Source organism: Geotrypetes seraphini, chromosome 12, assembly GCF_902459505.1.
Source record: "Geotrypetes seraphini chromosome 12, aGeoSer1.1, whole genome shotgun sequence".
NCBI lineage: Eukaryota > Metazoa > Chordata > Amphibia > Gymnophiona > Dermophiidae > Geotrypetes > Geotrypetes seraphini.
Genome location: NC_047095.1, coordinates 30,855,265 through 31,378,943, shown reverse-complemented (window position 1 = coordinate 31,378,943; position 523,679 = coordinate 30,855,265). Strand labels below are relative to the sequence as shown.

Genomic DNA, 523,679 nt, shown 5'->3' with positions numbered 1-523,679 from the left:
CGAGTGTCCCCCTAGTCTTTGTAATTTTTGACAGAGTGAAAAATCGATCCACAGGATTTTGTAGACTTCAGTCATGTCTCCCTTCAGTTGTCTCTTTTCCAAGCGGAAGAGCCCTAACCTTTTTAGTCTTTCCTCATACGAGAGGAGTTGCATCCCCTTTATCATCTGGGACGCTCTTCTTTGAACTTTTTCTAGTGCCGCTATATCTTTCTTGAGATAAGGAGGCCAGAAATGAACACAATACTCTAGGTGAGGTTGCACCATGGGGGCGATAGAGAGGCATTATAACATTCTTAGGCCCTCTTTTACTAAAGTGCGCTAACCGATTAAGGCACCTTAGTAAAAGAGGGGGTTAGTCTTGTTAACCATCCCTTTTTTAATAATTCCTAGCATCTTGTTTGCTTTTCTGTTTGCCGCCACCGCAACACATTGGGTGGAAGGTTTCATTGTATTGTCTACTATGATACCCATATCCTTTTCTTGGGCCCTAACCCCCAAGGTGGACCCTAGCATCTGGTAACTGTGATTTGGGTTATTCTTCCCAATATTTGCTATGCACATTTCCCTGTTAATAATTGAAAATAAAACATCTTTTTTTTACCTGAGCATTTTATTTTTCCATCATGTTAAGCCTAGTTTCTCTTTTCTGCTTTCCTGTCTTCTGCTAATTCTTTTTTTGTAGTTTTACAACCACACTCAAAGCAATTTTACATGCAAGTACTTCAAGCATTTTCCCTATCTGTCCCGGTGGGCTCAAAATCTATCTAATGACCACAGTTCTTGAGGGCCACAATCCAGTTGGTTTTTCAAGATTTCCACGTTGAATCCTTGAGATCCATCTGCACACAATGGAAGCAGTACATGCAAATCGACATCATGCTTATTCATTGTGGAAATCTTGAAAACTCAGCTGGGTTATGGCCCTCAAGGACTGTGATGACTCATTCATGGTCCTGCTCCCAGGCTTTCCCAGCACCTCAGCTCCTACTGCAGGGCAGCCAACAGCCCTGAGAGCCACAGTGTGAGATATTAGAGGCACAGAGGTGAAGGGAAGAATGCATGAAAAGACTTGGAAGAATGAATGGGAGCAGAGGAAGGGGCACAGGGTAAATTTTAGCCCCTGATGTGACCTGGGGGAAAAGGCTACTGCAAAATAAAGAGCCCAGATAGGCGGGGAGAGAATGGGCCAATTCCCATGCCCCCTCACCAATGGCACATAGAAAGGTTCAGTGCGCTGTCTGCCTAGCAGGGAGGGTGTAATGGTGGTTGTTACTAGTCATTACCTGCACCAGCTCATACCATGCACTGTTCCTGCCCTCTGCCTGAAATGCTCTTATACTTCACCAGAGCTTGCCAACAGCTACTGTTTAAAGCTCCTAACAGTGCCTTAAAACAATTTTGTCTGCCAACAACCCAAGCCTTTAATGGTGATGGAGGAGGAAAGGAACAGGCCAGGGTAGACCTGTTCGAGTGGGAATATGGATAGAGGCTGTGGTTGTAGAACAGTTGCTCTTCCACCTTCTGAGTAACCCCACTCCCTCAGCCAAACAATCCCATAAAGGAGACAGAGAGGGAGCGTTTGTGCACAAAAAATGGATGTGGCCTAAGGTTGGTCTAGCCAAATTTCTAGTTAGGTATTCTATCATGCTCAATTTCTTCTCAGCTATTCATCAGCTCTTTCCTTTTTGAAAGCCAGTTTTCTATTTGAAAGTAATGGAACTATGCCAGCAAAGATGTGGCTCTGCCAAAAGGAGCAAAGTTGCATCCTGCAGTTGTTTATTGTTGAAAATCTGTGCAGAAAAACAAGGATGCCATCAGGCAGCCTTGTAGACGACTTATACAAGAAGTAATATACCTTTTTGTAGATTTTGTGTGTGTGTTAAGGAAAGATTTGCTTTTTATATTGTATATTATGATTTGGTTTTGTGTGTTTTTGCTTTTTGTACATTGCACGTCACCTGGAGTTTATACTGAATGAGGTGGTAAACTGTAAATAAACTCTTTCATTCAACATTCTGTCAAAACTGAGAGTGATGAAAGCTGTTATTTATCTGTTTTAGCTATAATTTTTAAGATACAAATATTTCATTCTGTTTTGTAGATCATTATGAAAAAGTTTCTGTTTTCAGAAAAATTAATTGTTCTTGTTTTTCAAATGTGGACTGAAAAGAACTAGGTGAATATGTGCACGTTCAGTAGCTAAGGTAAGGTTTCAGCTGTAGCAGTTCAGATTAAAATGAACTGTGTTGGAACCAGTCTGATGGCTTGATTCCTGGGTCAGGTCTTCTCCTTCCTTGGTTGATGCAGGCTGAGGATGCTGCAGGGACAACATTCAGAGTCTGTAGAGCAGTGTATCTCAAACTGTGTGCCTCCTGAGATTCTAAGTGTGCCGCGAGGAGGAAGAGAGGTGCCTGCCAGCTGACTTCCTTATGCTGTACGGCGCCAGTGCTGCCTGATTCACCGAAGGCCTGCATGTTTTCCCCTTCTCTCTAGCGTCCTCCGGTTTCCCCCCTGGCCTCTCGATCTCACATTTAAAGCTAATTACAGCAGCCTGTAGAGGATCGCCAGGAAGTTCAATATAGTGATTGAAATGTGTCAGTTTTGAGAATTTATATCTGCTGTGTGTATGAAAAATGAATTGAAAACATTGCATTACAATTAGTAAAGGGGATGGGATCTGGGGCAGAGCTTGGGTGGGCCTAGGGAGGTCTGTGGTTGGGGTACTCAGTTGATATTTGTTAGACTTAGGGGATACTTAGCTTGAAGTAGTTGAGAAACAATGCTGTAGGCAATCAGCTGGCGCCAGTGTCTCTCCTTCTCTCCAGCCCTCTTCCCTGCTGGCACCCCTTACTGGCATCTCAGGGCCCATCTGCATGGCCTCTGCACATGCGTGGACCTCGATGCGATGATGCGTAATGTCATGACGCTGACATCCGCGCACTTCCGGGTGCCTCAAACCGTGGCCACTACCTTTAGTGTGCCCCGGCTCGAGAAAGTTTGAGAGATACTGTGTAGAGGTAGCAAATCATGGTCATTACTCAGAAATGACAACTATGGCCAGATTTAGGGCCATTATTACAAGGTTCCAGAAGGGCAGTCACTGAGTTGAGGTGATATAAAATCAGAGAATTTCCCAGGACAACTTGTAACCTGTTCTGAGCTCGTTGAGGAGAATGGGATAGAAAATGAATTAAATAAATAAAATAATTGGAAGTAAAAGATCATTGGGTTTCCTAGCTTTGATTTTCCAATTGAGCTGAATGAAACTACTTACCCCCAAGATCATGCCCCCCCTTATAGTTTCCATAAAGATGTGCTTAAGTGTAATTGTCCAAGTACCTTCTACTATCTGAGAAGAGTGCATATCCCATCACAGCACAATTATAATGGTTTCTTAAGAAGCAAAAGGAGGCCTTGTTGAGTTTCAAGTTTGAAGTTTATTAAAAGATTTTTTATTCCGCTTATTCAGGTTTCTAGGCGGTGTACAACAATAATAAAAGATATCTTTAAAAGAGACAAAGCAAATTAAGGTTAAAATATTATACAAGACAATGTTAGGTTAATCTATATTAACAAAAGACACATGTACAGACTGGAAACCATTGGGAAAGAAGGGCTGAACTACAATTTATAGATAAAGCACACTTAGGGGTAGAACAATAGGTAGGGGGAGGGACTTTAGTTAATTTAGTCCTAGGAAGGACAGTTTTATCCAAAAGCATCCTCAAATAAAAATGTTTTGAGTTTTGTTTTGAATTGCTTTGTCGAAGATTCTGCTCGCAAGTGATTGGGCAAAGAATTCCATAGGGACGGTGCAATGACGGCAAAGTTGTTCGATCTCAATGTATTAATTAATTTTAAAGATGGTACAACTAGGAGGTTTTGTGATATAGAGCGAAGAGATTTAGTGGGATAATAAGGAGTAAGAAGTCTGTCAGGTTGACTGTATGAACGAGTAGTGAAGGTTAATAGTAAAATTTTTTAACTGATTCTATGTTCGATAGGCAGCCAATGAGCGTCGATTAAAAATGAAGAGAACTCGAATCTAACCCTTATTAAAGATAACCATACAGTATTGTCTTGATGCACATTTACTGGTCACATTGAAATGTTATCACAAATTTCTTTTGGATAAACTACCTGAGATACAATGGGAGAACCATGTGACCAAATGGAATAGAGATTCAGCATGTCATTTGAGTGTAGTTCAATTTAAAGCTTGTCTGGGCTCTACCAGAGTAAAATTTATGAATGCTTCTTTCTATGAACAACATTACAAATTTCTGTTTCGTATGTACAGTGTATCTCTCCACGTAGGGCTTTTCTGGCTACCTTTGGCGAATCTGATATTTGTCCTAAATGTACACAAGCTGCTGCTTCCCTTGGACATATGTTTTGGACTTGCCCACAGATACATTTTTTTTGGCAAATCATTATCTTCTCGGTGTCACGCCATTGGCATCGTACCTGGCGCTCTTCGCCCCTGTTACTCTTTGGCTGTTATAATATACTACCTCCCCAACCCGGGGGTTTGCAAGGTTTTCTTCATTGTGTGTCTGTCTTGGGTAAGAGATGTATCCTGCAATGTTGGATTTCAGCTTCGACACCAACCTTGGCTCAGTGGCGTTCCCTGATAACGCAGGCGTCTATAGAAAGGAGATTTATAAAAGATATTGACTCCCCCTGTGGTTGACGATTTACTACAATCTGGGAACCCTTTTGGACCACCTTATCACCTGTGGTATGCGGTCGCCTGTTGAATCTGTGATGGTGACTGTAGGTTATTGATCGCTTGCTTTCATGGACATTTTTGTGTTTTGTGCTCCCCTGGCATGGGAGGGGGATTAGAAGGGACGGGGAGGGTAGGCAGGAGGAAGGGAAGAGATCAGAGGGGTGATTATTCTTTGTTCTTTATAATGTACCAGTTCCATTGCAAATGCCCAGATCTTGGCCGTGTCCTATAGGCTCTTGTAGCATTTTGGTTTTTGTTATGCTGCATTGGCCTAGCTCTGTTTGTTACTGTTATTTCTGTGGAACTGAATAAAGATGATTAAAAAAAAAAAAAAAGATAACCATACAAAATAGAACCTTTGGCACCAATCATATATGGATTCTTACCATTTTAAAATAGAAATTGCAGGAGAGTATCATCCAAACCATCTGGGAATGTCAGATTAGAGCACATAAATCCTCTATGTGTTTCTTTACCCTGAGAGCAGCCGATCCTCCTGTTATTCCAAAGTGTTCTCAGCTGTTGTTTAATTTCAGAGTTTGCCTTCTAGTAAACTCCCCCTGGGATGGCATGTGTGTAGCATACTCAATTGCAGCCTAAACCGCCTAAGAAAAGCCATGACCCCAGAGAATAGACCTCGGTAAAAGGGTGGAAATCTGTGACCTAGACTGCGGTGCAAACAAGAAAAAAACAAACTAGGATTGCGACCTTGACTGTAAGATAAGATTACTGGATGCCAAGATCAGGAAATCATTTTACTGGAGATGCTGCAAGTTGTCAAGGCCTGATTGCTGCATTTTATTCAAGTACGAAACAGCTCATCCTGCAAGCCACTTGTGACAACAATAGACCAGCTGCACAATTTCTAATAAAAAGTAAGATGCTGACAGGGTTTTCTAATATATTTTAAAAAAAAAGGATACCATAAATTCTCAAGTGTTCATTTGGTTTCTAAAAGGCACCATATCAATTATAGTGTCCGCAGCAAGAATGGCAGTAATTGTAATATGATTAGGCATTCAGGAGACCCTTGGTGTGAAGGGTGAGGTCCCACATTTGTTCTCTGCTCACATTTCACAGACAGCAAAACATTGACTTGGTCATGAGCGAAACAGCCTGGGTAAAAAAGAATGAGAGCCTACAGTTCATCTCCTAAGCATGGTTTATTTATCAGTGCTTTCTATGCCTGTTAAATAATCATTTTCCCTTATTTTCTATGAGAAACCAATTATATGAAACTTGTTTTCTATGAAATAAAATCTTACCATGTCTTTTGCACTATGAGGGTAATTTTCAATGTGTTTCCATGGGTAATGCACTGAACCTTTATAAAATTGTCCACTTAGGGCTCCTTTTACTAAGGTGCGCTAAGCGTTTAGCGTGTGTTTAACACACGCTAAATCAACGCATGCGCTAACCGCTAATGCGCCATAGGATAACATGTACGCGTTAGCACGTGTTTAGCACGCAATAATATTTATCATGTGCTAAAAAGCGTGGAGGGGCATAATGTTTCACGTTTCAAGTTTTATTTTTATTTGATTAATCGCTTAATTAAAATTATTTCTAAGCGAATTACAATGTATAAAAGTAACATATGAATAAACATAATACTAAAATAGGAAATAACATATAAGATATTATAAAACTAACAATTTATACAATAAATACAATTTTAAAAAAAACAGAAGAATTTACATAACAAATATATAATGAGCTAATAAATTTATACAATAATGCAAAGATATCAACATACGAGAAAAAAAAAAAGATTTAGGAAAAGAAGCATGGAAAAGAAGAAAAAAGAGAACGAGGGAGAGCTCAGAAGTAATTTATATGTTAAAGGCATCCATGAATAAAAAGCATTTTAAATTCTTTTTAAAATCGCTTAAGTTATTTTCATCTCTTAACTGTAATGGTAATGAGTTCCAAAGTTGCGGCGCTGATACAGAGAACATATCTTGTCGGTGGGTTCCAATAACTTTTAAGGAGGGAATCGTTAAAAGTTTATGGTTGTTTGATCGTAGAGAACGTGAGTTACTATATGGAATAAGTACTTTATTTATAAATTGGGGTTCATTAGTGTCAAGAGTTTTGAATGTTAATAATAAGATTTTATAAGTAATCCGATGATTAATGGGAAGCCAATGTGATTTAATCAGAAAGGGAGTGACATGATCATATTTTTTGCCTTTATAAATAAGCTTAACGGCAGTGTTTTGTATAATTTGTAAGCTTTTCTTTTCTTTTTGTGTAATATTTAACAGTAGAGAATTGCAATAATCAAGTTTAGAAATGATCAATGAGTGAAGTAGGATATTTAGAGATTTTGGTTCTAAATTAAAGGAGATAAGAAAATATTGAATAGTAATGGTGATAAGATGGATCCTTGTGGGATACCATAATTAAGAGTGTAAGGTTTAGAATTAGAGTTATTGAAAGTCACTGTCGAAGAACGATTAAACAAAAACGATTTAAACCAGTCAAATATTTGATCACAAATTCCAATGGCTTTCAATCTGTTGAGAAGTAATTCGTGATCAACGGTATCAAATGCGGCAGACAAATCTAATGAAAAGAGAATAATGGACTTGTGATGATCTAAATAATAATGTATATTTGTAGTTAATCCAATCAATGAATATTCTGTTGAATGATTTTTCCTAAATCCTGTTTGGTTTGGATGAAGAACATTGGTTGATTCTACAAAATCTGATAGCTGTTCAAATACTATTCGTTCCGTTAGTTTTGCAAGAAATGGTAGATTAGCTATAGGACGGTAAAAACCGTCGAAGTCCCTTTTTGGCCTAAGGCCTTAAACGTTGAAAGCAGAAGCAGGGAAAGTGTCCATAATCAAAACAAACGTCCTTGTTTTGATAATGGTCTGCCTCTACATTCAGCTGTTTAAACGCCCAGCCAACCACTACGTCTACAAGTACACCCCCCCCCCCCGACGTCTGCACTTATACTCCATAATGAACCAAAAAAAACACATAAGCCCAAAACGTCCAACACAAGGGCTTTTAGATGAAGGAGGAGCCAGTCCTTCGCCTAAAAGCTGGATTTTGTAACCGGTGTCTGTCAAAAACAACATAGGTTACAGCAGGGGTGCCCAATGCGTCGATCGCGATCGACAGGTCGTTCGCTCAGGCGACCCCAGTCGATCGCACAGCAGGTTCCCTTCTTCCCTTCTCTTTTTTTCCCCTCCTGACTGGCCCGCCTCTTAAAGAACGCTGGCCAATCAGAGTGCTGGAAGTGCGGGGTGAAGGTCGGTGGGGGACGGAGCTCAGCGCATCACAAGAAATAGAAGCGCCTGTAATGATTGAGGTAAGAGCGAGGCCTAATGCTGCCCGATATACAATTTTAAAAACCCCTAAATCGGCCTCCCAATCAGTGGCGTACCGAAGTGGGGCGGTCCGCCCCCACCCCAGGTGCACGGCTTGGAGGGATGCACAGCCGTCCGGGTCCTCCTGCCCTTCCTTTCCACCGGTCTGCGCACGGGGCTCGCACCCGCCGCCCAAATGGTGCTGTTGGTTATCGCGAGACTCGCGGGAGTTGACGGCACCATTCGAGCATCGGCGCGGGACCAGGCAGGCGCAAGCCCCGAGCGCGGACCGGGGGAAAAGAAAGGCAGGATGACCCGGACCTGGCCGGCTGTGCACCTCTCCAAGCCGTGCACCCGGGCGGATTGTCCCCCTTCTAAATCCATTGTACTTGTCTTTTATTCAGTTCCACTAATGAGCATTGTGACAGGCAGTTCTTATGGGGCAGTTCTTGGAAGTATTTCTTTGTTTTTCTGTGCCTAAGTATTCTATTAATTTAACTTCCTTATTCCTGTGGGGATCTCCAAAGGGGACGGCCGGTGGCAGGTGGTACTTTAGCAATTCTTACAGGTTGCCATAGGCCTCAGGAGCTGTCTTCCCTCTGCCGTGGTCCTGCCCCTCCGCTAAGTCAGAGACAGGCTTGGGGCAGAGGGAAGACAGCTCCTGAGGCCTATGGCAACCTGCAAGGATCGCTAAAGTACCAGCGATCCTCTCTGCAGACTGCTCCCTGCTGGAATTAGGTAAATGGATGTGGGGAGGGTAGGCCTTCGGGGGGGGGGGGGAGTGCAGTCCTTCAAGGGGTAGTGCAGGCCTTCAGGGGGGGGAGTCAACCTTTGAGGGGGAATGTGCAGACCTTCAGGGGGGGTCAGGCCTTCGGGGGAGGGGGGCTGTATAATAAAAAAATATTTGAACATAAATACAAAGTACACTCGGTGTGTGTATATATATATATATATATATATATATAAATAAATAAATATATGTTTAGCATTTTTATTGTTGGTAGATCATTTTGACTTGGTCATTTTAAAAGTAGCTCGCAAGCCCAAAAAGTGTGGGCACTCCTGGGTTACAGAATCTACCCCAAACCCCCCCCCCCCCACACACACACACACACAATATCGGGGCAGGAGGGAATCCAAGCCCCCCTGCCCTGGGCACCCGCGGCACCCCCCCCCCAACAACATCAGGGCAAGAGGGAGCCCAATCCCTCTTGCCCCAGCGATCGTTCCCCCCCCTCGCCGAGTACGATCGGGCCAGGAGGGAGCCCAAGCCCTCCTGGCCTCGGCGACCCCCCACCCCCCACTACAATACGGGTTGGAGGGATCCCAGGCCTCCTGCCTTTGACATAACCCCCCTCCCCCAATGACCGAACCCCCGATCGCCCCCCCCCACCGACCCCCCCACCCTCACCCCCCCTTCTCCATACCTTCAATGTTGGCCAGACGGACAGGTGCCAAGCCCGCCCGTCCGGCAGGCCAGCCGGCTTCAGAATGGGGCCGGATTGGCCCAGGTGTCTGAAACCCCGCCCACAGGTGGGGCCTAAGGTGCCTGTGTCGAGGGCAGGAGGGCCAACCCAAAAATTAGCTTGACCGCCGCATTTTGCACCAGTTGTAATCGCCGCATATTCTTCTGGGAAGTTGCCAAATAGGCGATATTACAGTAATCAAGTTGACTCAGTATAAGGGATTGTACCAGAATTCTAAATGATGAAACATCAAAATATGCTCAAATGGACCGAAGCTTCCAGAGAGTGAAAAAACCCTGGTCTGGTCCAATGTTACACCCAATACCTTCATAGTAGATTGAATAGGATAACTAAGTTTATTGATGCACAGTGATGTTTTAGTGTCAAGCGAGTGTGACGAAGCTACAAAAAATAAAGTGGGGCTGCACTAACGTGTTCTGTTCTGTGTTGTTCCAGTTTGGCTGCAAAGCGTGTTCTGTTCCATTGAAATGATTCTCGTGGGGCCAGTGAGTGCAGCCACCCCTCCCCCTTTCGTTTTGATCTCAAGCTTGTGCGGAGAGCAGGCGTAGCGTGGATAACATCTACAGGCAAAGAGGATGTTCTGCACATGGGTCTGGATCGCTCTGCAGCGATCTGTGGGGTCGCTAATGGGTGTGCGTCCGATCACTTCATTTGCATGAGGACGCTGTAGAACGTTGCAAGACTCGGCCACATATCGCCCAGATCGGTGAGCTTTAGTGAATCTAGACCTATAACCTTAGGGCATAGATTCTTTAATTTCTAACTCTAGGGGGTGAGGATATGAGAGGGGCATGTAACTTACAGCATTTACTCCTTTGATATGGCATAAGTGGCTGCACCTGTTAAGCATATAAAAGCACTTATACTAGTATTCTATAATGGCATTTATGTATATCAGCATTTGATATACCATCCTATCTTGGAGAAGTTCATGGTGGTACACAATTTTTTCTATCAGGTACTCTAAGTATTTTCCCTATCTATCCTGGTAGACTCATAATCCAATTGGGGTAATGGAGAGTTAAGTGACTTGCCCGGGGTCATAAGAAGCAGCGCTGGGATTGAAGCCGCGACCACTGGACACATCTCTTTTGCAACAGAAAGAAGACATTCTTTAACAAAGTCTCCCTCTACGAATGATCTGCCAGTGCGCGCTATTAGCTTGGCAACTTGAAAACTTGCTTGCAGCGATGAAATATTTAGCTGCTTCTGCTTCACAAAAGCATTTTGCTGAGTTGTCAATCCATTTTTCAGTTTTCATATTTTGTCTTTTCTCACTTGTCTGACCAAACAATAATATTTGTCTTTATGTCGAGTTTCATAGTGTCGACGCAAATTGTATTCCTTGAACACAGCCACTGAATCCTGGCATACCAGACAAACAGCTCTATCCTTGTACCACATGAAAAAGTAATCATAGGTCCACTGTTCTATGAATATCCTGCACTCGGAGTCAATTTTCTTTTCCTTGACATAATTTTTTCTTAGGGATGCATAAGGGCTATTACTTCTTTGGGATGGATGCGCGTAGCTATCATGTCTGCTGCTGGCCTATGCTTCTGGGTGGCAGGCAGTAATGAATCCACACACTTTTTGTTGGTGCTGTGGGGCTCTGGTCAGGCCCAGGGTGTGGGCAACTGACTGATTTTTGCCTGAGCTCAGGGCCCAATTGGCGGCATTGCTGGCCTACTGTTGTGTAGGCAGCTAGTAATTGAGGGAGTAGGGGGCCCTGCTCTGGGCCTGGCTACTACCTGTCTGCCTCAGTGTAGTGATGGTGGCTCGGCACGTCATCAGCCTCAGCATGTCATGTCACCGCATCCCCCAAGCCAACGCTAATAACACTGGATGCAGCGCTGCCCACGGCCACAGCGGGGGCAGGGATCAGGTAAATGACCTTGGAGAGCTGTATATGGCCTGCGGGTCATAGTTTGAAGACCTCTGCTCTAGACCTTCACAATAGGTCATAATATGCAGGTTTCTATTAGTTGGAGTACCTGTGTTAATATAATGATTGATAGCCCATCCCTTTTGGGGTGGGGAAGCACTAGAGGGAATGAACACCATGGAGAGGGAATTACTATACTCACCTAACTGCTGCCTCTGCCACACTGAACTCCTTACTCAAGGTCTCCCCACTTCCAACCCCTCCATCATTCTCCCCCCAGACTATGGCTGAGTACTTCTACAACAAGGTTTACAAATTAACCATGAGTTCTTTATAGAGCAATGGTCAGACCGCAATTGGAATACTGTGTACAACATTGGTCTCCATACCTCAAGAAAGATATAACTCTGCTGGAGAGGGTACAGAGGCGAGCCACGAAACTTGTCAAGGGATTGGAGAATTTGAGCTACAAAGAACGCCTTAGGAAATTGGGACTATTTACCCTCGAGCAGAGAAGACTGAGAGGGGATTTAATAGAGACTTTTAAAATAATAAAAGGTTTTGATAAAATAGACCAAGAAGCAGCGTTACTAACTTTTTCGGATGTGACACGGACAAGAGGTCATAGACTGAAACTGAGTGGCAGCAGGTTCAGGACGGATATCAGGAAGTACTTTTTCACACAGCGCGTGGTGGGAATTTGGAATGCTCTCCCGGAGGATGTTGTGACAGAGATTACTGTTCTGGGATTTAAGCGCAAGTTGGATGCACACCTTCTTGCAAATCATATTGAGGGCTACGGTATATCTGGGTCTCCATTCGGGAGTACCTAAAGGGGCCGCCGCATGTGCGGATCGCCGGACTGGATGGACCTCGGTCTGATCCGGCGAGGGCTTTTCTTATGTTCTTATGTTTATGTTCTTATGTTCTCAACTGAACCACCTCTCCCAGCCTACTCTATCAACCCACCTCATCCCTTGCCACCTTATCTGGCTTTCCAGAAATTACTGAGGAGGAAACTGTAAATTTTCTTTCCTCCTCTAAACTCACCACCTCCCATCCCCACCCATCTATTTACCACTATCTCTCCTATTGTCATCTCCTCTATCTGTCCTCAATCTATCACTCTCCACTGCAACTGTGCCCGATGCCTTCAAACATGCTATTGTTACACCACTCTTAAAAAAACTCTCATTGGACCCTACCTGCCCTTCCAACTATCATCCTGTCTCCCTCCTTCCCTTCTTATCCAAGCTACTTGAACATGCTGTTCACTGCCATTGTCTTGACTTGCTTTCATCTCAAGCTATCCCTCACTCACTTCAATCAGGCTTTTGCCCTCTTCATTCTACAGAAAGTGCCCTTACAAAAGTCTACAATGATCTGCTCCTGGCCAAATCCAAAGGCCTCTACTCCATCCTCATCCTTGATCTATCCACAGCTTTTGATATGGTAAATCACTACCTACTCATTAATACACTGTCCTCGCTTGGTGGATCCTTCTCCACTGACATCCCACTGTCTGTCAATATACCTCAGGGCTCTGTCCTGGGACCATTTCTTTGTTCTATCTATATTTCTTCCCTTGGTGCTTTAATCTCCTCCCATGGCTTTCAGTATCACCTGTGCTGACGACTCGCAAATCTATCTCTCTACACCTGGGTTTCCACCTGCTTTCTGACATCGCTACCTGGATGGCTTGTCGTCATCTAAAATTAAACATGGCCAAGATTGAGCTTCTTATCTTTCCACTGAAACCTGTCTCTCCTCTTCCCTCATTCTCTATTTCTGTGGACAACACCCTCATCCTCCCTGTCTTGTTGGCTGGCAACCTTGGGGTAATCTTTGACTCATCTCTGTCCTTCTCTTCACATATCCAAAACCTGTCATTTCTTTCTCTGCGATATCGCTAAAATCAGACTCTTCCTTTCTGAGTGCCCTGATAAGATCCTCATCTATACCTTCATCACCTCTCGCCTAGACTACTGCACCCTGTTTCTCACTGGTCTTCCGCTAAACCAGCTCTCTCCCCTTCAATCTGTTCAGAATCTGCTGCATGTCTCATATTCCGTCAATGTCGCTATGCCCACATTACCCCTCTCCTCAAGTCATTTCATTGGCTCCCTATCCATTTCTGCATACAGTTCAAACTCTTCTTGCTGACCTACAAGCGTATTCACTCCTCAGCTCCTCAGTATCTCTCATTTCTCCCCACACTCCCTTTCCCCCCAGGCACTCTGCTCATTGGATCTCTCTTAACGTTATCCTTCTCCTCCACAGCCAACTTCAGACTCTGTCCCTTCTACTTTGCTGCACTGTATGCCTGGAACAAATTGCTTGACTCGATAGGTCAGGCTCCACCTCTGGCAGTATTCAAATCCAGACTCAAAGCCCACTTCTACGAAATTGCTTTTAATTCCAAACTCCAACCCACCTTCTAAGCACCAATATCTATCTTGTCATTCCCTCTGTAATTCCCCCAGCTGAGCACAGTGCACTGATGCACCTTCTTGTCCAGTTTCTCTGTCTTGACTAGATTGTAAGCTCTTTTGAGCAGGATCTGTCCCTTCTGTGTTTTGATGTACAGCACTGTGTATATCTAGTAGCGCTATACAAATGATTAATAGTAGTGGAAAGGAGAGGAAGCAAAGTGCTAGTCTGCTCCCAGAAGAAATTTCTTCTACTTTGCACAGTTTTCTAGAGGGAAGGCTGCTTGTCTTTTTAGTTTTATGAAAGAATTGGCCTGTTTCCTATATTTTCTACTGTCTTGTGGGAATGAGTTTTCCCTTTTTTTTTTTTTACCACAAAGGAGATATATAGAAATAAAACATAAAGAGAGCAATTGTAATAATAAATAAAAACAAAGGAAATCATCAAAACTAATTTTCTGATCTGAAGCAAAAAAATGGTTAGCTTTAAAAGCTAATCAAAAAATGTACCGAGTTACTCAAATAAAAAAGATATTTTATTTCCATTTATGTTTTGTTTTATTTCTATATATTATCTTTAAACATCGACTAACATGACTACCACACCATTTTATTATAAGGGAGGAAAACCTAACCCTCTGCACATCATGTTGGTGACTAAGGATCTCTAATGCAGTGCCAGAAATCCACAGCTGTGATCTATATTCTATTTTTGAGCATGAAAAGCTGGTGAAGTCTCTGTGAATGCAAATTTTGGAGGGTATCTATCTTAAGACCGGAGCAGTGGTACCAATGCAGTACTTACGCAGTACAAGAGAGAACGTGTAATAATATTAGCAGAGCTTTCCTTGAAACTGGGAATGTCTTGGAGACAAAAGGAAGTCAGGACGGACACCTGGAATGTGCATAACTGCTCTATAGAATGCATTTTTATTCCTTCTCATACAGTATTGGAGATAAATTGTATATGAAGGGGTGCTGAAAAGTTCTCAGCCCAACCAACTTCCTAAATTTTGAGCATTATTTTACCACTGTAGCTGAAAGGAGCGTTATTTTATTTTGCAAAGTGCCAATTTGCAGAATCGTAATGCTATGTTTTTGACATTGTTCCAGATCATTGATTGAATCATTACAATGAAAAGTGTGAAATTTTTAAGTGTGGAACTCCGAGCTGCCATGAAGTTCCTATTTCTGCAAAAGAAAACTCCAAAGGAAATCCATGAATGTATGATGCAAACATTGAGTGACAAATGCCTATCATACTCCACCGTGAAGAAGTGGTGTGCAAACTTTCAGTATGGAGATTTCGAGACTGAAGATGCATCAAGGACTGGGAGGCCTCAAACAGCGTCAACTCCTAAAATTTTATTGGGGCAGATTGGCAAATCAGCTAAAACAATTGCTGAGACACTACATGTTAGGTGTATAATCCACAAGCAACTGGGTATGCAGAATCTGTCAGCCAAGTGGGTGCCCAAATGTTTGAATGCTATAGAGAAAAGACATTGAGTGGACACTTCCAAGTTGATTTTGCAGCATTTTCAGTAAGCTGGTGCCATCCTTTTGGAACAATTAGTTACTGTTGACACAAAAAGGTTACTCCACTATGGTCCTGAGGCAAAACATCAGTCCATGCAATGGCAACACTCAGGTTCTCCAAGGCCAAGGAACTTCAAGACCCAAAGGTCAGCAGGAAAGGTCATGGCCACAGGTCATGGTTTTGGGATCTGGAAGGTGTTGTAATAACTAACTTACAATTGTAAATTGATATTGAGAACCTGAACATGTAAGTACCAACAGATAGATCTGTATAGGTGTCATTTTGGAAAACTACATGTCTAAATGCTCCCAGTTAAATACAGAGGTTGCAATCATTTGGCACTATTAATTTGTGGAAGGGAGGGGGAGGGGGTGGAGATTAAAGAGCTGCTCTTCCTTAATCCCTCATGTAGAGCGCTGCCTATCATAAGCACTGTTACACAATATATATGTACCTGGGAGCAGCTGTAAATCCATTTATCGTCTATTAGGAATTTGCTATTCTGCCTTTTTTGAAAAGCAGTTCAAATTGCTTTGTAAATCATAAGTGAAAGAACTCCATTATTGACAAAAATGAAACACCATCATTCCAAAGACCTATAACTGAAAGAAAGCAGGAACTCACCGAGGGTTATCTGAGCTCCAGCTCAGGACCATCTGGAAAAGATATGCCTTCAAAGAGGTCCTAATGGTTTTATAAACTAATTCTGTCTGTAGATTATGTGCTAATATGCTCCACAATATTAGTCTCCAAGGCCCAGATTCTATAAAAGACACCTAAAATTAAGTGCCTAGATCAGGGCACCTAGCCAGGGCAGGATTAATTTGTCGAGGACCCCTAGGCACACAAGTACACTGGGCCCCCTGCCCCGCCCCACTCCACCATGTTCCCAGATGGAAACAGGAAGCTGCGTCAGAGGGAAGCTTTGGGCAAACAGCACCGCTTGCAAAATTACAGTTCCCGTTGCCTTTCTTACCCGCGTTGCTTGCTTGTCTTACTTTCCATCGATAGGAGGGGGGGCCGCGTTGCTGATCGGGGGGCCCGCATTGCCGATCAGGGGGGCAGTGTTGCCGATCGATGCTGGAGGGGCCCATTGCCGTTCGGAAAAAACAATGTTGATGCCCTCCTTCATCGGGCCCCCTGACCATTTCAGGCCCTAGGCACGTGCCTACTGGGCCTATTGGTTAATCCTGCCCTGCACCTAGCTAATCTGGATGCCAACCTTAATTATTTAAAAATCGGTGGGGCAAATTGAAAATTGCAATTAAACTGCAATTAATTAGATAGTAGGTTTCTACCAGAATGAAGGCATAGTTACATGGTAGATCATGGGTGTGTTTTGCATTTAGGGGGTGGATTAGGATTATGGGAATATTTTGATTTGGGTGCATTTAGACCAAGAAAACCCTGGCATAAAAAACGAGTGTACCTAAGGTTTCAATGCCGACTGGCATCTGAGGCCCCCCATTAGGCACGATTCTATAAACAGCACCTAACTTGGGGGAGAGTGTGGCTCAGTGTGGTTACAGCTACAACTTCAGCACCCCGAGGTTGTGGGTTCAAACCCCACACTGCTCCCTGTGACCCTGGGCAAGTCACTTAATCCTCCACTGCCCCAGGTACATTAGATAAGAGTGTGAGCCCACCAAGGGCAGATAGGGAAAATGTTTGAGTGCCTGAATGTAAACTAGGCTATAAACAGTATATAAATATTAAAATAAATAAAAATAATCTTATGATTGACACATGCTCGAGCCTCAGCACCTACATGTTAGTCAACATTTATAGAATCAGAGCTTAAGATCATAGATGTGTATTTTTTTTCTGAAATCAAGAATGCACATGTATTTTCAGGTTCCATTCAAGTTCTACCCAAACCTTGCCATATACATATAGTTCAGATTTACCTGTGTAAATTCTGGTTTTCTAAAGTGCTTTTCCCCTTGTTATTGGGGGGGGGGGGGATTATATATTTAAATGCTGATATTTACACACATAAATTACAAATACGGTTTAGTTATATTGTTAAAATGTGCTGATTTTTTTCTATCAAGACAGAATGTTGTGGAACAAACTGTAACAGCTGAAAGGATGTAGGCTTTTTTGTTGCAAACATGGCCGGTCTTGAAGGCTGAGATAAGACTGTGTGCAAGGAAGCAGGAAGAGTCCAGGTTCCCTCCGCTCTTTGTGTTGCCTCTGTAATGATTCTGCCTGCTGCTGCTACCCTGTGGGATTCCTCCGCTATGGAGCAGACAACAATTTTTTTTTTAAATACAGCTTCGAAATAGCATTGCAAATATGCGCAAGACTAAAATTGCAATCCTAGCTAAAAAGCAAATGAATTTATTTGCCTGGACATCCCAGGCTTTTTAGCTGGGATTGCTAATGTAGTCTTTGGGAAGGTAATTTTACATTACATTACTGATTTCTATTCCGCCTCAACCTTGCAGTTCTGAGCGGATTACAAAAGAGACATCTGGACATTTCCAGGATGATTACAAAGAGACTTCTGGACTTTTCCAGAAGAGTTACAAGAAGAAGAACATTTCCAGAGGAGTTACAAGAAGAATGGTGTAGTATAGTTTAGGGCAGGGGTGTCCAATGTCGGTCCTCGAGGGCCGCAATCCAGTCGGGTTTTCAGGATTTCCCCAATGAATATGCATGAGATCTATTAGCATACAATGAAAGCAGTGCATGCAAATAGACCTTATGTATATTCATTGGGGAAATCCTGAAAATCCGACTGGACTGCGGCCCTCGAGGATCGACATTGGACACCCCTGGTTTAGGGAATGGGATACAGCAAGGAGGATTGGGCTATTCCAGTGGATTTACAATTCGGGATGATATACAGATAGGATATAGTGCAGTTTCAGTATATATGCAGTTAGGGAAGCAGTTGACAAGCTTGGGCTTTGAGGGGAAGAGTAACTGGTGAAGAAGGGAGGATGGGGGGGGTCACACTGAGGGGAATCCAGGCTTTTCCACAAATGAAGCACTATGTTATGAACAGAAATGGCCTTTTATGAAATCGCCCACCCAGAATCATAGATGGTGCAGAATATATATATATTTTTAAATAAATAAACATACAGTATATATACAGCTGCGCATAACTTTCCTAGGCTACCTTCTATAGCCCCAAGAGAGTTTTTCAGAAAGTATCTGACTCCCACGCCCCCCCTTTTTATGAAGCCGCGTAAGCATTTTTTATCGCCGGCCACAGTGGTAAAAGCTCCGACACTCATAGGAATTCTATGAGCGTTGGAGCTTTTACTGCAGCAAAAATCCCTAATGCAGCTTCATAAAAGGAGGGGGAGGGGGTGAATTCTTAAAGCTTCCATTAGAAGCCACACCATCGCTTAACATTCTTTATGTATCACACAAAAAGAGAGGTGAGAGAGCTGAAGCTTCCAAGTGAGGGAATAATTCCAGAGTTTCCTAATAGTCTTCTCCATTGGAAGTTGTAGGAGAATGAGCCACTCTACAGTACTTGTGTCCATTGTTTTTAAAAGGGATAAAATTTTAGGGGGGAATTCATCAAGGGGTGCTAACCAATTTAGTGCATGCTAACCATGTTAGTGCATGCTAATGGGTAAAAAAAAAACTAACTCTCCTTTTTATCAAGATGCGCTAGAGATTTTTAGCATGGGCTGGTGAGGTAAGTGCTCTAACACTCATAGGCCCACGCTAAAACCTCTAGTGCAGCGTGATTAAAAGGGGGGGAGGATTAAGTTATTTGTGTGTGATATTCTGAGGGCTGTTATTGTCTGGACTAAACTATCACTGGTATTGAGCTGATGTTTGGCTTTCTGTATGCAATATGGAACCCAACACGCCTCAATAGTTGTACTTTTATTGATGTTCTTTAAATAAAAATTAGAAAAAAAAAAACCCTACACTGCAGGGGTGTCAAAGTCCCTCCTCGAGGGCCGCAATCCAGTCGGGTTTTCAGGATTTCCCCAATGAATATGCATGAGATCTATTAGCATACAATGAAAGCATATATGCAAATAGATCTCATGCATATTCATTGGGGAAATCCTGAAAACCCGACTGGATTGCGGCCCTCAAGGAGGGACTTTGACACCCCTGCCTACAGGCTTAAAATATCTGCAATGCCTTAGGCCAGGGCTGCCCAATTTCGGTCCTCAAGATCTACTGGCAGGCCAGGTTTTTAGGATATCCACAGTAAACATGCATGAGAGAGATTTGCATACCAAGAAGGCAGTGCAGGCAAATTTCTCTCATGCATGTTCATTGTGGATATCCTGAAAACCTGGCCTGCCAGTAGATCTTGAGGGCCAGAATGGGGCAGCCCTGCCTTAGGCCCTTAAAATTGAATAAAATCATTTTTCTGCTTTGAGCAGGGAGATGAGGCGGACAAAATTTAAGACTGCGTGGGCGGGTTCTTCACTGCGGGGACGGTGAGGGAATGGGGCTGAAAATGCAGGGATGATGAGGGGACAGGGATGAATCTTTGCCCCATATCACACTCTAATTTAAAAGCATTTTTGAAAATGGTTTTTAAAAGGCTGAATTTGAACAGAACCAGAGAGACAGTAACTCAGGAAGTCTGTTTCAAACGTAAAATACAAAAAAGGTGGAGTTGGCAGTTGAGGAGAAAGACATACTGTAGATAAGAGTGACTTGCTCAGCGAACTGAGTTCACAAGTAGTAGGGAGGGAAAGATAAGAAAGGGGGAATAAGAAACTGCAGACGAAGGCAACTATGTAATAGACTAAGTAAAGCTTGTACTGTATACAAAACTAAAAATGAAGCCAATATACTCATAGTTACTTGGAAAGAGGAGTTATAGGGGCACAGTAACATGGTGACAAGACCCTAAGTATATGCCCCTAAGATACATATTTAAATTTGCTTTGAAAATTACCCCAGCAAAATTACCTGAACACATTTACATCTGCTAAAACTGTGAGTAGATTTTTAAAAGTCATAGAGGGGCATTTTCAATAGGACTTCTAAGTCTGAGTTTGGTCATTTTGGGAAAGATATCCAGCATTAGTAGAGAAAATGTCCATATTTGAAATCACGAGGTCTATCTTTTTTTCTCCAAAAAATGACCTACTTAGACATTTTGGCCGAGTGTCTATCTTTTTTGGCCATTTTCAAATACAAAAATGTCCAAACAAAAAACACACACACAAACAAGCCATTGGGACCTACAAGCAGCCAGCATTCTAAGCAAACTGGCCACAGACATCTGAGCTGAGCAGAGCAGAGGGGCATTTTAAGGGATACTGCAGTGAATGCCACATTAAAAAGTGACAGGTACACTTATCACCATAATCTGCTTATATTATATAGTAAGCCTTCCAAAACCCACCCAAAACTTACTGTACCCAGTAGTGTAGTAAGGGGGCCAGGAGGCGCAGACCGCTCCAGGCACCATCTTTGCTGGGGGCACCAGCCCCTCTCATAGTAACATAGTAACATAGTAGATGACGGCAGATAAAGACCCGAATGGTCCATCCAGTCTGCCCAACCTGATTCAATTTAAATTTTTTTTTTTTTTTTTTCTTCTTAGCTATTTCTGGGCGAGAATCCAAAGCTTTACCCGGTACTGTGCTTGGGTTCCAACTGCCGAAATCTCTGTTAAGACTTACTCCAGCCCATCTACACCCTCCCAGCCATTGAAGCCCTCCCCTGCCCATCCTCCACCAAACGGCCATATACAGACACAGACCATACAAGTCTGCCCAGTAACTGGCCTAGTTCAATCTTTAATATTATTTTCTGATTCTAAATCTTCTGTGTTCATCCCACGCTTCTTTGAACTCAGTCACAGTTTTACTCTCCACCACCTCTCTCGGGAGCGCATTCCAGGCATCCACCACCCTCTCCGTAAAGTAGAATTTCCTAACATTGCCCCTGAATCTACCACCCCTCAACCTCAAATTATGTCCTCTGGTTTTACCATTTTCCTTTCTCTGGAAAAGATTTTGTTCTACGTTAATACCCTTTAAGTATTTGAACGTCTGAATCATATCTCCCCTGTCTCTCCTTTCCTCTAGGGTATACATATTCAGGGCTTCCAGTCTCTCCTCATACGTCTTCTGGTGCAAGCCTCCTATCATTTTCGTCGCCCTCCTCTCATACATGCCAGACAGATCCCTTCACTCCCAGGGTGAAATACGCCTCAAAATGCCCCCTGGCTGTGCCCTTCCACTGCAAACCGCCAAACGACATTCCTACTCCCACTTCATACCAAGCCACTGGAACCACATGCCCCCACAGACTGGATCCCTTGAAGGACTCCTCAACTTTAGGAAAGCAATAAAAGCATACGTGTTCATGATCAGCTGATCAAGGCTTCCCCTGTCAGCTCCTGCTTTGGAGCCAGCAGGGGAAACCCCGATCAGCTAATCGCAGCTCTAGAGCAGGCAGGGAAAGCTATGAATCAGCTGATTCGGCAGCCACTGTTCTCCCCTCTACCGGCTCTGGAGCCATCAGCTGGGTAAAGGGAGAGGACAGTGGCTGCAGGCAGGAAGAGGAGCTGTGTCTAGCGATTGCTCTTCTGAGCAGGCACAGTTCTTTCCCCTTTTACCAGGGATGCTCCACACAAATGGCAAATAACACTTCATAATAATGATCTGGATAGAGTGTTTCAAGTAATCCTTTTAACCTTAGGCCTCAGCCCCCCCCCCCCCACTCCATCGCTAGTAAATGTTGATAGCGTGAAGAATTATGCGGGCTATCTTCTTCAGCCATACAAAATATATTTTTCATGCTTTCATTTCTTTATGTAAATCAAAAACTATATTATGCTTTATAATTAGTCTCAGCCACTTATCTTAACAGCTGGTCTGACCCGGGAGGAATTGACCCAACATGTTTCGCACACACGTGCTTTATCAAGGGTTCCCTGCGGCCGATATTGTCATCCGACTTATAACCACTTCGCAAGATAGCACACAGATAGCATGCATAACATTTTTTTACCATGGTGTCGAAGCTTTGAGCATTGGGACCTCAGTGACTCCTTGAAGAATCTCCTACCTTCAGCAGAGGCATTCTTCGTGGTGTGGTGGTGGTGGTGGAGGGGGGGCGGGGGTGTCACACTAGTGTTCTATGAAGGAAAATAGGCACCCACTTTCTTTTATAGAATATGCAAAAAGCAGGCGCCAAGCACTGCTAAAGAATTGCCATTGTATTCCAAGTTAGCATGGATACACATTCCAAATCCCATATATGACAGTATACAGAAAATACAGTAAAACATACCAGCTGCTAATTTTCTATCCATTTTCCACCCCGTAACAGGCTATGCAGCCAGTGTGTGAATTAGTGTGTATCATCATGGCAACTAGCATGCACTAATTCATGTTCATAAAAAGTAATTCTAGAAGGGATGCCTACATGGATGTGCTAGAATAGCACCTATTGGAAGCTGACTCTATAAGAAAAATAGGGACCTACTTTTCTTTATAGGATACTAGGATAAGTGGCTGAAAAGACACCTATATTTAAGATATGGATACTTGCAGCAGCCAGAGGGCTAGTGTAAATGTGATGAGGCGGGCCTGCCGGCTGGATGGGCAAGACCCGTCTGACCAAAAGAAAAGGTTAGTTTGGTGGGGTGGAGGTTTGGGGGCTGTTAGTGCGGGGGGGGGGGGGGGAGGGGGTGCGTCTTCGGGCAGGAGGGATTGGGCACCCTCCTGCCAGCGATCGATATTGTCGGGGGGCCATCTTCTGGCAGGAGGGTTTGGGCACCCTCCTGCCAGCGATAGGTAGTGTCTGGGGGGAGGCATCTTCTGGCAGGAGGGTTTGGGCACCCTCCTGCCAGATCGGTAGTGTCGGAGTGGGAGGGAGATCGGTAGTGTCGGGGGGGGGGAGCGGTCGGTAGTGTTGGGGGGGTCGGGCGGTAGTGTCGGGGGGGAGCATCTTTCGGCATGAGGTTTTGGGCACCCTCCTGCCTGCAATCGGACAGGGGGCAGCGGCCCGCTATACTTATAGCGGCAGAGAGATCCCTTGCCACGATAAGTGTAGCGGGCCGTGTCTAATCTAACCCGATTCTCTAACCAGCGTCTGTAACATGGACGCTGGTTACAGAATCGGGGTTTAGTGTAGGCCCGATTCTGAATAGGACACCTCTTCCGGGCGTCCTATACAGAATCAGGGCCTTACTCTCCAATTGCTAAGCACACTTTAGTAAACAGGCTCCTATCTATCGATAGCTGTGGTTTATTAATAATAATAGTTTTATTTATATATATCGCCATACCACAAGCAGTTCAAAGTGGTTTACAGGGGAAGAGAATGTATACAGACAGCGACATTACAGAGAACTTTCGAAGTTACATTGGCATGTTAAGTTTGGTCAAGTTTATTTGGAAGTACCTCGTTGGAGTGGGGTCAGAGAAATTTGGCAAAGAGATAAATTTTGATTGACTTCCTAAACGTTTGGTACGAAAGTGCGTTTAAGTCGAAGTTGGTTAAACATTTGTTCCATTTGCCTGCTCGGAACGATAATGTTCTATCGAGGTTGAAGCAGAAAAACAATGGGGGCACGTGAACAGTTTATCTCGCTTTATTTTATCCCTTCTGCCAAATTTGGCACTCAATGGCTGCTGGCGCTTTGTGCATGCTCAGCTCTCACGCGTGAGCTAAGCATGCATGACAACTGAGCAGGGGGCAGGGATTCAGCATCGGCAACTCAGGAACGCTGCTCCCACCTGCCGAGCCTGGCAGGAAGGAACTGTAGGTGCCTTGGGAGGACGTGCTCAGCTGGAGGGTTTTGAGGATCCCTGTCAGCCAACGTGAATGATCCCCTGCTCACCTAGGCCCACCTGTGACTATACCCCTGGCTTCAGCAGCAGTCTGGAAATTAATACCCAGTAACTTTAAATTCCAGGCTATCCGGAAAGGTAGGGTAAAGGGTCATGGATTTGATATACCATCTTTCTGTGGTACTCTCAAAGTGGTTTACATACGTTACATGCAACACACCGCCACTATATTACTGCTTTTATGTTATTTGACAGCTGTCTGCCATTTATAACGACTGATATAAACTCTGTCTTTTCTACAAAAGTGTATTCACGGCTAAGGAATATTTAGGGACAAGCAAACTGCAACATTATAGAGTGGGCTGGATTCAACAACAGCTGACAATGTCACAGGTCTTCTGGATCAGGATTTCTTCTTGCTTTAGGCAGTGACTATAACAAGTGCGCCCCCTAGTGAAAAACAGGTATTATACATCCTGTCAAGAGATTCACAGCATAAACCCAGCTCACTAGGGCTGATAATGGTGCAAATTATAACCCCCTAAATCTCATGTGCATCACATAGCTCAGGAAGCAATCAGCAGAGTGCATAGAACTGTTATAATGGGAAAGAGCTGCTAAATGTGGCTGCTTGCATCTCATGTGGCTCATGTCCACTTGTAGGTCTCACAACACGGAAACAACGTAGGTGTTTTACTAGAAGTACAAGAGTCCAACAATAGGACAATTCTAACCATTAACATACATCTAGCATCAGTAACTGTATATTTGAAACACTGGGGTGCCATTTGGCTGATATCATCTGTTTTCAGAGCATTCAAAATACAGTCATTAGAGCTGCTGCCTCATCACCCTGAGGTTGTGAGTTCAATCCCAGCCTGCTCTCTATTACTCTGGGCAAATCACTTAATCCTCTATTGCCCCGGGTATCACAGCCTGCTGGGACAGATAGGGAAAATACTTAAGAGTACCTGATTACTATTCAATGTATAGTACTTCCCCAATATTTGCGGGGGGTTCCGTTCCAAGTACCCCGCGAATCTTGAAAAACCGCGAATATGGTTTTTAGTGGGGGAGACAGGAGAGGGCAGCCGGAGAGCAGCCGGAGCGCCGGCGAGTGAAGGAAATCACTCGCGATATGCTCTGACCGTCTCTTCCTGCACTAAAGTTGGGCCTCACCAATCAGGAGCTGCTTTGACTTGCTTTGAATCTATCTTGGTGCAGTTTTGGACATCTCTGTTTTGTTTATACAGTAAAACCTTGGATTGCAAGTAACTTGGTTTGCAACTGTTTTGCAAGACAAGCAATACATTTTATTAAATTTTAACTTGATATACTTGTATTGTCTTGCAATACAAGTACATACAGTATACATACATCACAACATCAGAACTGAACCGATGGCTCTTCTCTCTCTGACACTGCAAGAGTGTTCTAAACAAGCAATGTCTTGCAATATGAGTACATACAGTATACACGCACCACATTATCACAACTGAGCTGATGGTTCTTCCCTCTCTGACGCTGCAGGAGTGTAGTGACTGTTCTAAATGAGCGAGGTCTTGCAATACAAGTACACACAGTATTTTGTATTAAAGTTTTTGGGTTGTGGAATGAATCGTCTGAGTTTCCATTATTTCTTATGGGGAAATTCGCTTTGATATACAAGTGCTTTGAATTACAAGCATACTTCTGGAACGAATTATGCTCACAAACCAAGGTCTTACTGTATTTGCTTCATGAACTTACAGTATTTATAATCACAAGTCCTTAGATGTAATGTTGAATGTTTTATAATTGCATGAATGCACGTGTCATAATTAAAGTACTTTTTTTTGTATATATTATAGTTGGAAAGGCCAGGGGTCCTCCCCTACTGAGGGAGACACTCCTGGGGGCAGGGCTTATGTGGGGGTGTACACTTATAGTCATATAGGGCCCATCTGAATCTCTAACTAGCCCACCGTTACCCAGCACCAAACCTGGCATAAAAATGTATAGAAAATATGTGGCTGTACAATCAGATATTTGGCCTGATATTATCCAATACTGTACACGGATAGTGATGACAATGTAAAACAGCAAGCAAAAAGGGCCACGATAATCAGATCAAATGAGGAAGAGCTGTAGCCCTATCATAATGTATCTCCCCTTCTTCCTCTCTCCTCCCTTTTATTTTTATCTCGATGAATTTACTAACTTACCTTTTACCTCCTCCCTCTTGTTGCGTGTAGGCCAGTCCGTTCAAACTCCCTTTTTTTTTTAATAATAATAATAATTTTATTTTTGTATACCACAATACCACAAACAGTTCAGAGCGGTTCACAATGCAAGAGACTGTACATATACAGCGAAGATACAGAGAATTAATTGTCAAGTATAATTGTAATCAGTTTCAATTACAGGAGAGTACCGAGAGGGGAAGGAGAAGTCGGAGGAAAGGAAGTACATTGGATTGAGGGGGGTGGAAAGGGAAAGAACGGGGGAGGAAGAGAGGTGGTTAAAGTTTGGTCCGTTTGGCCGGGAGGGAAGGGGTTAGTTACTCATATTTTATTTTATTTTACTCTAGATATGTTATATTTTTCATTTTATTTATTTTCTTTTAAATTTCATTTTATTGTAAACCATATAGATACCTATTTGATAAACGGTATATCAAAAATAAAGAAACGTGAAACTTGAACTAGCTAATTTATAAAGCAGACAGTTTCTGCTTAATGAGTGAAATCCTTAAACGACGGGAAACCCTGAAAATGTGTACATTATACTAGAGTGTCAGTAAGGCATGCTTCAACATTTATCTAGACGTGTTTTTGCTTCTTTATATAGCTTCCATGTTCTAAATGTCAACAGTTGGATTCCCTTTGGGTGCACAGAAGTCTTCTGTTAAGATTGCTACGTGCAAACTGTATTTGACTTCTTCCCATTTTACGAGCTATATTTATGATGTAGGTCTAACTATGTTTATTGTTTACAAACATAACCTTAATATATTTAAAGGATTAAATTTACCTCAGAAATAACTGGACTTATGAGTATCTCATGTGTAAGGATTTGGATAAAATACGATGACTTATTCAGCTCTTATACAGGAAATAATTCTTTGGACTTACAGCCCAAACAACCATTCTGCATCTGTTTATGAGAGTGATAAACAGCGGAGGAGAACTGTAATCACCAAAGAGCTGCCGGAAACAACTGCTGAGTTCAGGGCATCCCAAACCTGTCCTGGTGGTCCCACAGTTAAGTACATAAGTATTTAAGCATTGTTGTACTGGGACAAACTAAAGGTCCATCCAGCCCGGTATCCTGTTTCCAGTAGTAGCCAATCCATGTCACAAGTACCTGGCAGGATCTCAAAAGACTAAAATAGACTTCATGCTGCTTATCACAGGAATAAGCAGTGGATTGTCCTCAAGTTTAGCTTAATAATGGCTTATGGACTTTTCTTCCAGAAACTTGTCCAACCCTTTTTTAAACCCTGCTATGCTAATTGCTTTTATCATATTCTCTGGCAAAGAACTCCAGAGCTTAATTATACATCGAGTGAAGAAGTATTTTCTCCTATTTGTTCTAAATGCATTACTTAGTAACTTCACTGTGTGCCTCCAGTCCTTGTCCTTTTGAAAAGAGGAAACAAGTGATTCATATCTACCCATTTCATTCCACTTAATATTTTACAGACATATATATCCCCTCAGTCTTCTCTCCTCTAAATTTTCTTTAGCCTTTTCTTATAGGAAAGTTCTTTCCCCCTTATATTTTGGTTGACCTTCTCTCTTATTCCTCCCTTTTACAAAGCCACGATAGCAGCTGCCGTGCGGCAAACGCTCCCTCCAATGCTCATTAAATCCCTTTAGGTGTTGGAGCGATTAACGCAAAAGCATCCACTACTTTGGCTTTGTAAAAGGAGCCCTATCTTATCTAACTCAGTTACATATATTTTGAGATGCAGTAAGCAGAACTGCACATAATATTTGAGGTGTAATTGCACCTTGGAGTGATACAAAGATATTATAATGCTCTTTGCTTCCTAACAATTCTTAGCATTTGTTTGCTTTCTTGGCCACCACTGAACACAGAACAAAGGATTTCAACATATTGTCAATGAAGAAACCTAGATTCTTTTCCCAGATGGTGACTCTAATGTGGAACCCAGCATCGTGTAGCTATAAGTTTGGATGGCTCTTTCCTGTATGCACAAAACAAAAAAATCACCCCATTGAAGCTACACCAAAGCAGCTATGCACCAAAGCAGTCTCACATGCAAAAGAAAAAGCCTCAGATAACTGGAGAGGTGAACCCACACATCACAGGCATAAAAACCCACTTTCGCTAGTGTAAGGACAGCGAAGCGAAAAACTTGGGAAAAAATAGCCCATAATAATTGAAAACTGTGATTCTAAGTAGTGGCCAGTTGCTTTGCTTGTTTGGAGTGGTTTTTTTCTCAAACTCCTTCCTAAATGCCACCTAGAGGTGAGGGTCTCGAGCAGAAAACAATAGCTATTTATGGCTAGCTGAGATTCAGGAGCATGTATAGGGCCATATTGTCCAGGTCAAAGCAAAGAAAAAAGGTGTTTAAGAAGTTTACAGGATTTAGATCCTAAATAATGCTAGTTTTGGCATCTACATAGTACCATGCCCAGAGCATTTACAACATAACACATAATGGAAAGTATAAAGCACATAGATCAATATAATATTAAATCACAGTTTTATGCTGTGGATAAATAAGAGGAGAGTATGATGTCTGCTCTCCTGTGGCCTCTTAAATGCAGACAAAGCTCCTCCATCAGATACCGTAATAAAGTACACCAGGTTGTTTACTTCTACAGTTGCTTATCAAGATGCAAAATTTTGGAAAAATTTAGCAGACCATATGACTTCAGAGAATAACTATAAAATTTTTAAGAAGGCTTTGAAAACCTATTTGTTTAATGAACATGTGTTAAAGGAGCAGTAAATTCAATGTTGATTGTAAGGTTGTAATTCTGGACATTGTCTCCACTTCTTATTAATGTTAAATGTATAGAAATGAGAGCAAAAAGTCAGATTTCTGCGAACAACAATAAATTATTACTTATAATGACTGGTGTTGCCATTCAGCAAATTACATATAATTGGAAGAGATTAAATTATAACTTTTGGTGGAACTCTTTATGCCATATCTATAAAATGGAAAGATTTATTGCATTACAACGGGGATATTTTAAGAAATTTCAGGATGTGTGGAAACCATTATCAAAATATTGTAAGGATTAATTGAAATTGTTTCCCTTATATTTATCAGTTTAAGGGGTGGGGAGGGGGATATTTTATTATTGCATATTTTATATGATAATGGAATATATGGTTGGGAGGGATGGGAAAGGGGAAGGGATAAAAATTTATGTAATGTACCAATGATTGTTTTTAAGTGATATATTTATTGTTAATGTGTATGATTATATTTAACACTTAATGTAATTTTGAAAATGAATAAAGAATTAAAAAAAAAAAAAAATGTTAAACCCCAATGAACTTTGTTGAGGTATTTGCAGTATATAAATAGATGTTGTATTGTATTTTTCCAGCAGTTACTTGAGTTATTTTTTAAATGGAAGATAGAATTGGCCCAGTTTAGCCAGGATCCTATGAGTTTTGTGTCTCTAGAGAGGCCTGAAGGCAGTTTTCAAATCTCAGCCAAATGGCCAGCAAGGGACTGTAGCCTCATGATTCATATCTTACACTTAGGGCTCCTTTTACTAAGCTGCGAATTGCCATCCGCGCTAGACGCTAACGGCAGCATTGAGCTGGCGTTAGTTCTAGCCATGTAGCACGGGTTTAGCACGCGCTAAAATTCTGCGCGTGCTAAAAACGCTATCGCAGCTTAGTAAAAGGAACCCTTAATCTTAAGCAAAAAGGCTTAGAAGGAATGTGTAACAATGTCTTCATGGAGGCTGTTTCCAGATTGAGGCTCCCTTTTACTAAACCATGCTAGCAGTTTTTAGTGCCGGGAGCCGCGCTGAATGCAAGCAGATCTCATGCGCATTCATTATGGAAATCTTAAAACCCTAACTGAGGTGAGGCCCTTGAAGACTGCGGTTGTCCACCTCTGTCATTACTAATTACTTATTATTCAGGTTTGTATTCAAAATTGCTCATTGCAGCTTCTTCAACAATGGACACCAGCTTCTTAATAATAGCTCTCACCAGCTCTACTCACCTCAGTTAGAACATATGAACATAAGAATTGCCGCTGCTGGGTCAGACCAGTGGTCGATCGTGCCCAGCAGTCCGCTCACGCGGTGGCCCCTAGGTCAAAGACCAGTGCTCTAAATGAGCCCAGCCTCACCTTTTTGAGAGAGAAGAGGCCCAGTTTCTCTAATCTCTCGCTGTATGGCAACTCCTCTAGCCCCTTAACCATTTTAGTCACTGTTCTCTGGACCCTTTCGAGTAGTACCGTATCCTTCTTCATGTACGGCGACCAGTGCTGGACGCAGTATTCCAGGTGAGGGTGTACCATGGCCCGGTACAACGGCATGATAACCCTCTCCGATCTGTTTACGATCCCCTTCTTTATCATTCCTAGCATTCTGTTTTCCCTTTTCACCGCCGCCACACATTGCGTGGACGGCTTCATCGACTTGTCGATCAGAACTCCCAAGTCTCTTTCCTGGGAGGTCTCTCCAAGTACCATCATGACATCCTGTATTCGTGCATGAGATTTTTTGTTACCGACATGCATCACTTTACACTTATTCACGCTGAACCTCATCTGCCCTGTCGATGCCCATTCCACTGATTTTCTTTATTGCAAGACGATCTAATATAGCCATTGAAATACTTAGGGGCCAATATTCAACAAAAGCTAAGCTCTTAAATTTGAACTAAATTAACATCCTACATTTGACCTCTATTTTCAGCTGAAATTTCACCCAAATTTAAGACCATAAATGTTATACTCTTAAATGTAGGTTTAACATTCATTTGTGCAGATTTATGGGCCTAATTTACCCCCCCCCCTCCCCATTTGTCATGCTGCGCTAGAGGTTTTTAGTGTGGGCTGGCAAGGTAAGTGCTCCATGCTCATAGGAATTCTATGAGTGTCAAAGCATTTACCGCACTGGCTCGCACTAAAAAAAAACTCTAGCGCAGCTTCATAAAAGGGGCCCTTAGATATCTAGTGCTGGAAATTTGTGCTAAGCTCCCAACTTCTTTTCTCACCTTAAATCCACCCTGCAACCACTCATTTTTAGGCTCCTAAACGTAGGAGTTTAGGCCCAGATTCTATAAATGGCAACCTGAAGTTAGGCCCCTAGATTATCACGCCTAGCTGATCAAGGCTCCTAATGTAATTTTCTTAATTGGTTTGATAGGGTCCATTAATCAAAAGTGCTGTAAAAAAAATAATTTATAAAACAATTTATAATACTAAACCTAAACTCCACTCTTTATAAATGAGAGCACTATCCCCACGGAAGAAAAAGCCTCAGCCTGAGGCTTTTTCTTCCGTGGGGATAGTGCTCTCAGTTATAAAGAGTGGAGTTTAGGTTTAGTATTATTACCCACTTTCACTAAATTAAACATAAAACAATTTATAAAAAAATAATTAGCTGGTCAGTACCTAACTTGGTAGGTGCCTACCATTTTGAGGTAGGTGTCTACTCCAAGGTGCCTACCAGCAAGTAGGTATGATTAGAGGCATATTCTGGGCATGGTTTGACTTAGGTGCCAGTAGAGTCACCTAACTTAGGAACACTCGTTTAGGCTAAGAATATCCTGGCATAAATGGAAGTGCACCTAAGGTTTCGATGCCTACCAGCACTAAGACTGATTCTACAAAAGGCGCCTATGCATACAGCGCAAGAAAATGTACAATGGCCTACTTGCAACTCAGGCAGCGAAACTAGACCACCACCTCTCCAACCTACTGATCACAACACCAGACTACAAAACATTCAGAAGAGAAATAAAAACCCTTATTTCAGGAAATTGATCAAGATAAGCTAATGCCATACTGATCATTTCCATCTTCCTCAGATCCTATTACTTTTTGATTAAATATCTATCTTGTAATGCTCACTAATTTAATGTAATATAATGGAATTGCACTCATTTAATGTAATATAATGGAAGTTAGGCACTGTTTATAGAATCAGGCCTTTAGTGACATTTTGAACATCAATTAGGCACTCAGCCCTAGTAAAGTTTCAAGAACGGCAAGTTAGGAGCCTAACTTCTCAACTAAACTAAGGGGAAATTTTCAAATATATATTAAATTATGACTACAGCAAGCCAGTCTAAGCCTAATAGCAGTCCAGGAGACCTATGTTTGATTTCTGAACTCGGTTCATGTTTCTTGGGCTATAGGTCCTGAGAAGGCAACATTTACAACTTCTGGGAGGGAGGACATCCTAGCTATTGTGCAACAACGACACCTAATGGCTGACTCAAGACTATACTATGCCAGGTTAGAGAGACAACATTTGGTTCATACCTTGAAGCTGGAGGATTTTCACCGGGATAATTGAATAGGAAAAGAACTATAATGAAGGGACCCCCTCAGATTGTTTTTAAAAAAGGTTCATGGTGTTTTAGACTACTTAATTAAGATTCCCACCGAGTTGGAAGTCCAGAGGAACAGGAAGAAACTGCTGGGCCAATAATAAACTTATGATTGCAATAGGGTATGTAAAATATATACAAACTTCAAAATACCATGCATGGAAAGGCCTAGAAACATTGACTCATATGTTGAAGAGATGACCGTAAAACCAGTTAAAATGAGATTAAAGGAGAGAATCAAACAAGGAAGGAATTTAAAAACAAAATACTTGAAATGTTTGTTTTTCTTTCTTGATGCATTGATTTATTTCAGATAATTACAAGATTTATTGCTAGGAATATAATTGATGCCAGAGGTTGCTACTCCTTCTGTACTGGTATTTTTCAGTGATTAATCTGGCACCTTCATAAAATACAATCTTTTGAAATAACACGTGGTCTCTTGTTGAAACAGACACGAAAGGATTTTCACACGTGCCTCAGGTGCATCATTAGGCATGAGGTTAAAGGTTATGAGGCCTCAGTGCTTGGGGAATGCATCAAAGTCCTTTTCTACATGCCCTGGAGATGCATTATTACACGTATATAGTCTCCTGCTACCAAATCAGATTTTGCTTTAAAATTATATTTGTAGCTGCTTGTTCAATTAACTGAGCTGACCTGAAAGCCAGAGCACATTGTGATGTCACTGAGCTTTAAAAGAGTTTGATGCATATGTGATGGTGAGAGACCAAAATGTTTTATCCAACTTTGTCATAAACAAAATCTAATCTAATTTCCATCTTATATACCGGATCATTCCAGCAAGGACTCGAGTCGGTTAACAAAGTTTAAAAGAATATAATAGAAAACACTAATGAAGGTAATAGAAAAATTTTCAATAAATTAGATCAGTCCTCAGTTAAGAATCTCTGAAAGAGTTTTCAGATTTTTCCTAAAAAGTGATAGGGTAAAATGACGTTCTGATAATCGAGGGAAGATCGTTCCAAACTTTTACCAAGGAATAGGCTAAGGAATGTGAGAATTTACCTAGGGTTTTAATCCCTTTAACAGAAGGGAAGAGCAATTTAAATGTATGTGTATTCCTGGTAGTGTGAAACCGAAGAGAGTTAAATGATAAAGGTAATAAAGGCAAAAAATTCCATGTAAAATTTTAAAAATTACATTGGCACACTTAAATTGAATTCGCCAGTAAACAGGCATAAAAAATATACAATGATCATAGTCAGATAAAAATAAGTACAACAGAAACTGTAATGGCAAGGCACAGAAGGCATTTTCAAGACATGTACTGCTGTGTGAGATAAGACTATGGAATATAACATTATATACTGTAAATATTACTATGAATATCAGTTTTTTCTATCTACATAGAAGAAGCTTTGGTTTGAGTGCTAGAAATATTGAGAACTTCATTTATTATATGTACAGTTAACCAGCACCCATGGGGATTGATAGATGCCGGAAAATATAGTTTCTAGTTGCTTGAGAGTTACTATTAAAAATAGGCCTAACTAATAATATACCCCATACTATGCCATATGATAAACTCAAACTACCGGACATGTGGTAGGCAAAGCGTAAGCGTGCTCAGGTGTGGTATGCCAAGTTTACACTTAAATTTCCGCCAGAAATTTATTTTATTTTCATTTTTATTTAAAGTATTGCAGTGTTTCTTAGATTTTTTTTTTCTGGTTGCTTGAGAAATCTGGTTAGTTGAGTTCCAGTTAACAGAGAGTCTACTGTATTCACAGTATATTACAATTATATTGAGAAGATAATTGTAAATTTATCAAAATTTTTCAAAAGCTGTTTAAATGTTTAGCTTTTTATAATAGAAAACAACCAATAGCCCCTAAAATGTTTAAAATAGCAGTTTTTCTATACTATAAGCTGCCAAAGGGCCTGGCCATCTTCTTAATTATGGTTTATTAACATGGGTTTCAGCAAGTCCTCATCAGTACTAGCCTTTCTAAGGGCCTCTTTTACAAAGCTGACTACTGCGGACCTGCGCGGTACATGCGCCAAAGCCCATAGGGAATTAATGGGCTTTGGAGCATTTGCTGCACAGATTTGTAAAAGAAGCCCCAAATGAAGCTGTTTTTGCTCTTATTTCTTTGTGTGGACCAGCAGGTGGCGCAATATTCAAACATAACAAATGGAAACCTTCACACTGCAGGGTGGATGCAATGTGTTCATTGTTTTGTGCCTGGTTTATGGTTACTTGAGCAAAACACATAATATGAATTTACTTTTGGATTTTGAGTTAAAATAACTTTTGCTTCCAGTTTGATGATATTAAAATTAACAATTGCCTGTTAAATACCGATGATTTGTGTTATTGCTAAACTACAGAAGAGAAAATCTGAGATGTACAGTGGTGCCTCGCATAAAGAACGCCTCGCACAGCGAACGCTGCACACAACGAACTTCGTGTCATGATTCATACAACGAACTTCGTTTCACACAACGAAGTCGCCCGAGCTTCCACGATCGCTGCCGATGTATTGCATCCTTCCGCGCAGGCACTGCAGGCAGTCGTTAGTCACTGCGCTTAACTTAAGCACGTATCGCGGCAATCGTTCTTCGTAACGAATTAAATCACGCACGCACGCACGTATCATGGCAGTCGTCCTTTTAAGATAAACTCAATATTTTTTATAGATCATGGCTTCTAGGAAGGTGATTTCTGTTGAAATGAAACGGGAAATAATTAGAAGGAGTGAATGTGGGGTAAAACAGTGTGACCTCGTCAAAGAGTTTGGCCTCGGCAAGACCACCATTTTCACCATTTTGACAAATTTATCTTTTTTTATGTCATCTTAGCATATTTTATGCTGCAGAACGAATAATTTTTTTTAACATGTATTGTTATGGGAAAACGCGTTTCCCATAACGAACTTTTCGCATAACAAACTTGCTCCTGGAACGAATTAAGTTCGTTGTGTGAGGCACCACTGTATATGGGTTTTTTAAATTTAAATCGTTTTATTAAACAGTGACAACAGCAGGTACAACAAAAGCATAAGACAAGGTTTACAATAGCAACGAGCTATCGCGGAGGACTGGACTTTATTTTTATTTATTTATTTATTCACTTTTCTATATCGTTCTCCCAGGGAAGCTCAGAACGGTTTACATGAATTTATTCAGATACTCAAGCATTTTTCCCTGTCTGTCCCGGCAGGCTTACAATCTATCTGATGTACCTGGGGCAATGGGAGGATTAAGTGACTTACCCAGGGTCACAAGGAGCAGCATGGGTTTGAACCCATATGTCCTCCACGGTCAGGATCAACACCCTTACCCCCAGAAAGAACCCCACCCACCCCCACCAAGAGAAATACTACAGCACACAGACAGGGGAAGGGTTAGATGTCAAACAGGGATACCAGATTACAAGTGGAGTCTATTCAGGATATGGCTACGACTCGCAGGGGACAAAATGTTCAAATATGGAGTCCAAGTGTTGACAAAGTCTCTGCTTGGCGACGAGAAGAACAGGCCAAACGGGCCTCCCAGCCCCTACGCTCATGTAGTCGATTCCTCCAAAGCCAAAAGGAGGTGGGTTCAGAAGAGAGCCAACAACATAAGATACATTTCTTCCCCAAAATGAAACATTTACTAAGAAATAGTTTTTCTGAAGAAGTGTACACAGAGAGTAAGGAAAAATGAGCAAATAACATGGAAAGCACCGACACTGGCACGGGAACCTGCAAAAGGTCCTGCAAGAAGGAAGCCAGTGCCTTCCAAAAGGCCTGTATCCCCTCACAACGCCAGATGCCATGAAAATAAATGCATATGGTTTATGGTTTGTTTATTTATAATCTGCCTTTTTCAAGGCAAAGTACAACAGCACACACATAGTAGTAAGTACTTCACAGACATTTCAGGCATCTTACAAAAAAAAAAAAAAAATCATATTCAGCATAACAATACCAATCACTTTTCCTATACCAAGAATCAATCTCAAGCAACCTAATGCAACTCAGATTTTCACCAACCAACATTTCATACTGTGTATTTCATACAACAAAACTGATGTCTTTTCAACAGTTTCTTAAAGGCATCCACATTTTTTGGATGTTTAATGTAAGACGGGAGTCTATTCCACTCTTCTGGACCACAACATGAAAATGCCCCCACTCTCACAGCCCTGCAGGCTCAGCTCTTTTCTTGATGATATGAATTTTGTCCCTTGCCCAATATTACTGTAACTCCTGCTCAGTTTCTCCTTGGATGCAGGGTCACAGCTAGGACCAATGTGGACAACATGTACCACACAGAGCTCCCAGGTTCTTCTAAGAGGATGAGCGTAGGAGAAAATACTTGTATCAGGCCCTTAGGCTTCTAGACTTTCTGATACTTACAATAAAGCAAACAATATAGTCACACAGGTTCTAGTATTATTAAAAAAAAAAAAAAAAAAGTTGGCTGAGGTATTTGTGAAAATAATAATAATTTAAACATTCTCATTTGATAATATCCAAAGTAGAAACAAAAATCCAGTCATAAAAGTACAGTTTATCTGAAAAAGAAACAACAGCAGGGGTCTCTGCTGACTTCTAGATCTTATCAGGATATTCTGTACAGACATCCAGGCTATGGGCTCCATGTATTGTTATTTAAATACAACTGATGAATGGCAGTTTTTCCACACAAGAGTGTCTTAGTCTTGTGGTTTCTTCTCTGAGAATGCACGTGACAAAGAGTTAAAGAAAAATCTCTGCCACCTGGAGTATTGCGTTCAATTCTGGTCTCCTTATCTCAAGAAAGATATAGCGGCACTAGAAAAGGTTCAAAGAAGAGTGACTAAGATGATAAAGGGGATGGAACTCCTCTCGTATGAGGAAAGACAAGAAAGGTTAGGGCCCTTCAGCTTGGAAAAGAGAGCTAAGGGGAGATATGATTGAAGTCTGTAAAATCCTGAATGGTGTAGAACAGGTACAAGTGGATTGATTTTTCACTCTGTCAAAAATTACAAAGACTAGGGGACACTAGATGAAGTTACAGGGAAATACTTTTAAAACCAATAGGAGGAAATATTTTTTACTCAAAGAATAGTTAAGCTCTGGAACGCATTGCCAGAGGTTGTGGTAAGAGAGGATAGCGTAGTTGGTTTTAAGAAAGGTTTGGACAAGTTCCTGGAGGAAAAGTGCATAGTCTATTATTGCAAAACCTGGATCGGTAGCATGGAATGTTGCTACTCCTTGAGTTTTGGCCAGGTACTAGGGACCCAGATTGGCCACCGTGCGAACGGCATACTGGGCTGGATGGACCATTGGTCTGACCCAGTAAAGCTATTCTTATGTTCTTACGTGAGCTAAGTATAGGACAATTAAGCCATTGTGACATCACTGATGAGGTTGGCTCTGAGGCACTGTGGAATGAGGCATTATGTCATCACAATCTCAGCTCTGGAATGTTGCTCTGATTGGGGATCCAGAATCTCAATATTCTTTGAGATGTTGGAATGTTGCTACACTCTGGGTTTTTGCCAGGTACTAGTAACCTGGATTGGCCACCGTGAGAATGGGTTACTGGGCTTGATGGACCATTGGTCTGACACAGTAAGGCTATTCTTATTTTTCTTATGTACCTTTATCCTGGGTACAAAAACTCTTAAAATAAATAAATAAAACCCCAGGCTAGGCCCTTCTTGGAGTCTGGACTCTTCTGCAATATTCCGGCTGCCCTGAATAGATTCAGTGAACCCTACCAGTAGGACAAAGAACACGGAGAACAGCTCCTTGCACTAGGGTTCTAAACTAGTTTCCTACTCAGAGCTCCTCACACATGCCTCAGGCACTTCTCTCTCAAATGACAGGTGTGGTGAACTTGAGCCCTGGACTCTCACCATTTTCCCCCATCCCCGCAGAAACTCAATTTCACCGTCTCGTCCCCGTGAGTTTTGTTGCTGTTGCTGTTGCTGTCCCATTCCTGTAAGCTCTGCCTTAACTGAACAAACCTTGAACACTGATTTTCAAGTGTTTGAGGCTTGTGCATATGATGACAGAGCTTGCAGGAATGGGGCGGGGACAGGAAAAGAACTCATCAGGAAAAATTTGTCCCTGTGACATTCTCTAGTGAAAACCCAGTCCCAGAAGGAAAGAACAAAGGAGGTCCCAAGCTCCTGTACTAGGCTGAACCTGCTAAACTGTCGGTACCTCTCAACTGTGGAACATCAGATAAGCATTACACTGCTTTCTGCCATCAGTACTGGGTCTGTGAAGAAACATGCATCATTAGTAAGGGACACAATGATTTCTATGACCCTCTTATATTACATTTTAAAAATGCACTAGTGTTTTGCCACTTGGTGGCAAGAGGTTGATGGACATTCCAAAAGTTCATCAAGAGGACATTTGACTAGACTGTAAAATCAACAGTGACTAATAGCCTTATGCCATGTGAAATAACCTGCAGTGCCCAGTAGAAATATATGAACCAGAATAAGTAATTTATTCCACTGAACTAAGTGTGAAGGAAGACAAAGATTAGGAACATTTCTAAAAATATCCAGAAACCTATGTCATTGACATATAGAACAGCTTCACAGTATATAAATTCCTCATAGGACTAAGTCACCTCCCTTTGATAGCTGATATAAATATATAATTCCCCATATTGACCTAGAATAATAAGGGAAGGGAAAGCGAATCATATACTGCCTTTTTGTGGCTGACATGCAAAGTGGTGGGCACTGGAGGATTAAGGGCTAGATTCACTAAGCAAACTGATTGTGTACCGATCGGTTTGCGAGCCATTTGTGACCCGATTTCCCTCTGACTCGATTCACTAACCTGTGTACTGATCCGATCCCGATTCGTGCATGCAAATGAGTGGAAACGGCATACAAAACAGGAAGGACGCGATTCACAAAACCTCTTCTGGCCCACCGACTGGCTGGCTGATCAAAAAACTAACGACTGGTGAGAATCAGTCGCTTGTGCTAAAACCCTGCTCTCTGCCCCGATTCTCCTGCTTTGGCCGCCCTGCTCCCTGCTCTCTTCTCTGCCCCGATTCTCCTGTTCTGGCCGCCCTGCTCCCTGCCCCCATCCTCCTGCTTTGGCTGCCCTGCTCTCTTCTCTGCCCCGATTTTCCAGCTCTGGCCGCCCTGCTCTCTGCTCTCTTCTCTGCCCCGATTCTCCTGCTTTGGCCGCCCTGCTCCCTGCTCTCTTCTCTGCCCCGATTCTCCAGCTCTGGCCGCCCTGCTCCCTGCCCCCATCCTCCTGCTTTGGCTGCCCTGCTCTCTTCTCTGCCCTGATTTTCCAGCTCTGGCCGCCCTGCTCTCTGCTCTCTTCTCTGCCCCGATTCTCCTGCTTTGGCCGCCCTGCTCCCTGCTCTCTTCTCTGCCCCGATTCTCCAGCTCTGGCCGCCCTGCTCCCTGCCCCCATCCTCCTGCTTTGGCCATCCTGCTCTCTTCTCTGCCCCGATTCTCCAGCTCTGGCTGCCCTGCTCCCTGCCCCCATCCTCCTGCTTTGGCTGCCCTGCTCTCTTCTCTGCCCCGATTTTCCAGCTCTGGCCGCCCTGCTCCCTGCCCCCATCCTCCTGCTTTGGCCGCACTGCTCCCTGCTCTGCCCCGATTCTCCTTTTCTGGCCACCCTGCTCTCTTCTCTGCCCCGATTCTCCAGCTGTGGCCGCCCTGCTCCTTGCTCTCTGCCCCGACTCTCCTGCTCTTTCCCGCAGTGCGAGCCCATGGTTATAACCCACAGGTTTAAAACGGGTTAAAACCACGGGCTCGCAAAGTTAAAAAAAAAGTAAGCAAAAAAAGAAAAAAACATGGGCATGAAGGGCCAGCACATGCGCAGACCATCTACAGTCAAGGAAGATGGTCCACACATGCTCAAGGATCACTCTCTAGCGATCCGTAAGGTGGGTGGGGGGCATGCCAACGATCTTCCTCATTTGCATGCAGGCCTTTAGTGAATTCAGTGGCCTGCATGCAAACGGACACAGATCGGAGGTTAGTGAATCTAGCCCTAAGTGACTTGCCCAGGGTCACAAGGAGCAGTACTGGGATTTAAACTCACAACCTCTGGGTGCAGAGACAGCAACCTTGAAACAATGAGTTGCAGTAATCCAATGTGAACTAATTAGGGAATACAGCAGGAGATGAAAGGCTTTATTACTGTTCAATGAACAGGTTGCCCTTAACTGAGTGAGAGTAAAGAAAACATTTCTTTACTCTTGTCTGAAATGGAACTAGTGAAAGAAAGATTTTCAAAAAGTCACATGCTTGAATGGAACTCCTGTAGATAGACGGCAAAGTAGTCAGAGGTGGGGAATAATAACCAGAGAAAATCATATGTCTACATTTGAGAGGGTTAAGTTTTAGGTTATTATTAGCCAGTCAGTTGGTGATCCTGTTAGAAACATAGAAACATAGAAAAAGACGGCAGAAAAGGGCTATAGCCCACCAAGTCTGCCCACTCCAAATACCCGCCCTCTGATTTCACTCCCCCATGGATCCCCTGTGAATATCCCACCTTCTCTTAAAGTCCGACACACTGTTGGCCTCAATCACCTGCAGTGGGAGTTTGTTCCAATGATCCACCACTCTTTCAGTGAAGAAGTATTTTCTGGAGTCGCTATGGAACTTCCCTCCCCTGATTTTTAGCGGATGCCCCCTGGTGGTCGAGGGTCCCATGAGGTAGAAGATAACCCTAGTACAGACAGAGATAAAAGACAGAATCTACAACATGAAGTAATTGAATGTCATCTGTGAAAATAAGAAGAAAACCCAATGATTGAGGGCCAAAGCAGCTAGATAAATATTAAAAAGGATTGATACCTCACACTGTCTCCCATTAGGCCTACAGTCTGTGTTTAAAGCATGCTTTAACTACGGGCAGTGCTTTATAAAATTAACAGCACAATGCCCAGCAGCCGCAAAGAAGGCAAACAGAACGTTGGGTATTATTAAGAAGGGTATTACGACCAGAACGAGAGAAGTCATCCTGCCGTTGTATCGGGCAATGGTGCGCCCGCAGCTGGAGTACTGTGTTCAGTATTGGTCACCGTACCTTATGAAGGATATGGCAATACTTGAGAGGGTCCAGAGGAGAGCGACACGAATGATTAAGGGCATGGAAAACCTTTCATACACTGAAAGATTGGAGAGACTGGGGCTCTTCTCCCTGGAAAAGTGGAGACTCAGAGGAGACATGATAGAGACCTACAAGATCATGAAGGGCATAGAGAGAGTAGAGAGGGACAGATTCTTCAAACTTTCAAAACATAAAAGAACAAGAGGACATTCAGAAAAGTTGGAAGGAGACAGATTCAGAACGAATGCTAGGAAGTTTTTCTTTACCCAGCGTGTGGTGGACACCTGGAATGCGCTTCCAGAGGACGTAATAGGACAGAGTACAGTACTGGAGTTCAAGAAAGGATTGGACAATTTCCTGCTGGAAAAAGGGATAGAGGGGTATAGATAGAGGGCTACTGCACAGGTCCTGGGCCTGTTGGGCCGCCGCGTGAGCGGACTGCTGGGCACGATGAACCTCGGGTCTGACCCAGTGGAGGCATTGCTTATGTTCTTAACTACATAATGTCTCTTTCTTGGCTGCCTCCCACCCAGTCTTAGGCAGGTTCTCATCATGTTACTTAAGCATCTGCTCTGGAAAGAAGTTTGGCTGCTTGTGTCAGAATCAGGGGTCCAGAGACACAATTTTGTGGTTAACCAAAACATTTTCTTAATATGAATGGACATTTACTTTAGAGGATTTCTTACTTTCCAGGGATAGAAAAGCCTAGGTGATAAATTTGAGGAATAACATTTGGAGAGAAGAGAGAAAGGCATAAGACTCCCCAGAATCTACCAATCTGCTTTTTTTCTCTGGTTTCATCAATCTCTTTTCAGAATCCACTCTTTCCTTACTGCGTTATCCATAGCTGGGGCTTTCTTGATGGCTCCAAACTCTGTTCTCTGCTCACTGCTTTCTTCCCTGCACTGGGATGTGTATCAGCTTTTATTAAAAAAAAAAAACAACAACCACAAGCTGAACCTCAGAGAGTACACAGAAGTCCACATAAGCAAGGGGTGTCAAAGTCCCTCCTCGAGGGCCATAATCCAGTCGGGTTTTCAGGATTTCCCCAATGAATATGCATGAGAGCTACTAGCAAACAATTAAAGCAGTGCATGCAAACAGATCTCATGCATATTCATTGGGGAAATCCTGAAAACCTGACTGGATTGTGGCCCTTGAGGAGGGACTTTGACACCCCTGACATAAGCTGTGATATACTCTATAATATGTATATTGGGTTGTGAGCTAAAAACAGCATTATTTGTGGAAATTATTTTCAGTAGATTAAGAGCATTATCTATTGGGGAAATATAGATACAGGATGAATAATTTTATGCTATGTTATTATCTAATATTATGTGTCATTATATTTTAAGTATGTATTTTGTAACCCATTTAGGTTTTAGGCAGGATATGTCTCTTGAATAAATAAATAAATAAATACCAGTACTGTGTGCTACAGACTTTTTCATATATTGTATACATTATTTAATGCTGCTGTATATAATACAGTATGTAACATACACACTGCACAGTGTATTATCATAGACAGAAGCATGAAATAGTGCATGTATTGCGTACAATATAAGGGAAAACACTAGCACACAGTACAGGTATATATTCAGATCCTGCAATATGTTACTTAGCTCATAACTCAATATAATCATACAGTATATCGGAGCACTTATGATTTGTATATTTGAGTTGTTTGTACGTATTTTCTATAAACTATGTATGTATAAAGATATGCAATGTGCATAAAGCATTTACAGTATATGACTTATTGATGTATACTATTACTATCATTATTTCTATAGTGTTACCTGTAGTGCTGTACAATCACGGAGACAGTCCCTTTTTGAAGGAGCTTACAATCTAAATAGACAAGACAGACAAATAGGATGTCATGGATACAGTTAGGGGGAATGGTTAATCTGCTGGCTATGTGTATATGTTAATAGATTTACTGCACTGCTGTACATATGTAATGTATATGTGCTTTACTAGTGTTTCAACATGTCATAGAATGACTGCATTAATATTTGTCTTATATATGTGCTGTATCACCTCCTGTATGCTGCAGTACATGCCATGTCATTATAGAGATTCCTATGGAAAGGATGTTTGCCATGTACAACATTTGTCAGATGTTATGCCTCAGAAGTCTCTCTTGCAGCTTTTTTGAGGAGCTCTGTTGTGGTTCTCAGCCTCTAGTATCAGAAGAACCTTAGCCAGACAAGGCTGAAAAGTGATGAATGAACCTAAGGGCAGAACACGTATCTGCTACACCAGCCACCAGTTCCGTTCTGGGTTTAGACCTACCATCATCCTATACTGCTGTTTTATCTTCTCAGATCTTTTATTTCCATTAACTAAGCTCCACCTCAGCTAAAGCTTTTTGTTAGGAGTAATCTTTAAAGCAGGTCATCTTTTAAACCGCACTAATTAAAGAGAGATAAGTGCTGGACTCCGAGGTTTGAGCGTGATGTTTCTGCAATCAGGGAATAATTAGAGAGCATTATTAGGAACTTCAGAGCTCCTGGGATTTATCTACTTGTATGTATGCATTAGCTGGGCAACAGAAGATATTTCATTTCATTTACAAGATGGTTAGATAGTCAGCTTTCTGTTTTCAGATTATTTTTGAACTACTTAAGACTTCTTAAAGCAGCAGCAGCAGTATATGCCAAGAAGTGTGTCTCACTGCCCATTTTATTTGCAGTACCATAGATTCTCATTGGAAATACTTTCTAAACCAGGGGTGGGCAACTCCGGTCCTCGAGGGCCAGAATCCAGTCATGTTTTCAGGATTTCCCCAATGAATATGCATGAGATCTATTTGCATGCACTGCTTTCAATTCATATTCATTGGGGAAATCCTGAAATCCCGACTGGATTCCGGCCCTCAAGGACCACAGTTGCCCACCCCTGTTCTACACCATTTCAGCCATTTGCAGTACTATGCTTACATTTTCCTAATTATTCACTTGTCTGGGGTTTTAAAAATTTTTTTTTACTGTAACTTGTTGAACTTATATTTAGACCGGGTGCTTAGGGCTGTAAAGCAAGGTTCAAATCCTACTTTTTTTTTTTTTTAAGATGGAGTCAGGCTAGGTCGTGTGTTCTGGTGTCTCCTAGCATCCTTTTGTCATTTTTGTTTTGTTTTACTTTCTCTTGTTATTTTTACCCTACTTTTACTATATTTTTACTATTTTATGTTATTTTATTCTTCTAATTTAATCTTAATTTTCCCTCTCTAATTAAACCACTTGGACATGGCCGTTAACGGCAGAATTCTCCAATCTTACTAGCCTGTGGTGCTTTCAAGCTCTGCCTGTGCCTTTTGATTTCTGCCAGTTTTCCCCTGCTGCTGTCTTTAATCGTCTTTGTGGGATTGCGCAACTGTCTGCCGGGGCCTGGTTGATGTGCCATCGGGGGATCGCTGCTTGATCAGCGGGTCCCACCTGGATGTTGTGCGGCCGGATGCTTTTGGCTGGGTGCGCCCTTTGTCGCCTCCTTCAGCTCCCCAGCTGTTGGTGCCTGCTGGGGTGCTGCGGAGCAGTGCAGTAGGGAGCGGCCCGTGGGAGATTGCTGCTCCTTCAGACAGTTCATCTGGGCGGCAAGGGTGGCGCATCTTGGGAGGATGCTGAGCTGGGATGGACTGGAACTGCGAGTCGGCGAGATCTAGTGCTGCTCTTCTCGCCTCCCTCCTCCGCCTGCTGTGCCGTGTTTCCTGGGGACTGAGTCAACTGAAAGTGATTTGAACATCGAGATCTGTACTGCACTAAGGGGACTGGACTGATGTTATTTTTTTCTTTTTTTAAATTTATTTTGTTAGGTTAATATATTAATAAATGTTTAATATGGTGCTTTAGTTAGATTGTGAGCCTTTTTGGACAGATAGGGAAGTTTTAAGCACCTAGTGTTAGCCGCCTTGGTCTGACAATAATTGTAAAGTAAAAAGGTATATCAAATAAATTAAACATACCAGTCTTTGGACAAATACACAGAGGGTAATTTTGCAATATAAACCTAACTTGTGTGACATATACATGGATAACTTCCACCAGTTTTCTGAGGGAACATATGCACAAACCCTCGGATTCAATATATGGTGCTGAAATATCAGCACCAATATTTTGGCATTCAACTAAAGAGTTAAGTATGAATTAATGCATCTTATCCATAGTTACACTAAATTGGCACTAATTTGGATTTGCGCACACATCGGCTTGTGTGCTATTCAATAACCCCTGAGCATCTATTGTGCAACTGAAAGCAGGTGTGGGCAGGGAAGGGGCATGGGTGGGTTGGGGCTTTCCCAATATTCCCACGCAGTTTTTAAAGACTAGCACCATTGAAAATGCCATGAGTTGAGCACTAATAGTAATCACTCTGCCCACACATATAATTGTAAATCTTAAACGGACTTCAGTGGCTACCATTAGTCAGTTCTCACTATCCAAAATGAACTTCAGTATGCCTGAATCTTCATCGGTATTAGGTAAATTAACCCCTAAGCTGCAGTAGAGATTTCTACTGAGGCCCAGGGAGCTAAATGTTCTGACGCTGTTCCAATGCTCATACATTATAAACCGAAAAAACCCCCACACCAAAATGTTTTTTGTCGTATCTTCCACAGAACTCAGCCAATTCTTCTGAAGTTTAGTGTGTCATTTCCTGAATGAAGTTGATGTAAAATGTTGTACTAGAGGCAATTTCTTTGATTGGGTGACCAGAGATTTGGACAGAGGGAGTGCGCTAGATGTGATGCATTCAGATTTTAGCAAAGCCTTTGACAGTGCTTCACACAGGCATCTAATAAATAAATTAAGTACCCTCATGAGAGCCCCAAAGTGACGTATTGGGTCAGGAACTTGTTGAGAGGAAGGCAACAGAGGGTAGTGGTCAATGGAGATCTCTCTGAGGAAAGGGATGTTACCAGTGGTGTGCCTCAAGGATCTGTTCTTGGACCTGTTCTTTTGAACATTATTATAAGTGATATTGCTAAAGGGCTGTCGGGTAAGATTTGCCTCTTTGCGGATGATACCAAAATCTTCAGTAGAGTAGACACCCTTGATGATGTGAATAATATGAGGAAGGACCTAGTGAAGCTTGAAGAATGGTCTTAAATTTGGCAGCTAAGATTTAATGATAAGAAATGCAAGGTCATGTATTTGGACAGAAAAAAACTGTGGAACAGTACAGTTTAGGGAATGAAGAACTTTTGTGCATGAAAGAGGAGTGGTACTCGGATATGAAAGAATGTGATGATTGTAAGGTGGCCAAACAGGTTGAAAAGGCAACAGCAAAAGCTAGAAGCATGCTAGGGTACTTAGAGAGAAGTGTGGCCAATAGGAAAATGGAGGTGTTGATGCTCCTGTATAAGACTGGTGAAATCTCATTTAGAATATTGTGTACAATTCTGGAGACTGCATCTTCAGAAAGATATAAACAGAATGGAGTCAGTCCAGAGGAAGGCTACTACAATGATAGGTGGTCTTCGTCATAAGACATATGAGGACAGACAAAGATTTCAATATGTATATTTTGGAGGAAAGACAGAAGAGGGGAGATAAAATAGAGATGTTTAAATACCTACATGGCATGGCACAATTTTGCATGAGGCAAATCTCTTTCATTTGAAAGGAAGCTCCAGAATAAGAGGGCATGGGATGAATTTAAGAGGAGGTATTGATGACCCTGTAAAAGACTCTGGTAAGACCTTATATAAAATATTGTTCTGGAGACCGCATCTTCAAAAAGATATAAAAAGGATGGAGTAAGTCAGAGGAAGGCTACTTAAATGGTGCATGGTCTTCATCATAAGGCATATGGGGTCAGACTTAAAGATCTCAATATATAGACTTTGGAGGAAAGGGAAGATATAAGACATTTAAATACCTATATGGTATAAATGCGCATGAGCCAAGTCTCTTTCATTTGAAAGGAAGCTCTGGAATGAAAGGGCATGGGATGAAGTTAAGAGATGATAGGCTCAGGAGAAATCTAAGGAAATACTTTTATACAGAAAGGGTGGTAGATGTGTAGAATAGTCTCCTGGTATTCAAGAAAGTGTGGGATCTCTTAGGGAGAGGAGGAGAAAGTGGATGGGCAGACTGGATGGGCCATCTGCCTTCATGTTTCTATGTTTCATACTCCTTATACATTAAAAGTAAAAGATTAGTGTAAAAGCAAAAAGGGAACAAAAATCCTATACTAAAAATTGAGTGCAGCTGTTCAGCAAATTCATTGCACCAGTCTGAAAGGGCATTAAGCTGGAAAGTTAATTTAATTCCATTTTAATTCAGTGGTTGTATCCCGTGCGACTCACCCACTGGGTCCCCTACCCCACTCAGTTCACCATCCCAATGAGAGGAGATAGATAACAGGCTGAAAGCAATTTTTTTATTCCTCCATTATATGTACAGCTTGGCTGCACTACTTATGCAGGGAATTCAGATGCAAGGTGTCTAAGCCCAGGAGTCCTTCAGTCTGGGAGTTCTGGTCTCTTGCACCTCAAATTGTGAATTCCTTCTCTGGCAGCCCCAGCATAAGAATCTCAGATCTTTGGTGGTTGAATTTTTAAAATCTCCAATTCCATTTCCACAGCCTTATAGACATAAAAGATTTTACCCATTTAAGCTGATCGCCATCTTTTAGCTCAGATACTCTTCCTCCATCAAATCTGTTGTAGTCTATGTTTCTCACCTGTTTTATTAGCCTATAAACCTCAGAAGCATGTAATGTCATATGTCTGTAAAGTGCTACATACAGCAGGTGGCAGTATACAAGTGATAAAGATGTTAAATTACAAATTTAGGTACTTCCCTGCATACTGCAATTCCTAGATACAACTAAATGTCCACAGGTTCTGCGGGTTAAAAGCACATGGTGCTCCTCAGCAGTTCTGGAATGTCATTTCTATGCCTGTACACAGATCAAAGAACAGGCAGTGGAGGAATTCTAGGTAGAAACACACTTTAAAACTGAAGAGAATGTTTGTAATTTTAATTTATTATACTATTTGACATTAGTTTACACAGCACTGCACAGGTGATGAAATGCAACTCATTATTCACCCCTGCTTTTTTTTCTTAAACAAGGAGTTTGCAAGCTGGATAGAAGAGTTTATGTGCAAAAAAAAAAAAAAAGGTACCAGGACTGCTAGACCTGCTTTAGCTCTTGCAATGAAATATGGACAAAGGAGGACTGTGACTCGTGTATTCACATCCTGTCACCAACTCACCATCAGAATTCCCAAACTTTTGTCAACTCTGACATTTTACACCCTTAAAAATTCGTGTAAGCCCAGAGAACAAAATCAAATTGTTTCCCCTCCCCCTTCCAATCGACTTCCTCCTTCTCCCACTTGCTGTACTTATCCAAAGCATGAAGGCAGCCATGATGCTAACAGTAGCAGCCAGCCTGCATAGATAGAGCCCTGCGTACCATGGGACATTCGGACACCAGAACTAGTCTGTCAAGAAGCCCTCATGGAGGGGGGTGATATGGAGGGAGCAAGGTGTGTGAATGCTCACCAACTCACAGGCACCATACTAACTGCAACAATTAGGCATAGGTTGCAGTGATGGTCGGTGAGGAATAGCTAGTGTGACCATATGGCTCCAGAAAAAAGGGGACGGACTGAGACATCCGGGTTTTACTTCCAATGAAAGCAACCAAGATGTCTCAATCTGTTCTCCTTACTTCCATTGCTTTCAATGGAAGTAAAACCCAGATGTCTCAATCCGTCCCCTTTTTCCTGGTGCCATATGGTCACACTAGGAATAGCCCAATTTCTGGATCCAGTCTATTAATGAGACCTGACCCGCAGTTTGGGAACCACTGGTCGATGTAGACCTTACAAAAAAAGGATCTTCCTTTTTCAGCTAAACATGGATTATTTACTTTTAGACTCCCATTTGAAGTGCTGGATAAAATTGTGGAGCAGCAACTCAGAAGGACCCTAAAGTTATGAGTTCAATTCCCACTTCAGCTCTTTGTGACTGTGGGCAAGTCACTTAACACTTCATTGCCCCATGTAAACCGCTTTGATTGTGTCAACCAAACAAAAAAAGCTTGTTCTCGCGGAATCAGGTTCACTTGTCAGCAAGTCTCTCCTTAGGGTCAAGGGTGTCTAGTCGCAGCTCCCGTTTATAGGGGGATAGGCATGTTAGGTAACAGGCCTGGTGGTGGTTATCCCGAGCTATGGGTTGCTGGGCTCATTGGTAGATGAGCAGGGGCCGGCAGGAAGCCATGGCCGGGGGTTATGGTGATTCTGGTTAAAGGGGCATGGAGAGACAAGCCACCCCCCCCCCCCCAAGACCTTGCTGGCATGACTGGGTTGGGGGCCAAAATATTATGTTGTAGCTCGGGAAACAGTTAATGTTATTTGTGTGACTATATAACTTGTTGTTAATAAACAGAGCTGTGGTCATTTATACTAATAAGAGTGTAGGCTGGTTATTGGGTCTGGGGGATTGGAGTGAGGACAACTGGGCATGTACAGGTCCCACTGTTAATGTATCTCTGCCCTGGTTTTAAGTAGGAAAAGTTTTGAACTGCATAAATAAACCAAAGGATGGCCAATGTAATGACCAGAAAAGAGGTATTATGTGGTCATAACACTGAAGGAAGATAGCCATGCAGCTGAATTTCCAAAGACTGTACAGGGGACAGGTGGTCAGTGGAGGACATATGTGGAGTAGTGCTGTCCGAGTCAGGAAAATCTTTTTTTATTTGATTTTGCCAATTGAATCAATTTTTCAATTTGATACAATTCAATTCACTTTCTATGATATAGCTTTTTTCACGAGGAAAGGACTGAACTGATGTGAGCAAAAATTTTCCATTACATTACCCTGATGGTATTATATGCACTGTACATTACAAATCAAGAATTACACATACATGCTGGCATTGTAATCTGGAAGTAGGGACATTGGATCATTTACTTTTTTACTGTCCCTGTATTAAATTATTTTGGAATTCAATTTGGACGCAGGTTAACCGTTTACTTGAAAATCATGTTGCTTTGTCTTATGATACTATTCTGTTTGGCATGGCTATGAGGAAAAAAAGTCAAATTTAATCTTATAATAACAAACTTCTATTAATAATGACAGGGGTGGCAATTCAGCACATTACGGCTAATTGGAAAAATTATACAAATCTTAATTATTCTTTTTGGTGGAATTCACTTTGTCACATTTTTAAAATGGAAAGAGCAATTGCTGTACAGAAAGGTAATTATAACAACTTTATGAAGATCTGGGGGCCATTAGAGAATTATTGTAATGAATGAACATCGTTTTCCTTTCTGATGAATACATGTATTTTATTGGGGGAGGGGGGAAATTGGATGATTAATATTTTTATTTAATGATTGGATTTCTGTTGAAGAATTGTTGGGTGGGGGAAAGGGTTATAATTTCTACTTTAATGGATTATATGTATAAGAATGTCAAGTGCTGTATATTTTATTAGTAATGTAATGTTTTAATATTAATCACTTGTTTGTCAGTTTTAAAATGAATAAAGAATTTAAAAAAAAAAAAAAAAGAATTATACATACAAATTAAAAATGAAACAAGCTAGTTTATTGAAAGAACTTAAAACATTTTAGCTTTCAGAGGCCAACACCTCCTTCCCCAGGTCAAGACAGTAAGCAAACTCAAACTGACTGGCTACAGGACCTTCCCATACATATCTACACTACTGGCTCCGCCCCAGAAGCGACATCAGAGAGGGCGGGCAGGAGCCGCGGGTATATATGGGAAGGTCCCACAGCTCATCTGTTTCAGTTTGTTGTCACTGCTGTTGCTGCTGCTTCAAGAAAGCAGCAGAGAGTGGTGCGGGAAAGAGATGGTGCTGGTCCTGACCCAACCGGCTGTGCGGCCTGAATTGGTGAGACCATTTTTTTTTTTAAATTTTTAAATGAAGATTTGAATTGAGAATCATACAGCATTAGTGTGGAGTAGATTGCAATAGTTTAAGGACGAGATGAGATAAATAAAAGTTCTGGTGGCACATTCAAAAAGGAAAGGATTGATTTTAATAACATAACAGAGGAAGACACATGTTTCAACAGTGCATAAATGGAGTGAGGAGTTTGAGGACATCAAAATTGTGCTGCAAGACGCCGGTGAGGAGGAGAGGTGCTAGCTGACTGCTTACAGGACATGCCTCTTGCAGTGAGAGGCATGTCCTGTAGGCTGTCAGCAGGCGCCAATGACTTTCCTCCTCGCTCCTATCAGCGAATGGAAAAGTTCAGGGTCGTGGCTGGAGGGCCTCCGAGCATGCACGTTACGTCATGGCGTTGACATACGCACACTTCCGGGTGCCTTCCTGCCTTCCGGGTGCACACTTCCCGGGTGCCTTCTGGGATTAGTGTGCCCCGGTGCCGAAAAGTTTGTGGGACACTGCTGTAAACAGTGCTCAAAGTTTTGTGCCACTTATTAGAATAGCACTTGGAACCAGGAACGCACATAATTTTAGGGGCAGCCATTTATACCAACTGCAACATGGTATAAATCCTTGCATCTCAATTAGGCGTAGATCCCCCTTTATTCCAACACTATGCAAATAAATTGCAGGAATACACCTGATCCTTTGACCCTCCCATGTCCATGCCCCCTTTTTAGAACTGCATGTAAAATTTACACACGGATCCCACCTTAGATATATGTGCGTAAATCTTAATTTCAATAAGCACCAACAATTGCTTGTTAAGATCAATTATTAGCACTAATTGGCTCATTATTCAATTAAATTGCATGTGCAAAATTGAGCATGTGCCTAAATTTGTATGTACAATTTTTAGCGCCTTTTATAGAATTAGGCTGTTAGTGTGAAGATCAATTGGAACAAGATTAGAGACAAAAAAACAAGTTACTATAATAAAATACTGTATATTTCGGACCATAAGACACACTTTTTCCACTTCCAATCACTGAGCAGCACGACCTGGCAGGAAATGCAAAGGTCTCGCTCCTGCGTTGTGCGTCGCTCTTCTAAGACAAAGGCAGCCATCCAGTAGACCGCATTGGACCACCACCATTAAAAAAAGTTACCCGGGGGGGCGGGCGCGCAGTGTATTCAGTCCATAAGACACACTGGACCACCGCCACTAAGAAAGGTACTGGGGAGGGCTGCAGGCTTCCAGCACCAGACACACCTATGTGTAAAAGACGAAAAACCAAGAAGAAAAAATATTGTGAACCAAATTTGTTTTTCTTGGTTTTTCCTCCTCTACAGGTGGGTGCATCTTATGGTCCGGTCCATCTTAGGGCCTGAAAAATACAGTAAGTTAAAAATAAGAGAGTGTCGTGGACAGACCCTCAACTGTTAGTGGGATGGAGAAGGATTCACTAGAGAAACAAATAATAGTATAATAGGAATTGTTAAGAGTAGAACAGAGTCCTGAAATCCAAATAAGACCAATGAGTAGAATGATCAGCTGTATCAAGGAGGATGAGGACTGCACTAAAGCCCCTCTCAACTTTGGTAATGACAGTCTCTGTAAATGTAGAAGGCAAAAGCCAACCTGCAATAGACCCAGAATGACTCGATATACAGGGCAGCAGAGTGAATGCCATATTCATATTCGTTCCTCAGATCAGCTGTTCTTAGCTGTACCCTTCTCTTCCACCGCCAATTCCAGACTTCGTTCCTTTCATCTAGCTGCCCCCTTGCCTGAAATAAGTTACGCAAATTTGCCCTTCGAGCCCCTTCCCTTGTTTAACAGCAGATTGAAAACCCACCATTTTTGATAACCTTACCCCCCACTGTCCTCCAACCCAGCCAGCAGATTAACCATTCCCCTTAACTGTATCCATGACATCCTGTTTGTCTGTCTTGGCTGTTTAAATTGTAAGCTCTATTTATTTATTTTTCTATACCATTCTCCCAAGGGAGCCCAGAATGGTTTACATGAATTTATTCAGGTACTCAAGCATTTTTCTCTGTCTGTCCCGGCGGGCTCACAATCTATCTAATGTACCTGGGGCAATGGGGGGATTAAGTGACTTGCCTAGGGTCACAAGGAGCATCATGGGTTTGAACCCATAACCCCAGGATGCTGAGGCTGTAGCTTTAACCACTGCACCACACACTGTCTTCTTTGTGACTCTGTACAGCGCTGCATACATCTGGTAGCGCTATAGAAATAATTATTAGTAGTAGATGCATAAGGTAGATTGACTAAAGTACAGTAGATATGGTCCAAGAAGAGTTGAAAAATGATATGATCATAGCATGTCCGAAGGCAGCAGGAAGAGTTGCAATGGAAACAACCCAAAGAGCAGCCTTTCTGAAGGATAGGAAAGGACATAAACACTGCTCTGCCCCTTACTATGCCACTATAATACGCTGGGAAGGAGAAGACAGCCTGGGTCTCAACATCCTTTCACAACAGTCAGTGCCTGGCTGACGACCCTTCTGTGTCTGCTTTGCATTTGGTAACCTTCAAAATACTTGTAACAACTTTTGGTCTATTTTAACATACATTTCAACATTTTGTGTTTTACACAGAACACAAACATCTTCATTAGCTTATACGCAAATGCATACTTAGTGCAAGAGTTGATTTAAAATGAGATTGTTGTACATCACACTACTTCTATGGAGTTATAGAGTGCATTTCACGCTATCACAAACCAACACACTTTACCATTTAATACTTTTATAACATGCATGCAGCCAATCCCAGGGGGAAAGGACCAATAGTTCATTTCTGGTGCCACGTCTACAAGTAAGCTTTCAAAATGGAGTAGGTGCTTTGCCATGTAATCACCAAATGGGAAGCTAGAGTGTATCATCAAAATCCTACTCACTGGGCATCAGCAGGATTTGAACTTGAATAAAATTGTGTTTCACTTCTATATATTCAAGGCAGACATCTAATGCACCTGTGGCATAGCTGGGGAGGTTGATGCCCAGCATTGTCGCTTCATGCGCCCCCCTGCTCTTCCCCGCCAAATGAGTGCCCCACCCCCTAATATTCACTGGCGCAAGCAACATCTCCCATCTACTGCTCGTGCCAGCCTCGGTTCCCTTCTGACATCATCGTATCCCGGTCCTGCAACTAAGAAGTGATGTCATAAGGGAACCGAGGCTGGCACTGGTGATTTTCTTCCTCTGTCAAATGTCCATCGAACCTTCCATGTTTCACTATGAAAGGTATTCTACGTCTATTAAAATTCTCGGTGTAATTTGAGACAATTCTTTATCATTTCATTCTCATATTTCTAGACTTGTTTCTTCTTCATTTGATTTTATCTAAACTTGATTTTTGTAACTCTCTTTTAATTGGTCTCCCTCAATATCAACTTAGTCATCTTCAGCTTGCACAAAATACTGCACTTCGCTTGCTTCACTTTCGGTCTAAATATGATCATAATACCCCTTTATTAATGTCTGAACATAGACTTCCAATCACTTATAGAATTTCTTTCAAGTACAATGTACACTTTTCAGAGTCAGCCTTCCTTCTTTCTTGGCTGGTCATTTGGTTCCTTATTTACCTCAAAGGAATCTTTGCTCTTCCCACCCAAAATTTGTTGACTGTTCCCTCCATTAGGCAGATGTTTTGGGATGTTAATAGGGACTATAGCTTTTCAGCAATGGCCCCTACTTTGTGGAATTCTCTTCCATTATATTTAAAGGCTGAAAAATCATTTAAAAACTTTTTAAATCACAACTAAAGGCTATAGCCTCTGCACCCAGAGGTTGTAAGATCAAATCCTAGTGCTGCTCCTTATGACTCTGGTTAAGTCACTTAATAATCCTCCAGTGCCCACCGCTTTGAATGTCAACTTTGAAATGCCAATGTGACAAAAAGGTGGTATACAAGTCCCCATTCCCTTTAATTCTATTTTATCTTGGTTAATGAGGTTTTTATTTTTCCCTTCACCTTGGATGTTTTCCTTCCCTTTTTACCTAAAATACATTGTAAATTTTCCCTTTCCCCTTTTTTCTAATTAGTATTTGTCTGGTTTTACCTCGTTTGTGTTTATTGATTTTTGAATTGTTACCCTTGCTTTTATCATCATAAAGAGCGTTAATTTTTTGTGTTAAAAATTACGGTATATTAAATAAACTAAGGGCTCCTTTTATCAAGCCACGCTAGCGGGGTTAACACATGCGACGTTTCATCATGCGATAACCCCCGCGCTGGCCAAAAACTACCGCCTGCTCAAGAGGAGGTGGTAGCGGCTAGCAGTTTAACACACGCTATTACGCACTTTAAACCACTAGCGTGGCTTGATAAAAGGAGCCCTAACTGAACATTTACCCCCCACCCCCCACCCCTTTTACAAAACCATGGTGTGGTTTTTAGCACCGGCCATGGCTGTAACAACTCCAATGCTCAAAGAATTCCTATGAGCGTCGGAGCTGTTACCACCGCAGCTGACACTAAAAACCGCAGTGCACTTTTGTAAAAGGTGGGGTTAACGAGATATGCGGGGAGAGGAGGAGAGACATCGGTGCCAGCACGAAGACGGCACCTGAGGTGATCGGCCATTATAATGCACTATTTTTCAAATAAATTGCTGCCATCTTATGCATAGTATGAATTGTTGTATGGGGTGGTTATCTTCATCCTATTGCCTGGAGACTGCTGTCTAGTCTACTTTCCAGGAAATGCAGAATTAAAAAAATTCTATACATGGCACTAAAAAAAAAATTAGTACTAAGTGCTATTCCAGAAATGACCTTCTGAGTTGGGTGCCATTTATAGAATAGCACCTACTATAGGGATCTGAAACCTGGTGTAAACCCCCATACCTAAATTAGGCACGGATTAGGAATGTTCTATAACTATGTGCAAACTTTTGGAATGCCCATGACCCTCCCATGGCCACACTCACTTCAAATTTGTGCACTAGAATTTACATGCATTTCTTTATAAAATACACCAAGCAAGATACACATGTAAATTCTAATTGTTGCCAATTAGCACCAATTGGTTTGTTATTCGAGGAAATTGAGCGTGCAAATGCACAATTTTGAGAGCCATAGGGGAATATGTATATTATATTTGCACTCACTGCCTCCAAAGTATGCTAATCTGTTATAGTGTACATATTCACTGTGGATTTTCTTAAAACCCAATTGGTCAGGCTGGCTCAGATGAATGGATTAAGAATGACCAGTATAGAAGATCCTAGATACAATGGAAGATTAAATATTGGCTTCCATACCCTGGGCCAGAATGCTAAAAGATTTTTTTTTTCTCGTGGGCACAAAATAGGACAAAATTTCCAAGCAAATCTCGTCTCTCTATTTCAGAGATCAGGCACAATGCAACACGTGAAAACCTTTACAACACAGCAGTTCATCTTTCAACAGGGCAGTTAATGGGTGGCTTGTAAAAATGTGTATGCACTGAACTTTTGATAGTCACCAGACATTTGTGAACTGAACACACACAATTTGATGGTCATCATGAAGACTTTACATAGCAAGTATCATCCAATATTTTATCCTTGGAGCAAATGATGGTGGAGTGAAGACGGGTTACTGGGCTAATTGGGCCATTGGTCTGACCCAATAAGGCTATTCTTATGTTCTTAGTAACATTAAAAGAGTACCACAGGCATGACTATATGGAGCTCTGCCTTCAGTTACATGTCCTTTTCTATGTCCTGCTTAAAATTTGCAAACTGTATATCTAAAAAATATAAAATAAGCATTCAATGTTTCTTGTTCCGCAAGTCTTGCTACATCAAAATAATCACTGTCGAATTTATTAAGCTTTTATCCAGCAACTGATTGGCCACGTTATGGGAAGGGGTGTGCAGTGCTGGACAAAATGAGCCACTCTGACAGGCCATGCTTACTATTATTATTATTTTGGTAGGTAAAAGGTCACGTCCAAGACTGATGGATTAAAAGCTATTAATCAAGTTAACTGCATGCAAGCAGCACACCTGGGACAGTTTAAGATGCGTAAGAGACGCAAGCTTATGAGATCTGACCAGCAAACCATTCTGATTTTTGTTGTCAACACAAACATTAAATACACAAATATTTTCTGCATACAGAAACCTATAAATGCATAACTTCAGTGCAAATGTAAAGTTTGTAGCAGTCCATTGTTCCATAAAATCGGTAGCAGTCAATTGTTTAAGAATGCTCCATTATATCAATGTCATTTGTTCTAGGAATGTTCCTTGTTAAAAATTTTCCATCTTATTACAATATTTTTTGAAGAATTCAGTTGCTCTGAAGATGAAAAGATGCTCTTCACATAGGCTGTTTACAAACGCCAATCTACTATGAACTGTCTTGCAGCCGAATTGAAAAAAAGGCATGCCTTCACAATTCAGAACTTTCCTTTTTCACTTAAAGTCCCATGGTTAATGCTGTCATCCATGTACTGGCTTGTGGTATCATTACTTCTGGTGCTCATTACTGCTGAATGAATCCTTGAAGGCCGTCGCTCATTAGTGTCATAGAAGAAACAGCAGATCATTCTTCTCAAGGTCCTCCACATCTCATCATCCTTGTAGGAGTATATGATTGGATTCATGACGGAGTTTAGCAAAGCCAACAAAAGGAACCACCTTTTCACATGCTGAACCCTGCATTGGGTGCAGTTCAGACCATCGAGTAGCAAGACTACCATTCCAGGGGTCCAGCATACAACAAATGCCCCTAGAGGGGGGAAAAAAAAAAGAATTTTCAAGTTTAGGGTTTCCTGCACATAAATGACAAGTTTGTGAAGCAAATTTGTTAGGCAGACCTGAACAAAATTGTGGCAAAACAGAAAATAAAGTAGCTTTCACAAGAGGTAGAGAAATGTTGAGACGTTCTACTCTGGGTGGGAGGAGGGAGGGATTGTAAAACACCTGCTGTGGGGTGGCAGGGAGGGATTCAGAGAGGCTACTGCTTAGGGGAGCAGGAAGGTAAAACCAAGGCTGCTGCTGGGGTGCTTGGGTAGGTGATGGAAAGAATTTAGGGCTGCAGCTGTTGGGCTGAGCAATGGGGAGGGTTAAAACCTGCAGCTGTTGGGACAGGTGGGCAATAGAGAGAGAGAGAATGAGGTTTCTGGGGAATATGGGTGGTCATGCCAATGGCCCACTTCTAGCAGCTACAGCTTTAGCTCCCATTGTCTCAGCAACTGCAGCTTAAAACCTCTCTCCTTTGTCAGATACACAGCAGGTGAAAGGGTGATGAGGAGAGCAGTAGCCTCTTAGGTATTCCTTTCTTAGGTCAGAGGTTGTAAATTTAAGATTCATCACCAACATCTTCTTGCACATCAAGCAGCATTAAGGGGTAAAGACCTTGAACAATTGCTTATGCCCACTACCTATGGGGAATTCAGGAAACGCCTAAAAACACATCTGTTCCTGAAATACTTAGGAAACCAACCTATACAATCTCAGTCCTCAACAAATGATCGTTAGAACTATCAATAACTAAGTCTGTACTTTGTTTTATTCCATTTAATCTGTAACATTCCTAATCATTGTAAACTGCATAGAACTTTACGGTCCTGCGTTATATAAACTGTTATTATTATTATTTCTTGCTACTGTAATAAATATATAGCTTGCTATACATCATATCAAGCACATTATGAATAATGCAATTTATAAATGTGTATAAATTAATTCTAGTCATTCCAAATTTGGATCCTAGATCCTAAGAAAATCTGTTGAGGCCTGGGTGAGGGCTCTTCAGCTTGCAGAAGACACAGCTGAGGAGAGATATGAAAGGGGTCAATAAAATATTTAATGCAATAGAACCAGTAGATTGTTTACTCCTTTCAAAAGGTACAAAGACTAGGGGGCACCCCATGAAGCTGAACAGGAGCACATTTACAAAATAAGAGAAAATCATTTTTTACTCAATATATAGTTAAGCTCTGGAGCTCATTGCTAGAGCAAGTGGTAAAAGCAGTTAAAGTTTGGATAAGTTCCTAAAGGAAAGGCTATGCAATGTTATATGTTTAGAGAGCCGGATGTAAATGTTGGGTGTAGAGAGATTTTTAGTGGAATTTATTCTATTGAATTATGAATGTAATTGACAGAATTGATGTCATGTATGTCTGATAAAATAATGTGAATGTTTTTTTATGGAAACCGCTTTTGGTTTAGGCAGCGGTTTCCATAAAAAAACATTCACAATATTTCATCAGACATACATGACATCAATTCTATCAATTACATTCAGAATTCAATATAGATAGATAGATAAGATAGATAGATAGATAGAAAGTAGACCTTGAGAAAGCCAATGCTTATCCCTGGGGTTGGTGCATGGGATCTCGCTACTTTTTGGGACTGCCAAGTACTTGTGACCTGGATTGGCTACTGTTGGAAAGAGGATAGTGGGCTAGATGGACCCTTTGTCTGACCTAGTTGGGAAACTCATGGCATAAAAGCATGAGTACGAGGTATGGGTTGTTTCATTTCTGAAAGATATAACCTTTACAGTTTGGACAGAAAAAAGGAAATCCCAGATGTTAGACTCGATTGAATACCTCAAGGGTCTCCCCTTTTACCAGTACTAGTTATATATACAGCTTCTGGCACAAGTAGGTAATTTGGATACTACTTATTTCTAGATCCTGATGATGTTCATTTTATGCCCTTTTCTAATGAAAAGAAAGAAAAAAATTAAAGAATTTAATGAGAATTGTTGACTCATGGATGACATAACTCCTTAAAACTAAATATTGCAAAAAACTGAAATTTTAAGGGTGAGCTTGTCTATGACGCCGAAGAAGTGAGCATAAGTAATTTGTCTATATCATGACATTTTGGTGAAACTGGAGGTGAAAACCATAGAAGTATTTCTCCCATCTTCACTCCCATTAGACACTCAAGTCGAACAAGTAAATTGAAAGGCCTGGATAAAATTAAAGGTAGTCCTACAACTGAGAACCAACCTTTGACCTTAAGATTTCCATCTGGTAATCCAGGCAATTGTATGAAAACACCTTGATTATTGTAAGACTGTATACCTAGCCCCCTCTTCTACTAAGCCGCGCTAGTGGTTTTAGCGTGGGGAGTCGCACTGAATGGCCCACACTGCTCCCGACGCTCAGAGAGTTCTTAGTGCGGTTTAGTAGAAGAGGCCCTAAGTGTCCCAAAAGGTGTTGTGAAAAAATTTTAAGAATTCAAAACATTGCTTCACCATATGATAACTTACACAAAATTGTGAAATGGCACACAAAACCATAGACCTTTACTTTATGCATTACAGTGGAGGCTAGATCTTATTTAAGATTTTGTGTGTAGTATACAAAGTTATTCAAGGAATAGACCCAGCCTATTTAGGGAGTCATTTAAAAATTTACATTGCAAAGGGTATTTTGTTCTAATGATGTACCAAGTTTAAGGAATTTAGGATAGTAAGAATGATTGCACAATGCTTTTCGGGAGTAGTTCCTGGGTTTTGGAATAAGCTTCCTGTTAAACATGAAGAATTTACAATAGTTAAGAGAATTATTGAAAGCAGTTGAAAACTTGGATTTTTAAAAGATATTATGGTACTCAATTTTAAGGCCTGTAAAAACTGTTTTAAATGTGATAAGTTGTTAAGACAACCAAGAACTGTAACTTACTCTATTTAGCATTTTAACTGAAAGTGACGGGTCTTGGGCTATAAGACTGTGTATTAAATATAATTTTATAAAAAGTTCAAAATTTCAATGAACAAAAATCAGTGCAACCTTGGTTTCAAAGGAATTTACATTTTTAAAAAATCACTGATCAAGTCCATTACAGAACTAGCAGCACATAGTCAAATGAACCAACAGCTGAGAATAATACACTAGCCATCCTTGAAGTTTTAGAAGAGTTCTGACTCAGCAAGCAAAAAGCTGATTTGCAAAATTTTTCCACTAGTCATGTTAAAGATTCATATCAAATGCCACTGCAGTCAGCTTCAGCTTTAAAGAAAATCAGATTCTGTCACCTGAATGCAGTGCAGTGTGTAATGCTCTGTAACACTTCGGATCAGCTAGACCAGTGTCTCTCAAACTGTATGCGACAACACAGTGGTGTGCCCTGAAGAGATTCTGGAATTTTACTTTATTTTTAAAAATTCCCTTCATAAGTATACACTAGAATAGATGACATGGACATTACGTATGCAAGAGTCTGTCAATTTTATGAGGGTCTGTGTACGTAAAGATACAACTGCCCAGACATCAATCTTTGATGCGATTGGTCCTTGAAAATCAATGGCAAGTAATTTTATTATTTTTTTTTTTTAATGCGGTAGTTACCCTAACTTGAGCAACAAAGCAATCAAGGCTTTGTTACCGTTCGGATCTTCTTACCTTTCCAAACTTGAATTTTCAGCTCTGACAGAAATTAAATAAATAAAACCCAGAATGACTGCAGATGGTAGATGATGAAATGTGTGTTTGCTTGTCAACTATCGAGCCACATTTTAAGTTAATTTGCACTCAAAAACAAGCACATCCATTGCATTGATTAGTAATTCTATTTTATCTATTTTAGTTTCACCATTGTTACAGTTACCCATACATAGCTTACAGAACTTTAAATAACTCTCAAGTTTAATTTTTTGTTGATTTTGCAATTTTATAATTTCAATTATAATGTGCTGCAAAAAAACATTTGCTCCATTTCGTGTGCCGGAGCAGAAAAAGTTTGACAGACACTGAGTAGAAAATGAGACTGGGACAAATTTTTCCCCGTCCCCACGGGAACTCATTTTCCCATCCCTGTGAGTTCTTTTCCTGTTCCTGCCCCATTCCTGCAAGCTCCGTCCTCATCTGCACAAGCCTCAAACACTTTAAAATCATAAGTGTTCAAGGCTTGTGCGGTTAAGGCAGAGCTTATAGGAATGGGGGCAAGGACAGCGACAAAACTCATAGGGTGCGGGATGGAAAATTGAGTTCCTGTGGGGACGGGGACAAATTTGTCCTTGTGTCATTCTCTAACACTGAGCTAGACCATCATTATACCATGAAGCAGCTAGCCATGCTGCAAAATCCTTCAGACAGGAAAAGGGGTTTCTACATGCTGCAGGTACAAAGTGACCTCACTGTCCTAGTTTGTCATTCTTAGCTTAAAAGCCCAACAAAAAAGCAGCAGTGTAAACTATAATACTTAGTTACAAAGCCATAATTGCTGCCTCTCCTCACAGAAAGGGGAAGATTGCCACTGTACATAGAATTATGTTGTAGACTGCTTGTTATTTCCATTCTATTGCAGGATTTTTTTCCCTTCTGTTTTTGTCTTCAAAATCAGTATTAAAAATAACAATTGGCATTTAAGCAGCTGTCCAGTTTAAAAATATTATGCTGGAGGATGTTATTGCAAGTTACCCTTGACATTCCAATGTAAGTTTAGACCTCTCTCAAAATTTAAAATTATGCACCGTCTCTCTGCATCCAAAATACTATGAAGTAGAACATATCAATTCAGAACTCTGCTTATATAATTAAGGTTTGGAGAAAGCCTTATATATCCCAACATGTATAGCACATTTGGCTAACAGTCTTGAATTCTTCTTTGCTATGAATATTTTTTGCAACAAGAAGGTAAAATTAATCCACCAGCTCTGCATAACATCTTAAGTATTATCTTAGAAAAAGAGACTACAGTTCTTGACGGCTATGATTCTCCAGAAGTCGTGGCGGGACCAAGCGTAGCTGCTTAACCCCCCTCCTTTTACTAAGCCACAGTCGAGGTTTCTCCCAAAGCCCGGAACTCTAAATGCTCCAATGTTGCTCTGACACTTGTAGGATTCCTATGAGTGTCAGAGCATTTAGTGCCCCGGGCTGTGGTAGAAACTAGAGAATGACAGCACGGGGAAAAATTTTTCCCCGTCCCCACAGGAACTCAGTTTCCCCGTCCCCATGAGTTTTGTCGCTGTCCTTGTCCCTGCCCCATTCCTGTAAGCTCTGCCTTAACCGCACAGGTCTTGACCACTTATGAATTTAAAGTGTTTGAGGCTTGTGCAGATGAGGATGGAGCTTGCAGGAAATGGGGCAGGTGATAGGAAAATAACTTGCTGGGATGGAAAAATGAGTTCCCGAGGGGATGGGGAAAAATATGTCCCCGTGTCATTCTCTAGTAGAAACCTCTACCACGGCTTAGTAAAAGAGGGCCTATGTTTGCATTCATATTACTAATAAAGTACCGAGGTCATGGTTATTTATTGGGCTCATGGGCCGAATAAGCTGGGCCATATGGCCATGATCTGACCAACTAAGTTATACCCCAACACAGCATCAGCAAACAGGTGGGGAAGCGAAATGTGGGCTGGGGTGCAGCAGGGGTAGTTGGTTGAAAAAAATAAAATGAAGTGGTCTATTGCTTCAAACACCTTCATTTTACTACTTGATTCCTCCTATGATATTTATCCCCCCTCCTTTTTACAAACCGTAGCACAGTTTTTAGCGCTGGCTACGGCAGTAACAGCTCCAACGCTCATATCAATTCTATGAGCTCAGAGCTGTTACTGCCGCGGCCGGTGACTGCTCTGTGATATGATAGCTTAGCAGATCTCTAAGCTATCATATCACAGGGTAGTCGGAAACACCTCCCTGGAAGCTGTTATAGCTCAATAAGTAAAAGCTCTGTGCTTCTCTTCCAGAGGTCATAAGTTCAAATCCCAACCAGCTAGCCCAGCGCATATTTTAATTGTGGCATTCTACCTTGCAGGTGCAACTTGATGATCTCACAATGAGGTTACCATTGTGCAGCTGCAAACCTCCATTTGCAATGAAGTAGAAGCCATGCTAAGTTCTGTATCTGGTTTTTTCTGATTTTAAGAACATAAGCAATGCCTCTGCTGTGTCAGATCTGAGGTCCATCGTGCCCAGCAGTCCGCTCACGTGGCGGCCCAACAGTTATGTATGCAATCTATATATTTTAGTCATGTGCTTTATTTGCTGAATCCACCTGTTTTAAGAATGACCTCATTGGAGCAATCTTTAGTGAGAAAAAAAGGGTAGCTTTTTAGCAAGAAACAAAACTGTTTTTTTCATGTGCTGTGCTTCAATTAATGGATCTTTCCCCCCTAATTAGCAAATAGCATTGCTGTTTGCTCAGACAAATAGAAGGTTTTGCATGCAATATCTTTGTATTGATGTGCCCTGTTTATGAGGTGGCTTATTAAATGTATTCTGAGCTTAATAAAGCAAAAATAAAAACCCAAAGCGCTATTTAGCAGATCGTATTAAGGACATCCAAACTGTGCCTAAGTTCCGTCCATAGAACTCGGGTCTATCTGAAGTCTAAACCATGCTCAAAAGTAGACTTCCTTACCATGCCTATAAGATCCAGTTTTACAATTGCTATGCAGCTTGCTAGCTCATTCTGTAGAACACTGGTTAAACCTATACCCTTCTATCCTAATGTTGCTGGTTTGAATCCCAGTCACTGTGTCTGATGGAAGAAAAATAAATAATCCAACTACTAGTATTACAATTATAATGAAAAGCAGCATAAAATCACCATTCTAATAACATAATAATAACATAACATAACATTAAGGACACTGTTTGGACGTCTAAACCTCACCTAAAACCTGATTCTCTAAAGGACGCCTAAAAAGTTAGACGCCTAAACAGTGCTGAATTCCGCTGAGCGCAATTCTACAAAGGACGCCTAACTTAGACACCTAACTTTAGACGCATTTTGCAGAATCAGGGCCTTAATGCTTCCTAATATCTGTTAATGTGCATTAAGCGTTAGTTAAAGGCCCCCTCTATTATGTATCCATTTCGACAATATCTGCTAACCAAACATAAGGATTACAAACATCTTAATTTATCCAAACATTTCAAATCTTCATACACCAAATATAAGGAAATAAGCAAGATAGCTGTTATTTTCTCCGGTTATGAACGGTTTTCAAGGTTTCTGTGTAAAAAAAAAAAAATTGTATAAACTGAGTAGTTTCTTGGGGGGGGGGGGGTTGTTTTGTTTTTTTAAGAGATGCTTTCTTTTCTTCTGCTAGGTCCTTTTCGATTTTTTTCAACTTGAGGATTGAAATATTCTTGTTTATTGAAGAAAACGTTGCACACCAGCATCGGAGCCAAAAGTGCTCTCCTGGCTGCCACTCAGAAACAATAACTTTTGCTAAGCATGAACTAAGGGTCATGATGTGAAATTTCAAGGGGGTAGATTTGGGAACGAAGACAAAGGTTTTTGTGTTTTTTTTACAGAAATAGTGGCAGATACCTGGGATGACTTCCCAGAATGGTCAGTGAAGGTTAAAATGGTAAGAAATAAAAAAAAAAAAAAAGAGAGAGACATGAGAAATAGAGTATCCTAACTTTCAAGAAGCAAAAGAATGATATAAAGGGGTACACAGGCCAAACAAAATCCATTTTGTTTAGTTTATGATGCCATTTACAAGATTTTTCATTTCAGGGGGTGCTGTTGTCAATAGTGCACACTGCCATGCAATTAGTGCACCCTATTGCTTTTGTACCCCTGCTTTAATTGTGTCTATAGACAAATAAATCATCCTATCAACAACAAAATTTAAGAGAGTTATTTGCACTGTCTTTTCCGTTTCAGGTTAAAATCATATATAATGACATGGAAAACGTCACTGATATTCCCCATGTTGTTTCAAATGAATGGACAACATTTGAGAGAAGCTTGAACTAGTGGCACCAGAGGCCTCGAAAGATGGGCAATAGAGGTAAACCTGCACAAAATGCTGGTTTTGGCTTTAACATTATGGCAAGGCTACATATGGCTTTCAAGAATAAATCAAAGTTGGAACCACTGTTCCATGCAGATTACCTCACCAGCAGCGGTACGACTACATCAGGCTTCCAAAAAGGACAGAGAAACCTTGAAATAATAATGGGAGGGGGGGGGAGGGGAATATAAAGGTTTTTAATGAACATTTTTACTGATGGTATTGAAAGGAAGGGTGGTATTTATGAGATTTAATAAATAATTCTGAATATTTATAAATGTGTAATTTAAGATTAAAACATATATTTATAAAACTATGAATACAATTTTTTTTAGATACTTTAATGGTACTGATTAGGTAGGGTGGGGAAGGGTATTGAACTGTTTGAATCTTGTAAAATTATAACTGATGTCTAAAGTGTAAAATATTTATTTATTCTGTTTTCACTTATTGAAAGTGTTAAAAATGAATAAAAATTATAAAAAAAAGAAAGAAATAATAATGTTATATAAGCAGAATCGGCTATATATTTTTTTGCTAAATTAAGCATAGACACACAGTCCAGCTCATATCTGAACATAGTAACATAGTAGATGACGGCAGATAAAGACCCGAATGGTCCATCCAGTCTGCCCAACCTGATTCAATTTAAATTTTTTTTATTTTTTCTTCTTAGCTATTTCTGGGCAAGAATCCAAAGCTTTACCCGGTACTGTGCTTGGGTTCCAACTGCCGAAATCTCCGTTAAAACCTACTCTAGCCCATCTACATCCTCCCAGCCACTGAAGCCCTCCCCAGCCCATCCCCCACCAAAGGGCCATACACAGACACAGACCTTGCAAGTCTGCCCAGTACTGGCCTTAGTTCAATTTTTAATATTATTTTCTGATTCTAGATCCTCTGTGTTCATCCCACGCTTCTTTGAACTCAGTCAAGAGGAGTGCATTCCAGGCATCCACTACCCTCTCCGTAAAGTAGAACTTCCTAACATTGCCTCTTAATCTACCACCCCTCAGCCTCAAATTATGTCCTCTGGTTTTATCATTTTCCTTTCTCTGGAAAAGATTTTGTTCTAAGTTAATATCCTTCAAGTATTTGAATGTCTGAATCATATCTTCCCTGTCTCTCCTTTCCTCTAGGGTAAACATATTCAGGGCTTCCAGTCTCTCCTCATACGTCTTCTGGCGCAAGCCTCCTATCATTTTCGTCACCCTCCTCTGGACCGCCTCAAGTCTTCTTACGTCCTTCGCCAGATACGGCCTCCAAAACTGAACACAATACTCCAAGTGGGGCCTTACCAATGACCTATACAGGGGCATCAACACCTTCCTTCTACTGGCTACGCCTCTCTTTATACAGCCCAGCATCCTTCTGGCAGTAGCCACTGCTTTGTCACACAGTTTTTTCGCCTTTAGATCTTCGTACACTATCACCCCAAGGTCCCTCTCCCCGTCCGTGCATATCAGCTTCTCTCCTCCCAATATATACGGTTCCTTCCGATTATTAATCCCCAAATGCATTACTCTGCATTTCTTTGCATTGAATTTTAGTTGCCAGGCATTAGACCATTCCTCTAACTTTTGCAGATTTTTTCATATTTTCCACTCCCTCTTCGGTGTCTACTCTGTTACAAATCTTGATATCATCTGCAAAAAGGCACATTTTTCCTTCTAACCCTTCAGCAATGTCACTCACAAACATATTGAACAGGATTGGCCCCAGCACTGAATCTTGAGGGACTCCACTACTCACCTTTCCTTCCTCGGAGCGACTTCCATTAACCACCACCATCTGGCGTCTGTCCGACAGCCAGTTTCTAACCCAGTTCACCATTTTGGGTCCTAACTTCAGCCCTTCAAGTTTGTTCAACAGCCTCCTATGAGGAACTGTATCAAAGGCTTTGCTGAAATCTAAGTAAATTACATCTAGCATATGTCCTCGATCCAGCTCTCTGGTCACCCAATCAAAAAATTCAATCAGGTTCGTTTGGCACGATTTACCTTTTGTAAAGCCATGTTGCCTCGGATCCTGTAACCCATTAGATTCAAGGAAGTACACTATCCTTTCTTTCATCAACACTTCCATTATTTTTCCAACAACTGAAGTGAGGCTCACCCTCCTGTAGTTTCCTGCTTCATCCCTGTGACCACATTTTTGAATAGGGACCACATCCGCTCTCCTCCAATCCCCAGGGATCACTCCCGTCTCCAGAGATTTGTTGAACAAGTCTTTAATAGGACTTGCCAGAACCTCTCTGAGCTCCCTTAGTATCCTGGGATGGATCCCGTCTGGTCCCATCGCTTTGTCCACCTTCAGTTTTTCAAGTTGCTCATAAATACTCTCCTCTGTGAACGGCGCAGAATCTACTCCATTTTCTCATGTAACTTTGCCAGACAATCTTGGTCCTTCTCCAGGATTTTCTTCTGTGAACACAGAACAGTGAAGGTATCCCTCAGTCTCCTGTTCAAGCGTTTATATCCAACGAATCATAACACTGGATGCAAAATGCAAACCCGAAAGTCCAGATTCTATAAATGGTGCCTACATCAACCGGCGGCTACAAAAACAGTGCTGTCAGCGTGTCACTCACACATAGGTGCTTTTAACAGAATTGCGGCTACAGAAAAACTTAGGTGCTGGCAACGTAGGCCAGGATTTTAAAGCCTACATTACCAGCACCTAGATTTGACTGAGAATCATGGCTAATGGAGCCTAAGGTCATCTCGGCCCCTAATCATGCCTACTTTAACCTTAAGCATCATTAGGTGCCACTGTTCCTTGAGACCCTGGACAAGTCACTTAATCCCCCATTGCCCCAGGTACATTAGATAGAGTGTGAGCCTGAATGTAAACCACTTAGACCAGTGATTCCTAACCCTGTCCTGGAGGACCCCCAGGCCAGTTGGGTTTTCAGGATTGACCTAATGAATATGCACGGAGCAGATTTGCATGCCTAGCACCTCCATTATATGCTGATCTCTCTCATGTATATTCATTAGGGCTATCCTGAAAGCCCGACTGGCCTGGGGATCTTCCAGGACAGGGTTGGGAACCACTGACTTAGACCAAGGGTGTCATTTATATACCACTTATTTATATACCACCAAGCATTTATATACCACTTATAGTCTAAGTCAGGGGTGTCAAAGTCCCTCCTCGAGGGCCGCAATCCAGTCAGGTTTTCAGGATTTCCCCAATGAATATGCATGAGATCTATTTGCATGCACTGCTTTCATTGTATATTAATAGATCTCATGCATATTCATTGGGGAAATCCTGAAAACCCGACTGGATTGTGGCCCTCGAGGAGGGACTTTGACACCCCTGACTTAGACTATAAGTAGTATATAAATGCTTAAATAAATAAATAGATGCTACTCTGGTGCTGCCTCTTTTTTTTAACAAACTTTTAATTGGTTTTTTTTTAACAGCATGGACAATTACCATGCCAATTAAAACCAATTAAAGCAATTAAGTTAGGCTGCGGTTGGGCACCTCCGCTGCCTAACCTACAGTGCCATTTGTAAAATCCAGTCCTAACTCACTAACTCCCCCTTTTACAAGACCGTAGTGTGATTTTTAGCGCCGGCCATGGCTGTAACAGCTCTGACGCTCATAGGAATTCTATGAGCGTCTGAACTGTCACTGCCGCGGCTGGTGCTAAAAACTGTACTATGGTTTTGTAAAAAGGGGGTGGAAATAAATCTGAAGATTACTCTGTTAGTGCTAATTTAGTCTTTGCCTGAAACTAGATTTGTTTGAATTGTTAAGGGAATAATGTTGAGACATACATACCTGTTCTGTCATAACCATCCTATGCAAGACATCCTTGAAGACAAACTTAACACCGCAAGACTAATCCCTAATCCCAATTCTCTGTAGCAATTCACTCTACTATTCAATTCCTCTGGAAATGGCCAGATAACTTTTGTAATCCGCCTTGAACTGCAAGGTATTGGCGGAATAGAAATCACTAATGTAATGTAAACACATGGTTGAAAAGCAAGTAGCGAGAAAAAAACCAAACAAACTGTGGACTATTGGCACACATTTTATTTTATCATGCAATAATATCTAGCCATGGACAGCTAGGATCACCAACAAGGATGTTCTTGATCATATAAACCCAGAATTGTCCCTGGAAGGCAAGATTACCAGACGGAAACTGACCTATTTTGGACATGTGATGAGGGCGATTTCACTAGAAAAGGAGGTGTTACTCAGAATGTTCAGTGGCAGAAGGAAGCAGGGGGAACCAAAGACCTGTTGGCTGGATACCATCAAGAATGGCATGGGAGTGATCATCAAGCAATTGAAAGAAGCCATGAAAACCAGGGACGCATGGCGAGGACTGGCCTACAGAGTATCCAAGGGTCGGACATGACTGAATGGACAGTAGTAGTAATAATATCTAGCCAAGAGTAATATGTGGCAGAAACTTCCTAAAATAGACTTGAGCAGTGCTTCCTAAACTTTTGTCCAATAGAACACAATTTTAACACTATAAAAATCACTTGGACCCAGATGATAAAATAGCAGGGCTGCGGTTCCCTGGTACAGGGGCGGATTGGGTTTATTGAACCTTCGCTACTTGACTGTCGGTTGTGGCATGCGCCACATTAATGATCTTTTTAGGGGTACTTCGGTGTTCACTAACACTTCTTTAGAACTATCTTGTTTTCGCTCTACTCACTTTAGTGCCTATTTTCATTCTCTTCCTTCTCTTGTGCCGGAATCTTTTTCTGCGAAAGTGCTTCACCGTCCCTTGAGGAAGATTTAGCGCTGGGTCTGTAAATTCCATGCTCTTTCAGCTTCTGTATCTCCCTTCCTGCCTATCCGCTTTAATGGCTCCTTCCTTCCTGGGATCGATGGGCCGAGTTTTGCTCGGTGGGAAACGAGGGGAATTCACTATATATTTCATTTGGTTGATGATGATGGCACAATTAAGTCTTTTATGCAATTGCAGGAGGAGTTTGGTCTCCCTCCCACTGATTATTTTGCCTATATGCAAATTCATCATTATATTTCTTCTTTATCCTCTGGCTGTTTGACTGCCTCTTGTCAAGAGCTGTTATGTACGGCCTTCACTTTAGGCTCCCAGCTTCTAGTCCCCCTCAAATTCCATCATCACCATTTGAAAGATGAGTCCCCCTTGTTTGATTTTTCATCATTACGGGATGCTTGGGCATGCGACCTGGCAGTGGATTTGCCGGATGATGTGCTTCTGCATGCTATCCATAGATTGCCTGCCTTTAGGAAGTATACCACCTTCTGGGAACAACATTATAAGTTGGTTTTCCGTATGTATATCTCCCCCAAGAGGGCTTATTTATCCCACCTGCAGGAATCTGCTGCCTGTCTTCGTTGTCAGGCTCCCGAGGCGGGCTTGGGACATATGTTTTGGACTTGCCCTAATGTTCAGGATTTTTGGACTGCTGTTTTTGTCTTTGTGGAGCAAATTTGGAACGTCACCATCCGCCGCTCCCCTTTGTTATTGTTTGGCACTGATCCTCATTATTTTCCTCGTGTGAGGGGGGCTGCCACCTTCCTCAAATGGACTGTTCTAGTGGCCCTGAAGTGCCTTTTACTTACCTGGCTTGAAGCTGCGGCTCCAGATTACTCACTTTGGAGATGCCGGATGATTTCCCTCCTGATGTGGGAGCGCCGAGATGTGATCGACCTTTCTTCTCCTACAGGCCGTACTTTTCAGCGTATCTGGGAGCTGTTCTGGACAACTATGACCCCGCTGGCTCGTAGCTGCTTGTTGAATTGTTGATTTTTTGCATTCTGGTTCCCTAAGTTCCTTTAGTTAAACCTGACGATGTTTGATTTTCTGAATGTGTATTGTTTGAACGGAGGACCCTGGGGAGGGGGGGAGTTATTTATTTTAGGGAGGGTTGTGTTGGGATGGGGGCATTATTTAGGGAGGTTAAGTTCTATGGTGTTGGGAACTGTTATTTAAACTGCTGAGCTTGCTTGTCTTTGGTTTATTTCCTGTTTGTTGATTTGTTGAGCTCAATAAAATACATTTGAACACAAATACAGTCATTTTTTAGGCTGCTCTTAATCCCTTCCCTAATGTTCTTCCCCATTTATGTGCTTTTCCAAGAAAATTGTAGTTCTTCGTTTTACTCTACCCAACAAGTTTTGATATGTGTACTGTCTGTCGTTTATATGTTTTAAGATGCCTATTTTTACATTGTAAATCACTTAGAAATTTCTTACAAGCATTTTAATCAAATTTCAATTAAACTTGAAACTTACCCACCTTCCATTGCAACCCCTCTATTCTCAGAGCTTCTCAATCCTTCCATTTTTCCCCATGTCATTCCTATTACCATCCACCATCTCATTCTGTGCTCAGAGCTGCAGATTTAAAATAAGCCAGACCCTAAACAATATAGAAGCAAGATGAGGGGAGCTAGTGACCACTTCCTCTCTGCCGTCAACGTCCTGCTTGAATGGATACAGACAGCACCAGCTTGAAGATGTAGTCAAACCTTGGATAGCAAGTAACGTGATTTGCGAGTGTTTTGCAAGACGAGCAAAACATTATTAAATTTTAACTCAATAAACGAGCGTTGTCTTGCAGTACGAGCACGTATACGCGCGTCACATCAACTACGCACAATATACGGGCATCGCTGATCGCATGACTGAACGTAATACAAGCACCTGCAGTTCAAGTGCGCACAACATATGCACATCTCACGCTGAGCGTGGCTGAGGGCAATTTACCCGCGGTGTAGTGACTATTCAAAACGAGCGAGGTCTTGCAATACAAGTGCATACAGTACTGTATTTTGTCTTAAAGTTTTTGGGTTGTGGAACGAATCGTCTGAGTTTCCATTATTTCCTATGGGGAAATCTGCTTTGATATACGAGTGCTTTGGATTACAAGCACGCTTCCAGAATGAATTATGCTCGCAAACCAAGGTTTTACTGTATAGGATTTGAAAGTTCTCCAGGTACTGTCTTTTCTTTTCTCTTACTCACAAGGCTCTGCACTCGGGCATCCCTTCTTACCTTGCCTAGTTATCCAATATGCCCCACCGTGACTTATGGTCATTGATTGAAGTCTGCAAATAATAGGATAACATACTGAACCTATCCTGCACTGCTAATAGTCCCAACACCCGTGTTAATTCACTAGTAATTGTTAAAACTGCTAACTCTTAACTATGCATGTAAACTGCTACCTCTTATTAAGTATGCAAACTTGTAAGACATTGCCAATTTACTCCCTCCTTTACAAAGCCAAGCCAGCTCAGACACTCATAGAATTCCTATGAGCATCTGTTACCGCCTAAAAACGCTAGGAGGGGGTTAGGAAGAAGTAGCCAAATCTATCCTGCTCTATATGTATGTAAACTGCTACCTTTTATTAAGTATGTAAATTTGTAAGAAATTGCTAATTTAGAGAGAAGTTGCTGGACCTATCCTGATCTGTTAACACCCATGTTAGCTCAGTAATAATTGTTAAACTGCGAACTTTTACTCTATATGCAAACTGCTAACTCTAATAATTTGTATGTTAACCTGTAACCCATTCTGGACTCTTCTAGGAGAATGGGCTATAAAAACGAAATAAATAAATAAATAAATAGCTAATGTTAAAGAGACATATTTTTAAAGCATGGCCTAGCAGTCCAAACAGGAAAGCTTATAAGAATAATGTGTACTAGGTATGTGCCTTTCAGTGAACAGATACTCACGGGGGACATGAACTCGGTTTACTTTAAGGAAGTGGTTCTCAACCATTGTATCACAAAGATCTGTAAGATGTGTCATTAAAAATTTTAAGTGGAAACAGCCGAATAGCAAAAAAAACAAAAAATAATTTCACAAGTGAAAATGCACTGTTAGTAAGTATAGGGGGGAACTACAATCATTTAGACGTGACTTCCAACACTGAAATCATAAATACATAAACAGTGGAGAAAAACAGACCTCAATACAGTGACTGCCAGGCCGCAAGGTCCCCAAAACACTGGTACTCCTGTTTCACAGCTTGAAGGCGCTACCCATCACATTTTCATGCACCAAAAAAGAAAACTGTGGCTCTGTAAAAGGAGCCAATTCGAGCCACAGTTTTCTTTTTTGGTGCGTGTGAATTTTATTTTTCCAATTTCCCCTGATGTAGAGCCTTTGAGCTGCGAAACAGGAGTACCCTCTGTCGGGATTTGCTTATATTGACAACATAAGGACTGTTTTCCCGAGGCTGCTATGGACATGCACGATAAGTGAAAGTTTATTTTCACGCCAGTTTTCCTTGTTTCTGGACTTGATTATGATAACTTACCCAGTTGTAGCCACCTTTATTTAAGTTTGTTGGTGTGGAGCCAGAGAATTCATCAACCATATTGATTAAAAATTAGAAGTATAAATTTATTTAAAGGATTATCAGAATGCATAATTAACTATTTTCATGTGTGGTGTTTTTTCACAGACCAGTGATGATACAGACTGTTTTGGGGACCTTGCGGCTTGGCAGTCACTCTATTGAGGTCTGTTTTTCTCCACTGTTTATGTATTTATGATTTCAGTGTTGGAAGTCACGTCTGAATGATTGTGATTGCCCCCAATACTTACTAACAGTGCATTTTCACTTGTGAAATTATTTTTTGGTTTTCATTAAAAATTTGACATATAGCACCCTTGTGTTACGATGTATTTGGTGGATCAGAAAGAGTTGAGAACCAGAAGTCAAAATATTTAATCTCTCCTGACAAGTTAAAAGCATGTGGGACAACCGCACGCCAAAAAAAAAAAACTGCTCGGACAAATGCACGCACAACGTCAGCGCACCGGATTAAAAGTTAAATTTAAAGCACTCCGATGGGGGGGGGGAACCCCCCCCACACACTTTACTTAGAAGTGTTCCCGATGCCGAGGGGTGGGTGGAACCCCCCACTTAGAGGAAAGTGTAATTTTTCCTTAAAAAGAGAGGGAAAAATTACACTTTCCTCTGTAATGGGGGAACAACACCCCCCCAACGGCAGCGGTAACATTTCTAAGTAAAGTGAGGGGTTCCCCCCAAACCCCCCTTGGAGCGCTTTAAACTTAACTTTTAATCCGGTGCACTGACGTCCTGCGTGCATTTGTCCGAGTGGCTTTGTTGGCGTGCTGTTGTACCGCACACTTTAGTCTATGTACCCTACTCCCGTCATCAACCCCAACTGAAAATGTTGCAGGTCTATGGGCACACCCCAGAAGTCACCAATATCGCATTTGTATATCTCTTGCATCATATTCAGAAACAGTGATATGACAAACAGTATTTTTTTCCTTTGTTCAGGTTGTACTGCTCAAGTGTCATGCATATGAACATTCTCTGTTAGGTGTGTCACAACAGAAGACAGGCTGAAAACCACTGCTTTAAGAAATCTATGGGGTAAGGGAAGACAGGACATTTATAACAAATACTCATTAATTTTTTTTTTTTAACATTGCAACAAACGGGAATTTTCTGTCAAGAACTCCCAGTAAATATAAATGAACAGAGCATAAGCAGCACTGAAGCCTGGGCAGCCAAAGGCTACAGTTGCCCCAGACCAATGGATGGATCCTGTGGTTTCTGAGCCATAGCATGATGATGCTGTATGGATGGTAATGCTTATTTGTATATACATTGATTTTAATAGAATGGAAATTGTTCTATGTGGAAAATAAAAGCACAGTTATCTAGCTATAATAGGTATCCGATATCCGATAGGCATCCGATAGGTATCCGATAGGCAGGCAGATATTCTCACAAGTGGGTATCATAATCTACAGAGTCTGACAAACACAACAACATGGATTGGAGAGCCAGTTGAGGCGTGGGAGCGCATGAAAATTGTATGAATAGAGGAGTGTAGCTACTACCACCAAGCACTTCATGAAACCTCGAGTGCCGATACCAGACTAAATGGAAGAACCTTGTACTGAAACTGGCATAGTCCCACTTGGAAGCAGAGGCATATTCACACTTGGAAGCAAGAGGTATTTCCTGTAAGCAGGTAGGATGGAAATACGAGTGCATGCCTCTGAGATCTAGAGAGCAGAGCCAATCGTTCTTCTCTAATTGTGGTAACAAGGTTCCCAGTGAGACCATGTGTAACTTCTCTTTCACCAAGTTTTTGCTGAGAGCTTGGAGGTCCAGAATTGGATGGAGACCTTTGGTCTTTTTTGGTATGAGGAAATATTTTGTAAATGAAGGGCATAGCCCTGATTGATCACTCAAAGAACCCAATGATCTAGTATTATTAAGAACCAGCATTGAAGGTAATGTATAAGCTGACCTCCTATGGGTAGAGTCTGGGGTAAGGTTGAGAAATGCTGACCATACACTCTAGAAATTACATCAGAAAGAACTACTGTTGCTTGGATTAAGGTGCTGCAGAGGTTTTCTGCTGCCTCTGTTGTAAATTTAAAAGACATCATCAACATCATTTCTCACATCAGGCAGCATTATGGGATAAAGATCTGGAACAATTGCTTATGCTTGCTAATACTTATGGGGAATTTAGGAGACACCTAAAAACATATCTGTTCCTGAAATACTTAGGTAGCCGATTTGTACAATCTTTCCCACAATAACTGATCTCTAAAGCTTTTAGTCACTAATTTTTAACTTTGTTAGTTTTACTCAATTTGTAGCATTTTAATCATTGTAAATCGCATAGAACTTCACGGTCCTGCGGTATATAAACTATTATTATTATTATCATCATTTGTTGCCTAGGGCGCCTTTGAATCATTGACCAAGTAAGTGCAGAAGGCTGGTGATATCTTTGCCTTGGATAATAAGTAGATCTCCTAGAGGTGTTGGAATATCTCCATGGTTGCTGAGATTGGTGAAATTTTGAGGAAGGCAAGGGAGTCATGCAGTCAGTATGCCTCTTGATTTTCTGTATGGCCTCCTCTATACGGTCTCCAAATATATCATCCCCTATACAGGGTAAGTTGGAAAGACGGTCTTGAACGTTAGGTGTTGAGATCTGAGATTCTTAGATTTGTCTTCACAAGGCTATGGAGACCGCAGAAATGTGAGAAGTAATAACAAAAGTATCAAATGTAGATTGTACCATGTATTTCCTAGTTCACCAGGAGATCATGCATGAGGTTGAAAAGAAGAGAGATGCTCTAATGGAATATACTGGTCATAAATAGACATTTTTTTATATGAGAGACTTTAGATAGAATGTCATAAAAAAATTATAGCTCAGGATTCTGTTTGCTAACATACAGCCCTGAAACTTATCCAGAGTTTGGCCTTCTCTTCCAAGAGGAGTGCTGGCATAAGTTCTGAAACTATAAGCCTTTTTCAAGGTGGACTCCAAAACCAGAGACTGGTATTTAACTGTTGTCTGTCAAAGCCAGAACAAGACTGAATCCGGTAAAGAGTGTCCAGAGTGAAAAGGTTTGATACTCCCAGACTGAAGATAACACTGAAGAGAGCTCAGAGGCCCAAAACAAGAGACGGTGAAAAATGAAAATTCTTTAAACCGAATTTTTTAAAAAACATAAGGGAAGGCACAAAAAAAATGCACACAAAAGTTATGCACAAAACAGACACAAAAAAGATGCTCGCACAAGCTTGATGCACTGAGAGAAATTTGAAGGAATGTCTCTCCCAGCTCCGCAGAAAACGGAGGACTGATGATCCCATGAGCCGGCTTCGGGCAGGAAGGCACACGGTGTGGGCAGTCTTCAAGTTTTATAAAGTGAGACAGTGCACTTGTTGATTGTCTGTATTGGGGCTCCATGGATGATGTCACCCACCACATGTGAGAATATAATGCCTGCTTGTCCTCAGATAATACGGTAAGAAGTAAAGCTGACAAGGCAGAGCCTCACATAACACCAGTTGGCAATGTAAACCATCCAGAAACACTGTTCCCTGATTGAACTTGCTGACTCCTATTAGCTAAAGATTGAAACCAGTCCAGCACTCTTCAAAAGATCCCTAATTCAGATAAACACTGAATCATTATATTATGTTTAATGGTGTCAAATGCTGCTGAGATGTCAAGAAGTATAAGAACATAAAATCTTCCTAATTTGAACACTTGCCTATCTAATAGCAAGGTTTCTGTGCCGTAATAGGAATGAAATCCAAGTTGCAAGTAATCCAGCACGATTATGGAAATCAACAAAGTCCTGAAGCGCTTTAAAACCATTCTTTCTCTTCCTGCTAAGATCACTGAAAATGACAAAATGGGATAATGGTTCTTGAGGTCACTGTGATCATGGTTAGAGTGGGTTTTGTTTTTTAAATGATGTCCAGATACTAGCTTTCTGTAAACGATATGTTAATATTCCTTTAGCCAAAAGACCAAAATTTGAGTCACCGATTCAATAATCTCAGTGGACAATATGGATAAAGATCTTATGGATGGTAGCATAAAGGAAAGAATCAACTGTTGCACTTATCAGTAGAGACTTCAACAAATGTGTCCAATATCTTCTCTGCATGCCTGAGAAGTGGCAAAACCTCCTTAACAGGAAAGAAGTGTTAATGCAGTCAGTGTTAATAACAAGTGCATCTGCAAAACATCATAGGTCAATGGATACTGATGAGGAACTTGTCCCGTTTGTCTGCTTGGTTAGATTGTAAGCTCTACTGAGCAGGGACTGCCTCTTGAATGTTTAATGTACAGCACTGCATACATCTAGAAATAAGTAGTGGTAGAGGAACAAAACCCTGGAATTCAAAACTACAAAATAACTACAAATAGCTGTTTAGGAATGTTAAAGGAAAGATTATCACAAAAACAAATTTCTCCAAAAATTGAATAGCGTCTGGCGGCAGCAATGATAAAGAACCCCCCCTAAAAAAAACCCAAAATTAACCCCCCCCCAAAGAATTATACATTTTTTTAATAGCGGGTGGACCCTCAGTTCACACAACTTCACAACAGGGGAACAACGACCCCATAAAAGAAAGTTGTCACAAAGTAAAACCCAATAGGGTAACCTGTGCTACATCCCCGGGTCCTCCCCACCAAATAAGTGCACAAAAGTGCTAAATAATATGTGCCAAAATGTAGTGCTCAAGTGAAGGAGTTCATAAATCATTGCTGTCGCTAGACTCAAACAGCGACTAACTCAAGTCACTGCAAAAGCAGAGTACTGACCCCAAAGCAGGGAAAGTCAATCAAGACCAAAAATGGTACTTATCTTCGGGTGACTGGAGAAGAATATCACAGCCCCCAGGAATGCTCAGCTTCACAGTTCAAAATTCTGCTAAAAGGAAAAAGATTATAGCATCCAATTATATAAAAACAAAAAAAAATCAAAAATAATCTTTTTCACTAGTTACTAGAACATCAGAATTGACACAGTCTCTAAAGAAGAAAGTAATATACAGTAATTCTAGTTATAGTCCATAAGTTCTTGCCTTCCCATAGCTCTCAAGAGCAGCTACAGGGGAAGGCAGGACCTCCTGTGATGCTGGTGTCAACGCTGGATGGTCCAACAAGCCATACTACAAATTTAAAAAGGATCCGAGAAGCATTAGGGCATCAACTGTTAACTACTCTACTGACATATCACTTTCCAAGATATGGTAAGGCACTACCACTGAAGGAGCAGCAGAAATCTCCCATAAGATCTCAAATGTTTATTCTATTTTTGGTCCAGTTATTCCACCTTTCTCCTTTTTCTTTCAGCTCAATTGGAACCAGTGCTAGGATTCTGGTGCTAATAAACTTCTTTCCACGATCACCCATGGATTTTCCCCTCTTTTTTTTTTTTTTTTAAGTCCCTATCCCCTCCAACAATTTCTACCTTAGTCATAACAGAAATGGTCTTGAGGTTGGGGGCCATTCAGGTGTCATGATACTCGTTTTCTTCCTCATCAAAAGGTTGCAAACTCTGCTTTCCACAACAGATCCAGGGACTGAACCGGGGATCTTCAGCATAATATTGCATATCATTTGTCCAAAATTGTGAAACAGGCCAGCTTACTGGCAAGTAAGGGTTGTGCATCTGTTCCACCAGGATGCAAAATTCAGCCAAAGTTCTCTCAATTTACACCAGATCAGAAGACATGAGCCTCAGTGATAGAATTGTTAACCAAAATTATCCTTTGGACCCGATATAGACAATTCTTCAGCAGAATACATCTGCTTTGCCCTTCCTCTCATGTTCTTCTTCTTTATGACTCTGTATAGTGCTGCGTACATCTGGTAGCGCTATAGAAATAATTAATAGTAGTATATTATAGTTTAGGAAAGGTATACGAAAATATTCTAATGAGAACACAAGCATAGCGTGCCTATATAGCCATCTACAATAACTTCTCTTCTATACTTAATACAAATCTTTGAATAGACTTGAAAAAATAAAAAAAAAAGTCCTACAGTGTGACAGCGTCTGTCTTCTATCCACTACCATTCAGCAGGCAGAAGCGGATCCAAGACAGAAGACCGTAAAAATGGAAATCACAGCCATGGAGGTAAGATATACTGCACAAGAAAATTTCACAGCTGCATGGTCCTTAACCAGCCTTCTGGTGTACAGCAAGACTGAGCATGAGGGACTACTTAGATGGTGAGGAGGAGTGGGATTAAGACAAGGTTTACTGGGTTTCACAGTGCTTTTGGCTGCAACCACAAGGGTCATACAGCCAACCCAGAACAAGGTGAAATGTTCCATCTATAGCAAAATGGAATAATTATCCACACACCACAAATAAACTCAAAATATGAAAATTGATGGCTTGGAAGGAACTTGAGCTCCAAAGTTATATATTCAGTACAGTCAGAGCTGTAACATTTAAGAGGCCCCCCTCAATTAAGTAGGAACTGAATTTTAAGTTCAATAGTTTTCCATGCTAGTGAAGCGTGAGGACTCTTGTAATGTGAGTCTCTAAGCTGTACCTTGTCTAGCTTATGCGTAAATCTGGCCCTGCATACAGTGTGACTCAGAGCATATAGAGGAGCAGGAAAACATCCAACTGGAAAATCTTGTCCTTTTGCAGTAGAGACAAGCTGAGGCAATACAACCCGGCCTACTGCTCAGCAGGTTCTGACTTGAACACACAATTTTCTTTCGTGCTTGGATGCTCAACGGGACATTTCACTTTTTTAACCCAAGTATTAGAGGAGTCAGCCAGTCAAATAAAAAATAAATAAATAAATGCAGCATTCACAGAAATGACTGGAGCTAGCTTATTGGAACATTTTTTTAAGCAAACCAAATGAACAACCTATTGTTAATGCAATGCAGTGAATGAAGAACCTCTCTCTAATCTGCATGGGTTTGTGCATCAATACACATTAAGTCGTTACAAACACGTATCAGTATGACTCCTGTGTGAACGATCAAAAGCTAATTATTTCCCTACAGTTTCCCCCTCAATACAGACCATTTTGGTCTGAACCTATGCATGGCAGATTCCTGGGATTTATGCTATATATATTTGGCTATAATTTTTATGACATTATGATTATTGACAATTCAGATTGCTACCACACAGCAGAGCTTGCCATATGGCTCACTTTCCTTATGCATGTTGTTGAAAATTCTATAGATGGTACTCAGAAGTGGGTGCTGGAAAAAATTAGCGCTAAGAGGTATTTTGAAAAGGGCATGAACCCTTTATAAGATAGTGCTTTTGAACCGATTTCTATGGCTAACTTTAGGCACTAGACTTGCATCTGCTGAAACCTGATATAAATGCTGGTGCTCAAGTTAGGCCCACTGAGGCAGCATTCTACAACTATGCACATTTTGCCCAAGAAAAACTTCATTCTTTCTGAGACATCCCTCCCAGAACACAGTTGTTTCTGTTATATCGAAGGACTAGAAATTCCTTGCTAAAGCATGTCATGTGAAGTAGCTAGGTGAGCAGAAGACAAATAGCACAAACAGGGAAAACACAAACTTTGAAAAAGAAGGCTTTAGCTTATTTCTAACCAGGCCATACTTCTTAACCCTATTTTATTAAGTTCATAAGTTTTCTGCTTGATCTACTGCTTAAAAACTTATAACAAACTTTAAGGGTTTAGGACAAGTCCTGGACTAGATAGTGAGTTTGTGGCAGTGGAAGAAAGTGACACAGTGAATGGTACCCGGGGCCAACAACCGCCCAGCTCAGCTGGTCCTGTCCCATTGGGAGGTATTCCCAATCAGGACAGTGTTGTCTCTGCTGGAGCAAGGGCAAAGTCATAGGTAGACCTGGAAAGGTAAAGGCCCATCTACTTTTGGCTCAGGCTCCTCCAATCCTGGGCAATCCATTGGTGGCAGGCCTGAGGGGAACTGCAGTAGCAAAAGACACAGTGGTGCATGGAAAACCCGGCAACAGGCGCAACAGCAGTGCAAAGCCCTGGGATGTTTATTTATTCATTGGGATTTATTGACCACCCTCATGAAGAGATTCACCTAAAATGGTGTACCAGTATAAACTGATATTTTTAAAAAATTAATTTTGTCAACAGCGTAACAATAGTGAAATGATCAAACCTAAGCATAAATTCAAATCAAGGAGGTAAATTTGAAGATGGTAAACTGAATCCTATAAACAGGAGTAACATGATACGCTATTAGACAAATACACAATAAGCAGCACAGTATAATAGTGATATAATAAAAATATGATAAATAGCAGCAGAGTACAAATGATATCAAAGCAGACAGAATGGAAGAGTTATGATAGAATTTGGGTGGACAATACGAGGTGCTAGGTTAGTATACAATAGGACAGGGGTTCTGAATTAGAAGACATTTTAAGTGAACTGACAGAAATGCTCCAGACATCACTTTAAGTAAATAAAAGTCATGTGCCAGGAGGAGGTACACAATGAGCTGCACTTTGCATATCCATGTACTGGCCCTGAACAACAGATGCTTAAACAGCGATAAAGGTCAGACCACTCTTACCTCTCCAAGGCATGGACCAATCAAAGTGCCAGCACGGCAGTACTTTTACCTGTCTTCAGCCAATGACAGGCAACAACATTTATGTTTATGTAAAAAGCGCGATATACCCGCTTTCCTTATCCAGACCTGTGGTTCACAATTCAGATTTATGTAAAAATTAAAAAAAGGAACTCCCATTTGCATGACAGGAAAGATCTAGTCAATAACTCTCAGTCATTTTTTGATCTTCCTGTAAGGAGGACACGAACTTTACATAATAAGGGATTTCCTGGACACCAGCCAACTCCAACAGAGAAACCAGAGGAATGAGCTGTAGAGGGAAAGACCCCAGCCAAGAGGAGGGGTAGAGAAGATCTTTTTGCTCTGGGCCATAGGATAGGCTTCCATTCAGAGACAGACATAAGTAGAGGATTGCCATAGTCTTTTTTTTTTTTCCCCCCCCACCTATAAATGTGTTTTCATTTGTATTGCACAGACATTGTCAATATCTATTATTATTTATTTATTCAATCTTAATTGAACATATAGCACATACCATGCATTAGGAAATGGAAATCATACAGCAATATCAGTATTTTCACAAAAAAATGCTGTTTAAATAAACTAAAAAGCAATTAATTCCCTATAAGTCCACAATTTAGGGGAGGAGAGACATTAGGAAAAGAGGCTCTCTTATGGAAAAAAAAAAATCAAAACAATATAAAAAAGGCATTTAGTCAGCATATCTTCTCACTTCTAATTGGCAAAAACTAGTTTCCATTATTTTCCCTCGTATCCATACTCGGGACTTCTATTCGTCGCTTATTTTCAAGAAATGCCTTCAGTTGTTTTGAGTCATAGAAAAGATATAAATAATAATAATTATTTTATTCTTATATACCCCCATACAGAGAGGTTCTAGGCGGTTCACAGCAATAGGACTAATACATATAATACAGATAAAATACATCAGAAAGTAAAAGAAAACCAGTTAAAAGTTAGAAACAGGATGCATTAGGATACCAGCCTATCAAAAAGTTGTGTCTAACAGTTTTCTAAAATCAGAATAAGAAGGAACCTCTAACATGAGAATAAGACTCAAAGAGATTAAGGGAAATGCAAAATGAAATGAGCACCCAAGGATAACACCTGAGGGCGTAAAAGTAAAAGCTTTCCTCTTTTCCTGAATATCAACACGGACATCAGGAAAAACCCATACTTTTCCACCCCAAAACAACGTATCACTGTTATGAAACTACAGCCTATCACCCTGTCTTTATCAGACTCAAATACAAATGTCACCAAAAGTGTAGTTCTTAAACACTCTTCTTCTAAAGATGTTTCTAAAAGTTGGGTGACATTTAAGCTCTCCATAGACAGTTCTTCCTGACCCAGATTCTGTCATTTTTTTTTTCCCCTGGCAAAAACTATGTACAGGAGAAAGGAGGCACAGCTTCTGTAGGGACCCCAAGTATCTCAATCAGATATTTCCTAAACATTTCAAAGCGGGCTATATTCTTTGACTGGGGAAAGTTGATAAAATGTAGATTCAACCTCCGGGTATAATTCTCAATTTTCTCCACTTTGTTCCTCAATCCCATTAGTCCTTGTCCATATGCCAAGGTAATAGCTTTAACCTCTCTCAGATCTTATTGTGCTTCCTCCATTTTTTTCTCCAGTTCAAAAATTTTTGCTTCTTGGGTGATTATGCATGTTTTACAATCTTACAAGGAACTATCCACCAAAGTATTATTCCCCAGAAACCTTTTTCCAAGCGAGCCATAGCGTCCCAGAAAGAATCTAGTGTGACATGGGTAGGTTTAATCAAAGGAGTTAGAGAGGGCTCACCACCATTCTGCTGCTGACCAGGTCTCTTAGTCATGGACTCTCTGGGTGCTGTCTCTGCTAACCTCCCACTGCACCATCAAGGTCCAAGAAGAGTTCAGTATCTGCTCTCATGGCAGCTTTTGGCCCTCCAGCGGCTCCCTCCAAACTCCGGTCACTCATCTCTATCATTGTTGCAACAGCCGCTAAGCTTTATGCTTCCCGCAGCTCCATCGATGGCTCCGGGTGCTTCCCCATGCCTGAGTCAGAAGGTGGAAGTCTCTCCTCCGGGCTTAGCATCACATTCAGCTCGGGTAAGGCTGCCTCTTCACCAGCACCTGTTCCGGAGGGTCAAACTACATGGACGCTGAATCTCTCAATGGAGGAGAGGGGACGAGGAGAGGACTCAGAAGGGTAAGTCCTAATCTTCCTCTTACCCATCTTTAGAGAAGATGGGTAATTTTGCAGCAAATTTTGCAGCAAATTTTTAAATAGGAAAAGTTCAACTTCGGAGCCCGTTTCAGCGTGGATCCAATCAGAACACCATCTTGAATCTCCTGACACTGCCCATATCATCCACATGCCATACGAATGTTCTTCCATGCTGCTTATTATGGTATCATAATTTGTATCCTGCTGACATTTATCATATTTTGGTTACATGATTGTTTTGCAATGCTGTATCATGTTAGTCATATTACTAATCCATTTGCCCAGCGGCGTAGTAAAGGGGTGGGGAGGAAGACAGACCACCCTGGACTCCATCTTCATGGAGCGGCGCTAGAGCCTCTCCTCTGCTCTGCCCCCTGTGTACCTCCTTAATCATTTGCTGGTGCGAGCAGCATCTTCCACTTGCTGCTTGCACTAGTGAACATTTCAATAGGTGCATGGTGGCAGGGAGTGCTCAAGTGACAGGAAGAGCATGGGGGTGCATGGCATGGTGATGCAGGGTGCCACCGCCCCGGGCGCTAATCTCCCTCACTAAGCCACTGCATTTGCTATCTCCAAATTTAGGTGACAGCAAAATGACCACACAAAAGCACATATACAATTTTTATGTTGAAGTTTAATGTCAAGCTGTCCCTGCTTTACACCATCTTGGGTAAATCTCTTCATAAAAGTGGTTTGATAAAATCCCAATAATTATCGTGGTTCAGATTTGTATGCTTAATACCCCCTCCCCCTATCACTAGGTTAACCTTGGACATTTCTTAAAATAAAATCAATCAATCAGCTCTGGCTAAGCAACTACAAAAGTACATGCCCAAGGTTTCCCCACTGAAAATTCACATCCAGTCAGGGATCAAGACAAAAGTTCCAAGAGAAAAAAATAAACAAAAAACCCAGGACTGTTAAGGAGTTGGAAGAAACTATAGGCTTACTAGAGTCAGAAAAAAATGCTCCAACTCTGACTAAATGTAAATGATAATGCATTAATAATTCCAATTTCACAGATACCCAGGTCAATTAACCTATTTTTTTAATTTTCAGGACAATTTAATTTACATTGCTTTAATAGCAAAAAGGAAGGGTTATATACCTAATTGAGTTTATTTATTTTACAATGGACATCTTTTTACCTTCCTGTAAGAATTCTCAGCCTTATTTAAAATTTTGTACATTCTGTCTTATGTTTAATCATGTTTTTAACTTCTTTAATAAGTATTATAAAAAAGCCACAATGGCATAGCTATAGCCTTTAAACCCAAATTCCCCCCCCCCCCCCCCCCACCTTTTTAGAAAACCACAACAGCACCCACCGGCTGGTGCACTGAATGCTCTGCGCTGCTCCTGACACTCGTAGGAACTCTAAGAGCATCGGGAGCAGCAGAGAGCATTTAACGTGCCAGCCGGTGCTAAAAAAAAAAAAAACCACTAGTGTGGTTTTGTAAAAAAAAAAAAAAAAAAAAGGGGGGGGGCGGGTGTTTAACGGGATAGGGTGCTACAAAGTAACCTAATGATTCACATTGGCAAAGATGAAATGCCTCGCATGTGATGTGCTTTCAATCAGTATAGGAAATATCTAATTAATAATTGTATATAGAGGAGCGAGTCAGAATCAGAGGGACCATAAATTAAAGGAGACAGAGTGGAAGGTTTTATGTACTGACTCCACAGCCCTGAAAAAACCCCCAAAAAAACCACACACACACACACACACAAGAGCTTTTGATAATACATAAGAATGTGCCCTACTGGTGACCATTACATGTGCTGTAAAGGACTTACATATAGTCACAAAATAGTAACACACATCATCATCTAAGTAGTAGTTCTTATCCGGGCTCAATAAATGGCGTTGCAGCCTAAAGCTTGGGAAATTTAAAAAGGTAACATTTTAAAACATAGGCAGGGAATGCATGCACTGTAACAATCGTGCAAGCTAAAAATTTTCTAAACCCTACACTAAGCCATTCTTCTTACCAGGGGCGTAGCATAATTCATTTTGGGGGGGGGAGGATGCCCAGGGGTAGATGAGGGGGGGTGGGGATTTCCAATCTCTGCCACCTGAGATCCACTGCCTGGAATTGCTGAAGTGCTCTCTCAGCAGTAAAGAAAATTGGCGACCTCCTTTCCAGCCAGCCATCGACACCGACATTCTTTGTGCATGCTCAGGACTGGTGCTGGCAGCTGGTAAAGAGGGCACCGATTTTCTATACTGCCGAGGCAGCAATGCTGCCGTTCTGGGAACAGGTCTCATCACCTGGTAGGGATTGGGCACCCCAGCCACCCAGGTACTTTGGGTTATGGAAGGGGCCTGAGCCCAAACTGCTGGGCACCATCTCCTTTCCCTCGCCCCGTCCATTCTTACACTAAAACACTCTCATGACTGTTTTCTGTGCTAAACATGGAGGCAACCTTTATATGAATATTCAAAAATTAATTGCACATGGAATCCAGTTAAAAACAAGGGGGTCCTTAGTAAAAGAGGGGGAAGGTTTCTTTGTTGCCTTAATTTGGTTTTCATGGGTCAAAAAATTTTAAAATACCTCAGCATTAAGTTAAGTATGCAATCGCTAACAGTACGGCAAGGAAGTAATTATTCAGATTCCGATTAGGTGACAATCTGGTTTTGTTACACACCTTATTGACATCATTTGCCCTCTCTTGCCGAAGAATGGTAAACATATATAGACCTTCAAAACCATATTTCTCTTTTCCGACTTCTAGGCTACAGCAGTAAACTGGCAGCTGTGCAAAAGAGAACATGACAGAACATGGTAGAACAGCAACCCACTCCCCAGCCAGAAAGCAGATTCAGATCAGTACTAGCTGTAAAATAAATACAAATTTTGCAAAAAAAAAAAAAAAAAAAGAGTTCAGAGGCAAATTCAGAATAAAGTCTTATAGTTGAAAATATAAAAAAGAACTATGGTCATGTTTTCAGGAACCAGCCCTCATGGAACCAGAAGACCTGAAAATACAGTACCAGAGTTGTTTACTCAAAATAAACTGGTCTTCAAAAAGTAGAAATAAGGGTCAAACAAGCTATAATCAATACCTTTTGACAGGACTACCTCAACATTACATGCAGGAATTTTAGAGCATTTTTTTAAAAGCTGAACTGTGTATCTATTTCTTTTTAAAGGCAACATAGATGCCTAAAATAGTAAATTTTTTTATTTTTATTTTTTTAGGATTTATTTACCGGCTTTTTGAAGGAAGTCACTTAAGGCAGTGTAAAGCAAGAATAAGTCAAACATAAGAAATAGACAATTACAGCAGTAAAAATATTCAAATTACAATACAAAGTATGGCATAGCATGCTACATTACAATGTCAACACAATAAGTGACAAAAACATTTTAATAGACAGCATAGGGTGTAAGCAAAGAGGGAACATATCCTATATATACTTGAATATAAACTGAGATTTTGGGCCACAAAAATGGCCCAGAAATGGGGGGTCTCAGTTTATATTTGAGTACCCCCAATGACTGGAATGTTGCTGTCCCCTCTCTTCTGTGGATCGGTGTGCTGCTGCTCCCCACCCCACGCAAATGGCATCGCATTTATCCGTATGCTGCCGTTGCTTCTTCCACAACTCCTCTTCCAAGATTACGGTAAATGAAACCCAAAAGGGAAAATTCCATCACAAAGCACAATGTTGTATACAGCCAGGAGACTTCTTCTATTTTCTATTTAAATTGTTTATTAATTTTATAAAAACCGGGTCCTGAAGAACATTCAGAAGGTGTCACCCAATATTACTCACTGGGAAATGCAATTGAAAATTGTTCTTAGACTTTACATTCCACCGGAACGTGCAGCCCGGATGGGGATTACTGCGTCGCATTCTTGCCCGAAATGCAATCAGGCTCACGCATCTTTGAGTCACATGTTTTGGGCCTGCCCCGCAATCCAACAGTTTTGGAGACATCTTGGCCTATATACCTCATCGCTTTGGGGAAGGCGATGGCTTCCGCAACTGAGGGCGTTATTTGGATTTTATAATATAGCCTCACCCAAACCCAGGGGAATGTCAGCATTTATCTCCAGAGCCCTTTTGATGGGAAAAAAAGCCATCCTCACCAACTGGCTCTCCCGTGATCCCCCGTCATATGCACAATGGAGATCCCTAATGATAGTGCACGCAACACCGGAGAGACGGATGGTGGGAGACTTGACTCTTGGCCCGGGTCGCAAATTTTGTCAGGTGTGGGAGCACTTCTGGCAGGACCTCACACCGCATGCTCGCAGTAGACTTTTGAATCTTTAAGATTTTATTCCCACTCTCAGCTGTTGGACTGGCCATGGATTCTTGGGGAGGGGAGGGGAACTGATTATATTGTTGAAAATGTTATTTCCTGAATGGTACTCCTGTTTGTATTTGCTTCTTACTGCTGGAATAATAAAAATCATTTAAACATAATTTTATAAAAACACATTTTTACAGTAAGTGTAACAGATTATTCATCAATAACATTCTTGAAAAAAACATTTATGTACTATACATGAATACAAAATAAACAATCCCCTCCCCCCTCTCTGGATTTGTATGTAGAATATGAAATATTTTAATATGGTAGGTACAGAGTATTATTAAAGTTGTTTAACATAAGAATCTAATGGATCCCAGATTCCTATAAATCTTTGTATTCATTTATTTTTTTTGCAAGCATTTTCTCATATCGGTAATATAGACATAGGGTAATACAGACATAGGGTCTCCCACCCAAACGGCATATTCAACTTATCCTATTGTTTCCAGTTCCAAGTAATCATTTGCAAAGCCACACCTGTCATGATGAGAAGAAGTTTATCTTTGGAACTATTTAGCGGGATATTTTTCATAACTGAGGTACCAAACATTATAATTCCATATGATAATGTAAATGGGACTTCAAGAATCGAAATTATTTTATTCCATATGGACCTCCAGAATCCGAATATTAAAGGACTGTGAAATACAAGATGATCTAACGTTCCAATTCCTAACTGGCAATGCCAGCATCTATTACAATGTGCAGATTCTGTTTTTTTGTAATCTCACTGGAATCCAAAATACTCTATACATTACATCTCACTCTATGATTACAAAGCCTAGGCCAGGGGTGCCCACACTTTTTTGGCTTGTGAGCTACTTTTAAAATGACCGGGCCAAAATGATCTGCCAACAATAAAATTTAAAAAAACACAAAGCACCCTGTACGCAGAGAAAATGTTAATTATCATTTATTTTCAGGTTGTTGTTTTTTTCAAAGATGTAAAGGCAGATGAATTTAAAATATGCAGGGAGAGAGAAAGAAAAAAACTATATAAAATATACAAATATACCCCCTCCCCTTTTACTAAACCACGATAGTGGTTTTTAGCACAGGGAGTTGCGCCCGATGCTCATAGGCTCTCTGCACTAAAAAAATGCTATCGCGGTTTAGTAACCAGCAGGCAGATTCTGAGTCATATTAGAATAAGGGTACTGTATTACCTAACAAAGGGAGGAACCTGCTGGCAAAGGCTAGTCACAAACCTATTAAGTTGGCCCAATGTCACCTACATGAGACTGGGATACATGAAAGCCTCTCAGGACCCACTGCCTTAAAATGTCACGCTTAGGTAAGGTACTCTTTTCATGTATCCAGAGAAAGGGATATATACTTTTCAAGGAAGTAGTTCAGGCGGAAAGGAAACTCAGGAGCCAACTTTTCTAACTTATGTGAGGTGCTAAACCCAATGTAAATGGCTTGTCATGGAACATAATCAAGGAATTGGTTCAATTTTGGCTCCTCTGAATGTAAATGACCTCGACTTCTGCTAGGGCAGGAGAAAAAGGGTGGCGATGCAGCGTCATGGAATTGAGGCCAGGGTGGGATTTGAACCTGAACTGCAGCCACTCACCAGGCATCCGGGTGAACAAGTTCTTGGGGTTCCTCTCCTTCCCTGGGCACCACCAGCCGCTTCAGCCTCTCGATCCTGGCGGGGTCCGTGAGCAGTGGGTCTCGCTGCTTGCGTGGGACCGGAGCTCCTCGCGCAGCATGAAGCACTCATATTCGGGGGGGTGGGGATAAAGAGCCAAAGGGGGGAGTTGAAGAGCTCCGAGCTGACGTCCAGGCACTCGTCAACGAGCGCAGGCCGGGTCAATCCTCCGCTGTAGGCGGCCGCTGCCTTTCCTCCTCCTCTTCCATGTTTGAAAGACTCCCAGCTCAGGGCCAATGGGAAGGGGGGGGGGAAGGCTTGTGGGCCTGGCGCGATCTACTGGTAGATCGCAATTGACATTTTGGGCACCTCTGGCCTAGGCCATTGAATTTCTGAAATATTAATTTGTAACTCTAAAATCCAAAGGCCTGTTTTGGACTTTTTAGGTTCATATTACCTTATTACTTTGTACCATGTGGAAGCCTGATGTCCAAGAAATTCTGCTTGAAAACATAAAAACAACAAGTTCTGCTGTTCATCTAAAGAATGCCATTCAGGAATTCCTTTTTGGATAGCTTGTTTTAATTGTATCCATTTAACGTTTTGCTTCCCTGATAAACCGAATGTCTGTTGTAACTGGAAGAAGGATGCAAATTTATTACTGGGACATACATCTTCTAATGTTCTAATTCCAGCTTTTAACCAATCCTTCCAGGAGACTTCTTAATGCCAACAGAGAACATTAAAAGCTGTATTAGATTCTAAATGTGACAGTTCTGAATTCCATAAAATCCAAATGGCTCTGTGCCATGAACAGGATTACATTTAACACATGCATTAGATAACAAATGCACTAATGTTAACATACTGAATACCTAAGTGGAATCGATGCACATGATGCAAAATCTCTCTCATTTGAAAGTAAGCTCCAGAATGAGAGGGCATAAGATGGTGATAGGTTCAGGAGTAATCTAAAGAAAGGGTGGTAGATTCCTGTCATGGTCTCTTGGTAGAGGTGGTAGAGACAAAGACTGCATCTGAGTTCAAGAAAGCGTGGGACAGACACGCAAGATCTCTTAAGGAGAGGAAGAGAAAGTGGTTGCTGTGGATGGGACATTTGGCCTTTATTTGCCTTCAAGTTTCTGTTTTCTATGAATGTGACCACGTGCAAAATGGCACAATCATATGTACTTTTAATGTGGCATTCCATTTAAATGTACTAATGCTATGGCCTCGAGATCATTATCATGATATTTGTAATGACTACATTTACTGGCTACCCTGCCAAGATAAATTTTTACAGCATCAGAGCAAATAATCTGATGTGAACAACTGTTTATTAGACAATGATTCAAAAATAGATGTGGCCACATTTTACCTCAATCAGTCTTAACAGTGGTTGCGATTTCTCCTATAACCTAGTTACTATTTGGACACCCTGTTGGTATTCTAACTTATTTCCTCACTTGAAGTTGTAGTTTTTAAATATTGATACCCTATTTAGGACTCCTTTTACAAAGCTGTGGTAGAGGTTTCTACCGTGGGCCAGCCAGGTAAATGCTCTGAAGCTCATAGGAATTCTAAGAGCGTCGGAGCATTTCTAGATAAATTGATTATTCCTCATGAACCATCTAAGACACTTAGATCCTCAAATCAACATCATATTTTCGTACCCTCGTTAAAAATAATCAGCACTCGCCGTATAATAATATTTTCTGTAACAGCCCCCACAATCTGGAATTCTCTACTTTTACACATTAGATCTGAAACTAACTTAGAGAAATTCAAAGGCGCCTTAAAATGCTTTTTATTCAAAGATGTCTTTGAACTCTAGATACTCTTTCCACTTAAAGATATCTATTGACGCCAAGTACCCTTTACATATCTCCTACTTGCCTTATCCTGTTTCTTTTCTTTCTTTTAACAGAATCTTAGCAGCACAAAATGTGTCTTCCCCTCCCTTTTTGTTTGTTCCTTATATATTTCTTTTCTTAACTTTACTGTAGCTCCTTCCTCCTTTCCATGTATAATCTGTATGGTCTGTCTTTAGTTAGAAGATATTTGTGTTTTAAACTATTGTACCCCTATTTTTATCAATATTGTACTTTTGCCTAGAATTTTGATAGGCGTATAATCAAATTTTAAATAAACTATGAAATTATGATTTACCTCGTCAACCTGAAGTAGAAACGTCTACCGTGGCTTTGTAAAAGCCAGCGTTAGTGTATACCCATGATGCATTCTGATTAAGCTCACATCAGGTTATTTGTTGTAGTGCTGTTCTATGTAGACCTGCTCTATAGCACCAGCCTCTTGGTTTTGCATAAAATAAATGTTAACTACAGCTCCAGGGGGGATATGATAGAGGTCTATAAAATAAGGAGTGGAGTGGAAAGGGTAGATTTGAATCACTTGTTCACATTTTCTAAAAATACTAGGACTAGAGAGCATGTGAAGAAGCTACTAAGTAGTAGATTTAACGCAACCAAGAGAAAACATTTCTTCACACAGCGTGTAATTAAGCTCTGGACTTCATTGCTGGAAAAGGTGGTGAAATCAGTTAGCTTAGCAAGGTTTTAAAAAGGTCTGGATAATTTCCTAAAAGAGAAGTCCATAGGCCATTATTGAGATGGATTGGGGAAATATAAGAACATAAGAATTGCCTCTGCTGGGTCAGACCAGGGGTCCATCGTGCCCAGCAGTCCACTCCCACAGCGGCCCCCCAGGTCCATCCTTTACCTAAATCTTTTATTCCCTAATCATTTAATATCCTGCATAGTAACCCTCTATCTATACTCTTCAATCCCCTTCTCCTTCAGGAAATCATCCAATTCCTTTTTGAAACCCAATATCGTACTCTGTCCTATCACCTCTTCTGGAAGCGCATTCCAGGTGTCTACCACCCTCTGAGTGAAGAAGAACTTCCTAGCATTTGTTCTGAATCTGTCTCCTTTCAATTTTTCTGAATGCCCTCTTGTTTTTGTTGTCCCCGCTAGTCTGAAGAATCTGTCCCTCTCCACCTTCTCTATACCTTTCATGATCTTATAAGTCTCTATCATGTCCCCTCTAATCTCCACTTTTCCAGGGAAAAGAGCCCCAGCTTCTCTAGCCTTTCAGCATATGAAAGGTTTTCCACTGCTTATTCTTGGATAAGCAGCATAAAATCTGTTTTACTAGTTGGGATCTAGTTAGGTACTTGGGACCTGGTTTGGCCACTGTTGGAAACAGGACACTGGGCTTGATGGACCTTTGGTCTGTCCCAGTACGGCAATTCTTATGTTCTCCAAGACGGTTAATTGAACTGGTATTTGTCTATGGGGGGGGGGGGGGAGAGAGAAGGAAGAAGGAAATAGTGTTCTCTACATCGATTCACCTAGCAGAGACTCCTGTCTCTCCCCCACAAGTTCCTGCTTCCTATCATGCTGCCAGTTCACTTCCACTTGGTGGTCTTGCCACTTTGCGTTTCTTTGATCTTCACATTGTGTACAAAGGTTGTGCTGACAAAGTGCGGGGAACATAAGAACATAAGAACATAAGCAGTGCCTCTGCCGGGTCAGACCAGAGGTCCATCCCGCCCAGCAGTCTGCCCCCGCGGCGGCCCAACAGGTCATGACCTGCCTTAATCACCAGAAGGGGCCCCCTTACCCCCTAGGTTTCTCATCGAAGTCCTATCTTCCCATCAATGTCCTAACCCTCCGGCCTTGCACCTGCATGACCTGGTGAGCTGTCTATACTTATGCAACACCCCAGCACCTCCCTCAGTACCCCACGATCCCCTTTTCCCTCAGGAATCTGTCCAATCCCTGTTTGAATCCCTGTACTGTACTCTGCCGGATCACTTCCTCCGGGAGCGCATTCCATTTGTCCACGACCCTTTGGGTGAAGAAAAACTTCCTTGCATTTGATTTGAACCTATCTCCCTTCAGTTTCTCTGAGTGCCCCCTCGTACCTGTCGTCCCTTTTAGTCTGAAGAACCTGTCCCTGTCCACCCTCTCTATGCCCCTAAGTATTTTGAAGGTCTCTATCATATCCCCCCTGAGCCTCCTCTTTTCCAGAGAGAAGAGCCCCAGTTTATCCAGCCTCTCAGCATATGGGCAGTTTTCCAGCCCTCTTACCAGTTTCGTTGCCCTCCTTTGGACTCTCTCAAGAACTGCCATGTCCTTCTTGAGGTGCGGCGACCAATATTGAACGCAGTATTCCAGATGTGGGCGCACCATCGCTCGATACAGCGGCATGATGACTTCCCGCGTCCTGGTTGATATGCCCCTCTTGATGATGCCCAGCATCCTGTTGGCTTTCTTCGAGGCTGCTGCACACTGTGCGGATGGTTTCATGGATGGATCCACTAGCACACCCAAGTCTCTCTCAAGTCCGGTGTCTTCCAGCAATCTCCCCCCCATTTTATACTCGAACGGGTTCTTTTTCCCTATGTGCATGACCTTGCATTTATCTACGTTAAAGCGCATTTGCCATTTGTTTGCCCAGTCCTCCAGCTTATCGAGGTCCCTTTGCAGTTCCTCACACTCCTCCCTGGTCCTAACTCTGGCGCAGAACTTGGTATCATCTGCAAATTTTATAACCTCACACTTTGCCTCCGTTTCCAGGTCATTGATAAATATGGAAACGGAGGCAAAGTGTGAGGTTATAAAATTTGCAGATGATACCAAGCTCTGCGCCAGAAGGGAATTGTAATTGCACCAACCCTTCTTTTAACTCTCCAATAGTGTAAGGAGACAGCACCTGCTAATACAAAGGATATTGCCACTGCAACATGAGCATAACCAACATAAATGTGGATGATTTTTAAGAGGTCTGATAAACTGCATGCCAGACAATTTACTGCCCATTAGTACAGGACATAGACACCCCCCCCCCCCTTAGGTTTGTTGTGGCGATATTTCATAGCCAGTTAAAAATCAATGGTTTGTCCTGCCCTACAAATTACATTACGTTAGAGATTTCTATTCCACCATTACCTTGCGGTTCAAGGCGGATTACAAAAGAGTTAAAAATGGTGGTTACAATGGAAGATCGTTTGTCATTTCTAGAGAGGTAAAGAGTAGGTCATGTAGTTTCTGTGTGGCGGGCAAAGGGAGGGAGGAAGGACGGTAAGTCTGATGTCTATGTATGGCCGTTTGGTGGGGGATGGGCTGGGGAGGGCTTCAGTGGCTGGGAGGGAGTAGATGGGCTGGAGTAGGTTTTAACGGAGATTTCGGCAGTTGGAACCCAAGCACAGTACCGGGTAGAGCTTTGGATTCTTTCCCAGAAATAGCTAAGAAAAAAAAATTAAAAAATATAAATTGAATCAGGTTGGGCAGACTGGATGGACCATTCGGGTCTTTATCTGCTGTCATCTACTATGATGTTAGGAATGTTTCAGGAATTTCATGGAGTATAGTTTTTATTTCTTTTCTTAACATCTTGTAGTCTGGGGTCGTTATCAGTAGATTGGAGATTTGGTTAACTAGTTTAGTTTAGATTATGAAATATTACCAGAAACGCTGGTGCTTAGCCACATATAAGGACATGACTCACAAGTAGATGGTAGAGATATTTTTTTCCAAGGGAGATGAAACAATGTTCACTGGTGGAGGAGTAGCTTAATGGTTAATGCAGTGGCCTGAGAATCTGGGGAACTGAGTTTCATTTCCACCGTAGCTCCTTGAGACTCTGAAGAAGTCACTTAATTCACAGACAGTTGGATCGCAGACAGAGTGCTGAATACCTTCTTTAATGTTTCTAGCTCTGAGCTTGGGCCACATCGCTTCAGCCTTGCAAACAAAACGGATACGATTTGCTATTATTCAGTCTGGACAGGTTGGAGGGAGGGAATATGAAGAGAAAACTTCAGTTAGGCAAGGATGGTAAAATTTCAGAGGAGACAAGGGAAGGTTTTTTATTTTTTTACATTAATGAATCAGAGGGGATGGGCACCATTGACTCACTTCATCTCACTGTGCCTTGGTTTGCTAATATGTAATTGGGAAATAAAAACAAGAATACGTCCTCTCCTCTGTGGGAACTTCCACGCAGCCAGACATGTACAGCCAAGCCACCCATCCATTTGAGGCGCTACATTTGCTAGGTTTGTAAGTATCTAGTTTGATTGAAGACATAATATAAATCCCAGATCAAACTATATAATTAATAGCATTATTCACATTTTGTACCTTGTCCATTAAAAATAAATGGAACAGAGAGGTATAAGTAACAAAAAAATGTCCCGCCTACCGTCAGATATTAGAAACAGATGAGAATGGTTGGGAAGTGGGGGGGGATAACAACATAAATTCCATTTGCATACCGCAAAACCTTACAGTTCTATGTGGTTTATCAAATAAAGAGAACCGAACAGTTAAGCTGAAGTACAAAATTCAATCTTCCAGAAATCTAAGAAAACAAATAAGCTTTCAGTAATTTCCTGAAATGAAAATAGGAAGTAGAGCCAGCCAATAATCGATGAAATTCAGTATCCCAGCTAGCTGCTTAAAATGATAGCGATCGTTGAAAATATATTTTATATACACAACCCCTTACAGTTGGGAAAAGCGAACAAAGTAGGCATGCGCAACAGACATCTAGGACTGGCGAATATGAAATGATCCACTAGAAACGTGGAGCAAGACCATGTGAAACATTATAACACATATATCCAAATGTAAAAAAAAAAAAAATACTCTAGCCGCCACAGGAAGCCTATGCAACTAAGGTATACTAAGGTGTCACAAAATCTACTTTCTTCAAATTAAAGATTAAATGAACAGCGGTGTTTTGTATTATCTATCTTTTTTGAATCATAACCAAGATTTATATTTTTCACTTCCTTGAAATGAATGACAAGTTCCCTCTATAAGCACAGTATTAATTTCTCAAGTTTATTTAAAGGTAGTAACCTCCCCCCCTCCACCACATAGAAAAAAAACCAATCTAAGCTGATGTAGGACTATATATACCACAGGGAAGCAGTGGAAAACATCCTAAATTAAGGGCTCCTTTTACTAAGCTGTGTTAGGGCATTAACACGCGGAAGAGCCGTGCGCGCTAGACCAGTGTTCTTCAACCACCGGTCCATGAACCAGTGCCGGTCCACAGGGCCAGCACGTGCATCAGGCCCAAAACAGGGTTCTTCAACCGGCCCACGGTGCGATCGATGCGGCGCTATCTTCGAGCCAGCTCCCTCTTCCTAACTGATTCAGTGCACAAAGCCACGGGCAGTGGCTCCTACGGCCATCCTGCGCCTGAACCGGAAGCCTTCTCTCTGATATTGCAACGTCAGAGGGAAAGCTTCCAGATGAGGCACGGGACATGCAAGGTGCAATTAGTACTATTAGGGGGGGCGGGGTCTGGGGTGGAGATGGGCGGGTTCTGGCCCACAACTTAGCCCAATGTTCTTCAACCACTGGTCCACGGACCGATGCCGGTCCACAGAATAATTCTTTTATTTCTGCTGGTCCATAGGTGTAAAAAGGTTGAAAAATACTGCGCTAGACCTTAATACCAGCATTGAGCTGGCGTTAGTTCTAGCCACGTAGTGCACGGCAATATCCTACGTGCGCTACAAATGCTAGCGCACCTTAGTAAAAGGATCCCTAAATTGTAGTTCCACCCCCCCCCTACCCTTCTGTATTAGTTGGTGTGTATTTCGATTTGTTACCCTATTTTATATTTGGTTCTTAAATTGTAATAGTATGTAGGGTTTTTTTTTTTTCTTTTTTGTATGTGTTTTAATGACTTTTTATTGCATTTCACTTAGGGCTCCTTTTATCAAGCCGCACTAACGGAGTTAACGCGCATGATGTTTCATCACGTGCTAATCCCCGCCCTGGCCAAAAACTACCGCCTGCTCAAGAGGAGGCGGTAGTGGCTAGCGCAGCCGGCGGGTTTAACGCGCACTATTACACACGCTAAACTGCTAGCGCGGCTTGATAAAAGGAGCCCTTAGTAAAACAAAATAAGCGATTATATCAAATTTTAATAAAAACTTGAAAATTAAAAAACAGTGCCTCTTATCCTTAAATCATGCGCTCTATGATTAATATATGATCTATCTCCATCAACAAAGTATGTGATAAGGAATGAAGATCTGTGGCATCCTCAAATAATAAAATTCAGATCTGCAAATCTCAAATATGCTGCTGAAATAAGATTGCTCGTGCAAATGGAAAGGATATGGAGGACCTCCAGCTACTTCATACCTCCAGTCAACTCTGTCCTGTATACAAACATTTTGAACGTACAGTCTTAATTGCTGTCATAGTTTTTCCCCATATGAATGGGACGTTTTTCTGGTTCGAGCTCTTTTGTATTACAAACTCAGGTGAAATAGTGAAGATCAGCAAAAGCGCTGCCAACATGTTACAACACGAGGGGAATTAAAGGAGCAGGAAATGCTGAAGTGAACACCCACACTTTGAAACAATGTTCTTTCAGCAAATGTGTATAAGAAAAAAGGAAAAAAAAAAAAAATCACAGCAAATAAAACATTTGTCAGAGGTCTGTTTTAGTTCTTCCTGTCTTCTGGTAAAGGAGATTTTATGCTGTCACGGCTTGTGTTTGTATATCTAATATTATGCTCATGTAAGCTTTACTGCTTATAGTAGCTTCCTGCAAGTCATGTACTCTTTATTCTTATATGTTTAATGCTATTATGTGACCTATTCCTTTCAAGTCTCATTGAAAATCTCCTTTTTCTACATTCTATCTCAAGATTAAACTGTGACCCTATTGGCTAGCTCTAGAGACTGCTACCATGTTTCCCTGAAAATAAGACAGTGTCTTATATTAATTTTGGGTCCAAAAAACGTACTAGGGCTTATTTTGGGGGATGTCTTATTTTTTTTCATGTACAACACTCATCTCTCCCTTCTTCCCCTCCCTCAATAGATGTTACATGTGAAATTATTTTATAATCAATGGACATGCTTGTGAACTTTGCCCCAACTGTTACCCTACTATGCCTATGGGCAAAGTACATACCTTCATCACAAGGCAAGTACATCTAAGCTAGAGGAATAGCAACAGAAATTCAAGACTTCAGAGATTTGCATTTCCAAAGGTTGACATTACAAATTCAGAATAAAATACTTTTCTACCTTTGTTGTCTGATCATTTTATTTTTCCAATTGCTTTGGTACTAGTTTCTCTATTCAATTTTTCTCAGTTTTTTCCTGTCTTTGCAGGGTCTCCTGTCCATGTGACATGTTTTCTTTCTTAATGTCCACCATCCATCTTCCCTCTGTGTATCGAACTGTCCTGTCCTGCATCTCCTTGTCCCTTTCATCCCCACATATTCAGCATCTGCCCTCTGTACCCCTGCTCCTTTCCCTGTCATTGGTATTGCCCCTCTGTGTCCCTGCCCCTATGCTCCATCCATTCCCAGCATCTCTTCTCTGTGCCCCTTTCCCTCTACATTTTCTCTTCTGCTCATACTCTCACCCTTGTGCTCATTTCTCTTTTTTCCTTGCTTATCCTGCAGTTCAGTGTCTCTCCTCCTCTTCCTCTGATCCATTTTCTCATTCTTTCTCTTTGTCCCCCTCTTCACTGCCTCTCCCCGAGTCCAGAAGTACCTCTCCCACCCTGCCCCCAGTTCAACAGTACACTGTTCATTTAACCTGAAAGCCAGTGAAAGTTAAACAAAGTTTAGGCCCCCTTTTATGAAGCTGCATTAGGTTTTTAAAAATTTTTTTTAAATCACTGGCTGTAGTGGTATTAGCTCCGGTGCTTATAGGAATTCTCTGAGCATCGGAACTTTTACTGCTGTGGCTGGCGATAAAAAAAGTCTAACACAGCTTCATAAAAGGGGGAGGGGATTAATTTGTTTAAGATTGTTCCATAGCTGTTTTATTTGGCTCCACTTAGATAATAACTAAACCAGGCCCCACCTTCAGGAGAATCAGCGAGGATTCAACAGATTTTCAGGGGAGGGGGGTTTCCTTGTTTTTTATACTTTACTTACATTCACAGTGGAAGTCCTAGTTAAAGTTAAAACCTTTTAAACACTAGTATAGCTTCAAGAATGAGATCAGGCTACGTATAACTACATGAAACTGGCTACGTATAACTTCTTTAAATCAGAAACTCATCAGGCCTCTAAAAACCTGAGGGTGCACATACTAAGGGGGTCTTTTACTAAGGCTCGCTAGCCAATTTAGAATGCATTAAATCAGCTAGCGAGCCTTAGTAAAAGACCCCCTAAATTAGCATAGCACCATTTGTGATTTATTCTACTTCTACCAGGGCAGGAACAGGAAAGCAGAAGCTATACCATGATCTCTAAATAAAATCAGTAACAAAGTGATATCTGCTTCTCCTTTCTCACACTTTCTTGCAATAAAAACATAGAACACTTTGTTCGATAGGCTTGCACTACAATTAACAATTTTTACAAAGCAGAACAAAATGCAAGTTGGACAAACCACAGCATCCTCTTTCAAAAAGGTATGACAAGTGAGTAATAAGACATGACATCAAATAAGAAAAAGATTGTCTACTGAGCTGCAAAAGTACCTGGTTCTAGAAGGGAGATTTTGAGGGCCATTTTCGATATGTCGTCCAAATCCGATTTTAGATGTTTTGCAGACGACGCACAAAAATCCAGTACAAAAAATGCCCATTTCAAAACTGCAAAAAGTTTATCCTGGTTTTTTTTTCCAAAAATGGCCATTTTTCAAATGTGCCTCTATCTTTTTGAACCATTTTTTAAAAAACAAACAAACAAACAACGCCCCCACCACCACCACCACCACATCCAAAAGAAAAATGCACAAAACAAGCCATTGGGATGTAGGAGGGGCCAGCATTTTTAGTAGACTCAAGAATGACATGGAGATACCATTTGTCCCCGTCCTCATGGAAAACGGCGAGAAACCATCTCATGTTATTCTTTAGTGTCTATCTCAACCTCAGTCCTTCCACATCAGCATTCTTCAATGCAAGGTTTGAGGGTCAGTGGCTGCGCCCATTCATACTCTGATTCTTCCCTCTCTCCTTAAAGAATGACAACGCTTAGAATTTGTGACAGGCATTTTATCAAAATTTTTAATAAACTTGGAACCTGGATGGTTTCCCGTGGTTAACTGCAGGGACGGGGACAAATTCTGTCTCCCATGTCATTCTCTACAGTGGCCACGTAGACATCCCAACAGAGCAGTGGTGTACCTCAGGGGGCACTGCAGTGAGCTTCACATAAAAGGTCCCAGGTACACACCTCACCATAACCCCCTTATATCGTGGTCAGTTCTCCAAAACCCACTGTACACCACATCAATGACCCTTATGCTTGCAGGTGTCACCTATATGATGGTACAGTAGGTTTTTGGTGGGTTCACACTTTCCACCACAAGTGTAGTAGTTAGAGAGGGATATGGGCCTGGGTCCCCTTCTCTGCAGTCCACTCCAGACATCTGCTTGCTGCTCTACTAGGAATGAGCATAACATCTGCAGCTGTCATACAGGCAGGTATGTAATGTTTCATTTATATCTTTTTTTTTTTTTTTTTTGGGGGGGGGGGGTAAGTGACCACTGAGGGAGTGTGGGGGTGTCATGCCTATATTCCTCCAGGGTCATCTAATTAATTTGGGCACTTTTTGGTCTCTTATTCATTGTTAAAGCAGGTCTAGACCCAAACATCCAAATTGTGCCCTGGACGTATTCTTAACTGTTTGATTATGGCCAAAAAAAAAAATAAATGTCCCAAGTTGTAAGCTTACCCTAGTCTTGCCCACACCACGCCTCTACCACACCCCCTTGAGATTTAGACGAACAGCATAGATATCCGTCTAGAAAACAGGTTTTGAAAATAGAATTGGAAGGACTTGGGCAAGAAAAACATCTATCTGCCCCTTTATGCCACTTTTTGGACATCTTTCTTTTTTGAAAAAGAACCCCTTTATGTGGCATTTACTTTTCCTGATTCTATCCATCAAAAACCAGCACTGCGGAGCCCCAGAATGCATGATAGGATTGTCAGAACTTCAGGACTGGCATAATAGATCATTAAGATCAAAAACAGCAATGGGATTGTTGGTAGATTCAGTACATTATGTGTCAACAAGCCCAGCTGCATTCTCAGTGGGAGGCTTAAGACTGTGGAACTCATTGCCGGGTAGATTGTGACTACGTAAAAATACTGAGCAATTCAGGTAATTGCTTAAAACACATCTGTTTGTGCATGAGTTCTATTGTTGTGTTATTGATAAAGAGAGAGAGAGAGAGAGAGGATGTGCGATACTGTTTTTGTGTTTCTCCATTGATGAATTATGTTTGTTCAGCTGTAACCCACTTAGGTATTAGATGGGAAATAAAATATTTTTTTTTTTAAATTTATTTATTTATTTATTTAGATTTATATCCCATTCTCCCAGTAGCTCAGAACGGTCTACAAGTAAACATACACAGTAGAAGTAATTAGGCAAATAAGATGTACAATAGGTTTAGATGCTTGGACATACAAGATTGTGCAGTATTTATCAGGGTACAAACAATTTTTCAGAGTACAGACAATTTATCAGAGTACAGACTAAGAGAGGACTATACTGAAATTTAGGAGAAGTTAAATAGGGGAGAGAAGAGAGAGGTGGGGTTTAAGGGGGGGTGTAGACTGAGGGAGACCTTTAGTTGAAGAGGAGGGTCTTTACCATTTTACGGTATAATAATATACATCTCCCTCCTGAAATTGGATAACTTGAAACTCTAAACAGTCTGCCCTCTATCAAAATCTGCTTTGCCCTCTCAGGGTTTCCACAGCTGGCATTGTGCTTGTTACAGGTTTCCGAGTCTCGCTGCATCTTGTCAGCTAGAAACCGATGTTTCAGCCATCACACTGTGGCTTTCTTCAGGCTGCAAGGTCTGCTGTTCATTTTTGTAAACAGTGGGTCCCACTCACCTGATTGTTACATGTCCTCTTTGGTCCTCTACCACTTTGCCCTACACTCTACCAAGAGACATCCCAGATTTTACAACTCATCCCTATGGTATGAACAATATGAAGTAAAGCAAAGAAGCCACTGCTGCCTTACAGGCTAACAGTCTAAACAGAAAAGTACAGCCCAACCATAATGGGAGCCTATCAACTTAATAAATGGTGTTCTCAAGGGAAAATTACCAAAACAAACTGCTCTTGTGTAGTTGTTAACCTGCCAGAAGATGCATGGGAATGAGCAAATGCAATTTCTTTAACAAATAAGTGCTCGCTAGTTATAAAGTTTTATAAGCTGCAATCAGCAGTGGAAAAAAATTGTTAGAAAATTTGGGCACCAGCTAAGACTTTCAGGAGCCAAGGAAATGTTTTCTTTTTAGTTGGGGGGGGGGGGGAGGTTCTCTATAATTTTCTCTATTGTTTTAAGCCTTTAAGCTTGTTCCTACTTTTCTTTTATATTTCTTTACTCTCCCCCTTCTAAATAGCTTCTTTTCCTCTTCTCCCACATCTACCTTTAAGCCTCTTACAGAGATATTTGCTTCCATCCACCCCCACCATTCCTTTTTTTTTTTTTTTTGTTCAAGTGGCCAAATGGTACACAGCTGCTCCCCGATAGGAAGTCAGAGACTCAGCTGTTTGGGAGGCTAAAGTGGACGAGGCTAGGTGGGGTTATAAGCAGAGGCAGGATAGGGTATGGGACTAAATGGAATGGAACAAATTAATTTTCGGAGTGTAAGGCAACGCCTAAGTCAGCAGTAAAAAAGACAAGACGGGCACTTTTGAATATTGCAAAGAATGAGTCCTTTACTTGTGACTGGTGCAGTTTTATCAATTGTTACCCCAGTTCCACCTTAATTGAAGGTTACGTGCATACTGAATATACTCAAGGAATTACATGCCCAAAAAAGGTCAAAATAATGAACCACATAAATATAACATATTAATCAGAATATTTGCAGCATTCTGGAAATATATGCAAGTACAGACAGACCTGTTTCCCTAGAGCCCGGCATCTTCCTATAAGGCCATGAGAACAAAAATGTTCAGCAACACTGTTACAGAAATCTTGTGGTCAATAGCAACCATAAAATGATTTGCCCATCAGTTTTTTTTTTGGATAGGTTGCCAAATGGCCACCAGGTTTCAGATCTGCTGGCCTTTGGTTTATTGCTAAGTTACAAGACATGTTTGGAATGCGTTACCTGTATGAGCTATAGCTAATGCTTAAAGCAGCAGTCTAAGAACCAGAGAAGTCAGGGTTCATATCCTACTACCACTCCTTGAAATCTTAAGACAAGTCACTTAACCTTCCGTGGCCTCAGATCCGAACAGATTGCAAGTCCTCAAGAGACAGGAAAATATCTACTGTTCCTGAATAATTTACATTGAGCTACAACTGAAATAGGCATGAGCTAAATCCAAATTCCAGGATCAGGCATACTGTGAAGTAATACAAAAGCACTATAATATCTATAAAGTAATTTTACCCATACCGTATCAGTACTAACTTTCAGGGAATCACACCAAAAAGGGAAAGGGAGCACCATAAACACTGAAGTGGCCAGTAGATCAACAATACAACTATTGTAAAACCAAACAAGCTGGATTAGTACAGCTCAATCCTACACAGACATTGAATGCTAAGCTTTTTTCATATAGAAACAGAGGCAGACCCTCAAGTACAGAATAAGTAACCATAAACTAAAAATATAAATATGTAGACATAAACTAAACTGAACCTTCAAGAAGCCAGACTCTGCATACAGGGCAACATCAGAAAAATAGAAAAGCGACACATGTCCCATATGTATTATGCAAACAAGAACAAATGTAAATTTCAACTTCCTGTTCTGGGGAAGGAGAACAGCAGAGCTGACAGTTACAGGCCTGCAGACTGTGGCTCCACAATGCTCGATGCACCCTTGTACTTCCTGCACCTAGAGGGACTGCACCCACTGCCCTGCCCATCAGTATGCCACTGCTCCCAGGGACCTCCCACAGCTGCTTCTGTGTGAAGTCTTAGCAACTATTTGCAGTGACACCAGGCAGGAAATGAGTGGGCATCATACCAGCCTCTGAAAAGGCCATTACGCCAACAGGGCTTTTTGAGGTAGGCCTGAGGAAGGTGAAGAGATTCAGGCTCAGCCAAAAATGCCCAGATTTCAGGCCGGTTTTAGTGCTGAATCCAAAAGTGAAATTCATTCGGGCTCTAATTCTAATTGCTACATTATATATTAACAAATAAAGGACCTTTTTATCAAGCTGTATTAGGGTTGTTTTTTAAAAAAAAATCTCAGGTCACTGCAGTAATAGCTCCGAGGCTCATAGGAATTCTATGAGCATTGGAACTTTTACTTCAGTGACCAGTGATAAAAAAACCCTAGCGCAGTTTGATATAAGGGGCCAAAAATGAAAATGGAAAATTAAGGCGATACCTTTTTTTGGACTAACTTATTACATTAGTTCTTAGAGGTCAAAACATTCTTCAGTCAGAACAAGCATACTATAAACAGCAGTATACTGTCCAGACCTGAAGATGGTGGTTTTAGCCAAAGAAAACTAGTCAAAAAATGTATTTGGTCGAATACAGAGGCGTTATTTTAGTTTCCATTTTTTCTTTTCTTTATAATTTATCAACTTTTAAAATGGACTAGCACAGTTACCACATTACTTCATTATAAATTTAAAATAAAAAAAGTTTTTCTACCTTCGCTGCCTGGCAATTTAATTTTCTATGTTGACTCCAGTCTCTAGTTACTGCTTTCCTGTCTTCTATTAACTCTTTACCCAAGGATCTTCTGTCCATTTGTCATTTTTTCTCTCATTCTGTCTTCTTCACTTCCACCACTGATCTGCTCCTTGTAACATTTTTTCTCTTTTTTTTGTTGCCAGAGTTCATTCATATTATCCACTCTTCAATCTCCCTCTTTTTACTGTGTCTACATTCAGCTTTTCATTTCTTTTCCGCACACTTGCCCTCCCATTTTTCTTCCTCTTATCTCGTCTTTCACCAACTCTTTCTTCTCTCTCTTGTCTTCCAGCATCCCGTCTCTCTTCCAGCTACACCATCAAGTATCTCCTCTTTTTCTCTCTCCTCTGCCCCAACATCCAGCATTGCTCCTATCTCTCTCTGCACCTGCTATGCAGCATTACCCCTGTCTCTTTCCTCCCCTTCCCCTACACCAGGGATGCCCACACTTTTTTGGGCTTGTGAGCTACTTTAAAAATGACCAAGTCAAAATGATCTACCAACAATAAAATTAAAAAAAAAACACAAAGCACACTGTACGCAGAGAAAATGTTAATTATCATTTATATTCGGGGTTTTTTTTTCAGAGGTCAAGGCAGATGACTTTAAAATATGCAATTTCACCTCAGTAACAACTATACAAAAATAGACAAATATACCCCCTCCCTTTTTACTAAACCGCGATAGCAGTTTTTAGTTCAGGGAACTGTGTTGAATGCCCCACACTGCTCTCAATGCTCATAGACTCCTTGCGCTAAAATCCGCTACTGTGGTTTAATAAAAGGGGCCATAGTGCAAAATATAGACAGCAGATATAAATTCTCAAAATGGACATATTTTGATCAAAAATAAAATCATTTTTCCTACCTTTGTTGTCTGGTAATTTCATGAGTCTCTGGTTGCACTTTCTTCTTCTGACTGTGCATGCATTATTTCTTCCCTTCTTTCTGCCTCCTGCATGCTTCGTCTCCTCCAGACCTCATTCCATTCCCCAACCAACATCTCTGTTCTTCCACAAGTCCAACTTTTTCTTCCTCTCTCCCCTTTCTTTCTTTCTGTGTCCCTGTCCCTTTCTTACTTTCTTTCTCTCTGCCTCCCTGCCTATCTTTCTGTCTCCCTGTTCTGCCTCCCTGTCTTTTCTGTCTCCCCTTTCTTTCTCCCCAAGCCACTGGGCTGTTGTCTGGGAACAGGCCTCCAAGCCACCGCCGAATTCTGGGCCCCCAAGCCGCCACAGACGCCGTCGTTGCTGAGCTCTTCGTTTTCCAATGCTGCAACAGGCCAGCAGCCTTCTCCCTAACGTCAATTCTAACTTCGGAGAGGAAGTTCCAGGCCAGCCAGGCAGCGATTAGCTGGCCCGGAACTTCCTCTCCGATGTCAGAATTGATGTCAGGGAGAATGCTTCTGCAAAGAGCGCTTGGGGTGGTGGTGGGGGACGTCGGAGAGAAGATGGCTGATCGACCCAGTAGATCGTGAAGGCAACGTGAGTATATCAGAGGAGGTAGAACTGGCACAGGACGCTATAGCAGAACAGAGAACCATAGTCCCATACATCTTCATTGGTTATTTATTAGTGCGGGCCCAGCAGAACTACAACAGGAAGGAGAGAGAAAAATTGTGCTGCATGGCAGCAGTGGATGGGAGGGGAGTGGGGAGGTTGCAGTTGGGCCTTGGGAGGCTTAGCCTCCCCAAGCCTCTTATATGGGACCCTATGCAGCTCCCTACTATAGTTATCTCCACTGCAGCTCAGTTTCTACTAGAGTTGCGCGGGGACAGAAATTCCACCCATCCCCACCAGTAGCCCGTCCGTCCCCACCCATCCCTGTGAGGAATTCCCTCCATCCCCACCCATCCCCACGAAGAATCCCCTCTGTCCCCACCCGACCCAGCGAGGCATCTCCTCTGTCCCTGCCCAACCCCCCTAAAAGTTACCTGTCCCCATAAAAAGCAGCAATTACTTCTGACAGTTTTGATATTTTTTAAAGTCTTAGTTTATTTAAACCAACAATAATATACAATATACAGGTAAACAAGTAACAGTGAACAGAAATAAGAGATGCATACATCACTGGAAAGAATAAGAATAGACATTAGGTCATGTAACTATAGGTTCAACCATTTCTTATTAAAAGAGTTGAATTTTTTTGGCAATATAAAGCAAATCTGGTTCCACCATCTGGCATAAGTAACTTGTGAGAGGTCCTTCCAAGATCCACAAATGATTTTTAATGCAGCAATGAGTAAAGAATCAAACAACACAGCATCAAAATCATTTCAAGCAGAATTGAGAAGAGACACTTTTCAGGACAATGGTTGCATAAGAAAAATGTGCCAAAACTGAACTGGAAATCCCAAATCAAACTCAGCAAATGGCATAACCATGAGAGGGGGCTGGGCCTCCCACTTTGAGCTTAGCCCCCCTCAAAATGAACATCTTCCTTGCTGTAGCTGGTGGGACATTTTGTTTTTCCATCATCTTGGTCCCAGTTTCTGCTTTTATCCATTTTCTACTAATTCTCTTTCCAGGCCTCGGGAATCCCGGTTCCATCCCCATGGGGACTCCGGTGAGCCTGAGGGGTAGCCCCACGGGAGTCCCGTAGATCTGGGGGGTTCCCCGCGGGAGTCCCGCAATCCCCGTTCCCATGCAGACCTCTAGTTTCTACCACCAATAGAGGTAAAAGAGGTGGCTTCCTCCGTCACCTCCTTGATCATTGTGCCACACATTCAGGTCGTTAGGTGGTACAGAAACCTAGCAGACAAGAGAATGATGTTCATTCAATGGACATGTGCCAGACGCCAAACTATGTAAACACTGTCCTTGCACAGAGTGCAAGAATGATAGCTGTATTCATTGCATAAACTTCTTGCGCATGCCTCCTCCATAGTACTGCTATCTCAGAACTACGAAGAAGTAAAAACTGTCTGTTCCTTTTCTTTCAGTAGCTGCTACAAGGTGAAATGCTCAGCCTGCAAATATGTGCACAGTATAACAATGAAAGAGAACCATTTGTTATTAAAGTAATAAGCCATATTTAAACTAGCAATTACATGCTTACAGTATAAATGAGCTGAAACACTTGTTAGCACTTTAAAATATACAAATCTTAAACTACTGATAAAATTATAAACTTTTGAATTCATTATACCTTAATAATAGCAGAAAGAGTAATTTAACAATTCAGAGTTTTGTTCTTATGAGCAACTTTTCATTTATGTTCCTGAATATCACATTTTTCAAAGATTAAGTATTTTGCCCCCAGATTCTATATATGGTACTCAAAATTGTGCGCGGAAATTTGATTGTGTGTCGAAACTTCACGTGCAATTAAACTGAATAACAAACCAATTAATGCCAATAATTGCATGCTTATAATCATCAGTGCTAATTAGCAACAATTAAAATTTATACACGTATCTTACGTGTTCTATAAAGAAGCGCGTGTAAATTCTAACATGCATGGTCTTCGTGATAAGGCGTATGGGACAGACTTAAAGATCTCAATCTGTATACTCTGGAGGAAAGGCGGGAGAGGGGAGATATGATAGACAAGTTTAAATACCTACACAATATAAATGTGCATGAGTCGAGTCTCTTTCATTTGAAAGGAAACTCTGCAATGAGAGGGCATAGGATGAAGTTAAGAGGTGATAGGCTTCGAAGTAATCTGAGGAAATGCTTTTTTACAGAAAGGTGGGAGATACATGGAACAATCTCCCGGAAGAGGTGGTGGAAACAGAGACTGTGTCTGAATTCAAGGGAACCTGGGATAGGCACGTTGGATCTCTGAGAGAAAAAGAGATAATGGTTACTGTGGAAGGGCAGACTAGATGGGCCATTTGACCTTTATCTGCCGTCATGTTTCTATCCACTCAGTTGAGGCATAGGGATTTATACCATGGGTCAGCTAATGTAAATCCTCTTGCTTAAAAGTTAGGGATGGATCCCAGCATTATTCTATAAATGATGCCCAACTCAGAACACCATTTATAGACTAGTGCTTAGTACTAATTTTTTTGGTAACAATTTGTCAGCTTCATTTGTAGACGTTTAAAGTTCTTATCATATGTATATAAGAATTCAAGTGAATTTTCACAGATTACTTGATATCTAAAAAAATCAATGATGAAAAATGTCCTCATTTTAGTGCATAGTACAAACTCATCTACACGTCTAATTATAAGGTATGACAATTTTTATGCGAACACACATCAATAGACATTGATCATAGATCCTTAGAAACAATTAGTAATGAAGTAGAAAAAATGCATAGGCAAAATACATTCTCAAAAGGGGGGAAGAGCTTCAGACCCTTGCCCCCACCCTACATAGACTGGGTAGTAGGACATAACCCCGCCCCCCTTTGAGGAGGGGGGTTATGCCAATGAGGTATCTTACCCTTTATGTGCTGCCACCGGATCTCTGTAGGGTAGGGGTGGGTTTCTGAGGCTTTTTCCCACTCTTGAGAATGCATCTTTACCACTTCATTACTAACCCCCTCTTCTACAAAGCCGCAGTAACCTTTAAATCTCTATGGGTTTCGGGACTATTACCGTGCGGCTTTGTAGAAGAGGTGGTAAGTGTTTCTAAGGATCTATGATAGTCAGTGTCTATCAACATAAGGATAAATATATATATAAATAAAATTGGATGAGTATATTAGACTATTGAGAGCAATATTTTTTTTGTCTGCATTTTCCGATGTGCAGAGTACTCTCATCTAAGTGCATAACATTTTTGATAACTTTGAAAATTAACATTTCTATAAGAGTTATTATAAGCCTTTCATGTAGGGTCTGTATTTTATGGGTATATATACAGTTTGGCCAATTTTCAGGTGGTGATGAAAGTCAAATAATTCTGTAGGGTCCCTCCCCTTCCAAACTGCTTCACTATATGACCTCCATAACAATCAAAAGTTTAAAAGCACAGGAGCCAGGAATCATTAAATCAAATGTGTATACTGAGCACACATTTAGGTGCATAATATGTTTGTGCAAATATTCAAAGGCCCAAACCATGTACAGAGTGAAAGACTAAACAAAATAATCTGAAAAGTATCACTGTGTTTATTGGAGCCGGTGAGTTCACTGAAGTCATTGTTTTATGCCTTCATCTGCTGATTGAGGAGCCCAGCCTACTTGTCTGGACTGATCTAGCAGGGTAAGGAAACATTCATTTAGGGGGGGGGGGGATTCTGTTTTCACAGATTCCTTTATGTTTAAGAATGTAAGGCATGAAGAAGAGAACGAGTCAAATCACTCAGTAAGACTTTATTTTTGTTCAACCAAAGCCTGCTTGGACATTGGATTTGAGCAGGTACTATGAGAAACAACCAAGATAGAACAACTCCCCCCCCTCTCCTACCACTCCCATTCCTTGAGATAAAAAGAGCAGGAGCTCTATACCCACACTGTACTCTGGATCCTGCATAAGATACTCAGGTGTCACCTCAACAACCATCCATTTCTTTCTTTTTTTTAAATTTAAGCATTTTCAACATTGTTACATCACAAGGTTCATAAAAGAAATAAAATCATATCTACATCACAAGGTTTAAGATATGGAAAATAAAAGAAATATAAGTTATATCTATTTGCTTTTCTCAATTAGGAAATTCCATCAAGCCCACCTTAAAGAAAATTTGAAAGGAAAACTAGGACTATAAACCTAAAATCTCAAGCACTAAATCCAAAATATATATCCCCTAATCCAAAGTCAGAATATACAGATCAAATCTTATTTCTCATTAACCTGAAGAAATGATTAATAATCATCCATTTCAATGTTATGCTTTCATAACACTCGAGTTTCTACATGTTTTGACTTATATTATATTCAACTAGCTGATTACCCGGCGTTGCCCGGATATTTATATATCCGAAAATGTCCAACCCCCTACATGTCCCACCCCACTATGTCCAACATGTCTCACCCCCCACATGTCCCATATGCCCCACCCCCATGTCCCAACCCCCTACCCTCCACATGTCCCAAAGGAATGTCCCTCTCTATGGGGCTGAACTTAGACTTAAACGGCATCGGGAATGTCGGTATTCATGTCTGCGAGCCCGAAAACTATGGGTTGGACATTAATATCTGTCGCTTTTGATAATTTTAACATATCACCCCCTTCCCACCCTCACAGTATTTTACCCTGTCCCACCTGCACAATATTTTTCCCCAGATAGTAAGTCATATGTGTACCAAGTTTGGTTGAAATCTCTCCATGCGTTTCAGAGTTATGCTGAGTATTCATCTGTGAGCCCAAAAACACTATGGGGTAGATACTAAAATCTGTCATTTTCAATCATTTTTACATATCCCCCCTTCCCACCCCCACAGTGTTTGTCCTCAGATAGTAAGTAATGTGTATGTCAAGTTTGGTTGAAATCTGTCCATGCATTGAAGAGTTATGCTGGAACATACATACATACACACACATATATTCAAATTATAATGTGAAATATTTGACAAAATGAATACAATACAACTAACGCAAAACTTGATTATAAACAACATTTTTAGTTTCACCTCCAGGAGCAATAACATATAAATTCTTGGGTGAACCCACCCTTGAGCAAGCAACATAGAGTTGTGGGCCGCGAGACCCCCAGAACATATCACCCCAGGTAGTGAGAGATCTGCATACCAAGTTTCGTTCAAATCGGTTAAGCCATTTTTGAATTACTGTGAGAATGGCAGCTTTTTACATTTTTTCCATTGACATGAATGGGTGAAATCTGATTTTCTGTTTGTAGCTCCGCCCACGTGTGCAGGTGGGCCGCGAGACCCCCAGAACATATCACCCCAGGTAGTGAGGGATCTGCATACCAAGTTTTGTTCAAATCGGTCAAGCCGTTTTTGCGTGATCACGGCACATACACACATACATACCTCTGATTTTATATATATATAGATGACTAATACATTGATTTCTTCTCTTTGATTAGACCACTGTCTCTCAAACTTTTTTTTTTTTTTTTTTAGCTCTGGCACACTAAACTGAGCAAATGTTTTTGATAGCACATTATAATTGAGATTATAAAATTGCAAAACCAACAAAAAATTAAATTTGAGAGTTATTTAAAGTTTTTTAAGTTATGTATGGGTAATTGTAATAATGGAGAAACTAAAGTAGATAGAATAAAATTGCTAATCAATGCGAAGGATGAGAATGTTTTTGAGTGCAAATTAACTGAAAACGTGGCTCAATTGTTCAGAAGCAAACATGCATCTGCAGATGTTCTCTTTTTCTTTCGATTTAATTTCTGTCAGAGCTGAAAAATCCAAGTTCGCAAAGATAAGATGATCCAAATGCTAACAAATACAGTATAAAAAAAGGGATCCAAATACACCAGTCAGTAATACCCACAAAGAAGCGTACACACCAACAAACTGGGACAATTAATTCTTCATTGGAAAAAGACCCGACACTACCAGTGTTTTGGCTCTTGGCCTGCCTTAGGGGTATTCTCTTTAGTTGCCAGTCAAATTATTTGTTATTTAAAGATGATGATTGTCCCAATATATCAAACCGTCTCACACAAACCATGTTCAAAGGAAACTGTAATCTGACTGACCCCTGAGGCAGGCCAAGAGCCGAAACACTGGCAGTGTCGGGTCTTTTCCAATAAAGAATTATTTGTCCCAGTTCTGTTGGCATGTACACTTCCAAATGGCAACAAAGCCTTAATCGTTTTGTTGCTCAAGTTAGGATAACTATTGCATAAAAACTAAAACTAAAATTACTTGCCATTAGTTTTCAAGGACCAATCACATTACAGAATGATGCTTGTCTGGTCGGTTGTATCCTTTCACATGCAGACACTCATAACAATGAGACTCTTACGTTCGCGATATACATGTCATCTAGTGTATACTTATGAAGTAAATTTTTAAAAATAAAGTAACATTCTGGAATCTCTCATGGCACACCCGGAATCTCTTTGGGGCACACAGTTTGAGACACACAAGATTAGACCTTCAGACTCAACTGTTCTATTAAGTCTATCTTTTATTGGAGCTTAACGGCTTTACCATTTTCAGAAATACCATTAATGGAAAAGAGAGAGGCTCAGGGTCACAAAGGTAGCAAAGATCAGCTTTCTAGAAAATAATTTAAATAAGTATTGTGACTATTCAGTAAAATGAATGTCCTGCATCCTCACATTGCTGAGACTAGGAGTCCTATAGGTGGCATTCTCCTGTCCTGGCAAATGTGTGTAGTTCTACTTCATATTGGTAGGATATGCATATGTGAGTACTCTCAGAGAAGCAGATATTGAATCTACAATATAGTCTTTACTGCTAGCTTGGTCTCTAAAAAGCAAACAGTATAAGAATAGTTGCCACAATATGGCAGAATTGTGTCCCATGAGTCAAATCAAAGGACTGAGGAGAGGATTCTCTAACACTCACGCTCAAATCCGACGGGCCGCTGTCACGGCCATAAATGTAATGATTTGAAAGACAAGTCATTCTCCAAAAAAAAAAAGCACATGCAAATGAGATTTGTGGAGAGTCACTAAATTTACTTGGGAAAAGTCGCTTATGATAGTGAATGGCACATGTGCAGAATACACCCACAAAAGAGACCCCAAATCGAAGATCAGCAAGAGAACTACCCACACCCTCCCCCACCACCGGGGTCCCCATCTCCCTGACAACCCCGATACCCCCAGAAGGAGAGATGCCCACTCCCTCCTTCTGCCGGTGATTCCCATCCCCAACATCCACCTGACAAACACCCCCCCCCCCCTCCCCTGAGCAGGAGGGATGTCCACTATGGGAGGGCCTTAGGTGTCTGGGCCAATCAAAGCCTTAGGCCCCATCACTGGCGCTTCTCAGGATGCACCAGGAAGGGGAAGGCCCACCATTTTGAAAAGGCAAGCCTGCCGGCTTGAGGAAGTAGGCATCCTTCTGGCTGGCCGGTGACTGAAAGGTATGGGGTGTCAGGGGGGCGTGGGGGGTGGGCTTCACCAGCAGCAGTAGGAGTGGGTATCCCTCTTGTGGGGGGAGACAGTTGTCAGGGAGTGGGAATCATAAACAGCACCCCTCATGCCGGGGGGTTTGCCAGCGTGGGTGGGAATCATCATCAGCAGGAGAAATCCTGCCATCCTTCAGAAGAAGATTCTTAAAACTAATTCAGGGGTCTTTTTTAAATTTGCAGGTGAGGGGGGATTTGAGCTGTCAAACCTTACTTTCCTGTCAATGCCTGAGCCAAATCAGTGCTCAGGCACTGACCGGAAAGTAAGGCTACAACAGCTCAGACCCTGCCATAAAATTTTGCCCATAAATGTAGGACAACGAGGTTAGGGAATCACCCTACAATGATAGAGAATCGCCCAGAGGACTCATTTAAATATTAATGACCTCATTGTAATATATTTGCATGGCAGAGTCAGAGTCTGCCATGAAGCTCAGAAAAGATCCCGATGAGCCTTTTTAATAATAGGCCAGTAGAATACTTTCATGCTACACTGGCTGGAACTGGTTTAGTGACCACTGTTAAAGGCATGGTAGGTTCTGAGAATCTTTCCCCGAGTAGATTATATTGTGAGGAAATCTTATGTGTGAGAATGTAATAGCAATATCAATGCAGAAAAGCTTGCAAATTGAATCTGACTACAGGGAAAAGCTGGTATTAATGCACCAAACCTTGTTGTATAAGAACAGTAGATTAGTAAAGGAGCTTAGAAAAAAGTACAAGTAAGCCACAAAAAAATAAATATTGAAATGAAATAATCACTGTGTATACAATTGTATTAACATGGATTTGCATTATATGAACAATGACATTTGCAGACTCTCCAAAGGGTGGTTGTGTATCATGAGTGAAGTGCTCTTTTGGCAATTATTCACAGACAGCAATTAGACAGTTTACTTAAAGATGAAGTTGTATATGCTTGACAGCAGTAGCAGTGGTAAAAAAAATATTTAGGCACTAGCCCATATTTTGAAATGATTTTACTCTTCGTTATTTCTTTTACTCTAATTTCTGAATCTCTCTTTTGTTTTATTTTGTTTTTTTGCTCATTATCTTAGAAACAAGGGAGGGAAAGTGTTTGCTTTTTTTTTTTTCTATTCTCTCTCTTTTCATCCTCCCCCCTCACTAAGGTTACTATATTTGTGAAGGGAAAAAAAGAAGGCATATGACCCTGCCCACAATCCATCCACACCATACTCTGCCAAATGCCCTCCACCTTTCAACCATTTGCTTTGTCCCCCTTCCCATCCTCTGTACCCTTTCAGTGCTTCTCTCTCTCTTCCCTCCCTCCAACCCTCCTCCCCAAAGAAGCTTCTCTCTCTCTCCTTCCAACCCCTCTCTCCTATGGGTGCTTCTTTCATTCTCTCTCTCTACTTCCAACCCCCTCCCCTTCTCTGTGGGTGTCCCCCCTCTCTTCTTCCATTCTCCTGTCTTGCTGTTTCTGTCTCTCCCCTCCCATCCAGCACTACCCTACTCCATGTTCTTTTCTTCAGCACTCTCTTCCTTCCATAATGCTTCTCCAGCCCCCTCCTCCCTTCTTTCTTGATGTTGATTCTTGAGCTCTCCCCTCCTCCAACGCTAACTTTCCCTCAAGATCTCTCTCTCCAGCTCGCGACTTCCCCACTTACCTCCTCTCCAGCTGTTGTAATTCAATCTTCGGACAGCCAGTAGCAACAATGAGATGAGCCTGCTGCCGACAGCTTGACCGGAAGACACCTCTCTGCAGCGACGCTTCTGGGGCAGGCCAGCAGCAGCCGGCTCGCCTCATTGTCACTGCTAGCTGCCCAAAGACTGAATTACAGCAGCTGGGGATGAGGTAGGTGGGGGAGTCAGGAGAGCTGTCTAAACCTGGTCAGACACCCCCATTTAAGAAAAAGCATCCTGACACCCAGACAGTCCTCTAGAAAGAGGACATGTCTGGGTTTTCAAGGATGTATGGTAACCCTACCCCCTCACTTCCCTCCTTTCACTTCCTCTATCCTCCTTGCACCCTCCCCCCAATTTCTCTCCTAGTGTAATCATATCCCACAACTGCCATAAATGCATCAATGATCACTAGAGCTAAAGATGTGCCAATAAGTGGGGGGAGTCAAGAGCTGGAGACAGAGGTCGTGAGGGGAAGTCAGCACTGGAAGTCAGAGGAGGGGAGAGCTCAAAAATCAACATCAGGAGAAAAGGGAGGAGGGGGCTGAAGAAGCATTATGGAAGGAAGAGAGTACTGGAAAAAAAAGAGCATGGAGTAGGGTAGTGTTGGCAGTGGTAAGGCCATTCCAGTATCTGTATTAATTAGCTGTAACACTGATATTGCTTCTTTTGCAAAGTGGGGTGATCAGGCCACCAGGGTTAGACATCACCTCATCCCCAAAAAAACTTAAGGCTGCATATCTTCTTCAGTTCGGCCAAACTGCAGGGGACTGTATTGGGCAGATGTCAGTATTGAAATTTTAGTCACTTGGGAGTATTCCCAAAATATGGTAACAGAATAAAAACCTACCCTAAAATAAGCCCCTCCCCCAAGAAAATATTTCAGGGAATAACAATCATATCTTTAAGAAATTTCTTTAATATACATTATCCTAAAGGCTGATGTTTATCTTTATCCATTTTCTCTTATATTTGGTTATTTCCCAAGTGACCCAATGAGTACTAGAAAACTGACCAACCACTTTCCTTCTCATCCTTCCCTTCCTCTGCACAGGAAATAAGCAAATGAGCTCATTGTATAGATCAGTTTTAACCACAGAGCCCTTCTAAGCTGTATAAAAACACAAGAGAATAGTTTTACAAACACAACGAATGCCTTAATGTTAGCTAAATTGACTGTCCAGAGTTCATAGATAGATGTAGATAGACCCTTATTAATGTTAGCATCAGCTGAGTTTTGTAGGAAGATTTTGATTATATTTTATACATAAAATGGATGGAAGCAAGGGTATGAGCTCAATAATTAATAAATAGCACTTTCCCTTGTGATCAGGAGCAGGGAAGAAAATTGTTTAGTTACCACACATCTCAATATAATTTAAGGTTAACTTCCTTTTCTTACCTAAAACAGTCATGACTGTTTTCATCAGTTTCATAGGCGTCCTCCTACGGCTGATTGATCCACTTGTGTGCGGAGACAAGACAGTAGTTTTCTTCTTGACATACATGTAGATTCTCAAGTACACCACCACCATGATGAAGAACACAACAAGGTTTAAAACTGTCCAGAAGGTTAGGTAGCTTCTGCTGTATATGGGGGCCAGAGATGAGCAGGTTGTGATGTTGCAAATGCAGTTCCAACCTAAAGTAGGTACAGCACCCATAAAAATGGCAATTGCCCAAATAAGTAAAATTAGGCATGTCACTCTTCTTTTTGTAAGATTGCTGTGAATTCTCATCCGGACAACTGACATGTGCCGCTCAACGGCGATGACAAGCAAGTTGGCCAAAGAGGCAGACATGCTTGTGTCCAGAAGCCCTTGGCGCAAGAACCATCTGTGAACAGTTAGTGTCTTTGACACAGGACCAGTATGGAACATCAGAAAGACATAGGCAATGCCAGCAAAAAAGTCGGCAGCAGCTAGGTTGGCCAATAAGTAGTAGAAGGGAAAATGAAAACGCTTGTTTCTGACCACAGCTGTTATAACCAGTGCATTGGAGATAAAAATGAACAGACAGAAAAAAGTTCCGAAACAAAGGACGATGATGAGTTTTGCTCCTGTCCAGTCATCTTCAGTTTGGGTATTGCTCTGATTATAGAAGAAGTCCATGCGTTTATCATAGTGGCACACGTTCATAGTGACGCACATTCATGGATCAGGGCCCGACATCCTGGGAAATGAAAGAAAGGCATAAAAAGATGGGGTAAGAGTCACAAATAATTGGTGGAATCCCTTCTTAAATTCTACATCAAACAATAATATGAAATCAGGGTAATTTAAAACCAAAAGGCATAAAACACACACAGATTTATGATGATATACAGGTAAAATAAAATTTCAAAAAAAAAAAAGAACACAGATCATCAAATACCTTCTTTTTTTTAGTTCAATCATCTTTATTGGAGTTTTACAATATGCATACAATCAATGACATGAACGTCGGTATCCTTAACATTGATAACGTATTGTATATATGTTAACATCCATGTCTAGTATATAATTACTCAAACACCTTCTGAGATTTAATGCATATTAAATTGTAAACATTGTCAAAATGTTAGCTTTGGCTGTAATGTAACTACATACCACATACAGCTCGATTGACTAAGCTCTTTGCCCAAAGACACAAAATAGGGGGAGAAAAAATGATCCTGAATGAAAAGCCTGCCATTTAAAGCAGCACTCCATGACACACAACAAAACAAGGTTTTGTTTGCCCAGGAACCATTTTCTTATTGCTTCCCAGTTATCACACAGTTCATTTAAAATAGCCTTTAAGCCCCTCTCCTCCTCCCTTTGTTGCTCCATGTAGCTCAGTATTCCATAATGTAGGAGGACACGCTAATTGCACTGGTAGTCATATTTAATATGGATTCTGAAATTATTAGTACATTTCTACAAATTATGAGACTGCAGCGGGAACTCACGGCAGCCATTTTGATGATGGCTTTGCACAAGGCAGGAGCATAGGAATATTTCTCCTGCCCCGCATCACCGCTAGACTACTAGGTAAGGTCAGAGATGCAGGAGGGAGGCAGGGGTGGGTCAGAGCCGGCCCAAAAAATTATTCGTGATTTTATTTTTTCCTATTCACAGGCCGGCTCCGCACCTAACCCCCGCGAATACGGAGGGAGAAGTGTAGTTCACTATTTCCGTGCATAATGTCTTTGATTTTTCAGTGATAAAAATTGTGTTAGCAAGCCAATAATGCATGTTAATGCCACTTAGTAAAAAGAATCTCTCATTAACTACAATTGTTTGTAAAAAAGATAATGAAACTCAAATCATGTGCGTTTCAAAATGTTTGGTATGCTGCATTTATAAGAAATTAACATTTTTCTGAAGAAGCTAAGGGCCTCTTCTATTAAACTATGCTAGCAGTTTCTAGGTGGGGAGTGTCGGTGACAGCGCGGTTCTCTGCGCTAAAAACTGCTAGCGCAGTTTAATAGAAGAGGGAGCAAGTGACAGAACTCAAAAAAACTTTTCTATTCAATTAGCTATAGAAATGATGAATAAAGTAGTAATAGTAGTTAAGAGGATTCCTTCTAAGATTCTATGCAAGAAGATTTTTTCTCACTTAACCATATAGGGCACATATTAACCCCCTCCTCTACAAAGCCGCACTAGTGTTTTTAGCGCCGGCCACCACGGTAACAGCTCCAATGCTCATAGAATTCCTATGACATCCGAGCTGTTACTGCCGCGGCCGGTGATAGAAAGGCTAGCACGGCTTTGTAAAGGAGGGGGTAAATTAAAAAAAAACAACCAAAAACATGGAATGCCTCTCTGACTTGGTAGCACAAAGATACTACTGAGCATCTTAAATGTTAGTTTTTGGAAAATTAGGGATGGGTCACTGCATTATAAGGGAAAACAGGCAGGGCAGAGTCTCTTTGTCAAGTTTCTATATTTTTATGAATTTGCATTGAGAGTGCATGACAGTAAGCATTCTGGCATGTAGAATGATATTTTTATTTACTAGTCAGAACAAAAATTGCCAGCTTCCCGATTAAAGGCCATGTACATAATTAGTAGCAGCAAAGCTGTGTTCTTTTTTTAAAGTGACCATCTTTGGTTTCTGTTCTTTTTTTATGCATCACTTCCAGTTGCTTTATTTTCACCTGATTGCTAGAAGCACAAATGGATTTCCTGAATGATCCACGTCACTAAAGAAAAGTCTGCAGCCTTAGCAGGAAGTTGAACTGCAGAAGCTTAGCGGCTGCCACAGCGATAAGTTTCAGACTTTGGTAATTTTAGGACACATAAAATGATGGTTTAGGACGGAACTCTATATATGATGTCCAAAATAAGAGCCTTATAACAAAAGCTTCAATTTAGAGTCTCACTAAGTGTGGTTATCATAGAAGATAAATGGTTAGTTGGCTACAATCAGATACGAGGAAACCTATTTATACACTTTCATACAGGCATGCCTTAACATTGTCCTGTCCTTTTGCTTACACAACGGATGATGTGGGTATACTTGATCCCGATTTCCTTACAAAAAAACTGAACGATCTAGATCCCTCCTTACCAGCTAATTTCCGTCCTATCACTAACCTCCCTCTAATATCAAAACTGACCGAGAAAATTATTCACAACCAACTTGCAGAATTCATCGACAACACTCATGCCCTCCATCCACATCAAACCGGTTTCCGCTCTTCCTATTCTACTGAATTATCATTGTTAGGTCTTATTTCAACCATTTACTATTTTCTTGACCATCAGAAATTTGTCCTTCTTATTTCCCTTGATCTGTCTGCAGCATTCGATACCATTGACCACTCTCTTCTCATTACTCGACTCAAAGATTGCGGCCTCACAGGCTCGGTTCTCTTATGGTTCACCTCCTACTTTACCAAACGCAGTTTTAAAGTTCATTCAAAGGAAGAAACTTCTTCACCTATAACCCAAACTTATGGGGTTCCCCAGGGCTCTATTCTATCGCCTTTACTCTTCAATATCTTTATGTCACCTCTCCTCACTCTAGCCCAATCTATTGGATTCACTATCTTTGCCTACGCGGATGACATTCAACTACTACACCCCGTCAATAGCTCTAATATTACAGAAATACAAGAAATTAACAATAAACTAGATAAAATAAGCAACTGGCTTCATACAAATAAACTCTCTCTTAACATTGATAAATCATGCTGTCTCCTATTCCCAACAAAAAAATAATGAATCTTTATGGGGGAAGATTTTTATAAAATCCTCCTCAATAAAAATGGAAAAAAAAATAAAATTACTGGGAGTAATCATCGACAAAGATCTTATTTTCCATGATCATATTAGCTCAGTGGTTAAAATCTGTTTTTATAAGCTTCGCCTCATTCGTTCTCTTACCTCTATTCTAGACACGGATGCAATTACAACTCTGGTTCATTCCTTAGTCATCTCACATCTCGACTGCTGTAACTCCCTATATAACAGAATTCCTCAAAAATAAATTTGACGTCTACAGTTAATCCAAAACACAGCTATTAAACTCATCTTTAAATTAGGGAAATATGACCACGTTACCCCCCTCCTGAAAGAAGCCCATTGGCTTCCCATCTCTCACCATGTTACTTATAAAACAATCATGCTGACCTTTAAAATTCTACTCTCCCAACAACCCTCCTACCTCGATAGGCTTCTCATTCCACAACACCCTACAAGATTGCTTAGATCCGCAGAACAGAACCTCCTTTCCATTCCCTCCTGAAAGGATTTCTTCTACACTAGGAAATCCAACTTTTCAGTAGTTGCCCCTACCTTATGGAATGCTTTACCACAGTGGTCTCAAGCTCAAACCCTTTGCAGGGCCACATTTTGGATTTGTAGGTACTTGGAGGGCTGCAGAAAAAATAGTTAATGTCTTATTAAAGAAATGACAATTTTGTATGAGGTAAAACTCTTTATAGTTCATAAATCTTTCCTTTTGGCCAAGTCTTAATAAATAATATTGTCATTTATAGCTAAAGAGACATATGATGAAGATACTGTTTTATTTTAGTTTTGTGATTATGATAAACATACCTAAGGCCTCAAAATAGTACCCGGCGGGCCGCTTCTGGCCCCCGGGCCGCATGTTTGAGACCACTGCTGCTTTACCATCTCATCTCCGTCAAGAAAAACAGCTTGATAGATTTAAGATAAGCTTGAAGACTTTCTTATTTCAAGATGCTTTCAACTGCTCTTGAATTATTTCACTCTCATTCAACCAACCGCTTCTATGAAGTGATCCCATTCCTAATGTTTTATCCTCTCCCCCCATTTTCATTCAATTTTTTTTTTTTTCTCTCTCCCCTCTCTTTTTTCTTACCTATTATGTAACTTTACCCCTCCCCTTCTCTTTTATCCTCACTCTCAAGTATGTCCTGTTTATGTTATTAATTGTACACCTCTATTACTTCTCTTTATAAGTGCTACAATCCTTTATTCCTATTTTTAATATTTTATTGTAAACCGGCTAGATACTAGTTAATGGTCGGTATATTAAAAACTAATAAACTTGAAACTGAGGGACCAAAGTTCAAATCATAACTCAAAGCCTTCTGCTCCCCAGCTCATATAGAGTTGTTGATGTTGTATAGATAGCATTCACAGCCCCTGGAGCAGGAAGAGTCCTACTGGTCATGCAATAGTGACACTTATATTCAGATTTAGTGGTTATGCTTGCAAGGTACCATAAGCAGCCCCAAGGCAAGACCTCCGACTAGAGAATGACACAGGGACAAATTTTTCCCATCCCCGCGGGAACTCATTTTCACGTCCTGTTCCCGCCCCACTCCTGCAAGCTCTGTCCTCATCTGCAAAATCTTCAAATACTTTAAAATCATAAGTGTTTGAGGCTTGTGTGGTTAAGGCAGATCTTACAGGAATGGGACAGGGACAAAACTAATGGGGACGGGGAAATTGAGTTCCTGTGGGGATGGGGACAAATTTGTCCCTGTGTTATTCTCTACCTCTGACCAAGGATTGTCAATGCAGTTAGCTGGGAGATATGCAAAATAGGGAACAATTCTCAAGTAGCTGCAAATAAAGGCCCAGTAGCAGCAAGTACCAGATCTGGAACAGAAGGAAACTGCTGAGACAAATTAAAAAGCTTTGAAATTCTCATAAAAAGGAAATCATTTCATGGTCTACTGAAGTGTAAAAATTTACTTTAGCATAACTAATTCTGTTTCAAACTCATTGCTGCACTATTTTAAAGCAATGCTTATTCCAGAAAATAAAACAACATGCTGGGGGGGGGAGCAATAGTTATGCACATATGTATCTTGAAAAATATTTAGAAAAAGAAAAATGATTTTCGCTAGGCCAAATCTGTTAAATAATGGCTGAATCACAAAAAAAGAATATCAGCACTCTATGTGCATCCAGAATGAAAACAGAGTTTTTGATAGTCTATCCTCATTGTTTGCTGAACTGTACTTTCTTTGGGTTCTTTCTACTAAAATGCACCAACAGTGCACATTAAATGTTAAGGAACCCATAGGTTAGTAATAGGGACCTTAGACAGCAGAATGTGGAAACATGTTTATCTTTAAATTTATTGAAAGCTTCTATACCGCCACTGATGACTGGGGAGACAATTCAAAGTGGTTTACATGGTGTAATGGTGTTACAATACATGAGCTTCTGTAAAGGTGTTACAATACAGAGTTAGTGGGGGGGGGTTTAGATGGTTTTCAACACAGACACATTTATACCATAATCAATCATCCTACGTATACAGTTGACACCACCTAAGTGCACACTTCGGTCATCCGCACCCTACCACCATGGTCCCGTTTTTATTTTGTTTTTTACATTAAAGTCAATGGACGTAAACTCCAGATATTTGCAATTCGGATAAGCATTCAATCCGCTTATGTGCGCTGATGTCATAGGTCCCACCTCTATTCTTTCACGTTACCTTCACTCCGGTTAAATGCAATCACGCTCTGACAGGGAGGAAAGCCAGTTGGCAGAACAGATTGGCCACAATGGCTAGGCTTCACACAGCGCTGGGACAGCTGGGAAAGTGAGTGCTCCACTTCCACTCAAGCTTCAGGAGATAGCTTTCCTGTACTTTAGGCTCCAGCAGCCCACGCGCCATATTTAGAAACATAGAAACATAGAAGATGAAGGCAGATAAGGGCCATAGCCCATCAGGTCTGCCCACTCTACTGACCCACCCCCAAGTCTACTATCCTAGGGATCCCACTCCTGGTGATTGGTTCCCTTAGCTTAACCCTCTAAGGGATCCCACATTTGCTCTTAAATTCTTGCTGTTTGCCTCGATCACCTGCACCGGGAGCTCGTTCCAAGGATCAACCACTCTCTCGGTGAAGAAATATTTCCTGGTGTCGCCATGAAATTTCCCGCCCCTGAGTTTGAGCGGATGCCCTCTTGTGGCTGAGGGTCCTTTGAGAAAGCACAGTTACTTACCATAACAGGTGTTATCCAGGGACAGCAGGCAGATATTCTTAACACATGGGTGATGTCACCGACGGAGCCCTCGGTACGGACCTTTTTAACTAGAAGTTTCTAGTTGGCCGCACCGCGCGTGCGCGAGTGCCCTCCCGCCCGACGGAGGAGTGCGTGGTCCCCAGTTAGGATAAGCCAGCTAAGAAGCCAACCCGGGGAGGTGGGTGGGACGTAAGAATATCTGCCTGCTGTCCCTGGATAACACCTGTTACGGTAAGTAACTGTGCTTTATCCCAGGACAAGCAGGCAGCATATTCTTAACACATGGGTGACCTCCAAGCTAACAAAGAGGGAGGTGGGATGGTTGGCCATTAGGAAAATAAATTTTGTAACACAGATTGGCCGAAGTGTCCATCCCGTCTGGAGAACGCATCCAGACAGTAGTGAGTAGTGAACGTGTGAACTGAGGACCAAGTGGCCGCCTTGCAGATTTCCTCGATGGGCGTGGAGCGGAGGAAAGCTACAGAAGCAGCCATAGCTCGGACTCTGTGGGCCGTGACAGTTCCTTCCAGTGAGAGACCGGCCCGAGCGTAGCAGAAAGCAATACAGGCAGCAAGCCAATTGGAAAGTGTCCGTTTGGAGACAGGATGGCCCAAACGGTTGGGGTCGAAAGACAAAAAGAGCTGAGGGGATGTTCGGTGAGCTCTGGTACGATCAAGATAGTAAGCAAGGGCACGCTTACAATCCAGCGTGTGCAACGCCTGTTCCCCAGGATGCGAGTGAGGCTTAGGGAAGAAGACGGGTAGCACAATGGACTGGTTGAGGTGAAAAGCTGAGACCACCTTGGGAAGGAATTTAGGGTGGGTACGCAGAACAACCTTGTCATGGTGGAAAACAGTGAAAGGTGGGTCGGCAACCAGTGCATGCAGTTCGCTAACCCTCCTGGCAGAGGTGATGGCAATTAGGAAAAGCACCTTCCAGGTAAGAAGCCTGAGTGAAGTTGTGGCAAGAGGCTCAAACGGAGGTTTCATGAGAGCTGAGAGAACCACATTCAGGTCCCAGACGACAGGAGGAGGCTTGAGAGGCGGTTTGATGTTGAAGAGCCCTCTCATAAATCTGGAAACCAGAGGATGAGCCGTGAGGGGTTTTCCGAGAATAGGCTCGTGAAACGCAGTGATGGCACTGAGGTGGACTCTGATGGAGGTGGTTTTGAGGCCAGCGTTGGACAGCGAGAGCAAATATTCCAAGACAGGTTCCACCGCCAAAGAGGTGGGTTCTTGATGATGCCGGAGACACCACGAGGAGAATCTGGTCCACTTCTGATGGTAACATTGGAGAGTGGCCGGTTTCCTGGAGGCGTCCAAAATGAGGCGGACCGGTTGAGATAGATTCTCCGGAGAGGTCAGCCCGAGAGAAACCAAGCTGTCAGGTGGAGGGAAGACAGATTGGGATGCAGTAGAGACTGATGCTGCTGTGTAAGCAGAGTAGGAAACACAGGAAGAGGAATGGGCTCCCTGGAGCTGAGTTGAAGCAGGAGGGAGAACCAGTGTTGACGAGGCCACCGAGGGGCGATGAGAATCATGGTGGCGTTGTCCTTGCGGAGTTTGGACAAGGTCCGCAACATCAGAGGAAGTGGAGGGAAGGCATAGAGGAACCGATCCCTCCAGTCGAGCAGGAATGCATCCGGAGCCAGACGGTGAGGAGAGAAGAGTCTGGAACAGAATTGGGGCAGCTGATGGTTGTGAGGTGCTGCAAAGAGGTCCACCTGCGGAGTGCCCCATCGAGCAAAGATGGAGAGCAGAGTCGGAGGGTCCAACGTCCACTCGTGAGGTTGAAGGATGCGGCTGAGATTGTCGGCCAGAGAGTTCTGTTCGCCCTGGATATAGACCGCCCTGAGAAAGAGATTGCGGTCCGTGGCCCAGGTCCAGATGCGCAGAGCCTCCAAACAAAGGGGGCGAGATCCGGTGCCGCCCTGCTTGTTTATGTAGTACATGGCGACTTGATTGTCTGTGCACAGGAGGAGGACTTGAGGGCAGAGAAGATGTTGGAAAGCCTTGAGGGCGTAGAACATGGCTCTGAGTTCCAGGAAATTTATGTGATGACGACGCTCCTGTGGGGTCCAAAGTCCCTGGGTGCGTAGGTCGCCTAGGTGAGCTCCCCATGCGTAGGGGGACGCATCGGTGGTGATGATCATAGAGTGAGGGGGCAGATGAAAGAGTAGACCCCTGGAAAGATTTGAGGAGTTCAACCACCATTGGAGAGATTGCTGAAGAGATGATGTCACAGAGATGGGATGAGAAAGAAGATCTGTAGTCTGTGACCATTGGTTGGCGAGAGTCCATTGAGGTGTCCTGAGGTGGAGTCGCGCCAGAGGAAGGACATGCACTGTCGAGGCCATGTGACCCAGAAGGACCATCATCTGTCGGGCAGGAATGGAGGGATGCATGAGTACCTGACGGCAGAGATGGAGCAGGGTCTGCTTGCGATCTGAGGGGAGAAAGGCCCTCATCAGCGTGGTGTCCAGGACTGCTCCGATGAATTGAAGTCGCTGGGTGGGAAGCAGATGCGACTTGGGGTAGTTGATCTCGAACCCCAGGAGGTGGAGGAGAGAGATGGTGTGATGAGTAGCTTGTAGCACGAGTTGAGATGAAGGTGCTTTCACCAACCAATCGTCCAAGTAGGGGAACACCTGGAGGTTGTGAGACCTGAGGAAGGCCGCCACCACTATCAGGCATTTGGTGAAGACTCTGGGGGAGGAAGCGAGGCCAAATGGTAGTACTTTGTACTGGTAGTGGTGGTGTAGTACCTGGAACCGCAGGTAGCGGCGAGAGTTCTGATGGATGGAGATGTGAGTGTAGGCCTCTTTGAGGTCCAGGGAACATAGCCAGTCGTGTTGAGAAAGAAGAGGGTAAAGTGTGGCAAGGGAGAGCATCCTGAACTTTTCCTTGACTAGACACTTGTTGAGGTCCCTGAGATCGAGAATGGGACGGAGGTCTCCCGTTTTTTTGGGTACAAGGAAGTAGCGGGAGTAGAATCCCTGACCCCTTTGATCTGGAGGTACTTCTTCGATGGCATTGAGAAGGAGGAGGGATTGAACCTCCCTCAGGAGGAGGGGGGTTTGAGAGGAGTGAGAAGCAGACTCTACGGGAAGGTTGTCCGGTGGAAGAGTCTGGAAGTTGAGAGAGTAGCCGTGGCGGATGATGTTGAGGACCCACTGGTCTGACGTGATGACTTCCCAACGGCTTGAGAAAATGGTGAGACGACCCCCTATAGGCTGTGGAAGAGGCAGCGAGGGTGGATGACTGGCTATGCCCTGGAGAGAAGAGTCAAAAGGGCTGAGATTGTTTAGCAGGCTGAGAAGGCTTAGAGGGTTGAGTGGCCTGAGATCGAGCCTGGGCATGGTGCTGCTGTTGGCAGGGTCGCCGAGATTGTTGAGGAGGCGGATTGAGTGGCCTGGCTGAGAACCTCCGCTGGTAAGATGATTGAGGCCGATAGGGTCGAGCAGGCGGAGCCTTCTTTTTCGGCTTGATTAGGGTGTCCCACCTGGTCTCATGGGCCGAGAGTTTCTGGGTGGTGGAATCCAGTGACTCTCCAAAGAGTTCATCCCCGAGACAGGGGGCGTTGGCCAAACGATCCTGGTGGTTGATGTCCAGGTCGGAGACTCTGAGCCAGGCTAATCGACGCATGGCTACGGCCATGGCAGAGGCCCGAGAGGTGAGCTCGAAGGAGTCGTAGATTGAGCGGACCATATACTTTCGCATCTGGAGAAGACCAGAGATGTGTTGTTGGAATAACGGGACCTTGCGCTCAGGAAGGTACTTCTGGAGGGCAGATAGTTGTTGGACCAAATGTTTCAGATAGAAAGAAAAATGGAAGGAATAGTTGTTTGCCCTGTTGGCAAGCATGGCATTCTGGTAAAGCCTCTTGCCAAACTTGTCCATGGTCTTACCTTCTCTGCCAGGAGGGGTAGAGGCATAGACACTGGAGCCCTGAGTCTTTTTTAAGGTAGATTCCACCAGAAGGGACTCATGGGGCAATTGAGATTTGTCGAATCCAGGAATAGGAATGACACGGTAAAGGTTGTCCAGTTTACGGGGGGCTCCCGGTACCGTGAGGGGATTTTCCAAGTTTTTATAGAACGTTTCCCGTAGGATGTCATGCACGGGAAGCTTGAGGAACTCCTTAGGAGGTTGTTCAAAGTCTAAGGCCTCTAGAAAGGCTTGAGACTTTTTTGAGTCAGATTCTAGAGGAAGTGACAGGGCAGCAGACATTTCTCTCAGAAATTTAGAAAAAGAGGACTGCTCTGGTTTGGAGGTGGCATCGGGTGCCGATGGTTCCTCATCAGATGAGGAGGGATCCTCCTCGGTACCGAGAGGAGTGTCCTCCCATAAGTCAGGGTCCCTGACCTCTGGTGCATGTCGAGACACCGGGGTGGAGGGCGCGGTATGGCGAGTCTTGGACAAAGACTTTCCAGAGCGCACCGAAACGGTACCAGGGGAGGAAGACCGGCGTCTATCTCGGTCCCGAGAAGAGTGCCGTACCGCCTGGTGCCGAGGAGGATCCAATGTGGCCTGAGAATGAACCACTGGATCGCTATGAAGTTGTTGGGCCGAGAGGATCGGCATGGAGGTGTTCACCGGTACCGAAGGGGTGGACACCGGGGGCTCGGTACGGGGCTCGGGCCGGTCTGGTACCGGAAGGAGCGGTGCCAGGATAGTGGGCAACAGTTGTTCAAGTTGTTTCTTCAACTGCTCCTGGAGTTGAGCCTTTAAGATGGCCGAGATACGGTCATCGAGGGGTGGCATCGGAACCGCTTTCTTTTTCTTCGGTTCCTTAGATGCCGCTCCACGCCCCGGCGATGAGGAGGCCGATGACGAGGCACTCACCGAGATCGGGGCGGAGCGTTTGCGGGACCGGTGCGATGCCGGTAAGGACGGTGTCGCCACCGTAGCTGGAGGGCGCTCGAGGGAAGAGGAAGGCTTCTTAGCCGGCTTACCTGGCGCCAGCGGCGCCGATGCGGGGTCGGTCGGTGTCGAGGTCGACGGTGCCGATTTTTGAGGTACCGCCGTTGAAGGTGAGGAGTCCATCGCCGACTCGGTACCGAAGAGAAGAGTTTGTTGGATTCTTCGGTTTTTGAGAGTTCTCTTTTTAAGAGTGGCACAGCGGGTGCAGGAATCCGCCCGATGCTCCGGACCCAGACACTGCAAACACCAATTGTGTGGGTCAGTTAAGGAGATCGGGCGTGCACACCGCTGGCACTTCTTAAAACCGACCTGCGGGGGCATGAAGGGGAAGATAGCCTCCGCAAAATCGAAGCCCGAGGCCTGTATACTGGCAACAGGCCCCGCCGGGGCAAAACGAAAGAAAAAGGGAAAAAGCAAAGTTTTTTTTTTTTTTTTTTTTTTTGCAAATCAAAGAAAAAATAAACCCGAAGGTAAAGAAAGAAAAAATAAGGAAAAAAGCGCGAGCGGGAAGGCAAAAAAGTGGTTTCAACGGCCGTTGAAAAAACACACGCGTCTTCTTCGCTCCGCGGAAACGAAGAAACTGGGGACCACGCACTCCTCCGTCGGGCGGGAGGGCACTCGCGCACGCGCGGTGCGGCCAACTATAAACTTCTAGTTAAAAAGGTCCGTACCGAGGGCTCCGTCGGTGACGTCACCCATGTGTTAAGAATATGCTGCCTGCTTGTCCTGGGATAAAGAGAATCTCTTCTTTCATCTCGATACGGCCGGTAATATACTTAAATGTCTCGATCATGTCTCCTCTCTCCCTACGTTCCTCGAGTGAGTACAGCCGCAAATTTTTCAGCCTTTCCTCGTACGATAGATCCTTGAGCCCCGAGACCATCCTGGTGGCCATCCGTTGCACCGACTCTACTCTCAGCACATCTTTTCGGTAGTGTGGCCTCCAGAATTGCACACAGTATTCCAAATGAGATCTCACCATGGTTCTGTATAATGGCATTATGACTTCAGGCTTCCGGCTGACGTCATAATGCCATTATACAGAACCATGGTGAGACCTCATTTGGAATACTGTGTGCAATTCTGGAGGCTTAACTACAGCCTACCCCTCCCCCCACTCATATTAAGTGCGCACACACACACACGCATGTATACCATAGTCAATCAACCTACTTATATACAAATATAATACTAATATCATGTACTACGTTTATACTAAATCCTACTTATTTGCACACATAATACCTGTATCGTGTTCTACGTTGTGTTCCTAATGGGGACTAGCTAGCTATCTCCTCTGTTGCTTTATTTGTTAAAGGAGTCTGTACAAAGCTCTGAAGATTTTTGCAAAGCACTGTGGGCCCAATTCTATATACTGTATGTTGCCTAAAAAAAATAGGTGCCAACTAGTGTGGCGCCAAGCATGATTCTATTAAAAAAAAAAAAAAAAAAAAAGTTAGGCACTCATTACAGAATCGTGCTTAGGCAGCACCAAGCGTTCTAACATTTAGGCGCACCCTAATTATGCCAGGGTTTTATGGGTCAAAACGCCCACACCTAAGTTAGGCCCCCCCAAAAGCTCCTAATTCAAAAACACGACTATGATCCATCCCCCTAACCACACCTACTTTTAATTAAGCGCTTAACCTTCAATTAACTCCACTCAGTGCCAATTAAGAGGTGTCAAGTGACAACTATTAGTGCCGATTTAGCCCATCAGTTAAGTTGGGGGCATACTGTATATTGGCTAGGCGCACCAATGTAGGCACCTAACTTTAGGCACACTTTTTAGAATTTGGGGGCGTCTACCTAATTCTATAAAGTTGGTTACCTAATTTTATGTTTACCATGCAAAGTTTCCTGTGCAATTTACAGACTAAGGTCAGTTGGGCATGCAACGTAATGCCAATAAACAGCTATAGGTACCAATTAGCAGCTAGACATGCAACTGCCCTTACTCACTATTGTATAAATTGTGCTCCCCAATTTGTGAGCATGCAACTTCAAGGGGTCATGAACCTGGGAGGGGCATGGGCATGTCGGTGGCACATCAGGCAGTTAGATGCATCCATGAAAGGATTCTATAACCTGTGTGCCCACCTACCCACCGTTAGGTGTGACCACTTAAACTAAGTCTTTGAGCTGGCATTAGAGCTCATGCCTAATGTTAGGTGCCTAGATATGAACCTACACTAATATCCTATAACAACAATTATGCATAGAACAGTCATTACAGAATTCACGCTTGGTGCGTTAATCACTCCAGTGCCTAAAATTTGGAACCATTTTTGTGAATTTACCCCTGCATGTATATGTATAAACCATTCCTCTAGTGAAAAACATATCAAAATGGTGTTCACATTGCCAAAATGAGAACATAAGCAGAAGAGAAAGTCAGAAGAGAGGGAGTTTTAGAAAAGCACAAAGAATTTTAAATTTAACTCATAAATAAAAGGCCAACATTAAAAGTTATAGATGATAGATTTGTCTAAGACCAATAATGCATTTCATACAGGATTAACTTAACTGGTTTTTCATTTCTCTTTAAGTATTTCAATGAGAAAAAACCAGAAGTATATTTTTTTGAGACAGTGCCATGAAAAGAAGTAGGAGAGAGGAAGACCAGTGAGGAGGAGGAGGATGGTGTAATCCAAGCAAATAATAAGGGCATGATGATGGTTTTACCACACAGGATGAAAGGGAAGGGCCTGAGGTATGCAATACTGTGGAGGTAAAATATACCAAAACAGCAGACTAAAGCAGAAATCTAATGCAGAAGAAGAAACGCTGACAATGGTTCTGAGAGAGGGGGCTTGAAGGAGATATGGTTTCCACAAGCGCAAATGAATAGTTAAAATTGACATTGGAGGAACAATAAGCTTAGTGTTGAATGTATTGAATCCAGGTAATCTTAAGACCTTCAAGAGAAGGTGGCAGAAAGCATCCAATGACCAGGATTTAAAGAGCGACAGGAAGTCAGCAGATTGGCAAATCAAGTTTAAGTTTCAAGTTTACTAAAAATTTATTCTACCACCTAATCAGGCTTTGAGGCGGTTTACATAGATTTAAAAAAAAAAAAAAAAAAGGAAAACATAAAAGTATACATAAAAACTGAAACTATCATTCCCCTCTACAAAAGGTATATCCCGCGTAGGAAAACTAGGAACATCCCTCCCTTTTAGAACCACAAAACTCTGGAATAACCTCACATTCCCGCTCAGAGTTTCAAGTTCTCTCCAATCCTTCCGCAAACACCTGAGAACTTGGCTCTTTTCAAAAATCTAACACTTCCCGCTTTTTGGTTCCTTGTCCCTCTTTATCTTCCTAGCTCCTTTCCTATAACCCTTCATTGTAGCTCCTTTTCAACCTAACCCTCTACGCTTGTGGAGATGGCGCGGTATACAAACCTAAGGTTTAGTTTAGTTTAGGACACATATAGTAAAGGAACACAATAAACCACAGACAGGATTGAGACAATAAGGATAATGGTGAAGAACTACATTATTTAAAGAAGTAGGGAAGAACAAGGGGGAGGGAAAACATAACAACCAGCAGTAATTCAGGTCCAAAATGCATGTAAAACATCCTTAAAAGGACGATCATAGTCCAAAGGCATCTTTGAACAGGAATGTTTTTAAGTTGGTCTTGAAGATGTTTAGGGACGTATCCCTCTCTTAGGTGATTAGGAGCCGAGTTCCAGAGCATAGGGGCAGTTCCAGAGAAGATATTAGTTCGCATGGTGTTGATATGTTTTAACGATGCTAGGTAGAATGGAGTTAGAGTTTAAAGTTCAAGCAGAAGAGTACACAGGCAAGATTTCCTCAATAAGGATGTGCAAAGATAAAATGAAAAGACCAGGATGCAGCCTCAGGGTAAAGATGAGAAAAATCAGCAAAAGACACACTGAAAGGAGCAGCCAGAGAAGAATGATTCACCAATGAGGAAATGGTAGGATGTCAAAGTCCCGAATTTGTTGGGAATGTCTAGATTCATATGAATCAAGAACAATCTCTTAATTTTCCTTATACTTTGTTAGTTTGTAAGTAGCATTGCTCCCCATTGTTGTGGACTTGAAAAGGATTTTTTGTGTTTGTATATTACTTTTAATTTGTTGTTAAAAAACTTTTTTTCCTTGGTATCATTTGATATTGTTAACTATTAAAATTGATAAATAATTAAAAAAAAAAAGAAAGAAAGAGGAAAACAAGAATAAGAACAGCAGAGTTTAGAATGTAAAGAGATTACGGAATAGACACACCCGATCAATAATTTCAAAGGCTTCAAAACCTAAAACCATCCCTAGCCTAAAACCATCACTGCAAAATCTAGGCTAGGGAAGTTTACAAAGGTAGGGGAAAAAGACTATGGGGTATAGTAGCTGCAAATGAGTCTCATAGCAGAGATCGGAACAGTAAGCAAACTAATGTGTCATAATTGAAATAATGGGTACGTTTAATGCCATTTGACATAATGCATTTCTGCGATTTAACCAATCTCCCATGTGTAAATCCTGTCCTGACCAATAATGGCAGCTCCTTACCTTTCCTACCTGGAAATTAAGTACACTTCTCCCTCCCTATTCGCTGTGATAGGGGATTAACAGAACCGCAAATACAGAAAAAAAAAAAAAAAAAAAACCCACAAATAACCTTTTCATATGTTATTCGCTGTTTTCTATTAAAAACCATCGTGAATATGATGAAACCACAAATAATATGGTGGGAGACCTGGCCTGTTCCTGAAGGAGAGGCAAAGCACGGTGAAGAAAAGTGCTGGGAATCAGCGATTTCTCTATGCAAGCTGATGTAGTTTTGGGGAGGGAGGAGCCAGCAAGCTAAAAACCGTGAATAATCGAAACCACGATTGCTGAAACCGCGAACACGGAGGGAGAAGTGTGCACCACTTATGTGATATACCCAAAGGAATACCGTATTTTCACGCATATAACGCGCGCGTTATACGCGTTTTTACCTACCGCGCATACCCCTCGCGCGTTATATGCGTGAGCGCGGTATACAAAAGTTTTAAAACATAGTTCCCACCCCGCCCGACGCCCGATTCACCCTCCCAGCAGGACCACTCGCACCCCCACCCCGAACGACCACTCACACGCGCTCCCACCCGCATCCACGATCGGAGCAAGAGGGAGCCCAAGCCCTCTTGCCCGGCCGACTCCCCGACGTCCGATACATCCCCCCCCCCCCCGGCAGGACCACTCGCACCCCCACCCCGAAGGACCGCCGACTTCCCGACAATATCGGGCCAGAAGGGAGCCCAAACCCTCCTGGCCACGGCGACCCCCTAACCCCACCCCGCACTACATTACGGGCAGGAGGGATCCCAGGCCCTCCTGCCCTCGACGCAAACCCCCCTCCCCCCCAACGACCGTCCCCCCCCAAGAACCTCCGACCGCCCCCCAGCCGACCCGCGATCCCCCTGGCGACCCCCACGACCCCCCCACCCCCCTTCCCCGTACCTTTGGTAGTTGGCCGGACAGACGGGAGCCAAACCCGCCTGTCCGGCAGGCAGCCAACGAAGGAATGAGGCCGGATTGGCCCATCCATCCTAAAGCTCCGCCTACTGGTGGGGCCTAAGGCGCGTGGGCCAATCAGAATAGGCCCTGGAGCCTTAGGTCCCACCTGGGGGCGCGGCCTGAGGCACATGGGCCCAACCCGACCATGTGCCTCAGGCCGCGCCCCCAGGTGGGACCTAAGGCTCCAGGGCCTATTCTGATTGGCCCACGCGCCTTAGGCCCCACCAGTAGGCGGAGCTTTAGGATGGATGGGCCAATCCGGCCTCATTCCTTCGTTGGCTGCCTGCCGGACAGGCGGGTTTGGCTCCCGTCTGTCCGGCCAACTACCAAAGGTACGGGGAAGGGGGGTGGGGGGGTCGTGGGGGTCGCCAGGGGGGTCGCGGGTCGGCTGGGGGGGCGGTCGGAGGTTCTTGGGGGGGGGCGGTCGTTGGGGGGGAGGGGGGTTTGCGTCGAGGGCAGGAGGGCCTGGGATCCCTCCTGCCCGTAATGTAGTGCGGGGTGGGGTTAGGGGGTCGCCGTGGCCAGGAGGGTTTGGGCTCCCTTCTGGCCCAACTACCAAAGGTACGGGGAAGGGGGGTGGGGGGGTCGTGGGGGTCGCCAGGGTGGTCGCGGGTCGGCTGGGGGGGCGGTCATTGGGGGGAGGGGGGTTTGCGTCGAGGGCAGGAGGGCCTGGGATCCCTCCTGCCCGTAATGTAGTGCGGGGTGGGGTTAGGGGGTCGCCGTGGCCAGGAGGATTTGGGCTCCCTCCTGGCCCGATATTGTTGGGGAATCGGCGGTCCTTCGGGGGGAGGGATGTATCGGACGTCGGGGGGGGGCATCAGGCTTTCAGGATGGGGACAGACCTTCAAGGGGGGACAGTGCACGGAAGTCAGGGGGGGTGAACGGAGAGTCGGGACAGCGCACGGAAAGTCAGGGCAGTGCACGGAAGTCAGGGGGGGGTGAACGGAGAGTCGGGACAGCGCACGGAAAGTCGGGGCAGTGCACGGAAGTCAGGGGGGGGTGAACGGAGAGTCGGGACAGCGCACGGAGAGGCGGGGCAGTGCACGGAAGTCAGGGGGGTGAACGGAGAGTCGGGCAGCATGCGCGGTATAATCGTGAGCGCGTTATACCAAAGTTTTTGTGCTTATCATCGTGATTTCTGCGCGCTATACACGTGTGCGCGTTTTATACGGGTGCGTGTTATTTGCGTGAAAATACGGTACATTTTTAATAGTTAACCCCTTCCCCCCTCCCTTTTACCAAACCGTAGCGCAGTTTATAGCGCCGGCCACAACGGTAACAGCTCCAGCGCTCATAGAATTCCTACCGCTGTGGCAGACGTTAAAAAAATGTGCTACAATTTATAAAAAGGAGGGGTAAATGAAAAGTACACTGTGTATACAGTACACTGTAGTTGGCAATGTAAAGAGCTAGATTTAAGATTCATTCCCTGACCCCCTTTTTGTGTTATTAATATGCAAATGTCTAGCGATATGATCCCTTGTCAGGGTGTCTATGATAAGAGAAGCTACTTTTATCCCACAAGAAAATATTAAGATTTAGTCATAGATGATGAACTGATCTATGATCCAAACCAGTGTTCTTCAACCACCAGTCCATGGACCAGTGCCGGTCCACAGAAATTTCCTGCCGGTCCACAGGGCCAGCACGTGCATCAGGCCTAAAACAGTGTTCTTCAACCGCCAGTCCACGGTGCGATCGATGCGGGGTTATCTTCGAGCCACCTCCCTCTTCCTAACTGATTCAGTGCACAAAGCCACGGGCAGTGGCTCCTACGGGCATCCTGCGCCTGAACCGGAAGCCTTCTCTCTGACGTTGCAACGTCAGAGGGAAGGCTTCCAGATGAGGCACGGGACGTGCAAGGTGCAATTAGTACTATTATGGGGGAGGGGTCTGGGATGGACATTGGGTAGAAATGGGCGGGGTCTGGCCCACGACTTAGCCCAGTGTTCTTCAACCTCCGGTCCACGGACCGATGCCAGTCCACAGAATAATTCTTTTATTTCTGCCGGTCCATAGTTATAAAAAGGTTGAAAAACACTGATCTAAACACAGCGGGACCGCTGTCTGCATGTTAAGTTTTTAATAGCATATTCTGCTCTTTCACATCATCATCTGTTCTTCAAAAATATTTGTTATTGCCCCATCGTCCACCTCCTTTTGTCTCAAGTCTATCTAGACCCACATTCTTGCAAGTTAAACTCTCTTTTGTCAAAGTCTCCAAGGATTTCCCTTTGGCTAAATGTCATGGTCACTTCCTTGGACTCAAATATGATTCGATTCTCTAAAGGAACAGCATAAGGCTCATAACAGATGTTACACATCCTGCTACATTTTGGTAACATCATATCTATTACATGTTCCCAATAGGCAGGCTTTGCAAAGACAAATGTGACGGGGCAGCTCAGAGCTCTCTGTTCAATGCAATATCATAGCCCTGTACAGTTTAAAAGTGTAATTATCACAAATCGCCGACACTGAAGAGGTGGGATACTGTGTTTTGATTTTTAATCAGATTAAGCACTTCTAAGAGAGGATGGGTAGCCTAATGGTTCATGCGTAGTCTGATAACCAGGAAAGACCGGGTGGAAATCCTTCTTTTCCTGCCGTTACCCCTTATAATCTTGGGCAAGTAATTTAACTCTCCGTTGCCCGAGGCACAGTATGATGGCGAGCCCTCTCAGGGTCACAGAACTACCAGCTGTGCATGAATATGTAACCTTTCTTAAGTTTAGATTTGGAAAAGATAAGTACGGTAATTAATTCAAATTCAAACTGGCACAGATCTAAGCGATGACTCTTGTAGTATCTCTGAACGGCCAAATGTTAAATGAACTGTCCTCCTAGAGACACTTTGCATACAATACATCCTATCTTTGGATGTCACATGACACCGCTATCACCGTCTCATCTCCCAACTAAATACAATTCAGAATTGTTCTAAACACTGACCCAGGTACTCAAAACCTAACACAGGAACTAGCAGTAATTAGTGCTGGAATTGTTTGCATGTCAATATACATAGCATGCACAAAAGCCTCCACTACACATGCTAATCTGTGCACTGAAGATTAGCGCAAATTGCATTTAAATGCACTGAAATGGATTCAAATCCGGGTAATTATATATTCACTCCAATACTCAGAAGACAGTGCAGAAACTAATGCTAGTCTTAATACTGAAAATGCACCACCAGGTCAGGGTTGGTGTTTGGGTTTTGAGGGGAAGATTTCTTCTGCATTTTCACATTAAATTGCTGGTCTTGGCTTCTTTTGAGGGGGAGAAAGAAGCCTATGCAGCCTGTAGTGCCTATAGTGAGGGAGTAAAACCCCCCCAACATGTCAGCGGGTCTGAGCAAAGCCAGGGCTGAGGATGGGCATTGATGCTCGTTTTCCTGCACTGTGTTGCGAGCTTCTTAGGGGATTTAAACTGCAAGAATTGGGGAGAGCTTATATCTCATGGTGCAGGGGGAAGGTGTCAATGTGCCTTGTACTTCCTGTTTTGCCTGGTGCATGTACATAGAAGTTTCTACATATACAAAATATTTTCTCCCTTTGTATCATTTATAAAGTTTAACAAACCATTACAATTCTCCCTCTGTATTCGCTGTGATAGGGGATTAATAGAACTGCAAATACAGAAAAACTGCAAATAACTTTTTCATATGTTATTCACTGTTTTCTATTAAAAACCATCGTGTATATGGTGAAACCGCGAATAATATGGTGGGAGATCTGGCCTGTTCCTGAAGGAGAGGCAAAGCACGGTGAAGAAAGTGCTGGGAATCAGCTATTTTCTCTGTAAACGCTTGGAATCAGCTATTTTTCTATGCAAGCTGATGTAATTTGGGGGGGAAGGAGCCAGCAAGCTAAAAATCATGAATAATCGCAACCATGAATGCTGAAACCACGAATACGGAGGGAGAAGTGTACAATCATTTATATTTTTTCTTTGCCACTTTTTAGTAACTACCCAAAAAAGCCTTAGACAGAGGGATTTTTATGTAAAAATGACTTCCAACAGTCAGCTTTAACTTTTAATAAATGTGCATTTAAGCAAATCTCAAATGGACAGGGCACGTAATAACATCTCGTTTGTCACTGAACAGTTAGGGCCCCTTTTACAAAGCCATGGTAAATGCATTGAAGCCCACAGGAATTATATGGGCTTTGGTGCATTTACTGCAGCAGCATCGCTACTGCAGCTTTGTAAAAGGGGCTCTTAATATTTAAGGATTATTTTTAAAACCAATTGTGGGTATTTTTCATTCTTAAAAAAGAAAATGGACATTTCTAAGCAACTAAAATGCCCTATATCAGGCTCCTACCATCAAAAGGTTATGATTTTAAACAAAAGGATGCAAAATACCCTTTAAGTTCCATTTATTATCTGATATACTGCAAATAAAAACAAAAATGTCTATATGGTTTACAAAATCATTAGCTTACCTTAGTTAAAGGGCTTAGCACATGCTAAATGTCATGTAGCTCATTGTATACCAGCGGTCTGAAACTTGCGGCCCGCCAGGTCCTATTTTGAGGCCCTCGGTATGTTTATCATAATCACAAAAGCAAAATAAAACAATTTCTTGATCATGTGTCTCTTTAGCTGTAAATTACAATACATTACATTAGAGATTTCTATTCCGCCATTGCCTTGCAGTTCAAGGCGGCTATTATTATTAAGACTTAGCCATGAGGAAAGATTCATAAACTATAAAGAGTTTTATCTCATGCAAAATCGTCATTTCTTTAATAAGACATTAACTATTTTTTTCTGAGGCCCACCAAGTACTTACAAATCCAAAATGTGGCCCTGCAAAGGGTTTGAGTTTGAGACCATTGTTGTATACCTATGGGCTGCATGACACTTAACACACATTAATTCATTAGGCACTAGACCCATTAACGCACCTTTGTAAAAGGACTCCTAAAAAATTACTTGAGGAAGTGGAGAAGACAAAGACATTTTCTGGACAAACAGAAAAAGGCACCTTATAGAGAGATATACGATGGCAACATATAAAATAGGAAAAATATGATTATTTTAAAACATTTCACTCTAGCTATACTCTGGAGCTATACTCTCTCGAGGAACGCAGAGAGAGGGGTGACATGATAGAGACATTCAAATACGTTACTGGCCCCCAATAACGTGACTGACTTTAAGAACAAATGGGATCAACATGTGGGTTCACTTCAAAGAAGAACTTAGAGGGGAGGGTTATCTTGAATGGGCAGACTTGTTGAGCCAAAGGCCCTTTTTCTGCCGTCATATTCTATGTTTCTCCATTTTTTTAATTTTTTTTTACCTTTGCAGTGAGCTGTTACATGAATTATATGCACTTTAAACAAATATAAGTACAGTACTATATCTACCTATCTACACATATACCTACCTACCAACCAGTTATTTCATTTTCCTGAAAATCATTAAACCAAGTATTTACTTCTGTACTGGCAAGCTATATCATAATGTTAATTACAACAAAATCCATTTGCTAATCTTCCCAGATCCGCACCCCTGAACGTCGGCAGATAAGCAATTACAGTTGAAAATTTGCACAGTGTACTGCGAGTCTATATGAAGCAGAGCGCCGGGCTTCAATCGTGCCATCGGTCTTTGGAAGAGCCAACTTTAAAAAAAAAAAAAATGATTGGAGGTGGCGCTAAACAATACACGCGAATGTTCCCTGATCACGGCAAAGAAGTTTGCTCAATATTAGGAGCTGTATGCAAAAAAGTCACTGCATGAGAAATGTTCATAAATACTATTTTTCAAAAATGATTCCACAAGTGTCAATTCTTAACTAATAGAACTCTGCTCAGAGACATGAAGGCAATATGTTCCGCCTCACCAACCAATCATTGCAGTGTTCATTTTTTCTGGCACGTCGGTTAAGGGTTACTTAGCGCCGGTTTATCCACGGTTTTGCGCATTAAAAAAACTTTGCCCAGTCACATTGTGCTCCGGCTCGGATTTCTTTCCGCTGGAACAAGTTAGAGGAGTAGGAAACGAGCAATGCAGGCAGATATGGGAAGTGCAAAGCCCCCAGAGAAAGAAGCACGAGACAATCAAATACTACGTTACACGAATGCAGATTGCAAGATCAATTTAAAACTACGGTCATTTGAACAGCTGGAACCTGTTTGGGAGGGAGGGGAAAAAAAAAAAAAAAAAAAAGCCTGGCAGCTGAGATAACTAGAGAGGAAGAAGGCTCCGGGACAGCACCAGGCGGTGCTCCCTCAACTCACCGCTCGCCTCTTTCATTCAGCGGAGGGGGGGTCCGGGAGCTCCGCAGCCCGTCACCGTTCTCTGCTCCCCGGTGGACTTCCGCATCCTTGTGGCCGCGCGGCACAGTCCCCCCCGGCAGGAGGCAGGAGAGCCCGCGCGGAACCCGGCACGAGACGCGCCCGCGCTCACACTGTGAGAACGGGACAGCAGGGAGCGCGTGACGTCAGGCGAGGGGGGCGAGGCTCGTTCGGCTGAGTGGCCCGGTGGTGCCCTGCGCCGTGATCTGCTCGCGTGCGCTGCTGCGTTTTAGAGCGTCTCTGTCGTGGGCGAGACTAGATCACGCATTCCTGAGGGGGAAGGATGAAAAGTTTTACCACACGCGATCTGTTCTGGCGCTTTTTTCTTTTTTGCCAAGCATAAAATGGTCATGAACTGTTTTAGAATAATACGATATAAAACAGAGAAGAGAGAGAAAAAAAAAATACGAGATGAGAGAGTCGTAAAGACAAAAGTAGGTACCATTATTTCGAGGGGCTTTGCAGTCCCTTAGATGCACACTGCAAGAGTGGTAGGTGTTGCCACATTCATTCAAGAACATTCATTGAGACTAGTACAATAATAATGACAATAGGGTATCAAAGCAAGTAGGGCTGTGGTTACACAAACAGGTTAGAACACGGGAATGAAATGCTTGTAAAAGGTCTAATTACATACCAGTGTTCAGTAGAGCTAGTGACTCAGTAAATACAGTATTAGAAATATATATAGTTATATACACTGTATTGGAAACACGAGGCACTGAATAGTTGTGTCTCTGGGGGGTGTTTGTGAATAAAGAGCAAAGGGCTAAATGCATTTGTGATTAAAGGATGGCTTGCCAGAGATAATGCAACTGGAAGGAGGCAAGAAGGCATGAAGCATTACGCCGAGTCAGGAAACCTCCGGGGATAGTCAGATTATCCACCTTCATTGTGATCTTGGATCAGTCATTTTATTTGCCTTGTGCCTCTAGAATCCCACTTAGATAAGTGGTGTTTGACTTAATCTGAATTTCCTGGGCAGCCAGTTAAGGCAGGGCCGGTTCAAGGGACACTGTTGCCTTGAGCCAACTTGCTTTGGTATCGCCCCCCCCCCCCCCAAATCCCCACTCCATAGCATCATCTCTTGTGCCCCTTCCCCCCCCCCCCCCCATGGGCTTCAGCATCTCTCTCATGACATGCTGCTTCTCCTACCAGTGACCAATGTAAATTTTACAAGATGGCAGGGGAGTGAGAGACATGAAGGAACAGTGCCAGACCAGCAGGTAGAGGCTGGACTGAGGGGGGGGGGGGGGGGGGGAGAGAAAAGGTTTAATCTGTAGACCAGGTGACATCAGAGGCTGGGTATTTTAGTGTCCTTAGTCACCAATGCCCTGGACCAGAGCCTCACCTGGTCCAATGGTTAAGCCAACTCCGAGTTACTGTGTACAGGATTATGCCAGGGTATTGAGAGAACTGATGGTGTATGTTTTACAGATGACCAACAGATAGGAAGCTTCAAAATGCTGTCCCGAATGGATACTGATGCTCTTTCAGGCTGCTAGCACTGAGTCATCCCTACTAATTTACGGATTCTAAAATACATTTTAATGAGGAGGAGCCTAAACTGTATCAGTCTGTCAATCCCCTAGAACCAATAAGGCAGTTCCATAGGTGCTGTGGCGGCCATGGCATGGGCATCAGTAGTGAGTCCCTTCCGATGTAGTCAGTCCTGAGCAGCTGGAGTACAGTCAGCAGCCTCGATATTCTTGTGCCAGGTCTAGTGGTTGCTTGAATTTTGGGTTCAGTTTTGGCACGGAAACCTTGTTTCAGTTTCAGACAAAAATGCTGATGCATTTGCAGCTGAAACCAAAACTATTGCTTCTGTGCTGTGGAATCCTAATTATATATTCCATACATTAAATGTATCACATAAATTTCTGCCTTTGCTGGCTTTGAGTCTGCTCCCCAGTTTCTACCCTAGAATTTGGCAGCTAAGATATAATGTTTAAAAATGCAGCCAGACTGCAAAAACTCAAGGGAGTGGTACAGTATAGGCAGTGAAGTGCAAGTCTTTGCAAAAAAAAGAGACCACACTTTCAAAGGGTATAAAAAAGGATGGAATTGCTCCAGAGGGTGCATACTAAAATGGGTGGTAGCCTTCATCATAAAGCATATGGGGACATCACTTAAAGTTCTCAATATATATATATACTTCAGAAGAAAAACGGCAGAGAGGAGGTATGATAGAAACATTTAAAATATCTCCAGAGCTATTGTTAGTAATTTGTAATTTTTCTTTTAAAAACCTGCATAGTTCCAGAAGACTGGAGGGTGGCCAATGTGATTTTTAAAAAGAGTTCCAGAGGTGATCCAGGAAATTATAGATCGATGAGTCTGACGTTGCCAGGCAAAATGGTAGAGACTATTATAAAGAACAAAATGACAGAACATATACAGTACGTAAGCATGAGTTAATGGGAGAAAGCCAACATGGTTTTAGTCAAAGAAAATCTTGCCTCACTAATCTACTGCATTTCTTTGAATAGGTGAGTGAACATGTGGATAAAGGTGAACTGGTTAATATTGTGTATTTAGATTTTCAGAAGGCATGTGACAAAGTACCTCATGAAAGACTTGAGGAAATTAGAAAGTCATGGGATAGGAGACAATGTCCTTTTATGAACTGAGAATTGGATGAAATACAGAAAACAGAGAGTGGGTTTAAATGGTCAATATTCATAAATGGAGAAGGGTAAAGAGTGGGGTTCTCCAAGGGTCTCTGCTGGAATTGCTGCTTTTTAACATATTTATCAATGATCTGCAGATGGGAATAACTAGTGAGATAATATGCTGATAAGCCAAAGTTGTTAAATCACAAGAGGATTGTGAAAAATTACAAGTGGACCTTGTGAGACTGGAAGACTGTTCCAGGATGGCAATTCTTAGGTTCTTAAATCTCTTTCAACTGAAAGGAAGCTCTGGAATAAGTGGGGGGAAGGGAGGCATATAATGAATGTGAAATGGGATAGACTGGGAAGTAATCTAAGGAAATTCTTCTTCATGGAAAGGGTGGTGGATGTGTAGAACAGTCTCCCAGTGGAAGTGGTGGAGACTTTGACCATAGGATCTCTAAGAGAGAGGAAGGGACAGTAGATGACATGCACAAGTAGAATGGATAGGTCCTATGGTCATTATCTACCATCATTTTGTATGTTTCTGTAGAGCAGAGAAGGAGCCCCTCAGGGGGATCAGTTCTGGAGCAGTATAAATCAGCAGACATCTGGAGATACTGTCCTTTGATACTTTTTTTCCCCCCCCTTCTACTGCCAAAAACTCAGCTTGATATGAAATCAAACATTACACACTACAGATACACACACCCAGCACACATTCCAATACAGACGCCTAGGCACAGTTGTACTATGTAAAATACAATTATGTTTACTTGTATAAATGTTAAGTAATTTGTGCTTTTGAAGAGATGAGGAGTGGGGCACTGGGGGAGATACTAGGTTAGGTCAAGGTCAAGGTCAGGGGAAACCCTTTCCTGATATCTCCAAAGAGATGGAATGGCCTACATCTTTCCTCTTAGGGTGAGGGAGATGTACTGGTACTGGACAAAAGAAAAAAAAAAAAAATTCTCCAATTAATTGTCATCATTATCATCATCATTTTTATTTGATTAAAAAATTATATCTAAGCAGTTTAGAAAGGAGAGCCCGAGAGCCCTCGTCTCAATGGGTGGCTGTAATGTGGGGATGGAGGGCCCGGGTTGCCTCCCATCGAGACGAGCGCGCTGCACGAGTGGGCGGTTGTAGGAGGGACAGGAGGCAGCATAGCGGTGGGAAAGTTTTTCCCGCTGCGGGGCGGTCTCCTGATAGGTGAGGCGCTGGGCAATGGTCAGGCAGAGCTTATAAAGCCGGGACCTTGGAGAACCAGGCATCTTCCTGGGTCCTCCGAGGCAGCTTTTCCTGCCCACCCTCCCATCCCTTTTTTATGGTTCGGTAGGTTGCTGAGTTTGGGTTTGCGGTTATCCCGAGCTACTGTATGATGGGGCTCATCAGGAGATGAGTGGGAGGGCCGGCAGGGAGCCGTGCCCGGGTTCTGGTGTCTCTGGTTAAAGGGGCATGTTGGGACATGCCACCCCCCCCAGACTCTTGCTGGCATGGCAGGGTCAGGGGCCAAATATTATTGGTAGCTCAGGAAACTGTTTTGTTACGCGAGTGTGTTAAATTAATTGTTTGTTAATAAACAGAGCTGCGGCTATTTATCCACAAGCAGAGTGTGGTTTGGTTATTGGTGAGGGGGTGGGGGAGACAGAAGATAAGCTGTTATAGATTCAAAAGAATGAAAGGTAATCATAATGACAGACTAAAGATTTATTCATTCATTTTCCCTGTGGATAGAACAATATGTTAAAGAAAAGGGAATGGAAGCATCAGGAGGGGGTATGAAACATAAGACACTTTATGGGATCTTTCTGAGACTTGCCTAACTGCCCTGGATTTTATGTAAACACCTTTTATATTGACACTGCTAACCTACAGAAACTGAGGGTCCCATGTATAAAAGTGTGCTAGACTTTGTGCTGGAGAATGACATGGTGACAAAATTAATTACCGTTCCCGTCCCCGCGGATAACCGTGGGAAATAATCCCATGTCATTTTCTAGTGTCTATTTCAACCTCGGTCCTTCTACACCAGCATTCTTCAAAGCAAAGCTTGTGGGTCAGTGGTTGAGGCCATTCATACTCTGATTCTTATGGGAGCCAAGGATAATGAAGCCATTGTGATATCACTGATGTGATTGGCTCTTAGGCACTGGTGGAATGAAGCATTATGACATCACAATATCTGCTCTGGATACCAGAGACTGTCATTCTGTAGTGTCTGTTTCAACCTCAGTCCTTCTACACCAGCATTCTTCAAAGCAAAGCTTGTGGGTCAGTGGTTGTGGCCATTCATACTCTGATTCTTCCCTCTCTCCTTAAAGAATGACATGAAGATGGTTTCCCGCAGTTATCCGCGGGGACGGGAACGGTGATGAATTTTGTCACCGTGTCATTCTCTACTTTGTGTAGCAGTTAGCACGGTTTTAGCACACAGTTTTGTGGGGTGCCCTGTGCAAACACAGGTTTTTGCAGACAAAACAACTGTGTACAAAACCTACCCCCTTCTTTACAAAGCCACGCTAGTCTTTTTAGCGCCGGCTGCTGTGGTAACAGCTCGGATGCTCATAGGAATTCTATGAGTGTCGGAGCGGTGACCCGTCAAATACGTGCACGACAATTGCGCCCCGACAATTGTACGCACGTTAAATGCATGCACGACCATTGCGCCCCTACCAATGCGCTCCACACAAAAGAGTCATGCAGTTATGTGGATACTATTTTGTCTTTTTGAGGGTTACAAAGTAACCCTCTCTTTTCCCCCCCACTACACCTAAAAGATTCACTTGGTATCCAATGTTAGGGTAAGGTTTAGATGTCGATTATGGAAACCCTTTACATAAGTGGATATCTGGAAGGCCCTGATTTGCTCAGACTCCTCAGGCCTCGTCCCTTGGGAGGGGCTTGAGGCACCTGAGCCAATCAGGGCCTTCCAGATATCCACTTACCATAATCCATATCTAAACCTTATCCTAACACTAGTGCAATTGACGGGGCACAATTGTTGTGCGTGCATTTCTCGGAGCTGTTACTTCAGTGGTCGGCGCTAAAAATGCTATGCGGCTTTGTAAAGGAGCTAGTGCAAACAACCAAAAGGCAGTGTATTTAAAACCACCGCAATGAAACTTTGGTTATTCAACAAAGATGCAGAGGACTGAGCAACAGACTAAAAGGCTTATTTAAAGAGGGGGCACAGAAATGGAATGGTCATGGGCAGACCAGGGCATTCTTTGCATTCGCGCTGGTGCTGTAACACCAGGTCTGATGCGACGTGATAGGTTAGCTTAGAACTTCTGTGTCAGTTACTGAGAATTCCATGCCTGTTTCTTCCCGTTAGTGTGAGCGTAATGATCTGCAAAATTTTTTAGAGCCATGTGGTGGTATAAAATGCATAAGTGCCAGAGATCATCATTCAGAAAATGGAAAAAGGACCAAACAGAGGAAAACCGGAAGGAACACAAAAAACACCAGAAAGAGTGCCACCGAGTGGTTAGAGAAGCAAAAAGAGAATACGAAGAGAAGCTGGCTGGGGAGGCGAGAAACTTCAAACCGTTCTTTAGGTACGTGAAGGGGAGGCAACCGGCAAGGGAGGAAGTGGGACCATTGGATGATGGAACCAGAAAGGGAGTGGTAAGAGAGGAAAAAGAGGTAGCAGACAGGTTAAACAAGTTTTTCTCGTCGGTCTTCACGAGCGAGGACACATCCAATGTACCAGAACCTGAGGAGATTATAAATGGGGATCTAGATGAAAAGCTGGAGCAAATAGAAGTAAGCCATGAGGACGTCCTACGACAGATAGATAGATTAAAAAGCGACAAATCACCGGGCCCGGATGGAATCCACCCAAGGGTACTAAAAGAACTGAGAAAGGAAATAGCGGAAACACTCCAGCAAATATGTAATCTATCATTGAAAACTGGGGAGATCCCGGAGGACTGGAAAATAGCAAATGTCACGCCTATCTTTAAGAAAGGATCAAGAGGAGACCCGGGAAACTACAGGCCGGTGAGCTTGACTTCGGTTCCGGGTAAGATGATGGAAGCACTTATTAAGGACAGCATCTGCGAGCACATGGAAAAAAATGGGCAGCTGAGGGAGAGCCAACATGGCTTCTGCAAGGGAAGGTCTTGCCTCACAAACTTACTACATTTCTTTGAGGGAATAAACAGCCAGATAGACAAAGGGGAACCCATAGACATAATTTACCTCGACTTCCAAAAAGCTTTCGACAAGGTACCCCACGAACGACTGCTTAGGAAGCTGTGGAACCACGGAGTGGAGGGGGATGTATACCGATGGATTAAACACTGGTTGGCGGGCAGAAAACAGAGGGTTGGAGTGAAGGGCCAATACTCAGACTGGCAACGGGTCACGAGCGGAGTTCCGCAGGGGTCGGTGTTGGGACCGCTCCTGTTCAATATATTTATAGACGATCTGGAGACAGGGACGAAATGTGAGGTTATCAAATTTGCAGATGACACCAAACTCTGCAGCAGGGTTAGAACCACGGAAGACTGTGAAAACCTGCAAAGGGACCTAACGAAGCTGGAAGAGTGGGCCAAAAAGTGGCAGATGCGTTTTAATATAGAGAAATGCAAGGTCATGCATGTTGGGAAAAAGAACCCGATGTTCAGCTATACAATGGGGGGAACATTGCTAGATGTGAGTACCCTTGAAAGAGACCTGGGTGTGCTGGTGGATACAACAATGAAAGCATCAGCACAATGCGCGACAGCCTCAAAGAAAGCAAACAGAATGCTGGGTATCATCAAGAAGGGTATCACGACCAGGACAAAGGAAGTCATCATGCCACTGTACCGTGCAATGGTGCGCCCGCATTTGGAGTACTGTGTCCAGTATTGGTCGCCGTACCTCAAGAAGGACATGGCATTGCTTGAGGGGGTCCAGAGAAGAGCGACGAAAATGGTAAGAGGTATGGAAAACCTTTCATATGCCGACAGGCTAGAACAGCTGGGGCTGTTCTCCCTGGAAAAGAGGAGACTTAGAGGAGACATGATACAAACTTTCAAGATCCTGAAAGGCATAGATAAGGTAGACAGGGACAGATTCTTCAGACTGTGGGGAACAACAAGTACAAGGGGGCACTCGGAGAAACTGAAAGGGGATAGGTTTAGAACCAATGCCAGGAAGTTCTTCTTCACCCAGAGAGTGGTGGACACATGGAACGCACTCCCGGAGGTAGTGGTGGGGCAGAAGACACTACAGGGATTCAAAGAAGGTTTGGATAAATTCTTGAAGGAAAAGGGGATTGAGGGATACAGATAGAAGTAAGGATAGGTTTTTTATAGGGCAGGGAACACTTGACAGGTCATGGACCTGATGGGCCGCCGCGGGTGCGGACCGCTGGGTGCGATGGACCTCTGGTCTGATCCCGGTGGAGGCAACTTCTTATGTTCTTATGTTCTTATATGAGCTTCTACAAAAGTGTTACAGTAATGAGCAATTTTTTGTGATAATTAGTTTTAATTAAAAGTTATGGGGTTCATAATAATAAAAAAAAATGTCTAAAAAGTGTCCTAAATGGCTACTTGGATGATCAAAAAACCTGATCATCCAAGTACCCATAACCAAAGCTGGTTTTTAGACGTATCTAAAACCAGCTTAGGCCTTTCCCCTGCCTCTAAACGCACAGAGAGAAAAGAGGCGTGTTTAGAGGAGGGGAAAGGGCGGGCGGTGGGCGGGAGGTGGGCCGACCTACACCCAGGCGTGCAGCAGGTATAACCAAAACCGTAGGCAGGTTGCCTAGTCGGCATTTATACCTTTTTGACTTAGACGAAGTCAAACCAGGTCTAAGTGCCGAAAAAAGGGCCGCTGAGCTGATGGCCGCTTGCGCGATCAGTTCAGCGGCCCAGCAACCTACCCACCCACCCACCGCAACCATCGCGGCAGGAGAGATGCCTCATCTCCCCTACCGTGATCCCATCACTCCTCTACACGAACTGGTAGAGGAGTGATGGCATCACGGTAGGGGAGATGAGGCATCTCTCCTGCCGCAATACATCAACCCCCCCCACACACACACACAACATCGGGGCAAGAGGGAGCCCAAGCCCTGTTGCCCTGGCGATCGTGCCCCCCCCCCCCCGCCGAGTATGATCGGGCCAGGAGGGAGCCCAAACCCTTCTGGCCCCGGCGACCCCCCCCCCAAGTACGATCGGGCCAGGAGGGAGCCCAAACCCTCCTGGCCCCGGCGACCCCCCCCCCCGACTGGATCTGGCCAGGAGGGAGGCCAAGCCCTCCTGGCCACGGCGACCCCCCCAACTGGATCTGGCCAGGAGGGAGCCCATACCCTCCTGGCCCCGGCAACCCCCCTCGCCCCACTATAATACAGGCAGGAGGGATCCCAGGCCCTCCTGCCCTCAACACATCCACCCTCCTCCCAATGACCATCTCCCCGATCGGCCCCCCCGGCTGACCCCACGACCTCCTCACCCCCACCCCCCCATTCCCCGTACCTTTCAATGTTGGCCAGATGGACGGGTGCCAAGCCCACCCGTCCGGCAGGCCAGCCGGCTCCAGAATGGGGCCGGATTGGCCCAGGCGGCTGAAATCCCGCCCACAGGTGGGGCCTGAGGCGCCTGGGCCAATCAGAATAGGCCCAGGAGCCTTAGGCTCCTCCTGTAGGCGGGGCCTTAAGCACATGGGCTCCCTCCTGGCTAGATCCAGTCGGGGGGGGGTCATCGGGGACAGAAGGGCTTGGTCTCCCTCCTGGCCCGATCGTACTCAGCGGGGGGGGGGGGGGGGCACGATTGCCAGGGCAAGAGGTCTTGGGCTCCCTCTTGCCCCGATATCATTGGGGGTGCTGCGGCTGCCGCAGGGCAAGGGGCTTGGGCTCCCTCTTGCCCCAATGTCGGGGGGTGCCGCGGGTGCCCGGGGCAGAGGGGCTTGGGTTCCCTCCTGCCCCGATGTGTGTGGGGGGGGGGGGGAGATTGGGGGGCATTCTATAACCGGTGTTGTTTTTGACAGACACTGGTTACAGAATCCAGCTTTTAGGCGAAGGACTGGCTCCTCCTTCGCATAAAAGCCCTTGTGTTGGACATTTTGGGCTTATGCGTTTTTTTGGTTCATTATGGGGTATAAGTGTAGATGTTGTGGGGGTGTACTTGTAGATGTAATGGTTGGCTGGGCGTTTAAACAGCTGAAGGTAGAGGCAGGCCATAAGCAAAACAAGGATGTTTGTTTTGGTTATGGACACTTTCCCTGCTTCTCCTTTCAATGTTTAAGGCCTTAGGCCAAAAAGGGACTTAGACGATTTTTTTGATTATGCCCCTCTATATGTGTAAAATTTAAGCATGGGATCTGTGCCAAAATTTTACATGCAAGTCAAAAAAACAGGGCACAGAAAGGAATGGTCATGGGCAGATCGGGGCATTCTTTGGATTTACACACATAGGGCTCCTTTTACTAAGCTGCGCTAGCGGTTTTAGCTTCAGTGGCACAGCCTCTCTCTCTCTCTCTTTCTAGTCCCCCACCTCAGAGTCAGGTATGGCTCTCCCCTGTCCCCAATCTACTTCCTCTACACTGTTATAATTAGGCCACCAGCAGTGTCAGTGAGGAGCCTGCTGCTTTCAGCCTGCCCCGGAAGCCTTCTCTCTGCAGTGTTCCACCTACACGGGAACAGGAAGTTACAACAGAGAGAAGTCTTCCAGGACAGGCTGAAGGCAGCAGGTTCACCTTGTTGATGCTGCTGGCGGCCCAAAGATTGCAACATGGAGGAGGTAGGTGGTGGGGAGGTAGGGGAGAGCCTTACCTGACTATGGGGTGGGGGCTGGAGAGAGAGAGACCAAAACACGAACAACTTCCCCAGTTCAGGAAACCGTCTGGCCACCTGGAAAGTTCTGTAAAAAGAGGATATGTTTGGGTAAATCTGGATGTATGGTATTCCTATCCCATGGCCATGATGTTAAGAAATCCCTACCTGAGGAGATCAACGTGTAAAACTTGCCCTAAGGAGAAAATGAATGGTTTTGTTCCTGGAGTGGGCACAAGCTCCCTGATTCTTAACACAGAGGGGAAGCCCCAAGCTAACCATGCTAGTGATGGTAATAATAGTATTAAGCAGGATATAGGGGTGCCATACCCCAATATTTGTGAGACACCCTTTGCCTGGTATACCTGAAGGAAGTCATCAATATATATAAATAAAAGATGAAGCTGAATGACATAGAAATGCTTTAGAGTTACAGTAAAAATAGTATTGCTTAGTTAGCATTACTGGCAAGCTGTTACTTAAAGTTTTTAAATAGATGTTTTGTCCCAGCTGGTACTTCCTGTAAGATTGGGTATTAGATTGGTCCTAGAACAGGGAAGAGGTGCCCTAAGATATTGTTACAAGATGTCCAATGCATTGAAATAAATAATGACCTCAGCTAAATGTAAATGCTGACAGGAGCAAAACCAATAGTGTGTGATTTATATGTCATTATAGAGTTGCTAATGTTAGGGAATATTACTAATGACAAGAAATCACATGATCAATGAACCAAATATGGACCTAGTGGCAAAATGCAGTCATATGCAATTTATCATTAGATCTTAATGAAGTAATCGGAAGAACTACTAACTTACATATGAATAATAATAAATGAAATTATGTCATAAAGCTAATAAAATAGGCTGTTACCCACGGTTCAGGGAGATTCTTGGTTGGAACTCTTCCAGTTAGCAGATCACCAAGCTTTCCCAAGACCTTGATGTTTTTTAAACTGCCATTTGTGTCTGGTTGTTATTCCTTTTCTTCCCCCATAGATGGAAGTAAGGGCTGGGGAGGGGGAATAGGAAGTTTGTCCATGTAGTTTTCAGAGGAAACACTAGCTTCTTTGGGGAGTGTGTAGCAATGCTTGTAGGGGGGAGGACATTGTTTGAAAAGAGAGTCTGAAGTTAAAACAGCTAAGCTGGGCTTTGGACAGAGTTTTGTGTTTTTCTTTTTGGCGGCAGCAGTAAGGACAACTGGATGCTCGTGGTAAACTGTGTTTGTTTTTAAGCAGGCAGGAGTTGGGCCTGCAGAGTTTTGTGTTTGTTTTTTTTTTATTTCTTTATTCATTTTAAAACTTTCAACAAGTAATTCAATATACAATCATATACACTATAATAATACTTATTAATCATACATTCACTAAAATCAAACTATAACTTCGCCCTCCCATCCTTCTTCCAATATAATCATATAATTTTATACATATAAAATCCTTCCCCTCCCCCTTATACTTCAATAATCAAAAGGAGAGAAATAAATTATTAATTACTCAATTATAATTAATCCTTACAATAATTTGTTAATGGCTCCCAGACCTCCATAAACTTTTTATAACGTCCTCGTTGGACAGCTATTATTTTCTCCATTTTAAAAATATGGTACAATGAATTCCACCAAAAACTATAACTTAATCTATTTTAAATTCCTCATAATTTGCTGAATAGCAACTCCTGTCATTATGAGTAAAAACTTACTGTTTTTATTAGATATTTGACTTTTTTTTCTCATTGAAGTTCCAAATAATATCGTATCATATGAAAGTGCCACCGGATTTTCAAGTAAATTATTAATTTGACTCCAAATAGATTTCCAAAAATTATATATTAAAGGGCAAAAAAACAATAAATGATCCAATGTTCCAGCTTCAAGATGACAGTGCCAATATCTATTAGACTTAGAGCTATCTAATTTTTGCAAACGCACCGGGGTCCAGAATGCTCTATGTAATAGAAAAAAACAAGTCTGTCTCATAGATGCAGACACTGTACACTTCATCCTCCAAGACCAAATTTGTGACCATTGAGACGCAATAATTTGATGCTTGATCTCAATGCTCCAAATGTCCCGAGACCATTTTTTGGTATTTTATTTATAAATCCAGATATTAATTTATACCACTGAGCAGCCTGGTGCCCCAGGAAGTTCACCTGAAAACACAAGAAAGGCAAACTGTACTTATTATTGAGATTTTTCCATTCAGGGAACCCTGCCTGAATGGCTTGCTTCAATTGCAACCATTTATAATTTTGTAATTTATTAAGATCATATTTGTGTTGCAATTGTGAAAAATCAAGCAACTTTCCATTCGAAATAACATCATCTAGAGTACGTATGCCTGCCTTCATCCAATATTTCCAGATGATCTTATATCCGCCAATTTTAATCTTGGAGTTCAGCCATATGGTCTGATATGTTGATTTGAGGATTGAAATAGGTGTTAAATTATCAACATATCTTAATGTTTTCCAAGTATCAACTAATATTCTGTGATCTTTATATAATTTAGGCATTTTGATACTAAGGACATGACTTAATCTCAAAGGAAACATGAGTTGCCATTCCAAAGTCAACCAATCTGGAAATTCTTTCATGAGTTCAGGGAGGATCTAATACATACCTTGACGCATAATATAAGCTTGATGGTACCTATAAAAATTGGGAAAATTTACCCCACCCTCTGCAATTGGGTTTTGCAAAGATACCATAGCAATTCTTGCAGATTTTCCAAGCCAAATAAATTTTGTTAGAATACTATTTAATTTCTTATAAAAGGACCCCTGAAAATAAATTGGTAACATACTCATTTGATAGCAAACTACAGGCAAAATCATCATTTTAACAGTCTGAACTCTCCCCCACCATGAAGTGCAAAGGGTTCCATTGTTCACACATCTCTGTAACCTTTTTCAGCAGAGTTTTTGATATTGCTGCCTGGAGGTCATAGGGAGGATCCCGAAGTAAAGGATTGGGTAGAGACCGCAATTCTCCTGTCCCAAATATTTTTGCCTCAAAGGGACAAGAGGTTTATAATTTTGGAGCTGTTGTTATCAAGAGGATCAATTAAATGTCTCTGGTATGAAGTTCTGAGTGTCAACAAGAAATGAGGAAAAAGAACCAAGAGTAAAACAGAGTGACTGTCAAAGGCTGGGCCAGAGTGACTGAAAGTGAACGTTTGTTTAAATTTAAGTATGGGATCAGCCCTTGAGGACAAGGGTGCTGTAAAGCTTTCCATCTGAGATTTTGGACTTTATCAGAGTTACTGGGGACAGATCTGACAGGGGTTCGGTGGAAGTAAAGCAAGCCCCAGTATAAGTCCAAGCCAACTGGGGATTCAGAAAACATGGCTTACAGTGTAAAGATTCAAAAACCTAAGTGAAGGCCAACAGTAGAAAGAAAGGAACAGCTTGCTCACTCTCAGAGACGAAGACTATTTATCTCAAGTGCCCAGAGTTTACAACCAGAGCATATCGTAGTTGTTTAACTTATATCTGAGCTATCATTGATATTTGTCTTATTTTCTCTGTGAGCTGTGATATAAATTATCTATCTTGCTTAACTGTGAACTATCATTAAAAATATATATAACTCAATCACACAATGATGTTGCTACTGTTTGCTGAATGTTACTTATGACGCTCAATGTAATCTTTCTACTGTTGGCCTTCACTTAGGTTTTTGAGTATTTATACTATTTATTGAATTGGACTGTGAATTACAGTGTAAAGATTACATTGAGCATTTTTGTGGTTATAATGTTTGACTGCAATTAAATGCAGTGACCCCTGGGAGAGTGTGTGGGGGCCATATTTTCATCTCTCCAATAGTCATCTGATATGTTTGGGTACGTTTTTGGCCCTTATTCCTTTTAAAAGCAGGTCTAGCCCAAAACATCCAAATTGTGCCCTGGATGTTTTGTAAAATGTTTGATTATCACTGTAAAATGTCCAAGTGCTAAGCCTGCCCTAATCCCACCCAAAACACGCCCCTTTAAGATTAAGATGCACTGGAAATAAAATGACCACAAAGACATCTAAAAAGTAAGTTAAGAAAATGCCCACTTGGACGTTTTGACTAGTAAGACATCCAAGTGCCAGTTTATGCCATCTTTTAGATGTCTATCTTTTTTTAAAATGAATCCCATAGCTTATTGCCTCGGCCCCGTTTTGGAGCAAAGTCTTCGCTGCAAGGCTGGCACAGATGACTGTGCCTGGCATTCATTTTGAAGTAAGCAAGAGATGTTTTGTGGAACACCGTGATTTGTATTTCAGGAAAAAATTAAGTAACTGAACCCTGGTACTGGTAAGAAGAGAAGATTGTGGTTTTCCAGAATGAATGAAGAGTGGAGGAACAAGGCGTGATGTAGTCTCTCTGCAGGTGGTCTTGGAGTGCATGTATGTGAGCTTACTGTATACAGAGCAACAGAAAGTGAAGAATGAAAAATGATAGCATGCTTCATTGAATAATGGAAAACTGCTGCGAGTTGAGTGTTTTGGTGAGACATGAAAGAGTCACAGGTTTGACTGCACAGGGTGAAGTTAGTGATACACTGCTCTGTAGTGAGCTCATTGAGGTCTGTGAGACCGGACTTGCCTTTATCGGGGGCGTCGAGGGTGGGGGGGGGAGGATAGCACAACCAGGGAAATTGCCTTGGACTCCAAGCTTGCCAGGCACAGGAGGCAATACATCCTTTTGCATGGTAAAGAGCCCCTTCCCAGCCTTCTGCCCGGGGCACCACATGTCTATCCCCAGTCCTGGTGAGAATACAAAACTTCCTCTAATACCCTTAATAGGTCAAGGATTCTGACTGCAGTATACATCATCTGTGAGACTGTGACCATGAATCCTACTGCTTATGTTTCAGCTCTCTAAAGACCAACACACTGGACTGCAGTGCAGAGTACAAGTTTTGTTTCCTTTCCTATCTTTATCTGGAGGCTATTGTGGAAGCAGTGCGTGCTTTCTGATGATACTTGGGCCTGCACTGCAGCCTTGACTGGGGTGGAGGCATTCGCTTGACAAAGGTCTGAGAGCAGAGACAAGAGCTTGTCAGCACGGAAACCTAGTTGCACAAAACTGTTCAGACAAATGGCATCTTGGAACTGAGAACACAAATTATTTTATCTGAAGGACCTCTCAAATGGCTCAGTGCAATATGGGTCAGCTGATGCACTGCCAGACAGGAGAGCTGGGTTCTAATCGGATCAGATGGAGATGGGGATCACAGTTCCTGTATCAACACCTGATAGCCAGATTTAGGATACACAAGTACCAGGTTCCAGAAGGAGCCAGTTTGCCCACACCCTCCCCCCCTCTTGGCTATGGGATTGTGCTACAATGGCTAGACTTGATGGGGAGGGTGGCAAAGGTATTGTTCATGTTGCTGTAGATCAGTAGAGTTCCACAGAAATGAGCCCCCTAATAGCATGAGAAATAGAGCTAGGAACCCTTTGCAAAGTGCACAGTTTCCATCAGATTCTATATATGGCGCCCAAATGTGTGTTTACATCCAAGATGCACATACAAATTAATTGAGTAATGGGCTCTTAACTTTCAGTAATTGGGTGTCAACACCCTATTATTGAAGTCAACTGGCATTCATTAAAATTTTCACATGCATCTGGCTGCATGCTATTCTAAAAGGCATGGTGCCCAACTCTACCAGCACATAACTCAAAAGGGTGTTTGGTTATGGTACGTGAGAGTTGTTCCAAAAAAGCTGCACACCTAGTTATAGAATAGGGCCTCAGTGCGCTTAATTTGTGCGCCAGCATTTACACCAGGTTTCAGCAGGCTTAAGTTTGGCATCTAAAGTTAGGTGCAGAAATCTGTGCTAAGCACAATTTTATAAAGGGCACGAACCATTTGTAGAGTCATGCTCAGTGCTGATTTTTTTTCTGGCACTGAATTTTGAGTATCTATTAATTATTATCACAGCTCTTTATATACAAATTAAATTAAATTAATATTAGTGAAGTGTTCAGACCAATACCCATATATTCTGTGATCTCACTGAACTGGGGTACATTTGGGACCATCATAACACTTCTATTGTCCCTTTGCCAGCCTCCATCATCTATATAACGAATAAAGCTCTTTAAATTTCATTATATATATTAGTGAATAGATTTTTTTAAAAATCACACTTATCTTGATGGTTGTTCCAATAGGCTTGGCTTTATTTCTCTGTAACTTCCAGCTGCAGTGAGGTAAGGTGCTTAAATCATAAAGTGCTTGTGCTTATAGTGTTTACTATGAAATTTAAAGAGCTTTATTCGTTATATAGATGATGGAGGCTGGCAAAGGGACAATAGAAGTGTTATGATGGTCCCAAATGTACCCCAGTTCAGTGAGATCACAGAATATATGGGTATTGGTCTGAACACTTCACTAATATTAATTTAATTTAATTTGTATATAAAGAGCTGTGATAATAATTAATAGATAGTTAATAAACATCACAGAATAACATTGTATATCTCCCCATAAGGTGGTATACTGAATTTTGAGTGCCATTTATAGAATCCATCCCTTTGTAATTAAGAGAATGTGCCACAGTATAAATACAGACAGGTAGTCAGTTCTTTTGGATTCTCTCGATTTCTTTTTTAACAGTTTTTTTTTGTAAATACATTTGTTGAAATCTTTGACTCCTCTCTCTCCTTCAACGCCCAGACACAACATATCGCTAAAACCTGCTGCTTTTTCCTTTATAATATTGCCAAAGTCTGACCCTTCCTCTTTGAGCACACTACCAAAACACTTATCCAAGCCCTCATCACCTCACACTTAGGCTACTGCAACTTACCACTTTCGGGCCTTCTGCTTAGCCATCTCGCTCCCCTCTTATCCATCCAGAATTCGGCCGCACAACTCATAGTCTCACGTTACTCCTCTCCTAAAGTCATTTCATTGGCTTCTCATACTTTTCCGAATACAATTCAAACTCCTCTTACTGACCTACAAATGCACTCACTCAGCTGCCCCACACTATCTCTCTTCACTTTATCCCCCCCCATGATCTCCGCTCAGCTGGTAACTCCCTCCTATCTGTGCCCTTCTCTTCAACTGCCAACTCCAGAATCTGTCCCTTCAGCCTTGTTGCACCGTATGCTTGGAACAAACTGCCCGAATCCCTATGGTGGGCTCCGTCTCTGGCAGGGTTCAAGGCCCATTTCAAAGACCACCTCTTTGAGAGTGCTTTCAACTCCTAACTCCTCTCACCTTGGGTTATGCATCCCCTACCTTCTATGTCATGTCTTGTCTGTCCAAGTTAGATTGTAAGCTCTTCAGAGCAGGGACCGTCTATAAATGTCAAATTGTACAGCGCTGCATATGTCTTATAGTGCTATGTAAGTGATAAGTAGTAGTAATAGTTGACATACAATAAAGATTTTGGTTATGAAATGCCTAGTGCCTTTCCTTTCTCTTTGCTAGCACAAGCTGTCTGAGCACAGGAATGTTAACAAATTCCATTTTGAGCCACTAATATTCTTTGTTAAAGGCCAGAAACAGAGAACCTAACAGTACAAAATTTGATCATACAGCCAGACCCTTGTTCCTGCCTCATTCATAAGAACATAAGCAATGCCTCCGCTGGGTCAGACCTGAGGTCCATCGTGCCCAGCAGTCCGCTCATGCGGTGGCCCAACAGGTCCAGGACCTGTGCAGTAATCCTCTATCTATACTCCTCTATCCCCTTTTCCAGCAGGAAATTGTCCAATCCTTTCTTGAACCCCAGTACCGTACTCTGCCCTATTACGCATTCCAGGTGTCCACCACACTTTGGGTAAAGAAAAACTTCCTAGAATTCGTTTTGAATCTGTCCCCTTTCAACTTTTCCAAATGCCCTCTTGTTCTTTTATTTTTTTGAAAGTTTGAAGAATCTGTCCCTCTCTACTCTCTCTATGCCCTTCATGATCTTGTAAGTCTCTATCATATCCCCTCTAAGTCTCCTCTTCTCCAGGGAAAAGAGTGCCAGTTTCTCCAATCTCTCAGCATATGAAAGGTATTCCATCCCTTTAATCAGATATGTCGCTCTCCTCTGAACTCTCTCGAGTAACGCCATATCCTTCACCAGATTATTGCCATACTAGTTGTCTAAGTCAGATAATATTTTGTCCCATCGGTGTTTGCAAAATTTCTATGAATTACTTGCCTGCCCTCTCCAGGTGACCAATCCACAAAACCATCCCTCCACTGCACTGGCATAAAATCCTCTTTCTGCTATTTGAGTTCCAATAAAAATCCAATAGTACTCTCTACCTCTACCCACCCAACAGTACTCTCTACCCAGTGATATTCTCATAAATAAAGAAATCTAACTTAAAATCTCATTACATCCCTTAGGGTACAAAACTTGCAATTGAATACAGCATCAAAAGACATCAATAATGCTTCAATTATTATTATACATTAAAAAATTCCAAATCTTTAAACCCCCACTTATCTATATAAATTTAAACCTTAACCATCCCTCTCCACACCCACCCCTTCTCATCCAATAGCACTCTCTACCCAATGTTACTCTTTTCATTTAACTTAATAAAAGCCCAATTAAGAAATCCAACTTAAAATCGCATTACGACCCTTAGGATGCAAATCTTGCAAATATGAGTCCCAAATTTGTATAAATAACATCTTTCGTTTTCTTACCATTCCTGCAATTCTAGCTTCCCAAATGGCCAACTGATGTAATTGGTTCCGCCAATGCCAAAACCTCGGAGGATCAGGGATCGTCCAATATTGTAATATACATTTTCTAGCCAAGAGACTCATTTTTCTACACAACACCCTATTTCCTTTTGGCAAATGGGCAAGAGTGGAATTTTAATATGTAGGTTAAAGTCTCCCATGATCACTAACCTAAGGAAGCTCATGTTTACTTCTGTCACTAGATCCAGGAGTTCTTGCACAGATGATGTGATATTGCAAGGTGTTCAGTAGGGAGGGAGAAATCCAACAGATCTGCAGAGAATGGCGACTACTCTCATGCATTTACCTTCTACAGGCACCAGACTCTTGCACGTTGTTGTGTTCCACCTCGTTCCTTCCTAAGGAAACCTTGGTCCCCTGAGAAAGATGTTTTAATCGAAACACGGACTGTGTCAGGTCCCATTTTCTTTAGAACAAAGGTGGATCTTTTTTGAAAATAATGTTATTGACTCAATAAAGTGCCTACATCAAGTACATCTGCTCTGCAGTTTTCTTTTTTGGTTTAAGACAGGGGTGTCCAACCTTTTGGCTTCCCTGGGCCGCATTGGCCATAAAAAATGTTTCTGGGGCTGCGCAAACGCTGCAACAAGACAGAGGAGGGAGACGGCAAGACAGTAAACACCCTAGGGCAGCAAAGGAAAACACTGCATCGACCAGGGCCGCACAAGATACTTCACGGGGGTCACAGGTTGAACACCCCTGGTTTAAGGTGTTCAGTAGACCACATTGGTTCTTTGGCTCCTAGCTGGATTAAGAAGCATTTTCACTGGCAACTGCACATTTTGATTGTCTGTCAGATCAGGACTGCTGTTCCTCCATCCTGTTTCCCTGGTCTTGGATGATACTGTATGGTGAATCCTGTTGACCATGAGATTTGCATGCACTGCCTTCATTGTATGCAAATAGATCTTATGCGTATTCATTAGGGAAATCCTTGAAACTTGACTGGGTTGCAGCTTTTGAAAATCCAGGTTGTCCACCCCAGGTGGTATTCAAAGTGACAACATGAATCAAAGGAAATTTTTAATTGGCTGAGCTGGCATTTACTAATAATGGTCTGTTAGTGATAGGGATAACTAGATGGTGGCAGATAGGTAGTTGTGTTGATGTAATAATTAGGTGACTTTGCCACTTGGGTCTGTTCCCCTTCTTCATAATGCTACGATGGTCAGTTTTCTCTGTAGAACTGCTTATTCATCCACAACACAGACATATCCATATTATTTTATGCTTCATAAGCTTTAGAACTATGTTGAAATAAGTTGCTGTTTTGATTTCTCGATCCCTGTTTATAATTTGTCTAGGATTCTGATCTCTTTAGTTTTGGATTCCTTTCGCCCTAGAGAGCTTTAAAAGCACACGCTATCATCTAAATAAGAGAAACTCGTTCCTTCTGCATCATATGTTCAATATCTTAGGAATCTAGTCTTTTGGTAACAAAGGTAATAAACAGTCTTTAAAGTCATGTATCTAACAAGGTACTTCTTTTCCTTAGAATTAACCCTTGTAATCTCTGCCTAAAAGCTGTTTTAAACTAAAGTAAAAACTTACAGTACTTTAAATCCGAGACAGTTCTTTAGCATAGTAGATTGTCATTTTTGGTTCCCACTCTGTTTCTGGTTCTGATGACTCTGTAGATGGTCCAACTCAATCATGTCACTGGAGAGTTTTGTCTTTGGTTGTCTGGGAGGGAGTACTAGTTGCACATCAAGCTTATATCTTGCAGGGAAAGACAAATATTGCCTTCTTCCAACACATAATTAAAATAAAAGAAAAAAAAAGAAATACTGCAAAGTAAAACTGAGGACTGATACCTCACTACAAACTGAAAAAGAGGTGAAAATGAGAAGAATAAATAAATATACCTTTTAAACTACGCTGCAGGAGTTCATTGTACCTGGATGGCTCCTACTGTTATAAGGAGGAGCTTGCTGAGCAGTTAAAACAATAGATTAAAATACTATTCCTTCTGGAAAAAATTTCCTCCAAAAAAAGCGCATGGTGGGAGGGTGGGGGGGGGCGGGAAGAGAGAGAGAGGTAGTTCTAATGCACGATATGTTTTTAAAAGTTATTGAAACAAATGTGCAAAACAAATTTTTTAAAAAAATCAATCACAAATTGGGGAAAAAAAAGCCACACAAACCAAAAATCTTGCCTGTACAAATTCCTACGAGGCTTGAATTCCTTTAAACTAGGATTGTCACACCATCATTACATCCTGATGTATGTGGAAAACATCGTGAAGTAAGGGAAATGCTGGCCCATTCATAAAGGACTGAAGCCATTTTACCGATTCACCTCTGCTTTCATTCATGGCTCTCAGCATTGACTGAGCCCTTCTGGTATTTATTCAATTTTCTATACCATTCTCCCAGGGGAGCTCAGAACGGTTTACATGAATTTATTCAAGTAAAGTATTTTTCTCTGTCTTGTCCGTCAAGCTCACAATCTATCTAATGAACCTGGGGCAATGGAGGGATTAGGTGACTTGCCCAGGGTCATATGAACCCACCTACAACCTCAGGGTGCCGAGGCTGTAGCTTTAACCACTGTTCCACTCTAGAAGTCAAAGTATAGTAAAACTGAGCCAAGTAAAGGACAATCAAGCCATTGTGACTTCACTGATGAAGCTGGCTTTTAGGCATTGGTGGAATGAGGTATTGTGATGTCACAATACCAGCTCTGGTTATCAGAGACTGAAGCTTTTCACACTATATATTCATTCAATTTTCAATACTGTTCTCCCAGAGGAGCTCAGAATGGTTTACATGAATTTATTCAGGTACTCAAGCATTTCACCGTAGCAATGTGGGTTTGAACCCACAACCTCAGGGTGTCGAGGCTGTAGCTTTAACCACTGCAACACACTATGAATTTTCAGTTGACCATCAGATTGGCACAAATGTATGCAGATCTCTCTTATGCGTATGCATTATGGATTTGCTGAAACCAGACCAGTTAGGTGTGCCTTTAGGAAAAGATGGGAAATGCTGTCCTAGTCAAGACTTTGCAACAGAGCAATTATTGTAGCATATTTTACTAATTAAAAAAGACCATATAGTCTGGCTTTTTTGCTTCTTTTTTTTTTTGTCCTTATGACACCGTCACAGGCAAGAAGTCAGGCAAACAAACTGAAAACATGCACAGTCTGGTAGGGGAGCATTTGGCAGCAAATCAACAGAGCTGGCAGGGGCTCCCAGCTCTTACCAGCTGGAGAAGAAAAGGAGTGTCCAGAGCCTGAAACAAGAAAACCGATGAGGCTCCCAGTCCCCACCAGCAGATGAGGTGGGGGTTGGAGGAAAAGGGAGGGGTGCGGAGTAGAAAGAGAAAAGGAAAAGAACAAGGGGTGTGTGTGGACTCAGGAGTCTGTGAGAGAGTACAAAGAGGAAGAGTATACCACAACCACACCCCCATTCATATACTGTGTCTCCCTATACACTCGCATCTAACCACACACCCACCTCACTGGAGCAACATGAACTGTGCTCTTTGAAGTTAATACTATATGCAATTCTAGACTTGTTCCTTTATTTCAGAAGTTGCAGCTCAGTTGGCCAATCAAATCATTGTGCTTGAGAATAAGTATCCGCAGTATTTTATAGGAAAAGCATGTTAATAGCTGGAAGAGGGAGTGTTATATAGTGTATGTCCTTTACAGCATCCCTCAGGAGTGTTGCGAGGCACAGTGCCAAAGGAACAGCGACACCATTACCTGAGCAATGCTGCAGTCAGACAGGTAGAGCCTGTATCTCTCAGCTTCATCAAGACACACACTTAAGTGTGCACACCTTTGCAAGGTCTTACGAAGATATACTGTGATCTAGCGCAGTGTTTTTCAACCTTTTTTACACCTATGGACCGGCAGAAATAAAAGAATTATTCTGTGGACCGGCATCGGTCCGTGGACAAGCAGTTAAAGAACAGTGGGCTAAGTCGTGGGCCAGACCCCGCCCATCTCCACTCCAGATCCTGCCCCCATAATAGTACTAATTGCACCTTGCACGTCCCATGCCTCATCTGGAAGCCTTCCCTCTGATGTTGCAATGTCAGAGAGAAGGCTTCCTTTTCAGGCGCAGGATGCCCGTAGGAGCCACTGCCTGTGGCTTTGTGCACTGAATCAGTTAGGAAGAGGGAGCTGGCTCGAAGATAATGCCGCATTGATTGCACCGTAGACCGGTGGTCGAAGAACACTGTTTTGGGCCTGATGCACGTGCTGGCCCTGTGGACCAGCACTGGTCCATGGACCGGTGGTTGAAGAACACTGATCTAGCGCCCAATCTGGGCTGACGTGCCTTTGTAAGCATCTTAAGTTTGGATCTAATTTTTTTTTCTCTATGATGCATTACCGTGTGCAATGCTGAGCGGCTTCGCCTCAGCTCTTGCAGGCCTGTGCTTAGAACTCCAGTGCTGCATGAAACAGCACCGGAAAATACCACCGGGGCAGCGCTGAAAAAAAAAACTTCCCAATTTTTAATGTGAATAGTATGAAATCACGTGCACTGTCAGCATTGAGAATTGGAAAGTGCGCGAGCACAAGAATTTTGCAGTAAGTGCAATGCTTGTGCCCCTGCTTGGGGATGAAATGATGTAATTGGCCTGCTCTTCGCTTTACCCCTCTCACTGTTGCCTTCTCACTCTGTGTCACGGTCACCGCTGCCAAGTATGAGCCTATGGGCGGCAGTCTCTAGGCCCACCCAGCAGCTGCAAATCCCCCATCAAAAAAAACTACAGAATTGTATGGACACTGTCTTGAATGGAGTTGTTCCAAGCAGAAGGAGGATTCTGCTGTTAGCCTTGTGTCCCTGGTAGACTAAGGAGGGGTTGGAGCCGGAGGAGGGAATCTGGCTGGGGATGGGTTGTTCAGTGCCTTCCACCACCCATTACATACGCACCTGTATCAGACAGTGGCAACAGCATGGGCTGAGGCTATTACACCCCAATGCCAGCTCGGAGCTGGTGGTAAGTTTTCTGCATTAAGGGGCAGGGTTTTCGTGCACGGTTCCTCTGAGAATTGGGATGGAACACCTAATAACTCCTTTAACTACATTTAAATATGATTTGTGGTAATCTACGGCAGGTAGACTGTTTCCTGTGCTAGTGCCCTCTAAACATCAAATGTAGCACCAGCGCTAGTGTGGGGCTAATTGACTCTACTGCTGGCATTAGGTTTTGAGCGTCAGCCTGCTGGCCAGTAAATTCTAAGCAGATCAGATTGCTGCACGAGTTGTTTTGCCAGTCGCCCGCCTGAGGTCAGACACTGAAGATCTTATGTGTGTTCAATTGTACTGGCTTTCAGTGACCTCATTGTATATTTTGTAATCGTTCCTGCATTTAGATGTGCTTTTTGCTGTGATCAGGGAACCAGAGGGTACATAAACATGGGAGGGCTGACTTTAGAATCTGGGTAACTGCAAGACTCTTGGACAATAGAAATTAGTAGTCAGGCACACTGAGTTTATCTTCGGGCAGACTAGACAAAAGATACAGGTTTTTTATCTCCCATCATCTACTATGTTTATGTTTAATTATATTTAATATACCACTATTCGGAACACCTATATAGTGGTTTATTTATTTATTTATTTTTAAAGTCAGAACTAATAGAAGGTGAAAAGAGCACCATATAATAGGACAGATGAAAGAAAGAAAACAGCACAGAAAATGAATCCTACCAATATAGTTAAAAGTACAGTTAACAACAATATCAGAGTCTAATGGAAACAGAGGTACAGGGGTGACTCTAGCTACAAACTAGAACTCCTGGACCTGATTTTTTAGTGGATTGCACGTCATTGTATTCAGCATGACTATGCATTTACCCTCCCACCCCCCCTTTTTACAAAACCACAGAAGCGGTTTTTAATGCAGGCCGGCACACTGAATGCTCTGCGCTGCTCCCGATGCTTATAGGAACTCTGCGAGTGTCCGGAGCAGCACAGAGCATTAGGCGTGCCGGCCTGCACTAAAAACCGCTCCTGCAATTTTGTAAAGGGGGGGGGGGGTTAATTAGCATCATATCTTTATACTATAAAGATTTCGTTTCAGTGTGATCTGCTATAATTTTAGTGACATGTTCCCAGTTAGCACTATTGGAGGCTAATATAGTTTGTAGTTGAGCCATGCTGAACAAATGCCAATCTTTCTGATGTTCTTCAAATCAGATGCCACATTCAGTCAATACACATTCCCTAATGTATCCACTGACAACACTCCAGGCTTTAAAGACCTTCAGACCGCCACCAAGTAATATAACTTCAAGTGGCTTAAATCCTCATTGGTCTGCTGAAGTTATGCGATCTTTTGTATATATATTTAATTTTGTTTTCTATTATTTCGTATTAGTACTACAGGTACTTAGCTTTATAGTATCTGCCCCCCATTGTTGCTGACGCGTTTCGTTTTACTCTTTCAAGGTGGGGAGATATATTGTAATGTTAGCACTTGCTTATCATGTTACTGCCGCTGTTGAGCCATGATAAGCAAGTGCTAACATTACAATGTACCTCCTCGCCTTGAAAAAGTAAAACGAAACGCGTCGGCGACAATGGGGGGCAGATACTATAAAGCTAAGTACCTGTAGTACTAATACGAAATAATAGAAAACAAAATTAAATATATACACAAAAGATCGCATAACTTCAGCAGACCAATGAGGATTTAAGCCACTTGAAGTTATATTACTTGGTGGCGGTCTGAAGGTCTTTAAAGCCTGGAGTGTTGTCAGTGGATACATTAGGGAATGTGTATTGACTGAATGTGGCATCTGATTTGAAGAACATCAGAAAGATTGGCATTTGTTCAGCATGGCTCAACTACAAACTATATTAGCCTCCAATAGTGCTAACCGGGAACATGTCACTAAAATTATAGCAGATCACACTGAAAGGTACAATGTTACATAGATTGTCTATAATGGTGTTGAACAAAATGACCATTTACTAACAATACGTATTATAAAACATTTTGTCATGAAAATATAATTATCTTCTTATTTCTCCAGGTTGTACAAAGTAGAAACAAAAATCCTTAACGGCTGATATTCAAAGCGATTTAACCAGGCAGGAGACCTGCAATATTCCGTGGTTTTTTAACCAGTCATGGCAACCATTTGCAGGGGGCAACTGCAAGAGGCAGGAGCACGTAGGCTTCATTCTTGCCCCCAGTGATATACATAGGCCCAAGAGAGGGACCTAACCACATTGCAGGGGGAGGGTTCATAGTATGGACTGAGGAGGCAGTAGGAAGGAGGGGAGGCATTTTGGGAGCCAAGAGTGGGATCAGGGGGACTTTGAGCTGAAAAACCTGTTATGTGGGTCCTGGCTGAATGTCAACCAGGACCCACATAGGCTCCAGCAGCCATCCACAACAGATTTAGCCCCTAATATTTTGTGCCAGAGCCCAGACATGGCCCAGCACTGAATATCTTGAGCCAAACTAGCTGGCAACGATCAGGGTTTTAAAATAGCACTGAGCACTACCAGCTGAATATTGGCTGGTAAGTTTCTCACCATTAGAGAGTGCATTACTGCTGTTTACACTCTACTAAGGCTTGAAACTGTGGCTCAGTCTTCGACTGCACGACATGCATATCCTCATATGCATTCACCGTTCCTTTTCTCCACAGATTCCTTTGAAAACAATCCTAACAACCAGGGCTGTGGAGTCGGAGTTGGAGGAAATTTCAGGTACCTGGAGTCGGAGTCAGAAGTACAAAAAACTGAGGAGTTGGAGTCGGAACATTTATCTACCGACTCCATTTTTGAACTTGGCATACCAATCACGAGCGATTCTTTCAGCTATAGCACCCACTATATACACAGCACAAATGTTGCGAGCAGCTTCTGCGGTCTTAGAACCTTGATTAAAAGCAAAAAGAAGGTGGTGTCGAAAATGCTCATTTCTCTCAACTTGACATTCCATTTTAATGATCTGAAAATTAACCAGTGCTGTGGAGTCGGAGTCGAGGAGTCGGAGTCGGAGGAAATTTCGGGTACTGGATTCGGAGTCGGAGTCTGAAGTACAAAAAACTGAGGAGTCGGAGTCGGAACATTTATCTACCGACTCCACAGCCCTGCTAACAACTGCCTTCACTCTGTCTAGAAAGCTTCAATAAATTGCCTCAGGTTTCAACACCCTTCTCCACACCCTGTTTTGACTTCTTCTCACACCCCTTGGAATGTTGCTACTATTTGGGTTTCTGCCAGGTACTTGTGACCTGGATTGGCTACTGTGGAAACAGGATACTGGGCTAGATGGACCAATTAGTCCGACTATGGCTATTCTTATGTTTCTTAAGGGTGAGGGCTCCACTGGTTAAGAACCCCAAAATTCTAAATTATTCTAAATTCTACACAAAATTCTAAAGTAATAAGCTCCACAATATTTGTTGGGGGCGTTGACCATTTATCAACCGGGCAGATCATCAAAATCGGATGACACTCATCTATTAAAAATTCCATATAATTTTGCAGAAACTAGAAAATGTTCTCTTTCAATTATGGGGCCTACTGAAAAAAAACATCTTCCTGGGTATCTGCACTTGACTGATGAACATTAACTTCGCTAACAACACTGTCGAATGGTGTAAAATATGGCTGATATAAAGAACCTGTTATTTGCATAATGTGTTGTATGTTTTTTTATTTCATATGATTGTCTTTTGTAAAGCCACCTAGCTATAGGCAGTTAAGAAATCTTTTAAATAAATAAAATGAACCCTTTGTTTTAAGAAACATTTAAAAGAATGTGTGTGTGTGTGTGTGTGTGCACGTTTATGGAGAATTGGGAAGCTATGAGAATTTAGGGGCTCTTTTAATACAAACGTATGTGAAAAAGTGGCCTTAGCATGCTCCTGTCACCTGCACCAAAAAGGACACGGTACTTCTCGAAAGGGTACAGAGAAAAGCGACTAAGATGGTTAAGGGGTTGGAGGAGCTGCCGTACAGCGAAAGATTAGAGAAACTGGCCACTTCTCCCTCGAACAGAGGAGATCGAGAGGATTGAAACATTCAAGGTACTGAAGGGGATAGACTTAATAGGTAAAGACAGGTTGTTCACCCTCTCCAAGGTAGGGAGAATGAGAGGGCACTCTCTAAAGTTAAAAGAGGATAGATTCCGTACGAACGTAAGGAAGTTCTTCTTCACCCAGAGAGTGGTGGAAAACTGGAACGCTCTTCCGGAGGCTGTTATAGGGGAAAACACCCTCCAGGGATTCAAGACAAAGTTAGACAAGTTCCTGGTGAACAAGAGTGTACGCAGGTAGGGCTAGTCTCAGTTAGGGCGTCGGTCTTTGACCAGAGGGCCGCCGCATGAGCGGACTGCTGGGCATGATGGACCACTGGTCTGACCCAGCAGCGGCAATTCTTATGTTCACTTTCTACTGCAACAATTGGCCAATTTTCCCCATTTTCTTTTATTAAAAGTCACATGCTAATGTTGCTGTTAGCGCGCAGCCAACAAAAGAGCACTTACCGACATTTATTTTGAAGGTAGTAAGGCCCTGATTCTATAAAGTCTGCCTAACTTAACTAAACAATAGACTTAATCAGTGCCGATATTGACACTCAGAACCTCACCATTGACTTTTAATTGGACTTAATTGAAAGTTAGGCACCTAACTCAAACCTTGATTCTATAAAAAGTAGGTGCCTAGCCCAAAGTGCCTCCACTAAAAGTGGACATGGTTAGGGGGCAGTTAATGGGCATGTTTTCAAGTTAGGTGCTTCTGTGTGAATCGGGTGCTATTAGGCTCTGATATCAACACCTAACTTTAGGCATAGAAAATCCTGGCATAAATTGGGGACGCCTAAATGTTAGGATGCTGAGCACCGCCTAAGCGATGCTAAGTATGATTTTATAATGGGCACTTAAGTTTTATACCATCAGTGCTGATATCGGCGCCTAACTTTAAGTGGACTTTATACAAGTAAAATCAAGGCTCAAGGGCTCATGTGCTAATCATGGGCTAACTGATCAGTGCTAGCACGCCCACTCTCCACCCCCAACATGCCTCCACTGCCATAAAAATGCAAGTTTTGCACATGCTAATCTGGCTTACTCCCGAGGTAAGCCCTTTTAGATGTGGTAAGCATGTGCTAAGTTCTTACTGCAGCTTCATAAGAGGACCTCTTGGTCAGCAGTAATGGTAAAATACTGTCATCTTTGTTATGCGGTATTGATTGATTTTCTAATCTTCTTTCTTGTAAAAGGGATATCAGTTTTGACCAACGGATATTTACTCTCCTTTACTGTGAAATCTTTAGAGAGCCTAATTTACATATTCTTCTACTCTCCTCCTCTCACTCTGGCCAGTGCTGGATTTCTTCACTCTGTATGCAGATAAGCCTCCATCAGATCTAGGGAGGCAAGGAATTCCCCCAGTGCCATCGTTGCAATGACTAACTGAACTGTTTCCATGCAGAAGCGGGGGATCTTGAGGGCTGCATTGACTGACTTCAGATCCAGGATCCGTCTCTAGTCATCCGAGTCTCTTTTGGGCACGAGTGTCTGCCCAAGCCCAATTCACTTTACGGTACGCTCTCTATGGCTCCTAGATCAATGAGCCCTTTGTACCATCACCAGAATTCTGGCTGCTCTGTCTGGCTTTCCTGCAGGAGAGTTTATGAAGATATCAGGAAGGGGTCAAAAGAATTCTAGCTTATACCCAGCAGAAACTCCACCAGCCTCCTCCCCTCCCCAATGTTGGGGGGCTACAGGCCTACTGTCATTGCTGCTTTTAGGGTGCTGCAGTGGAACGGTATCTGGGCATCTATGGGTGCCTGGCAGACTCAAACCTTTTATCTTGGGCCTTGAAATGTCCTCTGGGAAGCCGATACTCTAGAGCAGTGGTTCCCAACCCTGTCCTGGAGGAACACCAGGCCAATTGGGTTTTCAGGCTAGCCCTAATGAATATGCATGAAGCAAATTTGCATGCCTATCACTTCCAACATATGCAAATCTCTCTCATGCATATTCATTAGGGCTAGCCTGAAAACCCAATTGGCCTGGTGTTCCTCCAGGACAGGGTTGGGAATCACTGCTCTAGAGTATGACTTGAGCCATGAAAATTTCCCCGACTGGAACCTTGTGGGGCCCCCGGTTTGCTGTCAGGCCCCAGATCATCAAGATCTTTGCCAAAGAGCAATTGTTCTTAAAAGGCAAGTTTGCTCAATGTCATCTGAATCTCCCGCCCAGAGCATTCTGCAGGTGGAAATGGTGTTTGCAGAGACCTTACTCAAGACCCTAAAAAGGTCATACAGCGCATCTGCTACATGATCAACCCCCACCAGAAGGAACTGGAGGTCACCGTTGTCATCCAGGTCTCTCGCCCAGATGAGCCTTGAATAGCATACTCGCATGACAAAAGATGTCATTGCTGCTACTTTTAGGCCTACCGCTACTGCCTCAAATTGTCTCTTAATGACAAAGGCCAATTTTCAGTCCTGGGAGTACTTCAGAGCCACTTCACCTTCATTGGGAATGAAGATACATTTAGTACCTTGCAAGGGAATCCACCTTTGGTGGATTAAACAGCTGCTAGAACTCAGCATCCATCGGGTAGAGCTTTGTAAGACTTGGCTATCCCTCAGGGACCTCCCAGTGGTCAGAATCCTGATAATGTCTGGATGTGAGGAAAAGCATGTCGCCTGCACCTTTGTGCTGCTCATAAGTGAGCACTGCGTAGCAGAGGTCTGGGGTGGCTCTGGTTTTAATTCCTGGAGAGATTCTGTAATGATTCCCTGCACAGCAGATTGCTTGAATAGCCTGCACACTGTCAGGTCCTGTCCAAGTTCCAAGACTTGTCATCTGATTGTGGTCTAGCCCACCAAGCTGAGATGCTGAATCTCCAAGCACAGAGGATACTGATTGAGAAAGCAGTGGCATGGACTCTTAACCATCTTTGTCCGAATCCTCCAATGCCTGGGTCCTCAACACTTAAACATGGCTTTGACTAGGGGACCCTGAAGGAGAAGCTCTGGTGCCACTCTCGCAGAGAACCCTGAGGGGCCAATTCAGCTTCTGTAACTTAAGAAAGCTTCATACATCATATGTATGAATGTGGGAGTGAAGCACTACCTAGGGTTGTCTGGAAGGACCTGACAGGACCTCCTGTGGTGCCTTCTGGGATTTGTCCACCAGCATGTGGCTGCACTTCATCAGGGACATAAACTCCATTTTCTGGCTCCAGCTGAAATTTCTGCTAAGGAAACATTCCATATGGTATCCAATCCCCCAGATGCATGAGAAGGGGTAAAGCCTGAAGTTCTCAACCCCCACCCCTCGTGCCATGCCACAAGTGGAACAAAGACTCTTCTTGAATGGGCATCCACAGCAAATCTGGCATGAATCCAAAGGATCTCCACCTGAAGAGTCTTATCTATGCACGTTTTAATCAGAAACGAAGGATTTTGAGGCAGATGTAAGCTTTTAAAATCAAAATCGGGAAATCCAAGATGGCTGCCACAATAGCGATTTTGATGTCTAAAATGGCGCCTGGAGGCAAAATGAAACATAAAAAATTCAGGGAAGGAGTTTTTGGAGGTGGGGGGAACCTGCCCCTAGCCTCAGAAACCAATAAAATTAGTTTTTAAAGAACCCCCCCTCCCAATTTTCCTAAAGACTGCAACAGTCTTACTCACTGTGCCATGCTGGATTCTGGGAGTTGCTCACAGAGAACCTCTACACAAAGGTATAAGATGTCAGCCTCAGACAAGCCTGACAAAGGAAAATCAGCTTGTTTTGTTCAGACTGCTGTCTGGTCTCCCCATGGAACTGGACCCTTAGACCCTCACCAGAGCTCGCACGACATTGTGGAGGGATGAATGCAGTTGGCCCCGATCCTGGTACAAACTGCCATGGAAGTTGCACAGTCTGCGCTCAAGCCCACTGCAGCTGAAACCTGGGGCGAGCCTGATCCCAAGGGAATGGTCTCTTAGTCTCCAGACTGCTACTGCAAACTGGCCATACAGGAATTATGCAAAGCATTTGCCTGCGGGCTACAGACTTCTGCCCTGAGAATCTGTATCTTCTCACAGCCAGAGATGTCTTGGGGGAACAAAGAGCCTCTGTAGCACCAAAAAGCCTTGCTTATTGGAGAAACCCCCAAAATATAAAGAAATATACACGAGCAGAACAGAGAAGCTCCTATAGTTTTGCTGTAGAGAGTAAGACTGAGGACCATCCAGCACAGCCCAGAGTGAGAAGGAGGCGGAGCAGAAGAATATGTAAATTAGGCTCTCTACAGACTGAAGTAAAGAAGGGTAAATACCCATTGGTCTGTTACACTAGAATTGTTTTTCTATTTATGCTTGCTTTTACTGTAACCCACAGGTGTAGGCAGGCTATAAATACAGTAAAGATATGCATATATACATTTTGGGATATGTCTACTACAGATCATTAAGCTAATAATACATGCTTAGTTCATGTGAAAATGCTTATTGTAAAGCACAGAATTATTTTTGGAGAGGTGTGAATGTGCTGTTCAGTTAGTGCATCCCCAAATGGATGTACTAACCATTTAGTGCATGCAAAACGCAGGAGACAGTGGTAAGTGCTCCTGCATCAATTTTTTTCAGGCTATGAGTGCTAATGTGAATATTAGCACATGACCTAAAAAAGATATCTGAAAATGCCCTATTTTCTGGGTACACTAGAAATGAGGTTAAGGTCATGGATTTAATATACCTTTCTGGAGTTCACCAAAGCAGTGTATATATCTGCAGGTACTTTTGTCCGTCCCTATTGGGCTCACAGTCTGTTTTTTAGTGCCTGGGAAAGTCCTGCATTCACATGCTCTATTTAACTTCTTCGTAAGAACACACCTTCCAGTTCATGTTTAAAAGTTCAGTAAGCTATTTTATGCCAATAGCCATAAATTAAAATGAAGTTGAATTATTAGATTAGAATTTATTGATAAGAGTGGCAACTGGGTCATTCTGCACCAAAATGTAAATCAAAAATAATTTAAACAGCAGTTAAGAAAGATTGCAAAACAAAGCTCTAGTCATTAAAGTGCATTTCAGTTACAGTACAAATTAATTTTCAGAACCAGTCAATAGATTTTGCAACACATACAGCCCCTTCTCCACAGAAACAAAATCCACATAATTCTAGGAGGAAGTTTTCATGATCAAATACACATAAGATTTTTTTTTTGTCCTTAATGACTGCAGAAGATTTATTGTCCTCTTCCAAGTCAAACAAATATTCAAGTTTCAATATTAGTAACCGAAGCATCTCAACACTGAAAATCTAGCGTTGATTTTCAATGAAAAAGAAAAAAAAAAACCCTCTCCAGGAAAAGCCTGATGTGATCCTTCACCCAGTGCTGTAGTCATTATTACAATCTTACGCAAGAGAGGCATCTGAGACAGATACAGTATCATTCGTGTTTAATTATATGCATTTTTAATTTATAGCTTGAAGAAACACATAAAATACAATACACATTTAGTTACCATGGCTTTCTTCCAAAATAATGTATAAAAATAGATTTTTTTCTTCTTCTCTAACTCACTGTAATCATCTATTAAATAGCATTTGTAAATTACTGATCAATAAAGGGTCTGATTCATTAAGGAGCCCCCCCCCCCCTCCCTCACTGTCTGTCTATAGGAAAAGATCTTGATGAGTCAGACCTGAAATTGTTTTAAAAAATATTTATCCCATAGATAGATAGATATATCTGGTGCTAGTTTCAAATTCTTTATTACCTTCTACCTAGAGATTACTGGGATGTGCCAGCCCATAATATACAGAAAGAACATTCATTCTCTCATTTGAAAGATGTACATAATATAAAAAGAAAAAGGAAAGTCCATAGTGCTTCTCGTTCCAGAAGATAACAGTCCCACAGTGCCAACCCATAACTTTGGATGTTTTGAAACTCTCGGTATTAAATCAACTTTGAGGATGCAATGAAAAGAGTATTCAAGTGCAGTTATTATTATTATGTAGCTGAAACATCTTTACCCAATTATTTCCTTTGGATTCTCACTGTGTCTTTCAAACTGAGCAGAATACCACTTACCAGGACACTTAACACTCCTAGAGGAAGCCAGAGAGACACAGGCATGACATCATATTCTCAGCAGAAAAAGTGAATAAATAATTCACAGTCTGAAGGTGGACCATTTCCAGTCCTTCACAAATCTGCCTCATAAAAAGATCATTAGCAAGCTTAATCATGGTCAGCCAGCTGACCCTGACCCATTCAAATATCTTCTTTCTCTTCTCAATAAAACTAATCTAATTATTTAACTTCTTTGTAAGAAAACATCTTGACATTGTGTTACTTCCATTTAGTTCATTATGTTTTAAATCGGGCAAGCAAAAAAAACAAACAAAAAAAAAAAAGATGTTCTGTTCTCTTGGTTTTTTTAACAAGTACATTAACTCCATGAAACTGGAATTTCTGTCCAAAAGTGTCAGTTAATAAGAATCAAGTCGTCATCTCTTTGTCGTCTGGAAAGGAGAGAGAGAAAATAAAATAAATCAGTGGTTACTACTTATGCTCACTAATTTATCATCCCTCTTTATATTTATTCACTCAATCAGGAAGATCTCACAAGACTGCCGGCTGAATTTCAGTCATCTGCTAGATCAGTGTATTGCAAACTGTGTGCCGTGAGACGCGGCAAGGAGGAGATGCGCTGGCTGACTGCTTACAGGACACGCTTCTCTTGGCGGTCCTGTAAACCGCACCGACTGTCAGCTGGCACCTCTCCTCCTCTCCCCCACTGGCAAACAGGTTCAGGGTCTGGCCGGAGAACCTTTGCGCATGTGTGGACATCGATGTGATGACATCATGCATGTGAGTGATGTCATTGCGTCATCATCTGCACACTTTTGGGCGCCTTCCGGCCGCAGCACTGGATTTAGTGTGCCCCGGTGCCAAAATATTTGCGGGACAATGTGCTAAGATCATTAAGCAGGGATTACCTTGGATTAAATTATGGAGGCCCCCAAAAATGAGAGTTTCATGATTAAGTAGCTCCAGGCAACATTAATTGTGATACCAATTAAGTGGCTGCAGTTATCAGTAAGTGATCAGAAACATTTACAGTTTTTTAAAATGAAAGATGTCATATCATCCCAAAAAATGTCGCTTCCTCTCTTCTGCTCCCTGCTCAAAACTGATCTAGGTCGACTCAGCGCGACTATTTCATCACAACCATTTCAAGCAGACCGTTCAGCTTGGCCATTTCATCATGGCTGTTGGATACATAGATTCCAAAATGTATATGGCCCTCTGGGTCATGCTATGTAGGTACACTTCCCCCTCCCCATTCGCGGTTTCAATAATCGCGATTTCACATATTCGCGATTTTTTTGGGGAGGGGGAAAAAAGAAAAAAAAAACATCCTTAAGTCTTCCCCCCGGCATCCCAGCCTTACCTGGTGGTCTAGCGGGCTTTCGGGGCAGGAGCGATCTTCCTACGGTTTTTCACCATTCACGGTCCGGCTCTGCCCCTATCCCCCGCGAATCCGGAGGGAGAAGTGTATAACTTGCAAAAAGGGTTTGGGAGATGATATGAGTAGTAAGTACATGAACTACTACAGCTCAGACTATTAGTAAATTTAAATACCAGTCGTGAAGCTGTGGAACTCTGTAGTGCTCATGGGTAATTCTGTTGCTTTTGTTTGAGACTAGGACGGTTCTCCAACTGGGCATATGCAGTTACTATGCTTTGCATACCATGTGCACAGAAAACTGACTCTTACTTGCATATGTGCACAATGGGCTATTCTATAGTTCATAACTGCAAAGGAGGAGGGGGCTCCATTTCCATTCCCCTCTCCTCCCATTCTAAAAGGTAGCAATTCACAGAGCTGTGCCATAACCGGTGTCTCTTCTCCACTGCCCCAGCAGAAACAAAAGCTACGTCAGAGAGGGACAGCCACAGTGGAGAGCAGCTCCGTGAATCGCTGCTGCTGCCACCTGGCAGCTTTTAAAACAAATTTAAAAAATAGATGCAGGAGGGGATTCCCCCCCCCCAAGACCAGGAGGGGTAGAAGGCAGAGACAAAGAGATATTTGACTTGGGGGAGGGAAAGGGGGAAGGGAGAGATGTACTCAAGGGAGGGAAGGAGAGAGAAACATCAGACTCGGGGATGGAATAAATGTCAGATTTGTGAGGAGGTGCAGGAGAGGGAGATTTGGACATGGGGAGGGCAGAGCTACCTGGCAGCTTTTAGAATGAATTATAAATGAAGACACGAGGCGGGGAGGGGGGATTCCCCTACAACTGGGAGGGGTATAAGGCAGAGACAGAGACATTTCACTGGTGGTGGTGGTGGGGGGGGGGGCAACAGAGGGAGGTAGAAGGGGGACAGGTAGAGATAGACTCGTGATGAAATGGGCCATGCTGATAAAGCCACACTGAATTGTCCCATTTCAGACTGAAACGGTCCCTGCCATTATCTCTAAAGATCTCTTTTGAGATGATTATAGGTCTGTGTAGTGTAATATGGAGCCCAGTATCAACCCAATGTAACCTGCCTTAAACTACTACTACTGGAAATAATAAAAATGAATAAATACTCACACCTTCCACACCTACCCTGTTTCATAGCTCCCGTAGCGCTATGTACCATGGCACTGAACATGCATCTGTACCATGCACTGTACCAGCCAAACTATGTTTGTAAATGTGTAAGGAACTAAAACCCTTGAGGGCCAGCAAAACCACAATACAGGGAAATTGTGGAGGACATGTAGTTGAAATCTGATTAGTCTGCTCAGATTATTCTGACCTAGATATTTTGCCTGCTAAAAAATATCAGTGTTTTGTACTCTGAGCCTACTCACAACCTATGGTAATCCAAAAATATAAGAATTCATGTGAGCGGTAAAACCAGGGGTTATATACTCAAAGTTGTTAAAAACACTGGTAGGATGGGGGGGGAAAGACCCTTTGGTTAAGATCCTCAAAAAATATCTGAACTATGAGTTAAGAATCCCCAGGCCCTGCCAGCTGAAGAAATCTGTGACAAGAGCTGGAGCACCATCTCAACCACGACTGAGCATTTAAGAAGTGACGGCAGTAGCTTGAGTCTCCCTCTTGGTTCAGTTATTAGCGAGAGTGTTTCCAGTGCTAATCATAAGATCAGCACCAGGCAGTGCTAGCCTATCAATTCCCAATGTGTTTATGGTGCCATGATAGTGTCTCAAGATGTATAATTTAAAAAAAAATAAATATATATATATATATATATATATATTTTTTTTTTAATTATACACATAGGTACTTTTTTTGTTAGTTACCCCCTATGTGAAATGTCAAAAGGTGCCTATTATACACCTGTGTAGGTTTTTACATCACATTTAGGAAAGCCAAGCTCCCAGCAGATAATGAGATAGAAAAGGCCAGAGATAGAGATTAATCAACTAACCAGTAAATAAATAGAATGAGCAGGGACAGGGAAAAGTAGTACAAGTAGCTGAACCTCAGTTGCCACCTCACGTGGGATAACAGGCTCAGGAAGGGCCTGCAATATCGACTGTGTTTAGCACCGAACCACTGAAGTACACTCAGACTCTTGATGCCTCTATTGAGAGCTCGAATCCGCAGCCAAACAGAGAACTATAGGGAGAAGCGCCATCTTGAGTGGCAAATGAAGGGCTGAAGCGCCTCAAGGGCTGGCTGTCACAGTGTTAACATCTACAGTATGATTTTTGTCTCCTGTGGCAAGTGTTAAATGCATTACCTCCGGCATGGGGATGGTCTGGAAACATATGCTAACAATTCATTGTCTCATGCAGACAGTCAAACTGGTATTCTAAGCATCAAGCAGCGAACACACAGCTGAGAAATGCTGAGCTAACAAATCCTACACTGCTGGCTGTTTGCTTCTTTCTGTCCAGTATTTTCCAGAATTTTCTTGCGGAAGCATGTCAATAATCAGACCCACTGGACCTATGCCTAAAACACACTACACTTCTTGTCAATAAATTATAAAATTACAATGAAAGGCACAAAGTTGCCGTTCAATTAACACAGGATCGCACTTGCTATACTATTACAAAGAAAAGTGATTTATAGCTGCATTTTGAGTGAGCTTCAATCATGCTATTGACTAAGTCGTTCACGTACTAATGCATTAACTTGGAGAAAGGTTTAGGAAAGTTACCAAAGTGAATTCCATAATGCACATTTTAGAGGCAAGGTGGGTAAACTGCAGGCCAAGTGTGGACTGCAGGACTGTTTTATGCTATTTCGTCCTCATTTTCCCCCCAAAAATATCACTCGAGTTGCTTCCCAGCTTGCTGATGTTGGCAGCAACCAACATGGTGCCACAGTATCGATGATCAGCAAAGCCTGGCTCATGCATCTCTGCATATCATAAGTCATCAGGCCTTTGGCAACTAACCAGAAGCACACATGCCGTGTTACAGCACCCCTGGGCCGCTCTTTCCCTGCTCCTCATTGCAATTTAAAAAACTGGCAAACTAGAAATCTCTGCCTCATATTCCCCTCCAATCTCCTGCTTCCTGACCAAAACTGCTATCACCTCTGCAGGGCTCTTTAGATTTCTAGAGTATTATGGCAATTTGGTTATCACCAGGTAAAAAATGGTTTATTATCTCAAGTTTCGCAACAAAGGGTAATAATACTGTTTTCTCTGGGAAAGAAATCCCTTGACATAGCAAATTGAAATGCATGCTGAAAGGACCAAGATGGTCTTGAGAACTCTTAAACATTTGGTATTACATTTCATTTATATTTCTGTGCAGACAAAGGCTTTTCTAGCCATTGAGATTTTAAGAAAGCTCTTAACTAAATGTCTTCCAGCCTAAAAGATAGGCAATCTTCATGTCTCTCCCCTTCTCCCTCCCATCTCTGACCCTGGATGCATCTTGGCATGCGTTTCAGGCCAGAGTCCCCTCAATTTAGCATAATTACAAACAAAAATAAATCATAAGTTAATGGAACATTTAATCACCAATGTCATCCCTGGAACAAAACAAAAACACACAGGCAGAACAGATGCACAAAAGTCTGCCTGCAGCCTCCTTGGCAGTCTCTCAGTCTAGTGATCATATAGCTTATCCACAGCTGAAAAACAGTGGCTACAGCTGTTTATATGTTTGCCAGTGGTCCACTGGATTTCTGCAATACCGTTCTTTAGATCAGCAGTTCAGTTTTACTAGTTCATCCAAAAATTTTTATAAAAAGGGGGAGGAGACAATGGGTTTAAAAAGATTGCTGAAAAATCACCAGCCACGGGTTCCCATAGGAGGCTTTGGCGAATGGTACGCTTTAAAACTTTTTTAAAAAACATATCAAAGGGTAACTTAATTTAAATGTGGCACTACAACAGTGGGAACCAGAATTCAGCACTGAAGATTGCAGGGGCTGCTTCCAGATGAAAAGCTACAATTCCGCTGTTGCACCACATTAAAAAAAAAAAGCACAAAGCGGGACTGCGTTTTGCGATTCACAGCCTCTTGCAGTATGTGATTAGAGTGATAAGTTTACAGTGATATTCTTCACAAAACCTGCAGGAGACTCGGCACATTGAATCACTTGCATTTGAAAGGGTGTTTCTGTGTATACTGCCCCTTTAAGCCATTTTTTAATCGAGCAGTGGATACTGTGATCGGCATATACTGCGCCATGCTGGCTTGTTAACTCCAGCAGAAGACCACTGCTATATCAGCTCCCAAACTTAAGCCATTCACATTGGCTCAAATGTGTATATGGACTGTAGGTTTACATGAAACCCATCTTTAGGCATCACACAGATTTATTTTTTTTTAATATTTTCTAACAAACAAATCAAGAGGCATGTTTATACTTCCAAGCAGTTGAAAAGAATATTTTCTAAAGTTAGCAGACTTCTGGGTGTGCCTGTGGGCTCAAACCCTATACTTTCCCTCGCGGGCATTTGAGTGAATTATGCTTCTCAAGGAATCTGAGCTGCTGCCACACTGACCTCCTACAGCAGCACATGAAGGAGACGGAAGGCTGCGTTCCCCTTCTGTAGATCTTGGGGCCAAGGATGACATCATTTTCCTTTAGAAACTCGTGCAGGTCTGTAGCCGGAAAGCCATTCTGCTGGTATTTCTGCAGGCAGGAACAGTTAGAACGGTTAACATGTGCCAAGTTTTCCAAGTTTATTATATAGTTTGATTAATCGCCTATTCTACATTCTAGGCGATGTACAAATGGTTATAAATATCTAAAATCATGGGTAACATATTACATAGACATACAGTATATCATATTAAATAAAAAAAAAAAATGACAATATCAAAACAACAGGGAAATTATTTAGTGGTTACGATCTATATTAAATTTAATATATTAAGGTAAAAACATTAGGAGGGAAGACAAACATGAAAAAAGGAAATGTAAGATAAAGACAGATTGAAAAATTATTTATTCACTAAAAGCATCATTAAAAAGGAAACTTTTAAGTTTAGTCTTGAATTTGTGTAAATTCTTTTCCTCTGTGCTGTAAATTTAACAGAAAATAAAATATAGAATTCATGACCGAGACAGGTCCATGCAATTTTTCCAAGAGCTCTGTCAAATATTATATGCAAAATTTTTTTAAAAAAAAGAAAATGTGAAAAATTGACCTCCCTCCTTTACAAAGCCGTGTTAGCATTTTTAGCACCAGTCGTGGCGGTAACAGCACGGACACTCATAGGAATTCTATAAGCATTGGAGTTGTTACCTCGGCAGCCGACGCTAGAGACGCTAGCACAGCGTTGTAAAGGATAGGGTAAAAATTTATACTCTCACAGGCAGATGAACAAAATTATATAAATAGAATATTCTGACCACCTCTGGTCAGAGCTCAGTTTAAATAGAAGTTAACCCTTTCAGGACCAAGGGACATATTTGTCCCATAACTTTAAAATCCTATAAATTTTGATTGGGATAGTCTACAGTTCTAAATTTGATATGTATGGATTCCATATGATACTGCCTTTATGTAAACAAACTGGTTCCGACATTCATTCATTAGCGTCGTTGCCAGATTGACGAGAAGATTCACTTGCCACACTGTCCATAAGCCAGAAGTTTGATTTTTAAAAAAAAAAATAATGATATTTCACAAAAAAAATCAATTTTTTGGCATCTGCAAGCCCTTTTTACCATAAAAATGTCATCAAAACCACAAAAATTGGCCTACGATCCTTATGGTCCTGAAAGGGTTACTCAAGTGGCACAAAAATACTACAAGGGAATTCAGAACGGTTTACATGAATTTATTCAGGTGCTCAAGTATTTTTTCCCATCTCTCCCGGTGGGCTCACAGTCTAATGTACCTGGAGCAATGACTTTGCCCAGGGGTCACAAGGAGAAGCATGGGTTTGAACCCACAACCCCAGGGTGCTGAGGCTATAGCTTTAACCACTGCACCACAAACTCTTCCTTCTCCTTATTACATTTAAAATTCACATTCCCAATCAACTTTGAACCCTTTAGCTTTACTATTTTTAAACACATGAACTACTTTTATCATTACAAAGCTACTTTTCCAACAACTCAAATCCTGAATTTCTATCTCTTTTGTGGCCTGACAGTTTCCTTCTGCTCCTTTTATTTCCAATTCAAAACCAAACCAGTCTCCGAGACTTTAATGCCATATGCTTTTACTCCTACTTCTAATTTCTAGAGTGCTACCAGACATACACAGTGCCGTACAGAGTCACAAAGGAGACAGTCCCTGCTCGAGTGAGCTTACAATCTAAACAATCAAGACAGATAAATTGGATGCCAGATGTATGGGTTACAGTTAGAGGGGATGGTTATACTACTTGCTGGGGTGGTGAGCAGAGGGAAGCAGGGTTACGAGTTGAAGGCTGTCTTAAAAAGGTGGGTTTTCAGCCTACTTTTAAACAAGGGAAGGGGTGTGGCAGACGGACTCCTCAGAGGTTTTTCAAGTTTTTATTGGTATTTAATGGATCGCTTATTTAATTTACTAAGCGATGTACAATTTAATAAATCAAAACAGACAAACAGGGAGTGCTGACAAACAAAATAACTTAAAAAGTTATTGGGTAAAACTTTCATGAGTCGTGAGGAAAAGGGGGGAAAAGTTACAATTCTGTGATAGAGAAGAAGAAAAACAGTGATGGGAAGAACAAAAGGAAGGGTGAATTTGATTTAAAACTTGAGACGTCATATTCAGCCCTTCCAGTCCCCCCCCCTCTATCAAGCCCAACAATCGGAGCCCTTATGGGCTACAGACAGCAGCTCTTGCTGAAAGTCAATGTGTCCTTCTCAAGCCTATTCATTAGATGCAATTACCACTGTAAAATCAATACAATTCTTTGGTCCTATGCTCCAGGTTATAAAAACTACATTTGTAATATCCTTTGCTCCCAACTGCAACACCCCCCCCCCCCCCCACCCCCCAATGCCACCTCAACTTCTGTTGAGGAATTAAACCCAGCTTTTCAGCATGACATGTTGCAGCCCCGACATCGAACCATCAAACTACAAGTTCTAAAACTGGATTTATGTGAACAGACATCAGCTGGAGAAAATTTTGCACTAAGGGAAATGCTGCTACCCTGATGATTAGATTTACTTAACCATTTTTTGCTTCATAGCCCCTTCTTGGAAAATAGAGTAAGAGAGAAGAGGCTAGATGTGAGGAGACAGAGAAGGAAGTCAAGACAGAATAAAGTCTACAAGGCTGTGTGTGCGGTTCATAGTCAATTCGCACGCGAGACACCAGCGCGCCAACAATCGAGCGCAGACAATTCGACGCAAGACACCAGCGCGCCACAGGAAAACTTACTTTTAAAGAGCTGTGAAGCGGGTTGTGAGTGGGGAACCCCCCCCCACACACACCTTACTTCATACTGTTCATGCTGCCGTTGGGGGGGGTTTGGGGGAGTTGGAACCCTCCATTATAGAGAAAACGGAACTTTTTCAAATTTTTTCAGGAAAAGTTCCGTTTTCTCTATAATGTGGGGGGTTGCACCCCTCACACCCCTCCAATGGCCGCACGAAGAGTATGAAGCAAAGTGTGAGGGGGTTCCCCCCCACACCCCATGTCGGAGCTCTTTAAAAGTAAGTTTTCCCGTGGCGCGTTGGCGTCTTGCGCTGAATTGTCTGCGCTCGATTATCGGCGCGCTAGTGTCTCGCACGCTTTTGTCCCATCACCGTGTATGCAAATGCTCATACCTGGAGATGCTAATAATGGAAGAGGCAGATTTGGAGATCCTTGTTGTCACAGAGGAACAGTTTACAGAGAATCTGATTGGGTTACAACCATATCAGGCTATAATTTCTATCTTTGAAAGACAAAGAGATAGGCACTTCATGCCAAAATTACAAGGACATTACTTTGGGCATAAGGGCACTAGTTTATAAGCATCGTCATACTGGGACATACCAAAGGTCCATCAAGCCCAGTATCCTGTTTCCAACAGTGGTCAATACAGGTCACAAGCACCTGGCAAGACCTAAAAAAAAAAAAGGTGAAACAGTTTCATGTTGCTTATTCCAGAAATAAGCAGTGGGCACAGAACGAAGTTAAGAGGTGGTAGATAAGTAGAATAGCCTCCCTTGGAGGTGGTGGAGACAAACACTGCATTCAAGAAAGCATGAGACAGGCATGGGAAATCTCTTAGGAACAGGAGAAGATAGTTGATGCTGCAGATGGGCAGATTGGATGGGCCATTTAGCCTTTATCTGCCCTCATGTTTCTGTTTCTATGATTTTCCCCCAAGTCCATCCAAATAATGATTTATGGACTTTTCATATATAAACTTGTCCAACCTTTTTTTAAACCCCGCTAAGCGAACTGCTTTTACCACATTCTCCAGCAATGAATTCCAGAGTTTAATTATACTTTGAATGAAGAAACATTTTCTCTGATTTGTTTGACACTATTAAGTAAATTAGCTTTATTGCGTGTCTTCTAGTCTTATTTATTTTTGGAAAGAGTAAACAAGTGATTCACATCTACCCATTCCACTCGACTCTAGTTTATACACCACTATCGTGTCTCATCTCAGCCATCTCTCCTCCAAGCTGAACAGCCCCATCGTCTTTAGCTTTTTCTCACAGAAAAGTCATCCCCTCCCCTTTATCACTTTTGCTGCTCTTCTTTATATCTATTTTCCCCCCCTCTATTTTTTTTGCAATGCAATGAGAAAAATTGTACACAATAGTCAATGTGTGGTTACACTATGGAACGATACAAAGGCATTATAATATTGTTCTCCATTCCTTACTCCTGGGGAATTTTGTGCAAAACATTTGAATATTCTGCATTGTTTATTGGTAGTGTTTTTGCCCAGAATTTCTTCATCTTAAGGCCTAAAATCCTCTTCTACCCTTTCCCTCCTCAGACTCCAGTTTCTGCAGTTCCATCTCTCTTTCCAAATGCAAGTTCTTTTCCTCAAACTCCCAGCAAGACCCTTAAATATTGGCTGCCCCCAAAGTCTTCTCTTGTATGCAATACCCCAACCTCTCATTTCCCCCCGCCCCCACAGGGTGCACACCCTGACCTCTTATTCTTCCTCTCCCCAGTATATGCCCTCCCGTCTCATTTTCTCCTCAGCTTTCACTGCATTTCACCCCCCACCCTCTCCATTTCATACCCTCATACTTGATTTCTCCCCACACTAGTGGCACACACTCGGATTTCTTTACCACCTCTTTCATCCCCATTATAAGTACTCTGCCCTCTCCCCAAATTCCCAGTGGCACCTTGTTCTGCTCCCACCCCACCATCTTATCATGGCACACACTCAAATCTTGCTTTGCCCCCCTTATGGTACACTCAGAGCTGCTGATGCCGGCTCTTCCCCCCACCCCTTCTCCCACACATCCGTAGAGGATGTATGCGAGCTCATCCTCCTCCTGCATGGTCTCTGTAGGGGAGGGGAGAAAATCTGGGGAGAGAACGAATGGTGGCAGGCTTGCAGAATGCTGCACAGTAAGTACAGATTTCTGTGTATTCTGTAGACTATGAAAATTCTGTGTTGCGCAGAATTCCCACAGGCATAATTCCTTTACTAACAATTCCTAACATTCTATTTGCTTTCTTAGCTACTGCTGCACACTGAGCATCATCGATGACACCTAGAGGAAGATTCTCAAAACTTGCTGGTAAAACCCAGTGAATCGATCAAGTTCAAGTTTATTTATAATTTGGTATACTGACCATCGCAGGTATCTGGCTGGTTTACAATATTAAAAATTAATAAAAACATAAAAAATAGAAATAAGAGGAGGAGGCAAGATGGCTGCGGTGTAGTGAGGACGCTTGCAACACATTCTCCTGCTGAAACTTTTTTCATTCCCGTTTATCGGGGTTATCTTACAACAAAATGCCTAAAAGAAGGGGAAGAGCGGCTGCCACAGCCCGGCAACATGAGCTCACCTTGCGAAGGCAAGAGACGATTGTGGGCTTCTTTACGTCTTCCCTTCGTGGCGAGCCAGCTGCGCCGAGTCAGAGGAAAGTCTCGGCGCTCAGGAGCGAGGTTTTGCTTAGCCCTGCAGGACCAGTACCTCCCCAACAGCCACGAGAGAGGGAAACTAAACAGCTCAGAAGGGACAGGAAAAATAGAAATAAAATAATGCAGGTTGAAGCCAAGACAAGGACAAAGTTTAGACGAGTTGGATACAAGAGGAATTGGGGGGGGGGATTGGTAGATTCTAATTACATTATAAAATAAAAATAAGAGGAAGGGAAGATGGGGAGGAGAATACAGGAGGAAAGGGGGTTGTTTATTAAAAAAGTGGTTCTCTGTGTTTTTAAAAAAATGTATTTATTTATGTTTTTCCTTGGAAAGTATTCTTAGCAGCAGTTTTGGTATGAATCTTTGAACAGAAATGTTTTGAGGTTGGTTTTAAATTTGGTTAGAGAGTTTTTACAGCGGAGATGTGGTGGCATTGCATTCCAGAGGGAATGGGCTGTTGTGGAAAAAAATAGTGTTTCTGGTATAATATAGGTCTTTGATCGAGGGAACCATCGGTAAGTTCTGATCTGAGGGCCCTGGAAGGGGTATGGGAGATGAGATATTTATCTAAGAAGGCAGGTGATGTGGAGGCCATTATCAGATTATTGTAAAGAATGAGTATTTTTCTTCCCTGATTAGTACAAATGGAAATTGGGCAGGGGGAGGGGGGTGTTTATTATTGGAAAATGTTTTTATGAAATATAAAAGGATGGGAGGGAAGGGGATAAATTTAATTTGATAAGATTAATTGTAGAATTTCAAGTGATATATCTATGTTAAAATGTTAATACTAATGTTGATGTGCTTGATGTAAGTTATAAAATGAATAAAGAATTATATAAAAAAAAATAATAAGAAGAAGGCGGCAGGTGAGTGGGAGAACTTAATCTTGAAAACAAGTAGGAGTATTTTGTAGGTTGTTCTATGTGAGACCAGCAACTAATGTGATTCTCAAAGAATCGGGTGACATGGTCGTATTTTTTGGCTTTATAGTTGAGTTTGATCGCGTATTTTGAATCAGTTGTAGTCGACAAATTTTCTTTTGAGTTATTCCATGGTATAGTGAATTGCTGTAGTCTAAGTGTGAGATGATCAGGGAATTAATTAGGGTTTGAATAAAAGCAGGTTCTATAACACAGGTTCTAGAACGAATTAGGCGGAGTTTATAGAAACAGTTTTTGGTCAACAAGCTGATTTGGTCACGGTAATTGAGATCTTTGTCAAAAATGATTCCTAGTAGTTTTAATTTGGATTCTATTTGGAGTAGACAAGAGTCGATACATATTTGTCCAGTTAAGGTATCGGTAGTGAGAGAGACTTATTTTACGGGCGATTCTCAGCATAATAGCATACAAATTATATGCACATTATTTGTGCAGAGAATCACCAGTAAAGAGCAGGAGGAACTGCGCATGGCACTTTGGTCAGAAGAGCAGTCGCCAAGCACAACTCCTACCTCCTGTCAAAGCTACTCTCTCTGCCCTGATCAACTGAGCTGTAGATTTCCCTGCTGGCTCAGCTGATTAACTGGCAGAAAGAGCAACAGAAAGAAGAGTCCCCCCTCCTTCCGACACTCCCTCACCAGCCACTGCCCCAATCTTAGTAATCTCTCTCTCTTAATAGATTTTCAAGCTTTTCAACAGCTTTAAATAATAATATGGGAGTAGCTGCCTAACAGTAGATACAGTGGGCTGAGAACCCAGGAATTGGGTTCGATGCCCATTGCAGTTCCTTCTGACCCTGGGTAACTCACTTAATCCTTCATTGCCCCAAATGAAAAAAAACTTAGATTGTGAGCCCACAAGGGGCTGAGAAAGTGCCTGAAAGCAAAATTTAAACTCTCATTGTACCATAGACAGGTAGTATATAAATAAATATAGCAATAAACTAATCCTTGGCCAAGCAATTACTGTCCATGAATTTGCAAAGCAGTGACCTGCGAGACCATGAAGACAGAAATTTTTCTTTACATGAATCACATTTATTCAATAGCACAACGGATTCTGCAATAACCACTTACAAAGCAGATAATGTTAGCAGCATTTGATGATAAATTTGATAAAATATTCAATAATGGCATTATCAATATCAGCGGGTGATAGACCTGAAAACTATAATTTTCCGATTGCTGTCACAGACCCATTTCATTAAAATGCTGTAAGTGGCCCTTGACATCTGACAGAACCATCTAAAGTGGCACTCAGTAGCATTTGACTGGAGTTGTCCAAGAACACAACAAAATCCATGGAGATTTAGAAGATACAGGGCACATTTAGAAAGAGACAAGAATGTTTGAGGGTTCTTCAAACAGTTTCTACACTTTCATATTTTGGCTAGAAATGTTTGGGGCGGGAGAATTGGTAAGAGGGCGTGTCGTAGAATGCCATCTGACTGGTTAGTTAGGCAAAAGAGTGATTATGTGGAAAAGTGATATAATTTGTTTTTGAGATAGTTAATAAATAGTGTTAAAAAGTGTTAAAGAAAAAATAAAGTGCGGATGCTTTTTGAAGATCTCTACGTCATTCTGGTTTCTTGAACTCTTCCTAGCATTGACGAAAGCAAGCAAATTCTTTAATGAGAAACTCCAGCTTACAATCTAGCAAAGATGTAACAGGATCCATTGTACAGTCTCCTTAATGTTTTACTTTTGTTCAGGTTTTTAACATTTGGCACGTTTCAAAATTAATGAAATGAAATCTGCCTTTTCTTGACAAGGCTCGTCGTCATTTGTGACAATAATAGCATAAAGCATCACATTGATTCACTGAACACTGCGGCTTTAACTTAACAGATAGAGACCTACAAGATCATGAAGGGGTTAGAGAAAGTAGAGAGGGACAGATTCTTCAAACTTTCAAAACATATAAGAACAAGAGGGCATTCGGAAAAATTGGAAGGGGACAGATTCAAAACAAATGCTAGGAAGTTTTTCTTTACCCAGCGTGTGGTGGACACCTGGAATGCACTTCCAGAGGACGTAATAGGACAGAGTACGGTACTGGATTTCAAGAAAGGATTGGACAAATTCCTGCTGGAAAAAGGGATAGAGGGGTATAGATAGGGAGCTACTGCGCAGGTCCTGGACCTGTTGGGGCTAGCGTTTTTATCGCACGCACCCGATTAGAAAGAGACAAGAATAGCCTACTCAAAAGGAGGTGGTAGCGGCTAGCGCGTGTGGCAATTTAGCACGCCCTATTCTGCGCGTTAAGGCCCTAGCGCGGCTTTGTAAAAGGAGCCCTATGTTATACAGCTCTTTTATGGTATGCACAGAACAGAATATAAAATAAATTGGTTTTCCAGTTGCACATTGAATTCAATATAAACTAATTCTACTTACTTTCAAATCCCTGTTATATAAAACCCCAGCTTTCATTTACAAGTTATTGATCCCTTATACCCCAATCAGATCACTGAGATCTATTGACCAACATCTATTAGTTATGCCCTCACTTAAAGTTATTAATACACGGCGGCACTCTATCTTCTCTGCTACAGCTCCTCAAACTTGGAACTCCCTCCCTATTTATCTCAGAGAAGAAAAGAACTTTAAAATTTAAAAGTAAACTTAAGAGCTTTTTTTTCAAAGATGCTTATGATATTTAGGAGTCCCAGCCTATCTTCACTTATTTTCATAAGGCTACTTCTTTTATTTCCCTCCTATTGTTTTTTTACCATAATCGTCCTTCTTTCTATCATTATTATTGTATTTCATTACCCTGCCTTTCCCTTTGTTTTCCTTTTCTGTTTATTTTATTAGTCGTTAATTTAAAATGTTTTGTTCAGTGTTCACCTGTTTTTTATAACCCCTGTATTATCTGTAAATTGAAATATTTGTTCATCGCTTAGATATCTGAGTAAGCGATTAATCAAATACTTAATAAACTTTAAACTTGTAAACTTGATGTATGTTTCAAATTCCAATTGCACAAGAAACTGACAAAAAAATTTCTGGTTTATGGATGGCATTATCCACCGAAATTACAATTAAACTGAACTTTGCACAATACATCCATAACTTCTGTATAGCAGTTGAACCATTTTTAGGCTATTAATGTGACCTTGGGATATATTGAAATCATCCACATAAAATAAATTCATCCATATAAAAATAAATTCATCCACATAAAAGCCTTAAAGGACCTAATCCGCTAGGGATACAGGACCCAACACGGTCCACATTTTGACAAAAAGTCTTCTTCAGGGGTCCCTGGGGGTCCTATAAAGGTGAGTACGTTGCAAACAATTGTGTGGTGAGCCGGAAGTGAGACACTGCTTCCATTGCAAATAAAGTCCATTTAGGAACATCATCACTCCACAGAGTTTTTTTGGTTTTCTCTGGATTTTCTTCTTTGTGGATATTTCAGGGTCAATTCCTTTTGTTTTTTACCATGGTATATATACCAACAATATCTCTAGTTTCCAGCAGCAGATTTTTCCATAAAACTCAACATAGATGCTACAGATCTAAGTTCAGTTCAGTTACTTCACTGCAGTTGTACTCGACTCTTTTCGCCACATAGATTTGTCGGTGATCAAAAGAACATTTTGCTTCATCTTTGAAAGTTTGGATCCACAAAGTTTTAAGATATGATGTCAGGTTCTGTTTTGCTGTTGAGACATTTAAGGGCTCTTTTAATAAACTGTAGTAAAATGCGGCCTTAGCGCATGCTTACGTTGGCCATTCCCGCATTTTCACTGCTGCCAGAAAATGGACAAATTTTCTCTATTTTGAATTAATTGATCACATGCTAATTTTCTCATTAGCACTGACACCTATTTTGTAGGCAGTAAAGACTCACGCGCTAACCACACGTTAATCAGTTAGCGTGCTGCGACATAGCTATGCTAACCAATTAATGCTGTACATGCCTACTACCCTCTGCCCTGTCCCCAGTGCTAATAAAAATTAAATTCTATTTTTTTAGCATGTGGGAAGCATGAGCAGCTGCCAAAATTACCGTGGGATGCTTGAGTGTGCCCTGAAGCCAGGCATTTTAAGTTGTGGTAAGGATGCATTAGAGCAGGGCTGCCCAAGTCCGGTCCTCGAGATCTGCTGGCAGGCCAGGTTTTCAGGATATCCACAATGAAAATGAATGAGAGAGATTTGCATACCAAGAAGGCAGTGCAGGCAAATCTTTCTCATGCATATTCATTGTGGATATCCTGAAAACCTGGCCTGCCAGTAGATCTCGAGGACCGGACTTGGGCAGCCCTGCATTAGAGCTTACCGCAGTTTAGTAAAAAGGCATCTTGGTGATATTTTTTCCCAGAGTTATAGCAATGGTAAGAAAAGAATATGTGAAAGTAGAAGAATGTTAGTAGCAACATGAGTTGTAAAAGCAAGGACACTTAACTCGGGTAAACAGTTTCAACCACACTTTTTCCTGCACGACAAGCAAAGCTGTTCAATAAAGGTAACTTGTTTATATTCATTCAATTCAGGATGAGGCAGACGTATGCTTTCCCTTCAGTATTCTCTTAGCTACCATTATGTTTAAAATCAATGATCCCATACGTCACCCTGTCATCAGATGAGCCATGAGATTAATAAGCTGAGACAGATCTATCAGAAGAAGATTGTCATTAATGCTGACAACTATAGCTAGGTGCACGTTCAAACAGATTCGTGCTCCAATAACTAGAGTACCTGGCTTGAACTCCATGTATATAATAAGCTTGCTTTCTAGGATGGCCGCTTGCAAATCCAGAGGGAGCAGTTGTTTCGGATTTAAACTTAGAAAAAAATTTCTGATTATCTGTAGCCCTGTTATATTCTTTGAAATGAATGACTGTTCTAACAGAGGACTCAAATTATGAAGGACAGATCACTATAAAGCTAAGTGACGTTCTTCTGTTTTATACTGAAAAATATTGAAAAATTGCAAATAAGATGATAAAATGAGTTAAAACAAATGCATTATGAATATTTAATAAAGGCTGGACCGACGAAGAGTTAAGCAACCGGTAGCGCTGTGCCCGGCTGCGGACAGAAGGTCCATACAAATGATAATACTGATTGCATCTGTCATTTACTTACTGGTGAGAGATTAGTGAAGACAAAGTGTGACATAATTTGACTGAACACACAACAGTGGCTTATATATACAGGACTAACAGAGGACTCGACATGTACAGATACGGGAAGAGATTGGTAACTTCAGGACAGTTAGCCCGACTTCAGCAGTGACTAAATTAGGGGTCCTTTTATTCAGGTGCGCTAACCGATTTAGCGCACGCTAAATGCTAAGGCATCCATTATCTTCTATGGGCGCCTTAGAATGTAGCGTGCATTAAATCGGTTAGTGCACCTTAATAAGAGGATCCCTTAACGAGGCAACCGTTAAAAGAAGATAATAGCGGTGTTTCTTGCATCTAGCAGGTCACACAATTCAAAGACAGCATGGCTTTACTATCACACTTGCTAACTGGCTCTTTAAACTCAAAAGATGCGGATATATGCACGCTTTTCTGAAGGAAATTGTAAGTCCATCAATATAGCGGGAAAAATATAAACTGGCTCAACCTGTTCTGAATAAAGGAACTGAACCAGCCAGTAACTCCATTTACAAAAAGAAAAGCATGTCAGAAAAAAAATGAGCCATTTGTTTGTTTGACCAAATGAACAAATAATTTCTTCAAGTATAGAAACATAGAAACAGAGTATATGTGTTGTATGCCATTTTGTAAGGCTTTTAACACTGCTTTACACAGCCAGCTTATAAGTAAAGCTGAGAAACTTAAGTGTGTGTCCAAGAAGGAAAAGAGAGCTAGAAATGAGCTAAGCAACAGGACAACAGAATAAATTGAAAAAAAAAAAGAAGGTGGTCAGTGGAGTGCCTCAGAGCTTAGGGTCCAGTTCTGTTCAATATTTTTAGAAGCAATACTAATAAGATCTTCTTCAACAGATAGAGTGGAAAGATGAGGAGGACCTACAAAAGGCAAAATGTGGATGTCTCTTCAAGCTTCTAAAATGTGATGCAAAAACAATGTGGCACCATGCATTTGGGATGGGGGGGCAAAAATCAAATAAAGCAATCTGCTAATCAGGAAAGCAATCTTGGAGTGATCATAGCTGACAACATCAAAGCTGCATCACAAGCCGGAGAAATAATAGTGTGCACAGGGAGAGGAATTGCCCAACTAAGGAGGTGATCATGTTGCGTACATGTAATTAGCGAGTTCTCAGCTGGAACAACATGTCCAGTTCCAAAAGAAAAGAGAGACAATGTAGAAGTAATCCAAAGATACAGACCATCAAAATGATGAAATCTGCACCATAAGATAATAAATTTCATAGATAAATAAAAATTATCTGCTTTATCCCAAGTCTAGATGGAGTACAAATTCACATTCATAATAAAAAAAAAATAAACAGAATACAATACATAAAACATTAATCAATGATATAAAAATCATCAAATGAGTTCTAAACTTGACAATGTTGAAAACAGCTATTGTGTAATAATTTAAGATTCATTAATTTTACTTTAAATCATTTTAGTACACCTTTTACAAAGCCATGGTAATGATTCTCCTGCAGCAAAATACACCGAACCCCAAAGGAACTGAATGGGCTTTGGTGCATTTGCCACGGGGGAATCACTGCTGCGGTTTTGTAAAAAGGAGTCTATAGCTCTGCTGTTGAGATGCTTAAGGCTCATTTTACCCAGGTGTTGTAGTTATCTTGTTAATCACTGCCTTATTTTTTTTTTTTAACTTATTTATTGCACTTATATTCTGCCAGATCCAAAGTTCTCAGCGGATTACAACAAAATGTACATAATAAAAATGAGACACATACATAACACAAAAACACAAATCATGTACCATGTTCTCTTGAAAAGGGTTGCAATAATGGGGAAGGATTTGAGATCTTATCTGGGAATGCGACTCGGATGGATCTTCTGAAGATTTCTGTTGAAGAACCCGCTAATGGAGTGACTTTAGTTGCAACTTTTTAAATGTATCAGCTATGATTTTATATATCTTTGTTTTTCAAGTTTAGACAGGTCAATATAGACATGCAGTCAATGTATTTCCTGGCTTCTCTCTCCACCCCCTGGCCCCAGCCCCCAACTATTTTAGCAATTAGACGAAAATATATTGGCCCAGTCCCTATCACGCTCCCTCCCTCCTTACTGCCGCCCTCCTTACTGTCGCCACAGAGTTGAATCAACTCCCTTTCTCTCTCCCTGCCCCTTACCTTCGTGGCGCTTTCACACACCCCTTTACCTTTGTGGCGCTTTCACCCCCCCCAACAGGCCTGGTCCGACAAACCTCCCAGCCTTGTGGCCGGCGATGTCTAAACTGCCGTAAAGGTCGTCTCTGACGCAACTGAAATATATATCCTGCTAGAGACATAACTGGGGACTGCAAAGTCCATGCAGTGCTTCTTTAGCTTCTAGCTGGCTTAGGGCTCTCTCGGACCAGGGGGCAGTTGCCCTAGTATAACTTTGAAATATATTGGCACTTAATACGGGGTTTTCTTTGAAGTTTCCATATACTACTACTATTTATTATTTCTAGAGCACTACAAGACATATGCAGCGCTGTAGAGTCACAAAGGAGACGGTCCCTGCTCGAAAAGAGCTTACAATCTAAACAGACAAGACAGACCTACAGGATGCCAGGGTAGGGATACATTCAAGGGGGGATGGCTAATCTGCTGGCTAGGGTGGTAAGCAGTGAGGAGTAGGATTATGGATTGAAGGCTAAATCAAAAAGGTGGATTTTCAGTTTGCTTTTAAGGAAGGGAAGGGGCATGAAGGACAAACTCAGGTAGTTTATTCCAGGCATACGGGGCAGCTAGATGAAAGGAACAAAGTCTGGAATTGGCAGTGGAAGAGAAGGGTAAAGATAAAAGCAGCTTATCTGAGGAACAGAGTTCTATGAGGAGGCAGATAAGGAGAGATAAGAGGAGGGATACCGAGGGGCTGTGGCATGAATACACTTGTAGGTTAATAAGAACATAAGAATTGCCGCTGCTGGGACAGAAGAGTGGTCCATCGTGCCCAACAGTCCGCTCACGTTGCGGCCCTTAGGTCAAAGACCAGTGCTCTGGGTCTAGCCTTACCTGCGTACGTTCTGGTTCAGCAGGAACTTGTCTAACTTTGTCTTGAATCCCTGGAGGATGTTTTCCCCTATAACAGCCTCCGGAAGAGCGTTCCAGTTTTCCATCACTCCCTGAGTGAAGAAGAACTTCCTTACATTTGTACGGAATCTATCACCTTTTAATTTAGAGAGTGCCCTCTCGTTCTCTCTACCTTAGAGAAGGTGAACAACCTGTCCTTATCTACTAAGTCTATTCCCTTCATTATCGTGAATGTTTCGATCATGTCCCCTCTCAGTCTTCTCTTTTCAAGGGAGAAGAGGCCCAGTTTCTCTAATCTCTCACTATACGGCAACTCCTCCAGTCCCTTAACCATTTTAGTCGCTCTTCTCTGGACCCTCTTGAATAGCATCGTGTCCTTCTTCACGTACGGCGACCAGTGCTGGACGCAGTATTACAGGAGTCTGAACTATAGGTGGAGGCAGATAGGGAGCCAGGGAAGTGATTTGAGGTGAGGGGTAAGGTGAGTGTAGCGAGGTTGGCAGTAGATAAGTCAGTGGGAGACCTATTAGAAGCAAATTGCAGTAGTCTAAGCATGAGGTTACACTGAAAAAAAGCACAATTAAAGATCAAAGCTGATCTTGATGTCTTTATGCTTTCTCAATTGAAATTCTTTTTATTACATAGAGCTTTTTGGACCCCTACACGTTTGCAAAAATTAGACAGTTCTAAGTCCAATAGATGCTGGCACTGTAATCTAGAACCAGGGACACTAGATCATTTATTGTATCATTGTCCATATATTAAAACTTTTTGGAATTCAATTTGGCCACAAATTAATAAATTGATGGAAAATCATATTGCAATATCATATGATACAATATTATTTGGAATGATGATGAGAAAAAAAAGTCAAATTTCACCAGAAAATAACAAGCTTTTATTAATTATGACAGGGGTTGCCATTCAGCATATAACTAACAACTGGAAGAATTATAACAACCTAAATTATACATTTTGGTGGAATACAATATGTCATATATTCAAAATGGAAAGAACAATAGCAATACAAAGGGGGACATATACTAAATTTATAAAAATATGGGGGCCATTGACAAAATACTGTAATGAATAAATAGTAGGATTTTTCTTCTTCTTTTCAGGATTTTTTTTTTTATGACACACATAGAGGGGGGGTAAGGAAAATAATTTCTATATAATATGATATAATATATTATACAATATGTAATGTATGAATGTAAAGTAATAGAAGGGTGGGGGGAGGGAGAGGGGATAAAATTTATTTAGAACATAATGTATTAGATATAAAAATGTTATTGAATATTCATCAATTGTATTCTAACATATTGTATACTTTCTGTAAAATTTGAAAATTTAAAATATTATATTAAAGTAATAAAAGGGTGGGGGGAGGGTGAGGGGGAAAATTAAATTTAGATATATTATGTATTAGATATAAAAGTGATACTATATATTTATCAATTGTATTTTAATATTTTGTACACTTTATGTAAAATTTGAAAATAAAAAATAATGGAAAAAAAAAGAAAAAGAAATTCTTTTTAGAAAATAGAGGAGAGAATGAAACTACATGAAGATCAAACTTGTAAGACTTTAAGCAAATGTTTAAAAAAAAACCATCTGTTTTGTAATGTGAAATATGGTGCTTAGTAATGTTGGGCTTCAAGTGACAGCAGATTTTGTTAGTGAAGTTTGTCTGAATAGAAACATAGAAACATAGAAATAGACGGCAGATAAGGGCCACGGCCCATTCAGTCTGCCCACCCTAATGACCCTCCCCTACCTTTACCTTGTGAATAGATCCCACATGTCGATCCCATTTGGCCTTAAAATCAGGCACGCAGCTGGCCTCAATCACCTGAAGTGGAAGACTATTCCAGCGATCAACCACCCTTTCAGTAAAAAAGAACTTCCTAGTGTCACCCCGCAGTTTCCTGCTGGCCTTTTGGGGCCAGAGTGTTTTTTAAGTTTGGGTGTATTTGCTATAAAGCTCTTTTTGGATTACTACCCTCTTATCTAGTATCTTACTTGAAATTGTTTAATTAAAAAAAAACATGCCAAAAACTCAGGTATGTTTATCTTCCCTGCCCCAAGGGCTTGTTGTTACAGGACTTTTTTTTGGACAGGACATTGGAATATCAGGTGGGGAAGATGAATTCCTGGTTGAGCCCGCTGATTGTACAAGCTTATTCTTATCCCTATGTTTAGGAAATTATTAAAAACTCATCTATTTGATAAACAAGAATGTTGATTTTTATTATGTACACGTTTATGATGCCATTTTTATTAGGCTAAGTTTTTTAACAGTTTTTTTTATCAATCGTATTTTTAATTGAAGTATTAACCGTTATGTGTATTTGTGAAACTGTATTTTAAATATGTTGTATTATTTGCTGTATTAGATGCAGAGTGTATGAGATTGTATTTTTTAACTGAAATGTCTGTTTTTTTATTACGAACCGCCTAGAACTACTGGTGGGGCAGTATACAAGAAATAAATTATTATTATTATTATTATTATTATGTATCTTTTGTAATCTATGTTGGACAAAGGCAGGCTAGAAAAATAAAAATTAAACTAAAGTGCCATGATATCTAATGGATACTAATATGCAACCCAATGAAAATCACCTGTTGATTAATCAAATATTTGATCTTGTATAAAGTTTTACTTCAGAAGATATTTCAAAAATATTTCTCTTCAACCAATCTTGTTTATATCAGTGAGTGACATTTGTATGGACCTTCTGTTTGTAACTAGGCACCCTAGTTACCTAGGTGCCTAGTTACAAACAGAAGGTCCATACAAATGTCACTCACTGATATAAACAAGATTGGTTGAAGAGAAATATTTTTGAAATATCTTCTGAAGTAAAATTTGATACAAGATCAAATATATGATATCTAATGGAACACCTACAATGCTTTATATTTGAAACTCAGTCTCTTTCTGTTTTATAAAAATAAAAATGTTGACATTATCCTGTAATTCCTCTGCTGCTTTTCACAGTTTGGTAAATGCACACAGTTTAAGAGTTAAGCATTATAATTATGGAGTCATGGAAAAAAAAAAAGTCTACTAAACTTCAACTCTGGAGTTTTTGAAGTGGCAAACCACTTAAAAAGAAAATATATTATGTCGGCTCTTATTTGTGGATATAGTGAGGGAAAGACTCTGTAATTCAATGAGGAAAACCCTTTAATCCTCAGCTGACTTTCTTGACCAAACCAATTAGATACACAGATCAGGAATCTGCAATGGTTAACGGAGGAGGGTTAAAAGAGAGAGAAATTTTGCTCTTCTCATTTTCACCTAGTTCCCACACCTCCACCCTGTATTCCAGAAACATTTACTGTTCATAAAGCACGCTAGACTCCTTCAAGAACAACCTTTACCCTGCCTGAAACAAGGCCTAAATTCATTCTCAGATGCAAAGTGTTTACATGAATATCTGCTCTCATGGTTCCTCTCTTTCAAGATAACTCACAAAATATATTTCTCTGCAGGAATAATTCTAAATACACACAATTACCCTACTCTTTAGGGTATTGTAAGGCGGCTTTATTCAACAATGAATTATTACCCCAACCCCCCTCTAACATATGCTGCTGTTGTGCGTGCATCACCACATGGAACAAAAAGCCCTGAAGTGAGGGAACAGGGCCTAATCCACACTCCTATCCAAGATTGAATCCACTTGTGAACCAGCTGTGCTACAGTGCTGCTGTAACACGGATGAACAGCATACACATAAAATGAACAAAACTATTCTTACACTTGTAGCTCTGGTATATAACACAGGGTATAGTGTTTCAAAACAGGTATGCTTATAGTGTCTCAAAACAGGCTCAAGGAACACTAAGGAGAACTGAATTAGAAATAAGGAAGGGGGCAACTGTATAACTGGGCACCTCCGATTAGGAACCCCAAGGGCATGTGGTAGGAGACTATTTTATAGCAGAACCTAGGCCTAGATCAGGGGTGGGCAACTCTGGTCCTCGAGGGCCGGAATCCAGGTTTTCAGGATTTCCCCAATGCATATTCATTTCCCCAATGCATAATCCTGACTAGATTCCGGCCCTCGAGGACTGGAGTTGCCCACCCCTGGCCTAGATTCACTAAACTCTGTGTCCCAGATCGTTGTTGGGCGATTCGTGGCCGAGCCTTGCTGGGCGACCGATTCACAACAGTTCCTGTATTCAAATGATCTGATCGGACGCACGCCCACAAGCAATCCCATGGATCGCTGTAGAGTGATTGAGATGCATGTGTAGGAATCATTTCAATTTGTGCAGCCAGAATGGAACATAATGTCTACCCAATCAGTGTTACAGGGGGGAAGGAGGTCCTCCGCCCATAGAACATTGTGCAACCAATCATGTTAGGCGCTACTTGTGGTTCTGGCCCACTTATGTTAACTCCTCCTCCCTCTCTCTCGAGCTTGGCTACAGTAGGATAGAAAGTAAATAAAAACCAGAAAGAGCTACAGAACAGAACATATTTTAAACCCGCGGGTTAAAACCATGGCTCGCAGAGAGCAGAGAGATTTCAGTTTTATTTTGATGTTTTATTTTTTATTTTGATACTGAGATTTCAGGGCTGCAGGGCTGGGATTTCAGGGCAACAGAAAGCAGGACAGTCAGAAAGGATGTGAGCGACTGATATCAGTACACAGACAGCCCCAGCGAGAAGGCCACGAAGCAGCCTGTGAGTGTTGCTGGCCTGACACTCCTCTGCAGCAAGGTATTTATGGTTGCGGTTGTGAGGGAAGGATGGAGCGTCATCGGCGGTTCGGCTACGCAGCGGGGGTGGCGGCGGGTGCTCAAGGGTTCTGCTGCACAGGGGGATGGGATAAAGGGAAGGATGGAAGCTGGGCAAAGGGTTCCGCTGCACAGAGTGATGAGAAAGAGGAAAGGATGGAAGCTGGGCAAAGGGTTCCGCTGCACAGGGGGATGGGAGGGAGGGCAGGATGGAAGCTGGGCAAAGGGTTCTGCTGCACAGGGGGATGGGAGGGAGGGCAGGATGGAAGCTGGGCAAAGGGTTCTGCTGCACAGGGGGATGGGAGGAAGGGCAGGATGGAAGCTGGGCAAAGGGTTCCGCTGCACAGAGTGATGAGAAAGAGGAAAGGATGGAAGCTGGGCAAAAGGTTCTGCTGCACAGGGGGATGGGAGGGAGGGCAGGATGGAAGCTGGGCAAAGGGTTCTGCTGCACAGGGAGATGGGAGGGAGGGAAGGATGAAAGCTGGGCAAAGGGTTCTGCTGCACAGGGGGATGGGAGGGAGGGCAGGATGGAAGCTGGGCAAAGGGTTCTGCTGCACAGGGAGATGGGAGGCAGGGAAGGATGGAAGCTGGGCAAAGGGTTCTGCTGCACAGGGGGATGGGAGGCAGGGCAGGATGGAAGCTGGGCAAAGGGTTCTGCTGCACAGGGGGATGGGAGGAAGGACAGGATGGAAGCTGGGCAAAGGGTTCTGCTGCATGAGGGATGGGAAGGAGGGAAGGATGGAAGCTGGGCAAGGGTTCTGCTGCACAGGGGGATGGGAGGGAGGGCAGGATGGAAGCTGGGCATAGGGTTCTGCTGCATGAGGGATGGGAAGGAGGGAAGGATGGAAGCTGGGCAAGGGCTCTGCTGCACAGGGGGATGGGAGGGAGGGCAGGATGGAAGCTGGGCAAAGGGTTCTGCTGCACAGGGGGATGGGAGGCAGGGCAGGATGGAAGCTGGGCAAAGGGTTCTGCTGCACAGGGGGATGGGAGGAAGGGCAGGATGGAAGCTGGGCAAAGGGTTCCGCTGCACAGAGTGATGAGAAAGAGGAAAGGATGGAAGCTGGGCAAAGGGTTCTGCTGCACAGGGGGATGGGAGGGAGGGCAGGATGGAAGCTGGGCAAAGGGTTCTGCTGCACAGGGGGATGGGAGGAAGGGCAGGATGGAAGCTGGGCAAAGGGTTCTGCTGCATGAGGGATGGGAAGGAGGGAAGGATGGAAGCTGGGCAAGGGTTCTGCTGCACAGGGGGATGGGAGGGAGGGCAGGATGGAAGCTGGGCATAGGGTTCTGCTGCATGAGGGATGGGAGGGAGGGCAGGATGGAAGCTGGGCAAAGGGTTCTGCTGCACAGGGGGATGGGAGGGAGGGCAGGATGGAAGCTGGGCAAAGGGTTCTGCTGCACAGGGGGATGGGAGGCAGGGCAGGATGGAAGCTGGGCAAAGGGTTCTGCTGCACAGGGGGATGGGAGGAAGGGCAGGATGGAAGCTGGGCAAAGGGTTCCGCTGCACAGAGTGATGAGAAAGAGGAAAGGATGGAAGCTGGGCAAAGGGTTCTGCTGCACAGGGGGATGGGAGGGAGGGCAGGATGGAAGCTGGGTAAAGGGTTCTGCTGCACAGGGGGATGGGAGGGAGGGCAGGATGGAAGCTGGGCAAAGGGTTCTGCTGCACAGGGGGATGGGAGGGAGGGCAGGATGGAAGCTGGGCAAAGGGTTCTGCTGCATGAGGGATGGGAAGGAGGGAAGGATGGAAGCTGGGCAAGGGTTCTGCTGCACAGGGGGATGGGAGGGAGGGCAGGATGGAAGCTGGGCATAGGGTTCTGCTGCATGAGGGATGGGAAGGAGGGAAGGATGGAAGCTGGGCAAGGGCTCTGTTGCACAGGGGGATGGGAGGGAGGGCAGGATGGAAGCTGGGCAAAGGGTTCTGCTGCATGAGGGATGGGAAGGAGGGAAGGATGGAAGCTGGGCAAGGGTTCTGCTGCACAGGGGGATGGGAGGGAGGGCAGGATGGAAGCTGGGCATAGGGTTCTGCTGCATGAGGGATGGGAAGGAGGGAAGGATGGAAGCTGGGCAAGGGCTCTGCTGCACAGGGGGATGGGAGGGAGAGCAGGATGGAAGCTGGGCAAAGGGTTCTGCTGCATGAGGGATGGGAAGGAGGGAAGGATGGAAGCTGGGCAAGGGTTCTGCTGCACTGGGGGATTGGAGGGATAGAAAGATGCTGCAGGGGGAAGGCACAAGGGGATGTGTGAGAGGGGAGGAAAGATGTTGCACATGTGAGGGAAGCAAAGAGGAAGAATTGGGGTGAAGGAGAAGAAGGGAGAAAGGATCATGTACATGAAAAAAATAAGCCCTACCCAAAAATAAGACCTAGTGCCTTTTTTGGGACCCAAATGAATATAAGACACTGTCTTATTTTCGGGGAAGTCCTGGTGGAAATAAAGACAGCAAAAGAATGCATTCATGTAACCAGGTCTGTCTGTCAGGCTACTCAGTGGAATTAGAAGACTAAATGCAGGAGTTCACATTAGAAGTCACTACTCAAAAAATGATCTAGATCAGTGGTTCCCAACCCTGTCCTGGAGAACCACCAGCCAGTCAGGTTTTCAGGATAACCCTAGTGAATATGCATGAGAGAGATTTGCATATAAGGGAGATGGCAGGCATGCAAATCTGCCCCATGCATATTCATTAGGGCTATCCTGAAAACCTGACTGGCTGGTAGTCCTCCAGGGCAGGGTTGGGAACACTAATCTAGATGTCATAGTTGACGATATGTTGAAATCCTCTGCTCAGTGTAGAACAGCGGCCAAGAGATGCCTTAGAGGAGACGCGAGGTCTATATAATGACATGAATCATTTGTTTCTCTTTCCAAAAGTACAAAGACCAGGGGAGTCAGGCATCAAAGTTACCAAAATAGTAAATTTCAAACAAAAATCAAAGAAAATATTTCTTCACTCAACCTGCAATTAAACCCTGGAATTTGTTGCCAGAGAATGTGGTAAAAGCCATTAGCATAGCATGTTTTAAGAAAAAAAAAAGTTTGACTAAGTTCCTGGAAAAAAACAATTTTAAATTTTAAATTTAAAAAAAAAACAAATTTAAACTGTTAAAGTAAATTTGGAGAAAATCCACTGCTTATTCCTGTGATAAGCAACATGGAAGTGTACTCTTTAGGAATACTGTCAGGTAAGAAGATAGGAATAGTCTTACTGGGACAGGCCAATGGTCCATCAAGTCCAGAAGCCTGTTCTCACAGTGGCCAATCCAAGTCACTAGTACCTGGCCAAAACACAAAGAGTAGCAACATTCCATGCTACCGAACCAGGGCACTTATGACCTGGATTGGCCAGTGTTGGAAAAAGGATACTGGGCTTATTGACCTTCATCTGCTATAGTAATACCCAATGCTTATGCACTTACACAAATAATGTTGGCGATATAGATTGTGGTCCTAAATTTAGGAATGGAAAAGTATAGTACTGAAGGGAAATAAGAGAGAAACTTATAAGCTCCTTTATTCAGGAAGGTGGAGTACAAAGGAGGAAGAGAAAGACTATCCAAGATGGAAAGAAATCTTGAAAGTATTCATACACTGACTGGCAAGGTATTGTTATCTGTAGATAGAATAATTGAGTAGGCTGGACAGTCTTTTTCTGCTATCTTTTACTACGTTCGTATGTTGTGAGCACTCTCTAGAGCAGGATTTTCAACCCCGACCTCAGGACACATCCAACAGTCTGGTTTTCAAGATATCCACAATGAATATGCATGAATTAAATGTACATAAAATGGAGGCAGTGCATGCAAGTGTATCTCATTAATATTCATTGTAGATACCCTGAAAACCTGACTGGGCTGAGAACTGCCAATCTAGAGGGAGCATTATGGTTCGAGTCAGAAGCTGAGGGAGAGGAGTCTTGGCATGCAAGTGTGCTGACAGAGTGCTTACTAAAGGAACAGGAAACTGTGTGGGAGAAAATGCCCAGCTTATGATGAAGGTGTAGCTCTCAGGAGAACTATGAACCTGACAGTATAGTGTTCCATCCCATATAGATAGAATTACAAGTATGAAGAGAAACCCTTCTGTAGTGTAACCTACAGGTACAAAGGATCCACTGAGGATAAATTCTGAAAGGGAAGGATTTGTGCCATCTGTAAGCCTCTCAGTCAGGGAGAAGCAAAATATTATTCCGTTATTAAGCTCTGTTACAACTGTGTGATCTGAAATTGGGATTGAAGTAGAAAGGAATTTTGAATCTGAACCTAAAAGCTCAGCCCAGCTTTCTTTGAACTGTGCACACACAATTGTTCCTGTGTAAATATTTTTCCTGTTTAAATAAAAGTCAGACCATTTAGAACCATATTTCTGGGCGTGCAGGTTCTTCTCATCTGTATTTACAAACGAAGACACAACCAACATACCGGAACCTGAACAAATCTTCAATGGAAATCAAGCAGAAAAATTAACATCCATGGAAGTGAGCCTTGATGATGTACACAGGCAGATAGAAAAACTTAAAACTGACAAATCCCCGGGTCCGGACGGAATCCATCCCAGGGTTCTGAAGGAATTAAAGGAGGAGATAGCGGAACTACTGCAGCAAATTTGCAACCTATCCTTGAAAACAGGCATGATCCCGGAGGATTGGAAGATAGCCAATGTCACGACCATCTTTAAAAAGGGATCAAGAGGTGACCCGGGAAACTACAGACCAGTGAGTTTGACCTCGGTTCCGGGGAAACTGGTGGATGCACTGATTAAAGAACACATCGATGAACATCTGGAAAGAAACGAACTTTTGAAAACAACCCAACATGGTTTCTGCAGGGGGAGATCGTGCCTAACGAACTTATTGCACTTCTTCGAAGGAATTAACAAACGGATGGACAGAGGAGACCCCATAGACATCATATACCTTGATTTCCAAAAAGCCTTTGACAAGGTGCCTCACGAACGTCTACTCCGGAAACTGAAGAACCATGGAGTGGACGGAGACGTACATAGATGGATCAGAAACTGGTTGGCGGGTAGGAAACAGAGGGTAGGGGTGAAGGGCCACTACTCGGACTGGATGAGGGTCACGAGTGGTGTTCCGCAGGGCTCAGGGCTCGGACCGCTGCTATTTAATATATTCATAAATGATCTAGAAACAGGCACGAAGTGTGAGATAATAAAATTTGCGGACGATACAAAACTATTTAGTGGAGCTGGGACTAAAGAGGAATGCGAAGAATTGCAAAGGGACTTTAACAAATTGGGGGAATGGGCGGCGAGATGGCAGATGAAGTTCAACGTTGAGAAATGTAAAGTATTGCATGTTGGAAACAGAAACCCGAGGTACAACTACACGATGGGAGGGATATTATTGAATGAGAGTAACCAAGAAAGGGACTTGGGGGTAATGGTGGACATGACAATGAAGCCGACGGCACAGTGCGCAACAGCCGCTAAGAAAGCAAATAGAATGCTAGGCATAATCAAGAAGGGTATTACAACAAGGACAAAAGAAGTTATCCTGCCATTGTATCGGGCGATGGTGCGCCCGCATCTGGAATACTGCGTCCAATATTGGTCTCCGTACCTTAGGAAGGATATGGCGTTACTCGAGAGGGTTCAGAGGAGAGCGACACGCTTGATAAAAGGGATGGGAAACCTCTCATACGCTGAGAGATTGGAGAAACTGGGTCTCTTTTCCCTGGAGAAGAGGAGACTTAGAGGGGATATGATAGAGACTTACAAGATCATGAAGGGCATAGAGAGAGTAGAGAGGAACAGATTCTTCAAACTTTCAAAAAATAAAAGAACAAAAGGGCATTTGGAAAAGTTGAAAGGGGACAGATTCAAAACGAATGCTAGGAAGTTCTTCTTTACCCAACGAGTGGTGGACACCTGGAATGCGCTTCCAGAGGGCGTAATAGGGCAGAGTACGGTACAGGGGTTTAAGAAAGGATTGGACAATTTCCTGCTGGAAAAGGGGATAGAGGGGTATAAATAGAGGATTACTGCACAGGTCCTGGACCTGTTGGGCCACCGCATGAGTGGACTGCTGGGCACGATGGACCTCAGGTCTGACCCAGCAGAGGCATTGCTTATGTTCTTATGTTATTTCAGTGTCTTCATAACACCATCCAGTGCTCAAAAAGAGACTTGGTCACTTTCACTACTGACCAATTTCTCCCACAGTCTAGTACACCAGATGGATCTCATCTCAATCCTCAGATCAAAGCTTCCCAAATTGTGGGTCAGTACTTCAAATGGGGGGTCATGAAACCCGTATTTAGGGTTGTGACCCAGGTGGGCTCTCCATCATTATTCTGCACCTCCTGGAGTTGCACAATTTTTATTTGACTGCGATCATGCGATTTTTCAGCTCTGTAGCATATTCAGACAATTCAGAATACAGCTCTGAGACTCATCTAGTCATTGAAAAAACATGATCACATTACTGAGGCATTCATCAGTTCTCATTGGCTTCCAATCCAGGAAAGAATACAATTTAAATTCTACTGTATACTATTTAAAACTATAAATGGAGACAGCCCAACCTACCTAAATAACCGCCTCATCCAAACCATCTCTATCAGGCATAGAAAAACACACACCCCATTCACTTACCCCCAATCAAAGAAGTAAAACGGAAAAAACTATACAACGGACTACTGGCCACTCAGGCAGCGAAGATAGACAACCAAGTCTCCAACCCTGTTGACAACAACCCCAGACTACAAGATGTTCAGAAAGGAAATAAAAACTATACTCTTCAAGAAATCCCTTAATAAAGCTTAATACCATGACAAAGCTTAACCCCCCTCTTACCATCCCCTCCCTAACCTCAGATCCTACTTTTCCCTCTCTTGGAAACCTTCTCTGATCTAACGTTGTAACCCTTCTTCCATAACTCTTTTTGTAATCCGCTTTGAACCGAAAGGTAATGGCGGAATAGAAATCTGTAATGTAATATAATGTAATGTAATGTAATATCTTTCCACTGAAGCTGCAATGGAGCTATAAGGCAACAACTTCTCTTTTTTTTTTACTTACTAATTCCTATTTTCTTCTGTGAAATTATTACAAAAATATCACTAGAACCATCAAAGTGGTACAGCCACAAAGCTGACCCCTTATGTGGTAATTCCTGGAGTATTCTCTAGTTATCTTTTTTGTATCCTGCATTGAACCTTTTGGTAAAATGCTAGTAAATCCTTAAAACAATGTAATGTATTGACATTCATAGTAACATAGTAACATAGTAGATGACGGCAGATAAAGACCCGAATAGTCCATCCAGTCTGCCCAACCTGATTCAATTTAAATTTTTTTATTTTATTTTATTTTTTTTAATTTTTCTTCTTAGATATTTCTGGGCAAGAATCCAAAGCTTTACCCGGTACTGTGCTTGGGTTCCAACTGCCAAAATCTCTGTTAAGACTTACTCCAGCCCATCTACACCCTCCCAGCCATTGAAGCCCTCCCCTGCCCATCCTTCACCAAACGGCCATACACCGACACAGACCGTGCAAGTCTGCCCAGTAACTGGCCTAGTTCAATATTTAATATTATTTTCTGATTCTAAATCTTCTGTGTTCATCCCACGCTTCTTTGAACTCAGTCACAGTTTTACTCTCCACCACCTCTCTCGGGAGCGCATTCCAGGCATCCACTACCCTCTCCGTAAAGTAGAATTTCCTAACATTGCCCCTGAATCTACCACCCCTCAACCTCAAATTATGTCCTCTGGTTTTACCATTTTCCTTTCTCTGGAAAAGATTTTGTTCTACATTAATACCCTTTAAGTATTTGAACGTCTGAATCATATCTCCCCTGTCTCTCCTTTCCTCTAGGGTATACATATTCAGGGCTTCCAGTCTCTCCTCATACGTCTTCTGGCGCAAGCCTCCTATCATTTTCGTCGCCCTCCTCTGGACCGCCTCAAGTCTTCTTACGTCTTTCGCCAGATACGGTCTCCAAAACTCCATTCTGAAGCATAAGAACACAAGAATAGCCTCACTGGGTCAAACCAATGGTCCATCTAGCCCAGTAGCCCATCTAGGTCACTAGTACCTGACAAAACCCCCAAAAGTAGCAACATTCCCTGGGCAGGCCGCAGTTTCCACCATATGTGTCTCAATAACAGACTATGGACTTTTCCTCCAGGAAACTGTCCAAACCTTTCTTAAAACTAGCCACGTTAACCACGCGTTGCAGAGCTTAACTATTCTCCAAGTGAAAAAAAATGTTAAGGTTTTGCTGTCTTGTGGAAGAGGCTCTCTTTAGCTACATTAGCCAGGTTTATTTCCTGAAGATTGGAACAGATTCAGCCACTACAACAGAATTAGAGATGCTGAGAGAACAGGATGGCACAAAAGCATATGGAGGTCAAATACTGAAACATATTTGTATGTAATGTAATGTAATGTAATTTATTTCTTATATACCGCTACATCCGTTAGGTTCTAAGCGGTTTACAGAAAATATACATTAAGATTAGAAATAAGAAAGGTACTTGAAAAATTCCCTTACTGTCCCGAAGGCTCACAATATATAGTGCTGAATGCATCATTTTTTATAAATCCAAGATAGCTCAGCAAACATTCATTTATACATCAAAATAATACTTTTGGGTGTATAAAATTGTAAATTGTTATACATCAAAATCTATCCATTCATAAAGGAGGCAGGAATTTGAGTTTTCTAGGGTGGCACAAACATGCCCACGCAGCGACTTTTGTCACCAATAGGCTGTTCTATGTCTAGGTGGCCTGTACAAATCAGTTTCAAGTTGTAGAAGAATATTTAGCAATGTCACTTACTGTTGCTGAATATATGTATAACTTCAAACAATTTATGTTACACATTTAAAAATTGCATGTTTTCCATGCCACTGCACAATTAAGCCCTGGAATTTGTTGCCAGAAAATGTGGTGAAAGCAGTTAGCTAAGCTGGGTTTGAAAAAGGCTTGGATAACTTCCTAAAAGAAAAGTCTATAAGTAACTATTAAGATGAATTTGGAAAAACCCACTGCCTGTTCCTAGAATAAGCAGCATAATTTTACTATGTGGGATCTAGCTAGGTGCTTGGGACCTGGTTTGGCCACTATTGGAAACAGGATTTGGGCTTGATGGACCTTTGGTCTGTCCCAGTATGGAAACTTTTTATGTTCTTATGACATTAGTATATACAATGCTACTTTATAATATTGTGGACCTTTAGAAGAATTATTTTATTAATTTAAAAAAAAAACCCATCTCTCTCTTCCTTCCCCTCCTCAATGAGACCTGGTATGTATCAGTGACTTTTTATTTCCTCCATGGTGAAACTGTACAGCTCTACAAGGTATACCAATGGGTCAATATTATGCCAGCAGAGGTCAGAATTTTAAGCTCTGAACACTGTAGCTAATTCAAATCTAGATATTCAGTGCCAGGCCATGTCTAAACACTAGCATTGAATAGCCAGGACTTCAGCAAACCCAGAAGTTATGTGGGTACCACAGAACCTGCATGCTTAAATCAGGCAAACATGGGATTGATAAAATGTAGTCCTATCTGTTCAGGTATGGCTGTAGGCATTGACACTGAATCTTGTCAGAGTTAACTTCCGGGTCTGCTTTCTCTCCATCTCCTGACTGCCCTGTTAAATACCACTGAATATCAATGGCCAGGCAGTAGAGAATAGAGCCTCTCCTACCTGCCTATACTATGCTGAATATCAACCCCCTAATGTATACTAACAACATCACTCTAGGGCAGGGGTGTCAAAGTCCCTTCTCGAGGGCCGCAATCCAGTCAGGTTTTCAGGATTTCCCCAATGAATATGCATGAGATCTATTTGCATGCACTGCTTTCATTGTACGCTAACAGATGTCATGCATATTCATTGGGGGAAATCCTGAAAACCCGAATGGATTGCTGCCCTCGAGGAGGGACTTTGACACCCCTGCTCCAGGATCAGAGGGAAGGCAGCAGCATGATGACCAGAAGAATCACTGCAATCTACCAAGTGAAATGACATTGTGTTTTGTACGTTACTTCTGGTAAATTCTTTGTAGCTTTTTCCTTACCATTCTTTATAACCTACTCAACTATAGCCACCCATCTCCCACCTTTCTCTTATCACATGTATGTATAGTAGATTCATTGGGTAATAAAAATCATTGCACAATATAATCACACAATTTTTCTGTTCAAAATGTTTGATTTTGTTAAAATGTAAAATTGATAAAGAAAGAAAGAAACCAGGATGGAAACAACAGTAAGGGCGGACGGCTTGGAATCGTTATGGGTTAAGCTGACAGGAGGAAAGGGAGCAGACATAAAATTGGGGCTCTACTACCGCCCACCAGGACAACTGGAGGCAAACGACCAGGACCTGGAAGCTGAATTGAGGCAGGTATGCAAAAGCGGAAGTGTGGTGGTGATGATGGGTGACTTCAACTACCCTGGGATAGACTGGAAAACTGGACACTCAAATTGCACGAGAGAAACAAAATTCCTGGAGGTGGTGAGGGACTGTTTCATGGAGCAGCTGGTCAAGGAACCAACACGGGGAGATGCCACTCTTGACCTAATACTCAACGGGCTAGGGGGACCCGCAAAGGACGTGGTAGTACTAGAACCATTAGGAAACAGCGATCACAGCATGATCCAGTGCAAGCTAGAAATGGGAGCATCAAAGGTGAAAAGAACTACAACAACAGCATTTAACTTTAGAAAAGGAAATTACGAGGCCATGAGGAACATGGTGGGAAAGAAACTCAGCAACAGCTCAAGGAAGATGGATACCGTAGAGGATACCTGGGCCCTACTTAAGGGCACGGTGCACGAAGCACAAAACCTGTATGTCCCCAGGTTCAGGAAAGGGTGCAAAAAAAATCAAACCAAAAACCCGGCGTGGATAACAAATGCGGTGAAAAAGGCGATAAGAGACAAGAAAACATCATTTAGAAAATGGAGAAGGGACCAAACAAAGGACAACCAGAAGGAACACAAAAGGCACCAAAAGGACTGTCACCGAGAGGTTAGGAAAGCAAAAAGAGAATATGAGGAGAGGCTGGCGGGGGAAGCAAGAAACTTCAAACCATTCTTCAGGTATGTGAAGGGGAAACAACCAGCCAGGGAAGAAGTGAGACCGTTAGACGATGGAGACAGGAAGGGAGTAGTAAAGGAAGAAAAAGAGATAGCTGACAGGTTAAACAAGTTCTTCTCATCAGTCTTCACGAGAGAGGACACATCCAACATCCCAGAACCCAAGGAGCACCTAAACGGAAACCCTGATGAGAAGCTAGTCCAACTAGAGGTAAACAAAGAGGATGTTCTCAGAAAGATAGACAGACTAAAGAGCGACAAATCACCAGGTCCGGACGGCATCCACCCAAGGGTATTAAAAGAACTGAGAAACGAAATAGCAGATACACTAAGCCAAATATGTAACCTATCCTTAAAAACTGGGGAGATCCCAGAAGACTGGAAAATAGCCAATGTCACGCCCATCTTTAAGAAGGGATCAAGGGGTGACCCGGGAAACTACAGGCCGGTGAGCTTGACCTCGGTTCCGGGAAAGATGATGGAAGCACTAATCAAGGACACAATCTGCGAATACATAGAAGGCAATGGACAACTGAAGGCGAGCCAGCACGGCTTCTGCAAGGGAAGATCGTGCCTCACGAACTTACTGTATTTCTTTGAGGGAATAAACAACCAGGTGGATAAAGGGGAATCCATAGACATCATTTACCTTGACTTCCAAAAAGCCTTCGATAAGGTACCTCACGAAAGACTACTTAAGAAGCTGTGGAGCCAAGGGGTGCAGGGGGATATCCACCGATGGATCAAACACTGGCTGGCAGGCAGGAAGCAGAGGGTTGGAGTAAAGGGCCATTACTCAGACTGGCAGTGGGTCACGAGTGGAGTTCCACAGGGGTCGGTGCTGGGACCAATCCTGTTCAATATATTCATCAACGACATGGAGACGGGGACGACATGTGAGGTTATCAAATTTGCTGATGACACCAAGCTTTGCAGCAGGGTTAGAAACGCGGAAGACTGTGAGGTCCTGCAAAGAGACCTAACAAGACTGGAAGAGTGGGCAAAAAAATGGCAAATGAGTTTTAATATAGAGAAATGTAAGGTCATGCATGTAGGGAAGAAGAACCCGATGTTCAGCTACAAAATGGGGGGATCACTGCTAGGGGTAAGCAACCTTGAAAGAGACCTGGGGGTGATGGTGGACACAACATTGAAAGCATCAACTCAGTGCGCAACGGCCGCAAAGAAAGCGAACAGAATGTTGGGTATCATTAAAAAGGGTATCTCGACCAGGACGAAGGAAGTCATCATGCCGCTGTATCGTGCAATGGTGCGCCCACATCTGGAGTACTGTGTCCAATACTGGTCGCCGTACCTCAAGAAGGACATGGCAGTACTCGAGGGGGTCCAGAGGAGAGCAACTAAATTGATAAAAGGTATGGAAAACTTTTCGTATGCTGACAGGTTGAAGATGCTGGGGCTCTTCTCCCTGGAAAAGCGGAGACTTAGAGGAGACATGATAGAAACCTTCAAAATCCTGAGGGGCATAGAGAAAGTAGACAGGGACAGATTTTTCAGACTGTGGGGAACCACTAACACAAGGGGTCACTCGGAAAAATTGAGAGGGGACAGGTTTAGAACAAATGCTAGGAGGTTCTTTTTTACCCAGAGGGTGGTGGACACATGGAACGCGCTTCCGGAGGTTGTGATAGCCCAGAGCACATTGCAGGGTTTCAAGGAAGGTTTAGACAAGTTCCTAAAAGAAAAGGGGATTGAGGGTTACAGATAAAAAAGAAGAGGTAGGTTACAGAAACGGACAGGAACCACATTACAGGTCATAGACCTGACGGGCCGCCGCAAGAGCGGACCGCTGGGCGCGATGGACCAATGGTCTGACCCAGTGGTGGCAACTTCTTATGTTCTTAAAGAAAGAAAAAAAAAATCATTGCACAACAGGGAAATCCTGCGTGCTTGATCTATTACTATGAGGAGCTGGAGTATAGGACAAAATATTGTGTTGTACTGTGCTTGTTTTCTTTGTGAAACACTAATCTCAAAATGGAAATCAAATTTTACAAATACATATATATTCTTTAGGATATTTGTTCACACAAGAAAATACAAGTGGCTGAATTTGAACTAAACAGGTTTCCTGTAAATACCTGCAGTCTGGGAGATGCTGTTTCTTTTATCCAAAATGTTAAGATTGCCTTTTTAATTTATAAAACTGCTATTATGCATTGTTCTTAGACAAACAGGGTACACCTCACATCACAAGTCACCGAAAACTAGATTCTTCTTCCTCCTTATTACTTATTCATAGAGAGAAAGTGCTTTCAGCCACTTCTTTAGGGGAAGCCATTACAAATTATGATATAATGCTACATTATTTATTAGAAAAGAACCCAGCGCAGTGGAAACCCAGTTCCCTTACCTTGATCGTCTCGTACGAGTCAGTAATAAGGGCGATAAAGAGACTGAGGATCATGTAGATGAAGAGGCTGATGAAGGAATAGAGATACAGGCGGCTGAAGAGCCAGACCAGGGTGCTCTTCTGCTGGATCTGGGCAAACGTTGCAAACATGTCGTCCCCGTTGACCAATGAGAACAAGCATTCGGCAACCGTGTTCAGGTCTTCAAACTGCAACAAAATGGGAAGGGGGAAAAAAAAAAAACATTGCTGGAATTAAGCAGGAAAAAAAAAGAACTGATGCTTGATTTGGGGGTTTTATAGAATCATTCATCTTCTGAAACTTTGTCCTCTGGGAGTATTTGGCCTTTGAAGCGTGCACTATGGAGCTCCCTGCAAAGCCCCATTAGTCGTTTTCCTGACCACAATCCCTTTTCCCAGCTCACATTACTGTTTAGGGCAGGGAACTCCCAACTGGAGCATCGAGAACCAGATTATGTTGCCTAGGACAGTGGTTCCCAACCCTGTCCTGGAGGACCACCAGGCCAGTCGGATTTTCAGGATAGTCCAAATGAATATGCATGAGAGAGATCTGCATGTAATGGAAGTGCCAGGCATGCAAATCTGCTCCATGCATATTCATTAGGGCTATCCTGAAAACCCGACTGGCCTGGTAGTCCTCCAGGACAGGGTTGGGAACCACTGGCCTAGGACACAATAAACCTTCAGACACTAGAACTTACAGAAGCATCAGGACAGCCCACGCCGATGGAGAGTTATGGAACACAATATTCAAAAGCTTTTAACTGGGTAAAGTGGCTTAACTGAAATCCATCCCTCTTAATAATAATAATAATATTATCACGCACTCCTCTTCCTACCCAAGTTTCAGAAAATTAGTAAAAACAAACTTGTTTAACCGATTTGTAACCTAAGACCTCTTAAGCCTCATCTCTTCAACTCTAACTGAATTGTTTCCCCAAGATCTCTTATGCCTTACCTCTGTATCCTACTCACCTGTATTTTGATGACTTTACATTGTACCTATATTCGCTGATTGTCCAGCCCTTCTTTGTTGTAAACCGCCTCAAACTACCACAGCTTTGGCGGTATATAATAATAAAATTATTATTAGTATTATTATTAACTGTATCTAAAAGCAGGCAAGTTCCACAGTGTGCATACTTTTAGCCATGAGAGGTATTCTTCTGTGTGTTCAGGTTGGGGAAGGAAACACAGCAATGTACACACATGGGATCTAATTCTATATACAGCACAAAAAAAAAAATTTAAAAAAAATCGGTGCCGACTAGAACAGTGCTTACTACAATTCTATGAGGAGCATGTACCTTTTACAGAATTGCATTAAGTGTTAATGCGTTGCATAATTTTTAGGCGCATCCACTTAGGTCATCTAAAACCAGGCCTAAATGCCTGCACCTAAGTTGTGCATGGATCAGGCATATTTTATAACAATGCGCATAGAGAATGACACAGGGACAAATTGTTCCCTGTCCCCGCGGGAACTCATTTTCCTATCCCTGCCCCTTTCCTGCAAGCTCCATCCTCATCTGAACAAGCCTCAAACTTTCAAATCATAAGTGTTCGAGACTTGTGCGGTTAAGGCAGAGCTTACAGCAGGGCTGCCCAAGTCCGGTCCTCAAGATCTACCGGCAGGCCAGGTTTTCTGGATATCCACAATGAATATGCATGAGAGACATTTGCCTGCACTGCCTTCTTGGTATGCAAATCTCTCTCATGCACATTCATTGTGGATATCCTGAAAACCTGGCCTGCCGGTAGATCTCGAGGACTGGAATTGGGCAGGGACAGAAACAGTGACAAAACTTGCAGGGACAGGACGGGGAAGTTGAGTTCCGGCGCGTAACTTTCAGGAACTCTTACGAACTGCTTATGCCCCTCCCCTGGCCCTGCCTCCTTTCAAATTCATGCACTGGAGTTGGCAAAAACCTTTTATAGATGCCAATTTGCATCAATTATGTGTTTAATGTTGGCACTGATTAGGCCAATTAAGTTGTATGCACTGAATTGCGCACCCAACTAAAGGCTCCATATACAAAATTTGGAGGACGATGCCTTCCCTTCTACCACCCCCAGAAATAGTAAATGAAAAGCATCTGCCTGATTCTATCTATTTTGCATTTGTTCGTTTTCAAAGAGAAACAATGCAGTTTTCATAAAAGAACAGTAAAGAATGGCATGACCCAGGGTTCTATTTGGATGAGGGCCAATGTTTAACTTATCCTTTAATAATCTGAAAAAGGGAGAAACAAGAGAAGCGATTAGAATTGCACATGACCCAAAGGGAGTCCGAGCTGTTAAATGAAGCGGATTGTGAAGGATTATTGGAGGAGATGTCTAAATGGCACATTCATTTTAATGTGGACGAGCATGTAAAAATCATAATTAAGAAATAATTTTTTCAAAAGATATTTACACCCATAAATTGGCCACCTGAAAAATTCCACCACCATCATGCTCACCCTCCTCCATGGGAGCAACTGTGTTAATTTAGACACTTACATTCATATACCTATTCTGTAGGGGATAAATGTTTACAATAATGGCATTTACATGTCTATATGTGCACATACATGTGTAACTACCAAAATTCAGTGTGTAAATGTGGAACAGGGGTGAGACTCAAACTTATGTATAAGTTACCTGGCTATCTGAAGCACTTAAGCACTAACACAGACCAGCTCTTTGACAGGCATAAGAGCAAAGAAAAAAGAAAAAAAAAAGTTAGCTGGCAGCCATTTTTGCGTTGACTGTGAAAGTTGTGGAGGATTTGCACGGAGGGTCGTGGTGGATTGCCTTTGATGCAGGAAGTTTTTCACCCCTGACACAGCAAACGCGAAACGGAGATTTCCCCGTCAGGTGGGCAGCTGGGACTTCATGGACAGCTTAGTTTTTCTTTTTTTTCCTTGCTCAAGTTGCAATATTTCTGACTGTGCCTCTGGACTGCAATCTTTTTTCACACAATGTTTGGATGTGAGATTTTGGCGTGCTGGATGTGAAGTGTTTTTTTGGGGGGGCTGCTACTGTGCCTCATTTTTTCACCACTGTTTTTGATATAGTGAAGACATACAAGTTGAGGTTTTTTTTTAGCCATATGAAGCTTAACTGAGGCTTTTTCTCCATTTTTTTTTTCGTGTCTTCTTTTTTTCAGACTATGGATATATGTGTGATGTGTGGGTGGCCTTGCAGTGTCCCATAAGACCCCTGAATGTTCGATTTAGGGCACATTTTGAGGTAAATGGTGATTATTTGTGTCCCTATCCAAGTTAGTTTGGGGCAAGTCACTTAATTCCCATTGCCCCAGGTACATTAGATAGAATGTGAGCCCGACGGGACAGATAGCGAAAAATACTTTTGAGTACCTGAATAATTTGTAATCCGCATAGAATTGTAGGATATGCAGAATAGAAATTATTATTATTATTATTATTTTTAATAATAATCATCTAAATTTTGCATTTCTTGTATACACCACCTCTTTCCTGTATTTAGAACCCAAAGTGGTTTACTGAACCTTCTACTTTAACTGCTCGGACATAAAAGTTCCTTTCCTGTCACCATAATGGAAGAAACAAACCCCCAATGGACAAACCACACTGCTTAGAACTGTCCATCCACATCCTGCATCAATACCGATGAATATCCTCAGTTCTTGGAAGGACTTGATATTTAGAGTGTAAAACCCAGCCAAGAGCATCTGGTAGACTGGGCATAACTGAGATGATACTAAAATGTTATTACGATGATTATTATTAGAAGACATCGGTAAGTTCAAATTTCTGCCTCAGGATTTTTCTTCCACTATTTTAAACCCCATTGCTTCTGTAGCCAGGGTCTGTGTCTTTTCACCAGGCTTGGAGGGAGTTCTAGTTTTAATTTGCATTGTGTTTCATAATACAGGAGGAAGCTGCAACTTAAAAATCCTGGGCAGAAATGCTGAAACCAATCCAGACTGATATGTACTACACAACAGCGCCCCCTAGTGACAAATCTGATGAATCGCATGGCAAGCAGCACTTTTTGTTTTGTTTTTTTCAAACAAGTAAGAACAAAACTATTTCATCTTGACTATCTCTAAGAGGAGTAGCCTGATTCGTGCAGGACCTGAGAACTGGGTTCAATTTTCACTGTAACTCCTTGTAACTCCAAGTCACTTAACCCTCCATTGTCCCAGGTGCATATGTGCCTATATACAAAATTCTTTGATTGTAACAACAGAAAGGCAGTACCGTATTTTTCGCTCCATAAGACACACTTTTTCCACCCCCAAAAAGGTGGCTGACTTCCTATAGGATGTGCCTCTCGCCACACAAGTCACATCCTGTAGGCAGTCAGCCAGCACGACTCTCCTCCTCGCCTGTGTGTTGCGGCACACAGTTTGCGATATATTGACCTACAGCCTGAAAGATTAGTCATCTTTCAATTCTCACAATATTTATCCATTCAAGGATGCTTTCAACTCCTAACTCCCACCCACCATATACCACCCATCATTCTCTCTACAAGAAACTCCCCAACCCCTATCTGTCCCATTTGCTCTGTCTGTCATAATAAGATTATAAGCTCTTCCGAAAAGGTTGAATGTATAGCACTGAGTATGCTTTCCAGTCCTATAGAAATGATAAGTAGTAATAGTTAAAATCACCAACGCTCTGGTGAATGACGTTTTCTATTATGGCCGGGCCAAGCCCCAGGTGAGTGGGAAAACCCAGCTCAGACCAAAGATTTTCAGTGCGCCTTTTATGTGGCTGGTAGATGGAAAACCCGGACACTGGATTTCTTATAAAAAAAACAAAACTTCACCAGGTATATTGTACGCAACAGAAAAATTATCCAAAACCAAAATAATTGCTTTTAACAGTTTCTGGTAATACAGTTCACTTCACTCCAGGGACTGGACAGTCCTTGTCAGCAGCATATAAGCAAAAAAAAAAAAAAAAAAAAATCAAAATATACTTTACAGTCTCTTGGATTCTTAAGCTCTCCTCATATGGGGCCACTAGCTACTCCTAGCCACAGTTCTACCAGCACTATAGGTACCAGCACTACTCAAAATTACAATGCAAAAATCATGTGGCAAAAATGTATTGTCTCACTCTGTTTTAAAAATTAGCAGGCTGTGTGGAAGCAAGCCTCCCTTTTGCACATAGCTGTTCAGGCCCTCCCAAAATGTCCTCAAAAGTCCTTTAGCTTTGGTTCTTTGGAGACTTTGCTAGATGAGGTTTTAAGCACACTTTAAAACTCAGGCACTGCTGCCGTGTTACTATCTGTAGCCTTAATTCAGCCCAGGTTTCTTTAGCAGAGACTTTTCTTTTACTTTGAGGACGGAAACAGCTTCTCACTGGTCATTCACATGTCCATGCCTTCCTCTAGCACATATTCCCCTGGGTCAGTCTCACTGTACCTCCTCCCACCCTGTATCACTGGAGCTAGAGTAATAATCTCCGGTTTCCATTAATTCTTCTGCTTCTCTCTCCAACGCCCATCCCCCTCTCTCTGGGTGTTTGGAAGTTTCTCAAAGCAGGTTTATTCCTTGTCTGAGCAAACCTCCAGCCCTTCCCCCCCCCAAAGGCTCAACTGGGTAACTATAGTACCTCTCTGGAGACAAGCTTCCTGCCCTTCCTTGTGGGCCTGGAGAAAACCCCTGTTTATGGTGGGTAGAAAAAGTTTCAAAACTGCCCTCAGTGTGCAGTGCTTTGCTTCCCCCATTTGAATCAGCTGGGGCTAATTTATTCATTTGCAGTCTGTCCCCCACCCCCTGCTGGGTTGATTCTTTGTTTCGCTTCAGCTCTGGGAAAGGAGTAATAGGAGATAGATAGCGTTTTGTGTGCCTCCCTGCCGGAATTCCTGGTTGGGAAATCCCCTGCCTTTTCTCTTTTCTTTCTTTCTGTACTGAAATTGGGCTTTTAGCAGAGTGTACAGGCTTCATTTTGGTGACAACTGGTTTAAGGGCTGTACTTTTGGTTGGGCTAGCAGTCTTTTTAGCCGTGACAGGAGCTTCCCTGTCACACTATGTACACTTCCCATGGTCTCATGGGCTGCATAACATTCAATGATAGGCTGCAAGTTACTCACCACTCAAAGCCAGTTATACATTTACTAGCTGGAGGTCAACATGAAAGTAGCCTATTCAGGTACAGTGATACCTTGGTTTACGAGCATAATCCGTTCCAGAAGCATGCTCGTAATCCAAAGTACTCGTATATCAGGAGGGCCTGAAACAATTCGTTCCACAACCAAGATTTACTAAGGTGGCCCAGGGATGGGTGGGTACATGTCTGTGGGTGCTGCAGCCCTTGCAGCGTGGTGGTTTCCTTTCCCCGGGGTCCTCATGCGGCTCTCCTCACTCTTCGGTGATGCCTTTGCCGTTAACCAGCGCCTCCCGGCTTCTGATTCAAGCCGGCCATCCTCCAGACGCATACGCAGGACCTCTGCGTGCTTGTACGTGGTGCGCGTGTTGTTGGAGCGATGCCAGCTTGACGGGGGAGTTCAGAGGTCCTGCGCATGCGTCTGGAGGATGGCCGGCTTGAATCGGAAGCCAGGAGGCGCTGGTTAACAGCAAAGGCATCGCCGAAGAGTGAGGAGAGCTGCACAGGGACCCCGGGGAAAGGAAACCACCACGTTGCAAGGGCTGCAGCACCCACAGATAGGTACCCACCCGCCCCTGGGCCACCCTAGTGAGAGCTCGTGTAGCGAGTCAACACTTGTTTTGCGAGACAAAAGTTTTCTGAGTGTTTTGCTCGAGAGGCACTGGAACTGAGCCTCCTTGTCCTGCACCAGTCTTGCAGGAGCGCAGGTTGCAGAGCAGAAGAAAGTACTGCTGCCAAAACCAGATGATCGACTCTCTCACTCTGGAGAGGACAAAAAGCGGAGGAGCAAGAGCTGCCGAGTTGCCCACTAGCTTGTATCACTGGAGAGCAAAGAGAAAAGAGGAGCCAGAGAGGAGCCTTCACTGTGAGCGATTCATGGCGCAGTGCCCTGTTCTACCTGCTCACGCAGCAGTGATCCTAAGGTCAAGCAGAGAGCTGGACTCAAGCAAGACAGCATGTGAAATGCTGGACCAAGGGGAAGGAAAAGAGAATGGACAAGTAGCTGCAGGAAGCAGGAAAGGGGGTGAAATGCTGTACTAGAGGAATAAGAAGGGGGAGAGGGATGCTACAGCTGGACAGAGGAAGGTGTGTGTGTGGGGGGGGGGGAAGAGATGCTGCAACTGGACCAGGGCTACTAAGTACAAACATCAGAGGCAGTTGCCTCAGGCTCTACAAACTAAAACAAATATCTTACATGTTGCTTATGGAATCTGTGTAATGTACATACATAATGCACATTATATTTATACCCTCAGGCCCAGATTCAGTAATCGGCGGCTGCCTTAAAAGTGGCTGCCAATCACATGTCAATCATGCGATGGCACCGGATACAGAATCGCACCTATCTTTGATGTGAATCACACCTCCGTAGGCGCTTTAGGCAAGCTAACACTTCCGGCATTAGCCACACCCATAGTGGCATTAGGCAGCCTAAAGCGTCTATGGAGGCATGATTTTGGTGCTGGTAGGCGCCTTGAAACTCAGTTCAAGATGTCATTTTTTACTGAGCTTGAGGACTTACTAGTGCCTTAAAAAAGAAGAAGAAGAAAAAAAAAAAAAATCGGTGCCAGTTAGAGAACCTGGGCCTCGGTGTCTTGTTTCACATGAGCAATATACTTCTCCCTCCGAATCTGCAGTTTCAGTATCCGCTGACTCGGTTATTCACGATTTTTAATTTTGGGGCTATTTTTAAGCCCTCTGAAACTCCCCGGAACCTTACCTGGTGGTCTAGCGGGCTTTCAGGGCAGGAGTGATCTTCCTACGCTCCTACCCTGTGCAGAGCACTCATAGGAAATGGCTTCCGTGAGCTCCCGTAGTCTCTCGAGACTATGACGGGAGCTCACAGCAGCCATTTCCTATGAGTGATCTGCATGGGGCAGGAGTGTAGGAAGATCACTCCTGCCCTGAAAGCCCCGCTAGACCACCAGGCACGGTTCCGGGGAGTCTCAGAGGGCTTAAGGTAAGGTCTGGGATTCCAGGGGAAGGTGGGGGGATGAGTCAGAACTGGCCCAAATAGTATTCGCGGTTTTTTAAATATTCGCGGGCCGACTCTGCCCCTAACCCCTGCGAATATTGAGAGAGAAGTGTACTCTCAACAGCTCATGACTTGCCTCACTTGTCATCAGGCTACTGTTTTTACTATCTGTAACTTCCTCATCATATAAAATGCCTTATTTATTTTTAAATATCAGTTGTCAAGGAACCAAGTCACATTTTTCACATATTCTTAAAAATGCAAGCAAAAAAAAAAAAATAATAATAAATAAAATATGGATTTTTTAACATGAGGAGGAAGTTAAAAATCATAAAAATATAGAAGCTGGATGATGAGCGAGGTGAGTCATGAGCTACTGAGAGGATGCTCATGTGAAATGAGTCATCACTGATGGCATAGTACAATGTACATTACACACATCCCATATGCAGCATGTAAGACCTTTGTTTTAATATTCTTAGAGTTGGGACCGATGTAGTGATTTGTTATTTCTCCCACTATTTAAATATTTAGACCATTACAAGTGATTTATTATAAACAGGGGCCCATAAGGAAAAGTGGCCTTGAATTAGATCATCAGATTGGGGCAGGATACCAAGAATCCTGCCAACTTGCTGTGGTGTTCTGTGCAAAACCTTTCCCTTCCCCATGGCTAATAACAGAAGATGCATTAAAATGCACATCGCCCCCCCCCCCCCCTGTTTCTGCGGAGCTAGTACTGAAGAGAACTGAGATTTTGAGACTTTCTCTGTAGGAGATGTACATGTTAATTGCCATCTCCTGCTGCAGGCTAGGAAAAGAGGGTGATAACAGAAGTCAGTGGCAAGGAAACCTCAGGAATGACCATAAGAAGTGAAAGGGTCCAGAAACTAAGTGCGAAGGAAGTAACAATGGAATCAGATTAAAGAGAGGGAGTGAGAGGAGAAGGAATGGAGAGAGGGAAACGTTGAAAAATGAAGGGTCAACATGTAAGCAGGGAAGGAAGAAGGAAATCAGTCAAAAAGCATGGAGGGAGCAAAGAGACCAGATTGGAAGGAGGGGCAGCATTGTGACAAGAAAAGGAATAGTGAAAAGGGATGAGAGAGGGAAGAAGGAAGGAGGGAAGGGGAAAGAAGGAGTAGAGAGATGGTGTTAAGGATCGAGAGGGACTGGAAAAGGGTTAAGGGGCAATGTAAAGATAAAAGAGGATGTCAGAAGAGCAGATTAAGGGGGTAGGACAGAGCATGGATATGGAACTGGGGTCATTACTCATATTATACTGGTAATATGTTGTTATTATTGGCTCAGTGTATCATAAGCCATATTGTTCACAACTTAAGAGCACTGGGGAGCAGGATGGAGAAGCCCATTTCTGATTGAGTATCCCAAGTGCAGAAAAGGCTGGTCCCAGCTCTAGTTTATACATATAATAGCGCTGAATATCTGGATTAAAGTTAAATGCCGACACCGGCCACCAGTGCAACTGAATATTGACCCCTGGAATTATTAATTTGGAAAACACTTTATAGGGGGGAGAAGGAAAGCACACTTTAAATAGTCTTATTTCTATCCCCAATTTTCCCTGCACGAAACACTCAGAAGCTCTTAGTGGCCTGAGGTTTAAGAAGGAAGTCTCCTCTCAAACTCCCTCTTGACTCACACTATGAATCATTTAGAGCCTGCTGCACTAGCCTCCTTGACTATCGGTTCCAAAGCAATGGTAGGCATTCAGATCTATAAACTAGGACATATGACAGGGCACAGAAACAGCAAAAAAAAAAGGCAGTTTATGCAGATGAAGTACCCATTTCAGAACCCTTTTCTTAGGAACAGCTGTTGAATCCTGGAGTAAACTAACAAATAAGAACATAAGAATTACCGCTTCTGGGTCAGACCGGTGGTTCATCGTGCCCAGCAGTCCGCTCCCGCGGCAGCCCTTAGGTCAAAGACCAGTGCATCTTTAGTTCTTTAGCCCAGTGTTCTTCAACCACCAGTCCATGGACCAGTGCCGGTCCACAGAAATTTCCTGCCGGTCCACAGGGCCAGCACGTGCATCAGGCCCAAAACAGTGTTCTTCAACCGCCGGTCCACAATGCAATCGATGCAGCGTTATCTTCGAGCCAGCTCCCTCTTTCTCACTGATCCAGTGCACAAAGCCATGGGCAGTGGCTCCTATGCGCGTCCTGCGCCTGAACCAGAAGCCTTCTCTCTGACGTTCCAACGGTCAGAGGGAAGGCTTCCAGATGAGGCACGGGACGTGCAAGGTGCAATTAGTACTATTATGAAGGCGGGGTCTGGGGTGGAGATTGGGTAGAGATGGGCGGGGTCTGGCCCACGACTTAGCTCAATGTTCTTCAACCTCCGGTCCACGGACCGATGCCGGTCCACAGAATAATTATTTTATTTCTGTCAGTCCATAGGTGTAAAAAGGTTGAAAAACACTGCTTTAGCCCATCAGCAACCAAAGACACTATGACCCTGACGCTAGAAAGTCCACCTAAAAAGTCTGACCACCTACTCCTAGAATTCACCATATTCTGGAAAGAGATATCAATAACCAAACTGACCCCCTGAGTAGTCTCTTATTATAGCAACAAAGTAGCCCCTGAATCGTACTGGAATGAAATAGATAACTCATTACTATTCCTCCCCATCCCTGACTAAGACTTCCTGGACCACTGGAAAATGATCAATGAATAAATTCCACTCAAAAGCTGCAAAATAATCCAAAGATCATCAGAGAGGTGATTCGACTCAGCACTTAGGTCCCTAAAAAGAGCTTGCCGACAAGCCGAGCACTACCAACTAAACACCGGTCGCAGGACTAGTAACATACAGCAAAAAACTATTAAGCAAGGGTTGTAGCACAATCATAATCCAGATCTTCAGTGATTTTGGATTTAGCAGCCCAGCCCTCTCCTGGTTCCTAACCACTCCTGGTTCCTAACCACTCTGCACTATTCTGTGCAAAAGGATTGTGAATTTTATGACAGCTGGCACCCTCCCAGCAGGGTCCCCCAAGGATTCCCACTTTCACCATCTATGTTCAACCTTTTAATGCAATCCTTGGAAGCCAACCTAGATCTCACATGAATAAAGCATTTCACCGATGCAGGCCACATAACGATCATGCTACCTGCAATGGCTGCCTTAGCCAATACCTTCACCGCTGTCAAAAAATGTGTCTATATCGTACAAAACTGGACTTCAACCCATTGCCTCAAACTAAATAAGAACAAAATCAAATTACTTTCGCTAGGACCCTCAACTGACCCACACTACAATCCAAGGATTACAGTAGACGACACAGACTTTCCACTAGAACCACAATCCCGAATCTTAGGAGCAGAAATTGATAACTACCTATCCATGAAAATGAAGAGCCACATATAATCAATAATAAAACAATCTTTCCTTGTGATGAGAAAGCTAAAAGCTATCAGAAAATACTTCAAAACAGAGGCTTTCCAAATCTTAGTGCAATCCCTAATCCTATCTCAACTAGACTACTGTAATGTAACATTAGTTATTTGCTCTAAAATGTTGCTATCTCGTCTACAACTAGTTCAAATGCAGCAGTAAGACTCATATATGGACTATGGAAATCAGAACACCTAAAGCCCTATTATATGAAACTTCATTGGCTGCCGATAACTGCAACTGCAAGGATTAAGTTAAGCATCACTGCCTTCAAAATACTTACAGGCAACACCCCCCCAACTACCTAACAGAGTTGGCCATCCTACTCCAGTGTGCCTCCAACAGATATTCTATCAAAAATATTTTCCACTTAAAATTCCCAGCATGCAATAAGGAAAATTACCTTAGCTATCCAATATTTATTTAAAAAATTTCTTCCCCGCTTATTATCTATTTGGACTACAGTAGAAAACATACACAACCAAAACATTCTCAAGACAAAGTTAGACAAGTTCCTGCTGAACAAGAATGTGCGCTGGTAGGGCTAGTCTCAGTTAGGGTGCTGGTCTTTGACCAGAGGGCCGCCGCGTGAGCGGACTGCTGGGCATGATGGACCACTGATCTGACCCAGCAGCGGCAATTCTTATGTTCTTACATCTTATCCTATTCTTCCAGATATATTCACTAAAACTAGCATAACATAACATTACATTACATTAGGGACTTCTATTCCGCCTATACCTTGCAGTTCAAAGCGGATTACAAAAGAGCTAACTGGACATTTCCAGTGAAGTTACAACAGGTTTTTTGTTGGTTTTTTTTTTTTTGTATTTTTTGGTTACAAGGGAGGAGAGGTAGCTGGATTAATTCCGGAAGAACTTGTAATTGGATATTAAATTGACTGTACGTTACTGTGTGATAAAACAAATAGATTACAGTTAGAGTACAAATAAGATTACTTTACATTTCAGGGATCTGAATACTTGGTTGGTGTTTTGGGGAGGAAGAGATTATTTAACACTAATATAAAGTTCACACTACATGAATTATAAAGTACATTTCTCTTCAAAACTAATAAAAAGCTTTAACAAATAAATAAGTTTTCAGCTCCTTCTTAAAAGACAATTTCTCTCTACATAGTCTTAAAAACCCTGCAAAATGCTGGAACCAACTACTACTTACACTAAAATCTTGTGACTAGAGAATGATGCCGGAAAAAATTTGTCCCCTGTTCCTGCATGCTCGGTCCCGTCCCCACCCTGTCAGTCAGTCCCATCCCATCCCCGTAAGTCATCTGATCCCATCTGCACAATCCTCAAACAGTTATGATTTTATACTGAACTTATGTATTTTATTAAAATATAAAAAGAAACAATATTCATTGTCATTTTATAAATACAAATAATACACAGCAAGGATCAACAAAACCCCCATCTCCCTCCCCTTCACATATATCCCCCTCCGCTATCAAGAAAATAGAATAAGCCAAATTATTACAGAATGCTACACAGAAAAATCATGCTAAGAGAATATTGCTGTCACACATGACAGGAATAGTGTTAGGGGAATGCAACTAGGGCAACTGCCCCATGGTCAAAGAGAGCCCTAAGCCAGCTGGAAACTAAAGAAGCACAGCCTGGCTTTGCAGTCCCCAGTTATGTCTAACACCAGCTCTAGCAGCATACATATTTAAAATCTGATAAATTCTAATCACAAAATAGAAAATAAAATTATTTTTTTCTACCTTTTGTTGTCTCGTCATTTTATTCTTCAAATCATGTTGGTCTCAGGGGCTGGTTTCTATTTTATTTTGTCTTCTCTTAACTCACTTCCCAGGGTCTCCTGACCATTTGACATTTCTTCTTTCTCCATGCTCACCATCCATCTTCTATCTCTGTGTATGCATTGTTCCCATGTATCTCCCTTCTCTATGTCTCCTATACGTCCCTTTCTAGTATTTCCCCTGTGTCCATCTCCCTGCCTTCATCATCTCATCATTCTATGATCCCCTTCCCCTGTGTACAGGGAGTGGGGAAAGAGACGCAGGGTGCATCTCTCCCACTCCCTCTACTGCCATATCCAACATTTCTCCCTCTCTCATTCACCGGATCATCTGCAGCATTTTTTACCATTGTCCCACCAGCGCCATGCCCAACATTTCTCCTTCTATCACCTCTCCAGCACCATGCTAAACCTCTCCCTCCATCACTGTGCCCAATATTCCTCCCCCTTCAATCTGTCCCTCTTTACCACCATATCCAGCATTTCCCCCTCTCATCCTTCTCTTCCCCATGCATCTCTTCCTCACTCCTCTCTCTCTATGCCCAACAATTTTCCTCTTTCTTACTTTCCCCATGTGCACATCTCTTGCCCTCTCACACACACTCATACCCAATTTTCCCTTTCTATTCCCTCCCTTCCTTGTGTCCCAAGTTCATGCCCTCTCCCTTCCTTCTGTGTCTCAAGTTCATGTCCCCCTTCCCAGCCTTCCAGCCTTAATCTCAAATTCGTACCCCTACCATGTCCCAACATGCTCCTCCTCCCCCCTCCTTTCTCCCTTTGTCCCACGTTATCCCCTCTCTCCCTTACTTGTTCCCTTCAGGGCCGTCCAGCTGGGCATGCCCCTTTCTGCCGAAGCCGACCTGAAAGCTTCTCTCCAATGTCAGAGCTATTGTCAGAGGGAAGCCTTCCAGGTCAGCTGGAAATCCCAGTTACCTCAACAATCCTCCTTTCCAGCTGGGCTGCTCCATCCTGCCTTCAGCAGCACTTGTTTACAGGGACGCATGCAGTGGCTCTTGCACGCTGCATGTTGCTGACCCAGAAGCCATCTTGCAAGGGGGGGTGCTGGTGCATCTGTGATTGCAAGGGGGGTTGCTGACCCTTTTTTCTTTCTCCTCCCCACTTCCTTCCAACGTCTGCTTCCCCTGTCCCTCAGACTTCCATTCAGCAGCTGTCCCTCCTCTCCCCCACACTTCCATTCAGTGTCTGTCTCCCTCTCTCTACCCCTTCTATCTACTGTTCACCCTCTGTCTTGCCCTTTCCATTCACTGCCCTCTCTTCTCTTTCCATCCAGTGTCCACCCTCTCTCTCTCTGTTCCATATGGCATGTACTCCTTCCTTTTCCCTTGGTCTGGCATACCTTCCTCCTTCCCTCCATGCCCTGCCATCTCTTCTTCCCTCCAAGCCATTCTCTCCCCCTCTGCTCCCTTTCCTCCTTGAACTTCATCGGGCAGCAGCAGCATTCACAATCCATTGCTGTTGCCGGCTTTAGGTCTTCCTCTCTGGCGGGTCCTGTCTTCAGGCGCCTAACTTAATTGATGAACATACTTAATTAGTGCCCATATTGGATCTCCACACCCCATAATCATCTTCAATTGGACAATTGAAAGTTAGGCGCCTAACTCAAAAAACTCGATTCTGTAAAAATTAGGTGCCTAGCCCAAAGCACCTACACTAAACGTGGGTGTGGTTAAGGGGCAGATCATGGGCATGTTTTCAAGTTAGGTGCCTCTTTGTGAATTAGGTGCTGTTAGGCTCCAATATTGGCAACTAACTTTAGGCAAAGAAACCCCTAGCATAAATTGGGAACGCCTAAATGTGTTGGTGCTGAGCGCCAACTAAGAATGCTTAGGTTACGCCAAGTGTGATTCTATAAATGGGTGCCTAAGTTTAATAGAATCGGTGCCAATATCAGTGCTTAAACCTTAGGCAGACTTTATAGAAAAGGGCCTATTTGTTGATTTACTGCAGGACTTTCTTCAGTTGGACATGAACACATTTACACAGTGCACATATCGATTCACATTATTCATGTTTCTTCACTTCATGTTGTCTGGTGTATTTATGATTTCTTGGGAACAATAGTGCTGGTAATAACTGTATACACTAAATATCGCCCAAGTCTATTTTACATAGTGTATTTTATTGATCTACAGAAGAAATATATTGTTTATTCTCTTATGTTATTTTGTTGAGTTGGGTAGGCTTTGTTTATTGATGTTTTGTATATGCTCCCTTGTGCTATGAAGTTCTTGTTTTGGGAATCATTCCTACTACACAACAGCTATAACCTCTTCCCACTATGGTACTTTGAATGTTGTTTCTTCTCAACCATGTGCATACAATACAGACAAGATACTCCCTCCGGCATAAAGTTAAGGGCAGCAAAGTCAAATTTGTTAAAGAAATACTATATATACCGTATATAAATATTATGGGAGAGTTTTACTGTTCTGCAACACAGTAAAAATTGTTAGAGACCAATGAAGGAGTGAGTGCTTGTACACCAGTGATACAGTTTATTCTATATTGTAATATGTGTATTTTATATCATATAGTGCTCCCTGCTGGAACCCTTGAAAAAGCCATTGTTGGCGAAACGGGTCCTGTCGGGCAGTATTGCTTGGAGCAAGAATGTTTGAATGAATGAATGAAGAATTTTCAATAAAGAAATAAGAAGAAAGATACAAGTTGGTCTGTTCTTCTATTGTGCATCTTTTCCCGTTGAGTGAGGATTTGTCTGGTTTGAAGTTATTCTATTCACCTCACCTTTCTATCTTCAAGAATTTGCATTACAGTGCTACTGACATCCTGAAAACCCAACTGGGTTGTGGCCCTTAAAGACAGAGGTTGCCCACCACTGCTCTACGAGATGAGCACACCTGCATGCCAGACTTAAATACACACAAAATAAAAATACATACTTTTTCGTGATAAGGTCCCAGCACGATCCATCCGCAGAATGTATAGCCGAGGTATATCATCCCGGCACAGCAGCAAAACCGTAACACCTTGGGCAGCGACGCCTGCATTGTTAGAATGAGGACCTGTGCAAGAAACTCTATAGATTAAAACGTGTCTCTCTCCACGCAGTCTAAATTCAGGGAAATATTTCACTGTGTCCTTACATTATACTTCTGGAAATATCCCAAATATCTTATAACTCCAACCCAAACGAGCAGTGTGGAAGTTCCGAGTAGAAGGCTGCAAACATCATAACTTGCCAAATTCTAAGGGAAGAAAGCGATGCAATTAGATTTTACACATTCTCTTTCTACATAATAGGGAGGGGGGGGGGGAAATGATAAGGGAAAATCACTAAATGTGCAACCTTCTCCATTTGCTTTTTCAGTCATAAACGTGGGCTCAAAGGACTATGTATAAACTTCATTTTCACTCAGTAATTTTTGTTTCATCGCTATTTTCTTCCCTCTCTGGGTTTCAGAAGTTTTTGAAAACTTGCTTCTTTCTTATACAGGGTGCCCACAAAAACACTCCTTGATTTTAAATGGTTACAAAATCAAAACTTATTGGAATATATTTCTAAATAAGATGACAGCAAATACAAGGCCCATAAAGCACAGTTGTCAAGATCTTACACAATCATTTGAACTTTCACCCTCATAAGCTGCAACTGGTGCAGAAGTTACAACCGTCAGACAATGAAATGAGACAAAACGACCAGGTGTTCCTCAAGTGGCCTCCGAGATCACCGGACATTACTGTTTGTGACTTTTTCCTTTGGGGGTACGTGAAAGTGTACGTACCTCCACTACCCACAACTATGGATGATCTGCAGGAACGCATCACTGAAGTTATAAATGCGATCACGCTGGATATGCTTCGGAGAGTGTGGTCCGAGCTCGATTATCGCATTGATGTTTGCCGCGTAACAGGTGGGGGGCGACATCGAATGCAAGTAATCAAGATACCATATAGAAACTTTATGAGTTGATGAAACCGTAGCCTCAAAGGTGAAAGAATATTCCGATAAACTTTGGTTTTGTAACCATTTAAAATCAAGGAGTGTTTTTGTGGGCACCCTGTACATGGGGGTTTTACATGATTATTTTAAAATGAAAACAGTATTGTAAACATTCTTGAATGGCATTGCCAGGAAGAGGGTATATGAAATAGTACTGGCTAATATTATAAAACTTGATTTACATGTGCGCAAGGTCTCGTATGTGCTTCTTTGGCCGAACAATTTTATAAGTATGTCCACCATCAAGATTGCACATAGGTGTTCCCAGGAGTGGAGTCTTACCATATAGTTTATTGTGAAACTTCAAATCGCAATGGCTCACATTGTTCAATGTACAACCAGGTAGTATAGTAAATGGCAGATAAAGACCTGAACGGTCCCATCTAGTCTGCTAAGGGGCTGTAAACCGTGGATATACATATTCTGTAAATTGTGTTATGTACACACCTTGAACAGGCACAAATGTACACCTTCTCTGAAGCAGGTATGAATCTGTGTAATACTGGAGCTGGCTCTGGGGACCTACTTTACAGAGGTGCACAGGCTACCAACAGGCTTCCTTTTCCACCTTTGCCATGGAGGGTAATTTTTTTTAAAAAAGGACACCTATTTGTTGACTTATCTTTTAGCATCTTTCTCTCTATCCTTGTCTATTTATGCACTCATCAGGTATGCAATATTTCCAAGACTGGAGAAGGTTGGAAAAGGACAAACCAGGGTTAGTAAGTTTTTATTGTTGCGCTTATTATTAATAATAAAGAACATAAGAATAGCCTTACTGGATCAGACCAATGGTCCATCAAGCCCAGGCGCCCGTTCTCACAGTGGCCAATCCAGGTCACTAGTACCTGGCCAAAACCCAAGGTGTAGCAATATTCCACGCTACCGATCCTGGGCAAGAAGTGGCTTCCCCCTTGTCTTTCTCAATAACAGACTATGGACTTTTCCTCCAGGAACTTGTTCAAGCCTTTCTTAAAACCAGCTACGCTATCCGCTCTTACCACATCCTCTGGCAACGCGTTCCAGAGCTTAACTAATGTCTGAGTTAAATTTTTTTTTTCCTCCTATTAGTTTTAAAAGTATTTCCCTGTAACTTCATCGAGTGCCCCCCTAGTCTTTGTAATTTTTGACGGAGTGAAAAGCATCTTCCACATCTCAGCTAATTTCCCAGTTGCAGACCAGCATGAAATAAAGTGCCAGGAGGCAAGCAATGGGAAACTTACTTTTTCTTATGATTATAATTTGCTGGTTATATCTAAAGATATTAAATTCCAGCATGCTCTACAGATATAACTGCTCAGCACAGAACACACACACACACAGGACAATATTAAAACACAAGAATTCTCAAATCATGGTTTTGGTTTTAAAATAAAGCAGAAGCAGCCCTCCAATGATTTTCAGAAGGACTGCGCTGCATCAAGTCTCACCTTAGCTTTTATCTCCATTTTAAATATGGATCCAATGATGGTCATAAGGTCACTGATAATGACCAGGACGTACCATCCATTTATGAACTCCAAGCAGTCAGCATGGCACACACGGCGGTCGTACTTCTCCAGGAAGAAATTGACAAACCTCTGCATTAAAAGCAACAATTATTTCACTATAAAAAGCAATGATTTTCTTACTCGTAGGTGCAGCACCATGCAAAAAGGATTGTAAAATGAAGAAGGAAACACATTATAGGGGAGCAGTTTTCAAAAGTCAGGGGAATGAATGGGAAGACTGAAGGAACTTTTTATCTACGGGTTGCTATTCAAAAGGGAGCTAGGCGTTAGCCACCAGTTGGCCAAGCATAACCACCGCACTTGTAGATATACACAGAGAGATAGTTTTAGAAATTATCAAACCATTATAAACTGATAAATTACCAAATATTACCATATAGTCATAGACCAGGTTAGGGGAGGAGTGAGGGCCAGTCAAAAATAATATATATAAAATCAATTTAAAAATTAAATTTAGCAATAATATTCAGCCACATCAAGGGCAATTTTAAAACTGGGCGCAATTACACACCACTTATATGTGAAAATGTAAAGAACCCCAGCGTACACTCGCACATGTAAGAGGCAGCAACGTGACAAAGTGTTATTCTGTAAGGATGCATTTAAGTGGGAAAACATGTAAATTGCAGGGGGGGCGTTCACGTGGGTGGTGCTGCCATTTACAGAATACCATACATTACGTACATCCTTGCCACATTGGGCACCCACAGCTACACCAGCTCTATCACTGGAGTAATTGCAGGCATACGAATTTAGGCATATGGATTTACCCGGACATGTCCTGTTCTTAGAGGGCATGTCCGGGCAGCTTTTGAAAACCCGGCACTTTGTCTGGGTTTTGAAACGCAAATCGCGTCGCGAGGGGCATATGCAGGTGACCTCCCAAACGAGGTGAGCCGGCTGAGGGGGCGGGGCTGGAGGGCGAGGCTGAGGCTGATACCGGGTTACGCTAGCATTCTAGAATGGGATCTGGGCACTCGGAAGCACTTGAGGCCTGGATTCTATAAAGGGTTGTAGGCGCTGCTCGGCGGAGTTGTCAATCCTTTATAGAATCATGCCAAGTGGCGCCTAAGCAGATTTAGGCATTGCTAGGTGGCTTACACATAGGCGCTGCTCCATTAGGCCAGCTTTTCACTCGCCTAATTTGGCAGTGCCTAAGACGAATGCCTAATGGCACCTAATTTAACCAATGTAGGGAGAACGAGAGAGCACTCTCTAAAATTGAAAGGAGATAGATTCCACACGAATGTAAGGAAGTTCTTCTTCACTCAGGGAGTGGTGGAAAACTGGAACGCTCTTCCAGAGTCTGTCGTAGGGGAAAACACCCTCCAGGGATTCAAGACAAAGTTAGACAAGTTCCTGCTGAACCGGAACGTATGCAGGTAGGACTAGTCTCAGTTAGGGCGCTGGTCTTTGACCAGAGGGCCGCCGCGCGAGTGGACTGCTGGGCACGATGGACCCAAGGTCTGACCCAGCAGCGGCAATTCTTATGTTCTTTTGTTCATGCCTCTTCTCCACCCGTAATCATGCCTACTTCTCCAGATAGTCGTCCTTAGGCATGGGAGGATACCGGCACTCAGGTGTTGTAGGCATTCTAAGAGTTCACCACCAAATTCTTAAATTGTCAGTCTTTTTTTTTTGTTGGCTAAAATCTGGCGTGGTCAATTACCACGCCGATTAAGCCAATTTTTAAAAATTGGCGCAGATTCTGAACTTAGGCGTCACTAGGCAACTGCAATTAGGACACCTAGCGGTGCCTAATGTAGGCATCCTTTATAGAATATGACCCTCACTGCGAAGGATCAGGGAGCCTAATAGGGGGGTGTTCATTTATAGGAGTGCCCTTCCCCCCCCAAATGGATAAATGTATGTGCTTCAGTTAGGCCTGTTGAATGGATAGTGCCGGAATAGTCACCACACCATATGGATGGTGGCACTGAACATACCAGGTGGTGTTAAATGCGGAGTACTGACCCTACAATTATTAGGGCGAGATTTCAACTTAGCTGACAGAAGAAAAAAGGTTAAAGAAAGTTGAAATGCATTCCTGGGTACAATGGAGGCCATGCAAAGAAGAAGGCAACCTTTGAAATGTTTTTTTTTTTTTTTTTTTAAAGGTATTTTTCTTTATACGTTCTGTGGTTTGTTTGTTTTTGAGGAAGCACATACCCAGCTGACATAGTAACATAGTAGATGACAGCAGATAAAGACCCGAATGGTCCATTCAGTCTGCCCAACCTGATTCAATTTAATTTTTTAAAAAATGTTTTTCTTCTTAGCTATTTCTGGGCAAGAATCCAAAACTTTACCCAGTACTCTGCTTGGGTTCCAACTGCTGAAATCTCAGTCAAAGCTCACTCCAGCCCATCTACACCCTCCCAGCCGTTGAAGCCCTCTCCAGCCCATCCTCAACCAAAAGGCCATATACAGATACAGACCGGGCAAGTCTGCCCAGTAATGGCCTTAGTTCAATTTTTACTATTATTTTCTGATTCTAGATCCTCTGTGTTCATCCCATGCTTCTTTGAACTTCATCACATCTGTCTTCCTGCCAGGCCTATTAGATAATCATGGCAGGTGCAGGCTCTTCCCCAACAGCAGGTTGGAGACTGAAACACTGCCATTTTATCTGTTTTGTGATTTAAGACCAGGAAAAAATAAATCTTTACATTAAGTCTGATCTGTGTATGTGTAGCAAGGTTCCCTATACCCTCTGCTGCCAAAGGACATTTCCTAATCAACCCTGTGCAACTTATAACACATCACACTGTAGTAGAAATGCGACACTGGTTCTGAGGTAGCTCCATTTCTGAAGTGCGGGGCACCTTTTTTGAACTGAAGCACGCATAGCAGCAGTTAATGAGCAGTGGAGCTGCAGAAAAACAGAGATCTATGTACTCACTTTTTGCAGCTTTAATGCAAGGATGATGGAGCGGGTACAGAGAACAAGGGAAGTAAAACAAGTAAGAAGGACAAAGCCATCAAACACCAGGATGTAATGAGTGTTCTTCTGAGCTAAACAAAGAGGGAGGGGAAAGTAATCAGATACTACTATATTTGTCTTACACATCTACTTGCTTTCAAGACTTGACCAAAACATGGAGTAAGACATACTCCACCATTATACTGTAAAATACTGGAAGCAAGAACTTTATCGCAAGGTACCTGTTTTCTGGTACTCGTTACTATTCTTACTGCTAGTAACCACAATCATCCAAGGTGAGTACTTTCACCAGTAAACTAATATCTATCCTTTAATTTAACATGTTGATACAAATCAATATTGGTTATTCTGAGGACAAATATTAAAGCATATGCAAATCTTCCATCAGTGAGGTAGTTACGTCCATTTTTATAGCACTCTAAATTATAAATATCGTGCAAGCTATGGTCCTTTCTCATCTCCATTACTGCAATTCAGTTTATCTGGGTTTTTCACAACACATACCCATATCACGTCTTTAGACTGTGAAAAGCATGGCAGCTAGGACCATTGTTGGACATAATGGGTGAGACAGGGCCACTCCTATGCCCTTCCTCCTTGCATTAGTTGCTGTTCAAATCTTGACTTTTATGTTTAGAGTAGAGAATGACACGGGGACAAATTTTTCCCCGTCTCTGCGGGAACTCATTTTCCCGTCCCGTCCCAGAGAATTATTTTCCTGTCCCTGCCTCATTCCTGCAAGCTCCGTCCTCATCTACACAAGCCTTAAACACTTTAAATCATAACTGTACAAACCTCAAACACTTAAAGTAGAGCTTACAGGTATGGGGCAGGGACAGCGACAAAACTCATGGGGATGGGAAAATTGAGTTCCTGCGGGGATGGGGACAAATTTGGCCCCATGTCATTCTCTAGGTCAGAGCTCTTAGGGGGATGGGACTTAAAAAATTTGACTCGCATGATTAATTTAGTTATTAATCAAACCCTTCTGAAAACGAGGATGTTCAAATTTAACAAGCTTTTATTACGAGAGAATTGTGCATCATCTCAACAGTAGGGCTTTAGAATTTTTTAAATACATGTATAATTCTTAAGATGTATTCATTTGGGGGATCATTTACTAATGGTTAGGATACATTATTTGCCACAAGGATTTAGCTCACATTTTTTCAGCAATAGTTCAAAGTGAGATTTTATTTACAATAGGTATTTTTCTTTCCCTGGGAGGCTTATGTATAGCTGGGGCTATGGAAGTTTAAGGTCACAAGGAGCACCAATGGGATTTGAACTGGGCTTTTCTCATTGTCAACCATAAGAACATAAGAACAACCCAGTGTTGCTTTTTCTTATTAGAAATTTTTCATTGAATGCGATGCACATAACAAAGAATATGGAACAATCAAATAAAAAATATGATATAAAGAGATTTTCCAAAAACCATTCAGCCCGCATTATTGAGAGAAGACTGTTTCACCTTCAAAAATAAACAATAAATGCAAATTAAAAAAAAAAAAAAATTCCAAATGGGACAAAGCAGACCCACAAGGAGTTTTTTTTAAACTCTCAGCACTGAAAAATATTAAAGGGCCCTCAGTCAGAATCAGAATAATCACTTCAAATTATTTTTCATTACCTTGTAAGAATAACTCTAATTGCAAAAAAAATATAGTCCTTATTTTGTAAGTGTATCAAGCACTTACAGGGAAACTTTAAAAAGAATGTAGCTCCCAGACCCAGAGCTCTGGATTTTAAAGCCCAAAAGGCCTTCTTCCGGAGCTGCGTGGGACTGGCCACGTCAGAGAACATCATAATCTATCACCAGAAAATTTACTCCTCCACTGCACTATTGCCAGTATCTTGTAGCACTATTATAGGACTTCTGAAACAGTTAAAAGGCCTAACTTTTTCTTCAGGCCTAAGATCAGTGAGAAACACTATGGTACAAGCTGTTTTCCATTCTAGGTCTTTTCCCACCCTTTAAGGCAAGAGAAATTCTGTTTTCTTTATATTTCTTTGTTGCTGCAGGTTTCCTGTAGCTAACAGTCATTTTCAAATTACTTCTTTACCAGTATTGCTCACGTCCCTTTTATATTTAAAAGAGAATTTCACAGCACAGTATCAGAGGAGGACAAAAACTAATTTAGTTCCTTTCTCCTGACTTTCAGGTGGGTTGTTCAACATTTATTTTTTTTAATACATGCACACCAGAACTTTACATGAATTAATTTATACTAAAAATTTTCAGGCACCTAAACATACCTCTCAATTCTTAAGAAAAGCATTATTTGTGCACTAAGATATAGAAAACTAGCACTTATATATACGTTTTTCGAAAATAATTTTTCATTTGAAAGACTTTAGTGGTCATTTATGGATGCAAAAGCTGGACGCTACAGAAACAAGACAGAAGAAGATTGACTCATTTGAGCTTTGGTGCTGGAGAAGGATTTTAGGCGTGCTGTGGACTGCCAGAAGAACTCTGGAAGAGATCAAACCAGCTATGACACTCGAAGCCCAAATGATGAAGTTACTACTGTCTTATTTTGATCACACCATCAGAAGAGAGAGAGAGAGAGATCACTGGCGAAGGACATCACGTTTGGGAAGATCGAAGGAACCAGGCGATGAGGGCAACCTGCAATCAGATGGCTGGACATGTTGAAAACAACCATGGGGATGACGCTGGAGGGCCTTATCGGACTAGTACAAAGACAATTTCTTTTTAGATCTGTAATTCATCAAGTCGCTAGGACTCGAACACAATTCAATGGCACCTAACATACACATCAATTCTACATTTGTGTATGTTAAGTACCAGGCCTGCGCACAGCAATATTCCATGTGAGCGTGCCGGTTTTATAGTATAATTGCAAGGAACACTCACAAGGGAAAGCATTTGGGTAGGGTACGGGCATCTCAAATTTACACACACTGCCATTTATGCTCTTAAGTGCTACATTTGGGTGTGTGCATTTACACCTGCTTTAGATATGGCTTAAGTGCACATGTCTAAACATAGGTGTGCAAATGCTGACTTTTGCTAGCATTTCATAACAGCTTAGGCACACCAAATAGGGAAAGGGGACTTGTATACCGCCTTTTTGTGGCTTTTGCATTTCAAAGCTGACATTCAAAGCGGTGAGCAATGGAGGATTAAGTGACTTGCCCACCGCCAGGATCTGATCTCTCAACCTCTGGGTGCAGAGGTAGCAACTCAACCAGTGAGCCACAGTCAGTACAGAACTGTATTTGGGTGCCTAAATCCACCCCCCCCCCCCAAAAAAAAAAGGGAAATACATGCTGATGAATGCAGAGCCCTAGCGTCAGACATATCAAAATAAATCATGGCCCAGACTTGTGGTTTTAGCATCCAATGAACATGTTTTCCTTTACCAATTCTTTGATATTACAAGAGTCAACAGTAAATATTTTCTTAAACCTTCAGAATCGGAACATTTTGCTGCATCTGAGTTAAATAGACAGGTACTTATTTGTGAATATTACTCACTAGAGCCAGATATATGCCAGTCTTTGCATTCTTCAATGTCGGCATCACTGTCAAAGTAGATCTTTATTTTACCACTATGGGCTCGATTATCAAAAGTTATCTGAAAATGTATAAAGAGAAGTACTCATTTATTAGGGCTGCTGGCTCATACTCCTTTAGGCTCAAGCAAAAACTATCGGAAGATTTTTTTCCCCCTCACTCTTCCGGCTCATCTAATCCACTCATATGCCAATACTCAGAACCCCCACGCTACAGAGAAAAGCACCATGGCTTAGGGCTCCTTTTACTAAGCTGCATTAGCGGTTTTAGCGCACGCAGCATTTTAGCGGGCGCCAAACCCACGCTACACGGCTAGAACTAATGCCAGCTCAATGTTGGCGTTAAGGTCTAGCGCGGACGGCAATTTAGTGCACGCAATTCCGCGCGTTAAAGCCCTAACGCGGCTTAGTAAAAGGAGCCCTTAGTTCCTCAATGCTCAACATAAAGATATGCAAATATGTGCACACCGAGGGACCAAAGGTAAGGGCGAGAAACATGTCTGTTGTATGACTAGACGAGTTTTGCAGTACGCCCAGCTCTTGTTAGCATGCCCAGGCAAACCCAGGAAGGGAAGCACACCTCGGTGCCACTCTCCTACTCCTTTAAATATGTTTTTCAAAAAAAAATTTTCACTTGGAAGCAGTGGCGTACCAAGGGGGGGGGCGCGGTCCGCCCCGGGTGCCAGCCAGAAGCGGGGTGTTCCCAGCCTGGGAGTCATGGTCTGGGAACTTCCCTTCTCACGGCCCGGTGCCAAGGCTCTGGATAGTCCCCGTGGCCCAGTATGTTCCTAGCCTTCTCTCCCTTTACCTACCGTGATGCTGAAAAAACTGCCGCCCTCGGCAGTGATTCAGCTACATCACACACAGCTCCCCTTCCTGCTTTCCACATCTGCCAATGACGCAACTTCCTGTTTCCGCCCGGGTGGATTGCAGAGGCAGACACGGAAAGCAGGAAGGGGACCAAGGCCGGCAGTTTTTTCAGCTTCACAAAAGGTAAAGGGAGAGAAAGCTGGGAACATACTGGGCCACGGGGACTATCCAGAGCTTTGACACCGGGCCTTGAGAAGGGAAGTTCCCGGACCATGACTCCTAGGCTGGGAACACTCCTTCATGGCTGGCACCTGGGGGGAACATTACTAAAAATATTTTTTTACATTGGGGGGGTGTCAAAAATGATGGGCCCCAGGTGTCACATACCCTAGGGTACACCTCTGCTTGGAAGACCTTCTATTTAAGTGCAGAAAACAGGCACCAACGTGTGTTTTCACTTTCAGATGTGCTCAGATCTGCACACATTTGTTTTTCCATTCCCAGCTCACAAGGGCTTCCTTCTGCTTCTTGAAATCAAATCTGTCAGATTTTAAGCTGAAAAAAAATAGAAATCTTCTCTTCAAACACCCTAACGCCAGCTCTGAGCTGGCAGTAAATTTTCAGTGGTAAGGGTAGGGTTTGTTTGTGAAAATTACTTTATTTACATCCATTTGACTATCAAGATTCAGCTTTTCTTCAGCTACACATATTGCATGATTTACTTTTAAAAAAACTACCTTCAAATACTTTGGGTGAAAGAAAATCAAAGACGGAGAGCGGCAGTAAGAGGGGAAAAATAGGTCATCCAGCTATCCTCGTTTAACCCTTTGACTGAGGTAACCATTGACAGTTTTGACTAAAAAGTTGGATGTTAAGGTCCATTGCAGTAAAATGTCTTCCGGTTATGTAAAAGCTCTCTTTACTTTTTAAGAAATAAATCTAACTGAAGAAGAAAAGAAAGTATACTGAATGATTTTATGGAATTCAGAGCTTTTAAACTCCATGTTCCCAGTTCAAATCTGCCTTGTGTGTGTGACTGCTAATGCCTTCCCCCCCCCTCCACCCCCCCCTCCAAAAGAGCCTATTCAGTGGCCTGTGTGAATTCAGTTTATTGGACTCTGCCCAGCTCCCTATCATAGCAAACTAGCAACTGTCACATGGCAGGGAGGGAGAGACAGGAGAGAAGAGGAGAAAGCAGCCCTCTCATCAATCCAGAAGAGAAGCCATATGGCAACATACAGAGGCAAGAGAAATTAAAGGGACTGGGTTTTGATATACCACTTGGACAAGGTGTATGAAGCGGTTTATAATCAAGTACTCATCCATTTTTTCCTATCTGTCCTGACGAGCTCACAGTCAATCTAATGTACCTGGAGCAGTGGAGGATTAAGTGACTTGCCCAGGGTCACAAGGAGCAGCACAAGTTTTGAACCGCTGGGTGCCGAGGCTGTAGCTCTAACCACTACACCACACTCTCCTGTACCCCCACTTCTTGTACCCTGATTTTGAATACATGAAAGGCTACAGCTTTGACAACCCGCTAGCATCTTTAATTCTGTGAGTAACAAATCCAATAAACCCGGACCCCTCCCTCCCCCCCCCCCCCACTGAAAATAAAGGCCACAGCAAAATCTGGAGGGAAAGAAACAGCAGCAACACTTTGGAAGAAGGAGTTAATGTGGCAGATTCAGATGAGCAGGTAATATGAACCTGCATCGAGCGAGAGGGACAACAGAAAAGGTTTTGTTAACAGATGACATTTAGGGGCTAGAGTTAGAGTGAGGTAAGTTGAAGGAAAAGAGAGGAGCCAGCAGAAAAGTGAGTTTTCCCGGTATGTCCAATAAAAAATTTGCTGGGACTTCTCTATTTATATTATTTAGAGATGAGTCTTCATTTTGTTTTTACTGGATATTATTTAAAGTGCACTAAACATAATGGAACACACTAGAACATAGGTACTAGGACTTTCCCTGCCCTTCCAACTATCACCCCAAGTCCCTCCTCCCTTTTCCACACTAGCTACTTGGACATGCTGTTTACAGCTGCCATCTTGACTGTCTTTCATCTCAAATTATCTTCAGTCTACCCTGATCTAGCTTTTGTCCCCTACATTCTACAGAAACAGGCCTTGTCAAAAAGCCACCAGATCCAAGGGGCTTCACTCAGGCCTCTCCTTCTTGACCTATCCACTGCTTTCGACACTGTTGATCACCACCTAATCCTCGATACGCTGTTCTCACTTGGAGTTTGGGGCTCTGATCTATCTTGGTTTTCTTTTTATTCCTCCCATCACACGTTCAGCGATTCTCTGGTGAAGTCTCCTCCTTTTCAATCAGGTGGTGCACCAGAGGTCTCTGTCTTGGCATCTCTTCTCTTTATAAAGAAAATCATGAGAAGATATCAAAACACTATCTTCACGCTGATGATGCCCAGATCCAGAACCAAGTTTTCTTCAAGAATCTAGGCTCAAGTCTCAGTCTGCTTGTTAGACACTGCTGTCTGGATATTCCGCCACCATCTGAAATTGAACACAGTCAAGACCGAGTATCTCATCCCCCCCCCCACACCAAAACCATTTCTCTCATATTATCTCTTTTCTATAGATAACGCTGTCATCCTTCTTTTCTCAGCTTGTAACCTGACTCTTCTCTGTTTCTCTGCATGTATACCAACAGACTGCTGATACCTGGTTTCTTTGTATCACCACCTAAATTCATTCCTTCCGTTCTGAACACACACCAAAAATTCTTATCCACACCATCATCATCTCCCGCTTAGACTACTGCTACCTGCCCCTCACAGATCTCCCATTGAACGATTTCTCTCCCCTTCAATCTGTGCAGAATCCTGCTGCATGACATGTTTTGCCAAAGTTGCTACACTCACATAATGCCTCAAGTCACTTCACTAACTCTCTACCCCCAAACCTTGGTTTGTGAGCATAATTCTTTCCAGAAGCATGCATGTAATCCAAAGCACTCGTATATCAAAGCAAATTTCTCCACAGGAAATAATGGAAACTTAGACGATTCGTTTCACAACCCAAAAACTTTAATACAAAATACTATACGTACTTGTATTGCAAAACCTCACTCATTTAGAACAGTCACTACACTCCTGCAGGATCAGAGAGAGAAGAACCATTGGCTCAGTTGTGATGATGTGATGTGTGTATACTGTATGTACTCGTATTGCAAGACTTTGCTTGTTTAGAACACTCACTACACTCTTACAGTGTCAGAGAGCGAAGAACCATCGGCTCAATTGTGATGTGTGTATACTGTATGTACTTGAATTGCAAGACATTGCTTGTTTATCAAGTTAAAATTTAATAAAATGTTTTGCTTGTCATACAAAACACTTGCATACCAAATTACTTGCAATCCAAGGTTTTACTGTATAGTTCAAACTTTTTTTTCTGACTTGCAAGTAGTGCATTCGTTCTACAGTTCCTCAGAATCTCTCCTCTCTTATCTCTTCCAACACCCCTTCTTTGAGTAAGTCACTCTTATCTATGTCCTTGTCCTCCACCACCAACTCCAGACTATTTTCATTCTATTTTGTTGCACCATATACACTTCCCCCTCCGTATTCGCAGGGGTTACGGGCAGAGCCGGCCCGCGAATATTAAAAAATACGAATAATATTTGGGCTGGTTCTGCCCCTAATTCCTCACTTCCCCCGGCTATTTTAAGCCCTGAAAGCACCCCCCCCTTAAGCCTTACCTGGTGGTCTAGCGGGTTTTCATGCAGGAGCGATCGTCCCATGCTCCTGCCCTCTGCAGATCGCTCACAGAAAATGGCTGCTTTGAGCTCCCGTAGTCTCTCGAACCATTTCCTGTGAGCGATCTGCATGGGGCAGTAGCGTGGGACGATCGCTCCTGCCCTGAAAACCCGCTAGATCACCAGGTAAGGCTTTGGGGAAGGGTGGGCTTACAGGGCTTAAAATAACCTGAAAAATAAAAATGCATTTTTTGGTTTAAAATCGCGACTAAGTGAATCCGTAGATACGGAATTCGCAAATACGGAGGGGGAAGTGTACTTGAAAGAGACTTCCTTAGTCAGTCTCTGTCCCTATTCAAAGCCAAGCTAAAAGCTACTTTTATTTGCCTGTTTTAATACCCATGTTATAATCATTTTCATAATAAAAGAAACTCCCATATCTCTTATTTGTTCTGTTTATCTTGAAAAGACTAGAAAGGAACATCTTCTACATGTTTGTGTACAACACTGCGAACATCTAGTAGTAGTATATAAAATTAGTACAGCTCTCCCTCCGTATTCGCGGGGGTTAGGTGCAGAGCCAGCCCGCAAATTGTGAAAAATCACGAATACGTTTTTGATCCGGCTCTGACCCACCCCCGCCTCCCTCCTGCATCTCCGGATCTTACCTGGTGGTCTAGCGGTGACACGAGGCAGGAGCGATCTTCCTATGCTCCTGCCCCGCGCAGAGCGGTCATCAAAATGGCTGCCGTGAGTTCCCGTTGTAGTCTCAAGACCACAACGGGAACTCACGGCAGCCATTCTGATGATGACTCTGCACGGGGCAGGAGCATAGGAAGATCGCTCCTGCCCCGCTAGACCACCAGGTAAGATCCAGGAGGCTCGGACAGCCTAAAAATAGAAGAAAAATAGAGGAAAACTTAGACAAAAAAAAAAATCGTGAATAACCGAATCCGCAGATACTGAAACCGAGGATACGGAGGGAGAAGTATAGTAGAATGTAATGAAAATAAAATAGATCAAGAAACACAAAGGAAAACGAAAACAAAAGGTTTTTGCCTGCACATCAACCAAATAAAGATGCAGTGTAGGATCTTTAGAGACCACAGAACCCAAGTATTTTTTTTATTTTTTTTTGCTGGTCCATTTAGCCGTGGCATAACAGGACCAATATAATTCCTAAAAGGAGGTAGAATAAAAAATGGCTCCATTCCTCTTGATTTCTATTTAATTAACCCTCACTCTTTTATGGTCCCCTAGGGAGAGAATAATCTGAACCCCTCTATCACCTGGTGACATATGGGAAGAAAGAAAGGAAAGGGAAAGTGAATGAGAATTTGAATACCGCCTTTTTGTGGTTTTAGCATTTCAAAGTTTACATTCAAAGCGGTGGGCACTGGAGGATTAAGTGACTTGCCCAGGGTCACAAGGAACAGCACTGGGATTTGATCCCACAACCTCTGGGTACAGAGGCAGCAGCCCTACCAGCGAACCACACAAGTAAAAGAATACAAATAAGAATGATAAAGCCACCCTCCCTCCCCCCCCCCCCCCCCCAACAAGCAACCTTTCCAAAATAATAAAAGCTATTCAAAATAAATAGCACTGCAAAATATAGAGGCAGTGCTTTATTTCTGGATGAACAAGCCTGAAAATGCACATACCGTGTTCTCAAATTCATAGCAGTCTGGTAACTCACGGGAATGGATAGTTTGTAAATCAATGCCCTTCAATTTAAATGACATTTCAACTTGTATGAGCCTGAAAGGAAAACCATTGAATGAGGAAATATATACGTTTATATAGAAAAACTGGTTTAAAAAAGGAGGTAAGAAAATACTTATTACCTGTAAAACTCAAACTTAAAAAAAGATGAGTTCAGCAGCTGCAAATCAGTGGGGGTCTTGTCAGGAAAGAACTGTGGTTTCACTTGCAAACATTCTGGCAGGGGAAAAAAAATTGACATTTCACAATTTCTTCAGGAACTGACCTTATTTTAATTAAAAAAAAAAAAAAATGTAAATACTTCATATATTGGGACAATTCTAGAAACTGTGCAAAAAGCTAGGTGTCACAATGCTGGGCACCACGTGAAGATTCTTATAAAGGATCTAGGTGACTAAATTCTGTTATAAGTACTAAAGTCACCGCTTACGTTAAAGGTGAACCAAATTTTAGTTTTGATTTTAGCCAAAAATTCCAGTGCATTTTTGACCGATACCAACCCCCCCCCCCACCTTCAAAAATCACTCTCTTCCTCCAGTCACCCATTTTCCTCTCCACTCCCCGATTATCCTGTCACTCCTGCCCATGTGAATTCATTTCAAAATGGCTGCCACTTCCCCCACCCCCTCATGTTGGCCCAGGCTTCCTCAAAAGCACCACACATATTAGGGGAGAACAGGGAAAGGGGGCACCAAAGTAGGGGACGGGGTTCTGCAAAGGCAGATTCTTCCTTAAATCAGCAATATGCAAGAGCAGTTGCAATAGCTGAAGCATTGCCACTAAGCACACTGTGGCCTAAGGCCCCTCTCTGCGTCCTGCTGCTGATTGGTTCACTCACAGTGGGAGGCAGGGAGAAGCCCAGGTCAATGGACAGTTCAACTTCATACCTCTGCAGCTCCAGAGTTGTTGGTTTTTTGGGTTGTTTTTTTTTAATATATACAGCATCTCACTAGTAATAAACAGCAATGTTTAATGTTTACCCTGGCCTAAGTCACCTTGCCAGTGCTATAATTCTCTTCCCCCACTGTGTAGTCTTCTATTTTAAAACTCATTATAGTGTTGCTGATTGTTACAAGACCATCATCCTGTGTGGACTCTGGTGCAACTGCCTCCCCCACCAACCCCTCCCAAGTACCTCCACTCCTTCTCTCACACACCACACCTCATTTAATTCTGGATAGAATAGGACCAGCATTAGAGGGTAGAAACAAGATGATTGGCTGGCTTTGGGATTCCCTCCTACATGTTGGTTCTGGGCCCCAACTGAAATACAGGAAGTTACAGTATAGTAAGCTATAATAAAATATTGGAGAGCTGACCTATCTAGCAAGTGAATGTCAAAAGCCATCAGAGGATAAGCGCATGAAAGAATAAAAACAGAAGCTGTATTAAAAGTGCTTTTGACAGATTTACCTATGCCGCAAATGATAACAGGAAATTCTGAAGTAATTAGCAATGTACCTGTTTCAATGGTGGGATCTATGTAAAACGTAGCATTGGAAGGAATGGCTGTGCCTTTCCGGTACTGCTGTTTACAGATGTTGAGGCCTCCCATGTTGTCTTCATCATGTTCATAGCCAACTGTACCCAGTGATACATTCTTCAACTGGCAATACTATTGGGAATTTTTTTTTGTGTGTTAGACTAAAACAGTAAAAAAATGCCGCCAGCTTATAATTCTTCCTCACCCACAGTACTATCTCAGTTCTTATAATGCACTGAAGGTCTGTTATATATTACCAAGGCTCTGTTTATTTTTTATTTTTTTATTTATTCAATTTTCTATACCGTTCTCCCAGGGGAGCTCAGAACGGTTTATATGCAATTATTCACATACTCAAGTAGTTTTCCCTGTCTGTCCCGACAGGCTTACAATCTATCTAATGCAGTGGTTCCCAACCCTGTCCTGGAGGACCACCAGGCCAATCGGGTTTTCAGGCTAGCCCTAATGAATATGCATGAGAGAGATTTGCATAGAATGGAAGTGAGAGGCATGCAAATCTGCTCCTTGCATATTCATTAGAGCTAGCCTGAAAACCCGATTGGCCTGGTGGTCCTCCAGGACAGGGTTGGGAACCACTGATCTAATGTACCTGGGGCAATGGGGGGGATTAAGTGACTTGCCTAGGATCACAAGGAGCAGTGTGTGCTTGAACCCATAACTACAGGGTGCTGAGGCTGTAGCTTTAACCACTGCGGGACTCACCCTACAGAACATCAGTGCATCTGTGAATCATATTGATAAATTTCTTTATTTGTTCATTTTTATAGCTCATCCTCCCCAGAAGCCCAGAACGGGTTATCACAGGGGTAGGCAATTCCGATCCTCGAGAGCCAGAGCCAGGTCAGGTTTTCAGGATATCCACAATAAATATCCATGAGATAGATTTGCATCTCAAGGAGGCAGTGCATGCAAATCCATCTCATACATATTCATTGTGGATATCCTGAAAACCTGACCTGGCTCCGGCTCTCGAGGACTGGAATTGCCTACCCCTGGGTCATCAGGATACATACACAAAGTTTCAGGAACAGAGAAATACGTGCTACAGAGAATTAAATGACCTGCCACCTCATCCCACCCCGACAGAGAACAGTACTTTCAAGGTCAACAGCTCAAGGGAACAGAAAACTTATAAACACACTTTTAGACACCATCAACCAACAGCCTTCCCAATCACACCCCAAAGTCACTGACGAGTCACCCTTTACTAATACATTAACAGGAGTGAAGGAGTTGGACAAATACCGTGCAACCTTACCTGGCTAACTGCAAAAGAAATGCTGTCGTAGACGTCTTGTTGAGTGTAAATTGTTAGACTATAATCATCTTCATCAGTGCCAGAATATTCTTTCAGGAACAGGTGTTTAAAAGACATTGTATTCTCCTCTTTAAAGGAAACCACCAGTTGATTTCTTAATCCAAAAAGAATAAGCTGAAAAAAAAATAAAAATTTGCATAAAAGTGCAGGCTCTGTTGTACCAAGAAGATGGGAACCTACAGGTGAGGGGAACCTGGAAAGTTTCCATATGAAGCGTTATTTAAGTTCAAAATGTCATGAGGCACATAGCCATTACAACCAGCTATAAAACTGTTTACTTTCACTGTTTGTTCGAGGAATTAAGTTATAATGCTTGGATAGAAAACATAAGCCTCTGTGAATCTACAGTATCCCTGCAAACTAAAGGGAAACTGACTTAGGACAAGAAATGAATAGAGATGTTACACTACAGACATGTAAACCTAAATAGTTCTTGGAACATTTTTCTGCCACTATGCAAATGGCATCTTATTCTGCTCTTTAAGGGCTCAACTCACCCAATTTGAGACTGGAAGGAAGCCAAAGCAAATGGTTATTTGGGAAGGCTGTTTAATTACTGTATTTTTCGCTCCATAAGCCACACTTTTCACCAAAAAAGTGGGTGGAAAAAAGGGTGCATCCTATGGAGCGAATAACCTCCCCCCCCGCCAGTTTCCTTATTTAGATCAGTGCCCGCCCCTCGCTCGCTGCTGCGAGGAAGGGAAGGGCCAGGCAGGTGCAGCAATTGCACACCGCCGCCCAGCAGCCTTACCCCTGATCTCAATTCTGACGTCGGACAAAAGGTCCGGGCCAACCTTCTCTCCAACAGCCCTTCCCAGCAATTTGTTTCGTTCGGAGGGAGTGAAGCACCGCTGGGTCCCCGCTCATCCCTTGCTCTCAGTGCCGCGCTGATAAGTCGTTCCCCCCCCCCCCCCCCCCGTGGACATGTCCTCATAGTGGCAGCAGCGGGAGGCAATTAAAACCAACGGGCGGGCAGGCTTGAGGGGGGCAGAAGAGGACAGGCTGGAAGGCAGTGAGGGGACCATAGGAGGGAGGGTGGAAGGGACAATTGTTAGGCCTGAAGGGGGGGGGGGGGTGGAGAGAACAAAGGCTGGAAGGCAGTGAGGGGAACATAGAAGGGAGGAAGGGACAATTTTTGGGCCTGAGGAAGGAAAGAAAGAAATAAATCACCAGACAACAGGGTGAGGAAAAGAACAAAGGCTGGAAGGCATTGAGGGGGACATAGGAAGGAGGGAGGGAAGAAGGGACAATTGTTGGGACTGAGGAAAGAAAGAAAGAAATCACCAGACAGGTCGGAAAAATTATTTTATTTTCAATTTAATGATCAAAATGTGTCAGTTTGGAGAATTTATATCTGCTGTCTATATTTTGCACTATATTCGTCTACTTTTCAATAGTCGTTACTGAAGTGACACTGCATATTTTAAAAAGTCATCTGCCTTGACATATGTGCCCTGTCCCTGCCCGCCCTGTCCCAGCCTACCACTAGACCACCAGAGGAGGGATAGGGTGCAGAGCCTGGCAGGGAGGGGGGGACAGGGTGCAGAACCTGGCAATGAGTGTGGGGTTGGCTGCAGAGCCTGGCAGGGAGAATTTGATTCAGAATATTTTTTTTTTCTTCTTTTCCTCCTCTAAATCTAGGGTGCGTCTTAATGCAGCCTGTAGCTCAGTGTCCCGCAAACTTTGTTGTGCCGCAGCAAACTAAGTGTAGTGGCTGCAGCTCGAGGCATTCGGAAGTGCGCGGATGTCGCCCTGATGATGTCACACGCGCATGTGTGATGTCATCATGTTGAAGTCTATGCATACGTGAAGGCCCTCCTGAGCTGCCAGTGGAGGGTGCTCGCTGTGAGAGGCGCATCCTGTAGGCAGTCAGCCTCCTTCCCAGTGTGTCGCAGCACACCTGAAATCTCAGGAGGCACTCTAGTGTGCCAGGGCACACAGTTTAATATGCACTACTGTAGATGGACTCCATCTCTAGTGCATGGCAAATCTTTCTTTTTCAAGTTTGAGAGGAGGTGACAACTGTACATATGAGAAAATTAGGACTTCCATTATCACAGGAGTACTGTTACAGACCAGTTTGACAGTACCTCCTTGGTTGTTACCTGATTTGCAGAAATTTAAGAAGGCCTTGAAGACAGCTTTATTTGTAGATGCTTTTTTAAAAAAATAATTGTTTGAAGAACGTTTATGAATCTAAACTATGTTTTGTCTCTTTTTATTGTGTGATAATTATGTATGCATTCATGTGAACCGCTTAGGTGTAAGCGGGCTAAAATAATAAATAAAGAAATTTAAAAGGAGCTACAGTAAATGATGTGCAGACTAGATGGAGCTTGAGAGTCTTTTTCTGCCAACAAGGTGGCCACAATTGTGCCTGTCACTTTGTGCAGGCCCCAGTCACCCATGTTGTGACTAGGACACAAACAGCAGGCAGCCTTTCATGACAGCAAAAAATTCACCTGAAACTGGCATTCAGTGCTATTTGCCCAAAGCAGGCCCAAATCTTGGGGGCCCTCCTGGAGGGAGGGATGCCGCAATCTGGAAGACTATCACCTAAGTGAAAAGCTTGGTTTTCCTTTCTCGACTTATGCTAAAAGTGCAGCACAGTGTGTATCCTGTTACTAAAAGCTCAATCGATATTGCAGCAGTGGTCTGATCCTGAAGGCCCAGTTTAAGATCTCTTGTTAGTTGAGCTACACAGTGAACTGCTGAAGAATACAAAATGCAAGGGCGAGGTCTGTTGACAAAGGAGCAAATTAATGATAAACTTGGGAAGCAGCTTCACATCAGGGACAGTACAAAGTACTCTTTAGTCTTAACTTAGCTCTTCATGAAATTATTCTGATCAACATTTGACTGAATATTTCTTTTTTTTCTTTATAGCTTTTTAATCATTATATAAATACGTGGAGGGGCATAATCGAAAGGGACGTCTAAGTTCATTTTCCTCTAAGCCGCAAGTCATCCAAAGTAATAAACATTTTCAAAAAAATACATCCAAAATTTTTTTCTTTCAAAAATCATCTAATTATACGTCCTGCAGATCTAATCATCCAAGTCTCTAAATCGTCCATCTTTATACCACATTTTCGTCCAAGTCAAAAATGCCTAGAACAAGCCCTGTTGGACGTGGGAGGGGGTCTGCAAAGTGATGGACTGAACACCCAGACATGGCACCTAATAGTGGGGTACCTTATAGGGAACTTCACATAAAGGGTGCCATGTCTTCTCCTCACTACAGCTCCCTTATAGGTCATGGTGAGCCCCCTAAACCACCTCCAGAATCCCCTAGACCCACTTATCTACCACCCCTATAGCCCTTATGGCTGCAGGAGCCACTTATATGCCAGTACAAAAGGGTTTTGGGGGTGCACATGTTTAAGTATCAATGCAGTGATTACAGGGGCTTATGGGCATGGGTCCTCCTCTCCATGGGTCCCTAACCCACCCCCAAGACGGCTTAAGCCGCCTCTGTGCTGGACGACTAGGCTTTCTTATGCCAGGCTGCCAGATGATGATGGTATGGAGGCTGAATTTTAAAGGTTTGATTACGATTTTTATGGGGTTGGGGGTCGGTGAACACTGGGGTAGTGTATGGGGGTCTGTATTATGTGTTTGCAGTGGTTATCTGGTGACTTTAGGTGGGTTTTTGTGACTTAGATTATGTTATAAATGGTCTAAGTCACAATGTCCAAGTTCCATCGATCCTTTGCTGTATAATTTTCGGTTATACATGCAGTACAACTAAGTCTAAGCCGGCCCACGTCCAGCCCAACTCCCGCCCTCGACACTCCTCCTGAAACGCCCTGTTTAGCTTTGGTCGTTCAGCGGCACTATGTAGGCCTAGGTCGTTTAGAAATGCATCCAAAACCCGTTTTAATATCGGCACTTGGACGTTTTTCTCTTTCAATTACGAGCCCCATAATGAATAAGGAAAAGGAATAATCCAGTAATGAAAGATAAACATAAAGATACATAACAAAATTTCCTTTCAAGTCCACAGTCAGTGAAGTGCCACACCACAATACCATAAAATATACATAGGTAAACAAATAACTAAAAATCGAGCCACAATATTGACCCGAGTCTAGTCAAACTCATCCAGGGCAAAAATTATTGACTGAATATTTCATCAATCCCCTTTTAAACACCATCTAAATAATGTTAAAAAAAAAAAAATTTATAATACAGAAAAAGAATAGGTAACTTTGTACCTATTTAATCTTTACCAGGCTGTTAATGAGACACACTTGTTTATCCAGATTTTAGTGATATATATGAATGACCATTAGCTTTTCTTTCACATCCTGCAGCATCAAATTAGCAGAGAAAAATGAATCACCGACAGCTGGGCAATGACCGATGTTGCAATTCAGTCACACTGGCCTGCTTCCCCTTTTGCTTAAGATATTCTGAACAAAGTGCACAGTTCAGGGATACTACTATCCCTGCACCATCTTATAAAGATCACACACAAGTTCTTATCATCCACAGGGGCGGTCTGTGGAGGGATGCTGAGCATAGTAGAGGCAAAAAGCAGGCCCATGCGGGAGAAACATTTGCTCATTGGTAGGGACAACCCTGCTTATGGAACATCTTAATGTCTACTCAAACACCAACCACAGAATGGATAAGAAGTTACTTGCAAAGGCTCAAAAAGGGGAAAAAATCTAGAACAGGGGTAGGTAATTCCAGTTCTCGAGAGCCATAAGCAGGTCAGGTTTTCAGGATATCCACAATAAATATATATGAGATGGATTTGAATGCACTGCCTTCTTGAGATGCAAATCTATCTCATGCATATTTATTAGAAACATAGAAACATGATGGCAGATAAAGGCCAAATGGCCCATCTAGTCTGCCCATCCACAGTAACCATTATCTCTTTCTCTCTCCGAAAGATCCCAAGTGCCTATCCCAGGCCCTTTTGAATTCAGACACAGACTCTGTCTCCACCACCCTTTATGGAGTCTATTCCATGAATCTACCACCCTTTCTGTAAAAAAGTATTTCCTTAGATTACTCCGAAGCCTATCACCTTTTAACTTCATCCTTTGTCCTTTCATTACAGAGTTTCCTTTCAAATTAAAGAGACTCAACTCATGCGCATTTACATTATGTAGGTATTTAAATGTCTCTCAAGAAAAATAATACAACAAAAAATCCAATCTCATAAAATATATCAATGTTATTAGCCTAGTGGTGAAGATACCCACTGAAACACATTTTCTAATAGTAGAGAAAAAGCCTCAACTGCATTAAAAAATGCTTTCAATATCAGATGGCAACCCAGCGGGTTATAAGCCAGTCAAATTCTGTCTCATAGGCAAAGTACAAAATGTCTCTATCATATCTCCTCTCTCCCGCCTTTCCTCCAAAGTATACAGATTGAGATCTTTAAGTCTGTCCCCATATGCCTTATGATGAAGACCACATACCATTTTAGTAGCCGTCCTCTGGACTGACTCCATCCTTTTTATATCTTTTTGAAGGTGAGGCCTCCAGAATTGTACACAATATTCTAAATGAGGTCTCACCAGGCATCAATACCTCATTTTTCCTACTGGCCATACCTCTCCCTATGCAACCTAGCATCCTTCTAGCTTTTGCCATCACCTTTTCAACCTGTTTGGCCCCCTTAAGATCATCACATACAATCACACCCAAATCCCGCTCTTCGGACATGCACATAAGTTCTTCACCCCCTAAACTGTACCGTTCCCTCTGGTTTTTGCAGCCGAAATGTGGATATCCTGAAAACCTGACCTGCCTGTGGCTCTCGAGGACTGCAGTTGCCTACCCCTGATCTAGAATAAACGGTACACTTGTCGTGCACATATTTGTTGGTGTGTGCATTTGTCAGGCGCGCATTTGACGGATAACCAGAATAAACATAGGAGCCAACTTTTGAAAATGATTGGAGGTGCTGAACTCATTACTCAAAATTTTCCCTCATCAAGCAAAGAAAAAAGAAAACAAAAGTGCCTTTGGTACTGAGTCACCAGTCTGTATCTAAATGGCAAGAGCAGATAATGTGGACAGATCAAAAACTAGGGTTATGCCAGTTTCTCCTTCCTCCCACTTCCTGCTCCTAGGCTCTCCCTTCCCATTCAGAACATCCATTGCATTTCCCGCCAACCAGCCCTCTCTCCCCTCAGCCCATCTATACCACACTCTTTTCCCCCAGGTTTTTTTTTTCCATTTTCCTCCAGTTTCTTCCTCCTATCTCCTCCTTGTTCTTTTCCCCCCTCTGCACTGTTACATTTTTCTCCTTCTGCACAGGCATAATTTCACGTTTTATATTTGGGGACAGAGTTTAATAATAGCTCTCTGCTTGCTTTACTCTTTACATCTTTTTAATCCTGTCCCGTTTCCCATTTTCCCTTGAACCAGCCTTTTATCTCCCTCTGCTCCCTATAAAGTTTCAAAACAATTTTTCCTAGCCAGCTGCCACTCCATGTGGGTTTACTTCCCCCTCCCTTCACTGCACCCCACTTCTCTCTCCTCTACAAGACAGGCCTCCTTTCATTGGTAGATTTAACTCATCTTCAGTTTGTGAGTCTCCCTGGCGCTTCATTTTGTGCATCATCTGGGCCTCAGAGTGCTCAATTTAATATTGATGAGCTCATTGTAAACCATTTATATAGGATTATTGGAGGCTGCTAGAAATCACAGAAAAGACAGTGATTAACCATTTTGGGTATCGATAGCTGAAATATTTCAACACTAAAATAATGAGTAGAGTGAAAAGGGTAGATGTGAATTGCTTGTTCACTCTTTCCAAAAATACTAGGACTAGGGGCATGCGATGAAGCTACTAAGTAGTAGATTTAAAACAAACCAGAGAAAATATTTCTTCACACAATGTGTACCGTATTTTCAGGCAGATAACGCGCACCCGTGTAAAACGCGCACACGGGTATAGCGCGCAGAAACCACGATTTTATGTACAAAAACTTTTGTATACCGCGCTCACGGGTATACCGCGCATGCAGCCCGACTGTCCTTTCGCCCGCCCTGACTCTCCTCTGGCCACCCCGACTCTCCTTTCGCCCTCCCCGACTCTCTGTGCGCTGTCCCGACTATCCGTTCACCCTCCCTGACTTTCCGTGCACTGCCCCGCCTCTCCGTGCGCTGTCCCGACTCTCCGTTCACCCTCCCTGACTTTCCGTGCACTGCCCCGACTCTCCGTGCGCTGTCCCGACTCTCCGTTCACCCTCCCTGACTTTCCGTGCACTGCCCCGCCTCTCCGTGCGCTGTCCCGACTCTCCGTTCACCCGCCCTGACTTTCCGTGCACTGCCCCGACTCTCCGTGCGCTGTCTCGACTCTCCGTTCACCCGCCCTGACTTTCCGTGCACTGCCCCGCCTCTCCGTGCGCTGTCCCGACTCTCCGTCTGGTCGGGTTGGGCCCATGTGCCTCAGGCCGCGCCCCCAGATGGGACCTAAGGCTCCAGGGCCTATTCTGATTGGCCCACGCGCCTTAGGCCCCACCAGTAGGCGGAGCTTTGGGACGGATGGGCCAATCCGGCCTCATTCCGTCGTTGGCTGCCTGCCGGACAGGCGGGTTTGGCTCCCGTCTGTCCGGCCAACTACCAAAGGTACGGGGAAGGGGGGTGGGGGTGTCGTGGGGGTTGGCCAGGGGGGTCGCGGGTCGGCTGGGGGGGCGGTCGGAGGTTCTTGGGGGGGGCGGTCGTTGGAGAGAGGGGGGTTTGCGTCGAGGGCAGGAGGGCCTGGGATCCCTCCTGGCCCGATATTGTCGGGGAGTTGGGGAGTCGGCCGGGCAAGAGGGCTTGGGCTCCCTCTTGCTCCGATCGTGGATGCGGGTGCGGGTGGGAGCGCGTGCGAGCGGTCGTTCGGGGTGGGGGTGCGAGCGGTCCTGCTGGGGGGGGTGAATCGGGCGTCGGGCGGGGTGGGAACTATGTAAAAAAAATTTTGTATAACGCGCGAGGGGTATGCGCGGTAGGTAAAAACACGTATAACGCGCGCGTTATATGCGTGAAAATACGGTAATTAAATTCTGGAATTCATTGCTAGAGAATGTGGTGAAATCACTTAGCTTAGCGGGGTTTAGAAAAGGTTTGGATAATTTCCTAAAAGAGAAGTCCATAGGCCATTATTGAGATGGATTGGGGAAATCCACTGCTGATTCCTAGGATAAGCAGCATAAAATCTGTTTTACTACTTGGGATCTAGCTAGGTTCTTGGGACCTGGGTTAGCCACTGTTGGAAACAGGATATTGTGCTTGATGGACCTTTAGTCTGTCCCAGTATGGCAATTCTTATGTGAGCCAAGTATAATATAATCAGCCATTATATCACTGATGAGGCTGACTCTTAGGCATTGGTGGAATGAGGCATTATGACATCACAATCTGAGCCACTCCTAAATCTTCTCATGTGTTAGCACTGTAATATCCTGAGATCACACTGCTCCCGAGCTTTTCCCCTTCTGTAGTTATATATGCTGAACTATCACTGCAAATAAACACAATCTTAAATCAGCCCAAAACTGCTCAAGTTGAAATATTACCACTGCAAATGCATGGTATACATATTTTTAAATGAAAGTGCTAAACACTTGCAGGATAGAAGTAGAGACAGAGAGACACAGATCTTTCTATATGTTTTCTAATTGTTTTCTAATGTTTCTCATTTATGAAATATGAAGAGAAATTATGTATATATGAAATATATATAATTTCTGTAATATTTCTCCAATATATACTACTTATGAAATAGATTACATATACATTAGAGAAAGATCTTTCTAAATGTAGAATAGATATAGAAATGATACACACTCTATAAAGTGTTTGTGTTTGTCTATCTGTGCAAGCAGAGTGCACATGTTCATTATCAGCACACATCCACACTTTGCCATGCTCAACCGCACCTCCTCACCCACCGCACAAGCCCCTCTATGCATCTTACTCCTCCTCCTCCACTCTGGCCTAGAAACATACTACTGCCTTCCTCTAATCACCTTACCACATCAGGCTCCCTGGAAAACCACATGGAGGGGACTAACTGGACAGAGGTGGGAGAGCTGGGATAAGACTGGAAGTCAAGGGTCAGCACAGAAGGCTATACAAACTGGTTTACAACTGCAATTAAGCCATGGAGTCAGTGGGATTTGGTGACTAGAGAATGACAAGGAGACAAATTTGTCCCCCTCCCCACAGGATCTATCTCCATCCCCATCCCAAATAGAAAATGACACGGTGGCTGTTACCCGCGGTTAGCTGCAGGCAACCCGCCAAACGGTGGGGAAAAAACGGTGTTCACTGTGGCTACGGGGACAAGGCCATTCACCGCCCTGTGGAGCGGTGAATGGCCTTGTCCCCACAGTTAAAGGAGGGAATGCGCGCGGTCACCTATCGCGCTGCCTCCCTCCTTACTGATTGCTGCTGCTGCCGCCGCCCAGTCCCAACATCTCCCTACTCCCTCCCTGCCCCTTACCTTCATGGCCGGCGATTTCTAAACTGCCTTCTTACAGCAGCTGGAGCGTTGAAGCTGCGTGTGGCTGCCGTAAAGGTCATCTCTGATGCAACTGGAAGTTGCATCAAAGACGACCTTTCCAGCAGCTACACGCAGCTTCAACGCTCCGGCTGCTGTAAGAAGGCAGTTTAGAAATCGCTGGCCACGAAGGTAAGGGGCAGGGAGGTTTGTCGGCACAGTTGTGTGCTGCAAGCAGGAAACACTCCTTCTGCCTTTGACCAGGGCCGGTTGTCTGGGGGGGGGGGGGGGGGATGTGCATGGCAGAAGCGGCTAGGAGGTGTTCTCGCTGCAGGGTGGGTTGCAGTACTGAGGCTTGTATGGATGCAACGGGGACAGGGCAGTGAAGAGGACGGCGGGGACGGGGCGGTGAAGGGGACTGTGGGACGGAGATGGGGCAGCGACGGCGGACAAATTTTTTTCCCCGTGTCATTCTCTAATTCCAAACCCACGAGTTCTGTCCCTTCCCTGCAAGCTCTGTCCTCATCTGCACAAGCCTCGAACACTTTAAAATCGTAAGTGTTCAAGACTTGTGCAGATGAGGACAGAGCTTGGAGGGATGGGGCAGGGACAGAACTTGCAGGGTCGGGGCAGGGATAGAGATAGATCCCGTAGGGATGGTGACAAATTTGTCCCCATGTTATTCTCTATTGGTGACTTTTGGTGCTTGGCTATTCTCTCCCAATGCTCAGAAACAGCGCACAAATCAAACTCTGACCTTGCTGGAGGAATATTTTTTTTTTTTTAATAATTTTTATTTATACATTTTAAACCAAATTTATAAGAATCCTCTTGTGACAGAAAATCAAAGCATTCATATATAGAATAACCAGAAGGAAATACAAAAATCACATATTAAAAGCAAAGAAAAAGAAAAAGAAAAAAAATTTTCATTTAGTAATATATCTTTTTAAACTCCTCCTTAGACCACCAAAGCACACCAGCGCGAGCAACTTCTCCGGCCTTCTGCTTGCGCCGGCCTGGCTCCCCTCTGAAATCACTTCCAGGTCACAGGGCCAGGAAGTGACGTCAGAGGGAGAGCAGGCCGGAGAAGCTGCTTGTGCTGATGGAGATTTAAAGAGATACTGGGGGGAGGGGAGAGGGAGGGCGTGAGTGTGGTGTGGGTGACAGGGAAAGAGTGGGGAACGGAGAGGAGGGTGCCACCTACCCTTGCAACACCACTGTGCATATGATCTGTATGCTATTAGCGTTGAACACTGGGAAGTTATTTCTTAGCACTGTTCTTGCACCGTTCTACTGTGCTGTAGAAAACAGTGCAGGAATTCTGAGTATCGAACATTCGGTGACATTTCTGCAACCCCGTGTCTCCTCGAAAATTCATCTATGCCTGGCAATCCAGCAAGGTATAGCCCTGAGAAACAAAACCTTGGCACCTTCAAGAGAACTCAGGATGTAATCCTTCTAAGGGCATACAGTTCCTTATTCTCTCTGTAAACATTTACAGGTAGCATTTTGGATTAATTTAGCTGAATTTCTGAGCTGGGTGTTTGCACGAGGTTGCCAGTACAGCACATTTGATCACATCTGTTCACAAGAAAACAACATGCCACAATCTTGTAAAAAAATAAAATAAATTCTTATGACAGAAGTTCTTGTGGGCAGGACATTCTTAAAAATAGTATTCCCCAGGGGAATCTACACACATTTCAACCTAATAAATCCATTTATATAATAAATATCCAGATCAAAGCAATATTCATTCTCAAGTTTTGCCAGAAACTATCTTCCACGTAGGTTTTCGATTAGAGAATGACACGGGGAGCGATCCCCGCAGGGAGCTGCGGCGTGGCTGCGGTTTGGCTGCGGGTTATGGAGACTCCAAAGCCAAATCACCGCAGACACGGGGACAAAAGTTTTCACCGCCCGCAAAAACGGTGAAAAGATTTGTCCCCGCAGGCCAATGTACCCCCTTCTAGGAACCGCTATTTACCTGTGTTTCACCGTGTTCGTGACCGGGTGTTTGATGTCTCCGCCATGTTGTCTGTCTCCTCCAACTCTCGATCCAACTTGCACGTTGCCGCATTGACTCCGCCCCCCAATATACTGGCTCCTCATTTGTCAGATCAACCCTTCCTGCCAATAGAACCCGCCCCCCCCCCCCCCGACGATCGCCGGCAGGAAGGTGCTCAGCCCTTCATGCCGACAGAACCAGCCCTCCCCAACGATCGCGGCAGGAGGGTACCCATCCCCTCCTGCCTACCCCAACAGCCCCCCCGACGATCGCAGCAGGAGGATATCCAACCCCTCCTGCCAGCTCCCCAACAGACCCCCTATGATCACTGGTAGGAGGATGCCCAACCCCTCCTGCCGGCCCCCCCAACGGCCCCCTATATCGCCAATAGGAGGGTGCCCAACCCCTCCTGCCGGACCCTCCCCCAACAAACCCCGCCATCCCGAAACACCACCCTTAGTCTTACTTTCCAAGTTGGACCAGACAGCTCCTCGCTCGTCTGGCCAGCAGGCCTGCCTCCGTCCAAATGAGGCGGGCCCGCCCCTCCCCTCCCCTGCCTAACCCACAGGATCCTAGGGCCTGATTGGCCCAAGCACCTAAGGCCCCTCCTATAGCGGGAGTGGCTTTAGGTGCCTAGACCAATCAGGCCCTAGGATCCTGTGGGTTGGGCAGGATAGGGGCGGGCCTGCCTCATTTGGACGGAGGCAAGCCTGCTGGCCATACGTGTGAGGAGCCGTCCGGTCCAACTTGGAAAGTAAGACTAAGGGGGTTCCGGGGTGGGAGGGTTCGTTGGGGGGGGGGGTCCAGCAGGAGGGGTTGGGTACCCTCCTGCCGGCGATCTTAGGGGAGGCCATTGGGAGGACCGGCAGGAGGGGTTGGGTACCCTTCTGCTGCGATTGTCGGGAGGGCCGTTGGGGGGGTCTACAGGAGGGGTTGGGTGCCCTCCTGCCGTGATCGCTGGGGGGAGGGGAGACTTGCAGCCATAGCCGCGGTCACTATGCTAATCACGGCAGGGAGATCTTTGCCGCGATTAGGTACAGCGGCCGCGTCTACTTACCATGTAGGCTAACATTGTAAGCATTAAAAGTACATGTCGTGTTTGTTTTTGTATAGTTATTAACTAATATTTAACTAAGTTTTAAAGTTTTAAAGAATGTTTCCTTTATACGTAAATAAAGAAAAGTATTTAAAATCGTACCCGTTTGAGGCTTTTATGTATGCAGCGGTGACGGTGACGGGGCAGTGAATGGGGTTGCAGTGGCGGTGACGGGGCGGTGAATGGGGTGGCAGTGGCGGTGACGGGGCGGTGAAGGGAATGGCGGTGACGGGGCGGTGCAGAGGATGGTGAGACGGGGATGGGGCGGTGACGGGGACCAATTTTTTCACCGTGTCATTCTCTATTTTCGATGTATCAATTTAGACATCACATTTGCAGCAAGCAATCCATAAATCCATGAACCTAGGCAGAGTTCGAAAATGTGGTCATGGGAGAGAGCAGAAAACAGAAACAGAGCAGGTGGATTTAGGTTTTTCACGTCTCGAAAACGGTGTTTTAAAACAGCAACAAACAGTTTGTTTCTTTTTTTACCTGTGTAGTTACCATCACAATCTTCAAAATTTGCAGCCCAAACTTCCAGGGAATCTGCCTTCTCGCTCTGTACTTCTCGCACGGGTTCATGAAGTAAAACTTTAAATCCTCTCGTAAAACCTCTTCCTCTCTCTCCGTACCCAGCTGATGCATTGTAGTTCTGCCAGAGGCAAAAAAAAAAAAAAAGGGAGAAGAAACTCAGAACAATTTTGTTAGAGAGGCAGCCCCTGCAGTACTTAAGGTGGAACATCTGATTTGGGATCTGTACAGGCACTGTGCAGACAAACCCAGCACACACTCCCCTGGGCCAGTAACCAGGAAGCTTAGGGCAGGTCTCGTCACTCCCCCCCCCCCCCTCCAACCCCGCCAGTCAATACTGCTCTGTTCATAGTTGTTTGCAACCACTGTATTCCCTGTAGAAAATTTTTTAAAAAGACACAGCAGATCATCACACTTTCAATCTGAAATACAGGCGTACGATTTCTTGGAAAACATCTCGGTGCACTCTGCCCTCTGCCATTTATACAAGCAGGTTACAGAAGTTGAGGAAATACACCGAGAGACACCCCCCTCCCCCCCACCCGAAGGTTGTGAAAACACTGTCAAGCTCTGGATGTAAGAACAGCTAAAAGGTTTGTTAGCCTACCAGGAAATGACAGTGTACAATAGGATTTGCTTATCCTAACTGAAGTGAAACTAACGTGGCAATTCAAAATGTCAATTTCCAATATGCTGGGGGTAGGGAAGGACGGGAAGCCTCTACAGCAGGGCTCAATCTTCTTTTTGCTTCCCGTGCCCCTGTAACTAATCAAATGAAACCCTCACAAGCCCCTTGCAAGGGTTACCAGATTTTACAACAGTAAAATCTGGACATGTGGCCCTCCCCAGTTCCACCCAAGACACGCTCCATTCCACCCCAACCTCTTCTCCTCAAGCTCGGAGCCGCGTTTTGCAGGTCCTCCAAGCGTGCGTGGGTGCGACGCGATGACATCGCAGGCATACGTACATGCATGCGACGTCACCGCCTTGCAGCCATGCATGCGACGTCACCGCCTTGCAGCCATGCATGCGACGTCACCGCCTTGCATCCATGCATGTACAGATGCCCTACAGATGCGGCCCCGGGCTCAAAGCTTTTCAAAAACTGGACAAAGTGCCGGGTTTTGAAAAGCCATCCAGACACCTGGACAATCCCTCCAAAAAGAGGACATGTCTGGGTAAATCCAGATGTCTGGTAACCCTATCCCTTCTTACACTTCCGTGCCGTCAATCCCGCGCCGGACTTATGAGCACCGCCTTCAAACAGTTCCTGTTAGCGCTCTGATGGAGGTGTGGGGGAAACCCCCCCCCACACACTACTGTTCGTGCTCACGTTGGGAGGGGTGTGTATGGGAGAACCCCCCCACCCACTACCTTGAAAATTGCCGATTACCCAAAAACCAAAGGAAAACGGAAATTTCCAGTGTAACGGGGTTCCCTCCTCCATCCCCAACATGAGTGTGAACAGTTGTGAGTTTAGTGGTAGGGTTCCCCCCAACCCCCTCTCGCAGCACTAACAGGAACTGTTTGAAGGCGGTGCGCATAAGTCCTGTGCGAGACTGTCGTTGCGCCAATGTCCTGCGCGCTTTCGTTACGGAACCGACTATCGACAGCCACACGTGAAGGAGTGACCTAGTGGTAGAGCTGCTGCCTCGGCACCCTGAGGTTGCAGGTTCAATCCCAGCACTGCTCCTTGTAACCCTGGGCAAGTCACTTAACCCTCCATTGCTCCAGGTACCATAGTTAGATTGTAAGCCCAGCAGGACAGATAGGGGAAAACACGGTCAGATTCTCTAAGCACTTCCTCCCAGTTTCTTGGCACCTTTTGGGTTGTGGAACGAATTGTCTGCATTGCCATTATGGCCTATGAGGAAATTTGCTTTGATACACGAGTACTTTGGATTACGAGCATGCTTCTGGAACGAATTATGCTCATAAACCAAGGTACCACTGTACATTACATCAACTAGCTCACCTATAGCCTTATATTTATTCAGACCTTCAAAGAAATGATGCAAGTTGGTAAGGCAAGACTTCCCTTGGTTGACCCCATGCCAACTCTGACCCATTAAACGGTGTTCGTCTTGTGTTCCATAATTTTATTCTTTATAATAGTTTCCACTATATTGCCTGGAATTGAAGTCAGGCTTACAGGTCTGTAATTTCCTAGATCACCCTTGAATCTTCATGGGCTACCGTTAAACAAAATTATTATTGGCACAGAATATTAGCAACTGGGCCATAACTAAAATAGCAGGACTCGTGGTTAAAAAAAAAACATCTTAATGGTAGCTCACATTGCAAACTTAAGTCTCTATATTTTGTCTCACGTTTAAGGTTAATATTCATTGGTGCAGCCACCATTTAATTTTAAAATTTATAACTTAAACAATTAGAGCCACTGAGAAGTCATAATGTAGCTAATTGTTTAGCCTAAGCATTTTAAGGTTAATTTGTTATTTACATCACTGAACACATATTTTTCTCACCTGACTTATAATGGCAAGAAGAGGGGAAACAATGGTAAGGAAGGAAGGTCCAGAAAAAAAAAAAAAAAAAAAAGTCAGCTTCAAGATTTAATTCCTATTGTACAGGTTAGAGCTCTTCCTCCTCCCTCCTCCCCCACAAATTAACTAATATATTGCAGAGCTTGATCATAAGAGACTTGTTGCAAGCAGCATGAACAGTACTCTGTGCTAAAAAGACCTCTTGACCAGACATGCCTCTCTGAAAGACAGTGACCCTGATGGAACCATCTAGATGCGAGCAAAAGGAATGTGGGTAACCTTGGAAAGACCCTCGGTTAGGCTAACCCAGTCTATCTGGAATCCCATAATTCAGCAAAACTTAAGCATGCACAGAGTACCAGCATTGGCAGCTCGGGAAGCAGCCACTGACTGCAGAGCTGTGCACAGGTGTTTCTGGGCACCTTCAGGGAGAGGTCAAGCATGTGGGGCTTGGAGATCTCTGCCAGCTACTCCAGCAGTATACTGCTGTTGAGTGGTCAAAGGCTCCCTCATTTTGGGCTCAGGCCCACTCATGGCTATGCCAATGGCTTGTTATAATATCAGGCTTCCAGATCCATTCCCCAAAACTCAATCTTCTTTCAATATTTCCCAGGAGTGAAAGTCAGCTAAGTGGGTTTTAAATTGCAGTTGGAACACGCCGACGCCATCTTAACAACCTAGGAATTGCCATACTGGGACAGACTAAAGGTTCATCAAGCATAGTATCCTGTTTCTAACAGTGGCCAACCCAGGTCCCAAGTAGTAAAACAGATTTTATGTTGCTTATCCTAGGAATAAGCAGTGGATTTCCCCAAGCCTTCTCAATAATGGCCTATGGACTTCTCTTTTCGGAAATTAACCAAACTTTTTAAAAACCCCGCTAAGCTAAGTGATTTCACCACATTCTCCGGCAACAAATTCCAGAGTTTAATTACACGTTGTGTGAAGACACATTTTCTCCAGTTTATTTTAAATCTACTACTTAGTAACTTCATCGCATGTCCCCTAGTCCTAGTATTTTTGGAAAGAGTGAACAAGCAATTCGCATTTACACTTTCCACTCTACTCATTATTTTATAGACCTCTGTCATATCACCCCTGAGCCATCTCTTCTCCAAGCTGAAGAGCCCTAGCCATTTTAGCCTCTCCTTATATGGAAGTCATCCCATCCCTTTTATAATTTTTGTCACCCTTCTCTGTACCTTTTCTAATTCCACTATATCTAATCTAATCTAATCCTTAGGTTTGTATACCGCATCATCTCCACGTTCGTAGAGCTCGACGTGGTTTACAGTAGGAGAAATAGGAAGGAACTACAACAGAGGGTTAGAGGTAGAAGTGTGAAGAAAATTTAGAGGACTTGGGATGCCAAGATATAAGAGTTTCCTTGATTCCTAAATTGGAGGGAGACTTACATTTTTTGAGAAAAGCCAGGTTTTCAGATGTTTGCGGAAAACTTGGAGAGAGCTCAAGTTCCGAAGAGGGGCGGTAAGGTTGTTCCAGAGCTCAGTGATTTTGAAATGGAGGGAGGTCCCTAGCTTTCCTATATCTTTTTTGAGATACGGCAACCAGACCTGCACACAGTATTCGAGGTGCGGTTGTACCATAGAGCGATACAAGGGCATTATAACATTTTCATCTTTGTTTTACATTCCTTTCCTGATAATTCCTAACATTCTATTTGCTTTCTTAGCAGCCGCCATACATTGAGCTGAGGATCTCAACTTATCCTCAACAATGACACCTAGATCCTTTTCCTGGGGCAGTGACTCCTAACACAGAACCCAGCAATACATAGCTATAGCTCGGGTTCCTTTTTCCCACATGTATCACTTTGCACTTGCTCACATTAAACGTCATCTGCCGTTTTGACGCCCAGTCTTCCAGTCTCACAAGATCCTCTTTCAATTTTCCACATTCCTTTGGCGATTTAACAACTTTGAACAACTATTGTGCCATCAGCAAATTTAATTATCTCACTAGTTATTCTCATCTCTAGGTCACTGATAAATATGTTAAGAACAGCCTTACTGGGTCAGGCCAATGATCCATCAAGCCCAGTAGCCCGTTCTCACGGTGGCCAATCCAGGTCAATAGTATCTGGCCAAAACCCAAAGAGTAGCAACATTCCATGCTACCGATCCAGGGCAAGCGTTTTAACAACTTTGAACAGTTTAGTGTCATCTACAAATTTAATCACTTCACTCGTTGTTCCAATTTCAAGATCATTTATAAATAAGTTAAATAGCATCGGTCCCAGTACAAATCCCTGATACACGCCACCGTTTACTCTCCTCCATTGAGAAAAATGACCATTTAATCATACACTCTGTTTTCTATCCGATAACCAATTCCTAATCTACAAGTGAAGTTTGCCATGACTCTAATTTTCTCAGGAGCCTCTTATGAAGAAGTTTGTCAAAAGTTTTCTGAAAAGTGTAGTTACTTACCTGTAACATAGGTTCTCCGTGGACAGCAGGATAGTCAGCCACATATGGGTGTTGTCCCAACAGCTCCCAATTTGCGGATAAGCTCTCCAATAGCTCAGAGAGATTTTTTTTTTCTCTCTCTCTCTCTCTGAGCACGTGCAGTGCCCGGGCCCTACTGGGCATGCCCGAGCCCTACCCATTTTCCCCTGCTTCCCCCTAATCCCCAGTCTTTAGTTTCCGCCCGTTCCCATCATTACATCAACTGGCTCACCTTTAGCCACATGTTTATTCGCACTTTCAAAGAAGTCAAGGTCCTGGGAAATATTGAAAGAAGACTCGGGGCTCCTTTTACTAAGGTGCGCTAGCATTTTTAGCGCACGCCCAAAATTACCGCGTGCTAAACCGCCCGGTATGCCTCTAGAATAACGCTAGCTCAATGCTGGCATTAAGGCCCTAACGCACCTTTGTAAATGGAGCCCTCAGTTTCGGCAAATGGATCTGGGAGGCCGACATTGAAACAGAGATTGAAGCGATTCCCAGAGAAAGTATTTTGCCTAAAGGGATGAGACTCTGTCCTAAGCTGACCATTAGATGTCAGTGTAATTGCTGGTGCCCTCAAACTGTTACCTAATAGGATGTATGATCTTCAGGGTAATGGCACTATATAAATTGTCAGTCTGAGGTTTCCATTCGAACACACGGCTCTTGCAAAGCGAGCATATGCACGATCGGCTTTTCTTTCTCCGTTTCTGCTCCAGGAGCAAATCACCTCAGTGGGCCCAGTCTGTTTTTGCAAACCTAGATGACTTTTCCTGCTCTTTGAAGGTCATATTATAAAAAGACAAACCACTAGGGGGGGAGGGGGAGGAGTAGGAAATAGTTATTCTCTCACCTTACTTAATGAAATATTTATTTAATTCGAAAAGGGCGAACAGAATGCTAGGAATGATTAAAAAGGGGATCACGAACAGATCAGCGAAGCTTATCATGCCGCTATACCGGGACATGGTACGCCCTCACCTGGAATATTGCGTCCAGCATTGGTCATCGTACATGAAAAAGGACACGGTACTACTCGAAAGGGTCCAGGGAAGAGCGACTAAAATGGTTATGGAGTTGGAGGAGTTGCCGTACAGTGAGAGATTAGAGAAGCTGGGCCTCTTTTCCCTTGAAAAGAGGAGACCGAGAGGGGACATGATCGAAGCATTCAAGATAATGAAGGGAATAGACTTAGTAGATAAAGACAGGTTGTTCACCCTCTCCAAGGTAGAGAGAACAAGAGGGCACTCTCTGAAGTTAAAAGGGGATAGATTCCGTACAAATGTAATGAAGTTCTTCTTCACCCAGAGAGTAGTAGAGAACTGGAATGCTCTTCCGGAGTCTGTTATAAGGGAAAACACCCTCCAGGGATTCAAGACAAGGTTGGACAAGTTCCTGCTGAACCAGAATGAACGCAAGTAGGGCTGGTCTTGGTTAGGGCACTGGTCTTTGACCTGGAGGCCGCCGCGTGAGCAGGCTGCTGGGCGCGATGGACCACTAGTCTGACCCTGCAGCGGCTGTTCTTATGTTCTTATGATTTCTATCCCGTCCTCCCAGGAGCTCAGAATAGGTTACAAGCTAACATTCACAGTAGGTTACATTGGACAGCACATTTGGTAATACAATACAGTACCATACAGAACAGTAGCATAATGACAAGCCTGGAAAAGTAACCAACCACAAAACCAAAAGTGTAAAAACCCCACAAATCAAATCACAAAACTCACCAAAGGAAAGAAAGAGATGGTTGCTGCATTGGCCCCACTCTCCCTAACAAGAAGAAGCGGCTTACCTTGGGCTACAAATATAATAAGATCCAGTGGGACCACAGGAGTCCTGAAGAGCAGCAACAGCAGGATCATCAAACAAAAGACAAATCCAGCGGCAAATGGAAAAAAAAAAAAAAATCCCCTCTCCGGGGCAAAAAACAGAAGGAAGATAAGAGTGTAGGAAGGAACTGTGCTCAGAAAGAACAAATCAGAAAAAAAAGGGGAGATTAACTCCTTGCAAATGTTAAAAAAACAGAAACCAAGAGAGCAGGGCAGCATGTGACAGCTTCAGGATGAGAATAAAGCTCTGGCACGGTATCAACGACTTTATGTACAGACTATGATAAGGTACCTTGAGGTAAGTTTAAAACAATCCAGGAATATAAGAGATTTGAATTTAAGATGTTGAAATATTTGACACCCACCTGAAAGGATTCAACATGGATCTGGGTTTCCTATCACATTATAAACCAGTGGTCTCAAACTCGAACCCTTTGCAGGGCCACATTTTAGATTTGTCGGTACTTGGAGGGCCTCAGAAAAAAAAGAGTTAATGTCTTATTAAAGAAATGACAATTTTGCATGAGGTAAAACTCTTTATAGTTTATAAATCTTTTCTTTTGGCTAAGTCTTAATAATAATATTGTAATTTATAGCTAAAGAGACATGATCAAGAAACTGTTTTATTTTACTTCTGTGATTATGATAAACATACCGAGGGCCTCAAAATAGTACCTGGCGGGCCGCATGTGGTCCCCGGGCCGCGAGTTTGAGACCACTGGTATAAACCATAAAATTATACTGCTTTGTCACCTTCTTTTCACCCATCCACTTTGCCCAACTTCTGGCTCCTCTCATCCTTCCCCCAAGACTGCCATTAGAATGCCTTCATGTTTCAGTTAGGTATTATTTTGGTATTGTCAACTGTTGCTCATACCTGACCTAAAGAAAGTGGTTCTGCCTTCCAAGGTTTGTCCAAAAATGTTTTTTCAGTTAATCCAACAAAAAATTATCACCTTATTGTCATTTCTTTTATTTATATGTTACTCTAAAAACTAATCAGCACTGTATGAAAATTATTCCAATAAATAAAACAAGGTACATCACCTTTCAATTTTTTTTTTTAATTTATTTATATCATTTTCAAACTTATATCAAGCATAACTTGTACAGAAAGAAGTTAAACACAAGAACAAATTCCATCAAGATTGACATTACAACTGACAAAAAAGACATATATACGTTTAACTTTACTCAAGCCCTACAAAAGGATCCAAGATTAATACCAGTGCCCAGGTCAAAAAATGCTTCTGCTACCTCTGGAAACTTCGCACCATCAAACGCCATTTCGACCACCTCTCCTTCCGTCTACTGGTCCAATCATTAATCTTAAGCATACTGGACCATTGTAATATCATATACCTGGGAGCCTATAAAAACACCATCAAACGTTTAAGAATAGTACAAAATGCTGCAGTCCGCCTCATCTTCGGCCTCAAAAAATATGACCACGTTTAGCCCCTACTACACTAAACTCCACTGGCTGCCGGTGGAGGCAAGAATCATCTTTAAATTCGCTTGCCTCTGCTTCAAAACCTTAGCAGGCTCTTCACCAATTTACCTTGAAATTGCTGGCCCCTCTCGTACTCGAAATACCTACCTGTTTTCCTTTCCATCCCTGAAGGGTTGCCTCTATAAGAAATTCCTCGACAGATCCCTAGCATTCCAAGCGGGCAAATGGAACAAATGCCTCTCAACTCTCATCTCCAATTCCCCTCCCCCCCCCCCATCAAACATTTAGGAAGTTAATCAAAACCTACCTTTTTGACAAATTCCTCTGATCTATCCACCCTCTTACTTGCCTCCCCCTCTGACCTCAACTCTCCCCCAGTCTCTTCTCCGCTGTAAGTAACACCGCAGCATGTAACTTACAGCAAATGTATATGTCAACCTAGCGGAAAAAAAAACTTTGCCGTAAATTTATCTTCTAAAATGTAAATGTAAACATCACTGAAAATGTATCGTCCTAAATGTAACATTACTGAAATTGTAACTTCGCTGTAAATGTACAGTCTCTTCATTTGTTAACCGCATAGAACTTCCATGGTAATGCGGTTTACAAGAATAAAGTTATTATTATTATTATTATTATTATTATTATTAAAATGCGAGAAAATTAAGTAAATAGTCAAGGATATAAAGCTGTAGGGCTAAGAGCTAATGCCTAAATTAATCTAAAGAACTAATGATTTTCTTCCTCCAAATTGGATAATGCCAAGAAGTTAATTAACTGAAAAGGTTCAAAGAAAACATACTTAATTTCACGGTGATACACTCGCAATTTTTTTTTAATTAAACTTTCTTTCATGCAACCTCTCCTGTTCTTCAAATAAACTATTATACCAACATCGTTTCATCGACCCTAAATATCCTGCAACTCGATGCCTATAGATCTGATCTCTCCACCCCCACCCCATTCCGCCCCGCGGAGCTGACAGGAAATCATCTCACATTTCCCAAAGCATGCGCTAACTTTACGCATTCACCTACTCGAACCCGAGCCCCTCTTTGCGCCGCCTGCGCAGTTAGAGAGGGAGGGAAGCAGTGCCGAAGAGCAGCGGAAACCTTTGCCCGGTGGGCGGGGCAGACACACACTTACCTCACTGAGGACGTTCTCGTGGGAAGAACCTGCAGGGAGATAGCCATTCGGCTGGAGGGGAGGTGCGGCGTTTGCTCAGGGAGAGCAGGAAGCAGGATGGCCCGGGGAAGGGAATGGCCCCCGGGTGTTCTGTCGCTGCTTGCCCCAGGACCTCTCCCTGTGCACAGGAACATGCAAGCACTATTACCCCCGATGATGAGTTTGAAAGACTCCTACACGTTAAGAGTGCGCCTTTCTGGCGATTGCTCAACAGCTTAATCCAGGGGAAGGGAAACCCCAAATATCTTAAAACCAGCTATCCAGGCACTCTTCACTACTAGCGCACAGTTCAGAGCTCACGTTAGCCACGTCTGGGTTTGAAGTCAAATCCTAAAGCAGCGTGGCTCTTGAGGCCCCTGATTCTACCCATTGAAAACAGCTCTGCAGTTCCCATGATGCCATAGGATGCGATTTCCAGAAGTCCAGGACTGGCCCATTCTTTCACTTCTGGAACTGGGTAAAAGTGGCAGTTTGAGGCAGCTGAGCACCTACATAGTTTTATGCTCCTTCAACTTCTCATAGCACCAATTTGATTGCCTCAAAGTAAGCAAACGAAAAAGCAATTGATAAAAATGGTAAATCAGGATTTTTTTTTTTTTTTACAAACCTGCACAGGAGGCCCTACAGCCAGCTGGATTTTCTGGATATCCATAATGAATATGCAAGAGATATGTTTTGCATATGCTAGAACAGGGGTAGGGAACTCCGGTCCTCGAGAGCTGTATTCCAGTCGGATTTTCAGGATTTCCCCAATGAATATGCATGAGATCTATTTGCATGCACTTCTTTCAATGCATATTCATTGGGGAAATCTTGAAAACCCGACTGGAATATGGCTCTCGAGGACCGGAGTGCCCTACCCCTGTGCTAGAACTCCAAATCTTGCAGATTTATCTCATGCATTTTCATGATGAAAATGAAAAAGGATATTCTGAAAATCTAACTAACCGGGGGGGGAGGGGGGCTCTGGGCTGGTTTTGAAAGCCCTAGTAGGCCTATTATAGCACTTTTTACATATGTAGTCAAATATCATTCTAGATATAAAACCATTTTAATTAGCTCTGTCCTTGAAAGTCAACAACGCTTTACAACTTACCCAGTTCCAGTACAGACATTTCAGCATTTCTGACATCCATGTTCTGGTACATCCTGGGACTGGAAAGCAATAATTTCAGTGGGTGGACTCGGGGACTACAAATACCACACTGCACTGAGGATGTAACCTAAAAACCAGGACTGGTCTAAAAAGTGCCTACTGGAACTGGGTGAACTGAAAGCTCTGAGTTAGCTTCTTTAAAACCCCCAGAACATATAGTAGAGCTATATACAGACCTAAAAAAAAATTAAAATAGGGAAAAAGCTACTCCTGTTTGTCAGTACTCAAACTGAGAAGTGCAGAAGATAAAATACTGCAGTTTTATACAGGCACCAAAGCAAGACTATTGAAGCTCTCTGCTTCCCAACTATCACAAGCATCTCAAGTTTTCAGGTAAGGCTGCCAACTGGATCCAGATTTGCAGAATGAGGTTGATCCAGGCTTGGGTTACCCCATTGCATGTAGGAACTTGCAGTCCCTAAGAAAAAGCAACACTACAAGTCCCAGCATACAATGGGGGTAAGCCCAGAACTGGATCATCCTTGTCCTGTGAATCTGGATCCAGTTAGCAGCCTTATGTTCAGGATACCCACAATGAATGTGTATGAGATGTATTGCATAGAACAGGGGAAGTGCATGGAAATGTATACTCAAGTATGGATGTTCTGAAACCCCAACTAGCTGGTAGTATTCAAGGATTGGCATCTTGCAGCTTCCTTCTTATCAGGAGTTCTCAGTCCAGTCCTTGGAACACAATGAGCCAGTCTGGTTTTCAAGATATCCACAATGAGTATGCATGAAAATTAATTTGTTTGCACTGCCTACTGTATTTACAAATTCATCTCATTCCTATTCATTACAGATACCTGTACTGTATTTTGAAAACCTAACAGGCTAGGTGTTTCTCCAGGACTTGGCTGAGAACTTCTGTTCTACATATATGGTGGCAAATTGAATAATACGATTCCAAATCCTCTCCTGGAGGCACACAGCCCAGATAGGTTTTGAAGACTGCCATAATTAATATTCATGAGGCAGATTTGTATACATTGGAGATCCACTGTATACAAATCTTTCTCATGCATATTCAGTATGGTAATCCTGAAAACCTGGCTGGCTAGAGGTGCTTCCAAGAGAGGGTTGAGAAGTACTGCCATAAGAAAGGTGAGACTACAAGTTCATGTACAGTATTACATTACATTACATTAGTGATTTCTATTCCGCCTTTACCTTGCGGTTCAAGGCGGATTACATAAGAGTTGTTATGATAATAGGAAGAACATATTGTTAAGATATTAAGAAGTATTTAGGAAAAGTTTGAGCATTTTCTAATTTGTTAAGGAGTAGTTGCAGTATGCAGTGGGATAAATCCAGGACTAGATTCATTTTACCAGATGACTCTGGAGCTTATCAGATATACCCCCCACTCAAAAAATACACCTTGAAGAGTGCAGGAATTTTATCTTTTCCATTAAGGGGCACCAGTGGTTGACCCAGTTCCCAAAACAAATTAGATTGATAACTGACCTCAAGACATTCAAATCTTCACTAATAATACATCTGTCTAAAGATGCTTATTTCACCTTCTAATCTGTGAATGGTCAGACTAAAGAACTAGAACCAAATCCTTAAAGCTGATGTCGCTTTGATAAATGTTTAAATGCACCTTACTTTGTCTCTATCATAATTGTATACTTATAAATATCACTCTGCCCTATATTTGTTACCAACAATGGACAGCTCAGGTCCCAGTGCCAGCACCTCAGAGCACATGGTTTGCAATACACTCCTCTGTAATCTGGTGCCAGGCTCTGTTCTCTGTTGGTCACTTCACCTCAACCCCCTGGACTTGTGGTTGTTCCCTTTGGACCTTTTTGCTTGAGAACTCAGACATGCTCCATCTTGTCTCAGAAGCACACGTGCTTCTCTACCGCCCCTGGAACCAAATTTGACTTTTTACCACACATATGCAATACTCAGCATTTCACCTGTGGAACTACTGTAATCTTCCCAATGACTCTCCAACCTCTTTCTCTTCGAAATTTCCGTCCTCATCTGCTATTACAAAGTCTCTTGCCTTAGTGCAACAAGCTCCTGAGAATCAACAAATCGTGAGTGAATTAACTACATTTATTCAATAAAGTAAATTTCAGAAAAGAACAGCGACTTCATGGGCATGCTGGTGTGCTAAGGTTATTACTCTGGAAATTATAGCTCAGGTCTGCCTTAAGAGTCCAGAATCAAAGCCAGGACACATGACACAATCAGGGCCGGATTTAGATGAAAAGAGGCCCTAGGCTATTCCACTTATGAGAGATAATAAAATACATCATTACTGTGATATATATCAATATGTTAAATGGAACATGTTGTTATTGGTACTAACCTTTATAAAAAATGTGACACGGATAATAAATAAAAAAAAGTCGAGAGCACTTATTTGGACATTTATTCTCAGCACCATATATAGTACTTGTAACAATAACTAATCAAACATAACACACAACATTGCCCCTTCCTATGTCCATAGTGCCCCCAGTGCGTCCTTCCTCACATCCCCCCTCCGATGCCCGCCTGCCTCCCATCCCCCTTCCACTGAAACCCCCACCGCACCCCACCCCCCAATGCCAGTCTTGGCTGCCCTGTCCTGACAGATCCACGTTTTGCCTCTCTCCCTGCGGGGCTGGGCTTTGCCCAGCTGTTTCCGGACTGACGTCTTTCCCTCCCCGATCCTCCTCCCAGGGCGAGAAAAAGAAAGGGAGAAGCTGAGTCGGCGCCCCGTTGCGGCCGGAGCCAGTTCCGATCCCGAAGCGTAGAATTTCTCCTTATTTACGGTTCAGTGTTTTATGTTCACTGTTTTTAGAATAGTGTAATTTTAATTTTGCTAACAATTTGAATGTAGGCCCCTCTTGATCTTGAGGCCCTAGGCTGAAGCCTAGTTAGCCTATAGGAAAATCCGGCCCTGGACACAATGCTTTAAGAGTCCAGATCATTCCAAAAGAATGCCTCTGCTGCTCAGCCTCCCTCCAGGAGGCAAGAAATTCTTCTGTGAGTCAATGAGAGTAGTGTGTAAGAAGTCTTAAGTGAGCGCAGTTGGAGGGCCCAGCCCGGAGGAGGTGGAAGGTAAAGGAAATAAAAAGGGGTGTTGAGGAGAGATGAGACTTTTGGTTATCCTGATCTCCTGCAAGAGCCCGAGTACCGAGGGGTAGGGTTTGTCAGATTTCCAATTTAAAAAAAAAGAGGATGCCTGGCCCCGCCCCATTCTGCTCCCAGCCCGCCCCATTCCACATCTTGCTCTGCCCTGTTCTGCCCCTGCCCCCACATAAACTTCCAGTCTCCTTCCCCGAGCTCGGGGCTGCATCTAGAAGGCCTCTACACATGCGTGGATGGCAGTATGATGATGTCATCTGTGCGTGCATATGATGTCATTGCATCGACATCTATACAGAGAGCCTCCAGACGCAGCTTCCAGCTTGGGGACTTCCAAAACCCGGACAAATTGCCAGGATCTGGAAATCCCTTGGGCACCTGGACAATCCTCTTAAAAGAGGACAAGTCCGGGTTTTCCCAGACGTCCGGTCGCCCTACTGAGGGGGGACTCCTGGAAGTACTGTCAACCTGTGGAGTGAGAGTTCAACTGAGTTCGCTAGTGAGCAAGCGGTGAAGTTGTAAATTCAGCTTGGCAGAAAGGAAACAGAGGCTCTGGGCTGAGGTGTATTCCCTTGCCATTTTCAGTGTGTGCCATTCTTTTCCATTTAGAGAAAACAGGGCTAAAAACATAATCATCCAGCTCCCCATATTTGAAGAGGATGCTCTTTGGAATACTGCATCTTGTAATAGACCGATTAGATCCAATTGATGCTGGGGGGGTCTCCATGAGGCCTTATGCCAAGGCTTGGTTTAGAAAAATGAATTAGTGATGCCCATTTTCATTCTTTTTTTTCTGCCTTGATGCACTTAGCAGGTGAATCAGAAAGCATCATACTGAAATAATCACTCACATACTGTTAAACTGCTTGACAATGCAAGTTATCCCCCCGCCTCTTTTTACAAAACCGCAAAAGTGGTTTTTAGTGCAGGCTGGCACGCTGAATGCTCTCATCTGCTCCCAACACTCGCAAAGTTCCTATGAACATCGGGAGCAGCGCAGAGCATTCAGCATGCCGGCCTGCACTAAAAACAGCTATGGCGGTTTTGTAACAGGGGGTTTATATGGAAGAATATTTAAAACTGTTAGAAGAAAAAGGAAGAGGATCTGGAACTAATCATGGCCAAAAGAGAAATGAAAATTCAATACAAGCCAATTGTTTTGCAGTGTGGGCAGAAATCTTCACACTATTTATCATAACAACCTCAAATTAGTTACATCCAAAAACTGCCTTTACAACACCCACAGTAAATGTGTCCTGTCATAGTAACTGAGCTGATATTAATACTTCTGGAGGAAGAATCGTGTTGTTTCTCTGGTAAAAAGTGAATTTTAAGTAAAGATCTAAATGTGTTGAACATCGTGCTGCCAAAAGAGCTTTCAGTGATGCTATAAGAAAATGTCAGTATGTCTGAATATCTCTTAGGGCACTATCAGGTCATCACTGTAAAGCAGAAACAGTTTGGCACCACAGAGACACAGCCTCAGTCATGCTGTCTCTTCAAAGTCAGTAGACATGAATTGAGAAACTGCTGAGGAAAGTCCTTGTGAGGCCTAAAATTACTTTAAAAGACTGACTGAGAATGGGGAAAACGTGGAAAGTGACGAGAAGGAAACCACTGCTGAAGAAAAGCCTTATGGGACTAGATTCAGTAATTGACACTCAAACAATGGCACTGAAAAAAAAAACCACACGGAACGCTGTTCTTAAACGGCCTCAAGACATAGAGGGGCATTTTTTTAAAACTTGGATGTTTCCAGCTGAACGTCCAGAGTTGGAGGAACAGAAATGGCCATGTTTGAATGGCAAACTGCTGGACGTCCAAATATAATTTTTTTTATCGTCTACTGAGACATCTTGGCAACCCAGGATGTCTAAGCCGTGAGAACGTCTAACTTTATGCCCCATTTTCAATCAGAAAAACATCCATGTTGAAAATGTCCTAATTCTGACCATTTGGATGTGGTTGGGGCCAGCATACTAATGGACTGGCCACATAGACATCCCAACAGAGCAATGGGTCACCTTAGAGGGCACTGCTGTGAACTTTACATAAAGGGTTCCAGATGTATATCTCACCATAACCTCTTTATAATTTGTGGTGAGCCCCCAATCCCCCCCCCCAAAAAAAACCCCTATTATATCCTTGTGTGTACCACCCAATAGCATTTATGGCTGCAGGTGGCACCTATAGTAAGTTTGGGGTGGGTTTACACGTTCTACCATAAATGTAGTGGTTAGAGAGGCTTATGGACCTACTAGGTCTGACCTAGGTCCTCCTCTCTATGGTTCATTAGCCCACCCACCAGTGTGCAGCTCTACTAGGCTTCCCCATACCAGATGCTGCTGTTTTAAAGACAGGTCTGTACCTTTTTGTTCTAATTTTTGTGTGGTGGAAGGGGATCAGTGAGCACTGGGAGAGCATGGGGGTGTATTACCTTGAGGCATGCAGTGGTCACCTGGTCAGTTTGGGCACCTTTATGGCACTTATACCCTTCTAAAACAGGTCTAGTTCCAAACATATTAGTTCCTTCCAGGATGTCTTGCAAAATGTTTGATTATCGCTGCAAGACATCCATGTCTAACCTGCCCTTGGGAACACCTAAAGCCCACCCATAGCATGCCTCCATCACACCCATGAGCCTGATAGCTTTTCCAACAATCATTCGACACATGAACAATATCTCATTCTCCTGGTGATGCACAAATGGGAACGCCTCCTTGTTTCCAGTTGCTAATTACTGGCAGCTCTGGAACTGCCAGTAATGGTTGTGCACACACAACACAGGCACAGCGGCATTACAAAAACACACAGCCCTGCTGGCAGGGTGGCCCCAAACTGGGATCCCTGACGCCTCCTTGACACCAAGCCCCCCTCCTTTCCAATCTCCCTGACCACTCCCATGTCCCCAAACAAAATCCTAGTGGTCGGGTTGGCCCGTCCCACTCAGCTCCCCCATACCTTCTGTTGAAAATCACCAGTATGCATGGGGAGGGGCCTAAGGCCCTGATTGGCTCAGGCACCTAAGGCCCCACCCCAGGGGGGGTGTTTTAGGCACTTGAGTCAATCAGGACCTTAGGCCCCTCCCGGTGCATCCCAGGATACACCAGGAGGGGGAAGGGCAAGGAGGCCCCGGTGCATCCCAGGATACACCAGGAGGGGGAAGGTGGGGGGGGGGGGGGAAGGCAGGGAATAGGGCAGAGGAAGTGCGCCACAGCCTCGGGTGCTTCTCACCCTCGCTACGCCACTGCTTACATCTTAATGTAGTGTGGTGTATATATATATAATCCCTGATTCTACCCTTTAAAATCAATGCTGTAGGTCTCATGGCACTGATGAGATTGCCAGAAGTTCAGGCCTGATTTAAAATGGTCCCTACTGAAACTGGATAACTTGGCAGATCTGCTCTTCTAAGATCCCCTTTTACAAAGACACGGTAGTGATGCTGCCACGGTAAACTTACCGAAGCCCGTTCAATTCTTATGGGCTTCGGTCCATTTACCGCGGCAGCATTGCTACTGCGGCTTTGTAAATGAGGCCCTAAGTGTTGTGCTTGCATAGTTACATAGGGGGAAATTCTATGAGGTGCTTAAAGATAGGTGCCTAAATAAATTAGATGACTAACTTAATTTAGTAAATTGGCCTCAATTATTAGCTTTAACAAGCTTTAGCAAGCTCATAATCAACAAGCTCGTAATCAAAAAAAAAAAATTAATTGGGAGATAGGCAACTATCCTCTTAAGCGCGATTCTCCAAAAGATAGGCATCTATCGCATGGTGACTAGCAGTGCCTAACACCACAGTAGACATGTTTAGGGTTGGAGAAAGACTTACGTGTCACTAGGTGCAATTCTCTAAAGCAGTGTTTTTCAACTGCTGTTCCGCGGCACACTAGTGTGCCGCGAGATGTTGCCTGGTGTGCCGCAGGGCCGCCAGGGGGCCCGAGGCAGGGGCGCCAGTAGCTCGCCAAGGCAAAGTGAGTCGATCATTCAGGACTCACTTTGTCTTGGCGATCTAATCTATCGAGCCGATAAGTCTTCTTCTTCTTCCCGACGTCAATTCTGCAGTCGGAGAGGAAGTTCAGGCCAGCCAATCGCTGCCTGGCTGGGCGGAACTTCCTCTCCGATTGCAGAATTGACGTCAGGGAGAGCATGCGTCGGCGTCGGCTTTGGGGCCTGTTATCCATTGGTGGGTCCTGTTCCCCGATGGCAGCGGCAGTGGCAGTGGCTTGGGGAATGGCAGGGAGAAAGAAAGAAAGGGGGCAGGCAGGGAAACAGAAGGAAAGAAGAGAAACAGAAAAAAAGAAAGAAAGGTCAGGGAGAGAGGAAGAAAAAGTTGGGGGAGGGAATGAGGTGTGGAGGAGAGAAAGCATACAGGCTGATAGAAGGGAAGAAAGATTGGATGCACAGTCAGAAGAAGAAAGTGCAACCAGAAATCACCAAACTAAACAATGTTAGCATTCTTTTGTACCAGAGGTTGATTTGCTCGGCCTCTCTCCTCCCCCCATCCAAGCGATTGGGAAGTCTCTTAAATGTACTTCCCCCCTCAGTTCCTCTTAAACTCTTCTGTTCTTAGCTGGCAGAGAGTAGGATCTCCTACTCACTGCTCATGCTGGCCCTGAGCCATCCTTCTGATGTAACTTCCTGTTCATGGGACTAGGATTTACATCAGAGGGCAGGCTCAAGTCAGTGTAAGCAGTGAATAGGAGACCATGCTCGCTGCTAAGAACAGACTTTAAGAGGTAATGGGGGGAGATTTAAGAGTCCTCTCCTTCACGGAGGGGGAGATGCTGGGTGCCAGCTTCCCTCTGTCCTTAGTGCCAGCTTCCCTTGCTATGCCAGTTCTTGCTGTACCTAATCTATGAGGCCATTTTACTAAGCCATAGTAAGATTTGCAGTTACAGAGGCTTAACATGGGACTTTACCAAGTGGTACGTAGCTGCAAATTTAACAAAGAAACATGATGGCAGATAAAAGCCAAAAGGCCCATCCAGTCTGCCTATCTGCAGTAACCATTATCTCTTCCTCTCTCTCTAAGAGACCCCACGTAGAGAATGACATGGGGGAAAAATTTATCACCGTTCTCGCCCTGTCCCCGTCCCCACGAGCTCAATCCCCGTCTCTGCCCCATCCCCACGAGCTCAGTCCCCGTCCCCGCCCTGCAAACTGTCAGATCCCACCTGCACAAGCCTCGAATAGTTATGATCAACAAAACCCCTGTCTCCCCTCCCTTTCACAAATATCCTCTCCACTATTGTGAAAAATATAACTACAGAATGCTATATAGAAAAATCAAGCTAACAGAATACTTCAGTCACACATGGCAGGAATAGTGTTAGGGGAGAGCAACAAGGGCAACTGCCCCCTGGTCAGAGAGAGAGCCCTAAGCCAGCTGGAAGCTAAAGAAGCACAGCCTGGGCTTTGCAGTTCCCAGTTATGTCTAATACCAGCTATAGCAGGATACATATTTCAGATCTGAAATATTCTAATCGCAAAATATAAAATAATTTTTTTTTCTACCTTTTTTGTCTGGTAATTTTGTTCTTCAAATCACATTGATCTCAGGCTTTGGTTTTGGGTTCCTTCTGACTCCTGAAGGTAAAATAGTCCCAAGAGAAGCTGGAGAGGATATGCTGAGTCTGACATGGGTGCAATTTTTTTACCACAGGAGCAAGACTTTTCACCGCTTCCAAGGGGCAATGAAAGGTCTTGTCCCATTCCCGCAAGGCGGTAAAAGGTCTTGTCCCCATTCCTGCGGTAAACCATTATCAAATGTCCCCATTACTGTGGATTTACTGCGGTGACCACGGTTTACCACGCTGAACGTTCCCCGTGTCATTTTCTAATCCCACATGCCTATCCCAGGCTTTCTTGAATTCAGACACAGTCTCTGTCTCCACCCCCTAGACTTCACCCCTAAACTACTGTTCCCTCAGGTTTTTGCAGCATAAATGCATGACCTTGCATTTCTTAGCATTAAATTTTAGCTACCACATTTCAGACCATTCTTCAAGCTTCTCCAGGTCTTTTTTTTTTCATGTTATTCACCCCATCCAGGGTATCTACTCTATTGTAGATTTTGGTATCATCCGCAAAGAGGCAAATCTTACCTGACAGCCCTTCACCAATATCGTTTATAAAAATGTTTATAAAGAACAGGCCCAAGAACAGAACCTTGAGGCACACCATGGATAACATCCCTTTCTGCAGAGTGATCTCCATTGATCACTACCCTCTGTCGCCTTCCACTCAACCATTTCTTGACCCATCCTGTCACTTTGGGACCCATCCCGAGAGCATTCCCAGCATTTGCTATTACAAATACTGTGTTTAAGTTAAAGATATCAGGCTGTACGGTGCTTGGAGTTAGTACAGAATCACCTAGCATCTCCTATTTAGGAGACATTAAGTAGTCCCGTGCTAACTGCAAAAATGTCAATTGATGTGCATTATTTGCAGTGCATTAATCACCACACACCTTCCATGACACTCCCCCTAACTGAAGCACTTCACATACTGTTTACCACACAGTAACTCCAAAAATACTGCAGTTAGAACATAAGATTTCCCGCTGCTGGGTCCATCATGTCCAGCAGTCTGCTCATGTGGTGGCCCTTAGGTCAAAGACCAGTGCCCTATTTAAGTCTAGTCTTACTTGCATATGTTCTGTTCCAGTAGGAACTTATCCAACCTTGTCTTGAATCCGTGAAGGGTGCTTTCTCCTATAATAGCCGCTGGAAGAACGTTCCAAATTTCTACCACTCACTAGAAGTTACTATGTGGTACACTGTGCATTATGGGGTAAATTCTAAAGGTCAATAAAATTTTGGCTCCAAAACACTGGGCGTTAAGCTAGTATTTTATAATGGCAGAGTTGCATGCCGCATCTGTCATAGAATACTAATGTAAATCCACAGTTATGTACCAAACTTCAGGTGCAACCACTCACGCCACAGTAGGCATAAATGTCTATGGTTGGCATAAATGTGGTAGCTGGGTGTGTAAACGCAACTGTTCTATAAAGTGGCGCACAGAAATAATCGGAATGCCCCGTCGCATCCATGCCCCTCCCATATTAACACCCCTTTGCACATAAGAGAAGTTAGATGTGCTGTATATAGAATAGAGGCCTGAGCCTATTATGCATGCAACAGCACATTAGTAGCAATTACTGCTTTTTAATGCCAATTATTAGTATTTATTGCCAATTTAGTGCCAATTAGTCAATTATATTATGTGCGTAATTGGCCCTATTCTCTGAATGTTCAATTGCAACTTAACCTTGGGCACCATTTTTTCTTGACACTCAAGATATTATAACTAGCTGTTCTAGGTCCCCTTTTATCAAGCCACATTAGGGTTTAAAAAAAAAAATCTATGAGCGTCGGAGCTTTTAACACAGAGGTCGGCGATTTAGAAAACTCTAACGTGGCTTGATAAAAGGGGGGGGCCCTATTTTGTTAATTACTTTAAGGAATTAACACAAGAAGACAAGTAATTAACACAAGAAGACAATTTATCTTTTCATGTACAGCTCCCCAGGTCTGGAATGCGCTTCCCATGTTTTTACGGGAGGAGAAAGTGTTTGGGAAATTTAAAAGCGAATTAAAAACTTTTTTGTTTAAAGACGCATTTGCAAATTAATTAAATTTTATTACACAGTGTTAATCCAGTTAATTATTTTTTACCCATTTTTTAATCTCCTTATGTGTTCTCCCTGTAAGTTTTTTCTTTACTATAAAAAAATGTATTTCTTTCCCTCTTACCCTTTGTTTACGTTATAATTGAAATTGTATGTAATGTTGTTGTTTCCTTACATGTATATTTTATTGTACATCGCTTAGAAATCTGATTAAGCGATTTAACAAGCAACCTAATAAACTTGAAACTTGATAAATTGTTGATTGTGAAACACTATTTTCAGAAGAAAGATGTTAATTTCTATGGTGCAAAAATGTCTATTTTTCCAGATATCGCCAGGGCTACATACAACTCAGATGAAAATCTTTTTTTAGCTTTGAAATCTAGAGTTTTAGCCCTGGGGCAATTTTTTTTTTTTCTAAAGTATCCATGTAAGTGTTTGGTATTCTTTCAGAATTAAAAATACATCTTTAGGGATTCATTACAGATAGAACAATTATTCTTTGAGATTTGGGAGTAAATTTGTAAAAGATTTAACACCCCCTCCACCCGCCCTTTTACAAAGCTGCGTTAGGCTTTTTTAATGCCCGTCGCGATGGCATTAGCTCTGACGCTTACAGGAATTCAGGATTTACGGTCAGTCTAGAGGAGGATTGACGGTCAGTCTAGAGGAGGTGTGTAGGCAGATTTATAGGCTTAAAAGTGATAAATACCCGGGACCGGATGGCATTCATCCGAGGGTCAAGAAACTGAAAGGGACCATAGCTGAACTGCTTCACCTAATAGCCAATCTGTCGATCACATCGGGAAAGATTCCGGAAGACTGGAAGGGGGCTAATGTTAAACCGATCTTCAAGAAAGGTTTGAGGGGAGATCCGGGAAACTACAGACCGGTGAGTCTGACCTTGGTACTGGGAAAGATGGTAGAGTCACTGATAAAGGACTGCATCATTGATCACCTTGACAGACACGGGCGGATGAGGACCAGTCAGCACGGTTTTAGCAAAGGCAGATCGTGTTTGACGAACTTGCTGCACTTCTTTGAGGGAGTAAACAGACAGATAGACAAGGGTGACCCAGTAGACATTGTGTATCTGGATTTTCAGAAGGCGTTTGACAAGGTTACATAGAAACATAGAAACATAGAAGATGACGGCAGAAAAGGGCTACAACCCATCACGTCTGCCCACTCTGCTTACCCACCCCCTGTATATGCCCTAATGACCCAATATCCTTATCTTGACCCTCGTAGGGATCCCACATGGGTATCCCATTTATTCTTAAAGTCTGGCATGCTGTCTGCCTCGATCACCTGCACTGGAAGCTCGTTCCAATGATCAACCACTCTCTCTGTGAAGAAATACTTTCTGGTGTCGCCATGAAATTTTCCGCCCCTGAGTTTGAGCGGGTGCCCTCTTGTGGCCGAGGCATGAACGACTACTTCAGATAATTGCGAGCCATGGAATCGAAGGTGAAATACTCACGTGGATTAAAAACTGGCTGGAGCATAGAAAACAAAGAATGGGGGTAAATGGACAATACTCGGAATGGAAGAGTGTCACCAGTGGGGTGCCGCAGGGCTCGGTGCTTGGACCCGTGCTCTTCAACATCTTTATAAACGATCTGGACATTGGTACGACAAGTGAGGTGATTAAATTTGCAGACGATACGAAGTTATTCAGAGAGTAGTGAAGACACAGGGGATTGCGAAGATCTGCAACGTGACATAATCATGCTCGAGGAATGGGCATCAACATGGCAGATGAGGTTCAACATGATAAGTGTAAAGTGATGCATATAGGTAACAAAAATCTCATGCACGAATACAGGATGTCCGGGGCGGTACTTGGAGACCTCCCAGGAAAGAGAGTTGGGAGTTATGATCGACAAGTCGATGAAGCCGTCCATGCAATGTGCGGTGGCGGCGAAAAGGGCGAACAGAATGCTAGGAATGATAAAGAAGGGGATCATGAACACATCGGAGAAGGTTATCTTGCCGCTGTACCGGGCCATGGTGCGCCCTTAACTGGAGTACTGCGTCCAGCACTGATTGCCGTACATGAAGGACACAGTACTACTCGAAAGGGTCCAGAGAAGAGTGACTAAGACGGTTAAGGGGCTGGAGGAGTTTCCGTACAGTGAAAGATTAGAAAAACTGGGCCTTTTCTCCCTCGAACAGAGGAGATTGAGAGGGGACATGATCAAAATATTCAAGGTACTGAAGGGAATAGACTTAGTAGATAAGGACAGGTTGTTCACCCTCTCCAACGTAGGGAGAACGACAGGGCACTCTCTAAAATTGAAAGGGGATAGATTCCGTATGAGCGTAAGGAAGTTCTTCTTCACCCAGAGAGTAGTAGAAAACTGGAACACTCTTCCGGAGTCTGTCATAGGGGAAAACACCCTCCAGGGATTCAAGACAAAGTTAGACAAGTTCATAATGAACAAGGACGTACGCTGGTAGGATTAGTCTCAATTAGGGTGCTGATCTTTGACCAGAGGGCCGCCGCGTGAGCGGACTGCTGGGCATGATGGACCACTGGTCTGACCCAACAGTGGCAATTCTTATGTTCTTATGAGTGTCAGAGCTAATTCCCCTGTGGCCGGCAATAAAAAAGCCTACAACAGCTTCATAAAAGGGGGAGGAGTTAGACCAGGGGTGGGCAACTCCAGTCCTCGAGGGCCGGAATCCAGTCGGGTTTTCCCCAATGAATATGCATTGAAAGCACTGCATCCAAATAGATCTCATGTATATTCATTGGGGAAATCCTGAAAACCCGACTGGATTCCGGCCTTCGAGGACCGTAGTTGCCCACCCCTGGGTTAGGCAGATGGCCTAATTGTTTCTCTTATTTGATTTCCTTATTATATGTAATGTTGGCCTCCCTTAACATGGGCTAGTTCATTTTCCCCCCTTTTATAAAACCGTAGCATGGTTTTTAGCACCAGCCACCAAATTCTATGAGCGTTGGAGTTGTTACCGCCATGGCCGATGCTAAAAACCATGCTACGCTTTTGTAAAAGGGGGGGGGGGGGAGCATATTTGGAATGCATCAACATTTTTATTTCCTGTAATTCTATTTGTATATCCTTTTCTGAGATTTAAATAATAATTTTTTTTAAAAACCACACAAACCCCCCCCCCCCAGTAACCTTGGGGTTTAGTATTTAATGTGATTTAGTTTTTCTTTTTTGTTTCTGTCCAGGATTCTGGATAGGAATAAGTTTTGATAAATCAAGAAGAACAAGTTCAATAAATGATGCAACCAGTTTTTCACTTTCTCCTTTGCGTTTAATTCTACATCAAGTAATAACAGCAAAAGAGTATGAAATAACAGTCAAGAACAGAAAAATCCAACCTGCAAAATGGTGACTCTTTGGTTAGATCTTTATTTATGCATGGCATGACCAAATAAATCATTTACTCCCCCTCCCCACAAAAAAATAAGATATTAACCCCCCTCACACACTTTTACAAAGCAGCAGGGCTTCAGGGCAGTTACCACAGTGGCAGCCGCTAGGATGGCTTTGTAAAAGGGGGGGATCACTTAGGAGGGAATGTAGGCTACCATTATGATGGGTTATTTTACTGTTAACCCAAGTTATTAGAAACAAGCCCCCTCTTTTACTAAGGTGCGCTATGCTTTTTAGCTCAAGCTAATCACGCGCTAAACGCTAACACGTGCATGTTATCCTATGCACGCGTTAGCAGTTAGCGCACGCGTTGATTTAGTACACATTAAACATGTACTAAAACGCTTAGCGCATCTTTATAAAAGAGGACCTAGGTCTTACTGCATAAAATGGGACCTTTGCTAAAATAGTACCAGTTAATGGTAAAATAGCATATCATAATGGTAAACCAGGTTGATAATTCTCCCCCCCCCCCCCCACCACCCCCAAGGGGATTTTCTCCCATACAGAGGATCATTTGCTTACAGCTAGAGAATGGCACAGGGACAGATGAGGACAGAGCTTGCAGAAATGGGGCAAGGATAGGAAAGAACTCTGGGACAGGATGGGAAAATGAGTTCTCGCGGGGATGGGGAAAAATATGTCCCCATGCCATTCTCTACTTATAGCTCATCCACACCGTTAACACGCATTGTTTACCACAGGGTCCACTGCATGAAGTAACACGCATTAATGCTATTAGCGGTTAGTAAATGACTCCCCCTTTTGTCTAAGAGGGAAAATGCTTACTGTGTAGGGCCCCATATAATAAAAATGTCGTTAAAATACAATGTCCAATCTACTGCTCTCCATTTCTTGAGACTTTAATGCTCTGTTACATGATCTTCAGCGCATTCTTGGGCAGTCTTGCAAGTCTTCCTTCTTATAACCTTCAAGTAAAATGGAAAATTCACCTGCAGCAATATTCTCGGAAGCAAACGTTGTAGTGGGATGAGATAAACAGTAGAGACCCAATATTCAGACCACGGGAGCCAGCCGGGCCGACTCCCGTGGTCGGCACTGAGCCCAAATATTCAATGCCGGGCCATTTTCATGACCAGTGTTGAATATAATTATCAGTCTGTGTTTGGCCGCTAAAAACATAGCTGGCAATGCTGATAATCAGAGTTGGCTGGCTAAGATTATAGCAGCCAAAGATAGACCAGTTATATAAGCAGCCTGATTTGGCAGATAGCTGGCTAAGTTGCATGATATGGCTGGCTATCCGTTAGCCGCTAATATTCAGCAACCATCTCGTGCTGAATATTAGTGCTTAGGTGGCCATCTGCTATTTAGCTCAGTGATTCCCAACCCTGTCCTGGAGGAACACCAGGCCAATCGGGTTTTCAGGCTAGCCCTAATGAATATGCATGAGAGAGATTTGCATATGATGGAAGTGATAGGCATGCAAATTTGCTTCATGCATATTCATTAGGGCTAGCCTGAAAACCCAATTGGCCTGGTGTTCCTCCAGGACAGGGTTGGGAACCACTGATTTAGCCAGCCAGGAGCTGTTGAACATCAGTCTACTCATTCAAGGCTCATAAAATTTGAGCAAACCCATTGTGAATGCTGGCAGGTCAAAACACATAAAGAACAGTGTTTCTGTCTCATTTAATTCACAAGAAATCTCTAATTCTTGGCTTTCTCACTGTTAAAGGAATAAAAACTATGGTCAATTTTTGTCGATTATTTTCTTTTTTATTCGTAAAAGTTTGGAATGACCTTCCTTCTATAATTAGAGTTCTCTCTCTCTTTCGTAAAGTACTGAAGACATATTTATTTCAGAAATTTATTAATGACCCTTCTTTTTCAAATAATCAATAAATAAAAGATAAAATTATGGCCTCAAAGATAGAGGGCTCCTTTTACAAAGGTGCGCTAGCGTTTTTAGCGCACACACCGGATTAGCGCACGCTATAGTGCGCGCTACATGAAAAACTACCGCCTGCTCAAGAGGAGGCAGTAGTGGCTAGCACGCACGGCTAAAACCACTAGCGCGCCTTTGTAAAAGGAGCCCATAGTTTCTGTTCTAATCGCCTGTATAATTTTACTAATATTTTGTTAACTGAGCCGAGCCTTCCAGTTGGGATGAATTGGTATAAAAGTTTAGATTAGTTAGCATGCTGTAACACTCAAAGGTAGCAAGAATTACTACTGAGAGCCCACAAAGGGAACTGACAAGAGGACAAAAATAATGCAGTAGAGAAATTTATGAATACTCATGAGAGAAATTTTCCAAAGCTAATATTTAGGGCCTGATTCGTTAAAAGTGTTCCTCCATGCTGTGCGGGAAAGAAGGCCTTGATGAATCAGGGGCAAATGTGGACTGCAGGTGCAATGTAGTATCAGATTTCTTCATACAATCCGTCTGCGGACCATAGCACCTCTAAGAAATATCACAGATTGAAAGGCAATTGCAATGAAATTACAGTTTACATTAGTTGTAAGTTCTTGTAGGCAGCTTAAAATAATGACTATCCACACATCCTGACTAGTGGTCATAAGCCTAAGTTAAACCTTAAAATTTACCAGCGTTCAGGTTGAGTTGGTTCCTCAATCAAATATCATTCTATAAATAAGAAGTGAGCTTGATACAATACATTTATCACTCCTTCTATATTCATTATCTATGCTGGGTTTCATATTTTTTTTAGAATTTTGCTTCAAACCTTTGTATTGACATTTGTTGGGGGAAGCTATCATCACTTTTGGTGGCTTGACCCCCCCCCCTCTCCCGTATTGCCATACGACCAGCCTTTCCACCATTATGGTTTCCACACATGCAAGACTTATCGTTTGCCTTCTGACACTGAGCTCTGCCCACTGACTTCCTGCATGAAGGGAAAAGTTCGTATGAAATTGCCTCCAGCTCTGTTCTTCAGTAATTCCATACTGCATTAGTCTCGGAACTGGCTTAACCTAATGGGCCAGGTGAGGTTCTGGTCCAGGGCACTGGCGTGAAAGGGCACCAAACACCCAGGGCTGTGATGTCACCGGCCCATCAGTTAAGCTGGAACACTTCCCGCCTCATCCTCCTGCTCCCTCTTCTGACTCAGCTGCCTGGTTTCAGCAGGATGCGGATTCGTAGGCCAGCTACTGTGAGGGGGAAGGGCCAGAATCAGCACAGGGAACGCAGCACTTCCCTCCTCCCTTCTCTGACATTACTGCTTGACACCGACACTAGGCTATGAAATCACAGCCTGCAGGTACCAGGCAGAGGCATCAAAGGAGGGAAGAGAGAACTAGTGGGGGGGGGGGGGGGGAGCATGGACCAGGACACCATAATCTCTTGAGCTGGCCCTGATTAGACAGGCACAGTTGGACTCTCAGCCGCAGCTTTATAAAAAAAATAATAATTAAATTTAGAAACCTCCTCACCCCCTAAAATTGAGTCTGCAGTGGTCAGCGGTTTTAAAATCACTGACAGCCAGAGCTGAATTAGACCTGGGTATTCAATGACAGCAGTGGCTTTCTTGGCTGGGTTGCCACTGGGAGTGGAGAACACCCTCATCCAGGCAATGTGTGGGGGGGGGGGGAAGGTCACAAGGCTGAAGTCTGGTATGCTTGGCTGTCAGTTCTGCCCCAGAACAGGAAGCTGATGCCAGAGCGGGCAGGGGGCTGGCAGTTCTGATGACAATGCGCCCGCAAACTGTGCCCCTCCCCCACCCACCACAGCTTCTCTGTGCACCCCCTTACTGCCTGCACCTGGGGTGGACCGCACCCTACCTCTCTATCTTTGGTATGGCACTGAGTGGCCGGGCCTAATCTGGGCACCCTCATTGAATATCCGGGTCCCATGCGGCCGCCAACATTTATGTGGATGTTGGCTGATAGACCGGTGCCCGAATTGCTGGGCAGATGAAGTTAGGACAGCACTGACCTGATTAGCAAATTGACAATCGCAGATAGCCAGCCTGGGCTTTGATCCGCCCCAATTCCGGTCCCAGATTGCCCTGGCACAGTTCAGCAGCACTGTCTAGTGGTAGAACCGGCCGAGACTTCTCCTACCGTGTTAAATAATTTTTGAAATATTATTGAGAATACACAGTTGCTATATGGGGGTGGGCCAAGGGAGGGAGGATTGGGAGGGGACTGGACTCACATTTGGCTCACTCTCGGATCTACTTCCCAACATTTAGTCTTCGTTCCCTCGCTTAAAACTATCAGCACTCGCCGCACCCCTTATTTGGAACTCTTTGCCCCTTCATATCAGGGAAGAAACAAACTTGGTTAAATTTAAGGGGGCATTAAAATGCTTTTTGTTCAAAGACGCCTTTGTGCACTGATATTAGCCCACCTTCCCCAAACTAGTAAATGGCAGCCATAAAGAAACTTCTCCCCCCTCCCTTTTGTTCTTCCCTCTTTATGTTCTCTTTTCTTTACTTTATTGTAGTCCACCTGTAGTTCACCGCTCTCCATCTTGTTTATTTGTTTGTCCATCTTTGCCTATGCAATCTGTTCATCTTTGGATATGCGATTTGTTTTATGTTTTTTTAATTAAAATTTGAATTCCCCATTTTATAATGTAACTCGCCTAGAATCCCCTGAATAGGCGATTCATCAAATTCTGATTAAACTTGAAACTTGGAAGTAAGAAACTCCGTCCCCTCCTCTGAGGTTTTTGTTAACCCTCCTCACTCCTGACCCAGTACTTAATGAAAAAATGGACAATGTGAAATAGGTTCCACTGCCAAAGACCTGTTTGTTTATAGTTGGTTATGTAGAGTTTTGGAACTAATGTTTACGAAACTGTTTTCCTTTCTATGCAAATAAAAGTACTTGAAAAAAAATTGAATATCTATCCTCTCTTAACTACTGCAAACACACAATTTCGACAGTGTAAATTCAGAATACATACTGTTTGCAACAGCAGAGAACCGAAATGGGATCCTCCTCCTCCAGTCGGTACCTGCCAGAGTTTGGAAGGTCCTTGCACTGTGATATAAACGCATGAAGTTCTGATTCTGGAAAACCATCCTGTTGGTAGTGCTAAAGATTCAGAAATGAATTATGATATATATGCTGCACCACTGAGGCTCTGTTTTCGTGCATGCCAAATATGCATGGCCAGTAGTTGCCAAGAACTTTTCGTTGCTCCTTTCTATTTGCATTTTTAGCCCCAGAGTGGGCTTTGGTGAAATACTGTGATTCTAAAGCCAGGGTTGGAAGCACAGTAGAGAATGACACGGTGACAAAATCATCACTGTCCCCGTCCCCGCGGATAACCGTGGGAAATAATCCCATGTCATTTTCTAGTGTCTATTTCAACCTCGGTCCTTCTACACCAGCATTCTTCAAAGCAAAGCTTGCGGGTCAGTGGTTTGAGGCCATTCATACTCTGATTCTTTTGGGAGCCAAGGATAATGAAGCCATTGTGACATCACTGATGTGATTGGCTCTTAGACACTGGTGGAATGAGGCATTATGACATCACAATATCTGCTCTGGATACCAGAGACTGTCATTCTGTAGTGTCTGTTTCAACCTCAGTCCTTCTACTCCAGCATTCTTCAGAGCAAAGCTTGCAGGTCAGTGGTTGTGCCCAATTATACTCTGATTCTTTCCTCTCTCCTTAAAGAATGACATGAAGATGGTTTCCCGCAGTTATCCGCGGGGACGGGAACAGTGATGAATTTTGTCACTGTGTCATTCTCTAAAGCACAGTCCTCTAGAACCAGAAAGAGGCCTGGATGTGTACAGCCAAAACAGCCATCAGATGTTTTGACTATGAACACAATCAATTGGCATATGCCGAGAATCTTGAAAAACAAGACTTGCACGTGACTCTCAAGAACTAGAGTTGTGCACACTTGTTAAATATTGTTCTAATCATATCCAGCATAAAGATGCAGAGGAAAGCTGGAGTCAACTAGACCAAGTCCAGGAAATAAAAGGTGAATTAATTTTAAAAGCTTGCTACAGTATGACCTCCTCCGCCCCCCCCCCCCCCTTTCCTTTTTACCAATGTATTTAAACCTAACAAGGAGAGGCATTACATTGCAAAAAAACACAGTTATTCATTAAGGCAATATAATGCTTTAATGTCATGAATCTACAAACATTTTTGTTAGGTAATGCAAACAGTCAGCAAAATAATAAATTTGAAATTGACAGAAATTAAACTTTTCTTCCTGTAGTCCTCAAATAAATAGCAAATAAAGACTGGACAGTATCTTGATAGAAACAGTTCCATTTAGCTGCAGAGAAGCAAAATGGCTGCAAATCATTAAACTTTAGAACAGCAGTATTAGCAAAAAAAAAGAAAAATAAAATTAGGGCTTCTGATTTTAGGTTTCAACAGATAAAACCCAATAAAATGGTGACCTGTGAAATGTGTGCAGGACATTGACACGCCGACAATTCCACCCTGACATATGCACACAGGACAAATGTGCACAGCCCTTGCCTTCCCATTTGTGCTCTCAGGGGGAGATTGGGGGGCGCTCTCATTGAGGGGGTGTGGGGGGAACCCCCCACTACACTACAACTTCCACTTTCCTCAATGCTTTGCCGATGTGCTCTGAAGGGGGGGGGGGTGATGTGCTCTAAGGGGGGTGTCACTCTCGCGCTCTTAGGGGGGGCCAACATGCTCTCAATTAGAATATTCCCGCTACCCCCCCACTACACTTACAATTGTGCCCCGAAATTCCCACTCCCTTCATGTGTACACTTGTCGGTGCGCAGAATTGTTGGGGCGCAATTGTCCTGCGCGCTATTGACGGTGTACCCAATAAAACACACTGATGTGAAAAAGTTAACTAAATAAAATAGATGTTTACTGGATAAACGCTGGAAAAGACTTCCCCATAGAGAATGACACAGTGACAGAATTTGTCGCTGTCCCCATTCCCATGGATAACCTCGGGAAACCATCCCCATGTCATTCTTTAAAGAGAGAGAACATAAGAACATAAGAAGTTGCCTCCACTGGGTCAGACCAGAGGTCCATCCTGCCCAGCGGTCCGCTCCCGCGGCGGCCCATCAGGTCCGCGACCTGTGAAGTGGTTACTGATCATTTCTATAACCTACCTCAAGTTCTATCTGTACCCCTCTATCCCCTTATCCTCCAGGAACCTATCCAAACCCTTCTTGAAACCCTGTATAGAGTTCTGGCTTATCACCTCCTCCGGAAGCTTGTTCCATGTGTCCACCACCCTCTGGGTAAAAAAGAACTTCCTAGCATTTGTTCTAAACCTGTCCCCTTTCAATTTCTCCGAGTGACCCCTAGTGCTTGTGGCTCCCCACAGTTTGAAGAATCTGTTTTTATTCACTTTCTCTATGCCCTTTAGGATTTTGAAGGTTTCTATCATGTCCCCTCTAAGTCTCCTCTTCTCCAGAGAGAACAGCCCCAGCGTTTTTAACCTGTCAGCGTATGAGAAATTTTCCATACCTTTTATAAGTTTAGTCGCCCTCCTCTGCACTCCCTCGAGTACTGCCATATCCTTTTTGAGGTACGGCGACCAGTATTGAACACAGTACTCCAGGTGCGGGCGCACCATTGCACGATACAGCGGCATGATGACTGGTTGTGATACCCTTTTTGATGATGCCCAGCATTCTGTTTGCTTTTTTTGAGGCTGTCGCACACTGCGCCGATGGTTTCAGTGATGTGTCAACCATCACCCCCAGATCCCTTTCAAGGTTACTCACCCCTAGCCGTGTTCCCCCCATTTTGTAGCTGAACATCAGGTTCTTTTTCCCTACATGCATGACTTTGCATTTCTCTACGTTAAAACTCATTTGCCACTTATTTGCCCAGTCTACCAGTCTCGTTAGGTCCCTTTGCAGGTTTTCACAGTCTTCCGTGTTCCTCACCCTGCTGCAAAGTTTGGTGTCATCAGCAAATTTGATAACCTCACATTTTGTCCCGGTCTCCAGGAAGAATTAGAAGTATGGATGGGCACAACTACTGACTCTGAGCCTTGATTTCAAGAATGCTGGTGTAGAAGGACTGAAATTGAGATAGACACGAAAGAATGACACGGGATGGTTTCCCACGGTTATCCGCAGGGACGGTGACAAATTCTGTCACCGTGTCATTCTGGTACTCTCTACCCTCTCCACTTTTTAAAACAAATGTATTGTAATTTGTAAATGTGTATACCTGCTTAGGAACTGGTGTACATGTCTGTGGCTTCATTTTAACCATGATTTATTTATTATTCAGCTTTTCTGGGACAGTTTAAAAAAAACATATAGGTGCCTACATGTCTTTATAAGTTACAAATAGGTGACTACTTGACTTTTCTACTTAAGTGGCCTGTTAAAAAGCCATTTTCTTTGTGATGTAAATGACTTATTCAATTAATATTTTCAACACAATACAGAAAGCTTTTCAGCAACTATTTTCATTTTTGATGGTAACCTAGGAGATATAAAATTATATATAAATAGATAGATACAGATATGGATATATATGTATATCTATCTATCTATAATTAATTAATTATAATATTTAATTATATATAATCAGTGCATTTTTCCTAGCAAAAAAGGTTCCATTACTCAAATACCAGGCCATTCTTCAGGCGTAGGGCGATCACTGAGGGGCTTACCCCACCCCATAGTAATCAGGCCTCCTGCAACCAGCCACAGAATCTAAGAAAAGGCAGCACTTAGTATGCAGAACCTAAGCTCTTTTATTAACAATTGGGGACCATGGGTCATTTTTATCAAGCAATTGAAAAATTGCTGGTACATGGTTTACCCGAGTACTCCGTCAAAAAAACACCCTATATAAAATGACCCGGGGCGAAGGAGAAGGTGAACACATTGCTCCAAAAACACAGGGGCCCAAGTCAGAACATAGAAGAAAGGAAAATAAAAACTCTTACATGAAGGAATAGCAGAAAGATCCCATAGGTAGCCGCTGAATGAAGAAACAGCTATGTGCCTCAGGGAAAAGGTAGAGGGACATGGGAGGACCTTAGGAATCCTGGGAAATGTAGGCCCTGGCCCCATCCCTCAACAAAAGCACCAGATCAAGTTGACCTATCAGAGATGGCATGACCCAGGGTGGATCTCTAGAAGCTTGTGATCCAGACTGAGAGCATAACAGACACTACTCCATAGCAGGGAGGAGGAGGAGGAAGCAAGAGCTCCCAGAGAAACTGAAGTACTTTTAGAACCTGAAGAGATGGAAGTAACTTTTGAATTTCTAGAGTCTGAGTCAACTGAAGAAATAGAATTGAGACTCGGGAATATGAGTGAGCCCTATATAAGCTATCTTCACAGGTTTGTGTTGGGTTTTGGGGTTTTTTTTTGCCAGAAGTTTGTTAGAAAGGCTTTAGGGAGGAATCTACCAAGTACTGCAAGAGGGTGGGGCCTTTCTTTTTGCTTTCTCTAAACCTTGGGAGAGAAATATAATTTGATTTGGAAGATAATTAATAGTGGATTGTGTTCTACAGTATATGCTTTGAAACAAAATTGTAGATTATAGAGAGAGAAAAACTATGGAAAACCATGGGAGATTTTATGACAGTTCTGGCTGAAGGCGAGATATGATGCAGATTGGAATTGATTAGCTCAGCTATGAACTCTGGCAGGTAAAGCTGCAGAAGAGAAACTGTGTTTTTGCTTTCCTTTTTGGGACTTATACTGTGAGTCAGGGATCTGGGGGAGAGGTACACATCTCCCTCGTTATTTGCGGGGAATAGGGGCAGAGCCGGACCGCGAATGGCAAAAAACCGCAAATATCCGGCTGACCCACCCCCGCCTTCCTCCCGCCTTCCACCGGCATCCTGGCCTTACCTGGTGGTCTAGCGGGTTTTCGGGGCAGGAGCGATCTTCCTATGCTCCTGCCCCGTGCAGATCGCCAATAGGAAATGGCTGTGGGGAGTTCCTGTAGTCTCTCAAGACTACGACGGGAGCTCTCCACAGCCATTTCCTATTGGCGATCTGCACTGGGCAGGAGCGTAGGAAGATCACTCCTGCCCCAAAAACCCACTAGACCACCAGGTAAGGCCGGGATGCCGGGGGGAAGGCAAAAATATGGGTTTGGTTTTTTTCCCCTCCACCCCAAAAAAATTGCGATTATGTGAAATCGCGAGTGTGGAAACCGCAAATGGGGAGGGGGAAGTGTAGTCAGTTTGGGATGGGATGACCCAGGCCAGGCCGGGCCCCCTTATATGAAAAGGGAGGGGCTTGAGCAATTTCTAACATTTTATCTCTGTATCAAGGCTGGGGGATGGCATCATGCCCACTGGGCCACCAGTGAATGGAGTTTATCCTCTGGAGGAGGAGGAATCCACACCAGCCTCTGAGTTAGGCTTGTGGGCCTTTACATTAATGCTGTTGCCATCTAAAAGCACCATTTTTATGTCCAGGATAAAATGGGATGGCCTCATTTATAGAAGAGGCTGGGCTTCGGGGGTTTATAACATACCTCTCCTTGCATCGGGTCGTGGGTGGGAAAGGGAGGAGGCATTGCAGAAATGAGTACTAATCAGCAAACACTGTCAAAAGTTAGTACACAGGTCCTTTAAGGCGCTAAATTTTAAAAATCTTGTTACAAATTTAACATATTGTTTACATTGATACTATCCCCCTCTTTTACAAAGGTGCGTTAGCCGTTTTAGCACACACTAAACGCTAACATGTCCTTAGACTTATAACGGGCGCATTAGCATTTAGCGCGCACTGATATTTCACGTGCACTAAAACGCGTAGCGCACCTTAGTAAAAGGGGGCCTATGTTAAATAACCACCTCTAGTTTTCACATATTTTCATGTCAGGGAAAAATGTTTAGTCCAAATTAAATACCCTTAATTATTGGCACAACAAAGGATTAACAGCATAAGAAACACACGCTTACCTTGATTGTTTCATATGTGTCAGTGATAAGGGCAATGAAAAGACTTAGCACCATATAAATAAAGAGGCTGATGAAAGAGTACAGGTAAATCCGACTGAACAACCAGACCAGGTAGCTTTTCTGCTGCATCACCGCAAATGTGGCAAACATGTCATCTCCATTTATCAAGGAGAAAAGACACTCCGAAACCATGTTCAAGGACCGGAACTATTGGAGAAGAGAACAAGGATCTCATCACAGGATAGGCACAAACAGCAGATAAATAAACACAGCAGACGCAGAGGACATACACAAAAGAAACAGGTATATAAATAGGGGAGGGACTGCACAGTAACAACACCAAGGATGCCACACAGATTCCTACACAAGAAGAAGCCACTTCAGACAACCTTGAGACATAACTCGCACGCAGCGGGAGAAGGCGTATAGGAAAGATCAAGAAGCATAGAGGACCTGGGAAACAAGGAGAAGCCACTACAGACTGGCAAGCAAACAGCAATGGAAGCAGAAGATGGAAGCAGGTTGTTGAGCTATCCAGTTTTCTGCACCGTTTATCATATGTATGTCCCTACATTGTGACTTTTACTCTGTCTCTCTCCCTCCCTACAAATATTCATGTATTCGAAGACTTCATTGTAATTTTTCACTGACTGTTCAGCTCTTCTTATTGTAAACTGCCTCGAACTACTATGGCTTTGGTGGTATATAAAAATAAAATTATTATTATTATCACTATAAGAAATAAGAATTGCCATACTGGGACAGAATGAAAGCCCATCAAGTCCAGTATCCTGTTTCCAATAGTGGCCAACCCTCCAGGTCCCAAGTACCTGGCAGAAACCCAAACAGTAGCAACATTCTAAAGCTCAGATTGTGATGTCATAATACCTCATTCCACCCATGCCTAAGAGCCAAACTCATTAGTGATGTCACAATGGATTGATTGTCCTATGTTTGGCTTACATAAGAATTAAGAATTGTCATACTGAGACAGACCAAAGGTTCATCAAGCCCAGTATCATGTTTGTAACAGTGGCCAACCCAGGTCCCAAGTACCTAGATAGATCCCAAGTAGCAAAACAGATTCTATGCTTTTTAGCCTAGGAATATGCAGTGGATTTCCCCAAGTCATCTCAATTATGGACTATGAAATGGACACTTTGATAAGCTCCACTTTGAAACTGGAGCTACATAGAACTTATCTCAGACACGCTGTGTAGTGAAATTCTCCCACTGTCCGATGAACCAAATGATAGTTTGCCCAAATTCTCCCACTGTTCGATGAACCAAATGATAGTTTGCCCAATCCTCGAAGGGACCTGTTTCGCCGTTCACACAGGCGTGCACACCTTTCGATGAAGGTTCATTTCTTTTTATTGAAAGGTGGGCACGCTGGCATCAGTGTAGTGAGTTTCCACAAAAAAATATCCCCTGCATAAATATTTGACCCTTGAAAAAGACTGTGTGAACGGCGAAAAAGGGTCCCGTGGGGGATTGGGTGAACTATCATTTGGTTCATCGGGCAGTGGGAGAATTTCACCACACAGCGTGTCGGAGATAAGTTGCACGTTTTTGAATTTACTGCTTTATGTGAACCAGTACTTATTTCAAAATGATAGTAAAAGCTATATAGAAAAAAAAAAAATACTGAGAGAGTTTTGATCAATGAAAGATAACGGAACCCACGGGCCGCATCGAGGTGGAAGAAGATATCTTCTTTTTCAAGGGTCCCGCGGCAACAAGGGGGCATCCGTGGAAAATCAGGGGCGGGAAACTGCACGGTGACACTAGGAAGTTCTTCTTCACTGAAAGGGTGGTTGATCGCTGGAATAGTCTTCCACTTCAGGTTATTGAGGCCAGCAGCGTGCCAGATTTTAAGGCCAAATAGGATAGATATGTGGGATCTATCCGCAAAGATAGATGGGGAGGGTCATTGGGGTGGGCAGACTTGATGGGCCGTGGCCCTTATCTGCCGTCTATTTCTATGTTTCTATACAGACTTCTTCATCTTTTTAGATGGTCTGTAGGGTTAATGAGATTGTTTCCTCTCTGAATAGAAATTTAAAAACTTAATAAGATAAAAAGAATTAATTGAATTCCATCTTGAACTGCTGATGAGATCACATATTTTCTTTGGTTATAACTTATATGGAGATCTCTTCATCCTCTCTGTGTTAAGAACATAAGCATCGCCTCTGCCGAGTCAGACCACAGGTCCATCGTGCCCAACAGTCCGCTTCCGCGGCGGCCCCCCAGGTCAGTGACCTGCAAGTGATCCTCTACTATATCCCTCAATCCCCTTTTCCTTCAGGAACCTGTCCTGTGTTAGTTATAATGATCCTGAAGCTCCACCAGCTGCAAGGGTTCTCTCGTGACAAGAACTCCTCCCTCTCCCACATGCTTCAGCCCATGGCACTATCCAAATGCTGGCATCATGCTGGCCTTTCCCTGCCGCATATGCTGAGTTATGTGCATGCATGGGGAGGGCGGGGCAGGGGAGGCAGCAGTGCATAATCAGAGCCGTGGGCCGAAGCAAGTGGAAGAGGGAGCAGTTTCTTGTTGCCAGAGGACCCTTGTAACTAGTGGGGCTTGGGGATCCCCACCAGCTCAGGTATTTTTAATGCTTTGAATTGGCCCGGGAAGTGATGGGGGGATGTGGATACCACATGTGTCCACCCAGTGGTCCACCTAAAAATTTGAGGTCTGACTATGCCTCTGCAGTGTACACAGTCCATATGGGCGTTTGGGACTCCTGTCACTTTACAAAATGAGAATACCTTAATGTGATAAGGTCCCAACACGATCCAGCCACAGAAGCAGTAGCCCAGATAGATCATGGCAGCACAACAGCAAAAGCGGATCACATTGGGCAACGCCGCCCGCAGCGTCAGGATAAGAAGCTGCAAAAGTCAGTGTAATGAATTAGACTTCTATAGTACTAAGACAACTCAACAAATGCTGTAGTAGAACTCAGGAATTCCTTACATTGTACTTCTGAAAGAAGCCAAGGTATCGAATGACACCAAGCCATACAAGCATGGTTGACGATCCCAGAAGAATGCTGCAGATATCATAGCTTGTGAGGCTCTGTTTAAACAGAAGTCATGGATGCGTCATACACACAGCCTTAATAATGGATTTACAAAATGGCTATAACATGTGTTGTACACAGAAGTCACAGAAATCCCTCACTTTGAGAGAAAGAAAAGTCGCTTTACAGCTGGTGCTTTTCTGTTTCCTCCCACTGTACAGATTTCTCAGCTGCGGTTTCTCTAGTGAAGGCACAGTTTGGGTCTTTTTCATATGATTTTGCCTATGCTCACAAAATCAGAGAAAAACTATTTATAAATCAATGCATCCCATTTCGATCTGTGCCTGGAGCAGTTGCTGATAAATAACAAGTCCGTGTTGATAACTACACCACTAAGTCATATTCTTTTCAGCATTGTCTTACACGTCTTATGATGTAAGCCGTACTCTTGAACTCAAAGGCCTCCCAAGTAGAGAATGACATGGGGACAAATTTTCCCCGTTCCCGCGGGAACTCATTTTCCCATTCTGTCCTAGCGAGTTCTTTTCCTGTCCCTGCCCCATTCCTGCAAGCTCTGTCCTCATCTGCACAAGCCTCAAACACGTTAAAATCATAAATGTTTGAGGCTTGCGTGATTAAGGCAGAGCTTACAGGAATGGGGCAGGGACAGTGACAAAACTCACGGGGATGGGACAGGGAAATTGAGTTCCTGCGGGGATGGGGAAAAATTTGTCCCTGTGTCCTTCTCTACTCCCAAGCATTAGGAATGATGACAACTATGCAACAATATACAACTTCTCTTAGGGCAGGGATGTCAAAGTCCCTCCTCGAGGGCCAGAATCCAGTCGGGTTTTCAGGATTTCCCCAATGAATATGCATGAGATCTATTAGCATACAATGAAAGCAGTGCATGCAAATAGATCTCATTCATATTCATTGGGGGAAATCCTGAAAACCTGACTGGATTGCGGCCCTCGAGGAGGAGATACTTTGACACCCCTGTCTTAGGGGGAAGGGAATGGGGCTTGATATACCGCCTTTCTGTGGATACAATCAAAACAGTTTAGATATTATATATGAGTACTTATTTTCTATATGGGGCAATGGAGGGTTAAGTGACCTGGCCAGAGTCACAAGGAGCAGCAGTGGGAATCAAACCCAGTTCTCCAGGTTCTCAGGCCAAGTCCAATGCAGAAAGGAGCAGCTGTAACTAGAGGACCACTTGGAAGAAACGCAGAGTCAAATTTTTCCTTCTTACCTTGGCTTGAATTTCCATTTTGAGAATTGATCCAATCATAGAAAAGACATCACTAACAATAATTAATATGTACCACCCATTAACAAATTCCATCTGATCGCTCCAGCACACAGTTTTCTGGAAATGTTGATGAAAAAAAGTCACAACTTCCTAAAAAAAAAAAAAAAGGGGGGGGAGGGGAAGATACAGGTGAACTAATTTAAACGTTTAAATAAAAAAAAAAAAAAAATTGTGAGCAAGGAAGTGTATCCAGTAAGAGGTATACCTACTCTCTGAAGCTTTATTCCTTTCACCACTGATCGTGTGCAGAGCATTAATGAAGAGAAGCATGTCAAGATGACAAATGCATCAAAGATCATCATGTAATGAGTATTCTTCTGTACTAGAAGAAAGAAGAAATTGCTTACTAAAAGTCACTTCATTTGAGGGAATCAAACCTTAGATAAATTTTCTGAAAAGAATTATGTTTTCTTTGATCCACAACTAGGAGAACAACTGTGGAACTGATGATCTTGATAGAGTCTTTATTAACCAATTGTAGTACAGTGGTACCTCGGTTTACGAGTGCACCGGTTTGTGAGTGTTTTGCAAGACGAGCAAAACATTTGCAAAATCGGCGCCTCGGAAACCAAGCTTGCCTCGATTTGCGAGCGGCGCCCCCCGCGATCCAGCACCCTCCCCCCGCAATCCGGCATCCCCCCCACTCACGTCGCATCCCCGCCAAGATCTGAAATAATAATAACAGTGCGCGGGGACAACGAGACAGGCGATCACTTCCTGTCCCTCTCTGCCGCGCAAAAAAAAAAGCCTCCCTCCAGGCCTGATTTAAAATCCTCCCCCCCGGTCCGCCACTGCTGCTGTCCTTACCTCCCTGCTGCTGCTAATTGCCGCTCAGAAGTGATTGACTGGCCCGGAACGTCCTCTCCTACGTCAGAATTGACATTGGGAAGAAGGCTTCTGGGTGGCGATTAGCAGCAGCAGCAGGGAGGTAAGGACAGCAACAGTGGCAGCGGACAAGGGGGGGGGTAAATCAGGCCTGGAGGAAGGCTTTTTTTTTTTTTTTTGCGTGGCAGGGAGGTAGGTAGGCAGGCAGGCTGGCTTCGGGGGTGGGACAAAGTCTGGAAAGCAGTGAGGGGGACATAGGAAGGAGGCACTGGGGGCACTAAGGACATAGGAAGGAGGCACTGTGGGCACTAAGGACATGGGAAGGAGGCAATGGGGCACTAAAGACATAGGAAGGGGTACTAAGGACATGGGAAGGAGGCACTGGGGACACTAAGGACATAGGAAGAAGGCACTAAGGACATGGAAAGGAGGCACTGGGGGCACTAAGGGCAATGGGAAGGAGGCACTGGGGGCACTAAAGACATAGGAAGGAAGGAGGGAGGGAATAGAAAGGGACAATTGTTGGGCCTGAGTGCAGAAAGAAAGAAATGAAAGAAAGGATACACAGACAGAAGGAAACGCAACCAGAGACTCATGAAATCATCAGACAGCAAAGGTAGGAAAAATGATTTTATTTTCAATTTCGTGATCAAAATGTGTCCGTTTTGAGAATTTATATCCGCTGTCTATATTTTGCACTATATTTGTCTATTTTTCTATGGTTACTGAGGTGACATTGCATATTTTAAAGCTACAAAAACACAGAAATGTTGAAAGCCAATGTATGTTGAATAACACTTTCAACTGGAGACTAATATAGTTGTGAGACGTTATAGTATTAAAGTTTTGCAGAATATGTGAGACCAGTAACTGCTCTAATATAACTCAAAAAGAAGGAAAAAGCCTCAGAAAAGGCCCTCCCACCGCCACACAGGTGGATATAAGGTGGTTAGACGGTAACCTCACAGGCAAAACCTTCATTAAATGAGTGTTTGAGCAGAAAAACTGTGCTACACATCTACTCGGAAAATAGAGGAAAAACCACTTAGATAAGTGAATGGCAGAAATTGGGAGAGGGATTGGGGGCGGGGCTAGGGCGGGACAGACAATTAATAGATGTCCCCTATTGATGAAAAAAATAAATGGTCACGTTAAGTATACAAGATGCAATACATAGGCAACACAGTAAAAGAATTGTGGTATGGACCCAACATGACCTGTGTTTCGGTCACAAAAGACCTTCTTCCGGGGTCTGTTGTTGTTGTAAACCACAAAGAATAGATTGCTAATAAGCAAAACAATATGCAATAATGCTGAGTTTACAGCAACAACGGACCCCGGAAGAAGGTCTTTTGTGACCGAAACAAGGGCCGTGTTGGGTCCATACCACAGTTCTTTTACTGTGTTGCCTATGTACTGCATCATGTATACTACAATTGGCTAATAAAGACTCTATCAAGATCATCAGTTCCACAGTTGTTCTCCTTGTTTTTGCTCTCCTGCTTTCCTTGTGGAACTCTTTGGTGGATTGTTGTTTGTTCTCTTTTTTGATCCACATCAATTAGAATTTTTTTTATGGGAGAAAGAATCTATGGTCCCCTTTTACAAAGCCACAGTAGCGATTCTCACATTCAATTTTTATGGGCTGTGTCACATTTGCCGTGCTGCTACTCAGTACCGCGGCTTTGTAAATTAAGATATGGGTTTTCCGGATTTCAGTTAGATGGAGGGCTAAGTAAGAAAATGGGTATGATATTTGGTATAATATCTGCATAAATTTGCTAATTGCCTGATGGATTGTATTCTTTTTTTTTTTTTTAATGTTCTTCTCTTTCTCCACTGATGTGAGTTAAATTGTTGTTCTATTTTTTCCTTGTTTTGTTTGTAAGAAACTGAAATTGATTTTTAAAAAATGCTTACTGCCAGTACTTCAAGTTAAAAGAAACCACTTGTAGGTAAGACCAGGGCTTTTCTGCTAATAGCGCCAACTTGACATTTGTCAAAGCACGTCTTAAATTCCAGGCTATTACTTCAGCCACTTAAAAAAGCACCTTGGGGCTGTGGATATAATTTATCCCCTTGAGAGTCCGCCTGTGGTAGTCAACCATTTTAAACCTGCTGAGCACCACAGCTCAAATATTCAATGCCTGGTCATGTCTGGGCACCAGCAATGACTGCCCAGATCAGATCAGCCTCAGAGTTATTTATTTATTTATTGAAAAGTGATTTATTTGTTACTGAACATATCAGAGCAGCATATATGGATTCAAACCCACGCTGCTCCTTGCGACCTTGGGCAAGTCACTTAATCCCCCCATTGCCCCAGGTATATTAGATAGATTGTGAGCCCACCGGGACAGACAAGGAAAAATGCATGTAATAAATTCATGTAAAGTGTTGAGCTCCCCTGGGAGAACAGTATAGAAAATTGAATGAACGAATAAATAAATAAAATTGTGCATAATAATATAACATCTCAAAATCCAATCTTAAATTTACTAGTACATTCCATACTCTCAGCACCACATCTAGTGAGAATGTTCAGTGCTAACACTCCCTCCCCCCTTTTACAAAACCGTAGCATGGGCATCGGAGCTGTTACCACCATGGTCGGCGCTAATAACTGCGTTACGGTTTTGTAAAAGTGTGGGGATAAGTTAATTTCTATTGTTAATATTTATACTCATACTATGCATTTTTATGCAAGCAATGTTTAAGACAATATTGTCTGTTCTAGTATAATTGTAATACTATATCTTGTATTAAAAATCAAAAAAATATATTTTTAAAAAAATCTATCAGGCTCATAGTTACAGAAAATCAGATTCATAACTTAAGAAGAAAGGGAGGATATGTATAAAACAATCCAATCCAAAAGCAAAATCACTGTGACACAAAAGGGTGATAGAAATAATATATAACTATTAAGTGCGAGGATTTACACCAGCTGAAATATGGTGAAAATCTTTGCGCCGGATCAGGCATACACTGTAAAAGTAAAACTTTTGGCATGCCAATGGCCCACCCATGCCCACCCATGGCCCACCCATGCCTCTCCCATGGCACTGCCCCCTCTTCATATCCACGCGGTAGAATTTACACACAGAGCTTTACAGAATATGCCTAGCAAGATGTGCATAAATCCTAATTGTTGCCAATTAGCATTGATAATTGATTATTACTGCCCAATTATTGGTGTTAACTGGTTAGGCGTGCGCCCAAATTTCCACGAGCAATTTTGAGCGCCATACATACAATCAAAATCATAAACTTCCCAATCCATCAAGTTTCAAGTTTATTTATTTCTCTTGATTAATCGCTTAATCGGAATTCTAAGCGATGAACATTTTAAAATACATTCAATGAGAGACAAACAATACAAACTTAAATAATAACATCGGGTAATTACTTGCTATAAGTTCTCATTACATAGGGTAAGAAAGGGTTTTAAAATACAATTAATTAAAGAAAAGCAAAACATAGGAAAAACACAAGAGCGAAACATAATCCATCTGATTTTACTCTAATTTCAGTAACGTAAGAAAACCAGTTGATTCTAACATCTAAGAAATGAGAACAACAAATATGCTAGATTTGAGAGGTCCACAAAATACTGAGTGGAGTGGAATGGGTAGATGAGAGTTGTTTGCTTACGCTTTCCAGAAATATTACTAGGATTAGGGGACATGTATTGAAGCTACTAAGTAGTAGATTTAAAACAAATAGCATACATATTTCTTCACTCATTGTGTAATCAGACTCTGGAAATTGTTGCCAGAGAATGTGGTGAAAGCAGGTAGCTTAGCAGGGTTAACTTCCTAAAAGAGAAGTCTATAAGCCAGGGGTGTCCAATGTCGGTCCTCGAGGGCCGCAATCCAGTCGGGTTTTCAGGATTTCCCCAATGAATATGCATGAGATCTATTAGCATACAATGAAAGCAGTGCATGCAAATAGACCTCATGTATATTCATTGGGGAAATCCTGAAAATCCGACTGGACTGCGGCCCTCGAGGACCGACATTGGACACCCCTGCTATAAGCCATTATTAAGATGGACGTGGGTAAATCCACTGCTTATTCCTAGGATAATCAGTTTACAATCTGTTTTGTCAGGTACTTGTGGCCTTGGTTGGCCACTTTTGGAGACAGGATGCTGGACTTGATGGGCCTGCAGTCTGTCCCAGTATGGCAGCTCTTATGTTCTTAGGAATAAAAGGTGCATGTTGAAAGCTGGCCATTATTCAGTGCCTGCACCCTCAGAGTAAACCAGGCAAAGACAGGACTGCTTTTTTTAACGGTCGTATCTGTCCAATTAGGTATGTGGGCACCAGCATTGAATATCACTGGTGCCTGCATAACCGCTGACTCTAACATGTTTAGAGCTAGCCGTCAATAGGAGGTGGCAAAAATCAAGAAAGGCACACACTCTTTCTGCGAGTTTTTATCTTGGATAAAAAGTTAATACAAGAAAAATAAGGCCACTAAATCAGCCCATTAGTAGACTTATGGCATCACTTCCTAATATATGTTTACAAGTTAACACCCATAAATGCACATTTGTGTGCACTGGTGTGTTGGAACACAAATTAAATAAAACAAGCTCTGTTATTCTCAGTGCGGTTTATTTGCTAACTGTGCACTTAACTCAAATTAGGGCATGCTAATGTGCCTTATCATAACACATTAACTGCTTAATGCATATTAGTAAATGAGGCTCTTTGACTGTTTTATGTTTTTCTAAATATACACCAGAATGAAAACACTTTGGGCTAGATTCACAAAGCAAACCGATCGTGTACCGATCGGTTTGCGACCCCTTAGTGACCCCGGCCCGATTAACTTACCTCTCTGCCGACCATCCTCCGATCCGCGCATGCAAATGAGGGCAACGGCATGCAAAGTAGGCAGGGACGCGATTCACTAAACAAAACTTGCAACACCGACTGGGCTGGCCGATCAAAAAAAAGCAACTGCTGAGGACCAGTCGCTGAAGCCCTTTCCGGTTGCCCTGCCTTCTGCCACCCTGCTCTCTGCCCTGTCAGCACCTATCCTGCAGCCCCGAACACGCTGCCTGCCCCGAATGCGCTTGCCTTCCTGCCCCGAACACGCTGTCTGCCAGCCCTGAACACGCCTGCTTTCCTGCCCCGAACACGTTGCCCGCCTGCCTCCCTTCCCCGCACTACAAGCCCGTGGTTTTAACCTGCAGGCTTAAGTGGGTTAAAACCACGGGCTCCAATAAAACAATCACCTATTTTTTTTTTTTTTTAAATCTATGCCTGCCCTGAGCGATCCATGCACAACAGCGATCCATGCAGGCAGATGGGGGTGTTCCTCCGATCACCCCCATCTGCATATTTTTCCTTTCAGAATTCGTCGGACCTGTCCGGATCAGGCCCGATTGGGCAGGCTGATGAATCTAGCCCTTTAACCTAAAAGTTATTGTCTGAACTTTCTGGTGAATTAGTGTAATAAAAATGCACTTATCCAGGAAAATGCTGTAGCATTTTCTGCCTATCTTTATTTTCAGTTTTTATTCATTGGATCACTTACTAGTTTTACCACAACTAAACACGTCAAATACAAACAAAATATTAGTACATTTAAACCATTATCACTTATACAAATATTAAAGCACTAGTCTTTAAGCCCATTATATTAACGGGTGTTAGAATATATGTCTGTCTGTCTTTCTTTCTGTCTCTCTCCCTTCCCCTGTTTTTCTCTCTCCCTGGCCCCCTTTGTCTGTCTGTCTTTCTATCTCTCTCCCTGCCCCTGTGTTATTCTTCCTTTCTTTCTGTCTCCCTCCTGCTATCTTTCTTTCTTTCTCCCTCCCTCCCGCTGTCTGACCGTCTTTCTTTCTATCTGTCTGTTTCCTTGCCCCTATGTAGCAGCAGCATTTCCCCCCACCCCCACTTCCCTGTACAGCAGCATTTCCCTCCCCCACCCCACTTCCCTTAACAGCAGCAACATTTCCCACCCCCTCACTTCCCTGTGCAGCAGCCGCAGCAGCATTCCCTCCCCCTCCATTTCCCTGTGCAGCAGCATTTCCCTGTGCAGCAGAATGCATGAGATCTATTAGCATACAATGAAAGCAATGCATGCAAATAGTTCTCATGCATATTCATTGGGGGAAATCCTGAAAACCCGACTGGATTGCAGTCCTCGAGGAGGGACTTTGACACCCCTGACTTATTTGCACGTCAGAAGAGCGGGTCTTGGGTGATTGTATGTGATGATCTTAAGGTGGCCAAATAGGTTGACTAGGTGACGGCAAAAGCTAGAAAGATGCTAGAGTGCATAGGGAGTGGTATGGGCCAGTAGGCAAAAGGAGGTATTGATGCCCTTGAATAAGACTCTGGTGATACCTCATTTAGAATATTGTGTGCAATTCTGGAGACCGAACCTTCAAAAAGATATAAAAAGGATGGAGTCAGTCCAGGGGAAGGCTACTAAATAAAAATTTACTTCTTCAACTAGTCCCTTGCCTACCACCATATGTGTAATGTAAGAATTGTATATTAGAACTAGGCCCTCTGTATATATTCTACTATGATAAACGCATTGTATTGTAAGCATTTCCTCTCCACCTTTCCCTTTAATCTTTACTTTCAAAAAATTGTATTTCTCCCCTTTATCCCTTTGCAAATGTTCTCTTCTTTTCTCTATTTGCTACCCCTAATTAAAATTTAATTTTATGTAAACCGCTCAGATGGCTACAATGGGTGGTATAGCAAGTCAATAATAAACTTGAAACCTAGATAAAAGAATTGATGCTCCGGCTGATAAGGAAGCTCAACACGGGATGTGTGCCACACAGGCACTTAGCAGCATCTTAAGCACACTGCACTGTGCCTGCTCTTGGTAATAGCCTCAAACCATGGTGTCTGTTTTTGAATTCTAGGCCCCCAAACAAAATAATGCTGAGAGCCCCCCAGTGGAGGTGGTGATACTAGGAGAGGCAGATAAAAGCTTTAAATCTCTTGTGGGACTGATGGGAGGTGAGTGCGCAAGCACTGAATATATTTACCTCCGGCTGCACCTCAGGAGCTGCTTGAGCAGGATTTACACCACTGGCCTCAAATATCCACAGCATACAATCACGGAAGTAATTCTGAGGCTTGCATATGTATAATAGGTCTACATGGGACCTATGTGGTTGGGGGGGGGGCGTGGGGAGGCTGAGGCAAGTGTGTCACTACAGCAACTGTCATGAGGAGAGAGTACTCTTAAAATACTTACTGGATCCAGACACATGCCAGTCTCGGCACTCTCTTATGGCAATATCATTGTCTAAACTTATTTTAATTCTTCCACTGTGTGCTTTGTTATCAAATGTGATCTGCAAGAATAAAGAGAAATATGAGCTTCAATTCTTGTACGTACTAAAGAGATGATGAGAAGACTGAATGCAAAGAAACGGTGTTTGGCACATCTTAATTTCATCTCAGGAAAGTCTACAACATACTGTTGCATGGTCACTGTCTCACATATATAAAATCTAATCTGTTGTACTTTAGTACAGTTACTGCATATACCGAAATTCCCTTGACACACCCTGATTACAAAGTCATTATAAGGTGCTTAAAATGAATTTTACGATTATCTAAGACAGCGTATTGCAGACTGTGTGCCGCGGCAAGATTCCGGGTGTGCCACAAGACACCAGTGAGGAGGAGAAGCGCCAGCGTGGGCTGACTGCTTACAGGATGTGCCTCTCACGGCGAGAGCACGTCTTGTAGGCAGTCAGCTGGCGCTGGTGCCTCTCTTCCTCGCCGGCACCTCTCCACATCTCTCCTCCTCTAGCACCACCCCCCTTCCCAGTGTAGTAATAGGCTCTGCCCCTGCACGTGATGTCATTGCATCGACTCCGTGCATTTCCGGATGCCCTCCAGCCGCAGCACTGAGTTTAGTGTGCTGCAGCTTCAGAAGGTTTGCGGGACACTGATCTAAGAAAACAAAACATATGAACTTAAGATGATCAAATAACAATAAGACATTGGCATTCTCATCCATTATTAGATGTGGGCTGCAGAAGATGCAGCCTGCTGGTGGATCTTGTGGTCCCCTCCTAGGTTTCTGCTCAGGATCTCATCTGTTCTGTCCCCGGCAGCCTTATACTAGTTTTATGACATAACTCTAAGATGTGTTAATGCTATTCTCATTTCTTAGAATTTTAGTACTGCAGTTATTTCCTGCCATGATATGTGAGCAATGCATGTAATATGTAATGTAGTCTCTTACATGCTGCAACCACCCCTGCTTATCTGTATAAGCTTTGCTACTAGTGGTTCTTTTACTTGCAAATACATTTTCTCTCTCTCTTGAGTTTGATTCCTTTGTCTACCTTTTGTGACTTCCTCTGTACCTGGTGTCAAGTTCTGTCTTCTATTAGTCACTTCACCTCACCCCTCAGGTCTTTTGGGTGTCCCCTTTGGTCTTTGGTGCCTGAGTAAGCAGATTTGCTTCTTCTTGTCTAGAAAGCACATATGCTTCCCTGTCTCCCCTTGGAAATGAATTTGTCTTTTTACCTTACATATTCAGCCACACATATTCATACATGTGCATACCTCTGCATCTTAGCTCTGGAACTACCGTATTTTCGCGGATATAACGCGCGCGTTATACGTGATTTTACGTACTGCGCATACCCCTCGCGCGTTATATGCCTGAGCGCGGTATACAAAAGTTTTTAAACATAGTTCCCACCCCGCCCGACGCCCGATTCACCCCCCCAGCAGGACCGCTCGCACCCCCACCCCGAACGACCGCTCGCACGCGCTCCCACCCGCACCCGCATCCACGATCGGAGCAAGAGGGAGCCCAAGCCCTCTTGCCCGGCCGACTCCCCGACGTCCGATACATCCCCCCCCGGCAGGACCACTCGCACCCTCACCCCGAAGGACCGCCGACTCCCCAACAATATCGGGCCAGGAGGGAGCCCAAACCCTCCTGGCCACGGCGACCCCCTAACCCCACCCCGCACTACATTACGGGCAGGAGGGATCCCAGGCCCTCCTGCCCTCGACGCAAACCCCCCTCCCTCCAACGACCGCCCCCCCCCAAGAACCTCCGACCGCCCCCCCAGCCAACCCGCGACCCCCCTGGCCGACCCCCACGACCCCCTCACCCCCCTTCCCCGTACCTTTGGAAGTTGGCCGGACAGACGGGAGCCAAACCCGCCTGTCCGGCAGGCAGCCAACGAAGGAATGAGGCCGGATTGGCCCATCCGTCCTAAAGCTCCGCCTACTGGTGGGGCCTAAGGCGCGTGGGCCAATCAGAATAGGCCCTGGAGCCTTAGGTCCCACCTGGGGGCGCGGCCTGAGGCACATGGGCCAAACCCGACCAGGCCGCGCCCCCAGGTGGGACCTAAGGCTCCAGGGCCTATTCTGATTGGCCCACGCGCCTTAGGCCCCACCAGTAGGCGGAGCTTTAGGACGGATGGGCCAATCCGGCCTCATTCCTTCGTTGGCTGCCTGCCGGACAGGCGGGTTTGGCTCCCGTCTGTCCGGCCAACTTCCAAAGGTACGGGGAAGGGGGGTGGGGGGGTCGGCCAGGGGGGTCGCGGGTCGGCTGGGGGGGAGGGGGGTTTGCGTCGAGGGCAGGAGGGCCTGGGATCCCTCCTGCCCATAATGTAGTGCGGGGTGGGGTTAGGGGGTCGCCGTGGCCAGGAGGGTTTGGGCTCCCTTCTGGCCCAACTACACAAAGGTACGGGGAAGGCGGGTGGGGGTGTCGTGGGGGTCGGCCAGGGGGGTCGCGGGTCGGCTGGGGGACGGGCGGAGGTTTTTTTTGGGGGGGGCGGTCGTTGGGGGGAGGGGGTTTGCGTCGAGGGCAGGAGGGCCTGGGATCCCTCCTGCCCGTAATGTAGTGCGGGGTGGGGTTAGGGGGTCGCCGTGGCCAGGAGGGTTTGGGCTCCCTCCTGGCCCGATATTGTTGGGGAGTCGGCGGTCCTTCGGGGTGAGGGTGCGAGTGGTCCTGCCGGGGGGGGGGGATGTATCGGACGTCGGGGGGGGCATCAGGCTTTCAGGATGGGGACAGACCTTCAAGGGGGGACAGGACTTCAAGGGAGGACAGTGCACGGAAAGTCAGGGGGGGTGAACGGAGAGTCGGGACAGCGCATGGAAAGTCAGGGCAGTGCACGGAAGTCAGGGGGGGTGAACGGAGAGTCGGGACAGCGCACGGAAAGTCAGGGCGGGCGAAAGGAGAGTCGGGCAGCATGCGCGTTATATGCCTGAGCGCGGTATAGAAAAGTTTTTGTACATATCATCGTGATTTCTGCGCGCTATACCCCTGTGCGCGTTTTACAATGGTGCGCGTTATATCCGCGAAAATACGGTACCTAACCTATTTGATAATTCTCCCATCTCTGCCATAAATCCTTTTCTCTCCAAAATTTCCACCTTCATCTACTACTGTAGAATTCAGAACTATGGAATCTCTTGCCTTAGGGCAACAAGTTTCTAAGAATCTATGAACTGAGAGTAAATCAGTTACATTTATTCAATAAAGAAAATTTCAGAAAAGAACAAAATTCTTGTGTGTGCTGCTGTGCTAAGGTTATGCTCTGGAGATTACAGCACATGTTTGCTTTAAGTGGCTAAAACAAGAAGCTATACTATACTAGAAACACAAATTTCTCTGCCACAGCTCCCTCACTTTGGAATGCCATGCCATCTCACCTCTGCCACGAAAATTCTCTCAATAAATTCAGAACCAGTCTTAAAACCTTCTTGTTTCAGGATGCATTCTAAATTATAACAAACATTGTTCTTTCGACCACATTTCCTCCCCTCCGCTTCTATGAAGCGACCTCCCCTTCTATTATGTTCTTCCCATCCCCCCATCCCCCTGTACCTCCCTTTATTTTTATTTTTTGATGTAATTATTATTCCTTCCCACCTCAATCTCCTCTTGTATCATTTATGTCAATGTAGTCGTCTTAACTCCGTTCCCATCCCCCTTGTTTTTTATTTTTATTCCTCTATTTTTAAAATTTTATACCTTATATTTTTAGCATTGTACACCGATCAGAGATGCATGTCGATGGTCGGTATATCAAAATATTAATAAACTTGGAAACTTGGATAAGAGTCCACTGTAATATTATGGGCACTGTTTAGCTAGCCTAGCTATATGTATTCTTTTAAACACACAAGCCAGTCTTCTAATATAAAATAAAAATGCAGTTGCTATTGGGTCTCAATAGTGACCTACATGTATGTTCAGTCACTAGTCTGACTTACACCTGAATGAACCAGAAGAACTATGAGCAATATGGCTGACATTCAGAAAACAGAACTAAACTCATCCTTACCATCACAGTGAAATCATAACAGTCTGGGAGCTCATGGTGACGCACAGTCTGAAGATTGATGGCCTTCAGTTTGAACACTAGTTGCACCACTATGAGTCTAGAGAGGAAATAGGAGTTAGCTATTTTTATGGTTAAAATTTGGTTCACCATAAACCCAGAAAGCATGAGTTCATCTTACCTATAAAAGTCAAAAGTTAAGTTTAACTTGTTTTCACCAAAAGTTGGGTTTTCCAAGGGCAAAGGTGGCTCAATGTAGAGGCAGTCTGATGTATGACGACAAAGGCAAAGACATCAAAGTTACCGAACAAGTTCCATGTGTCACAAAGCACTTAACAGTCTGAGCAAGTACAAAATAAATTAGTATAGGAAACAAATTAGTCAGATGATTTCTTCTTCTGATAGACTAATGTCGCTTTTAAGATTATTAGAGCTCAACAGAAGCAGATTCCAAGACTTCATAGGGCCTCCTTATCTCAGAGAACATCTATAATTTTTTAACTGATGAAAAAAGTAAGGCGGCAGTTCTATAAGAGGGCATTTCCTTGTAGGCAACCTGATGCTGCGGAAAGAGCGTCTATGCTATAATAGTATCTGGACACCCAGATTCCATGACAGAATATTAATATACCCGGCATCAGCGAACTTTACATTTTGACATGCACAGTTACATCAGCCTTGGAGGAAAGAAGGAAGGGAAGGGAATGGGACTTGTTTACTGCCTTTTTGTGATTATACATTCAAAGCGGTTTACATACATGCAGGTACATATTATTGTAACCCCAAATATAAAGGATTGCAAAGGGTCAGTTAACTCGGTTGCCAACTATAGGCCTATAGCCTCCATTCCTTTCTTAGTTAAACTTTTGGAAGGTCTAGTTTCTCTTCAATTAACACATTATGTGGAACATTTTCATCTACTACACAGTTCACAATCTGGTTTCAGATCGTTCCATAGTATGGAAACAGTGTTGGCATCTCTATTGAAGCACATGTTTGTAGGGGATTGGGGGCTTCAATCTTATAGTTCGGTCTTAACTGTGCCTTTGACCTTGTTGATCATAACATATTACCTCAATGCTTGGATTCCAAGGTAATTACTGGTCGAGTTTTTCAATGGCTTTGGGATTTTTTGTGCTCATGTTCTTACCAGGTATTATTTGACAATACACATTCTCTACCCTGGAGCACTTTCATGGTAGGCAACTAATGCCAGGTTTTTAAAAGCAAAGGTTCTTCTTTTAGCATAGTAGACAGTAGCACCATCTACCATGCTGTAAACCCTGTGTTAGCTGTTTAACACAGTTTAATAGAATGACCCTAAATCTAAGTGAATTAACTCAATATCCAAAGAAGCCACAATCTGTGTTCTCTTGCTAAGGGCTGTTACTGCAATGATGAGCTCAATGGAAGGCAAGAGAGACTTAATACTTTGGGAAAAGCAGAAAGAAATAAAGATTTGTGGTACCACAGCTCACTGGAGACTAGTTCCAACTGAGACAGCTCCTCAGTGGAAAAAAAGAAACCCACTAGACAATCCTAAAATGGGTTAGGCTGAGGAGGATTTCATCCTCCCCTGAAAAAAAGAGTTACCAGTTTCAATTTCTGGGTCGATATCAAAAGTATCATTGCCAGGGAAGATGCTTCCTTGCTTGTAGAACTGCTGGCACACTTTCATGGCAGTCTGCTCGGTTCCTTTCGTTTCATATGCATGGTTCCCAACGGATACATTACGCAGCTGCAGGTACTGAAAAACAACAAAAAAAAGAGCTCAGCCCTTGCACAAGATGCACCAACCAGGCTGGTGAAGGTTGTGTGTCAATGTCTGGGATCCAGCACATATATTAGGAAAAGGTTTAATCCACGCTGGAGTCATCCCAAGTGTCCTTCAATGCTTTTTTTTATTTCTAGCCAAATTACTGGTTTACTGGATTCAGCCATTTAAAACAGGAAAATTATGATGCAGACTGTTTGGGAGGCGTTCAGAGTTTGCTGCCACAAGATTTCAGTCAGTACCATTCAAAGGAAGCAACTTCAATCAAACTCCTTCACTACCTAAGCAGTCAATTTCAGTATGTGCAAACCACCATAACCCATCGCTTCCTTTGCTAGGGATAGGCACAAACCAAAAATGTTTGGTTTTCAGTTCTTTTGGATTTTCCCCTCAGTTTTGGGGGTCACATCAGTTCATTTCACAGATTTGTTTCTGTAAATTTTTTTTTGTACCTCTTCATTTAAGTTAACAGCCAGTACACAGATCATGACTGAAAACCCAACATAAAGAAAAGAAGAAACTCCCTGACATTCTGGCACTGAGACTATATGAATACCTCCACTTTTACAAAACATTTTTTAATTAAACCAAGCTTTACTATGCTTTTCTTGATAGGACCTTCCAATATTTACCCCAGACCTTATTATAAACATCAATTTTGCCCCTCAGTCTATATAAGGGAAGTGATACCAGCCATCTGTGAGAGTTAATACATCAGGGGCAGGGATGTTTTCCAAAAAGTGGTAGCAGTGTACTTTGCTGCATGGACTAGATGACCTGTCAATCCTGGTCCTCCTCATGGAGGCCTACATTGCTCCAAAACCCCAACAGACAGAACAACGGGGATGGAAAGATTTGTCAATGTATGTTATATGGAGAAGAGTGTGGCGTAGTGGTTAGGGATACCACCTCAGCATCCTGAGGTTGGTTTAAACCCTGCATTGCTCCCTGTGACACTGGGCAAGTCACCTACTCCTCCACTGCCATTGGTACATTAGATAGATTGTGAGCCCGCCAGGACAGATAGGGAAAATGCTTGAAGTACTGTACGTAAAATGGTTATATAACTACAAAAAGATGGTATACAAGTCCCAATCCCTTTCTCCATATTGCTTGCTAGTATGTTGACTTAGGGATCATTTTACTAAGCTATGTTAGGTGCTAACATGTGCCTAACGAAGCAAAAAAAAATAAAAATGGCCTAATTCAGGACACAACACTAGTTTCACATGTTTTTGCATTGTCATAAACTAACCGTGAGGTAATTTTTTTTAGTGGATATGTCAGGGGGGGGAGATTGGGTGTTTCTGTGCTCATCAGTTAGCATATCTATATTACTATGCATTAAGTGGTCAGTGTACGGAAAACACAGGAACCCTCACCATCTGCAAAGTAGGTGGGGGTAAATATTCTTGTGGTAACTTTTACAATTGGTTGTGTGCTAACGGCAACATTAGAGAACGGCCATTGATGGGAAAGACAGAAAATTGGGGTTTTAACAGCTATAGTAAAAATGGCCTTTGTACGTAGGAAAGACATGTGGGGGGAGGGGGGCACTCTAAGACCAATTTTTACCTCAGCTCTGTAAAAGGACCCCTTAGGGCTCACTGCTAGAAAGCTTATGCAAATGATAGTGCTCTATAATAGAGAAAGACAACGGGACAAATATGTCCCTGTCCCCGCGGGATCTCAAAATCCCTGTCCCATCCCCGTGAGTTCTGTCCCTGTCCCATTCCTGTAAGCTCTTCCTTAACCGCACAAGCCTCGAACACTTATGATTTAAAAGTGTTCGAGGCTTGTGCAGATCAGGACAGAGTTTACAGGATTGGGGCAGGGACAGGGACAGAGCTTGCGGGAATGAGATACGAATAAAGAGATCCTGCAGAAATGGGGAAAATTTGTCTCCGTGACATGCTCTACTCTATAATTGACACATGTAACTGTGCACCCTCCACCATGTACACATTCAAAGCAGGCACTATCACATTTAGAGACCATGTTATAGAAATGTGTGTACATTAGGGAACCAGTGGCATAGGAAGGGGGGGGGGTCCACCATGGGCGCTGTCTTGGTGGGGACACTGGCACCCGTCCTGCTCTCCACTCCCCCACTACTGTGCGCGCATATAGCCATGCCTTTCCCTGTACCTCTTTCATGTTCCTGATGTGAGCAGCAACCCCAAAATGCTGCTCATGCCAGCATCGGCTCTTCCTCTGATGTCACTTCCTGGACCTAGAAAGTGACATCAGAAGAAGAGTCGACATTGGTGCGAGCAGCATGTTGGGGTACGGGGGAAGGGAAGGGGTGTACATAAGCAGCAGGAAGTGGTAGGGAAGGAGCGGATGGGGTGGGGGGCACCTCTTGCCCTCACTACTCCACTGCAGGGAACTATTTGTTAACTTAATTCAAAGGAGGAAAAGACCTCAGAGATCTGCATGAGCTGGCTAATGCTTCCAAGCCCATTCTCTGCCTATGTCACAACCCCTCACAGAAAAATCACACACACACACACACACACCCAACCCCAGATTTTAATAATACACAGTTTAGCACAATCCTGCAAAATGCTTTAATGAGTTTGTATGGAACCCTGTTTTTGCGTGTTAAGTGTTTGCTGATAACTGGCTACGTCATCGCTCTATCCTAACTCTGCCCGCTATAACCACACCAGTTAGGGAAAAGACTTTTAGAGGGGATATTCAGCAGCACTGCCCGTTAAGTGCCCTGAATATCCCAAGTGATATATACTGCCAGGAGTCTTTCCCTCATTTAAATCACTTTCAATATCAGGCCCTAGATTTTTTTTTTTTTAGAAGGTATCAACAAACAGGTGGACACCGGTGAGCTGGTTGATGAGAAGGTAGAATTTTGTTAGAACGTAAAAACTGGAAAAGAGACGTCAAGGTTGGGACATGTAAAATTCTGACAGCATTTTCGAAAAGGATCTGCCTTTTCTAAAGTTCATGCAGAAATGAGTATGTGTGTGCTGTTTATGTATGGCAACAGCAGCCATTTTACAACTTCAATGACTAAAGCATGAGCAGAAGCTACAGTATGTGACAATATACATGTATGTTGGTATTTCAGACCCTAGCTATGTACTGCAAGTGCCTGTAAGTCAGGGGTGTCAAAGTCCCTCCTTGAGGGCCGCAATCCAGTTGGGTTTCATTGTATGCTAATAGATCTCATGCATATTCATTGGGGAAATCCTGAAAACCCGACTGGATTGCAGCTCTCGAGGAGGGACTTTGACACCCCTGCTGTAAGTCAATATTCTCTCAATTAGCTACAGAGCCTGTAATCATTTGGCACTATCAATTTTATTTGTGGAGGGGAGGGGGGGAACACTGAGGGTTTGAGGGAGCAGACTCTTGGCTTCTGTATTTCCCTCATAAAGGAATTAGGAAGACAACAGATGAAGCTGAATTAAAAAGTTTGGCATAGAGAAGCAGTTCTATGGATGGTAGTGCTGGCGCTGGGGAGATTAGAGAACATTGGTGAACCAGTTTGAAAGGAAGAATTCATTAGCTGCTATGTTTCACTCTATGTAAATTTCTATGCTGCAAAAGCTCTATTTTTGGGGGGAGAGGTTATATCTCTGGAGCCCCCACTCCGATTTAGCCCTTTATTGAACTTGATGTGTCTTTTTATCATATTTTCCCTGTGCAAATTTTCATTCCATTCAATTCCGTTAAATTTTCAGTTATTTTGCTGCTAGACAGACGTTCTCAATCCCTTTTGTATAAGTTTTCCATTGACTTCCATTTGGAAAAGAATTCTCTTTACCTGGTTTACTGCAAACGAGAGGTGGTCGTAGACTTCTTTTTGTCTGTAGACTGCATATGTCTCATCCTTTTTGTCCATATAGCCCTTCAGAAAGAGGTGCTTAAAGGCCACAGTGTTCTCCTCCTTGAAAGCAACCACCATCTGATTGCTTAGTCCAAACAGAACCAACTAAATAAAAATCAAACAGATTTGCAATATTTAATTTTTTTCCCAAGACTATAAGAACACTCAGAATAGAATCTATGGGAAAATGCTCCGACAAGATAAGAGGAAAGGCATCAGGAAATGTTTCCTGGCAGTCTGTATGCACCTTTAACCAGAATGAATTAGAAAAATAGGCATGCCAGATGATCACACTCTGTGTGCTGGCAAATATTTTAGATAGGTATTTATTTTGTACCTGGGGCAATGAAGTAACACTTAACTGGACAGCAGTGGTGTAGTAAAAGGGGAATGGCAGACCACCCCAGGCACTGTCTTGGTAAGGGCGCAGGCACCCATCCTCCTCTCTGCCCCTCCCCTCTTCTTTCCCATCTCCAACTGCTGCATGTGTGAGCCACTTCCCTTCCCCTGTGCCTCTGTAATGTTCATGGTGTGAGCAGCATCCCCCAACCTGCTGTCACACCAGTGTCGGCTCTTCCTCTGATGTCACATCCTGGACCTGCACCTAGGAAGTGACATCAGAGGAAAAGCCGAAACTGGAGCGACAGCAGCTTGTGGGTTGCCGTTCGTGCCAGGAACGTTACAGAGGTATGGGGGAAGGGAAGTGGCGCGTGTGTGGTAGGAGGGGGCAGGGAAGGAGTGTGTGGAGGTGGGGGGCAGAGGAGAGGTGCCACTGCACTATGCCACTGCTGGACAGTGCCATTGAATATCAGCCCTAACCAGTCATTTTTAAAGTGGGCCAGAAAGAAGAGTTCTGAGGGCAGAGTTGGGGAGGAGGTGGCAGCTATGCAGGGGTTGGCAATAGTCAGTGCTATGCCCATATAGCTAAGCGCAGTGGTTAGAGCTACAGCCTCAGCACCCTGACGATGTAGGTTCAAATCCCACGCTGCTCCTTGTGACTCTGGGCATGTCACTTAATCCCCCATTGCCCAGAGTGTGACCCCACCGGGACAGAGAGGGAAAAATGCTTGAGTACCTGAATGTAAACCACTTAGGCTATAAGTGGTATATAAATACAATACAATAAACTAAAAAAAATAAATAAATGAATACCAGTCCTAACTTTGGTTGCTTAGTTATGAAATGCCAGTGCTGAATATTGGCTGCAACCCACATAGCTTCCAAGTCGCAGCTGACCTTGTTGGATGTGCTTCCTCCTCCCTGCCCCCTCCCCCCCCCGGGGTCAGACTCCCCTCTCGAAATCCACCCTAATCAGAAACCTACGCAGGAGAGGCTGACCTCTATATATGGAAGGCTGACCTCTAGTGATAGTATTGCTTGACAACTGCTAGAGGCTGCAGCAGCCATTTTAGCACATAAAGCTGTTAGGAGGAGGAGAAATGAGGATAACTTATGCCTGGATAACCCCACTGAACCACCAGGGATGTAGGTAGGCCCATGGGAATGTGTCTAAATCAGTGGGGATAGTGTTTAGGGAGCTGAATTAGGTGGTGGGGGGTGAGGGGGGAGTTGAATTGGTGGGAGTATCAGAGTTTAAATTGGTGGGAAGAATTGTTCTGAGAGGTCAATTCTGCTTTTGAAGAGGAAGTTCCGGCCCAGCCAGGCAGCGATTGGTTGGCCCGAACTTCCTCTCTGACGGCAAAATTGATGTTGGAGAGAGGAATGCTGGTTGGCCCAGTAGATCGTCAAGGCAAAGTGAGTCTATCAGGGAGCCTGGGATGGGCTCCACGATCGACTCACTTTGCCTTGGCGATCTACCGGTCGATCGCGATCGACCTATTGGGCACCCCTGACTTAGGATATAAATAAATATACATTTACAAAGTTTTACAAGTGAAAAAAAGGATTCAGAAATGGGAAAAGCAAAATAAAATATTTAGGGTTTTTTTTTTAATGGCCTGAAAGGGTATAGGTAGAGTGGAAGAAGTATTAGGACAGTGATAAAGGAATTTGACCAATTAATTTAATAGTTAACAGGGAAAATTCCTTGGGCTATAGCCTTACTGGGTCAGACCAATAGTTCATCTAGCCCAGTATCCCGTCTTCACAGTAGCCAATCCAGGTCACAAGTACCTAGCAAAAACCCAAATAGTAGCAACATTCCATGCTACCAATTCAGGGCAAGCAGTGGCTTCCTTCATGTCTGTCTCAATAGAAGACTAATCCACAACTGAACATTGCCTCCTATCCCATGACTCTAATTTTCTCAGGAGCCTCTCATTGTGCACAGGTACCAATGAACCTCTTCATTCCATCTCAGATTTTCAAAGGGAAACTTCATTTATATGTGACTCTTCTCTTCAGACACACAGGAACAAACATACACTCTCTAGCTCTCTTTTCAAGTGATATCCTGTCGCTCATATGCTCCTTCAAGCTTGCTCTATCCCATCGCTTGTCACAGAAAAATTTGGAACAATGCTAGAGAAATGTATCCTGAAAAAAAATCCAGTAGAATGTATAGCCATTCAGACTCTGGCTATGTGTTCTACTGGATTTATTTTCAAGATACATTTCTCTAGCATTGTTCCACATTTTTCTGTGACAAGTGATGGGATAAAGCAAGCTGTCCCAAACCTGTCCTGGTCATTCCACACACAATTGTTGGGTTTTTAAAAGGATATTCACAATGAATAAGTGTAACACCCACAGCATTACTTAAATAAATTCATTTCTTCATTTAGGGAACTGGTAAAGTTCAATACTTTCCCAGTGTTCTCCCAAGAAATTTTTGCCAGCCGAGTGGCATGAAGGAGTACTGTGCAGAATTATAAAATTTTCTTTTAAGTTTAGCTGGGTGGTCAGTAAAATTAGCTGGATGCCACGCTCATTCAAAAGGGGAGAATTCTGATTCCCCTTACACCCTTAGGTAATATTTTATATCTATGGAGGGTACAAAACCCAGTGTATGTATTCTTGTAACCCTTTCTGGGCTTTTGGGGAGGATGGGCTAAAAAACTAAATAAATAAATAAGATTTTAAAAAAAAGGTTCTTTTCTTTTTTTTAATCTGTGAATCTCTACTTAACTCCTAAAGAGTATTCAGAAGAAAAGAGGCTGATTTTGGCTGGCTCCTCTGCCCATGAGAGAAAAATGTAGAATTACGTAGCTATCCTGCATTTCATCACATGGAAGGATCTGTAAGGATTTCTCCGCCTGTATCCTCATGATCCACCTGTAACCAGATTGATAAGAGGAAAGAACCCCATATTCCAAAATGGTAGCCGGGGAGTGAGAAGAGCGTTGGACAGGGCCGGGCACAGTGAGTGACTATTTCACTCCACGCAGGACGATGTTCTTATAGATCTAGGGCAACCTGTGGACAACTGAAATGGTTCAGACTAGATTCAGTGAAATGGCACTGAAAAAGTTGGTCCTTTAATGTAGCATTGTCACTATGGTGGCAATGTGGTCCTTTAATGAGCACTCAAAGATGAGCGCCCATTATAGAACTGGCTCTGAGCGGAAAATTCTCTAACTGGTGCCTAAGTTAATTAGCAAACACTGTTTGAAATGGTAAATAACTTTAAATTTAAAGTGCCTACTGGCGCCTAAAGAAAAGGTGCTGGAACCGGGTCTCCAATGGCGCTTGCTGTCATCTAACGCCACTATGAGCATAGCTAATGCTGTAAGTGCCGTTAGGTATCATAAAGCGCCTACATAGGTGTAATTCACAACAAAAACTGGCACCAGAAATGTAGGCCTAGAAGACCCTGGCCTAGATTTCCAGTGCCTGTCTTTCCTAGAGGCGCAATTCTCTATACAGCACCGTCGCATGATTGACACACGATCAGCTGCCGCTTTTTAGGTAGCCACTGCTATCAATGCCGTATAGAGCAGTGGTTCCCAACCCTGTCCTGGTGGACCGCCAGGCCAATCGGGTTTTCAGGATCGCCCTAATGAATATGCATGGAGCAGATTTGCATACCTGTCAAGTCCATTATAGGCAAATCTCTCTCATGCACATTCATTAGGGCTAGCCTGAAAACCCGACTGGCCTGGTGGTGCTCCAGGACAGGGTTGGGAACCACCGGTATAGAGAATCCGGGCTTGAGTGCTGATTTAGGCACCCAAATTTGAGCAGCAGAATTTATGCCTGCTGAAACCAGGTGTAATTCCCAGCAGCCACTTTGAGCACACATCCCCAGTATTCTACTGTATAACACTGCGTGCAAATTTTAGGAATACCCCTGACCCACCTATGGCCACGCCCTCTTACGGGTGGTGCATTATAGGATTGGGGCACACCTTGTAATAGATTAGTGAATAGCGAGATATGCACAGAAATTCAAAATGGTGCCGTGAACTCGCAGGCCTTGAGCATGCGCAGATGCTCAAGGCCCAGCAAGAAGAGGAGGCCGATCTTCGGGCACCGGCACCAACGTGCAGGACATGCCGGTACCGGTGCCCAGATGACAATAAGCAGCGGCAGGGGGGTGCCCAATCGCAGCCGGGGGGGGGGTGCCGGATCGCGGGGGGGGGGCTCGTCGTAAATCGAGCCATGCTCGGTTTCCGAGGCGCCGATTTTGCTAATGTTTTGCTCGTCTTGCAAAACACTCGCAAACCGGTGCACTCGTAAACCGAGGTACCACTGTATATCAGACAAGGATAAAGGGAAAGCATCTTGGCTGTGGTTTTTTCCAGAGGCTTCTTGTTTATAATTTAAATAGAAATAACTTCAGAAAAACAAAATAAGTGCAAAGGATCACAAAAACAAAACCAGAGTTTATTTAGAAAAACCTACTAACCTGAATAGTAACCATTGCTATTTTTAGAATCTGCAAAATAAGTTTCCACGGTTTTCTGCCCCTGGCCCGGAATTTCTCGCAAGGGTTCATGAAAAAAAATTTAAGTTTTCTTCTAAGATGATCTTCCATAAGCAGCTGATGAGTCATGGTGGAGCATCGCTTGTGCGAATATGGATTTTCATTGTCATCCTGAGAACTGCAGCTGTTTATAAGCACTTCAGGATTTTCCATGTCTGTGGTGGGGAGGGTGAAGAGAGAAGCATGATGCTGCAAGGATTTGCAACCACAGCAATGTTTCTTAAACGAGCAGCAGAATCTCGTTTCACGACAATTCCTTTTGTAAATTTGGTCATACTCATGCACAAGACAAACAGAGGTGACCTACAGTTATAAATAGGGCTTCAATTCTTAAGTGTTTATAATTTATAAATCCAGGTATTTATTTTCCAGTTAATTAGGGATTCAAGGGTACAAAACAATTGGTGTTTATTGGTGTTTTCATGCCACAGATGTACTATTGTGGGTACCTTCTCTGTTGAAATCATAAGAACATAAAAACATAAGCAATGCCTCCGCTGGTCAGACCCGAGGTCCATCGTGCCCAGCAGTCCGCTCACGCGGCGGCTGAACAGGTCCAGGACCTGTGCAGTAATCGTCTATCTATACCCCTCTATCCCCTTTTCCAGCAGGAAATTGTCCAATCCTTTCTTGAACCCCAGTACCGTACTCTGCCCTATTACGCTCTCTGGAAGCGCATTCCAGGTGTCCACCACACGTTGGGTAAAGAAGAACTTCCTAGCATTCGTTTTGAATCTGTTCCCTTTCAACTTTTCCGAATGCCCTCTTGTTCTTTTATTCTTTGAAAGTTTGAAGAATCTGTCTCTCTCTACTCTCTCTGTGCCCTTCATGATCAGTAAAACCTTGGATTGCAAGTAACTTGGTATGCAAGTGTTTTGCAAGACAAACAAAACATTTTACAGTGGTACCTTGGATTACGAGCATAATCCGTTCCAGGAGCATGCTCGTAATCCAAAATGCTCGTTTATCAAAGCGAGTTTCACCATAGGAAATAATGGAAACTTGCTTTGATAGGTTTCCCCCCCCCGAGGCCAGAAGCGCTGCTCCCCCACCCACGAGAACCGGCATTGCTCCTCCCGAAGGCCCCCCCCGTGAACCGGCACCCTCCCCCCCGCGATCCGCACCCCCCCCCGCCGCCATCGGGCACCCCCCCGCCGCGACCTGAGGTCCCCCCAACCCACCCGAACCCTCTTCTTACTTTGCTGTAGCCTCCGCAGCGGCACCGGCACCAGCATGTCCTGTGCGTGGTGCCGGTGCCTGAAGATCTGCTTCCTGTGCTGGGTCTTGAGAGTTCACGTTCAACGTGAGAGTTCACGTTCGACGTGAACTCTCAGGCCTTGAGCATGCGCACATGCTCAAGGCCCAGCACAGGAAGCCAGATCTTCAGGCACCGGCACCACGCACAGGACATGCTGGTGCCGGTGCCGCTGCGGAGGCTACAGCAAAGTAAGAAGATGGTTCGAGTGGGTTGGGGGGACCTCAGGTCGCGGCGGGGGGTGCCCGATGGCGGCGGGGGGGAAGGGGTGTGCCGGATCACAGGGGGGAGGGTGCCGGTTTGCGGGGGGGGGGGGCGCTCGCAAATCGAAGCATGCTCGGTTTCCGAGGCGCCGATTTTGTGAATGTTTTGCTCGTCTTGCAAAACACTCGCAAACCGGTGCACTCTTAAACCGAGGTACCACTGTATTACATTTTAAGTTGATATACAAGCAAGGTCTTGCAATACAAGTACATACAGTATACATGCATCACATCATCACAACTGAGCCCGATGGTTCTTCTCTCTCTCTCTCTCTCTGATGCTGCAGGAGTGTAGCGACTGTTCTAAACAAGCAAAGTCTTGCAATACGAGTACATACAGTATTTTGTATTAAAGTTTTTGGGTTGTGGAGTTTCCATTATTTCTTATGGGGAAATTCGCTTTGATATACGAGTGTTTTGGATTACAAGCATGTTTTCGGAACTAAATTATGCTCGCAACCCAAGGTTTGACTGTATGTATGTTTCTGCCATTTAGGACCTGTCAGTGCAGAAAAGACACAAAAACTAAGAGGAAGACAGACGCAAGCCAAACCAGGGAAGGAGTGAAAGAGTAGCAGAGGAAATGGTGTTTATCCAATTTGTATTCAATTTGTATCCAATTTGTTTTTGCAGGAGATAATTTTATTGGTGTTTATTAATTAAAAAAATAAAGGACTCCTACAAAACCGTGGTATTGAGTCCCCTGCAACATATACACTGAAGCCCACTCTGTTCCTACAGCCTTTGGTGCATTTGCCACAGAAGAATCGCTAACGTGGCTTTGTAAAAGGAACCTAAAATCAGAAGCCTTACTTATATGAGGGTGGTCTGAAAGGTTTAGTAGAAAAGCAAGTTTAACATATATAAGCTATTTTTCCTACGATACAAAGAAACTGAAAACTCGAGGGACTAAGCGTATAGCCCTTGATGGAGACTACTTGTTTGACTTGCCTTTTTTTTTTTTACCAAACTTTTCAAACCACCCTCATAAGTCACATGAGCGAGTCAAGTCAGCAAAGAGTAGGACAAATCAGTTAGGAATATCTTACCTCTAACTATATATATATATATATATATTATATATGTATATGATATCATGCCTCTTGATATAAGTTAAACAATATTATTTCTCCTAGACACTTTTGGTTTCACAATATTTAAATACATATTTACACATCCGATTTTATAGCAAAGTTCAAAATGGGAAAAAAATGTACTCCTGTCTACTCAGACTACCAATTCAGTGATATACAACATGTAGCAGATACCCACCTCAAAAAAATCCAGTGAAGCATTAGCAATTGTTGCCCCCTACTGCAGGGATAGGGAACTCTGGTCCTCGAGAGCCGTATTCCAGGCGGGTTTTCAGGATTTCCCCAATGAATAGGCATTGAGAGCAGTGCATGCAAATAGCTCTCCTGCATATTCATTGAGGGAAATCCTGAAAACCCGACTGGAATACGGCTCTCGAGGACCGGAGTTCCCTACCCCTGCCCTACTGAGTCCCCAAAAAGTTTCCATCCAGTTTAAGAACTACTGATGCATAGTAATACACATGCTGAAATATATCCATGGGAAAAGTGAATCAACTTCCTCACAAAACGCTGCTGCGTTGTACAGCACTGCATCAGAGAGAATGTTTTCCTTTCATCCCTGTGACTAATACAGTAGGGTTTCTGAACAATTTATTACACCAAATCCTGGCTGGTAAGAAAACTGTTATTCTTACGTCCAGACAACATTCAGCTATTAATCTACAATTTCAAGGGTGGGAAAGAAGATTATTGATCTGGTGGGGGAATAAGGGGTTGGTTTGTTTTTCGGGTGTTATGAAGGACAGCGAAATCTCACTGAACATTGAATGTATTTTGTAAGAGAAGCCCTGTATATATGTCTTATTAATAAAGCCTTGAAATAATGGCCATTTCCTACCCAAGCATTTCATTATTGTTCTCTACTGCGATGAAACTAGATCTGACTCTTCCCGGGGTGACGTTGCTCCTGTAAGGACAGAAAGAAAGGATGCATCTTCCTGCAGCCTCTATCTTCCCTCGCCTGCGACATGCTGCAGCAAGACAATCTACCTTCATAAAAAGGAGGGGGGGGGATAGTAATTTGATTTGTAACGTTTGCTCGGCATTTTAGTGCCTCTCTGCTTCGCCTGAAACGGCAATCGGACAGCAAGCCATGCATCTTGTCACCACAAACACACCTGCAGCAGCGCAGCCTCAGCCCTCGTCTTGCAGAGGACACTGGAGCTGTCAATTTTCTTCGCCAGGCGGCGGTTTCACAGCTGCGTCTTCAACCCAGACCATAAACATTCTCATTCTCTCGCCGAGATAGCCGAAGCTGCATCAACGTCAATCAGCAGAAGCACCCGGCCGGCGGCAGCACGTGACGCAAGGGACCAGAGGCAGCGGCAGGTGGCAGAGCAGCAGGGCGGATTTAAGCCCCGCCTCCCCTCTCCGATTGGCTCCTGATTTTCCACTTCAGACGCGTCGTAACGCTGCTTATAATGCTACCAAAGGTGGCGCTCGGGTGGCCCCTTTAGATTAACCAAAATATTGGCCATGAGCTTTCGAAGACCTGAGTCCACTTGTTCAGATGCTGGTCCTCGAAAGCTCAAGTCTGAATATATTGGTCTATTAAGTTTCCAACTGACTGTATCAGTAGTGTTGCGCCAAACTAACGCAGGTTACGCTTTTGTCGTGCAACCTGTACAGTACTCCGAACTGGTACAGAGTAACGAGAGGAAAACAAGAGCACGAGGGAACGTGCGCATCCCTTGCTACGTCTTCGGCGAGGCGAGGACGGTTGCAAAGCTAATAGCGGATTGGCCAATTGTGCTTCCACCCTTACCCTCTTGCGTTTCCGTGGCAACCCGCGAAGCCCAACAAACTGCAGCTCGCCCCGCAGTTTGCAATGCTTCAAGGCGTTACGGCACGCAGAGGAAAAGCAGAAATACGCACTTCGAGCGCAGACGAGGCTGAAAAGGTGAGGGGAGGGTTGGATGCGAGGGGGTGCTGATAAGTTCTCATCCCAACCAAGAACAGAATGAAGTCTATATGGTTCAATCCCTGATCCGAAACAATGTAAAAACAAACAAAACAGAATTTCTTTTCTGTAAATTGGCACGAAACGAAATAAAATAACACTCTTTTCAGCTACATTTAGGAAATTGGTTGGTTTGGCTAAGAACTTTTCAGCATCCCCTCTATTTACAGCCTCCTTTTTAAGAATGTGACCATGGTAGTGTGATTGTTGATTGATGCAGATGAAGAGTTTTCTTTGCAAAACAGACTTGCAGCAGCACCACCAAACTGCAGAGCTTCTTCTGCTGCCTTGCTACAGGCTCTGCAGAATTGGGAGAAGCAGGCTCTTTCCTCTCTACCTAATAATAATAATAATTTATTTCTTATATACCGTGAAGTTCGAAGCGGTTTACAATAAAGATACATTTGACAGTACATGGGATAGAAACGGTTTACAATAAAGATATATTTTGTCAGTACATGGGATGCAAGTGGGTTACAATATAAGTGGTTTACTATCAAGGTTATTGTATACCTGAATTTCCAAAAGACATTTGACAAAGTGTCTTATGAAAGACTTCTGAGGAAATTGGAAAGTCATGGGATAGTCATGTCTTATTGTGGATTAAGAACTGGTTAAAAGATAGAAAACAGAGAGTAGGTTAAATGGTCAATATTCTCAATGGAGAATGGTAGATAGTGGGGTTCCCCAGGGATCTGTGCTGGGACTGCTCCTTTTTAACATATTTTATCAATGCTCTACAGATGGGAATAACTAGTCAGGTGATTTAATTTGCTGATGACACAAAATTGTTAAATTGCAAGGGGATTCTGAAAAATTGCAAGAGGACCTTGAAAGCCTGGGAGATTGGGCACCAAAATGGCAAACGACATTTAGGCCCAGATTCTGAAAACATTGCCGTAATTGGCAGGCGCCTGAAAAAACAGTGCCGGTCACGTGTCACTCAGATTACAGCGCCATTTTCAGAATTGTGGCCTGTGTCAAAGGTAGGCACTGGAAATGTAGGCCAGGGTTTTACAGGCCTACATTTCTGATGCATTCCTCTGATATAGAGTCATGCTTAGTGGTGCCAAACGTTAACCTCGTCCAAAACTATGCCTTTTTAGACATTCGGCGCCACTAAGCATCTACGTAGATGCAATTCTGGTGCTGTGTTTTGTAGGCACCTCGTGCAAAGTGATGCATGAGGGAAAGAGGAACACGAACTATAGTTACATGATGTAAGGTTCCACATTAGGAGTCACCACCCAGAAATAGGATCTGTGTCATCATTGACGATACATTGAAATCCTCTGCTCAATGTGCAGTGGCAGCTAAGAAAGCAAACAGAATGTTAGAAAAGGAGTGGAAAACAGAAATGAGAATTTTAATGCCCTTGTATTGTTCCATAGTGGAACCGCATATTGGATACTAACTGCATCTCCAAAAAGATATAACGGAATTAGAAAAGGTGCAGAGAAGGGCAACAAAAATGATTAAGGGGATGGGAGCAACTTCCCTATGAGGAAAAGCTAAAGTGGCTAGGGCTCTTCATCTTTGAGACGAGATGGCTCAGGGGAGCTTTGATAGAGGTCTATAAAATACTGAGTGGAGTGGAATGGGTAGACATGAATCTCTTGTTTACTCTTTTCAAAAATACTAGGACTGGGGGGCATGTGATGAAGCTACTAAGTAGTAGATTTAAAACAAACCAGAGAAAATATTTCTTCACTCAGTGTGTAGTTAAACTCTGGAATTTGTTGCCAGATAATGTGGTGAAAGTGGTTATCGGGGTTTAAAAAAGGTCTGGATAATTTCCTAAAATAAAATTCCATAAACCATTCTTAAGACGAATGTGGGAAAATTCTTTGTTTATTTCTAAGATAAGCAGCATAAAATCTGTTTTACTTTTTTGGGGATCTTTCCAGATACTTAGAAACAGGATACTGGGCTTTATGGATCTTCTGTCTGTCCCAATATGGCAACTCTTATGTTCTTTTATTCTCATTTATTATGAATGTGCAAGTAACAAGTCTCTGAAATAAATAATAAATAAACAAGATTTAATGCTAAAAATGTAAGGGCAAGTATTTGGGCTGCAAAACCCCAAAACGGTGATGCATTATAGGGGGTAAAGTACTTCTACGCACAAAAGAGAAGCGAGGCTTGGGGTGGTCACATCTGATGATTTTAAAGTAGGAAAAGGTAACAGCAAAAGTCAGAAGGATACTTGGGTACAAAGAGAGAGGAATGGCCAGCAGGAAAAAAGAAGTGATAGAGCCTCTTTATAATTCTCTGGTGAGTCCTCTATGAGCTTCAGAGCATTTGCTGGCCTGCAGTAGAATAAAGTGTTGCATTTCTGGATTGGATAACTTTGATACAGATATCAACTGGAACTAATATTTTGTACCATACAACAGACATTAGCACACAAATGAATGATGTCACTTAAGACAAAGCTCCATTAATCTCTGTTCTTGTTTTGGAAGTTAGGTTCAACTTCAAGAGGTCTTTTAATGCTAATTTGATGCCAGGCAGATGGGCTACAAAGGGCTTCACACTTTCAACACGGTCTGTGCTAGATATGCCATGAAGAAAACAGCCAATATGATTTTGCAGAATGTTCCATCGATGTGGACTAGAGCTAAACAAGTTATAAACACTTTGTATAGTTCCGAAGTATGTTACGGTTTCAGGAATACATTCTGCAACATCATTTCCACACAAATTGAGTGTGTGGCATCCAAATGGAGAAAATATTACTGTTGGACATTGCTCAAGTATTCTTGCTTGTGCACCTTTATATTTTCCTGACATGTTGGCTGTGTTGTCATAATCTTGGGCTTCATTGGGCCCCCTTGAACTTCATAGGCCCTGGAGCGATGTACCGGCTGCATCCCCTTCTCCTCAGGCCTGGTGGTGGGAGGGGGTTGGTGACCACTTTGGGAGTAAGGGAGCTCATGCCTTAATCTCTCCAGTGTTCATCTGGTCCGTTTAGGCACCTTTTTGACCCTTATTCATTTTTCCCCCCAATGTTTTTATTAATTTTATAAGATAAATATACAAATATTAAATAAAACAAGAAACAAATCATATGTACAAAGCAATACAAATACAGATAATAAATAAGACAGATAATAAATAGATCAAATGTACAAATCATTATATATATATATATAATTGCATAAATTGTATACACAGCAATCATATTAAAATATGGAACTTTCAAGAGGCATCATCAGCTATATAAATTAAGATTAGCAATATATTATGAAAATCTGTTTGTCAATGGTCTAAAAAAGCACAATAAGTTTGAACAGGGCTCCATATTTTGAGGAATGTGCTAGTGGAGTGACATTTTCCTGCAATTACACTTTCATATTTGTTAGTAATACATACAGGGCTCCTTTTACTAAGCTGCGTTAGTGGGCTTAGTGCGCACAGAATTGCCGTGCGCGCTAGACGCTAACTCCAGCATTGAGCTGGCGTTAGTTCTTGGTGTGTAGCATGGGGGTTAGCACGCACTAATCTGCAGTGCGCGCTAAAAACGCTACCGCAGCTTAGTAAAAGGAACCCACAGTGTTCCGCCATGCCATGAACTCTACCTTGGATAGATTCTTCCAACAGTGCAAAATGTTTTTAATGGCCAAGAACAATAGTATGTTAAGTAAGCGAGCATTGGGCTCAGAAGGGTGTTGCGTGAGGCCCTGTTGTCCTAAAACAATACTTTTAAGACCCTTGTCCTTTTTAAAACAAGTCTAACCCCAAACATCTAAATCAGGGGTGTCCAACCTTTTGGCTTCCCTGGGCTGCATTGGCCGAAAAAAATGTTTCTGGGGCCGCACAAACACGCAAATGCTTCAGCAAGACAGAGGAGGGAGCCGGCAAGACGGTAAACACCCGGGGGCAGCAGAGGAAAACACTGCATCGCCTTCAACCTGGGCCGCACAAAATACTTCACGGGGCCACATGCGGCCCTCGGGCCGCAGGTTGGACACCCCTGAAAATGGTTCCCTGGGCGTTTTGTTAAATGTTTGATTATCATTGCAAAATATCCAAGTCCTAAGCCTGCCCCAAACATGTTCAAAACACACCCTCTTGGAATTTAGGCAAACAGGGGATGACCAGCCTAGAAAGATGTCTAAAACATGGTTTTTGAAAACAGAGATTTTGATATTTTAGCAAAAAAAAAAAAAAAAAAAACATTCAAATGCTACTTTATGCCATTTGGGGGATGTTTTTCTCTTTTGAAAATGAGCCTCATACTCTATACATTTTTAATATAAATTAAATAACACTGAAGCTTGCCATAAAATTCAGAGTTCATGTGTTGGAATATTTTACTAAGGGCTCCTTTTACAAAGATGCGCTAGCGTTTTTAGCACATGCACCGGATTAGCGCGCTAGCCAAAAAACTACTGCCTGCTCAAGAGGAGGCAGTAGTGGCTAGCGCGTGGGGCATTTTAGCGTGCGCTATTCCGCGTGTTAAGGCCCTAACGCGCCTTTGTAAAAGGAGCCCTAAGTATTAGTAAAGCCACAGCCTCTGTTGGTATTATTACTGTAGAAAACAGCTCCAAAATAGTTCACTAATATTTTTCCCTGGCTGAACTGCAAACTCAATTGGAGAGATGAAAGGTTATGATGGGAAGCACAACATACTGAGGATGTATTATCAGAAACCTTCTTGTTTCAAGAAGAGTGTCATTCATTTTTTTTTTCTTTTTCCTTTTCCATTTTCATCTTCTTGTGATTTGTCATTAGTCTTTGAAGTTTTAGATTAAACATATCAGGGACTGGGTTGCACAACTGACAATACTAGGTAGTGTTTTGAAGGAACTTATTTAAAAGAATGCTAGGAATAATTTAATTTAACTATCTAGAATTAGGGGATAATAGTAATTTTGTAAATTAAAGACTACTAGACTACTTTGATATATTCTGGATTATTAAGGAAGGCTGACCAAGATTTCCGGTTTTAAAAAATAATATTTGAAACAGACCTCATTTCTAGGAATTACAAACTGCATTTATTTTTAGACTGTTGCAAAACTATTATGTGTTTACATAGCCCAAAAATATAGGGTCCCTTATCGTTTTTTTTGGTACTTTTTATTGTAGGTCTTGGGTAAATTTTATGAATTTTCAGTTTTAGTCTGAAAGCAACTTGATGGAACAGATTCAGTAGGGAAGACAGGAATGTGGTATTTATGGAAAACATTACACAGTGAGTGAAAAAGTACCAAAAGTAGGGTTACAAATAACAGAGATAAAGGCTATAAAAATTTGGAGGGGCAACTTTCATTTTTGAAAATTTTGTGTACTATATGGTCAAGAGACTGGAACTTGGAAACAAACAGGAAAAACTGCCTTCACACCAGTGAACAGCAAACACAACAAAGGTGACCAATTGGTGTTCAGTCTCTTTTATTATAAAGAGACTCCTGAGGCAGGCCCTTTGTGGGCCGAAACACGATTATGTCGAATCCATTTCAGTAAAAGAGACTGAACACCAATCGGTCACCTTTGTTGTGGTGTTTGCAAGAGAATGGGACCTATAGATTTTTTTTTATCATTACAACTTTGATGTTTTTCATGTTCTACAGTCTATAAACTGAAAGTAGCTAAAGTGAGGTTTGTGATTTCTGAGATTAATTACTTTTTTATTGATTTTGGTATATTCCAACTTAATGTTTTTGCAGAATTAATTTTAAACCTAGTCGAGCCCTATCACAAGGATGACCCAGTATAAAAACCTAAAGGTTGGATTGAATTGCTCAATTATGCTCTGCCTATTAACCTGTAATAGCTGACAGCAAATATATATAATGCAATGTTTTGCTTTTTCTCTACTTTATAATATTATGTTGGAATTATGTTGGGAATCATAGTATACTTTATAACTATTTGCAGAACATAATCTTGATAGAGATGTAACTTGCTTAGCAAATGCCTCAGGCAACATCTTAGCAATTTTCTTATTTAAAATCAGTTGTTGTGGTACATCTGCTAGCTTCTTCTGCTCCTGCAGCCCAGTGCTGGTGTGTTAAAATTATGAACAGCCCCAGGCCACAGGGGAAGAAGATACTGCAGCTGCTGGTTTTAACCTATCACCTGGGGGTAAGTTTTGGATTAGAGTATGCATAAAGAATTTGTAAAACTTAAAAGAGGTTCAGGTAGATATAGGGAAGCCACAGCCATGTGGCCCTAACTACATAGTTCACCACATTAAAGAAACATAAGGCCAGTCCAACAAAGATGCCAAGTCTCATTCATTAGGAATGTGTCATATTCATTGAAGGTTATCTCGCTTTTGTCATCAGCAACAGATGAATCAAGAAACTTGTGTGTTCTCACCATTTACCAGCAGGTGGAGATAGAGGACAACAGTATGTTCCCTATCTCCAGCAGGCAGTGGAGAACCTCAGTGCCAGTGCATTTTCATGATCAATACTTTTAGGAGAAGCAGTCTAAGAGAGGAAAAGCCAAGTGCCCTAATTAGTAGGAAGAAATCTGAGCACGCCTTCCTGTGTATTTTGCCTCCCCCTTTTCTCTGTACCTACAAGTGCTCTGAAATCAATTCATAGTCTATTAGCTTCTGAAAGGAAGGCACTTTTTTGTTCACAAAATTTATGCAGATAACTGCTCAGTTACCTGCAAAAATTCCTTTGAAAATTGTCTCATGGATAGAATTCTATAAATAGTGCTCAAAAATGGGCATTAGAAAAGTTTAAAGCACCAAGGGCCTCAATGAATAGGGTCACATCTCTATTGACCCAACTTGAGCTGTGTTTTGGCGTACAATTCCTGCATCAGGGGTCATCAAAATAAACAAAGCATCTGATGAAATATAAATGCTAACACAGTGTACTTGCAAATGGTTTATGCAATAGTTACACTGAAGAATAAAAATGGAAAATCGGTTTCAACGTTCACATGAAAATAGCACTTGTCCCAGTACAATTCTCTGTAGCACTCCACTATTCTCACTCCTCCACTGAGAAAAATGGTCATAAGAACATAAGAATTGCCACTGCTGGGTCAGATCAGTGGTCCATCATGCCCAGCAATCCGCTCACACGGCTGCCCCCAAGTCAAAGAACAGTGCTCTAAATGAGTCCAGCCTCACCTGTGTACGTCCCAGTTTAACAGGAACTTGTCCAATTTTGTCTTGAATCCCTGGAGGGTGTTTTCCCCTATAATAGACTCCGGAAGAGCGTTCCAGTTTTCTACCACTCTATGGGTGAAGAACTTCCTTACGTTTGTACAGAATCTATCCCCTTTCAACTTTAGAGAGTGCCCTCTCGTTCTCCCTACCTTGGAGAGGGTGAACAATCTGTCTTTATCTATTCCCTTCAGTATTTTGAATGTTTCCATCATGTCCCTTCTCAGTCTCCTCTTTTCAAGGGAGAAGAGACTCAGTTTCTCCAATCTCTCACTGTACGGCAACTCCTCCAGCCCCTTAACCATTTTAGTCGCTCTTCTCTGGACCCTTTCGAGTAGTACTGTATCCTTCTTCATGTATGGCAACCTGTGCTGGACGCAGTACTCCAGGTGAGGGCGCACCATGGCCCGGTACAGTGGCATGATAACCTTCTCTGATCTGTTCATGATCCCCTTCTTTATCATTCCTAGCATTCTGTTTGCCCTTTTTGTCGCCACCACACATTACGCGGATGGCTTCATCGACTTTTCGGTCAGAACTCCCAAGTCTCTTTCCTGGGAGGTCTCTCCAAGTACCGTCCCAGACATCCTGTATTTGTGCATGAGATTTTTGTTACCAACATGCATCACTTTACACTTATCCACGTTGAACCTTATTTGCCATGTCGATGCCCATTTCTTGAGCTTGATTATGTCATGTTGCAGATCTTCAGAATCCCCCTGTGTCTTCACTACTCTGAATAACTTTGTATTGTCCGAAAATGTAATCACCTCACTCGTTGTACCAATGTCCAGATTATTTATAAAGATTTTGAAGAGTACGGGTCCAAACACTAAGCCCTGTGGCACCCCACTGGTGACGTACTTCCAGTCCAAGTATTGTCCATTTACCCCCACTCTCTGTTTCCTATGCTCCAGGCAGTTTTCACCCTCGATTCCATGGCTCGCAATTTTCCGAAGTAGTCGTTCATGTGGAACCTTGTCGAACGCCTCTGAAAATCCAGATATACAATGTTGACCGGGTTGCCCTTGTCTATCTGCCTGTTTGCTCCCTCGAAGAAGTGCAGCGAGTTCGTCAAATAAGATCTGCCTTTGCTGAAACCGTGCTGGCTGGTCCTCATCAGACCGTGTCTGTCAAGGTGATCAATGATGCGGTCCTTTATCAGCGCCTCTGCCATCTTTCCTCTATCATCTTACCATTTAACCCTACCCTCTGTTTTCTGTCCAACAACCAATTCCTAATCCACAACAGAACATTGCCTCCTTCCAATGACTCTAATTTTCTCAGGAGCCTCTCATGAGGAACTTTGTCAAAAGCTTTCTGAAAATCTAGATATACTACATCAACCGGCTCGAATCATGATGGCAGCCCTGGGAGCACCCCCTTTATGGACCTCCCCTCCCCTTGGTATGCCATTGCTTGGCACTCTGCCCTAACAGCAATTGGAATGATTTGGACAAAAGGATGTGAACTTGGTTTTGCAGTTATGTTTGTCCTCAGTGCATCTATCTTTTTGAACCATTTTTGGAAAAAAGTCTAAAACAAAATTGCACAAAATAATAATAATAATTATAATAATAGCTTTATTTATATCCTGTCATACCTTTTCAGTTCAAGACGGTGTACAACAAGAGGAGCTGTAGGTGGTATTAAATCAGTTAGATTTGGGAAGGAGTGGAAGATAGTTAATAAGCCATTGGGATGTAGGAGGGGCCAGCATTTTTAGTACACTGGCCACAAAGACATCCTGGCAGAGCACTGGGGCACCCTAGGAGGCACTGCTATGAACTTCACATAAAAAGTTCCAGGTATACATCTCACCATAAACCCCTTAAATTGTATGGTAAGCCCTCCAAAACTCACCCAAAACCTACTACCCAACTGTACACCACACGAATAGCCCATATTCCTGCAGGTGGCACCTATATGTAGATACAGTAAGATTTGGGTAGGTTGTGGAAGGCTCACATATTTCACCATAAGTATGGTAGTTAGAGTGAGGTATGGGCCTGATTCCCCACCTCTATGGTTCGCTGTGCAGCCCACTGGGCTACTCCAGAAACCTGCCTGCCACTCTAATAGGACTGTTCATTAGAGAATGACATGGGGGAAAATTTGTCCCCATCCCCAGAGGATCTATCTCGTAAGAACATAAGAATAGCCTTACTGGGTCAGACCAATGGTCCATCAAGCCCTGTAGCCCATTCTCAGGGTGGCTAATCCAGATCCCTAGTACCTGGCCAAAACCCAAGGAGTAGCAACATTCTATGCTACTGATCCAAGGCAAGCAGTGATTTCCCCCATGTCTTTCTCAATAACACAATATGGACTTTTCCTTCAGGAAATTGTCTAAACCTTTCTTAAAACCAGCTATGCTATCTGCTCTTACCACAACCTCTGGCAACGTGTTCCAGAGCTTAACTATTCTCCGAGTGAAAAAATATATCCACTTATTGTTTTTAAAAAAGTATTTCCTTGTAACTTCCATTGAGTGTCCATCCCTGTCCTGTCCCCATGAGTTCTTTCCTGATCCTATCCCTGCACCATCTCTGTAAGTTCTGTCCTCATCTGAAAACTTATGATTTTAAAGTGTTCGAAGCTTGTACAAATGAGGACAGAGCTTATAGGAATTGGACAGGGACAGAGCTCACGGGGATGGGACAGCAATGGAGAAAGATACTGCGGGAACAGGGACAAATTTGTGCAATTCTCTACTGCCCATAACATCTCAATCTTTCATACAGGCAGCTATGTACTGTTTCATTCACATTTTGGGAGCTGGGAAGAGGTCTAATAATTCATTGGATAAAGTCTTATGGCTGGCCTGGCATAGAATGCTGCAGCCATTTTAATTAGTGTTTGCTCTTACTATGAAGAATATACACACCTGAAGACTATGTACTGGCTTCCTTTAGTTACTTAGATAAAGTTCAAGGTGTTGGTTATGACTTGTAAAATAATATATGGGTTGATGGCTGTTTAATTAAAAGACTTTATACTGTATATAATCCAGGTAGTTCCCTGCTATCTGCAAGGAAATATTTTCTGGAGATTCCTTCTGGGTCTGAGGCTAGACTTTATAGTACAAGATCTTGGCTATTTTCAATTGGTTGGTTCAATGATGTGGAACAGTTTACCACAGGGCTGGAATGAAGAAATGTACCTACTGTCTTTTTTTTTTTTTTTAATGTCTTTATTCATTTTCAAGCTTTCATCAAGTCTACAAATATCAAAACAGTAACATGGTAAACATCACTTGATATTCTTACTATTGTATCGTATAATGCAGTGGTTCCCAAACCTGTCCTGGGAGACCCCCAGGCAGTCAGGTTTTCAAGATATCCCTAATGAATATGCATGAGAGAGATTTGCATACCTGGCACTTCCAAATCTCTCTCATGCATATTCATTAGGGATATCTTGAAAACCTGACTGGCTGGGGGTCCCTCAGGACAGGTTTGGGAACCACTGGTATAATGCATATATTTAACCCTCTCCCCTCCCATCAAACCTACTGTCTTTTAAGAAAAAGTTGAAGGCATTATTATTTTCTAAAGCATATTTTCTGTGGGAGGTTTGAATTACTTGATTTTATTTGAATTCTAGAGCTTTAATGTTTAAGGCCAGATTCTATAAGCTGTGCTGTAAGTTAGACGGAGGTAGGCGCCAACTGTATTAATTGTTTTTTATCAGCATAGTAATTGACCACATCTTTAAAAACTGGTTACAAAAATGTAGTCACTGGTAGACGCTTAAGAATGTAGGTGTCATAATGGTTAGGGGCAGGGAGGCCTTTAAGTATCGTTAGATGCAATTCTCCAAAGAACGTAGGCGTCTGAAATGTAGGCCAGTAAAACCCTGGTTTTGTGGTAGGTTTTGTGGTAGGCGCCGTTAGCCATGATTCTTTAAATGGCGTCTAAACGTTTTTGTAGGTAGCTGCTGATTTAGGCATCATGTACAGAAATCTGGACCTTATTGTCTGTGTTACCATTTTTGTTTTATTTGATAACTGCTAATATTCCAATTTTAATATTACATTCCACCAAGAGAAGTGATTTTACACTGGATTAGCAGACAACTTTTCTGTAAATTAACTCATTTAGATATGCTGATTGATTAATCCTTGATACAGGGACCTTTCTTTCAAAAGGATTTCTCTTATTCTAGATCTATGTAAAACTTGTTATGGTATATTGATTTAGTGGCGTAGCAAGGGGGGTGAGGGAGGCGGTCCACCCTGGGCGCCATGTTGGTGGGGGTGCTTGCATCCCTCCTCCTCTCTGCTCCTCCACCTCTTCCTACTCCTCCCCTCACCACACGCACGACTCCCTTCCCTTCCCCCATACCTCTAGTTGTTTGCCGCCGCATCAGCTCTCCCACTGACGTCACTTCTGGGTGCTGTGCAAAGGAAATGACATCAGAGGGAGAGCCACTGGGATTGTGAGGAGCACGTTGAAGTTTTTACTCGCAGCGGTGAACAATTAGAAGTATGGGGCAGGGAAGGGTGGCGCGCGCGGCAGGGGGGAGTGGGGAAGGGGCGGGGGGTGGAGACAAGGGCGGGGATGGGCGCCTCCACCACAGACGCCTCTCACCCTTGCTACACCACTGCATTGATATTTATTAGCTCTGCAGGTTATATTATAATCTACAGAGTATATAGATCAATGGGATTGTTAAGAGCTGAGGCTATTTGCCATGAATCTTTTGTGTATTTGCACTGAGTCTGGCAAAAATGTAACATTTTAATAACTTCCTACACATCCTTTTTTTTCTTGCAGGTTGAAATTTGAGAAAATGTCCAGTGGACGAGGGTCTTCTAGGTCCCGCTCTCCAGGATCTAAGGGGTCAGCAAAGAAGAGAAAGGGTAAACGCTCAAAAAGCCCAAGAAGCGGCAAGAGAAAGGGTCAGTATAATAATTCCTAACATTCTGTTTGCATTTTTCATCACAGCAAAAGATTTCAATGTGTTATTCATGAGGACACCTAAATCTTTTTCCTTGGTGGTAACTCCTAATGGGAACATAGTATCATGCAGCAATAGTTTGGGTTATTCTTCACAATGTGCATCATTTTGCACTTCTCCACCTTTAATTTCATCTGCTATTTCATCTGCCAGTCTTTCAGCCTCCTAAGGTCCTCCTGCAATTTCTCACATTTCACATGTGAAGTTTTGTGTTACACATAGATTTGATCACTTATCGTACCCATTTCTAGATCATTTATAAATATATTAAATATCCCCAGTCCCAGTACAGATCCTCATAGCATTTCACCACTGAGAGAACTGGCCATGTAACAGTACTTTTTACTTTCTGCCTTTTAAGTAGCTTCTGTCAAAATAGCTGGAGTTCTTTTCTCACTTGTGCTTTCCTGTTGAGACTTTCGGAGTTTCTTTTCTTTTTCCAATTACCGTAGTTTTCTTGTATACCACTTTGACCTTTTTGCAGACCTTTAAAAGGCAATATAGCAACTCCAAATAAACACATAATCACACATAGAAGCACAGTGTCCTGGATTCTCTAAGTGGCACCATTATCGGTGGCTGCCTTAAAAGTGGCTGCCAATTGCATGTCAATCACACGACGGCAACAGTTAGAGTATTGCACCTCCGGCAAAGGTAGGCACTGGAAATATAGGCCAGAGTTTTCCTGGCCTACATTTCCGGTGCCTTCCTTTGATGTGAATCATGCCTCCGTAGGCACTTTTTGGCGCCTAACACCACTTCTGATGTTAGCCACACCTACAGTAGCATTAAGTTCCATAAAGCACCTACAGAGACGTGATTCCAGCGCTGAATTTTTAGGTGCCTTGAAAATCAGTGAAAAACACCATTCATTTAAAGTTTTTAAACGGTGTTTTTCACTGAGCTTCGGCACCTACGAGCGCCTAACAAACAGCGCTGTTTAGAGAAGCATGAAGAATTTCCAGACAAGGTGTGAATGAGCCAACACTCAGAACTTAAATAATTAAAGCCATTTTATCCAGCCTTTTCATTTACTTAAAATGAATTTTTAATCCTTCTGTTCTTTTAAGTTTCTGTTTATTACATTTATAATGATGAAAAACTACTTCCGTTTTATCAGTCCAATCTGCTAGCGCTCAGACTGAATGAAGCCTATCAAAGCATATTGCTACAGGATATTAGCTCACAAAGAGCATTTCATGCTTGGTTAACTGTGGTAATCTGATTTAAGGAATGCTTGGGGCAAGTCTCTGATATAATGTGACTTCATTAAATTTCAGGTAAAAGAGGTGATGAATCTTTGGAAACTCCAGTCAGCTTAGGTAAGTTTAAGTATTGAACAGGTTTATAAATTTCACAGGTATGGGAGTCTAAAGTTCAACATTCACACCTATTTTTTTTTCTTGTTCTCTTTAAACAATTTTATTATCTTTTAAAATTTATGAAATAGAGCTGTTATGGGTTACCTCAGGGTATTGCTGTCTAAAAGTAGCAAATCTTACACACAAGTTTGCTGAAATAATTAAAAATAAATCAGTATGTTCAAAACAGGAAAAAAAAAACCCCAACTCAGCATAATCTTAATCTATTAGGATTCCCAGCAGGGGAGGCACAAGGTATTTTGGCACCTTGAGCCAATTCTTCCTTTTCTGTGCAATCCCCCCCCCCCCCCCCCATCAACCTGCATCAGCAAATTTCTACTTACCCAACTACCTTGATTCCTGCCAGTTCCCACTCACACATACAATTTATCTCATGCATATTCATTGTGGGTATTGTGAAATCTGACTGACTGGATGTGTCCCAAGGAAGCCCAGTTGCAATTACAGATTCCACCACTGTTGTAATCTTCTTTGAGGTGCACTGAGTGAGCCAGTGGTAGAGACGGGTACTTGTTCCTGTTATGGAGCAGCATGGTTTTTGATGCTCTTGGATGAGCTGTCTATGAAGAGACACCACTCTTTCATGTTAAAGGTGATTCCAGTTGCCTTAAAAAAAGTGGTCACATTGTGGCAGAAACAGAGCACATCTTGAGGTGTGAAGAAGGCGGAAAAAGCTTGGTGATGCTTCCTCCGATCTTTCACTTGCCCGGTTTCATTCAACAAGTTCCACTGCTTGAAGTCGTTCAGGTCTTTTTGGTTTGGATTGTATGGGTTTCTCTCACAAGCTGCACCTCTGATATTGTAAATTGGATCTACAATATCTCCCTCATTCTCTGACTTGTTGATCTCTTCTGAAGACAGCTGCGCTCTCTCTGGGGAAGTGAGTATGGGGATTTCAGGGCAATGTATCATTGGCGCAATAGATGAAGGAATGTCTGGATATGTGATTGCAGATGCATGCTTGCCAGTCCAATGTTTGGAAGGGTTTACCATGCAGAAGTAGCAGTTGCTTGAGTGGTCAGTGGGTTACAACAAATTCTTGCGATAGCAAACTTCATAGCTCTCTTGTGGTAATGAAAAGAAAAAAATTATTTTTCCTATGACTAATGTGTATGAAATTCTTGCAATCACTTGATAAATCTTAACCAATTGTTAGTGTAGTCCTTATTCATTTCTCTCTAAATCACTAACTATTCTCTGTACTCTTTTTAAATCTCTAATATTGTAAAGCGATATGGTGCCTGTTTATATATTGCGGCCCCATATACACTGTAAAGAGATTATTGGTCTAGTACTAACATATACTTCATAATATATGTATATATATATATATATATATATATAAATTCTTTATTTTTTCATTTGTGTGGACCTTCGGATATCAACTGGACCATGAATAATGCCCAGTAATCTCTTGTCTTCATCAGTCCACTTTATTGTTTATTTACTCAAAACTCTAAAATTCATTTAGTTTCATACTTATTCTTAATTTCATAATTCCATAACTATTTCTTCATTGTATTTCATTTTAGTTTCCTTGCAACATTTTTCATATATATTTTCAAATAACATTAAAAATTTTTTAAATTAAATATTTTTAAAAACTTAAATAGAATCTAAGCATGGCCATACTGGGACAAGACCGAAGGTCCATCAAGCCCAATATCCTGTTTCCAACAGTGATCAATCCACATTACAAATACCTGGCAAGATCCAAAAGTAGAATTCATACTTAATGCTTTATGAACTTTTCTTTTAGGAATTTGTCCAAACGCTTTTTTAAGCCCTGCTAAGCTAACCTAGATCCTTTTCCTGGGCATTGACACCTAACATGGAACCCTACATCATGTAGCTATATTTCTGGTTCCTCTTTCCCACATGCATTGCTCTGCACTTGCTCACATCAAACGTCATCTACCATTTTGATGCCCAGTCTCGCAGTCTCACAAGGTCGTCTTGCAATTTTTCACAGTCCTCTTGTGATTTAACAGCTCTGAACAACTTTGTGTCATCAGCAAATTTTCTTATCTCACTAGTTATTCCTATCTCTAGATATTGATAAATATGTTAAAAAGCAGTGGTCTCAGCACAGGCCCTTGGGGAACCTCACTATTAAATACTCCAAACACTTAGGGGATATATTCACTTGTTCCCTAATTAAAAGGAATTAACTTTCAATATAATGTTATGCTATCATAATACATTCAGCTCAAAGGATACCATAAGGAAAGGAGGAAGGAGCCTCAGACTCCCAGCCTGTCGCTGCTCATTAGCTTTCAAGCAGGCTGTATTCATGAGCTACCTCACTGGCTCAAAAACCTCCTCCTCCCTATGTTTCTTTGTTAATTTTATAACTCCCTATCAATTTTATAATTTCATAATCAAATAATTAATTTTATAAATTTTAATTTAGTAATAAATTGTGCTCAAAAGGCTAGCAAGCATGGAGACCTTCAGGTCTGATTTTGAACTCGAAGGTGTCTGACATCATAGACCCGCCTACAGCTTGAGCTGGGATTGGACAGAGTTAAGTACCATTGAGTCTTGGGTGTGTGCACTTGGATGATGTTTGACTCCTGTGTACAGGCTGTTGGTAAGGCACAAGCTTGCAGCATTTGGGGATCCACCATTTGCCTTCTAATAAGGCAAGAATCTGAGACACTGGTATATGATCTGGTAAATGCAGAGTAAGCAACAGTAATTGAAAGGTATTTAGAGTAATACAAGGTGAATCAGAGGGGTGGTACCAGATTTTCCCTATCTGGATGTACCCGACACATTGCCAGATTTCAATCTCAGCCTGGGTGGCTGAGGTTTGCATCTCATAGAGCTGCGCTGTGGTGTGCCCCAAGGTGGCAGTATGGGAACACAGTACAGGGAGAAATGAAAGATTACTATAGGGAGGGGTCATGGGTTCTTTACAAGCAGCTACCTTAGCATGCAAATCACAATGATTATTTTGTATAGCAATCCAGTCATATGGGTCTGGGTTAGGCACTTGGTACTTTACCACAGCCAGAGGGGCACCCAAGGCAAGTTTAACAAAAGGATCTGGAGTTGGTGCTTCAAAGAAACAGCCTTGCCTGAGAGCAAACCACATTTCTTCTATGTGAGCAAATGGGAATGTAGGGAAGGTACAACATAACTGGAGTCTGAGGATATTGTCACAGGGTCCTAGAGGGTTAGACTCACTGCCAAGATCAGGATAGTTAATTCTGCAAACTGAGCAGAATGATGATTGGGATCTAAGAATACAGCCTCCACATCCTGGGCAGCTACAAAACTGTCTCTGTGGCTCTCAGTAATCACACACCCCACAGAATGGGGGGGACATTCTGGGAGCCCTGAGCAGACCTATCAATAAACAGAATACACCCATGGGGAAGTGGTGTGTCCAGGACTTCGCTATCAGGCCTATATTCTGGGCAAGTATGAGAAGGTGGCAAAGGCTGCTGCATGTGCAGAAAAGGCAAGGCAGGGGTCTCAATTTTACTACTACATCTTGGAGTATTTCTCTCAGCAACAATATGTGGTTTTGTTTCTCAGCGCGTTCAGCTAATTTTTTAATAAGATACAATCTTTATCTGAGTGTCCCCTGAGGAAGGTATCTTGATTACGCTGAAACTTGGATCCTTGTTGGGACAACATTTTCAAATAAAGACTCTGTCATTGGTTGAATAGACATCTCCCTTGCCTTTTGTTGGACTGAGGAGTCTCACTCAAGCAGGTAGAGAAAGACAAATGTGGGAGACCGAGAATGAGGACATATTTTGCTCACCTAGTGGAGGACATGATAACTCATGCCTGGAGGGACTGAATCAGATGAAGGCACACTTAGGTGCCACTTATAGAATCTGGCCCTTTATTATTAAACAGTTAACTAACTTGGCAACATAAAACGTACATAACAAATACAAGTAATCGGAAATGGCATATGGCATATGGACCAAGACAAAGACAAAGTTTCACTCCCATATAAATAGTTTGGGCCTCTTGACAAGTGGTGTGTTGCTCTTACAAACTGTTCCCCCCCTTCCTTTTTCAAAGCAATGCTTGCAGTTGTCGTGTGACAATGGCATTGAAACCCATTAATTCCCAATGAGCCACTGTGCTAATCAGCTTAGTAAAAAGGAGTGTATGAGTAAAAATGAACAATGAGATGTACAAATGGGGCCTATTAATAAAAACAGGAGAAAAGAAAGTTCTACACAAATCAGATTCCTTATTTCATTTTGCTAGAGAATAAAAGATGAAACGCGATTGGTCACTAAGGGTGGCTATTCCACTTTTGTGAAGAAAAGTTAAATAAATGAATTTTACTTTTCTTTTTTAAAATAAACAGGCCTCGATGAACCAAGACATGTTTCTATGAATATATCAAATGAAAACTAAATATAAGTAGTACACAAAGTGCAAACTGTCTTTACCAATATATAAGGAATGTAACCACAGCCATGTAAAGTGTGGCCTGTTATCTCTTTTTTAGCATTCTGTGCATAATACCAGCTGAGCCAACTCCAGCTTGTACAAAATACTGCGCTTAAGCTCCTTTACTGTCACTCAAAATTTGACCATATTACTCCACTTCTCAAATCTGAACATATGCTTCCAATTCCAATCTCCTTTAGGATACCTTTCAAATACAACATTCTTACTTTCTAGATTCAGACTTCTAGTCTTTTATTTTTGTCTATTCATTTCATTCCATACTCCCCTAAGAGGCACCTTCATCAGCATTTACTGTCTATTCCATCCTTCAGGCAGATATTTTTGGATAGACACAGAGACTAGTTTCTCTGTAATGGCACCAACACTTTGGAACTCTCTCCCGCTATACTTATGATCTGAAAAATCTCTTAAACTATTTAAGTCTCAACTGAAAACTTATTATTTCAAAATGGCATTTGATCCTAATTTCTTTAAATTCTTTATTCATTTTTTTTGTGTTACAACAAGTGTTACAAATAAACTCAATAGGAACTTAAATACACACTTGACTAACTCATATATTAATATCAAGTTTATCATTAATATAATAATCCCCTGTCCCACCCTCCTTCCCAACCAATAATACATAAATCAATTTTATTGTATATTCTTTAAATATTAATTTAGTATATAATAATCAAAATTGAAAAACCCACCCCATTTCCCTCTTTACAATTTTCTTATCATGGGAAAAGTTCATTAGAGAAATCATGTTAACGGTCTTTAGATGTTTCCAGTGTTATTTATGGGAAAAATTATCCTTCATTACAAAAATCGGTTAATGGTCCCCATATTTTTTTAAATTTATTCATGTATCCTTTGTGTGTTGCAATAGCAAGTTCCATTTTATATATGTGGCATACCGAATTCCACCAGAACATATAGTTCAATCTATCATGTTGTTTCCAATTGAATGTAATTTGTTGTATTGCAATTCCAGTTAAAATAAATAAAAGTTTGTTATTACTGGATGAAATTTGGCTTTTTGCTCTCATAGTTGTTCCAAATAATATAGTATCATATGTCAAGGCTACTGGATTTTCTAACATTCTGTTAATTTGGGGCCAAATTGATTTCCAGAATGATAGGATAAATGGACAAAAGAATAAAAGATGATCTAGTGTCCCAATTTCAATATGACAGTGCCAGCATCTATTAGATCTTGAACTATCTATTTTTTGTAAACGAGTAGGGGTCCAAAAAGCTCTATGAAGAAGAAAAAACCAAGTTTGTCTCATAGATGCTGACACCGTACATTTTAACCTCCAAGACCAAAGTCGTGGCCATTGAGATGCACTAATTTGGTGTTTTATCTCAATGCTCCAAATGTCTCTAAGACCATTTTTTGGTTTTTTATTTATATATCCGGATATTAATTTATACCACTGTGCGGCTTTGTGACCTATTGAGTCCATCTGGAAACATAAGAATTCCAAACTGTGATATTTAGCGAGATCTTTCCATTCAGGGAACCCTTTCTGAATAGATTGCTTCAATTGCAACCATTTAAAATATTGTGTTTTATTGAGACCAAATTTTTGTTGCAATTGTGAAAACTCCAGCAATTTATCATTTTTAATTACATCATCCAAAGTGCGAATGCCTGCTATCATCCAATGTTTCCAGATGACTTTAAAACCGCCAATTTTGATCTTGGGGTTTAGCCATATAGTTTGGTTGGTTGATTTACTAATTGGAATTTGAGTAAGATTACTTATGTATTTTAGAGTTTTCCAGGTATCCATAAATATTTTATGATCTTTGTATAACCTTGGCATCTTGATACTAATTACATGATTAAGACGTAATGGAAACATAAGCCTCCATTCTAGCCAAAACCAGTCTGGAATATTATCTGTGGGTTCTGGGAGGATCCAATACATACCATGACGTAAGATATAGGCTTGATGATACCTATAAAAGTTGGGAAAATTTACCCCTCCCTCCTTAATTGGTAGATGAAACAATGAAAATTAATGAAAAATGCTTATTACAAAAAGTAATAGAAATGTGTGAGCAATGGAATCCTTTGCACTTATCTTGGTGGGGAAGAGTACAAACTGTAAAAATGATGATTTTACCGGTAGTATGTTACCAAATGGGGATGATACCAGTTTTCTTTCAAGATTCGTTTTATACAAAAATAAATAGGACTTTGACAAAATTTATATGGCTTAATAAAAAACCAAGAATTGCTCTAGCGTCATTACAAAGATGATCCTAATTTCTAATAGTCTTATTCTTTTTAACTCTTTCTCGTTACTATTTCATGGACATCTGGACTCAGTTCCTGATATTCTACTTCGCCTTCTTTTTTTTTCTTCTTCTTTTCTTTCTCCTTTAAATATTCTAACTTACCCTCCTCTTGTCCTAATCCTATTTGTTGGTTTTTTCTTCATGATATTGTGAAACTTTCCTGCCATTGTTTGCCTATTTGTGTCTAGTTTTAGGGCTCCTTTTACAAAGCTGCGATAGTGGTTTTAGCACACGCCGAATTGCCGCGCGTGCTAGACGCTAACACCAGCATTGAGCTGGCATTAGTTCTAGCCGCGTAGCGCGGGTTTAGTGCGCGTTAAAATGCTGCATGTGCTAAAAACGCTTTCACAGCTTAGTAAAAGGAGCCCTTAGTCAACCTGTCTATGTTCATTCCCTGTTTGTTTTTATTGATTTTAATTATTGCCTATTGTATTTAAATTTTGTAAACCGCTTTGATTTAACTTTTTTTTGTTAATAATGGTGGTATATCAAATAAAATAACTAACTGTAATTGTAGAAAATTTGGAAATTATATAAGAGCAACAAGAGGAGCTTAGTGGCTCCATCTCCTCTCACCCCCAGAGAAACAGCAAGAGAGGCTCAGTGGCTCCATCATATCACCTCTCAGTGATAGCTTATAGGTTGGAGCTGCCAAACCCTTCTTACTGTTTCTCTGAAGCTAGGCAACTTCCAGCCCTAGAGAAACAGGATGAAGGGCTCATCAGACCCAACATATCACCTTCCATCTCCAGAGAAACAGCAAGAGGGGCTTGGCAGCTCTAACATATTACCTCTCAATCCCAGAGCAATAATAAGAGGTGCTTGACAGTTTCATGATATTACCTTTCAGGATAGCAACTCCCAATCTCAAAGAAGCAACAAGGAGAACTTGGCAGCTTCATTCAGCTCTCTAATGACAGCTTCCTACCACCCCCCAGACATTCCTTTCTCTGTGCTCCATCATGCCTTCTGTTGTGTTCTCCTTCACTCTACACCAGGAGTGTCAAACTCAATCACATAAGGGGCCGAAATCTAAAACATAGGCTAAGTTGCGGGCCAAATTTTTTAATAGGGGTCCTTTTATTAAGGTACGCTAACTGTTTTGATCATGTAGAATGGAAATTCATGTATCAAGCTATGGAATGGTTTGGTATTGGTTCCGGATTTGTACAAATGATTCAAGCACTGTATAGCTCCCCGACTGCTCATTTATATATAAATAATAATTTTTCGGATGCTTTTAAATTGCAGAGGGGGTTAGACATGGTTGTCCGTTATCTCCTTTGCTTTTTGATATAGTACTTGAACCCTTGTTATTAGCTATTCGACAGGCAAGGGACATACAGGGTATTCCATGTGTCCATGTGCAGGAGTGGATTATAAAGTATCCGCTTATGCGGATGATATTTTGCTTCATTTGAGAAATCCGGAAACAACAATTCCATGTCTACTTGAAGTAATTGATACATTTGGAAAATTCTCAGGATACAAAATAAATTGGACTAAATCGGAAATTTTACCTTTAAATGTGTATTGTACAAAAGGTATATTTGATTCTTTTCCTTTTATTTGGAAAGAAGATGGAATAAAATACTTAGGCATTTGGTTGAAAAATACACTCGAAGAGACAATGAGAGTAAATGAAAATTTTTTATTACAAAAAGTAACAGAGTTGTGTGAGCAATGGAATCCTTTGCATTTGTCATGGTGGGGAAGAGTTCAAACTGTTAAAATGATGATTCTGCCTGTGGTTTGTTACCAATTGGGCATGATACCAGTGTTTTTTCAGGGGTCTTTCTATAAAAAGTTAAATAGTATTCTGGTTAAATTTATTTGGCTGGGTAAAATTGCAAGAGTTGCTCTAGTGTCTCTACAAAGGCCAATTAAGGAGGGTGGGGTAAATTTCCCCAATTTTTATAGGTATCACCAATCTTATATCATGCGCCGAGGTATGTATTGGGTCCTCCCAGAGCTTTTGGAACAACTGCCAGACTGGTTATGGGTTGAGAGGTCGCTTATATTCCCACTTAGACTTGATCTTCTGCTCAGTATAAAGATGCCTAGAGTACGTTAGGACAATAGAGTATTAATGGATACTTGGAAAACATTAAGATTTGTAGACAAGTTAACTCCTGAGTCTATTGGAAAATCTACACATCAATCTATTTGGGTAAACTCCAAGATACAAATAGGCGGGTTTAAGGTTGTCTGGAAAGATTGGATTAAAGCAGATATTAGATCCTTAAATGAAGTTATTTTTCACAATTGCAACATAAATATGGTCTAAATAAAAAACAAAGTTATAAATGGTTGCAGTTGAAGCAGGCTATTCAGGTAGGGTTCCCTGAATGAAAATCTTTAAATAATCATTATAGCTTAGAATTCCTATGTTTCCAGGCAGATTTTCTGGGACACCAGGCCGCAAAGTGGTATAAAATTTTATCTAATTATTTGAATAAGAAACCTAAAAATGGATTAAGAGATATTTGGAGCATTGAGATTAAGCACCAGATTAATGCATCTCAATGGCCACGTATTTGGTCTTGGAGAATTAAAGGTACGATGTCAGCATTTATTAGGCAAACATGGTTTTTCTTGTTGCATAGAGCATTCTGGACCCCTACTAGATTACAAAAATTAGATTGCTCTAAGTCTAATAGGTGCTGGCATTATAAAATTGAAATTGGAACTTTAGATCATCTTTTATTTTATTGTCCATGTATTCAGGCATTTTGGTTATCAATCTGGGATCAAGTTAACCTTTTAATGGAAAATCATGTGGCATTGTCATATGATACAGTTCTATTTGGAATGTGTATGAGATCTAAAAGCCAAATATCTGCAGCAAATAATAAGCTTCTGATGATCCTTACAGGTGTGGGGATACAACAAATAACATTTAATTGGAAGAATTGTTCTAGACTAAATTACAGCTTCTGGTGGAACTCAGTGTGTCATCAGTACAAAATGGAAAGGTTAATTGCAGTACAAAATGGTTATTGTTCAGAAGCTACAGAGGCATTCTGCACATTGCATGTGCCCCGTGTAGCTTCTGCAGTTGTTACTGCTGAAGGGCACACAAAATGGAGAGGGAACAAGAAGGCTCAATTGTCTTTCTTGTCAGCTGTCACATACCCCCTAAAGCAGGGGTGTCAATGAATATGCATGAGATCTATTTGCATGCACTGCTTTCATTATATGCTAATAGATCTCATGAATATTCATTGGGGAAATCCTGAAAACCTGACTGGATTGCGGCCCTCGAGGAGGGACTTTGACACCCCTGCCTTAAAGGTATCTCACATTATACCCTTTGGGGTACACGTACCACTTGTTGGGAACCACTGCTTTATCTAACAAGAGTTTTCTACAGACTGCAGGTCACTGATTACACAAACCCATCTATCTCTCCTTTAGAGTTGTTCTCCCCATAATTAAAGTCAAATAAGTGGAACTGTAGTTGTAGTGAGGGGTTTTTCATTTTTCAGAAAACCTTGGAAGATTCTGCCTGTTCACCGAAGAGCGTCATTATGTAAGATATATAATAAGTTGATTTATAGAAATAAGAGGAATTTGAAGCTAATATTGATCTCTAGTCTTAGATGTAAAAGTCTTTAGTGTAATGGTTTTAAATATATGATGATGGATTAATCATATTATTAAAATATATTATTTATAGGGTGATATAATTGGTTGTGTAGATATACTAATTTATGATATTAATTAAAATGTTCCTAAAAAGCATTCAAAGTCATTAAATTGAGAATATTGTATAATTTTGTGAATTAGATTAAGTTCTATGAATAATTATCATATCTAATAAGTATTTCATATGTGACTTATTTTTGAATATTGTTTTAAAGAGGGTCTATAGAGAGTTTATCATTGCCTGATCTAATATGTGTGTCACTAAATTAACACTATTAATAAAGAGTTGGGGAGGGTGGGTGGGAGGAAGGGTAGAGAAGAAAATATTAGGGATAGGAGAATTTTATGTGCAAAATTTTAAAGTAATGGAAATGGTGTCTGTTCATTTTAATTTAATTACATCTGATTACTTAGAAAACAAATTATATAATGGAGGTTAAACTTTTTTCATTAAATGTTAATGGCCTTGACCATCAAATAAAAAAGAAAACAAATGCTTGCCTTTCTGAAACAACAGAATGCAGATCTATATTTCATACAGGAGATGCACCTATCAGTGGTAGAGTCACAAAAATTGGAAGGGCTTTGGGTAAAACAGAGTTGGTAAAAAAGCTGGGGTTGCCATATTAATAAATAAAAAGAATACTGCTAATTTTCAATTGATTGATTCTGATCCCTTAGGAAGGTGGGTACATGTAAGAAAGAGCATGGGAAATAATACCCTGGATCTGGTTAATGCCCCAAATACGAATCAGTGAATTTTTAAAGAAATTACAACAATTATTACTCCCACTGGCTGCTTCTAATTTAGTAGTGGCTAGAGATTTCAATGCTGTTATAGATCCATTAATGGATAAAAAAACAAGTAAAATTATGAAGTCTTTAGGGTTAGATAATTTGATACAATCTTGTGATTTACATAGTAACATAGTAGATGACGGCAGATAAAGACCCGAATGGTCCATCCAGTCTGCCCAACCTGATTCAATTTAAATTTTTTTTTTTTTTCTTCTTAGCTATTTCTGGGCGAGAATCCAAAGCTTTACCCGGTACTGTGCTTGGGTTCCAACTGCCGAAATCTCTGTTAAGACTTACTCCAGCCCATCTACACCCTCCCAGCCATTGAAGCCCTCCCCTGCCCATCCTCCTCCAAACGGCCATACATAGACGCAGACCGTAGAAGTCTGCCCAGTAACTGGCCTAGTTTAATCTTTAATATTATTTTCTGATTCTAAATCTTCTGTGTTCATCCCACGCTTCTTTGAATTCAGTCACAGTTTTACTCTCCACCACCTCTCTCGGGAGCGCATTCCAGGCATCCACCACCCTCTCCGTAAAGTAGAATTTCCTAACATTGCCCCTGAATCTACCACCCCTCAACCTGAAATTATGTCCTCTGGTTTTACCATTTTCCTTTCTCTGGAAAAGATTTTGTTCTACGTTAATACCTTTTAAGTATTTGAACGTCTGAATCATATCTCCCCTGTCTCTCCTTTCCTCTAGGGTATACATATTCAGGGCTTCCAGTCTCTCCCCATACATCTTCTGGCGCAAGCCTCCTATCACTTTCGTCGCCCTCCTCTGGACCGCCTCAAGTCTTCTTACGTCTTTCGCCAGATACGGTCTCCAAAACTGAACACAATACTCCAAGTGGGGCCTCACCAATGACCTGTACAGGGGCATCAACACCTTCTTCCTTCTACTGACTACGCCTCTCTTTATACAGCCCAGAATCCTTCTGGCAGCAGCCACTGCCTTGTCACACTGTTTTTTCGCCTTTAGATCTTCGGACACTATCACCCCAAGGTCCCTCTCCCCGTCCGTGCATATCAGCTTCTCTCCTCCCAGCATATACGGTTCCTTCCTATTATTAATCCCCAAATGCATTACTCTGCATTTCTTTGCATTGAATTTTAGTTGCCAGGCATTAGACCATTCCTCTAACTTTTGCAGATCCTTTTTCATATTTTCCACTCCCTCTTCGGTGTCTACTCTGTTACAAATCTTGGTATCATCTGCAAAAAGGCACACTTTTCCTTCTAACTCTTCAGCAATGTCACTTACATACATATTGAACAGGATTGGCCCCAGCACCGAACCCTGAGGGACTCCACAAGTCACCTTTCCTTCCTTCGAGCGACTTCCATTAACCACCACCCTCTGGCGTCTGTCCGACAGCCAGTTTCTGACCCAGTTCACCACTTTGGGTCCTAACTTCAGCCCTTCAAGTTTGTTCAACAGCCTCCTATGAGGAACTGTATCAAAGGCTTTGCTGAAATCCAAGTAAATTACATCTAGCATATGTCCTCGATCCAGCTCTCTGGTCACCCAATCAAAAAATTCAATCAGGTTCGTTTGGCACGATTTACCTTTTGTAAAGCCATGTTGCCTCGGATCCTGTAACCCATTAGATTCAAGGAAATACACTATCCTTTCTTTCAGCAACACTTCCATTATTTTTCCAACAACTGAAGTGAGGCTCACCGGCCTGTAGTTTCCTGCTTCATCCCTGTGACCACTTTTATGAATAGGGACCACATCCGCTCTCCTCCAATCCCCAGGAATCACTCCCGTCTCCAGAGATTTGTTGAACAAGTCTTTAATAGGACTCGCCAGAACCTCTCTGAGCTCCCTTAGTATCCTGGGATGGATCCCGTCTGGTCCCATCGCTTTGTCCACCTTCAGTTTTTCAAGTTGCTCATAAACACCCTCCTCCGTGAACGGCGCGGAATCTACTCCATTTTCTCGTGTAACTTTGCCAGACAATCTCGGTCCTTCTCCAGGATTTTCTTCTGTGAACACAGAACAGAAGTATTTGTTTAGCACATTTGCTTTCTCCTCATCACTCTCCACATATTTGTTCCCAGCATCTTTTAGCCTAGCAATTCCATTTTTTTATCTTCCTCCTTTCACTAATATATCTTTAAAAAATTTTATCTCCCTTTTTTACATTTTTAGCCATTTGTTCTTCCACCTGTGCCTTCGCCAAATGTATCTCTCTCTTGGCTTCTTTCAGTTTCACCCTGTAGTCCTTTCTGCTCTCCTCTTCTTGGGTTTTTTTATATTTCATGAACGCCAACTCTTTCGCCTTTATTTTCTCAGCCACTAGGTTGGAGAACCATATCGGCTTCCTTTTTCTCTTGTTTTTATTGATTTTCTTCACATAAAGGTCCGTAGCCATTTTTATCGCTCCTTTCAGCTTAGACCACTGTCTTTCCACTTCTCTTATGTCCTCCCATCCTAACAGCTCTTTCTTCAGGTACTTTCCCATTGCATTAAAGTCCGTACGTTTGAAATCTAGGACTTTAAGTATCATGAAGCCGCTCTCCCATTTAGCCGTTATATCAAACCAAACCGTTTGATGATCGCTACTACCCAGGTGAGCACCCACTCGAACATTAGAGATACTCTCTCCATTTGTGAGGACCAGATCCAATATCGCTTTTTCCCTTGTGGGTTCCGTCACCATTTGTCTGAGCAGAGCCTCTTGAAAGGCATCCACAATCTCCCTACTTCTTTCCGATTCCGCAGATGGAACATTCCAGTCCGCATCCGGCAGGTTGAAATCTTCCAACAGCAGAACCTCCTCTTTCCTTCCAAACTTTTGGATATCCACAATCAGATCCTTATCAATTTGCTGCGATTGAGTCGGAGGTCTGTAGACTACACCCACGTAGATAGAAGTTCCATCTTCTCTTTTCAGAGCAATCCATATCGCTTCTTCCTCTCCCCAGGTCCCTTGCATTTCGGTCGCTTGGATATTGATCTTTACATAGAGAGCTACTCCTCCACCTTTATGACCATCTCTGTCCTTCCTAAAAAGATATATTTGAAAGATATATGGCGGATACTTCATTTTAATGAACGGGAATTTTCTTTTTGTTCACAAGTTCATAAATCTTTTTCAAGAATAGATTATATTTTTGTTTCAAATCAATTAGTACAAATGATAAAAGCATCCATAGACCCTATCATACTGTCTAATCATGGAGGTGTATGGATTGAGTTTAAGTTTGAAGAGCAAGAGTGTAGTAGGTCTGTTTGGAGATTCGATAATACATTGATTGCGGATTCAAATTTCCTTGAAGAATTTTCAAACACCTCGGAAGAAATTACCATGGAAACATTATGGGATGCATTTAAGGCTACCATGAGAGGTAATATTATCTCATATTCGGCATATATTAGAAAACAACTTAAAAAACAATTTTCTGAGTTGGAAAAAAAAATTAAACATTTGGAAGCTAAATTAGTTGATAAGTGGGACTAAAATACCTTGCAGGCTTTATTAAAAGCAAAGGGTAAATATAATGAGATATCGTCAAAATTTGTAAGGAAAGATTTATTTTCCCAACAAACTTTGTATTATGGAAATTCAAATAAGGTGGGAAGATTATTGGCAAATTATCTTAAAGCGAAGAAAAGAAGAACAAAACTTATTGCTATAAAGGATGAGAAACGAGTGACACGTACTCAAATTGGAAGCATTTTTAAGTCAATTTCTAAATTTTTATAAAGACCTATATTCTTCCAAGCTTTATGAAAATAGAGAAATAGATGGTATAGAATTTTTGAATCTGTTTGAAGGACCGAAAGTTCCTGAGCATATTAAAAGAAGTTTAGAGGAGCCTATATCATTAAAAGAATTAGAAACAGCATTGAAATCTCTTAGAGTTGGATCCGCTCCAGGTGGGGATGGTTTCACAGTAGAATTTTATAAATCATTTCAAATTACCCTATTACCTCATTTATTGAAATTATATCAGGCTCAACTAAATTAGGGTTGCATTACAGGTACTATGGCGGAATCATTGACTATAGCAAGCCAAACAAAGATCACACATTGGTTTCAAATTACAGGCCTATATCATTAATTAATGTAGATGGAAAACTTTTGGCTAAGATTTTGGCTTTACGTTTAGTCAAGGCTCTCCCTTTTATTATTGATATGCACCAAACTGGATTCGTTGCTGGATGACATTCATCTAATAACACAAGATTGGCTTTTCATATGTTAAATTTAACAAAAGCCATGAAAGATCCGGCTTTTTCTATATCCTGGGATGCAGAGAAAGCCTTTGACTGGGTGAAATGGACCTTCATGTATCAAGCTATGGAATGGTTTGGAATAGGTTCAAGATTTATACAAATGATTCAAATGTTGTATAGCTCCCCTGTTGCAAAACTATATATTAATAATAATTTTTCAGAATGTTTTAATTTGCAGAGGGGAGTTAGACAAGGTTGTCCCCTATCTCCTTTGCTTTTTAATATTGTTTTGGAACCCTTGTTATTAGCTATTCAGCAAGTTAAGGACATACAGGGTATTCCTTATTCAGACCGGGAATACAAAGTCTCTGCATATGCAGATGATATTTTGCTTCATTTGAGAAATCCAGAAACAACCATTCCATGCTTACTTGATTTGATTGAGAAATTTGGAAAATTTTCAGGGTATAAGATAAATTGGAGTAAATCTGAAGTACTTCCACTAAATGTGTATTGTACAAAAGACTTGTTTGATTCATTTTCTTTTGTATGGAAGGAAGGTGGGTTAAAATATTTGGATAAAAAACATGCTGGAAGACACAATGAAAGAGAATGAAAATTTTTTATTGCAGAAGGTAACAGAAATGTGCGAGCAATGGAATCCATTACATCCAGGGATCTCAAAGTCCTTCCTTGAGGGCCGCAATCCAGTCGGGTTTTCAGGATTTCCCCAATGAATATGCATTGAAACAGTGCATGCACACAGATCTCATGCATATTCATTGGGGAAATCTTGAAAACCCGACTGGATTGCGGCCCTCAAGAAGGGACTTTGAGACCCCTGATTACATCTGTCTTGGTGGGGGAGAGTTCAAACTATTAAAATGATGATATTGCCTGTGGTATGTTATCAAATGGGAATGTTACCAGTTTTTTAAGGGGTCCTTTTATAAAAAGTTAAACAGTATTCTTACAAAATTTGTTTGGCTGGGCAAAACTCCTAGAATTGCTTTATTATCTCTACAATAATCAATTGTGGAGGGTGGGGTAAATTTTCCCAATTTCTATAGGCATCATCAAGCCTATATTTTGCGACAGGGTATATATTAGGTCCTCCCAGAGCTCACTGATAATACTCCAGATTGGTTGTGGTTGGAATGGCGACTCATGTTCCTTTTGAGACTATGTCATGTTCTTAGTATTAAAATGTCTAGGTTATATAAAGAAAACAGAATATTTATGGATACATGGAAAACTCTCCGGTATGTTAGTAATTTAACACCTATTCCAATCTATAAATCAACTAATCAAACTATATGGTTAAACTCCAAGATTCAAATTGGCGGATTTAAGGTCATCTGGAAGCATTGGATGATTGCAGGTATACGAATTTTGGGCGATGTTATTTCAAATGGTAAACTGCTTGACTTTTCACAGTTGCAACATAAATATGGTCTTAATAAATAATAGGATTCAGGGCTTAGGATTGGAGGAGAGTTGGTTGAGAAATTTGGAACAGAAAAGATTACTCGAAATTTTCTTGCGGAAGGTTACTGAATGGGAGGAATGGGATGGGGATTCAAGGTGTGACATGAAAATGGGGAGGCAAGTAGCCCCTAGGAAGTGGTCAGACCAAGGGACTTGTTCCCAACGATGTCATCAATTGAAGTTTTGAAGGCAGTAAGGTTGAGGAAAGTGGTGAAGTCTAATGTATGTCTTTTTTCGTGGGTTGGAGAAGAGGTAGGTGAGGGGAAACCTAGAGAGGTAAGGAAGTTGTTAAATTCGATCGTGTCCTTGCTATTGGTGTCATCAAGGTGGAGATTCATTCTTTCCTCTATTTACCGATGTAAAAGTGGATTCGACAACACTGTAACCACCCGCCTCTGTCTCAAAGCCACACCTCCATTTCCTTTGATGCATCGTTTTAACATCCAATCCTCTTCTCTTTCCTGTAATCCTCATTGGTTGAGCAGCAGATATCCTTTTACCACACCTATATTGACGGTCTCAGTTAATAATTATAAGAATACTTTCTTTACATGTTCTCAGGATGACTATTCAAAGCTGGACACATGCAAACCAATTTGCAATTCAGTTCAGCTAAGAAGAATGAAAAGAAGACTGAAGACTCATGTATTCCATATTCTATTTATGTATGTCATCGATGACATCAGCAAGTATATGCAGTTCCAGTTCTATTCTCGTGGCAGCATCACATCATTACTTTTAAAAGTAAGTAAAGATTCCAAGAATCTAAACAGTCATCTTGTACTAAAACTCCATTTATAATTTAAAATATCAATTTCAATGGCTGAAAAAACAAACAAACATTAAACCACAACCATCAAAATAAAATTCCAAGACGTATTTAACTTAGGAAGTCATTGGTTGCTCACACTGCTCTAAAAATTCCTGTAATTTGTTATGATCAGTAAAATTTTGAGTTTTATTTGCCAGAATTACTCTCATTACCGCGGGATAAAGAAGCCCATATCTTGCCCCCAGTGCTCTCAGTTGTGGCCTTAGATCTAATAATTGCTTTTGTTTTAGCGTTGTTTGAGCGTTGGCAAAATCAGGCATAATATGTATCCTTGTGTCCTGGCATCTCAGATTTTTATTTTCCTTGGCAAGTTGGCATATTTCCACCACATGCTGATATCGCAATAGTTTGAAAATCAAAGTCCTTGGACCTTTTTGCGAGTGTGTTCTTTGTCCAGGTATCCTGTGTGCTCTCTCAATCTCAAGAGGCACTTTAGATTTTAAGGGTAAAACTTTAGGAAGGAATTGTTCAAGAAAAGTTATAGGATCATTTTTTTCAACTCCTTCAGGCATCCCAATAATGCGCAAATTGTTCCTCCTCTCGCGGTTCAAACATTCTTCCAAGTCTCTTTTTACTATTTCCAATTCCTTCCAAGCTTTTTTATTTTGCATTACCTCCATGTGCACTTCCTCTGATTTTTCTTCTAAATGAGTTATTTTACTATTCACCAAATCTACTCTCTTAGTGAGAATGGCCACATCCTCAATTGCCTTTTTCAATTCCCTCTTTATCTCCAAAACGATGTCTTTAATCTGCCTAAGTTCCACCATCACATCAGGATCTTCCTCTGCAGGTAACGGAACTTTTGATGGAGTCCCTGGTTCCGGCTTTGATCTTTTATTACTGCTCGTACCGGATTCTCCAGCTCCTGAATCGCTTTTATTTTGCTTACCCGATGCCATTGTTAAATGTTCCCTAGTATTTTTTACCAATTTAAAGATATTTGGAGCTGATTTGTATAAATAAGAGCTTGTTTAACACGGAGCCCGTCTATCACCCGACCATTTGCCTGCGTGTCCAAACCACGCCCCCTTGATTAAAATATTTGTGGGCAGGGTGGGAGGGGTGGGTATAAATGTATGTTTTTAAGATGATGTTAAAAGAAATACAAGTGACGTTTACAAGGTTTAAATTATGTAATATTGTGTTCTTGATGTAAGATTACATTACACTAGTCTTTAAGCCCGTTAGATTAACGGGTGCTAGAACATATGTGTGTGTGTCTGTCTTTTTTTCTCTCTCTCTCCTTAGCCGCTTTCTTTCTTTCTGCCTTTCTTTTTCCTTGGCTGTCCATCACCACCCCTTGCCTGCTCCCCCTGTCCATTTTCCCTTCCTTTTACCTCCACTGTGTCCACCACCACCCCTTCACTGCTCTCCTTATGCAGCAGCAGCCCTTCTCCCTTTGTTTTACCTCCCCCCTGTCCAGCAGCACCTCTTTCCTTCTCCCCCTGTCCAACATTAGTCCTCCGTTGTTTTTTCTTCACCTCCCCTGTCCATCAGCATCTCTTTCCTTCTCCCCCTGTCCAGCAGTAGGCATCCCTTCCTTTTTTATCCTCCCTCCTCCTTCTTATCCCTATTATACTCTTAACTTGCTCTGCCCCTGATCAGAGATTCCCGACAGCTGCCCAGTTGCACCCATTGGAAAAGTTCCCACTGCCGCATCCCGCACCCCTCCTGACGCGGCTCCCGCTGTCCTTTCTGTCTGTCTCTGTCCCTGGCCCCCTTTGCCTGTCTGTCTTTCTGTGTATCTCCCTGACCCTGTGTCTTTCTTCTTTCCTTTCTGTCTCCCTTCCTCCCTCTGTCTGTCTGTCCAAAGCAGCATTCCATCCCCCTCCCCCCACACCAGTTCCCTGTGCACCTGCCCCTGTGTCTTTCTTATTTTCTTTGTGTTTCCCTTCCTCTCTCTGTCTGTCCAGCATTCTATCCCCCTCCCCCCACACCAGTTCCCTGTGCCTTTCTTATTTTCTTTGTGTTTCCCTTCCTCTCTCTGCCTATCCAAAGCAGCATTCCATCCCCCTCCATTTCCCTCCCCCCACACCAGTTCCCTGAGCACCTGCCCCTGTGTATTTCTTATATTCTTTGTGTTTCCCTTCCTCTCTCTGTTTGTCTGTCCGTCCAAAGCAGCATTCCCTTCCCCTCCATTTCCCTCCCCCCCCCCACCAGTTCCCTGTGCAGCAGCATTAGCGTTTCCTCTACCCGCCCCTGTCCCTTCCCCTTCCCGCGGGCCGGACTACAAAGGTGGTGATTCCAGCAGCGCTTTTATCAGTCTCCACACGCTGCTTCGGGCCCTTCTGCCCTGATTTACTCTGGCACGTCCCTGATGACATCATCAGAGACGCGGCAGAGCAAATCAGGGCAGAAGGGCCCGAAGCAGCGTGTGGAGACTGATGTACACGCTGCTTGAATCGCCATTCGGACCCGCGGGAAGAGAAGGGGGTGGGCGGCAAAGGAGAAACGGAGATCGGCGGCGGCGACAGGAGAAACGGAGAACGTCGTCTGGCTGCGGTCCGGCTTGTGGAGGCGATCGGGTGGTGACGTATTCGCGCGCATGCGCACTCCTTCGGCCACAGACCTACAGCGCACGGAACACGAAAATAGGACTGCGCATGCGCGAGTTAGCCTTTTATTATATAGGATTACATTAGTGAGTTCTATTCCACCATTACCTTGCGGTTCAAGGTAGATTACATCCAAACTAAAACAAGAATTACATTCAAAATTTGAAGGAATAGAATAAGCGATGACATAAAATTTTTAAGGTAATAAAACGTTGGGTAAAGAGTTACCAACGGGAAGTAGAGGTCTTTAGGAGATAAGAATAGGGTGAATTATGGGGTTTTAGATAACGTTTGGTAGATAGAAGAATATTAGAGAGTACTAAGGGTATAGAGAGTGTTGGATGTTGGGTTGGGATTGGTCGTGCTGGATAGGTTTTATGTGTTTTTTGAAGAGTATGGTTTTAATATCTCTCTTGAAGGTTTTGTAGTTGATGATAACAGAGTGGTGATTTGTCTGTCCAGTTTAGCTGCTTTGGAGGCTATTAGGTTGTCATAAAGTTTTTTTCGTTTGACATTTTTGGATGATGGGTGAGAGAATAGTGAGTGGGTTCTTCTGTGTCTGGTTGAGGAGGATTGATTTAGTCGGTTATTCCAGTAGGTATTCTCCGTTGATAGCCTTGTAAAGTAAGCAGTAGAATTTGAAGTGCACTCTCGCTTCTATTGGAAGCCAGTGCGAGTCATGGTATGCCTCTGTGATATGGTCATATTTTTTTGTGACTAGACAAGTCTTAGGGCTGTATTCTGTATTGTCTGCAATTGCTTCATCATGGTCGCGGGACATGATAGGTATAGTATGTTGCAACCCAAAATTCTTTATAGGTATTTTTTTATTTTCTATAGCACTGTAATACCTTAAAGTTTTATCAGTAAAATATTAGTAAAACATATTCTCAGTAAATGTATAGTTACTTCTTCTGTAATAACGGACAGGCTCTATTCCAGCTTCAGTTCAGAATGTATTGGGTGAGCCCCTCTTTTGGTGCTTTTTTATACATCCTTCCTGAGTTATTTCTTGACCTCCTGTTTGGGTAACTGATTATAGTTTGTTTGCTTACAAGTATTTATTTGGTTTGAAAGCTTTCCAGAAGTGGTTAGCATGATTTCTGGCTTGAGGTTTAAAGATAGCTAGACCATGATTGCCAGTCTGACATATATCAGTTCCACACAAGCCTGAAGTTTTACATTAGTATTTTTATTTTCAAGAATTGTACAATAAATATCTTTATTTTTCTAGAAACTGGAGTTGTTTATTATAGGCAATGTTATCTGACAGTTTAAAATGTTTCCACTGACAGTGTGGAGGGAGAGTAGTAACATAAGGGTAAGAATCCGGGAAGCTTCAGCCTCTCCGTGTGATGCTATTGCAAATGAGATTCATATAACCTCCCATGCTGTGAAATCTATAATTTTCTAAAGTTAGAACTAAGTTATTTGATTTGTGCAGTGCCTTATGATCAAGACCTAAGTTTATAAAGAAAAACTGTTCTAGGTGAGGTGATTCTGGGAGATGTGACTGGAAAACAGAATTTTAAAATCTATGTAATCCAATCTTCTAAAAGTGTGAGCTCTAAATTAATAAGTGATAATTTACTCAAATTATAGCTGCAGGTTGCCAATTGGCTACTGTAAATCATACTCTGACTTCATGCTATTGTTTCTTCTGCACTTTGCCTTTTGCCTATCTTTATCCACAATTGATGCCACTGATCACAAGTGAAAGAAGAGGTTTCTATGGCTCATTTCATAAGTGATTAGCAAAAAGAAACCTTATAGCTAATGAAACCCTGGTATATATTCTGGGGAAAATTTTGTATAGGACTCCGGTTTCAGCAGCCGCCTAAGAAGCGGCTGAGAATCGCAGACTGGCATCCTATACAGAATTGTGTCTGCCCTAATGGACAAACACCTAACCCCACCTAACCACACTGATTCTCTAACTGGTGCCCATGTCACAGGCATCAGTTAGAGAATTGTACCTGATCCCTTGCCATCAGCTGATCACGGCAAGGAAATATCCCTGCCGTAATCAGCTGAGTGGCCACAGCAGGGAAACACCCCCCCCCGCCCCCCCGTGAAGTTGGCTGGCAGGAGGGATACCCAGTCCCACCCGCCGCTACCCCCAAATTCCCTGCAAATGTCTTTAACAGGAGGCATGCTAACTCCCTCCCGCCGTCACCCCCGAAACCGCTGACAAATCTCCCAGCTGAAGGGATGCCTACTCCCTCTTTCTGCCATCCCCACCAAACCTTCCCCCACCCGATGACACCTCCCTCCAGAGCCCCCCCCCACCACCACCACCTGTAGACCCATGGCACCCTCCCTAACCGGTAGACCCCTCCTGGCAACCCTCCAACCCTCCCCCCATTCTTTGTAAGGTAAAAGTCCAGCCGGAAAGAGACCCTCCAGCCGGTAGGCCCACCACTCCAAAATGGTGGGCCTTCCCCTTCCTGGTGCATTCTGGGATACACTGAGGAGGGACCTAAAGCTCTAATTAGCCCAGATGCCTAAAGCCCCTCCCATAAGAGGGGCCTTAGGTACCTGGGTCAACCGGAGTCTTAGGCCTCCATTCCAGTGCATTCTGGGATGCAGTGGGTATGGCCTAAGACTCAGATTAGCCAGATAACTAAGGGGAAAGACACCTAGGGCCACTTAACCTTGCCCATGGCCACTTCCTGGTGAAACCACGCCCACACCCAGCCTTGGGTGAGCTTATCCCAACGCGTCTCCCTGCACCTTTGACAGGCGCCTACAGTGTAGGCGGCCTGCCTCTGAGTTTTATTTTTTTTAAACGTGCATCCTGATTGGCTGGTTAGACAGTGGTAGGATGTCTACTGCTGCTTACAATCGGGATGCTGTTTATAGAATTTGTCCATCTGTTTCTGCCATAAAATTATTTTAGGAAATTATACCTCATCTGTTTGACTTCTGAAATGTGCTATGCTACAGAATTCAGTCCTATCAGCATATGAACTACTACTGAAAATGCATGGCATAAATAATTAATATTAATAATTTCTTCTTATTTGGAAGGATGACTTCTAGTGGAAGAGCCAATAGACTACTGCTAAGGGTCATCAGCAACACTATGAACCTGGAACAGTTTTGGGATAAGAATGGAAGGGGACTGCACTTACCCTGAACCATTAGAATACCAGGGAAACCCCAGCTAGGTGCCAAGGGTTGGTTTGGGGCTTGTGCTCAGGGGTAGGGTTTTTTGACTTGGGGGAGAGGATCAGACCAGGAAGAGAAGATGTTGTAATAGGTGAGGGAAGATGACAGGGGGGTTGCGGCTTGTGGAGGAGGGGGGAGTTTGGACCGGGAGGGTAGCTGGTGGTGATGCACCCCTGGGGCATTTTTTGTCACATTGTCCATTGTTACCAGACTGCCAATAGTACTGTTACCATCTTACCTATTGAAACCTTGCAAGCAGAAGTGCTGAACACCTAAACTGTGTTGCTAGTATGAATGCTTCACCTCTGGGTTCAATATGCAGTCAGCTGCATGGTTAATTTCATCAATATGTATGCCCCCATAGATGGAACTGGGTTAGCTTTCTTTATACCATTTGGTGGCCTGTTGGGGATCCTTGATTCCAATGAGGAGGTGATGTTTGGGGGTGACTTTAATTGCACTGTTTGGCTCACAACCAGTTTGAACAAGAAACCCACCCTTGTTAAACATCTTGAGGGGGGCTGTTTGCCTTTATTCTTTGATCAATGTCTTGCTTCACCTCTTTTCAAGTGAGACAGGGGCATATCCTGCTGCCAGGTTGACCAGTAGTTTTTCAGCCACTTGTTAATGCTGCAGGTCCTGTCAATTAACAGGGACCTCAGTTTCTTGCTAATATCAGATGGACTGGTAATAAGTGATTGACAATGAATCTGTAATAGCTATGTACTAGAGAATGACACGGGGAGCGATCCCCGCAGGCAGCTGCGGCGTGGCTGCGGTTTGGCTGCGGGTTATGGAGACTCCAAAGCCAAATCGCCGCAGACACGGGGACAAAAGTTTTCACCGCCCGCAAAAACGGTGAAAAGATTTGTCCCCGCAGGCCAATGTACCCCCTTCTAGGAACCACTATTTACCTGTGTTTCACCGTGTTCGTGACCGGGTGTTTGATGTCTCCGCCATGTTGTCTGTCTCCTCCAACTCTCGATCCAACTTGCACGTTGCCGCATTGACTCCGCCCCGCCAATAGGAGGGTGCCCAACCCCTCCTGCTGGACCCCCCCCAACGAACCCTCCCACCCCGGAACCCCCTTAGTCTTACTTTCCAAGTTGGACCGGACAGCTCCTCGCTCGTCTGGCCAGCAGGCCTGCCTCCGTCCAAATGAGGCGGGCCCGCCCCTCCCCTCCCCTGCCTAACCCACAGGATCCTAGGGCCTGATTGGCCCAAGCACCTAAGGCCCCTCCTATAGCGGGAGTGGCTTTAGGTGCCAAGACCAATCAGGCCCTAGGATCCTGTGGGTTGGGCAGGGTAGGGGCGGGCCCACCTCATTTGGACGGAGGCAAGCCTGCTGGCCATACGTGTGAGGAGCCGTCCGGTCCAACTTGGAAAGTAAGACTAAGGGGGTTCCGGGGTGGGAGGGTTCGTTGGGGGGGGGCCCAGCAGGAGGGGTTGGGTACCCTCCTATTGGCGATATAGGGGGCCGTTGGGGGGGCCGGCAGGAGGGGTTGGGCACCCTCCTACCAGTGATCATAGGGGGGCTGTTGGGGAGCTGGCAGGAGGGGTTGGATATCCTCCTGCTGCGATCGTCGGGGGGGCTCCAGCAGGAGGGGTTGGGTACCCTCCTGCCGGCGATCTTAGGGGAGGCCATTGGGAGGACCGGCAGGAGGGGTTGGGTACCCTTCTGCTGCGATTGTCGGGAGGGCCGTTGGGGGGGGTCTACAGGAGGGGTTGGGTGCCCTCCTGCCGTGATCGCTGGGGGAGGGGAGACTTGCAGCCGTAGCCACGGTCACTATGCTAATCACGGCAGGGAGATCTTTGCCGCGATTAGGTACAGCGGCCGCGTCTACTTACCATGTAGGCTAACATTGTAAGCATTAAAAGTACATGTCGTGTTTGTTTTTGTATAGTTATTAACTAATATTTAACTAAGTTTTAAAGTTTTAAAGAATGTTTCCTTTATACGTAAATAAAGAAAAGTATTTAAAATCGTACCCGTTTGAGGCTTTTATATATGCAGCGGTGACGGTGACGGGGCGGTGAATGGGGTTGCAGTGGCGGTGACGGGGCGGTGAATGGGGTGGCAGTGGCGGTGACGGGGCGGTGAAGGGAATGGCGGTGACGGGGCGGTGCAGAGGATGGTGAGACGGGGACGGGGCGGTGACGGGGACCAATTTTTTCACCGTGTCATTCTCTACTATGTACTCCATCCTCCCGTTCACTAAGGGCTCCTTTTATAAGGTGTGCTAACGTTTTTAGCACGTGCTAACCACGCGCTAAATGAAAAATACTGACACAAGCTCTAAAACACACCTTAGTAAAAGGAGCCCATGAAAAATACTGACACAAGCTCTAACACACACCTTAGTAAAAGGAGCCCATGAAAAATACTGACACAAGCTCTAAAACACACCTTAGTAAAAGGAGCCCTAAATGTTCCGATGCTCATAGAATTTTACCATGGCTTAGTAAAAGAGGGCCTAAATTTGTGTGTGCAATAACATTTTTTAGATAGTCTTTAGGTGCTTGGGATTACAGAGTGAGGAGAAGAATTTTTAAGCAGTCAAAAGCTTTTTTAAATCAGATACATGTTTAAAAATTACCCCATTCTAGCTATTTAATGAAATAATAACTTTAAGTAATTGAACAGTATACTAATCAGCTCTCTAATTTCTTTTTTTTTTTTTTTACTGTCACTCGTTCAGGTCACCCGGATTATATCGTTCCTCTTGTTTTGACCACACAAACACAGCAGATTTTTCAGTGTCAACCTGAAATAGATATCAAATCGGAAGAGCCATACAAACTCATAAAGAAAGCAGACATACTTGCTGATATAAAGACAAGAGCAGCAGTATCTGATTTCTCTCCAGTTAAAAAGATAATCGCAGTAGGTATCTTATTTCATTATGTTTTCAAGTTCGGCCCATTTATTGCACATGTGCCAAGCAAGTACATAGCAAAACCCATCTGTGGTAATTGGACATTTTTCCAATTTTTAGGTAAGAATTAAGGGGCCCTTTCACAAAGCTGCAGTAGCGCTTCTTCCGTGGCAAATGCACCAAAGCCCATTCAATTCCTATTGACTTTGGTGCATTTACTGTGGCACCATCGCTATCATGGCTTTGTAAATGGGGCTCTAACAGGTGTAAGACGGGAGCACATAAAGTCTTTATTGTGTTTATAAGCTATGTGAAAATTGGCTGTTGATAAATGGGTAAATATTGCCTTCTGTCAGAGCAGGCTAATTGGGAGTGCATGTGTATGGAACCGCTACATCTCCTTTTGAGTAAGAGGATGGGAAGTGTGGGAATGAACTATTCAGGAAAAATAAATGGAAAGATTAACAGATTTCTGAGGCAATTTTATAAGCTGGCACCTTCATGTGTCAAAGGCACAATTAATTGACATGCACCTACAGTATGTGCACTAGGCGCTATTCTATAAGGTAAACACCTAACTGCAAGAGTGACCTACATAGAAGCAGAGCATGGGCAAGCCATGAGCATGTCTCCCAATTACATGCATAGTTTATAAGTTATGAGCATCACTTGGCACATCCACTTACACCTTGCCATTGACGTAGCATAAGAAAGCACACCTAAACATGGGCATGCCAGTGCCAACTTATGCTAGTATTCTGTAATGGAATTTTGGTGCCAAGATGCCATTATAGAATTGGTGCTAAGCAAAAGGCATTGAGGTACTTAAACTGAAGCGCTGTTTTATAGAATTGCCTTGTATGTATAAAATAGATATATGTTAAATGGATAGGTATAATCAGATGACAAATACATTTCTATCCATGATATACACTTACTACTTTGTTTTTGCAGGATTATCATGGAGAAGAATTTTTACTTGTCTTAGACAAAGATTTCACGTATGGACAGAACTTCTATCTTGTTACAACAGAGGAAGCTAAAGAAAACATTCTTCATGTAAGATCCCTTTTTTAACTTTTATTTTTATTGGAATGTTAAATGATTTACATCACTATAAATTCTGGGATAATAAGAAATTTAGAGAAAAAGGATCAGAGATGACAAGTCTTTAGAAAAATTTTCATACAAAATTCATCCACCATATTAAGAAATAAAGAGTCAAGAATCATGGGGGGGGGGAGGAGAAAACTTTTCATCAATTAGAAAAAGTTATAAATCTTTATAAAGAATACCCCCAACCCCTCTCCCTAGCCAGTCAGAACAGTGAACATTAAGGGATTACACAATTACATTAACATCTTCTCTTGCCCTTAAGAAATCTTCCAGCTGTTTAGGATCAAAAAATTGAAATTGTTTACCATCAAGCTTAACTACACACATCCAAGGAAATTGCAACACAAAATTAGCAGATATAACCTGAAAGCCCCCTTTTATCAAACCGCACTAGAGCTTTTTACTGCAGATGGGTTCTCCAGGTCTTAATTGGGCTTTTTGCTTCTAACAGATAATGTGTGAACTTGATTATATGATTTCCTTAGACATTTGTAGAAACAGATGGCCATATAAGTTACAGGAGAACAAGACTAAATATGTCCATGACATTTATTTAAAGGGAAAAATTAAGAAGATTTACTTGGATAGTCCTTCACACTATAAAGTGTTCAGATGTATATTTTGTATGTATAGTTTTAATTACAAACACCATTTATAACACATAAACCACATTAAGCCTGTATTTCCTACTTTAGCCTCCAGAAATCTTGAAGAAAGAAGGAGATTTAACAAAAGGAGAATCGGAAGTCTATGTCTATAAACCTCCAGTTCAGAAAGAGTGGGTATCTTTGGGCAGTGAAAAGGAAGTCGAGGAAGAAGTGAAAAAATCTATAGAAAAAGTAAGATGCATTGCTCTTTCTCAAACTGCATTACAGACAAGAAAGAATCGTTATAGTAGTTAAAATCTTTGCATTGTCTGACTTTCAAGCTTTCTGTGTTTTTACAGTTCTTACCTCTCATAACAAACTGCACTGAACCGTGAGGAATTACGATATATAAATAAATTTATTATTATTAATGTTAAGGGCTCCTTTTACTAAGGTGCGCTAGCGTTTTGAGTGCACTACGCTTCTAGAACTAACGCCAGCTCAATGCTGACATTAAGGTGTAGCGTGCGCAGCAATGTAGTGCTCACTATTCCACGCATTCAAGCCCTAGCGCACCTTAGTAAAAGGAGCCCTAAGTATTTTTTCTACAATTTTCACCCTCATCTTGATGTCTGTTAAAATAAAATTGAATTAATAGCATGCTTAATTAAATCTGCTCTAAACAGGGTACATCACTCTAAGGCTCGATATTCAAAATAAGCTAAGCTCCTAAATTAATTCTCCTAAATGAGGTTCCTAAATTTGTGAGTTGTTTTCAGCCAAACTTTGAGGTCCTTTTACTAAACCCCATTAAAATGGGAAAAAAGGTTTACCGCAAAATGCGTTAATGTGTTTGGTACTAATTTGCCTATCAGCGTGAGCTAATCACATCCTATTTAATTTAAAAAAAAAGTTGGGAGGAGGGGGCATGTTATAGATGGAGAATGGGCATGGAAATGTTATCCACCTAATGCTTTCTCTTTAGTGCATACTGACTGGATAGCACTGACTTAACATTGAAGAATTTAGCTCCTCCTAAATAAGAGGGCGTGGTGCTCCAAAGTTAATTTTTTTGCAGGTCCCATGCACTAATGAAAATATTAGTGCCTCAATACTGCCACATTAAAAATGGCCTTAGTGTATGGGGAAAGTTCCATGATAGCATGTGTCCCTGTCACAAACACCGGTTACAGAATCAGGTTGCCACTGAGTTTATCGCGGCAAAGGATCTCCCTGCCGCGATAAGTTTAGCAGCATCTTGTACCCCCCTCCACGAAGATTACCAGTCCTTCCTGCCGGAACCCCCATACCCCTGAACATTGACGGCAACTGCCAGAAACCACCCTCCCTCCCCCCCGGTACATCGACAGCAGGAGGGATGCCCAGTCTCTCCTGCTGGACCCCCCCCTACCCCCTGTACATAGATGGCAAGAGGGATGCCCAGTCCCTCCTGCTGGAACCCAACCACACCCACCTACCCCTGAACATCACAGGCATCCCCCCCACACACACAGTGCATCTTCCCAGTGAAGAGCCTTAGGAGGGGCCTTAGGCACCTGAGCCAACCAGAATCTTAGGCCCCATTTGCAGTGCATTCTGGGATGCACTGGGAGTGGCCTAAGATTCTGATTGGCCAGATCCCTTAGGACACTCCCATGGGGGCCTGGGGGGGGGGCTGATGGGGTCTGAGGGATTGGAGGGAGGTTCAGCAGGGGGAATGCCCATGATGTTCGGGGGGTGGGGGTTCTGGCAGGAGGGACTGAGCATCTCTCCTGCCAGCGATGTACGAGGGAGTTTTCCGGCAGGATGGATTGGGCATCCCTCCTGCCGGTGATGTACGGGGGAAAAGGGGTTCCAGCAGGAGGGACTGGGTATTCCTCCTGCTGCGCTCTTCAGGGGGGGGAACAGGTGGCCTACATTGTACGCATCTACCACAGGCCTAAGGAGGCATGTAGGGCCGCCTAGGCCACCTAAGTCTACTTCCGGGCCAAGGCACATCCATGCCTAGCCTTAGGCGAGCTTAGGTGGGCCTATGTGCCTCTCTAGACTCCTGGAGAGTTTTGTGTGTTTTTTTTTTTTCTAGAAACATGTGTCCCGATTGGCTGGTTAGGCAGCAGTTAGCCGCCTGCAATCAGGATGCTGTTTATAGAATTTGGCCCTAGTATGCACTTTTAATTGCCAGGGATAAATGCACAGGACCCCTGTGTGTTCAGTACAATAACTGCATATCTGGTTTTCTTTCTGTTGCTGAATTTAATTTCTTGGGTTTCTCAGTTCTATATTTGGTAAAGGTCTATGTTTTGTGTGTGAAGATGTCTTTTAAAGTTCTTTTTATGTGTGGTAGAAAATGGCAGGAGGGGAGATTAGAGGGAAAAGGCAGGTAGGAGAGGGGGCTCGGTGACCCCCTCCTTAATTTATGCCCTGGGCCCCAGCATGTCTATAATTGGCTCTGACTGCGAGGCTGCATCAGCAACCTCTGCTTGCTCAGCAGCCAACACTGCCCCGGAACCAGAAGAGGACATTGGAAGGGCGTGACCAGCAGCTGTGTATACTGAGGCTAAGAGTGCGGCCCTGTGGGAGAGTGAGGTAGGCTGTTTTGTGACTGCTGCTACTCATTTGAGAGGTAGGGAAGTGCTGTTCTTGGTGCGTGGAAGAAGCAGTAACATCAGCAGTAGCCAGGCAGGAGATGTGATGAAAGGGGAGAGACGGTGAGAAAAAGGAGGTCACAGAATGGAAAGAGAGATGCTATATGGAAGGAGAAGAAAGAGACACAAGGGAATGGAAAGGGAGAAAGGGGGCAAATGCTATATAAAGGGGGGGGGGAAACAAGGGGCAGATACTAGATGGAAGAGGGGAGAGAAAAAGGCAGATGGTCTGGGGAAGAGAGAGCAGGAGATAATGGAAGGGAGAAACTGCAAGGGGAGATGCTGGATGGAAAGGAGAGAGGGGCCAAATGCTTTATGGAAATGGGGGAGTGACAGGTGGCCAATGCTGGATGTAAGAGGAGACAGAGAGGAGGAAGATACTGATGGAAAGGGAAAGAGAGTTGGTAGATGCTGTATAAAAGTGGGGAAGACAGATTCTGGATAGAACAGGGGAGAGTGAGGGCAGAGGTTGGGGATGTGGACAGAGAGGAGGGAGATAATGGCAGGTGGAATCGGAAAAGGAGATGTTGAATGAAAAGTTGAGGGGCAGAGAGGGGGCAGACATTGTATGGAAGGGGAAAGATACAGAAAGGATGAAAATATTGATGGAAGGGGAAGGGAAAAAAACTTTATAGAAGGAGACAGAGGCCTATATAGAAGAGAGAAGAAATTGGAGGGAGATGATGGAAGAGGGAAGTGAAAGGGGAGAGGGGGCAGACTCTGTATGGAAGTCTCTTTGGACCCCTAGTAGGGATTTCTTAAAAAAACATGATTTTAGATTTTTGCAAAACAGTATATATACTATGGTTAAGTGAATTATGATGGGAAGTGAGCTGTGAGATGTCTTGTATTTATATCTTTCAACTATAATGGCCTTCCTAACCCTTCTCAGGCATGCAGTCCTGCAGACACATCTTTAGTATAAGACAATATTGTATCACTTGAAGGCTAGAACCTAGCAGGATCATTTTCTGGCTCTCCAAGGTGATGCACTCCTTCCAGATGACCTTTCTTCCCCAAAGCAGCACAAGAACTGCAGATTGGAGGCAGGGTTGCTCTGCTACACTCCATGTATAAAATATGCATAATACATAATGCTATTCTATTATATATAGGAAAAATGCCCACATTTCTTTCTTGAGAGAAGATGGTTTTTCATCCCTATTTTGTAGCTTAGTCATTCATAAGGCAAAGGAGTACGACTCCCAGTCATTAGCAGTAAAATTTAAACCTTCTAAACATAACTATTATTACATATATTCATATTTTATTCTGAATCTATTACAGATTAAGTATATGGTTTCACGAATTCAAAGACATTTTGGTGCTTCAGTTTCATTTACTGACCACAATGCTTCAGAGGTGAAAGATAGCTACATTGAATGCACATCATATGAGGATAAGCGTTTCTTTATTAAACATATCGAAAAAAACATTGGCATACAAGTTGTGCCAGACTTAAAGGACAGCTATACTCAAACAAAATGGTATGTGTGAACTTGATATTGCATTTCATGAAACTTGTGATTTATGGGGGTCTATGTAGACCACTGACAAAATGGGCACAGACTAGAATGGCACTTGTGCTTAGTGCAGTTCTGTAAATGTACATGCACTATATAGAATTGTGCTAAGCACCAGTGCTTGTCATAACTTTTAGGTGCACCCATTTAGGCCAAGGAAACCCAGGCCTAAATACCTGCACCTAACTTGTATGCGACACCCAGCACCCTCTCCCCCTCTCCCGATGGCTGACCGGAGGAATGCCTTCTCCCTCCGGCCAGCTGTCCAGCATCTTCAAAATGGGCCTTCCCCTCACCAGTGTATCCTGAGATGCACCAGGGAGTAGCCTAAGGCTCTGAATGGCCCAGGTTGTTTAGGCATCAGCCAATCAGAGCCTTAGGCTCCTTGCTGATACATCTGGGGTGTGGCCTAAGTCTCTGGCCCAGACATATAACCTGGGCCTCATAACCTGGGACACATAACCTCAGAGCCTCAGGCCCCTCACCGGGGAGATGAAGGCCCATTTTGAAAAGGTGGGCCAGCTGACTGGAGGGAGTAGGCATCCCTTCGGTCAGCCATCTAAATCAAGGTAAGGGGGAGAAGTGCTGAGTGTCACAGGCAGGGGGGTGTTGCGTGGCAGTGGGAGAGAATGGGCATTTCTCCAGCTGCAGGGGGGGAGGGGGTCACTTGGCAGTGGTTTTCTATTCTTTTATTTTTCTTCTTTCGTGTGTGTGTGGGGAGGGGGGTTGCTTGGCAGCGGTTTTCTATTCTTTTATTTTTCTTCTTTCGTTTAAAAAAAATAAACAAAAAACCCCCCAAGAGTTTATATATTCTTTACTAGTCTTTAAGCCCGTTATATTAACGGGTGCTAGAATATATGTCTATCTTTCTTTCTGTCTCTCTCCCTACCCCTGTCTTTTTTTCTGTCTCTCTCCCTCCGGCTGTCTTTCTTTCTGTCTGTCTCACTCCATGGTCTCCTTTGGCTGGCTGTCTCTCTCCATGCCCCTATGTCTTTCTTCCTTTCTTTCTGTCTCCCTCCATACTTCCCTGTGCAGCAGCTGCAGCATTGCCTCTCCCTCCATTTCACTGTGCAATAGCATTTTTCCCTTCCCCCCCACTTCCCTATGCAGAAGCCAAAGCAGCATTCCCTCCCCCTCCATTTCCCCGTGTAGCAGCATTTTTCCCTCCCCTCTACTTCCCTGTGCAAAAGAGGAAGCAGCATTCCCTCCCCCTCCATTTCCCTGTGCAGCAGCATTTTTTTTTCAGCCCCCACTTCCCTGTGCAGCAGCCGTAGCATTCCTTCCCCCTCCATTTCCGTGTTCAGCAGCATTTTTTCCCGTCCCCCCCACTTCCCTGTGCAGTAGCCACAGCATTCCCTCCCCCTCCATTTCCCTGTTCAGCAGCATTTTATCCCCTCCCCCCCACTTCCCTGTGCAGTAGCCACAGCATTCCCTCCCCCTCCATTTCCCTTTCAGCAGCATTTTTCCCCTCCCCCCACTTCCCTGTGCAGTAGTCACAGCATTCCCCCCTCCATTTCCCTGTTCAGCAGCATTTTTTCCCCTCCCCCCACTTCCCTGTGCAGTAGCCACAGCATTCCCTCCCCCTCCATTTCCCTGTAAAGCAGCAGGATTTCTCCATCCCCCTAATCTTCCCGCAGTCTGGCCGACTCCATTGCCGGAGTTATTTTTCAGTTTAAAAGTGCCGCCGCGGCTCCTTTAATGATCCCCGCCTGCATCGGAAGTCTTCTCTGAAGCAGGTGTGGCTCGTGACAGGAGCCGCGGCGGCACCTGTAAACTGAAAAATAACTCCGGTAAGGGAGCCGGACAACTGGCAGTTCAATTTGGAGCTTCGGTCTGCCCTGCTCCCTGCGTGCCTTGCTGTGTTGTATTTTTTAGTTGAAAGATACGGCGGCGGCTTCTCTCATGATCCCCACCTGCGTCGGAAGTCCGACGCAGGCGGGGATCTTGAGAGGAGCCACCGCCGGGTCTTTCAACTTAAAAATACAATACGGCAAGGTGAGCAGGGAGCAGGCCAGACCGAACAACAGGACGGAAAACAACCCTAAACAGAACCCATTCCATGCTATTCCATGCAATACCTTGAGATTCAGCATCACTCTCTAGCCCCTACCAGCAGCCAATATCTAATATAATAAAACGGTAGCCGTGCATGCGCACTCCTACATGTGGGGCCCTACAGCACACGGAAAACGGAACACGCAGGAGGGAGTGCGCATGCGCAGCTACCGTTTTATTATATTAGATTTTTCTTTTGCTGTTGTGGACTTCGGTTCGGCAGGCCTTTATGGATCGCCATAGCATTCGTTTTTCCTATGGCTGTCTTGTTCCTGGCCCTTCCGCTGATTATTCTCAATACGGGCAGTTGCTGTGCTCGGGCACTTGTGGTCACCACCATCCACCGCTGCTTCTCGCAGTGTTGGGCCCTCGACCTTGCCGATTTTTGCTTCCTCTACTTTTTTCTTCAGCAGCGCATTTCCACTCCACTTCAACATCAGCTCCTATTCTGTGCTGTCAGGAATCTGGTGCCCACCGCTTTTCCGACACCGGGCCGTATTAATCAAGCCTGCACCAACATCGACACCGAGATTGGATCTTCATATCCTGTCTGCGGTATCGCAACTCCAGTGGGTAAGTTGGCTGCCTAACTTTTCCCTGCTCCCTCTGGGCTTCGGGTCATAGTCTTAGTGAGTCTAATCCTGCCGACCTCTACCAGCCCCACCTATTGCTCTGCTTCGGTATTGATGAAAGCCTTGATACCGGTATTCTCATCTCCGGAGCGTATAGCGGCGCCGAAGGTACCAGCTGAAAAAGGCCAATGGTACCGGTGGTTTTCTCTACTGCAGCGCATAACGCAGTTGTTGAAAGAGGACTTACGGAAGGATTTTTGGCTGTTTATGCCGACTCCCATGTCGACATAGACTCTTTCGGCGCCAGTGGTATCTACCCAAGAGATTTTCAGTAGCGGCACCGATTCTGGTATCAGAACCAACATCGACGGTTCTTCTGACACCGATCTTCTTCAACACCATATCGGTACATATTTGGACTCACTATACAGGGTGGTTCCCTTTTCAGGTTTGATACACCTTCACTCCCTCATACATATCTTCTCGGGAGTGAGTGTCTGTGCCTTTGTACCTCCTAGTGGAGAGGACAAGGCTCTGCATTGGTTTGGCTCACGTCTTTATCAGAATGCTATCATGGCCAACCGGTCTGGTATTTGCTTTTTCCCTCTATCTGAAGCATTTGGTGCACCAACTAGCCACGTTCCAAAATATTTTCTGGATGAATCAGCACATGACGCCTTTGCCTTGATTTCTCATGCGGCAGTAATGTCAGTTGCTATGAGGCACCTTTCCTGGCTTAGAGGATCTCAGCTGAGCATTATCCACCAGAACAGGCTAGTCATTGCACCTTGTTTAGGGGAGAAATTTTTGCTTTTCCATGGACAGGGCTACTCAGATGTTCTCTGCCATGAGCCCAGATAGGACACTCTGGACATGTCCAACATGACCTTTGACTCTGTTCCAGTCTCTGTTCCAGGAGATAAAGTCACAACAGCAACCACATCAGCAACAACACAACCCATAGGCTGCTCCGTACACATTAATACAACCTTTTTTGATGTGTTTCTTCAGATCATAATCAATCTCCCCTTTTTTCCAGTGAATGCCTCAATCCATTGAAGGCTATCTTCACTTCTTCATTGAAAGCTATCTTCACTTCTTCATAGATTGTTGAGATCTCATCTCCTCAGATCTTTGTATTCTCACTTTTATGTGGCAGGCTTATATACTCAATTTTCACATCCTGCCTTCAGATTCCCAAGCGAGTCTGTTTTGGACCTTTCACAGTCCTCCTTTCTTCTTTAAAAGGCTCATTCTATTCTCCTGCTTAATCCCATCGAGGAAGTTCCCTTCGATCAGCGGGGTCAGGTATTTCCTCCTGTTCCTCCTAGGTACCCAAGTAGGCTGATGGTCTGAGACCCATCCTGGCTCTCAGACCTCTCAACCTTTTTCTCTCAAGGAGATATTCAGGATGTGCTTCCTCACCCTGCTTTCTCCTCTCCTCTATTGGAACGAATGGCTCTGCTGTCTGGATTCCATGGAAGCCTACACACATATCTCAATCCATCCGGCTTCCAAGGAGTACCTGTCCACTCAATTGGTGTCATTACCAGTACACGGTATTTCCTTTCAGCCTGGCATCTTCTCCCAGAGTGAGTTTAGGGCGGCATTTCTCTAATCTCAGGGTTTTCAAGTCTTTTCTTACCCAGACAACTGGTTGCAGTAGGCTGTTTCATTTCTGGATGTGGTCCAAGTATTTCTGGATGTGGTCCAAGTAACATCTCAGACCATTTTCTTTTCTTCAGTCACTATGATTCTCGGTCAACTTCCCCGAATCACATCTCTCTCCGACTCAATGTCTGCAGTTCATTGGGACAATCCTAGATACCACTCTCTTGAGAGTGTTTCTTCCTTCAGATCGCCTTCAGGCTCTCATCCGTCTGTGTCAGCAATTGCTTCCTCTTCAATCCATCTCTGCCAGACACATGTTCTTCTAGGCCACATGGCCTCAACTGTCCATGTAACACCATTGGCAAGGCAGCATCTTCGCCTTCCTCCGTGAACCATTGCTTCTCAGTGATCTCCTGCGACGGCTCATCTCTCACAACATTTATATGTGACATCATCTCTTCTGCAGTCGCTTTAATGCTGGATGACCTCTTCCAATCTATCCAGAGGTCTCCTTTTTTCACTTGCCCCCTCATCTCCAGGTCATCAGCATCTCCTTATTCCGGGGGGGCTCACATGGATGATCTTTAGACCGCTAGGGAGTAGAAATGTCACATCAATTTCCAAGAACTCGGAGCAATGTTTTTATGCCCTCAAGGCCTTCTATCATCTACTCTGCCCTCAAGTCCTCCTTCTTTACCCAGATAATAAAGTAGCTATGTACTACATAAACAAGCAAGGAGGCACGGGCTCTCTCCTGTTGTGTCAGGAGGCCCAAGACAACATCTGGATTTGGGTGACAGCTTGCAATCTTTTCTTGAAAGCTGTCTACATTGAAAGGGAGATGAATTTCCTAGTAGACAACTTCAGCAGAATTCTTCAGCTTCATCAATGGACTCTCAATTCTGCAATTCTCCAGTCCATTTTTGTTTAATGGGGTACCCCTCAAGTGGACTTATTTGCGGCTCCTCACAATCACCGGTTGCCCCAGTTTTGCTCCAGTCTTTACTTTCCTCTCCGTCTGGAAGCAGATGCCTTTCTCCTGGATTGGACAGGTCTGTTTTTCTTTAAGCATTCCCTCCAATTCCTCTCATGTTGAGCACTGTGTTCAACCTCAACAGAGAACCAGCCACCATGACTCTCTTTGCTCCACGGTGGTCCCGGCAATATGGGTTCTCCTTTCTACTTCAATTCAGCTCCAGGGAGCCTATATCTCTTCCATTTTTTCATACTCTGCTTACTCAGAATCAGGAATCACTTCTACATCCAACCTGCAATCACCACACCTGACCGCTTGGTTTCTCTCGGGCTGAATCCATCTCACTTGTATCTTTCTCAGCCTATTCATCAAATTCTTGATGCATTCAGGCAACCAGTCACCCAGCTATGTTGTCAACAAAAGATTCTCTTCCTGGTCTCTTCTTCATCATCATCATCATAATCCACCTTCATTAGCAGTAGATTTGCTGTTGGATTCTCTGCTTCATCTGTCTGATTCTGGCCTCAAATCTGTATCTGTCAGAGTCCATCTCAGCGCTATTAAAGCTTTTCACAAGCCAGTCAAGGGAAACCCTCTTACTGCTCATCTTTTGGTCTCTAGATTCATGACAAGACTTTTCAATGTGAAACTACCTCTCAAGCCTTCACCTGTCATGTGGTTCTTTCCAGTTTGATGAAGCCACCATTTGAACCAATGGCTACAGCTCATCTCAAATTTCTTACCTGGAAAGTGGTCTTCCTTATTACTCTCAGCTCTGCCAGGAGGGTCAGTGAGTTACAAGCATTAGCAACATATCCACCCTTCACAGTTTTTCATCATGGCAAGGTGGTTCTGCGTACACGTCAAAGTTTCTTCCAAAAGTTGTCACTGAATTCCATCTTCATCAGTCCATTGTTCTACCAGTGTTTTTCCCTAAACCTCATTATCCCAGGACAAGCAGGCAGCATATTCTCACTGATGGGTGACAGCACTGATGGAGCCCCAGTACGGACACTTCAAGAACTTGAAAAGCTCTTGACACCTGCACCACGCATGCGCAAGTGCCTTCCTGCCCGACGTAGGCGTGTGGTCCCTCAGTTTCTTAGTTTCCACAGAGCTAAGAAGTTGCGTTTTTGCTCTCGCGGTTTACTGACTTTTTATCAGTTTCTTCTTTTCTTTCTTTGATAGGTTAAAAAAAAAAAAAAAAAGAAATTTTACTTTATTTTTTATTTTTTTCTTTACCGTTGTCGGTTTGGCTTAGTAGAGCCTTATGGATCACCATTTTGTTTTCGCCCCTCTGCATGGCTCTTATCCTGGGCTGGTTTTTCCTGCCAATTTTTCCTCCATGCGGTTGTTTTGTTGTGGAACTTGTCTTCACCGACATCCTTCTGTTATTTTAGCACTATTGGGACCTTGGCCTTGCTGTTTTTTTCTTCCCTTGCTTTTTTCCTCTTCAGTGCATTTTCATGTGTATTCTCCAGAAGCAGTTTCCCATCGACACCACCAGGAATCCGGCATCAGTCGATGCCAGTGACCGGTACCCAGCGTACTTCCAGCACCGCTTCTCCAGTCCGCACTGCCTGTGATGATGCTTCTTTTGGTAAGTTAATTTTCTCCTCTGGGCTTCAGGTCATTGTAGCAGTGAGTCAAGTCCTGCCGATCTTTTTCAGCCCTATCTCTGGCTCCGTTTCGATGTCGATGACTGCCTTGATATAGGCATTTTCATCTTGGAAACGTGGAGCGACACCGATGGTACTGATCATGAGCCAAGGATTTCAGATTCATGGCTCTGCTTCCTGATTTTCTGGGTAGCTGCTACAGGCTCCAATTCATACGTCTTTCAAGCTGTGTTCTTCCACAGTTCTCCTTACTAGTTTTGGTTTTTTTTCTTCCCAGATTATTCAGGGGGTGTCTGATTGTGCTGGCCACATCTATTCGATTACAGGGTCTCTTTGTTTTTCTATTTTTTGAACATCCGGTTTTTTACCCAGTTGTTTTTTCCCTGAGAGATGGTTCAGATGTTTTTTTCTCACTTATCTCATTTTCTTTCACTTTTCATTTTCCGTACCCACATTCATGTCTCTGTTTCTTTGGGGTACTTCTTGACTGCACTCTTCTAAGAGTGTTTCTTTTTTCGGATTGTTTTCAATCTTACACATGTTATTTCTTTTGAACGACAGACATTCTCCTGTTTCTGTTATGTCACGGGTTGGACTACATTCTTGTACTCCTCAGTGGTCTTTTGTTTTCCAGTGGTTCCAGGCAAGGGCTTGTCTCTCAAAGCTTGTATATCTTTGATCTCCTCTAGTCTCTACGGAGGTTTCCTTTTCTATTTGTTACCTCCTTGCATGGTCTTCATGCTTGCTGCATCTAATTTCTGCCTGGGGGTTTCATATGGGCATTCTACAGCCTCAGAGTCTTTCGACTGCCAGGCATCAGATTTTTCCCAATTTTTTCCTATTTTTTTCTAATGTTATTTTTAGGACCTCATGATTTTCATCTTCTTCTCTGTCCTCATGTCTTCCTTCCTTGCACAGTCAATTCAGGGGTTTTACACTCCATGTAATTGAGCAAGGACTCTCTCCTGTTATGTCAGGAGGCCCTGTTTATGTGACCTTGGAGACGATTGGCCATCTGCTCTTGCTGCTGTTCAAGGGGAGCTGAATTTTCCAGCAGCCAATTTCAACAGGATTCTTTAATCCTTTTACTCCAGGATTTTTCTTTGTCTGGCAACGGTTATTTTTCTCCTGGATTGAGCGAGCATATTTTTCTATGCATTCCCTTCGCTTCTTCTCCTGTTGAGCTGTTACCACCATGATGCATGTGACCCAGTCAACATGGGTTCTCCCTTTTTCGTCTACTCAAATTGATGGAAGCCCTTTCTTCTCATTTTCCTGCTCGGTTCTCTCCAACTCAGGAATCTTTGATTTCTTCCAATCTTCACTGGTTTTTTCTTTGGGCTGCATCCGTTTCATTTACATTTTTTTCAGCTCATTTGTTGATTTCGGCCAGGACACCAGCCACTCACCCTTGTTGATATCAAAAGTGGTTTCGTTTTCTTTCCTGGTGTCTTTTTCTCTGCCTGTTTCCACCTTCCTAACCGGTGGTATTTTTGCTTTGTTTGATTCTAGTCTCGAGTCTATAGCTCTCAAACTTCTTTTTAATGCTATTGCATTTTTTCCCTTGATTTGTCAAGGAGCAACCTCTTTTTCTGATTTCTTCTCTGGTTCCCATGCTCATTACAGGGGTTTTTTCATGTGTGTAACCACACCTCATTCCTTCTTCTGTCGTCTGGACTATTCCCGTGGTTCTTTCCTGGTTGTTGATGCTACCATTTGTAACAATGGCGACAGCTCCGCTTGAGTTTATTAACAGGAAAATGTTTTTTTTTAATGTCTCTCACCTCTTCCAGAGGGATCGGTAAGTTTCATGTCCTGCTAGCAGCTTCATCCTTGTCAGTCTTTCATCAAGCCAAGGTGATTCTGTGTTCATGTCCACAGTATCTTCTACTATTTTCATTTTGCTCAGTCAGTTCTGTCTGTGTTGTTTCCTGCACCTCATTTTTCCTACGAGATCCTGGATTTATATGTTTTGTCCTGTAAGCGGTTTTTTGTCCTCCTTGTTATGCAGGTCGGAGCTGCAGTGATTTTATCCCAACGCTAAGAAATGCAAGATCATGCACCTCGGCAGCAGAAATCCGTGCAGAACTTACACCTTGAATGGTGAGACCTTAGCTAGAACTTCAACAGAACGAGACTTAGGAGTGATCATCAGCGCAGACATGAAAACTGCTGATCATGTGGAGAAGGCTTCATCTAAGGCAAGTCAGTTGTTAGGTTGCATCCGCAGGAGTTTCGTCAGCCGGAAGCCTGAAGTCATAATGCCATTATACAGAACCATGGTGAGGCCTCATTTGGAATACTTTGTGCAATTCTGGAGGCCACACTACCGAAAAGATGTGCTGAGAGTAGAGTCGGTGCAACGGATGGCCACCAGGATGGTCTCGGGGCTCAAGGATCTATCGTATGAGGAAAGGCTGAAAAATTTGCGGCTGTACTCACTCGAGTAACGTAGGGAGAGAGGAGACATGATCGAGACGGAAAAAAATATTCTCTTTTTCAAAGGACCCTCAGCCACAAGAGGGCATCCGCTCAAACTCAGGGGCGGGAAATTTCATGGCGACACCAGGAAATATTTCTTCACCGAGAGAGTGGTTGATCCTTGGAACGAGCTCCCGGTGCAGGTGATCGAGGCAAACAGCGTGCAAGAATTTAAGAGCAAATGGGATGCCCATGTGGGATCCCTTAGAGGGTTAAGCCAAGGGAACCTGTCACCAGGAGTGGTATCCCTAGGATAGTAGACTTGGGGGTAGGTCAGTAGAGTGGGCAGACCTGATGGGCTATGGCCCTTATCTGCCGTCATCTTCTATGTTTCTATGTTTCTAACCTTTTCTTTTGATTCAACTCAGTGTGGATATCCTATATTCATGGGAACGATTTTCACTTGGCTGATTGCCTCTCTCTCGTTCTTCTTTACTCAGACTGGCCTGGCACAGGGATATCATGTCCCAGTCCCTAAGTTCGAGTTCTGGCAGCTTTTGTTGTTTTCCTTATAGTTACATTACTGAGGAACTCTGTACAGCTGCCACCTGGTCCTCAGTTCATTCCTTCACTTCTCACTATTGTCTGGTTTTTTCTCCAGATGGGATGGGCACTTCGGCCATTATGTTTTCCAATTGTATTTCTTTGGCCAACTCTCTCACCATCCCATCTCTGTTAGCTTGGAGGTCACCCATCAATGAGAATATGCTGCCTGCTTGTCCTGGGATAAAGCACAGTTACTTACCGTAACAGATGTTATCCAGGTACAGCAAGCAGATATTCTCACAACCCACCCACCTCCCCGGGTTGGCTTCTTAGCTGGCTTATCTTAACTGAGGGACCACGCGCCTATATCGGGTAGGAAAGCACTCACGCCTGTGTGGTGCGGGCGTCAAGAGCTTTTTCAAGTTCTTGAAGTGTCCGTACTGGGCTCTATCGACGCCGTCACCCATCAGTGAGAATATCTGCCTGCTGACCCTGGATAACACCTGTTATGGTAAGTAACGGTGCTTTCTCATGCTGGAGTAATCGCTTTGCATACTTTGGACTGTAACCAAGCTTTGGCCTATTCCATTGACTGGCCAAAGTCACATCGAACATCTCCCCAACTGTTCATCTCTTTTGATCCTCATAATTTGGGGCATCCTGTTTCTAAAAGAACATTTCCCACTGGCTGGGCTGCCTGCATCTTGTTCTGCTATGCTCTGACTGGACTGGCACTGGAGAGTCGTGTCACAGCCCACAGATTCGAGCTATGGCAGCTTCTGTGGCTTTCCTCAGATCTACTCCTATTGAGGAACTCTGTACAGCTGCCATCTGGTCCTCAGTTCATACCTTCACTTCTCACTTTTGTCTGGAGTCTTTTTTCCAGACGGGATGGGCACTTCGTCCAATCTGTATTATAAATATTTCTTTTCTTAAGGCCAACTCTCCCACCATCCCATTTCTGTTAGCTTGGAGGTCACCCATACGTGAGAATATGCTGCCTGCTTGGCCTGGGATAAAGCACAGTTACTTACCGTAACAGGTGTTATCCAGGGAAAGCAGGCAGATATTCTCACAACCCTCCCACCTCCCCGAGCTGGCTTCATAGCTGGCCAATCTTAACTGAGGGATCGCGTGCCCTGCGTCGGGCAGGAAGGCACTCGCGCATGCGCGGTTCGGGCTATCGCAAACTTTCTAAGTTCTTAAAGTGGTGATGCACTTTTAAAGTGGTCCGTACCGGGGCTCTGTCGGTGACGTCACCCATACGTGAGAATATATGCCTGCTGTCCCTGGATAACACCTGTTACGGTAAGTAACTGTGCTAGCTGTGTTGATAAACGTTTATAACTAAAGCTCTGCCAGCTGAAGATCTCTTCCTCTAGTTCAGCAGCCAGAACTCTGATTTATAAAATGACAATTGTAAAGAATATTATTTATTTTTATACTTTATTAAAATAAGTTCAGTTTAAAACTATTTGAGGCATGTTCGGATGGGATAAGATAGTTTGCGGGGACGGGGACTGAGCTCATAGGGACAGAGCGGGGACAGGGGATGGGGTAGAGACGGGGACAATTTTTATTCCTGTATCATTCTCTCTAGTCAACCTCAAATAATGGTGCTGGGGCAACGGATTGTTGGAGTTGGATTCTCTGCTTTTAATACCTGGAAGACAGACTAGCCCAAGCTACTATTGCACTGACTGTCACTACCAAATTATATAAAAAACGCTAAAAATTGTACATGCAATTTAATTGAATTACAAGCTAATTAGCACCAATAATTGGCTTTAACAAGCAATTTATTGGTGCTAATTAAAATCAATTACAAGTTATGTGCATAAATTTAGACATGAGTCAAAAAGGGGGTGCAGAAATGGCAGGTCATGGGTGGATCAAGGGCATTACTTTCAGTTGTGTGCATAATTATAGTATACAGGCATTTGCGCCTAAATTTAGGTGCAGATGCCTGTATACTATAATTATACTAAAGTATATTAAATTTATTTGCAGTTTCCAGGGGTAAGCTCTATTCTATAAACTGTGCCTAACTTTAAAATTGGCTTATAAAATAACACGTTTTTCAGTGCTGATTCTTTGGGGAATTTAGCCTTCAGTGTCTAATCAGGAATAGCAAATAAATGTGTGGAATTAAATGTGACAATTTATGATGGTGAAGAAAATGTAGGTGCACAATTCTAATCAGAAATGTACTGTTAATCCAGTAAACAAAAGTATCACCTATAACAATTTTAATTTCGAATAAACCAAGTTTTATTAAAATCTGTTTCATAATTTAGGACTTATCCAAAAAATGCCTGTACACAGTACGTACCTAGAGAGTTTTCAGACAAAGAGAAACAAACGCTTCTGTCTTCTGCAAAGGTGAACAAGTTTACAAACGCAGTATGTAAAAGGTAAATATAATAATAATTTATTCTTTTTTTATTATTTATATATACGTTTTCAATCAAATATCACAAGTATCCACTTGTTACAGCAAATCAGAGTATCCTATAACAACCAAGTAAGTTTCCAATATTAACCTAAAAATCAAATTTACCAGAGGCTTCAATTTGAATATTATGTACCGAGGTAGAAAGGTCATTCAGTTTACTCACTATTGTACTAATATCACCGGCAGATTTTGTAGCCGCGTCTTCTAGCTTCTGGAGTACCCGCCAAATGCAGTCCAATGCCACCTTAGTCGAGCGGGAGTCCTCCGCTCCTGGACTTGATGAAAATTCAGCACTCAGGGCGACATCGGACTCCCCACTGCGTGATGCTGCCGGACTCAGAAGAACCGCTGGGCTCACGTTCTCGATGTCCTCTGGCGCCGGCTTAGGTGGCAACTGGATAGCCGGAGGGGAGAGTGAGATTTCAAATCTCATAGCTCCAGGGGCTCCCTCCACCGGAGTCATTGCTGGGCTCTTACCCCCTTCAAAACTGGCCAGAGAGCTGGTGAGAAAACACTCCCATCGAAGTTTGACCGGGCAAGGGGGGGATCAGCCTGGAGAAAGCCCTTGCGCTTGGTTTGAGGCATCTTTGATAGAAAGGAAGAAGAAAAACCTTTCTTCAACCAGGTAAATTCTGTAGAATTTAGAAGGCACTCAGAAGCTGTTAACACGCCGCCGCCATTTTGTCTCTCCCATAATTTATTCTTATAAACCCCCAAAGCCATGAAAGTTTGAGGCGATTTACAACAAGAAGCGCTGGACAATCAGCGAAAAGGTCACAATTCAAAGTCATCAATACAATCTTACATAATGGATGAAGTTGAATTAGCAGAGCTATAAAATTCTTAGTTTACAAATCAATTGAACAAACTCATTTTTACCAATTTTCTAAAATTGAAGTAGGTTGAGGAGTGTGTGTTAACGTTATTCAGCCAATCGTTCCATTTGCCTGCCTGAAAGGCAAGGGTTCTGGCCAGGAATCTTTTGTAGTGGCAGGCCTTTATTGTCGGATAGGTGAACAGATGTATTCTTCTTGTGGACCTAATAGAACTTGCCAGGTTAAATTGGGAAACTAGGTAAGTGGGGGCCAGACCAAATATTGATTTATAACACAGACAAGAGAACTTAAACAGAATTTGCTCCTCCAGGGGCAGCCAATGAAGTTTTTGATAATAAGGGCTTATGTGTTCCCATTTCTTCAGCCCAAAAATCAGTCGAACTGCCAAATTTTGAATGACTCTTAGAATGCTTTTTTTGAAGGATCCCAAGTAAATGATGTTGCAATAATTGAGCATGCTTAAGATGGAAGATTGAACTAGTAAGCAGAAAGATGCTACATCAAAGTATTTTCTGATAGAAACATAGAAATAGACGGCAGATAAGGGCCACGGCCCATCCAGTCTGCCCACCGCAATGACCCTTCCCCACCTAACTCAGTGAATAGATCCCACGTATCTATCCCATTTGGCCTTAAAATCAGGCACGCTGCTGGCCTCAGTGACCTGAAGTGGAAGATTATTCCAGCGATCAACCACTCTCTCAGTGAAAAAGAATTTCCTGGTGTCACTGTGCAGTTTCCCTCCCCTGATTTTCCACGGGTGCCCCCTGGTTGCCGTGGGACCCATGAGAAGGAAGATATCTTCTTCCACTTCGATGCGACCCGTGAGATACTTGAACGTCTCGATCATGTCTCCCCTCTCTCTGCGTTCCTCGAGTGAGTAGAGCTGTAACTTATCCAGCCTTTCCTCGTAAGGGAGATCCTTGAGACCCGCGATCATCCGGGTTGCCATTCTCTGCACTAACTCTAGTCTCAGCACATCTTTTCGGTAATGCGGCCTCCAAAATTGCACACAGTACTCCAGGTGTGGTCTCACCATGGATCTATACAATGGCATGGTTCTGAGTTTCCATAGTAACGAGAAGCATTTTTTAACCAGTAAATCTGTGTGAGCATTTAGAGTAAGGTGGTGGTCCATAGTCACTCCCAGAATTTTTATGAAGTGGTCAATAGGGAAGACCTGACCATTCAAGGAGATCGATGAGTCTTTGATTTTGTCATTAGGGCTTGCCAGGAAAAATTTAGTTTTATCTGTGTTGAGCTTCAATTTGAAGTCGGTCATCCATAGTTCAATTTGCTCTAGAATAGATGATATATGAATCTTTGTCTCAGAGGTAAGAGTAGTAAAGGGAATAACTATGGTGATATCATCAGCATAGATATAAAATTGAACTTTAACTAGTGTGTGTACAGAATGCTATCTATGTACACTACCTGAAGTTGAGCATCTACCACATGTATCCAATAAACTTATCCCTTCAATGTTAGGTAATCCTCTTGAGTTACCCGAATATATTGTTATTCTCCACTGTTTCCTGTAAGTACTTGAATCTTTACTATGTAATTCCATCGGATAACTTCAGATATCCTCTAATTTGTAACTCTAATTTGTAACTCTCAACTGTATCATGTAATGTACTTGAATCTTTGTTATATAATTCTCTCGGTACCTGTAATGTACTTGAATCTTTGTTATATAATTCCATCGGATAACTTCAGATATTCTCTAATTTTGTAACTCTCAACTGTATCATGTAATGTACTTGAATCTTTGTTATATAATTCTCTCGGTAATGTCCAGATATCTTCTAATTTGTAATCCGCTTAGAACCGCAAGGCACAAGCGGAATAGAAATCACTAATGTAATGTAATGTAACTTGACAGCTGTGCTGTGTGGAAGCAAATCTGGTTTTGGAGGTATCCTTAAATTTTAAATACTTAGGGCTCCTTTTACTAAGGTACGCTAGCGTTTTTAGCGCACGCAGCAGATTAGCGCGTATTAACACTGTGCTACGCGGCTAGAACTAACGCCAGCTCAATGCTGGCGTTAGCGTCTAGCGCACGCGTTATTGTAGCGTGCGCTATTTCGCGCGTTAATGCCCTAACGCAGCTTAGTAAAAGGAGCCCTTAGTGTTACTGTATTTCATGTACATTAAAAATATGAAGCATAGCTGGAGGAAGAGATGTGAAGGACAAGTTAAGGGGTGAATACAGACAATATATCAGCTTTAAGGGATACTTTAGAAGCATAGGGGCAATGGCATAGTAAAGGGGGGTGGACCGCCCTGGGTACCTTCTTGGTGGGGGCACTTTTCTGCTCCCCCCCCAACGCCACACTCACGATCTTCCTTTCCTGTCCCACACGTACCTCTTTAAAAATCTTTGCCAATACGAGCAACTATTCTAGCCTGCTACTCGCGCAGGCCTGGCTCCCTCTAAAATTACTTACAGGTCGCGGGGCCCTGAAGTGACATCAGAGGGAACACCAGTGTGAGCAGAAGACTGAAGAAGCTGCTCGTGCAGGCAAAGATTTAGAGGTATGGAGGTCGAAAGGAAGGGTGTGAGCGTGGCGGGCGGGCAGATGGGTGGGGGGAAAAGCAGAGAGGAGGGCACAGGGGGGTGCCACCGCCCCGGGTGCCTCTTACCATCACAATGCCACTGCCTAGGGGGCCTGGAGTAGGAAATTGGGAGAGGATATCAATGAAGAGGCCTGAGGGTCCATTTCAAAGGAATTATGGAAGGCGTTCTCTATCAGTTCACATTGTGGAACAGCAGTATAAAATCTTTACTAGAGTTTATATGACTCCTGTCAAGTTAAAACCCATGGGGTATTCCAGTTGTAATGAGTGTTTGAGGGAGTGCAGGCAAAAAGGCCTGTTGACTCATATTCTGAGTCCAATCATTCAGCAATTCTGGGAGTACTTACAAGAGAAAGTAAGAGTGTATATCTGCAGATATGGAACTGAGGTTGTTTGTATACATGCCTGCCAGTCTGGCAAAACAATTTACACTCATAAATGGTCACAGAAGCACAAGCAAGTAGGAAATACTACATACTCAATATAAACCACAACAAGCCTAAAATTGTTAGAATAAACAGCACAAATGCCATCTGCTAAGAACCAAATATCGGTGCCACCGAAGTATAAAAAGTGTGGAGGAAAAAGCCTCAGAACCCATCATATGTGCTTATAAGCATATATTTATTTTGTATCTGTTTGCTTTGCAAGAAGCCACCTGAGTTATTGAAGTGTAGGAAGAGTTTTATGCCGGTGATCACCCCTTGTGCCTTCTATCCGATTCAGTAGGGAGATGGTGGGGTTCTGAGGCTTTTTCCTCCACACTCTTTATCTAATCTAAACCTTAAGTTTATATACCGCATCATCTCCATGAGTATGGAGCTCGACACGGTTTACAAGAACTTAAAATAGTAGGTAGAGAGGAGGAAAAAAAGGATTACATGAACGTATATGAAGAAGGGGGGGGGGGGAAGGATAGAGTTACAATTTGCTGAAAAGCCAGGTTTTCAGTTGTTTGCGGAATAACTGAAGGGAGCTCAGGTTCCGCAACAGGGAGGGGAGGTCGTTCCAAAGACCTGTGATTTTGAAGAGAAGGGATTTTCCCAGTTTGCCTGCATAGTGGATGCCACGTAGGGAGGGGAAGGCTAGTTTATACCTTTGGGCAGTTCTGGAGGAGTCGGGACTGGAGGGGTTGAAAGACAGTGGGATAAGAGGAGGGAGGATGCCATGAATGATCTTAAAAGCCAGGCAGGAACATTTGAAATGGATTCTGGGGATTATTGGGAGCCAGTGAAGTTTGGCAAGGAGTGGGGAGGCATGGTCAGATTTGCGTTTTGAGAAGATCAGTTTGGCTGCAGTATTCTGAATTAGCTAGAGTCTTAGAAGACTTTTTTGATAGATTTAAGTAGATGGCATTGCAGTAATCTAGTTTGGAGAGGATGATGGATTAGACAAGGATGGCAAAGTGTTGTTGGCTGAAGTAGGATCTAGCTTTCCTCAGCATGTGGAGGCTGAAAAAGCATGATTTTGCCAAGGAGTTGAGGTGGTCATTGAGGGAGAGGGAGGAATCGATAATTATACCAAGGACCTTGCATGAGAATTCGAGCTGGAGTGTATCGCCTGTGGGTAGTGCGAAAAAGGTGGGCAGGTGTTCGAATTTTGGGCCGAGCCAAAGTAGTTTTGTTTTTGATTCGTTTAGTTTCATCTGTACCGAAAGGGACCAGGCACGGAGTCTCATTATGCAAGCTGTAATGTTTTCGTGGAGGTTTGTGAGGTTCTGGTCAATCTCAAGGAGGACAAGGATGTCATCTGCGTAAGTGTAGATTGTTTCCAGGGGGGATAGTTGAAAGAGTTTCAGGGAGGACATGTAGATGTTAAAGAGAATAGGGGAAAGGGGTGATCCTTGAGGGACACCGCAAGATGGGGTCCAAGGAGTGGACATGGTGCCATTTGTGTTGACGGTATAGGAGCGGGAGCGTAAGAAGTTTGAGAACCACATTACTTTGGTGAATCCTCTCAGCAGATGACATTTGTGCTGTTTGGTCCAACAATTTGTTGTTGACATCTGAACTTTGTTCATAGTAGAATTGTTGTGGTTTAAAACAATTTACAATGACAGGGAACCCCATTACCCCAAGTGAAGGGAAATGGTGGTCTGAAGACAGGCAAGTGATGGAACTAGAGATGTTAATAACAAAGTTGCTTAGGAAAAAGAAAAGGTGAGAGAGTGATGGAAATCTATTTGGAAAAAGTTGAGTGACTTAATGCTTGAACTGGAGATAGCAGGATTTGTTGACTCAGGTAATTTGTGAGGAAGGGAGAGTTGGATAGGGAGGAGATTGTGTAGTTGAAAATGTTAGTTGGGATACAAATCTATAAAGGTTGTTTTTGTTGAAGTTTTAACTTATTTTGCTGAAGTTGTATCCTCTTTGAAAATCAATAAAAATTAACTCCTTCTTTTATCAAGCTGCGTTAGAGATTTTTAGCACGGGCCGGTGAGGTAAGTGCTTCAACATTCATAGGAATTCTATGAGCATTGGATCATTTACTGCGCTGGCCCGCAGAACTTGATAAAAGCTGGCCAAAGTTATAAAAAAAGAGGCATAAAACACTTTCTGAGATAGTAGCAAACATTTTGACATTCACCCAAAAAAAAAAAAAAAAAAAAGATCTCAACACCTCAATTCAATTGGTTTACTTTAAATGATGCTAGTAGGTCTTCCTATTATATACAATATACCATGCATCAGAAGAACTCTTGGAAATAAGATTTTTGTGAATAGAAGGAAAGTGAAACCATTTAATGAATTTTCACATATTGCTGTGCCTTGATGTGTAATTTTATAACATTTGAATCTGCCTTTGGGTCACAGGATACTCAAAGCATAACCTCAAAATGAAGAATATTTGTAGCTCTCACAGTGTTATTATGCTTCATGTGGAAAAATGTGATTCATGATGAACATTTATTAAAGTGGTATATAATTGTATTAAAAATATGACATTGATTTTTCAATAGATAAATCAATTTGTTTCCTTCACAAAACAGGGTAGAACTTGCATTGCAGCAAAATGAAATTATGAATGCATTTTTTGATGACTGGAGAGCATTAGCAGAAGTTGAAAGCACATATGGGAGCAAGTCTGATACTCAGCTTAAGGAATTCCAATCATTTACAGACTTGCATTATAGCAAGGAGAAAACCATAAGCTGTATTAACTGGCACCCGATCATTTATGGTAATGTTTGCATACATAAAAATGTGTTCTTTTTTTCCCCCTCACACTGTGTTCTAAATATCTGCCTATCTTTTATAAACCTGTTAATAAAACAATTGGATTTTTCTGCACCATGCAAGAATTTTAAAATATACCTCAACAAAAATTAGCAATAAAATATTGAATCGGAAAAGTTGTTGTCTGGCCAGTTGACACAATGGCCAATCCCTAATATCTGGAATTACGAGGGTGGTTTGAAAAGTTTGGTTAAAAAAAGCAAGTTAAACAATGTGGTATCCATCAAGGGCTTAGTCCAGCGAGTTTCCAGGTTTTTTTCATAAGCTGTTTTTCCTATGATATGAAAAAAAGGGAAACTTGCTGGACTAAGTAGCCCAGATTCTCTATAAGGTGCCGATATTGGCAGCTGCTTAAAAAGTGGTCACTGATCGCATGTCAATCACATGATGGCACCATATATGGAATCATGCCTCTGGGAAAGAAAGGCGCTGGAAATGTAGGCTAGGGTTTTCCAGGCCTACATTTCCAGCACCTATCTGTGTCGTGAATCGTGCCTATGCAGGCGCTTTAGGCCGTCTAACGCCACTTCTGGCATTAGCCATATCACAGTGGTGTTAAGCGGTCTAAAGCACCTATGTAAGTGCGATTCTGACTCTGATGTTTTAGGTGCTGTTAAGCACTTTAACTTTACCATTTTTTGCCATTTTAAGCTGCATTTCATAATTAACTTAGGCACAGGTAGGGTGCCTACTAGCAGCTAAGTTTAGGTGCCATGTGTAGAATTTCTCCTTAAGTGTATAGCCCTTGATGGAGACTAAGGGCTCCTTTTACTAAGCTGCGTTAGGGCATTAACGCGCGGAATAGCGCGCACCACATTGCCCCGCGTGCTAGGTGCTAATGCCAGCATTGAGCTGGCATTAGTTCTAGCCACGTAGCGCACAGTGTAGTGCGCGGTAATATCCTGCGTGCGCTAAAAACGCTAGCACACCTTAGTAAAAGGAGCCCTAAGTTGTTTAATTTGCTTTTTTACCAAACTTTTCAAACCACCCTCGTAGATGGCAGGCAAAAAAGTCTAATTTAAGACCTATGTTGACACTACATTTTATTGTGATGTTGTGATTCAGAGTATCTGCTGCTATTTCTATACTTCAGAGTGAATTTTTCTGCAGAGTGAAAGTTGTAACTTGGTGTATTTAGTTAATTAGGCTTTGCTTTGTGTAGGAGTCCGGGCCAATTAATAACTGCCTTCTTAAGGCAGTACCTGTATATGATAAGGCACAAGCATCTATCAACAGCCATAAAAACAACACAATTAAAAATCTCCTAAAATATTAGAATATATAAACCAAGAAGTTAGTGTAAATAATCCAAAATAAACAATGGAGTGATCATGAAATAACCTACATGAAACATATATATTTATTTATTTATTATGTTTTGTTCAGAAAACTGTTTGTGAGTTGTAATACCTCTCCTTGGCCCACATAAGAATGATGAAAAGGTGTAGATTATGAGCCATTAGCACGACCTAATGAAAGCTTCTGTACTGTTTCTTTGGATTATTCGTACACTGGTCCAAAAAAGTTTCTCCTGCCAAATTCTGAACTTCAACAAGCAAGCCAGGGCCCAGATGCAGGGAGAGAGGAAATAATGACATTTCTATCCCATCCCTATAAAGATTCATGGGTGCCGAGCTCATCAAATATCTGCTTCCGAGAGCTGAATTCAGAAAAACCCATGCTGTAAGACCTTACAGGCACCTTAAAAGAGGACTGCTACAGATTATATAGCAGAATTCTGCTATAAATGAGTACTTCTTCCAGTTATAGGAAGTTATAATTTGGTACGCAGCATCTTGTTTTAAAAATTAGTGCTACTTTTTATGCTTTTTTTTTTTTTTTAAATTTCTTTATTCTTTTTCAAACTTACATCAAGTGCACAAAAAGAACAACATGAAATACTATCGTATAACACTTGAACATCATACATTATATTCTTAATATGTAAATTAATTGAAAACCCTCCCCCTCCCATCTTTCTATACAATCATTAAAACGATCATATTCCTTCAAAATTTCAATTTCGCTACATCTTATCTTCCAATCTCCCCCCCCCCATGTATATTATCAAAGGAAAATGATGCCTATTCACTACAAAAATCAACCATCGGTCTCCATATCTTTAAAAAAATTGTATAACTTCCTTTCTGTATTGCAATTGCCCTTTCCATCTTGTAAATATGGCACAGGGAATTCCACCAAAACGTATAATTGAGATTACTATAATTTTTCCAATTGTTAGTAATAACTTTTTATGCTTTTTAATGAGACTTCTTGGTAGTAGGGAAGGGGAAGCCATTCATGAGTGTTACAGTAAGGAGAACCTCACTCCTAATGTTACTCCAAGCCAAGCATACAATTCTGTGATATTTAGCAGATCATTCCAAAATTGCTTTCTTTAAAGCAGCTGCAAAACTAATTTAAACATTTTCAGTGATTGTATAGCTCGGAGGGTATGGAATTTAAAAATATAGATTGACAGATATAAGTTTTACTCCCCAAACCTACATTAATATATTTCTTTTCTCAGGGTTAGTGGCAGTGGCAGTGACAGAATGCCTTACCTTTGAAGACAGAATAAACATGTCAGCTAAATTGCTCTTGAAGCCATCACTGATTCTTATCTGGAGCTTTGCTGACCCCATACACCCTCAGGTAACTCAGTCTGTTGGGAGTGTTGCTTGGGATCCTAAGACACGTACATAAGACACAGGTTATTTCAGTAATAGGTTGGACTGTTAGGAGGAGAGTGTGGCGTAGTGGTTGTGGTTGTGTGTTCAAACCCACACTGCTCCCTGTGACCCTGGGCAAGTCACTCCTCCAGTGTCCTAAGTACATTGGACAGATTGTAAAATCCACTGGGACAGATAGGGAAAATGCTTGAAGTACCTGTATATAAACTGCTTTGAGTGTGGTTATAAAACTACAACTTTTAAAGTACGTATTCCTGCCTCAATCCAATCCTTCCGTCAATCATAAAACCGCCTATTCGTATCTTAGAGTTTAGCCATATGTTTTGACAAACAGATTTTTGAATAGTAAGAGGAGTTAAACTGTTAACATATTTTAATGTTGTCCATGTGTCCATTATTATCCTGTTGCTTTTCCTTATTCTAGGCATTTTAATGCTAAGCAGATGACGAAGCCTAATAGGAGACATGAGCTGCCATTCCAACCATAACCAATCTGGAAGCTTCTCCATGAGTTCTGGGAGGACCCAGAATATAGGATTGATGAAACCTATAAAAATTTGGAAAATTTACCCCTCCCTCCTCAATTGGTTTTTGTAGTCACTAAAGCAATTCTTACAGCTTTACCCAGCCAAATAAATTTACTAAGAATATTATTTAATTTTTTATAAAAAGACCCCTGAAAAAAAACTGGTATCATTCCCATTTGATAACAAACCACAGGCAATATCATCATTTTGACAGTTTGGACTCTTCCCCACCAAGATAACTGCAAAGGATTCCATTGCTCACATAACTCTTACTTTTGCAATAAACTTTTTTCATTCATTATAATTGTCTCATCAAGTGTGTTTTTTATCCATATACCTAAGTATTTTATTCCTTCTTCTTTCCAAATAAAAGGTAATGAGTCAAATAATCCTTTTGTGCAATGCACATTCAAAGGAAGAACTTCTGATTTAGTCCAATTTATTTTATAACCTGAAAACTTTCTAAATTTTTCAATCAAAACCAATAAACTTGGAATGGTTGTTTCAGGATTTCTCAAATGAAGTAATATATCATCCGCATATGCAGATATTTTATATTCTTTATCCTTATGCGGTATACCCTGTATCTCCTTTTCCTGTTGAATAGCTAATAATAAGGGTTCAAGCACTATATCAAAAAGCAAAGGAGATAGAGAACAACCCTGTCTAACTCCCCTCTGCAACTTAAAACAATCAGAAAAATTATTATTAATATATAACCTAGCAACAGGAGAGCTATACAGAGTTTTAATCATTTGTATAAATCCCGAATCAATACCAAACCATTCCATGGCTTGACACATAAATGTCCATTCCACACGATCAAAAGCTTTCTCTGCATCTAGGGACACAGAAAAAGCCGGATCTCCAATTTCCTTTGTTAAGTATAACATTTGCAAAGCCAGTCTAGTGTTATTAGCTGAGTGTCTTTGAGCAACGAACCCTGTTTGGTGCATACCAATTATATAAGGAAGAGCTTTTGCCAAACGCAGGGCCAAAAGTTTGGCTAATAATTTACCGTCTACATTTATCAAAGAAATAGGCCTGTAATTTGAAACCAGCATGGGATCTTTATTTGGCTTTGGCAAAACAATGGTCAATGACTCTGCCATAGTGCCTGATATGCAACCTTTCTTAAGTTGATTCTGATATAAATTTAACAAATGAGGTAAAAGGGTATTTTGAAATGCTTTATAAAACTCCACCGAAAAACCATCACCACCTGGAGCGATCCCTACTCTAAGAGACTTCAATGCTGTTTGTAATTCATTTAGCGATATTGGATCTTCCAAACTCCTTTTTATATGATCAGGAACCTTCGGACCTTCAATCAAACTTAAAAACTCCACTCCATCCTTTTCTTTATCATCATAAGACTCAGAAGAATACAGGTTTTTATAATATGTTAAAAACTGTTTTAAAATAGATCCAATTTGAGAGTGAATCACTCCTTTATCATCTTTAATTGCATTCATTTTCATCTTTCTTTTTTTCACTTTAAGATAATTAGCCAATAATCTTCCCGCCTTATTTGCACTTCCATAATACAAAGCTTGCTGACAAAGAATATTTTTCCTAGCCAAATTAGAAGAAATCTCATTATATTTATACTTAACTTTTAACAAAGCTTGTAATGTAGAATTCTCCCATTTTTTAATCAACTTTGACTCCAAAAATTTTATTTCTCTTTCTATCTCAATGAATTGTTTTATTAATTGTTTTTTAGAATAGGCTGAGAATTATATAATCTGACCTCTCATTGTTGCCTTAAAAGCATCCCATAATATTTCTTTAGATACATCCTCTGTATTATTAATTTGAAAATATTCATCAATTTTTGATTGAAATTATTCACAAAATTTTGTATTTGCAAGCAATGCATTATTAAATCTCCATACGGGTCTACCATTATCTTGGTCAATCAAATTTAAATTAATCCACACACCCCCATGATCCGATATAATTAATGGATCTATAGAGGCATGAGTTACATCTTGTACTAAACCATCAGAAATAAAAATATAATCAATTCTAGAAAAAGATTTATGAACATGCGAATAAAATGAAAATTCTCGATCATTAAAATGAAGAATGCGCCAAATATCCTTTAAATTACAAGAATTTACAAAATTATCCAATCCTAATGATTTCAAAATTTTACTAGGTTTTTTATCCAATAAAGGGTCCATAAGAGCATTAAAATCTCCTGCCACTATTAATTTATTAGCGGCCAGTGGTAATACTATTGGTTGTAGAGCTTTAAAATATTCAATTTGATTTGAATTAGGAACGTACACATTAAAAAGTGCCAACATATGATTGCCCATACTCATGTTCACATACACCCATCTTCCTAAAGGATCTGCAGACCCCATACTAAATCCTGCCGAACACTTCTTATTAATCAAAATCGCTACCCCACCTTTCTTACCCACCGCAGGAGCAAAAAAACAATCTTTCACCAAATTACCAATTAATTTCTTTGATTCATCTCCATTAAGGTGAGTCTCCTGTATGAAATAAACATCCGCATTTTTCTGTTTCAAATAAAGTAATGTTTTTTTCCTTTTTATCGGATGATTAAGGCCATTTATGTTTATAGAATAAATCTTAAAATCCATTACTTAAAATAATTTTTATTACACACATATTTCCACCCAGTAATTATTAAATACTTTCCCCCCCATTCTGAAATTCCAAATTAATCCTCCCCCATCCCAATAACCCTCACCCTATCCCCCCACCCCACCCCCACCCCTCCCTCCCAATACATCATTGCCAACTTCGAAACGTTCATTGGATCAAGTAAACAAAGAACCCCCCCAAGGCTAAACTCATTTTAATTCACATAAATACATTAATCCCTTTAATAATCTCATGCAAATCATTTAATCCCCATATTCAATATATCTCAGTTCCCCTTCAATATTTTAATTTCCTTATAATAATATCATAAAAGACAATTCCCCCTCCTTTATAATATTCATTTCCCCATTCATACATATTTTCATCCATTCTTTCATGTAAAATCTAAACAATAAATAATAGATTATACTTATACCAGAATTTTCTATACTTTCCCATCTTAAATTTTGTATAAACATCAATTCAAAAGTTATAATCTACTAAAATCACATTATACCCTCTTATCTAATATAATAAAATGGTAAGCCGCGCATGCGCACTTCCTAAGCGTGCGTCCATTTTCTGTGAGCTGTAGCTAGGAAGTGCGCATGCGCGGCTCACCCCCTGCCCTCTCCGTCGCTTCCCGCCTCCAGCGGCGTGACAGTTTTCAAAGAGGCGTGGGATTCTTTCAACGTGGAACCACCAGCCGTTAAAGCTCCTGGCGCTGACTCCCGACGGTGGAGGAGAGGCAAGGTAGAAGAAGATTTCCGCTGCCCGGCACCCAAGTCCTTTGCCGCCCCCCCTTCCCTTACCGCGGCACCGACTGGCGATTTCAGCAGCGTGTCCAGCAGTCTTCACACGCTGCTTCGGACCCTTCTACTGCCCTGATTTGCTCCGGACGTGCCAGAGTAAATCAGGCCAGTAGAAGGACCCGAAGCAGCGTGTGAAGACTGCTGGACACGCTGCTTGAATCGCCATGTGTAGTCGGACCCGCGGGAAGAGAAGGGAAGGGAGGGGGCCCGCCAAAGGACTCGGGCCCGCGTTTGTAGTCGCTACTGTGGGAAGGGAAAGCGGATAGAGGAAACAATAATGCTGCTGCACAGGGAACTGGTGTGGGGGGAGGGAAATGGAAGGGGGAGGGAATGTTGCTTTGGACAGACAGACAGAGGGAGGAAGGGAGACAGAAAGACACAGGGGCAGGTGCACAGGGAACTGGTGTGGGGGGAGGGAAATGGAGGGGGAGGGAATGCTGCTTTGGACACACAGACAGAGGGAGGAAGGGAGACAAAGACAAGAAGAAAGACACAGGGGCAGGTACACAGGGAACTGGTGGGGGAGGGAAATGGAGGGGAAGGGAATGCTTGGACACACAGACAGAGGGAGGAAGGGAGACATGGTGGGGAGGGAAATGGAGGGGAAGGGAATGCTTGGACACACAGACAGAGGGAGGAAGGGAGACAGAAAGACAAGAAGAAAGACACAGGGGTAGGTGCACAGGGAACTGGTGTGGGGGGAGGGAAATGGAAGGGGGAGGGAATGCTGCTTTGGACAGACAGACAGAGGGAGGAAGGGAGACAGAAAGACAAGATGAAAGACACAGGGGCAGGTGCACAGGGAACTGGTGTGGGGGGAGGGAAATGGAAGGGAAGGGAATGCTGCTTTGAACACACAGACAGAGGGAGGAAGGGAGACAGAAAGACAAGAAAAAAGACACAGGGGCAGGTGCACAGGGAACTGGTATGGGGGGAGGGAAAGGTGATGCTGGACAGGGGGGAGGTAAAACAAAGGGAGAAGGGCTGCTGCTGCATAAGGAGAGCTGTAAAGGGGTGGTGGTGGACACAGGGGAGGTAAAAGGAAGGGAGAATGGACAGGGGGAGCAGGAAAAAGAAAGACAGAAAGAAAGAAAGCGGCTAAGGAGAGAGAGAAAAAGAAATAAAGAGAGACACACATACATATATTCTAGCACCCGTTAATGTAACGGGCTATAAGACTAGTATAATATAAAGCTTTATATGCACTTCCCTTTTTTCTTTTTTCCCTTCCTTTTTCCTCTCCTCTTTTCTTTTCCCTTCCTTCCTTTAACCCTTCCTTTTATGAAACTTCAGGCTCATACCACCATGGAAGAATCAAATTTTATTATACTTTTAAACAATTTTACTAGTAGTATATTTTAACCTAAAAGTTAATTATACTTCTTATAACAAATATATATGAACTCAAGTAAACCACATGCCTCCCTTTTTTTTTTTCCCTCTAAGCTTTTGAAAGTGATTATCCATTCATTTAATTGTCAAGATTTATCCTGCATAAATTCACTTTCCTATTTCTATACCTCCCCCTTTTTTTAAAAAATAAAAAAAAAATAAGAAAGGGCAAAATAACATCTTAAGGCCAATTGATAACCTCCCACAACATCCAATTTTCTTCCATATTCTCAGCATTATACTTCATGACAAATATCCTATTCCAATTTGCCATAACCAATCTTAAAATCTTTTATCATATGATATATTATTCAATAAAGAATCCCAACACACAGTACATAGTCTCCTTTCCATTTTAGTCTTTTCATTCCTATACACTGTTGTAAACCATCTTATCTTCTGGCGATTTTCTCCAAGTTCCTCTGGATCTAAGATATAGGATATTCAGCAAATCCTTTTCCTCTTCATGTGCAGCACTGACCTTTTAACTCAATAAAGGCCAGATTAATATTAATATACCCTAGGGAGGCTCAAGCCATAACTCACAAGCGATCCTCAACCTACTTAATGCTGCACACCATGTCTATAAAGTTCTGTCCAATACACATATAAACACATCCTTTGCTTTTTGTTTATTTGTTTGTCAAAAGTATATGCTACAGCCTTTTCTAAGAGATAGTTATTGTTCCCTCTTATTAATTGTCCAGTACATCACTGAATCCTTTAGTTGTTATGAATGAGCACATGCCATTCTTAGAATGTTCAGCCACTTTCAAATTTCTATATTCATTCCATATTCAGGAAACATCCATCCTTCCAAACTCAAAGCTTCAGGAGAAGAAAATATTTCTTTAAATATCCATTCAAACAAATAACTAAAACCATTTATACTAATATAGGAAGAACATATGCCAAATCCTTGTTTAAGAATCCATAGGCAGATCATACTGACTCAAAAATTCCTTTAGCTTAACTGCCTCATCAAAATTATGAGTTTTATTTTCAAAAGTCACTCTCATTGTTGCCGGATACATCAGCCCATATCTTGCCCCTAATGATCTCAATTGAGGGCGCATATCCAAGAGCTGCTTCCTTTTGTATGCAGTGGCTTTTGCAAAATCCGGTACTATAAAGACTTTGGAATCCTGGCATTTCAAATCCTTATTTTCTTTAGCCAGTTTTATGATTTCTACCACCTGCTGGTATCTAAGCATCTTGAAAATCAGCGGCCAGGGGCCCTTTTGACTAGGTAACCTTTTTGATGGAATTCGGTGCGCCCTTTCAATTTCCAACGGATAAGGATTTTTCAATGGCAAAATTTTTGGCAGAAAGTTCAACAAAAACGCTATAGGGTCACTTTCTACACCTTCTGGTACCCCAATCAAACGTAAATTATTCCTTCTTTCTCTATTAGATACATCTTCAAGATCTTTTCTTAATATTTCAATTTCCTTGTGATCTTTTTTACATATGAGAATCTCTGCCTCCATTTTCTCAGCACACTTCTCTAACTGCTCTATTTTGAAATCAGCTGCCTGCATTCTCTTCGTTAGGATTTCCACTTCTTCCTTAAGGTCTTTAATGTTTTTAGCACTTTCTAACACAATTTCTTTAATAGCTTGTAATTCTTTCATCAAATCCCTGTTTTCAATGTCCTCCACCGGCAAGGGGACCGTTTACGGGGATACCGACTCTAGCTTTGAGCGTTTTACACTTCCCACTCCTCCTCCCGCCGCCGAACTGTTCTTACTATGTTTGCCCGAAGCCATAACTAATCCGAAATCACTTTTACAACCCGACTTACACCACTTTACAACCTTTTTTTTTTTTCCCAATATTAGCCTTTCTTCATGGAGCCTCACATTCACCCGTCCATCTTAGAATTCTGCGAAGCCACACCCCCTAGCCCATATTGTTTTGAAAATGCCCCTGATTTTATCTCTGTTAATGCTTCAATTTGATTTCTTTCTTTTTCCAGTTTCTCTGGGATTCTTCCTTATATTGTAACACCTTTACTGAAGCTCATGTATCGCAATACCATTACAGAAGCTCATGAGAACCGCTCTACATTGACTCCCCAGTCATTAGTAGCGGTATAGCAGCTTACAATAAACAATATTGCTGGAGACTTGGAATTACAATAGAATGCATTATCAATTTTCTTTTTTTTGATTACTTAAATAAGTGTTTGTACTTTCTGTTATGTTGAATGGTTCAATAAATATAAAGTAAAAAGAAGTCATTTGTTCCACTATAAAACCAATGGAGAGAAAACACAAAGATAAAAAGAAGCATGTTATGTTGCACACACCAGATCTGGGGGTGCTCTAGGCTTGTGCTATATTATCAGGATGAAGGACTGATTGTTCTCAGATCATTGTTCTTTCTTTCTGCAGCTGATACTTGAATGTCCTGATGACATTCTCTGCTTTCAGTTTTGTCCAAGTAATCCCAATATCATAGCTGGAGGCTGTATAAATGGACAGGTACTGCTTTTTCTTTCATTTGTCTGCATTTTTGTTGTTTTATTCAGAACTCTTTTTGATTTTTGCATTGTGAACAGTGGCATAGTAAGGGGGGGGCCAGGGTGTGGACTGCCCTGGAGCCATCTTTGTGGGGGTACCAGCACCTCTCTGTCCCTCCCCCCATGTATCCCTTTAAATGTTCGCCGGCATGAATAGCATCCTCCACCTGCTGCTTACACTGATCTCGGCTCCCTATTGACGTCACAAGTTCTTGTTTATTTGTTTGGACAGAGACATGCTCCCTCTCTACCCCCTACTGCAGGGGTGTCCAATGTCGGTCCTCAAGGGCCACAGTCCAGTCGGATTTTCAGGATTTCCCCAATTAATATACATGAGGTATATTTGCATGCACTGCTTTCATTGTATGCTAATAGATCTCATGCATATTCATTGGGGAAATCCTGAAAACCCGACTGGATTGCGGCCCTCGAGGACCGACATTGGACACCCCTGCCCTACTGGGTTTGATTGCAGCTCCTTTAAAAAAATCTGGAGCTATCTCATTAATTTAAAGAAGACCCAGCCTGCTCTCTGAAAATATCCCTTAAACTAACAGCCTGCTTCGCACCGCAACGAGGCAGAGGGAGCACATACACCATGTGGACCCTTTTAAAAACACGGTTGAAAACTATGACTCAGCAATGCCCTTTAGTATGTTTGGGACCATCTAAGCTGCTTCTGAGAGGTTTTATCACCAGAGGAGTAAATGGTATGATAAAATGATTTTTTTTTTAACCTGCCCCTAAGCATTAGCAAGTGTTAGTTTTCTCAAGAAAGCCAGAGAGCAAGCTATGCTCTCTGTTATCTGTCAAGCACAAAATAGCAGCATTGATAAGACAAAGTAGGGTTACCATATGACTCCAGAAAAAGGAGGACAGATTGAGACATCCAGGTTTTACTTCAAATGAAAGCAATGGAAGTAAAACCTGAATGTCTCAATCCATCCTCCTTTTTCTGGAGCCATATGATAACCCTAGAAAGGCAACTGGATTTTAACAAGTATCCTATATCAGCCTTGCATTCCAGAACACTACAGAAAAAAAAACCATCAGATGCCTGTTTGACTTTACCAGAACAAACCATTTTGCTGAAAATGAATACTTCTCCAAAGGGCCTTCCAGTCCCAGCCATACATACTTTAGGGACAGACCACACAGCTGTGGCAGGCCAGCTTTGATCTTCTAAATCCCCACTCCAATGTGATGACACACACTAACCCCAATTATCTGTTGAAACCAGTTTTCAAGTACACAGACAGTTGCTCCCTCTTTAACCCCCTGCCCCCCAGCCCATGCAGCCTCTCTTCCAGCTGACGGCAGCAGGTCCTGCACGCTGCCAGTGGCTGACCCAGAAGCCTTCCCTCTAAAATGAAATGCAAACACATCACAAGGAAGGCTTCAGGGTCAGCCGTCAGCATTGTGTAAGAGTCGCTGCCGGCAGCCTGTAGCTCTGGGTGGATGGGCTTGAGCCCATACTGGGCGGGCCAGGCCTGTCTAGGCCCACCCATGGCTATGGCCCTGGTACGTAGGCATGTTAAGGAATAGGTTTGGGGCAGAGCACAGGCAGTGTGACAATTTATATGCACTGTGTATAAAATATCCATATATATGCATGCTTTATGCACAAACATTTATGCCTGTTCCCAAAAAGGCCTAAATGTCTGTGGCTTATTTCTGTCATTCTGTCCTTAGTATTCTGTGATATGAAAATGTTTTGCCCCTTCCAGGTTCCCAATGTCACCCTAATCTTCTGATGTTTAGTAGGGTTGCATTTCAATTAAAATTTTAATCGCAATTAATCACACAAAGGTATGTTATTTTTTTCCCCCTTACTGTGATATAAGAAACTGCAGTAGGGGAAAATAAAACTAAACATAACTTTATTTGTGTGATTTATCATGATTACAAAGATTAATCAAAATGCAGACCTAAAAAAATTAAAGAACGAAAAGATAAGAAATACGTAATACAAATTGAAAACAATTTGTAAAGAATCTAAAACAGCATGCAAAGTAGCTGTAAACAGCCTTATAGATTTCACAGTCTATTTCAGAAAGGCAAGCCTAATCTTTAAACATAGTGTCATAGTAGTCAAAGGGAACACATAGCACTGTTTTTACATTATTATGTCATTTATTTAAGGAACAAATGGGCATGTTTACTAAAAGGCATTTAGATTTTAGGGAATGTTAACAGCAAATCTAGTGCTTTTCTTCTAAGGGTATTTTTTATACAGGTAGTAATATAGTCAATAGTGTGCAGTAACTGCTAGGATTTAATGGGGGAACAGTGAGCAGCTCCTGTTCAGGAGGCGCTAAGTTATCTCAGTTGTTATCTAGTGCACTTTACCCAGAAAATACTAGCAGTATGTTTCCATACCCATGCCATGCCTATACCCCACCTTCTTCCAGGAAAAATCTCTACAGCGAGACTACCACATGATGTCATGGCAGCCATTTTGAAAATGCCGCTGCTAGATGCAGGAGCAAGTGTTTACTCCTTGCCCCCCCCCCCCGCCCTTGCCTCCACTGGACCAAGATCAGCATTCTAAAGTAGGCCCGGGAGGAGGGGGGTTCTATCCAGATGAGGCAGTAAGGTTTGGAGGGATGTTCCAGGGGTGAGATAGATTCTGAATGTTGCAGACTGAGGGGGGGAGGGAAAGAGGGGGCTCTTTTGAAGAGCAGATGGGGGCTCCAAAAACCTTTTAAATAGCTATCTAGGCGCAACTGATATTCATCTGGGGTCCACATAAGTATCATATGCAGGCCCTGTCTGAATATCGGCCAGGGCTCACAAAAGTTCTGAGGGCTAGCAGTGGGGTGATTAGCCCTGGATATTCGGTGCTGGGGCCTGCACATGGACAGGCACTGAATATCCAAGGATAATTTAGCCAACCATGGTCAGCGTTTTAAAAAAGTGCTGACTGCTACCAGCCGAATATTATCCCAATGGTGTTTAAAGCATCAAGATAAAAACTTTTGTTGTTGTTTTATTTTTTAAAAAGCAGCATGTTGCAAAAAAAAGCATTAGTAAATAGTCCCTTTGAGATTGATAGGGTCCATCAATAAACAATATGTATTAACATGGACTAGACTTTCTTTTAAAATCTTGGGCCTCCAAGCCATGAAGTATTTGCATTGTGATTTGCTATTATGTATGTTATAAAAGTTTTGTTTTACATCTTAATTTAAATAATGAAGTATTCTTCATTTACCGCCTCTTCTCCTTTTAGGTTGTGTTATGGGATATTTCTAACTATGAAGAAAAATTGCACAGTACCAAACCAACTAGAAGCAAGAACTTACCCATTGTGGTTAGTTGTGTATAGACAATGAAGGATGAAAGAAATTTACTTTAGTTTATGCCTTTTGGGGGCAATGCTCCAAGCCATTTACCCGAATAATGAGGAATTTGCCTGGGTAAATTGTCTATCTTAAAACTGCTCTCATTCAAGGGTGTTAAGCACTTAGGCCCTGATTCTATAAACAGCCTCTAAAACATAGGTGCCAAGGAACACGATGCTTATCGCCTGTCAATCTTAAGTTGGGCGTCATACTTAGGCGCCAGTAGGCACCCTAACCTTAGGTGCTCCCTATTTATACCAGAGTTTTCTTGACCTAAATACTAGTGCCTAAGTACAGTTTAAGTATCTATACCCAAGATCTGCCCATGATCCACTTCTAACCACACCCACTGTCTGGTAGGTGCCTTGGACTAGGCACCTACTTGAAAGTCCTAGGTTCTTATTGAGTTAAATGCCACCCAATTAATTTTAATTTAAGCTAATTATGAGTTGCCAATTATTGGAGCCAATTATTTTTATTTAGTTACTAGGATTTATTTGCTGCCCTTTTGAAGGAATTCACTCAAGGCGGTGTACAGCAAGAATAAGTCAAACATAAGCAATAGACAATTACAACAGTAAAAATATTTAAATTGTAATCAAAGTATTAAGCTTTTTAAATAATTCATGCTGGGTTTTACTAAACAATGCTAGAAGTTTTTAGCGTGAGCTGGCAAGGTAAATGCTCTGACACTCATAGGAATTCTATGAGCATCAGAGTAAAACTCTCTACGCCGTTTAGTAAAAGGAGCCCTAAGTTAGGTGCCTAGATCAGCAAGGCGCACCAATCTAGGTGCCTAAGTTTAGGCATCTTTTATAGAATCGGTGACTTAATGTACAGTTATCAAAATAGAGAAAGAAATCTCTCCACTAAAACAATAGAGACAATCTGCCTGAAGAAGGAGGTCGGGAGACTGCAGATTCGAGTACAGGAACTGGAGGGACTGTGCACCATAGAGGAGCAGTGCTGGGAAAATGAAGACACCACCAAAGAGGACCACATCACGGAACAAGTCAGAGAGCTCGAGAAGTTCATCGAGGAGGCTTGCAGGATGGTGGAGGCACAGGACGACCAGCTCATCAGGAGAGAATTAACAGTCGGACGACAAAATCCAACAGACACCATGGAAGTAGGGCCTGGCGGGGAAACTGGACAGGCAGATGAGGAGAAGACCCAACAGAACCCGGAAGAAGGACTAGGTGACTGCACCACTGACACAGACCTGAGACCGGAGAGACAGTTGAGGAAGGGGAGATCTGCCATCGTAGTAGGAGACTCAATCCTGAGAGGAGTGGACAGTCACATAGCCGGAGGGAGAGAGGACCGACTAGTGACATGTCTCCCCGGGGCAAGAACGAAGGACGTCATCAACAAAATTGAAAGGATCCTGGAAGGGGCCGAGACAGAGGAGACAGCTGTAGTAATCCATGTTGGAACCAACGACATCAGCAGGAAGGACTACAACAGGACTGCACTAACTGATCAGTTCAGGATCCTGGGGAGGAAACTGAAACTGAGGGCATGCAAGATAGCCTTCTCGGAGATCCTGCCAGTACCGAGAGCGGACACACGGAGGCAGAGTGAGCTACAAGCAATAAACGGTTGGCTCAGGAGATGGTGCGAGGAGGAGGGTTTCCTTTTTGTTCGGAACTGGACAACTTTCTTGGGAAAGAATAAACTCTACAGGAGAGACGGGCTGCACCTGAGCACGACTGGGACGAGGATGCTGGCACGCAACGTCCAGAGCATCATAGACTTGGCTTTAAACTAAGGAAACATAGAAACATAGAAACATAGAAACATGACGGCAGATAAGGGCCATAGCCCATCAAGTCTGCCCACACTATTTACCCACCCTCTTAAATCTACTGACCCCCTAAAGAATAATTGTAATTATACTGTCACTCTACTGACCCGCTCATTCAGTCCTAGTGACCCTATCCCTTGTAATTATACTGTCACTCTACTGACCCGCTCATTCAGTCCTAGTGACCCTATCCCTTGGCATGACCTCATAGGGATCCCACATAGGTATCCCATTTGTTCTTGAAGTCTGAGATGCTGCGTGCCTCGACCACCTGCACTGGAAGCTCGTTCCAATGCTCAATCACTCTCTCCGTGAAGAAGTATTTCCTGGTGTCTCCACGAAACTTCCCTCCCCTGAGCTTGAGCGGATGTCCTCTTGTGGTCGAGGGTCCCCTGAGAAGAAAGATATCATCTTCCACCTCTACCCGTCCCGTGATGTACTTAAATGTCTCAATCATGTCTCCCCTCTCCCTACGCTCCTCGAGAGTGTAGAGCTGCAATTTGCTCAGTCTTTCTTCGTACGGGAAACCTTTTAGCCCCGAGACCATCCTGGTGGCCATCCGCTGAACCGATTCAACTCTGAGCACATCCTTACGGTAATGTGGCCTCCAGAATTGAACACAGTATTCCAGATGCGGTCTCACCATGGCTCTGTACAGTGGCATCATGACTTCAGGTTTCCTGTTGACGAAGCTTCTCTTGATACAGCCTATCATTTGCCGTGCTTTAGATGAAGCCTTCTCCACTTGAGTGGCTGCTTTCATGTCAGCACTGATGATTACTCCTAAGTCTCGTTCTGCCGTAGTCCTTGCTAAAGTTTCTCCATTCAGGGTGTAAGTTCTGCAAGGATTTCCATTTCCGAGATGCATGACCTTGGCGTTGAAGCCCAGCTGCCAGATCAAGGACCAACTTTCTAAAGTACGCAGGTCTTGCTCCATAGCATCCTGAAGATTATAGCCGTTTACTACATTGCATAGTTTGGCGTCATCAGCGAATAAGGTTACCTTGCCTTGGAGCCCTTGAGTCAGATCCCTAATGAATATGTTGAAGAGGAGTGGGCCCAGGACCGAACCCTGTGGTACTCCGCTGGTCACCTCTGACATTTTAGAAAGGGTACCGTTGACCACCACCCTCTGAAGTCTGCCACTAAGCCAATCTTTAACCCATGCAGTTAGAGTCTGTCCTAATCCCATAGAATTCATCTTGTTCAGCAGCCTGCGGTGTGGGACGCTGTCAAACGCTTTGCTGAAGTCCAGGTACACGACGTCCAAGGACTCTCCTGAGTCTAGTCTTCTTGTTACCCAGTCAAAGAAGCTTATTAGATTGGACTGGCATGACCTACCCTTGGTGAATCCATGTTGGCTGGGATCCCGGAGATTTCCCTCGTTCAGGATCGTATCTAATTTATACTTAATTAGTGTTTCCATGAGTTTGCACACTATTGAGGTGAGGCTTACCGGTCTATAGTTCGCAGCCTCAGCCTTGCAACCCTTTTTATGTAGAGGAACGACATTGGCTGTTTTCCAGTCCAACGGAACTTTCCCCGTACTTAATGAGAGATTGAAGAGCACCGCCAACGGTTCTGCCAGGAAGGGGGGAAAGCCGACAGTCAATCTGACACATCGGACAAATGTATCAAAAAAGGATACTGAGCAAGGACATTGTACAAGAGGGCATGGACATTGTAAAAGAGGGCATGGGACTGAGTGGGAATTTTGGAAAAAGGACTTAAGGAAGCAATACAAGGGCCTAGGGCCAGGGACATTGAGCAAGGACATTGTAAAAAAGGGATTGGGGCTGAGTGGGAATTTTTGGGAAAAGGACCTAAGGACGCAATGCAGAGGACCAGGGCCAAGGACATTGAACAAGGGCACTGTAAAAGTGGGCTCAGGACTGAGTTGGAATTTTTGAAAAAGGACCTAAGAATAGATCGCAAGAGTCTAGGGCACAAATGTCTTTGATAAGCAGGACTAAAAGAGAACAAAGGATCCCAGAGGGACAATCAAAAATGGGGAAACAGGCTGAGGAGGAAACAGATACACCACAGGAGGAGGATGACGAAGACGAGGCTTGGGGACTAGCAACTTACGAGGGGGACGCCAGGAATGCCAAACCACGAAGAAAACCAGCAAGAAAGGTGAACAACCGGGACTTACATTGCTTGTACACTAACGCTAGGAGCCTAGGGGCTAAAATGGGAGAGCTGGAGGTATTAGCCTGCAAAAAGGGCCTAGACATAATCGGAGTCACAGAAACGTGGTGGACTGAAGACAATAAATGGGATGTGGCCTTACCAGGGTTCAAACTCTACAGGAGAGATAGGTCACACAAAAAGGGTGGAGGAATAGCGCTATATATAAAAGATTCCATACATTCAACCAGGATGGAAACAACAGAAAGGGCGGATGACTTGGAATCATTATGGGTTAAACTACCAGGAGGAGCAGGAATAGACATAAAATTGGGTCTGTACTATCGCCCACCTGGACAATCGGAAGAAATCGACCAGGACCTGGAGGCCGAACTGAGGCAGTTATGCAAAAGCGGAAGCGTGGTGGTGATGGGGGACTTCAACTACCCGGGAATAGACTGGAGCATCGGGCACTCAAACTGTACAAGGGAGACCAAATTCATGGAAGTCACGAGGGACTGTTTCATGGAACAGCTGGTCACGGAACCAACACGGGGAGATGCCATTCTTGACCTAATCTTCAACGGACTAGGGGGACCCGCTAAGGAGGTGGCGGTACTAGCCCCACTAGGAAACAGCGATCACAACACGATCCAGTACAGGCTAGAAATTGGACCATCAAAGGTGAAAAGAACCACAACGACAGCACTCAACTTCAAAAAAGGGAATTATGATGCCATGAGGAAAATGGTGGGAAAGAAACTCATCGATACCACAAGGAAGATAGAGTCCGTAGAAAAAGCCTGGACCTTATTCAAGGGCACAGTGCATGAAGCACAAAACCTGTGCGTCCCCAAGTTCAGGAAAGGGTGCAAGAAAAATAGAACAAAAAACCCAGTGTGGATAACAAATGCAGTGAAAAAGGCAATAAACGATAAGAAGGCATCATTCAAAAAATGGAAAAAGGACCGGACAGAAGACAACCAAAAGGAGCATAAAAGACACCAAAAGGAGTGTCACCGAGTGGTTAGGAAAGCAAAAAGAGAATATGAAGAAAGACTGGCAGGGGAAGCAACAAACTTCAAATCATTCTTCAGGTATGTCAAGGGGAAGCAACCAGCTAGGGAGGAAGTAGGACCCTTGGATGATGGAGACAGAAAGGGAGTGGTAAAAGAGGAAAAGGAGATAGCGGACAGGTTAAACGAGTTCTTTACGTCAGTTTTCACAATGGAGGACACAACCAACATTCCGGAACCCGAGGAGATCGGAAAAGGAGATCAGGATGAAAATCTGGTCCAACTAGAGGTGAGCAAGATGGATGTCCTCAGGCAGATAGACAGGCTAAAGTGCGACAAATCGCCAGGTCCGGACGGCATTCACCCTAGGGTACTCAAGGAACTAAGGAACGAAATAGCTGAGCCACTTAGACAAATATGCAACCTATCCCTAAAAACTGGAGAGATCCCAGAGGACTGGAAAATAGCAAATGTCACGCCCATCTTCAAGAAAGGCTCAAGGGGAGACCCAGGAAACTACAGGCCGGTGAGCTTGACCTCGGTCCCGGGAAAGATGATGGAAGCGCTGATTAAAGACAGCATTTGGGAACACATCGAAAAAAATGGGCAGCTAAAGTCGAGCCAACATGGCTTCTGCAAGGGCAGGTCATGCCTCACGAACTTATTATACTTCTTTGAGGGGGTGAGCAGCCAGGTGGATAGAGGGGAATCCATAGACATCATTTACCTCGACTTCCAAAAAGCCTTCGACAAGGTACCACACGAAAGACTGCTAAGGAAGCTATGGAACCACGGGGTGCAAGGGGAGGTCTACCGATGGATCAAAAACTGGCTGGCAGACAGGAAACAGAGGGTTGGAGTAAAGGGCCATTACTCAGATTGGCAAAGGGTCACGAGCAGAGTTCCACAGGGGTCGGTGCTGGGACCGCTCCTGTTCAATATATTTATTAACGACCTGGAGGCGGGAACAAAATGTGAGGTTATTAAATTTGCAGATGACACTAAACTATACAGCAGGGTCGTAACCATGGAGGACTGCGAAGACCTTCAAAAAGATCTGACAACACTGGAAGAGTGGGCCAAAAAGTGGCAAATGAGCTTCAACATAGGGAAATGCAAGGTCATGCATATTGGGAAAAAGAACCCGATGTTCACTTACAAGATGGGGGGATCACCGTTAGGGGTGAGCAACCTTGAAAGAGACCTGGGAGTGATGGTGGACACAACATTGAAGGCGTCGGCGCAGTGCGCCACAGCCTCAAGGAAAGCGAACAAAATGTTGGATATGTAGAAGCTGTGAAGGACTGCTTCATGGAGCAACTAGTCAAAGAACCGACGCGAGGGGGTACTACTCTTGACCTCATCCTACATGGATTAGGGGGGCCTGCAAGAGGGGTAGAAGTGGGAGGACCACTAGGCAACAGTGATCACAACACGATCAGATTCACATTAGAAAGAGGGACACCCATAGTTAGGAGGACCGCAACAACTGCGCTGAACTTCAAGAAAGGGAACTACGCTGCTATGAGGGAAATGGTGGGGAGGAAGCTCAGAAACATCTTTAGGATGGAGACTGTGGGAAGCGCCTGGACCCTATTTAGGGACACCCTGCAGGAAGCACAGAGAATGTACGTCCCCAATTTCAGGAAAGGCTGCAAGAACAAGCGATCAAAGGACCCGGTTTGGATGTCAATAGAAGTAAAGAGGGCGATAAAGGACAAAAAAGTATCTTTCCGGAGATGGAAAGAGGACCCAACAGAGGAAAATCGCCAGGCGCACAGGAAATGCCAAAAGGAATGCCACCGGGAGGTTAGAAAAGCAAAAGAGAAATACGAAGAGGGGCTGGCCAAGGAGGCGAAAAACTTCAAGGCATTCTTCAGTTACGTTAAGGGGAAGCGACCAGCGAGAGAGGAGGTAGGGCCGTTGGACGATGGGGACAGGAAGGGAGTGATTAAGGAGGATAAAGAGGTAGCTGAGAGGTTGAACACATTCTTCTCGTCGGTTTTCACGAGCGAAGACACATCTAATATACCGGACTCAGAGGAGCTCATGAGTGGGGAACAGGCTGAAAAATTAGAGCACATAGAGGTAAGTAGGGAGGATGTCCTCAAACAGTTGGACAGGTTAAAATGCGGCAAATCACCGGGCCCGGACGGGATCCACCCAAGGGTGCTGAAAGAACTAAGACAGGAAATAGCGGGCACAATCCAACATGTTTGCAACCTATCCTTGAAAACTGGTGAGGTGCCAGAGGACTGGAAATTGGCAAATGTCACACCGATCTTCAAGAAGGGATCGAGGGGTGACCCCGGGAACTACAGGCCGGTGAGCCTGACTTCAATAATAGGGAAGATGGTGGAAGCTATGATCAAGGACGGCATTTGCGAGCACATCGAGAGGAATGGCCTACTGAGAACAAGCCAGCACGGATTCTGTAAGGGAAGGTCGTGCCTAACGAACCTTCTGTACTTCTTTGAGGGAATAAGCAGTCGGATGGACAATGGGGAGCCCATAGACATCATTTACCTCGACTTTCAAAAGGCTTTCGACAAGGTGCCACATGAAAGGCTACTTAAGAAACTGTGGAGCCACGGGGTGGGAGGGGATGTGCACAGATGGATCAAGCACTGGCTGTCGGGTAGACTGTAGAGGGTTGGAGTAAAGGGCCAATATTCTGACTGGCGGGGAGTCACAAGCGGTGTGCCACAGGGATCGGTGCTGGGGCCTTTACTCTTTAACATATTCATCAATGACCTGGAAAAGGAGGCAAAGTGTGAGGTTATAAAATTCGCAGACGATACCAAAATGTGCGGCAGAGTTAGGACCAGGGAGGAGTGTGAGGACCTACAAAGGGACCTGGACAAGCTGGAAGACTGGGCAAACAAATGGCAAATGCGCTTCAACGTGGACAAATGCAAGGTCATGCATATAGGGAAAAAGAACCCGTTGCTCAACTACAAATTGGGGGGGTATTGTTGGGAGACAGCAGACTCGAGAGAGACTTGGGTGTGCTGGTGGATGCATCACTGAAGCCATCTGCACAGTGCGCAGCAGCCTCGAAAAAAGCCAACAGGATGCTGGGCATCATAAAGAAGGGCATAACAACCAGAACACGGGAAGTCATCATGCCATTGTATCGAGCGATGGTGCGTCCGCATCTGAAATACTGCGTTCAGTATTGGTCGCCGCACCTCAAGAAGGACATGGCGGTACTTGAGAGAGTCCAAAGGAGAGCAACAAAAATGGTAAAAGGGCTGGAACACTGCTCATACGCCGAGAGGCTGGATAGGCTGGGGCTCTTCTCTCTGGAGAAAAGGAGACTCAGGGGAGATATGATAGAGACCTTCAAGATCATGAGGGGCATAGAGAGGGTGGATAGGGACAGATTCTTCAGACTGAAGGGGACAGCAAATACGAGGGGGCATTCTGAGAAACTGAAGGGAGACAGGTTCAAAACAAATGCAAGGAAGTTCTCTTTCACCCAAAGGGTCGTGGACACTTGGAATGCGCTACCGGAGGAAATGATCAGGCAGAGTACGGTACAGGGATTCAAGCAGGGATTGGATGGATTCCTGAGGGATAGAGGGATCGTGGGGTACTGAGTAAACCAACCTGGTCGTGCATGTGCAAGACCGGAGGGCTAGGACTTCGATAGGAGGGCAGAACTTAAATGGGAAACCAAGGTGGCAGGGGAGCCCCTTCTGATGATTCAGACAGGCCTTGACCTGTTTTTGGCCACCGCGGGAGCGGACTGCTGGGCAGGATGGACCTGTGGTCTGACCCGGCAGAGGCACTGCTTATGTTCTTATGTTCTTATCATTAAGAAAGGTATCACAACCAGGATGAAGGAAGTCATCCTGCCACTGAATTGTGCAATGGTGCGCCCGCACCTGAAGTACTGTGTCCAGTACTGGTCGCTGTACCTCAAGAAAGACATGGAGGTACTTGAGAGAGTCCAGAGAAGAGCAACTAAGCTAATAAATGGGGGACCTCTCATATACTGACAGACTGAAAAAGCTGGGGCTTTTCTCCCTGGAAAAGCGACGACTCAGGGGAGACATGATAGAAACCTTCAAGATCATGAAGGGCATAGAAAAAGTGGACAGGGACAGATTTTTCAAACTAAGGGGAACCACAAGTACAAGGGGGCACTCGGAGAAATTGAAAGGTTTAGAACAAACGCCAGGAAATTCTTTTTCACCCAGAGGGTGGTGGATACATGGAACGCGCTGCCGGAGGATGTGATAGGCAGAAGTACGCTACAGGGCTTCAAAGAAGGTCTGGATAGGTACCTAGAGGACAAAGGGATTGAGGGGTACAGATAGGAGTAGAGGTAAGGTTATAGGGACAGGATTAGAGGTAAATTATAAAATTAGTCAGAGACCACTGTTCAGGCAGTGGGCCTGATGGGCCGCTGCGGGAGCGGACCGCTGGGCAGGATGGACCTCTGGTCTGCCCCAGCGGAGGCAACTTCTTATGTTCTTATGTTCTTAATCTAAATAATGAAAGGTGGTGAGAGTATACACATTCTTATATAGGAAGAAAAAGCCTCAGTGCACAACTGTCAATTTTGTATCTCGCTCACTATTAAGGGACTGATTCTCATTCATCGGCAAAAAAACCTCTCAATAATGCAAAAGTAATTCTCATTAAATGTAATAGCATACATTTTGCAGGCTGAGTATATAAATATGCAAATAAGCAAGCACTTAACTTAATAAGCCCAATGAGAGGCCCGTTTCATTAATTGCTTCTTCAGGGGATTTAGCGTGCTGCAACCTCTTAAACACTTTGTGCTAGTTTACCTTTTTCCACTCATTAAGGAGCTGGTTTTCAAAAAAGATAAACATCCAAAAAGTAGCATAAAGAGAGATAGACATTTTGATTTTCAAACCCTTTGAATTTGCTGTTTTTGAAACCTATTTGCTAGATGGATATCTATGCTGTTCATCTGTAATTCATCTAAATCACAGAGGCATGGAGTGGGTGGGATTAGGACAGGCTTATGACTAATCAAATATTTAAGAATACATCCAAGGAACAATTTGGACGTCTGGGGCTAGACCTGTTTTAACAATGAATAAATGCCAAAACGTTGCCTAAACTGACCAGATGACTCTCCACACTCTCCCAGTGGTCATTGACCCTCCTCCCATCCCCTAAAGATGTAAATGAAACATGCCTGCCTGTTTGACATTTTCAGATGTTCTGGGTAGTCCTAGAAGAGCAGCAAGCAGGTTCCTGGAGTAGCCTAGTGGGCGATGTAGTTAACCATAGAGATGGGGACTCAGGCCATACTCCACTCTAGCCACTGCAGTTATGGTGGAATATATGAGCCTTCCAAACCCCATCTTAATCCCACTGTACTCACATCTAGGTGTCACCTGCATGCATAAGAGCTATTGGTGTGGTATACAGTTGGGTACAGTGGGTTTTGGGTGAGTTTTAGAGGGCTCACCAGACAGTATAAGGGGGCTATGGTGAGATCCTGGGACTTTACCTGGGACTTTATGTGAGGTTCACTGCAATGTTTATGTTTATTAAGACCTTTATATACCGCATAACAGCCTAAAAGGATCTAAGCGGTTTACAATACACAATTCATATTCATCAAGAAAAGAACTCCATAAAAATAGAAAAAGAAAGATTAAGAAAAAAAGTTTAAAAGTTTTTTTGGGGGGGTTTCATAAAATATCATAGCAAATATCTCAACAGTAACAATTCTAATAGTAAAACAATAAAACAAAGATCACAGTCCCAAACTCTGTTCTAAGTTGAGAAAGCCAATTGGAAAAAATGTGCTTTTAAATGCCTTTTAAAATTTATATATGATTCTTCTTTTCTCAAGTCTATGGGCAGATTATTCCATGACCGTGGAACTAAATTTTAAAAAATGCACAATCTCTAGTTGATGCAAGATGTGCCTTCAAAATATGAGGAACGACTACCCTATTGTCATTCAGAGATCGTAATAAACGCCTCCTCAAATCCCCACCTAAAACAAGATCCCTTACTGAAAGGATCTCTTTTATTTTACTAAATTTCTAAGACAGTTAGGCAAAGACTTGCCTGTCAAACTTGAAGCTGATTCTGCCTACAGTGCTTAATATCTAGAGGCCTTAGATTATGATGAGTCTCCTAAGGATCTTCTCAAGCTACCTCTGCATGGTATTCTCAAAGAGACACAAGAATTGGGAAACGCTCCCAGAAAACTTGATTCTCTGTATAAAATAATGTCTTCTCCAGGTTTTGATAAGCCACAACTTCAACACCAATCTTTGGTAGTGGAGTCAACTCTGAAAAAATCTTTTCCATCAAAGGTCTACACCTCAGTCCCACCGAGATGTGAAGGGCACACTATGGACAAATTTGGACATTTCCTTTATCAGAATTCCATGTTGGCAAACAGGGTCCTTAATTACAATTTTTATATCTCCTACTATGTAAAGCACCTTGTTAAAAAATTGCATTCTTTTGATTGCAAAAATATATTCTTTCTCAACATCTGCAGGAATTTCACAATATCTTTCATACGCTGTCCCTTGCTAGACGATTTATAGCAAAATCTGTTTATGTTGCTTTTGAATTATCATCTAGAGCTTCAGCTATGTCAGTGACGATGGACATCAATCTTCAAGACAGAATGACTAATAGTCCCAGTTTGGGAGATTAACTTTTTGGTGATTCTATTGAAAATGCTACACAAAAACTCACAGACCATAAAAACCATTGGGATGCTTTGTTTAAAACCAAGTCTAAACCTCCTTTAATCTCTAGACATTTCAAACCTTCTTCCTCTTATCAGAGGCATTACTCAACAAAACCTGCTGCACCTCATATGCCTCAACAGAAGAAGCAAAAGCAACAGCGTCCACATAAGTCTCAACCAACAGCTTCTCAGAAACCTGCTCAGTCTTTTTGACAGGCTCATGGAGAGCATAGCTGCTATTTCTCTTTCTCAGCATCTATCCCAGCCAATCGGAAGCCGACTCCAGCTTTATTATCCACGCTGGGAATTAATAACAAAAGACCTTTGAGTTCTAAAAGTCATTCAAGAAGGATACTCTCTTCATTTTGATACTATACCTCCAGATAATCCTCCAAGAGAGTCCTCTTTCGACCATCAGCAGACATCCATCCTTCTTTGGGAGATAGAATTTTTATTTCTTCTGAACACAATAGAAAAATTTCCACCTGTTCAGAGGAATTGGGGTTTTTACTCCCAGTATTTTCTTACCCCGAAGAAGAAGGAAGGTCTACATCCAATCTTATACCTTAGGGGCCTGAACAAATTTCTGGTAAAGGAAAAGTTTTGCATGTTATCTTTAGCGACTCTATATCCCCTCTTAGATTGGAACGACTGACTATGCTCTCTGGTTCTAAAAGAAGCCTACACTCACATTTCAGTTCATCCAGCCTACAGGAAGTATCTCAGGTTTCAAGTGGAGCATTGCCATTTTCAGTATAAAGTCCTACTATTCAGCCTTGCATCCTGTCCCAGAGTATTCACCAAGTGCCTGGTAGTAGTAGCAGTAGTGTTACAAGCCCAAGGTCTTCAAGTGTTTCCTTATCTCAACGAATGATTGATAAAAGACGCCACATCTCAAGGGGTATTTGCAGCCACAAATCCACAATTCTCTTGCTTCAGCAGTTGGGATTTGAAGTCAATTTTCCCAAATCTCAACTTCAACCTTAGACACTGCAGTTCATAGGAGCTTTGCTCAACATCATTCATCTCAGAGCGTTTCCCCCTTCAGCAAAGACAAGACAATTTGATTCACCTTTGCACTCAGGTTTGTCACCTTCCATCAATCTCGGCCAGATGGTTGATGATGCTACTGGGCCACATGGCCTTCTGATATGTACAGACAATCAGGTAGTAATATATTACATAAACAAGCACAGATGAACAGGTTCTCTCATTCTCTGTCAGGAGGCCCAGAAGATTTGGCATTGGGCCATTGCTCGCAACATATTTCTCAAAGCAATTTACATTTAAGAAGAAAAGAACACTCTCGCAGACAAGCTTTACAGGTTCCTATGGCCTCACAAGTGGATGCTCAACTTTTACATCAAATATTCTCTCTCTGGGGGGTCTCCTCAGATAGACCTTTTTGCGTCTCCTCTCAATCACAAGCTACCTCAATTTTGCTCCAGACAGTATTCTCCCCAGCATCTGGAGGCAGATACCTTTCTCCTGGATTGGATGCACAAGTTCCTCTATGCATTTCCTCACGTTCTTCTCATTCTCAAGTCGCTTGTCAAACTCAAACAAGAGTCGGCCACCTTGATCCTCATAATTCCTCGGTGGCCCAGGCTGGTTCTCCCTTCTACTTCAGCTCATTATCAAGGAACCAATCCCTCTTCAGATTTTTCCATCTCTTCTCACGCAGAGTCAAGGATCTTTTCTGCATCCCAATCTTCAGTCTTTACACCTGACAGCCTGGTACCTTTCAGGATGACATCGGCTGACAGTCATCTTTCTGATCCTGTTAGACTGATCTTGGAAGCATCAAGAAAACCGTCCACACAGCAGTGCTACCAACAAAGTGTACTCTTCATTATCATGATGCTCCATCCACCTCTATATCTTCGGTACTGGATTATCTTCTACATTTAACCAACTCAGGCCTTAAGACCACTTCTATTAGAGTTCATCTCATTGCTATTAATGCTCTTCACAGACCAATCAAGGGTAAATCTCTCACTGCTCATCCTCTCATAGCCAGATTTATGAAAGGACAAAAATTTTTAATGTCAAGCCACCTCTCAAACCACCTTTAGTAGTTTGGGATCTGAATGCAGTTCTCTTTAAACTCATGAAGCCTCCTTTTGAACCAGTGTCTTCGTTTCAACTTAAATATCTCACTTGGAAAGTATTTTTTCTTATTTCTCTTACATCTGCTCATCGAGTGAGTGAGCTCCAAGCGTTGGTGGCGGGCCACCTTTCATAGTCTTCCACCATGACAAATTAGTACTCCGTACACATTCAAAGTTTCTTCCAAAAGTAGTCACTGAATTTCATCTCAATCAATCTATTGTACTACCAGTATTCTTTCCCAAGCCTCACTCTCATCCTGGAGAAATGGCTCTTCATATTTTGGACTACAAATGAGCTTTGGCTTACTATTTGCAAAGGACTCGATCTCACAGAATGTCTACTCAGTTCGTCTCTTTTGACCCTAACAAGTTAGGCCAACTGGTATCCAAGAGAACTATTTCTAACTGGTTGGCAGCTTGTATCACCTTCTGTTATGCTCAGGCTGAGCTGCAACTGGGGTGTCGTGTCACATGGCAGCTTCAGTTGCTTTTCTATGTTCCTATTGATGAAATCTGTAAAGCTGCTTCATGGTCCTCAGTTAATACATTCGCATCTCACTACTGTCTGGAATCTTTTTCCAGACGGGATGGTCATTTCGACGAAGCAGTATTGCAAAATTTTTCTTAATGGCCAACACTCCCTCCATCCCATTCTAGTAAGCTAGGAAGTCCCACATGTGAGAATATGCTGCCTACTTGTCCTGGGATACAGCATAGTTACTTACTGTAACAGGTGTTATCCAGGGACAGCAGACAGATATTCTCACAACCCACCCACTTCCCCTGGTTGGCTTCTTAGCTTGCTTACGGAACTGAGGTACCGCGAGCCTATGTCAGGTGGGAAGGCATTTGCGCATGCACAGTGCGGGCAATCGTAAACTTTCTAAAAAAAATCTTAAAGTGGCAATGCACTTTTAAAGTGTCTGTATCGGGGCTTTGTTGATGATGTCACCCACATGTGAGAATATCTGCCTGCTGTCCATGAATAACACCTGTTACGGTAAGTAACTGTGCTTTATTGCATGTTAAGCCCAAATCAAAACACATTTATGTAGAAGAGCCTCTTAGTGTGGCTAAAAATACACCCAGGGTTTTAGAACGACCATAGGGCCTTACTTACTAGGTAATATTATTAAATAGCTCATGTAATGATTAGACACCTTTTTTCACTGAAAATACATTTATAATTAGGGGAAGGGGGTGGTATATAGTTATATTAAGGATTTAATCAATAAGAATGAATGTAATGTTTATATGTTATTATTTATTTACAATATCTGTGGGATGGGTGGGTGGTGGAGGGAGTAAATTTATGTTTTTAAGATGATAATAGGAAAAATTCAAGTGATGTGTAGAAGTTAAATTGATGTAATATTGTTTATTTGATTTAAGATGAAAAAATGAATAAAGAATTGGAAAAAAAAAATAAATAGTTCCTGTAATTTTAACTAGATTGAGAGCAGACATTGCAGCCAAATGGGGTGGACCACTGAGGCCTTGACTCAGCCAACCTGTTGCTCTACATGACAGCAACTATTAGGTAGCACTAGGAGGGAAGCAGAGATGAAGGTGTTCGATAGTATTTTCAAATCTAGATGCATTATTTCCCATATACATTTTTTACTGCAGAAGAAAAGATGCAAAGCTCTGTTAGAACTTTGACCCTGTGGTAATATTTGAAGGTAAAGTACATGTATACTCTCTAATTATATACCTATATAGGTTGACATTTGAAAAGTTCACCTGCTTGAGTTACACTGCGATAGCAGTTATTAGCGCTGGGAGCTGCAGTGAATGCATTGCTCCCATAGGAACTCTATGAGCATCGGGAGCAGCGCAGAGAATTCAGCGCGGTTCAATGCACTAATAACCGCTATCATGGTTTAGTAAAAGAGGGAGTGCTTTTCTTATTTGACAGTAAAAATGTAAAGTGTCATTATACAACCGACAATACTCAGCATGTCATTAAAACTGGCCACCAGTAGCTAAATTAGTTACATTGTGAGCCCAGTGGGACAGATAGGGAAAATACTTAGAGCACCTGATTTTAAAATTGCTGTACACTGGCTTGGGTGAATCGCTTCATAAAGGTAGTTAACAAATCCGAATAAATAAATAGGTACTGACACTGAATGCCCAAATATGGGGTGGCAACCCGGGGCTAACTGAATGTCACTACAGCCTCAGGACCTGAGGTTGTAGGGATGCGAACACAGCAAACACACACACAGGATACGAGTCGGGAAGGAGGCGTTGCCAGTAGCTAACTCCTAGACCCTTTTATTATGCTTCTAGGCTAATGACATCCTAGTAACTCCCCTAAGTACATCTCTAATGATTGGTTGAGACAAAGGTACATGCTTTTACATTGTGTCACCCTCAACTCTACACGTAGGCATATCCTGATTAACACTTAGACAAAACCTGATTCTCTGCATGTATGCAATGCCTGTCTGATGTCCTTTACAACTAAGGACTAATCAAATTAAGAAAAGGGTTAATTTGTGCCAGGTAAGGTGGAGAGAGGGAAGGAGTCTGCATTCTTTCACAGGGCCTCAGGAAATCAGTGTGCCGATCTCGCCCTGTTTTAGAATGGCATCCCTTCTTGAGGTTGTGGGTTCAAACCCACGCTGCTCCTTGTGACACTGGGCAAGTCACTTAATCCCCCCCCCCATTGCCCCAGGTACATTAGATAGATTGTGAGCCCACCAGGAAAGACAGGGAAAAATGCTTGAGTACCTGAATAAATGCATGTAAATCATTCTGAGCTCCCCTGGGAGAACGGTATAGAAAATTGAATTTAAAAAATAATAATAATAATAATAATCATATCAGACACAGATGCTACCTGGTTAACTCAGAAAAGTTTTTTTTCTGTCTTAAGTTCACTAGATAGGTATCCAGATACTGCGCAGCATTTCAGCATGCCCAGGTAACTTTCCTGGCTTCAGCCTGACTATCCTTGGACTGCTCCAGCACTGCCTGGATAATGCCATAGAGGTCACAACTAATATACTGTCTGGCCTGGTCAGTACTAGTTAATCGGATAGGAGCACTGAATATTGACCAAAATCAAACATCAGCCTTTAGTCTCAGATTGGCCTATTGGAAAACATATCATTGACATAAAACATTACATTAAAATCTCTTGTATACTGCACATACCTTTTACAGCTCAGTTCAGTTTAACAGTAAGATAAATAAGGTGTACTTGGGAATTTACAATTATTTAAAAAATTGTTTCATATTGCTCATTTGGCCTTTATTGTTTTATGTCAGCTTTGCTTAGCCAGCTAAGTAAAGAAAGTGTGATACGATTATATGGTATGTAAAATGTTTCAAGTTTCAAGTTTATTGGTTTTTTATACCCCGATCATAAAACAAATATCTGACCGGTTAACAATAAAATTTAAATAGGAAAGAAAGAAATATTTAATAGTGTTTTAGAAGGATTAGTGGGAAAAATAGAAACATATAAAACGTATGGACAGACCTGACAGTGAGGGTGAGTGGGGAGGTAGGGAAAAAGTTACATAATCTTAGGAGAAAGTGAAATAGAGGGAAGGGATATAACACAAGGGGCGGGGGTGCCTGGTAAGAGAGATATGCGCTGAAGAAAAAAATTAGATTGAAAAAGAGATCAGCGATTAAGATTAAGATTTGGCATAGGCATCTTTAAATAGATAAGTTTTAAGATTAGTCTTAAATTTTGGTAATTGGATTTCATCCCGAAGAAATTGGGGTAGAGAGTTCCATAATGTGGGGGCTGTTATAGCAAAGTTAATATTCCTAGTGTAGAAAGATTCTTTTAGAGAAGGAATGAAAAGAAGTTTTTGATCAGATGATCTTAAGGAACGAGAAGAACTTTGGGGGATTAATAGTTTATCTAGAAATAGGGGTAAGTGGGAATGTTTAATTTTGAAAGTAAGCAATATGATTTTATAAATTATCCGGTGAGTGACTGGGAGCCAATGAGCCTCTTTAAAAAGAGGAGTGACGTGATCGAACTTACCGATTCTATAAATGAGTTTGATAGCGGTATTTTGAATGAGTTGCAGCCGTCGAAGTTCTTTTTGGGGGAGTCCGTTTAGAAGAGAATTACAATAGTCTAAATGTGAAATGACTAGGGAATGAATTAAAATGTTAATCGAGTCAGTAGTTAAAATAGATCTGAGGGAACGAATGATACGTAGTTTGAAGAAACATGTTTTTACGACGGAACTAATGTGGTCGTGAAATGTAAGTTCACTATCTAGGATGACGCCTAATAATTTTATTTTAGTCTCCATACGTAATGGTGTGGATTTGATGTAAATTGTTCCTGGTATTATTTCAGATTTTTTGACGGGGAGAAGAAGACCGCAAGATTTGTCAGCATTGAGTGAGAGTTTGTTAGAGAAGAGCCAATCACTTAAGATAACCAGTTTAGTATTTAGATCTGTGATATCTAAAAGGTTTGAGGTGTTAATCGGGTAAAGCAACTGTATATCGTCAGCGTAGGCGAAAATAGAGAAACCTAGTGATTGAGCGAGAGAAATGTTCTCGTACTTCAGCAGATTGGCAAAGTAGAAAATCACATTCTGATATTGATCTTTTTTGTTCCCTTTTAAACTACATTCAGAATGTAGTATTTTTAGTTATTGTCTTTTACAAATCTTTTAGAGGGGATTTGATGCAAAAGCTTCAGGAGCAGCACACTTTGTGAGATACTGTGCCTTGTCATCCATAGAATTTGGGCATAAAGCAGTGGTAACAGATCTCCACTGGCTACCTGACTTCTTTGAGGTGAGTGTTTAATACTTCTTTTCAAAAAAAGAGATTAATAATACTAAAGCATATGAAGCACTTAGGGGATGATTCTAAAAAAAATAGCTGCTAACATGTATGTGGTTATGCGTCCCTTTTGCTAAGCTGCACTAAAATTGGTCTGTGCTATGACTTTACCACACTCTGAGGACACTTTTAGCACAGTTGCAAAATGGCTGCATTTCCTGTTTCCCCTATTAATGACCACATATTTATTTCCCAATTAGTGCATGGCTATTAACGCAGTAGCCCTTAAGACATCTATTTTCTAGGCAATAAGGGCTGCAGGGCTAACCAAGCACTAATCAATTAGTGCACAGCAATGCAGTTATGCTAACCAGTTAGTGCTAGGCAAACCTAGGGGTCCTTTTATCAAGCTGCGGTAGGGGGTTTAACACGCGTTAAATCACCTGCCGCACTAGCCGCTAACACCTGCATTGAGCAGGCATTAGTTTTTTAGCCAGCCACGGGGGTTAGCGCGTGATGAAATGTCTGACGCGCTAACCCCGCTAGCGCGGCTTGATAAAAGGACCCCCTAGTATCTACCCCCAAACATGCTCCCAGTGCTAAAATATAAAAAGCATTTTTTAGTATGTGGAAAGCATATACCAATCTGAAAACTACCACAAAATGTGAAAGCATTCCCCAAGGTTATGATTTTTTAGCCTGTAGTAAGCACACATTAGTTCTTACTTCAGCTTATTTACTCATATAGGGCTCCTATGCATGTAAATGTTTAGAATAATAATATAGATACATTTATGTGTATACAGTATATAGGCACATAAATGCCAAAATTCTGCCTAAATGCTATTCTGTAAATATGTGCATAGATTACTTAGCATGTTGGATGGAGATGAGTGGAATGTGGACAGAGCTATAAATTAATTTTATTTATTTTTATTCTAAATTTACTATGCCAATTTAACTAGCAGGTAGAACCAAGCGGATTACATTACATAAATATTTATGAACCCTAATTTGCATAGGCAGCAGAACACTTTTTTGTTTGGAGAGAACTCAAAAGTTACACCCCAGACACTCTACAAACAGCTCAATTTAAACCTGAAACTGAACATTTTGAAGACTTTTTTTCTTTGGCCTCTAGAAGGAGCAGGAGAGCATTTCTGCCTGTTTCCCAACCCCCACACAGCTCTAGGTTAGTTCCCAGCAGTCACCTGCAGGCTGGAAGCAGAAACAGCAGGAAAACCTTTTCACCTGCGTGGCTGCAGGCTATTACATCAGAGAGCTGAACAGTTAGGGAGGCAGAAGGGAAAGGAGCAGCAACCAAGAAGGCAGGGTGACTCAGGGTTGAGAGCTCTGAATGGCAGTGAGCAGCTGGAAGGTATAGAGCTGACTGAGGCTGGTTTGGAGTCACCCAACTTCATACCTCAAGATTTCCAGGACATGGAGCTGGAGCCATATGCTGAGCCATAGAATGAAGTCCTGCCAATGGAGGTTTGCTGGACTGAAGGCAAGTAGTTTAAACTGCCTAAATGTTTAACTGAAACACTGCTTAACTAAGTTGACTGAAGGTTTTTTTTTTGTAACCCTGAAGAAGGTGTGGTGCTTGGAGGTACCTCTAAGAACTGAAAAGGAACTGTTTTGAATTTTGTGTGGGGGGTTTCTTCTTCCCTCTGGGTGGAGGAAGGGCTGGTACCAGTCCCAAGCAGTGGGTAATGCTCCACATTTTCTGTGGTGGGATTGAGAGCCTATGATGGGCGAATTGCAACCACGCAGAGCACACTCCCTGGCCAGCACGTCAGCTGCTGGGGACTAGTGCCGTAGCACTAGCACAGGCTGAGGATATCAGCCCAAAAGACTGGTTTTTTTTGAAGCTTTGAAAGTTTGGACTATTAATCGGCTGGAGAGCCAGCAGCAGCTTTGGGAAAGCTTGAATTATATGTTTTTGAACTTTACTTGACTGACATTAACCCAGAGACCGTTTAGCAATGTATTTTGTTTGTTTTGGGACTAGATTTTATATCTGGAACATCCTGACAAGATTGTGGGTTTTTTTCAATGTGGAACTGATTGAACCTGATACAAGCAAGCTGATTTGAATGTTTTGTTCTGAAGAATAAACCCAGTTATTGCTTGATACAATACCTACCTGGTGTGGTGGTGTTCACTTCTGTTAACCTTTTTTTTTTCCTTGTGCTGTCCATAGCGGCACACAAGAGTTTTCTCTTGCTACCGGTGCCCTAGGACCCATTGCCCTGAGGCTGCCGGTGACAGACCCCACCCCGGTAATAATAGTACTAATTGTAATATCATTTTTTTCATTCATTTTTCATATATACACACACACAATATAATCTTATTAACAATACATAATGGTTAAGCACAAAATTAAACTACACTGTATGCTTCTCAACATTCATTCCTACCAGAATATTCCTTGGTCACACTCCAATGCAAATACCAGGACCATAAACTAAAAGTACTAATATATACAAACAAAACCCTAAGATGCCAGACTACAAAGAAATAGAAATAAATTAATTTCTTCCTGAACAGTGCAAAATATAGACAGCAGATATAAATTCTCAAAACTGATACATTTCAATCACTAAATTGAAAATAAAATCATATTCCTTACTTTTGTTGTCTGGTGGTTTTATTTTTCTAATTATCTTTTCCCAGTCTCTGGTTGAACTTCCTTCTGTCTGTGCTCTTAACTGTGTTTCCAGGGCCTTATTATTCATTTGCTGTTTTTCTCTCCTTCACTTTCTGCCCTACATCCATCTTTGTAGAACAAAACAACAAACCCTATTCCCTGTTAGCGTTCTGGGCTATTTTCAAAAAGCATATATGGCTGTTTCAAACTAACATTCTTAGATATTTCAATGTGCTCATAAGTTCTTCAGCAGGATGCCACAACACATCACATTTCAATGGAGCATACTTGCTTCCACTGCATAATAATATGGCTCTACAAGTAGCGTATAGTAGACCACTTATCTGAAGAGATATTCCTCAGCTTCAACACAGTTTGTTTCGCTATGACTACATCAGGAAGCAGGACTGGAGAATTTTTTTTTAGCATTTTCATATGCCTTTAGTATTTTCATATGCCTGAGTCCTTTGACCGACACTGCCATAGTTCGACAGTTCCCCAAAGAAGTGTCGGTCAAAGGACTAAAATAATAGAGTGGGTGACACATCAATATAAGGATGGAATGTTGACTTTAAAGGATAATCAGTTCCTAATTAAGAAATTTTTGAGGGTCCCAAGGATATATTTTCTTCCAAAGATTCATAAAACTACAATAAAACCACCAGGACACCCAATTGTGAATACTAGACAATCTATTTTAGAGCCCTTGTCAAAGTTCTGTGACTTTTTTTATGTGAGGAAGCCATGAAGGTGAAATCTTTTGTAAAGGATACATCCCATTGTTTGAAGTTTCTAACAGAATTGGAAAATATTCAGGAAGATGCATGGTTGGTTAACTAGATGTTACCTCATTGTATACTCAAATTCTTCAGGCCCAAGCACTGGAAATCATCTCTGAAACTTTTCAGCGCCATACCCAGCCACACCAGATTTCCACAGAATTTTTTGATCAATTAGCGAAATGGGTGATTCAAGAAAACTATTTTCAATATCAAGAGACTTTTTATAAGCAAATACAGGGAGTGGCGATGGGGGCAACCCTTATGCCATCAGTTGCAACTTTATATTTAATAAAATTTGAAGACTCCTTTGTATATAAAGTTTCTTTCTTTTCTAAAGTTATAGTTTGGATCCAGTTCCTGGACGATGTCTTGTTTATTTGGCAGGGCACCCGAGAGGAACTGGATGATTTTGTAAATCATTTGAATTCTATGGATAGTCAGATGCATTTTACTATGACCTGCCATCAAACCCATATTGAGTTCCTTGATTTTCTGATCACTTTGAAAGATGGTAAATGTTTAACTTCATTATATCGGAAGCCTATGGTATGTAACACCTTCCTTCATTTTGCCAGTTTCCACCCCCCAGAAGCTTAAATTTAATCTGCCGATTAGCCAGTTCCTTGGGGTACGCCGTATTTGTTCAGACTTAACAGATTTCAAACAACAAGCGAAAGAGTTAGAACAACGTTTTCTGTCTAGGGGTTATTCAAAGAAATCTGTAAAGCAAGCTTTATTAAGAGCAAAGTTTGCCCAAAGAAAATTACTTTTATTAGAGAAGGAAAGATTTTTAGAAACATCAGGATGTCTAACTTGTGTGCTGCCATATTCCCAGGCAGCAACCAAGTTGGCAATTATTATGAAAAGTTACTAGCATGTAATGCAGCTACATCCTGCTTTACAGCAGTTCCCTATAATGGCATACAATTGGGGTAAAACTATAGGGTAGATGTTTAACTTTCAGAAGTTCCATCTATCTAGTTCTTGGAGAAATGTAAGAATGGGGGAAGCCATGTTAAATGTGGTAGATGTGCAATAGTACTATAGAAGGCACTGAATAGGTTCTTCCCGGGAAACATTTTACAGTGAGATCGAAAGGCAATACGGATTGTAACAGTAAACATGTGGTGTATGCCATCTTATGTCCCTGTGACCTGCTTTACATAGGGAGAATTAATAGATCTGTAAAACTGAGACTTAACAAGCACAAGTCCCAAATTTTGGTAGGGAATGAACAAGCTCCGATGGTTACTCACTGGATTCAGTAAAATCATCCGATTGAGGGTATTAAATGGCGAGTTATTGAACAGTTAAATGAAGGGTGGGCAGGAGGCAATTTAGAAAGAAATTTAAACTTTAGAGAACAGAGATGGATCTACCGGTTAGCCACGGTAGAGTAGTAAGTAAGCTAGTGTTGTCTTTACTAAGGTCAATAAGCAAACATATTTCTTCCAACAGAAACCTTAGAATAGCCTATTATAAGCAGTTCATAGACCTCAGTGGTGTTACCGTGTGAAAATCAAGTTTCAATACACACAGTATATTATACACCAAGAATCGTCATCGGTCCAGAGATTTTTAGAAAGTGCTTAAAGTGCAATCTTTATAAATATATTTAATAAATGTAAGTACTCTTCTTAATATGCAAGAAGCGCGACTTGGGGACACATATTCCAACATAGAGCTGTGTTTCGACAAACGGCTGTATCAAGGAATCCCCCTTTAAGTTGGCTGGAGCGATGTTTCCCATATTTCCAAGTTCACGCATGGCCTAATGGTTTTTCTTATCAGCAGTTTTTCTCTTTTTATAGAATGACTTTGTGCTTATTTATAGCACATCAAGCACTGATTTCCTTGACCATCTTTGCATCTAAGTTTATTTAACTATTTATATTTATTGAATTCTTTGCTTGGAATTTGTTAATATGTCATTGTTTTGTTTGTTTTTTGTTCAGGTGAACAGAAAGGGCTCTCCATATGAAAATCAGCAAGGTGCCTGTGTACAGCTTGTAACATGTTCTCCTGACTGGTACTATTTCTTTAGAAACTACATACAGTAAAGAGAATCACTGATTCTTGCATTGAAATTTCTATTGTTGATACTCAGTTTTGAACATAAGTCTCACAAGCAGTTGGGTAGAAATAAGATGGGTTGGGGTGTAGATAGGACTAAGGTGGGGCAGGGTTAGAACAGAGTGGGTGGGATGTGGTAAGGCAATTTAAAATCCTTAGGGAAGGGGGGGACAACAACACCTGCAGCAGCAGTAAAGGGACAGTAGGGGAATTTTTGAACATAAATGGGAAGGACTGCCTTCATCTTGCCCCTGAAACAGATGCACCAGCTGCCTTCCTCTAGTAAGTCTGTTATTGATGGTATTATGTACACTGAATATACTCCAGGGAATTATGTATCAAAATAATATAAACCAAAATATAATATGTTAAACGGAACTGTACAGTATTTGGAAACATTTTTTAAATGAAAGAAGAATATTGTTTAATAAGTTGCAGTGAAGTAAGATTTGTTGTTTTTATGATATCATTGATGTTTTACGTTTTGATTTTATTGGTATTTTATGTATTGGCATTATGTATTGGTATTTTATGTAACCAACTTATCTCTTAGGTGGGATATAAATTTGTTAAATAAATAAATTCTGGGAATATATGCACGTACTTGAACACTGTCTCCCAGTTAGCCACAGCTCCCTAATCTAGCATCTTCCTGTTGGCCATGGGAATCATGGTGTTCAGAAGCACTGTAACAGAAATCATATGATTAATGGCAACCATAAAATGATTTACTCATATTATCTGTATTTGCAGTTCCTAATATTTAGAGCAGCACACATGGATAGATACGTAGATAAAAATGCCAGTTGGAAATAAACTAAGTTGAAATAAAAACGATTCTAAGGAGTAGATGTTATGTGAGATTAATTTTAGAATGGTATGTCATATTTTATACTTGATATTATAAACCAAAATATTCCCACTTTACCTAACAAGTTAATGAAAGTTCAATTCTATTGGCAGGAATTGGCCTCAGTAATGGAGCCTACGCGTAGTCGAAATCAATGACTGGGGTATTCAGCGTAGTTGTACTTGCTCCTTAGTCTCCAATCATTGGCCTCAATCCTGTTAAGTTATTTTATTCAAAAAGATTAAATCTACTATAAATTTCTTATTTTAATGTTTTCGTTTTTTCTTTTTTCAATTTTATAACTTCTTAGCATTAAAATATTCTATTAAATTCAATTTACCCCTTTCATTCTAATCCTTTCACTACACTCTCATTCTATTCCTTTCACTACATTGTTCTATATTTCTCATGAAACTGCCTGCTTTCCATTATATCTAATGATACTTATTTTAAACTTAGGCAACATTCATTATTCCAAAAGCCTACTTATCTTAAGACAGCACTTGTTTTTTCAGTTGTATTTAGTGTGTTAACTATATTTTATACTTGCTCTTACCATGGCCTATGTGCGATAATGCTTCAGCTCGTTATGTTATTAGAGTGTTTTCTTTTATTTATTTTTCTAATTTTCTTTTTCTTATTGAGTGTCCTTTCTTTTTGAGTTTCATTATTTTCTTTTCAAGCGTCACTACACTCTTAGGCATTTTGTCATATTTCTTTCCACCCAATTACTGGGTCTCCACCTTTTTTCTCACATGCTACTATCTTATCACCAATTCCTCACCATATTTTCACTGGCTCCAATTACATATTGATGTATCTTACCACCAGTCATCACAACATTCATTTCTGCACAATACCACATTAAGCATGGCATCTCATTCATTTCAATTATCATGTACTATCTAGTGATGCCTTTATGCACACATAAGAACATAAGAAGTTGCCTCCGCTGAGGCAGACCAGAGGTCCATCTTGCCCAGCGGTCCACTCCCGCGGCGACCCATCAGGCCTAATTGCCTGAACAGTGTCCCTGACTAATTTTGTAACTGCCTCTAATCCTCTAATCCTATTCCTATAACCTACCTCTACTCCTATCTGTACCTCTCAATCCCTATGTCTTCCAGGTACCTATCTAAACCTTCTTTGAAGCCCTGTAGCATGCTCCTGCTTATCACATCCTCCGGCATCCTATGGCATGAAACTCATTATAATATTATTCATAGGACCCCTGAAGAAGACATTCTGTCAAAACACGGACTGTGTTGGGTCCAGGGTCCAAAGCTTTTCAGTGGACTGCGTCCTAGAGGTTTTTATGTGGTTTGCCAAGTTTTAATATTAATAAAGTTCATCTCAGGAACATCATTTCTCCACATTGTTTTTTGTTTATTTAATTTTTCTAATCATGTTGGTCCCGATAGAGTTTCCTATTCATTTGTCATTTTTCTCTTTCCCTTCTAAACTTCCTACATTACACCCATTTCCAACATTTGTCTTTTCCTATCTGCTTTCTTCCATTTATTTTTCTGCCTCTGTGTCCATATTCCATTGATTGTTATCTAGTCTTCAATTTCCCTCTTTTCTATTGGCATTCCCCTACAATTGTCTATCTCTTCCCCCCCCGCCTGGCACTCCTATTCCCCACTTCAATCCAACATCCCCCCCTTTTCTCTGTCTCCTCTTCCTTACAATATCTCCTCTCTCTCGTTCTCTCCTTTTTCTATCTAGAATCTCTTACCCCTCCTCTTCCACATGTCCAACAGGCATCTCTTCCTTCCATCCCCTCTTTCACTCTCTCTACTCCCCCACTTCCATTCAGCATCTCTCCTCTCTCTTCCCATCCTACTTCCATCCAACATCTCTCCTTTTTCTCCCTCTTCCCTTCCATCCAGCATCTTTTCCCTCCCTCTTTCCATCCTGCATCTCTTGTCTCTCTATCTTTCACTTATTTTATCCAGCATCGCTTCTCTCTGTCTCATTCACTTCTTTCATCCAGCATCTCCCTATCTCCCCATTCTCTTGATCCAGTATCTCTTCTATCCCCTCCCCTCCTTTATCACCCATGGCATTGCCTAGAACTGCATGTAGGATGCAAGGTACATTTGCACCAGGGAACTATACAGAGGCATAATGACATTTTCTGTTTTATTCTATGTCCTTCTTCAAATAATTAATCTCTCTAATGCCAATATCATGCATTCAATTAAGAAGCAAAGAATGATCTACTAAAGCAAAGGCAGATACCAAATCAAGTGAAACTAGTGCAACATATTTACCTGCTGGTTTGGCGACATTTTATTTATTTATCTTTCTATAACGTTCTCCCAAGGGAGCTCAGAATGGTTTACATGAATTTATTCAGGTAATTGAACATTTTTCCCTTTTGGTCCCGGTGGACTCACAATCTATCTAATGTACCTGCCGGAGAACTATCGGGGGTCGTGGCAGATTCTGGCAGGTGATCATTTGGGGGACTGGGCATCCCTCCTGCCGGTGATCATTTGGGGGGAGATTGGGTATCTCTCCTGCCGTAATTGTTGCGGGGAGGGGGAACGGTTTGCCTGTGTTGCTGAACTGATTGCAGCAGCCACGATCAGCTCAGTGGCCTGATCTGTAACTTATATCTGTTTTGACTTGGTTTAAGTCAAAATGTATAAGTTCCATCCAAGCAACCTGTTCAACTTTTCAGTTATGGCTGCCGGATGACTAAGTTTAGGTCAGCCCACATCCCGCCCTGCTCACTTCTCCAAAAACGCCCCTTTTCGCTCTGGACATACAGAGGCAGTGAAAAGGCCTAAGCTGGTTTTAGATACATCTAAAACCCTGTTCAATTATCGGTTCTTGGACGACCTGTCTTTTTGATCATCCAAGTGTTGATTTACGTGGGTTTTTAGACATTTTTTTTACTCTTACTTACTCTTACTTATTTTTTGTACCTCTTACTTTTCAGATTGTTTTCTTGTTTTTTTTATTTTTTTTGTTGTTGTTGTTGTTATAAGTAGAATTTCCAAATTTCCCAGCAATAAGGGAATGGTTTTATTTGGGTGGTCTGGTTATAACTGAATATCGGAAGTCCTAAGCATAAAAGGGCAAATTCTATAAGAAGCACCCAAAAGTTAGGCGCCAATGTAGGCACTGTTCAGCGTGATTCAAGTAAAATTGGGTGCTGTTTAGTGAATCACGCTGAGCGGTACCTTATTTTGGAGGCGCTCATTAAATAGGCCTGCTCTAGGCACAACTAAAAGTTAGGCGCCCATGCGAGCGCTTAACCATGCTTAAGAGCAGTGATTCTATAAGAAGGCGCCTAACACCTAGCCACACCCACACCTAACATGCATAGCGCCTATTTTTTTGAAGGCCGCCTAAATTTTTAGAGGTGTCTTGTTACAGAATCACACTTTTTTGATAGGCGCCTATGTTTCAATCAGTGTTGATTAAAAAGCTTAATTGAGCTTGTTATTCAATTTAGATAGGCGCCTCCGAAATAGGTGCCTAACATTAGGCACCGGTTACAGAATTTGGGCCAAAGTATCTTGTGCATACCAGTATTTCTTGCTAGAACTGGCCCATGGTACCTAATTACTTTTCAGATATTTGCACTGATAGGCATACTGATATAAGTCATAGGTTTCATGATTACCGTATTTTCTCGCATATAACGCGCGCGTTATACGTGGTTTTTACAAACCGCGCATACCCTTGCGCGTTATACGCGTGAGCGCGTTGTACAAAAATTTTTTTACATAGTTTCCCCCTCCCGACGCCCGATTCATCACCCGGAAGAAGCGCTCGCACTCCCACCCTGAAGGACTGCTCGCACCCCCACCCGAAGGACCGCTCGCACCCCCACAGCCTCCCCCCTCCCCCATGGAGAAGCTGTCTACCTTGTTTCCGGATGCCAGCCCAGCTGCTTCCTCTGCCGGTGGTCCTGCCCCTTCTCAGAGCCCTGTGCTGCACTGCTTCCTCTTCAGGCGGTCCCGCCCTTTCTCTGATGTCAGAGAAAGGGTGGGACCGCCGGAAGAAAAAGCAGCGCAGCAGGGCTCAGAGAAGGGGCGGGACCGCCGGCAGAGAAAACAGCTGGGCTCGCTGGCATCTGGAAACAAGGTAGACTGCTTCTCCATGGGGGAGGGGGGTGAGGCTGTGGGGGTGCGAGCGGTTCTTTGGGTAGGGGTGCGAGCGGTCCTTTGGGGTGGGAGTGCGAGCGCTCCTTCGGGGTGGGGGTGCGAGCGGTCCTTCAGGGTGGGGGTGCGGGTGCGTGCGTGCGGTCCTTCGGGGTGGGGGTGCGAGCGGTCCTGCGGGGGGGGTGAATCGGACGTCGGGGGGGGGGGCATCAGGCTTTCAGGGTAGGGACAGGACTTCAAGGAGGAAAGGAGAGTCGGGGCGGGCGAAAACAGAGTCGGGGTCTCCAGAGGAGAGTCGGGGCGGGCGAAAGGAGAGTCAGGCAGCATGCGCGGTATACGGGTGTGTGCGGTATATAAAAATTTATATACATAAATATGTGTTTTTTGCGCGCTATACCCATGTGCGCGTTTTACACGGGTGCGCGTTATCTATGTGAAAATACGGTACATAAGCAATTATTTCTTTTGATTTTTTTGTTTTCTGTTTATGTGCTGCTACTACTTATAATTTCTATAATGGTGCTAATGGTGCTGCTCCTTGGTTAAAGGTGGCTTATAAATAATAAACTATAATGCCATTTTGAATGGCGTGCTCATAAAAATTATATAACCATTTTATAAATATTCAGACATCCTGCCTTATTTGTATCATGTTCAAAATGAAATATGAGCTGTGCAGATTTGTATCCAAATATTTCATAAGAACATAAGAACAGCCTTACTGGCAGTCACCTGCCATCTTTAAACTTTTTGACACTGTATTTCCTAGAATCAGAGTGACATGATTCTTCATAACACATTTTTTTATTTGCAGTTCAGTAATGTTTTGGGATATTCGACCACCCAAAACTTCTGCTATCCTGCCAGGCTCAGAGAAGAAATTGACTGACGAAAAGTTCCCTGAAGGGCCTCAAGAAATACCCACCACATTTATAACCTTAGATCTTGTTTGGAAGCCTTTAATTAAGGTACCACATTCAATTCATGAACCTACAATATTTTGGGAGCAATTATAAAAAGGATTTACGTGGATAAAAAGCATTTACCTACATTAATCAGCTTTCTGAAACTTAGCCATATTGAGAGGAGGGATTTCTAAGGGAGTGTTTAAAAGTCAGGAGGAGGGGAATATAAATGACATTTAAAATTTTAGTAAATGCTTTTTCAGCAAAAGTCTATACCCAGAATAAAGCAGGTGGAAGTGACTAAAGCTTACATACATTCTATGTACTACAAGTTTAAACTGAAAGTAATGTGTATTTTTGATTTGAGAATTGAGGGTAATTTTATATGTGCACAGACAGGATGCAGAATATTTTTCATGTAGACTCGTATCAAATATTCAAAGTGAAAGCATGCATATACTTCTACTTTTAAACCTGACATTGGATTGCACAAATTCTCATGGTTAATGTATATACATACACTAGAATTTTCAAAAGTATGCATATAATTGCAAACCCCTCCCCATTCCCATCCTTAGGCACGCTTCCTCAGGCAGGAGATGGATCACAAATTTATGAGCCCTTGGGTCCAACTAGCAAACAGGACTTCCCTCCCTCTTCCTGACCACAACTGCCAAGTACATAGTTTTACTATCCATCACACAAGGAACACAATACACTGTAGATCAAGTTTCAAGTTTGTTTAAAATTTCTTATACCGCCTAATCAAACCTTCTAGGCAGTGTATAAAAATGTTAAAACCGTCTATTAACTAAAATACAGTTTAAAAACATACAACACTAGGGCAAATACTAACTTTAAAAGACTAATAAACTTATTAAAAAAATAAAAAATTTACAGAGACAAGAGGGAAAAAAGGGCTAGAACTACAATATGTAAAGAAAAAGAAAACATGTAAGGGAAAAAAACAATAGGAAAGGGGAGCAGGTTTTAAATTTATACAAGTGTGCATATAACACCAAGCAGTATTTTAAAATTAAACAAATATATGTATAACAACAAGGATCTAGCTCACTGGCTGTTCTACATGTTATGTTATGTTAATCAGGTTTTCTATTCCACCTTTATTTAGTTCAAGGGCAGATTACATTATAAGAGGTTAGGTCAGTTACTCAGAAAATTACAATGGACAATTTGACACGTTCATTCAATAGAGTTGATAGTACATGTAGATCAGTACACTTAATAATACAGTTAGGTCATAGCTACATATACATAGTTACAAGCTCAAGTAGGTCATTGTTGGCTCATTGTTATATCCTAGGAGTTGCATTAGACCAGGAGTCTCAAAGTCCCTCCTTGAGGGCCGCAATCCAGTCGGGTTTCCAGGATTTCCCCAATGAATATGCATGAGATCTATGTGCACGCACTGCTTTCAATGCATATTTATTGGGGAAATCCTGAAAACCCGACTGGATTGCGGCCCTCAAGGAGGGACTTTGAGATCCCTGCATTAGACAGTTTAGAAATGGGCTTTAACCATTACCATTTCAGTTGCTTCAGGGTTGACTCCCTATCTTGGTGCAGAAATGCTTTTAAAAGTTTTCTGAACCTGAGATAGTGGTCACAAGTAGAGAATGACACGGGGAAAAAATCTGTCCCCGTCACTGCACCGTCCCGGCCCACCATCCTCTGCACCGCCCCGTCACCGCCATCCCTTTCACCGCCCCGTCACCACCACTGCCATCCCATTCATCGCCCCGTCACCGTCCCCGTCTAGCACCCATCTTCTTCCCTCCACTCCCCCATAGTCTGGCATCTGTCTTCTTCCCTTCCAGCATCTTCTCCCCACTCTGCCTTCCACATTTCCTTTCAGAGTCTGTTCCTCTCTACCCTCTTTTAATGTCTGTTCTATTCCTTTCCACCACCACCCTTCCCTCCCTCCTTTACCATCTGTTCCTTTCTACCACCCTTCTTTCATATCTTCTATCAGTCCCTCCACCATCACTAGCAGTCTCTCTTCTCCCTTACCATGAGCAAATAGAACTTCTGAAAATTGTATTGCTGAGGCATTATTTCTAGTTCGCCTTTTTTTCCAGATGGATAATGACATCAATTTTATAATTCTTACTGTTTGCTCTGATTTCATTCACAATTTGGTTTGTGTTTTGTACCTGAGGATTCCATGAGGCATTTAACCTTTTCCTGTCTCTTCTGTGATTTCAAGTTGATTCCTTCAATAAAGGAGTCTCAAGGCAGTAGCAGTTTTCTATTTTAGGCTCTTTTGACATTGTTTAAGGGATTTCTTGTACATTTGGTGCTGGTCTTCTTTGATGAGGTCACTTCAGAATCTATTTCCAAGGAAGAGAAACTTTTTCCCTTTCACCCCCTCCTTCCTTGTGTGAGCCGGAACACGCGGTCCCCGCAAGCAAGTAATTTTATATCATTTTCATTCTATTCATTCATAGAAATTAAAGTCTAGATAATGCCAGTCACATAACAAAACATGATTTTACAAAAATAATTCCCTGCACAGTCAAGCCTGCAAGGATTACTAGATGTCTTTCAGCAGCTCCCCTCCCTCCCTCCACCTTACCTTTGTGGCCAAGTCAAAATGATCTACCAACAATAAAATTTTAAAAACACAAAGCAAGCTGTACGCAGAGAAAATGTTAATTATCATTTATATTCCGCGGGTTTTCAAAGAGGTCAAGCCAGATAACTTTATGCAATGTCACCTCAGTAACAACTATACAAAAATAGACAAATATTCCCCCTCCCTTTTTACTAAACTGCGATAGCGGTTTTTAGCGCAGGGAGCTGCGCTGAATGCCCCACGCTGCTCTTGACACTTATAGGCTCCCTGCGCTAAAAACCGCTATTGCGTTTTAGTAAAAGGGGGCCATAGTGCAAAATATAGACAGCAGATATAAATTCTCAAAATGGACACATTTTGATCACTAAGTTGAAAATAAAATCATTTTTCCTACCTTTTTGTCTGGTGATTTCATGAGTCTCTGGTCCTTCTTCTGGTCCTTCTTCTTTCTTCTCCTGCCCCCCCCTCTTTCTTTCTCTCTCCCCCTGGCTCCCCTCTTTATTTCTGCCTTTCTTTCTCTCTCCCTCTGGCCCCCCTCTTTATTTCTGCCTTTCTTTCTCTCTCCCCTGGCCTCCCTCTTTATTTCTCTCTCCCCCTGGCCCTCCTCTTTCTTTCTGCCTTTCTTTCTCTCCCTCTTGACCCCCTCTTTATTTCTGCCTTTCTTTCTCTCTCCCCTTGGTCCCCCTCTTTCTTTCTGCCTTTCTTTCTCTCTCCCCCTGACCCCTCTTTATTTCTGCCTTTCTTTCTCTCTCCCCCTGCCCCCCTCTTTATTTTTCCTTTCTTTCTCTCTCCCCCTAGCCCCCACAAAGCCATCGTGCCAATTTCTCCACTTCCACGATTCTTTCCCTACCCTCACCTCCAAGCCAGCAGCCAATTTCTCCCTGCTCCTTCCCCGATGTCCTGATGTCCTGAATATAAGTATAAACTATCATTCTTATTATTCTAATGTAAAACATTCATCCATTGTAATGACATTTAATCAGGCTCCAATCAGACGGGGAAGTTAGAATTATCTATATAAGAGATCAACTAATTATAACTATTTCCTATTCCAGCATATTCAATTTAGGCAATTCTACACCCATATCAATCTCCGCTATCCCAAAAACCATCCACAACTCTTTAATAATCACCCTTTAGATGAAAAATAAACAGCCATGAGTTCATACATTAAAGTCCCGTATCCAGGGCGTTTCCGCCATTCCACTGGTTACAGACTTGATCAGGACGAATGGACCTTAAGCAGCATATCTTAGCGAAAGAGCTGTACAAGGAAGCCGGCGAACCTCAGTCAGTATATCACCTGCACAATTATCTCCCTCGGCTCCCGATCTCCGAATGACTTCCCCAAGGGCTTCTCATAGACGGGGAAGCAGCGGTGCAAGGCCTCTATTGACACACCTCTCTCCAATCAGATAAAGCATTCAAGCATCCAATCAGATTTACTTCCGTTTTACTTCCTTTTTCTGCTGATTGGCCAAAAGAAGTCTTGTAATCCCCCACAAAGTAATGACATCAGTATTAATTCTTTCCGATTCATAAATGTTAATCAAAGATCGCATTTATGTTAATCAGATTTTAAATAACAAACTGCAGAGAAGAGAGAAAAGAAACAACGTGTCTTCCATATTCCATGTAATCCGTCATCTCTGACATCAGTAGGTAGTATGCAATTAATATTCAAATCATAGTTCCATTCTCATGGTATTATCGTTATTACTTTCAAGTAATGAAAGATTCCTATACCAGTAACAGTCATCTTGTAGTGATCTTCCATTGTAATGTTTTAAAATAAAGTGGTGCCTCGCATAACGGACGCCTCGCACAGCGAACGCTGCGCACAACGAACTTTATGTCTTGATCCGTACAACGAACTTCGTTTCACACAACGAAGTCGCCCGAGCTGCATCCTTCCGCGCAGGCACTGCGCTTAACTGCCCTCTCTCCGCCTGGTTCCCTCTTGCCCCCCCGACTCCCCGACACGATCGGGGCAAGAGGGAGCTCAAGCCCTCTTGCCCCCCCCGACTCCCCGACACGATCGGGGCAAGAGGGAGCTCAAGCCCTCTTGCCCCCCCGACTCCCCGACACGATCGGGGCAAAAGGGAGCCCAAGCCCTCTTGCCCCGCCGATTCCCCAACTCCCCGACAATATCGGGCCAGGAGGGAGCCCAAGTCCTCCTGGCCACGGCGACCCCCTAACCCCACCCTGCACTACATTACGGGCAGGAGGGATCCCAGGCCCTCCTGCCCTCGACGCAAACCCCCCTCCCCCCAACGACCGCCCCCCCCAAGAACCTCCGACCGCCCCCCCAGCCGACCCGCGACCCCCCTGGCCGACCCCCACGACACCCCCAACCCCCTTCCCCGTACCTTTCTGTAGTTGGCCGGACAGACGGGAGCCAAACCCGCCTGTCCGGCAGGCAGCCATCGACGGAATGAGGCCGGATTGGCCCATCCGTCCCAAAGCTCCGCCTACTGGTGGGGCCTAAGGCGCCTGGGCCAATCAGAATAGGCCCGGGAGCCTTAGGTCCCTCCTGGGGGCGGGGCCTGAGGCACATGGGCCCAACCCGACCATGTGCCTCAGGCCCTGCCCCCAGGAGGGACCTAAGGCTCCCGGGCCTATTCTGATTGGCCCAGGCGCCTTAGGCCCCACCAGTAGGCGGAGCTTTGGGACGGATGGGCCAATCCGGCCTCATTCCGTCGATGGCTGCCTGCCGGACAGGCGGGTTTGGCTCCCGTCTGTCCGGCCAACTACAGAAAGGTACGGGGAAGGGGGTTGGGGGTGTCGTGGGGGTCGGCCAGGGGGGTCGCGGGTCGGCTGGGGGGGCGGTCGGAGGTTCTTGGGGGGGGGGCGGTCGTTGGGGGGAGGGGGGGTTTGCGTCGAGGGCAGGAGGGCCTGGGATCCCTCCTGCCCGTAATGTAGTGCAGGGTGGGGTTAGGGGGTCGCCGTGGCCAGGAGGACTTGGGCTCCCTCCTGGCCCGATATTGTCGGGGAGTTGGGGAATCGGCGGGGCAAGAGGGCTTGGGCTCCCTTTTGCCCCGATCGTGTCGGGGAATCGGGGGGGCAAGAGGGCTTGAGCTCCCTTTTGCCCCGATCGTGTCGGGGAGTCGGGGGGGCAAGAGGGCTTGAGCTCCCTCTTGCCCCGATCGTGTCGGGGAGTCGGGGGGGCAAGAGGGCTTGAGCTCCCTCTTGCCCCGATCGTGTCGGGGAGTCGGGGGGGCAAGAGGGCTTGAGCTCCCTTTTGCCCCGATCGTGTCGGGGAGTCGGGGGGGCAAGAGGGCTTGAGCTCCCTCTTGCCCCGATCGTGTCGGGGAGTCGGGGGGGCAAGAGGGCTTGAGCTCCCTCTTGCCCCGATCGTGTCGGGGAGTCGGGGGGGGGGCAAGAGGGCTTGAGCTCCCTCTTGCCCCGATCGTGTCGGGGGTGCCAGGGACTACACGGAGTCACCCACCGTACCACCCGATTCGGGTAAGCGCAGGTATCGGTGGGTGGCTTATTTGCGGGGGGGTGCCTTATTTTACATTTTTTTCTAAAAAGGGGGGGCTGTCTTATTTGATGGCCCTGCCTTATCATCGGGGAAACACGGTAGAAAAAAAAAAAAATGAACAGTTAAGTCCCAGTTTTTGCCGCTGAGACTCTGCCCTCTCACTGTAAAATTAGACTCTACTTAGTCTGTCTTTAAATTTAAAAAATGTGTGTTGTTTTAAAAAACAATTATGTTTTTAGATGTATCTAAATAAAAATAATAACCAAAAATTTATCTTTTTTTATGTCATCTTAGCATATTTTATGCTACAGAACGAATTATTTTTTTTAACATGTATTGTTATGGGAAAACGCGTTTCACACAACGAACGTTTCACATAACAAACTTGCTCCTGGAACGGATTAAGTTCGTTGTGTGAGGCACCACTGTATCCCCTCCAATGACTGTATATTAGTAGGAAATAGTAGTTTTAAATCACTTAAAAATAATAATCACAGGACTTATGCCACTCAAGAAGTCATCGGCTGTTCACCTTGCTCCAGAAATTCCTGTAATTTTTTAGGATCAGTGAAATTTTTAGTTTTATTTGCCAGAGTTACTTTCATTACTGCGGGTACAGAAGCCCATATCTTGCCCCGAGTGCTCTTAATTGTAGCCTCATTTCCAATAATTGTTTCCGTTTGAATGCAGTTTCTTTGGCAAAGTCAGGCACGATGTGTATTCTGGCATCCTGACATTTGAGGTTCCTATTTTCCTTGGCAAGTTGACAAATTTCCACCACATGCTAATATCTTAGAAGTTTAAATATCAGGGTCCTCGGTCCTTTTTGAGAGGTTGTTCTGTGTCCAGGTATCCTGTGTGCTCTCTCAATCTCCAGCGACACTTTGGATTTTATAGGTAAAACTTTAGGTAAGAATTGTTCAAGGAAAGCAATGGGATCATTCTTCTCCACTCCTTCTGGCATCCCAATGATGCGTAAATTATTCCTCCTCTCACGGTTTAAGCACTCTTCCAAATTCCTTTTAACCATATCTATCTCCTTCCAAACTGTTTTACTTTGGATCAGCTCATTATGCACTTGTTCTGATTTTTCTTCTAAAATATTTATTTTATTGTCCACAAGATCCACTCTTTTAGTAAGATTCGCAACATCATCTATTGCTTTTTTCTTTTTTTTATATTTATAATTTTTATACAACCAATAAAAATGGTACAGAGAAATCCTGAAATACATATATTAAGTCAATACAGACTGAAAACAATATACAAAGCAATATACTCATTATTATAGTCCTCAAATGGGGAGGTAGGCAGGACATAAAAGAAAAACCCCTGGGGAGAAGGGAGACACTTAACAAAAACATAAAGAAAAAAGCAGTACTTAGATATTAACCTACTATCTATTGCTTTTTTCAATTGTTTCTTGATTTCTAAAACAATGTCTTTAATTTGCCGAAGTTCAGCCATGACATCAGGGTTTTCTTCTGCTGGCAACGGAACTTTTGATGGAGTCTCCGGCTCCAGCTTTGATCTCTTATTACTCCCTGTACCGGACCCTCCAGCACCCGAATCACTCTTATTCTGTTTCCCCGAAGCCATTTTTCCCGATATTTGTTTTATTTTCTCTTACCGACTCAAATTTTTAGAATTTATTTCTAAAATTAGAGCTTGACAGCATGGAGCTAATGTATCACCCAACCATCTAGCTGCGTGTTCAAGCCACGCCCTCAAGTAAGTAGTTTTACATTACAGTAGGATTAGGGATTGCACTAAAATTCAAAAAGCTTCTGTTTCGAAGTATTTTCTGCTGGATCTTAGCTTTCTCATCACAAGGAAAGGTTGTTTTATTATTGAATGTGCATGACTCTTCATGGATAGGTGGTTATCAATTTCTATTCCTAAGATTCAGGATTGCACTTCTAATGGAAAGTCTGTGGCCTAGGTGCACTAAAAACAGATGGTAAGATTGTGTGGATCTCTGTGGGCCAAAATTTTGGCTGATTCCGAATCAGTGATCAATGCTCAAACAAGTTTGCATGTAAATGATTTGCGCGGAGGTTCACCATAATCACTGTTTGATCCTCACACATGTGCAGAATAGTCCGGTTGATTCAGGAACAATGTACGCATTTGCCAGATTTACTGTGTCAGACTCCTTCATGGCAGCAGGTCCTCCTTCCTTTGATCGCTATCATCATTTCCTCTTCCTCCCAGGGAAAGGCCAGCCTGCATAAATCAGAGCCTACAACCGCCATCCATAATGTTGACCATTGGAGCACAAGCACATGCGTACCGTGGAGCACAAAGCACATGTGGTTAACAAATGCTGGTATTTCATGTGCTTTTAAAGTTTAATATTACATGCACTTTTAAAGTTTTTCATGCACCTTTAAAGTTTTTTATGTTGCAAAATAAACAGCAAAACATAAACTAGATAAGAACATATACAGTATGCATTCTGTCCCAAGGGGGATGACAATCTCATTATATTATCTGATATGTAGTAACAGCATAAAAAAGATAATGCACAATAATGAGTAAAAAGTTACCAGATATTGTGAAACTTTCTAAGAGACACATTCTTTTCAGCAATCAGTCTCTCATATTTAACAATCAAATATACAGAAGTCCACCAAGAATTATAGGATAGAGAGTCAGGATTTTTCCAAGAAAACAGTATTGTTTTGATCATAATAAGCAATAGGCATTTTAAAAGGTGAGCATCAGAGTCAGACAAAAAACATTTCATCCCTACACTACCATAGATTATTACTGCTAGGGAGATGTCTTCCTGTACATGAAGTACTTTGCATATGGTTTTCCATACCACTGACCAGTAAGGACGAATAGCAGGACAAGAGTAAATCATGTGCTCAAGAGTACCAATATGTTGCTTGCACGACCAGCAAAGATTTGTGTCTACATTCAATAATTTGGACAGTTTGTAGGGGGTCCAAAAGGCTCTTTGAAGCAAAAAATAAGCTGATTGTGACATAGAGGAAGAATGCAAAGACTTAGTAGCCTCCATCCAAACTTTGTCCCATTGGGAGTCTTCCAACTGCAAACCAGTGTCTGTCGTCCATACACCTTGAACTCCATATTAGAGGGAAATCTGTTTGTCATTATTATATGATACCATCTAGCAGATTCACCCTTTTTACCAGAAAGACCTTCATTATATTCTATTATGGAGAGCATGTCAGCTAGAGACTCCAATTTAGTAATTACTATCTGCAAAGAGTGACGTAGCTGGAGCCATCTAAAGTGATGACTGGAGGGTAGGTTGTACATTTTACTCAGCTCTTCAAAAGAGAACCATCACTCACCAACAAAGAGGTGAGCCACTCTCCAGATTCCTGCCACTTGCCACGACCTCCAATTAATAGTAGCACCCTGAATAAGGATGCAAGAGTTGTTTCAAATGGGCATCTGTAAAGTAGTATTCCATTTTTTGGTAGATGATGGTAGAATTCATCACTTCATTGCGAGACACAATTGAGTCCACTTTCATGAAAGCTAGAAGAGATAGAGGTGTCGAAACCGCATGTTGCATTTTGAGCCAGTGAGGAGAGTACATGTTATCTGTAGTAACAAGCCAGAATGGAGATGATGCGGTATACAAACCTAAGGATTAGATTAGATTAGATTAGATTAGATTAGAATGGTACTCATAAAAGCTTGATATATTGACCCCACCTTGTCTTTAGTATTCTTAAGTTTTTTTGAGAGCAATAAGAGGTGGGGGGAGGGTGGTTATGTCACCATAGAAAGTCTGTAAAAAGTTTCTCAAACTTTGAATACATATTCCTGCTGAAATATACAGGGATCATGCTTAAAACAGTTCACTACCAGTGCAATCATCAACTTTATAGTTTCTTTGCGTCCACACCATGTCTTAAGAGGGACCATCTAGACGTTAAAGTCCTTATGGAGTCCAGTATATATTCAATGTTGTACTCAATGGTTTCCTCAAGTGTTTGAGCTTCCTCGATGTCCATTTCAGGCCCAATGCTTTAATCTCAGAATGAGCCTCAGGGCAATTTAGGGGCATGACTTCAGTTTTTGATAAATTCAATTTGTAGCCCAAGAATATGTGTCTCTTATATTCAGTATAGCTGGAACTGAATCAGGAGAATGAATCATGCACTTTTAAATAGTACAATGAGGGCAATCCCTTGATGCTTTGTTGAGAGATAGCAGCAGACTATGCAAATACGGGGCATAAATGATGGTGATGTATAAAGTATAAAGTTCTGGCCCAGCTTGTAGATATTTTAATCATGAGGAATGAAAATTCTAGCCTTCTCTCATTGGCCCCATCTTTTCGCTGCCCTCTCTTTTATATTTTATGCAGTTAATGGGCACCCATAAGATGCATCTTCAACACACGTGCTCACAATGCACATATAACACATGTATATATCCCTGCTATTGTAAAAACTGTATTTATGGTATCAGTGTTATAAATATTATATCAATTTCAGAGCTGAACTATCGGTAAGACACATAAGTGACTGGTCTTGATCAGTTGCTTTTTTCGGATCGTTAAAAGTGATCACTTTTTTGTGCATCGCAAAGCAATGTTAGAGCATCAATAGCTTGGTTAGTTTACATGGCATTTCAATATTAATGACCTTATTTGCATGGCCAGATCAGAGAATGAGCAATCATGCAGAAAACTACGCAGTGAGCCGTTTTGTGCATTAGGTCAGCAAATCCAATCATCGCTAAACCAGTCAAAACTGGGCAGGCATCAGAGGAGATGGCCAGTGATGACATTGGGGTCCATCTCCTCTGTGTGAAAAAGCGCTGCCGCTGCTGAGAACTGAGGAACTATCAGAGGGTGCTTGGAGAGCGAGAAGACTTTTGCCTGCACTAAAACAGCTGCAATAACTTTTCTTTGTTTGCCTTAACTTTCTCCTGCCTGCGGGACTGGTGCCGAATCGGACATGCATTGGAGGAGACAGCCAGTGACGTCATTGGGGTCCATCTCCTCCGTGTGAAAAAGCGCTGCTGAGAACTGAGGAGCTACCGGAAGGTGCTTGGAGAGAGAGGAGACTTTTGCCTGCACTAAAACAGCTGCAACAACTTTTATTTGTTTGCCTTAACTTTCTCATGCCTGCGGGACTGGTGCCAAATCAGGCAGGCATCAGAGGAGATGGCTGGTGACATCATCGGGGTCTGTCTCCTCTGTGTGAAAAAGCTCTGCTGCTGCTAGGTGCAGCCGCAGGGCGTGGCCAAAGGGGCATGCCCTAAAGGGCACGCCCTGCCCCTTGGGAGCCACGAGGAGTCAGGAGGTATTAAGAGGGTATACCATCTTTGGGTAAGATATTCTTTGTATATATATTAATGGGTAAAAGAAAAGTAAAAATTTATTTTTTAATCCTTTTTTAAAAAAAACAGCCCCAAAGTTTCCTCCTGACCCCTTGACAATGCACCTTCTTCCCCTTCCCCCAGCCAATAGAAAGACCTCCTGAAGTCTCCCTGCACTCCTAGCCATCCAGGTAGGTTCCCCCCCCCCCCCCTTTGTATGTGTCTATTTTTAATGTGGATGTTCAATATTTTTAAAATGTATGTTTATCATTTATAGACTCCTAATGCAGGCCATAGGTTTGAAACATGTTCATGTCAAGTCATTTGAATTTGAAAAATAAAGTATTACAACACTTTTTGGTCAACTTCACTGTGTTTGTGTGGATCTTCATCTTCTGAAGGTGTTTCTCCTGTTTGGTAGAATATATTACATCATGCAGATTTTTAAACAATTCATTTGTCCGTGGAATTGCAAATGCAAAATATCATAAAAAGCTATTAATAGTCCATTCATAGAATTTAAAGAAAGTGATGCCTTTGTACTGTGAGCTTTTCTCCAGAAGAGTTTATACTTATAGTTTAGTATGAGAATGACAGTTGATAAGAGAAAAACTATAATCTTATAAAGCTTTTTTCAAGTGCTTCCTAGTCTGGGAGACTGAAATGAAACAGGCAATGTACTATATATAATTTAATTTTTGTGTATGATAATCCTTTGCCTATATATGTAGAGCATAAAGTTATATAACCACCTTTGGAATATTAGATATTGTGTTTTGACACTTCATTCTCTTAAACAGGTAACTCTATCTAGGATTGACATGGGTGGAGATTACAGTCCCATGAAAATTAGCCTGGAAGAAGAGCATTTCGGTACCAAAATACAAGGTAATAAAGTATAATATTCTTTTCCAGGAAACAGTATTACGATGGTTTGAAGTATCGTTGATAGTTAGATGCACAACAGCAACATAACATAACACAGTTAAACATCTCAAGATAACAAAACAGTAAATGATTACATGGGCATGAATTGACACTCCAGCTTCACAGAGCAAACATTACTTGATCGCTGTATCTACATGTTATAAATCTCTTGGGAGAGAAAATTAAGGAGTATATTAGCCAAGAAAAGACCCCTAGATATTTAAAAATTAAGGGGTCCTTTTATCAAGCCGCGCTAACCCCTGCGGCCGGCTAAAAAACTAACACCTGCTCAATGCAGGCATTAGCGGCTAGCATGGCAGGCGGTATTACGCGTGTTAAACCCCTACCGCAGCTTGATAAAAGGACCCCTAAAAGCATGCTCTTATTTTTACATTAGAAACCAAGAACACACAACAAATCAGCAACTACCAACTACAGACCAAATTTTGACAAAGTGTAATGATGATTAGATTAGCTTATTTTGCACATAGTATCCAATCCAGTTGCCATACGTTCTCCATTAGTAATGCAATGGCAATAAATTGTGCTTTGAGGCCCTATTTACTAAACTGCATGAATTGCTTTAAACGTTACACTATCACAGAAATATGCTTGTTTGTTTTTCCAAATCTTTATTCATTTTAAAAACCAACATCAGATATCTTAGCACATGGGTAGCAGATATGTGGGGGTGGGGTGGTATTAGGAATATTGATAAAAAGGGGGTATTTATTGTATCTTACAAGACTATTTGTTTGTAAATACAAGTAATATGTGAAAATTGTTTGTATTATGTTTAATTCACTTGTTGTAAGAATTAAAAAATGAATTAAAAAAAAAACAACATCAAGTGCAACATATTATCAAACAATTTACAAAATAAAGCAGCACTTAATTCCATCAATTGATATAATAAGTACATATCCCACCCCCTACCTACCTTTTCATACAGTATAAAGACAATCACGAGTAATACAAATGACCAAGATAAGCAAATTATAATTGAAAAATAAATTAAGTACATATTCCCCCCACCCACCCTTCCTGGATGTGTATAATCAACGGGGGAAACTAACTATCACAGAAATATGTTAGAATTAGCACATGTAGAAAATTCCATATTGGGGTAGGGAATGAGTGAGTACAGTCTGCCCCGTAGTCAGTGCTATTTAACCAATCAGGAATGGCTCCTGGCTGATTAAATAACACTAAGCTGGCTAACCGTGACCTGGGTTGGCTACTGTTGGTAACAGGATATTGGGCTTGATGGACTTTCAGTCTTTCCCAGTATGGCAACGCTTATGTCCTTATGTCCCCATCCTCAGGAAAGCCTCATGTCAATGTGGAAAAGTTTACCCACATTGCAGCAAAGTGTGGGTAATTTTGTTTGCATTCAGAGTAGCAATAATCAAAACCCCCATTTCAGTAAGTAAAATCCTGCTTTTCTTACAAAAATGCCTTTGATTTTTCCCCTCCCTAACAGCACAGTCTAAACCTAATATTTTAGCAAAAAATTGAAGCAAAGGAAAAAAGTTATCACTTTCACTGCTAGATTTTATCTTTCTGTGACTTAAGTCAAACTAAAAGGCATTGACATTGTATTTGTGAACTACATGTGGGTACTAAAATTAATTTTTGTCAACTTTTTAAGATAAATTTCAAGTTGAGGTCAAAAGGGAAATCGCTGAAGGAAAATTTGATTACAATAACTTAAGATCTAGCTCAGCAACAAATCTTAAACCTCTTGACAACATCAACACCAATTTTTTTATTGGAAGTGAAGTAAGTTTAATAAATAATATTTTCACGTTTATAATGTCTACTTGAAAGCATTTGAAATTTAAGCATGACCAGGTTGTAAATGTGATTAAAAAGTAACATAGAAACATAGAATATGACGGCAGAAAAGGGCCATAGCCCATCAAGTCTGCCCACTCCAATGACCCACCCCCCTGACTTTACTCCCCTAGAGATCCCACGTGAATATCCCATTTTCTCTTAAAATCTGACACGCTATTGGCCTCAATCACCTGCAGAGGTAGATTGTTCCAATGATCGACCACCCTTTCAGTTTGGCTCATAGACCTTTGGATACCTTTTCCCACAAGATTGTAAATTCATTTTCAATAGACTAGGAATGGGTCTCTGCAGAAGAACTTTCCTTCCCTGATTCCATCTAGAGCATGGCTAAAGCCTTCCCTTGTGACCTGCAGTTTGAGGATAAACCAGGGCATTTTTTTCTCTGTCCTCTCAAATTCCATGGATTCTGCTAAGGATCTGGTGGCTGTATCTGTTTATCTTCTCTTTTATAGTGGATGTAGGAGGCCCCAGACACTATAAGGTCATTTCTATAATTTGGCACCAAGATGAAAGCACCACAATGGGGCATGCATAGTACTAGCTCTACAATGGCACCTAGGTGTACCTAAGTCCTTATAGAATACAAGTGAAAACCTGCTTTGTTGCACCAAAAGTTAGACATGATCACTTGTGCAAGGTATAAGTGGGCCTGCCTAGGTTTACGATATGCACATTGTTTGGCAACACTCTCACGACCACCCATGCTATGCCCATGTGTATGCCCCCTTGCAACTATAAACTGTAGCACTACTCTGCAGAATATCACCTAATACATATACACGTATCACTGCCTATTATTAGCACCAGTGATGTGCGCAGGTGCCTGTTTATAGAATTGCCCCAGATATTTCTTGTTGGTAAGAAGGCAGGCATGAAATATTGACCAAAATATCAAAAACACATTTTGTAGATTTAGGAATAGTAGTAGAAAGAATTAAAGACTTCCAAATAATTGTTTTATCAATGTCAATGCCTGAAGACCCTGATTCTATTTTAAAATATGCCTAAAGTTGGATGTCTAGATTAGGGTGTCTACCAATTTAGATGCATAACTTAACTTTTTAAAATTGGCTTAAATGGCACTGATTATTGAAAGTGCCATTAAAAACCTTTTAAAAAAAAACAATTAAAAAAATAATTTGCTAGTAGGGCCTACTGGCAAGTAGGGGTGGTTAGAGTCAGATTTGGGGCAGAGTTTGGGTTTGGATTGACTTAGGCACCGGTATTTTAAGCCAAAAAAACGCTGGCTTAATATACAAGCATCTAAGATTTTGATGCCTACTGGTATCTAAGTTAATTTAGTTGCCACTAGGCACGATTCTACAAATGGCACCTAACTTTGCTTGACATACGGTAGGTGCCATTTTTCTAGGTGCCTTCCGAGTTAGGCACTGTTTATAGAATTTGGCACAAAATGTTCAAGATTTTCTACCAGACCTTTTTCCAGAAAATTTGCAAATTGTAACATTCATAAATCAAATGAGTCGGAGTCCCAACCAAGTCCTTACAAAACCAGCAAATGTCAGTTGAATTATTCTAAACTCCTCAAAATATATAATAGTCTACAAGGACTGTCCTCGCTCAAAATACAAATACTCGTTATGTCCTATGGATGTTTTACTAAAGTTTTTTTAATGGGTAGGAAAAGATTTCAAGTGCCCATGGGTGATGCACATTAGAATGAACTAGTGCAATCACCCAGTAGTGGGTTATCATTAGTCTTCAAATTGCTTAAATTGAATTATTCTTACCTGTTTTGATTTGAATGGGTTCCATAAGGATTGATGGAAATGGAAATGAAGCAACTGTTTAATTAATGCAGAAAAAGTTGGATGTGCACATACAGCCAAAAAGATTGCCACTGAGATTATTATTCATAGTCCTACACTAGCTGTGTACCTATACAAGCTTTCTTGGTCAAACATTGAAATAATTTAAAATGGAATAAACTGCATCATTTGAAGCCAAAAATTTTTCAAATAAAGTGGAAAGCCATCAAATGTCAGCAACTTCTTTAAGATCCATGATGGGACCACAAATTACTGGCTGCAGCTAATCCCATGCATGAAACTGTCTTTCAGCTTTTTCTAAATTGGAAGAACTCTTAGAAGTACAGTTCAGCTGGTGTTCAATCTCTTGTCACTTCCTTTCTAATCAGCATAATTGTCTGATAATTGCTTGCAGCTCCTTTGTCTTACAAAACCCCTAATAGGAGCTAGGACATCAAGAGTAGATTTCACTAAGGGCTCCTTTTACTAAGCTGTGCAAGCGTTTTTAGCGAGCTAACCCCGCGTTACACAAAAAATACTAACGCCAGCTCTATGGAGGCGTTAGTGTGTAGTGTGCGCAGCAATGTAGCGTGCGCAAAGTGCGTGCTAAAAACGCTAGCGCAGCTTAGTAAAAGGAGCCCTAAGTCAGGGGTGGGGGAATGAGGGCTGCAATCCAGTCATGCTTTCAGGATTTCCCCAGTGTATATGCATGAGATCTATTTGCATACAATGGAGGCCGTGCATGCAAATAGATCTCCTGCATATTCATTAGGGAAATCTTGAAAACCCAACTGGATTGCAGCCCTCATTCCCCACCCCGGTACTAAGTGATTCCAATCTACCACCCAATCCTCCAGAAAGTAAAATTTAATAGACTCTGTACTCGATGTTGTCACACCATAAAACTTAGTATCAGTGGCATAGCTAGGACTGAATAGGCCCCTGGTGGGTCAACTGAGATGGGCCTCCTATAACACCATCTCTCCCAAGGTGGTGGGGACTTGGAGGGTAGGGGAAGATCCCTTTCAGAGTTCCAATAAACTAACCCTTCAAAATGCAAGTACATTCCAGACCTATATAGAAAATTTGGCATAGTAATATAAATTTATTATCATTTATTATTATTTTATGTCATTTTCTGAAACACAGCCCTTGATGGGTCCGTTCCTTACAAATGTGGACAGTATTTTAAGTTTTTGAAGAAATAAAACAAAGTTTTTTGAACATTGTTTGTTTCCACAGTTTTGTTTTGTTTGGGTTTTGTTTCCTATTGGTTTGAGATATCAGAGATGAACATTTCCTAAATTAATAAATTCAGAAGCAAAATATATTTTTTCTACCTTTGTTATCTTAGCATTGCTTTAATCCCAGTGTCTCCTGCTTTTCTCTCTTTTTTCTTAACTCTCTCTGGAGTCTCCTGTCCTTTTGATATATCTTCTCTCTCAATGTCCATACCCATCTTTCCTCTGCATCCCTATCCATCCTGTCGAGTGTCTTCCCTCTGAGTCCCTATTCTCCTCCATGTTCAGTATCAGTTCTCTGTGTCTTCATCTTATTCTGTTCATCAACCCCTCTGTGTCGCTATCCCTTCCCAGTGGTAGAGACTACCTGCAGTTGAACCCTCCCTTTCTCTTCTGGGTCTGACTTCTCTCTAGATCCTCACCCACCTGTTGGTTCTCGAAAGGCCGTAGTGGGTTTTGACAGAGAGAATGCTGAAAGCAGCCTCTCTCTAGCCAGTGGAGGCTTTCTTCTGCAGGTAGGATGTGCAGAGAGAGAGAGGCTGCTCTCAGTGCTGTGTCTGCCATGACCTACTACAGCCTTTGGAGGACCAGCAGGCACATGAGAAGCTGGAGAGATGCTGGACCTGGGTGTGGGGAGAGAAGAGGAAGGGAGGGTTCAGCTGCAGGCAACTCCTACCATTGAGTGGCTCTGGGCATTTTGTCAGACTCGCTCAGTGGTAACTACACTTCTGCTTAGTAGGATGGGATAAGTGCCTACCTACTTGACCCCTGTTCTAGCAATATAACTTCTCTTCAATATAAATTACATCATACTTTAGAGTGGTCAGACCAAATCAGTGCACATAAGAACATAAGAATTGCCGCTGCTGGGTTAGACCAGTGGTCCATCGTGCCCAGCAGTCTGCTCAAGCGGTGGCCCCCAGGTCAAAGAACAGTGCTGTAAATGAGTCTAGCCTCACCTGCATTCGTTCCAATTTAGCAGGAACTTGTCCAACTTTGTCTTGAATCCCTGGAAGGTGTTTAATTCCTAAACTGGCCCCATCACAACTAATTTGGAAAACATTGCTAATAAAACCAAGATGTGCCCCATTTTGAGTCAGAAAAAATTAACTTGTTTCAATTTTAAAGCTGACATAGATTTCACCCCCATAAAAGAAAAAAATAATAGTTGCTACCTTATGACTCAAAATGGCAATTAAAATCATTAATAATTTTAAAATATTTAAATTCCCAGAATAATGAGGATATTAAATCTATAAGATCCTCTTTCACTTTGTCACTGTTGATGGGCTATAATTCACTGTGATATCTAAATGAAAATGAAATCCAAGTTTAACAAACAAGGCCTCCATTCTTGATGCTAAATAGAGTACAAATAATAGGAATATAATCGTTAGTAATAATGCTGGCTCTACCCTCTTCATTCCAATCTTACAGTAGACTGATAGATGATAATACAGCCTTCTAGTAATATTGTGGCAAGAGTTGGTTCCCCTATGTCTGTAACAAAAACAATATCTGAAGAAGTCATGAATGATGATGTCATTATTCACCAACGATACCTAGTTTGAAAGGCTGATGAAACAACATAATTTGTGTTGAAGGAAACGGAATCTGTAAAAAAAATGATGAAAAAATGAAAATGTGAAATTTACCTTGAAACTTAGAGAAGCAAAAATAAAAAAAGTAAATTGAAATTACAAATGAGGTAAAACGAAGACATGGCATCTTATGTACAAATGGATTGTGAAAACTGTGCTGAAAAATATATAATGACACTAGCAACAACTTAATAGGAAAATATTATTGTGTGGACTGAACCTGAGGTGATTGCTAACTACAGTGATATTGCTCTACCAGAAAAAAGATCCACAATAGTTGCACTGTCCCAAAAGAAAGACAAGTGACTATCGCTCAACCATTTGAAAGCAGAACAATGGACTCAAAAATAAATTAAAGCGATCCTATATTCGAATGTGCAGCAGCCACGGACATGATGCCATATTCAAACTTATAAAACTGCAAAAAAACTGCAAAGAAAACTGAGGGAAAATGTTTCCAACATTATTGAATCCTCGGTCAAAGAATGAGTATTGTAAAGAAGTTGAACTAAAAGCCAACTGTCCACTGTGAACCGGCACTGAAAATGTTACGGGACAGTGCACTGTGGAAAAAAGGTTAACTGCTACCACTTTTAAAAACAAAAAGATAAGCACAAATTTATAAATGATAAAGAATAAATTTAAAAAACTTCAATTACATCATGGCAATATATTTAATAAGAGTAATCAAACTTTGTTTACACATTGATCCTGTCAAGTCAAAGTTGGCCATTTTGCTTTCTTATATTTTCTCTTTGTTTTGTACTATTGATGTCTAATTCCTGTATTTTCTCCAGAGGATCTTCTGGGTGTCACAGCAAGACTTTACTTTTCATTCTGACTATATATTACCTGTTTCTCTCTTTCTGTTCATGAGCTCATCACAACATAAAATAATAGAACTATAAATAAAGTTTCTTTATCTGGGGTGATCAGGAGGGATTTTACCCTGTCTCTGATCTACCTGGAAAACCTTTGTCTTGTTTTGCCTTTTGAACCTCAGTTGTAATTTACTCTGTAAATTCATCACTTTCAGGAAAGAAAAAACACTATAATTAAGAAATACGGGATTAAAAGTCTTTATGATGTGATCTTTCCTTAAGGTATTATGATTACCTTATATTTATATTTTTTTATTGTTTTAGGATGGTGAACTTATATATGCAGGCTGGAAGCTGGAAAGGGACAAAGACTCTGGAAGACTTGTCTGTATGTGTAAACTATGAGGTCAATTTGCTAAAGAGTCATAGGCTTAGTTACTAACAAGCAGTAGTGTGGTAGTGTGTATTAACACTTAACACTGAGGCCCTTTTACTAAAGTGCAAAGCCAGTATGGTAAATGCAGGGGTATGCCCATCATCTGCCCTGCATATAACACACAGGATAGTGTGCAGGTGCACAGGGATGGAACACAGGCCCTAGTGTCCAAAGCCCATGGAAGCAGTTGTCCTATGGACCTCTGACCTTTCTCCCCTACCAAATCCCCACCACCTAGCACAGTACTTCCTGCACTCCCGATTCCTCACCAGCACTCCCCCCTCTCCTGATCACAAATTCCCAGACAATTATTCCCCCCTTTATGAAGCAGAAACCCTACCCAAGCACAATCTCTTTCCCCCTCCACTTCCTGAAGAATTTCCCCACCTCTGGCACAGAACTAATTAATAGTAGTAGTAGTAAAACAGAACTCCCCACCAGCATGGTAAGCTCTATTGTAGGAAAAGCATTAGCATCATATCTATGCTATTTGAGTGTTCTAATGTGTGCTTATTAGATGTTTCATTAGTATTATGCTCCACAATGACACTCTTCCACCATAAAATGTGCTGGGTGTGCTCTTCACATCAAAATAAATGCATAGATAATAAGCACAGGCTTATTCAAAAATTCAAGGGGAGGAAAAAGCCTCAGAACCCAAACCTTTGCCAACCATAGAAAAGGCGAAAGGTAGTAAACCTCATTGGCATAAAAAACCTCCTCTGATTATTGAAAAAAGCTCTGTGCGATGCAGTGTAGAATTAACAAGGTGAATATCCACTCTTCAAAAAGGGATGTAGGTCAGAGGCTGAAAATTACAGACTGGTGAGTCTCACATCAATAGTGAGTAAACTCATGGATGATGAAAGATTAAGGTATCCCCACCAGCATGGCTTTACGAAGGGACGGTCTTGTCAAGCCAATCTGATAAGCTTCTTTGACTGGGTAACAAAAAAACAGGACGGGGGAGAGTCCCTGGACATCGTGTATTTAGACTTCAGTAAGGCTTTTGATAGTGTCCCACACCGTAGATTATTGAACAAGATGAATGCGATAGGACTAGGAGAAACACTGGCTGCATGGGTAGAAGACTGGCTTAGCAACAGACTTCAAAGGGTAATGGTAAATGGTATTCCATCAAAAACGTCAAGAGTGACCAGTGGAGTGCCGCAGGGCTTGGTCATGGGCCCGATGCTATTTAATATCTTTGTAAGGGATCTAATTCAGGGACTTCGAGGCAAAATTACATTATTTGCTGATGATGCTAAACTATGCAACGTTGTGGGCAGGACCTACTTTTACTGGAACAATGGTTCAGTACTTGGCAACTAAATTTTAATGCCAAAAAATGTAAGGTAATGCATCTTGGTAGTGGAAATCCATGCAAAACATACACCTTGAACGGTGAGAACTTTACAAGAACTGTTGCAGAAAGGGACTTGGGAGTAATCATCCGGGAAGATATGAAAGCTGCCAATCAGGTGGAGAAAGCTTCAGCCAAGGCTAGGCAAATGCTGGGCTGCATCAGAAGGAGCTTTATCAGCTGAAAGCCTGAAGTCATATTGCCGTTATACAGATCCATGGTGAGACCTCACCTGGAGTACTGTATCCAGTTTTGGAGGCCACACTATCAAAAGGATGTGAAGAGAATGGAATCGATCCAGAGTATGGCCACTAGGATGGTCTCGGGACTTAAAGATCTCCCATATGAAGAACGTCTGAGCAGACTGCGCTTGTATTCTCTCGAAGAGCGCAGAAAAAGGGGGAACATGATAGAAACATTCAAATATATCATGGGCTGCATTAAGGTGGAGGAAGAAATCTTTTTTCTTACGGGTCCCACGGCGACAAGAGGGCATCCGCTAACACTTAAGGGGGGGGGGAGATTTCATGAAGACACCAGGAAATACTTCTTCACCGAAAGGGTGATTAATCGATGGAATGGTCTTCCACGCCAGGTAGTTGAGGCCAGTAACCTGCTCGACTTCAAGAGACGATGGGACAAACAGGTGGGGTTGCTACAGAGTTATAGTTAAAGAAGGATTCTCAAAAGAGGGAGGGTTCTTGAGTGGGCAGACTTGTTGGGCCGCCGGCCCTTTTCTGCATCGTACTCTGTTTTTATGTTTCTAATACAAACTACTTATCTTATGCAGGGGATCAGCACACCAACGATGGCCAGCATTTCACAATTCATGCTGCTTCAGGATGTAGTAAAATATAGTTTAAAAAAGGTGACCAGTTGAACATATTGATCAATGACCACCATGAAGTCGCAAACCTCATAGTGGAAGCATGAAAAAACGTGTCTCCCTGCACTTCAGGATGGCCAACACAACTGCTGGGCTGGATTTAACAACACTAGATGCATAACGTTACATCCTGGAACTCTAAGCTCAACATTCAAAAACTGAGGGGACCTTTTACAAAGGTGTGTTAGGGCCTTAACGCGCGGAATAGTGCACGCTAGCCACTACCGCCTCCTCTTGAGTAGGCACTAGTTTTTCGGGTAGCACATGCTAATCCAGTGCATGCACTAAAAACGCTAGTGCACCTTTGTAAAAGGAGCCCTGAATGTGTCAGTGCATGGAATCCCAAACCAACACTATTTACAGATGACAGAGATTTTATCACTACATGGGCATCCAACTTGAACAAGTGTTCATTAGATTTGATAGTGCTCATTATTGAGAAAACAAGAGTCATATCTGAATCCATCCAATTTAATTTAGACACAAAATTAGGTGAACAGAAAAGTACCTCCAATACTGATGAGTTTGACAAACACTTTGTAGACATTCAGAAAAAAATTGATTCTTTCAAACAAAATTTACAGAAAATGAAAATTAAAGAATTTAATAGGGATGAGGAGGATATGCAAAGACGAATTGACGAATCTGACTAAATCAGCATGTACTGATTTGATTCCTCAGATCCATCTGATGGAGGATCTCTATCTAATTCTAAGGATGATTTTTTTTAGGCAAAGGCAACCAGAATACCATGGAGAGTCGCAGAGGGTGAGGGAAGTCAAGAAGATGCAAGCAACAAAAAGGTACTACAACAAGATCACAAAGAGATAAATTCAATGTGACAAACGACAGAATAAAGAAAAAGTAGTATTCAATTTGTCCTGGCATTTTCTAACCCCTAGTGAGTTATCAGTTTTATCTAAGGGTCTGACTTTTGTTCCTGTTCAACCAGTTAAAACTTTTCAGTTAAGGATGGATCTTGAAATATTTTTTTGAAAACTACATTTAAAAGAATACTTCACTCAGCATCCAATAGAGACCACTGGGGATTCCATCATTCACAAGCGGTCAAGCTGGGTTCCTCCAACTCCCCCCAGTCTTTATTTTACAACATTTAAAGAATCAGTAGTGAGAAATCTGAGGAAACTTACTAGTCAAAGAAAGATATGTTAGCCATACAATCTTTCCAGGGATGAATTCCAAGCCTTAAAGTTTCTCCAATCGAACCAGCTCTTACAGATATGTAAGGCTGACAAGGATGGGGCAGTAGTGTTATTGGACATGCTAAAATATAAGGAAGAAGTCAAGAAGCTATTGATGGTCTCTACAGATTATTTGGAATTGGATCATGATCCTACACTAGTTCTGGTGGAGATTATTTAGAAAGTAACAAGAGCCAGGTTGGAGAAAGTATTTTTAACCAATCATGAATATGAATATCTTATTGTAGACGACACCAGAGTTCTGGTGTTTTATATTCTACTGAAAATTCACAAAGTTATAATTAGCCCTCCAGGACGTCCCATTGTCTCTTTTAGAGGTTCTCTGCTAGAGCCATTGTCTAGCTTTGTAGACATCTTCCTTATTGTAAGTAGTGATTCCTCATATTTACGAGATTCTTCTCATTTTCTGTCCAAGCTTACGGAAATTACAAACATCTCTGAAGTGACTTCTTTAGTAACCTTGGATGTCAAGACGTTATATAGTTATTCTTCAAATGGAAGCTATTTTCATCATTAGAGAATTTCTGACCAGTCATGCAGATACAACAAGAATTCCTGTTGATTTTCTGATTAAGATAATGACTCTGGCGATGCAAAGAAATTACTTTAGGTTTAAAAACTGATTTTTTTTCAGCAGATCTCTGGTGTAGCCAAGGGGGCCACCACGGCATCTTCTGCAGCTAATCCCTTTATGCAAAAATTTGAGGAGAATTGGATTAGGAACAACCCCTATGCAGAACACATTTCCATATGGCTATGTTTCATTCTCAAATCATTTCATCTATGGTTAAATTCAAGACATCCTAGAAAACAATTTAGTATTTCAAGCGATCCAAATCAAATTTTTTTTAGATGTTTTGATAATTAAGGGTGTGGAAACTTTTGAAACCACATTTGTTGAGTTCTCAAGTAATCATTCTGCACTACTGAAACGTAGTTTACCTGTGTCTCAGTTCTTCAGATATCGAATAATTTATTCTGACAAAGTAAACATCTTTATTCTCAGTTAAAACAAAGAGGTTACCATTCCAAGATCCTCTGAGATGCATATAAGAGAGCAAAACATCTTCACAAATATCTGTTGTTTACCCCTAGAGTCAGATCTCCAGAAGAAAATGTTGTTACCTGTATTTTACAGTATACTCCCAAAATCAACAAAGTGGTCAAAACACCATGGAGACATTGGAATATAATGACATTCTAGAATTCTCACTTCAGGATTGCATTTACTAGACAGAAAAATTTCAAAGAACTCTTGAGCCCCTCTGACGTAAAAATTTCAGCGTTGTCAATAGACCTTACAGGCAGTCATCACAAATTTCACAAATGTTTGACGTGTGAAATTACACTGGAATTAGATAACCATTTTTTTACATCCACAAACGGGAGAAATTTGATTTGATCTATAAAACATCATGCATTACTTCTTATGTGATGTGCATGATCATCTGCCCGTGTCCAAGGATATATGTGGGTCAAACCATACACCCCCTTTAAAACAGGGATCACAGAGTATAAGAGTTGTTTACTACATAATAGGTTGCAAGCCCCGATAGCGTTACACTGTTTGGAACAAGACCACAAATTTGAAGATTTACTCTGCTGTATTATTGATCATATTCTTGACAGTGTATATGATCACAAAATATGTCTGGCTCAGCAGGAACAATTTTGGATTCATGTTCTTAACAGTGAAAAGCCCGAAAGTCTGAATGCTAAATTAGAGTGGAGTCAGTTCTTCTTAGTGTTGATTTGGGATTCCATGCACTGACACATTCATAGTAACATAGTAAATGACGGCAGATAAAGACCCGAGTGGTCCATCCAGTCTGCCCAACCATACATGCTCCATAAATTAATTTAGTTTAAATGGTCCTTTTTCTTAGATATTTCTGGGCCAGAAACCCAGAGTCCTGCCCAGTAGTGTGCTTAGGTTCCATCTACTGGAATTTCCATCAAAGCTAACTCCAGCCCATCTTAACCATCCCAGCTATCGAAACCCTCCCCAGCCCTTCCGCAACTCAATGTGCATATACGGGACACAGACCATGCAAGCCTGCCCAGTACTGGCCTTAGTTCCTTCAATATATACCCATTATTTTCTGATTAGAGATCCTCTGTTCATCCCACGCTTGTTTGAACTATGTCACCGTTTTCTTCTCCTCCACTGAATCTTGAGCTTTGAGTTCTGAGATGTGACGTCATGCATCTAGTGTTGTTAAATCCAACCCAGCAGTTTTTTGTGCTCTAAGAGGTTTGCGATTTCATGGTGGTCATTAAGAACATAAGAACATAAGCAGTGCCTCCGCCGGGTCAGACCACAGGTCCATCCCGCCCAGCAGTCCGCTCCCGCGGCGGCCCAAACAGGTCACGACCTGTCTGAATAACCAGAAGGGGCCCCCTTGCCACCTTGGTTTCCCATTTAAGTCCTATCTTCCCATCGAAGTCCTAACCCTCCGGTCTTGCACATTCACGACTTGGTTGGGTTTCCATACTTATTAGCTTTCTATACTTGTATTACATCCCAGCACCTCTCTCAGTATCCCACAATCCCTTTATCCCTCAGGAATCCGTCCAATCCCTGTTTGAATCCCTGTACCGTACTCTGCCTGATCACTTCCTCCGGTAGCGCATTCCAAGTGTCCACGACCCTCTGGGTGAAAAAAAACTTCCTTGCATTTGTTTTGAACCTATCTCCCTTCAGTTTCTCCGAATGCCCCCTCGTACCTGTTGTCCCCTTCAGTCTGAAGAATCTGTCCCTATCCACCCTCTCTATGCCCCTCATGATCTTGAAGGTCTCTATCATATCTCCCCTGAGCCTCCTTTTTTCCAGAGAGAAGAGCCCCAGCCTATCCAATCTCTCGGCGTATGGGCAGTGTTCCAGCCCTTTTACCAGTTTCGTTGCTCTCCTTTGGACTCTCTCAAGTACCGCCATGTCCTTCTTGAGGTGTGGCGACCAATACTGAACGCAGTATTCCAGATGTGGACGCACCATCGCTCGATACAATGGCATGATGACTTCCCGCGTCCTGGTTGTTATGCCCCTCTTTATGATGCCCAGCATCCTGTTGGCTTTTTTCGAGGCTGCCGCGCACTGCGCAGATGGCTTCAGTGATGCATCCACAAGCACACCCAAGTCTCTCTCTAGACTGCTGTCTCCCAGCAATGTCCCCCCCAATTTATAGTTGAACAACGGGTTCTTTTTCCCTATATGCATGACCTTGCATTTTTCCACGTTAAAGCGCATTGATCAATATGTTCAAAACGTTACCTTTTTTAACTACATTTTTCTTCATAGATTGCCATTTTCTACACCCTGAGGCAGCATGAATTGTGAAACCCTGGCCATCATGGCAGTGCTAATTCCCTGCATATGATAAGTTGTTTGTATTTTCAACTTGTTGATTCTGCACCGCATCACACAAGGCTTTTTTCAATAAACAGAGATTTTTTATGCCATTTCATTATAAATACTTTTTACTTTTATTATAAATACTTTATATGTTTTTAATTGTACTTTAAAACTTATAGCCCCCCAAATTAGGCACTTATCTGTTCAAGTTTGAAATTCTGTCAGCTCGGCGCAAAGTTGCAAATCCCAAGCCGACAGAATTTCAAACATGAACAGATAAGTGCCTAATTTTTGACACTAATTTTTGGACTACAAGTTTTAAAGTATAATTAAAAATATAAAAAGTATTTATAATAAAAAGTAAAAAATAGAGTAAAGATAAGAGGGTCGATGACGATTTAAGCAGTATTTCTAAAAATCAATGAAGGACTACTGCGCTTGATTCCGATAGTGATAAATAAATGCAAATTTTGATGAAGTTGAGAGGGATTGCATTTATTTATGATATTTATTGTTGAGTACTAATGCAATCAGAGTGTCAAATGCCATATCGATAAGCTTGATAAAGTTAACTAGAGAATGACACAGGGACAAATTTTTCCCCGTCCCCGCAGGAACTCAATTTCCCTGTCCCCGTGAGTTTTATCCCTGTCCCATTCCTGTAAGCTCAGCCTTAACTGCATAAGCCTCAAACACTTATGATTTTAAAGTGTTTGAGGCTTGTGCAGATGAGGACAGAGCTTTCAGGAATGGGGCAGGCACAGGAAAAGAACTCCCTGGGACAGGACGGGAAAATGTGTTCCCATAGTGATGGGGAAAATTTTGTCCCTGTGTCATTCTCTACTGTTAACAGAACTGTAAGTTTCATGTGAAACTGTACTTGCTGTATACCACCTTGAGTGAATCTCTTCATAAAGGCAGTTAATAAATCCCAATATATCCCGCTGAAAATTAGCCCCAAGCATGCGATTTATCTGGCTAAGAGTCATTTCTTGCTAGTTCAATCACTTTGATTATCGACCCCAATAACTTTTGCCCCAGAAATAGCAGGAAGATAGGTACACACAGAGAAGGAGGGAGAAATATTCACAAATATGGAAGAAAAAAATAGTCACCCAGGGTTTAATATAAATATGAAGAAGGACTCTACTCCCTCTTTATTTTCCTGTTTAATTCTCTCTCCTCCCCTTTGGTGTGTTTGAAAAGTGTTTCTGACTGAGAACAGCTTAATTCCCAGCTCTCAAGGCTGATTGCTTCTCAGGAGCTAAGTGAATTTCTCAGTATCAGAGGAGGGAGAAAAGCTACAAAATGCTCAGATTCCTTCCTACTGGTGGGAGCATGTAGCTTTTCTCCTCTCTTCAGAACAATGCACTGGCACTGAGGCGGTAATGCTTGAGAGAAGGTGTATTAGCCTTCAACTGCATAAAACATAAGCCTATTGAATGATGAGCGGATGTGGGTATGACAGGAGCAAAGCAGAGGAGAGGTAGCTGTGAAAACCTGGCTAACTAGGACACTAGCTCTGGTCACTAGATGTTACTGTTTTGCAGTGACTAGTCTTCCCTCCTGACAGGGGCTGTGAATGCTGTCTCCACAGCATCCTTAGTTCCTGCTGGTCTAGGCATTGAGCCCAGATCTTCCACATGTCTATGTACAGTGCTACCACCAGGCCAGCCCTCACATCAAGAAGCACATAATATTATCTTTCAAATAGCAGGCTAAGAGGCCCTTTTGCTAACATGCATTAAGTAACCATGCAGTTCACCACACTGTTTTTGCTAGCGCCCAACCTCAGTAAGAGGTTTTGTGGTATTCTAAAGGTTACCACATGACAAATTGCTTTCTATGCTAGGGAGTGGGGCATGGGCAAAGAATGGGCATAGAAACATTATCCAGGTAGAACAATGCACTTCCTGTGCTCTAACCAGCCAAAGCACAGTAAATGCAGGACCACTTACCTCCTCCAAAATAGGAGCCGCTAGAACCCTGATTTTATAAAGTCCGCCTAAAGTAAAGCACTGATAGAGGCACCAATGCTATAAAACTTAGGCATCCATTATAGAATCATGCTTACAAGTGCATTCACTCTGTAGCCTCTCAGTACCTTTCCTCATTTATCATCCCCTAAGCTCGGGTAAGTCTCTCTTATCTGTGCCATTCTCCTCCTCTGCCAATTCCAGCCTTTGTCCCTTCTTTTTTGCCACCCCGTTTGCCTGGAATAGACTGCCAGAATCAATGTCATGCTCCGTCTCTAGCAGTATTCAAATCCAAGCTAAAAGCCCACTTTTTTGAAGCTGCTTTCAACTCTTAATTGCCACTCATCGTAAGATACCAATACCTATCGTAGCATTCCTTCTGCTAGAAACTCCTCAGCCCTGAGATCTCCCGTCTGTCTGTACAAATTAGATTGTAAGCTCTTCTGAGCAGGGAACCTCTATTGAATGTTAAATGTACAGTGCTGCATATGCCTTTCAGCGCTATAGAAATGATAAATAATAGTAGTAGTGTTGCTTAAGCATACTTAGCTGGCGTTCAGCATCCTAACATTTAGGCATCCCCAATTTATGCCAGGGTGTTCTATGCCTAAAATAGACACCAATATCAGAACTTAACAGCACCTGATTCACAAAGAGACACTTAACTCAAAAACACGCCCATGATCCACCCCCTCTCCATGCCCACTTTTAGTGTAGGTACTTTGGGCTAGGCAGCTACTTTTTATAGAACTGAGTTTTTGGAGTTTGGCACCTTTTAATTAAGTCAAATTAAAGCTGATGAGTGCCAATATAGGCACTGATTAAGCCTATTGCTCAATTAAATTAGGCGCCGATATCGGGACCTAAATTTAGGTGGACTTCATAAAATCAGGGCCTAAATGCTTCCGTGTTAACTGTCAGTAGCTACAGTGGGCTAATGGGAACATTGAGCAGGCAACAAAAGGGGAGAGTCTGCAGTCAGGAATATGAAGACAAACCAAAACAAGAAAAACTGCAGACGGGCGTACAATGATGCCGGCAAAGTTTATTAATAAAATGCGGTTAAAAGCAAATGAACCAATGGACCCGACACGCTCCGTGTTTCGGAAAACACGTCTTCATCGGGGGTCCAAAATGAAAAGAGAATCAGTTAAAACCTCAAACAAGCTCAGAGAACCGAGCACAGCTCATGGAAATTAACTGAAGCAGCTTTTAACCGCATTTTATTAATAAACTTTGCCTGCACCTTTCTAATGGGAACGTTAACATGGACCTAAGCAGGGAAATGCTTGTTCTGCCCACATACCTAGCTATTGCACGGTAAAGTCCCACATTAAACTGCAGATTTTACCACGGTTTAGCAAAAGGGCTCCTGTATCACTAAAATAATTATTTTTTGTGGAAATAGGTCAAAAAGCATTGGACAGACACACAGTTCATGATGGTATTGTCCATACTGTACAGAGATCACCCTTCTTTAAAGACATCATTCTTACAATTGGTGGCTGGACCTTTGCTATATGGAAAGAAGGCGTCACTGTAAGTTACTTTGCAGTTTTAATCAAACATAAATTTAATGGATGCATAAAAATGTATTTGAAAATATGCGCATATCTTACATAGCATATATTTTACAAATAACTGTACTCATGAACAGAGGTGGAGTCTGAGAAGAACTCATATGTATTGAGCATAATTTAGATCAACAGCTGGCCTAAGTGCTCATGCCTAAATTATACTAGTTTTCTTTAAAGGAAATTAGGCATTTACTTTCCTTTACAGAAAAGGTGCCAATTAACAGGGAAATTCTGTAAATGGTGCCTAAAATTTAGGTGGGTGCCGAGTAGTGCAACACTAAGCGAGATTTTATAAAAGTTAGGCACACTTTATAGAACTGTGCCTAGGGGCATCTAAAGTGGGCTTAAGCATTGGTAGGCAGCCTAACCTTAAATGCACTCTATGTATGTCAGGGTTTTCTTGGCCAAAATGAGTGTGCTTAAATCCAAAACAGGCACCAACAGTATATGAAAAATACACCCAAGATCTGCTCCCTAACCACTGCCCCCTAACCACGTCTACTTTCTGGTAGACACCTTGGATTAAGCACCTACCTCATAGTAGTAGGTATCTACTATCCAATTAAGTGCAATTAACATCAATTGTGTATTGTTAATTGCCAATTCTCGGCACCAATTAATCCTTTAGACAATTAAGTTAGGTGCCTAGATTGGCTAAACATGCCAGTTTAGGCACCTGACTTTAAATGACATTTATAGAGTTGGGGCCTCGGTGCCTTCTTAGCACCTAAATGTAGACACGCTGTTATCTGCCATTGTTCTAATATTTTCTTTATTCCAGTCAAAATCTCCCAAAACAGAGACATTCAGATCTTACATTCAGAATCAACCCACTCTATTGTACACATCCTTAGATACATGAAAAATATCTGTTCAGCTAAGCAGTCTTCCAGTGTAGATCCTTCTCCAACAGGACCACCAACTGACTATGACCTACCTATGGGAAAAATTCCAGCCCAAAAGAAGACATTACTACATCCCCTCCCCCCAAAGGTGTAGAAAGATATTGAACAACAAGGGTTATAGAAGTGAGCCCTGCAGTGCACACCATTTTAGCTCCCTCACCTCTGAAGAAAATTGTAACTTTTCTACTAGGAGTCACAGGTACCATTTTGAACCCATGACTAACAGAACAGGAGCTACTAGGGATCACTCTTGCTCCCCACTAAATACCAAAGATCCCGATAAGGGCCAGGAGTGGGGGATGGAGGGTCCTTGTCTTTAGGGGATCAGAAGAGGTATTGATGTGTTTAGAGGTATTGGAAAAGGGGGAGATTGATAGGGAGGGGGTTGGAGGAAAGATATATTGATGTGTGGAAGGGGGAGTCTAAAGAAGGGGGTACTGATGTATGGGAGGATTAGAATGGGGGGGTGCCCTTGGCCTATTTGCCCTTGAAGCATGTAAAATGGAGAATACATGTTGACATGCTAGGCCCGCCCAAAACATTCCCTCTGCATGCCCTAACCACACACCCTTGCTATGTAAACATGATGTGGATCACCACTAGTAAATATTGATTGATTGATTTATCAAAAGTTATATGCCCTATCCTTGGTTAAAAAAAGCCAAGCAAGATGGTGTACAAAATAAAACATTAAGAATACATAAAAGAACCGCATAAGATGTTTCAAACTAGAGAATGACACGGTGAAAAAATTGGTCCCCGTCACCGCCCCGTCCCCGTCTCACCATCCCCGTCACCGCCCCGTCCCCGTCTCACCATCCCCGTCACCGCCCCGTCCCCGTCTCACCATCCTCTTCACCGCCCCGTCACCGCCACTGCCACCCCATTCACCGCCCTGTCACCGCCACTGCAATCCCATTCACTTTTCTTTATTTACGTATAAAGGAAACATTCTTTAAAACTTTAAAACTTTAAAACTTAGTTAAATATTAGTTAATAACTATACAAAAACAAAACACGCAGAGAAAAAATTAATTAATATAAATTCTCAAAACTGACACATTTTGATCACTAAATTTAAAATAGTTATTTTTCATACAGTTTTTCAATCACTAATCTTCCACCACCCCTGGGGCTAGCAATGCAAAAACAAACACGACATGTACTTTAAATGCTTACAATGTTAGCCTATATGGTAAGTAGACGCGGCCGCTGTACCTAATCGCGGCAAAGATCTCCCTGCCGTGATTAGCATAGTGACCGCGGCTACGGCTGCAAGTCTCCCCTCCCCCCAGCGATCACGGCAGGAGGGCACCCAACCCCTCCTGTAGACCCCCCCAACGGCCCTCCCGACAATCGCAGCAGAAGGGTACCCAACCCCTCCTGCCGGTCCTCCCAATGGCCTCCCCTAAGATCGCCGGCAGGAGGGTACCCAACCCCTCCTGCTGGACCCCCCCCCCCAACGAACCCTCCCACCCCGGAACCCCCTTAGTCTTACTTTCCAAGTTGGACCGGACGGCTCCTCACACGTATGGCCAGCAGGCTTGCCTCCGTCCAAATGAGGCGGGCCCGCCCCTACCCTGCCCAACCCACAGGATCCTAGGGCCTGATTGGTCTAGGCACCTAAAGCCACTCCCGCTATAGGAGGGGCCTTAGGTGCTTGGGCCAATCAGGCCCTAGGATCCTGTGGGTTAGGCAGGGGAGGGGAGGGGCGGGCCCGCCTCATTTGGACGGAGGCAGGCCTGCTGGCCAGACGAGCGAGGAGCTGTCCGGTCCAACTTGGAAAGTAAGACTAAGGGTGGTGTTTCGGGATGGCGGGGTTTGTTGGGGGAGGGACCGGCAGGAGGGGTTGGGCACCCTCCTATTGGCGATATAGGGGGCCGTTGGGGGTGCCGGCAGGAGGGGTTGGGCACCCTCCTACCAGTGAGGGCGATCGTCGGGGGGGGGGGGGCGGGTTCTATTGGCAGGAAGGGTTGATCTGACAAATGAGGAGCACGGTGAAAACACAGGTAAATTGCGGTTCCTAGAGGGGGGGGACATTGGCCTGCGGGGACAAATCTATTCACCGTTTTTGCGGTCGGTGAAAGGATTTGTCCCCGCGTCTGCGGCGATTTGCTAATGAGGTCACCATAACCCGCAGCCAAACCGCAGCCACGCAGCGGTTCGCTGCGGGGATCGCTCCCCGTGTCATTCTCTATTTCAAACCCACTATTTACACATGATGATGTTTCTAAAATAAAGGCTAAAGTGCTGTTAAAATAAACATTTAACAATTTATAGATATTCTAGCATGCATTGCTGTAAAAGTATTCACACACGGTGTGGGGTAACACCTATTGGCCAGAGACAAGGCCCATGATTGCAGAGTTCCAGAGATGCCCTCAAGTCTGACTTTTAGCCCATAACCATCACTGCAATAACCAGACTAAGTATGCTGGAGAGAGGGGATGTAAAATAGGGGAACCAATCCCCAAGTGGTTGCAAAGGAAGACTCATGGAGCCAGATCTCAGCCCTAGTTTTGATCGAAGTAGAGGGAAACTTGAATCCAAAACAAAAGAATGCCAACCTAAAATGATGGAATATTCACCCTGTTGAATCTTGCTGCATATTGCTGAGATGGAGAATTAGCTTTAAATAATGGCCAGACATTTTAGGTAAAAATTTCTCTAGAATAGGAATGTCCAATAGTGCAACATTAATGTTTGGTAATTCTGTGGAATCTGTATGTTTCTTTGGTCTAAAAAAATAGTCTAAATAAAACAATGTTAGATTTATAGTTAGTTTAAGAATACAATTCTTGTTTTCTTTTAAGGGTGGTCCAATCCTTCGGTCAAGCTGTGGCAAGAAAAGACTCACAGCTGGACACTGGTCTTTATCACGAGCTGGAGTTTTCTTCATTGGCAGGGAAGATGGAAATGTTGATATTTGGGATCTACTGGAGAAAACTCATGAGCCTTCCCAAACACAGAACATCTCCTCATCACTCATCACGTGCATTAAACCCTGTGTTGTCTCCTGTATGTTCACTTTGTCATGAGTGATGACAGTTCAGTGCCAAACCATGTTTTCAGTTTTACATCCAATAGCATAGGAAGTGGTTTTTATTGTAAAACATTTTGGGGTGAATTTCTTTCCTGGCAGTGCTTATTCTTCTGAAAGAATGGTACTGTGACTCTGTACATTTGATTCCGCCTGTATGCAAATAAGATGTATGTGTATTTTGGTATAACACACAAATTTTCCTTGTCACTTTTTATACCATCCATTGCATGTTTTTCTATGGACAAGTAGGTTGAACAGAGGGGCATGTGGGTGGCATCTTCCAGTGGCACCAACCCAGATCATCTTCCAGCCTCTTCAGTACTTTTGATGATAGATAGACTTTTTCTTCTGTGCATTTCACACTGATTATCCTGCCATCCTGCGAGGGCATCTATTATAAATAGCAAAATGAAGGCAAAACAAGACCATATGGCCCATCTCGTCTGCCTATCCATTCCATCTACTATACCTTAGAGATCCAATGTACTTATCCTATGCTTTCTTTAATTCAGATACATTTCACATCTCCACCACCTCCACTGGGAGGCTATTCTGCATACTCACCACCCTTTCTGTGAAAAAATATTTTTTGAGGTTACTATCCCCATCACCTTCATCCTATGCCCCCTCATTCCAGAACTTCCTTTCAATTGAAAGAGACTTGCCTCATGCGCATTTATGCCACATAGGTATTTAAACGTCTCTATTATATCCCGCCTTTCCTCCATTTTAGTAGCTGACCTCTGGACCGACTCCATCCTGTTTATATCTTTTTGAAGGTGCGGTCTCCAGAATTGTACACAATATTCTAAATGAAGTCTCGCCGGGGTCTTACACAGAAATATCATCACCTCCTTTTTTCCTACTGGGCATTCCTGGATGTACAAAAATTTTTATTTTTTAATTTAATTTGTTTTCTATCCCATTCTCTCCTTCTAGTCATAACATTGTGTGTCTTTTGAGTATCACACCCCCATTCAGGGCCCATTATACACATGCTGGGGCCCAGGGCATACTATGCATTTGGGAGAGAGCCCTAATGCCAACCAACAAGTTGTACCTCCTACTTTGAACAGACTTGAAACCCTGGTTGCAGATCCTATAATGCTGGCCCTGTCCCCAATCCTGTGGTGTAAGTTCTCACTCTTGTTCTCTGTCTAGTTGATAGTTTCTCAGCAATTATTCTTTTCAGCTGTTGCAGAATCTTAGAGCTAATTTATTTTGTCTACAACCAAACAAGAAAAGGGATCATAAAAGTGCAAAGAAGACAATATAAACCAACAAGACAGCACAAACAGCCTCAAAAATAGGGACAAAGATGACTTTAATGTATGTGACCCAACAAAGCTCGTGTGTCAGGGGTTTATGAAATACATTGTCCCTTCTTGCCTCAAGATGTTGAAAGGTAGCAAAGTCTCATGCAACTTAATCACTGTTATTGGATTATCACCAACTGAGATTGTAATACGCAATGCATCTTCATGCAAAAGCTGCACGTGTTACAATTATTCCAGCTGTAGATATGTGGAAATAAGATTCCGCAGCCAAGCTGTAGGTGATACCTTTTTATTGGACTAACTTAAAATATTGTAGCTTCCTGCTCGGCCCCACGCTGCTCTCTGAATGGCTGTGGCTGAGCTCTTCCTGCTTCCTGCTTGGTCCTGTGCTGCTCTCTGAATGGCAGCCATTTAGAGAGCAGCACGGGGCCGAGCGGGAAGCAGGAAGAGCTCGGTGCACCGCTGGCTGGCAAAAGGGAACAGGGACGGAAAGGCTCAGCATGGGGAAGGGCACGGAAAGATTGCTCCTGCCCTGTACACCACTAGACCACCAGGGATTAAAAATGGCACAAAAGGTAAGCGCGCGCCAGGAGGGGGGCTGTTTAAAAAAAAGTTAGTCGGCCGGGACGAGAGACAGGAGGCATCCCTCCTGTCCTGGCCTACCACTAGACCACCAGAGGTAGGAAAGTGAGGCAGGGTACAAAGCCTGGCATGGAGTGAGGGGGGCTGGGTATAGAGCCTGGCAAGGAGTGAGGGATGCTGGGTACAGAGCCTGGTAGGGCAGGGAGGGAAGAGGGTAGGGTACAGAGCCTGGCAGGGAGTGAGGGTGGCTGGGTGCAGGGCCTGGTAAGGAAGGGAAGATGGCTGGGTGCAGAGCCTGGCAGGGAGGAGGACTGGGTTCAGAGCCTGGCAGGGGAGGGTGTGAGGGAGGGGACACTGGGTGCAGATCCTGGCAGGTCATGGCACTTGAATATTAAGCCCCCATTTTATATTTGAGTCAACCATTTTTCCTCCTTTTGGGGGGGAATGGGGGGTCTCAACTTATATTCGTATTGACTTATATTCAAGTATACTGTATATGGTATATGATCTACTCAAAATTGCCTCCATAGTACAAAAAGTTAATATTTGAATCTTAATATTTTGCTTATACATTTTATAAGTATGCTAAAAATGATTTTTAAATATTATAACTGTACACTACAAATTGTAAATTGTTCTGCCTGACTAACAATAGTAATTTGGTTTACATTTAACAGCAAAGCAGCACTTTTTAGCAATTTCTGATGAGTATGGAACATTGTATATTTTTGAGATCCCCTGGACACTGCGAAGTCTCTCAAGCAATGAGGTTAGTAAATGTTTGCCTCAATGATTTATATAAGCAGACAGGCTAGAGAACTCATGAAATGCAAGTAGTTAGAAACATTCAGCTGTTTATTGAAGAGATTTGGCTTGATTTCAAAAGCAAATGCTAACTGACTTTACTGTTGTTAGACTACTATTCTTTTCTGAGACAAATATCAAGGTTAAACCAATAGGAATGGCGTATTGTGAGTCTCTAATGCAAGGGCACAAATGTAGGAATTTGTGCCTCCTTCTCTCCTTTCCTCAGTTCCCTTCTCTGCTCCTCCCCTCCACACACACACACACAGTGCCACATAAATCCCAACTAACATCAGGAGAGAAGGCTAGTGGCACAACAGATCCCAAACCAAAGCTCCTAACACAACATTTTACCTCTCCCAAGAATGGATGACAGGGAGCGATCAGCTAAGCAGCCCCAGCAACCCCCCCTCCACCCCCCTCCACAACGATTGTAGCAGGAGAGATGCCTAATCTCTCCTGCTGCAATCACCATCGCGATCCCCCCTGAACTGCCGCGAACCATGGCAAGAGAGATGCCCAATCTCTCCTGACAGCACCCAACCCTCCCGACAATACCGTCAGGAGGGAGCCCAAGCCCTCCTGCCCACGGTGCCCCCCCCCCCCCCCCGCGACCTGCCCCTCCTTCGCCTAAAAGGTCTTGTTTTGGGCGTTTGGGACTTGGGCAATTTTTTGGTTGATAATGTGTTCTAAGGTTAGACTTAGTGGTGGTCTGGGCAATTTAACTGCTGAAAGTAGAGGTAGGCCATTCTCAAAATAACCCTAATTTCTGATGTTTTTTTGAGAATGGACATTTTCCCTGCTGCTACTTTCAGCTTTTAGGGGCTTAGGCCAAAAGGGGACTTTGATGTTTTTAAAAAAAATTATGCTCCTCTATATCTTTTTTGAGATGTGGTGACCGGAATTGCTTTGAATGTGAAAGCAATTTTAATAATCCCCTTTGTAAAGGAATAAAACAATCTTGAATTTCCCTGCAAAGGGGATAAACAAATGTACTGCTATGGTTTTATATATATTGTAACTTGGCTGCTGATTGTTTAGCTTCTAAATGGAGATAAAAATGTGTGGAGTTTCCAGATGATTTACAACTATCATTTCATAACTGACTGTTCACACATTGACTGTAATCCTGGAATTGTACACCTATGCACTGTTGCCAAGAATGAGTTTGAAATGAAAACAAGCAGCATTTCAAGCAAAGTTCAATGTTGAGATTCCGTATGATCATTAACATCTTCCCTACCTCTATGTTGGCAGAATTCTCTTGTTCAGAATTACTTTGACAGAGAAGTAAAACATCTGGATTACCTGCAACAACGTAAAACCTTCCGAGCCAATGAAAAAAAAGAAAAAGACCAGCAAGAAGAAATTAAGAAGAAGGTGCGTGAAAAGCAAAAGCATGAAAGTATTGCATGCAAACATTTCAAAGATGGGTTTAAGGCAGCTTGGTGTTGTTTGTATGTATTAGGTCATCCTGTGCATAGAAATGCTCTTGGTCACTTTTCCTTTCTTCTTTTTCTATGCTATGCAATTCCCAGTACTAGTCTCTGGAATCAAAATAGTGGAATTATTAGGGTCCAAAAGAAAGGAAAGCAAAATGGAACATCTTTATCTGCAGGCCACAGTTGAAAAGAAACCATGTGCAAATTTTACTTATTTATTTAGTATTTATATACCACTTAGTCTAAGTGGTTTACATTCAGGTACTCAAGCATTTTTCCCTATCTGTCCTGGTGGTCTCATACTCTACCTAAATGTACCTGGGGCAATGGGAGATTAAGTGACTTGCCCAAGGTCACAAGGACCTAATCAACACACTGCAGCAAGTATGCTGCAGAGCATATTCCAGACTCCTCATGTCAAACCAACTCCTGGTGATCACAATGATGGTCACCTTCCCCCTCCCCAAGTGGTTTGCTCAGAGCTTTTTCCAGTACAGAGTACTGGCACCTTCTTCCCTGCCTTCCAAAAATGTCCTATCCATCCCTTTATATTTCTCTTGCAAAATCTCCCAGTTTGCATTTTTGTTCCATTGGTATACTAGGTAGCTTTGAGCCTATGGCCTTCAGAATCTGAGTGGGCCACCTTCCTGAAAGAGCTATTCTGGGTTGCATGGATGCATACACTTTACTGGCTAGAAAACAAAATCCTGCCCCCTAAGGTTGACTCTGCATGAGTACCAGCACCATTTTTCCTAGAAATAAAAGCACTGGGTTTGCCCATGCTTTCTCCTGCACAGTGTCAAGCATCACGATGCTGCTTGTTGCCCAATATAGAGGGCTGCCAGAACCTGACCAGCAATGGACCCAGGCAATGGAGGGCTATTAAATGGGGAAAATTTAGAATGGAAGGGGTTTGGCAAGACCTTGTCATCACAAATCTCAAAGACCATTTCACACAGCAGAAGGGGTGGGGGGGAGGACGACACAGGTCAGTCTACCTAATATTTTCAGTTCCTCCCTTTACCAGCAGCATTCACATGGAAATGTGTAGTTTCAATAACATAAAATCAGAGATCTATCATATATGTGTAGTAAGTCCATGTCTTAGATAACATTTTTTATTACACATCTTATCATACTATTCCAACTATCTCATATTGATTTGAGATAAGTTGAGTTCATCAGAGTTCCCTGCTTCATATACTCACACAGTGCAGAGAAAAAGGATTTAGATACATTGGGAGCTATGGCTGTTAAGCATTTAGAATATAAAAAGTTATCTTAAATAATAAAATGCTAGCCGTGCATGCGCACTTGCCTCGCGTGTTCCCTGATCCCTTTTCTGTCGGGATGTGGCAAGACAAGTGTGCATGCGTGCTTATTACATCACTGACTGAGAGCAGCGAATGCAGGAAGCGGAGTTAAAAAAAAACGAGTGAGCCGGGCCGCTGAGAAAGCGCGGGAGGCCTGGCCCGGGCTGCGGACGGGTAAGGAGCTGGGGCAGTGAGCCTTCCCTGCGGCTAAAATGGAGCCTGGCCACCCTCCGTGACAGACCACAAGAGTCCGTGTCCTTTTCCGCTCACCCCCCTTCCCGTGGACCCGACTACCTTGGCGATTCAAGCAGCGTGTGCAGCAGTCTTCACACGCTGCTTCGGGCCCTTCTACTTCCCTGATTTGCTCTGCCGCGTCTCTGATGATGTCATCAGGGACGTACCAGAGTAAATCAGGGCAGTAGAAGGACCCGAAGCAGCATGTGAAGACTGCTGCACACGCTGCTTGAATCGCCGGGTAGGTAGTCAGGTCCGTGGGAAGGGAAGGGGGGGCGCAAGGACTCTGGGGAGAATGGCAGACACCGGCCCTGTACTAACTCCCGTGGACAGGGGGAGCAGGAAGGGGTGCTGATGGACAGGGGTGGGGGAAATGAAGGGAGGCCTATTGCTGGACAGAGGGAGCAGGAAGAGGTGATGATGGACAGGGGGGTGAAAAAGGAAGGGAGGCTTATTGCTTGACAGGGGGAACAGGAAGAGGTGCTGATGGACAGGGGGGAAAAATGAAGGGAGGCCTACTGCTGGATGGGGGGAGCAGGAAGAGGTGCTGATGGACGGGGGGGGAAAGGAATGGAGGCCTATTGTTGGACAGGGGGAGCAGGAAGAGGTGCTGATGGACACGGGGGGGGGAAATGAAGGGAGGCCTACTGCTGGACATGGGGAGCAGGAAGAGGTGCTGATGGACAGGGGGGAAATGAAGGGAGGCCTACTGCTGGACAGAGGGAGCAGGAAGAGGTGATGATGGACAGGGGGGAGGTAAAACAAAGGGAAAAGGGCTGCTGCTGGATAAGGGGAGCAGTGAAGGGGTGGTGGTGGACACAGGGGAGCTAAAAATAAGGGAGAATGGACAGTAAAAGGCGGCTAAGGAGACATAGAGAGAAAGAAATAAAGACAGACACACATATATTCTAGCACCCGTTAATGTAACGGGCTATAAAGCTAGTACTATAATAAAAACCCTACATCTTCAGGATCTGGAAAACAGATCTTACATGAGTGATTCAGACCATACAAAAACTAGATGAGGGAAGTGGTTGATGGAAGCCCATTGATATGTGCTATTACTCCTGAGAAGCAAAAGGGTATTATAGGGAACATCATCAAAGCAATGAGGTCACTAGAGGTAGAATAGGATAGATAGAATGAAGCCACACAGAGTATAAGCAAGCCAAAGGCAAATAGCTGGACCACAATGAGGTAATATTCAGCTAATAGTAGTATGTGTTTTGACAAAGCTGGCCACCAGCAGCTGGATTGTTCCTGAATATACAGTGCCCGATTGTATCTGTGTACTGGGACTGAATCTCTGGTCACAAGACAACCACTAGGAGTTATCTGGATACCGCCAATATTCAACAGTGGTATCTGGATACCTGTTCATAGGCCTTTTGCTGACCCAACTTCACCAGATAGCTATCCAGGCACTGCTGTCGATTAATGGTGCTGCCCAGGTAACTCCCAGTACTGACCAGAATCTGCCCCCAGACTGTCCCAACACTTACCAGATAGTGCTGAAAGTCTGGGTGGTGGTGGAGACAGAGACTGTGTCTGAATTCAAAAGGGCCTGGGATAGGCACGTGAGATCTCTCGGAGAGAGAAAGAGATAATAGTTACTTCGGATGGGTAGCATTTGGCCTTTAGATTAGATTAGATTAGATCATGTTACAATGTTTCTATAACTATAAAGCTCTATGACATCACAATGCAGGTGTAAAGAGCCTTAGCCCATAGGAAAAGGAAATGCAAATGTTAAGAGCCTTAGCCAATAGGGAGAGGAAGAGATAGCGGATGTTGCAGATGGGCAGACTAATTGGGCCATTTGGCCTTTATCTGCCATCATGTTTCTATGTTTCTAGGTAATAGTCTCTCCTACCCGGTTAAATAGTGCTAAATATTGGGCCCTATGGCCCTGATTCTATAAAGTCCGTCTAAGTTAGGCGCCAAATTTAATTGACGAATAGGTTTGATCAGTGCTGATATTGGCACTCAGCACCTCACAATTTGCTTTAATTGGACTTAATTGAAAATTAGGCTCCTAACTTGAAACCCTCGATTCTATAAAAAGTAGGCACGCACCTCAAAGCACCTACACTAAACATGAGTGTGGTTAGGGGTAGACCATTAGTGTGTTTTCAAATTAGGTGCTTCTTTTGGAATCATGTGCCATTAGGTTCTGATATCAGCACCTATCTTTAGGAATAGAAAACCCTGGCATAAATTGGGAACGCCTAAATGTTAGGACACTGAGTGCTAAGTGTGATTCTATAATGGGTGCATAAGTTTTATAGAATCTGTGCTGATATTGGTGCCTATCTTTAGGTGGACTTTATAGAATTAGGGCCTATGAGTTTAAGTGCCCATAGATTATAGCAGGGGTAGGCAACCAGTTGGGTTTCCAGAATTTCCCAGGTGAATATGTATGAGGTTTATTTGTATGCATTGCCTCCATTGTATGCAAATATATCTCATGCATATTCATTGAGGAAATCCTGAAAACTCAATTAAGTTGCGATCCTTGAGAGCCTAGGTTACCCACCCCTGATTTAGAGAATAAAATTCCAATTTAGCAAGCTTTAATTGTGGAGGCGGACTTGGATAATTTTGTCATTATGGAGACATACCCCACCTTTTATGAAACTGCGCAAGAGGTTTTCAGCGCCGGCCAGTGCACTGAATGCTGTGTGCTGCTCTGACACTCAAGGAACTCTACCTCTCTATACCAGTGGCGTACCTAGCATGTGACACCCAGGACCCATCATTTTTTGACACCCCCCATCTGTATGAAAAACATGATTTTTAGTAACAATCCACACGTCACACATGAATACCTAGGAAAAGGCAGCATCTTACATACTGCAGTGAGCAGTACATCAATAAACTCATTGTAAAACTAAACAAGCCAGACTAGTACAGATCAATCCAACACAGTCAATCCTAACAGAAAACCATGTTTTTTCAAACACAGAGAACACAGAAAACACCTTCGCCTAGTATGTAATCACAAACTAACTCCTCCCCCTTTTACAAAACCGTAGTGTGGTTTTTAGCCACAATGGTAACAGCTCAGATGTCAACGCCAAAAAACGCTCTACAGTTTTGTAAATGGGGAGATAGAATAAAAATACGTAGACAAAGGTTAAACTGAAGCACCAAGAAGCTGGACTCTGCATACAATGCAACATCACAGAAACAGCGATGCATCTCACCTAAAGCAAAAAATAAATAAATAAATATAATTTTTTTTCTACCTTGTCTTCTCTGGTTTCTGCTTTCCTCATCTTTTTGTCACTCTCTTCCTTTCATCCACTGTTTACCCTCTCTGCCCCTTCTATATGGCATCTTCTCTCTATTCCCGTTCTAGAAACTTTATGCATCCCCCTTCCATTTCTCCCTTCACCCCCATTAGTCACCTCCCTTCTCTCCTCCAATGGTCTGGCATCTCTCCTCTCCTCTTCTTCCCTTCCCTCTCCCACACCCACATGGTCTGGCATTTCACTCTCTCCTTTCCCATCCCCCCACTTCCATCAGCATCTGCCCCCTTTCTCTCCCTCCAACCCAATTCCATGCAGTGTCCTTCCCCCTTATGTCTCTTTCCCTGCAATTCCATCAGCATCTTCCCCTTTCTCTCCCTCCACCACGCTTCCATACCACCCTGATCCCCGTTCTCACCCTTCACCATGATTCCATACCACCCTGATCCCCCTTTGACACCCTTCACCATGATTCCATACCACCCTGACCCCCCTTTGTCACCCTCCACACCCTTCCATACCACCCTGACCCCCTTTGTCACCCTTTACCATGATTCCATACCACCCTGACCCCCCTTTGTCACCCTTCAGCATGATTCCATACCACCCTGACTCCCTTTCTCACCCTCCACTCCCTTCCATGCCACCCTGACCTCCTTTCACCACTCTACTATGCTCCTTTCTTTCTCCATCCCAAAGGTCCCGCGATGACTGCTTCTGCTCCGGATGGAAGAGGTAAGTGACGTCGGAGGGGGCTGGGTTGGCAGACGCAGTTAGTTGCGGCAAGATCCCGCGATGACTGCGGCTGCTGGTCCACCCCCCACCCATGTCACTTACCTCTTCCGGAACAAAGGCGGTAGACGGCGCAGTCATCACGGGACCTTCATTCACTTCAGCGCGGCTGCCAACTCTGCTCTAAGTACGGCAGCTGTGCTGAGGTGCTGTTTGGAGCAGTACGGGAGGTTCCAGATCCGGCCGGCTGTGCACCCCCTTGGAGCGTGCACCCGGGGTGGTCCACCCCCCTTGGTACGCCACTGCTCTATACTAAAGATTTCACCTAAAATTTAAGAAAAATCTCAGCCTGGATGTCCCACTACCCCTGAAACTAAACTTGTCCAAGACCAAACTGTTCCTCTTTACTCCAAAACCCTCAGCTCCTCTGCTCTTCACCCTCCTTTCTCCGTCTCTGATTCATCAGAATTGATTATGATTTCTGGTGCTGGTAACTCCCCCACATCTTCCTCAGTGAAGACCGAAGCAAAGAATTCATTTAATCTCTCCACTATGGCCTTGTTTTCCCTGAGAGCCTCTTTTATCCCTCAGTCATCTAGCGGTCCAACTGATTCTCTTCCCGGCTTCTTGCTTTTAATATACCTAAAAATGTTTTTACTTTGTGTTTTTGCTTCCAGTACAATCTTCTTTTCAAGGTCTTTCTTTGCCTTCCTTATTAACGCCTTGCATTTGACCTGGCATTCCTAGTGCTATTTACGATTATTTTCACTCGGATCCTTTGTCCACTTTCTGAAGGATTGTCTTTTAGCTCTAATAGCTTCCTTCATCTCACTCGTTAACCACACTGGCTGCCGTTTTTGTCTTCCTTCCTCCTTTTTTAATAAATGGAATATATCTAGTCTGGGCATCCAGTTTGGTATTTTTGAATAACATCCACGCCTGATGTAAAATTTTGACCTTTGCAGCTGCTAGTCCAAGTTTCTTTTTACTATTCTCCTCATGTTATCATAGTCTCTTTTTTTAAAGATAAAAGCTGTTGTATTAGATTTCCTGTGTGAATTTATTCCAGGGATTATATCAAATCTGGGCATAGTAACATAGTAACATAGTAGATGACGGCAGATAAAGACCCGAATGGCCCATCCAGTCTGCACAATCTGATTCAGTTTAAATTTTTTTAATTTTTTCTTCTTAGCTATTTCTGTGCAAGAATCCAAAGCTCTACCCGGTACTGTGCTTGGGATCCAACTGCCGAAATCTCCGTTAAAACCTACTCCAGCCCATCTACACCCTCCCAGCCATTGAAGCCCTCCCCAGCCCATCCTCCACCAAATGGCCATATACAGACAAGTCTGTCTAGAACTGGCCTTAGTTCAATTTTTAATATGATCACTGTAATATTATTACTGTTATCAATTGGCTCCAGCACCAATTCATGCGCTCCACTAAGAACTAGGTCTAGAATTGCGGTTCCTGAACCAGCTGCTCCACTAAGCAGTCCTCGTTAACATTAAGGAATGTTATCTCTTTAGCATGCCCTGATGTTAGATTTATCCAGTCAATATTGGGTAAGTTGAAAGTGTTATTCAGTTTGTTACTTCCCTAATTTCTGATAGAAGTAGTACCACAGTGAAAAGATAAAGGAGTCCTTAAGGTTGAAAGTACCAAGCAAGTTTTTCCCAACCATTGCATCACAGTGAGCTAACAAGGAAGTAGATGAAGCATGCTGAAAAAGTGTTGCCATTTAAGGAAAATTCACCGCTATTTTGATTAGAAAAATGAAACCAGATTATGAATGTCTTATTTATTTATTCATGTGTTTACTATGAGACAATTCACCTGAGACAATGTAGCTTGGTGACAGGACTAAAGCGCGCGGACAACAACGCTAAGACAAATGCATGCAGGACGTCAGCAGGCCGGATTAAAAGGTAACTTTAAAGTGCTCTAAAGGGGTGTGTGGGGTGGGAACCTCCCTACTTTACTTAGAAGTGTTGCCGCTGCCGTTGATGGGGGGGGAGGAAACCTCCCACTTATAGAGGAAACTAATTTTTCACTAAAACACTGGGAAAAATTACACTTTCCTCTCTAATGGGGGGGGGGTCCTCTCCCCAATCCCCCCCCCCCCCCGGCAGCACCAACTTCTAAGTAAAATCAGGGGGTTCCCCCAAACACCCCCCTCAGAGCACTTAAAGTTATCTTTTTATCTGGCACACTGATGTCCTGCGTACATTTGTTTTAGCATTTTTGTCCTCACGTGATTGTCCCATGTGCTATCATCTATGAATCGTGTAGCTTGATATAGGCAAAATTACAATTTTAGAAACAGCATAACCATGATAAAATGACCAAATGTTAGTCTAATAAACAATTGTGAAGTAAACATGGAAATACACAAGGTAAATTATAGTAATAGCAATAATGCAATGGGAGTATTGTAGACATTAACACAGTAGAATGCTTAAATAACAGAAATATGATACTATAACAATAATAATTATTTTATAATGCAACTGGATATAGGGAGTGCTGTATATAGGGAGTGGTGATATTTATTCAGATACATCTATGGATACAAAGGTAATGGGAGGAAAGTTGATTTGCCCAATCACAAGGAATGTCAGTGACAGAGGCGCGATTTGAACCATGGCTTCCATCTTTCTCAGCCCATTACTTTAAGCACTAGGCTGCTTCCTCTTCCTAATAATCATAATGTCAGCATAATACAAATGAAGCATTTTAATAGGCAGTATAGAAGAACAGAAATAGGATTCTTATTCTGAGAAAAACTTCTTTTGTTAACATTAAACTGTAATTACAGTCTGCTAAGTTGATCCTCTCTCTCTGCTCTGTCTCTCCATTTTGAGACTTTTGTCTGTTATGGTCAGTCATGATAGTGCAGTTAAATGACAATTTTGGAACTATATTTTTTTAAATTTTTTTTATTTAACCCACACCTTTATTCAGTTGTAGCAGAAGATGTGATGTACCATCTGCTGTCATTTTTTTAGGTGGGAAGTACACTATACAAGTCCAAAGATGAAATTGAAGAGGAGCTAAGTAAGGAGTATGAGATTTTTATGGCTACCGAGAAGAACATCCTGGTAGAACTTGGGCTCCGTTTACCTGACCAAGAAAAAAATATTGATTATATGTAATAAAAAGCACTGGCTTCTATAATACTACCTGAGTAGTGATCTGCACTTTGGCAGGCTTACAAATGTCCACAGTTTGTTTGATTTTGTGGCGGGAGGGTTTGTTCGGGGGGGGGGGGGTTGTTTTATGGGTTTGTTTGGGTTTTTTTGGGGGGGGGGGTTTGCAGGACTGTCCTTTGTATACGAGTAAATGTTGTTCCATGTTGAATGCAAGTCCTCTAGTTGTCCCCTTCCCCTACCCCACCAAGAAAATAAAATTATGCATTTGGGCTAATAATTTCTGTAGTGCCTTTTGAGTATTGCATGTCCTTAAAATAAGTCTTATTCTTTGTGCAAAAATATTGACTAGATGTAGCCAGATCTCAGTTGGGGGGACAGGGGGGCACAGGGGGATGACAAATATTTCTTCTCAATTCTCCCTTTTGCCACCACTGCCACCCACTCAATCATAGCTTTGCTGGTGGGGATGCTCAAGCTCTGCCAGCTGAAGAGATTCTCTACCTGAGCACTCACTCATGCTGCCTGAACAGCAAGAAGTCAGCAGGCTGCTCCAACCTCCGACACCAGCACTTCTGTGCATGTTCAGCTCAATGCATGAGCTGAGTACACATGGAAGTGCCAGCATTGGCGACTGGAGCACTCTGCTGACTTCCTGCTGCTCAGACATCAAGAAAACATTCAGGCAGGGAAACTCTTTGGCTGGTGGGGCTTGAGCAACCCTGCTAGCCAGGCATCCAGTGCTGCAATTTTGTAGGGGGGGGGATATGCCAGACCCCTGGGCCCCTTCCCCCATAACTACACCCCTGATTGATAGGCCAATGAAAGCTACTAAACATGCAATGAGGGAAGTACTGGCTTCTTACAATTCTTTAATTTTTTGCAGTAGAACTTCAAAATCTAGACCAAACAATTATCCCCCTGAAATGCAGATTGATTAAATGTAATTTAGCTTTAACATCTGTCCTCTATTTCTTAAGCAACAATGCTCTTTTGATGCAGATGCTGTCCTTGCCATGATTGCTATTTGATTATCCGAGGGTAAATCAAAAAGTAAAGGCAAAACACATTTAATAGAAGTAACTGTGAGCAATTGAACATAGCACTTTCCCACATAGTCCCCATACAAGATGACACATTTGCTCTATTGTTCAACTAGCTTCTGCATTCCTGCAGAGAAGAGGTTTTTTGGCTGCTCTCGAAGCCAGGTGAGCACCGTTTACATCATTATGCTTTATCTTTTGCTCTCCTAGCTGCAGTGATGCACCCATGTCTCGTCACCGGTGACAATTCTCCTCAGACTACTCGGATCTTCTTTATACCGTCTCAGGAACTGGGTTGTAACCTCTACACCAGGGCTGCCCAAGTCCGGTCCTCGAGATCTACTGGCAGGCCAGGTTTTCAGGATATCCACAATGAATATGCATGAGAAAGATTTGCTTGCACTACCTTCTTGGTATGCTAATCTCTCTCATGCATATTCATTGTGGATATCCTGAAAACCTGGCCTGCCAGTAGATCTCGAGGACCGGACTTGGGCAGCCCTGCTCTATACACTGTTGCTTGTTCTGATCAGTAAGCTGTTTGGGAACCCATCGTGTGCAGACTTTCCTGTATCCTAAATCATCATGCATTATGGCAAATGCAAATTCATAGCTGATATCCAAGTTTGTAGCCAATTGAAACACGGTTATCCTTCGGTCTTCTCTAATCAAGGTATCCGCCTAATTTTGTGGGTGCTATATGGATGATCCATTATTTGATTCCAATGTTTATAATTTATCTTAGCTTTTAGCATTTCAATTTTCCTTTTTATATCCCATTTCAGCTATTCTCGCTACATTTTTATCCTGCTGATTATACATGTCAAGTTGTTTTATTTCAATAAAGTCAATTTGGAAGAATTTCTACTCTACTTGATTTACCTTTTATACATATCCCTACTGTTGTTTATAGTTTCACCCCCCACTCTTTGGACTTGATTTATTTCCTCATGTGGGGTTCTTTTGCTTGGAGTTTTTTTTGCATAAGAATTGTATGCAAGCATTTCATCTGGAACACTTCTGCTAGCAATGTCTATGTTAATATAAGAATAGCCATACTGTAGACCCAAACATATCCCCTTTCAGCCATCTCTTTTCCAAGCTGACGAGCCCAACCTCTCATATAAGAGGAATTCCATCCCCTTTATCATTTTGGTCACTATTCTTTGAACCTTTTCTTTTTTGAGATATGATAACCAGAACCAAATGCACTCCTCAAGGTGAGATCACACCATGAAGTGATACAAAGGCATTATAATATTCTTGGTCCTATATACCATCCCTTTTCTAATAATTCCTAGCATCCTATTTGCTTTTTTGGCTGCCACCTCAAACTGATCTTCTTCTTGGGTGCTGATTCCTAGCATGGAACCCATCGTGCGCAGACTTTCCTGTATCCTAAGTCATCATGCATTATGGCTGACTCAGCATCTGGTAACTATGATTTGGATGATTCTTCTCAATGTGCATCACATTAAATTTTATCTGTTATTTGGATGCCTAGTTGTAGGAGTCTAGTCCCTGCTTAGATAGGAAATAACAAGGTATGGCTACAATCTCCTGCAATACATACAGACCATGCTGTGAAACAGCATGGACCTTTGCCTCTCAGCCAGGAGTACGGAAAAGGCTTGCACCAATGGCTGTGTAGCCAAGGACATATTGCATCAGGCACTGCAGTGAACTTTGACCTGAATTTGCTCTTCAGCTGGAACTGGACTACTTAGCTGATGTCACTTGCACAACCTGTGTTCTGTACTTTTTATACAGATACCAGCTTGACCTCACCACCCTGGCACTTTTCTGAATTCCAAGAACTGCATCTTCAGGGACATAAAGTTTCTGGGGACTGAATATTCAGAACTTGGGGAGGAGCTTGTTTATCTTCATGGATAATGCCTCTACTGTATCAGAAACGCATAAGAAGCAGAACTGGAAACCAAGAAAGGGGCTGATTTCTCCATTCAGCCTGAATTACCACCTTCAGGTTTCTGCCAGTCATCTTCTGCTAATGCATTGCTAAGATCTGCCGGGGATCTTCCTCACTCTACTATCTATCTGGTGTGCTGCATTGACTTCATCTGCTACCCTTATCTACATCCAGGTTGTGTGCCAGCTCTGTTATTGCTAAAGGGTGAAAATAGCAGGCATGACTTAAGGGTTTTATGTGCATTCACTCTAATTATCTGATAAGAATATTTCCCCCCTCTATGAGTGTCAGAGCAGTTACCGCCGCTGCTGGTGCTAAAACCCACGCTATGTGTTCGGAAAAGATGGGGTTTGTCTGTCATTTTCTGGAGGTATTTTGCATTTGCATATAATCCTTAGTCACTTGTGTTTTCATGTTTGGTTGTTTCACTTGCTTGTAAATAAATAGCCTTTATTTTTGTAATAATTGGCTTATCTCCTTGCTTGTCGGATCCCAGAGCAATAAAACTTGGATTCGTATAATTTGTGGGAAGGGATTTTAGAAATCCTAATAAAAGCTACCATTACACAGTCCACTTCTCCCACTTTTACAGTGCACACAAAAGAACAATACTGTAGCTAACAACACCTACACAGTCCTCCAGTTTCCTAAGGTCTTCCTGCAATTTTTCACAGTCTTCATGTATTTTAACAACTCTGAATAGTTTGTGTCATCTGCAAATTTAATCGCCTCACTTGTTCTGATTTCCAGATCATTTATAAATGTTAAATAGCACCGGTCCAATACAGATCCCTGTGGCACTCCACTATTCACCCTCCTCCATTGAGAAAAATGGCCATTTAACCCCACCCTCCATTTCTGACCAATAATCAATAACCAATTCCTAATCCACACTTGAACATCGCCTCATATCCATGAAACTGAGGCAGAAGTAAACATGCTTTCTGTACATGAGAAAAGACTCTGCATGTGTTTTGAAATGTTTCCACTTAGGGAAAAGGAGGACAACTTGTGGTCTGGACTATTCTCAATAAAACCTCTCCGTTAATCAATTGAGAGTTCTAGCAAGCTCTGCCTATCTAAAGAAACTTGCTGGAAGTGGAATAAAACAATGAAACAAGATGTTAGCAGCTAGCTTGTGGCCTGTCTAAGGTAAAGGTTCTCAACTTTCACTTAAACCTTCAGTTCAGAGCAAGTATTAACTGCCAATAAATAAACTGTCCATCAAGAAATGAATGCTTATGTTATTTATGAGGGGCACCTCCCCCCCTCCCTCCCCCGGCCTCTGCATTAAAACTAAAAGGCAATTGTGTCTACTGGAAGTTAATGTACAGGACTACAACTTTAATATTAAGCAGTGTACTGTAAGTAATACCTCATTAATATTAAAGTCAGATCAGGTGGCCTGCAACCAAGTCAGACATGTCAAGTGGAAATGAAATATATCAGAGAAGGGCTGATTAAATTCTATATGGCTGAATTCATTCTTTCCATGACTCACAGCGGAGCAAATATACATCTGGTCACCAGAGAAGCCACAGCGGAAATGAAAAGTGGTACAGAAGAGACTGTGCCAACAGCAACTTTTCTAGGCAAATAACACCAAACTACTGTATGTTCAAATGCCGAACATGTATTTGAAATGTGCCCTCGTTGCAATAACTGGAGGAACATTCTGGGTCTCTGCTCCAGAGTAGTTGCCACACAAAGTAATGAAGGTGTGATCTATGTGGTGAAATGCCCCAGTGGTAGGTATCAAGAACAAAATATAGTTAAAAATGTATTGTAAATAATAATAGCAGCAGGGATTCATTCATACCACAATGACAAAAAGAACTGTTGACAAAATCATAGAAAAAAACGGAGAAAAAATAAACCTCAATTGTGGGCTGCCGGGACTACACAAGTGCCCTAAGCCCCCCACATCATCACAGGTTTATAAAAAAAACTCCGTACAAATATAAATCACTCTCATACATTGAAATGTAATCTCAGAAAAATTTTTCAAAAAAAAGAGATACTTTCAGTATTTTCAGGATATTCAGTAATTTCAATGACAGCGTTCAGAAATGTCCTATAAGATAGTAATTAGATCCCAAACTCACTACACTATAGCAATCAGCTCAGCTGTAAGTAATTCAAAACGGTTAAGTTGCGTAGCTTGTAAGACCCGAGTATCAATATCTCTAAGAAAATATATCACTCATCTGGAGATGAAATACTTCTTAGTCCCAGTGGTAGGTATGCCTTAGAAATTGGAGGGAAGTATAGAACTGGACGTAGGGAGGCGTCGCAAACTGTGTGCCGTGGTGAGATTCAGAGTGTGCTGCGAGATGCCGGCGAGGGGGAGAGGTGCCGGCACTGGCCGACTACCTACAGGACGTGCCTCTCGTGGTGAGAGGCAGGTCCTGTAGGCAGTCCTCCGGCGCCAGTACCTCTCCGCACCTCTCCTCCCAGGTTCAGCAAGCTCAGGGCCCCTTCTAGAGGGCCTCCATGCATGTGCGGACACCGACGTGTTGACATGACATCAACGTCCACGCACATCTGGAGGCCTTCCAAATTTGCCAGACATTGCTTTAGTTCAGAAAAGATACAGGTGGAGAAGTAATGGGATTTCCGTTTAGTGGCCCATGAAGGACCTTGGTCCGCTAAATCAGAGACTATAGGAGAGAAGGAGAAAGGAAAGATTGAGTGGGACTATTTCCCATAGGACAGGAGTGCAGAGAAAATGGGTTTAAGCTTGAGCTACAATGTATTTATTGGGATTTAGAACTGACTTTATGAAGACATTCGCCCAAGGCAGTGTACAACACAATTTAACATAAAACTTACTACTTTATTAACAGCATAACAAGAATAAACTACCCAATTTAAACACATGAAAGCCCTTAAATCTATATAATGCAGCACAAGTTAGGCATCAATTTGATGCATAACCTTTGGTGCTCAAATGGAAGCTGTGGGCCAAAATGGAGTTAAACAGCAGTTATGCATATAACTGCACTTAGGCTCTATTTTATAAGGCATCGCCTAAGTGCTTTAGTGTGTAACTGCAAGAGGGGTATGCATGGGGGCAGTCCATGAGTGGGTTGCACACTTATGCAGGGAACATATAGAATACCGTAAGTTTAGCATGTAAGTGCCAAATTTAGATGCCACATTTACATCTGCCTTTTACATGGCGCAAGTGATGGTGTCTAAATGTTGGCATGGAAATGTCAACTTACGCTCAGTTCTATAATTGAACATGAGTGCCCAGATGCCGTTATAGAATACAATTTGTAGCAAACAGATTTTTGACCCCTAACTTAAAGTGTGTTTTATAGAATTGACCCTAGAATGACAAAAGGAGGAGAAAGGAGGATTTGAGAGAATCCCAAAAGAAGTGACCTTAGGGATCTGGCCAATAGGAGTCTTAGGCCACACCCAGTGCATCCCAGAATGCACCAGGAAGGAGGCTTAAGACTCCAGGTGGCCCAGGTGCCTAAAGCCCCTCCTATGGGAGGGGCCTTAGGTGCTTGGGCCAATCAGGGCCTTAGGCCCCTCCTCAGTGCATTCCAGGATGCATCAGGAAGGGGAAGGCCCGTCATGCTGAAGAGGTGGGCCTGCCAGCTAGAGGGAGTAGACATCCCTCCAGCTGGCCTTGCTGATAAAGGTACAGGGTGGGTGTCCTGGTAGGTTTCAGGGAGTGGGGGGTTTGGGGGTCATGTGTTCAGGTGGTGCCGGCAGGAAGGAGTGGGCATCCCTCTGGTTGGGGATTGTTTCGGGTGTGATGGCAGAAGGGATTTGGCATCCCTCTTGCTGGTCAACTTGCAGTGGGGTTCGGGGGCTCCCTGCCGTGGCCACTCAGCTGATTGTGGCAGGGAGATTTCCTTGCCATGATCAGTTTAGCATTCCTACTCCCACTTCATACTGAGCCACTGAAATCGACTGCCCCACAGATCCCTTGAAGGACTTCTCAACTTTAGAAAAGCAATAAAACATACCTTTGCACCTGACTCCCCTTCTCTTGACCACTGGATTAGAAAGAAATGAATATTGGTACCAGATCCCAGTATGTGTCACATAAGGAAAACTTGTATTGAAAAATCTCGCACTGTAACTATTGAAAATTTAACCTGTAAGCTGTCTATGTGTGTCAAATTAGGATAACAAAGAAAAATGGGAAGAACCAATGATCCACAGTGAAAACAATCCACCGATGAAAACAAAAACAAAAACTGTGGATACAGATGTTCTGGAGATAATTTATTAAACACTTACATATAAAACCATGAAAATTCAATTTAAAAAATACAATGATAAAAAATACTGTGATATAAATCCAACCGGACCCTACACAGTCCGTGTTTCGGTGAACACGCCTTCCTCGGGTCCATTGGTTTACAAACTCACATATAAAGAATTGGACTGAAAACAGTCTATTGTCTTTAAACATGTGAGCAAAGAACACCGCAGACAAGCTGAAGTAGCAAAAAAAATGCCGAAACACGGACCGTGTAGGGTCCGGTTGGATTTTTATCACAGTATTTTTTATCATCATTGTACTTTTTTAATTGAATTTTCATGGTTTTATATGTCAGTGTTTAATAAATTATCTCCAGAACATCTGTATCCACAGTTTTTGTTTTCAAATTAGGATAAAACTTGTATTGGAAAACTTACACTGTAAGGATAACTAAGGCAAAAACCAACCATACTTTAGTAAAAGGGCACCTTAGTGCCTTTCAAGTGTGGGTTGGGTTGCTGGGACATCTCCAAAAACTATTGGGCCAGCTTCCAAAGACCCTTTATCGTTTTTCCCTGTGCAAGGAAAGTGAATAGTGGAGAAGATTTTAATGTTTTAGCCACAGACATTACAATTGTCTTGTGTACGTGCCTCAAGGAGGAGCCAACTATACATATATTATAAGAATTAATGTAAATTGCCTGTACTTCCTGAAACAAAAGCTTTCTTTTTTATATTCTGTTATTAAATAAGGCTTCTGCAACAGTTCTTCGTGGAAGTTATTCAGTTTTCCTTTGGAAGAACAGAGGTCAATTTTCAAGGGTTTTAAGCTCCTAATTTTGAGAGTTAGGTGCCTACGTTGGCCTCTCTGAAATTTTACTTGCGCTGAATCACTAAATACAGTGATAGGGTGAAGGAAAAGGATAGGAGCTTTGAAGTGATTTTCATCATTAGGCTTCAAATCTGGAATAATGTATCATAGTCCTAAATTTAGGTGCACTTTCAGTTGAAAACTTAGGTCTCCTTTTATGAAACTGCAATAGCAGTTTCTAGCACGGGGAGCCGCACTGAATGGCCCGCGCTGCTCCCTACGCTCATTGAATTCCTATGAGCATCGGGAGCAGCACGGGCCATTCAGCGCGGCTCTCTGTGCTAGAAACTGCTATCGCAGTTTCATAAAAGAGAGGGTTAAGCTCCTAAGTTCGATTGGAAATGGGGGACAAATTTAGGGACCCTTTTACTAATACTTAATGCATGCTAACAGTCATTAGCAGGAGCTAAATGCTGTGTATCCTATTGTATACTTATAAGTCATGTGGCACTTGCTGCATGCTGATGTCCATTGGCATCCACTAAGTTTTAGTAAAAGGAGCCCGTAGGCACCTAACTTAAGATCCTAAAATTAGAAGCTCCAGCTGTTTTTGAATATCAGTCATACAGTATTCCAGAGCTGCCAAGAATAGAGTTATCATATGGCTCCAGAAACAGGAAGATGGACTGAGACATCCGGGTTTTACTTCCATTGCTTTCAGTGGAAGTAAAACCCAGATGTCTTTATTTGTCCTCCTGACTTCCATTGCTTTCAGTGGAAGTAAAACCCAGATGTCTTTATTTGTCCTCCTGACTTCCATTGCTTTCAGTGGAAGTAAAACCCAGATGTCTTTATTTGTCCTTCTGACTTCCATTGCTTTCAATGGAAGTAAAACCCAGATGTCTTTATTTGTCCTCCTGACTTCCATTGCTTTCAGTGGAATAAAACCCAGATGTCTTTATTTGTCCTCCTGACTTCCATTGCTTTCAGTGGAATTAAAACCCAAATGTCTTTATTTGTCCTCCTGACTTCCATTGCTTTCAATGGAAGTAAAACCCAGATGTCTTTATTTGTCCTTCTGACTTCCATTGCTTTCAATGGAAGTAAAACCCAGATGTCTTTATTTGTCCTCCTGACTTCCATTGCTTTCAGTGGAAGTAAAACCCAGATGTCTTTATTTGTCCTTCTGATTTCCATTGCTTTCAATGGAAGTAAAACCCAGATGTCTTTATTTGTCCTCCTGACTTCCATTGCTTTCAGTGGAAGTTAAACCCAGATGTCTTTATTTGTCCTCCTGACTTCCATTGCTTTCAGTGGAATTAAAACCCAAATGTCTTTATTTGTCCTCCTGACTTCCATTGCTTTCAGTGGAATTAAAACCCAGATGTCTTTATTTGTCCTCCTGACTTCCATTGCTTTCAGTGGAAGTAAAACCCAGATGTCTTTATTTGTCCTCCTGACTTCCATTGCTTTCAGTGTAAGTAAAACCCAGATGTCTTTATTTGTCCTCCTGACTTCCATTGCTTTCAGTGGAAATAAAACCCAGATGTCTTTATTTGTCCTCCTGACTTCCATTGCTGTCCTCCTGAATTCCATTGCTTTCAGTGGAAGTAAAACCCAGATGTCTTTATTTGGCCTCCTGACTTCCATTGCTTTCAGTGGAAGTAAAACCCAGATGTCTTTATTTGGCCTCCTGACTTCCATTGCTTTCAGTGGAAGTAAAACCCAGATGTCTTTATTTGTCCTCCTGACTTCCATTGCTTTCAGTGGAAGTAAAACCCAGATGTTTTTATTTGTCCTCCTGACTTCCATTGCTTTCAGTGGAAGTAAAACCCAGATGTCTTTATTTGTCCTCCTGACTTCCATTGCTTTCAGTGGAAATAAAACCCAGATGTCTTTATTTGTCCTCCTGACTTCCATTGCTGTCCTCCTGACTTCCATTGCTTTCAGTGGAAGTAAAACCCAGATGTCTTTATTTGGCCTCCTGACTTCCATTGCTTTCAGTGGAAGTAAAACCCAGATGTCTTTATTTGGCCTCCTGACTTCCATTGCTTTCAGTGGAAGTAAAACCCAGATGTCTTTATTTGGCCTCCTGACTTCCATTGCTTTCAGTGGAAGTAAAACCCAGATGTCTTTATTTGTCCTCCTTACAAAGAGGCATGCCACCGGTCAGGCCTGTTAAATGAAATAAAAAGCTGATTGCGGTGTGATGAAGAATTTTTATGAATGAAGCAGCACGGCCCCTGAGGAAACTAACGTGAAACAGTTGAGTATCCGTCGGGCTTAAGTTAAGTGCTTCTTCATATTTACACTATTTTCAAAGCACATTTTTATTGTCAATGTACAACAGACAATAAATGAATACTCCACCCCAGCAATGGGTATAAAAGTATTCAAGTAATGCCCAGGGAGGTCTGAATAATTTGAATATATTGTATTAGTTTGCTCTTTTGACAGTTGTAGTAATAAACAGAACTACAGATGTTTATTTCCAAATAAGAAGGGAAGTTATAATCATGGGCTACCTTTAAGAGAAGTTATTTTACAAATAACCTGGGTTGTTAATAACTAGGCTTCATCTATATATATATAAAATCGGATATATGTGTATGTATGTTTGTATGTATGTTCCACTAACTTTTATCTGTAATCTTTTCCAGTCTCTAATCTTATGAAGCTATATGGTGCCCGCTTCATAAGATTAGAGATTGGAAAAGATTACAGATAAAAGTTAGTGGTTTACAGCTTAGTGACTAAAGATTACACTAACATTTGGTTAGTATTTATCAAGTGTATGTATGTTCCAGCATAACTCTGAAATGCAAGGGCAGATTTAAACCAAACTTGGTATACATATCACTTACCATCTGGGAAAAAATACTGTGGGGGTGGGAAGGGGGTGGCATGTAAATGACAGATATTAGTGTCTAATCCATAGCTTCCAGGCTCTCTGAGATGAATACTGACACTGCCAATGCCATTTAAGTCCAAGTTCAGCCCGATAGAAAGGGCCATTCTTACTGCTAAAAATGAAGATGTCCACAAAATAAACAATCTAATACTTTCCGTTTTACCAGGTGTAATCACTGAATACAAGTCTATCAATATCAGAAGATTGGGATAAATAAATATCTGAGCAATGCTGGATGATCAGCTAGTTATATATAAATGAGACCTGTGCTAATATAGCATGGGTTGTAAAATAACATGTCTTAACAGTAGCCCCTGTTGAGAACTGCACCGCTAAATTTTTTTTACACATTTATCAGCTCATAACACTAAATAATCATAACCCATTGGTTTAATGTCTTCCTAAATGTTAAATAGTTCAGTTCTAAACTGTTGCTTCAAGAGAAGGTGCTACAGCAGTGGCCTCGACTCAAGCACAGTTTAGTGGTCATATGAACTGGCTGCCACTAGTATCTTAGGGAACTCTCTACAGTTAAAAGGGGATAAATTCCGTGCAAACCGTAAGGAAGTTCTTCTTCACCCAGAGAGTGGTAGAAAACTGGTTTTCTCCATCCAGGGATTCAAGACAAAGTTAGACAAGTTCCTTTGACCTACGGGCCGCCATGTGAGCGGACTGCTGGGCACAATGGACCAACCACTGTTCTGACCCAGCAGCGGCAATTCTTATGTTCGTACAAAATAGACTAACAACTCTAGGCCCAGGGACTATCACTCCTAACTCTGGATGAAGAAATGCAGAGGACAGAGAAGGATAAAAACCTGGGTAATACACACTATGGAAGAGTGGCAATGTGATGGATTGATACAATAGCAACAGCTAGGGATGCCGCTCTATTAACAATTAGCTGCTCAGTGAAACTGATTACAGGAGCAAAGAAATTTGATCATATCACTCCCCTTCTTAAGTCAGCTCACTGGCTTCCAGTTGCCTACTGTCTTACATACAAGATCCTGTTTTTAGTTTTCAAAATTCGACAGACCAAAAGCCTATCTTTCTTGGATTGTCTGCTGATTCCATATGTTCCATCCTGAACTCTTCACTCTCTACAACAGAATTAAACTGTCTGCATGACAAATCACTATTTCTCTGTAACTGGACCTACTGTGTGCAATTCTGGAGGCCGCATTACCGCAAGGATGTGCTGAGACTGGAATCGGTCCAGAGAATGGCCACCAGGATGGTCTCGGGACTCAAGGAGCTCCCATACGAGGAGCGGTTAGGGAAGTCGCAGCTCTACTCACTCGAGGAACGTAGAGAGAGGGGAGATATGATCGAGACATTCAAGTATCTCACGGGCCGCATCGAGGTGGAAGAGGATATCTTCTTTTTCAAGGGTCCCGCGACAACAAGGGGGCATCCGTGGAAAATCAGGGACGGGAAACTGCACGGTGACACTAGGAAGTTCTTCTTCACTGAAAGGGTGGTTGACCGCTGGAATAGTCTTCCAATCCAGGTTATTGAGGCCAGCAGCGTGCCAGATTTTAAGGCCAGATGGGATAGACATGTGGGATCTATCCGCAAAGATAAATAGGGAGGGTCATTAGAGTGGGCAGACTTGATGGGCCGTGGCCCTTATCTGCCGTCTATTTCTATGTTTCTATGTTTACTCTTTGGAATGCCCTACCTTCCTCCCTTTGACTAGAAACCTCCATGGATAGATTTAAAGTGGCACTTAAGGCCTTCCTATTTAGAGATGCTTTTGATCAAGCTCCTTCTTTCAGTCATAAGTAATGATGGCTCCCTTATGTGCTCCTGTATTGTTGACCTGTAAATGTTCTGTCCTATGAATTATTGCATTTCTTTCTACATTCCCTATTCTTATCCCTTTCTCAACTTTAATTCTTATTTCCACAATCTACCCCATTTGATTAGATTATAAACCACTTAAATGTTCACGGTGGACAGTATATCAATAACTAATTAAACTTAAAACTTAAAAACTGAACACAGTGCAAGGCAACCATCTAGAGGATTGCCATAATTTGATACCAGCTTGCCAGCACTTAACCACAATAAAACACTAGAGGCTGACTGAATTTTGGTTATGGTTTTGATACTGAAACCAGTCCAAATTCCATGTTCAGCCTTGTTTTGTTTTGGCCATTTGCTTCTCCTTATGCCAGCTCCAATCTCAAAATGGCTGCCACAAAAAGATTTTGGATTTTTAAAACGATGAAGGGAGGAAGATCTGGGAACTTCGTTGTCAGGTTGGAATGTTGGTACAAGTATCAGGGGAATACCTTAAGTGGCTCATAGTGCTCCATTTCGTAAATGTTATTTTAGAACTATGCTTAGGACCTATTTTACAGTGTTACAACTTTATATAGTGGGTTGTCATATCAGATGTATGCAAGAAATGTAATGTTGGTAGCAATGCATATTTTCATGCTTTTTGGAATTGCCAAGCTGTTCAGTCTTTTTGGAATGAAGTATGCATTTATACATTGCAGCTGGTTGGTCAACAGGTCGACTCAACTCCCAAAGCTATGTTGCTGGATCTACCTGGTTTTCACAAATGGTGGGAAAAGGTCCCAGGTTATTGGTATGGAAATTGGATCTTCTCAGAAAGAAATGTATTTTGCTGGAATGGACTGCTGTATTCCCACCATCATTTTTGAAATGGCAAATACATTGGTGGGTCAGAGATGCAGGACTCATCAATAAGCATAAAAGGGATTCTTCTTGGTATGGGATTCCTATCTATAGTCTCTGCCCCAGAAGGCATGCAGTTTAATTTTGAACACCCTGTGATGAAACCATGAGAGCTGGTTGGCAGGGAGAAATGTAGCCCTTACAAAATGGTGGTATGACTTAGGGGAGGGAGGTTTGTGGAGCAAGTTACTTTTTGATTTAGAGTCAAAACTGAAGTTAAAAGATACAGATCTTGACTCTGGATAGATATCAAAATGGTTGGATAATTATCGGGATAGGGGCAGGGAGGAGGGAGAGGGGATATATTTGGGAAGGTAGAAAATAATTGATGATGGTACTTTATGGGTGTTGCATTTTGTCTTACATCTATTGTTCAGATTAATATAATTTATTGTGATATCGATGTTTTTTGTACCTTATCATCAATAAAGTTATTGAACCTAAAAATGGCTGCCACAACATCTAGTCCCACTCTTCCTTCTTAGCACCATGGCAACAGGGCAGATTTAGACTGGGCACATGTCCATGATTTGGGAAGAAACTGGTCATCCAAGCGTGGACAATAAAAAAAGAAATGCGAACAATACCCCCTTAAGAGTCCTTTAGACTGATCTCCAAAATAAAGAAAGCAGGTGCTGAACTGCAGAGGTGTAAATCACAGTTCATTCTTCATCCAGCACTTGTATATTGTTCCCTTTTCTCCTCCTGAGGCAGTTCGGAAAGTTAAAGAGACCGCTCTAAACAAAAGAGAAATCACTGTCCAGGGAGATTAGGAAAGCTTAAACCGCATTACAACTTTTAGGTCATCTTGAAAAGGAGTGCAGTTGAATTGAAATGTATAATTTTAGTGCTGCTGTAAGGGAGAAATGTTCTACCTTTCTTAACATTCCTACTCATTCTGCTCCCAAGCACAATCCTGATAATGGATACTGTTGTGTGTACTCGTATATCACAAGTTGGTCATATAAAATAACTGGCTATTAAAGAAAGAGAAAAGCCAAGCTAAAATATGAATGAATGATATAGAAACAAGACGGCAGATAAAGGCCAAATGGCCCATCTAGTCTGCCCATCCGCAGTAACCATTATCTCTTTCTCTCTCTGAGAAATCCCACTTGCCTATCCCAGGCCCTCTTGAATTCCGACATAGTTTCTGTTTCAACTACTTCTTCCAGGAGACTGTTTGTTCCATGCAATTACCACCACTCTGGAGCCTATCACCTCTTAACTTCATCCTATGCCCTCTCATTGCAGTTTTTTTTCAAATGAAAGAGACTCGACTCATGTACATTTACATTATGGAGGTATTTAAATGTCTCTATCATATCTCCCTTCTCCCGCCTTTCCTCCAAAGTATACAGATTGTGATTTTTAAGTCTGTCCTCATATGCCTTATAATGAACACCACATATCAATTTAATAGCCTTCCTCTGGACCGACTCCATCCTTTTTATATCTTTTTGAAGGAGCGGCCTCCAGAATTGTACACAATATTCTAAATGAGGTTTCAATATACAGAGGCATCAATACCTCCTTTTTCCTACTGGCCATACCTCTCCCTATGCAACCTAACATCCTTCTAGCTTTCACCGTCACCTTTTGAACCTGTTTGGCCACCTTAAGATCATCACATATAATCACACTCAAGTCCCGCTCACATAAGTTCTTCACCCCCTAAATTGTACCATTCCCTCAGGTTTTTGCAGTCCAAATTCATGACCTTGCAATTCTTAGCATTAAATTTTAGCTGCCACATTTCAGACCATTCTTCAAGCTTCACCAGGTCTTTCTTCATGTTATTCACACCATCCAGCATGTCTACTCTATTGCAGATTTTGGTATCATCCACAAAGAGGCAAATCTTACCCGACAACTCTTCAGCAATATAATTTATTAAAATGTTAATAAGAACAGGCCCAAGAACAGAACCTTGAGGTACACCACTGGTAGCATCCCTTTCTTCAAAGAGATCTCCATTGATCACTACCCTCTGTCGCCTTCCACTCAAGCAGTTCCTGACCCAGCCCATCACTTCAGAACCCATCCCAAGGGCACTCTGTTTATTTATTAGACATCTGTGTGGAACACTGTCAAAGGCTTTGCTAAAATCTAAATACACCACATTTAGCGCACATCCTCTATCAAATTCTCTGGTCACCCAGTCAAAGAAATTGATCAGATTTGTCTGACAAGATCTACCTCTAGTGAATCCATATTGCCTCCGGTCCTGTAATCCACAGGATTCCAGAAACTTGACCATTCTCTGTGCTAGAGAGAACACGGTCCTGGAAACTATAGGCGATTGTTAAGGAAAACACGAGAGGAAACTCAATTCTGGACTTAATTCTAAATGATAATAATAATTTATTTCTTATATACCGCCAAAGCCGTAGTAGTTCGAGGCGGTTTACAACAAAGAAGGGCTGGACAGTCAGTGAATATAAGTACAATCAGCAAATGAAGATACAATTTATATGGGTAAGCAGAATATAGGTACAATATAAGGGGGCCATGAGTAAAGATGGACAGGAAACAGGGAGAAGGCAAGATATCTTGGGAAACAAGAGGTTGGGCATAGAGGTCTTAGGTTATAAATTGGTTAAATAGGTTAGCTTTTAGTAATTTCCTGAAGTTTAGGTAGGATGAGGAGCGCGAGATGATATTACTCAGCCAATTATTTAGTTGACCTGCTTGGAAGGCGAGTGTTCTATTCAGGTATCTTTTGTAACGGCAGGCCTTTAGAGTTGGATGGCTAAACAGATGAGTTCTGCGTGTGGGTCTGGATGGACAGTCTAAGATAAAATGGGGAACCAAGTATAAAGGGGCCGAACCAAGGATGGATTTGAAACAGAAACAGGCAAACTTGAACTGCACTCTTGCTTCCAAGGGTAGCCAGTGGAGTTTTTGGTAGTAGGGAGTTATGTGTTCCCATTTTTTTAGCCCAAAGATCAGACGGATTGCTGAATTTTGGATGATTCGTAGTCTTTGAGTGGTTTTTTTGAAAGACCCCAGATAGATGATGTTACAATAATCGAGTAAGCTTAGGATGAAGGATTGCACTAGTAAGCGGCATGAGGTTGCATCGAAGTACTTTCTGATGGTTCTTAGTTTCATAAGGCGGAGAAGCCTTTTCTGACCAGTAGGTCGGTGTGTGCTTCGAGGGTAAGGTTGCGGTCTAGTGTCATTCCTAGAATTTTTATGGAATCTGTGATAGGAAAGACTTGACCATTCAAGAAGATTGATGAATCTTTGATTTTGTCGTTCGGACTTGCCAGGAAGAATTTGTTTTTTTCTGAATTGAGTTTCAATTTGAAATCGGCCATCCATAGTTCGATTTGCTTTAAGATAGATGCCAGGTGATTTTTTTGTCTCAGGAGTTAGGTTAGTTAGGGGAAAGACTATGGTGATGTCATCAGCATAAATGTAGAATTTGATTTTCAAACTTTGCAGTAGGCTCCCTAGGGCAGCCAGGTAGATGTTGAACAGCTTGGGGGACAGGGGGGGGAACCCTGCGGGACTCCGCATGCGTTAACTCAGCTGAAGGAATGAGTATTGTCACTATAAATTTGGTATGATCGTTTACTTAGAAAACCCTGGAACCATTTTAACATGTTGCCCGAGAGACCGATTGATTCCAAACAGTCCAGAAGAATGGCATGATCAACTAAGTCGAAGGCACTACTTAGATCAAACTGTAGGACTAGTGCACTTGTGCCCTGACTAAACAGGCTATGAAGGGAGTCTAGCAGAGAAGCAATAACAGTGTCAGTGCTGTGTCCAGAACGAAAACCTGACTGGTTATTATTTAGAATGTTGAATTTATCAAGATAGGTTATTAAATCTTGGTTGACCAGATCTTCCATCAACTTTGTAAAGAAGGGAATGTTCGCAATGGGTCTGTAATTAGATGTCAGGATGATGGATTCTTTGGGGTTTTTTTAAATCGGAGTGATAAGTATCTGGCCTAGGTCCTCAGGAAATGTGCCTGACTGTAGCAGGGAGGAGAGCCAAGTGTGTAACTTGGCTTTGAAGGTGACCGGGGCAACTTTCATTACATTTGATTGGTAACAGTCTAGTTTACAGTGGGAATTGGCGTATTTTGAGTAAAACTTGCAGAATTGTTGCCAGGTGGGGACTATAAAGTTGTTCCAGAACAGATCAGCCCTAGTTTTGTCATAGGGTGGAAGCGATCGATAGGGTGGATCTCAGATTGGAGATTTTGGTGTTGAAAAACTTGGCCAGGGCATTGGCCGGTGGTGGGGAGTCTAAGGAAGGGCGGATTAGGGTCTGAATGTTGTTAAGGTTGTTGACTATTTTGAAAAGGTTTTTGATGTCGGGGTTAGGGGAGCCGGTTTTTAAAGCGTAAAAGTTAATGCATTTGGTGGTTATAAGTTTTTTGTATTCTTTTAATTTTGTTCTCCAATTGGCTCTCTCTTTGCTATCACCGGATTTCAGCCATAGTCTTTCAAGTTTTCGAAGTTCCCATTTCACTGATCCCAGTTCGGCATCAAACCAGCCGTCCAGATTTTGTTTCCCATTTTCCTTGTTTTAATGGGGGCCATTTTGTTTAGGATCTGTGTGCTCGTGTTGGTCCAGGAGTCAACCGTAAAGGAGTCAGGGTCCGGGTTGGAAGAGATGTCATAGTGGGACCAGAATTCCACTGGGTTAATTAAGTCTCTTGTGGATATTACCTTCTTAGACCTTTTTGCCATCTTTGGATTGGATAGGTGGTGTCTTGCTTGCCAGTTGAGATGGAAATTGCATAATCTGTGGTCTGACCATAGGGAATCTGTCCAAGTGGCTAGTTCCCAAAGAATCTTGGGGTAGACTTGTTCTTTGGAGGAGAAGGTTACTAGGTCTAATTGGTGACCTTTATGATGGGTTTTTTCAGGGGTCGGTATGAAAAAGTCTAGAGAGGTGATGAAGATTAGTAAATCTTTAGTGTCGCTCTGCTCAGCCTATTCTAGGTGAATGTTCAGATCCCCGATCAGTAGGTTGTAGGGACCTGTAATTGAGTTGGTGAGAAGGAATTCTGAGAAGTTGTCTTTAGTGGTGGGCCATTTCTTGGGAGGGATGTAGAATAGTGTGATAATTAAGCCATCTTCTAGTTGGTCTGACTGGAGTTTACAGGAAAGAATTTCGAGATCTGTTGAGGATTTCGAGGCTAAGATGGTGGACTTGAATGAATCTCTTGCTATGATGGCTAGTTCTCCCGCTCTTCCCCTGGTTCTGGGTAAACCCGGGTGGATATGATATGATATCGTTGTCGGAGATCAACCCCGTTTCAGTTAGGAGGACAAAGTCGGGGTTGGTCTCTTCTAGCCAGTCTTTAACCAGCTGAGTTTTGTTCCTGATAGATCGGATGTTTAAGTAGAAACCTTGAACCTTTTGATAGTGGGGGGTGTCAAGAGGAGCAGAGTGGGAAATTTTCCTCAATGATCAGTGTTTTTTACTGTGAGGTTTCTTTGGTTTGCTTGAGGGGAGAACAACCGGGATTTGGAAAGGGTCCCGTTCAGAACAATCAAGAATGAAGCGTTGGGTTGGCCTATGGGGATCTGGGTTGGTAGGACGAGGTCTTATGAGGATTGGAATCGGGGAGGTGAGTAAGCACAAACAACATCAATGCAAGTGCCTTAAGACAATAAAAAGGGCCAAAAGAGACTACGAGGAAAAAATAGCCAAGAGGCAAAAAAACTTCAAGACATTCTTTCGATATATTAAGGGGAAATGACCCACAAAGGAAGCGGTAGGACCGTTGGATGACCTAGGAATAAAGGGAGCACTAAAGGAGGACAAAGCAATCGCTGACAGACTGAACACGTTCTTTGCGTCTGTATTTACCGAAGAGGATATACACAGCATACCAGAACCCACCAGGCTATATGCTGGAAGTAAAAACGGGAAACTGACAGGGTTAATGGTCAGTCTAGAAGAGGTATGCAGGCAGACTGATAGGCTTAAGAGCGATAAATCCCCGGGACCAGATGGCATCCATCCAAGGATCATCAAGGAACTGAAAGGGACCATAGCTGAACTGCTTCAACTAATAGCCAATCTGTCGATCAAAATGGGAAAGATTCTGGAGGACTGGAAGGTGGTGAATGTTTCGCTGATCTTCAAAAAAGGTTCTAGGGGAGACCCGTGAAACTATAGACCAGTGAGTCTGATTTTGGTACTGGAAAAGATGGTAGTGGTGCTGATAAAGGTGGTAGGGGTGGTAGGGGGTGCATTTCTAGATTTTATAAGGCCCTTATTCAACAACAGGCTCCCCCGGTTAGATATTTATCTCTTTGGGAGGGACTCTTGCGCCCAGTGCTGCCAACTGTTAATTGGGAGCGGGTGTTTAGTCGCCTGCTTCATGTTTCTATAGCTAGCTCTTTGGTGGAAAATGGATACAAGATGATTTATCAATGGTACCTTACACCCCAGCGTCTCCATCTTATGTATCCTCAAGTATCTAATTTATGTTGGAGACATTGTGGTCATTTGGGTACCTTTCTTCACATTTGGTGGGACTGTCCAAGGGTTGTACCATATTGGGATATGGTTTTTGAGTTATTGTCTGATATTTTATGCACCACGCTTACTCGATCTATGGGTAGTGCTCTTTTACATCTCCCCTTGGTTCCATTGACTGCTAAAGCCCATAAATTAGCTTGTTTTATTTTTACTGCTGCTCAACTTTTATTGGCAGCTTATTGGAAACAGTCTTTTCCCCCAGGTCGGACTCACTTATTACGAAAGTAGACTTTATTTTTCGTATGTCTAAGCTGACGGCATTGACAAAGACTCGTCTTACTCCCTTTTTTAAGGTTTGGAATTGATCACCTTGACAGACACGGTCTGATGAGGACCAGTCAGCACGGTTTCAGCAAAGGCAGATCTTGTTTAACAAACCTGCTGCACTTCTTCGAGGGAGTAAACAGGCAGATAGACAAGGGAGACCTGGTTGACATTGTATATCTTGATTTTCAGAAGGCGTTTGATAAGGTTCCGCATGAGCGACTTCTTCGGAAAATTGAGAGCCATGGAATAGAGGGTGAAATACTCACGTGGATTAAAAACTGGCTAGCAGATAAGAAACAGAGAGTGGGGATAAATGGACAATACTTGGACTGGAAGAATTTCACCAGTGGGGTGCCGCAGGGCTCGGTGCTTGGACCCGTGCTCTTCAACATATTCTTAAATGATCTGGAAATGGGTACGACAAGTGAGGTGATCAAATTTGCAGATGATACAAAGTTATTCAGAGTAGTTAAGATGCAGGGGGATTATGAAGATCTGCAACGCGACATAATCATGCTCGAGAAAGGGGCTGCGACATGGCAAATGAGGTTCAAATGTGGATAAGTGAAAGGTAATGCATGTCGGTATCAAAAATCCCATACATGAATACAAGATGTCCGGGGCGGTACTTGGAGAGACCCCCCAGGAAAGGGACTTGGGAGTACTGGTTGACAAGTCGATGAAGCCGTCTGCACAATGTGCAACGGTGGCAAAAAGGGCAAACAGAATGCTAGGAATGATTAAGAAAGGAATCACGAACATATCAGAAAAATCATGCCGCTGTACCGGGCCATGGTACGCCCTCACCTGGAATACTGCGTCCAGCACTGGTTGCCGCACATGAAGAAGGACACGGTACTACTCGAGAGGATCCAAAGAAGAGCGACTAAAATGGTTAAGGGACTGGAGGAGTTGCCGTACAGTGAGAGATTAGAGAAACTGGGCCTCTTCTCCCTTGAAAAGAGGAGACTGAGAGGGGACATGATCGAAACATTCAAGATAATGAAGGGAATAGACTCGGTAGATAAAGACAGGTTGTTCACCCTCTCCAAGGTAGAGAGAACGAGAGGGCACTCTCTAAAGTTAAAAGGGGATAGATTCCATACAAACGTTCGGAAGTTCTTCTTCACCCAGAGAGTGGTAGAGAACTGGAATGCTCTTCCGGAGTCTGTTATAGGGGAAAACACCCTCCAGAGATTCAAGACAAGGTTGGACAAGTTCCTGCTGAACCAGAACAAACGCAGGTAGGGCGGGTCTTGGTTAGGGCACAGGTCTTTGACTTGGGGGCCGCTGCGTGAGCGGACTGCTGGGCGCGATGGACTACTAGTCTGACCCATCAGCGGCAATTCTTATGTTCTTATGTACAGATCGGAGAAGGTTATCATGCCGCTGTACCAGGCCATGATGCGCCCTCACCTGGAGTACTGCGTACAGCACTGGTTGCCGTACATGAAGAAGGACACGGTACTACTCAAAAAAGTCCAGAGAAGAGCGACTAAGATGGTAAAGAGGTTGGAGGAGCTGCCGTCCAGTGAAAGATTAGAGAAACTGGGCCTCTTCTCCCTCAAACAGAGGAGATTGAGAGGGGACATGATCGAAACATTCAAGGTATTGAAGGGTATAGACTTAGTAGATAAGGACAGGCTATTCACCCTCTCCAAGGTAGGGAGAATGAGAGGGCACTCTCTAAAGTTGAAAGGGGATAGATTCCGTACAAACGTAAGGAAGTTCTTCTTCACCCAGAGAGTGGTGGACAACTGGAACGCTCTTTCAGAGTCTGTCATAGGGGAAAATAACCTCCAGGGATTCAAGACAAAGTTAGACAAGTTCCTGCTGAATCAGAACATACGCAGGTAAGGCCAGTCTCATTTAGGGCACTGGTCTTTGACCTAACGGCTGCCGCATGAGCGGACTGCTGGGCACGATGGACCACTGGTCTGACCCAGCAGCGACAATTCTTATGTTCTTATGAGTATTTAAAAGAAAGACTAAGGAAGAGCCTAGGTCCCCTTTCCCATCATGCTGCCCTTTCTTCTTCTTTCCTATAAAAGATTGTAGTTCTACCCATCTTCCTTCGTGTCTTGATTTGTCATGTATCTACTCTAAGTACTAATTGTCACCATATTTTATTTTATATTTTTAATGTAATGTACACCGCTTTGACAATTTTAAGGCGGTATATCAAATTTTAATAAACTTGGAAACTTGGAGTTTAAAAGGAACAGACAGAAGAATACCAATGTGGGCAATTTTACTATCCTGTTCCTCTGCTATTGCTATGTTAAGTAAAAAGAGCTCTTTCATATGTTCTTTCACATTATTCACATTTTGGAGATTTTGCTATGATTATAAGAAAATCTTCTGTGCAATGATTACATCTTGAGCCTAAAGTTGAGACTAGTAACACTTCTGCTGTCTTCGTTTCTCTGAGAACCCTTATAAATAATTTTTGTATTCTAGGTACTAATTCCTTTTGATACATCTTAGGAATTGTAGAAATGAAGGGTGTTGAACGCTGCGTCGTTCACTTATTCTTATATTCCTCTAGTGTTGACATGAAAATTTAAGGCACACTGATTACTGCATTACGCTGATTCTCAACATAAGAGATTGGAATGCGAGTCCGAGACAAATTAGCAAAACTCCACAGCATTGATAACTTGCTGACATCTGCAAATCTGAATGTGGACAATCTTCCCATCGCTGGCTTGACAGCAGCAGCCAAGCTATTCATACTTTAAAAGCATGAAATCTTTCAAAAGGTCATTGAATTTCATGAGGTTCGTTATGGCTTTTTTTTTTTTTTTTTTTGTATAGCATATGTCAACAGACAGCAAAAGGAAGAACCCTGACCCCATTTACCTACCCTCCACTCAAAGGTACACAGTGCAAGAAGATGTTTGACAACCTACTTGCAACGGAAGCAGCAAAACTCGACCACTCCATTTCCAACCTGCTGACAACAACGAGCGACCTCAAAACATTTCGAAGAGAGATCAAAACCCTGCTATTCAAGAAATTTGTCCAGACTCCTTAACTCTCACCCTCATTCCTCTCCTCCCTGGTAAAATCCCCTCTCAAAGCCTCCACTTCTCCGGTAATCTTTTCCTCTTCTAAATAGCAACCAAGATTTCAGTCCCCTAAAATGTAAAGCTCCTGGAAATGTCCAGCTTTCCCAATTGTTATCCTATTTGTAATATTGCCAGAAATGTCCACTTATCTTATTTGTTATCGAATTCGCAATTTCTCCTGGAAATATCCAGCTTTCTTATCTCACTTGTAACAAAAAATTGTAACTATCCTGGAAATGTCCAGTTGGCTCTTTTGTAATCCGCCTAGAACTGCAAGGTACAGGCGGAATAGAAGTCACTAATGTAATGTAATGTAATATGCAGTTCACATCATAACACCATTGCCAGCAATGGGAAGTGGGTAGTCCAATGAGGCTAGGGGTGCTCACAGCAGCTGCACACTACTAAGGCTATGAAAGAGTTAAGAATGGCATTAGCGGCTTCACATTAAACAAGGCTTAGAAGCCTGCATTCTCCAGGTATGACCTGTTTGCTCTAGTATCCTCAATATTTTAACACAGTAACATAGTAATTGTTGGCACTTAAAGACCTGCATGATCCATTCGGTCTGACCAATAAGGTGCCAAAGCTGCAACTGCCATTTCATGCAGATAATAGTCATTCATGCTTACGTAAACACTGGTTAGTAATTTGCCATCATGTCAACCACCTATAGGCAGTACAGCATAATGCAGTCTGGGGACAATACTGTATATTTTATAAATACTTTTAGCGATACTTTTGGTTAATTTGCTCATTTCAACCTCTTCCGGGTAAAAAAGAGGACGGCGAAAGCTAGAATGATGCTCGGGTGCATAGGGAGAGGAATGGCCAGTAGGAAAGAGGAGGTACTGATATAAGATTCTGGTGAGACCTCATTTAGAATATTGTGTACAATTCTGGAGACCGCACCTTCAAAAAGATATAAAAAGGATGGAGTCAGTGCAGAGGAAGGCTACTAAAATGGTTGATGGTCTAGGTCATAAGGCTTACGGGAACAGACTTAAAGATCTCAATCTGTATACTTTGGAGGAAAGGCGGGAGAGGGGAGATATGATAGAGACATTTAAATATCTACATGGCATAAAGTCAAGTCTCTTTCACCTACGTTTAAATACCTACTTGGCGCATGAGTCAAGTCTCTTTCGTTTGAAAGGAAGATCTGGAATGAGAGGGCATAGGATGAAGTTAAGAGATGATAGACTCAGGAGTAATCTAAAGAAATACTTTTTTACAGAAAGGGTGGTAGATGTGTGGAATAGTCTCCTGGTAGAGGTGGTGGAGACAAATGACACTGTCTGAATTCAAGAAAGCGTGGGACAGGCAGGCACGTGGGATCTCTTAGGGAGATGAGGAGATAGTGGATGCTGCAGATGAGCAGACTGGATGAGCCATTTGGCCTTTATCTGCCATCATATTTCTGTGTTTGAAACGCACAGCAGCATTTGCGGGACACAGACTGTGAAAGTTTGCAATGGTACTATCTATGACATCACAGCCTAATCACTGTGATCCAGCTAGATCAAGTGATAAATCACACCATAGTCACAGCATAGAAATGAATATATGTATGTAATGTATTCTACATAGATAAGCGGGATGATTCTTTTTTTAAAAAAAATTTAGATATTTTAATTACATCTCGAGGATAATACTTGATACAAAAAATGGTTACCATCATAAATTTAAGCAGGAAATATCACAATAAAAAATAACAGCATACTAGATAGTAAACCATAATCAACCTCAAAAATAGGAAATTAAAAGGGGGGGGGAGGGGAAGAAATGGTGAAGAAGGAGAACCTGCAACTTCTATATTAGAAAAACAAACAAAGAGAATTTCTTCCAGAGGCTAATAATATGTATCAAACAAAAGGGATGATTATAATCTATTGTGCAGGAGGTATTTATAGAATGGGAGAAGATGTCACTCTCAGAGCTGGAAGTTTCCTAGCACTCAGGAAATTCTTTAAATGTGTATTGTAAAATCTTGCACTGTAACTATGACAAAACCAACCTGCAAACTGTCTATGGGCGCCTCTTACTAAGGTGCGCTAGGGCTTTAACGCGTGGAATAGTGCGCGCTACATTGCCGCGCTTGCTAGACCTTAACGCCAGCATTGAACTGGCGTTAGTTCTAGAAGCGTAGTGCGCGGTGTAGCATGCGGTAATTTCCTGCGTGCCTACAAACGCTAGTGCACCTTAGTAAAAGGAGCCCTATGTGTGTCAATTAGGATAAAACTTGTACTGGGAAACTTGCATTGTAAGGAAAACGGGGGTAAATTGTAACCAGTAAACTGTATGTTAGTATTAGACCCCCTAATATGTGTCAAGTTAGGATAATAACTTGTAACGTAAACTTGTGCTGAAATTACAGCAAATCCAATGCAAATCGTGACCTGCTGACAGAATACTAGGGGTCTCTTAATCAAAACTTAAACACATCTAAAAACCCAACCAAGTCAGCACTTGTACGACCTAAAAGACAGGCCATCCAAGTGAGATTTTCTGGACGTGTCGTGGGACTTTTTAAGCCTCTGAATCTCGCTGTGCGCCCAGAGCTACAATGGGCATATCTGGAGGAGTGGTGTGGGCAGAATGGGGGCTGAACTAGACTGAGTCGTCCTGCAGGGATAATCGAAGGTTTTATTAGACTTCCTGGACAAAACGTAACGCTGAGTTAGATGATGTAAAAACAGGTATAACTGCCATAAAAGTTATCCAAAATGACTTCATAACCACTGCAAAGACAAAGTAAAGACCCACACACACTCCCCCAGTGCTCACTGACCTGCTTACACCCCCCTCACAAAGATCAGAATAAAAACGTACATACCTGTCTCCAGAACATCAGCACCTGGCATAGGAAAGCCTAGTGAACTACAGAGTGGAGGATCCAGGCCCATAAGCCACTCTAACCACTACAGTTATGGTGGAACATGTGCACCCACCAAACCCCCTCCCAAACCCTACTCTACTGCCATATAGGTGCCACCTGCAACCATAAGGGCTATTGGGGTTGTAGACAGGTGGGTATTCATGCTAGACGCTAACGCCAGCATTGAGCTGGCTTTAGTTCTAGCCGCATAGCACGCGGTAATATCCTGCGTGCACTATAAACGCTAGCACACCTTAATAAAAGGAGCCCTAAATCTTTTCTTCCTGATTTTTTAAAGAATTTCACCTTGATTGTAGAGTTTCATTTGGAGAGAATCAGGGTCATCCAAAATCTTCTCAAACTTAGCATGGAACTTTCCAGTGAACCGATAGCCTTCAGAACGTCTCCCAAATCAATCATTCCACCTGCACAGTTTTCTCCCAGGTGTTTTTCCAAAGATGTTCCCACAATTATCAATTTTCTCTACCAAAGAATCTTCTACAGCCACTGCTCCCTCCTGCAAGGACACTTGAGAAAACACCAACTCCTTCAACCGCATCCAACAGGTTTGCTGAAGCCAGTGGCGTACCTAGGGTATGTGGCACCCGGGGCCCATCATTTTTTGACACCCCCCCCATGTAAAAAAATATTTTTTGTAATGACCATGAAACGGAATAAATGGTCAGAATAGAAACAGGCAGTGAAAATTTTCTTATATTCCAAACATAACATAACATAACATAAATTATGTCTGAATTGTCATGACATCAAAAGTACATATGGAGTAGTTGCAGGTGATGCTTGGGACAGTTCTGATTGTGTTAGTTCGGTTTTATGTGTTTTTTGAATAGAAGGGTTTTTATTTCTTTTTGAAGGTTTTGCAGTATGTGGTCGATGTCAATTGGTTGTAGAGTTGGGGGTCGAGTGTTGCAGCTCGAATGGCTAGGAGGTTGTCGAACAGTTTTTTTCTTTTGACGTTTTTGGTTGGAGGGTGTGTGAATGGTGCGTGAGTTCTCCTATGTCTGTTTGAAGTGGATTGAATTATTTAGCTGAAGAAATTAGTTACCCCCTCATCCCACACACATTAATTCTCTTCCATTTTTGTTCCCATTATAAAAAATACTGATAAGTTCCCAGAAAAAAAATACATTAAAATAAGAAGTGAAAACAAAGGCCCCTACAGATGAGAACATAACATAAGAATAGCCTAACTGGGTCAGACCAATGGTCCATCATGCCCAGTAGCCCATTCTCATGGTAGCCAATCCAGGACACTAATACCTGGTCAAAACCCAAAGAGTAGCAACATTCCATGCTACCGATCCAGGGCAAGCAGACACTTCCCCCATGTCTTAATAACAGGGTGCAGAGACAAGCAACGAAGCTAATAAGAGGTATGGAGAACTTGGAATATGAGGAACGACTCAAGAAACTGGGACTGTTCTCCCTTGAGAAGAGGAGGCTGCGAGGGGACATGATCGAGACGTTCAAAATGCTGAAAGGCATCGATAAAATAGAGCAGGAAAATAAATTATTTACATTGTCCAACGCGACACGGACAAGAGGACATGGTTTGAAGCTAAGGGGGGACAAGTCCAGGACAAATGCCAGGAAGTTCTGCTTTACACAGCGAGTGGTAGACGCCTGGAATGCTCTCCCAAAGGAGGTTATTAAGGAATCCACTGTGCTAGGATTCAAAGGCAAATTAGATGCACATCTCCTTACGAGAAGCATAGAGGGATATGGGTGACTAAAACTACATCAGGTGTATACCTGACTGGGCCTCCGCGTGTGCGGATCGCCGGACTCGATGGACCATGGGTCTGATCCGGAGATGGCAGTTCTTATGTTCTTATGATTATGGACTTTTCCTCCAGGAATTTGTCCAAATCTTTCTTAAAACCAGCTACACTATCTGCTTTTACCATAACTTCTGGTCACTTCATTTTTAAGTTTAGATCTTTCCTTTCAAACAGAGACCTTGCTAGATGTCAAATACAACACAAGGTAACTTCACATGGACTTAGCTGTGCAGGAAATGTGAATCTCCTCATACACCCACCATATAGTGCAAAAATGTGCAAAGGTCTGTTTTTTTCTTTCGATCACTACATAGCCTAATGCCACACAAGCAGCGCTGTTACAAACATATTCTGTAGGTCAATGCTAAGGATAACAAAGTTTCCTTCCTTGGACCAGAAGGAGATACTGATAAACCACTGGAAGAGATCCCAACACAACACCCAATGACCCACTCAGTGTGTGAACCAGTTGAGTGGAGTGGACTAACTGGGGGGTGGAAATGGGCCCGGAGTTTGCTCAGCAGAATTTCCCAGACCACCTCTTCCTCTCAACACATTGACACGCTGCCACCACCACCACTAGAAACACCTCACTGGGTAGGCCAGCTATGCTATAAACTTTATAAAACACATTATTATATTTTCTTATAAAGCACATATTTTAACTGAACTCTCTGACATCCTCAGCCTTTCCATTCACAAAAATAGAAGGAAGAAAAGTTCCCATTTCCTGCTGTTTCATGTCCCCGGCCTATACAATATTTTTTTTCTGCAGACCCTTCAAAAGTCTGACCAAATCCTCGTTTCACTTGCATTATAAAATACTGAGGATGCCATCTCTCCCCAATCCCAGGTCCTAAAGTCTAAGACAGTAGCGCAAACTAATGCTGCCAGATTCAGGAAAAAAAATTTCGATTCGATTCAGCCTATTGAATTGGTTTTTCAATTAGATTTTCCTGCCCAGTTGGATGATTTTTTTCAAAACTCCTGGTGGGTTTTATAGCTTTTTCACCCCCTTTGGCTTCTCCTAACCACACTGGCGCTGTGGTGTAAATAAAATAAAGAAACAAAAAGGACTTTTCCTCTCTCTGTTAAATCCTAGCTCACGTTTGCAGTCCAACACCAGCTCTGTCAGAATATACATTTCAAATCTGACATATTATAATCACAAAATAGAAAATAAAATTAATTTTTCTACCTTTTGTTGTCTGGTTATATTTCAAATCTTATTGGTCCAAGGCTCTGGTTTTCTTCTGATAACTTGCTTGCCAGGGTCTCCTTCTTTCTTCTTTCTGCGTGCTAACCATCCATCTGCCAACTCTGTCCTCCCTTTCCATTTCCCTTCCCTCCCCAGGAAGTCTGGTATCTTTCCTTTTTTTCATCTCCCTCCACAGATCCACCTTTTCTTAACTACCCTTTCATCCGGCATCTCTCCCTCCTTCCCCACCACCCCAGAGTCCACCATCTCTCCCTTTCTTTTCCCAATTACCCTCCTATCCAGTATCTCTATCCCTCCTCCACACCATCCCTTGTGTCCAATTTCTCTCCCTTTCAGTTCCTTCCCTCCCTAAATCCCATGGTCCATCATTTCTCTCCCTCTCCTCTATTTTCAGACCCATTATTTCTTCATCCCCCCCCCAAAGTTTGGCATATGCACGTCTCTTTGAACACCCCCTTCCCTTTGTGTACTTCTAAACCAGGGTCCCCCCCAAAGGCCTGTCCCCCCTTAAAGGTCTGCTTGTCCCCCCTTGAAGGCCTGCACCCCCCTTGAAGGCATGTCCCACCCCCTTGTAGGCCTGTCCCCCCCCTTGAAGGCCTGTCCCTCCCCCTTGTAGGCCTGTCCCCCCACCTTGAAGACCTGCCTGCCTGTCCCCCCCTTGAAGGCCTGTCCCCCCTTGAAGGTCTGCACCCCCCCGAAGGCCTGTCCCCCCCTTGAAGGCCTGTCCCACCCCCTTGTAGGCCTGTCCCCCCCTTGTAGGCCTGTCCCCCCCTTGAAGGCCTGTCCCCCCCCTTGAAGGCCTGCACCCCCCCGAAGTCCTGCACCCCCCTGAAGGCCTGCACCCCCCCTGAAGGCCTGTCCCACCCCCTTGTAGGCCTGCCCACCCCCTTGAAGGCCTGTCCCTCCCCCTTGTAGGCCTGTCCCCCCACCTTGAAGACCTGCCTGCCTGTCCCCCCCTTGAAGGCCTGTCCCCCCCCTTGAAGGTCTGCACCCCCCGAAGGCCTGCACCCCCCTGAAGGCCTGTCCCCCCCTTGAAGGCCTGTCCCACCCCCTTGTAGGCCTGTCCCCCCCCTTGTATGCCTGTCCCCCCCCTTGAAGGCCTGCCTGCCTGTCCCCCCCCTTGAAGGCCTGTCCCCCTTGAAGGCCTGTCCCCCCCTTGAAGGCCTGCACCCCCCCCGAAGTCCTGCACCCCCCCGAAGGCCTGCACCCCCCCTGAAGGCCTGTCCCCCCCCCTTGTAGGCCTGCCCACCCCCTTGTAGGCCTGTCCTCCCTTGTAGACCTGTCCCCCCTTGAAGGCCTGCCTGCCCCCCCCTTGAAGGCCTGTCCCTCCCCCTTGAAGGTCTGCACCCCCCCCCGAAGGCCTGTCCCCCCCTTGAAGGCCTGCCTGCCTGTCACCCCCCTCCCCCTTGAATGCCTGCATGCCCACCCGCCCCACCCCGAAGGACCGCTCGCCCCCCTGGCCTCCCCGCACCACCTATGAAGCAGCACTACCTATGCTCCCAGCCTTGCCGTTCAGTCCCCACCACCACCACCACCACGAAGGACCGCTCGCCCCACTGACCTTCCTGCACCACCTATGAAGCAGCCGCAGCAGGATCGCGACGTCAGCTATCCCTGCGCTGCTTCCTGCGCCGCGTTCCCGCCCCTCCTCTGATGTCAGAGGAGGGGCGGGACCGCGGCGCAGGAAGCAGCGCCCAAGCAGCTCAGGGATAGCTGACCTCGCGATCCTGCTGCTTGCTGCTTCACAGGTGGTGCAGGAAGGTCAGTGGGGCGAGCGGTCCTTCGGGGGTGTGGGGGGACTGAACGGCAAGGCCGGGAGCACCCCTTCAGGGCTGGCACCCGGGGCAGACCGCCCCTCCCGCCCCCCCCCTTGGTACGCCACTGGCTGAAGCAGCACTTCTGGCATCTTTAGCTTTCTTGCACTGCTCAGAGCCTTCCAAATAGCCAGGTCTGGGAGGCAGATGAAGTTTAATGTAGAGAAATGTAAAGTCTTGCATGTAGGAAACAGAAACCCGAAGTACAGCTATACGATGGGAGGGCTGGTAATGGGTGAAAGTACCCTAGAAAACATGCAGTAGCAGACTTTCATAAAAGGAACATAAGAAGATCAGGTCAGGCACTATCAGTAAGTTGGTTCCCTAGGGTTACCGTATGGCTCCAGAAAAAGGAGGACAGATTGAGACATCCGGGTTTTATTTCCGTTGCTTTCGACAGAAGTAAAGCCCAGATGTGTCTATCTGTCCTTCTTACTTCCATTGCTTTCAGTAGAAGTAAAACCCGGATGTCTCAATCCGCCTTTCTTTTTCTGGAGCTATATGGTAACCCTACTTTTGCCAAGCTCATTTCATATTTGTTCCAGTCTGCTGGCTTTGTCAGATCACATCAAAAGGGTCCAGGTGGTGCCAAAAGCTCACTACATCTCCTCTAGTTCATTTTCATGCTGGCCTTATCAAAGGTTATCACAACCAGCCAACATCTAAGATTTCTCCAATACAACAGCGACTCTAATTTTATTTCTGTTAAAGCAGTTAAAAATAAAGACAGATGAAAGCACTTCACATTTGCCAAAGTACTGCCTAACATATGCAAAAACCCTTCTTGCTTGGTCAATAAACAGGAAGAAAGGGTTGAGATAATTTGCTTAGGTGGGCTTGCTACCTTTTCATCAGTTTCTCTCTTTATCATACGCAAATCTGCCCCAGCACTTATACACCGGAATTAATAACTTATATAAGCACATAGGGCAGCAGCCAAAGTATTTTAGTTCATTAAACATTATTGAATATTTCACTGGCATGAAAAGGTTACCAACTTGATTTAACAAACAGCATAGCATTCATGTGGAGGTCTGCCAAACCACCAATCTTTAGGCACCAAAGCTCGGTGTTTTCAACACTTTATGTCATGGGACTCTAATGCTCTTCTTTGAACTAGTGGAATTCTACAGCAGAAGATGAGTGATAAAATGGGTGTCTAAAATCACATCGTTTGATCTCTATAGCTGCTTGGCAATAGGGATGGGTCCCCTTTTTACTTTATATTATGTCGAAGTTCCAGGGGTTGTTTATAAACAAAAGGAAGTTCAACCAAAGAAGATGAGAAATGAAAACCACGCAGGAGATGAGAGTAGAGCTGGGCACAGGGTCAGAGTGGTTGGCAAATTACCAAGAAAGAAGATTGAATGCCATACTTGTATCACATTTCCTATTAGTTGGAATGCTCCAGATGAGCGCAACCTCTGCATATTCCATAATTCAATTCCCACAGGATCATGATTCCAATGCCTTTCTAGCACAGCGATGCTGTAGATTGCACATAGTTGCCCTAAGGCAGGGGTTGGCAATTCCGGTCCTCGAGAGCCGGAGCCAGGTCAGATTTTCAGGATATCCACAATGAATATGTATGAGATGGATTTGCATGCACTGCCTCCTTTGAGATGCAAATCTATCTCATGCATATTTATTGTGTACATCCTGAAAACCTGACCTGTGTCTGGCTCTCGAGGACCGGAATTGCCTACCTCTGCCCTAAGGCATGCCATCTTTTTCTGTCTCTCCATATATAAATGGGCTCTCATCGGAATTTTGCAGCCAGCTATAAGAAAAGTAACCTTACAAAAGCCTTAGAGTGGATTCTCACACCCAGCTTTGGCCACAAAGACTTATGGCAGCTGGTCTAAATCCTGATGTGCATGTTTGGCATATAGCCCTGGTGTACTATAATACTGCATTTAAATATTCGGAATGTCACTGACCCCCAAGGCCATGCCCCCTTTTGGGTTGCATGAGACACTTTGGGTGTGCAACATAGGCTAATGAGCACATAAATCAAAATTAGTACCAATTAATTTCAATAACTGGCTGTTTACACCCAATTAACTAATTAATTTATGCACAAAATCTGGGTTCTGAACCCAAGAATTTATCAACCTAACTCTATAGATGCTGGGGTAAGTGCTCCAGGCAACAAAAGAAAAAGTGTGAACTAAGAGGCTTTTTTTTTTTTTTTACACTAAGCACTAATATGGGCTCAACATGCCCCCCCCAAAGGCTTACTGCAGGGTGCACTAAAGCAGTATTTCCAGATTTCTTTAAGCCATGTTCTAGAGCAGTGGTTCCCAACCCTGTCCTGGAGGACCACCAGGCCAATTGGGTTTTCAGGCTAGCCCTAATGAATATGCATGGAGCAGATTTGCATGACTGTCACTTCCATTATATGCAAATCTCTCTCATGCATATTCATTAGGGCCAGCCTGAAAACCCAATTGGCCTGGTGGTCCTCCAGGACAGGGTTGGGAACCACTGTTCTACAGAATGACATGGGGAAAAAATTTATCACTGGCCCCGTCCTTGCAAGCTCAGTCCCCGTCCTGCAAACTGTCAGATTCCACCCGCACAAGCCTCAAATAGTTATGATTTTATACTGAACTTATTTTATTAAAGTATAAAAAGAAACTATTTTGTACAATTGTCATTTTATAAACACAAATAATACAGAGCAAGGATCAACAAAACCCCCATCTCCCCTCCCTTTCACAAATATCCCCTCCACTATTGTGAAAACTGAACAAACCAAATAACTACAGAATGCTACATAGAAAAATCAAGCTAACAGAATACTTAAGTCACATATGGCAGGAATAGTGTTAGGGGAATGCAACTAGGGCAACTGCCCCCTGGTCAGAGAGAGAGAGCCCTAAGCCAGCTGGAAGCTAAAGAAGCACAGTCTGGGCTTTGCAGTTCCCAGTTATGTCTAATAACAGCTCTAGCAGGACACATATTTCAAATCTGAAATATTCTAATCACAAAATATAAAATACATTTTTTTCTAGCTTTTGTTGTCTGGTAATTTTATTCTTCAAATCACATTGGTCTCAGGCTTTGGTTTTTGGTTCCTTCTGTCTTCATTGTGGCATGGTAAAATAGCCTCCAAGAGGAGATGCCGAGTCTGATACGGGCACAATTTTTTTTAACACAGGAGCAAGACTTTTCACTGCTTCCATGGGGCGGTGAAAGGTCTTGCCCCCAGATTCCCCATTCCTGTGATAAACCGGTTTCAAATGTCCCCATTACTGCAGATTTACTGCGGTGACCACGGTTTAATACGGTGAACGGTCCCCCGTGTCATTCTCTACCGTGTACTCTCTTGATTGAAAAATTTCCAACTAAGTACGCCCAAGCTTCGAGCAACAGAGATTTTGAAAAGGACATTTTACATTTTATTGTTAAATAGTAATCAACTAGGCAACATACAAAACAAATACAAACCAAGGCATATTTGCCATGATCTGTTATATTTCAGTTTCATATAAACTGGCCCCTTGACAGGTGGTATGTCATTCTTACAAACTGAGTGGAAATAAAACAATGACACTTTTGCCCAGATGTACAAAGCTCCGACACCACGATAAAAAATACCGTGGTATGATGGATTTTTTTCACTGGCAAAGTTCAGCACAATACAGGCAAAATATATGTATGCTATTCATGCAGCGAATCACTGGTATAAGGAGGAATTATGCCTTAGGGTTGCGCAAAAAAGCAATCACTAGGCACAGCTCCTCCTCCTTCCTTTCAGGCTGCTTCTCCCTGCACCAATCAACTCAGCCGCTGGCAGCTTCCAGGGCTTCCCCTGCTAGTTTAGCTGCTATCAGCTGAGCCAATCAGGGCCTTACTTCCCTCCCAGGATGTACCGTTAAGTAGAAGGCCCACTGGCAGGAGAGAATGGGCATTAGGCCAGAGTTTCTTGGAGGTGGCTCAGCAGGGGAATCCTTGCATCTTGGGGGATCGGGCTATGGATGGCTGGGGGAGAGGGGAGGTGGGGAATCAAAGGCACAGAGTGATGGAGAGAGGAATCGAGGGTTGGTTTTGTTTTTTTAAATGTGCGGGAGGGGGGGGTCTGAGCTGTTGTAGCCTTACTTTCATGTCAGCATGTGAGCGCTGATTGGCTCAGGCACTGACAGGAAAGTAAAGCTAAAACAGCTCAGGCCCTGCCGTTAAGTCTGCACAGGAAACATGACATTTCCCTGCTGTGCATTACACAGACTGATCATTAGAATACTAATGAGCTCCTTGTAATGCATTAGCATAAGATTCTCAGTGGCTGCTATGATGATCAGTAGCAGCCATTGATAGGGTTCCCAGATTTTCCTTTCTTTGACACGTCCCACCTGCCCTTCTCTCTCTGACACATCCCACCTTCCCTCAGCAACTCTGCTCTTCTCTCTCTGAGAGCTTGTTGATTTTGCAGGCTCTTCTTGTACCTCAACACGTCAGTAACTGCAAAAAAGTCTAAAGCCCTGTTATGACAAACTAAAACTATATTAAAAAGTTTTGATATCACCTCAGTAAGACCAATCCCAGGACCTTACTATATCATAACAGCACTAACTCTGACAACTCAAAGAGCAACCTTATGCCTGTAAATATTACTCCAGGTCCTGAAATACTAATACAGCATCTAGTGAGAAAACAGAACAACTGGATTGCTGCAAGATTTCTACACAGAAACTACATAGTAGCAGGATGCAACACCTTGGTCACACACTCAAGACACAGACAGACCCTCAACAAACATGAAATAAGAAACCACAGATCCGTAAGAGATATGAAGGCAAAAATCTTAACAGAAAACCTCAAGTAGCTGGACTCAGCATATAAAGCAATTAAGAAATTCAGAATGAAATACTCTTTTCTACCTTTGTTGTTTGATTAGCAGCCTATGGACTCTTCCTCTAGGAACTTGTCCAAACCTTTTTTAAACTCAGCTACACTAACCACTGTTACAACATCCTCTGGAGTTCATTCTATTTAAAACATTCAAAATAAAATGCTTTTTTTCTACCTTTGTTGTATGGACATTTTATTTTTCCATCATGTTGGTTCATTTCTCTTTTCTGCTCTCCTGTCATCTGCTAATTCTTCTTCAAGCTGCTCTCTTTATTCCCTCACTACACCTGCCTCTGACATAGTTATCATTCCTTTTTAGCACTTTTCTGCCTCACCCTTTGCCTCTTTATTTTTCAGCTATCTATCACATTTCCATCTTCTTTCACCCATTAGCTCTCCCATTTCACTCCTTCCTCAATTCCCTTTCATCTTTTACTCCCCACATTTCTACCCTCTGTAATCATTATCCTTTTATTTCCTTACCACCCGTCTCCTCCCCCTCCTGGTCTCTCCAATAATTTCACCAGTCCCAGCATCTGCCTCTCTCCACCCATCTTACCCAGCATCTGCTCCCGTCTCTGCCCTAACCTGCCATCTCCCTGTCCCTTCTCTCTTGCCTCCTGCCACATCCCTGTCCATTTTCTCTTCACTCCTGCTTTCCCATTCCTCACTCCTTGTCTGGCATTTATCCATCACTCCCTTCTGCTCCTGGATCCATGTCCCTCTTTCTCCCCGCTGTATATCTCTCCTTCCCTCTCATACACCCTAATGTCCAACATCTCACTCTCTCCCTCTCTTGTTCCCTAAGTCCAACATTTCTCTTCTTCTCCCTTTCACTTGTCATATCCAATATTTGCCCTCTCCCCATGCATCATCTCTTCCTCCCCTCCACCCCATGTCCATCTCTCCCTCCCATCACTTATCCCTCCTGTAACAATTTTCTTTCTTTCCTTCCTTCCCCCAATCCCTCACAAATAACATTTTCTCTGAAGTACCATCTCTTCCTCCCTTCCACCCATTCCTTTCTCCCTCTCACCACGCTTATCCCTCCTGCAAACAATTTTTCTTCCTTCCCTCCCTCCCAAGTCCACTCACATGCTCTATCCCCATGCACCATCTCCCCCTCCCCTCCACCCTATGTCTATTTCTCCCTTTCTCACCACTCATCCCTCCTGCAACAATTTTCCTTTCTTCCCTCCCCCCAACCCCATTCACACCATGCCCTCTCTTTCATCAATGGGTTAGTGGTAGTGATTCTTACATGATGTCTGCTGCTAACCCAGAAGCCTCTCCTCTGTCACATCCCGCCCAGGCAGAAACAGGAGAGCCTGGGACGCAGCAGCGAAGCTTCCGGTTAAGTGGCAGGCAGCGTGTATGAACCACTGCCACTAACCTGTTGAAGCAATGATGACAATAGCTCCACCAAGGTTGTGAGGAGGAAGGAGGGTGGGGTGCTGAATACCTCTTAAGGTATTATGGGAACCTCATGCAATATGCATCCCATTGTGCTAATGAATCCCATTGTAATGTCCCTGTTTGTACACTTTAATCACACAATTTTTATTTTAAGAGGGTATGGTATTAGGATGCACTAAACCTTTTTTTTCTTAACTGCAGCTTTTAGTAAAGGAGCCCTAAAATTCCAAATCATAACATAACATTATACTTATGGACTGC

At 42.6% G+C, this 523,679-nt stretch overlaps 4 protein-coding genes across 9 annotated transcripts; 1 reads left to right on the top strand and 3 right to left on the bottom strand.

Annotated features, from left to right (window-relative positions):
• Positions 1-56,990: 56,990 nt before the first annotated feature.
• Positions 56,991-143,138, bottom strand: LPAR3 (lysophosphatidic acid receptor 3). The gene is made up of 3 exons (XM_033915233.1): positions 142,860-143,138; positions 119,106-119,875; positions 56,991-58,389 (listed from the first exon to the last, which is right to left on the bottom strand). The coding sequence occupies exons 2-3, from the start codon at positions 119,851-119,853 to the stop codon at positions 58,058-58,060; spliced, it is 1,080 nt and encodes a 359-aa protein (XP_033771124.1). The 5' UTR covers positions 119,854-119,875; positions 142,860-143,138; the 3' UTR covers positions 56,991-58,057.
• Positions 143,139-175,913: 32,775 nt separating this feature from the next.
• Positions 175,914-273,023, bottom strand: MCOLN2 (mucolipin 2). Of its 4 annotated transcripts, none has more exons than XM_033917073.1 (14): positions 272,610-273,023; positions 263,168-263,327; positions 250,049-250,222; positions 248,748-248,901; positions 247,409-247,502; positions 247,226-247,322; positions 240,992-241,091; positions 237,442-237,554; positions 234,459-234,608; positions 232,172-232,273; positions 231,968-232,090; positions 215,763-215,969; positions 182,956-183,086; positions 175,914-177,482 (listed from the first exon to the last, which is right to left on the bottom strand). In XM_033917073.1, exons 1-14 carry the CDS (start codon positions 272,780-272,782, stop codon positions 177,446-177,448), a joined length of 1,815 nt encoding a protein of 604 aa, XP_033772964.1. In that variant the 5' UTR covers positions 272,783-273,023; the 3' UTR covers positions 175,914-177,445. The 4 variants fall into 4 exon arrangements, with proteins under 4 accessions (XP_033772964.1, XP_033772967.1, XP_033772966.1 ...); XM_033917076.1 differs by lacking the exon at positions 272,610-273,023 and adding an exon at positions 272,501-272,572; XM_033917075.1 differs by lacking the exon at positions 272,610-273,023 and adding an exon at positions 272,462-272,566.
• A 14,884-nt stretch (positions 273,024-287,907) lies between these two features.
• Positions 287,908-329,692, bottom strand: MCOLN3 (mucolipin 3). Of its 3 annotated transcripts, XM_033916554.1 has the most exons (14): positions 329,526-329,692; positions 325,718-325,950; positions 320,848-321,015; positions 316,880-317,033; positions 315,468-315,552; positions 315,290-315,386; positions 311,218-311,317; positions 303,363-303,475; positions 303,094-303,243; positions 301,790-301,891; positions 301,582-301,704; positions 298,805-299,011; positions 292,849-292,979; positions 287,908-288,877 (listed from the first exon to the last, which is right to left on the bottom strand). In XM_033916554.1, exons 2-14 carry the CDS (start codon positions 325,946-325,948, stop codon positions 288,871-288,873), a joined length of 1,668 nt encoding a protein of 555 aa, XP_033772445.1. In that variant the 5' UTR covers positions 325,949-325,950; positions 329,526-329,692; the 3' UTR covers positions 287,908-288,870. The 3 variants fall into 3 exon arrangements, with proteins under 3 accessions (XP_033772445.1, XP_033772447.1, XP_033772446.1); XM_033916556.1 differs by lacking the exon at positions 298,805-299,011; XM_033916555.1 differs by lacking the exon at positions 301,790-301,891.
• Positions 329,693-330,207: 515 nt separating this feature from the next.
• WDR63 (WD repeat domain 63) lies at positions 330,208-485,973 on the top strand. Its single transcript, XM_033917020.1, has 23 exons — positions 330,208-330,307; positions 342,287-342,411; positions 343,751-343,792; positions 369,982-370,166; positions 371,113-371,217; positions 371,970-372,113; positions 375,794-375,993; positions 388,127-388,243; positions 394,690-394,880; positions 397,467-397,591; positions 405,382-405,471; positions 408,742-408,822; positions 427,289-427,411; positions 432,790-432,863; positions 438,693-438,846; positions 450,977-451,064; positions 452,755-452,885; positions 458,720-458,783; positions 469,040-469,170; positions 472,927-473,131; positions 475,693-475,784; positions 477,077-477,199; positions 485,803-485,973. Exons 2-23 carry the CDS (start codon positions 342,303-342,305, stop codon positions 485,947-485,949), a joined length of 2,721 nt encoding a protein of 906 aa, XP_033772911.1. The 5' UTR covers positions 330,208-330,307; positions 342,287-342,302; the 3' UTR covers positions 485,950-485,973.
• The last annotated feature ends 37,706 nt before the right edge of the window (positions 485,974-523,679 follow it).

Coding starts and splice junctions, on each gene's coding strand:
- MCOLN2 (XM_033917073.1), bottom strand. CDS start 272,782: ATGTTCCTGTGCACAGGGAGAGGTCCTGGGGCAAGCAGCGACAGAACA. Junction 247,323..247,408: donor TTTAAGTTTGAGTTTTACAG/GTAATAAGTATT, acceptor TTTTCCTTTCAG/GCTCATACAAGTTGAAATGT. Junction 183,087..215,762: donor ACTCGTACGAGACGATCAAG/GTAAGGGAACTG, acceptor TCCTGCCTGCAG/AAATACCAGCAGAATGGCTT.
- WDR63 (XM_033917020.1), top strand. CDS start 342,303: ATGTCCAGTGGACGAGGGTCTTCTAGGTCCCGCTCTCCAGGATCTAAG. Junction 394,881..397,466: donor CTGGCACCCGATCATTTATG/GTAATGTTTGCA, acceptor TTCTTTTCTCAG/GGTTAGTGGCAGTGGCAGTG. Junction 432,864..438,692: donor GTAACATGTTCTCCTGACTG/GTACTATTTCTT, acceptor TTTTATTTGCAG/TTCAGTAATGTTTTGGGATA.
- MCOLN3 (XM_033916554.1), bottom strand. CDS start 325,948: ATGGAAAATCCTGAAGTGCTTATAAACAGCTGCAGTTCTCAGGATGAC. Junction 317,034..320,847: donor TCTCGTTTGCAGTAAACCAG/GTAAAGAGAATT, acceptor GTTGTTTTTCAG/TACCTGCAGCTGCGTAATGT. Junction 301,892..303,093: donor AAATGGAAATTCAAGCCAAG/GTAAGAAGGAAA, acceptor CTGTTTAAACAG/AGCCTCACAAGCTATGATAT.
- LPAR3 (XM_033915233.1), bottom strand. CDS start 119,853: ATGTGCGTCACTATGAACGTGTGCCACTATGATAAACGCATGGACTTC. Junction 58,390..119,105: donor AACAGTCATGACTGTTTTAG/GTAAGAAAAGGA, acceptor TCCCCCCTCTAG/GGGCATTTGTTGTATGCTGG.